Raw genomic sequence first — 471,728 nt, 5'->3', positions numbered from 1 at the left:
GGAAAAACCAAGTTTTTAAAAAATTACATTGAAAACTTTTGATGAGCAACATACTCAGATAAAAGTTATTTCTCGGGTGCCTGGGTGGCTCAGTCGGTTAAGTGTCCAACTTCTGCTTAGGTCATGAACTCATGGTTCTTGAGTTTGCACCCCACATTGGGCTCTGTGCTGACAGCTCAGAGTCTGGAGCCTGCTTTGGATTCTGTGTCTCCCTCTCTCTCTGCCCCTCCCCGGCTCATGCTGTGACTCCCTCTCAAAAATGAATACCATTAAAAAAAAAAGTTATTTCTGAAACATTCTGTAGTCACATTGGTCAATACGTATGTGTGATCAACGGTCGTAAGTTTGTCTCTTTTCAGCAAGGCTCTTTGTTTTGGCAGAAACTTTTGAGCCTAAAGTGTTAAACGACATTTTCTTAGTAGCTCCAGCCTCTTTGAGGGCTTGGGGATAATAATAAAGTGAATATATAGATTGGTCTGTCTTGCACAATCTCAGGAAACCTTAATGATTTATGGTATACATTAGCGTCATGGAAGTGATGATGAACTCAAAGTGATGTCTCAAGCCCAACAAAGCTGTATGCTCTTATGAAGTTTCTTTTTGGTTAAACTGCCCTTCACTTAACCAGCTTTTATAATTTCCCCTCAAATCAGCAACTACACACAAGTTCTTATCACCAGAACTCATGCTACATAAAAAGCAACCAATAGCACTGCAAAAATTTCAGATGGGTCCCAATACTCCTTATGTGTCCTATGTAATATCATCACATATCATGATTATAGAAATCCTATACATTCTAGCACGCACGATGTATATCCCAAATAGCAAAGAGAAGTGAAAAATAATGATAGATTGAGGAGGAGAAAGGGGAAGGGAAGGAGATGAAAAGGAAAGGAAGAGAAGGAAGAGGAGGAAAAAGAGGAGACATCATTTGGTTTATCATCATAAATTCTCAATCCAAAGCTATTGATGTGTATTGAATAAACATGAGAATAGCTCAAGCCATTACTGAAGCAACACTTTAGTGATTTTCAGTTCAGATAGCTCCCCTTTAAGTTAGCATTTCCATAGTGACAGTTCTTCCTTGAACCATGAACCGCTGGCCCCTTCTACCAGAAATTCAGAATTATTCCCATGCTTGGGGTCTCTGCACCTAATAGCAGATGTTGCCATTTAATGAGGAAGGAAAATAGCTTGAAGGAGAAAACCTACTGGCCTGGGGAATATTGCTTTTCAGTTCATTAAATGTAAAATGATTTTTATTTTGTCTACTAAGAGCAACTAATGTTCAGTATTCTGGTGTGCTCAGATGTGCAATAATTGAACCTAGTGGGACACTTTTCAGTTTAATCTTTATGGAACTGTATTATTATGCAGACAGTTCTTGGATCACAACGGGTTACCACATGACTTTGAAAACTCACTAGTCTATCTTACTCTTCCTTAACCCCCTTATCTTCCTAGTTTACGCATGAGAACTTTGTATTTCCTCAGTCAAGGGCTAGGAAGAGTGGGAAACAATTTAGATAATTCATATAGTTTGGATAATAAAAGAATTTAGTATGGTATTTGCAGTGGATGTTCCTGGAATGGAGATAAAGTTTTTTCCAGATTCTTGCTATATATAGTCATTCACTACAAGCAGTCTGTTAAAAAATAAGTTTGTTAATAAATTGTCCATTTAGATGAATCCCATATGTCGCTGGAAGAGTAGAAGTAACACTTTTACTGAATGAAGTCAGACATAAATGGGCTAAAACTTAGTTGCCTCCCAACTTGGAAATAAGGTTAAACTCTGTGATAGAAAGAATAGGACCAACTCATAACTAATGGATAAATGAGCTCTTCAGAGATTCAAGCCACAGAAGGAGAAAGTCTGCCTGCCCAGGGCTGAAAAACTGGAGAAATCATAAAGTTCAACTAAAGCAAGATTGCCACAGGAATGCAGTCCCAGCCAGGTGCTGCCAGAATGGGGTGGGTGCACTGGAATGTCATCGTTTTGTTTTAGGACAAAATGTTTTAGCAGAAAGAAGTTGGTTTACATGGAATTTAGTTAGGAAATTAAAGACCAAGGGGGCGCCTGGGTGGCTCAGTTGGTTGGGTATCCGACTTCGGCTCAGGTCATGATCTCGCAGTCCGTGAGTTCAAGCCCCACATCGGGCTCTGCGCTGACAGCTCAGAGCCTGGAGCCTGCTTCAGATTCTGTTTCTCTCTCTGCCCCTCCCCTGCTTGCCCTGTCTCTCTCCTAAAAATAAAATAAAAACATAAAAAATACATATATATTAAAAAAAAGAAATCAAAGACCAAGGATTTGGCAGTGTTTACCTAACTGTGTCCAGGAAAGAAAATGATGAGATCTGGCAGATACATGGAGAATGTTGGGGACAAGTATAAGATTAAAGTCGTGTGTTGTTACTTTGGCCAAGATCCAGGAATACCCAGGTTTTACTTCCTTCTTTCTGTCAAGGATCCACAGAGGCGCGAGCTCAGAAGGCAGGGCCAAGCGAATCATTACCATTATTGAGCTGGGGCTTTGGCCTCCAAGTACTTCTGTAGAACTCTAGGGAAGTAGGCTGGACCAACTGGAGGAAGTAGAAGCCAAAGAAGCTTCAACCCGGAGCAAACTAAATTATTAAGTCTGTCTACTATATTAAGAACCGCAGCTCACATAAATCTTAGCATTCCCAGTTGAGCAAAAGGGCATAGAGAGCAGACCCACTGGCCCCAAAGGAAAGGAGCAAGAGCATGGGAAGAAAGTATCGGCCTCAGTGCCTAATGCTACCTTCCTTAGACGTTGGCAGGTCAGAGCCATAGCCAACCTGCACGAAGAAGAACGCTCAAAACCAAGAGGAAGATTTAGCCAGGTGTATGGGTCAGGCAGAATTTAGTACACTTCGTGGCCTGGAATATTCTTACAGACTTGGTGGATTGCTTTCTGGTTGAAAATTTACTTCTCGAGAAATCTCATGAATGTCCTAAGTGGCAGATTTAAGTATTCCACTCACTGGAATGGCTGAAAACACCATTGTAAAATAATGCATTGTTGTTCTAACATATATACCAGCCTCTTATCAAAGTTAACTTGCTTACTATATTTCGGCATCTGAGAAAGGCTGTGTGGTATAATAGAAAGGACGACGATTTGAAATCATCCATACCTGAGTTCAAATGCTGATTAGGTCACTCATTACCTGCGACAAGTTATTGAAACTCCCCATGAGCCTGAGTTTTCTCTACTTACTTCTTTAAAGGGTTTTGTTAGTATTAAATGAAATCCCATTTATAAAGTGTGTAACAGATGGCTTGGCAAGTAATAGGCACCCAGAATGTTAGATACTTCCCACCTTTGGTGAATTTCCCCTGAGAGTCTGACCAATCCTCCATGAATCAATAAAATCAAATTTTTGTGACTTTGTAAGTCATAAGAGGATTAGATGTGGTTTATAATGACCCATGAAGTTGGTGCCCTCTAGGGGCTCACCTTGGCCCATTAACTGGCCTGCTTTCTGAGATACATGTCTATTCTCCATTGTTTCATACCCACAGGCAGAATTGTGTGCCCCCGAGCCACACTCAGGTACAATTAGGGATATGATAACCTTAGTTTGTAAAATAACAGTGACCTTCTCTTAATATTTATGGTTCCCACGGTTCTTGGCATTTTACATACAATGCACCAAGGATAAAGAAAATCAAAATAAGATTAACCTCAATCTTAGAGAACATTAACCAGCACTTACTTTTTGTCAGGGTCTCCATCAGAGTTTTATGCTGATTATCTCATTTAATCTTCACAACAACCTTTAAGCTAGATACTATTATTATTACCATTATTCCTATCTCTTAAATGAGAAGACTGAGGTGCACTTCAAATGCCTTTGACTTGGGAGGATAACTGATAACAATTTTAAAGTATTATTTTATCTGGTAGGTGTATGCTATTAGCATGTTACTTATAAGAGTCACATTTATTAAATGAAGAAAAGGCTAATATGAATACATGAAAGCACAATTCTCTACCATCAGTTTTGAACATGGGCTGAATATAAAACTATGTCACTATCACCTCTGTTTGATTGCCAGCTGGGTTGTGGTGGCACCTTCTTCTCTTTCCCCCAATTTCATGGTCAAATGTCCACTTAAACAAATAAACAAACAAAAATATAAAGTTACAATAGTACTGGAAACAAGAAGTGTCCATCAGGAGTTTGCCAAGGTGTGTAAGAGTTATCACTAACTAGCCATTAGAGCGCTAGGCTGAGCAAGGGTCATGGCCATTTCACTTCTGAGGCTTTGAAGAACAGAGTAAGTATGAATAAGGTAGAAAAGTGTTCCCACCAATGACTACCACTCCTGCCAAAGGTCTGGCCTGATCAGTCAGAAAGCAGCTGGTGTCTCCCCTACTGGGAAACAGCTATTTTCTGAACTCCATCACCGGTCCAAATTATCAGGAACCCCTTCATTCATTAAGCATTACTGAGACCCTCCTGTGTATGAGACTTCCTTCCAGGCAGTGGGATACAATGAGGGACAAGACAGGTACTGTCCTACCTCAGGGAGCTTCATTCTGGCAGTGAGCAGGCAGGCAGACACAGATGGACCATTTACAAGCCAGAGGGTGACAAGAACGACACAGAGAACAAAAGGAGGGTGATGGAACAGAGTGAATAAATAAATAGCTACTTCCAATGCAGATGGTCATGCCAAGGCCTCTGACAAAGTGCCCTTTAACTAGACATATTAACATCAAGAAGCAACTGGTCATGGAAAGATCCAGTGTCTGTGTGCAAGGAGTTCATCTTGTTTGAGGAAATGTACAGGCCCAAGTGGATGGAGCTTTGTGGGCAAGACCTTCAAAGAGAGTGATTCTAGATGGGGCTGAAGAGACAGGCAAGGGCCAGATCCCAGATGCTTGGGGGCCATAGCATGGAATGTGGACTTTAAAGTTCTTATTGGTGAGGCGCCTGGGTGGCGCAGTCAGTTAAGCGTCCGACTTCAGCCAGGTCACGATCTCGCGGTCCGGGAGTTCGAGCCCCGCGTCGGGCTCTGGGCTGATGGCTCAGAGCCTGGAGCCTGTTTCCGATTCTGTGTCTCCCTCTCTCTCTGCCCCTCCTCCGTTCATGCTCTGTCTCTCTCTGTCCCAAAAATAAATAAACGTTAAAAAAAAAGTTCTTATTGGTTTATTATGAGAGAGAGAGAGAGAATAAACGAGAGGGGGGTGGGCAGAGAAAGAAACAAAGAATCCCAAGCAGGCTCTGCACTGTCAGCACAGAACCTGACGTGGGACTCAGTCTCACAAACTGTGAGATCGTGACCTGAGCCGCAAGTCGGACGCTTAACTGACTGAGCCACCTAGGCGCCCCAAGGAGTGTGGACTTTATTACGAGGACAATGGGGAGCTGATGGAAGGTTTGCAGCAGAGGACTTGAAAAATCTGACCTGTATTTTAAAAAAAGATCCTTCCGTCTGCTGTGTGAAAGTGGACTATAGGGGAGTGGGAGGGAAAGTGAGAACAGCGGAGGCTGTTGTGGTTGCCCAGGGGAGGGATGGTGGCAGCTTGCACAGGGGTGGCAGTGGTGGGCTGGGGAGAAGGGACCAGAGTCAGGATGTGTTTGGAAGTAGAGCCAGTGGGATGGGTTGATGGATTACACGTGGAAGGTGAGGAGGAAGAAGGAATCAAGGATATTCTAGTCAAGTGTTGGTCACGATTCAATGTATATCAGGTTCAGAGAACAGGATAAAGAAAGCAAGAGAAAATCTTTCCTCGGTCTAGAAGAGTAGTGTGTGCATGTGTGCATGTGTGTGTGTGTGTGTGTGTGTGTGAACTATTAGCACTATAAGGAACACTGATTAGTTACAATGTACATATATGCATGGCCATGTCTGCCTGTGATGCTGCGTAATAGGTTATCCGATTGAATTTTTTTTCTTTGCATGAAATTGTGCTGAGGACAAAGTTTAGAGAGCCACCAACACTTGAAGCCAGCCACTACCTTCTTTTTTGTTTTTTAATTTGTTTTTAAATGTTTGTATTTATTTTTGAGAGAGAGGGAGAGAGAGACAGAGACACAGCACCAGCAAGGGAGGGGCAGAGAGAAAGGGAGACACAGAATCCAAGGCAGCCTTCAGGCTCCGAGCTGTCAGCACAGAGCCAGACATGGGGCTTGAACCCACAAACTGCAAGATCATGACCTGAGCCGAAGTCAGACACTTAAGCGGCTGAGCCACCCAGGCGTCCCCCACCTTCTTTTACTACTGGAGAATTGGCCTGCTATAGATCGAATATTTGTTTCCTCCCCAATTCATGTTGATATCCTCACTTCCAAGGTGATGATATTAGGAAGTTACCTTTGGGACACAATTAGGTGAACGGGATTCATGTTCTTACAAAAGAGGCCCGAGGTTAAGTGTCCGACTCTTGACTTTGGCTCAGGGCATGATTTCACGGTTCATGGGTTTGAGCCCCACATGGGGCTCTGCGCTGACAGTGGAGCCTACTTGGGATTGTCTCCCTCTCTCTCTGCTCCTTCCCCACTCTTTCTCTCTCTCTCTCTCTCAAAATAAATAAAAAAATAGGGGCGCCTGGGTGGCCCAGTCGGTTAAGCGTCCGACTTCAGCCAGGTCACGATCTCGCGGTCCGTGAGTTCGAGCCCCGCGTCGGGCTCTGGGCTGACGGCTCAGAGCCTGGAGCCTGTCTCTGATTCTGTGTCTCCCTCTCTCTCTGCCCCTCCCCTGTTCACGCTCTGTCTCTCTCTGTCCCAAAAATAAATAAATGTTGAAAAAAAAATTTAAAAAAATAAATAAAAAAATAAACATAAATTAAAAAAAAAAAAGAGGCCTGAGAGAGATCCCTTGCGCTTTCCACCAGGCCAAATACCATATAATCTCACTTATATGTGGAATCCCTCCCACCCCCCAAAATCCTAACTTATAGATACAGAGATCAGGGGTGGGGGCTGGAGGGGTGAAATGTGTGAAGGTGGTCAAAAGGTACTAACCACCAATTATAAAACAAATAAGTCATGGGAATGTAATGTACAGCATGGTGACTGTAGTTAATAACACTGTATTATGTATCTGAAAGTTCCTAAGAGCAAATTTCAGAAGTTCTCTTCACAAGAAAAGAATGATGTTAACTACATGTGGTGACCACTTTGCAATATGTATAAATAACAAATCATTACGTTATATAGCTAAAACAAATATAATGTCACGTGTCAATTGTATCTCAATTAAAAAAATAAAATTATGTTCAAAAGCTTTTAATCACATTTCCGCCAGTGTTTAAGGGACACTTTGGTAACAATACCAAATATTTTGGCTTTAATACCCCACCCAGCCAGACCCGGACAGTCATTTACTACTTTTAATGTGAGACTGATTCACAGATTCCCTGCTAGACTTCATTTTTCTCAAGTGCGGTCCCTGTTTTAAACTTTTCTTACATTCACTGTAGTTATTCACATAAGTAAAAGATCAATATAGATTTGCTAATTGAACTAAACTTATAAAACAATAAACTCTGAGAAGAAAGAGCCTCTAGAGGGTTCTGGGCCCATAACCACAGCTACAATTTAGGATTTAGGGCTTAGCCCCAACAAGGAATGTCACCGAATCCCCATCTTTCCATTATCCCAGTTGTAGCTGAGGATAAGCTGAATAAACTTTGAGGTTGAAGATTTTAATGACTGTAAGTCTCCTTTAGAATTCTCTGGATGTACTCTACTTCAGGATGCCAATAATAATGGTAGATAATCATGGGACAGAGATGGTATTATTCAGTTCATCCCTATCCTTAGTGAAGTTGTGGGGGAAACGGGAGGGGGTGTGACAGATGCAAATAATGGAATGAGCTTTTACTGGAAAACAGTTTTTAAAAACCAACAGTTCTCATGTATCTGCCTGGGAGGATTCTTCTTCTTCTTCTTCTTCTTCTTCTTCTTCTTCTTTTAGGGAAGGTTTCTTGGAATGAGATTTCATGGTTGCATATTGAATATTCTTTGTCTTTTAAAAAAATGTATTTATTTGTTATATACGTATTTACTTTTATCCCAGAGACCTTGGGCAATATCCTATTACTCGTGAAGCCATCTGTTACACACTTTATAAATGGGATTTCACTTAATACTAACAAAACCCTTTAAAGAAGTAAGAAGAGAAAACTCAGGCTCATGGGGAGTTTCTTTTTTTTTTTTTTTTTTCAACGTTTATTTATTTTTGGGACAGAGAGAGACAGAGCATGAACGGGGGAGGGGCAGAGAGAGAGGGAGACACAGAATCGGAAACAGGCTCCAGGCTCCGAGCCATCAGCCCAGAGCCCGACGTGGGGCTCAAACTCACGGACCGCAAGATCGTGACCTGGCTGAAGTCGGACGCTTAACCGACTGCGCCACCTAGGCGCCCCTCATGGGGAGTTTCAATAACTTGTCCCAGGTAATGAGTGACCTAATCAGCATTTGAACTCAGGTATGGATGATTTCCCCTGACGAAGCTACTCTTTCTAGTTATAATAACAGTAATGGCCAACTTGTTTATAGCATTTACTAATCACTAGGCACTGTCTTAAGAATGTTATAAGTCCTAATTCACTTAACTCATAACAGTCCTAGTAGATGGATATTTTTATTATCTATTTTATAGTTAAGGAACTGGAAGCACAGCAACAGTCAGTAGCTAGGTCAAGGCCACAGAGCCAGGAAGTGATACAGCCAGGATTCACACAGGTCAGGCTGTAACCACTATGTAGAGCTTCGGGCCTAAAGCAATGAAGCTGAACTACAACAAGGGACAGGGAACCCGTGGGCTTTTAAGTCAAACCACCCATGTGAGATTCTGGTCCAATCTATCGACCTCTCAGGGTGACATTTTCCATAGCCATAAAAATGAGACTCCTAATAATTACTTGACCGGTTTATCAGAGTAAAAGATAATGTCTGGGCAAAGAACTACAATAGTGCCATGCAGGCACTCAGCACATACGAGATTCTGTCTTTTTAATGAAATAAATCTTCAGAACAAGGAGAATCTGCTTTATCTGGTTCCCATACATCTCTGGGTTCCATCCCCATTCTCAGATGCCTGATGCTGGAGATGAGAACAGCATACATGTGACCTTAACTTTCATGTCCCATGGCACTGCACATTTGGAAGAGCTGTCACTCATACCCACACATATTTTGGCTCTAAAATTGCACCTGAAGGAGACAAGAGGGAAGGCCTTAACTAAACTGAATTTTCTGACATTTTTCTACGGCAAGTGAAGCAGGGTGATAATTTTAAGTATTACCTCCTTCCAGCCTCAATGAAGCAAAACCCAAAAGCTTTTAAGTTTTTTTAGAAGCTGCAAAACAGGGGCACCTGGGTGGCTCAGTTGGTTGAGCATTCATCCAACTTTGGCTCAGGTCATGATCTCCCAGTTCATTGAGTTCGAGCCCCACATCAGTCTCGCTGCTGTCAGGGTAGAGCCTGCCTTGGGTCCTTCGTCCCACCCCTACCCTTTTCCCTCCCCTGCTTGTGCTATCTCAAAAATCGATAAACATTTTTTTTTTAAAGCTGCAAAACAGGGAATTATGGCATAAAGATTCAGATGCGTTCAGACGTTCAGTAAAACCATTACAACAACGCTCACCATCCCACAACCCCAAGTGAGATTAGCTTTGGTGAGCTCCAACCTGACAGAGAGTGTGGGCCTCCCTGGGCCACTGGCCCACAGCTCACCATTAAATGCCTTATACCCTGGACTCGGCCTGCTGCCCCTGCCCAACGAATTGCCTGTGGACGGCCTGCCTGTGACCAACTAGGACCTTGACTGTGAGGATGGTAGAAGGAAATACCTCACTCTCTGACCAATAGGCCACACCTGTTGGAAACTCGTGTATGATCCAGCGGGGCTGTGGGCCCAGCACCACTGCCGCACTTGCCATCAAGGAGCAGTGCTCAGGAGACAGGTGCAATGAAAGGCGTCGTGTTTGGAAAATAGCACCTGCCAGTGACACAGGCCTCTAGCAGGTCTTGCCTGTATTACTATTATAATACAGGAGCTGATGCTGCCGAAAGTATAATTCTCGGAGTACTCCATGGAACAAGTCATTTCGTCTCTACGATGGCCCTTGTTACCTCTTATGGTGAGGCAACTGATTCCCAGAGAGGTGAATTGACTAGCCATAGCCAGTAGCCCTCTCTCTAGTACTCTGTCCTCTGTTGTCAATCTGTGATGGCTTCCCACAGCTCCTGATTTCTGGAGGAAACCAGAGACAGCTCTATCACACAGCTGTTTTCAGGGACCTTCAGGGTCTAGCTCCTGCAACCCCCTCCACTGCCTACTTTTTTGCCCTTCCTATTCCACACTCAGGATGTGAGGAATTGTGTTCAGGTCTTCAACTGTATTATATTCTCTGTTGCCTCAGGACCTTTGTGCATGTTTCTTCTGCCTGGAACCACCTCTCTCTCATCTCCTGGTACCAGGGTAATCATTACTCAGACGTTGGGATAAACTTAGGTCCAGTCTTCTACCCACCTAGAAGTGGGTAGTTACCCCACTACTTGCTATGTAGTACACTCTTTCTTGCTTATAATACAACATTTAACTTTATTGTATTGACTGCTATGACTTGGTTTCCCCCTCTAGATGGAAGCCTTTGTGTGGCCAGACTTTGTCTGAAGAACATGGAGCCAGCCACTGAGTGGGTGAGTTTTTTGATGAATGAGAGATTGACTTGCTTTGCTGTCTCATCCATACTACTGTCCCATCCCTAAAAATCCTAAACTTCCTATTGATAATTACCATCAGTATGACTTTTTAAAAAAAATTTTTTTTCCAACGTTTTTATTTATTTTTGGGACAGAGAGAGACAGAGCATGAATGGGGGAGGGGCAGAAAGAGAGGGAGACACAGAATCGGAAACAGGCTCCAGGCTCTGAGCCAACCATCAGTATGACTTAATCAATCCTTTGTTGTCTCCATCTTTGTCTAGCAAGGCAAAAATCCTTCAACACCAAAATCCTCATTTCAAAAGAAATTATAGTGGCACACAACGAAAGGAAAACAGTAGAAAGGAAGAGTCTTTCTTTAGTTTTTTTTAAAAAGCTATTCTCTTGTTTCCCTCGAAGCCACTGACACATGTATAACCCTGGTCTCTCGGTAGCCTCATAACCCCGGAAACCACACATCATGTGCTTTGGATCTCACATATCACTCATGCTAAGAGGCAGGGTAAGAATGGAAAAAGCATTGGTTTCAGGGTAAAACAAACTCAGGCCATATTCCCAGCACAACTGCTCTCTAGATGCATGAACTTGTGCATGATGTTAAGTCTTCCAGGGTCTCGATTTCCTTCCGTCTGAAATGAGCATACTAACATCTACCACACGGAGTGGCTATGAGGGTTCAATGGAGAAACAAATGCCAAGTGTCTAACTAAGGCTGAACATGTAGCAAACAGTTACTGATGCCAATTTTCTTCTCTCTCTTCTCTCTTTGCCCTTATCCCAGGGGATTTGGGTGCAGGAATATTACAATGTCTGTGCAGGTACTATTAACCTGGGCTTTAGTGAGTCTGTGGCCACCCTGAAGCTACGTGCAGAGTTGTGTGATACAGGGGCTCTGTATTAGTTTCCTGGGGCCGCCTTAACAAAGGACCACAAGCTCGGTGACCTAAACAACAGAAATTTATTGTCTTGTAGTTCTGGGGGCTAGAAGCCTCTTTCCTAGATTCTGGGGTCCTCAGGTACTCTTTGACTTACAGATGCTGCTTTTGCTGTCTCTTCACATCATTTTCCCCTGTATGTGTCTGTCTCTGTGTCCAGATTTCGTCTTCATATAAGGACATCAGTTATATTAGATCAGGGCCCATCATAATGGCCTCATTTTAACCTTGATCATCTGCAAAGGCCTAATTTGCAAATAAGATCACATTCACAGGTAACTGGGGGTTAGGATTCCAACATATCTTTTTGGAGGAGACACAATTCAACCCACTGCAATATGCATAGCTTTAACTGGATTCTTAAAGGAGTCTATAGCCCTTCCAAAGATTAAAAGGTAGTGGCTAGAAAAATCAGCTTTATGGCTTATCTTGTATCAGCCGAGCCAGGCTTGAGATGTGCCAGGGTGTATCTTGAGTACCAAATCATGGAGAAACACCACGGTGACTTTGATGGGGTTGCTTAGGCATATATTAATGGTCAGAGAATACATAAAGTCTCTTTCCACACCAGACATGATTATGATTGGCCATAACTGCTATTTGGTTAAAATCCTGAGGGCTGTACTAAGAGTCTTGCATTCAAAAAGTTTACAATTTGGGGTGCCTGGGTGGCTCAGTTGGTTAAGCATCTGACTTCGGCTCAGGCCATGACCTTGCAGTTTGTGAGTTTGAACCCCGCATCGGGCTCTGTGCTGACAGCTCAGAGCCCGGAGCTTGCTTCAGATTCTGTGTCTCCCTCTCCCTCCGTCCCTCCCCGACTTGTGCTCTGTCTCTCTCTCAAAAATAAATTAACAATAAAAAAATTTTAAAAAAGCTTACAATCCAGTGGGTGAAATATTTTTATCAAATAACACAAATGAATGAAAAATTATAAATTGAGATTAGTTCTAGAATAGACAGAAATATGATTTTATTATAGCATATAATTAAGGAATTGACTTGGCCTGGATATGTCAGGAAAGGCTTCACAGAGGAAATGATGCTTTATCTGGAATTGCAAGGACCAATTAAAGTGCGCTTTAGGGGAAGAGTATTCCACGCAGAGGAACAGCATGTACAAAGGCCCTGTGGTACAAGGGAATGTGATTCATTACAGGAACTAAAAGAATGCTCTATTAAAGCTTCCATTAGAGGCTGGAAAAGAGAGTTGGAGGTAGGAAAATGAAAGAATGGCATGAGATGAGGCTGAAAGGCATTTGCGCATAGTGAAGAATTTGAGAACTTATCCTAGGAGAAAGAGGAAACCATTGAAATGTTTCTCCATCTTATTCAACCTGTATGTTAAGCTGTACTCTTAGGCCCCTACCACTCATAATTTATGGAACTTCTTAGCCTTGGTTGTTTGAAGATACTAGTTTATTCTGTTATATTCCAGTTACTCTGACTAGCCTTTCAGTGTAATTTTTCTTTTTTGCTAAAATATTGCTTTCCACCCTCTTCCTGAGTGATCTCACCTGTTGCATGGTTTCAGCCACCACCCTTCTGCAAATGCCTCCAAAACTTTTCCCTGGGCTGAAGTTGTCCTCATCTGCTCACGAAAGAAATACTGCACCCTTTTGGTCATGTGAATGTCAATATGGTCTTGAACCCTGTTTTATAACTCTGTGGGTAACTTCTTTTTAGAAGATATTACCAAATCCACATCCTTTGGACTATGAACATGGATTTGCCACAGGACAAAGGGGAATGAGTTACCTTTAGGGAGGCTTGAGCAGTGATTGGAGGGGTGCTCTCAGCAAGGTCTCCCGCATCTGTAATGGAAACAGTTGATGGATGGTTTTCCCTTATGCTGTCTCCTGACATAGAAAACACATGCTTTGAGTTTTCTGAGGTTTCTGCTCCTCTTCCCTGAGGGACCCTGACTCAGGGTTACAATCACCCTCTGCTTACGTCCATGTGGGCATAGAGCATCACCCTCACTGAGCTGGTGTGGGAGGAAGCCAGCAGATTAATGCACTTGAAGGTCACTGTGGCAAGGTCTACGTGAGTACTGGAAAATAAGACTGAATTGGCAGTCTTGGTGGGTTTGATGCTCAGAGAGTGATGCTTCTAGGGTATCTACTGCAGAGGGTAAACAGCAAGAACAGGGGAAGAAAGGGAGAGAGGGAGGGAAGAAAAAAGGGAGGGAGGAACAGATTTAAACCAGTATTTACTGAACATTGCATAATCTACTTTCACAGATATACTTTATTGTATCCTCACGAATGGTCTAGAAAGGTAGGCATTTTTTTTATATTAATGTTTACAGGCTCAGAACATAAAAATGGGTCTCTTGAAATTAAAAAAAAAAGACTAATAACTTATCAGATGAATTGGGAATCCACCATTTTTCTTTCTTCTGTTTGATGTTCTTTCAATGGTACCACAAAGCCTAGGTCATGGATTTGGTGAATTAGCAAGAACGCTTGAGTCATATTGGTTTCTGTCACTCCCATGAGGATTCAGCCCTCATTGAATTCTCTGGGCTGTTTCCTCAAGACACTTTGTCCTGAACCTATACATTTAAGTTGAACCAGCTCATCCAGAAACCCAAAACACGTGGCTGACAGCAGGTCTGGCAAGCCAGGGTCCCGGCAGCTTATTGGAGATAGTCACCTCTGTGCTATCTCTGAAATCTCTCTCATTTGGTGCAGTTCTTAATTTCCAGTCAAGTTTTTCTGCCTGATTTGGCTCAGTTCATAGTCTCTGACACTTGGACTTATTTTTTTCCTGGCTGTAACCTAGTACTAATTAAGGATTTGCCTCCTGGGCCACTCTTTGGTCATACTGGACTTATTTTAGGTCCTTAAAATCTTCATGGCCCTACCTGAAAGCAGAATTCTCATACTTATCCTACCTGGCTGATACTCCACGTGGTCCAATGCTGAACCCCTTTAGGGGAGGAGAGAGCTCAGAGAGAACCACATAGGGAAGATCTTCGAAGGGTTTGGGGGGCTCTTCCAACTATAGCTTCCTTAAAGAAATTGTACCTGCCCCACAGCAAGAATGTTTTGTTAAGGAATTTGAAGTGAAGTTTGACCTGCAAGAACACTCTAGTCATCATTAATGGAATGTGTTGGGCAAATGCTCATTCACCAGTATGTAGGATGAATTCCATTTTACTCAACTCAGCCATTCGGTCCTTAAATCCAAAAGGTGTTTTTTTGTTTTTTTGTTTTTTCACAAGCCTCCATTAACAATCACTTCCCAGCCATGAGTTCCAGTGTTGAGTAATCCCAATACACGAGTCTCTTGTTCTGGATTTGTTTTTCTTCCATGACCAGCATTTTGCCTTCATTACCTGTGTACTGTGAATTCCTGAAGGGGTACCAGTTCTCATTGTCACCTCCAGTCATGGCTTGCAGACACTGCTGAATCATTCTCTGCACCTCACTTGCTGTTATTCCATATTATCCATATTTTGGCACTGATGGAGGCATGGATCCAACCCCTTTCCATTATTTCTGCAAACAAATTATTCAAGGTCTTTACTGCAGTTGGGGGAAGACAGAGGGAATTTACAGACAACAGAGAATGCATCCCAAGATCGAACATGACAACTTAAGAGTCTCTTGGAAACTGCCCCATGTTGCTTGGCCATCTCTTGAGCAACTGCATCTTCTTCCTTTTCTCCTCTTTCCAGTTCCTATTCCTGCCCTTTTCTAATTGAGAGCAGCGTAGGACTTTCTTTCTTCTTTCTTTCTTTCTTTCTTTCTTTCTTTCTTTCTTTCTTCCTCTTTCTTTCTTTTCCTTCCTTCCTGCTTGCTTTCTTTTTCTTTCTTTCTTTTCCTTCCTGCTTTTCTTCTTTCTTTCTTTCCTTCTTTCTTCCTTTCTTTTTCTTTCTTTCTTTTCCTTCCTTCTTGCCTTTCTTTCTTTTCTTTCTTTCTTTTTTTCCCTTACTTCCTTCTCTTTCTTTCTTTTTGTTTCTTTCCCTTCCTTCCTTCCTTCCTTCCTTCCTTCCTTCCTCCTTTCCTTTCCTTTCTTTCCTAACCAGTGCACTCAGTGACCATCTCAGCTGCTATCCCAAGTGGTTTGTCAAGGTGTTTTGCTAAGTTAAGGCAGCTGTTTCCATAAGAACCAGTGACTAAGATGATAGTTGTCTCTGACAGAAGGTAAACACAGAGCAGTTCTTGTAACTGTAGACGTGCACCCACGTGGTTAAAAGTGGAGACCCACCAAACAGCAGATCTGTTTTGCCCTACTCAGCAGGTGTTTTTGTCTGTTTTACCAAAGAACTATACTCCAGTCTGGGCACTCATGTCTCTTCAGAAGAAGCATATTTAAGTCACTCCATGTCTCTTCCTTGCAAGCAGCATGACGAGGAGCGTGTGGGGCAAATGCACAGCCCGGGGAATACTTCTGACCAACTCTGGGATGCTCTCTGCACCAAAGTCTCAGGCCTTGGCTTCAGTGACGAACAAGAAAATTCCCCAGCTGTCAAAACTTCAAGGTCATCCTGGACTCTAAAATTTAGGCAGGGGAGTATATGAATTGCTTTGCCTGACAAGCAAAACCAAATCAACCAGGTATTAAGATCATTTTTAAAATCCTCTACATCAATATTTGAGCCACTCTGTATCTCTGGAAACTCAGCAGAAGTCGGTTGGAGGGAGTCATGAACTTGGAGACCGGAAGCAGGAAAGCAGTGGACGCTTTATTGTGGTCCTTGTGAGTTATTAAAATACATAGGCTTTAACAGAATTACATGTGATTCACCTTGGTTTAGTCTTCTCAGTGTGAAAGTTCCTATAAATTTTTCTCCCTGGTGTGTTCTGAGAAATTCGATCATTAAGTTTGAGGGGCTTTCTGAATTATGATTATTTCTAAGTTACCCCACTCTTTAACTCTTACTCTCCTTTAAGCGCCAATAAATGTAGATTTAATGAGTGATTGAATAAACAAATGACGGAAAAAGGCAGAGAGAAGGAAATAGGGGACACAGGCAGGAGACAGTGAGAGAGAGAGAGAGAGGGAGAGAGAGAGAAGAGAGAGAAAGAGAGAAGGAGTCGATTTGAGTAATTCTTTTAATTAAAACATTATGTAGAATAATCAATATCACCAAATAAAAATGTGATATTTAAGGAGGACACCCATCCCATCGGTAATGAAAAGCAGATATTATATTCAGGATGATATGCCATATCATAAGGCAGCTCGGTATATCTTATTAATAAGATCATTTGATTAATAACAGAAGGAGCCTTTCTGGTTAAATCTAAGGAAAAAGTATGAGGGAGCTCCTAGAAACAAAAATCAGTATTTGCTGTCCCTTAGAGGCTTGCGTGCATCTGTTTTACTTTTTGTGGGAAAGGGGAAAGATGATTCTGGATGGCGCTACTTCCTGTTTCCATGACAACCCTCCCTCAACGTTCTCACAGTACAGTAATAGTGTTTGAAAGATCCACTGATCAAATACTGTTTTATCTAAAACTAAACTAGAAAATATCTATGGAGAAAAAAAAAAAAAGGCCATCTCGTGGTTTTATCCTCATCATTTTCTTTTCCTTCTTTCCCCCTCCTTTCTTCAAAACTACCAATCAGCATAAGTACAAAAGAACCACGGCCTAACCACAGGGTTTGATTCAAGGAAGGCAGAAATTTCAGCTCATAAGCCCCAAAATAATAAAGCCAGTGATTCAGTAAAGAAAAGGAAAGTAATATTCCCGTGGAGAAAATGTTACCTTCTAATATGGAATTACAGCTTTCAGCTTAGGCTGCCCCAAAGACTTGACAGTGACCAAGAGGAATGATTTCCCAGGTAGCTCCCGGAAGAACTGTTACCAAGTGCTTTCTGTTCTTCCCTGCCCTGAGGTTGTGTCTGGTGTCACAGCTGAAGTGAAGCCCATGGCTGCTTTGGAACTGTTTGAGCTTAGCCTTGTTTGGGCTGAGACACAAAGTGAGAGGCGTGGCTGGGGCCCCTTTGCTCAAGCTCCATATGACACTGATTGTCATGTGACATGTGTGGGGCCCTCTCTTTGGTTTTGTCTCGCACACATTTTAGGACACATACGAAGCGGTATTAGGATGTCAGAAACCAAGGGGTACAGATCGTCAAGTTTCATAGAGGCAAATGACTCAATTTTCATTTCTGAACAATGGTGTAGCAATAAGTCCAGTGGCAATACTATTTCTGGAGCTTTTACTTTGACTCAGATATTTTGCCAAACGTCTTAATATGCATCGTGATATTCAATGACCGTCATTCTAGAAGGAAAGGACTATTATTATCACATTCTGGTATCCAGAAGAGGAACCTGCGGCTTATACAGGTAAATGAATGGTCTCAAGGTCATGGCAGAGCTTTGGTAGGAAGTCAGGCTGTCTGCATAAAAAGCTTGTGCTTTTAACTGCTATGCAATATTACATATTTATTAAAGAGAAATATTTTTAAAACTCAGATATGAATACATACATTTGTGATCCGTAACATTTAAAGTTTTGCCCACTGGTTTTTGAGCTGTGCCCAGGTTTAGAACCACTGACGGTGGCTGTCAGGGATGGTTCTTTGGCTACATTTTCTTTCTTTTCTTATATATATATATATATATATATATATATATATATATTTATATACACACACACATATATATACATATATATACACACATATATAATATTTATATTATAATATATTTATATTTATATTTATTTATATTTATATTTATATTTATATTATATATATACATATGTTTATTTTTGAGAGAGAGAAAGAGAGCACAAGTGGGGGTTGAGGCAGAGAGAAAAGGAGACACGGAATCTGAAGTAGGCTCCAGGCTCTGAGCTGTCGGCACAGAGCCCGATGATCTCGCGAACTGTGAGATCATGACCTGAGTGGAAGTCAGACGCTTAACCCACTGAGACACCCAGGCGCCCCTTTGGCTACATTTTCAATCCCATTTGTAGCCACTCCCACGCCACTACTACAACCACCCTCAACTACAAATCTTCCTGGAATATACTTTATGCTGTTGTTGAAACTGTGCCATCTGCCTTAAATGCCCTTCTTCTTTTCCAGGAGCCCAAGTCCTACTGACTCCTTAGGGTCTAGCTCAATAGTCACCTTCACTCAGTAACTGGGAAATGGCAGGATGCTGAAATATGGGTCTTGAATGACACTGTGAACCTAGCATGTGTTTTGGTGCAACTGATCCTGGTTCGAGTGAAGTTGCACTGGTTTAAGGGGTCCTTGTGTTTGCCAAGTGAGGGCAGAGAGTTCTCATTTTCGGCATCCGCTGTAATTCTCTAAGAGCAGAGGAGGATCTCTCTCTGGGACAGGGAGAGGGAGAGTGGCTGCAAACGAGGCAGCGGTGCAATCCTCTTAATTCTCAAGAGAGAAGATTTAACCATGAGGGAGGCCAGCGCGTTCCACATAAGTGGGAAAAGTAGTTTGTCCAATGGGCCACGGGGTCCTCATGAAACTGTTTATACTCTCTGCTCCTTTTCTGCAGTTTAGCTGTATTAGAATGACCTCATAGATGGCATATTGGGTTTCTGTGCCTTTTGCAAGGAAAAGTAATAAGCATGTATATGCATTTGCTTTTTTTTTTTATATCACCATCGTTGGGTATCACATTAGGCACCTTCTGTACAGTAATAAGCAAGCCCTAAATCCCAGTGACATAGACCAAAAAAACCCCCACTTACTTGGCACCTGTACTTACAGATTAGCAGCTGCTCATCATCTTAGCAGCTCTGCTCTGTCAGTCTTTTCATTCTGGGCCTTAGGTTGAAAGAGCAGCCCTCATTTAAGACATACTGTCTCTGGGGGCGCCTGGGTGGCTCAGTCAGTGGGGTGTCCGACTTCGGCTCAGGTCATGACCTCATGGTTCGTGGGTTCTAGCCCTACATCTGGCTCTGTGTAGACAGCTCAGAGCCTGGAGCCTGCTTGGGATTCTGTGTCTCCCTCTCTCTCTGCCCCTTCCCCGCTCATGCTCTGTCTCTCTCTCCTTCAAAAATAAGTAAAAACTTTAAATAAAAGAGACATACTGTCACTGTGGCAGACGGTACGAGCAAGAGAGTGGTGAAAACAATCAGTGGCTCTTAAAGCTTCTCCATGGGAGTGGGGTACACCACGCACACTCACGGACCACCGACCACCAAATCAACTCACATGGCTGAACCGAGGGCAGTGGAGCATGAATGCGGATCCCACCTCCTGGAGCTGCCAGTCAAATTGCAGATGGGGATGTATGCTCTTAAAAGAAGGGTGAGTGAGTAGTTGTTAATGGTTATGCAGACTGCCAAAGCTACTTAGATACTACTTACAATGTGTGATGTCTATTGTTAATTGTGATTGGCTGAACTGTGTTCCCTCAAAATTCACCTGGTGAAGTCCTAACTCCTAATACCTAGGAATGTGACTGTATTTCAAGATAGGATCTTTAAAGAAGTGATTAAGGTTAAATGAGTTCATTGAAGTGGGCCCTAATCCTATGACTGGTGTCCTTAGAAGAAGAGGACATTAGGGCACAGACACAGAAAGAAGGAAGACCATGTGAAGACAGGGAGAAGATGGCCATCTGTAAGTCCGGGAGAGAGGCCTCAGAATGAAACTAACCTGCTGACACCTTGATCTTGGACATCTAGCCTCCATAATTGTAAAAAAATAAATGTCTCTTACTTAAGCCACCCAGACTGTTGTACTTTGTTATAGCATCATCCTATAGGATGATCTTAGGGATGAACAAATTAACATATTTAATGACGTCATTATTTCCTCTTTTAGTCAACTAACACCCGTAAGAATAATAATCCCTAATAAATATTAAGTACTTATTATGTGTTAAGAATAGAATTAAAAATTCTACATATATTATCTGTTTTATTGTCTCAAGACAATTCTATGTTGTAGGTACTAATATTATCCACATTTTGTATATGAGAAAATGGTATACATATGGCCGGGAATAGCACCTGGGTGGCTCAGTCAGTTGAGTGTGGACTCTTGATTCTGGCTCAGGTCATGATCTCACAGTTTATGGGATTGAGCCCTGCATCGGGCTTTGTGGGAACAGTGGGGAGCCTACTTGGGATCCTCTCTCTCTCTCTCTCTGCCCCTCCCCAGCTCACACACACACACACACATACACACACACACACACTCTGTATCTCTCAAAATAAATAAATAAACTTAAAAAAAAAACATGGCTGGGAGGGTTTCAGTGACTTGCGCAGGTCTGTCCCCCATGTGGAGAGGCATGATCTCACTCGACGTCATCTGATTACAGAATTAGCTTCCTACTGCTGCCATCAAGGGACATTAGGACATCTCATAGTATTATTAATCTCAAGAAAGTTATAGGAATGTAAAAATGTGAGTGAACCACAACGTGTGTCTTCAGGAGTTGGCTTTCCAGTTAACAAAACAAGAGAAGAAAACAGCTATAATCCTAGGGAGGATAAGAAAAATGTTATGTAAAAGGCCCTATCCAGAATTATTTATCACTTGGATGAAGAAATAGATGGCATGATAATAAATGTTGCTGATGATGCAGCTGGAAGGAGCAACGTATTCCTTGGATAACAGACTCAAAATTTTAAAAAGAAGATGAAAGAAAACCGTCTTGTCAGAGAGGAATGATTGGCCAAATCAAAAGGAATGATGTACAATGGATAATTAAAATGAACTCTGAGTCCAAAAAACAGCTGGATCAGAACAAAAGATGAATGTAGACTGTTATGTAAGCAAAGGGCATTCTAGCTTTACTAGCCAGCTTGTCACTCATTGTGGACTAAATCATTCAACAAACATTTACAGAGTGCCTCCTCTGTGTTTGGAACCAGAGACAGGAGGATGAGCAAGCGGAACTTAACACTCTCAGGGTGCCGTCAGTCCAGTAGAGACAGAAACAGAAGTACTTCATTATAAAAGAATCTGGTAAGGTGCTTTTGAAGGAGTCTGGATGCTGCATTCACGACATACAGAAGAGAGAGTAAATAACTTCTATAGGGTCAGCAGAGGAAAGTTGGGATGACATTTGAAGTTGCAATGAGAAGGAGCCTGCAGAGAAGGGAGCTCATAATAACCTAGAAGGAAGGACCCCTATGTAACAATTCAACAGTATGAAAAGCTCAGGCTTAGAACAGCTCAAAGTATAGGTTTACTCATGGGCTATGTGATGGCGCTAAAATATTGGGCTGGGGCTGGGTTTTGAAAGACAGTGCCAACTACAACGTTTGACCTTTCTCTAATATGTAACAACGGATGATGAAAATTTCGAGAGTAGCAACATCACAGCCTTTGAGTTTTTGGAAGATGGTTGTTGCAAGCAATGTAGAAAAAAGATGGGAAGTTGGGTATTTTCACTGAGATCAGTTAAGTGGTGATTGCAAAAAAGTTGAAGCCTGTCTGAAGCATGTTCTGCTAATATTCATACTAAGGTAACAAGAGTGGGTAGGTCCCCTGTCTTGTCTCAAGATGAAGTTTTGAGCTTTTGTTCTCATCTGGCATTACCGATGTTTAAGGGCTGGTTCCTCATAACCCACCACCGTTTATTCAGATGTCCAGGGTTTCACCTTCTTTTAAGGAGATTTAGAAAGTCCTAGACTATTAAAAAGGAATGTGGCAGAGTTAAAGTAGGCTGAGTAAAACCTCAGGATATACATTGGTGACACCCCTTTATGGATATGCACGGGTCAGGGTGAGGTGCACACAGCTCTCGCTGAAAGACCTTCATGCTAACATTTCTCCCAGGCAGGATGACAGGCAAGGCTCTGTTGAATGATGATGGGTAGCTCTCAGCATTGGCTTGGCTTCATCACCTGTTCCTCAGTTGGCCATCATGGTCTTTCTTCCAGTAGAGACTGAGTTCTTTCTAAATGTGATCTCTGCTCTTCTCTCTGTGATCTCTCCAGGTTGTTCAGAAGGTCACTCTGACCTCCATCTTTGACAGATTCTCAATCGTCCTATCTACTCCCTGGAATACTGCAGCCCTAATTTATTACTTATAAGCTAATTTTATAACTTGATCTTTTAAATCTTTGTGTTTCGGTTCTCAGAAATCATTCCCTCAAAAAGCTTGGTTCTTATAAATCAAAAACTTTCAAAACTATCATCTTCAAAAAAATTCACTATTTTTCTTTATGTTGAAACAAAACTTTCCTTAAACTCCCCTCTTCTTATTTCCCTTAGAATGAAGGGCATCTCTGACAGCTTTGGTCCTAAATAGGGACATACATGATCAGGCAAATATTGAAAAGAAAAGCATATTAATTAATTTTTTTCAAAATACAATCTGATTAAAATAATTTTTTTAAATGTTTATTTATTTATTTTGAGAGAGAGAGTATAAGCATGGGAGGGATGGGGCAGGGGCGGGGATGGGGGGTGCGCAGAGAGAATCCCAAGCAGGCTCCGTGCTGTCAACACAGAGGGCCCAATCTCACAACTGTGAGATCATGACCTGAATGGAAATCAGGAGCCAGATGCTTAACTGAGTGAGCCACCCAGGTGGCCAGACTATCTTAAAATAATGATGCCAAGTTTTAAGTGTGATGCCTTCAAGGATCATATATAATTCCCATAATTAAAAACTTGCTCTGAAGCATTGTCTTTCAAGATATCTAGGTGCAAGAATCACTTGGGGACTTTGATAAACATACAAACTCCTGTTTCCCTATCCTCATCTTCTCTTGGAAACTTTGTGGCAGTAGTTATGGAACCGAAGAATCTGAATTTTAAATAAACAGATGCTTAGAGAACCATGTTATCCTCTGAGAAACCTGTCTAAAACTGTGGTCTTTAATGTGAAGTAAGCATGAAAAATCCAACAGGGTGAGGAAAATAGTATCACTTTGTGGTGGTACTATTTGTTTTCCTGATTGACCTGTCACCCTCTCTGAGTCCATAGGTCAGGTGGCCAACCTACACACATGGACTGGCAGAGAAAGGTCCTTGGAGAAAAATATGGGAGCCACCTGGCCCCTCCCTCTCACATTTGCCCTTACATACTGCACTGCAATTTTCCTGGGTTACATTATACAGTTGTTAGTAAATGGATCCCTACAAAATGGACAAGTGGCATGATTATATTCCTGAATAGAAGCCACAGATGGAAGAGAACACTCCTAATAAGATAATATTTTTCCTACTTGTAGTTCAAAGAAAAGACTTCATCAATCATGTTATAAAACACAAAGATGATCTAACCAGATATGAAAAACATCCGCCCATATAATGTTAAATGATTAAAAAATGTTCCTGGTAGCTAGGAGCCTACACATAGCTTCGACAACAAATCTTACCCCAAGTGTGCATTGTACCTTGTGTATTAACTAAGAAAAGGATGAGATCATCAGGATACAGGACATTTAAAAATCTAAGCATCTAGGGGCACCTAGGTGGCTCAGTCAGTTAAGCGTCTGAATTCAGCCTAGGTCATGATCTAGTCTGAGCCCCTTGTCGGGCTCTGTGCTGACAGCTCAGAGCCTGAAGCCTATTTCAGATTCTGTGTCTCCCTCTCTCTGCCCCTCCCTTGCTCACACCCTGTCTCTCTCTCTCAAAAACAAATAAACATTAAAACAAATTTTTAAAAAGTCTAAGCATCTAGAATGTTATTAATTTCAGTTATAGATATAACTTATAGATAAATGATAATACATATATTCCAGTTACATCCTAACATCATTTTTCTCTTTTGGCTGATAAGTATGCGTCATCAAAAATGTTAGACTTCTTCTTCAAGCAGGACTTTTCAAAGTGTGGTCCGTGGACAGGCAGCACCCATGAACTATGTGTTGCAGGTGTATGATAAATATAGCAATTGAGATTCAGTGTTTAGAAACTTTCATAGTGATTTGACAGAGTGATTTCATGTCTATTAAATCTAACAATAAATAATTTTAACTTGTATCTTGATTGTTTTTGTTTTTTTCATTTCACTTTTTCTAATAATTCCTTTTTATTTTGTTTTAACAAAAGTAACAGTGCATGATGGATTGGAAACTAAGGGGAAAAAGGCCTTTAACCATAAATCATTTTCTATAGTATAGAAAAACATGTAAGCTATCTTAACATTTTATAAAGCTAGCATATTCCTGATAACTAAAACCTGACAAGTATCTCACAAAAAGAAATACACCATGGACTATTATGCAACCATAAAAAAGGATGGGATAGTGCTATTTGCAACAACATGGATGGACTTAGAGGGGATTACACTAAATGAAATAAGTCAGACTAAGAAAGACAAATACCATATGATTTCACTTATATGTGGACTCTGAAAAAAAAACTAAATGAATAAACAAACAGCAGAATCAGACCTATAAATATAGAGAATTAACTTATGGTTTCCAGAGGCAGTGGGGTGGAGGCAGGGGCAAAATGGAGGAAGGGGAGCGGGAGATAAGTCTTCCAGTCATGAGAATAAAAGGTGCAGAACAAGAAATAGTCAATGATATGGTGACAGTTGGTAGCTACCCTTATGGTGAGCATAGCATATAATGTGTAAACTTGCTGAATAGCTATGTTATATACCTGAAACTAATGTAACATTGTGGGTCAGCGACATTCAAGTGAATAAATTTTAAAAAGACATTGTGGGTCAGTGACATTCAAGTAAATAAATTTTAAGAAGAAATATACAGATGAATCCTAACTATGTTATAAGTAAAATATTAGCAAATCGAGCCAACCTTAAATTAAAATACTAATAGGCTATGACCAAGTAGAATTTTGGTATTTTTTTCTCTTTATGTTTTGAATTATAAGATAGTTCAATATTAGAAAATTCATCACGATATGTTGTTATAGTTTAAAAGAAACAATAACATAATTATCTTGCTTTTTTGAGAGAGACAGAGAAAGAGAGAGGATGAGCTGGGGAGACAGGGAGAGAGAGAGACAGAGACAGAGACAGAGACAGAGAGACAGAGAGAATCCCAAGCAGGTTCTGTGCTCAGTGTGGAGCCAGATGCAGGCTCCCAGGTCAATCCCTCGACCCTGGAATCATGACCTGAACCCAAATCAAGAGTCATATGCTCAACTGACTGAGCCACCCAGGTACCCCTAATAACATAATTATCTTAATAAATACACAAAAATTATTTCATCAACAAAGCAGATTATTAAACAGTGAGGAGTACAATTTTTCATAATTATATATCTAAATATATTTATTTATATAAATGAATAGAAAAACATCTGTACAATTACAAATCAAAATGTTTACAGTGGCTATTTTTGTTTGGGTTCACATTTCTCCTCTTCCTCCCCGCCCCCCCCCAGCTTCACCAAGATATAATTGGCATATAACATTGGGTACATGATGATTTGATATACATATATATTATGAAATGATTGCCACAATAAGGTGAGTTAACACATCCATCACTTTGCACAGTTACCTTTTTGTGTGTATGTGTGTATGGTGAGAACATCTAAGATCTACTCTCTTAGTAATTTTCAAATAAAAAATATAGTATGGTTAACTATAGTCACCATACTGTATATTATCCACAGAATTTATTCATCTTATTACTGAAAGTTTGTACCCCTTGACCCAAATCTCCCCATTTCCTCCACCCCAGGCCTTGGAAATTGCCAATTAACTCTTCTTTCTATGAGTTCAGCTTTTTTAGATTCCATGTGTAAGTGAGATCACATAGTCATTGTCTTTCTCTATATGACTTATTTTACATAGCATAATATCCTCAAGCTTCATCCATGTTGTCATAAATGGCAGAATTTCTTTCTTTTTGGGGGCTGAATGTTATTCCAGTGTGAGTGTGTGTGTATGTGTGCGTGTAACATAATGTCTTTATCCATTCATCTGTTGATGGACACTTAGGTTGCTTCCATGTCTTAGCTATTATGAATAATGCTGCAATAAACATGGGAGTACAGCTATCTCTTTCAGATACAGATTTCACTTCCTTCAGATATATACCCATAAGTGGGATTGCTAGGTCATATAGTTGTTCTATTTTTAATTTTTTGAAGAACTTCCATTCTATTTTCTATAGTGGCTGCACCAACTTACATTCTCACCAATAGTGTACAAGGGTTCCCTTTTCTCCACATCTTCAGACAAATAAGCATTTGTCATCTCCTGTCTTTTTGATAACGACAATTCTAAAGATGTGTGATGATACCTCATTATGGTTTTTATTTGCATTTCCCTGATGATGAGTAATATTGAGCACCTTTTCATGTACTTGTTGGCCGTTTGTATATTTTCTTTGGAAAACTATTCAGAATCTTTGCCCATTGTTAATTGGATTATTGTTATTATTATTGCTTTTGAATTGTATGAATTCTTTATATATTTTGGATATGAACTCCTTCTCAGATATACAGTTTGCAAATATTTTCTTCATTCTGTGAGTTGTCTCTTCATTTTGTTGATGGCTTCCTTTGCTGTGCAGAGCCTTTAGTTTGATGTAGTTCCACTTTTTATTTTTGCTTTTTTTGCTGTGCTTTTGGTGTCATATCCAAAAATTCATTGCCAAAACCAGTGTCAAGGAGCTTTCTCCTTATGTTTTCTTCTAGGGACTTTACAGTTTCAGTTCTTACATTTATGTATTTAGTTGATTTCAAGTTAATTTTTGTCAGTGGTATAAGATAGAGGTGAATTTCATTTTCTTGAATGAATGAATATCCAGTTTTCCCAACACTTTATTGAAGAGAATGTCCTTTTCCCATTGATTATTCAGCTCTAATCAACTGGCCATATATGCATGTATTTACTTCTGGGCAATCTATTCTGTTCCATCGATCTATGTGTGTTTTTATGCCCATTCCATACCATTTTGATTACTATAGCTTTGTAATACAGTTTAAAATCAGGAAGTATGACACCTTCAGCTTTGTTCTTCTTCCTCAGGTTAGCTTTGGCTATTCAGGGCCTTTTGTGGTTCCACAGACATTTTAGGGTTGTTTTTCTATTTTTGTTTGAAAATGCCATTGGAAATTTGGTATAAATTGCATTGAATCTATAAATGACTTTGAATAGTATGTGTATAGTAACAATATTAATTCTTCTAATCCATGAACATGGTATATCTTTCCATTTGTTTGTGCCTTCTTCAATTTTTTAAATCAAAGTCTGGTAGTTTTCAGTATACAGATATTTCACCTCCTTGGTTAAATTCATTTTGTTGATTTTGATAGTATTGTGAATAGGATTTTATTTACTTTCAGGATACTTCACTGAGAGTGTATACAAATGCACTCTCTCTATGTATATGCACTTATATATTGACGTTGTATCCTGAAACTTTACTAAATTTGTTTATTAATTCTACCAGGGGTTTTTTTGTGTGTATGGAGCCTTTAAGATTTTGTATATATAAGATCATGTCATCTGCAACCAGAAACAATTTTATTTCTTCCTTTCTGATTTGGATGTCTTTTATTTAATTTTTTCTTGCCTAATTGTTCTGGCTAGGAGATTCAGGACACTATACACCAATATTTTTACTGTGGTTGTTTTGTTGTGATCCAAATTTTTGATAGCTACTTCCTAAACTTTCTGTAATAAATGTAATTTTAGGTAATAAGTTAAAACAAATATAGAGCTTTGCATATGTATGGAGTTTAAGTTCCCATAAAACATGTAAAGAATTAATGTTACTCACTTAGAATATTACATATTTCTACCAACTTGTTTCATTTATTTATTTATTCATTCACTCATTAATTCATTTTTCTTTCATGTTTTATATCTTTATTCTTTTATACATAATTTTGGGAGAGGAATACCTGGGTGGCTCGGTTGGTTAAGTGTCCAATTCCTGATTTTAGGTCAGGTCATGGTCTCACAGTTTGTGTGATCAAGTCCCACATTGAGTTCCTCACTGACAGTGTGGAGTCTGCTTGGGTTTCACTTTCTCTCTCTCTGTCTCTCTGTCTCAAAATAAATAAATAAAATTAAAAAAAAAAAAGAATTTTGGGAGAGACTCTGAGATTGATTTTTCTGTTCTTATAGTCACTCTGCCACTATCTCCATTTTCTTAGAAAAGAGAAGGTATGCATAAAACCAGACTTAGTTTTTAGGGGGAAAAAAAAACAACCCTCGTGGAGATTAATCTGGTTTTATGCATATATTTTCTTCTTTAATATCTCAAGGAGTGGACATTGAGGTAGGATGTGAAAAATAGAGGTCTTACTTGGGTTTTAAGAGCTTTGTTCCAAATTCCTGAGGTCCAGCCACTTTTTTGCTATTGGAGTCCTTGAAACACTCTACTATCATTATAATAAATCTCATTTTGCATTTGATACTTCCTAATTAAAAAGGTCTAGTACAAGTTTCCTGCACCTATCATCTTATTCCATAGCCTCATACTTTGTTTTAAGTAAACTTTTTCTTTTATGGGGTGCCTGGGTGGCTCAGTTGGGTGAGCGTCCGACTTCAGCTTAGGTCATGATCTCGTGGTCTGTGAGTTTGAGCCCTGCATCAGGCTCTGTGCTGACAGCTCAGAGCCTGGAGCCTGCTTCAGATTCTGTGTCTCCCTCTCTCTCTGCCCCTCCCCCGCTCATGCTCTGTCTCTCTGTCAAAAATAATAAACATTAAAAAAATTTTTTAAAATAAACTTTTTCTTTTAGAGTGGTTTTGGATTTACAGAAAGGGGGTTAAAATAGTTCAGAGTTCTCATATATTGAGCACCTAGTTTCCTCTTTTGTTAATATCTTACATTGGTACAAATTTTGTTAATATCTTACTATGGTACATTTGTCAAACCTAATAAGTTGTCATTGGTATATTATTACTAACTAAAGCCCATAGTCCAGTCAAATTTCCTTAGTTTTTATCTAATATTTTTCTTCTGTTCCAGAATCCCATCTAGGATACATTACTTAGTCATTCTGTCTTCTTATGCTCCTCATGACTAACAATTTCTGAGTTTCTTGTCCTTGATAGTTTTGAGTCGTTTTATAGAATCCCTGAAGTTGGGATTGCCTGATGTTTTCTTCCTAGATAGAAAGGGGGTTTGGGATGTTGGGAAGACCACATTAATTGCTATTCCCACAACATTTTTATCAAATTACATACTATCAACATACTTAGTACTGATGATGACACAAGCTTGTTTTAGGAGTAAATTTGCTCAATGGCTCGTTTCAATTTTGTTTTCAAGAATGGGCAATTTATGACAAAAAAGTAACAAAAAATCTCTTTAGCGTCTCTCAAACTACTATGTTTTAAACGTATTCAAATAACAAGGACTAACTTTTGTTCTCTGAAAATCATCAAGTCTTTTACCTCCCTACATAAATAAATAGTTATGCTTACTTCTCAGATAAAGAGGTTTGGCAGGGCCAGTCTTCTTCCTTTGAAATTTACTTCCCCTACCAGCTCATTTCTGCCTTACATCCTTACTTATGTGATTGCTCTGAATTTTCTGATTTTTTTTTCTTTGCCACTTACCTACCAAACGCCTTTTCTAGTAGCTCTAGTCATCACTAAACACCTTTATTATTTTATTGGTCAGTTAAACTACATGATAACGTTATTTATTATAAAATCACTAATGCTCTCTATATATTTTGCTTAAACAACTTAGTTCCCGAGTACCTTTACTTCTATGCATATTTATATTAGATTTCTCAAAGAAACCATCATTTCCTTTAGAAAAAATACTTCAGTCACATAAAAAGAAAACCAATAGCTATTGTGTTAAGTGAAAAGAACAAGATGAGAAATTGTGAATATGGTATCGCATCTTCATTCATTCTTTCACAAAAATATTTGCTGAATGCCTACTCATTGGTCACTCACTGGTCATATCACAATTAAGCATAAAATATGGAATCTTTGTCATCAAAGGGCATACATACATGCATATGTACATATATAAAATAAATATCAGGCTGCAATAAAAATAATAAACAGTAAGAGGACAGAGGGTATACTAATTAATCTTTATGTATCCAGATCTACTCATCTGCCTTTTCTCCCTGACTCCTGTAGTTTCCTATTTTCCACTGGGTATGAAAAGCTAACTCCCCTGCTCTTCAGGGATTTATCATTGAGCCCCCCACATGGCTGGCCAAGAAAGTAGAGCCCATGCCCATTAATGTGGCACTTAATCTAAATATAAAATGGGTGGAGGTGTGCAGCTGATAGGACATTTGCAGATTCCTAACAACTCAAGGGGGTCAAAAAACATGGCAGTGGTATGGCATGGTCCAGGAGATAGGTGGCATCTCCAGAACAAAGGAAATAAGGGCGTCTGAGGAGACATAAAAGGTTTATGTTCAATATAGAAGGGTCTCTATAGAGGTGCCATTTTAGTCAAAGTCTCACTAAATTGAGAGAGCAAGTCATTCAAACAACCAAGTGAAGAGTATTCCAGACTGAGGAAGCCACATATTCAAAAGAAAGTTTGATGAACAACAAGAAACTTAATGCAGCTGAGTGAAGTGACTGAGGGGGTAGTGATAGGAGATGAGGTTGGAGACGTATCCAGAGGAAAGCTGCATAGAACCTCTTAAACTATTTTAGAGATTTAAAAAAATTATGGGTGAGATGAGAAGCATTTCAAAACTTACAAATTTACCATTTGGGAGTGACAAACTATGATTTGAATTTTAAAACTATGACAGTTAGCTGTGTGGAGCATAGATGGTCAAGGGCAGAGGTGGAAGCCCAGGGACCCAGGACATTACTAGAATACATGAATCATGATGAAGATTTGCACAGGGGTACAAGTGGTTGGAGGTCCTAACTGGTCAGATTTGGAAAAGGTAGAGCCTCCAGGATTTGCTAGTACACTGGAGAGAAAGTGTGAAATTGAGGATGGCTATGATTTTGGCTTGAACATCTGGAAAAATGGGGTTGATATTTATTGGAATGGGGAAGACTGTGGGAAGATTTGGGTGAGAAACACAAATTCTATTTTGGGCATGTTGAGTTGAGATGCATTCAGTATATCGAATAGACTTAAAGGATACACAGCTGGATATTTGAATTTGGAGTCAAATGGAGAAGTTAGGGATGAAGATAAAATGGGTTCTGTTGCTGTATGTGGTATATAAAGCCAATTGGGTTGGATAAGATCTTTTAGAGAACAAATGTAAATAGATGAGCACTGAGCCATGGGTATTGAAGCACTGTGAGGATGGGAGCAGGGCCAGCCTCATGGGTGCACAACCTGTGTGGCCACACAGGACACTATGATTCAAAAGGCCCTGTGCTTGGTTCAATGCTCTGCTCTGTCCTGAAGCTGTTAATATATTTTATTTTATTTTTAAATTTTTATTTAATTATTTTTTTAAAATTTACATCTTCGTTAACATATAGTGCAATAATGATTTCAGGAGTAGATTCCTTAATGCCCCTTACCCGTTTACCCCCCCCCCCCCAAAAAAAACCCTCCAGTAACCCTCTGTTCTCTATATTTAAGAGTCTTTTATGTTTTTTCCCCTCTTTGTTTTTATATTATTTTTGCTTCCCTTCCCTTATGTTCATCTGTTTTGTATCTTAAAGTCCTCATATGAGTGAAGTCATATGATATTTGTCTTTCTCTGACTGACTCATTTCACTTAGCCTAATACCCTCTAGTTTTCTATCCACATAGTTGCGAATGGCAAGATTTCATTTTTTTTGATTGCTGACTAACACTCCATTGTGTATATATATATATATATACACACACACACACCACATCTTCTTTATCCATTCATCCATCGATGGATATTTGGGCTCTTTCCATACTTTGGCTATTGCTAATAGTGCTGAAACTGTTAGTATATTTTAAAGAAGGGTCCAGCATTTCCATTTTGTATTGCACCCTGCAAATTATGTGGCAGGTCTTGGCTGGGAATAAGAGGATTCATCAAGGTCTAAAGCCAGTGAAGTAGACTGAAAACCAAGCAAGTATGTTAGTGGTGTCATAAAAGCCAAATAAAGAAATTGTATGGAGATGAGTAGAGCGATCAACAGTTGCAAGGCCAAGTTATCTTTGGCCTTAACAGTGACCACTAGATTTAGCAACCTGGATGTGATTGTTGCTCAGGTTGACCTATGTTGTGGAGAGAAAAAGAGAAGACAGTAAGAACAAACACTTGAGCATAGACAACTCTGGCAAATACCTTCTCTGTGAGTGGGAAGGCTTCAAACTGAACAGGACTAGATAGATAGGGGGTCAAGTCAAGGCTTTTCTAAAATGGAGATATGGCATACTTTTCCTCTGGCAATGGCCCACTAAAGAAGGGGAGGAAATGACGAGGCAGGAGAGGAAATAATTATAGGAGCAAAGTCCTTGAGGAGAAGAGAGGAATGGGATCCAGTACAAATGGAGGGTTTATCCTAGGAGCAGATGGAAGGAAAATTGCAAGGGAAGATGCCTGTGCCTGGTGTATTTTGGAAAAAAAAATCCATTCTGATTGCTTCTGTATATGATTCAGTCTTCAGCTGAGAATAGAAAGGAGAAGGGGGATACGGAGGTTTGGGGAAAGAGAAGAGAATGTGAAGCCATCCTCTGTGAAGGGGCTGGAACTGACAGGCAGCACCAAGGTTGCTAAAGGGCCATGTGAAAATACAGATGGATGGTACAATACCCTAAACTGTTGATTTTGGGTAACTCCAGTGATTCTTTCTTTTGCAGTTTTCTGATTCCCTAATAGGCATATATTACTTCCATAATTAGCCTTTTTAAACTGTATGAAGGGTGAAAAACAGTACTTATAATGTACAAGAGGTGTTTATGATTTATGACAGGTGAATGGGGAATCAGAAAGAGCACGCAGGTATCATTTTGGTTGCCTTAAAAAGCAATGCCCACATAACAGGTGAAGAGCAGTCCAGTTTTGTTTTTGTTTTTGTTTTCTTTTTTTGCAGAAATGAGGAACAAGATAAAATATCTTTGGCCCTTTTTCAGGCCTTTGGATTTACTCATTTCCAGGCCTGAGCCACCTCTTGTGTTTTCCTAGTTGAGTTTGGTTGGCCTAATGGTTCTTCCCAGGGTCTGGAACCAGGCTGGCTGCCATCCTTGATTTTCCAGCACGGGTGTGCCACTCACCCCGGGTCTGGGTCTACAGGGGTGTTATAGAGACAGGCTGAGTGAGGCTCCATCAGGGACTAGCTAGACATCTCTTACACCAGAAATATTTTTAAATGTTCTTGTTAAAAGGGTTAAAAGTAAATGTCCCTTAGAAGTTGAGGTCCTTGATGTCTGCTTTCAGAGTGTCCTTAGTCACTCACTATTTGTCTTGTTAACAGCTATGGCTGCTATTTTTTAAAATTTCAAATCAAGATCATTGTTCCCAAAAGACATTTCAGAGATAATACATCGTTAGGAAGGGGTTGTTACTAATTCCAAAACATTTTCACCCTGTTAGACCTTGTATTATTAGCTCATATGTGCTTTTATTTTGACCCATGATAGATGGGATGATGAGTGGGGAATTTCAGGGCAACATTTTAAAATAAGTTCCTCTGCGCAATTTACCCTCATCTTTCTGTTGAAATCTTTATTGGGATCATAAATCTCAGTTCTCAGAACAAGATGTGAGAATTAGATCCTGTGATTGCTAAAACACCCCATGGAGCTCAGCTGTGTGGGCGCAGAGGCAGTAACTCTGCATGGGGTTGTGAGGTAGGGTGTGTGTTTGGAACCCTGAGGGTGGTGAATGGAAGACCGCAGAGCCAAGGGCAGCCGTGGGAGCCAAGTCCAGAGCTTAACATCAGGGAAAAGGGGTGAATATTTCTCTTGTGGCGGAAATAATTATTTAACTTAACCATATGCATTTGCATCATGTTACTCTTCACAAAACGCACCAACTCGTTGATAATTAAGTTCCTTCATAATAAATTTTTTACATAAGAAAACTGTTTGATAAATTTACCTACTATTCATATTCATACCTGAAAGTAAGTTCTTGAAAGGACAGAACAGTTACCTAATATTACTTTATGTACAATGCTATTGAGAACAAAGACAAATTTTACTCTCTGAGCACTGGGGTCTAATTTGAAATACATAGCAAATTAAACATGGCTTATGTTAGTGGAGCTGTCTACAAGTCAACCAAAGGGAATTAGGTGCAACTAGGCAGTTCTTTTCCTGAAGAAGTGTCTGTAACTTCTTACATTAGATGGACTGAGATGGGAAGTAAGAGTTGTTGTGGGTGAAAAGTTCAAGATATGCTTAGAAGCAGATGTTTAGAATCTTATGAAGAAAGGTTAAAGAACAGCATGTTCAGTAACTGGAAGTTGATGAGCTGAAGATAAGGAGTTTTCCCGAAGGCACCTGAGTCCTCATTCAGGTGGCCTGGAACTGTTGACAGTCAGGTGAGCTTAAATTGGTGGCTTTGAGAAAAAAAACAGTGAAGTCTCATTTATCACATTTGTGTAATGAAAATAACACCTACTTTATAAGTTGGTGAGATTTAAATGAGAAGATATTATACACACACTCACACACATCCTGGATATAGCACAAGTTCAAAACCCTGCAGTGTGTGATCAGGTTCATGAGAGATGCCGTATGTGGCAAAAAAGTCATCAAAGCTAGCCCTCTAGTTGGCTTCAGGGACAAGAGAGGGGTTCAAATACATGCAGCATGTGTGAACGTGCCCTCTTTTTTTCATGGGTAAAACTGAAATTCGGTTATGATCGAAAGACCTTCTCTTCAGACCTGCATTCCTAGGTGCTTTGGGACACCTATGGAGTTTTTCCAACAGTGGTAAAATAAAAGACTGCAGTTCCCTCTTCTTTCTCACAGCTAGCACAGAAAACTGACCTCAGGCTTTTTTTTGGTGGGGGTGGGGGTGGAGGTGGGGGTGGTGGTCTTCATCTGAGGATGAGACCATGTAAGTCACAGAAGACTTTGTCAGTTGGGTGGAGGGTAAATGCAGGCCCTGCATGGCTGGTCGGGGACTCAATCACCGGCTCAACTCCAGCCATCCAGGGGTCTGGCGGTTGAGGAGGATCACAGGGTGATCTGATAGAGAATTGCCGAAGGGGAGGATCAAGTCAACCTCTTCCAGATTCATCACAGTCCCCTAAAGCATTGATGACCTTTTTCTTAATACTTATATGGGGAAAATTTTAGTTCATTGACCTTACAAATAATTATGATTCTTTGGAAAGCTTTTGTTCATGGAAACCGGGCAGCACTTTCAGACATTTCAATGATGTTTATTATCTTAATAGCACCTGTCCTTTACCCTGCCTGCATACTCCAAAAAAAAAAAAAAAAAGTTAACTAAAAGAGAGCATGATTCATTTTATATCCTCATGTTTTCTTATGACCACAGCTGTGGCCACTTCAGTGTCCAGCAAAGTATTTCTTTGGCGAGTGATTTAGGGAGGGGTGGAAAGTGAAATGGAAGCAGTCTCTGGAAAATCTTTAACACCGGGGCGTATTCTCTCCCTGCTTGACTCCAAGGAATTCCCACTCGTGGAATCTGGCCTATCATAAAGAACTTCTCTTTTCTGTGTTTGATTCAACTTCAATAAATTATGTCAACCAACTGTGGCGAATGATGTGTGTCCTTCACGCCACAGAACAATAGTCTTCCTAGTTAAACTTCTGGAAGGGTCTGAATCTATCAGTTCCAGTCCCCCCCTGCTGGGCACAGTCTTCTGTGTCAGCTGGATCCGCTTGTTCATAGCCCCTCCCCTAGAACAAGTTCTTCTTTTTTCTGGCACCTGAGACACCCTGACACTCATCCCTCCTCGAACTGCCTTCGTTGGCCTTAATTCTGAAATAACATCTCCTCAAGATACAGAAAATGACTCTTGTCATCAAAAAAAGCAAATCCTCAGTGAGAATAATTTGTCTTTTAAAAAAATCATGCCCAAATCAGCCAGATGTAGAAAATGCAGAAACTCTTCCACCCTTTTGAAAAGTAGGCTTTAGAAAATAAATTTGTCCCATGAAAGAAATGGGAACTGGTGCATGAGATGGTAGGAGAATGAAAAGTATTTCCTTTATTCTTATCAATAACAGTCTGTGTGTCTGTTCCAACCATATTGCAAATCGTCCAATTTTGTGCCATCATAGCTGATATATCTGAATCTTTCCTAAATAATCACACTGTTTCCAAAGGTCACAACCCTTTCTTTCTAAACCAAATTTCTCCTGGAGTCTGTGTCCACATAAAGGTTCTCTTACCAATTTTCTTCCAATAACCTTGTGCTTAGTTTGGCTCCCCGCTAAGCACACCCACAAGTATCTCCAACCTCGTACTTCACAACCACTCAATCACGGTCAGTGGAATTTTACTTCATTTCATGTCTACCATTTTGTTTTTCTTCTAACTGTCATCATCCTGGCTCAGATATACAGGTGGTCCCCGTGTGCATGGAAATGAGAGACCATTAAAATGACTACACGAACAAAAACCACGCAAAGCAACCTTACCAACCAAAGGAGGGGTGGGGATTACAACTGTTTTGGGACCTTTAAGATTTTTTTTGTCGACACATTAAAACCTCTTTTGCTGTAGGTTATAAACCTGTAGGGAAATTTAAAGATAGTAAAACTAATATTTAGTACACTGTAATGTAGTTATGTTTTATTTTAGCACACTGTAACTTAAAACATTAGAAACACTGAGCAGTGAAGTGTTGGCTTTTTCTGTGTAGAAGTCATACTGAGCAGTTTGAGCAGTGCTAACCTTCTTGTTCCCATTGTATCGCATACAGTATGGAGTGAGCATCTCCATTAGGCCTTGGCAAACTGTCATACTCTTTTCTAAATTTGGATCGGCTTCGGACTATCCATTGTGTCTTCAATGTCAGGGAATACCTCTGAGAGTTTCTTTAATGCAAGTGTTGTGTGTGTGTGTGTGTGTGTGTGTGTGTTTCCAGTGTGTTTCTTCTGGGATATCTTCATCCTTGTCATTTTCTTCATTTGTGTCACTAAGTTTGCCTTCCCTGAGTTCTTCTGGTTGCACATCTGCGAGTCTCTCACACAGTGACAACTGTCAGCAATTTCTTCCAAATCTCCATTTATGTTCAATTTGAATTTCACTTGCAGCTTTATCAGTTCTTGTATCTTTGTTGCACTTCCTTTCTTAGCCAATTTCCTTTTATGGTTACCTGTCTTTTCAAACATTGTGTAGGTTCATCCCTGGAAGACAACTGGGTGACACAACTTCATGCTTTGCTATCTGTGAGCTTAGTAATAGATATGTGGTGGCCAGTCATGGGTAGACTTTGCAAGAAGTGATGTGACTGGTCACTGATCATGATGTGCATTTCTTATTTATGCAGTGGTTTTCACCTTGATGATGCAGCAATGAAGTCTCTACTTTATGCAATTAGAGTGGTAACTGAAATCTGAACTGTCTTATTGGGATACTGGTATCATTTAACTAAACTAGTAACTGAAATCTGCCTATTATTGGAACTGTGCAAAGCAAGGATGGCCTGATGATAATACTAGGACAAATACCTGCTTTCTTTTTTTATCTTTAGTGTTTCTAATACACCTGCTATTCACTGGTCCAGAGTTTCCTCTAGGATAACAACTGCCTTATTCATCATATGGCTACTCAAGGATCTAGCAAAATCTTACATGTAGTTTTTACCCCAACATAGGCGGTGTATAATTATAACCTTCTCCCTGGTTGGCCTAAGCCCCTGTACTTACATTATGAGGTTGCATCACTCTTATGCTCCCGGGGTAACAGGTGTTCCTCAACCCTGCCATAGGATTACAGAATTGAGGCTGCTTTGTTGCTGTTGTTCATGATGACTTCTATAGGAAGTGAGTTAGAGGACTCTTTGCTAAACCTGGGTTTTCTGGCTGTCTTGTTTGAGTGACATCTCCAGTAAGGTGGATCCCAAGAACTGTCTCTTTGGTTTTCGAAACTTCTGCACAAGACTTGGTCTCCAAATACCCCTGAGACTGTGAGAGTGACTGCTGAGCTCTCAAGTACTAAACACACAGTTAGACTTTTCAAACTTGTTGCTTTGTAGTCAACAGTAACAGAGGCACTCTGTGATGGTTTGAGAGGCCATCTCCCAAACCAGAGTCTGGGAAGAGTAATTTCACCTCGGTTGTTTACTTCAGCTTACACCTCTCTTATGTACTGTTGTAGTGAGGTACAGATGCCTCCTTTTTCATGGTCTCTTTTTGGTTCCTGGGAAACGGGACAATATCCCTGAATTTTTCTTTGTATATACTGTAAAACATCCTCTGAGAACAAGAGGTGAAGAGGAAGAAGCTTTCTGTCTTCTTATTCTGAATGCCCACAGGAACACTTATAGAGTCAAACTGGACAGACCTTTGTGACTATCTCAGCCAATAGAGTATAACGGAAGTGATGCCACATGCCTTCTGAGGCTAGATGATAAGAACACCTTGCACTTGTGCCTTGCCTTCTTATGACACTTATTCTTAGAACCCATTTGCTATGTATGCTGTGAGGAAGCCCAAATTAGTGCACAGGCAGAGGCCATGCAGAAGTAATTTGGCTGGTAGTCCAGCCAAAGGCAGCATCAACTGCTAGACATTTGAGTGAAGATGTATCCAGATGATTCCCACCCTCAGCTGTTAACTTATCCCAATCTTTGAATCTATCCAGCTAATGCCCCAGACATGGTACAGCAAACATAAACAGGCTTCCCTGTGTCTGTACTAAATTACTGACCCACAAAATCAGTGAAAACAACTGTTATTTTTAATACAATTATATGCCACTAAGTTTGGGGTGGTTGCAATAGTAACTGGAACAGAAATGCTGGACTCTGTAAAACTCTTTAAATGATCTGAGTGGTGAGACAGGTGAATTTGTCTCTTCTTAGCTATGCTTTCTAACATTTCCACAATGTACATGGGTAATGAGTGCAGTCAATAGGGACATAATGAAGTGACTGATTAGATGTGGTTGAGAAAGGGAAGAGTCTGGGATGCTGCCCAGATTTCATGTCCTTGGATGCTAGCAAGAAGAGGCTGTTATGTGTTGTTTCCCTTACCTCATCTATATAAAGGACACTGATAGGACATTATTTCTTGTTAAATAACTTCTTTAGAAACAGCCCCCAAACTGTAATAAAATGTGATCTGGTAATTTTCCACCATCCCCAAATACTGCCAAGATTTAGAAGTTCCTCTTCCCTTGTAACAAAATGGTTAAACAGAGGAGAGGCCCATCTGAATTCTATATACCCCACTCGGTGGTCCAACTGTAGACCACCTTTCATTTTCCCTGTCTCATCTCCTGATTTTGTGGTTGAATTGATACCCATGAAGATTTAGGGTCTTTGTGACAAAAATCAAGTGAGTCAGCCAGATAACTATGGCCCTTAGAAGGATACAAACAAAGCCATCCGACTAACAAGTAAGGATCAATTTGACTACTAGTTCACCAAAGTCAAAACATTACCATCCAGGAATAATACAATTGCTGGCATAAGTGCAGGTGCCAAGAGTTGTTGGTTTCAACTAACAGCATTCAGTAAATCATTGCAACTAGATAGTGAGGTGATTCTAAGTACTTCATTTATCCTTAGTAAGTGAATATAACTTACTCTTCCATCTCATGGGGGGAAAAAGCATTTTTCATCTCTGAAATGGATTAAGAGGAGACCCCCACAGCATCAGCAGAAAACAAACTCCATGGGCAAGTCTCTCGACCATCAGCACTTTAAAATTATATTCTTTTGTTTTTTAAATGTTTATTTATTTTTGAAAGAGAGAGAGAGAGAGAGAGAGAGAGAGAGAGAGAGAGAGAGAGAGAGACAGCATGAGTGGGGAAGGGGCAGAGAGAGAGAGGGAGACACAGAATCCAAAGCAGGCTCCAGGCTTTGAGCTGTCAGCACAAAGCCCGATGTGGGGCTCGAACTCAGGAACCGCAAGATCATGACCTGAGTTGAAGTCAGATGCTTAACCGACTGAGCCACCCAGGCGCCCCAAAATTATATTCTGATGGTACAGTTTAGAAAAAATAAAGAAGTAAGGTTTTACCTATATGATAAATTAAAGGCCAAATGGTTTCTTTCCATATTCTTATAATCTTAAGGGAGATAGTTTGTGACAAATCTAAAAAGTTCTATCTTGACCATTTGGGCATAAAATAGGTGGAGATTGAAGGCAGGAATGACAAGGCCCTTGGAGGGATAAAAAATGAAAATAACCAAAATTACATCTTTGTTACATGAGTGGCCAAAACCAGAAAGCTCCATACAAGTTTTTTTTGTCTTGGCAGAAATTATTGCCCTTACACCATTGAATGTCATTGCAATCATATGGTATCAATAACAAATGAATTGTGGCCAGAATGTCTAAGGTCTGTTCTTACAGACATTAGATCTGAGTTCTCCTTCTCACAAATCTCAAAAGCCTGTTCATTCTGAACTCTGGCCAGTTTTTTGACCTTTCTGCTGACCTGAAAGGGTTATGCAGCAAGGGTAAGACACAAACTAGTGCTTGGAACACCCCTCAGAGTGGCCAAAATATTTTCTTTATGACTATGAAGCAATTTCCAAATAACATTGCTTTCTGTTGCAGAGCTTTCTGGAATTGTACCGTATATCCCAGTATAATGGTTTTCAATTTCTGTCTCAAGACTTGTGTTATGCTCTTTCAAGATGGCCTAAACACTCTACCAATTGATAGCATTATGCTGGGCCTACTGAATTAGATTTTATCCCAGAGGCTAGACATGGGAGCCTATGTCTTTTACTTACACCATTTTTATTGGTCTTTGTGTGCAGCATGGTTAAGCCATAAAAACTTTCACCAAGGTGGTAGGAATGGAGGAGAGAAAATAATGTGAGCTTAATGACATTCTGAAAGTGGGCTGAAGGGGAAAAGGAAACAAAGTTGACTAAATCTTATGGGTAACTGGGCTAATAATAACATACATTAGGTAACCCAGATGATTTAGTTTTGGATAGTCTCTTGCCAAACTAAAAAATAATGTATTATTAATAAATTTTATTAATAATAAATACTATTAACATGCTTTAGCCAGGTCCTAGATTTATTTTAAAAACATCCTTCATATAGCAAAACTGTTGTCAAACACTGTTGTAATTTAAACACCTCCTTCTAAAACAGTGACATATATTTCATGAAGAGTGTATATTCCAAAGTTATTTCCTGCTGGATCTCAAAACTAAACCATCTCAAAATTAGGCTACTCACCAAGTGTTCTAAAACTCAGAGCCAATGAAAATGTCCACACTTCCAGCTTTTATAAAGGCCCCTTTGCTTACTTAGCAACCCCCAGTACAGGAAATTCTCCTGTTACCACCAAAGACAAACCGCTTTTTATTTATATTTAAAAATACTGTATTAAAGTGAAACTAAACATTTTTAAACTTACATTGATTTAAAACATTGATTGAAAGTCTGTTTAAACATCATACTTACTGGTGAATTATTAAAGGAATTCCCACTGGGAAGAGGAAAAAGTATGACTACTTTCACTGATATTCAATAGTGTTCTGATTTTATTACCAATGTAATATGACAAGAAAAATAAGGTTTATATTAGAATTAAACACGGGGGCACCCGGGTGGCTCAGTTGGTTAAGTGTCTGACTCTTGGTTTCAGCTCAGGTCATAATCTCATAGTTTGTGGGATCGAGCCTTGAGTTAGGTGCCACACTAACTGTGTGGAGCCTGCCTGGGATTCTCTCTCTCCCTTTCTCTCTGCCCCTCCCCTACTCTCTCTCTCTCTCCCTCTTTCCCTCTCTCAAAATAAATACATAAACTTAAAAAAAAAAGAATTAAACATAAATTACTTGGCACTGATATGATTTCCAGGATGTGAAAAAAGCAGTAAGTTAAGGGAACAGATAATACAAAAGTCAGTTCTCAGACTTCTGGGAACACGGAAGAGTAGGAGGATCCTAAATTCACCTCATCCCATGGACACACTTAGATAGCAGCCCCAGCAGTGCAGTTAACCCAGAAAACAACCCAGAGACTGACAGAACAGACTTTCTACAGTCAGTCATAGAGGGGCCATGGAAAAGAGTAGGTGGGGTAGAGACTCAGTTGGGAACCAAACTCTTGGACAGAATAACCACAAATGGGACAGACATCACAAACATGGAGAAGGGAGAGGAGCAGACCTCACCCTAGGCACCCAAGGTGGGGGGGAACTACACTGAGAAGATGAGCCCCCATAACGTTTGGCTTTGGAACACAATGGGGCCTAACTTCATGAGGTTTCACAGTTATGAGGGCTTAACTCCAGATACTTTAAAAATCAGTAGGCTTAACTCTGGGAGTGCTAGTGGGTGATAGGAAACTTAATCCTCACCCTTAAAGGGCCAGTATAAAAAACAACCCTGCCAAGATACAGCATAAAAGCAGAAGTTTGAAAAGTGCCTGGGATATACATGAGGAAGATTTATTTACTAATCTCAGAACATTCACTGGATGGGCAGGGATCTCTAGGAAACTTTATCAATAACAAAAGAGCAGGTGGGTGCCATTTTTCCTCCCTTACCCTCTATCTCTTGCCTAGATAGCTGGATACTTGTGGGAACCAGCAGTAACACTCCCCACTGACCTTGCTAACACTTGCTATACCCTGCCCTGGCATTCTCCGAAGGATGTATCCCATCCAACCTGCCCCACTCATGATGTATCCCTCCAAAGTGGCTCCTGCCCTGGGGAGAGGAGAAGATAACCACACACTGGTGCAACTGCAGCTACAGCAGACTGGGGATGGGCATCTGGTCTGCCAGCCCCACCCATCAATAAAAACCACTCAGGGGGTAACACAGGGAAAGAGCCCTGAAGTTTGGGTAATTGCAGCCCTGGCAGATGGCCTGAGGGCAGGCATCTGGTCTGACTGTTAACACCATACAACTACAAACCCATGGCATTCCAAGACTGGCCCCTTAAAAGCACAGGGACCAAACTTGTCCAGTGTGCCTGCTAAAGGCAAACTGGGCCATTGCAACATATCGGACTGAAGATAGGAGACATCCCTAGAGCACCAGGTTCTGATGAACAGGGGACAGTGTGCTACAGGGCACATAGAAATGTTTCTTTTTCTTTCTTTTTTTTTTTTAATATTTTATCGTTTTTATTTTTTAAAGCTTATTTATTGAGAGAGAGAGAGAGAGAGAGAGAGAGAGAGAGAGAGAATGAGCGGGGGTGGGGGCAGAGAGAGAGGACAGAGAGAATCCCAAGCAGACTCTGTGCTATCAGCATAGAGCATGATAAAGGGCTTGATTTCACAAACTGTGAGATCATGACCTGAGCTGAAATCAAGAGTAGGATGCTTAATTGATTGAGCCACCTAGGTATTCCCAGAAACTTTTCTTTATAAGGCCACTACTTTCAAGATCAGGAGGCATAGATGACTTTCCTAATACATAGAAACAAACAAAGAGAGTTAGACAAAATGAAGAGACAGAGGGATATGCCCCAAATGAAAGAAAAGGATAAAACCACAGCAGAAGAGCTAAATGAAATGGAGATAAGCAATATTCCTGATAAATACTTCAAAGTAATGGTCATAAAATATTCACTGGACTTGAGAAAAGAGTGGAGGATCTCAGGGTAATCTTCAAAAAAGAGATAGAAAATTAAAAAAAAAGAACCAATCAGAGATGAAGAATTCAGTAACTGAAATTAAAAATTCACTAGAGGGAAGCAACATCAAATTAGAGGATGGAGAATGAATCAATGAGCTAGAAGACAGTAATGGAAAGCAACCAAGCTCAACAGCAAAAAGAAAAAAAGAAGAATAAAAAATGATAATAGGTTAAGGGAGCTCAGCAACATCTCAAGTGTAATAATATTTGCATTATAGGGATCCCAGAATGAGAGGAGAGAGAGAGAAGGGAGCAGAAAATTTATTTCAAGAAACAATAGTTGAAGATTTTCCAAATCTGGGAATAGAAGCAGACATCTAGATCCAGAAAGGATAGAGAGCCCCCAACAAAATCAACCCAGTGAGGTCCATACTAAGACAAATAATAAATAAAATGGCAGAAAAGTAGTAATAAAAAGAGAATTTTAAAAGCATCAAGAGGAAAGAAAACAGTTACATACAAGGGAAATCCCTGTATGTAAAATCAGCTATCAGTTGATTTTTCAGCAGAAACTTTGCATACCAGAAGCAAGTGGAATGATATATTCAAAGTACTGAAAGGAAAAAAAAACCTGCAACCTTCTTCGTTGCTCTATCCAGGAAGATTATCATTCAGAATAGAATTAGAGATAGAGTTTTCCAGACAAACAAAAGTTAAAGGAGTTCATCACCACTAAACTAGCCCTATGAGAATTGTTAAAGAGAATTCTTTGAGTAGAAAGAAAAGGCCATAATCAGGAGTAAGAAAATCAAGAAAGAAAAAATTTCACAGGTAAATGCAAGCATAATAAAAGTGGAAGATTAAACCAGTATGTTGGTTAAAGCACAAAGCAGTAAAATCAATTATATCTATAAAAACCAGTCAAATGACTCACAAAACAAAAGGATGCAAAGTACGACATCATATATATAAAAAATGGTGGAGGAGTAAAAATTTAGTGCTATTAGAATGAGTTTAAACTTGGGGCGTCTGGGTGGCTCAGTCGGTTAAGCAGTCGACTTCGGCTCAGGTCATGATCTCGCGGTCCGTGAGTTCGAGCCCCGCGTCGGGCTCTGTGCTGACCGTTCAGAGCCTGGAGCCTGCTTCCGATTCTGTGTCTCCCTCTCTCTCTGCCCCTCCCCCGTTCATGCTCTGTCTCTCTCTGTCTCAAAAATAAATAAACGTTAAAAAAAAATAAAAAAAAATGAGTTTAAATTTAAGTGATCATCAACTTAATATAGACAGCTATATGCATAAGATATTATATACAAACCTAATAATAACCACAAATCAAAAGCCTGTAATATATACACACAAAAAAAAAGTTAAAAAAGAAGGAAAGAATCCAAACATTTCACCTTTTGTTTGGCTTTGTTTTGCTTCTTTTCTTTAATACAAGAGGTCTGGCAAGTTGACACTCAATGAGGAAATATCACTCATAATGTAAGTGGTAATATAGTTGGTACAACATTTTGGAAGAATGTTTGGCAGTATCTACACTTTAAAATGTTCTTAATTTTTAACCTAGCAATTCCACCTGTAGCAATTTTTTCCCTACAAAATAGACACGGAAAAATATAAATATATATGGAAAGATGTGTAATCACAAAAATTGGAAACTAACTTGCGTGTGTTATAATTCATGTCAGCTACAAGTGGCAGAAAAACAAATGTAGCTCAAAGACGAGGGATATCCATTTCTCGCTCATGTGAAAGCTCAGGTAGACAGCCCAGGATAAGTCTAACACTTGATTATCTCAGGGCCCATATTCCTTATATCTTGTGGCTCCACTGTGTAGGCCTCAACTCAATATATTAGATGGCAATCTGAGATTACAGACAGCAGGATGGAGGAAGGGGGGTAGAAAGGCAGAGGTATAGTCATCCTGTCTCCTAGAAAGCGTTCTAAAATCGGCTATTTGATGCTCTATCTACACTATATTGTCCAGTACTTAGTCACATGGCTACATCTAGCTGCAAGGGAGACTGGAAAGTACAGTCTTATTCTGGGAAGTCAGGTGCCTAGCTAAAAATGTGGAGGAAAAAAGGGATAATAGAAAAAAAAAGACAATAGATTTTACGGAACGACTAGCAGTCTCTGCCACGTGACTGGATGACCAATAAGGGGGAAATATGATATAGAATATCGTACAGTTAAATATTATACAATTATAACAAAATAAAGTAATTCTATGTGGATTGACATGGAAGGCTGTTACAGAACTGCATTATTCAACAATTTCAAAAACGCTTGTGTGAGAAATGCCACCATATGTTCACCCAAAGACATGTTAAAATGTTCATTTCAGCATTATTTAAAATAACCCCTCTGGGGAATAAGCTTAGGAATTCCCTGAGCTTGCATCAATGGGATAACAAGGCATAAAGAACTAGAAAGCCATAGGGTATACACACCCAAGTTTGGGTAAACAAGATTAGGTAAATAAGATTAGGTAAACGGGGCAAAAGCCCCTAGTATAGGACAAAGATATAGAAATAGGAAACCTGTGGATGAAAACATCCAAGATTGGGTAAATAAGATTAGGTAAATGGGGCAAAGGCCCCAGTATAGGACAAAGGTATAGGACAATAGCAGAAAGCTGCTTTCACAGGAAGGAAGGACCAAATTAGGTAAACAGGTAAATAGGGCTATAGACGGCAGCAGGGCGGAAGTTGCCCAGAGTGGAGGTAATTAGCAAAAGAAAGGTGCCTTCTTGATCCTGAGGTAGCATGCTCTTTCTTGTCCCCTAGACTAGTTCAGATAAACAGAGGTGGCGCTGCATGTTTGCTGTAAACAACCTTCCATCCAGCATGAGAATCTTGTTTTCTATTGGCCCAAACCCCTAACACCACATATCTCCAAACCCCCCTTTTCCCCACATCCATGAGTTAATGTTTATGGTTTCATTGTCTCTTTGTGCACATCCATCATGTTTATAAGCCTTCTATCATGTTTATAAGCCTCTGATCCTAATAAAAATGGAGCAAGGACCCTTACTCTTGTCTCCTCCCAGACATTAGCCTCTCTCACATTTTCAATCCTGCATCCCGCTTTCTTTCTGGACAAGAGAGAACCCCAGACCCAGAGTCTATAACAAACCCCAAAGTGAAAATGCTAAAAATGTCCACTAACAGTAGAATGGTAAGTATGGCATATTTGCCTTGTGAAATGCTATAGGTGATGGGAATGAACACTGTTACCATATGCAAAAATATGGATGATTCTTAAGACACAATGTTAAGCAAAAGAAGCCAGGCACAAAACACATAACGTATATTCCACTTTAGATAATTTCAAAATCAGGATAAAGTTACCTTTAAGAGATGGTAGTGACAAGAAAGGAGCACGAGGGAGACTTTTGTGGTGCTGGTAATATCCTGTTTCTTAAACTGAATGCTGGTTATTAGGGGATATTCACTTTCTGAAAATTTACCAAGTTGTACAATTTTTGTGCAATTTTTAGTATACATGTGACATGTCAGTACGATTTTTAAAAAGCATATGTATATTTGCACATTTGTAGAAAATCTAGAACAGTATAGGCCATATTAGATTAGAAGTTGACAAACTTTTTCCTTAAAAAAAACAGATAGTAAATATTTTAGACTTTGCTGGCCATACAGTGTCTGTCACAACTACTTAGTTTCACCACTGTAGTGCAAACCAAGCCTTAGACAATACATAAATGAATAGGTATGGCTGTGTTCCAATGACATTTATTTATTTAAAAAAAAAAAAAGGTGACAGGCTTTAGTTTGCCAGCCCATGTATGAAATTGTCCATAGTGGTTGTCTCTGGAGCTAGAGGAGAGGAGAAGGATGCTTTTTTACTCTTTCCATGCTTCTATAATGTGTAATATTTTATAATTAGCATTTTATTTAAAGCATCTACTTTTATTAAAAGCTCATTCTTATGAATGTTTTCCTGAAACAAACGAAAAGAAACGGATCTAAGTGCAACCAATGGACACCTTAAGGTAGCAATACAAATCTGGTGCAAATCAATCAGCAAAGTATTCAGCATATTATTTGTCACCTAAAATACCCACAAGGATATAGAAAATTTTGTTGCCAATTACTGACAGAATTAGCATCTGTTCATAATAACAAATCTATTCACCAAGATTCTTTATCTATACTTGTAACATTCCAGTGAATCACAGATATTAGCCATGACATTGCCATAGTGTCAACTTTCCATGTTATAGAAAGTCATTGCTTTTACTCTGTATTTGGAACATGTGTTTTGATCAAGGTACAACCATGCCAGGAGCATCAATGTGCATATGCAAAGGAAAACTATGATTTATGGGCTAGAAAGTATTCACAAATAAACTCACATTTGCTTTTGAACTTTGTCAAGGTACATTTCAACTATTTTGCCTTAGTAATAGGAAAACAAATGTAAGCCAGAGCCCATGGCTTCTAAGGATTTAAAATCCACTTACAGACCCAAGATATACACAGACAATAGATAATTAACCTTAGTCTGTGCCTCTTCTTTTGGCAGGTATATACCAGTGCTATAAAAAACAAGAAAGAAAAAATATTGTGACTCAGTGTAGAGGAGACTGACTTTTCAAAGAAGCAAATAAGATTTGGGGAAAGGCAAAAGAAAACCTGATTCTCCATGCTGGGGGGAATAGCAGGGGAAACAAAGAATAAGGTTCCACATGAGCATGACCTCCTCAAAGGACAGTGAAACCAGTTTGCTTTGGGGGAAAGCCAGTTTAAAGAATATAGATATTTTCCAGAGTTCAGTGAGAAGGCAGTGGGAGATTGAGCAAAAAATTAATGAGTTCTTAAGAAGATTAATTTTGAGACTATGTGTACAGCTCATGACCTTCTCCCTCACTCCCTTCCAAATATCCAGCCCAACAACTGTAAAAATTCAGGCCAGTATTTTAAGCCTGAACCAGAAGCCTAGAGGCTCCAATCAGAATAATGTCAGTACACATGGCTAGAAAGGGCAGGTAGTTTAATTTCCATGTCTGAATGACCAATGCTTTTAGCAAAACTGTCATTGGAGAAAGCAATAGTCCATGCTGATGCCATTCTTTGTCAACTAATTTATTTTGATGTAAGTTTTTTCATCTCTATGATTTCTATCAACATCTCTAAGTTTTATTCAACCTCAAATATTAAGAACTTCTAACAGGTCAGATCTCTAGCAAAAGCATTTCTTAATTACGATGGTTTTTTTGGTAGCAGTTCATTCTTTTACCCCCATAATACACTGTGTCCAGCCTTCTGGACCTGAACAACATTAGAACTAGGCATAGTCTCGCTGAGCCTTCTCTCCTCCCCAGGAAGCTGGTGTTTTGTTTCTAATGTTTTTGGGGATAGTTCTCTATGACGGTAGGAGAAGGTTAACTCAGCTGTTACCTACACTGATATTCTACCCTAAACTACTTAAAATGCCTATCATTCCTAACAGGTTGAATCAAGCAAGACCCAGGCCAAGACATTTTGGGGAGGAAGAGGGAAAGGACCTAAAAGAATTCTGTATTCTCTCATTAATACATATGGTATACGTAGGTATAAATATGAGGGTCAAAAATACAGAGGGAAATGGAGTCAAAGCATGGCAACAATAAACTTCAGGAAAGAGGCAGTGCAGCCTCTGCAGGGGGAAGCATATCAAAATGAAGTGCCTTGGGCAAACAGATATGATAGGCTCAGGACGGCAGGGGTGAAAGGGACTGGGTGCAGTAGCGTTTTTTTCGCCCATAGATACACTAGTTTTTCAAATCCTGGGGGAAAAAAAAGGTTGTTTTATCTTCAAAAAGGAAGTCTTTTGGAAAGATGAGATGGTGGGAACAAGTCCAAACTGGTTTGCTGTCTTGAGAGACCATGGCTAAACCATCTATTTCAGCCAGCTTCCAGCTTCACATGGCCACATAATTACAGCATAAGGTGATGGTTCAGTTCTATGGGATCATAGCTCTGACCACGGCCCTCACTAACCATTCAACCTCTGGAGTTCCTGCCATTTCCAGGTCCTTATTCCCAGGCTCTTTGAAGGCTATTGTTCATTAGAAACACTTTCCCATTAAAGTTAGGATTGTTTGCATGATATACATTGTTCCATATTTTTACTATTAGATTACCTATATCTATAAAGTGAGTTTCTTACAGACAGCATATAGTATTGAGACACATATTTTTATCCACTTTAACAATCTCTGTCTTTTAATTTATGTGGTTAGACCATTGACATTTAATATAATGTCAGTATTTTTGCCATTTTAATTATTTATTTTCTGTTTGTTACCTTTTTATTATGTTTCCTCTTTTCTATTTCTTTAGGGTTATGTGAACTTTTTTGGTGTTTAATTCCACCTATTGTGCATTTTACTCTGTCTCTTTGTATAGAATTTTTTTATTGGCTAATCTAAGGATTATAATATACCTACTTAACATTTCACAGTCTACTTAAAATCAGTATCTTTTCACATCAAGTGGAAAGTAGAAACAATACAATAATATAGGTTTCACCCTCTTCTCTTTGCATTATAGCTGTCTTATGTATTATATCTACCTAATATTGAAAACTCCATCAGATAGTATGGATGGTCTCTCACTTATGATAGTTCAACATGCAATTTTTTTGACTTTACCATGGTGTGAAAACAGTATGTATTTAGCATAAACCATAATTAGAATTTTAAATTTTGATTTTTTCACAGCTAGTGCTATGTGTTACAATACTCTCTCATAAGGCTGAGCAGTGGCAACAAGCCACAGCTCTCAGTCAGCCACACAATCACAACGGTAAACAACCAATATACTTACAACCATTCTGGAACCATACAACCATTCAGTTTTTCACTTTCAGTATAATATTCAATAAATTATGTGAGATATCCAATACTTCATTATAAAATAGCCTTTGTGTTAGGTGATTTTGCCCAACCATACGCTAATGTCAGTGTTCTGAATATGTATAAAGTAGGCTAGACTAAGCAGCAATGTTTGATAGGTTAGGTGTATTAAATGCATTTTTGGCTTATGATATTCTCAACTTATGGCTTTATCAGGATGTAACCCCATCATAAGTTGCTCTCAACCATCAAACATATTTGAATGAACTCAAGAGGAGAGAAATAATCTACTAGAATTACCCAGATATTTACCATTTCTGTTGCTCTTCTTCCATTCCTGAAGTTCCAAGTTTCCTTCTGATACTATTTCCTTCCATCTGAAGAACTTTCTTTCGTAACTCTTTTAGTGTAGGTTTGATGGGAAAGAATTCTCTTCGTTTTCTCCCAGCAGATAATGCCTTACTTCATCTCCATTCTTGGAAGATATTTTGCTGCATGTTGAATTCTGGATTGACAGTTCTTTTCTTTCAGCACTTGAGAATTGTTAGTCACTTTTACTTGCTTTCTCCATGGTTTTTGATGAGAAATCCAATTATTAAAATTACTGTTTCTCTGTAGATGATATGCTATTTTTCTCTGGCTATTTTTAAGACATCTTCTTTGCCTTTAGTTTAAAAAAAAATTGGTTATGTTGTGCCTGGATATGGATTTTTTTGTTTATCCTGTCTGTACTTTGCTCAGCTTCTTGATTCTGTACATTTATGTCTTACACCTAATATGGAAAATTTTCTTCAAATACATTATCTTCAGATGCTTTCTTTGTACTGCATCTTTCTCTTCTCTTTCGGTTTCTTCACTGACATAAATGTTAGACCTCTTGGTATTATCATTCAGTTCCCTGCAAAATTTTTCTTTTCAATTTTTTTTCTCTTTGTTATTTGATCTGGATAATTCCATTATTGTTTTATTTTCAAGTTAATTGTCTCTTTCCTCTGTCACCTCCATTTGACTACTGAGTTCATCCAGTGAATTTCAAAAAGTTTATTTTATTTTTAGTTCTAAAATTTCCATTTGGTTTTCCTCTGTATCTTCTATTTATTTGCTGATGTTTTCTATCTTTCCTCATTCTAAGAGTATTTGCCCTTACTTCCCAGAGAATTTTTATAACATATGCATTAAAGTCTGTGTTAGATAGTTCCAATACTTGTGTCATCTCAGCACTGGCATCTGTTGATTGTCTTTTCCCGTGTGAGTTGAGATTTTGTTTCTCCACATGCTGAATAATCTTGGATTGTATCATGAACACTTTGAAAATTATATTATAAAATTCTGGGTCTTGTTTAAGTCCTATGGAGAATGCTGGTATTTTGTTTTATTAGGCAATTGATTGGTTGGATTCATGTTGCAAGATCCAAGCAGTCTCCTGTGGTTTCAACATCAGTTCCATTTTTAAAGCCTTTGCAAAGCTATTTAGGTCTGTCTTGAATGTGTGCCACCCAGCGGCCAGTTTGGGACATGGGCAGTGGCCTATATCTCTTCATTCAGTTCTTAACTGAACAACTGTTGGTGGGCTATTTAGGATCAGATTCATGTATGTGCAGCTTGGGAATGAGCCCAGGAGTTCATAAACTTACAGGGGTCACTTACCCAACTCCTCCACCTCCATGATTTATCTATTACTTTTTGGTCTTCTGTGGCTCCCTTTTCAGTCCTCCAGACAGAAATCCAGGGTTTTATCTTCCCTATTCTGCTGTACACTTTCCACAGCTCAACCATATTTCAGCTAAGAGGTAGGAGAACAGAGAATAAAAAAACAATGGGAGTTCACCCCACTCTCATTGCCAGAGTCCAGCTCCAGCAGGTCTAGGGGTTCCCGAAGGATGAACGGCATCGGCAAAAAAGTGAAAATAAAATAAAACAAAAATAAAATGGACACAGACAACAGCAGTGTGTTAGACTGGCCGCTTTATTGTGGCAAGCGTGGCATTATATGTGTTTGCAATTTCCTTGTAGCATGCGTCATCTATGTTTTCTGGCATTACCTAATTCTAAAAATGTTCCTTTGTGTAATCACCCATTAAGGAACAACATGGTTATTTTCTTGTAACATTCCTTCCTGCCCTTTGCTTATTGATTAATTTCTTTCATTGTTTTCATTATGTATCTATGTTTATCTATAATCTATAAAGCATTTGCTTTGCTGTTTTCATGAAAGGTCATTTATCTCTCAACACCTCAAGCGGAACAGTTACAGGGACACGGCCTCTTAGTTGTTTCCCTGAACCACTTGTGTCTTGAGGAACAAAAGTGTTCACCTCAGTCTGAGGTTTCAGGAGGGAACCAAGAGGGCCTTAGGAACCCATGCCTTATGCATTCTCAGAGAGACAACGCACCTAGGAACTAATGAACCATTCTGTAGCTTAACCGACTAGGTTCAATCATCATCTAGAATGCCTCCTGGGGGCCAAGTGAGCCTAGGGGTTGGAGTAACTTGTGCCCATAGATACACTCCTTTGCCAGAGTGGGGCTTTTTTAAATTTTTTTTTTAACGTTTATTCATTTTTGAGACAGAGAGAGACAAAGCATGAATGGGGGAAGGTCAGAGAGAGAGGGAGACACAGAATCTGAAACAGGCTCCAGGCTCTGGGCTGTCAGCACAGAGCCTGACGCAGGGCTCGAACTCACGGACCGCGAGATCATGACCTGAGCCGAAGTTGGACGCCCAACCGACTGAGCCACCCAGGTGCCCCCAGAGTGGGGCTTTTAAATCCATTTATTCCTTCCTTGGCTGGGAAATGTATGGGGCTATCCTTCTTTTGGGTAAAGGAGTCTTTATAGGGGGTGGTGAGGGCTAGATGTAGGGCTGCACAATTTCCTTGCAGAACCTTATTTCCTTCCCCAATGGTTCTTTTCCCAGGGGACCTGTCAAGGGCAATTCCCCAACAGACAATTCCCCAGGTACTTTTCTTAAGGCCAAATTACATAAAAGCGGGAGTACAAGAAGCTTCACTGTTGGTGGGTCGCCCTGCAGTCCCGATCCATCCACCACCCGGGCCCTGCCATCAGGCTGGTTGGATAGCTCAGCTTCTGGCATCTCATGAAACCACAGGTCTTCTCATTGGAGAGTAACATCCCCTTCCCTCAGAATTTAAGACACCTGCAGGTCTCTGCTGCTCTGGCTGTCCCTACTGTCATTGCCATGGAAATGGGATGTGAGAGAACCAAAAAATAAGACAAAAAGAAAGAAAAGTAAGGAATTTTCTCAACGGTCCCTGAGGTCTCAGAGATCCCTTTCTCATGTCTTAGACCAGATCTGGAGGATTTCTCCTGTAGCTCATTCTGTGTCAACATCCACCTCTGGGTTTTAGGCTGTCTTGAGTCCAGGCTGGGGGATACTGGAGAACAAAAGAATTCATTACTGGTTCTATAGTATTCCAAATTTTGGTCTTCTCTAATCTGCCTGCCATTTTACACTTTTGGAATCTTCAAACAGCTGCTCCAGGCATTCTGCACAGGTTTCATGGGTTCATTCAGTTAGAGAGATAGGATGGATCGTATTTTGTCTCAGTCCAATATTTTTTTTAATAACTAACATGACACAGCATAAAAACAAGGATGAAGTGAACAGTGTTGCATACCAGATTTAGTTGCAAGTAAAAAATTGACATTTTAGTTCTAGGTGCTAAAACTATCTTAATGTTTTGTCTTCTGCACGGTAAGTGGTGACAGGAGCCAGATCTGGATTTCCTAGTTCCACAAGGCAGTGGAATTCTTTATAAAAACCAGCATTCTTTACTCAGGCTTACTAAATTAATTTGTTTGCTTAGGTTTCCTGAGAGTTTAGTCTTGCTTTGGATCTGCTCTACGCTGGGCACTTTCACATGCCAGAAATCACTTGTTAATCACAACTCCCTGATTAGGTGGTGGGAATCGCCTTCAGATTAAGTGACTTGCTTATTAAGTGACTTATTAGGTGAAAAATGCTGCCAGATGGATGGGGGGGTGTGACTGACCTACTGAGTGGAAATGTGGAAACTAGGTAACTAAGCCTTTTTCTCATCCCCTGAATGAAGTGGGATTTACTTGTTGGCATTTACTTTCTATCATCATGAGCAATCCAGATGCTGCAAACAGTATAAATGGATAAAAAACTAACTACCTCTACCAGATCAGAGTGTGCTGACCTTGCTCACCACCCCAACTTGTCCTTATACTTCTAGACTCTAAACTTTCCATGTCTGCTAGCTTCTCTCTGCCTTAACTTTATCTGCCTTTCCAGGTGGTCGACTTCTCTGGCACTAAACGCTACTCGGTACTTAGTATTTTTTCATGGTCATTTGTGTTTAGTGTTTAATAAGAAAAAGAGACCACTCTAGGTTATAAGTAGGTGTTTATGAAACCAATGAAAGCCTAAAGTAGCAAAAGTCAGTGGTTTTCGGTTTAGGGCTATAGACAGACAGCGTTGCTGCCAGTCAGCAATCTTCAGAAATCTGCCACAGGTTTCAGAACCCCTTCATGGCATCCACAATGGTGAATGCTGCTACAAAAACTCGTGCTTGGGAAATCCACCTGCACCCACGGTCACAGAGTAGAGCATGAAAATACATCTCATTGGTGTGATCTTCAATAAACTCAATACCCTGCTGGCAAGGGAATCTTGGAAGTGAAGCTCCTTCCCAGGGTTTCCAGTCCTGGCCATTCAAGAAGAGAACTAAAGGGGTATGAAGAATATTGAGTGCCAGCAGTGAGTAAAACTAATAATGTTTAATTCCAGGATGCAGCATTCTGTTATTGGTATTAAATGATCTGTCTGCTACAAACTGGTGTAGAAGACCTCTAAAACACAAGGGGTCTATAATTGAAATTATATTTCTGGAAAATAGTGGGAAACACCTGAATTCACTGTAAATTGAGTTAATGTGGATATTTGTGATAGAGAGTTTTATTTAAAATTACTTAAAGAATAAAATGCACCCAGAGTTCATAGTAAAATACGCTAATTATAGAAGTACCATAAAGAAAGCATGATGCATGTGCACATGTTTTTCTGTAAATAAGGGCAGTATTTTTTTTTCAATTTTAAATATCTGAGCAACAATAAAAAAATATTTTAACTTGTGGGTATTTTATTCCTATAGATGTGCAAATTCCAGTAGATTTGAGTAACCCTCATATCACATTTGAATTTAACCATTTAAAATCTACCATGGTTTAAAATCATGATGAATTAAAAATAATTAAAAATTATTCTAGTGGCCTCAAAATGAGTATTCCAATCCTTTAGCAATCTTCCAAAACAGGACAGTTATTCATTTTCTATTATATAAGAGAATTATTGAAACATTTAGTACAGAATGGAATACATATGTACATGCAGGTGAAGCATTATGAAATTAAAATACCTTCTGGAGGAATATTAATACTGAAAATAAGATGGAAGGATTTCACTTACTACATTAGAACAGTATAAAATAACATAAAGAGTGGATACCCTATTACTAAATGTATAGGCACGTTTATTTTTTAAAAGGGATTATAGCAAAATAAAACACAATTTGTGTTTCTATAGGTCAAAGTAAACTAAGCAATGGACAAGCATGTAAAAACTGTAGTTTGGTGCAAATATGTTCTTAGATTTTAACTTCAACAGAACTATACACAGCTTATATATTGACTTAATTGATCTTGGCAGTTTGTTTATTCAACACGATCTTCACCGTAAAATTGCCTCCTGAAGTCATTTCATACTGTTTGCCCTAGCCACTCTACAGAAAGTGTTGAATGATCATTTTCTACTACGCATTACTAAAAGACTAGGTGCACCATACCTTCAGCAAAGAGCTGATGACCATTACATAGAAACTGTTATCCAAGTTAGAAAAACAACAACAACAACAACAACAACAACAACAACACCCTTCAGGATACAAAATATCAACCAAGACAGTACTAACTAAATCTGACCTTATAAAAATTTTCTTAAGTTAGTGTATCGTAATTCATATTTTTTTATTTTAAATTATTTTAAGTTTATTTTTTTTGAGAGAGATACAGAGAAAGTGAGCAGGGAAGGGGCAGAGAGGGAGGGAGAGAGAGAGAGAGAGAGAGAGAGAGAGAGAGAGAGAATCCTAAGCAGGCTCGATGCCAGGCTCGGACTCATGACTGTGAGATCACGACCTGAGCCGAAACCAAGAGTCAGACATTCAACTGACTGAGCCACCCAGGCGCCACGTATTTCATATTTTGAACTTTAACTTATGCCTCCTAAATCTTTCCACTGTGGTTATAGCTTGGAAACAAGGTTGGCAGAGCTGCTAAGATGGCCTACAAAAGGTAACATGTTAATGCACAGAAATAGTATCATATTCAAAATAGAATCTAAGTGGATATACTTAACTGGAACTATTTTTATGCTTCATGCTTCTTTAGTTTTCTCTGTGAAGAGGTCTACACATGCCATACCCACATGACTTGTGCTCTGTCTCTACTCTTCAATATCAGTGGATGGTCAACATCTCCCGGGGTTACAGAGCACGAAACTCAGAATTGAAGGGACTGAATCTTGAAGCTAAAAGTTCTCCTATGACACTCCAATAAATGGTGTGGGTAATCATCATTATTCCTTTAAGGATTGTTGGACTCATGAAAAAAATCTAGCATGGGCCCAACCTATGAATTGTGGTGTCAGTGGATCCCTTATACAAAATCATTATGTCCTTCGATTTATTGCTGAACCCAAAGACCTTCCTCCTTCATCTGTAGATCTTAGTCCATCCAGGTAGGCAGAGTCCCTCGTGGCCTTACACTATAGGCTTTTACAGCCTCAGCAGTCCTAGCTCTGACCCAGGTCTCCCAAAAGTTTGAAAGCTCTGTTAGCATTGATGGCGGCAAAGAAGAAAACATTTCCAATGAACCGTGTCCTGGTTTTTTCAGAAATATGAACACATAGGTTTCAGTTTGAAGAGCCTTTTCCTCCCAGTTGATTCTGGAGTTGTGTGAGGCATATGTTGGACTGTTTGACAACTCATCGAAAAAAGAGCTGTAACTTAATTATCGTACATGAGATAGTAAATAATAGATGGTCTTGAACCCAGAGCTCCTAACTCAAAGATCTCATGATCTGTCCACCACTGATATCGGTTCTCAAATCTTGTTTCCGTTTTGTTGACTACTCCTATTGAAATCCATGGAAAAGGTATTAATATTTCCCTACTCTACCCTCAAAAATTCTCCTAAGAATTTCTTTGAAGCATACATGAAAACTATCCACAAGTCACAACGCCAATGAGGGATGCTGTTCTATCATATGAGGACACCTCTAATCATGCTTCCACTAGGGCTTGGGGAGTATCTGGAATGTGTGTGTAAAGCCAACAATTGTGGAATTACTGTGGCTAGCCTCTCAGACTTGACACATGATGACCTCCCACTCTACACTGTAAACGGTACTTCACTAAATTCCTGAGTGTCACCTCTTTCCTCTGTAGTTTTAGAAAGTCCTAGAGAGTTCAGAGAATTTGCTTCAATGACAATAGAACTCCTCAGGAGCACTGTAATGACATAATCAGAAGGAGCTGACACTCATAAGTAGTTACCTTCTTATACCACAGTGATTATGAATCCATGAACTCTTTTGAGTTTCCAGACCCAAATTAAGTTTTAGTCATGGCCTGCATTCACATCTTGTTCCTACCTTTAATGGGAATATTTCCAATATTTTATTGTTAAGGGAATACTGAATGTTGATTTAAGACTGGTTCTTTATCATGTTAAGAAAAGAGCTCTCCATTCCTAGCGTATGAAGTTTACAAAAGGAATGGGTGTCTTATCAAAGGCCTATTTAGGATCTTGATTGACTCACACATTCGGCTAATTCCCTAATCCTAAACCATTTTAGTAGTAAACCCTTACATAATCTAATTTTCATTCTTTTAATATCCAGCCTCCTTAATGTCATTTGTGACAGCTTCATGAAATAAGTAGGAAACTTACAGATTTTTATATTCTGCAACATTGTCAATATTGGAATTATTACATAAACATTATGAAGAATTCATCACTAAATCTAACCTTGGCGTATTGGGTGTGCTTTTTTGCTACTACTTGTCCAATTTATATTTTCATCGTTGCTCATTATTTTCCCATATCCTTTCCTGATTCCCATATAATTTTGTTTTCTGAACCTTTTATTTATGCCTAGTTTCAGGCTCTTCTTTTGGGGGAATCCAGGCCAAAACAGTATCTTCCAACATACCACTGGATATTTATTCTTTAGAAATAATTAAGCAAATAGCTTCCTCTGTACCCTAGCACAGTTGAGAAAAAAGTGAGTTTCTATACAGAAAATAGGAGCTTAAATGAAAGTCAACATGATGAATGGTGAAACCTAGAGGTCTTCTCTTTAACTAGGTACCAGAATCTATTACCTTGGCTGATACACTGTATATAGAGGATTGAAAATTTTATTTTATTGTTTAAAAATTTTTTAACGTTTATTTATTTTTGAGACAGAGAGAGACAGAGCATGAACGGGGGAGGGGCAGAGAGAGAGGGAGACACAGAATCCGAAGCAGGCTCCAGGCTCTGAGAAATCAGCACAGAGCCCGACGCGGGGCTCGAACTAATGGACCGCGAGATCATGACCTAAGCTGAAGTTGGACGCTTAACCGACTGAGCCACCCAGGCGCCCCGAAAATTTTATTTTTAGGGAAGATTCTTTTTATGACTAAATTAAAATGCCTACAGATATTGACATTGTGGATTTCTCCAAACACTGGCCAAATCCTGCTCTGCCACCCTTCAGTGAAACCCACATGTTAATGAGTCCTATTCTTACACACATAGCTCACAATCAGCTTTTTAGTGAAATTCCTAAGTAGAAATGGATAGGGACAGACTATCAGGCTATGCAGCACCAGAAAGCATCTAATGTGAAAACAGAGAATAAACCCAACAAGAAAACAGGAAAAATGAATATGGAAGGTCATAGGCAAAATAGAGTGCCCGTAGGGAAAAAAAAACAACTCCAAATAAAACCGTAACATTCTCAAAGATAAGAATATATAGGCACCTGGGTGGCTCAGTTGGTTAAGCATCCAACTCCTGATTTTGGCTTAGGTCATGATTTCGTGGTTCGTAAGTTTGAGCCCCAAGTTGGGCTCTGCACTGACAGTGTGGAGCCTGTTTGGGATTCTCCTTCTCTCCCTCTCTCTCTGCCACTCCTTTGCTCTTGCAAATGCCCTCTCTCTCTCTCTCTCTCTCTCTCTCTCAAAAATAAATAAACATTAAAAAAAGAATATACTGCATCCATAAAACAAGACATAGATGCTATACACATTTTTAGAGAATAATCAGAAATAAGTAAGATATTTTAAAAATCGGTTGTAATACAAACAGAGAAGAAGCGATATAGAAATTATGAATAGAGAATAGGATGGAAATAGAAATGGGGTAGGAGATAGAATAAAAGAGGAGGAGTCAGAGAAATATGGTTAAACAGAGAAAATGAGAAAAAGGGAGAATACAGGGATGGGAGAGGAACAGTGAAGTAATGAGGGTATAAATCTACAGGGAAGAGAGGAAACAGAAATCAAATGAGGTAAAGAAACAGAGGAAAAGAGAGACAGATGGAGGAGCTGGAACCAATGTGGGAGAGACAAGAAAGGGAGGCAAAACAGTGATGGGAGAAAAAGAAAATCAGGGAATAGAAATAAGTGTGTATCAGGAGGAAGGGCAGAAAGAGACAACAAAACATGTGGGAAGCAGAGACAGATATTGAAAAAGAAAGCATGAAAAGAGAAAGAAGCATGAAAACAGAGTAAGAAAAACCAAAGAAAGGGAAATCAGAGAGGGGAAGAAAACTAAGGAAAAGAAAAAGAGAGGAAAATAGAGGGGAAAACAGATGGATGGGAACAGATTGAGGGGAGAAACAGAGAGAGAATAGATTGAGGAAAGAAAGTTTTACACACACACACACACACACACACACACACACACGCACCCCATATCCATATATTCTACCAATAAGACTAGGGTATTATTATTATTTTTTTTATTAACAGAGGGTTGGAAAATGAAGCTGAGGAAATTTCACAAAATGTCCAACGAAAAGACAAAGATAAGGAAAACAGGAGACAATTGGGATTACAAAGCAACCCATGAAGTGAAACGTGTGAATAATGGAAGTTCCATAAGAAAAAAAAATGTACAAAGGAGACAGGGAGATGAAATTATCAAAGAACTGATACAAGATATTTTCCTATAATCGAATGACATGAACTTCAAGATTGAAAGGGACCACCAAGTGCCTGATATGATAAATGAAAAATGACAAATAACTAGGAATGAATTAAGTAGATCCCTAAATCTTCCAGTGAGATAAAAGAGGTCAAGTTCAAAGGATCCAGAATTAGGATGATTTTCAACTTCTTAACAGCCATCTAGAAGAAGACAAAGTACAAGTGCTTGACAATTTGTGCAAGTGATTTCCAACCTAAAATTCTATGAGCAACCAATGATATTTTGAAATACACACATTTCGTAAGATTTACCTTCCATGTACTTTTTGTCAGAAAGCTACTGGACAATAAACTCCAACTATATGAGGGAATAAACTATGACAGAGGAAGGACACGGTCCAGGACACAGGGAATCCAACAAAGGAAGTAGGCATAGGGAATTTCCAGAATGTGAATGAAGGGAAGCCTTGGGACAACAGTTGTCTACTTCGGTTCTGGTTAAATCCTCCCAGTGGAATTTTAAATAGAGTATTTGTTAGAAAAGTTTTAGACTATAGAAGAACTGAGAAGAGAATACAGAGGATATCTATATATCTTATGCCCAGTGTTCCCTATTATTAATATCCTGCATTAGCATGGTATGTTTGTTATAATTGAAGGACCAATATTGATACATTGTTATTAAGCAATGTCCATATTTTTCATATTTCCTTAGTTTATACCAAGTGTCCTTTTTCTGTTTCAGGATAGCACATTACATTCAGTTGTCCTGTCTCTTAGCTATGGCAGTTTCTTGGACTTTCCTTGTTCTTGATGATTTTGACAGTTTTGAGGCATCTTGGGCAGGTATTTCATAGGTTACCCACTATTGCAATTTGATGTTTTTCTCATGATAAAATTGAGCTAATGGATTCCTGAGAGGAAGATAGCACAGGCGAAGTGCCATTTTTATCACATAATATCAAGGGTACTTATTACCCTACCAGTATGTTGATGTCGATGTTGACCTTGATCACCTGGTTGAGGTAGCATTTTTCAGCTTTCTCCACTGTAAAGCTTCTCACACTGCCTCCATCTTTGGAAGGAAAGCATACTATATACACCCTGATCTAAGGAGTGAGAAGATGTACTCTCTCTCCTTGAAGGTGGAGTACCTTCATAAAATATTTGGAATTCTTTTGCGTGGGAGATTTGTTTTTTCTTCCACATTTATTCATTTATTTGATCATGTATTTGTATCAGTTCAGATTCATGGATATTCATTTTATACTTTAGATTATAATACAATACTACTTTATTAACTTTGTTGCTCAAATTGTTCTAGCTTTGGCCACTAGGAGCTCTTTTTTGTTAACTCCTGTGTACCTTTGACATACCCCCATCAATGCGCGCGCGTGCGTGTGTTTCAACATTTCCTTACTTGCTGCGTGTTTGTTTCCTTACTTCCTTACTTACTGCCTCTAAAAATGCTTTAGGCACATCTTGTATATTTTCTGTCTTAGTCCAATATTCAGTCATTTCTCTGAGGAGACTTGGTTCCTTTTATTGGAGAATGTTATTAAAAAACAAGATCTGAGCACTAAGTATGCTTTTTGCTAGTGGGTTATCATTTATTTGGGGGCTTTTCAGCTAACAGCACAGAAATGTACATATGTAAACTAACCTGTTGTATATAGACATATCTGCGATTATGTTCTATTTAACTATCTGTATTTATAGTAAGTTAAACATGAGCTCACTCTGATGTCTCCATTGGAGCTCTACTCCATTACCACGTGGATCATTCAGGCCTCCTTTGGTTACTTATCTGTAAACTCCCATTGCAGCAGTGAAAAATCTGGCCCCCACCATCTGCCATCCATTTTTTTCAATTGTTCAATTCCAGTATATATGGGTAGCAGTAAGGAAATTGTTAACAGATAACCCAGTGGGAGAAAACTTCATCAACTGAATGAATATAGTTCTTAAGTGCCGTTAGTCTTATAGACTCCTCTTCCTACCAGAGTTACTTACATCAGCACCTGTCTCCTCCAGCCCTGCAGCGAGATTGTTTCATATGTTTTCATACAGTTTGTTGCTCTTGTCACAGTCTGAATTCCTTCCTAGCATCCCCAAACCTTCTAAGTGATTTTTATAAAATATCGTATCGGGGCGCCTGGGTGGCTCAGTCGGTTAAGCGTCCAACTTCAGCCCAGGTTGTGATCTTGAGGTTTGTGCGTTTAAGCCCTGCATCGGGCTCTCTGCTGTCAGCGTGGAGATACTGCCTCTGTCCCCATCTCTCCTGCCCCTCCCCAGCTTGCACTATCTCTCTCAAAATGAGTAAACATTAAAAAATATTGTATTATTAATGTTCTTTGTGCTTTTAAGGTCCATGTATTTTGACAAAAGCATTCTCATGTGTCCACCTTACAGCATCTTACAGAACAGTTCTATTGTTCTAGAAATCCCTTGTGCCTCTCCTATCATAGACCCCTTGGCAAATTCTGATTAGTTTACTATCTATACAATTTTTCCTTTTCCAGAATGTCATATGATTGGATCATACAGTCTCCCTTTTTGTGGTTTGGTAGCTCACTTGGTTTTATTGTTGAATAATATTCCATTTTACAGATGTACCACGGTTTATTTATCCATTCACCTATTGAAGGATATCCTTCAGTTTTTGGCAATTATCAATACGCTGCTATCAACATATGCATGCAGATTTTGTATGGGCATGAGTTGTCAATTCAACTGAGTAAAACCTAGGAAAATAGCCAGGAGCATGATTGCTGGACTGGATTGTAAGACTACCATTAGCATTGCATGAAAGTGCCACACTGTCTTCCAAACTGTCTTTTCATTTCCAATAGGAAAGAATGAGAATTCCTTGTGTTCCACACTCCCACAATATTGTCAGTGTTTGCTACTGTCTGTTTAAATTTTTGCTTCTAATGGGGCATAGTGTTATTTCATTGTCGCCTTAATTTGCAATTCCCTAATCATATGCAGTGTTGCATATCTTTTCATAAGGATTTGCCATCTGTGTGTCTGCTTTTTTGGTGAGGCGTTAGTTCAGATCCTTTGCCCATTTCTTAATTGGGTTGTTTGGTTTTTTATGGTTGAGTTTTAAGAGTTCTTTGTATGTTTTGGAAACAAGTCCTTTATCAGATATGTGTTTTACAAATATTTTCTCCCAGTCTGTGGCTTGTGTTTTGATTCTCTTAAAAGTGCCTTTCACAGAGCAGAAGTTTTAAATTTTAATCAAGACAGCACTTTATTTTATGGATTCTGGTTTTTGTATCATATCTAAAAATTCATCATAAAACTCAAGGTCTCTGAGGTTTGCTTCTAGGAGTTTTATAGTATTGTGATTTATATTTAAAATTTTTTAATGTTTTTATTTATTTTTGAGACAGAGAGAGACAGAGCATGAGCAGGGGAGGGGCAGAGAGAGAGGGAGACACAGAATCTGAAGCAGGCTCCAAGCTCTGAGCTGTCAGCACAGAGCCTGATGCGGGGCTCAAACTCACAGACCATGAGATCATGAGCTGAAGTAGGCTGCTCAACCGCCTGAGCCACCCAGGCGCCCCTGTGATTTATATTTAGATCCACATTTTTAAATTTTTAGTTAATATTTTGTGGAAGGTGTAAGGTCTGTGTCTAGATTTATTTATTTTTGCCGAAAATTATTCAATTGTTTCAGCACATTTTGCTGAAAACATTATTATTTCTCCACTGAATTACCTTTGTTCTCTTGTCAAGGATCAGTTGACTTTATCTGTGTAGGTCTACTCTGGGCTCTTTACACTGTACCACTGAACTATGTGTCTATTCTTTTATCAGCACCATGCTGACCTAAGCAAGCTTTGTAATAAGTCTTGACATCGGGTAGTGTCAGTTCTCTGACTTAGTTCCTCAGTATTGCGCTGGCTATTCTGGGCCTTTTATTTTTATTTATTTTTTTTTTTATTTATTTATTTTTTTTTTAAATTTTTTTTTTTTCAACGTTTATTTATTTTTGGGACAGAGAGAGACAGAGCATGAACGGGGTAGGGGCAGAGAGAGAGGGAGACACAGAATCGGAAACAGGCTCCAGGCTCCGAGCCATCAGCCCAGAGCCTGACGTGGGGCTCGAACTCACGGGCCGCGAGATCGTGACCTGGCTGAAGTCGGACGCTTAACCGACTGCGCCACCCAGGCGCCCCTATTCTGGGCCTTTTAACTTTTCTATATAAACTTTATATTTATTTATTTATTTATTTATTTATTTATCATTTGTTTATTTTTGAGAGACTGAAAGGCAGAGCATGAGTCGGGGAGGGGCAGAGAGAGAGGGGGACACAGAATCTGAAGCAGGCTCCAGGCTCCGAGCTGTCAGCACAGAGCCTGAGGCGGGACTCGAACTCACGAGCCGAGACGCAAGATCGTGACCTGAGCCGAAGTAGAGGACGCTTAACTGATTGAGCCACCCAGGCACTCCTCTATGTAAACTTTAAAAACAGTTTGTCAATATACACAAAATAGCTTGATAGGATTTTTATTGTGAATAAATGACAGTGTAGATTGAGTTGGTATGAACTGACATCTTAACAATATCGAGTCTTCCAATTCATGACTGTCTTTACATTTATTTTTTTTAATTTAAAAAAAGTTTGTTTATTTTTGAGAGAGAGAGACAGAGTGTGAGTGGGGGAGGGTCAGAGAGAGAGGGAGACACAGAATCCGAAGCAGGCTCCAGGTTCCAAGCTGTCAGCACAGAGCCTGACACGGGGCTCGAACTCACAAACTGTCCTGAAGTCGGATGCTTAACCGACTGAGCCACCCAGGTGTCCCTATTTTTACATTTATTTAGCTCTTTGATTTCTTTCATTAGAGTTTTACAATTTCCAGTATCCATATTTTCCGATATATATATATATATATATATATATATATATATATATATTTAATGTTTAGTTATTTTTGGGAGAGGGAGAGGGAAGGGCAGAGAGACCGAAACAGAGAATCCCAAACAGGCTCTGCATTGTCAGTGCAGAGACTGACCCAGGGGCTCAATCCCACAAACTGTGAGATCATAACCTGGGCCGAAATCAAGAGTAAGAGACTCAACCGACTTACACCTAAGTGTGTCATTTTGGGGTGCTACTGTAAATGGTATTGTGTTTTTAACTTCAAATTCCAATTGTTCATTGCTGGTATATAAGAAAACAATGGCTTTTGCATATTAACTTGTATCCTGCAAACTGGCTATAATCTGCTCTTAGTTCAGGATCTTTTTTTTCTTTTCCTTTTTTTTTTTTAACATTTTCTACAGAGACAATCATGTCATCTGTGAACAAAGACAGTTTTATTTCTTCCTTCTCGATAGGTATACTTTTATTTCTCTCTTTGTGTTATTGAGCTATCTGGGGTTTCTAGTACAACAACGAAGGGGTAAGAGAGAACATTTTTACCTCATCCCTGATTAGGAGGAAAGTATCTACTTTCTCACTATTAAGTATGATATTAGCTATACGGGTTCTTGTAAAAAAAATTTTTTTTTAAATCAATTTGAGAAAGTTCCTGTCTATTCCTAGTTTGTTGAGAGGTGGTTTTCTTTTTCTTTCTTTCTTTCTTTCTTTCTTTCTTTCTTTCTTTCTTTAATGAATGAATGGGTGTTGGATTTTGTCAAATGCTTTTTCTTCATCACTGAATATATTATATGATTCTTCTTCTTGTCAGATATTCAGCATGCAAAATTTGGGGAGATCCTGGAGGTAAAACCCAGGAAAATGTGGGGCAGCCGTGAAGACTGGACTGCCAAGATTCCTTTTTAACTCTCAAGCTAGTCCACATTCAGCCTCCAGCAATTCATTAAAATTAACATTTTGGTCTTGTGTTAAGCACACAGCTGCAACAGCTTCTGTTCTGGAGAGCTGGTCTCTGTTGTTATTCTTTGTATTCACTCGTCTCTTGAGATTTCAGAGTGGCAGCCTCCTCTGTGATCTTAGTTCCCTGATGAGTCTCATGAAAGTCACTTTAGTTTGTTTGATTTTTTTTTGAAGAATGTTATCACAGTGAATTCTACCAAACAGTGAAAGAAGAATTAATTCCAATTCTTCTTAAACTCTTCCAAAAAATAGAAGAGGATGGTTCAACACCCGTAAGTCGATGTGATACACCACATTAACAAAATGAAGGCTAAGTATCACATGATCAATAGATCAATAGATGCAAAAACAGCATTTGACAAAATTCAATATCCATTTATAATAAAAACTCTCAAAAGAATGGGTGTGGAGGCAACATACCTCAACATAATAAAGGCCACTTATGACAAACCCACAGCTAATATCATACTCAGCAGAGAAAAGCTCAAAACTTTTCTAAAGACAAGGATGTTCACTCTCACCACTTTTATTTTTTATTTTTATTTTTTTAATGTTTATTTTTGAGAGAGAGAGAGAGACAGAATGCAAGTGGGAAAGGGGCAGAGAGAGAGGGAGACACAGAATCTGAAGCAAGCTCCAGGCTCTGAGCTGTCAGCACAGAGCCCGACGCGGGGCTCAAACCCACAAACCAGGGGATCATGACCTGAGCTGAAAGACGTTTAACCAACTGAGCCACCCAGGAGCCCCGACTCTCACCACTTTTATCCAATATAGTACTGAAAGTCCTAACTAGAACAATTAGGTAAGAAAAAGAAGTAAAAGCCATCCAAATAGAAAAGGAATAAGTAAAACTCTCACTATTTGCAGAGGATATGATTTCACATATAGAAAACCCTAAAGACTCCACAAATGAACTCTTAAAGCTAATAAACAATTTCAGTAAAGTTGCAGGATACAAAATCAATATACAAAAATCAATTGTGTTTCTATACACCAATAACTATTGGAAAGATATATTTAAAAAAAAAATCCAATTCACAAGTGCATTAAAAAGAATAAACTCTCTGGGAATAAATTTAACCAAGGAAATGAAGGACTTATACATTGAAAACAATAGGACATTGATGAAAGAAATTAAAGAAGACACAAATAAATGGAAAGATATTCTGTGTTCATGAACAGAGGAATTAATATTGTTAAAATGTCCATATTACTCAAAGCAATCTATAGATTCAGTGCACTCCTATCAAAATTCCAATGGCATTTTCCACAGAAATTAAAAAAAAAATCCTAAAATTTGTATGGAACCATAAAAGACTCCACATAGCAAAAGCTATCTTGAAAAATAAGAACAAAGCTAGAGACATCATATCCTGATTTAAAACTATATTACAAAGCTGTAGTAATCAAAACAGTATGGGTTGGGGGTAGATACCTAAATCAATAGAATGGAATAGAGAGTCCAGAAATAAACCTATACATCTATGGTCAATTAATTTATGACAAAGGAGCCAAGAATATACAATGGGGAAAAGATAATCTCTTCTTTAAATGGTGGTGGGAAAACTGGACAGCCACATGCAAAAGAGTGAAACTGGACCATGATCTTACACCAGACACAAAAACCAACTCAAAATGGATTAAATACTTGAACATAAGACCTAAAACCATAAAACTACTAGAAAGATTTTTAGGAAGCTCCTGACATCAATCTTGGCAATGATTTTTTGGATTTAACACCAAAAGCAATAATAAACAAGTGGAACTACATCAAACTAAAAAGCTTCTGCACAGTGAAAGAAACCACCAATAAGATGAAAAGGCATACTACCAAATGAGAGAAAATATTTGCAGACCACATATCTGATAAGGAGTTTAATATCCAATATATATAAGAACTCATATAACACAATAACAAAACAAACAAACAATCCAGTTAAGAAATGGGCAGAGGAAGCAAATAGACATTTTTCCAGAGAAGACATACAAATGGCCAACAGGTACATGAAAAGGTACTCAACATCACTAATCATCAGGGAAATGCAAATCAAAGTCACACTGAAATATCACTTCATTCTTGGTAGAATGGCTATCATAAAAAAGACAAGACGGTAGAGGGAAAAGGGAACTCTTGTGCACTGTTGGTGGGAATGTAAATTGGTACAGCCACTTATGGAGAGCAGTTATGTATGGAGGTTCCTCAAAAAATTAAAAATAGAACTACCTTATGATTTTGTAATTCCATCTCCGGATCTACCTCCAAAGGGAGTAAAAACAAGTTATTGAAAATATATCTGCACCCTCGTATTTATTGCGGCATTATTCACAGTAACTAAGATGTGGAAACAACCTTAGTGTCTGTCAACAGATAGGTGGATAAAAAAGATGTAATATATATAATGCAATATTATTCAGCCATGAAAAAGGAAATCTTGTCATTTTTAACAACATGGATGGACCTTGAAGGCATTATGCCAAGTGAAATAAGCCAGGCATAGAAAGGCACATACTATATGTGGAGTCTTTAAAAAAAGATAAGTATATGAGGTGATGGATGTCTTAATTAACTAGATGGGGGAAATCTGTCCATAATGTATACATATATCACCATGATGCACACTTTAAATATTATATAATTTTATATATCAATTATACCTCAATAAAGCTGAAATTTTAAAAAGAAAGAAAACTAGAGAATCTGTAGTGACAGTGCTTTTTGGAAGTATTAAGGAAGAGGTGCAAAAACTAGTATAAAGGGTTCATTGATATTTATAGTTGCATATTTGCATATAGTTGCATATTTATAGATGCATCCTAGTTACATATAGTTGCATATTTATAGATGCATCCTATTGCATCCTACACAATAGGATGGTGTATCCGTCCTTTGTCTTCATTTCTAATACCCAACTATGGGGAAGAGAGAATTCACAGTCTCTCATGGGTGGCCATGATTTTTCCCATCTGGAGCTGACCAGAGCTGATCATCATGATCTAGAGATATAATTGTGATGTCTCTTGGGCTGGAGAGCAGTGAAAATTACACTGTTGCTAATGAGCAGTCAGGAAAACACCAGAGAACCAAGAAACATGTGTTTTCTCAGGCTCTAACCTCTGGAGAATGCTCCTAGATCTATAATGTGGTGATCATTCCAAACACCCCAATATGCTAAAACCTCTGTCAAAAGTGGCTATTGACACATACTTCACATTTCTTGATAAGGCTCCTGGAAATCTAAAGCTGTGATGGTCTTACTTAGATCATTCCAATGTTAAGATCTTTTCCTACCATACCTCTTTTATCCAAAACACTGCTGTACTGTCAGCTCATTTCCTTCTCTACCTTTGTGCTACCTGGAGTCTAATACATTTTTTTCTTAGTGTTAATCATGTAAGGAAAGTTTAGAAAACTAAGGTAAACCTGTATACATTGTTGCTTCTCTGAAATAAAAATCCCACACAGCCCGAGGCACACCCATTATCTGGTGTTCAGTCGATTCTTCCCAAGATCTTAATGTACCTCAAATATTGATCTCTGATTTGAGTAAAGTTTCTTCAGTCTGCGGTAACACTTGCAATTTGTTTGTTCATTTTACAGCTTCTACATCTTATTCGAAAAAAGCCAACTCTGGAAGTTTGATGAGATAAAATTTAAAGAATCCCAAATACAATCCTGTCACATTCTTTTTATCGTATCAAGATAAGTGTCTACTCTGGACTAGTTATAATAGAGAAGGTAGAATGTTTTTCAACAAAGATGACATTGTTTCAAACCTTTTATCTTCTGTGTTCTCTTCCAACATGCCCCTAAATCACCAGCTCACACACATCTCTTTTTTTTTTGGAAATAAAGTTATGGTATAGGGCAGCCTTTTAGGTGACCATTGAATTTTCCTCAGTGTTTGATGCTTCACTGATGGTCTGACTCAGTATTCACAACGCTGTGTCAGTGTTTCAGGGTGTGTTTGGAAAAGAACTTATCCAAATTCTCCATTTTGCCCCCACTCCGTTGCAGCTGGTGGTGTCATGGAAATTCTCTTCAAGGTAAACATGAAGAAACCCGAAGGCGATAATACTTGCCCTTCAGTTAGAGTAATTACCTGGCCTTTACCAATTGTAGACCTTGGGTGTTGAGAGGAATCATTCGGCAGGTTCTTTTTAAAATAGGCAATGATTCTTTAAAGGCTGAAACCCCATTTCATAACATGCAATTTTGTAAACCACTCTGTTTGGAAAACCGGGCTCCCTCTGGTTTCCCAGCCCCGGTAGCTCCTCTTGACGCATGAGGTTGGGGCTGCGTCGGTCATGCCTCTTTAGATTACTGGATCTCACAGGATGCTACAAGGCAGACACACCCCAGGCTGACTCATTGAGTGGGAAGTTTAAAAAGATGGTTTTCCTCAGCCATCAATTAGATAAACCACATTTTCCAGGAGAAAAACAGCATCTTGAAAAGTTCTTTACAAACAAAGCTCTCTTGGTCATAATGCTTTTGGTCATGTTTTCTTGTGAAGGGAAGTATAACTTTAACCTTAATTGCACTTACAAATTAGCAAGTAAGATATAATGCCACCCTTTCCTCCCTTCCTTCCTTCCTTCCTTTCCTTTTTTTTTTTTTTTTTTTTTTTTCCTCAGAAGGAGTCACTTTCATGATTTTAGCTCTGGTAAAATTAGAGCATTCTCCCTCTTTGCCTTTCCCCTCAAAGCTGTGGTTTTGACCAATCACATGGTGAATAAGTTATAGATGCAGGCCTGAGTTCTGTTTCTTCTCTCCTGGTGACTCTCCTTTATACATTTTTTTTTTTTTCTACCTTTTATTGCAACAGTCTTGAAAATACGCGGAGGAGAAGGCATTTATAGATTGTGCCTTTTTGAAAATGGTAGTTTGGATTTCAGATGTATGTCAGGAAGAATCAAGAACCAGATGGTGATTTGAACCTCCTTGTCTCATGTTTTTCCAGGGCTGGCTGCATGTTTGGAAAGTTCTGGTTAAGAGTCTCCAATTGTACTATAAGATTCTGAAGGACATAGGATACGTTTGTGGTTTCTATCTTCTGGTGTACAATGTACCTAATACATATTGAGTAACACATTCAGAAGCAGACCTTCTTTATCATGTAAACGAATAAGAGAAAAACCACACACCCAAATATTCTACACAAGATAGGACATAGCAGGCACTGTCCCGTTGGACGGTAAGTGGGCAATACAGTCACCTGCAGTGTGTGTTTACCTAGAGGGAAGGGATGACCCAGGGGCATCAGTAGCTCTGCTCACAAAGGACTCCGTGGTGCGATAAGGTCCTGGTGGAGCAAAGGCTGAGCACGTTTTGGAAACCGATTCTGTTCCTCTCCTCCAAGTCCTGAAGGTCTCTCACAGGCTTCTATCCTACCTGCCTCCATTTTTCTCTCTCTCCCAGCTACAACAATCTACCAAATACTTATGATTAACTGCTACACACTTTCAGGTAGCTTTACGAGACTGTTTTAGAAGGCAATGCTGAACACTATTTTTGATGACTGTTTCATCACAATCATCCTAACATTCTCCAAGGTAATAGATGGATTGGGGGAAATTCATGAATGAGGAAAAGTAAAGGAAAAAAAAATAAAGAAAATCACATTAATATGTTCCAAAATATCACAACTTTAGGGCTCCAGCTTGGATCACAATCCAAGGCTCCAGAGGATCTTACACAAGCTCTTTTCCCCAACACATTAAAGGATTTTGAGTAACATTATGTTAGCATCATGTTTTCAAAAATTGCTAGGTTCCCTCAGACTCTCTCCTGACTTTTGAGTTAGCATCAATAATTGGTTAAGACATCCACTAAGAGGTAACACTTTTTTTTTTTAAAGGTAACTAAGGCAATTTAGCAACGATGACAGCATTATTGGGTCCTTGACCCCAAAACAAAGTAGATAGATATATTATTTAATGCTTATGTCAAGGAAACAAAGGACCCTGATGAGTGACCTAGCTAAGACCTTAAGTAGCTAAGACCGCTGACTGGGTAACTTCTCTTGCTAGTTAGTTAATGGTTAACTTCTCTTCCTAAAGAGTTACCATTCTGGGTCCTAACCTATTTTGAGTTGTCTATAGAGTAAGTTGTCATTTTTTTTTTTCACAACAGAATTTTGAAGTATCCTGAAAAGCAATACTGAGTAATAAAATGGGAAGAATGAAATAAATATCTGACTGCCCACTCCCCTCCTGGGATTTTTTCTGTACAGACCCTCACCACTGCCCACCCTACCATCCCAAATCTCAGCTCCATCCAGTTATGTGCTCTTGGAAATCTACATAATCAAGACAGCCTGGCCCAATTAAAGCTTCTTGTCCAACTATAGTTTGGTCCTGGATACCTTCTGGAAAAGATGCTCTACTCCCAACTTAGCATTCCTCCTTAGCCATCCTACTTGCCTGCCATGACTGCCATTTTGTTTGTCTTTCAGAATGTATTTTCTAACATTTGTCCTGGAAAAACTGATATAGATAACATATAGTAAGCACTTACCAGGCTCTAATAGTTATCATCACAATGATGCTTGAGATAGGAACCATTATTACCCACATTTTAGAGATGTGGATGCTAGTTTCTGAAGGGCACTAGTGAGCGGCAGCTGTAAGTGGCAGAGTCGGCTTACTAACCATGGTGTTCCTCTCCAGGATCCCAAGCTCTAAGGCACCTATAAGCTCTACATATCTTTCTTTATTCTCTTCTGATCAAAATAGATATGTCTTCTCTGAGCCCTGTAATTGTTACTTATATTTTTACTACACATTTGTTATCAGAATCCTGTTCTCTGAAATTCTTTGTAATTGCATTTGTCTTTCTCTGTGAAGTGATTTCTAATGAGATGCCAGGAATTCTGCCATAGAAGCAGGAATATTCAGTAATCTCTAGCCACTGTTGGTAGAAATTCAGTAAGTATATTCTCTCTCATAGATAATGATGTTGGGCGTAATTTGGTAAAGTAAAAGTACTATGATTCACCTGCCAGTGAATTAGTGTCTCAGAAAATACCAAGAAGCACGTATTTTCCCTGAGTAAAGATGATTCAAAGTCAATAAAAATTTTTCCGCAAAGAAAACATCAGACCCAGACAACTTTACAGAGTAGTTCTACCACACATTCAAGGAAAAAATAATTTTAGCCTCACAAAACTCTTCCAAGAGAAGAGAGAAAGAGAAAATAACATCCCATCTCATTTTATGATGAGTATTTTGATGTTCAAACCTGACCAGAAGAGTCAAATAAATAAAAATTACATAGCAACTATACTCTTGAACAAAAATGTAAAATATTAGTAATTAAATAAAATATTAGCCATCTGTATACAGTAAGATATGAGAAGTTAATACATCATAAGGAAAGCTTATCCCTAGATTGCAATGTTGGTTTAATACTAAATCAACTAATATAACTTTTCACATTGCTAAAGGGAGAAAGACAGGTTATTATCTTAATATATGCAGAGAAAACATTTAAAAATTCAATATTCAGGGGCACCTGGATGGCTCAGTCAGTTAAGCGACTGACTTCAGCTCAGGTCATGATCTCACAGTTTGTGGTTCTAGCCCCTTGTCAGGTTCTGTGCTGACAGCTCACAGCCTGGAGACTGCTTCAGATTCTGTGTCCCCCTCTCTCTCTGCCCCTCCCCCGCTCCTGCTGTGTCTCTCTTTGTATCTCTCTCAAAAATAAATAATAAACATTAAAAATTTTTTAAAAATTAAGTATCCATAAAGACCTAACTGTGAAATCTAGGACCATAAAATTCCGAGAGAAAGCATAGGCAGTAATCTCTTGGACATTGCCATTACCAACATATTTATGGATAAATCTCCTCAGGCAAAGGAAATAAAAGCAAAAATAAACTATTAGGACTACATCAAAGTAATGAGCTTTTGCACAGCAAAGAAAACCATCAATAAAAAAGAAAAGAAACCTAGTTAATGGAAGAAAATTTTTACATATGATATATCTGATAAGAGATTAATACCTGAAATACATAAAGAATATACACAAGTCAACAACAACAAAAAAGACAATCTGATTAAAAAATGGACAGAGGAACTCAATACAGTTTTCCAAAGAAGACATACAGATGACCAAGATGCTCAATATCACTAATCATCAGGGAAATGTGAATCAAAACTACAATGAGATATCACATCAGTCAGAACTGCAAGTATCAAAAAGACAGAAATAACAAATGTTAGTGAGGATGTGGAGAAAAGGGAACCCTTGTGCACTGTTGGTGGGAATGGAAATTGGTGCAGCCATCTTGGCAAACAGTACAAAGTTTCCTCAAAAAATCAAAAATAGGGGCACCTGCCTGGCTCAGTCAGTTGAGCATATGTCTCTTGATTTTGGCTCAGGTCATGATCTTGTGGTTCGTGAGATTGAGCGCTGCTTAGGCCTCTGCACTGACAGCGTGAAGCCTTCTTGGGATTCTCTCTCTCCCTCTCTTTCTCTTTGCCCCTCTCTGCCACTTGTGCTCTGTCTCTCTCAAAATAAATAAAAATAAACGTTAAAAAAATTAAAAATAGAGAAATACCATATGATCTAGGAATTCCCCTACTGGGTGTTTACCATCAACCCTCCACCAATGAAAATACAATTTGAAAAGATATATGCATCCCTATGTTTATTGCAGTGTTATCTATAATAACCCAGATATAAAGCAACCCAAGTGTCCATCGATAAATGAATGAATAAAGGAGATGTAGTATATATACATACTGGAATATTATGCAGCTATGAAAATGAGATTTTGTCATTTGTGACAACATGGATGGAGCTAGAGGGTACTATGCTCAGTGAAATAAGTCATACAAAGATAAATGCCACATAACTTCACTTATGTGTGGAATCTAAAAAACAAAACAAATAAGCAAACAAAATACAAATAACCTCTTTTTTTTTCAAATAGACTCTTAAATACAAAGAATAGGGGCGCCTGGGTGGCGCAGTCGGTTAAGCGTCCGACTTCAGCCAGGTCACGATCTCGCGGTCCGTGAGTTCGAGCCCCGCGTCAGGCTCTGGGCTGATGGCTCAGAGCCTGGAGCCTGTTTCCCATTCTGTGTCTCCCTCTCTCTCTGCCCCTCCCCTGTTCATGCTCTGTCTCTCTCTGTCCTAAAAATAAATAAACGTTGAAAAAAAAATTAAAAAAAAAATACAAAGAATAAACTGAAGGTTTCCAGAGGAGAGGTACGTGGGGAGATGGACAAAACAGATAAAGGGAATTAAGAGGTACAATTTTCCAGTTATAAAATAAATAAGTCACAGATACGAAAAGCATAGCATTGGGAATATAGTCAATAATATTGTAATAATGTTGATTTATGACCGATGACTGCACTTATCATGGTGAGCACTAGGTAATGTATAAAATTGTTGAATAGATATATTGTACATCTGAAACTAATATAACAGGGTATGTTAATTTTATTTTATTAAAAATATTCATTATCTACACATGATCTAAGAAATATATTAGCAAACTAGAAAAGCATAAAAATTCACTAATTTTATAAAAGGCAAACATATAAATAGGGGAGGCTGGGTGGCTCAGTCAGTTGAGCGTCCAACTCTTGATTTCAACTCAGGTCATGATCCCCAGGTCATGGGATTGAGCCCCATGCCTGGCTCCACATGCTGAGTGTGGAGCCTGCTTATGATTTTCTCTCTCTTTCCCTCTCTCTCCCCCTCTCTCTCTCTCTCTCTCCCCTCTGCCCCTCTCCCCAACTCATGCTCTCTCTCTCTCTCTAAAAAAAAAAAAAAACAGAAAACAAACCATACAAATAAAAAATGCATAGCAAACATCAAGATGAAGAAGAAAAGGGGCATCCTTTTCTTTTCAGGCATGTTACCATCACTTCTATTCAAGCCACTGACCGTGAGACCTACCTAGTGCAATGGAATAAGAAAAAAAGAAATAAAAGTAATAAAGAAGAAAAAGAAGAACCAAAAGTCTCATGTTTCTGAAGAGGGCATAATTTTTAATCTTAATATAGAAAATCTAAAGAAATTATAGGAAAATTAAGACATTTAATAAGAAGGTTTGGCAAGTTCTGAAACAAAAATCAGTATATAAAATTCAGTTGTATTTACACATTAGATACAAGAAGCTGTAAATCAGTTTTAAGAAGGGCATTTTCAGTGGCAACCAAAAATATAAAAGTACCCAAGGATAAGTATATCAAAAGGCATGCAAAGCCTTAATGGAGCAAATTATTAAATGTTGATAAAAATCATCAAGGATAAGGAGCACCTCGCTGGCTCAGTTGGTAGATTGTGTGACTCTTGATCTCAGGGTTAGGAGTTTGAGCCCCACACTGGGCATGGAGCCTATTTAATAAAATAAAATAAAATAAAATAAAATAAAATAAAATAAAATAAAATCTTTAAAAAAAATCCTCAAGGGTGTCCTAAACAAGTGGAGAGAAATAACCTGTTCCTGTAGAGTCTGTGATTCCTAAATGATGCTATATAGATGCAGTGAACTTCCAATAAAAGTCACTAGATGTTTGTAGATGGCACTGTGGAGCCAGTCAGCATGTGTCACCAGGAGACACATGGAACTGGATTCGGAAGGTGCTGGTCAGATCATAAAATTGGATAAAGAGGAGTTTTTTGATTTGGGAGCACACTTCTACTGTGTAACGTAAGTCGTGTAAGACTTAAACCTTCCACAAGGACTGCAGGAAACAGTGGTAATACACAGCTAGGCTAATTCTTGGGTGCCTGGAAAAACCAACAGCGCCCACTAAGTGAAATAGGGGTGCCAGAACTGCCATAGCAGAAAGCAGAGGAAGGCGTCAAAAGTTCACAGAAGTAGACCCTCAAAAGTAGATATAGTATAAAGACCAAAAATCCTGTCAACTGACTATTCTACAGGAGGGCCTGGAGAACACTCCATTTATTAGAACAATAAAGAATGTGCTAATGAGACAGAAACCAGCATCACTGAGAAGCTCTTTGATTTTGAGTTAGGAATTGTCACTACAGGACTAGGCTCACAGATAGCAATGGGGATGATCCCAAAATACTACAGACTAGGAGGTGTGGCTTAACCATCAGAATGGAGGTGAGCACAATTGTCACAAACAAAGGTAGGTTCCCGAGGCAGTCAGGAGAGCCACGGAGATATTTAACAGAATACAGTTTCCCTAGGTGCCCGAGAGATGGACACTTCTCTGATCCAGACCCACTGGGCTTAAGCAGAGGCTAGATGGCTAGAAGATAGGACCCCACACCACCACAGCAATCAGTAGTCATTTTTCTAGGCTTCCCTCAAAGGATATAAAAGCTAGTTAGCAGTGGGAAAAGGGGAAAACTCAAACATATAGAGGTCTGTTGGGCACAGGGACTGAATTGATCTGAAGTGGTAAATGGTTCTCCTTTTGGAATGAGAGCATATAGAAGGGAAGTAATAAAAGGAATCTTGACCCAAGTCCAGCTCACAGAGTGTCCACTGAGTCTATGATCCAGTCAGCGGTCACTTCTCTCCATCCTGAATTTAAAATGGAAACAGTATACTTGGTACTTGGCATAACCTTCACATTTATTTTTGATCAAGTTGAAACCTCTGAATGTTCTCTCCTTTCTCCCACCAAAATAGTAAGTTACAAACAATATTGTGTCTTAGAATTGAGGGTGGATGCCAGACATGAGTGCTGCTCTTAAAATCCTAAAGTGTGCAGAGTTGGTGGTCCCTGCCATACACTCATTTAACTCACCTTTGTGGTCCTTCGAAAACTAGATGGATCTTGGTGGATGACAGTTGTCTACTGTGAACTTAACCAAGGCGTACTCCCAGTCACAGGTGCTATGTCGGATGAGGTACCTTTGCTAGAGCAGATTAACACAGCCTGAGGTACACAGTATTTTAAATTCACGTGATAACACCTATCAGTGAGCATTCACAATATAAGAAATGTTAAATGGGCAACAGATGGATGGTGTGAAAAACTGACCACAGCCAGCCTCTGCCATTGGTCATGTCAGTGCTAGCACAATGGGCTTAAGAATGAAGTCGTTTTATGGTTGGCAGGGGTGGAAGCTGTGCATGGGTCCAACAGCAAGTGCTTCTACTCATCAAGGCTGAGCAAGCTATTGCTGCTACCAGATGCCCCACCTTCCAGTAGCAGGAAGCTATCCTGAGCCCCCTGATTCATGGAAAACCTGAGCCCCCTGAGCCATGGAAAACAAGCAGCCACTTGAGGGGCATACTGATTACAGCTGACCTGTTGTGGCTTGAATTGTGGCTCCCAAATATATATGTAGAGGTTCCAATGTGGGATCTGTATATGGGAACTTGTTTGGAAATATGGTCTTTGAGGGTGTAATGAAGATGTAAGTTAAGATGAGGTGGGGTAGAGTGCGTCCTTAACCCAACATTACTGGTATCCTTATAAGAAGAGACAAAGAGACACAGAGGCAGACACAGAGAGAATACATGTGAAGACATAGACATATGGGGGTAAGATGGCTATGTGATGACAGAAGCAGAGATTGGGAGTTATGTTGCTGTAAACAAAAGAACATGAAGGATGGCTGACAACCACAAGAAGCTAGGAGATAGGGTCATGGCCCTGCTGACACCTTGATTACAGACTTGTATGTAGCCTGCAGAATTGTGAGAGAAGAATTTTCTGTTGTATTAAGCCATCCAGAGTGTGGTTTTGTTATTGTGGCCCTAGAAAACTAACACAGGACCACTTTCACCCTTGGCTGGGGCAGCAATTTATCTCATCTAGAATTGATATTATGGGTACAGTTCACCTTTCCTACCTGCAGGACTTTGGCCAGCACAACTGAAGGCTCACAGTGACTGGCCAACATAAAACAGAGAATACTATCTACTACTGTCATGGACCAAGGGTTCCACTTCACAGAAAAGACTTTACAACAATAGACATGTCCGTGGGATCCTTGGATCCGATCACAAAATACACTATCCAGAATGTACTGGCCTCGTAGAGCAACTGAATGGCCTTTTGAAGGTATAGGTGAAGCATGAACTTGAAGTTGATACCTAAAAAAGATGGAATGCCATCTTCCAAGATATATCTCTGCAACCCGTAGTTTCTGTTTCCCAAAGGAGAAGTGTTTCCACTACAAAAACAGCTAGAGCTCGATTCAACTTTAAACTATGGATACTGCCCAATCCCTGAAGACTTCTTGTGTCAAGAGAACAGCAGACAAGAAAAAAAGGATAATCAGCTTTAATCATATGCAGGAGGAAGTAGGGCTGTGTTATACAGGTAAGAAAGAACAGATTTGCACTTACGTAAACCACTGTATCATCTTCCGTGACTCCCTTGCCTAATTTTGACAGTAAATGGACAAATACAGGAGCCGTGTCCTAAGAAGGCCTTGATAATCACAGTCTCAGATATTTACGGGCATTAAAAGGCCTTGCCCCTTGGGGCACCTGGGTGGTTCGGTCAGTTAAGCATCTGACTCTTGGTTTTGGTTCAGATCGTGATCTCATGGTCCATGAGATTGAGCCCAGCATCAGGCTCTGTGCTGCTGGTGCAGAGCCTGCTTAGGATTCTCTCTCTTGCCCTATCTCTCTGCCCCTCCCCTGCTCTCTCTCTCAAAATGAAGAAATAAACTTAAAAAAAATAAAAGGCCTGGCCCCTTTATCTCAATTTAGGACACCTCTGAAGGGAACACCCAGCTCCAGGGTCCCCAGGATATCCACTGAATCCTCTAACAAGCTGAACCACAAAAAAACTTCTCCATTTGCCCCATCTTGTTTGTCTCACTCTTTCTCAGGTATTGACTACAAGGCATAAACTCCTGGACATGAATCTCCATCTCAGATTCTATTTCCCAGGAAAGTCCAGACCAAGTAAAGATTTACTGTGGAGGAGGGAAAACAAATATTGTTAAAATGTCCTAATTACCCAAAGCAATCTATACATTTAATGCAACCCCTACCAAAATACCAGTAACACTTTTTCACAGAATTAGAACACATAATTCTAAAATTTGTATGGAACCACAAAGACCCTGAATAGCCAAAGAAATTTTGTAAAAGAATAAAACTGAAGGTATCACAATCCCAGATTTCAAGATATATTACAAAGCTGTGGTAATCAAAACAGTATGGTACTGGCACAAAAATAGACACATAAATCAATGGGACAGAATAGAGAGCCTAGAAATAAACCCACAGTTATATGGCCAATTAATCTACAACAAAGGAGGAAAGAATATCCAATGAGAAAAAGACAGTCTCTTCAACAAATGGTGTGGGAAAACTTGATGGCTACATGCAAAAGAGTGAAACTGGACCATTTTCTTATACCATACACAAAATAAACTCAAAATGGATTAAAGACCTAAATGTGAGCCCTCACACCATAAAAATTCTAGAAGAGAGCACGGGCAATAATTTGTCTGACATTGACCATAGCAACATTTTTCTAGACATATATCTAGAGGTAAGGGAAACAAAAGCAAAAAACAAAAATGAAAACAAAACTATTGGGGCTACATCAAAATAAAAAGCTTCTGCATAGCAAAGGACACAATTAACAAAATGATAACCTACTGAATGGGAGAAGATATTTGCAAATGATATATCTGATAAGGGGTTAGTGTCCAAAATATATAAAGAACTGATACAACTCAACATCAAAACACCCAAACAAATTAATTACCCAATTAAAAAGTGGGCAGAAGACATGAACAGACATTTCTCCAAAGAAGACAGACAGATCGCCAACAGAGACATGAAAAGATGCTCAACATCACTCATCATCAGGGAAATGCAAATCAAAACCATAATGATGTATCACCTCACACCGGTCAGAATCTTGTCATTTGCAACAACATAAATGAATCTAAAAGATATAATGCTAAGGGAAATAAGTCAGTCACGGAAAGACAAATACTATCTGATCTCACTCATATGTGGAATTTAAGAAACAAAAAGACAAAGAAAAAAGTAGTTCATGAGTTTCTGCCCCTTCTCTGCTCCTTCTCTCTCTCTCTCTCTCTCTCTCTCTCTCTCTCTCTCAAAATAAATACACTTTAAAAAATACTTACTATAAAAATGTAGGAAAGAAGACAGTATAATTTTGCTACAAATAAAATCCAAGTGGATAACGGTTTAAATGCAGAAGACGAAGATATAAAACTTTCAGACGAGAACATAGGAGAATATCTTTATGAATCAGGGTAGGGAAGAGTTGTCAAAATAAGACATGAAAAGCATAAACCATAAGGAAAAGACTAATAAGTTTGACTATATTAAAATTAAGAACTTCTTGTCCATAAGAGGCACATAAACAAAATGAAAAAGTAATTCACAAATGAGAAAAATATAGATGAAGTCATACAACTTCAAAGGATTACTATCAAAGATATATGTAATATTATACACATTACATATTTACATAATATTTTACATATATACACATAGATATACATATACATATATATACACATATATGTATGTGTATATATATGTTTATTTTGTTCATCTATGTACATTTCTTTATAATTTTCCAGTTATTTCAATCATCATTAAAATATCACCTTAAAAATATTTGTAATATATTATTTAACTGTTAAGCAAAATGTGATTCCATTTCAACTAGATCTCAAGTACCATTCTTCAATTAAAATTAATCAAAATTAATGTAATTAAAATTCTTAAAGTCTTTAAAATTAATTAAAAACTAACATTCTTTCACTGTGCTTACAAATCATACACATACATATGTGTGTGCATGTATGTGTGTATAATAGCTATGAAAATCCATTTTATAAGTTTATATGCTATACATATTAGAATACATGTTTAAACATCAGTCGACAAAGAATTCTTGATTCAGTAGATTTCAAGTATGGTATAAACTACCCAGGAAATATCAACGAGATATGAAGTATTTGACCATACCCCTCTCACTTCTGCACACAATGAATGCCACCTTCGAATGCTAGAAGAGTTTGTTTTTGTAGAAGCCAATCTTATTTTAGTCCTAGTCACTTTAGTCACTGTAACCAAAATTATGTAAACTTTCTAAATAGACTAAATATTCTAAAAATACAGTGAAACACCAACCTCCACACCAACCAAGTCACAATATGGGTGTCTGGCCTAAACCCACAAAATGAGAATGATGGGAAGGTCATTTATCAAACAGCAGTGACCATAACGTGCTCCCACCACTGTGTCAAAAACAAAGGCAACCAAATGGCTATTACTCAAAGTTATTCCATTATCGCTGGGAAAGCATTTCGTCCCTTCATATCCTCAATGCTTATCATATTAGACCTACAACTTAAGTTCAATAACTATAATCATGTGTCTTTGAAACATTTCCCCATACCTTGGAAAATGATGGAACAGTTTGTAGCTTTGTTACTGTGTTTTTAGGATTTCCCTTGAAATATGAGTGTGTTCTGTGCAAAAAGGATTTGTTCCAATCTGTTTGTTACCACTTATAGTGCAGCCTTGGGCATTTTGAACCCTAAATGAGCTGCTTTGACCATTAGGAAGAGTTGTGAAGACACATATGTCAAACGTTATGAAGCAGGCCCAGTTTGTCCACATTTGCTCCCCACCTGCAAACAATTTCCATAAGGCCTCTTTCTCTAAGCATTAACGCCATACCCATGAGCTTACAAACATATCCACTCAGCTGCCATATTCTGAGTGCTGTCTTTTTCTTCCTCCTCTCCTCCTCTGGTCTTGGCTACTGGAGGTCCCACTCCGATGCCTTAAAATTTTTGGAGCATATTCAGTAAAATGGAGAAATTAGTTTTCTTTTTTCTTGTCACTTGCTATTGGAAAAGCAGCCACGCCAAGCTGCTGCCTTTCACCTGCTGTACCATATCTATTTTAAAATATTCCATTTTGGATAATATAATGTATGTGTATAAGCCATCTGCAATCTACAACCTGGAAAAGTTGGTTAACATTTGCAGTTTCCTAACCCTGACTTCACACTTCAGGGTGGGTTGGTTAGCTTTTGAGAGACCCTATCAGGTATCCACTCTCCAGAAAACAATACACAGAATACTTTCAATTGAAGTCAGTTAAGCTTCTATTTTGGCTCAGGTCATGATCTCACGGTTGGTGAGTTCGAGCCCCGCATTGGACTCTCTGCTGTCAGCACACAGGCTGCTTCAAATCCTGCCTCCTTCTCTCTCTGCCCCCAACCCCCCACTGCTCATGCGCTTATGCGCACTCATGCTCTCTCTCTCAAAAATAAACATTTAAAAAATGCAGACTAAATCTCAACTATTGCATTTGCTGATTAGAAAGGAGTTTTCACTGGTGAAATGACAGGTGATCAAGATGTGAGATCACCAAGGAAATTAGTGTGGGCCCCTCTACCCTGTCACAAATAGGGTATGAGAATCGGGTGAGCTCAACATACTAACACTTCTGCAGCAAACAAAGCCTTAGGACCGTAGTAACTCCTTCTGCCACCACAGCCCCACCCTAACATCACAACCACTTAAGGGAGGATTTTGTCATCTTTGCTGATTGACGAAGAAGCGATCTTGTTGCCGAAATTTTTCTCACATTTCCCTTGCGATAGACCTTTAAAGAAAGGTGCTCTCAGAGTGTGGTAAGGACAGAGAGTAGAAATTTTAGATTGTCTACAGGAATAGCTGCACTGTTCTGGTGACTGCTAATCAGTGCGCATGTGGCAAATTCAGTTCATGATGTTTTCATTGTAACAGGTCACCCTGAGGATGGAGTAAGGCAGTCATAGTTCACTCTCTCCTCTCTGGTTTAAGGCTACTCAGAGTTATCAAAGAATCAGAAATTGTCCCATAACAGTTCTCAACAACTCTTATATAACTATAAAAATAGAAAATGAGTAATAATATCTATTGATGACACAGATATGGTGGCAATATAAATGGTTACCATCTTTTGGGAAAAGAACTGAAAATATCTATTAAAATTAAACCTTTGCATACACTTCAGCCCCATAGTCTAATTTTTGGGAATCGATTCCATGGGTATGAGTATCAGAATATATAACGGAAAATACAAAAAAAAAAACAAATTATTGCAGCACTGGTTAAGGTGGCACAAAATAAAATGCAAGCCAGATGAATGCCAACACATGGAAAACACTTAAACAAATTATGCATGGACTATTATAAAACATTAGCAATTATTATTAAAGAATAATTAAGTTCTGTGAACTGATGGGCGACTTGGGGGTATTCCAAAATGTGTTGAAGGAGGAAAATGACGTGAATGGAAGAGTATTTAATATTCCACTTTTGTAAACAACGACAAAAAAGTGTATGGAATGAGTACGTACATTAAATTACAAAAGGATACAAAATATGAGGAGTGAAAGGGACAATGAGAGCAAAGGATAGAGAAGGTGGGGAAGTAAGGTAAGCAGAAAATTAAAGTCGGGAAGAGACTACTAATGAAGAACCATAATATGATATGATGTGTGTGAAATTATAGGTGTATATGCATGCTTACAGAAATTAGAAGAGCAAGATGGATCTCTTATGAAGATGTCCATAACGTATTAAACAGAAAAAAGTAACAATTAAGTAATGCGTACTTTCTGATTCTATTTCAGGATAAAGGAAATAAATAGCATCTCTATACAGATATATCTATGGCTATGTGTTTGCCTGAGCAAGAATAAGGGTTTGGAAAGATACGGAATCAAATCTCCAGGGGATGACCTTGGGATGGGGTGGGTTAATTAAGAATTTGGGCTGCTGGGGCAGGTGAATGTTACCTTTGCCCACTTTTGAACTGCATTATGTTGTTTTACTTATTACAACCCAAAAGTATTACTTTGGCAATTTGAAAAGAAGAAAACATTCAAGTTAGAGATTCTGGATAATTGAACAATTTTCTAACTAATTCATGGGGAAAAATAGTTCTTAAATATTTTTGAATTAATTTTTATTTAAATCATTTATTTTAAACTATTAAAGCTTCATTAAATTCACCAATGTACCGAATCCTTATTGGAAATCCTTAAATTCCTTATTTTGGTCAAAGAATTAAAGTTACTTCAAATATAGTAATGAAATTCTTAAACATCTATTTAACTAACGCTCGCAAAGTAAATCATATTCACTGTCATTTTTGCATAGGAGTAACAGTTCTGGCTTTTGAGAGCTATCAAAAATAGCATTTCATGGAGCCGTCACTATATGGCAGACATTATGCTTTTATTTTTTTTTTTGAGCTATAATTTACATACATAAATTTTACATAAAATTTCCCTTCTATTCCCTCAAGAAACAGATGCCAAGATGAGAATAAGCATGCATTATGTTGGCAAAGGTTGTTGTCGTTTTTAATTTTAGCTATTGTAATAGAAGTTTAGTTACTTCCCATTGATAACTTTTACAAAGAACTACATGAACAGCCCTATTCAGCAGGTGAAATCTCCCCAATGGATTTATTTTAAATAGCTTGCCCATGGCAATTCAGAGCTGGTTTGATCTTGAAAATGCTGCCTGTAACCACATGTGACCTATTGTCTGCAAGGATCCTAAGTCTTTATTCAGTGATGGTTGGTTATGCAGGTGGCTGTTCAAAGTCAGTGAGGCACAGAGTGTATTTCCTGGTTATTTCCTCAGTTTAAGGAGGTGATCAATATCACCTTTTGAAGCTTTTTGCAGGTTTATCTTTGGGTAGTGGGAATACAGAAAAGGCAAATAAATAGAAAATAGAGATAAAAAGTCATCCACACCCTATTTAGTAAGCATGTAAGTTTAAACTCAGTTTGATGGAAGTTGAGGGAAAAAAATTATTGAAAAGTAACATCAATTGTAAGCTGAGGCTTGTATATAATGAGTTAAGTTTATTAAGGTAAATTTTCTCTCTGAAGTGCTAAGTATGTAGTGAGGACACATTGGCAAAAATCAGTTTTTGTGTTTTAGGACTCTAGCATAACATGAAGAAGAAACAAGGATTGTGAATGATGTTCAGTCCTCCATCTTTATGATTCTGATTTGTGTTACATTAGTAGAAAATTCTACTGAAAACCAGCATGATTAATCACGATGTGACTTTTAAGGAATTCATTTGGTGGAAGGTGGGGTGAAAAGGAAGTTAAACAAAACCTTTGTGGGGTCTTCTTTGATGTTATTTTTTAGTCTTTTGTTTTTGGCAGGGGTTGGAGTGCAGTTAGGGAAAATAAGTGGTAGAGAAAGGGATTGTGTGATTTAGGAATAAACAACTGAGTAATGTGGCCCCAGTGAGACCCAGAGGTTGGGATTGGAGGGTGGGTGTGAGGGCATGTGAACTGAACGGTAGTCCATTTTCATTTTTTGTATTTTTGCTTTTTAAATCTAGGGTTACATCTGAGGCTGTATTTATCTCTCTAGAAAATTATCAGTAGAATACAGAAACAAAGAATACAGAAACTAGGCTCTATTTCCACCCTCTTGTGCGTATGTCTGTGTAAACTGGCAAGCTATAAGCTTCCAATGAACTTAGAAATGGCATACCAGCTTCTATCCTACCATAGCATCAATGTTTATCTACCTCTCCCACAATTAAAATCAGATGTCCGACCACAAGCAAGAGTGAGGCTTTGCTTACCTTAATAATGACTGCTTATAACCTCACTATTCAGCCACTTAAGTACTGGCCCTATGAATCAAATCAGCAGAGAGGAAGAAAAGTGTCAGTGTCAGAATCCACTTCGGGCATTTAAGCTGACTCCACATTTACAAAAACATTCATAGAAACAAATTCCAACCTCAAATCTTTTTCTCCGACTTCAAGTCCATCAGATTGCAAGTTAATTACTAATTCTAGTTGACTGCATAAATCAACAGACCAAAAATGTGTAACCATTTGCTTAAAGGGCAAATGATTTGTGAAATTTCACCTAGCTGTTTTTATTCATGTCATGCAAAATTATGTATATTACCATTATTCACCATTTAATCATCAGCCACATTCTAAACAGTTTGAAATGTCAAGTCAAGTCTAAATTCTCTGAACTTTAAAGTGTTTAATTACACGAGGAATAGCAAAACAGGAAGAAATTATTCAAAGCTAATTTTGCAGATCCTTGCAAGAATGGAAATGGCAACCGTATTTCCAATAGGTCCAAAACCAGAAGTTAATTTTATTTCTCAAGTCAACAAAACTCTTTTTATTGAAATGCCAATCTGTTCACAGAATTACAAACTTACTGTTTGCTAGAAAAAGGCTTAAAGAATGAACACAAACAGTTAAAAGGAAATCGTTGACAAAATACAAAATGAATGCATTCTAGGTAAGTGATTCTATTCAATTGCACATCTAATTGAGATATTTTGGATTCCTAAGCATAAGCTTAATTTTTTTCCTCCCAAGTTTGGTCAACTTTGATTTAACAAGCACTGCGTGCCTTGTTCTACCTCTTCACTCTACTCAGATATCAGATTAATGTAAATTTAGTATTTGTTTTAATTCTATAACACACTCTAGCTTACAATATCTTCTGTATTTATGCATTGAGCAAGAGAACTATTTACAGACCTTGATTCTTCATTAAGTGGATGGAAGCATTTCTCCAGAGGTGTCTGATATATGGCAATAATGAAATAATATGACCAATTTGATAAATGTTCACCAAAAGACCTCGAGACATTTACACATGTGCAAGAAAACACAATGCATTATAGAAGAAGAGAAAAAGTAAATATAATGAAACTAGCTTATATAGAAATAATTGCCTCATTGGTTTGTGTCTCAACGTATTTTAAGGAGGACACTATTTACAATGATCACATAGGATGCTAGCATTCTTTCTAAAGTTAGGGAACCCAGTTTTATTTTTAGCAGGCTCTTAATATTTGTAGAAAAAGAGCTTAGCTACACCCCCCCCATATTACATAATCTAGACTTATAAATGGAATGACTTCATTTTCAGTGATTGAGGTCTGAAGTTAAATTCATCAGTTTGTTATTCATTATATTTTGTCAAGACAAAAAAAAAAAAAGCTTAGTGTGCTGGGGCACCTGCGTGGTTCAGTTGGTTAAGCATCTGACTTTGACTTAGGTCATGATCTCACCATTCCCGAGTTTGAGCCCCATGTCAGGCTCTGCGTTGACAACTCAGAACCTGGAGCCTGCTTTAGGTTCTGTGTCTCCCTCTCTCTCTGTCCCTTCCCCACTCACACTGTCTCTCAAAAATAAATAAACGTTGGGGCACCTGGGTGGCTCAGTGGGTTAAGTGGCCGACTTCGGCTCAGGTCACGATCTCGTGGTGCATGAGTTCGAGCTCCGCATAGCGCTCTGTGCTGACAGCTCAGAGCCTGGAACCTGTTTCAGATTCTGTGTCTCCCTCTCTCTGACCCTCCCCCGTTCATGCTCTGTCTCTCTCTGTCTCAAAAATAAATAAACGTTAAAAAAAATAAAAAATAAATAAATAAACGTTAAAAATAAATAAATAAATAAGCTTAGTGTGATTCCAAAAGTAAATAACTCATTTTGAGGTAAACCACTGAGAATTTAAAATTAAACTAAAATAGAAGCTTCTGTTTTATTAATGAAATAATTAATAAAGGAACAGTAGTTTTCACATTCTTTCTGCATCACAGATCTCTTTTAGAATAAAAATCTGATGAAATATCTGGATTTTCCCAGAAAAAAAATGTACATTCTAACTAAATTTTGTATATGGTTTCTCTGTAAACTTGTCCTTTCACACCAAATTTTAAAAACCTTTAAATTGGGGTCAAGTTAAAGAATACGTGCATGCAATAAGGATCCTGTCATAATTATGTTTATTGTTACCAGACTGAGCCACAATTTGGCTCATATTCCTAGCAGCCAGGGGGAAATAGAAAGCCTGGTTATGATGACCTCATTAGAAAAAAAGAAACAGGGAAAACAAAGTTTTACCTAGAAATGAATTATAAATAATTTCCCCTGGAACTGTTTTTGTAAACTTTACTTTGGAAACTGTGCATAATCTCACTTGCAATAGTAAATTTCATGTAATTTCTTATTTTAGGCACTTAAGAAAATAAGAGGACATAAGATTACTAGGAAACATATAGCCTGCTGGTCGTCTGAACCATAGGAGAATATGCATTCAATTCACCTGGTAGTTAGTCAATTCTATCCTTAGACTTTATAGACCTTAGGCTTATATTCCTTAACATTTTACTGCTCATTTAAAGCTGGGCTTTTAATAGGTACAGTTCAGGTATCAGCCCTCTGGAAATCTCTGATACATTCAGCCTTATGAAAGATAGGAAAAGAAGAAATAACATGCGTATAATAAAGTCCCCAAAGAAGAAAACCAAAACAATAAAATGAGATATTTTAAAAATCTATAATAAAAAAAACTTTCCTAAAATTAAGAATATATATGCATAAGACAGTACATGTTGAAAGGACACACTGTGTACCTGGGAAAATAAAATGAGAACACAGGAAAGTAAGGAAATTACTGGTTGTTGACGAAATTGAGTAAATTCTCTTGACATCTGGGAAACATCTTGAAATCTAAGTCACTTATAACTGACAGAAAATAAAATTGTAAAAAATTTTCAATAGCAACATTTTATGCCTTCTAGGATAAAGCAAAAATAAAATCAGGACCAACTGTTTTCTACTCAGATAAGTTGCTTTTCAAGTATAAAGCCAAACTCTTTCCAACATCCCATGAGTTATTCCTGACGTATCCATTCAAGAATAACCTTCAGACAATTAAAATGACTGGACAGACATCATTTTAAGGGCATTTGGTGAGCATTAGCATATAGTTAATTATAGAACAGTGAGTAAATAATGGTAATAAGGGAAGAAATACAATATGTAATAATTATAGGTACCAATCCTAATGCTGACATCTCCCCTAAGGGAACAGAGTGAATTGGATGAAGGAACAGGGATAGAAGGTAGATTTCTTTCAATATACCTTGTTCTATGGAATTGACTTTGAATCTGTGTAAGAATTTTATATAATAAAAAATTAAGTCCCTAAAAATTGAATTAAAATGAGAGAAGTGAATCAAAACCGGTAACTAGTGCTGGCATAACCCCTCAGAAATGAATCCAAATATCTTTTCGTTTGTATTTATTTTTTTTTTTAGAGACAGAGCAGGGGAAAAAGACAGAGGGAGAGAGAGAGAGAATCTTAAGCAGGCTTGCTCAGCATGGAGCCCAAAGCAGGGCTCGATCCTATGACCCTAGGGTCAGGATCTGAGCTGAAATCAAAAATCAGATGCTCAACCGACTAAGCTATCCAGGTGCTCCAAAATATTTTTTAAAAAACAGTTTTTGGGGCGCCTGGGTGGCTCAGTCGGTTAAGCGGCCGACTTCGGCTCAGGTCATGATCTCGTGGTCCGTGAGTTCGAGTCCCATGTCGGGCTCCGTGCTGACAGCTCAGAGCCTGGAGCCTGTTTCAGATTCTGTGTCTCCCTCTCTCTGACCCTCCCCCGTTCATGCTCTGTGTCTCTCTGTCTCAAAAATAAATAAAATGTTAAAAAAAAAAATTTAAAAAAAAACCAAAAAAAAAAAAAAACCAAAAAAACAAAAACAGTTTTTGATTGTACATCCCTAATATATATGCCTTAAGGACAAAAAAAAAAAAGCTAGAAAAAAATGGTAGTTTTCAGTAATCATAGTATAGGTGATAGCAATGGTTTTGTAACTCAAAAATGTTGTATGCATAAAGTATAATTCTGCGATATTATAATCCTATTATCCAGTGTCCTTGACAGGCAAGATTCTTGACAAGGGAGAAAGGAAAAACTGATGTCAGAAGGAAGAGATTAATAAGAGCTTTTAGTCCTGAATTTGAAGTCTCAGTATAAACTGACATTTTCTGCTTGAAAGAAACTATTTGTAGTTTTTTCAACTGAAAAGTCTAAGAAACACTGATGCACCCAGTAGCAAAATGTCCTAGAAGCACTCTTGCTCCCCAGGATGTGGTGTTGAAATCCAATTTCCTTCTGAAAGGAACAAGAGATCTTTGGAGAGATGGCTAATTCTAGATTCAGATCCAGGACAGGAAATATACAAGCTTGTCTTGGAAACTCTTGTCACATCAGATAATGAGGAAGCTATCAAAGATTATTAAGTGTGTGTCAAAAACTTGAAAATCAGCTCTCAGAGACTGTCAAAGATGAAGCAATATGAAGATCAATGAGGAAAAAAAAAACCTTCAAAAGATTGAAATTCACCAGGGGCTCCTGGGTGGCTCAGCCAGTTGAGCCCTGACTTCTGATTTTGGCTCAGGTCATGATCCCAGGGTGGTAGGATTGAGCCCTGCATTGGGCTCTGGGCTGAGTGTGAAGCCTGGGTTTTTTCTTTTCCCCTCCCTCTGCCCCATCCCCACTCATACTATCTCTAAAAAAACAAAAACAAAAACATATTTAAATTCATCAGTTTAAATCCATGAGTTCATAATGATACTTAAAACAATAATTGGTCAGCCATCGGAAGACTCTAATGAATCAACTCATTACTTTGAAAATGTATAAGCAAAGAACCACTGAGTAAATTATGGTAGGTCAGCAAATAAATGAGAAAGAAATGACAGAATTGGAATATCATCCATTTGTAACACAAAATGAGTTCGTGGATGTAGGCATTAAGTATCAATTATTACTAATACCAAAAACAGAAAGAAAACCAGATATTAGGTGTCTCCTGAGAGAGGAAGGAATCTTTCCAAAAAATCAAACCTGAATCTGGTTAGTCTTCCTGATCCATTTATTAAGTCACAGACAAGTCAGAGGAAAAAGGAATATGCTAAACCCTGCTATGGAGATGTAATCAGGACAAAGAATTCTACAGGACACACAATCGAGTTTCTTCAAATAAACTGAAGAGAGGAAAAATAGATGGAAGGGGAACCCCCCCATAGGTGAGAAAGGAATATATTAATCAATAATGGCATGTAGGCCTTGTTTGGATCCTGATTCAAACCAGAAAACTTTGTGACATTAAAGATATAGTTGGAAATGTAGACACTGACCAAATATTTGATGGCATTCAGAATTTTTTTATTTTTAAAGCTACCATCATGGTATTGTGGTTATGTAGAAAGAAGAGTCTTCTTCTTTTAGAGTTACACACTGAAATGTTTGTTGACAAAATGAAATGTCTGAAATTTGCTACAAAATCATCCTGGAACCATCCTGTACATGGTAAGAGGTTCATGTTACAACATGAAATCATTTTGTTGAAGCTGGGTAATGGTACAGGGGAAGTTTATTACAGTATTCTATTTTATTTTTTTAAAAATGAGATGTTTAAAATAAAAATGTGCATTTGGTCGCTTTGTCTGAATGGCATTGCTTTGCTCTGATGGCACTTGAGAGACTTGAAATTTTCTGCATTAGGAGAGATTTCTTCTCCCTCCATTTCGGTGCAAAGCAGGCAGTGCTGCATGTGAGCCCAGTGAGAGTTAAAGACAGCTAGCAGCTGATACATCTGGGGAGCATTAGCTATATTAAGGACAAGCCAGCATGAAAAGGTAACCGGAAGAAGCAGCTGAGTACTCTCTGGTCAAGCCTTGAGGTCATCTGAATTAAGGGATTGCGGTTCCCAGTCTAGCAAGGGACGTGTATCATTTCAGCTCTCTGTTTTAAGCCCCAGCACAAGATTCCTTTGGTTTGGAACTGGATCAAAACTGAGACCAAGACTTTTCTATTCTCAATAAGCAAGTTTCAATGTCTTGTATCACACAACACCTTTCAGGAAAGAATGAACAGGATTTACATTTATAGTAACAAAAACTCCATGTCTTTTGGATTTTTTTCCATTGCAAAAACTTCTATTAGCCATATCTGTGTATATGACGAGAAACACTTCTTTTGATTGTTGTAGGGATCAAAAGAAATCTGCAGTATTTATTATGTGGTGGCACTGTAAAAAGCATAAGAATTCCTATAAAGGCATGGTAGAATTATCGGTGTCCTATAGCTTCAGGAAAGACAGGACTTTGAAATCAAACTGAAATTGTGTAAAATCTAACTGCCATTTCTCAGCTTGTTGGGTTAGGCCATGTCTATGGTTTAGTTCCCTCACTTACAGAACAGGATTGTAGTGAGGTGTAAAGATAATACCTAAGGTGGGGCGCCTGGGTGGCTCAGTTGGTTAAGCATCTGACTCTTGATTTTGGCTCGGGTCATGATCTCATGGCTGTGAGATCGAGCCCTGCATTGGGCTCCACACTCAGCGAGGAGCCTGCTTGAGCTTCTTTATCCCTCCCTCTTCCTCTGCCCCTCCCTGACTTGGGCTTGCTCGCTTGGTCTCTCTCTCTCTCTCTCTCTCAAAAATAAAATGAAACCTTAAGACAACAACAACAACAGGTAATACCTAAGGCAGCTACCCCAGAGTATACATTCAGTATGTGGAAGAACTGCCATTTTCACATTTGCTTTCTTATGAGCAGCAATTTCTGCCACTTGCCTTTGAATAAAAGCATGTTTGAGTGAGTATTAGACATCTTTGTCCTTATGTAAACACCACTCCTGGACATTCCCCTAGCCTACCAGCTCAATCTCTCTTGAAGACAAACCTGAAACAAGCCAATAATTATTACAGATTCATTTTCCTTTTACGGTGAAACAATTTTTATTAAAAGCTGAAGGCTGTATAACAATGTGTCAGGAAGCCTCAAGTACTGGTTATTAGGAAGACTCTAATACACTGATAATTTAACTAATACTAACAGAGATGCAAAAATAAGTGTAATAGACATGCTGTTTGAGAAAACGTAGTCCTAATAAACACAGAATACTGAATGTGCCACACTTTGGCCATTTATAGTTTGAGCTAGAAGACGTCTGTCTTCTGGGTGCCTTGTCTTTTACAATTAAAACAGCAGTGAATGATAAAAATGTATAAGCCATTTTGATGTAATCTTAAGGTACATAACCTGATGGCATGCTTCTAACCAGCCATATCTATATTGTAAATTTCACTTGAAATACATGATAAAATGAGCCCATTTCACACATGGTAAAAGCTAAGGCCAACAAGAATTTTCCATCAACCCGTCAGGTGTTTAAGGTAGGACAGAAGAGGTAGGAAGCAAGAGAGCTGGTAGCTCAGGAACTAGTAAAAGACTGTGAAGTCACTACACAACACTGTGGACCTACTCTCGTTCCTACTAGTCATTTCACTGACTAGAAGCTGGGACATTGGGAAATATACTTTCTTGTGTTTACAGCATATTTATTATATAATCAATCCAAGTCCATTGTAGAAGAATTAGAAGTTGTAAAGAAAAACAAAATTGCCTAAAGCCCTACCATTCAGAGATAATCCCATTATTGCATATTGGTGTATCTCTATCTAGATTTTTGTATGAACATATAAATAAATATATATTCCATAACTTATTTTTTTGCAGTTGATATTCTTTTATGAATATTTTCTGTGACACTTGGTAAAGATCTACACTAAGAAGTGTGATAATATGGTATTGTTTTCTGTTGCATATTTGTTTTTGTTGGTTTTTTTCTTTTACAAATGTGCTTGAATATATATCTTTATACGAAGGAAATATGATGTGTGAAAATTCCCACAAGTGATATCTTAGCATGGTATAAATTTGACTTCCTAATATCCCAGCTCGTGCTCCTTGTGAGAAGTAGTCCTTTATTCACTTCCCATGGCAGACTTTCTTATTTCCATAACCGACTTTTCTATGTTGGCAACATAGCAAATTAATGGAAAAGCCCACAGAAGGTTGATGGAAATAGGTATTATTTTTTTTCCATAATCCCTCTTGAGCAGGTTTCCTATTAAGTGAGAAAATATTTCTCCAAATACATGGTGTGGCCATTGGTGACGAAGCTAGGGAACAGACAAGGACACTGAGAGGAGATGCCTGCTGTCTTCACTGTGGCTTCACAGGAGCATCTGAAACCATCTGTGGGTTTAAGAGTGAGTCCATCTGACCAGATATTTTAGCAAGTTTTTCAGCAGCCAAAAGTCCAACTCAGATATAGCTTAGTTTTTCACGAAGCTGACGAACCCTTAGCCATTTTAAATTGTATCTATTAAATGCAATTCATCAGACCTTGCAATGGGTGCTTTGGCATTATACATCTTTGGTTCTTATTCATAAGCTTCTAACTTTCTATTTCTACTCTACCAAAGTCAGTCATTTCCCATGAAGAAAACCAGAATACGATGTCTTGTTTCAATTTCAGAATCAGGTTACATTTCTGGTTTCAGCGAGTATGCACAAGAAATACATTTTGGGTGACTGAAGCTCTGTAATTTTTAGTGACTAACTATAAAGAAAATATTTACAAAGAAAAGTCTTAGTGGATGTCTAAGTAGCTCATATACACTGATGGCCCCCAGAATCTATTCTATACACGTTCTCATGTTATAATACATTGCACTACCTACCTTGGGCACCTAATTCAGGAGCAATCCACATGTATAAGGAGTCAGCTTGTGGCCAAAATCAGAATGAGGCCAAATTCTCAACAGGCTGCTCAAATGAGCCTCTCTGCTCATGGTTTTGATTCATCTGCATTTGGCAGAAGAAAATAGTGCCAACCCCAGCAGGTGAGGAGGTAAAGGAAGAACCCCAGAGTAGACAAGGATGTCAGGAAACCGGAATATCAGGACAGTACAGAAATGCAGAAACACACATGAACAAGGTCGATGCCAATGTCAGTGCAATCCAGACCTGGTGTCGGAACAGCTGCCGAGATAAAAAGGATCCTTTTTGGAAAAATGCTTTTCCCAGGTCTGCCCTACCTTGTTATATACCACATGAACGCTCAGGGAAAGTCTGACCAACCATTTGCTAACCATTTGTTAGTTGTGTTAACACTGGTCACATACGTCCCTCTGACAATTACTGCTGGGTCATAGGAGGAAATAGAGATGCAGAACTAAACCAAACCAAACCAAACCAAACCAAAACAAAACAAAACAAAACATCATTCCTCCTGCAAAGGCCAAGGTCCTTTTCAGTCCTGACTGAGTAGTGCACCGGTGAGCAGCTGGGGACACGGGCTGCTTAGCTACGGGAGTCTCTGGGTCTCCAGAAGCACCGCTGGTAGGAGTTTCAACAGAAGGAGGAGTCTCAACAAGTCACGTCAGTCATTGAGTAGCCCTTGCAGCAGAGAGACACTGGTCATAACCTGCTCCTGCTGCTGGCCTTACTTCTAGCATGGTAGAAAAGCAGCGACTTGTGTCAAAGAAAAGGTTAGAAGACATTCAATGTGTCACCTGGGTAGGTGTGCTTGAAAAGGGGGTGTTGTCACAGTGCAGGCAGTGCTGCAGGTGCCTGAACTGCGGGCCTTGGGATCAAGCACATGTTTACTCCATCGGTGGCAAGGGACCCACAGTGGGAGAAATCCCAGTTAACTATGGGACTGGAAGCTGCAGCCCCTGTAACTTGATGGGTTAACATCATCCTAGAACTTGCTACCAGCACAGAGAATGACGGTTTTGTCATTGACCCACAACATCATGGTGGCTCAAGAAAGGTAGTCAATGACCCAAAGAGGCAGAAGTAGAACTAGGTAAAAGCATGTGTGAAGGGTTTTGAAACTGACAAATAATCTAGGCGGAGCCCTTAAAATATGTAATGAACTTGGTGTGCCAAACCCAATCAGGACTTACTTACTGTGCCTCCATTCAGCCCTGATGCCAGTTAGAGATCTGGAAAATCCCCTGGGACCTCCAGGGAGGGAGCTTTATGGCAAGGTAACCACCTGTTGAAATGCAGGGCTCAGGCTGCACTGCAGGTCAGTCCAGGATGACCCAAGTGAAGAAGGGGGTGGAAGGATACACACAAGGCTTTATAGAGACCAAGATCCAGGCTGCCACACTGGCTGGGAACAGATCTTGCACTAGCATTGCTGTAGCGGTGGTCAGTGAGCATTATTATGTAGTAGGAGTGGACTGGAGACAGCCCAGAGAAAGTCTCAGTTAGGGCAGGCCCTGGGGAGCCACAGCTTGTCCAAGCAGAAGAGAAAAATGGAGCCCAGTAGTCAACCCTCAATTTTAGTGGATATGGGGAAGTTAAAGACAGATCCATTTTTGATGATAAAATAGTGAGGATAATCTGCCAACCTTCACCTTGTCTCACTAGAAATTTACATCGATGAAAAATCTACCTAGAGCCTACCTTCCTTTATATTAACACAAAGTAGTTCTGTACTGTTTTAATATACATAGAATCTTTGGTAATAACTGTAACTGGAGAGAAGACTGCATCTGGTTTCACGGGAATGATTCCACAAACCGTTCCCCGTCTCAGAAGACCACATCACTAACAGCAAGGCTGCGCGTGATTTTGAGGCCACCCTACACAACATACCTGGGTGGTCAGAGTCTGTACGTGTCACATTCATGATGATTCTGCACATAGTTGCACATCTGGATGCCTAATTATATGTTATGGTGCAGTCATATCTGAGTCATTATAAATTAAAAGTAACTAAATTAAAAGTAACTAAATTAAAAAGCAAACAAATAGAGAAAATAAAGCCAAACGTTAATTTTGAGAAAAGATTAATAAAATCAATCAACTCCTAGCAGGATGGATGAAAAATAGAGAAAAGGCTCAAAAGACCAATATCAGAAATGAAAAAGGAGTCATCATTAGAAATCATGCAGGCATTAAAAAGGTAAGAAGAGGCTATTATTTAGAACCCTAGGCAATTAATTTGAGATTTCATGTAAATCAGTTAATTTTTTTAAGTTTATTTATTTTGAGAGAGAGAGAGAGAACAGGAGGGGCAGAGAGAGAATCCCAAGCAGGCTCTGCACTGTCTGCAGAGAGCCCGACGCGGGGCTTGATTACAGGAACCATGAGACCATGACCTGAGCCAAAACCAAGAGTCAGATGCTTAACCAACCTTAACCACCCAGGCTCAAGCTCTTCCTGACAATAGAGAAGAGGAACCCTTCCCAACTTCTGTAATGAGTGAGCATTTCCTTGGCCTCTGTAACCAAAGATCTTTGTTTTTCTAAAAAGGAAAATGTAAAACTAAGCTTTCTCTTCAAGTTAGGTAACAATTCTAAACAAAATAATAGCAAACATAATCAAGCTCTGTATAATAAGGATACTATATCATAACCAAGATGGAGTTATTCTAAAAATATAATATTCAGTTAACATTTGATAATCAAGCAAAGTAGGTTAGCAATTAACAGAAAAAGGGGAGAAAAATAATAGGTCACCTCAGTAGAGGCAGGAAAAGCACTTGGTAAAACTCAACACCCATTTGTGATAATGACTTCTACAAGAAGTAGAAAGGTCTTCTTTATCTGATAATATAAAAAAAAAAACCCACCGACAAATAATATAAATATAAACCAAAAAAAGAATCTTATCATATTTAGAGGTGAAATATTGAGAGCTTTTATTAAGAGACTGGGAATGAGACATGGGTTCCTCCTATCACCATTTACTATATTGGGCAATCATCACAAACCCCAGTGTCTGTAAGGTTCATGGCAATAGGGAGGGGTGGGGTCTATGGAATTTGAGAATCTTCTGCCAAAAGTCATTCAAATTCAATTACAAAGCAAAACCAAACAAAACCAAGACAAAACAAAACAAAAATCACTGAGCCAGCCAAATAAAATATCTGCAGGCCAGATTTAGTCTGCAGTCTGCAAATTGGTGAACTTGGTTGGGGTTGTTTTGGGCCCAGCTGATAGGATAATAAACTTCACGTCTTAAGTAAAAACAGTAATCAAGTATATTACTACCTGAAGGAGACCCTGTGTTTTAATAGATGTCAAAGTCTCGAGCTAAACTTTGTGTAATTTGGAGGAGAGCGCTGAAAAGGCAAGCCATACAATACTCAGAAGGAATAAACAATACTAGGGTGTCAATGGAAAGAGAGGCTTACATCGTGGGACTTCAGGAGTAGCGATAAACAGCAAAACCACTGGGTTATGAATTATTCCAAGAAATCCCCAGGGCATCTCTGCTTGAATTTATCACATTGTACAAATGTGAAAGAAGACAGATTAAAAAATGCAGTAGTGAGTTGACTGTTTTGGTAAATACTCTCCATTAGAAGTACTTGCATGTAAGAGGCACTGGTGAAATCTTTGAATTTGAATAGTATTCTTTCCTGATATCTGCTGTCCTAGATGCCCTAGGACATGAATGAATGAATAGGATGAATAGGAATGGTCCTTTATGCCCTTAGACTGGTGTCATCAGCTTGCTCCTGGGCCCAGAGTTGCAGACACAGGAAAGCAGAAGGCAGGCAGGCCAGTTTGCTCAGCAAGAACCCCTCTTGGGTGGTCCGTTTTGCACATGTGTTAAGAACTGGCTTGACCCAGAACTGCCTCCCTCATTTCTGCAGGGCGAGGTTTATGGAATCTTTGGTGCAGTGACTTTCTGAATCTAAACTGACCTTGGCTTTTGTGTTTCCTTGGATAACCGTCTCTCCGCTTTGCAAAGCAGATGAGCTCTTTGCCTCCCTTCCAGAATGAGGTGGAGATTGGAGAAGATAACTGAAAGTTTAAACCTGACACCCCTCTGGTGCCTTTGCTGCTTGGTGTGGGTTTCCCAGGTCAGCCAGTGAGACAGCTCCAGGAGCTCACCCGGAGTCCTTGAAGGAAATCTTATCCCTGAAGCAAGACTCATGTCAGTGGAGCCTGACAGAATTGACTGCCCGCGCAGTGGTCAGTCTGGCTGTCACCCACATGCCCAGTGCCCAGCCTGGCACCTGGAAATGCCTATTTTCAGAAATGCCAGGGTTTGGGGAGTCCTTGACTGTGTTTGTATTTATGATCACCACTCTATGTTTTAGATGATGTGGCTTGGATTCGTCTTCGTAGTTGTCTTTCCTGCCCTTCAAAACAGGAGCTACTACCAAGGGCCTAAGGAGGTGATACTAGGAAGAAAGGGAGAGCATTAAATGCTGTTTAAGTTGATAACTCCAACTTACCTTTGGACTCGGTCCTTATCAACCACCTCTAATCATCTCTAATTCATTAAGCTGCTTTTTGCTTCTTCCTGAAAAAAAGGGATAACAGAAGAAAAATATTTTTTTCTTTTACTATAAGTTGTTTCAAGAACAGTGCCGGGCAGCACTACCTTGGCTAGGGTTTCTGACACAAGTTAGTTTTAAGGAGTTTATCACATTCACTGTTTTATTTTATTTTATTTTATTTTATTTTATTTTATTTTATTTTATTTTATTTTATTTTATTTTATCTTATTATTATTTGATTTTATTTTAAGTTTACTTATTTATTTGGAGAGAGAGAGGCAGAGAGAGAGAGAGAGAGGGCGAGACAGATCCCAAATAGGCTCCGTGCTGTCAGCGTAGAGCTGACACAGGGCTCGAACTCATGAGCCATGAGATCATGACCTGAGCTGAAATCAAGAGTCAGTCGCTTAACCGAGCCACCCAGGAGCCCCACAACATTCACTATTTTAGTTTTTAGGTGGCAGAAACCTTGCCTGGGTGTCAGAGTTCATGTGCATGCTCTGTTTACTAAAACATGAGTCACAACTGAGGGTTTCTCGTTGCCCTTTGTTATGAACAGTGTCACTTGTATCAGACCACACTTTCTGGTTTGTGCCTTCAAATACAGCTTTGGTTACCATGAAATACTGAACTTTTGTTGGTGAAATTTAAATTTCCTACATGGGGGAAAATCTAAATCACATTGGGGAGAGAAGAAAGAGATCTGAAGTTGGGGAAAGTCCAGAGACTTGAATTTACTTGTTAATTAATGTATCCTAAGTAAATAGAGCATAACTTAGTAAATGGTTGTTGAATGACTTACTGGTGGGGAACTTTACTTTTGGAATGAAGGTATCTCATAAAGAATCCTTTTGGGGATAAAAGGAGCCCAATACATTAGCTAAATAATTATGGGCCACATTTAAAAAAAATTACATGTATTAATACTTTATTAAATAGAAAAACAGAGATTTGAAAAAGAGCACTGGTTTTATTTATTTTTTTAAACTTATTTATTCATTTTGAAAGAGAGAGAGAGAGAGAGAGTGCACGCTAGTGGCGGAGGGGCAGAGAGAGATGGGGAGAGAGAACCCCAGGCAGGCTCCACACCGTCAGAGCAGAGCCTGATGCAGGGCTCAATCCCGAGAACCGTGAGTTCATGACCTGAGCTGAAATCAAGAGTCAGATTGATTAACCAATTGAGCCACCCAGGCACCTCGAAAAATAGCACTGGTTTTAAATCACCAAAGTTTCCTTAGATGGGGAAGAAAACCCAACATGATACACCACAGATTCCAGTGGCCTCTACCCATCAGGAAGTGTGGGAATACCTGAAAAGGAGGCAGATTTCAGTAGTGAAGACAATCTGAGTGTCTTCCAGTTCTGGTAGCTACACAGTGGTGTCAGAAGCACAGCAAACACTTCCCCAGCAATAGATGTTTATCACAGCTCCACTGAGGAAATATTTTGCAAGGTTCATCAGCATAGCACCACTTTGGGGAAAGCCCCTTCCACATTCTTTAGTCTATGTGCTTACAGTGGGGCTGACCCCAGCCCCAACTGCACAGGTATGAAAAACTAGAGTCAATCCAAAGACTTTTACCGATTACATCAGAAAAGGGGTGCATTTGTTTGGACTGCTAGGAGGGATCTTAAAAGTTCTCTTCGCAAGAAAAGCATCTGCGACTGTGTGTGGCAATGGATGTTAACTAGACGTACTGTGGTGAGCATTTCGCAGCATATACGAAATCCAGTCATTACACTGTACACCTGAAGCTAATACGGTGCTGTAATATCAGTTATATCTCAGAAATAAGCAAATAAGTAAAACTGAAAGATAAAGTAAAGAAAAAGGAAAAGGAAAGGGGATGCATCTGTTTCACGGGAGTTGGAGGTAGGAGGAAGACTTGAGTTACTCATGGTCATATCTTATTACTAGGTGGGAAGAATCTTTCAGAGAAGAATGATAATGAAAAAAATATTCAGGGGTGCCTGGGTGGCTCAATCGGTTGGGCATCCGACTTCAGCTCAGGTCATGATCTCACAGTCTGTGAGTTCAAGCCCCGTGTCAGGCTCTGTGCTGACAGCTCAGAGCCTGGAGCCTGCTTCGGATTCTGTGTCTCCCTCTCTCTCTGACCCTCCCCTGCTTGTGCTCTGTCTGTCTGTCCCTCTTTCAAAAATAAATAAACGTTAAAAAATTTTCAAAGATAAGAGATGAATACAGATGGTTTTCTGGTCATATTGTGAGAGCATCTAGATCCAACTATACCTGAAGCATCAGATTTCTGTAGCTTTCATTTAGTGAAAAACTTTTTTAAATCCTTTTTTTTTTTCTGGCATTACCCTCTCTGTTGCTCTTCCTCAGTTCTCATCCAACAAGGTAATGTTTTCCTTTAAAAAAAAAGTCAAAAATAATTTTTATACACTACTAACAAACGATCCATGTCTCCATTAGGTACCTTTAGTGTTCTACTTTTTATTTTATTATTTTATTTTTTATTTTTTGGAATGTTTATTTATTTTTGAGAGAGAGCAAGTGGGGGAGGGACAGAGAGGGAGTGAGACAAAGGATCCGAAGCAGGCTCCATGGGCAAAGAGCCCAGTGTGGAGCTTGAACTCACAAACCATGAGATCATGACCTGAGCTGAAGTCAGAGGCTTAACCGATTGAGCCTTCCAGACACTCCAATGCTCTACTTTTTAAAACAAAATCTCAAGCAGCTCAGAATACTTTTATACAAACTTGTTAAAAATGAGAGTTTGGTCCAGTTCTTTTTAGAAGACAAAGAGCTGTCTGCAGGAATAAGATGAACTTGCATGTAAAAATAGAGTTTTTCTGAATTAAAAGCAATAACATAGGCACTGAAAACATCATTTGCCTTGTAGTCAGCCTGGTATTTTTAGCCCCTCCTACACAGCGTTAGGTCAGGGGAACTGAGAGCTCCATTCTCTCATCTTCATGCATCCACAATTCTAGCATTCATTTAATTTCTGACTAAAAGACACTAACTACCAGTCCAGCAGGCTCTTGAGAGAACCTCAGACCTTGTTCTTCCCCAGTGTTCTCTAAGGTTCCTGGAGGTGAGACTTCCACTTACCACCCATGGATCCCAGCCTTTCCTCCCTTTGCTATTTCAGCTTCCTTTGAAAATTTGATTCATCTTTACAATTTGGCTGGTTTATTCTCAGCACCTGGCTACCAGACTTGGGAGCTGGTGGGGACGTACCTATTTCTTGTATCACACTGTGCCTCTTTATTTAACCCAAAGCCCTACCAGTTGAAATGAGGGATTGAATAGACAAATTACACTGACGTGACTTGTCTATAAAAATTGCCCTCAAAGAACCAGCTTCTTGCCTTTGGGTTATTGTGTCTAAATCTGTCATTCTCTGGTTCCCTCCTCTCCTTGAGAATGTTGGCATTTGCCTCCAATTCTAGTGAGACTGGTGAGTTCACACCAAAAACATTTCTGAAAAATATGTAAGATGAGCTAAAGATTTAAGTGGTCACGCGATCAGAAGGAAGTTCAGCAAAACTTAACACAGCTTCTCTGACTCCTGGAAGCCATAGTCAAGATCCTGCCCGTGCAAAGTGGCATCTAGCCAGGTCTGAGAGCTTTACTTTACATGTCTAGTTCAAACTAAAGCTTTATGATACTTATGAGGACTTTGAGAATAAGTCCTCTTGTCTTATATTTCTTCTTTAAAAATCTTGGCTCTCTGAAGTCCTTTGCATTTGCTTATTAAGTTTAGATTCAGCCTGTCGAATTAAAAAAAAAAATCCACAAGAGTTTAGATTGCAGCTGACTGAGTGTTTCAATCCCTTCATATTTTATAGCACAATTTAAATTTATTTTTTCTTCAATTTCTTTTAGTGTTTCCAGTTTTCTGCATAGAAGTCTGATACAACTTTAGTTAGATTTATTCTAAGTATATGGCATTATGATGCTATTATAAAAGCATTTACTAAATTTCATTTCCTAACACTTTCCAATATACAGAAATGAACGGATTTTTAAATATTGATTTCCTATATAGCAACCTAGCAAAGCACTCTTTAAGTCTCATGATATATCTGTGAATTATTTAAAATTTTCTTCATATATAAGCAATTACTTCATATAGAAGTTTGCTGTTATTTTTTCCACTTCCAAACTTCATGTCTTTTTTGTTGACTTACTATATTACCACGAACTTGAGCAATTTGTTGACTAAAAGTGATTAACATCGTTGCCTTGTTCCCAATTTCAAAGGGAATAATTTCATTATTTCACCAATATGTATACTTGTTGAGGTTTGGTTTTGTTTTCTAGGTATTCGTCGTTAGATTATTAAATGTTCTAACCTGGTTTGCTAAGAGTATTTGTATTCTTCTAAATTATACATGCATGTTATAATTTCATCATGTACATTTTCTGCATCTGTCAAGATTATCATGATTTTGTCCTTCAATTCATGAACGGGCCTATTGCTAGAAGCCAGATACCACTCAAGTGCTGATGGAAAAAAAAAAAAAAAAAGTTCTGCAAAGGGGAAGTGCTCAACTTTGTCAAGGAGAGGCCATATTGTTTGCACTACTAGGAGTTATAAATAAGTGCATGTAAATCAGAGCATCGGTTAGTTACAAGGTACTTTTCAAACACCAAAGACCTGGATATATGTGTTGAGAGGAAAAATTACAAAAGCAAAAAGAATGGCATTTTAAAACATGTTATGAGAGAGGGCCTTACTATTATTCTAACTCATTAAGCACTTTCTACATGAATTATCTGACATATCCTCAAAACAACCCTATCATTTCCACTTAAGACACAGGAAACTGAAGCTCATAGTGGTTAAATAACTCGCCCAATGTTACATAGCTAATAAGTGTGATTGATGCAGTTCCAACTGGCTCCAAACCCAAACTCTTAAGTTTCTTTCAGAGGAGGCAACATGATATAGTGGGTAAGGATTTGCACAGGGTTTGGTTTTGATAAATGATGTTTTTTAAGTGACAGTTTTATAGATGGAAATAATAGACAAGAAGGAATTGTACTCTGAACTGTTTTATAGAGATTATTCGTGTGCAGAATTATAAAGTCTGAAATTCTTTTGTTCTGGAAACTCTCACATTAAGCTTCTCTAAATGAAAGAACTTAATGGTGTGGCTTTGGGCTGAGCAACGGGTCGAATGTTTGCATGTCTAGTGGTGAAAGAAATTCTTCAGTTTTCCTCATTCCTTCCTACGTGAAAACTCTAAATGTGCTCATAGTATTCCCTAAAAAACAGTGTCACTTTGGACACTGTTAACTACGCCAACACTGTGATGATGTTCTATAACAACGCATTCTTCTGCTTTTTTCAGCACTTCTGTTCCTTCTAACTTCTTTGTGGGCTGCTCCATCCATCTCTTAAATGCTGATTGATGAACACACTCTCTTCCTGGAAATCTCATTATCTTGGGATCTCGTACCTTATCTATCTAGTAGCCGAAACCAGAAAATAAAAGTGACGAAATTTACACATCATTAATACATATGTGTGTGTGTGTGTGTGTGTTTTCAATCCAAATGGTTATTTATTCTAAAACTGGAAGCTACTTTGCCTACATTTTCACCAGAATGTTTAAATGAGAACAGGGAAGGAAAAAGTTACAGATGTAAACATTGACATAGTTGCTTTTTTAAAAAAATATTAAAACCCTTTTTATTAGCCACTTCCATGAATGCTTTACAGGTTATGCAAAAACATTTACAGGCTCCACATGGTGTTTGCTTTTCTCGCAAGTTTTTCCATCTACTACAAGAACAACAGAGGTCTGATTATATGTGTATTACAGCATATAATATAATTATATAATCTGTTAATTGTATAATTATATAAACATATAATTATATGTGTATTATATATAATTACACAAATTAATTATATATGTAGCAATGTAGAATCAATATATAATATTATTATATATAATACTAATATATACCGACATATTACATATTGATAGATACCTTATACTACATATAATCAGTATATAATATTATTATATATAATCAGTATTATTTTCAGAATTTTTTTCGCTAATCAGGCTTAATTTTTTTGAATTAACTTTTTATTAAGACTTCATTTTTTTTAGAGCAGCTTTAGGCTCACAACAAAATTGAGGGGAATATACAGAGATTTCCCATATAGCCCCGTCTCCACAAATGCCTGGCTTCCCCCATTATCAACATCCCTCACCAGAGCGATACATCTGTTACAACTGATGAGCATGTACTGACACGTCATAATCACCCAAAGTCCACAGTTTACATCATGGTTCACTCTTGGTGTTTTACATTCTGTGGATCTGGACAAATGTAAAATGCCATGAACCCATCATTATGGTATCTTACAGAATATTTTCACTTCCCTAAAAAGCTGTACTCTGCCTATTCATCCTCCCACCCCTCCAACCCCTGGCAACCTGTGATCTTTCTGTCTCTAGTTTTGCCTTTTCCAACATGCCATATAGTTGGAATCATCTAGTATGTAGCCTTTTCAGATGGGCTTCTTTTACTTCGTAATATGCACTTAAGATTCCTCCATGTCTTCTCATGGCTTGCTAGCTCATTTCTTTTTAGCCCTGAATCATATTCCATTGTCTGGATGCACCATAGTTCGTCCATTGACCTACTAAGAGACATCTGGATAATTTACACTTTTTGGCAATTACGAATAAAAGTGCTATTAACATTCATGTGCAGGTTTTTGTGCGGACATAAAATTTCAGCTCCTTTGGATAAGGAGCATGATTATTGGATCCCATTGTAAGACTATATTTCGTTTTGTAAGAGACCACCAAATTACCTTCCAAGGTAGCTGTTCCATTTTGCATTCCCATCAGCAATGAATGAGAGTTCCTGTAGCTCTATATCCTTATCAGCATTTGGTGTTTTCAGTGTTCTGGATTTTGGCCATGCTAGTAGGTAGGCAGTAGTATCTCACTGTTGTTTCCATTTGCATTTCCCTGGTGGCATACAATGTACAACATCTTTTCACCTACTTATCTGCCATCTATATATTTTCTTTGGAGAGGCGTCTGTGGCCCATTTTTTAATTTGGGGTTTTTTTTATTGCTGAGTTTGAAGAGTTCCTTGTATATTTTGGATAATAGTCCTTAATCATATGTGTCTTTGACAAATATTTTCTCCCAGTCTATGGCTGGTCTTCAGTATTATTTTTTATATTCTTCAGTATATAGAATTCAAACATTGCAGAAAATACAAGAATTACAAACAGAAAAAAGTTTAAGTGCATGAAAAATAATATTATATGTATAACTCTGAGGAGGGAGACAGAGAAATAGGGTCCGTCCATGGGGTTTTAAAATTCAGATTAAAAATTATTGACTAAAATTAGGTAACATTTTATATCAAGTATGTCAGATTACGTTTTTCTCCATTCTTTTCTATGTGTTTGAAATCGTTCAAAATTTAAGGAGGAAAAAACCTGAAATCAGACCAGGTTCTAGTGTTTTAATACAGATGACATTAGTGAATCCATTACTTCCATCTGATCTCTTTTCAGATGGAAAATAATCTCTTATAATCTTATAATCTCTTATAATCTTATTTATAAGATTTCTTTCCATTATAATACTCTGAGAATGCTTTTATGATGGCATGTTTCCCTACTTTCTTTGGTATGTCCTAATTCACAAAATAGAAACTTCAAAAGATTTGCTTAAACTGTACATTCAAATTAGCTCTTTTATAAAGAGGAAGGCAAACATATTGTTACTGCAATAATTATTGTCTTAAAACAAGTGCCCTCACTTGAATTTGGACTCTTCTGTTAACTCAGTAAATGAACTCATGGTCAGTAGTTTGAATCAACTCTAAATATAGGATGTTTACACCACACCCAGATTGGGTCAACACTAAAACGAGGTATATACAAAGGAATTCTTCCCACTTCTCTTGAAAACACATATTTCCATTGGGCTCATAAATCAGGATTTGCCATATGCAGTGCACTTAACCCCAAGCTAAGATTTCTAGAAAACATTTCCAAAATTATTTAGCAAATCATGATCACTACATTTCTAAATGGCCACTTGGAGTGGACAAAAGAGAAAACATGGGCTTCTGGACTCTTCCTGTCTGAAGCCTCCAGCCATAGTCCAGGGTAGCTGGAGCAATGAGCTGGGCCAGAACTTTCCTCCCCAACACCAACCCAAACTCAAATCACCACAGCAATTGAGCTCCTTAAAATATTCCCGAAAATGAAAGTGTACAAAAGGAATCTGGGATTTGAAACATTCTCACAGGCCCCAGAAGTGAGGGACTAAAGAATTTTTGGCCCTGCTCAGTTTCTCAGTGGACGAGCCAGTGTCAGGGCCTCCTGACTATGTGGGTCAGAACTCGCTTTCCACAGAGATACGAAGAAGGAACTGGTAAGACTTTTTTAATTGCCTATGTGAAGGAAATCACTGAGGACACTTGAGCTGAAAAAAGGGAAAAGGAGGGAAAAGAGAGAGGCTATGGCGTGAGAGCACACATCACTGCATATGCCTTTTCTCTGGTCCCCGTGTTCCCACTGTAGTGTGGATCTGAGATGGTTCATGTGCTGATCTCTGATTGTTGGCTCATCATTCCAGCAGGAACGAGTTCTTTTGAGGTGTTTGTTTCCTCTTTGCCCACCTCTTTCATCTCATCCTCCACTTCTTAAGTTCTCTAAACCATAAAACGTTGATCCTATCAGAAGTTTGGAGTGCCATGGTAGTCTGCAGATTCAGGGTAGGAGAAACTGTCTTAATTCCTTTGAACTGGGGTTGGAAATAAGGACGGGCAAGAGATAAGACTTTAGGGACACTGAGCTAGTGATTGAAATGCTTGGGTATGTTATAATGGGGGTCTGGACCCAGGACCTAAAGTAGACTTATGCGGACTTAATAAGAGAGAAATCCAATATTTTAAAGCATCACCAACTAATTCTGGGGAACTTGAATTTTAAACATATAGGACACATGCCCACCTACTACCTATTGACTATTCAGTAGGAAGAACTGTCTGTGACTCAAGACTTTGCACAGTCCTGTCTGAACTATCCTCAGTAGGAACTTCCCTCTTTTTAATGGTCCAAGACAGCCATAAGGCTTCTTTAATAAGAGGCTGGATCCCTGACATCAAGAAGGGCAGTGGAATTTGGAAGGGAAAAGATGTTTATACGTTTTACTTTTTTTTTAGCACTCTGCACCTGTACATGGGTGGTACTATGAAGAACAAACTCTGGGCGTTCGCCTGAGCCAAGAGAGCAATGAAACTCAATCCTGATCCCATAGAGGGTCTGTCATCCTGCCTCCAGACATCCCACTGCTTTCACTATGCTGCTTCACTCAACCTCATGGCTCTCTGGGCTTCTCTATGAGTTCCATGAATGGTTCATTGTATTTAGGTTAAAATATATATACCCCCAAACTGAGAATTTCTCTCTCCCTTGAGAAAACTAGTACGTTTTAAATTTTTTCTTCGGAGTCTATAACTTTCTTCCCCAAAGTAAGTAGTGTAAACAAATTATTTCTGTCAAACCTATCTTATTGGTATCTTTAAGAGGTTCCACAGGATAATTGTGAATTCAGCCTGATTCTACAGAAGTAATTCAATACTTCCTTCACTGCCACCCCTGCCTCTGCTGGTTTCTTCTCTCTCCTTCCTTCTTTTCCTGCTCCTTTCCATCCCCACTCAGCTCTTAGAAATTTCAGTACTGACAGTTGGTCTCCACCTCCGGCTTGTCTTCTTGATCTTGCCCTGTCTTCTCCAACTACACCTAGTGTGTGTTCTCTATCCCAGCACTGACTCGGCAGACTCCTGCTTTTGAGTTGCTGGTGTTCTGTGGCCAGTACATGAGTATAATTTTAGCAAAGGCAAAAAGGGGAAAAGTTGTGCACCTGTTTTATTCTTCCTAATCTCTCCCCCAGGAGAAATAAATCTGGGAAAAAGAATAGGGAGGTGCAATGGAAAAGGTCAGCCCAGACTGCTGTGCTTTCTGAGAACAGAGAAGACAGCTGTACTGGTCCAGAGAAGCTGGCCCTTGAGTTAACCAAGAAAGGCCTACAGCCTTATTGCTGTGACCCTTCCCCAGCCCACCTCCTTGAGTTGCTACTTCTGGCAACGGAGAGAGTCAAAGTGATCTATTCAGGAACTGTGTGGCCCTGGTTATTGATATTCAATCACCAGACACTGCATCAACCCAGACCTGGAAAGACTGGACAGATTAATAGCTTCTTCACATTTCTTTGGGTGGTAATACACAGCTATTCTTGGCTTATTGATTAATTACGATGTCAAATTAAGTTAGGATAAACTTTCTAGCTCATATAAAAATTGGCCCCTACTTATTTTGTGTCAATACATCTCTATCAAATAATACCTGGCTACACTGTTATTCTCATCTCTGAGTTGTTCCTGTTTAAGCAGGTATTATGTCTAACAACACTAATAACAGCCAAATGCATAGGACTTTTTATGGGCCACGAGGTGTTGGAAGTGTTTTACATAGACTAACTCATTTAATACTCATAATAACCCTAAGAGGAAGGTAATTTTATCCTCATTTTATGAACGACAAATCTTAGGAGAGAGGTTAAATAACTCCCAAATCTCCTGCCAATGACCAGTGGTGAAACTGGGATTCAAATTGAGATGGTCTAACTCTGGAGTCTAGATTTGTAATCATTAAGTCATTAAATTGTATTTATATAGTCATCAATATCTAGCACAAAATGTTAAACAAATAAGTGTTTAATAAAAAAATCTGAGTTCATTATTCTAGTTTGGGGGTATTAATCCTGGGATCCATAGCAAGTGCTTTAACATGACAAATATTTTATTTCATACATTTTCCACCCATATGACAAAACTAAGACTTCGGGAGCTCCAGAGCCCTGACCCCATTGGATGGGATTCAAAGTCATTGTCTAACTCCATAACCAGCACTCTGCCTACTCTGCCAAGTGATCTTTCTACGAGGCCCAAGGAGCTCTGGGATGTCCTGGCTCTTCTGTGGCTTCAGGGGCTGTCCTCTGAGGCTCTCACGCAGTGGATCAGCCAAAGAGCCCACCAGGCTCTCTTTGCATAATGAGGGATAAATGCAGAGGGAGACCTGTGGTTCCCATGTAACTGAGGTGGCCGCTGGCCCTCAAGTGGCCCTGCCTGAGCCTCATCCAGTGGTTTGACTCTCAAATCAAGGTGGGGAAGTCTGAGTTCTGTTCCTACTTCACCAATAATCCTGTGCTCTTGAATCACTCCCTTCTGAGTAAGAGAAGAGAGAAAGAGAAAAATCAGGGCTGGCTCTTCAGCCTCCAATCCTGTTTTCGGGAACAGGGAACTGGACTACCTGGGCCCCTCAGGAAGGCGTGAACACAGAAGGTGAGACACTCCCTTCCCCTCTCAGGATCCTCCTGAAGACCACTGAGCTAGATGGTCATTTCCAATGACTGTTTTTGCTTTTCACTTAATGACAAACAAATCTTACCAGGCCTAGAGTTAAGATGTATTTTAAAAAATGCTTTAGGGGCGCCTGGGTGGCGCAGTTGGTTAAGCGTCCAACTTCAGCCAGGTCACGAACTCGCGGTCCGTGAGTTTGAGCCCCGCGTCGGGCTCTGGGCTGATGGCTCAGAGCCTGAAGCCTGTTTCCGATTCTGTGTCTCCCTCTCTCTCTGCCCCTCCCCCGTTCATGCTCTGTCTCTCTCTGGCCCAAAAATAAATAAAAAACGTGGAAAAAAAATTTAAAAAATGCTTTAAATTTGTTTAAATCCTCAACAGATATAGCAGGGAGAATTTCACCATAAGAATAAAGGTACAAGGTTTCTAAGCTACCACTTTTCATGATTTTTGCCAAGTGATATCACTTAATTATTCCTATTTTGCCAGTGAAACTACAACCACCCTATGTACTGATGAGGGAGCATAAGGCAAGCCGACAGGCCACAAACACCCCCGACCCTGGTGGGATATGGGTGACATTCCTTGGGCATTCCTGGCTGCCCAAGAACAAAGGAAAGGGGAAAAACAAATGGTTAACTGATAGAGATCATAGTCCTGCAGGACCTAAGTCTCCATCATCCCTCCATAGTGATGTGGGAAACAAAGGCAGAAGGAAATGGCAGATAGAACTAAATTTCCTTATAACCTGCAGCCCACTGACAGATACTTGAGGCTGGCAGAGTAAAACGTTTCTCCAGGAACTCCTTACTGTCTTAATGTTAATGCTCTGCTAGAGGGAAAAACCACCTTAGCTTGACAATAGCTTGGCCTCCAGTATCCCATGAGTCTTCTTTAGCATATGAAAATCTCACTGGAAACTTCCCCTGGACTTTACCTCCCCCAACTCCACAGTATATAACCAGTCTCTCCTCATGGTCCCGGAGCAGCTCTTCCGGCCCATGGGTGTTTAATAAAATCACCTTTTTGCACCAAAGACCTCTTCAAGAATTCTTTCTTGGTCGTCGGCTCTGGACCCCATGAGCCCCACAATCACCCCCAAACCTCATCATGTACCTCATGTGGCTTTAAGGATGATTGGAGGTGAGGCGTTTAGTTAGCAGTATTGTTTTACCCTTCCACACAAACTCAGGTTTCCCTTCTCCCGGGCGCTCTATGCTCTATTCTTTAGTAAAAATGTTCTATGAATTTTTGTAAAATAGAGAGCCAATAGTTTTGGGGGATTTTATGAGGTGGCTTTCTAATCCAGGCACAGGACTCCAGTCTGGGTCTTTGTTTAGAGAGGAGTTTTTCACAAGCTTTTTTCTCCACAGACAGCACTTTGGTCACTTCACATGTAACCAAAGCTCTCTCTGTGGGGAGACGGATCATGTCCTGGCGCTTCCAGCCAGGCAGTTACATGGCCGTTCTTCCCACTGATTTCAGGGAAGGAAACTCACGTTACAGCTCGGTGTTTTCATTTCAGTCTCCCTACAGGCCCATCACAGGAAGTCTAATAACAAAGATGGGCTAACTGTTAGTTATGGAATGTTAGTTGTAGGAGAGCTAGAAAAGTTAAAACACCGAAATTCAACCACTGGGGGGATATTCTTATAATTTTGTAGCATTGGTGACTATCAGATAGCATTCTATATAAATAGTACTCAAGAGTATATTTTATTAAAATATATGTATATGTGTGTGTATATGTATATGTATATGTGTGTATATGTATATATGTGTGTATGTATATGTGTGTGTGTATATATATATGTGTATATATATATATACATATATATATATATACACACACACATATACATACACACTGTATATACATATCAATCTGACTCTACGGGATCCAAAATGTGCTATGTCTCTGTGAGACAGATACATACACACACATTTGAGTGTCTTGTGTGTTTTACAAATACAAAACCTGTATGACCCTCTTATTTCATAGTTTTTTTCTTTTCACTTAAGAGCACATTACATATTTCTTAGCCCAGGTGTCTGTAAACAGGAGAATGGATGAACAAACTATGGTGCATTTATACAATGGAGTAATCCAATGGAAAAGTATTCAGCAAGGAAGAGAAATAAGCTACCCACGCACACAACAATATGGACAAATCTCAAATAATGAGGAGTGAAAGGATCTTTACCTAAGAGTATATATTGTATGAATTCATTTATTCATATGAAGTTCTAGAACAAGTAAAGCTCAACTTTGATGGAAAAAATCAGAAAAGTGGTTGCCTTGGCAGAATGGGGCAAGGAGAGAGGAAGGGGCAAGAGTGAACTTTTGGGGTGGTTGTAATGATCTATGTCTTGATAAAAGTTTGGGTTACATAGCTGTATGCATGTGCAAAAACTCATCTAATGGTCCACTTAAGACTTGTACATTTCACTGCATATAAATTTTTACTTAAGGAAAAAAACAACAAATATCTAACTCTAGTTAATAATATGCATACTAAAGTACTTAGGGGAAGGGAACCGATGTCCGCATTTTACTTGGAAATACATTTTGAAAAAAGATCAGTGCTACATAGATGGACAAATATGATAAAGCGGGTATCGTAAAATGTTAATTACAGCATTTAGGTGGTAGTTCTTTGGGCGCTCTCTGCACAATTTTTTCAATTTTCTGTAGGTTTGTTATTTTTCATATTAAAATGTTAGCAAGAGAAATAACATATGACATGTTCTCATGTCCAATATGCTTCCACAGTGTTTTAAAGGACTGATTAAATTGATATCTATAGACTGCAATAAAATTCAATCACTGTAAAACATTTAGATTCTTTATATTTTTACAGTACAAGCTGTATTACAACAATTATCCTTATACTTGGATATTTGGACACTTGTCTTATTAGATACTTAGGATAAATAAGCATGATTGCCAAGTCTATAAGGAATTAAGGATTTGGGTTCCTATTTTGATCTAGAAGATTTGGCACAATTTCCTCTCTTCTAAAGAGATGGATTCTATTTCCTCATATTTTCTTAGAAGATGTCCATTTCCATAAGATTCAGTTCTTTTTTCATCTTTGCTAATCAATCCGACATCTTTAACGGAATATTCTTACAATTTATTTTCTGGTTCTCTCCCACAGCATTTTTAGATCAAGGGGAAAACACTTAAAAGAGAAGAGGAGAATTTTCCATGCCCAGTTTTGAACTAACAATCTGAATCATGGACTCCAAACCGTGATATGTCTTCAACCTATTTCCATGATTTGATTTGTACTTAATCAGAGATTGAAAGTAAAATCAGTTTCTGGGTATTCTATCTAGTCTTTTCTTTCTGTGAACATCCAATGAAAGTACACAGGATACAAGAACATGGGAGGTGTTTACTCTTCGTGCCGTGACATCACTACGCTTTGACAAATTATAATGTGGAGTCGTATGTTCTAGCACCTTTTGGGTTATCAGCAAGTTGCATAAAAACCCAACATATGTTCAGGTTCTAAATGATGATTAGAAGCCAAAGAAATCTGCGCGGCAAATTGGGATGCCAGAAGGAGCAGCACACAAACAAAACATTCACTTGGCTGTTCTTCCAATCCCGCTCATTGTGGTGTGGACTACAGTCCTGTTTTATTCCTTTCTCTTGGCTCCTTCAGCAGTAGATGAAACCACTGAAGCCACTCAGCAGACAAACACACCAGATCACGGGCCAGAGGACAATTTCCCTTTCCCAGCAGCAGCTCAGGGCCCTTCCCTGGACTTTCCAGATGACCTTTATAGCAGCAGCTGATTTCTTGAATAGTTTTTATTTTGATGGCATACAGCAAAATAACAATGCAACGTTGCCTAGTGAAAAGCCTGAGAATCAAATTTTGGATCTCTCTCTCTCTTATGGCTTTGATTTGAATATAAGAGACTTTAAGAAGGCAGTAACGGTGAATATACATGTGTACTTAACGTCTCATGGAGGTTTAACCAATTGGTGAGCAACAGGTGCATTTTACAATTTCCAAAAATGATACGAAGTGTTAAACAAGTTCTTGACAGTATTCCACTCAGTATCAGCTTTCAAGTGGGTCAGCCCATCTCATCCATTTGAAACTCAAGTTAATGGATTCTTTATAGAAATTGCTACTGTTGAAATGCTGTTGGGATTCCATTTTCTGATTTCCTTAATATTGCACTTTCCTGTTTCCCACCTACTTCCTGCAAAGTCTCTCTTGACTGACTTATTTATTGTAGAACTTATAAATAGTTCTATCCAAATTTCAGTCTTTAGTTTTACATTCTATCTCTACTTTTTCCTATAACATTTTGAGAAAAAAATCAGTTCCACATTGTTTGGACGGGTTCCTAAAGGTGGAATTAAAATTTTAAAACGTTATAATAGGTATCTAAATTGGTATAACTTGTTGATTCCCACCACCTGCAGATAGTAGCAATTTCCTTACATAGTTGTCAAACAAGTCCGTCCCGTTCCCAGTGTTGGGTAGATTGATGGATAAAAAAATGCTATCCCATCCAACCAGTTGTATGGACATTCAAGTTCTTTGTCCATTTTAAAATGGATATGTTTATCTTTTCTTATTTATGTCTTTTTTTAAAGTTTATTTATTTATTTTGAGAGAGCAAGCAGAGGAGGGGCAGAGAGAGAGGGTGAGAGAGAATCCCAAACAGGCTCTGCACTGTCAGCACACGGCCTGATGCAGGGCTGGATCCCATGACCCTGGGATCATAACTTGAGCTGAAATCAAGAGTTGGATGCTCAACCAACTGAGCCACCCAGGCACAAGATAATTTATATAACAGATTACAAAGTCTGATATTACTGAATTAGTTTCTTCTTCAAAATATAGGCAATACTGGGCGAATGACAGAGAACCAGACTGTGACTAAAATACACTGAAGTCAGTTGCCCATCATATTATACGAATATTTTAAAAGGCCATTTTTCCGAGTTACTAAAATGTTCCATTTCATTGAACTTCATTCCCATGAACCTTTATAAATGATAAATAACAACCAAATCAATGACAACAATAGTGAGGGGTAGAAAGAACGCTATAACAAGATGCCAAAATCCCAAAATATGGATTTTTTAACAAAAAATTGGAAGAACAATAGTTTCTAAGTGTGGTTGTGAAACTAGGTCATCTATATCTTTTGGGATGTAGATAGAAACTGTGTTTGTTGAAACAGAGCACTGTGGTGAGAGAAAGATATAGCTAAAGCAAAGAAGCAATGAAATGGTTAATGGAAAAAGTATATGTACAGGTTGAAGACATGGTGTATAGAAAAGTTACACCATGTATCACAGGTTGTTTTAAAATTACTTTTAATCTAGAAAGTTCAGTTTTGTTTTAATATGATTTACCCAGTTGTGATTTACTTGGCACATTTAGGACTCAGCATAATCTTTGAGTCTGAAAATTGATTTCTTTATTCTGGAAAATTCTCCTTCATGAATCATTTTTATACAGTGTATTAGCATTCTTTCCATTCTTTCTTCATGAAACACCTTCAAGACCTCAGTTGATGCCTCCTGTCCTATTATTTATATTTATTAATGTCTTTTTCATATCTTCTGTTGATCAATCTTCCGATATGTCAACTCTATCTAGCTGGTAACTTATCCATTGAGGGTGTTTAATTTACTGTAGTTTTCAGTTTTAGTGTTGAATTGTTTGTTCTCCCATTTAGTGCATCTACTGAAGCATCCTCATGGTGACTTGTTTACAAATGTGGTTTCTGATTTTTGACTATGTACCCCTCCCACAGAGGTTGTCCTACAGGTTTTGGAGACATTCTCCAAAGCCTTTGCTTTTATTGGCAGCCCTTATGGGTCAAATGGTTTTAATGTATTTTACTGTTAATTTTTTGGCTTGAGTTTACATGGGTACTATGTTTTATACACTTTCTGTTTTAATGTCTTAAGGTAATTCCCTATTCTATAAGGCCTTAGGCAGATGATTAGAATCTTGTAGTTTCACAAGTTGGTAAGGTAAAATTCTACGAGGGCTTAGCCCTTGAAATAAATGGCCTGGCATGAATCCCACCTTTATGTAGGAACCTCAGTTCTGGCTTAAACTCCTATTCTTAAACTCTAGCTTTGTGTTTCCATTTTCCATTTTTAGGCACCTAAGAATTTTCCTTTCTTGCCCTCAAACTTTGTTAGGTATTTTTTAAAAAAATGTGTTATTCCAGGCTGTTGTAAAACTGGAAAGCTCTCCAAATAATTTTATGGATTCAGGATAACTTTAAAACTAAAGAGAGACAGAGAGAGAGAGAGAGACAGAGAGAGAAAGATTGATCTTATTTATTAGTATAGACATAGATGCATAAATTGCACCAAATATTAGAAAATAAGTTTTTTAAATGTAGAACCACAACTACAGTCCTAAAATAAATCCTACTTACTTGAGTTTACTATTATTTTGATATATTGCTAGATTTTATCAGTATATTTTATTACATTAAAATTTTAAAAGGGAAAATTCATATGAATATAACAACTGGTGGTGAAAATATGATTGTTACAATTCAATAGACATTTCTTCCAGAAATTCTGAGTAAAATTAGAATGCAAGGAAAAGACTAAAATATGACTGACCCTGTAAGTGCATTGACACTGCAAGTATATTTTCCTCTTCCTTATGATTTCCTTAGTAACTTTTCTCTTCTCTACCTTACTTTATTTTAAGAATACAGTATATGATACATATAACACACAAAACATGTGTTAATCAACTTTTTATGTCACCAGTAATGCTTCTGGTCAACAGTAGACTATTAGTAGCTGAGTTTTTGGGAAAGTCAAAAGTTTTGTGCAGATTTTTGACTATGCAGGGAGTTGGCACCCTTAACCCCTGAATTGTTCAAAGGTCAACTGTATATGTATAGATACTGTATGTGTAATTTTCAAATTGTAATTTCCTATATAAATTATATTTATATTTGTATTTTACGCATTTTTGAATATTTATAAAATCCAATAAAAAACACATGTAAAGGAAAACTATTTACATATTAATTGCATGGTGGGCATATACTAATTTGGTACTCAAAATCCATACCACTATCTTTCTAGTGTGTTCTAGTTTGTAGAGTCTGGAGAATTAAAAACTACATTTTCACAATCCCTTGCCAAATCTAGGATCCTGGATGTGAGTTACGTTTGGTTGACCAGATATACTTGTGTAAAAGTTGGAATCTTCTTGGGATATCAGTTTTCTCTATATCTTTAAGTTTCATATATATATAACTTATTATATTACATATATTACATATCAGGTGATATTACTGTCACCCTGATTGCTATTCTCTGAGGTTCTTGAACCTGTGTTTTGGTATCTGTCATTAATTGTGGAAAGTTCTTGGCCATTGCCTCTTAAAATATTTCTTGTGCTCTGTTCTTCCTCTCAACTCTTTTTAGAAATCCAATTACACATGTTAGATCATTTGGTATTTTTGCACACCTCTTGCACACTCTCTTCTGAGCTTTTTATGTTTGTCTCTGTGTTTTCTTTCCTTGGCTATCGAGACTATTGAAGACATTCTTCATCTCTCCTACTGCGTACTCATTTCTAGCTCTTCCAAATGATTGCTTTTTATTCTTTTCATCTCTTTGCTGAAGTCTCTCATCTGATTCTGCATATTCCACCCTTCCCACTAGAAATTTAAGACATTAATCTCATTATTTAAAACTTTCTATCTGGCAGTTTATAATACCAGTGCCATTTCCAAGTCTGGTTTTATTGAATGTTTTAGCTCTTGAAAAGTGTTGTTACTTTCTTGATCCTTTGTAATTTTTGGTAGAAATATGTCCTACATCTTGTGTAGTACAGTATAGACTGAAGTAAACAATTTTTGTGCTGGGAAATGAGCACATTTTTTCTTCTACTAGGGACTTAATATGAGCCCTGTCAATTCTGTAATGAGTTGAGCTAGGTTTAATCTTTGCTGTTGCTATGGTTACTCTCTGTGCACTACAGATTTCAGGTTTCAAATACTTTGTTATAGACCGAATATTTGTGCCTCCACATCCATATGTAAAATCCTAATGTCCAATGTGATGGTATTTGGAGGTGGAGCCTCTTGGAGGTGATTAGGTCATGAGGGTGGAGCCCTATGAATGGAATTAGTGCCCTGATAAAAGAGATCCCAGAAAGTTCTCTTGCCCTTTCTGCCATGGGAGGTTACAGTGAGGAGATAGCCTTCTATGAAGCAGGAAGTAAGCCCTCACCAGAAACTGAATCTGATGGCACCTTGATCTTGGAATTCCCAGCTTCTGGAACTGTGAGAAATAAATTTGTTGTTTATAAGCCACACAGACTATGATATTTTGTGACAGCAGCCTGAACAGACTAAAACATACCAGCAGTGTTAATTTGTGGTTAGGATGGAGGCTGGTTTGCTACCTTATTTTCTCAATGTCTGCTATACCCTCAGTGTTAGTTCATCCCTTTATGTCTCTGAGAAGGTCTCCCTTCATGCTCTGTCCCTCCTCCAGAAATAGACTGTTACTGATTACTCAGTGCTTGCTAGCCTGGTCTTGAGGGGTGGTGGATTGGAGGACATCCTCTTATTTTTCTGATTCAGCCTGTGTTTGGCAGGCACTGTGTCCCTTTGTCTCAGTGACTGGACCATGTCTATCATTCTGTTCCACCTCCAAGCTGTAGGAAACGTAATGGTCCAGATCCAGGATGTATTCCTGCCCCTTGCCCTGTTTCCTTCCTCCAGCTTGGGTACTCAGTAGTGTCCTGACAGCACCAGAGTTTACTGTCTTCTTCCCGGTGGCTGAAGTTTGTTCCCCCCGGACCTCTGCCATAAGGGAAATGGGAAGAAAAATCTAGTGAGTTTCACACCTTTGTTGTAGCAGCTGCCGCACTGCCTCCTGCAGGCCTGCATGGCAAGCATGCTTTCTCGGGAGTGTCCGCCACTCTTAAATTTTCTTGTGAGTGCCCAGTGAGGTTCATGAAGACCCTGACAGTGCAACGCTTCCTCAGGTCTTCAGCTTCCAGTCGTTCTATATGAAGTTCATTAAAAACTTTTCACTGAATCCTTCTTTACAGATCGTATGACATCCAGCGGCATTTGCTCCAGGTAAGCAACTGTCCACATTCAGTCTCTCCCCCAAAGTGCCTGTATTTCCATAAATGTCAGACTAGTTGGTTGTCTTGGGACATCAGCTCTCTGACAGGACTGTCAAAAGCTATGGCTCTGCAGGTTGTCCAGTGTTTTCTTGCTGTACATCCTACACAGAAACCGGAAGCTGTCCCATTAAATTAAAAAAAAAAAAAAGGACGCTTACTGCAGAATTCTTAGTAGAAGCATGCACTCTAGTCTACTAGAGTTCTATCAATAGGTTATGAAGAATTTTCATAATTTACTGTTAAGGGAGATAAGTAAGATGTAAAATAGGTGTACACAGTATGATCCAATTTTATAAAACAATGACAAAACCTGTATTTATGTATTTATACATCTATGCATAGTTATAGAGGCATGAAGGAAGTACATACATACTAGGTCACTGCCATAGTTCCTGGGAAAAGGAAAAGGCCTTTATAGGTGGAAGGGGAAAAAGCGGAAGGAAGAAAAGCGAGCTAGGAAAAAAATATGAAAAAAAATTTAATGAAAAATTAAACATTTAAGTTATAATCAAATGTTATTTAAAATAATATATATGTTGAAAAGTATGTGTGACTAATCTAACAAGATGTGCAAATGAAAGACGATCAGAATATTTAAAATATGTCACTGAGTCTGGGAGGCTGGTGGAATAGGAAGCAATAGGAGTGTCTCCCCACACAGACAAAAGTTGTACTGGCAGAATGTGTCTGATGTAACAATTTTAGAACTCTGGGGTATGTTGAAGGCTTGTAACTTCCAGGGTGAGGCATGGATGGTAAATTGTGTTTAATTTCAGTCAACGTTAGCTCTTAGCAGCAATCACCCATACCCTACCTCACCTTCACACCCCCAGCACCATGGCCAGAAGTTATACACATGTTCCTGGAGTAGCTTGCATTAAGCTTGAAGGAGGCATGCTTTATTTGTCCTTCAAACATCAGGGATCTATGTTCAAATATTAGAGATCATTGTTGCTCCCTGTTCCCCATTGTTGCAAGATCTCCCTTCTTTGGCTGAAGAAATTGTAAGGGATTTATAGGGCCAGTATCCATTTTTTCCCCTGCCTTTATATTTCTCTTTCCCCCTTTTTTAGAGACAGACATTAAAGAAGAAGTTGTTCAAAAAACAACTCATATCCAAGGGAAGTTAAAGGCATTACACATGCTCAGGGAAAGTCGCAGGCTTGAGAGACCTGAGAAGACCTTAAGCTTACACATCAGGCTGATACTTGACATGGGAACAGCCTACAACAACCTAAAACCAAACCAAACAAACCCAGAAAGCAGAAAACCCCAAGGAAAGGGGAGAATCTGATTTCCAGAGTGAATTACCACACTATTAGATTCACATGTCCAGTTTTCAACAACTAGAAAAACAACAAAATCACAAGGCATGCAGAGAAACAGGGGCATATGGCCAATTAAAAGGGAAACAAAATGAACCAACAGAAACTATCTCTGAGAAAATCCAAGTGGCAGACTTACTAGATACAAACTTTAAAAAAAAATTTTTTAATGTGTACTTATTTTTGAGAGAGAGAGAGAGAGAGAGAGAGAGAGCGAGCGAGCAGGGGAGGAGCAGAGAGAGAGGGAGACACAGAATCCAAAACAGTCTCCAGGCTCTGAGCTGTCAGCACAGGGCCCAATGCAGGGCTTGAACCCACGAACCATAACATCATGACTCAAGCTGAAGTCAGACGCTTAACTGACTGAGCCACCCAGGTGCCTCATGGACATGAACTTTAAAACAACACAAGGAACTAAAGGAAGATATGGAGACAGTTCAAGAAAACAATATATAAGTAAAACAGAAGTCACAATAAAGAGATAGAAAGCCAAAAGAAACTACAGAGCTAAGCAGTACAATAACTAAAATGAAATTTTCACCAGAGGGATTTGAGTAGGCAGAAGAAAGAATAAGCAACCTGGAGATCTGGCAGTTGAAATTGTTGAGTCTGAATAATAGAAAGAAAAATGACTGAAAAAAAGTGAGCATAACCTAAGGGACCTGTGGGGACACTGTTTGGCATACATTCATTTTGGGAGTCCCAGGAGAAAGAGAAGAGAAAGGGGAAAAGGGATTATTTGAACAAATAATGGCCCCAAATTTCCCAAATTTGATGAAATCCATGAATACAAACATGCAAGAAGCCCAAAGAACTTCAAGGAGGATGGACTCAAAGCTATTCACCACAAGACACCTTCTATTCAAACAGTTGAAAGCTAAAGTGAAAGAGAATCCTGAGAGTAGCCAGAGAGAATTGACTTCTCACATACAAGAGACCCTCAATCATATTATCAGAAAATTTCTCATCACAAACTTTGGAGGCTGAAAGGCAGTGGACTAATATATACAAAGTGCTAAAGAAAAGAAAAAAAGAAAAGAAAAAAGATCAACCAAGACTCCTATATCCAGGAGGAAAACTGTCCCTCAAAGGTAAGAGATAAATTAAGACATTTCCAGATATTAAAAAAAACCCTAAAAAAAAAAACAACTAAGAGAGTTTGTTGCTATTAGAACCGCCCTCCAGAAATCCTAAGGGGTGTCCTGCAGGTTGAAAATGAAAGAATAGTATCTTAGAGCCATATGTAGAAAATAAAGACATCAGTAAAAGCAAATACATGGGAAACTATAAAAGCTAGTTTCTTGACAATTTGTAACTCTATTTTTGTTTTGTACATGACTTAAGAGACTAATACAATTTAAAAAAAATTATTACTCTAAAAGCTAGTATTATTGTAACTTTGGCTTGTAACCCCACATTTTGTTTCTACATAATTTAAGAGACTAATGCATTAAGCAAACAATTATTAGGTTATGTTTTTAGACACACAATGTATATGTAATTCTGTAACATCAGTAACTGAAAAGGATGAAGACCATGCTATAAATGACTTGAGGTTTTCTTTTTAAGTTATTGAAGTTAAGTGGCTATAAATTTAAAGTAGAATGTTATACCTTATAGGATTTTAAGTGCAATGGCCACAGTAACCACAAAGAAAATAGACAAGTGTTATAGAATCCACACACAAAAAAAAATAGAGAAGAGAATTAAAACATTTCACCATAAAAATCAACTAAATACAAAAGAGACATTGATGCAAAAAGAGAGGAACAACAACAAAAAGCCATATTTCATATAGAAAACAAATAGCAAAACTACAGGAGCCTCAGAACTACAGAAGTCCCTCATTAACAGTAATTACTTTAACTGTAAATGGATTAAACACTTCTATCAAAAGAGAGGTTGGCAGAATGTATTTTTTTAATTGCACCTATATGCTATTTAAACATCCTCATTTTAGATCCAAATGGAATGAAAGTATGAAAAAAGATATTCCATGCAAATAGTAACCAAAAGATAACAGGGGTGGCTATACTAATATTAGACAAAATATACTTTAAATCAAGGAAATGTATAAAACATTAATATTTTAATAAAGGCTTCACTACAGCAAGAATATATAACAATTATAAACATGTATGCACCTAATAACAGATTATCAAAATGCATAAAGCAAAAATTCACAAAATTGAATAAAGAAATAGGTACTTGTATCATAATAACTGAATACTCCAATACCCCACCTTCAATAATGGATAGAACCAGACAGAGATAAGTAAGGAAACAGAGGACTTGACAAGCCATATACAGATCTAACTCTCTACCCAATAACACCAGTTTGCACATTCTTCTTGAGTGGACATGGGCTATTTTACATATTGACAATATATTAGGCCACAAATTAAATCTCAATAGATTTGGAAAGATATATGTCATATAAAGCATCTTCTCTAACCACAGTGAGATGAAGTTAGGGATCAATAGCAGAAGGAAAACTGGAAATTTCACAAATTTTTGGAAATTAATATAATACACAAACCACCAATGAATAAAAGAAATCACAAGGGAAATTCAAAAATATTAAGGCACAAATAAGAGTACAGCACACCAAAGCTTACACAACGCAGTGAAAGCACTGCTGAAGGGGAAATGTATAGCTATAAATGCTTACAGTAAAAAAAAAAAAAGAGAAAGATCTCATATCAACAACCTAAGTTTATAACTAAAGAAATTAGAAAAAAAAAAAAAAAGAACTAAGCCCAAGTATAAAAGGAAGGAAATAATAAAGATTAGAACAGAGGTAAATAAAATAGAAAATAGAAAAATAATAGAAAAAAATCAATGAAACAAAAAGGTGGTTCTTCCAAAAGATGAACAAAATTGGCAAACTTTAGCTAGATTGAATAAGGAGAAAAAAAAAGAGAGACAGAGAGAGAGAAAGCTCCAGGTACTAAAGTCATAAATGAAAGTGGGAACTTTACTACTGACTCTATAGAAATAAACAACATTACAAAAAAGTACTATATACAATCACACTCTAATAAATTGTATAACCTAGATGAAATGGACAGTTTCCAAGAAACACAAATCCCACCAAGACTGAATCACACAAAAATAGGATAATCAAATTGGCCTATAACTAGTTAGGAGATTGAATCGGTAATTAACAAATCTTCCATGAAGAAAAGTTCTGGCCTTGACGACTTCACTGGTGGATTCTACTATTTAAGGCAGAACTAACAACAACACTTCTCAAACTTTCCCAAGAAATTGTAGAGGAGAAAACCCTTCAATAAGGCCAGCATTATGGGTAGCAGAGGGATGGGGGAGGAGATCTTAATCTCACGAAGCGAATCCCCCATACTGAATAGAATCATTACCAACCCCCTCTCCTCCACTCCAGGACTTGGTTTTTCTAACTTTAAACTCTGCATAACAGAGTTATTTAGCGGATTAAACTAGGAAGTGAATAAAATTCTAAATGCAGTGTCTGCCTAGAGAGGGTGAAGTAGCATTTTAGTAACTAGTAAAATTTTTATTTCATGTGTTTAAATAGAATGCTTATTTAAAAAAGTTTTTTTTTGCTTGTGGAATAGCCAAACACAGAAAATAGTTTCCCATAAAATGTGACTGGCATAAAATGTTAGGCATAATTTTAACTGTCATCTTCTGCTGTCCTTAGCAGAGGAACAGACTGCATAACTTTTGAACGAAAAATGTCCCTTTAGGCGCTCCTTCTGGGCTACCTCAAATCCTCAAATTCCTTCAACACAGAAATAAATATGCCAGTTCATCTTCAAAACAGCACTGTGGTGAGATTAAAGGGTTAAGAGCTTCATAGGATATGGTTGACCTGAGTTTGTTATTAATGGCTGGTCACATGGCCTTTGGCAGGCCAAGTGGTAACACTGGCTTCCAGGAGAGAGGATGTTTTGGAAAATGATAATGTATGTGACTATCTGTTCCAGTCCACCCTGTGTTGGCAGTGCCTCCCATCCTCCTGTCTGCTTCCTTTGGTTTGGTTTAACCTATTTTTTAGTATCGTCAGTTCAAGTTCTTTCCTGGACTCTGGGAAGGGAGTTTCACTCTTTGCTTAGGATCATATGAGATTTTATTGCAAAACCTCAAACCATATTAAATTTGATTGTTCTGAAATATGCCATTGACTTTGAGTTCTGGGGATCTGCTTAAATATTGCCTCTTGGTTGAAACTTTTCCTTAAAGGAAGTAGACAATTTTTTCAGCCTCCAAAATGACAGACCCAAGTGGATAGGTCTTTGTGTAGAGGCTGCTGTTTATAGAGTTACTTTTGTAATTCTAAGATTTCTGTTAGTCAGAGACATGGTCTTTGGGTATGACATCTCCTACAGTCACCAGAATGTAATCTGGCACTATAGGATAGAAATTGTAGTATTTATAAGGCTCTGTAACAGTTTCCATTTTCTAGGAGCACCTGGCTGGCTCAGTGGGTAGAGCAAGCGACCCCTTGATTTCAGAGTTGTGAGTTCATGCCCTATGTTGGGTGTAGACACTATTTTCCACTTCCTTGTCGCCAAGGCTCATAGAAGATAGGCAGGGGAGTCTGGGAGGGCAATATTGGATTGATCACCTGTCCAGTTTTCATTCATCAACTTAACGACAAGATGTACTGCTACCATCAGTATGAAGCAACGAGAAGGTGAAATTATACTTCAGTATAAGCCCCATCACCTGGACTTAACAATCAGGGTCCAGAAATAATTTCTTTCCCCACAAGTGTCATCTAGCTTAATTATTAGGAGTTTATATATTTAGCAACGACAAGGAACCTCCTATCCTTAGTCATTTTGAGATGATATAGGCATATAGGCAGTCACCTCTAATATAACAAAGCTTATAAGAGATTGAGCATGACAGGCCTAAGTACGGACTATCATACTTGCGCAAGTTTCTTTATCTCTATGGAACCTCATGTTATTCAACTGTGATGGTACCTATCATTTAAGCTTGTTAAAAAGATTTGGAGTAATATTTATTATTTATGGAATATGTATGAGGGTGTGGGGCATCTCAGCTTGAGTCAGAGGCTGACACATATGTGTGGTTGTTCCTGATGAATCTGTGGGGTAGGGCCAGAAGAAACCCACTGGAACAGGACCACAGTACCTTAAAAAGAGATTCTTGAAGGAAGATTCAAGAATACTCAGCTTGATCCAGTAAGGCAGCCTCAACACTGCATTTTCAAAATCACTTAGAATCATTGAGATACAGTTTTACCTAGCTCACACAGTGGACTCTTATCTAAGAATCTCACTGAGCTCAGGAGGGAAACTCAAAATAAACTGTATCCACTGTGTGCACTCTATCCACACTAGTCAAGTACAGTGCAGATACATGATGCAGACTATTTGTGAGTGCACCAGAGGGACTCAGGATTCTCCAAATTACCCACCAGAGAATTTGGATAGTACTAGGTCCTGTGTTAGAGAGACAAGAACATTAGTTAGTGAAATGTGGGCTATCACTGTTTAAACTTATCTAATTTTTACCCATTGGCTAAAAGCCTGGAGTAAATCTTATTATGTGTAAAATACATATCATGGAATACCTTGAACATAGATAGACCATGTTATTAAAATGTCATTTCCCATTAATGAATATGTGTTTCATACATTAACTAAGAGTATTTACTCTCCTATGGAACACAAGATAAATGGGATGTATAAAACTTGAAAGTCATGCTAAGTATGGATAATAAATAAGTTAGTAGTTTTAAGACATAGGTGAGACTCATAAAATGTGCTAAATAAATAATCAAATTGCCTTTATAACATGGACAGGGGCGCTTGGGTGGCTCAGTCAGTTAAATGTCTGACTTTGGCTCAGGTCCTGATCTCATGATTCATGAGTTCGAGCCCTGCATCAGGCTCCATGCTGACAGCACAGAGCCTGCTTCGGATGCTCTGTCCACCCCCTCTCTCTGCCCCTCCTCTGCATTCATTTTCTTTCTCTCTCTCTCTCTCTCTCTCTCTCTCTCTCTCTCTCTCTCAGAAATAAACATTAAAAAAAACATGCACAGAAGTCCTTAAGTGTCTCAACATAAATTATCAAGTTATTAACTTGTGAGACATGTTAGACCATAGATACAGTAAATAGGGACGGAAGGACCAAGCGGCATCTAATACTTGTGAAACACTAATACAGGAGACGTATTAAGCACTTAGTTATTCACGAGACCTTATATTGATCATCCATTGTTGACACCCATTCTGGCCCCGCTGGCCAACCCAAGAAGTACACATAAAATGGGCAGCTAGCTGCTCATTGGGCTAACTGGTGAACTACAGCTGTGACAAACACTTGTCCTTGTGTCTTTTTGCTGGAGCAACTGTGGGTATGGTTAGCTCTGGGTACCTTCCATATGCTTAGCCCCCCTCGCTCAACCTTAATTCCGGTTCTCATAACTCCAAGATCAACAAAGACTGCTGATGCAGCTAAGGGAGGAGCAAGCCATACCAATGTCACTTAAATTAGGATCTAAGCCATGCGGTCGTTCTGCCCTGCTTACAACTTTATACTTAATGTGTTAACCTACCACTCCTTTTTCCTCTTTTTATGTTTTAAATAATTTAATAAACTGAATGATGCAAGTGTCTGAATTTATTCTGGGAGCCTGTTTGGAGTAGCCTGATGAAAAAGTATATTTGGAGACTACTGTTCAAGGCAGTTTTCCTCATGACAAGGTTCCTAATATGTGTTAGTAAGTCTCTCTTAGGAGGAGAGACTTAATTAGTAGATTAGAGAATAAACTACAAGTAACAAGAGTCACAAATCAGTCTGAGGTGAGAGCATTGGGGTTGAAAAAAAACAATGTGTAGACGTTCTTACTTCAGTATGCATTGTGGGTCTGTGCTAGTAGAACAGGGAGTTAACTGGGGTTCTTTCTGGTTTTAGAAAAGGTTAGTAACTCAAATCCTCTGATTTAATCTCATATTCACTCATTTCCCTTCAGTCCAAGGCAAGCATTATTTAGATGTGTCTAATAGCATATTATGGCAATTCAAATAACTTATTACAACAGGCAGCAAAGATGAACATTACTACTACAAATTTGTTAAATGAGGTCACTCCATCATTGAATTTATTATATTTATTATATTATATTTATATATATATAATATTATATTTATTATATTTGCAAGCTCCTTTTGGTATTATTACCTTTAATCAACAAAGTAATTCATTTTTTGATCTTTAAATTGAGGTAACATTCGGTTTTAATAACTAACCATTTTAGGGGCACCTGGGTGGCTCAGTCGTTCTGACTCTTGATATTGGCTCAGGTCATGATCTCATGGTTCATGAGATTGAGCCCTGCATCGGGCTCTGTCCTGACAGTGTTGAGCCTGCTTGAGATACTCTTTCTCCCTCTCTCTCTGCCCCTCCCCTGCCTGCTCTCTAAACAAACAAATGCACTAAAAATTAAAAAATACTAACCATTTAAAAATGTATAATTCAACGGCATTTAGTATAGCCACAACATTGTATAGCCACCACACCTCCATCTACTTCCAATACATTTCCATCGCCCCATAATCCTAACCATAAATAATAATAAATCCCATACTCATTAAGCAGTCACTCCCCTTCTTTTCCTCCCTCAGCCCTTAGCAATTGCCAATATGCTTTCTGCCTCCAAGGGTTTACTGACTTTGGATATTTCATACAAATGGAATCATACAATATGTAACTTTGCATCTAGTGTCCTTCACCTAGGATGTTTCTGGGTCATCTACATTGTAGCACCTACCTGTACTTCATTCCTTTTTATGGCTGAATAATATTCTAATGTACCTATATACCACAATCTGTTTACCATTCATCTATTGCTGAATATTGTTTTTTTCCCACTTCTTGGCTACTGTGAATAGTGCTGCTTCGGATGAATATCTATGTACAAATATGTGTTTGAGTACTTGTTTTGCATTTGGGAGGATAAATAGCTAGGAGAGGAATTGTGAAATCATATATTAATTCTGTGTTTACCTTTTTCAAGAACTACCAAACTCTTCCAGTGATTGCACAATTCTCTATTCTTACCAACAATGTACTGGTGTTCCATTTTCTCTAGCACTTTGCCAATGCTTCTTCTCTCTTTTCTTAATTATTGCCATCCTAGTGGGTATGAGGAGGTATTTCATTGTGGTTTTGACTTGCATTTCCCTCATCATTGTAGTTTTGATTTGCATTTCCCTAATAACCAACTAATGATATGGAATACCTTTTCATGTGCTTATTGGCCATTTGTATATCTTAAAAGATTTTTTTTAATGTTTATTTATTTTTGAGAGAGATAGAGCACAAACAGGAGACAGCCAGAGAGAGGGAGACACAGAATTTGAAGCAGGCTCCAGGCTCTGAGCTGTCAGCACAGAGCCTGACATGGGGCTCAAACTCACAAACCACAAGATCGTGACCTGAGCTGAAGTTGGACACCTAATCAACTGAGCCACCCAGGCACCCCTGTATATTTTTTTAAAGAAATGTCATTTCAAGTCATTTGCATATTTAAAATTGGGTTGTTAATCTTTCTGTTGTTGAGGCATAAGAATTCTTTATATACTCTGGACACTAGACCCTTATCAGATATGATTTGTAAATATTTCCTCCCATTCTCTAAGCTGTCTTCCCACTTTTTTAATTATGTCCTGTGATGGACAGAAGTTTTTAATTTTCATAAGGTCTAATTGATCTATTTTTTTCTTCTGTTGTTTATGCTCTTGGTGTCATCTGTAAGGATCCACTGCCAAATCCAAGGTGGGTTGTTTTTTTTTTCCAGTTCTTCTGTACTTTTTTTAAAATTAAGTTTAAAAATTTTAATTCCAGTCTAGTTAACATACAGTGTCATATTATTTTCAGGTGCACAATATAGTGATCCAAAAATTCTATAAATTACTTAGTGCTCATAATGGTATGTGTACTCTTAATCCGCTTCACCTTTTTCACCCATCCTCCCACCCACCTCCATTCTGGTAACCACCAATTTGTTCTTTCTAGTTAAGAGTCTGCTTTTTGGTTTGTCTCTTTTTTTCTTTGCTCATTTGTTGTTTTTCTTAAATTCGTATGGAATTTGTCTTTCTCTGACTTATTTTACTTAGCATTATACTCTCTATATCCATCCATGTTGTTGCAAATGGCAAGATTTCATTTTTTTCAACGGTTCAATAATATTCCATTGTGTGTGTATATGTATGTGTGTATATGTGTGTGTGTGTGTGTGTGTGTGTGTGTGTGTGTGTGTGTAGTATACTAAATATGCTACATCTTCTTTATCCATTCATCTATCAATGGATACTTGGGCTGCTTCCATGATGTCAGTATTTAAAATTGCAATAAACATAGGGGTACATGTGTCCCTTTGAATTAGTGTTTTTGTATTTTGGGGGTAAACACCCAGTAGTGCAATTACTGGATGATGGGGTAATTCCATTTTTAACTTTTTGAGGAACCTCCATTCTGTCTTCCACAGTGGCTGCACCAGTTTGCATTCCCACCAACAGTGCATGAGAGTTCCTATTTCTCCACATCCTCTCCAACATTTGTTGTTTCTTGTGTTTTTTGTTTTAACCATTCTGACAAGGTGATATCTCATCGTAGTTTTGGTTTGTATTTTCCTGATGAAGAGTGATGTTGAGCATCTTTTCATGTGTCTGTTGACCATCTGGATGTCTTCTTTGGAGAAATGTCTGTTTATGTCTTCTGCTCATTTTAATTTTTATTCTTTTTTAATTTGATTTTTTAGTGAAAGAGACAGAGAGATAAAGAAAGACAGAGAGGGACAGAGGGAGAGGGAGAGAGAATCTTAAGCAGACCCCACACCCAGTGTGAAGCCTGACACAGGGCTCCATCTCATGACCGTGAGATCATGACCTGAGCTGAAATCAAGAGTCAGATGCTTAACCTATTGAGCCACCCAGGCATCCCTCTGCCCATTTTTAAATGGGATTATCTTTACGGGGGTGTTGAAGTATATAAATTCTTTATATACTTTGAATACTAACCCTTTGTCAGAGATGTCATTTGCAAATATCTTCTCTCATTCAGTAGGCTGTCTTAATTTTACTGATTGTTTCCTTGGCTGTGCAGAAGCTGTTTATTTTGATGTAGTCCCAATAGTTTATTTTTGCTTTTATTTTCCTTGCTTCAAGAAACACATCTAGAAAAAAGTTGCTATTTCTCATGTTGGAGAAATCATTGTCTGTGCTCTCTTCTAGGATTTTTATAGTTTCATGTCTCACATTTAGGTCCTTAATCCATTTTGAATTTATCTTTGTGGGTGGTGTAAGCCAGAGGTCCCACTGCATTCTCTTGCATGTAGCCATCCAGTTACCTCAACGCCATTTGTTGAAGAGACTGTCTTTTTCCCCTTTGCATATTCTTTCCTCCTTTGTCAAAGATTAATTGATCATATAAATGTGGGTTTGTTTCTGGGCTTTCTGTTCTATTCCATTGATCAATATGTCTATTTTTGTGCCGATACCACATTGTTTTGATTACTACATTTTTGTAGTATAACTTGAGATCTGGAATTGTGATACCTCCAGCTTTGTTTGCCTTTTTCAAGATTGTTTTGGCTAGCCAAATCCAAGGTTTTGAATGAAGATTTACTCCTAAGTTTTCCCTTAAGAGTTTTATAGTTTCAGCACTTGTATTTACTACTTATATATACATTATATACATAATAATGTACATTAAGTTGTTTTAGCCCTTCTATTTGTATAACTTTCCAGACTCCTCATTCTATTCTATTGGTCTATATGTCCATATTTATGCCAGTACTACAGTTCTGATTATTGTAGTTTGGTAGTAAATTTTGACATTGTGAAGTATGATTCTTATTTTTGTTCTTCTTTTTCAATATTGTCTTGGTAACTGAGGGCCTCTTGAAATAGGATTTGAAGATCAGCTTCTCCATTTCTGAAAAAAACAAGACCATTGAAAATTTGATAGGCATTGTACTGAATTTATAGATGGCTTGCAGTATTATTGTCATCTTAACAATATTAAATCTTCAATACATAGACAAGGATGTATTTCCATTTATTTGTGTCTTTAGTTCCCTTCAAAAATATTGCTGTAGTTTTTCAGTGTACATCCCGCACCTTCCTGGTTAAATTTAATCCTAGGAATTTATTCTCTTGGATACTGTTGTAAATAGAATTGTTTTCTTAATTTCCTTTTCAGATTGCTCATTGCTGTTTTATAGAATTACAACTGACTTTTGTATTGACCTTTATTCAGTAATAATTTTATCAAATTCTTTAATTAGCTGTAGTGTTTTTTAGTGTGTGGATTCTTTGGGTTTTTCTTTATAGGATCACGTTATTTGCAAATACAGTTTTACTTCTTCTTTTCCAATTTGAATGATTTTTATTTATTTTTATTGCCCAATTTTTCTGGCTAGAACTTCCAGTACAACATTGAATAGCAGTGGTAAAAGCAGGCATCTTAATCGTGTTCTTGATCCTGGGGGATATTTTTCAGTCTTTCACCACTGAGTACAATGCCAGCTGTGGGTTTTCTATAAATGCCCTTGTCATAGCAAGAAATGTCCCTTCTATTTCTAGTTTTCTGAGTGTTTTCTTTCTTCTATTTTTTAATATTGAATTGTATCAAATAGTTTTCCTGCGTCAACTGAGTTGATCATGTCATTTTTTTCCCTTTGTTGTATATATATGTAATACGTATTACACTGGTTGATTTTCCTATATTGAAACACCTTTGCATTCTTGGGATAAATCCCACTTAGTCATGGTACATAATCTTTTCAATATGCTATTGGATTCAGTTCATTAGTCAGTATATTTGAGGAACTATATCTGATTTTGTCATCAATATTCATATGGATCATTGGTCTGTAGTTTCTATTTTGTTAATATCTTTGGCTTTGGTATTAGAATAATGTTGGCCTCATAGCACAAGTTAGAAAGTATTCCTTTCTTTTCTAGGTTCTGGAAGAGTTTGAGAAGGACTGGTGTTAATTCTTTAAATGTTTTGTAGAATTTACCAGTGAACCCATCTAATCCTGGGCTTTTCTTTGTTGGAAAGTCTGATTACTCATTCATTCTCTTTACTTGTTATTGGTATGTTCAGATTTTCTATTTCTTTCCTCTCGAGTCAGTTCTTGTAATTGTACATTTCCATCCATTATTCCTGTCCATTATTGAAAGGGGGATATGGAGTCTCCAACTAATATTGTGGAACTATTTCTGCCTTAAACTCTGCTATTTTGCTTTGCATACTTTGAGGCTCTATTGTTTGATGCATACATGTTTATAATTATTATGTATTCTTGATGATTTAAACTTTTTATTAATAGATAATATCCTTATTTGTCTCTTGCAATAATTTTTGACTTAAAGTCTATTTTGTCTGACATTAGCATAGCCATCCAACTTTCTTTTGGGTACTATCTGCATGGAATATTTTTTACATCTTTTCATTTTCAACTTACTTGTGTCTTTGGATTTGTAATCAGCACACAGTTGATCTCCAACCACAAGAGATGATTTTTAAATCCATTCTGCCTATCTCTGTCTTTTAACTGATTAGTTTAATCTAGTTACACTTAAAGTCATTACAGATAAAGAAAGACTTATTTCTGCCATTTTGCTATTTGTGTTCTATATGTCATATCTTTTTTTGTGACTCAAATCCTCCAATACTGCCTTATTTCATGCTAATTTGTTTACTGTATCCTTTTGATCCTCCCTTCATTTCCTTTTCTGTATATTTTTTAGTTATTTTCTTCATAGTCACCTTGGAGATTACAACTAATATCTGGAAGCAAGTCACTACAAAATATAATTAAAATAAATCCCTCCTTTTGGAAATATTGTTCCATTTTGGCTTTCATGATACATTGCCTTTGATCTATTTATTTTCATTTATTTTAAGCAATTACTTCTTAACTCGACATTTCATTAATAATAACAATAGAAGAAGAACTAAGATAGACATTAATAGAGATCTGTCTACAGTGGCTTAAATGCACAAAGGTTTATATTTATATTTTTTCTTGTGTAATGAGAAGTCTAGCAAGGTTTGCAAATGCTTGCTGGCATGATTCAGTGACTCAGAGATATCAGGATCAAAAGTTCTGCTCTTTTCATCTTTCCCTCATGGTCCAAAAGGGTTCCTATAGCTCTAGTCATAATGCATTTATTCCATGAAAGGGAAAGGAGGAAAAGGCAAATTAAAAAGCATCCTAAATAGCCAATTTAGCCCTCTTAAAGAAATTTCATAAGTTACATCCAACAACTTCCTTTACAGATCATCTGCCATCCATATCTATAAGAGAGATTTGGAAATGTAATTTTTCTTTTAGCTGAGAACATTGCTACTCCTGACAACTCAGGGTTTCCACTACTAAAAAAGAAGGGGAGAATAGATATCAGCAAGGCAACTGGCACATAATTGGTTGTTAACATTTATATAATAGGTATTATGTGTCAGACATAGTTCTAAATACCTTATATATATATTAGCCCATTTAGTAATCACAGCAATCCTAAGGGATAGGTGCTCTTATTATCTCCATTGTACAATGACAAAACTGATTCAACAAAAGGATAGTAACTTTCTTAATGTCTCAGACTTATTAAATATTTGAGCCAGAATTAGAACCCGGCTATCCTCTAGATCTCATTTTTGAAACTACTCTCCTATACTACTTTGCACTGAATAGGAAACAAATCCAAAATCTAAACATCTTTTTTCCTTTTCCTTTCACAATCATCTGTTAACGTTTAGATGCCACCTTAAATCCAATATGATTAAAAGAGCCTTTATAGCTGGTTCCTTCACTGGCTTCCTACATCTGCAGCTTCCATTGCTATTTTCCTTTATGCATCATGGATTGCTGCCCAAGAATTGTAAGCAACAGAAAACTCATTTTAATGAAAAATGTTCAGGAAGTTGTGGCCCATTAGTTCTTCACTGGCTCTCTCATTGACAGTTGTTATCTCTAATGTCTATCCTAGTATTTGATTACTGTGATGACTTCCCACTGGGTACCCTCACCTCCATTCCTGGAAACTTATGTTTAGAACAGTCTAATATATACAGATTAGTTGCTGAGCAGTGGGAAGCCATTGAATGCCAGTCTGAAAGTGAAGGTCTTCAACTCTTTTTAAAGTTTATTTATTTTGAGAGAAACAGGGGTGGGGGGGGAAGGTGGAAGGAGGGAGAGAGGGAGAGAAAAGGACAGGAAGAGGGGAGGAGAGAGAGAGAGGAAGAGAGAGAATCCCAAGCAGGCTTCACAATGGCAGCACAGAGCCCAAGGTGGGGCTCAATCCCATGAACTGTGAGATCATGACCTGAGTCAAAATCAAGAGTTGGAGACTTAACCAACTGAGCCACCCAGGCAGACACCCCATCTTTCTTAACATATTTTGTAAATCCATCACATGAAATGGATCTTTACTGCTCAGTCAAAATTCCTTGGGTTGAAATTCAATGTTCTAAACTAGGCTCAAATCTTTACAACTTTATTTTCATTCACTTCTCTTCCTCTAATATATTCACAGTCACCTAGCCTCTCCTAGGAAAAGCATAAAGGTAGAAAGGAATAATTACAACCTCCCCTGTCTGACAACTGCCCCTTCCTCCCAAGTTATTTATTGACCCTCTCAGGTCTCACCACGTCAGCTCATGGCAAAATAGATAATGGTGACAGAAATAACTGAAAATCAGAAGACAGTCATTGATGCTTTTGAAAAAGCTTTTCACAATAAAAAGTTAGAATGAATTTTCTCACAATAAGGGATTTGTTTTTTTTTACTTTCTCTATATCCCCACTAAGAAATACCATTTTCATTAAGTACTATATGTATATTTATTGTTTAAATTTAAGGTGAACTGTTACAGGTAACTACTGTTGTATAACAAATGGCCCCCCAAAACTTTGTGGGATAAAACGATGATTTGTTTGCTCATAATTCTGTGATTTGAGCTGTACTTGGCAGTGATAGCTCTTCCTGGCACCATGTAATTTTGATAAGGGCAGCTCAGCTAGCACATAAGTCACGTGATCCCAGCTGCCTGGAAGGACTTGTGCTGGCCGTCCCTCTTTTTCTCTGTTTGTAATCTCTTTTCTTCCAATGGCTCTCTGTCTGTGTGGTTTCTCTCTATTGCAGTGTATTTGACTTTTTAAAAAAAAGATTTTTTTAATGTTTATTTATTACTGAGAGACAGAGAGAGACAGAGCATGAGTGGGGGAGGGGCAGAGAGAGAGGAGGACAGAGGATCTGAAGCAGGTTCCAGGTTCTGAGCTGTCAGCACAGAGCCCGACACAGGGCTCGAATTCAAACCGCGAGATCATGACCTGAACTAAAGTCGGAGGCTTAACAGACTGAGCCACCCAGGCGCCCTTGACTTTTTTTTTTTTTTAATATCATAGCTGGTACCCAAGAAGATAAAAATGAATGCTGCGAAGCTTCCTAAGGCCTATGCCCATAAGTCATACCAAACAATTTCTGCCACACTGAGCTGATCAAAGCAAGCCAAAGAGCCAACCTAATTCAAGGGGAGAAAAAGGCTCTCTTTCCCTGGGGTAGGAGTAATCACTGACAGCCAACATTACAGACAATCTACCATACAAGTCCTTGCTTTTGATTTGCCTCAAAAAAGACATAACAAAAGTGTTTCTCAACAAAAGAATGGTGTGAAAACCATTATCCTTGCTTTTTTTCTATAGCTACATAGCAGTTTGACTATCAAAGTATATCTTGCTTTGTGTTTCTCAAAATTCCAAATATGTGAAATTTTAGTAAATATTAAATCAGGTAGAAAGGATTCTTTCATGAGTTATGGTTTGAATAACAGCCCCTAAAATTATGTGCCCAAACCTTAACCCCCAAGACCCGTGAATGTGACCTTTTTTTTTTTGGAAAAAGGGTCTTTGTAAATGTAATTAAGTGAAGGATGAGAGGTCATCCCGGATTAACTGGGTGGGCCCTAAATCTAATGACAAGTGTGCTCATAAGAAGAGAAGAAGACTCAGGAATACAGAGAGAAGAATGCCATGTGAAAACAGAAGCAGAGATTGGAGTTACGCAGCCAAGGAATGCCTGGAACCTCCAGAAGCTAACAAGGCATTCCAGGATTCTCCTTTAAAGTGCTGAGAGGGAGTGTGGCCCTGGTGACACATTGATTTCAGACTTCTGGCCTTCACAACTGTAAGAGAACAAATTTATATTGTTTTAAGCCAACCAGTGTGTGACAATTTGTTATGGCAACCCTAAGAAACTAATAGGTAGTTCTTTATCAAACTCTTATTGAAAATATTTTACAACATACTCTTTTGAAAACTTCCACTTCTAGTTCATCCGATTTCAGAGGATATTCATGTTGCAGAAGAGAGTGAAAGGCCGAAGAAGTTGCATTTATCTCAAACTCAATAAGAGCTCTTTTAGCAACAAAATTTAAACATCAACTCCTGAATCGTGCAGATTTCCCTCATTGGCTTTGTGTCTATAGATACAGTATTGAAATAATCTCATCATTTATATTGGCTGGATACTTATACTGATCCACCCGGACCCTCACAAAACCTTTCTTTGTCCCATATAGTATCTCTGTGGTCTCTAATATTTATGGCAAGGAATTAAAGGTAAAATATTTCATCGTTTTCATGGTTTAAATCGGTGGCTGTCAAAGAATGGCAGTCTTAACCACCAGCAGCAGCAGCATCATTTGGGAACTTGTTAGAAATGCAAATTCTTGAATCCTACCCCTGTCCTACTGGATCAGAAACTCAGCAATTTGTGTTTGAATAAGCCCTCAAGGCAATTCTGATACCACTAACATCTGAAACTGCTGGGGGTTCTGCTACTTGCTAAGTATGTCTATTATTCCAATTAAACTTTCTGGAACTGAGGAAATAACCTCAGAGGATGAGACCAGGGACCTACTGGACCCACTGTGAAAGAGACTGGAGCTGAAACTCCATTGATCACTTGATCTCATAAGCCCCTGCTCTGACTGATGGACCACAGTGACATTTTGAGTCTCCATGAATTAATATCGGTTCAGAGGCAGTGTCCAGGAATCTTACAAAAACCTAATTATTTCCTTGTTTCCAATGCGCAGTCAATGCAGGGCGTGGTATCATAGTGGGGTCTGAATGTTAGTTTCCTACCACTGGCCAATTGGGCACTCAGCAGTGGCTAAAGTCAGGTCAGTCTTGGTGAGTGGAAGTCAATGTCACTTCCAGGGATTATAGACTTCAAATTTTGAGTTATTACTATCTAGTAACTAATTAAATTTCTTATCTGTGGATATGCTGAACATATGTTTTTCCCCACTGATTTCTTCTTCTTTTTAACCTGCCTCATGTACCAAGTGTTTTTACTAAGTTATGGCTGCTGTCCAACATCTGGTTCTGAAAGAAAACTACAAAAATCCATCAAAACACATTTGCTTGATTCCTGTGGGTTTCTGGGTGGGGAATAAGTTTAAACTCTGTGTGAACCTAATGAGGATAAAATAAGCAAGGACAGAAGAATGAAACGTTAGGTTGGGACTGCAGAAAACCAAACTGTAGGTTTGTGCCCTGAGCCTTTCTTCTATGACAGCCATACTGTTGGGTCCAAAGGAACTGGTGCGCTATGCAACCTATTTTCCACTGCAAATACAGGTATTCATTATGCCATAAATATCCGATAAGCATCATTGAAACCTTCCTTTTTGCCTTTCTGGATGGAGAGACCTACCTAATTAACAGACCCGATCCCATTCACTAGGTGAGTCTACAAAAATAGACTCTCTCTCTCTTCCTCTCAACCCATACTCACTATTTAAGGAATGAAGCACAAGGCAAAATTTAACGGAAACTGGATTTAGAAGTATTGCACAGAAGTCTGACAAATTTACCAAAAAAGTTCCAGAATGTACTACCAATTATGTGAATTATAGGATTCTGTCACTCTCTCCACACTAGATTTTCAATCTAGTTGCTCTGCTTCTAAGAACATATATATAGGAATCATATATCTGAAGACTGAAATAGGAAAATTCATTTCTAAGCACTTGGTAATATATATATAGTCCCTTCCAAAGGTTAAAAGTTAATTGATGTTTAGTAATATGTAACAACAAGCTCCAAGTCTACAGCAAAGAAACACTTCATACTTTTTATGTCATCTCTTTATGTGGCAATTTTATGAATCACATTTCACTGAAACTGTGATGCTATCAATTGTAAAATGCATCATTGTTTTATATGTCATTAGAAAGAAAAAAGTTGTCAATTATATCATATGTTATATTTTTATTTTACATTAATTGAAAGAACTCTCTTAGACATATTTAGAGGTAGAATTTTATCATATGTAACTCATGCTTACATCACAAGAAAATGTTAGCAAAATAAGTTGTTTCTCATTCCTAAAGCTTCTTCCCCTTCAAGTTCAACTCTTCTGAATCAGAGGTGTTGATGCCCAAGCTTTCTCCCATACCACCTTGGGCCATCAGGAGATGTGCTGCTACATCATGTACTAATAAGAGGGTCCACTCTGGTCTCTAGGCTTTTCTTCCACAGTACTGATGCTTTTCAAATATTTGATGATGACAGTAAAAGGTCTACTGGAAGAAATCAGTGGAAGGTTTTCAAACAATTGGGTCCCACATTACTTTTTAAATGAGCATTAAATATTTGTTGACTAATGTGTTCAGAGCCACAATTGTCTAGTCTTAACATCGGACATAGCAACAGAGTTATTGTACTTTGTGTTGAGCTTTTCCTTTTGCTCTCCCACTGCATATCAACAAAACTAAACAAAAAGCACACTTGGGGTGCCTGGGGGCTCAGTTGATTAAGTGTCCGACTCTTGATTTCAGCTCAGGTCATGACCTCACGGTCCATGGGTTCAAGCCCCTCATCGGGCTCTAAGCTGACAGCATGGAGCCTGCTTGGGATTCTCTCTCTCCCTCTCTCTCTCTCTCTATCTCTCTGCCCCTTCCCCACTTGCTGTCTCTCAAATAAATAAATAAATAAACTTAAAAAAATGTAGCATGCTTGATCAGTAATGGAGGGCCTCTATCCCATCAATTTCATACTTGATAGGTAGGTATCCCACTTCACTTTCTCTCCCACTATGAACCCTAGAGGGGTCTCTTTCTGGTCAAAGAAATATGTTTCTTTTTTCTTGTTCCTTTGAAGGAGGGACTCTATTCTGTCCATTTTTTCTCCCCCTCCACCAGGCTTTTGACTAGTGGTGTATTACTGAAGTGACAAGGTGAACTGTTATGCTCAAGTTCATCCACATGCAGGCAATGACAATTTCTCACCTGCATCCTTGTCCTCAGTAACTATAAGTGACAAGATGCCATCAGCTAGATAGTTGGCATGACTGAGGGCTCCCCATTTTAGATATTAAATGTCAAAATGTGGGGGAAAGTATGAATTTTATATCTGAAAAAAAGTAATCGTTTGATCTTAGATTTCTTCAAGGGTGGTGATCGTGACTTATATATCTCTGTATCCCTGACATAATCACTGCTGTATTATTCAGAGATCAGTAATTTTATTTGTTGAATGAATTAAGGGTTCACAAATGGGCAGGAAAAAAGTTTATAATGCGTACCAGCAAAGCATGACCCTCCCTTTTGCTTCCCTAATGATAGAAAATAACGAGTATTTAAGCCAGATGTTTCTTTAAATAAGAACATTCCTTTCCTATAGCAGTTGTGAATTAAGAGTAGAGATTTATATATGCCATAAATACTATCCTCAAAATTAAGTGATGCAAAGACTTCTGTGAGAAGAAGCCCCTTCCTCTTACAGTGCCCTCCCTCCCCCCCCCCCCCCCCCCGCCCCCAGCACTCTCCCGACAGGGCCAAACACTATCCAGCTGGCAAGGAGAAATGTTGACAGGGTCCAGCCCAGCATCACAAAGTGGGGCAAGTGGGAGTAGATTTGGAGCTGGCATAGCAGAAGATTATATTTTATTAACATATCAAAACAATCTGGCTAAATACAATTTGTCAAAACATCTCATATATCCTGTGAACTTTCAAGCAAGTTGGACAGAGGCAGATTTCTCCAGATGTTTTCTCACTATTATATGGCAAGAAAATCCACGTATAACAACACACTTTTGCAAAACTATTAGCCACAATGATGGCTCTCCAAATCTCCTATGTGGACATTCACTGGTTCCTTTTACTTTTATTCTTAGGGAACCGGGCATTTTTATAGTCAAATAAAACAATATTTGTCACTGAGTGTGGGGAGAAATTAATCAAGTTAACCAAAACTCCCTGCCTCATCTTACCCTCAAATAATTTATCTCATTATCCAACCTTCTGTGAATATAGATTTTAACTTACTACAAATTGCTATTTTCAAAGAAAACAATCTCAATTAGTACAATCATTCAGGATGAAGTAAGAAGGTAAAACTACACCTGTGAACAGGGCAATTTTAATATAAAAACAGAGTAATGGGATTAACTACGAAGAGGATTCTAAAAATAGGCAGTGTAAGGAACAGCCACTGGTTTTGGGCTGTGGGAAACAACTCAAGAAAGAAGGAAGCTGAGAAGAGCACCCACCCCACCCCCAAGCACTGACCAGACTTCCCAAGAAGCCACCCACTGGGGCTGGCATCACTGGTCTCCAGCACACCCCTGACAGAGGAGCTGCCCACGTCCAGGAAGTGTCACTGGCAAAGAAGCCATCCCCAGCAGCAATACCCCAGGATCAAGAAGGAAAGCACCAGTATAAGGAGAAGAAGGCCCCTCCTCTTACAGTGTCCCACCAGCACTCTCCTGACAAGGCCCAACACCGTGCTAGCTGGTAGGAGAAATATTCAAGGGTGCAACGCCGGTATCGCAAAGGTCAAGAAGGATGGATTTGGAACGGAAAGACGATAAATTGACAACTGGCATAATTAGCTTACCTTTTTGTTGTTCTACACACAGCACAAAATCTCTACTTTTAGAGCCGTCCAGCACCTGGTGCATAAAGACTGGTGCAGGAGAAGGGGAGATGTCACAGCTTTATAGATCATTGTTACTGCGACTCTATATACAGCATCTATTTCCCCCTGGGCCTTAGCTGCCCAGCAATGCTGTCACGTTCATGACCATCCCTTCCCCATCCCCTGAAAATATCCATTTTAAAATGATTTCCTCATGTCTCTACTGTTCAGCAAGACTGAGGAGTTTTTTTTTAAAATAAATGATCTTGTTGCTTATTCTAAAGAGAATTAAAGAACCCTTCAGAACAAACCGCAACAGGTGCGTCTATTGCCGACCCTGCTCCTTTCCTTGTCATAGAGGAGCAGGTGTATTCTTTCATTATGATGCTTATTCTACCACCCAGTCTCTGGACCCCACCCCCTCCCATGCCTCTCTGCACTAGGTCTTACCAGTTTTATTCTTGTTTACTTTCCCTGTGCTGAAGTATTTCTAAAACTCTGATCTTTCCAATACACACCTCACATTGACCTGGCATACTTACTTAAACACAGATTCCAATGTTCCATCTCAAATCAACTGAGTCAAAAGCTCTGTGAGGCAGAACCCAGAAAACTCTTTTATCTGAGTGTCCTTGACAATATTTGTGCATGCTACATCTTGGGAACTAGTGATATACTATTTTTTTTTTTTGCATGCTTACTGCTTCTAACTCATTAAAAATACTTCCTGGCTCTTCCCTCCCTCCTCTGATTTTTATTTCATCTTTCTTTTTCCCGTTCACAACACAGACTCTTTTGAAAGGCTTGTTCATAGTGGGTTTCAGAGCAGACTAAGAATCACTGTCTGGCTTTCACTTCTGAGATGCTAGAAATATTCTCCCAGGTCATCATGACTTTTTCGTGATAAATTCAAAAGATTTTTTTAAACTTTTCAACTCTTCTGTTGAAGAAAAGATTTCTGCAGTGTTTAACACTGATCTTTCCTTTATCTTGGCTTTTATTTTATTTTTCTTAATTTCTTCCTACTCCTTTATCTTATGCCTTTATTCTATGCCGAAGCTCAGACTTATCTGCCCATCTCTTAAATATGGATATATCCATCATTTAACACCTGACAGTTTCCTTCTCTTCCTACACACTTCCTAAGCAATCTCTTAAACCTCTATTTCTGTACCTACCGCTTACATAATAATGTAAGACAAAAATCTCTCTTCTCAACTTCATACCCATATTAAATTCAACTAAATCCTGGATAGCTTAACCTAGATGCTCCATTTTAAACTCAATGAGTTCCGGTTTTAGGCCTGACTTTCTTCATTCAAGCCCCAATTTTTCTTCCTACACCTTTGTGAATAATACTATAATCCCTTCAGATGTTAATGCAATCATTAATTATTTCCTCTCCCTAAGCTCACATCCAATAGTCACACAAACTATGAAATCTCTCTTTTAGCTAATTTTTTTTGCAATGCCACAATTTTATTTTAGACGACATCATGCGTGTTATGCAGATGCCTACTGAATTTTCTTGCTCCCCAAGCTTCCTCCTCTACTTTCCACTGTTAAGAATTTTTTCTAAATATCAACTGTGATCATGTCACATCCCTTTTTAAAAACTGTTTCCATATACTGTACCAACAACAAATACAAGATAAAATTTTGCAAAGCATACAATTTGCAGTATAATTAAAAATACCAAATACCTAAAAATAAATAGTCTGAATGATGTGCAATATCTCTATAGAAAAAAACCTTATGTAGAGAAAACAGATAAGACCTAAAGAAATGGAAGCTATGCCACATTAATGGGTAGGAAAGTTCAATACTTTATAAACTTGTCATTTCTCCCAAAATCAATCCATACATTCATATACACCCAATCAATACTGCAAAGTTGTTCTCTAAAAATTTTACAAGCTGTTTCTAAAATTTATGAAAATATAAAGACTCAAGAACGGTCAAAGCAGCTTAAAGAGCATATCGAGATGAGTTTTTCTACTTTTATTCAAACTCATAAAACTAGAACAAGACAATGGCATGTTAGTCAAAGGACAGAGAGGTATACAATTATTATTTGATGATAAAAACATTTTCATTCTTTCCCGTTCTTAATTTTGGCTACTTCTGCCTCTCTCTTCCTTTTTTCTTGACCAGTCTTGCCAAAGCTTATCAACTTCATTAGTTTTTTTAAAGGACAAACTTTTGGTTTATTTACTTTCTATTTTCTAGTTTATATTTATTTTCTAATTAATTAAAAGTGAGTTTAATTTGTTGTTCATTTTCTACATTCTTGAAAAAGATACTTAGCTTGTTTTCAGCTTTCTTTTCTGAGTTATATATTTAAAGCTACATCTTCCTCTAAACTCAGTTTTATGTATATGCCATGAATTTGAAGATTTTTATTAACATTTAGTTCCAAATACTGTCCAATTTCCCTTCTGATTTCTTCTTTTAGTCAAGGTTATTTATAAGTATGTTAACTGCACTTCTAAATATTTGGGGATTCTATAGTTACCTTTTGTTATTGATTCCTAGAGTACCTGCAGTGTGGTAGGGGAACATCCTCTGAGATTTAAATCCTTTATAATTTGTTGCAAATTGTTTTATGGCTTAGCACATGACCAATTTTGCCAATTTTGGTAATTGCTTCCTATGCTCCTGAAAAGAATATGCATACTGTCCTTGCTGGGTGCAGTTTTCTGCATATTAGTCAATATGGTTCATCATGTTTTCAGATATTTATATGCTTACCAATTTTTTTAAGGCTGGTCTATCAGCTATTGAGAGAGGCATGTTTAAGTTCACCACTGTAACTATAAATTTGTCTTTTCTCCCTTAAATTATATCCATTTTTGTTCTAAAGCTTTATTAGTTATCAGATACCTACAAATTTTGAATTGTTTTCTTCCTGGTAGATGTACCTATCTAGCAAAATCAAATGTCTCTCTTTGGCTCTATTAATATTTTTTGCCCTCAAGTCCACCTTGTCTGGTATTAGTAGAGCTACACATGGAAAATCTTTTCCTATCCTGCTGCAATCTTTTTATGCCTTTACATTTAAAACTTGTATCTTGTAAGGAATATACAGTTTTATGCTATTTTCTTATTCAGTCTGAAAATCTTTGTTTTTTAGTTTGACTGTTTAGTCATTCATTGTTTAGTCACATTTATAGTGCAATTTATAGTGTAATGATTAACAATATTGTTTTTATATCTACCAACTTGCTGTATGTTTTCTATTTATACAATTTATTTTAAGTTCCACCGATTATTTTATTATTCTAATTTTCCCTCTATTAACCTGTGAGATATGTAAGTACATGAATAGATGTATATATTTTATATACCTCTATATATCTAAATATATTTACATATAGATATATATTTATGCATTTATGGGGAGAGAGGTATAGTTACACCATATAGTTACACACACACATATATATATACACACACATATATATACACACACACACACATATATATACTTACCTATACATATACCATACATATAGTTATCTCAGAAATTACAAAATGCATCCTTTGAAACCTTCACTCATTATCACCTCATATAATAATTTTTACTACTTAACAATGACAAAAAGTTATGATTTTTTAAAGTTCTTTTAACACCCTCAGATATTTTGTTATTATTATGCACTTAATTCTATGTATAACATCACAAAATATTACTATTTAATTTTTATTATAAATATCATTTTATATTTATACGTGTCTTGCTCATTACCAGTGATATTTTTCCTTCTTGCATTTCTGTTTTTCTGCGTCAGGGATCATTTTACTTCTGTCTGAAAAATCTCCTGTAGTGTTAAAAATTTTTTTCTTAAACATTTATTCATTTTTGAGAGATGGAGAGAGACACAGCATGAGCTGGGAGGGCCAGAGAGAGAGGGAGACACAGAATCCGAAGCAGGCTCCAGCCTCTGAGCTGTCAGCACAGAGCCTGACACAGGGCTCAAACCCATGAACCGTGAGATCATGACCTGAGCCAAAGTCCGACCCTTAATTGACTGAGCTACCCAGGCGTCCTTCCCCTGTTGTGTTTAGTGTAATATTTGCTGATGGTAAATCCTGTTTTTGTCCACATGAAAACTCTTTATTTCACTTTCAATTTATAAAATCTATTTTCATCTGGTGGAGAATTCTAAACTGGCAGTTATTCTCTTTCATCGTTAAATATGTCATTACATTGTCTTCTGGCTTCCATCATTTCTGTTAAGGAATCAGTTGTCCATCATATTGGTACTGTTTTAAAGGTAATGTATCTTTTTTCTTTGCATACTTCTAATATTTTCTTTCTTTCATTTTCAGCAGTTTTATATGCCAAAGTGTGGCTCTCATTGTATTTAACCTACTTGGACTTCATACACTTCTTGAATCTATTATTCAGTATCTTTGGTCAGATTTATAAAATTCTTGAAAAAATATTATTTCTTCCCTATTGTCTTTTTCCCTTCTAGAACTCCAATTTCTTATAGGATTTACCTTCACTGAAACTTCTTTTTAAAAGATGTGCTTCCAGGAGAAGGAAATGCAACCTAAAAGAAGAACTTCAAAGTAAGAACCAGCAGTAAAATAAAGGAACTGACAAACATTGGGGTAAACAGAAACAAGAATTTATTACATAAAATATTATTATCATTATTATTTACAACTTATTTGAAGAATATAAAAATGGGTCAAAACTAAAATAAGGAAATGTTAGATCTGGGGAATGTGGCATTTAAGTGTTCTAAGAATATGTGCTTTTTGGGGCGCCTGGGTGGCTCAGTCGGTTAAGCGGCCAACTTTGGCTCAGGTCATGATCTCACGGTTCATGAGTTCAAGCCCTGTGTCAGGCTCTGTGCTGACTGCTCAGAGCCTGGAGCCTGTTTCGGATTCTGTGTCTCCCTCTCTCTGACCCTCCCCATTCATGCTCTGTCTCAAAAATAAATAAACGTTTAAAAAAGAAAAAGAATATGTGCTTTTCAAGTGAGGGATAAAAATGCTGATTAACATTCAACTTTTCAGTCAGATATGTGTGTTTAAAATGTAAGACTGTTTATTTAAATAAGATAAGTAGAACACAAAGCTTTATAAATATTATTGGAGCAACAGGGTTTTTAAATAAAAACAATCTACTAAAAGGTTGAAAGGAGGGGGGGAAATGGAGCACAGCGTAAAAGCAGATAAACAAAAATCACAAAATAAGATGGAAAAAATAAATAATGAATACATCACTTTAATTGAATTTGACAGTTAAATAAAAACTAGGGTTGGATGAAATAAAATGGAACCAATCTTCTGTTTAAAAGAGACACATTTCAGTGTGCAGAAAGATTACAAGTAAATGGATGGTAAAATATATACCATGCAGTCAGCAATCAAAAGAAATGTTCTACATTTTTGCAAGAATCAGCAAAATTTTTCTGTAAAGGGACAGATAACAAATATTTTTAGGTATATGTCACAACTACTGAACCCTGAGATTGTAGTAAGAAAGCAGCCATAGACATTACGTAGACAAATGAGCATACATGTCTTCTAATAAGACTTTATTTACAAAAACATGTGACAGGCCATATTTGGCCCACAGGCCGTAGTCTGCTGACCTTTGGTCTACTGAAAGGTCATAATCATGGGCCTGATAGATATACAAAAAAATATTTTAAGATATCATGATTTTATAAGAAAAATCAATCTCAGAAGCTGGACTAGGTATTCAATAAAAATACAGAAAAAGGAATTGAGCAAAAATGGTAGACACATCATTCCTTTTCTTTTACCTCACTCCCACCTCATACCAGTTCTAGACAAAGTAAATATTAAGACAGAGGCTTAGGAAAGTGATATCAGATAGAAGAGTTTATCGGAATAGAATCTCCAAAAAGTATAGGATGGAATTTAGGTGATCTTCTGGCTGACAATTCTGAGGCAGTGCTTCTGAAGCCACCTTTATGATATCACAACTTGTGTTAAAGAGGTTCCCAAAACTGAGCCCACCAGCATCTATGAATAATTATTCAGGAAACTATTAGAGGACACTGATCACCCTTTATACTTTGAATTACAATAATAAAGCCTTGGAATAAGGTAAGCAGCAAGACAGTATAAACATGCTGTTTTACAGTTTATTTATTTACAGTTACTTACTGCCTCTTAATTATAATTATTACCACTAGGTGGCACTCATCCAAAGCTGTGTTTACCCAGGAAGGTGAATTAGACGTTGCAAACTGACATGGCCCGACTCTAGCCCACATAATGTGTTTTGATTGGCCCACGATGTTTTCAGAATTTTGTATTACTGGTATATGTTTAATTCCATATTATAAAACTGTATTTCTTGCTTCTCCACCTGCCAGCAGCCAGCTGACTCTACCAGGCCCTTTCTATAGAGACAGTATGCACTCTCACATGAGACCCTGCTTAGTTTTCTCATCTTGTCTGCTTTAATCATTTCTAGTCCCATCTGGCCCCTATAGGTGTTTAACTGTGTGATCTTTACCCTACAGTTGCACCAGAAAATCTCAAGCAATGGCTGTTTATTAAAAAAACAACCTAAGGAAAATATAATTTAACACTGAAATGTATCCTAGAAATATAGATGTAAAGAGAAAAGATATAAGACTGACATTAAGATCTGGTTTCTACCTTACAGAATGAATACTGAATTGGAGAAAGTAAAGGACACTTGGAGTGAGGTAAGCAGTAAGACAGTATAAAAAGGTAAAAAAACCAATAGCATCCAGCAAATGTCAGTTGACTGGGTCCATTACTGGCCTAAGTAACTGATTTAGATTCATGCATTAAATTCTCAAGATCATTCTATGAGGTGTGTTCTTCCTTCCCATTATACAGATAAGAAAGCTGAGGCCCAGAGTTATGTAACTTCTCCAAAGTCAAACATAATAAGTGGCAGGAGTGTGTTTACACCAGGTAGGTCCAATGCAAATCTTCTATTCTAAGGTCCTTGATGCTGACAGATTATTTGGTAATCAGTTTGGCATATAGTTTGATTTGTTCTGCCATTCATACTGAATCTTCCTGAGTCTTAAAACTGATTTATCCTGATGTTTCCTGTTGAGTAAGGAGATCGTTCCTGAAGGAAAACAGTCAATGAGTGTGCTCCCCTGTCTTCTCCATTTTGAAGAAGTGCCATGGTCCATGTAGACTGCAATCATTCTCTCCCTTTTCTTCCAAGGATTCCCCCTCCTGTGAGATCTTGAGAGCTCCCAGGGATGTTTACCCATGCTTGAAAGAACCAGAAAACCTGGTCCTTCAGTGGCAGAGGCCATTCCTTTTTATAGTTGCTGCCGCATGGTGTCGCTATTGAAACGCAGGGAACACAGCCACCCAGGTAGGGTCCCTGCTGCACAATGTTGTTGCTGAGTCCCAGGCAGGTTCTGGGGCTGGAGACCTCCGCAGAGAAAAGCCTTGGTGACCCACAAGCACCACTGCCATCCATCATTTATCTATCATTTTCCTTCTCCGCAGGGAGAAGGCTCTCCTTAGTGTCTCGTACAACTATGATGATTCTATGCCGTTGTAGGCCTGTGTGCCCCATGACTTCTGTCTTTTTTATAAGAGACTATTTGAGTATACACATAAAGACATTTTTACAAGATCCACACTTAATCTCCAGGGTGGCTGAATCTGGAGGTGTTCTCAGTCTCGGCCATGTAATTGGCCAGAATTACCACTCCTCCCTCCCCTCTTCTTTACCAACCCCTAATGTGAAAGAACTTCTCCATCTTTGTCGCAGTGACCATCCCCTTTTTTATACAAGGAAGAACAACATTCCTTTATGGCAATAGTTCACCTTGTTGCAAAAGCATGGTCCATTTAGACTGAGTGACCTTATTGCCTGTAAATCTTTCTACTGCTCATAGAATTACTCTGCATGGATTAAATCACCTTGTATGCATTAAAGCAACATATTTTGCTTTCAGAGATTTGACGTTCACTGACTGTGTGAAGCATCCTCAGCAGTTCAATACCAAGTGGATGATCCCCAAATCCCTTCTTGGTAAAAAAAAAAAATAACCGGTGTCATTATTATTTGCCACTTAAGAGCTAGGGGAGCATGCAATGGAAGAACAAATGATATTTAAATAAAGTTTCCAATTCAGCAAAATCTTTCCCTCTTATAATTCGATTGTATGCCAGTGTTCTTTCTCATGAAAGTATTTCTGTGTAGTTAAGTACAGACATGAGATAAAAGAATAAATATGAAGACAATGCTGAACATAGAGTTGAGGATTGCCACATAATTAGATCAGAAACAACCTTGGTAAATTATCCATTTTGCTGTGGACATATAGTAATATAGACATCTGGTCATTCAACTCTCCACTAATCTGAACAGAGAGAAATTCACAAATAACCCAAAGTCAAAGTTCAAATAAACTGTGCGTCATCTTCTGCTGCTTCCCACCTCCCTTCAACTGACCTATAAGCAGCCGATCCCCAAGGTCTGGCTCAAATTTTCCTAAAGCCTCCACCCCAGCTCTGATCCCCTGGGGAAGGGAGAGGGAGTTCCAGTGAACACCAATGGTAACAAGCAATAAATAACCACTGCCTAATTCCTGAGTCCTGCCTCATTATTCCCATAAGCAGGAACTCAATTACTGTATCCCACTGTAAGTGAGAAGTACCTGTATCCTAATCTCTAAGATCTTGCAGGGAGTAGAATTGCATATCCCCTCCCGTCAATCAGTTCTAGAGGTAATTAGCCAAGGAAATCATTTTTTTAATGTTTATATATTTTTTGAGAGACAGACAGAGTGCGAGCCAGGGAGGGTCAGAGAAGGAGACACAGAATCCAAAGCAGACTCCAGGCTTGAGCCTGAAGCGGAAGCGGGGCTCAAACCCACAAACTGCAAGATCATGACCTGAGCCAAAGACAGAGGCTTAACTGACTGAGCCACCCGGGCGCCCCTCAGGGAAATCATTTTTTAAAAAATTAGTATAGTATTAATTTCCCTAAGAACTAAGAAAAGTAATTTCCTGACAGGTCGTATATTTTTTAAATGGAGGGTATTAAGTAACTAGTACTTTTTACACCAGTGATATAACCCCTCTCTAAACAAAAAGGAAAAGTTTAGAATTTTAGGAAGGTCTTATTGACCATGAAATTCAAACAGTGACTTTTTCACTTACAGATAAGGAAACTCCTTGCCATCAACATTAATTTTCTCATCTGCTAAATGAAGGGCTCCAAAACGATTTGACCTCAATTGCAGAGTTACTTACTGGGGTGAAGAAAAAAAAGCTAAAATTCCTATCTAAGGCACTTTCTATCACCACAGCTGCATTAGAACTAATCAGTCATTGTCTTCTAAGACCGCATGCCCCTCCCCCAGAAGTCAATGGTCTTCTACATCAGAATTCCAGGATGCATCATTTAGAACATTTGGCTGGAGCGGAGAAGGAAAGTTGCTGGCATCGTGGCTATTCTTTTGTGGTCTACAGGCAATCCAAACAACAGTTGTGTGCTGTTATATTTCAATTCTCAAAGACTGGTGGGATCCCATGTTATGGTATGCTTAAAATAAAAACAGAGAGACCTCCTTTCTGAGGCTGTGGGTCGACATGCAGTTTTGTGCCACTTCATCAGAACTCGGTCTTTTGACCAGAGCGTTTATTACAAAGTGCAGCAAAGCACAACACAACCGCAAGAGAAACATTAGAACTCTCTCCCCCTTGGGAATTAGTCTGAAGAGATTTTCCTTCAGAAATCACATGTCTGCCTCGGTGCTCACTATGCCCTGAACTCTTTTCCCTGCATTCATCTCCCATGGGCTTCTGCAAAGAAAAAACCTTGGTAAGTTGGGAACCAGGCTAATACACATTTTATGGCCTCTTTCATTGAATGTCCACCCTTCTTTGGAATGCCAACTATCTCATCAAGTTATCTTTGGGAGTGAGAGTTGGGTTGGCACAGAGGCACTCTTAGTCCTAATGAAGTTGAGATGTGGGACAGAATATGTAAACGAAGATATCCTTCGGCGACTGGGAAAAAAAAACTGAGCAAGTCTAATATTTTGAAATTAGAAAAACTGAAATAAGGGAATTTATTGTATGTGGAGTTAACTCACCTATGCACAGAAGGCTTCTGAACGTCTGTCACTGGCTTCCCAAACAGCTCCTGTCCCCCTCCTGTTGGTTTAGGTTCAGGACAGACTACTTTGCATCTCTATTCTTTTTCTGTGATCCTGAGAAGGTTAAAGATAGAAAAGGATTTCAATTTGCTTTTTTTATTTTTAATCTCTATTTTCCCTTCTTAAAAAAAGAAACGTTGCACTTGGCTGGAACTTCTATTCCATAGTTGCCTGAGGCTGGGTTGGAGCTGCAAAGTTGCAAAATAAATCAGAACAAGCTGTGCTCTGGTGTTTCTAAATTATTAAACATTTACATTTGACTGGTCAAACAGCGTCTTTTTTCTAAATGTATACACCCTTGATTGAGCGGCAGAGTTTGGTGTCGGTAATTTGGAGGGTACCTCATTCTATCAGAAGACATAGTTTAGGCCCAAGTCAGCTAAACTCTGCTGATGGGATAGAAAATTTAAGTACAAGGGTGGACTTTTAAAAAAAACTTACACCCATAGAGTACATAAACACTCTAAACCAGCAAGGCAAAGAAAATGATGTGTTTATGATGCTAATTACTGAACTTCCCCAGCTCAGGCCAAGATATATTAAAAAGTTGCTTAGACTGGCAACGTACCTTGTTCCATTGTTAGGCGTTAGCCTTATTTCCCCCCTAAGGTCAGAGCACTAGCCCTGAAGGAAGAGGCTAGGAAACCTGAATAATGTTATGAAGTGATCCAAGAATAAAAGAATGCTTAAGGTAATTTCTATTCTTTCGGGATCCTAAGGTCATACGCTCTTTAGTTTGAAGAAAGTTCATGAAGCTTTCCAAGATGACAGCTTTGTAACCAAAAGAGAAATGGAGTATGGTGTAGTCTAGTGTCTGTGTGAGTTGTAGGTGATAATATTTAAGGGTACAATGATGGAAAACCAAAGTAAATGCTAATAATCTGCTTTGGAAGAAAACTCATTTAGATTACCTACTTTCTTGTTGCCATTTTCCAAAAACTTTTTTGGTGAATATTCTACAATTTGCATACTTTGCAGATTGGGAAATATAGTGGTTATCCACAATAGTTAATGAGAACAACCCAAGATTTCCATTTTTTCCATAGTGTTTCAAAACCTCTAGGCTAAGTCATCCTCTCTTTGACGTATCTTTAAACACTACACCTAGTATCAGATTATTCCATCACATAGCATTTTGTTAAAATATATTGAAACAAGTATGTAATATGATATTTCCTGCGGTACAATATTCCCACCTTGCAAATGTTCCCACTAGCGACCACTCGTAATCACATTATGTCCGAGTGGTGATTGAGGGAATGTCTAATAGATTAACTTTCCCATTCTCCTGCACAGTCAGCTGTTCCCAGGCTCCCATTAATGGTTGCTTTTAACCACATTTCTCTTGAATGATAAGATAAAAAGGGGCAGGGATCAGAAAAGTTGTGAATTGATAACCACTGTACTGCTTTAGCCCCCAGTATGGATCCAGGGCATTGATGAAGAGACAGTTATATGGGACAGAAATAATTCTTTGGGTCTTCATCTTCTGTCCTTAAGCCCCAAAATCAGTCTGTTCAATTTTGGTCTGAAGAAGGCACTCGGGTCTCAGAAGCCATAGATTCCAATATCTCACCCTACCACCACCTCCTGACTTTCCTTTTCTCAGAAGATCTTGTTTTTACCCCAGAGACCTCCCTCTCCTTCATTCCACATCTCCCCTCACCCAAGTGTGCGTGTCCTCTCAATAGTAGCTTTCCTACTGACACTGAATGTCATGATTTACCTTCTCTACCTTCTCACCAGCACCTCCGTTTACCTCCAATCTATCCTCCCACTACCCACTCTGCATACCACCTGATCCTTAGATGAAAGACAAGAAATAATGCACCTTTTCTCCTATTCTATCTAGGGGACTGAGCCCTAAATTGAACAACACTGCGAGTTGAGGAAACCAAACTTCTGGGCTCTGACTTCACAAGCCATGGGTGCCTCCTATCTGCACTTTTATTAGCTAATGTAAGTTTTCCCTTCCATTCCCTTCCATTCCATTCCAATGGCTCTTCTCAATGTACACCATCACTTTTCTGCCATTAAATTCACAGCCTAATTCCTTGTTCTCACACCTCTTCTCAATGTTACCTTCTACTCAGACCATGCTCCAAGCTTTCACTGGTTTGTTTGCTTGCTCTTTAGTTTTCTTTCTTCTCATTCTGAACTTTCCATCCTATCTGCAAATGTATTTACCACCAATCCATTTTTACCTTTTTTCCTCTGGTCTAAGTTCTCCCTATTCAGGTGATGGGTCAACCACCCAGCCCTTGACCTCATACACTTCCTTCAATCATCTACTGCCTCTCTTATATGTTCCACTTCTTCTGTTCTACCTGCCTGTTTACCACCCCCCACCCCGCCCATTACCATAATTATTTAATGATCCACAGATCCCACACTGAAGGGTGAGATGTGCAATATATTTGCCATCTAGATCTGCTGAATTCTGGCGCCCCCTCTCAGCACTCCACTAAAGTTGCTCTTGTCGGGGCCCATAATAACATTTTCACCAAATTGAATAGTCATTTGTAGTTTCTATCTTACTGGATCCCTCTACTTTAATAACACTGCTAATCCTATTCTTTTTAAAATGTGTTATGCCCTTGTTCTCCAAGACATACTACTTTCTTACCTCTATCCCCATTTCTGTAAGTGAATCTCTTTCTTTTGCATATTCTTTAACTTTGGATGCTTTTCTCAGTTCTCTGACTTAATCCCAGACTCAAAAAAAAAAAAAACTATGTAAAATTAACTCATCTTATGTCATTTTTAACTATCATCAGAATGCTTTTAACTTCCAAATCTGTATTTCCAGATTTCCAACTCCCTCCCCTTCTTGTGATTTTCACTAGCTAGCTGAACCTGATTATTAATTTTTGAGAGAACCTAAATCCAGTATTTCTAAAACTAATCTCTTCCCACTGCCCTGCATCCTTTCCTCAAGCCCTTCTGCATCCCCAATACACACTGGCTATACGGCAGCCACCCTAACTCAAGCTTAAAATCTGACATACCTTTCAGTCCCCTACTCCCTCGCTGTTTACAGCACATTCTTAACTTAGTCATGGATTATACCTCAAATATTCTGGTATGGGAACCCTCTTCTCCAACTGCACTGTACCTGCCAGGCACCAGGCTGCGATCACAACCTTCTCAGAGATGCAAGAGATTCCTTCACACTCTCTCTGCTGCTCGTTTTGTCCCTTCGTTTTCACTGTCCACAAGGGTTCCAATCACTCTTCTTCGATGAAGGCTTATTACTTCATTTTCGTGTTTTGTACCCTTCAGTGACTGTCTACAGAATAATGCCTGGGCAACTTACCGTGGTACTTCTTTAGGATCTAACCCTTGCCTACCTCTTCAGCAATGAATGTCAGAACCCCCTGCCTTGAACCTGCTGCTGCTGCTGCTGCTGCTGCTGCTGCTGCTGCAACATGGAAATGGGTGGTATTTCCCATATTCTTAAAACTGTTTCTCTCCTTGTTGCTTTCACTCACATGATGCTTTTTCCTTTTTTCCTTTAAGTGGAGGATTTCTAAGGAGAATATCCGGTTGAAACTGTATTGTGAACGATTTCCATAAACAGTGGGAGTTAGAGGTAAATGTTCTCTGATAATCTTTTTCCCTTTTGTCCTCCAGGATTCAATTATATACCAGCCCTCTATTATTCTTTTTCTGTAAAATGAAGTTATTCAGCAAAAGTTTGTCCATCATTTATGTGAGAATAATTTCCCCTAGTGGATATATAGAGTACAGTAATTTTGGCACACACAGGATCTAATACTGATTCAGAAATTATAATCCTCTTCTGAGATGTCTGCTAAAGTACAGATTCTTCAGTACTTGTGGGAGGATGCTAAAAATCACAAGGAGCTAAAAGAAACTATGACAGACTTCCAAGGACAAACGTCCCCGCTATAGGTGAAGACAACACGTGTTACTTGTCCCTTCCCTATCTCCTAGTGCTGGTCCACTTTCTCATTGCCATGTTGTGAATTATAACAGCATTGGATGGATACTGAAATTTGGAGGCAATGCCAAAAAACGGCAATGAGAAGGGAGTTTTGCGTGTTGTTTTTATATCTTGGTCTAAAATGTATTCCTTTGAACCAGATTTAAGTGTCGTGAGGAACTGTCATCACCTGAGGCTCATTTGGATGTGTTCTAGTCCTTGTAAAGGCAGGTAACAGCAAGCAGGACCTGTCTTTGCTTTTTTTTATGCTTCTCTTGTGTCTCGTAGGAACCATAACTGTGGAAGGAGTCTCTCTAATGTCTTTTGCCTGAAATTTCTTACCTCATTCTCTGTATCAGATGCCACTTGTGCCTGCCTTACACCTTCTCAGCCTCATGTCTGATTTCAGCCATGTCACGGCAAAGAGCTCTGTGAACATCTTGTCTCATGGCATACTAACAGGACTAACACCTCAAGCACCCAGGGCTTCTCGGTGTCACAACAGAAGACACAGAAGACCACTCTGCATGAATACATTTGCAGCCAAAAGCTCAGGGAAAAAAGCCAAAGTTCCTGTTGAGGAACTGTCAACCAATGGGGGTCAGGGAGGGATGGTGAATCACTGCTCTCTGTTACTCCTCAGGAGGATCATTCTAAGAGGCATCTATCACTCCTCAGGGATCCAGCCCCAGTAACTCATGGAGATGACTTACAAACTTTTGAGCGCGCAGCAGGAGTGAATGAAAAAAAGAGTGGTGGGATTTCTGCTAAGGATCAGTTGGTGGCATGCTGGCAAAACAGGAAGAATGGGGGGAACCACATAAGAGAAAAACAGCTATTAGCCACCCCATCTGTCAGTACACTGCATCCTTCCCTTATAATCAAAAGAGAAAGACTGCAGTAAAACATGCTATGTCTACCGAAGGCTCACAGGGAAATGCAAATGAAGATGAGTACACAACCAGTAATCACGATACATCTGTGGAAAGACTACAAAGCAACGGAGTTAATACAGCAAACTGCATGGAACTTTGGAAAATGTATAAATGGAGACAGCTTCCTCCCAGAGAGGCTCAGGAAGATTTTGTACCCCTCAAATACTCAAATAGAGATTTACAGTATTTAAAAGCTGATCATTACTTTAAAAGAATACTCTAGAGATTGGATACCCAGGAAAATGAACAAAGCTAAAAGACAATTAGTGAGCTAAAGATCAAGCTAAGGAATTCTCCCTAAATGAAATCCAAAGGAACCAACTGGCAGCATGGAAGAAAGGATAAGAGACATAGCATGTACATCTCTAGAGATTCCAGAGGCACTTCCAGAAGAAGACAGCACAGAGGACAAAGTGTGTGTGGGGGGAGGGGGGTGGGGGGCGGTGGTGGTACATAAAATAAATTAAAAGAAATAAAAGAAGGCAATGTGTGAGAACTGAAGAGGCTTGGTGCAAGATTGAACGTGTCTGCTTAAGTGTCAAGATTAAAAATCTTGATTAAAAATAGATTAAAAAAAATCATACAGAAAGCTCCAGCTTTTGTACACACAAAAGTAAAATATCAAAGCATCAAGGAAAAGTTCTAAAATTAGAAGATAAGGAAATATAAAATATTAGTTATAAAATAATAAGGATTAATTTTCCTAGATGATGAGAAGATTGTGCCTCCTAGAAGACTGTCCTTATTCTTTAGAGAAGTATCCTGAATAATTAAAGGTGAAATCCCATGATGGCTGCAACTCACTTTCAAATAAATGGTTAAGCAAAAGAATGCACACACGTAGAGAGAGGGGGACACCAGGCAAATACGGCTAAATGCTCATGTAGGTGGCAGGTACCTGCATATTTCCTATACTATTCTTTCAACTTTCCTATTGATGTGAACAGTTTACCACTATGAAGTTAGGGAAAAGTTCCAAGATCTTGTTGACTGTCAACTAACCAAAAATTATCTACAAATGACCAGGTGTCGGATTGAAATTAGACATCTTTCTAGTAACACTAGATACAAGAGGATAATGGTGTAGTACCTCTGAAGTTCTGAGGCAAATATCTTTTGGCTTTCCCAGCTAGAAAAACTATTATTCAAATATAAAGTGAACACTATTTCAATACAATTAAAATTAATGCGGGTAAGATAAAGTCAAATTAAGCACTAATACGTGGAGTCAGTAAACTGTTCATCTAATAGCCCTCCTAAAAATCTCCTAAAAATAATATTAGAGGAAAAAAGGTCTAAACTGACAAATACAAAGAGAACATGGGAAGGGGAAGGGGGACAGTAACGGAGGAGGAATTTCCAATCAGTTTCTAGAAAACAACATCTATGGATTTAATGAGACTGAGGAAACTATGGTCACAAAGCCAGACGGTGCATGCAGAGCAACAGTTCACTTGCTAGTGCTGGGAGAGGCTTAGGGTTAGGGGAACCAAAGTACAGAGGCAAGTGATGAGGACACGCAGGGCAACGCTGAATTTCTGTGGACACCACAAAGGTTGTACACAGTTAACTCCTCCATCCCCCTTCCTGTGCGACCCAGTGAGCTAAGCTCCTCCCATCTCCCGCCTTGGGCAAGAGACTGGCAGTTTCTTCTCTGCAGAGCTTAGTGGTCCTTGGGATATACCTCTACTAATGGTATTTTGTGGAACAAGAAAAACCATCAATGAGTGAGTAGTCTTCAAGCTAAACCACACGTGGCATCCAATTGGCTTTTCAGAGTCTCTCTATGAAATATTCATGGGAATGAAATTTCAGGAAGCATTTGAGAAAGATGAAAATAGGGAAAACAATTTTCATATTTTCCAATATGAAAATAGGAAAAAAAACAATCTTAGAGCTTTTTAAGGTTTTCTTCAAAACTGTTATCTTTATTTTAATATCCTCAGAGCAATCAGAGAAGATATTCTATAAAACAAGAACACAATGCTATGGAAAATGAATTGAAGAACAAAAAAGGGCTCCTAGAAATAGAACTATTTAAGGACAATCACAGGTTTAATTAAAAGATGAAAATTAGGGAAATCTCACTAAAAAGCATGGCCAAAACCCAATGATGAGTGGGGAAACATGATAAAAAAGACAATGAGTTGAAGAGGTCCAATATCTTACTAATGACACGTTCATAAAAAGAGTACAGAAAAAGGAAAGGGATAAAATTTTAACAGAGTAATGCAATCAAATTTCCTGAAGAAATTTTCCCACATCAAAATGGCCCACAAAGTATCTAGCACAACAGGTGGCCTTTTATTTACTTAATATTTTATATTCAATTAATATGTCAGCAGATATAAAGGAAAAATATTAAGTACATTAAATAACTAAATTTGAATCACTGTTTGTAACAAACTGCCTATGTCTCAAATTAAGAATTATGGTATTTAAAAAAAAAGAATTATGGTATTTTAGCTTTTGAATATCAAAAATTTCAGAAAACTCTTCCAGAGTTAATCAGCTAAAACTTCTAGTCCAAATCCAATCTGCATTCCTTGTCATACAGCCTGAAGCTAAGAAGGGTTTTTACATTTTTAAATAGAAAAAAACAAAGAAGAATATATGACAGAAACCATACGTGGCCCATAAAACCTAAAATATTTGCTACCTTGGTTTACTGACCACCTATACTAAGCATAACAATGAAATCTATCTGCTGTCTTTCCATTATGTTAGTCCTCTTCCAGAACATGAAAGAGGTTCTAAAAGACTCCATCCCTAAGACACTGAGAAATAGGGGTATCTTAGATTCACGGATGTCTAAACAGCCTCTGCCAAGTGGTACCTTACACCACAGGGGGTCTGAATACAAATGATTTGGTGCTGGGTTTGTTAGTTACATGAGAAAACACCTACGGTTGTCAAATGCCCAGGAGCAGTGGACAGGCCAGTAAGGAACTAGAGAGAACATACCTGAACTAAAGACATTCACGTTAAAAACACACAAAAAATGTGTTGTTGCTGACTAATCAACACATCCTATTTGTATAAATTGGTGTGATTTGTACTAAAGTAGTTGCCATATGGATGGATGTCAGGTTCTAGAATTTCTGCTGCCTCTGTAACTTAATTTGCTCATTTTCATCGATACCTAAGAATTAAAATTTTGCTTATACTGAGACAATCCCCTCTTCTCATATATTTGTAAATTTCTTGGATTAAAATATTTCAGGATGAAGATTTTCATGAGATGTGATAGAAAAAAATATCTTAAGGCAAAAGGAGATGTGGCTTTGGGCTGAAGCTTATAAGATCTAATGTGATAGACCAACTTCCCGATGACCCCCAATAATCTCTGCCCCGTGCTAGTCACACTCTGTGTAATGCCCTCTGCTGGAATGAGGGCTGGACCTCTGATTTGTGCCCACTAGGCATGGATTAGGTTACAAAAATGATGACTTCTGTCTTGCTAGCAGACTCTCTTGCTGCCTTTAACAACATGTCTGAGAAGCCCACATGACAAGGAACTGTGGGCAACCTCTAGCCAACCATCAGGGGAGAACCAAGGCTTTCAGTATGACAGCCAGTGAGGAAGTGAATCCCACTGATGTCCACTGAAATAGCCTAGGTTCAGGCCTGCCCCAGATGAACGTGGGGATGGCTGCAGGCAACATCATGATTACAGCCTTGTGAAAAAAAATGGAACCAGGGGACCTAGCTAATCTGGGCCCAGATTCCCAAATAGAGACTGTAAGATAATCAGTACGTGCTGTTTTAATTTTGTAAGTTTTGGTGTGATTTGTTACACAGCACTAGATGACTAATACACATTATCATAGGAAGAACATGTTTTGCGTGTTGTTCTAGGACCAGTTTGTGATTCTGCCAGTGTCTCAAAACGGTGAGTATTCTATAGTACGTGTGAGGAGCTGTGCCACACCAAGTCTTTAGTTCAGTTAAATTCTGCACCCACACATTACTTCCTCTTTGACTTACCCATTTTCTTATTACTATAACCCACATATCTAAAATTAAAAAAAGTAAGAGTCATCTCTAGTCTCGGTGGAAATTCATGTGTCTCTTTGGGAGATGAATTAGTACCTTGCCAGATACCCCTTACCAAATAACAGATCCTGTGATATGTAGAAACATTTATTTTAGAGTATTTTATTACTCTTCAAATAAATAAGGAGATAGTGCTATCAAGTAATATTCATTCAAAACATTTTAATACTGAAAAGTGTTCAGTAATTTTTATTTCCTCAATCACATATTTGAGAGCTTAATAAGACACATGTGACAAAGAGATAATATTATTTTATTCTTTTCTTCTGTTTTAAAAGATTACAGTCCACAGTATGAGACTTCACATGGTTTTGCTTTTTAGATCATGTTTATGTCAGTTTCATATCCTTTAAAATGATATCTTACCTTATTTAATAAGATCCCAAAGTTGATTAAAATTTTATTTAGTGATATGATTCTGTAATTTGCTACAAAATAATGCGTGTGGCAGAGGAAGAAAAGGAATGGCTTGGGGGCTAGGTTGTTGAAGCTGGTGGTAGACACATTATACTAGACTCTCTAGTTTTGTATAATATTTGTAATTTTCCATGTGTGTGACAAACTTTTATATAAATATTTCATTTTTCCCAAGGATCCTCCTATTGTAGTGTTATGTGGTTTTGTTTTTCTATAAAACCACATGCTGCTTTCAAGTTTCTTGCTACACCAACCAGCAAAACAAACACATTTAACATTCTCTATTTCCAACAAGACTGCTCATTTTGCAGGGGACATGCTGTAGAGGCAGTTTTAGTAACAGCTTTTAATAATGACTAAATTTTATTGGTGACTACCAATGGAACAGATATTATGCTATATGCTTTACATGAATTATTTCACTTGAATCCGCAAAGGGATAGATTTATCCCAGGGGTGAGAGGTGACTAGGAACTTACCTGTGTAATTTACCTGAATAAGTTACTAGTATAACTTCTACGTGAGAAACTTATCTCAGAAGCTGAGTATAAGTCAGAATCTCTGTGAAAGACAGTGTACATTGTAAAGCATTGTACCCTCCACTGTGGCCTTATTTTCTCCTATCGTATAATGCTTCTCTGGAAAGTTCTTTGATGTCCTACCAAGTTTGATACCTTTTCTTTAAATACTTGGTCACTGTGCCTTAAAATACTTCCTGGCACAGATTCTGGTAGATGTTTGTATTTTATCTTTGAAGGGCAAAGAACATAAATGATTCAGTAACTATTTTCACTGAGATCCTGCCTAGGGTGGTATCAGAAAATTATACACCTGAATAGTTTGATTTAACATTGGTTAAAAGTCTAGTCAACACAAGAGACCACTAGATTTCAAAATGGTTGAAAAGGAAAATCTGCAACAATAAGAAGGTAGTTGACATGAGGATCTGTAGAATTCAAAGCAGTGAGCAAGCTATTTGGAGAAGCCACAGAATACTTAAATCCTATTATTCTGTATACTGGCATAAAAATTTTGAGTTTGTTTTTCCAAGAAGTTTTCCTATGGTCTGCTTTTGCATAACAAAACACCAGAAAACAATGATGTTTATTTTGTTTTTGTGGGAAATTGTATTGATTCATTGTTTGTTTTCTATAGTTAAACTTACTCATCACCCTTGCAGAATTCAACCCACTGTCTGTGACGTCACTGGTGTTGCTATAATCAACACAACCGCCAATACAAAAGCAGTGTAGATTCTCTAGGAGTTAGAATAAGCACTTGTAAGCTTTTCCTTTCTCCCATATATTGTGATTTGTTTTTTTTTTTAATTTTTTTTTCAACGTTTGTTTATTTTTGAGAGACAGAGAGAGACAGAGTGTGAGTAGGGAAGGGGCAGAGAGAGACAGGGAGACACAGAATTCAAAGCAGGCTCCAGGCTCTGAGCTGTCAGCACAGAGCCCGAAGCGGGGCTCGAACCCACAAACTGTGAGATCATGACCTGGGCCGAAGTCGGACACCCAACAGACTGAGCCACGCAGGCGCCCCATGACAGATTTGTTTTTAAAATACAGCGTAAGTTCTCAAACTTTCATCTCCACTTAGTTACAGAGTTTGCTGTCCTAATAAATTATCTGGGTTTGGATCCTGGCCCACCTTATACTCTATGGCCATGGGAAAGCCTCTTGGCTTTTCCAAGTCTGCTTTTCAATCAGTGAAATGAAACCCAGGCCTTGATGTGAAGACAGTTATATGGCATATGGCATAAGAATCATAGTAAATGCTCAAAAAAGATCATTTCCTGACTTCATATAAGGGGCATGTTAATTTTCCTTTTATTTCTGTAGAAACCTTTCTTTTAAACAAATAATAGCAGTGTTTAATAAGGAATTAGAATTCCCATTTAGTTAAAAGATGCTGGGTAGGCAATTCAATATGATTATATTATTATTACGGAAGATGAGGCAGAGGGGAAACTTAATGGGTATGAATCTGATAAATCATCATCCTCAAACCTAAAAAAAGACTTAAGGTATCAACTAGACATTCCTTACTTTAAAAAATGGGATAGTTATTTCTAAATACAGGTATAATATTTGTAAGTTGAGTGCTCTATTCCTTTTTTTCTCAGAAATATTTCCCCATATTAGCTCAATGTTTCCAAACTTGCCTGATCATGAGGCTCTCCTAAGTTAAAAATAGAGGTTCAGATCCCCTCCCCCCGGAGAGGCTAATACATTGGCGCTGGGGCAGGAATCTGTACGTTTAACTGTGGTTCCAGGTGGTTCTTAGGCTCAGGCAAGGATAGGAAAGAGTGCATCAGCTGATCTGCCCATTTTGCTGATTGAGGGAAAGTGTATACGTGCAAGTCAACCACTAAAATTACATTTTTCCTAAGTCATAGCATACTTAAATTCAAACACTGATTCCTCAGAGTTAACAGCGGGTTAGCAGCCTGCAGAGATGAAAACTTAATTACAGTGAAGACTGAGAAGGTGATTTTGCCTCACGGTCTTTCTGAGCCAGGGTTAGATTTCAGAGTTAATGTACGTGCTTTCCAAGCAATTCTCCCACCCAGGGCTTTCTCACTAGTACACTGAGGACCTCTCTTCCTCCGTCCTAGCCTCCTTTCTTCCCTCTGTCCTTCCTTCTTTCCTTCCTTCCTTCCTTCCTTCCACCCACCTATTCACCTACCTAGCAAACACTAATGTAGAAATAAAGACTAAAAGAAGCTGTCTTAGTCTGTCTGGACTGCTGTAACAAAATACCATAGACTGGGTGGCTTATAAACAGAAATTTATTTTTCATAGATCTGGATGCCAGGAAGCCCGAGATGAAGTCTCCAGCAGATCTAATGTTCGGTGAGGGCCCGCTTCTTCATAGACCACCATCTTCTCACTGTAACCTCACATGACAGAAGGGGCTAGGGAGATCTGAGGGGTCTCTTTTATAAGGGTACTACTCCCCTCCATTAGGACTCCACCCTTATGGTGGAAGCACCCCCCAAAGCCTTGACCCTAACACCATCACACTGGGCATTAGATTTCAGTATGAATTTTGGGGAGACACAAATATTCGGGTTGCACCAGAAGGCTTTGGCTTCCGTGTCACAGTACGGTCAGGAGACATGCTTACCAAGATGAGATCAACATACAAGAAAGAGACAGGAAGCCAGATAACAAAAGGGAATGGGCAAAGAGTGGCAAGCTCACTGAGACAGAATATATATTCTCTCAGGGCGCCTGGGTGGCTCAGTCGGTTAAGCATCCGACTTCGGCTCACGTCATGATCTCACGGTTCGTGAGTTTGAGCCCTGCTATGTGCTTATAGCTTGGAGCCTGCTTTGGCTTCTGTGTCTCCCTCTCTCTGTCCATCCCCTGCTCACACTCTGTCTCTCTCTGTCTCTCGCTCTCTCAAAAATGAAAAACATTAAAAACTTTTTAATAAATAATAAAAAATATATGTTCTGTCAAGTCATGTTGTCCCTCTCCTCCATTCGATCACATATTTATGCACCAATTACCAGTCTGATTGCCCTTTATTAGTAACACCTGTGTATAAATGCCATATTTGTGTCTTGCCAAAGTGCTAGAAAGCCCTAAAGGACATGGCGTCTTCCGGTATTGTATCTGCCTATTGTAGCTACTCGGCAGAGGACCTGGCACATAAAAGATGGTCTTATGTTTTTGCCAATTTTAAAGTGCTACACAAAGTGATTCACATCATTAAATGTGAAACAAAAATGTTAATGATTAACCGTGCCTATCTGGCTCTCACCCTCCACAATCCCCTCTCCTCCCAGGACCCCAATATTTATGGCACTAGAATAAATTCTAACCCTGGCCACAATTCCTTATCTCTTTTGCTAACAGTCTGCTGTGGCAGTTAAGTGATCCTTGATCTTGCTTTGGTTCTGACCTTTTGTCCTGATTCTTATAACTAGACTCCTGTCTTATTCTTTGTTCCCTAGAACATTTCTGTGTAAGCTGACCACTACTTCTCTGGTAACTCTTAGACTGGGTTTAGTCTTTGTTATGGGTTGAATTGTGCACCCTCTAAAGTTACGGTGAGGTCATAACCCCCAAAACCTCAAATGTGTCACCTTCAAGTGTGACCTTATTTGGAAATAGGGTATTGCCAGAATAAGATGGGCCCTTAATCCAGTATGATCAGTGCTCTGATGAGAAAAGAAAGATGACTGAAGACAATACAGAAGGAGAGCACCATGTGATGACAGAGGCGGAGACTGGAGTGACACAGTCACAAGCTAAGGAACACCAAGGACTGTGGCCACTGCCAGAAGCTATGAAAAGGAAAAGAAGGATATTCCCTAAAACTTTTGGAGAGAGCATGGTCCTGCTGACACTTTGATTTCAGGTTCCTAACCTCCAGAACTGTGACATGAGAAATTTCTATTGTTTAAAGCCACTCAGTTTTGGGGGTACTCGGTTAGGGGAGCCCTAAGAAACTAATGGAGTCTTGTTGCTAGTTTCTTTGTAGACGCTACCGACAAGTGCTGAGTGTTAGCAATTGCTTATGCCTGCTGCGTGCACATACATCAGAACATCCATAACTAATGGAAATCTGGGCGAGAAACCTTTATTCATAGGAGTACTCCTTAGATATCTGCTGGGCAAAATACCTTTTCTTCAACTTCCGCAATGATTGTGTTCTCCAAGTATGTCACAAATTCCACGGCAGGGCGGGAGGGGGGCAAGGTCCAACTCTAAGTCCTTAAAATATTAAAATAGTGCCTAGCCATGTATCAACACATTTTCTTTTTCCTTGCTGATGTTTATTAGTAGCTTTAAAGTTGGAAGAACAGGAAGAAAGCACACAAGAAAAAGCAACAAATATAAAGGCTCATCTACATGAATGGAAGCCTACTTAGCCAAAGATGGATTTATTTGTAATTCAACAAATAGCTGTCTGTCCTCTAACCTGTCAAAATGTGATATGTAACATCTTCATAAATAAATGTGATTTCAAAAGAGAGAGAGAAAAAAAAGAAACACTGCATCACTATCTTTGAGAGAATGGAAAGTATTGTATTTTATATGCAGGGAAAATGATAAATAACTATTGCATAGATGTGAAAAATCACAATGCATCTTTTTTTTTTTGATAGTAAATCGAATGCTCCTAGTGAAGTTGATAAATTGATGGCTCAGCACATCTAGGGACTTGTTTACTCTAGTCTGCAATTGTCCTTGCCACAAAGGCTAAATTTTGCTCGCTCATGGTTTGCAGGATATAAGGACATAAAATAGATTTGTAACTCCTGGGTCACAGAAATCCCCTCATTCTTGTATCTAACTATGAAACCCTTAGGACTAGGCTAGTGTGCAATACATTCAATCAGTCATGTACATGTGTGTATACATACGTAAGTACACACTTGTATATGTGTACTGTAGTGGTAGCGGGATAATTTCTCTCTTTTTTTAAAAGTTTATTTCAGGGGAGAGAAAAATGCATGCATTCAGAGGGGAAGGGCAGAGAGGGAGAGAGAATTCCAAACAGCTGATGTGGGGCTCAATCTAACGTGAGATCATAACCTGAGCCAAGAACCAAGAGTCCAACGCTTAACCAACTGAGTCACCCAGGCACTGCACCATTTTTTATTTTAGAGAGAGAGAGAGGGAGAGATAGAGAGAGATAGAGAGAGAGAGAGAGAGCACAGAAGCAGGGGAGAGGGGCAGAGAGAGAGAGAGGGAGAGAGAGAGGGAAAATCTTAAGCAGGACTCATGCTCAGCACAGAGCCTGATGGGGAACTCAATCCCACGACCCTGGGATCTTGACCTGAGCTGAAATCAAGAGTCACATGTTCAACGGACTGAGCCTTTGAAGCACCCTGGAATAATCTTTTTTTTTTAAAAAGTGTTAAAATATATCAACATATAAACATTATATTACATGAAATATAAACACGCACCCAGATGCACACTAACACATCCCACCTACACATACATATGCTGCATGCAGCAAGAGTAAAATTATTATTTGAATTTGAATATTATAGTAAATTACTTTTTCATATGAAGAAGACCATGAAGTGATAAAGAAACCAAAGCAATTCCTGTAGAACCAATTTGTCCCACCTGCGAGAACTTCCTCACTGTTTTAAAATAATAGACAAGTTCCTTATCTGAAGACTGACTGAAGGATACCATTCCCACTCTAAAAGCTGACCACATGCTTCTCTGTCCATTCTAGGGATGAAAAAATGCTTGGAAACTCCTAAAAAGTGGAAGCTCGAGAAACACAGAATCATGTATATTAAACTTCAGGTAGAGAGACTAGTTGAATACCATCCCCCCACCAACAAATCTTCTTGGGCAAATTATAAGTAAATTGTGGATGTACTGCTAGTCATGTTTGAGAAGAGATACATGGGTAGGGAGAAGTAACTGAAAAGGGAGGTAATGATATTGTGATAGATGGATATTTGAAAGCCTGAGCAATGTCAAAAACCTAGAGGTTAAAGCAAAATGGAATAGAAAACTAGAAAGGACCTAGCCTATGATGATTAAGATTTAGTGGGAAAGATGGTCAGTCAAAGCATATATATGACTTCTCTTCTCTCTAATGGCATTCCTTTAAAAGTACCCAAGAAGTGTGTGTGTGCATGTGTGTGTGTGTGTGTGTGTGTGTGTGTGTGTGTGTGAAAGAGAGAGAGAGAGAGAGAGAGAGAGAGAGAGAGAGAGAGAGAAAGAGCAAAAGAATAACCTGAATTATTAGTACAATAAGTTGATAAGAGATGTCAGCCCCAGGGAACAGACATTTGCTAACAGTCACCCTAGATCTAGAAACCTCAAGAATACTTACTGTACATGGTGCCAATAAGACCAGATTGGAACTGAAACAAATGAACAGAAATGCTCTTGGGTTCCAAAAATGTACTCCAGTTATGAAGGCAAAGGCTGGAGGCAGGGTTTGAAAGACTGAGAGAGACTCAGAACAACTGCCTTGGCCAGGGAGAAGGGGAAATTCAGGGACGACTGGGTAATGAAGTCAGATGCAGCAGAGGCTTTCCTGGGTAGCAGGCAACAGGGGCAGCAGCTCTGGGGTAGTGTCTCAAGCGTCCCTCGTTGATTCACTGGCAAGCGCCTTGTTGCAATCAGACCCCAGGGAACAGGCATTTACTAAGAACAGCAGGCCACAGACAATGTAGCAATGACTTTGAGGTATGGTTTTCCCAGGTGATCAGGCTATTTTGCTAATATATTGAAGAACTTCTTGGTAAATTAAGCAGGGGGCTGAGTATTATGTGTAGTGACATCATAAAGCAGGCCATCAGTGGTGGCAGAGTGAGGACCATCTTCCTCAAAAGACAGGGTTGTTCTACACGAGCCAAGAGGTCTGCGCACACTGGGCCTAGATCTGGCAAGGTAACACTGCCAACCAGGAAGTGGGTGGCTGGAAAAGGACAAGAACTAACAGATGCATTAATGGTATGGGTCTCCCTCCTACTTGTCCAGGCAATGCCGGAGAACTAAGAGAATGCGTAAGATAGCATCAGAATGGAAAATGAGAATCCAGGAAGAATCCGCTCACCTGAGAAGATCAGACCAGGGTAGAAAACTCCCTGAAGAATAATTAGGGGGGAAAAGCAGCCTATGGAAAAGGTTTTGCGGCTTAAAGAGCACCTAGGAAAGGAGATATAAATGACTAAAGAACACAAAATTTTAAGAATACCTTCTCAGTATTAAAAGTCTTTCACAGGAATTACAGAGCCCTTTGTGGCTTAGCACCGTATACTTTCCCGATCTCACCTTTTGCCACACTCAGTCACTTCTGGAATTCTGTCCCCCACCCAATAATAACAAAGCACCCCTCCTTATTCCATAACCACGTAGTGTCAGAGAAGACCCACTGGGGAGTTAGACACTCATCAATTGTGAACGCAACTCAAATGGAATGAAATTTGGAATGAAAGAGATAGTTTTAGCAAAGAAATAGAAGATATAAAAGGGTGGAAACTTTACAACTGAAAACCACAATAACTCAGTGTGTGGGATCAACAACTATCCCTTCTGAATAACATACAGAGAACAGAGACTGAAGAAAAAATGATAAATTATTACAACACTGTGGGGCAAGATCTTACATTGCTGTAATCAGAGTCCTGGAAGACGAGGAAAAATGTGCAGAGCTGAAAAAGTCAAGAAATAATGGCTGAAAACGTCCTAAACTAAGCAAAATACATACTTCTTATACATCTGAGAGCTGAGGGAATGCCAAAGAGAATGAACCAAAAGAAATCCATACCAAGATATGTCACAGTCAAACTTACAAAAACTAAAAACAAAGAAAAAATCTTGAAAGCAGCGAGAGAGAAGTGACACCTGACTTTTAAAGGAAAAACAATTCAAATGGCGGCAAATTTCTTATCAGAAACAAAGGCCAGGAGGAAGAGACACAACACTCTTCAAGTGCTAAAAGAAAACAACTCAACTTAAATGGTATATCCAGAGACAATATCCCCTTCAAGAGTGAAGGGGAAATTAAAACATTTTTATATGAAGGAAAACTAAGAGAACTGCTCACAGAATTATCCTCAAAGAATGGCTAAATAAAAAATAGAAATGAAATGATAAGAGAGAGAACTTTGGAACATCAGAAGGGAAGAAAGAATACAATAAACAAAAATGTGGGTATGGGACATCTGGGTGGCTCTCTTGGTTAAGTGTCTGACTCTTTTTTTTTTCAACGTTTTTTATTTATTTTTGGGACAGAGAGAGACAGAGCATGAATGGGGGAGGGGCAGAGAGAGAGGGAGACACAGAATCGGAAGCAGGCTCCAGGCTCCAGGCTCCGAGCCATCAGCCCAGAGCCTGATGCGGGGCTCGAACTCACGGACCGTGAGATCGTGACCTGGCTGAAGTCGGATGCTTAACCGACTGCGCCACCCAGGCGCCCCAAGTGTCTGACTCTTGATTTTGGCTCAGGTCACGATCTCATGGTTCTGTAAAATCAAAGCCCCTGCTGGCTTGGGATTCAGCACAGAGCCTGCTTGGGATTCTCTGTCTCTCTCCCTCTGTTTCTGCCCCTCCTGTGCATGCACTGAATAAATACATAAACAAACATTTTTTAAATGGGTAAATACAATAGACTTTCTTTCCTCTGAGTTTTCTAAATGATTTTTGTTGGTGTAATCAAACATAACATCAATGTGCTTTTAAATGTATATAGAGGAAATATTTAAAGCAACTATATTATAAATGGAGACAGTAAAGGGATACAAAGAGAAGTGACTTTTATATTTCACTCAAAGTGATAAAATGATGACACCAATAGATTGTGATAAATTGTGTACAAATATAAAGTAATACCTGGAGTAACCACTATAAAGGCTATACAAAGAGCTATACCCCAAAGTACTATAAATAAATCAAAACAGAACTCTTAAAAATGTCCGAGTAACCCACAAGAAGTCAGGAAGAAGGAAACAGCAAAACAAAAAACAAAAACAAACATAAAACAGGAAAACAGAATTACAGACTTAACCCTTACCATATCAACAATTAGATTAACTGTAAATAGTCTAAATAGGCCAATTGAAAGAGAGATTGTCAGAGTAGACTGAAAAACTTGTCCCAACTGTAAGCCGTCTGTAAGAAACTCACTTCAAGTATTAGAAGATAGGAAGGTTAAAAGTAAAATGATGAAAAAGATATATTCTCCAAACATAAATGGAATAAAAGTAGAAGAAAAATAAAAGCGGCAGCATTAAGTGGACTTCAAAGAGAAGACAATTAGCAGAGATGGAGAGACACATTTACAAATGATAAAGGGCCAAATGCCATGAAGACATAGCATTCCTAAATGTGTGTGCACCAAGAACTGGTAGAGCCAAAATGAGAGGTAGATAAATCACAAGAATCATTTGAGACTTCAACATCAATCTCTCAAAAGTTGACAGAATAAATAAAAAAAAAAAAATCAGCAAGGATCAGGAATAACTCAACAACACCATCAACCGACAGTATGTAACCAGCATTTAGAAATGACTTGCTTTCAAAAACACCAGAATGCAAGTTCTCTTCAAGTGCACAGGAATCATGTATCAAGATAGGCCACAGACTGTAAAACAAATCCAAACAAATTCAAAAGAATTGCCATCACATGGAGTGTGCTCTCTGATCACATTAGAATCAAAGTAGAAGTCAATAACAGGAAATCTTGAAAGTCTTGAAAACTAAACAATACTTCTAGACAATTCATAGGTGAAAGAGGGAGTCTCAAGGGAAATTAAAAAGTGCATTAAACTGCATGAAATGGAGATGCAGCACATCAAAAATTGAGGGACATAAATAAAGTAGTGCAGAAAAGAAAATTTATAGCATTAAATAATATTAAAAAAGAGGAAAAGTTCTAAATCAATAGTCTAAGGTCCTACTTCAAGAAACCAGGAAAAGAAGAGCAAAATAAAGCTGAATCAAGCAGAAGGAAGGAAATAATAAAGGTAACAGCAGAATTCAATAAAACTGAAAACAGAAAAAGCAATAGAAAACACCAACGAAATAAGAGATGGTTCTTTTAAAATATCACTAAAACTGGCAAACTTCAGCAAAGTCGATAAAGAAAAGAGAGAAAAGATACAAATTATCTGTATCAGCATATCTCTACAAGAGGATAATAAGGAAATACTACAAATGACGCTACACTCATAATCTTGACAATTTAAATGATATGGACCTATTCCTTGGAAATACAAATTACCATAACTCACCATTATGAAAGAGTTTGAATAGTCCTATAACTATTAAAGAAATTGAATGTGTAACTTAAAAGAAATATCCAGATCCAGATGGTTTCATTGGAGAATTATAAAGCTACACCAATCAAGACACTGTGTTATTTGTATAAAGACAGATATACAGATCAATGGAGCAGGATAAGGATTCCAAAAATAGACCCACATAAGTAGAGCCAATTGATTTTCAACGAAGGTGTCAAAACAATTCAATGTGGAAAGGATAGTTCTTTCTTTTTTTTTTTAATGTTCATTTGTTTTTTGGGGGGGGAGCGAGAGCGGGGAAGCAGCAGTGAAAGAGGGAAACGCAGAATGCGAGGGAAATGCAGAAAAGCCCAAGCAGGCTCCAGACTCTGAGCTGTATGCACAGAGCTTGATCCAGGGCTCAAACCCATGAACCGCAAGATCATGACCTGAACTGAAGTCGGACACTTGACAGACTGAGCCACCCAGGTGCCCCAGGATAGTTTTTTCAATAAATGGTGGTGGAATATTTGGGCATCCACAAGGAGAGGAATCTCGATCTATAAAAGTTCTAGAGAAAAACACAGGAGAAAATCTTACTGACCTAGGGGTAGGCAAAGATTTCTTATATAGGAGTACAAAGTGCACAAACAAAAAAAATAAGTAAATTAGACATTATCAAGTCATAAAGTTTGGCTCTTCCAAAGACAGTCAAGAAAAATGAAAGGTAAACCACACAAGGAGAAATTATTTGCAAAACCTATATTCAATGAGGAATTTATTTCCAGAATATGTATAGAACTCTGACAACTCAGCAATCAGCCAAACAACACAATTAAGACTTGAGTAAAAGATTTAAGCAGACACTTTAGAAAAGAAGACTCAGGGGTGGCTAATGATCACCTAAAAAGAAGTTCAAAGTCATTAGTCACTGGGGAAATGCAAATAAAACCACAATGAGCTATCACTACATGCGTATTATCATGGCCCCAACAAAAATAACCAACTATCAAGTGAAGGAAATAAAAGATTAGTATAAATTTTTGTACACTGAGCAACTGCAATGTTCACAGATTGCTGATGAGAATATAAACTGTACATTTTTAAAGTTTGGTGATTTTTTATAAAGTTATACAGACAGTCACTATATAATCCAGCCACATACTCTAGGCATTTACTCATAAAGATGAAAATTTGTGTTCACATAGAAACCTGCACGCAGATGCTTATAGCAACTTTAATTAACATCCAAAGGGGAAACAACACAAATAACCAAATGGGCCTTTATATACAATACAATACCACGTAACAAATAAAAAGAGACAAATTAAGGATACATAAAACACTGTGGATTCATGTTTAAAGCATTATGCTAGATGAAAGAAGCCAAATAAAAAGTAGTACATACAGTATCATTCCATTTTTATGATATTCTAGAAGCGAAAATTATGGTAACAGAAAGCCAATCAGCGGGTGCCAGGGACTAGGGAATGGGAAGAAGGATTAATCACAAAGGGCATAAAGAAACTTTTTGGAGTGACAGAAATGTTCTGTGTTACGATGATGAATATATTTGTTGACGTAATCAAGTCTGCACTCACAAGTTGTAAATTTTATGTATATTATATCTCAATAAAGTTAACTCCAACACAAAACAAGTGAACCAAACTCTTCATCAATTTAAAAAACACAACCACATGGGAACAATATAATCATTTCAAATAATTTTGTAATATATTACTCTGACCAAATACACTGATGCATAAGAATAAATCTTAAACATCATATTGAGTAAAAAAGAGCAAACAGAAAAACAAGTAATTCATTTATATTACCTTCAGAAACAGAAAAAAAAACTTAGTTTTGTTAAAGGATATAAACATAGGGGGGGAAAAAGTAAAACTAAGGAAATAAAGAATTAGTATAAACTCTTATACACTGATAATTGCTAAAAAAGGAGGGAAGGAGAATAATCCAGGAGGGCCCCATAAAAAAATTCTGGGGTGTGATGAGATTTCTTTTTTTTTTTTTTTTTTGGTCTTGGTATTGGTAAAGATGTGGAAATTTCACAACTGTTCTTTAAAAGAATGAATATGGTCTCATAAACTTCACTGTAAGAATGTCATATATCTCTGTATTTAAAAAACTTAATTATAGCCATTAAAGAATGGAGATACAATCAATAGCTTCCAAACTAATAAAGGGGAAAAAGTATCATAGAAATTCTATTGATCCAAGGCAGGAAAGGATAAAATATATATATATATATATATATATATATATATATATATATATATATATAAAGACACAGCTGAGACTGAAAACAAGATAAACATCTCTTTGAAACAGAAACTGAAAAAAATGCAAGCGGTCAGCAGGGCTGAGCCTACGGGCCTGCTGAGCTCTGGGTATGGAAGCAGCAACTGGGAGTTTCAGCTATGCAAGGTGACACACCAGAAAAAGATCCATCCAGCACAAGGAATTAGAGAGCTAGAATCACAACTCAGTGCCAGGGACTGGGGTGGAGTTGCCCTGGTCATGAAAGCGCACTGGGAAGGAAAAAATCAACAAACTGTGGCTGACCAACACAACATGTGGCTACAGCTTTTAAGAAGCTACGGGCATAAGGAAATGGGAAGACACATAAACAGCCTCGTAAACAAGAATGGAAACCAACCACCTGCTGGCTCAGATCATGATCTGCATTCTGTCTATGCCACAGGAGAACTTGCGCATTAAGCGCTCATTATATTACATAAGACCTGGTTCTGGACTGGGAAGCCATATGATTCTAGTGGAGGCAACCAAACATGTGAGACTAAGAGACTGAGAGAGAGACAGAACTTCCCACTCCAAATGAAGCTGCAAACTACATCCCAAAACATATGAAATAACTACACACAGTCAACAAAATCACTAATTAGAGTGTGTTGACAAAAGCTTTAAAATCAGTGGGTTTTGAATGTACCTGAAAATCAAAAGGAATGAAGTTCTCATACATGCTACAAAATAAACACCCCAAGACATTTTGCCAGGTATAATAAACCAGCACAAAAGGACAAACACTGTAGGATTCCACGTAGGTATCTAGAATAGACAAATTAATAGAGACAAATAGCAGATTAGTGATTATCAGAGCCAGGGGGAGGAGGAATAGGGAGTTGTTGCTTAATGGTTACAGAGTTTCTGTGTGGATTAAGCAAAGTTTTGCAAATAGCCGTGATGGTTACATAACACTGTGAATGTAATTAATGCCACTGAATTGTACTCTTCGATACTGTGAAAATTGTAAATTTTATGTTATACATCTTATCACAATAAAAATAAAATATATAAGGCAAAATAGAGCTCAAGGAAGGTATACACATCCACAATTACAGTTGGGGAGGGGGGTGCTTACATGCACATTACCTATCATAAAATGATAGAACTAGTGAACAAAATTAGAAAGGTTATAGTACACTTAAATAACAGACCTAACCTGCTTGATTTGGTATACTTACACACATGTGTATATAAAGATTGCTCCCAAGAAATACATAAAATATATTATTCTAATGTGTACATAGCATATTCAGAAAAGTTGCAATGCTTTGGGTATTCTTTCTTGGTATCTGGTCAAAAGAATCAATAATGTATAAATTATAATCTCTGCAATAAAATTAGAAATAAATTTAAGATTGTTTAAAAGGAAATTTGCCTATAACCTCCCATATTTGAAACCTTTAAAATGTAAAGAGGATATCATAATAGAAAAATCATAAATGAACACATGTGAAAGTGCTACATATCAAAATTTATCAGATGCAGTTAACTGGGATTTAGAGGTAAATTTACACAATTAAATATATATACATATATACTATGTATAGGTGCATAGTATATACATATATACCTACATATAATCAAGTGATTTTAGGGTGCCTGGGTGGTTAAGCATCCAACTTCAGCTCAGGTCATGATCTTACAGTTCATGAGTTTGAGCCCTGCATCAGACTCTGTGCTGACAGCTCAGAGTCTGGAGCCTTCTTCAGATTCTGTGCCTCCCTGTCTCTCTGCCCCTCCCCAACTCTCTCTCTCTCTCTTTCTCTCTCAAAAATAAATAAACTAAAAAATTAATTTAAACAATGAAATGATTTAAAATTAATTAGTTCAACATCAAGATCAAGACATTAGAAAAGGAACAAGAATAATCTGAAGAAAATAGAATATAGAAAATAATAAATATGAGATCAAAAATCAATGAAATGGAAAATAAAAAAAAAACAAGAGGGAATTCACAATCTTTTTTTTTTTTTTTTTTTTTTTTTTAGTTTCAGGTGTACGATTTAGTGATTCATCACTTATATACAACACCCAGTGTTCATCACAAGTGTCCTCCTTAATACCTAATACCCATTTAAGACCCCTCCCACCTCCCCTCTAGCAACCCTCAGCTTTTTCTCTACAGTTAAGAGTTTGTTTTATGGTTTCCCTCTCTCTCTTTTTCCTTCCTCCTCCCATATGTTCATCTGTTTTGTCTCTTAAATTCCACATATGAGTGAAGTCATTTAGAATTTGTCTTTCTCTGACTGACTTATCTCACATAGTATAATATTCTCTAGCTCCATCCATATCATTGCAAATGGCAAAATTTCATTCCTTTTTATGGCTGAAAGTAGATTTATACTTTTATTATGGTAAAAAATAGTTGTTGAAGTGAGATCTATAAACATATACAGAATTATTATATTTAAATTCATATAGAACAATATTTACATTTTTAAGTTACAGTTTTGAAATCAGAAGACGAAGTACAGCTTAAGTTTGCAAGAAAGAAAGAGAAAAACACAAAACAAAAATAGACAAAGCAGTAAAAACATAACTAACTATCTGTTTCTGATACGTAGAAATGCTCAGAAAGCTACATCTTCTTAATCTTATTGTCCAAATCATTAAAATATGGATGTATCAGTGCCATTGTGCCAGAAACTCATTTGGCAGGATCATAGACCAACATTTTTGAGAACAGATCCAAGCCATTTCCATCCAAGTTTTTGACACGGGATGCGAGACTTCCTGGTTTCCCCTTGGGAAATGTATTCTTATAGTCCTATAAAGATTCCACTTCTGGCCACACTTCATTATTGGGGGTGGCCAAAGCTCTGAAAATTCTGAAGAGTTAATCAATTTCTGAATCCCCATGGAAAAGTGGTTTCTTAGTTGTTAATTCTGTAAACATGGTGCCTAAACTCCAAATGTCAACTGGAGTTGAGTAGCGAGCTGACCCAGCATTACTTCTGGAGATCTATACCAGAGCATCACTACCTCATGTGGTATATTCTAACAGGTATTCCAAAAGCTCTGGCAAGGCCAAAATCAGCCAGTTTAATTGTTCCTTTGTCATCAATCAATAGATTTTGAGATTTTAAGTCTCTGTGCAGAACTCTTCTGGAGTAGCAAAACACAGTCCCTTGTAGGATTTGGTACAAGTAACTCTTAACAAGTGAAGATTCCATGAACCGACCAGGAGGGATGGAATCTAAGTATTTCTTGACATCCATGGAAGAGACTTCAAAGATGAGATATAAGCTGGAACCTTGCATAAGCACATCTTGAAGACGGACTATATTTGGATGACAAAGTTCTTTTAATAGAGAAATTTCCTGAATTGCAGTACTAGAAACCCTTCCTCTTCACTTTCTAGTCTGATTTTCTTCATGGCCACCACTTGACCTGTAGTTTTGTGCCTACCCTTACACACAACTCCACAGGTACCTTCTCCAATTTTTTCTATTTTGGTATAGTCTTCCATAGTTAACCAGTGAGGTGGTACGTCCCGGCTTTATTATCCCATGACGAAAGTGGCGGAGGCTACCACATCGGCGTCACTCTCGCTTCAACTTCCGAGAGCCAGGTTTTTCTTTTTTTCTTAAGCACTACGTTTTTAATATAATTGTTTAATCATGAACAGAGCTTAGTGATTGAGAGAAAAACTGTGCCACTGACTAACAACAAGGAAAAGTGTAATTCAGACCTAAAGGGAAAAATACAAAAACCTTAGCATCAAACAGACCAGGAGTCAAATCTGGACTCTACCATGTCCCATTGGCGTGACCTTTAGCAAATATCATTTCTCTGATTCGGAGTTTCCTCCTCTGCAGAATAAGGATCACACTGCTCACCTCACAGAGAGCCGGGAGAATTAAATGAGAAATCAGGTGTTCAGAGGTCAGCATTACTGCCCAAATCATGGTAGGGGTTCAACAAATATTAGTTCCCTCCTACTGCCTCCCATGCAACTTTTATCAGCAAGCATCATAAAAGGGTTTGGAAACTGCTAAAATGTATTTCCTCATGTCTGGATTCACACTATATATATACCACAATTTCTTGATCCATTCATCGGTCTACGGACATTTGGGCTCTTTCCATAATTTGATTACTGTTGATAATGCTGTTATAAACATCAGGGTGCATGTATCTATCCCTTCGAATCAGTATTTTTGTATCCTTTGGGTAAATACTTAGTAGTGCAATTGCTGAGTCGTAGGGTAGTTCTATTTTTAATTTTTTGAGGAACCTCCATACTGTTTTCCAGAGTGGCTGCACCAGTTTGCATTCCCACCAGCAATGCAAAAGGGTTCCTCTTTCTCCACATCCTCACCAACATCTGTTGTTTCCTGTGTTGTTAATTTTAGCCATTCTGATGGGTGGGAGGTGATATTTCATGGCAGTGTTGATTTGTATTTCTCTGATAATAGTGATGCTGAGCATCCTTTCATGTCATATTGCTTTTTAACATTAGTTCTCTAGTTAAAACAGTAAGGAAAAATAAACATAGGATATTAGATTGAGAAATAAGAGCCCAAACTGTTTGTATTTCAGATTTGACTACTGTCTACATAGAAAATTCAAGAATATCTATAGATAAACCCTTAGAATCAGTAAATGTGGTTAGTGATGCTACTAGATACAAAGAAAAGAATCTACAATCCTCATATATCTCCAGTTATAAAGTAGACTTTTTTCTACTACTATTAGGGTAGTAGAAAAAAAATATTCCATTTATAACAGTGACCAAAATTTATGGGTGTCCAGAAAGAAATCTAAATGATTTTTTACAAAATAAACTACAAAACATTATTGAAGGATGGAAAAGAAAACATAAATTAAGAGGAAAAAATGCCAACTCCAAAAATTGGAAGACTCTCCAGCAAAGACGGAAATTCTCTTCAAATAAATCTACATATTAAATATAAGCACAAAGCCCCACCAGAGAAATTTCCATGGAAATTGACAAAGAACCAAAAATCTCAAAGACAAATTTGAAGAACAGGAAGGGAGACATGTTATAAAGCAACAGTATTTAAGACTGTCTAGTATTAGCCCAGGGACAGATAAATCAAGCAAATAAAACAGAAGTGAGCAGTAGACTCAAAATAGCCCTGCTCACATATGGAAACCATATATAACAAGTATGTTCAAATGGATACACCATTCAATAAAAAGTCTGGTCCAACTGATTATGAATACAGAATAAAATTAGGTTACTACGTAACATAATATACTGAAAAAATCCCAGTTGGATGAATATCTAGCTGCAAAAGACAAACTAGTGTTTTAGAAAAAAAAAGTAAGGTAACATCTTTATGACATTATTGATAGTGATAGTTTTTATTTACATTACAAGTAAAGACTTGGCATAAACCAAGAATATAAGGTAAAATGACATTCTATTGACATCTCACCACTTGCAGATTTACTTTTGAACATGTGGGCTTTAAAGTTGCCAAGAAAGGGGAGTGGAGAGCTTTCAACCAGCTTGGAAGTAATATGTAACTTCCACTTAACACTCAATTAGCCATGATCAGTCCCAACTTAATTGCAAGGGAGCCTGGGAAACATGGGGGTGCACTTGGAACCTGGGTGGTAGGGGTGACTAATACTTGGCTCTTCCACAGGTTCTTGATCTATGATTTCTATATTTCATTTAATCAAGCCCTTATTAATTTTCTATTGCTGCTGTAACAAATTACCAAAAACTTAATGCCTCAAAACACCTTCAATTTATTGCATTGCACATTTGGAGGTCAGAAGTCCCACATGGATTTCACTGGGCTGAAACCAATATATTGGCAGGGCCATGTTCCATCTAGAGGCTCTATGGGATAATTCATTTTTTCTTGTCTTTTTGATCTTCTAGAGGCTGCCAAAATTCCTTGAACATGGCCCTGACCAACAATCAGATCATTTCAATCTCTGCTTCTATCATCAACTCTCCTTCTCAGACTTTCCTGCATTTCTCTTTCACTTATGAGGACACTCATGATTACATTGGACACACCCAGATAATACAGGATAATCTCCCCATCTTGGGATCCTTACCTTAATCCCATCTGCAAAGTCCCTTTTGCCAGATAAGGTCACATATCCACAAGCTGTGAGCATTAGGATGTGGCCCTATTTGTAGAGCCATTATTCTGCCTACCACACATGGAATGATCCAATTCTTATAAAACATACAAACACACACATAACTGGAAATTTATATGTGCCTATAAATGCAATTCTATATGTGTAACAGGATGTTAAATTTAAAGATGTAATAAATTATATTCTAAAAGGCTTACTACACTATATTCAGAATTTGAAATAGGGTTAAGTAAAACTGGTTGAAGCTAAGAGATTTTGTCAGAAAGATTTCTTTAGAACAAACTATGAGTGTTTGTCACATACACACCCAGTGGAAGGGTGGGGGGGTATGTTAGAGGGCACTAACTTCTCTCAGGAAGGAGTCCTGTAAGAGCACTTAGAGGGTATGACATAAGTTTCTTGGAGGTGTGGGGCTGGATGTCACAGAAAACTAATATGTGACAAAGGCCTCAGGATTCTAATGGAGAGGGGCTGTTGCTGTTATCCTGGGGTGGCAGAAGAGAGAAAGCGAAACCGGGCTCTGTTGGGAACATGCTAAACTTACACTGACGTGTGGCAAAGGATACAAGAGTATTTCCTGTGGATCAGAACACAAAGGAGAGAGCTAGCCTGGAACCTTTACAACTCCTACTCATGAGGTTGACATTGAGATGGGACCCCAGAAGAACATCGGAATGGGGTGCACGCTGAAACAACAGAAACTGAGTAGTATAGCTACCAAAAGATGAGAATGCAATTTTATATGTATAAACAGGATGTTAAATTTGGAGATAAAAAAACAGGTATATTCCAAATTACTTACTAAGCTATGTACAGAATTTGAAATAGAGAAAGTAAAACTGTCAGTGAATGAAGAGCATGTAAAAAAACACCCATGCCCAGGAGTGACACCAGCATGACAGTGGAACAGGAAGTCCCAGTCTCTTATTTCCCCACAGAGACACCAACTCAATGATATACAGACTAAACTGCCTTTGTGAGAACTCGAGAAACCAGTTAAGAATTTGCAGCACCCCTGGGGAGGGCAAAGTCAAGAAGAGCCACATGGAAGCTGGTAAGAAAGTTTGTTGCATTGACCCGGCATATCCCCTCCCCTTCTGCAGCACAGAACATTGGTAGAAAATGCCCAACCTGTGGCTTCTCCCTAAGGAGAGACAAAGAAAAGTGGAACATCTATCAAACACTCTGGCCTTTCAAAAGGCTGTCCCAAGGACTAGTTTTCGTCTCATTTAACTCCGTTCTGACAGGAACCAATATAGTTTGGATGCCTAGGGGCCACTAAGAACAAAGGCTAGCATGGTGGCTTGTTGCAACACCAGAGAGATTGAATTACCATGGGCAGTCACCAGGGAAAGGAAATATTATAAGCTCCTGAAAAGAAACAAGGCAAACTTCTTTAACAGAGAAATCACATGCACAAGCTCAGAGAAGTCACATATGCATAAGTGAGTTGAGATGCTCCAGACTCTCTAGCCAGCTTGATTTTTGAAGATCTTCCCAGTACAAAGCCAGTCCATAAAGACCGGGAGAGATGGCTATTTTTTCAAATGCCCAAATTTCAATAAAATCACAAGGCATGCAAAGAAACAGGAAAATACGGCAAAAATCAAAGGAACAAAATAAATCTCCAGAAACCAGCCCTAAAGAAATGGGGATCTATGAATTACCTGATAAAGAACCATTAAAAACAGCCTAAAAGATGCTTGATGAGCTAAAAGAGAACACTGATGGACAACTAAATGAAATTAGGAAAACAATGCATGAACGAAATGAGAGTATCAGCAAAGAGATAGAACCTATTAAAAACAAGATCAAAGAGAAATTCTGAAGCTGGAGTATACAAAAAGAGAATTGGAAAATTCACTCGCAGGATTCAACAACAGACTTGATCAAGCAAAAGAAACAGTTAACATGAAGACGAGTCATTTGAAATTATGAGTCAGAATTATAAGAGAAAAAAGAATGAAGAGAAGTGATAGGAGCCAAGGGACTTATGGGATACCCTCAGAAGTATACTACTCAAAAGTGGTAATATATGCATTATGGGAGCCACAGAAGAGACAGGGAAAGGGGTGGATGGTCTATTTGAAGAAATAAAGGCCAAAAATGTCCCAAATTTGAGAAAGGTAATGGATACACAAGCTCAAGAAATAAAAAGAACTCCAATTGGGATAAATACAAAAAGGCTCATGCCAAGACTCATTATAATCAACTTGTCAAAAGTCCCAAAGAGAATCTTGAAAGCAGGAAGAGAAAAGTGACTCATTACATATAAGGGAGCTCCTATGAGATTATTAGCAGATTTCTCAATAGATAGAAATCTTGCAAGCCAGAGGACTTGGGATAATCTATTCAATGTGATGAGAGAAGAAAACTGCCAAACAATACTGTATCTGGCAAAGCTGTCTTTCAAAAATGAAAGGGAAATTAAGATTTTCCTAGACAAATGAGGGCTGAAAAAGTCCACTGCCACAAGAACTGCCTTACAGGAAATGCTAAAAGGAGTTCTTCAAGTTAAAGCAAAAAGACACTGGATAGCAAATGAAAACAAAATTGTAAAGCTCTCTCTCTGGGAAAGATCAATATAAAGACAAACAGTACTGTAATGTTGGCATATAAATCGCTTTTAATTCTGGCATAGAATTTAAATGACAAAGGCATTAAAATAACTATAAATCTATGTTAATTGGTACACAGTATAAAAATATGTAATTTGTGGGGCACCTGGGTGCTCAGTCGGTTGAGCGTCCGACTTTGGATCTTGTGGTTCGTGAGTTCAAGCCTCGTGTCGGGCTCTGTGCTGACAGCTCAGAGCCTGGAGCGTGCTTCAGATTCTGTGTCCCCCTCTCTTTCTGCCCCACCCCTGCTTGTGCTCTGTCTCTGTCTTTCAAAAATGGATAAACATAAAATTTTTTTAATGTAATTTTGTGACACTGGTAACATAAAGCTGAGTGAACAGAGATGTAAAGCAATAGAGTTTTTCTACACAAGTTAAGGTAAATTATTATCAGTTCAAAACAGATTGATACGGGGGGGGGGGGGAAATGAGTGAAATAGGTAGAGGGGATTAACAGTACTTTAACTTGATGAGTCCTGATAATGTATAGAATTGTTGAAGCACTATATTGCACACTTGAAACCAATATAACACTGTGTGTTAACTACTGGAATTAATGTTAAAGAAAAATAAAATAATAGAGTAAATTGCTGTAACTTTAAGATGCTTCTTGTAATCTTCATGGTAACCACAAATAAAATACTATAGAAGATACATGAAAGAAATGAGAAAGGAATCAAAGCATATAACTACAAAAGAAAATCAATGAAACAAAAAGGAAAGTAGCAAGCCAGGAAGAGGGACAAAATGGCTACCAGACACATGGAAAATCAGTAACAAATGGCCATAGTAAGTCTTACCCTATTATTAATTACTTTAAATGTAAATAGATTAACCTACCAATTAAAAGACATCGAGTTATTGAATGGGTTAAAAAACACAAGATCCATCTATATGCTGTCTACAAGAGACTTAGCTTTAAAATCTAAGAGCACACATAGGCTGAAAGCAAAAAGAGGGAAAAGACATAATGTGCAATAGTAAATAAGGCAGGGGTGAACATAATCATAACATAAAATAGGTAAGTTAAAAACTGTCACAAGAGATAAAGAAGGACATTTTATAATGATAAAAGGATCAATTTATCAGAAAAATGTAAGAATTATAGATACATGCACCTAACATCAGAGCTCCTCAATATATAGAAAAAAGTTGACAGGATTGAAGGGAGAAATAGACAGCAATACAATTATAGTAGGAAATTTCAACAGCCGTCTTTTAATAATGGCTAGAATAACTATACAGAAAATTAATAAGGAAACAGAAGTCTTGAGCAACACTACAGACCAATTAGACCTAACAGGCATATACGAAACATTCCATCCAAGAACAGCAGAATACACATTCTTCTCAAATGCACACGATACATCCTCCACAAGAGACCCCACGTTGGGCCACAAAACAAGTTTTAACAAATTTAAGAAGACTTAAGTCATGCCAAAGATCTTTTCCAAACAATGAGATGAAACTAGAAATCAAGAGCAAAAGGAAAATTGAACATTCACAAATACGTAGAAATTAATACTCTTAAACAACCAATGAGTCAAAAATGAACACAGTATCTTCAGACAAGTGAAAATAATAGAAAAACAGCATAGTAAAACCGATGGGATGCAGTGAAATAGTATTAAGAGGGAAGTTTATGACAGTAAACAATTACATTAAAAAAGAAGAAATATCTCACATAAATGACCTAACTTTCAACTGTAAGGAACTAAAAAGGAACAAACTAAATCCAAGTTAGCAGAAGGAAAAAAATAATAATAAATTTTACAGCAGAAATAAATAAAATAGAAAACAGAAATACTGAAAAAAAATCAAGAAAATATAGAGTTGGATTTTTAGGAAATCAACAAAATTGGCAAACTCTTAGCTAGACTGAGAAAAAAAAGAGGACCCACATAAATAAAACCAAAAATAAAAGAGGAGATATTACACCTGATGCCAGGAGTATAAAAGGAATATAAGAGACCACTATGAAAAACTATACACCAACAAGTTGGATAATCTAAAAGAAATACATAACTTACTAGAAATATAGAACCTAACAAGATTGAATCATAAAGAAAAAACGTCCAAACAGACCTATAATCACTAAGGAGACTGAATCAGTAATCAAAAATCTCCCCCAAAATAAAACCTCAGGACCAGATGGCTTTTCCAGAGAATTCTACCAATATTTAAAGAAGAAAACAACAATACTCTTCAAACTCTTCCAAAAAATTTCAAACTCAGTTAGGACTCCAGCATTACCCTGAGACCAAAACCAGAGAAAGACATTATAAGAAAAGAAAACTAGAAGCAAATAACCTTGATTAATATTGATACAAAAACAGTCAGCAAAATACTAGAAAACTTAATTCAACAGCACATTAAAAGCATTCCACATAGTTACAAACAGAGAGGGAGGGAGGCAAACCATAAGACACTTTTAAATACAGAGAACAAACGGAGGGTTGATGGGGGGTGGGGGAGAGGGGAAAATGGGTGATGGGCATTGAGGAGGGCACTTTCTGGGATGAGCACTGGGCATTGTATGTAAGCCAATTTGACAATAAATTATATACAATAATTAATTAATTAATTAATTAAAAATAAATAAATAAAAGAATTCCATAGTGACCAGGTGGGATTTATTCATTGAATGTCAAGATGGTTCAACACATGAAAACCAATCAATTTAATATACCACATGAACAGAATGAAGGGAAAAAAACACATGCTCGATTAATGAAGAAAAAGCATTTAACAAAATTCAACACATTTTCACAATAAAAACACTCATAAAACCAGGAATCAAAGGTAATTATCTCAAATAATTAAGGGCACATATGAAAAGCCCACAACTTCTATTATACTCAATAGAGGAAAACTCAAAGCTTTTCCTCTCAGATAAAGAACAAGAGAAAGATGCCCATTTTCACCAGTTCTATTCAACATAGTACTAGAAATCCTAGCCAGAGAAATAGGTCATGACAAAAAAAAAAAAAAAAAAAAGACATCCAAATTCTAAAGGAAGAAATAAGATCATCTCTGTTTGCAAATACATGATCTTATATGTAGAAAACTAAAGATGTGCACACACATACAAATGCTGTTAAACAAATTCAGCAAAGCAGCAGGATTCAAAAACAACAACCCAAATCAGTTCCATTTGTACACACTAACAATGAACAATTCAGAAAGGAAATTAAGAAAACAATTCCATCTACAATAACATTAAAAAGAACAGAATACTTAGAAGTTTTATTTATTTCCACAAATAAATGGAAAGACATCACATGTTCATGAATTGGAACACTTGATAACAATAAAATGCCCATATTACCCAAAGCAATCTACATATTTAATGCAATCCCTATGAAAATCCCAATGACAATTTACAAAACTAGAAAAAAATTCTAACATCATATGGAATCTCAAGGAATCCCAACTAAATCTTGAAAAAGAACAAAGTTGGAGGCCTCACACTTCTTGATTTCAAAACATATTACAAAGCTACAGTAATCAAAACACAGAGTGGTACCATGGAAAGACAGACATATAGACCAACAGAAGAGAACAGACAGGCTAGAAATAAACCCTCATGTATTTGGTCATATTACCTTGGACAACATGGCCAAGACCACACAATGGGGATAGAAAAGCATCCAACAAATGATGCTGGGAAACCTGGACATTCACAAGGAAAAGAATAAAGTTGGATCTTTACCTTATAGTATACACAAAAATGAACTAAAAATGGATTAAATACCTACAGGTAAAACATGAACCTACAAAATAGGAAGAAATATTTGCAAATCACAGGTATGATAAGGGGTTAATATATACAATATGCAAAGAACTCCTATAACTCAACAACAGCATCCTGATTTTAAAATGTGCAAAGCACCTGAATAGACATTCCTCCAAAAAGAAAAAAATACACCAACGGCCAACAAGCTTAAGAAAAGATGTTGACCATCACTAATCATCAAAGAAGTGCAATGAGGTGTCAAAAAAATAAACCAGAAAGTAACAAGTATAGGTGAGAATGTAGAGAAATTGGAACCCTATGCACTGTTAGTGGGAATGTAAAGCTTCTCAAAAAATTAAAAATAGAATTACCACATGACCCAGCAATCACACTTCTGGGTATGTATCCAAAAAAATTGAGACAAGGATTGAAGACATTCGCACACTCATGTTTATTGTAGCATTATTCACAATGGCCAAAAGGTGGAAGCAACCCAAATTTCCACGGAAGAATGGATGGATTAAAAAAAAAGGTGATATATACATACCATAAAATATTATTCAGCCTTAAAAAGAGAAGGAAATTCTGTCATATTCTACAACATGGTTGGGACTTAAGGACATTAAGTGAGTCACAAGAAGACAAATAGTGTATGATTCCACTTACGTGAAATATCCAAAGTAGTCAGACTCATAAAACAGAAAGTAGAATGGTGGTTGCCAGGGGTTGGGGGAAAGGGGAAATAGGGAGCTGTTGTTCAATGGGTCAGAGTTTCAGTTTTGCAAAATGAAAGAGTTCTAGAGAGCAAGTGCACAACAGTGAGAACACAATTAACCCTATGGAATGGTACGCTTAAAAATGGTTAAGATGGTAAATGTTACCATTTTTTAACCACAATTAAAATAATACAAAACACCCAGGCCCAGAGACCCTGAAACCTTCTTATAAAATTCACTAGAGTTTAACACTTTCCTGCCTACCTCCCACACCCATCTCCCCTTCTTCCCTATTTCCCATCCCTTTAGATTCAGCTAGAGTGGGTCAGATATCACTGCTAGTGACAGGGAAAGAAGTAGCTAGGAAGAGGGGAGAAAAGGGGCAGGTGGTCTCCAGCAGCAGGTGGTCCATTTATAGTGAGCCCTGGGAGGGGAAGGAGGGATGGCTTGAATTTGCGAGATTGAAGTGCTGATCCATATATAGCATTTAGCATGCTAATTTCTAATAGAGGACTATAATTTAGAACTTAAGAGTTAACTAGGAAGGAGCAGATGAGTCCATAGATATGCCCAGTGGTAACCTATTGGCAGAGGAAGAAATTTCCCACTGAGCCTGTTTAAAGAGATAATGGAAAGCAAAAATAAAAAATGTTTTCAATTTATATCCAATGCATTTTACCTGTCCAGTATACTGGCTTCAACTGCTAACGTACATAATGTTAATATAGAGGAAAAAGCTGGGAAGGCTGTACACTAAATGATTAATAGTAGCCATCTGTGGGACTGGATTAAAAAGGGGAGCATTTGGGGGCGCCTGGCTGGCTCAGTCAGAAGAGCAAATGACTCTCGATCTCAGGGTCATGAGTTCGAGCTTCATGCTGGGTGTACAGATTACTTTAACAAATAAATATTAAAAAATTTAAAAATGGAAATGGGAGCATTTGAAAGATTTTTATTCTTCACTCATTATACATCTATAATATTTTAATTATTTGTAAGGAGTCTATTCATATATTATTTATGTAAGTGATATGTAATTTTTATTTTTTATTTTTTGATATGGAATTTTTAAAGTCAGAATTTGGAATTAACATACTATGCAGGTTTATTTCATATATAGGTAATCGGTCTGTCTAAATACCGTCTACTTTGTTATAACCAGACACTAGTGAACCTCTTGGGAGAGACAAACTTTCTTTGAAATTGTTGGTATCCAGCATTAAAAATGAGGCCAGATGTAGGGCACCAGGGGGGCTCAGTTGGTTAAGCATCTGACTCTTGATTTCAGCTCAAGTCATGATCTCACAGTTCATGAGATTGAGCCCAAGTTGGGTTCCATGCTGACAGTAGGGAGCCGGCTTGGGACTCTCTCTCTCTCTCCCTCTCTCTCTCTCTGCCCTTCCTCTATGTGCACCCTTGCATGCTCTCTCTCCCTTTCTCAATAAATAAACATTTTTTAAAAAATGAGGCTAGATGTGAAGACTGGGTTTTCTATTTTTTTTTCCTTTTTCTATAGCAAAAATAAGAAGAAAGAAGGAAGAAGTAAAGGAAGGAAGGAAAGAAGGGAGGGAGGAAGGGAGGGAGGGAGGGAGGGAGGAAGGAAGGAAGGAAGGAAGGAAGGAAGGAAGGAAGGAAGGAAGGAAGGAAGGAGGAAGGGTGAGGTAAGTCCAATCTCCTTTTCCCTATAAATTCTTAGAAAAAACTTACTAACTCTATCAGTTCCTGCTCATAGTGAATTTCACAGAGTGAATATTAGCATTATAGTGTTCTCTGTTTGTATTATTTTTCTCTTTTAAAACATCTTTATGGATAGTACAATCTTATGTTGAAATTTTGAATCAATATGGTGCTTTCTAAAGTTAAGAGTTACTAACAATGTCTTTACTCTTTTTTTCTTTTAAACACAGAAAGGACATCAGCTTACAGACACACACAAACAAAGACTAGGGGAACCTCCAATTGGTCAAAAAAGCAATGTGGAAAACTTTCTTTGAAAATAATTAATGACAAATGGTAAACATTACTTTCCTGGATATTCTGCCATTATTCTGGCCCTTCCTCATATGCTACCACTAGAATCTTATAGGAGCTGCTTCCTGCCAACATAAGCATTGTGTGAAAACTTTACAAACATCACTGGGAAGAATAAGCCAATGACCTCTGTATGACTTCTTAGCAACTTTGCAAGCCAGAGGCCTAATTTGACATGTGGATTTGGTGGTTTGACCAGCCTTGGCTAACATCAGGTCCACATGTAAGAGGGGTGTGCAGTGGCTCCATACCCCAGGGAACCAGCTCAGTCTCATGCGCCATGAGTCACAGTGGAGAGGAGAGCCTCCTTCCTGGCCGTCTTGACTCACTGCGGAGCAGAAGAGGATGCTCATTGGGGTTGTGGTGCCGTTACGCGAGAGACCGCGGTGAGCTAAACAACTGCACCAAGATGCAACCAAATCCCTCAAATTAGGAGAGAACAGGATGAGAACGACCAAATTCACTGATGGTTTGAGTTGGCAAAATTCTATGAAGTTCTAACATTAGCTCTACGCTCATAAATCATGTTTTCCTTGGTCTTCTCAACTTCTAGTAATTAAACTGCTGCACCTCAAGTTGCCTTTTCAACAAATTCTATAGGAATTTATATTCTGCTTAAGAGTGGATTAAATTTAAAAGTCTATCTTGGATCAGACTGGATCAGTCTCAACTTGTCTCAGAACCCATGTCTCTTTGGACGGTACCTATCCTGCCCTTCCCAACAGCCATCCACCATTGGGTTCTTCTCTAGGGTTGGTGGTGTGTTGTTTCTTTTTAATTGAAACCTTGAATCCCAGGTTTTTAACCTACTTACCTATAAAATAGCATCATTTTATGGGAACTAAACTGTAATGTATCCTAGTGATTTGCCAAATTCCTAAATTACTAGAAGGATTGCCCCTTTCAGATAAACTGTGTACTGTTTTAGTTGCAAACTAATAAACAATAAAGGGAATAGAAGGAAAACATTAGAAGAAAATGTGTTAATCCCTCTTCATCATATGACCAAACATAGCCTCTCTTCGAATCTAAAGTGACTTATCAGCTTAAATCACTCAGGGACCTATAGTTTCATGTACCATTCACTCAAGGCTTCCCTCAAGGCGGCTCACACACTGCTACCTCGGCTTCTTTTCCTATAATTCTTGCCCTTCTCTATCTTCTGCTTACTTTCTTACTGCTCTACACCACTCACACCATTAAAGATACAGGTTACAATTAATCTTGAAGTAAATATTGCCATAGATGCCTCACTCTGCTGGGATTTCTATTCTGTAGTCACTATTTATTATTACTTTTGAAGTATAATTTACACAATGTTATATTAGTTTCAAGTGTAGAACATACTGATTCAACAATTCTATACGTTATTCAGTGCTCGGAGAATCACTAGACATATTATTACAATATTATTGACAATATTCTGTGTGCTGTACTTTTCATCAATATGACTTATTTATTTTATTACTGGAAGTTTGTATCTCTTAATCTCATTTATCTGTTTCACCCCTCCCCCAAACCCCTCTCTTCTGACAACCACCAGTTTGTTCTCTGTAATTAAGAGTCTGTTTGTTTGTGTCATTGTTCATTTGTTTTGTTTTTTAGATTCCACTTACAAGTAAAATCATATGGTGTTTGTCTTTCTCTGACTTATTTCACTTAGCATAATACCTTCTAGGTCCATCCATATTGTCACAAATGGCAAGATCTCATTCATTTTATGGCTGGATAATATTGCATTGTGTGGTGTGTGTGTGTGTATACATATCCATATACACACACACAAAAATAGACACGCAGATAAACAGAATAGACAGCCCATAAATAAACCCATGTTTATGTGGTCAATTAATCAATGATAAAGGAAGGATGAATATACAATGAGGAAAAGACAGTCTCTTCAATGAATGGTGCCAGAAAAACCAAACAGCTACATGCAAAAGAATTAAACTGGACCACTTTTTTTTTGTTAACTTTTTTCATGTTTATTTATTTTTGAGAGAGAGACAGAGACAGAGAGAGACAGAACATGAGTGGGGGAGGGGCAGAGTGAGGGATACAGAATCTGAAGTAAGCTCCAGTCTCTGAGCTGTCAGCACAGAGCCTGACACGGGGCTTGAACTCACAAACTGTGAGATCATGATGTGAGCTGAAGTTGGATGCTTAACCAACTGAGCCACCCAGGCACCCCTAAACCGGACCACTTTCTTACACCATACAAAAAAATAAACTCAAAATGGATTAGATACTTAAATGTAAGACCTGAAACCATATAACTCCTCCAAGAAAATTTGGGCAGTCATCTCTCTGACATAGGTCTTAGCAACATTTTTTCTACATATGTCTCCTCAGGCAAGGAACACAAAACCAAACATAAACTACTGGGACTACACTAAAACAAAAAGCTTTTGCACAGTGAAGGAAACCATCAGCAAAATGAAAAGGCAACTTACTGAATGGGCAACTGTATATATATGCAAATGATATATCCAATAAGGGGTTAATATCAAAAGTATGTAAAGAACTTACCTAACTCAACACCAATAAAAGCAAATAATGTGATTAAAAATGGGTAGAGGACCTGAATAGACATTTTTTTCCAATAAAGACCTACAGATGGCTAACAGACACATGAAAAGATGCTCAGCATCACTAACCATCAGGAAAATGCAAATCAAAACCACGATGAGATATCACCTTACGTCCGTCAGAATGGCTAGAATCAAAAAGCCAAGAAATAACAAGTGTTGGTGAGGATGTGGAGAAAAAAAATGCTTTTGCACTGTTGATGGGAAGGTACAGTGGTGTATCTACTATGGACAACAGTATGGAGGTTCCTAAAAGAAATTAAAACAAGAAAAACTCTATGATCCAGTAATGCCACGACTTTGGGCATTTACCCAAAGAAAACAAACACTAATTTGAACGGTATATTCTGTATTCTCTTAATTCTTGCTGACTTTGACTTAAATCTTTACCACTCCATCATTTTCAAGACATGGTTTTCTCTAGTCACTCCTGACTCTTCTCCTGGCACTTTTCTGAGCTTTGAGTTCACTGTGTCTAAGTTTCCTTTTAGTCTCTTCTGCTTCCACCTACTCCTTAAATGATGATATTCCCTAGGATTCTGTCCTGGGTTCTCCTCCTTTCTCAATCTGTATTCTCCCTGAGTGATAACAACCTGAAGTGTCTATCCTAAACTCTTTAAGTTTATAATCTAGATGCCTACTAGACACACAATTCCAAATGAACCACACCTATTTCAAACACAAAATGTTCAAAGGGGAGTTTATAACACAGACCCTGCCCGATCCAACTTTCCTCCTGAGTTTCTAATTTAAGTTAATGGTAAAATTCTCCAACCAATCCCCCTTCTCTATTCTTATTTTTCCAAAGACAATAGTCAGATTTTGTCTATTTTATCTTTTTAATAGCTTACATACATATTCATTGCTTACTTTTCAATCCACACTAATGAATATTACTGATTTCCATTATACACATAACTATTGCAAGCCTACAGGCTTTCATCACATCTCATAGAGACTAACTCATAGTGTCACTCATAGTGACAGTATAGAGGACAGTTTAGATGAGAGCATTGTATTTGCATGAGCATTGTAAAATGCTTATTCATCGTGTCATCATTCAACAAATATTTCTAAGTACCTGATCTGGGACAGAAAAAAGGTATAGCTAGCCAAATGCAAAGCTGGAGGGGGAGGGGCAGATGAGTTGGGCATATAATGGTAGAATTTTCTGCATTAACTTCTATTTTTACACTTACATAGCTTAAGTAGAACAGTGTAAATATGTTCCATGTGATTTAGATAATTCTTCTATACTTAAAATAGCTATAGGTTTCCCCACTACCTCAAATCCATGGAAGCCTAGGAAAGAGAGGAAAACTCATTTAAACATTTTTCTTTGGGATGGAGACAAGTTACTAAATTGTTAATTATTGAACCAAAGAAAAGTTCACATAACATAAAATTACCATTTTAAAGTTAACAATTCCGTGGCTTTGATTTGATGCATTTCAAATGTTGTGCAACCACCATCTCTGTAAAGTTCTAAAACACGGTCATCACCCCAACGGAAAATCTCTCATTTTCCTCTTATTTCCTCAAGCACTTGTTCCTATTCTACTCCTCCTCCCCTAATAAGCATAAATGTACATTATATCGATTTACCAATTGTGGAAATTTCATATAAATGGTATCATATAATACCTGATCTTTTGTGTCTGTATGGTATCATACAGGATCTTTTGTTTCATTCACACTGTATCATGTTTCAGTACCTTATTCCTTTTTATGGCTAAATAATATTCCATTGCATACATATACACCAAATTTTGTTTATCCATTCATCCATTGATGGATGTTTGAGCTGTTTCCACCTCTTTTTTTAAGTTTTTTATTTATTTTGAGAGAGAGAGGGAGAAAGAGAGAAAGAACGAGCACAGGAGGGGCAGAGAAAGAGGGGGAGAGAGAGAGAATCCCAAGCAGGCTCTGCACTGCCAGCACAGAACCTGACACAGGGCTTGATCTCACCAGTTGTGAGATCATGGCCTGAGAGGAAATCAAGAGTCAGACGCTTAACCGACTGAGCCACCCAGGTGCCCCAAGCTATTTCTATCTCTTGGCCATAGTGAATAGTGCTGTGGTGAACATGCATGTACATGTATTTATTATCTTTCTTAATTATTATTTTGTGTCTACACATAAAAGTAAAAATGTTGGGTCACACTATAACTTTTTGAGGAATGCCAAACTGTTTTTCACAAAAACTGCATCATTTTACATTCCCATCAACAATGGACAAGGGTTCCAATTTTTCCACATCCTTGCTAATACTTTTATTTTCCATTTTCATTGGGGGAGTTGTTTTGTTTGTTTTGTTCGCCATTCTTGTAGGTGTGAAGTGGTACTTCACTGTGTTTTGATTTTCATTTCCCTAATAACTAATGATGGATGTTGAGAGTCTTTTCACATCTCATTGGCCTAGTATGTATCTTCTTTGAATAAATGTCTATTCAAGTCCTTTGCCTACTTTTTCATTTGGTTGTCTTTTGTTGCTGAGTCATGAGAGTTCTTTATATAATCTGGATACTAGATTCTTATCAGATACATTATTTGCAAATATTTTTTTTTCCCATTCTGGGGTTTTCACTTTCTTCTCTATTGTTCTTTCAGGCACAAAAGTGTTTGATTTTGATGAAGTCCAATGTATTTACTTTTGTTGTTTTTCATACTTTTGTTGTCAAAGCTAAGAATCCACTGCTAAATCCAAGGACATAGAAATTTACCCCTATGTTTTCTTCAAAGGGTTTTATGGTTTTATCTCTTATCTTTAGACTACTTGCTCCTTTTGAGATATTACATCTGCCTACTATCTATATATCATCTAACTATCTATATCTATATCTACCATTGATGTAGGGGTCCAATTCTACTCTTTTGCATACGTATGTGCAGTTATCCCAGCATGATTTGTTGAAAAGACTATTATTTACCCTATTGAATGGCCTTAGCATCTTTTTTGAAAATCACTTCGCTATAGATGTTTGAGTTTATTTCTGGACTCTCAATTCTATTCTATTGATTATACATCTCTATTCTAGTATCACACTGTTTTGATTATTGTAGTCTTTTATTAAGTTTTTTTAATTTATTTTGAGAGAGAGAGAACACACAAGCAGGGGAAGGGCAGAGAAAGAGGAAGAGAGAGAGAGAGAGAGAGAGAGACAATCCCAAGCAGGCTCCACACTCGGCAAGGAGCTGGATATAGGGCTTGAACCCACCAACTGTGAGATCATGACCTGACTCAAAATCAAGAGTTAGACACTCAACTGATTGAGCCACCCAGGCACCCCTATAGTAGCCTTGTTGTAAGTTTTAAAACCAAAAAATATGAATTCTCCAACGTTGTCCTTTTTCAAGATTGACTTGTCTGTCTGGGCCCCTTGAAATTCTATGTGAATTGGGAGATTAGCTTTTCCCTTTCTGGAAAAAACACTATTGACATTTGGTAGAGATTGTATTGAATCTGTAGATGGCTGTGAGAAGTACTGCCATCTTATCAACATTAAGTTTTCAATCTATGAACATGAGATATCATTCCATTTACTGAGTTTCGAAATTTCTTTCAGCAATGTCGTATGGTTTCCAGTGTATAAATCTTTCACCTCATTGGTTAAATTCATTCCTAGTTTTTTTCTATGTTTGTATAAATAGAATTCCTTTCTTAATTCTACTTTTATATTTTTACTTCCAGTGTATAGAAACATACCTGATTTTTTGTGTTGATGTTGTACCTGCAACTTTGTGAAGTTCATTTATTAGCTCTAGTAGGGTTTTTAAAACATTCTTTGTATTTTCTACATACAGGGCTATACAATCTTTGAATACCTATAGTTTTACTTCTTCCTTTCCAATTTGGATACCTTTTGTTTCTGCTTAGTTCCTTCCCTACCTAGGGACCAGGGTCACCGACTGGGAACACAGGCTGCCATCTTCAACACCACTACAGAGCCTGGAGGGGCCTGGTCAACGGCAACTAAAAGCACCCAAAACTATTTTATTATTCAAAGTTGCCCCTTACTTGATTCAGCACATGCTTGTTGCTGTAAACTTTTATCTGTTTTCCAGACTTCTCAGAGAGTTTATTCCAATAGTGTTTGCTTAATTTTTTAATGTTTCTATGGAGGAGTAGGTTATTGGAGCTGCCTGCTCCACCATTGTCACCAATGTCATCCCAAATATTTTTCTTGTGGTGCATGGCACTATTCTAGGCTAAGGAACACCAAAATAATATTATTCACACCTGTCAACATGCTCGATCCATTTTGAGCTATAATTGACTATTTGGTATCGGACCAACTTCCTACCAAGGATAACCACAAGTTTGAAAAGAAAACAGTTGCATCTTAGAGTAACCAAAATAGCCAGGAGAGAGAGCTTAGGTATCTCACCTTAGGTAGCCTAGTAGAGATTTTTATCACCAGCAAGTATACTCTAACAAAGAATGAAATAATTTCAAATGTAATCCCAGAAAAGCAAAAAGTACTAGAAGGCAAAGTAAAGTGCATATGCATATATATATACATATACATATATATGTAAATAAATAAATATGTATATATATATATATATATATATATATACACACACATACATGGGTAAATCTAAATTTCTCTATATAAAGCAAAATACTATTTTGTTGGATTTTTAAATTTAATAAAATTAAAATACATGACAACAAGCACTCAAATCAGGAGTTGGGTAAATGAAATTAATGTTCTAAAGTCCTTGAATTGTCCAGAAACTAGAAAAGTATTAACTTGTAGTACATTCTAGTAAGTCAGAGATTCATTTTGTAATAATAAAGTAAGCCACAGAATAAGAAAAATACACACAACACATATAACTGACATAGGAGTCATATCTAAAGTATAGAAAAACCTCTTAGAAATCAATAAGAGATGGATAGCCTAATTTTAAAATGGGCAAAGGACTTGAACAGGAATTTCACAAAAGAGAATATCCAAATGGCATACAGACATATGAAACAATGCTAAATTCTTTTTTAACATCCTGGAAATGAAAATTAAATCAACAATGTGATACCTTACATATGCATCAGAATGTACAACATCACAAAAAAACCTCCATGCTCTTTTCCACAGTGGCTATACCATTTTTACATTCCCACAAACAACATACAAGGGTTCTAATTCCTGCATATCCTTGTCAACATTTGTTATCTTTTACTAACATCTATCCAAACTGGTATAAGGTGATATTTCATAGTGGTTTTGATTTCCATTTCTCTGATGATTCGTGATGTTAAGTAGCTTTTTATATATCCTGTTTGCTATTTATATGTCTTCTTTGGAGAAATGTCTATTCAAGTCCTTTGCCTATTTTTTTTTTAATTTTTTTTAACATTTTTAAATTTTATTTTTGAGACAGAGAGAGACAGAGCATGAACGGGGTTGGGGCAGAGAGAGAGGGAGACACAGAATCGGAAGCAGGCTCCAGGCTCTGGGCCATCAGCCCAGAGCCTGACGCGGGGCTCGAACTCACGGACCGCAAGATCGTGACCTGAGCCGAAGTCGGACGCTCAACCGACTGAGCCACCCAGGCGCCCCTCAAGTCCTTTGCCTATTTTTAAATGGGGCTATTTGTGTTTGTTCTTGTTTTCTTTGTTAAATATTTTTACAAGTTCCTTATATATATTTTAGGAAGTGGGGGGAATTAATATCTTATCAGACATGTGGTGTGCAAATATTTTCCTCAGTTTTTAGGTTGCCTTTCCATTTTGCTTTCTCCCTTTACTGAAGGAAGCTTTAGTCTGATGTAGTCCCACTCATCTTCTTTTGCTTTTGTTTCCTGTGCTTTTGATGCCATATCCATATATTCATGAAATTATTGCCAACACTAACATCATGGAATTTTTACCATTTTCCTCCAGAATTTTTACAGTTTTAGGTCTTATGTTTAAAGCTTTAATCCATTTTGGGTTGGTTTTTGTGTATGCTGTAAGGTAGGGGGTTATTTTCATATTTTACATGTGGATATCTAGTTTTCTCAACCCCATTGGTTGAAGAGATGACCTTTTTCCCATTCTGTATTCTTGACACCATTGTTGAAGATTAGTTCCCTATATACATGTGGGTTTATTTCCAGGCTCTCTATTATGCTCTATTAGTCTGAGTCTGTTTTTATGCCAGTATCATACTATTTCAACTATGGCTGCTTTGTAATATATTTTGAAATCAGGAAGTGTGATGCCTCCAGCTTTGTTCTTTGCATTGGCTATTCTGGGTCTTTTGCTCTTCCACATAAATTTTAGGACTCTTTTTCCATTTCTGCATAAAATGCCCTTGGAATTTTGATGGGAATAGCACTGAATAGCAGATTGCGTTGGTAGTATGGACATTTTAATGATATTAACGCTTCCAATCCATGAACGCAAGGTGTTTTCCACTTCTCTATATTTCCTTTAATTTGTTTTATCAGTGTATTATCGTTTTTGGTGTACAAATTATTCACCTCTGACATATTTTGGTTTTGATGCTAATGTAACTGAGAACATTTTCCTAATTTCCTTTTTGAGTAGTTCACCGTTAGTGTATGGAAATGCAACTGATTTTTGCATGTTGATTTTATATCCTGCAACTTTTCTGGATTCACTTATTCATTCTAACAGGTGTGTGTGTGTGTGTGTGTGTGTGTGTGTGTGTGTGTGTGTGCCTACGTGCATATGTGTGTGTAATCATTAGGGTTTTATATATACGGTTCATATAATCCGCAAACAGAGACAATTTACTTCTTTTCAAGTTTGGATGCCTTTTATTTCTTTGTCTTGTCTAACTGTTCTGGCTAGGACTTCCAGTATTAAGTTGAACAGAAGTGGTGAGAAAGGGCCCCTCTGTCTTGTTCCTGATCTTAGTGGAAAGTTTTTAGTTTTTTACCACTCAGCATGAGGTTAGCTGTGGGCTTGTCATATAGGGACTTCATTACATTGAGGTACATTCTTTCTATACCTGATTTGAGAGTTTTTAACATGAAGTGATGTTGAATTTTATCAAGTACATTTTCTGCATTTACTGAGATAATCATATGATTTTTATGCTTCATTCTGTTAATGTGGTATATCATGTTTATTGATTTGCATTCTGGCATCCCAGGAATAAATTCTATTTGATCACAGTATATGATCCTTTTAATATGCCGTTGAATTCTGATTGCTAGAACTTTTGTCACAAATTTTTGCATCTAGGTTTTTTTGTTTTTACAGATTTTTGCATCCATGTTCATCAGAAATATGGACCTTCAATTTTCTTATCTTGTAGTGTGTTTTGTGGTTTTGGGAGCAGTGTAATGTGGGCCTTGTACGATGAGGCCTTGTACCAAGCAAACTACTGCTTCTCTTTAAGTTTTCAGAAAAGTTTGAGAAGGATTAGTGCTAAGCCTTTAAATGTTTGATAGAATTCACCAGTGAAGCCATCTGATCCAGGGCTTTCCTTTGTTGGGAGAATGTTATTCAGCCTTGAAAAAAGAAGGAAATCCTACACTGTGTGACATCATGGATGGACTCATTTTTCAAGTGTTTAAAAAATAGAAGCGAATATTATCTATACCTCTTCTTTTGTATCAGAACTTATTTTTCATTTTAAGTGTCCTTTTATCTAAGTAACAACTGCTTTGAAGCAAAAGCAAAAGTGCTAATCCATGCATTTCTGGCCTTCCAAATTTAATTGGGTAACAAATGATCGCATTATCTAGTTCTAATTGCTTAAAAGGCATGGGATAGACTAGTCGCACAATCAGAGACATCTTCCTCTGACACTGTTTTACTTAGTTCAAGCATCACTTTTTCTGTATAGCATCTGTCTTGCCCAGACCATTCCTAGGGATTTCTGGAATACAAAATCCAGGGCCAAAACGTATCCTGGCCATCTAGGCAAACATGGATCCCCAGAGCCTGAACCTGGAGGGGGCAGAGAAGTTTTTGGGTTCAGGTTCCAGGTCTGGGGACATCTGAAGTAAGGTCTGAGTAGGGATGCACAAAGAAAGGAACAAAAGGTGACCCACAGTCACTGTAGCACCTCTTACCTGCTTGTGGTCCCCTCATGATGATTACCCTCAGGGCAGACACTGAAGACCAGACCAGCTTGGGTCTTTCATGAAGTTTTGTGTGAGGAACAGAAGACATCGCATTGCCACGGAAAACATTATGCCTGGAAATAAGTCAGTCACAGAAGAACAAATGCTGCATGATTCCACTTATATGAAGAATCTAGAATAGTCAAACTCATAGATGCAGAGATTAGAATGGTGGTTGCCAGGAGAAAGTGGGGAATTTTGTAATGGTTATACAGTTATGGTTATATACAAGATGAATAAATTCTAGAGCTCTCCTGTATGACATAGAGCCTACAGTTAACAACAAGGTGCTGTACACTTAAAAACTTGTTGAGAAGCGGGGCGCCTGGGTGGCTCAGTCGGTTAAGTGTCTGACTTTGGCTCATGTCATGATCTCACGGTTTGAGGGTTCGAGCCCCACGTTGGGCTCTGTGCTGACAGCTCAGAACCTGGAACCTGCTTCAGATTCCATGTTTCCCTCTCTCTCTGCTCCTCTCCTGTTCACACTCTGTCTTTCTCTCTCTCAAAAATAAAATAGACATTTAAAAACTTTTAATAAAAAAAAACCTGTTGAGAAGGTAGATCTCACGCTATGTGCTCTGAGCTAGAACAACAACAAAGGCAAGGGGACGTATAGATGCAACCTTTTGTATATTCAGTTTGCCTCAATAAAATTGAAAACAACAACAACAAAAAACAAAGAAAAAAGGATGAGCAGAAAAGAAAACTGAGAATATCAAGTGTTGGCAAAGATGAAGAGCAACAGGGATTTTCATTCTCTGCCAGTGGGTTGTAAACTGGCAAACCAAAAAACTATTTGGCAATGTCCACCAACAGTGGACATACGCACATCCAGTGCCATAGTAAGATTACTCCTAGGGATATACCCAAACCAAACGTGTAACTATGTGCAAACACCTAACATCAAGCAGTATCAGAATAAATGGAGACATCTTGGAAGTATACACAAAAAATAAACTACTACATTCTTGAATATGGATCAATGTTACAAATGTATCACTGAGCAAAAAGGGCCACATGAGAGTACACACTATCTTTGTCCATTTACAAGTGTTCAGGCAGGCAAAACTAATTTTGGTGGTAAAATTCAGAATCGTGGCGATTTGTGTGCAGGAGAGCAATGACCAAGACGAGGATGAGGAGAGAGTCTATGTTCCTGGTGAACTTTTAAAATCTTAGGCTAGGGAATGGTTACAGAAGTTCATTCACTTTGTTACCAAGACACGGACACATGATGACTGCACTTCTTTTGCACACGTGTCATCCTTCAAAATTTTTCTTATACTCATCAATTCGGAAAATTTTTTTAATCTTTTTTTTTTTTTTTTTTAATTTTAGCAAGGATGCAGGGAAAGAGTTGCTCATATATTACCGGTAGGACTGTAAGTTGTAACAGCTACTTGAAAGGACAAATGAAGGGAATCTACTATGAAGATTTAAAGTGTGCATTCTCTATCCAATTCACTTGCTGGTATTTCTACCCTAGAAAATGCTTGGGTATAGGTTCGACTTATGTTGAAGGTAGCGATGCTTCTGATAGAAAAACGAAAAGAAAGGAATTACATATCGAAGGGTAAGGAAGTCATAAACTGCTTCTATTGGTTCTGGACTATTGGTTCTGAGGACTAACGTGCAATAGTTTAAAAGAATGTTGATTGGAAAAAAATACCTACACAAAATGCATAGGAACTAGGGGTCATCCTATAGGGACTGGGTTTGTAATTAATGCCTGAAAAGGATTTTATTCTAATTTGTAATGTTTCCATTTATTATTCTGTGTAACTTAAAATTAATAATAGCACTTAGAATGTCTCTGGAAGAATATTCAACGAGTAACACTGGTTGCCTCCAATAGGTGAACTGAGTGCCCGAGGAACTAGTAGTGGAAGAATTTTCACTCTGTAGCCTTCTACATCTTTAAATATTTGAACGTTATAACTGTAGCATCTATTGGTAAAAAGTTCAATTTAAACTTAAAAGTAATTTGAAAAATAACAATAATTAAAAGATGCTCAGTCTCCTGGCCAAATATACAAATATAATTAAATGTGACTACTATTAAGATCCAAGTGTTAGATATGCGACAGGGGCACAGAGGAAAGGTCTCCTAAATAGGTCTGGGGACCTGAGAATTCAGGGTGGAGGTGATGGTTGAACAGAGCAATGTAAGGTCCTACTTTTTAATTCCTGGAGAGCTCAGTGCGAGGTGCCAGGGGCCCTGAAATCCAGGCCACGACTATTTTCCACGAGCCGGAACCTAAATCCCCACCAAGAGACTGGAGGAAAGCGGAAGAAGCAGAATCGCCAATAACGGGAGAGCAGCCTCTTAATAAAACGGCAAGGGACAACAATCGCGCAAGTCCAACCAGCCCGCAGCTCTCAGAGACCGAATTTCAGATTCCCACCCTCTACACGGGCGAGGCGAGCCCGCCCTCTCCCGCCTTCCGGCGTTGCTTACTGGGCGGCAAATGATCGATAGACCCATTCACCAATCGCTGGCTCTGTTAAGGGAGGCAGGCGGTTCCCAGCCCAGTCTTTGGTCCCTCGGGCGAGATGGGCTTCTGTGCGTCGACGTCAGCGTGTTGACGTCACGGGCCCGGTACCAGAGGAGGTCCGGGGGCTGCTGGCTGCGGGCGGTGGGCTGCGCGTCGCCTGCTGGGCTTGGTCCCTCGTCCCCGCCCCGCCAAGCCCCGCCCCTCCGCCCGCTAGGGCTTCCGCGGGCTCAACCGCGGAACCGCTGTCCCCGGGCCAGCCTGGGGCTGCCGGCCCGAAACCACCCGATGAGGTAGGCTGGATTTCTCGTCACCCTATTTGACAGATTGGAAAACTGAGTCACCCGGGATCAGATGACTTGCCCGGGGCTCAGGGGAGACCCGTGAACGGAGGCCAGAGCCCGGGCGTTCGGGTGTTTGCTGAGCGCTGTGCGGTCCTCCGGGGAGGAGGAGGGGCTAGGCGGGCTGTGTTTATAAAGGATGCAAAAGTGAAGTTGCAGAATGCCGAGCCCCACCTCGTTCCACTGCTTGGGCTGGGATTCGGGGGGATGGATACAGGTTGTGCGTCTCCATTCCTTCACCCTGCGGACCCCGAGGAGCCCTTGGTGGGGTCCCGCCCCGTGCTGGCGCCATGGGCCCTCCAGAGTCACCAAGAATGGTGACTGGGGTGATGCGTGGGTTATACAGACAAGGTCGATCATTGACCTCTTTTATTCATTAAAAAAAAAAAAAATCTGTGTTTCAAGCAGAACAAAATGGAAAAAGCGCAAGTTATGAGTGTTCTAGCCACAGTTTCATTTCACTGCTTTGCCCACTCATGGTATCCGGCCATATTTTGAAATCTCAGCAGCATGCTTATTTTTGTTTAGGATTTTCTAGAAAGATCCCCCCCCCCCCTTTTCGTCCAAATACGGGTTAACATTGTGGAACTTTTCCTTTACCATCCCGTTACTGCACCAGTTATTCACCATGTCATTTGTCTTCTGTTTCACAGATGGAATCACTGAATTCATCACTTGACTCAGTAGTAGTTGGGATAAGTTTAGCAAGGTAACAAAGTAACGGGTCTGATCTCAAATATACTGGAATTAGTTCGGTTTGTTTACCTCACAATCATTGTTGAGAAGGGTTCTGAAAGATAATTCCCATCTATATACCATCTACTCATCCACCCTCTCTTTCTAAAAGCAGGATCTCGAAAAACAAAACTTACAGTACCTTTGCTTTATGTATGGATTCATGCTCGTAAAGTGAAAAAGTGTACTGTACAACATATGCATACATATATATTTTGTATTTTCATAAAAATGGACTTTTCCTTATGTTCACAGAAGGATGCAGTTTTAATCATCGGAGTTTATTCTTTGAACAAGTTCATCAGATGAATACATCTGATCCTACATCATCTCTGTGCCACATTTTGGTTTAAGGTGTTGGGGGATTGAGTGCTGAAGAATTTAGGTCAGCTTCCTGCCCTCGCGGGCCTTCCATTTTGGTGGAGAAACGATAAACATGTAAACAAAAATGGCAATTCTAGATAATGATAAATGCCAGGAAAAATACTGCAAGATAAGGGGGTAGGGTATGACTGGGATGTGGGGGGGTGGAGGGAAATTTAGATATGGTGGACGCAGAAGACTTCCTTGAGGAATTGACAGTTTGGCGAGACCTGAGTGTGTGGAATGAGGTGGCATGGGAAGATCTGGTGGACGTTTCCAGGCAGACATAACAGGGCAAAGGAACTAAAGGAAAAATGGGCTTAGCATGTTACAGGGGTAGAAGAGGAGCCGTGTGGAGTGCAGTAAACCTAGGAGACAGTGAGGTGGGGTGGGGCAAATGAGGTGGGCAGGAGCCACGGGCACGATCATCTGAACCCTGAGTAAGGATTGCAGACAGGCAAAGGAAATAGGGCTTGTGTATTGCCAAGACCTGCTATTTAGTGAGACTCATAGACTGTAGCCAGCTCTCTGCTTTATTTCGGTTATGAAGTCATTGCAGTAATTCATTATGGTTTGTTTTGTTTTGTGTTGTTTCACCAGTAGTCCTCTCTCTCGCTGAAAATCTGTCCTCTTCCCTGTATCCCATGCTGTTGTGTTCCTGGTTGTCATTATGACGTGCAGGACTCTAAGCCTCTGCTGCTTATCATCAGCTCCCTGCTTTTATCCTTCCTTCCTATGAGTCCTCCAGTATTTATGTGCTCACCTTTTGCAAAGGACTGGCACTCAATCCCTGCCATTCTCCATGCTGAGTTTTAGGAAACTGTGTTGTCAAGTGGATTACCGTTTGCCATCAGGACTTTCATCACTGGCCAGGGACTTAACGTCCACCTTTATTTAGTGCCTATAATGTGCCAGGTGCATTACGTACATTCTAACCCTTCCAGCATATTGCAGAGGTAAATATTATCCCTTCTTGAGCAAAAAGGAAGTGTGCACTGAAGGCCATCCAGCTAGTACTGAGTGAGCGTAGATTTGGGCACTCCAGTAGGCCTGCCCACAGAGCCTCTTCCGTGCCACTCCGCCTCACTGCTTCCCTGGATATGAAGCAGCAGCTATACATCTCCACTATCTGAAATTAAATTTTTTGAAATGGCATTTCAGAGGTCATGATTCAACCCTCTCAGTTTAGAGGTGGGCCTGTGGAGGGCCATAGATGTTCAGTGATTTTCAAGACTTAACTGCCACCAAATTCTCTCACCTTCCTGATTCGCAGCCTAATTGTTTTTCTGTTATACTACATAAGATTTCTGCATATATGAAAATACAATATTTCAACATGACGGGCTTATTGTCCAAAACTCGTACAAGGTAGTAATGCTCCTTAGGATAAAATAATCCATTGTTTTCTTTCCCTTTTCTCAGCGGCGAGCAGGTGCAAACTCGCTGGACAAATCTTTGCTTTTAGTTAGGAGAAAGACAGTGGTTTCAAAATGACTTTAAAATTTAAGGTTTAATTTCACCTGTCTCTGAAAGGGAACTTAAAGCTTGTTACTGGTTTCCCAGCTTTAATGTTGTGTTTAACAGTATGGGAACATTGCCTAGAGTGGCTGCCTCATAGTTTCTGTTAGCAAGTGGAGTTTCTTCCTAGAATGGAGGAAGCCCTTGGGTTAGCTCAGGGATATAACTTCTCTTTCTTGGTAATTATCATTTGTAAAAATAAGGAAGAATCAGTTTGTGAATTCTATGGTTCAAAAATGTTCCTACAGTTTAAAAAATACCCATTATTTATTTCCAGGCTTTGCTTCTCAGTTATGATTGGGATATGGTAGGTGAATAATAGTAAACTCGCAAATAGTTAAGTTCACATTCTTGTGGCTTTTTAGCTCTCCTCTAGCTCAATAGAGATTGCCTTTCATCAGTCAAATTAGAATTATGTTAATGGAATTGCCTTCTTTCTTACATGTGGAAACTACTTAAATTTAGGCAAAAGAGAGGTTTTGCTCTTTAAGCCATTTGCTGGGTATTTTGACCGAGTATCTCCATCCTTCAAGATTGTTGGTGCCACTGATGTCCATGTTCTGGAGATCTGGGCTGTCATGACTTGGCCTCAGACTGTAGTGCCACCCTTCCACCATGAGCCCACTGCCCCAACTGGACTCCTGGCCTTTCCAACTTTGGTGTCTTTGCTCGTGCTCTGCCTGGAATGCCTTCTAGATGGACAGATCCAGCCAAAACTCTGCCCTCTGTGTCCGTCTGTGCTGCTTATTTAACGAGATATTTCCTGTGTCTTTAATGGAAACCTCTTTCCCAGCCCCTCTGGGAGTATTTCTCTGATAGTTTACCAATCCTGGTATCTTTGGTAATACATTCTTTTATACATGGGTGTTAAATATATATTTCTTTGAGCTTAAAAGACACTTATCAATTCATGTTACACATGCAGTTTTTTGTAGATTGTAGAGACCTTTGGTTTTGTTTACACGTTTACGATTTCATCTTTGAGAGAAGCACCATTCTGCTTTTCTTGGCTCTGCTTCAACAGAACTTCTTTCCTGTTTCAGTTAAGGGTCTGACTTACCAAGAGATCCTGTGAGAGGTACTCAGATCTTTGGGTTGTGAATATTTAAGGCACACTGTCCCCCCAGAAAATCATTCTCTGTGTTTGTGGTGTTGGAAAAAGTAAAAGCAACTCCACTTGTTAATATTAAGATGAGAAAGGGCCAGAGAGGCCAGCCTGGGGCACCTGTGGTGCTGGGCTGAGAAGCCTGGTTTGTACTCCTGATTTGCAACAGCCACATGTCCTGGGTTCTGATGCCCGGCATCAGAAATCCTGGCAGCCACTTGGAGCTTTGGAGCAGAGTTTTGGAATGATTTCAGTAAATAGCATTCAAAATACATTGGAAAAAGAGATGACCAAATTAATTAATGTGGGGCATTTTGATTAATTGTTTTGTCAGTTATAGTTCATTAAAGATGGAATATTCTTGGCTCATTCAATATCATATATTGAAACTCCAGACGTGTGTAGACTTGCTTCATTTTGGTTAACAAATACCCAGATCCCATACTTTTATATGATGATATTTGTAATTCATGAATTGAGCAAACAAATCTAATGCCTAACATGTGGCCAGGCATTTCCCTGCCTGCGAAGAATATAGACAGGTCTTCTGGGAGCTTTTGGTATAGTACTGAGAAAAAGACATGTAACCAATATGTGAAATGTATATGAAAGATTTGAGGTGCCATTAAAGATATGTGGCATGTATGTTATCCAATTGGATTCAGAAGGTTTCTTTGAGGAAGTGGTACTTAAGCTTCCTTGAACAATGAATAGGCTTATTATTGCTGTTGTTGAAGTGCTTGGAAGAAAAGGCTCTCCAGGAAGAGGGAGCATGAAGGAAAAGGCATAGATGGTGAAACCTCCTCCTGTCCAGGGAACTTAAAATAGGTCTGTATGGCTAGAGCCCTGGGTATGAGAGAAAAGGAGTTTTGAATAGAGGGATGAAATGGTTCATTCAGGTTTTCGTTTTTAAAAATCTAGCATGAAACCAGCATGGAGGATGTTTTGTAGATGAGCGAGTCTGAATTACTAGAGTAATGTGAATGAGTGATGATTGGGAAAACCGTGGAAAAGTCCAATAAGAGATATTAGGGGAATGACATGGTCATCAATCAGTTTGGAAAATGGAGCTCACAGCAGAATCAAATTTAACATATTGTCTTCATAATAATGCTGTACATAAGATCTTATGGGTTATTATTGGTTCATTTTTCCTACCTGAGACATTTTTGAAATATTTACAGTTAGTGTATGTTACACATCAATATATGTATGTTTAAGCCTTTCTTGTAATTTTCTTTTTGACTTTGTAATTGCTTGTCTCTTACTAAATTATTTGAGAGGAAATAATAGAGCTGGTTTCAAACCTTTTTTGAGCTTTTCAAACCTTGTGAGCTTATGGAGATCCCACTACTTTGGTGATATCCTCTGCCTCTGTAACACACTCTGAGCCCATTCTTATTATGAGGTTGTGATTCTGTTTTCTGGCTGTATTAGCCTGTGGTTGCATTGAGTCTTATAAATTAGTGGTGTGTGTGTGTGTGTGTGTGTGTGTGTGTGTGTGTGTGTGTATGTGTGTATGTTTTGTTTTCTGAAGCACAGGTGAGTCTGACATGCTAATATCTTGAATTTCCTATGTGACCACCTAAGAAGTCTGATGAAAAAAGAAAAGGGTACTACTGTTTTGTTTTTTTTTTTTTAATCCAGGCATCAAAATTTTGCCATTGACTTTCTTTATATACCATGTGCACCAAGCAGACCTTCATCCGTGATAAAGATTAATAATTATTTTAGGAACTGTGTGCCATCTTTGTATATCAAAGTATAGGAGAAAGAGCCCAAATGTCTGTCGACTGATGAATGGATAAAGATGTGGTATATATATATATATACAATGGAATATTACTCAGCCATTGAAAAGAATGAAATCTTGCCATTGGTAATGACGTGCGTGGAGCTAGAGAGTATTATGCTAAGCAGAATAAATCAGAGAAAGACAAATGCCTTATGATTTCACTCATGTGTGGAATTTAAGAAACAAAACAGATGAACATATGGGAAGGAAAAATCAGGGAAGGAAGCAAACCAGAAGAGACTATAGAGAGCAAATTGAGGGTTGATGGGGGATGGTCTAAATGGGTGAAGGGTATTAAGGAGGGCACTTAATGATGAGCATTAGGTATTGTATGTAAGTGATGAATCACTGAATTCTACCCATGAAACCAATATTATACTATATGTGTAATAACTAGAATTTAAATAAAATAAAAATTTGAAGCAAAAAAAAAAAAAGGGAACTTACTAATAGTAATGTTACTTAACACAAATAAGGAAACTGAAATTTGGAGAAATTAAGTGACTTGTCCAAAGCCATACCACTAGCAAGGACTTCCAAATAAGAAATAAGGGGGCGTCTGGGTGGCTCAGTCAGTTAAGTGTCCATCTCTTGATTTTGGCTCAGGTCATGATCTCACAGTTCCTGAGATTGAGTCCCACATCAGGCTCTGTGCTGACATCTTACCTGCTCACATGCACATGCTCTCACTCTGTCTCTCAAAATACATAAATAAACTTTAAAAAATAATAAAAAATTTAAAAATTTAAAAAACTTAAAAAATAAAAAAATAATAAAAAATAAAAATGTTCATTTTTATAATCAGGATTTTCTCAGCAAAAAATAAATTTTCTGGACAGAATAAGAAATATGTCTGATTATAAAAACAAACAAAAACAAGTGTAGGCGATAACATGTAACTTTTGCCTGTTGGGTGAAGATGTGAATGGCACTTCCTCTTACTGGCTTGCTCTGGTTTGTGAATTAGGAAATTGGCCTTGGATACCTCCAGGGGCAGTTGATGTTTTATCCCCCCTGGCATTACGCTTAGTGCGCCACTTTTGCCAGCTATGGAGCCCCTGCAGGAGCAGTGAGTACAGGATGGGACACTTGTGGGAACCCTTCTCTCTCCTCTTGCATTGAAGGAGTCTTGTGCTTTTGAATGAAGAGAAATGCAGTTCGCCCCTGGATAGCCACCTTAGCTTTGCTGTCTCCTCATCAGCTGGCTACTTGAGTTTAGCTTCTGTCTTCCTGTATAGAGAATATAAGTTTGGGGAGGCCTATGGAGAATGTGCCATGAACACATTCTTAGTTCTAGTCATTGAGATGAAGACAGGTAGTCGCTAAAAGAAGTGAACTCTTGGGACGCCTGGGTGGCTCAGTTGGTTAAGCATCCAGCTTCGGCTCAGGTCATGAGCTCATGGTTTGTGGGTTCAAGCCCCGCGTCTGGCTCTGTGCTGACAGCTCAGAGCCTGGAACCTGCTTCAGATTCCATGTCTCCCTCTCTGTCTGCACCCCCCCCCTCGCCCCGTTCACGCTTTGTCTCTCTCAAAAATAAACATTAAAAAATTTTTTTTAAAAGAAAAAAGAAGTGAACTCTTGTAGCCACTTTCCTGTGACTCCTGGCAGATCAGTGAACTCCCTGCCTTGGGATGGTACTGATTTTCACATCTAGATCAATAAGACCATAGTTCTGTCCTGAGAACTGAAAGCTTCTATTTGAATACTGCTTGCAGTAAGTACTGGTGCAGAGAGGTCTTCCTTCCAATACATTGCTAAATATTTCAAGTTTCTTAATTGAGGGACTTTGTTGGTTCACGACTTCCTCAGGAGCTTCCTGGGTGTAATCTGAAACTGGCCCCTGTATGTGTAAGGCAGGGAGAGAGTAAAGAAAGAAGAAAGAGGCAGACCACTTCACATTGTAGTGGCGTTTTCAGGAGCAAAGGAGCTTACTTACAAGGCTGTCTTGAGCACCTGCAAGACAGTGGCTTCTCTCACCCGCCCTCCAGGGTCTGCAAAGTTGATGTAGAGGCCCTGAGTGAGTTCAGTCAGTCATATACCCAGTCCAGATAGCCTCGGCACCACGTTTCTGTTTCAAGGCTGTATCTTAGGAGCAGCTTCTGGGAGAAGGGAAGGCAAGCAGAGTACATATGCCAAGGCTGGGGAAGGGGGCGGCGAGCCTCCGACTGGCCAGGTCCGGCTCACAGGTTGACTGGCGGTCACATCTTCATCTGCAGCAGATGTCATCTGTCTAGATAGTAATGTGACTGTTGACGCCATCGTTGCTAAAGCTGGAGGCGCATCTCTAAGAGGAAGCTTGAAATATTCATGAGAATGTGAGGCACTTAGGAGCAGCATGGTTCTCTGAATTACCATATACTGATGGTTGACAGTACTAATGAAGTCCAAATTGGGAAAAATAGTGGTAACTCCATAATAACCACCAGGTATTTTATTACTGATCTTTTGTGATTTTTCAGGAAAGCTAGATGTTCTGGAAAATGGTGGGTAGTCAGCAAACAGAAAAAGCAGTCTTAACACCTGTGGAAATGACTCCGTGTGACTCGTGAAGGAAAATGGGATTATGTATAGCTTCTGTGACCTAGAAGATTAAAATAAAGCTGTTTGTAGAGGAGCCGTGTAAGAAATATTAGAGTATAGAAGTTAGAGCTGAAGCTGAGAGAGGGAGAAGAGCTGTAATATCTGAGTACCAGAAGAGACCTATTGGAGGAGAATCAGAATTTGGAGAGAGACTGTGGAAGGTAGCTGTAGAGACCCATGTTGTTCCACTCATTCGGGCCCAGATAGCAGTTTCTGAAAAAGACGAGACAAGTGAAAGAATGTTCTTGTTCGCCAGAGCCCAACTTGAGACAGATATTTTTTGTTTTTTTTGGGACAATGGTAAGATGTAGCCGTAACATGCCAGCCATCTGACTCAGCCAGTGCTGGTGACATAACTGGCTACCAAGGTGTCAATCCCTGCAGAGGTAACAGCATGAACTACCCAACAAGACTGGCTACTCCGTGGCATGCTGCCATTTTGCCAACCTGTGATCTGTGGAAGAACAAATATACGTTGTCAAGTCCTTGACAGTCTCCAGCTGGCTCATCTTCCCCCGGACCCGGCACCACCCAGGGGCATGGTTATTGTCAAGGGTACATTGATTTCCTTCCTTTCTTTCTCCTCAGTCATTCCCTTCTATTATCTATCTGTCTCCTCAACTAGATGGAGATTCTGCTAAGAGCATGGGAATTCTCGCATTGCCCTTTGAATCCTTTTAAATGTCCTTGGTATTTTACATTTTGTAGGTGGTCAGTGCTTATTATTTAACAGCATGGGAACTTCCAGTGGACTTAAAGAGGCCCCCCCCCCTTAATTATTTTCTATTCTACAAATAAAGGCACTTTGTTTTTTCTCCATCTTTTATGGAAAGAAGGGAGAATATTCAAATTTCTGTTCTCTTGCATGGTTTTAACTTCCATCTGTATGCTATCAACTCTCAGATTTCTATATCTAGCTCAGACCTCTCCTCTGAACTCCTGACTTAACGTACTTTACTATTTACTTTAATAATGATCACTGTCAGTGTGGATATTAATACGCATCTCATACTTTACGTGTCCAAACTAAACTGATGTTCTTCCTCAAAGTTGCCCGGAGACTGTCTTCTCCATTGCAGCAAATAGCAACTCCATCCTTCCATTTCCCCAGGCTATAATTCTGAAAGTTCTCCTTTCGTCCTTCCTTTATCCCCCCTGCCGCTCCCCCGCCCCATATCCAGTCCATCAACAAATGCTTTTGGCTCTGTAGTTAGAACCAATCAATTCTTACAGCTCCCACTGCTACCACTGTAGTCTCCCAAGTCAATGCGTCACCTCTTGCCTGAGTCGTTGCCATAACCCGCGAATTGGTCTTCCTGCTTCTGTGGTTCAGTTAGAGAGCCTCTTAAAGCTTCAGTTGAATCAGGTTTCTCGCCTAGTGAAAACTTTCCAGTCTTCCTATCTCATCAAAGTCTTTACAGTGGCCTGTAAGATCCTCTGCCCCTTCTTCTCTCTTACCCTCTCATGTTGGTCTCCAGCTCTGTTACTTAGCTCCGGCAAAGCTGAAAGCCATTGACCTGTCTGGACGCCTACGTGGCCAACTTCACCCCACCTCGGGATGTTACCCTTATCCTTCCCTCTACCTGCCTTGCTCTCTGCTGGTCTTTGCTCCACCTTCTCAGGGAGGTCATCCTGACCACTCCCAGTTTAAAATTACAATGCTTTTTTATCTTCTGTCCCCTTACTTTAGAAAATAAGCTCAGTGCTCAGAGGAAGGCCTGACACGGTTTGGGTGCTCAAGACGTATTTGTGGAGTAAATAAAGTAGACGTGCTATATTCCTGGCAAACTTTGAATTTTCAGAAATTATCAAGGACAATTTTAAAATTTTGTAGTGCCCATCCAGATTCAGTTTCTCGGTATATGTTTTGGTTTGTCTCATAAAGTACAAGAACATCAGTATGCATTTATCCAGCCATCTTTAAATCTAATATTTCTTTTTTTTTTAAATTTTATTTATTTGGGGGAAGGGGCAGAGAGAGGGAGAGAGAGAGAGAATCCCAGAATCCTGTGTGGAGCCTGATCCCATGAACCACAAGATCATAACCCAGGCCAAAATCACTTAGAGAATTAAATTTTTCTATGGGCGTCTTGGTGGCTCAGTCCATTAAGCACCCAACTCTTGATTTCAGCTCAGGTCATGATCTCAAGGTTTGTGAGATTGAGCCCTGCATTGGGCTCTGCGCTGACTGCATGGAGCCTGTTTGGGATTCTCTCTCTCTCTCTCTCTCTCTCTCTCTCTCAAAAATAAATAAACATAAAAAAAATTAAGTTTCTCTAAAAACAGGTGTGGGCTTGGGAGATAAATTAGTGTTATTAGAAGACTGACTTAAAAACACCATATTTGTTTTCTGCTTTAGTTTTTCCAAGCCGTTGGTAATTAATTTCTAAATAAATCTTAGTCTTGAAGCATATTGTTGAAAGGTTAAATCCTGTTTATGTACAGTTACTTTGGTCTGCTGATATTAGCAGGAATCATTGAATGAGACAAGGCCGTGAGAAATGACGGGGTTTGAACAGAGAGCCTTGAATGTGTGTGCTTGGGGCAGAAAGTGTAGCAGCGAAGAGCGAGTAGATTTATCAGGATGGGACGAAAGCTTTCATTATATCCCAAGTGAGTAAAGAACAGTAGAAAATGTGAGACCCAGAAAATAAATATTTGGAATAAAACCATGGACATTATATAGAGATATCACTATGGAGCTGGACATTCTAAATTCTTAAAGCGAAGAGAAAGGACAGAAGGAAGTGGTGTGGAAGTGTAGGTACCAGTGTTACTATAAGAAACCAGCTGCACGGGGGCACCTGGGTGGCTCAGTTGCTTGAGTGTCTGACTCCTCATCTCTGCTCGGGTCATGATCTCACAGTTCTTGAGGTCAAGCCCCAAGCCAGACTGCCCTGACAGTGCAGAGCCTGCTTGGGATTCTCTCTCTCCCTCTCTGCCCCTCCCCTGCTCGCTCACTCTCATTCTCCCTCTCTGAAATAAATAAGCTTTAAAAAAAAAAAAAAGAAAAGAAAAAGAAAGAAATCATCTGCATGAATAAAACGGCACCGAGGCTGAGCCTCAGTGGATGATGCCTTGTAAAATTCTTTCCTGAGGTATCTGGGAACAGTTTGGGTACAAATCTGTGGAACCGAATGAAGGACAGATTTGGCTTGGAAAAGCTTACAAAAAAGTGATATCTTATGCACATTTTCATTAAAGACCTAAGCAAACTTTAGACCCTGAATTCTCGCTCAGCATACCCTCCGCTGTTTCATTTAGGCCTCGTGACAACAACAACAAAAAGGCCATTCTTAGGTATTTGACACGGGCTGAAAGTTTAGACAGAGTGACTCCTGTCTACAGTCACAAGCACTTTAGAAGTCTTCAGCCAGTTTTCATTTGTGTGGGGATAATTTGATAGTTATTATATAATGGGTAAAATGATTTGGGGGTCCTGAGCACTTATAGAGGTTTTCCTTTTAGTCTGTCACTGTGTCTCAAACTGTCATGTACAGAAGAATTATTATGCAAATGTGTACAAAATCGAAGTGCATTCTGCGTTATAGAAAAACTGGTTTAAGCCGTTTTCTAGGATGATTCTGGGTCCTCTGTACTCAAAAAAGGTAGCCCCCACTGTAGCAAAGTCAATTTAATGATTTTTTTGCAATGAAAATTTGCCTGCGCTCTCTTTAATATCTTTATATGCTACATACGCATATGCATACTGTATATACATTACATGTAAATATATTTGTATCATATGTATGTTTATAGATGCTGGATGGGTGGGTAGATAAATAGAGCAACTTTATTACAAAACATCTTTCTGTCCTTAGTTTTTCTGAACTATTTGTAAGTTAAGCTGTGTACTTCACGACACTTAACTACTCAGGACTTCGTCATGCATTTCCTAAGAATAGGGCCATTCTCCTACATAACCAGAATACTAAGCTATAATCAATTCCCCAATTGTCTTCTGTAACTTCTCTTCCTTTTTTTTTTTTTTTTTTAAATTCAATTTCAGTCTAGGCTCATGCATTGCATTTGATGGTTGTGTCTCTTTATGCTTTTTTTAAGTTTGAAGAGTATCCACAGCACTTTTCTTTTTTTCTGTTCTTTATTTTGTTTTTAACCACATTGACTTCTTTGAATAGTCCACAGTACCTGTCTTGGAGAACGTTCCAAATGCTGTGTTTGTCTGGGTGTTTCTTTATGACTGAAATCAGGTGAAACATTTTCGGTAAGGGTGTATCGTAACAGATGATTGGTGTTACGTACTTCCTCCTACTTCATGTCAGAAGATATATAATGTCTGCTTATTCCAGTATTGGTGATGCTGCCTCATTACTCGGTACAGATGGTGGCTGCTAGATCTGTTCACTATAAAGGTGTATTATCCCCAATGGAATTATTAAATAATCTGAGGGATAATACTTTGAGACTGTGAAGATCCTATTTCTCAACAGCTTCATAATAATTTTTAGCATTCATTGAAGATTCTGACATGATTCTGTTATTCCAACTAAGGGTTACAGATTATTGATTTTTCTCATTTTATTATCTTTTCTTCCTTTTTAAAAAAATTTTTTAATGTTTATTTTTGAGAGAGAGAGAGAGACAGAGTGCAAGCTGAGAGGGACAGAGAGAGAGGGAGACACAGAATCCCAAGCAGGCTCCAGGCTCTGAGCAGTCAGCATAGAGCCCGATGTGGGGCTTGAACTCATGGACCATGAAATCATGACCTGAGCTGAAGTTGGATGCTTAACTGACTAAGCCACCTAGCTGCCCCTTTTCTTCCTTTTTTTTTTTTATCTGATATATTTTTCTGTAAAGTTAATAATGTCATTACTTGTTTTCATGTTCAAGTTGTCCCACATTGGCCAGTGGGAACCCCTCAAGACAGCCAATATAGTTTTTTAATAATGATTATGGTTTTTTTGTGTGCGTCTTCTCTAAGAAATCTTTGCCTACAAATAGGTTGTAAAAATATTCTACTTCACATTCTTAATTTTTGTCTGGTGTTAGGGTTCAGGGTTCGTTTTTGTTTGTTTGTTTGTTTGTTTGTTTGTTTGTTTTTCAGTTTTGATGTCTGATTGTCCCAGCAGCATTTGTTGAACACAGACTTTCTTTCCACCATTGGATTGCTCTGACATCTTTGTCAAAAGTCAAATGATCAAATAAGTGCAGCTCTATTTCTAGGCTGTCCGTTATGTTCTGTCAATCTATTTGTTGATCTGTATATTAGCACCACACTGTTTTCATTCCTGAAGCATTATAGATGATCTTTAAGTTAGGTAGTAGGAGTCTTCCAATTTTGTTGTTCTTCCTCAAGATTCTTTGGATATTCTCATTTCTTTGCATTTCTATATACATTTTAGAAATAACGTATCAATTTCTACCATAAAAACCTTGGTGGGTTATTATTGGAATTAAGCTGACTCTGTAGATCAGTTTGGGAGGAATTAAAATGTTACCACTGAATTCTTCCAATCCATAAATGCTGTATATTTCTCCATTTATTTTCATCTTTATTTCTTCTCTCTGCAATGTGTTACAGTTTTCAGTGTTGGGATCTTGCATATGTTTTGCTAAATTTATTCCTTAAATTTATTGCATATATTTTATTAAATTTATTTTAATGTTTTCAATGCAATTTTACATTTTCTTCTTTTCTTCCCCTCTTCCTTCCTTCCTTTCTTTCTTTTTTCCCCTCCCTTCCTTCCTTCCTTCTTTCTTTTCATCTGTCTCTTTCTCTTTAGTTTCTCCCCACTCTCACTGTCCAGAATGAAGGAATTGGTAAATAGGTGAATCACAACATTGTAAGCAAGCTGTTGCTTTAAAAAAAAAAAAAAGAGCAAAAATAGTCTTGCTGCAGCATAATAAATGCCATTATAGAGGTCTATGCTGTTCTCTGCTCAGGGGAGAAAGGTGTGGAAGAGTGGGAGGAAGCCAAAGCCTCCCAGAGAAAATGGTGTTTGAGTTAAGGCTTACGGGATGAGTAAGCCAGAGACGTAGGGAGAGGAGCAGTCCAGGTAGAGGGAAAATTACAAGTAGAGGTGCCTGAGAATGTGATTCCTTTAGGGAAGTGCTTGTGATTTTCAGCCTGAAGTGGTTCTGGAGAGGGAGGCAGAAGTAGGCCATGTGTTAGGTTAGGCAAGATTAAGGAGTTTGAGGTCTACCTGAAGGTCCCCGGAAACTATTTAATAAATGATCTCATGAATTTAATTTGCTTCTCTAAAAAATTTACAGGTGTTGGATGAGAATTCTTTTTTTTTTTTTTTTAATTTTTTTTTTTCAACATTTATTTATTTTTGGGACAGAGAGAGACGGAGCATGAACGGGGGAGGGGCAGAGAGAGAGGGAGACACAGAATCGGAAACAGGCTCCAGGCTCTGAGCCATCAGCCCAGAGCCCAACGCAGGGCTCGAACTCACGGACCGCGAGAACGTGACCTGGCTGAAGTCGGACGCTTAACCGACTGCACCACCCAGGCGCCCCGAGAATTCTTTTTTATTCAAAAGAAATTTCTTTTCCTTGTGTGCCTTGTCTTTCTTTGCCCATTTTTCTAATTGAATTGTAAGGTCTTCATTGTGTCTTTAATCACGTAAGTTTTACTTCTAATGTGGTTAAGATAGGGAAGCTTTTTATTTTTATGTGTTGAGATCTGTTTCTCTTTATTCTTACAGATTCCTCATCCTAAAATCATGTTATTCACCTGCAGTTTCTTCTACTACATAACCCATGAAGATGGCTTTGTTTCATTAACTTTTATTTATTTTCTAAGTGCTTATTTTTTTGAGAGAGAGAGGAAGACTGTGTGTGCACGTGTGTGCACAAGCAGGGTGGGGGCAGAGAGGGAGGGAGAGAATCCCAAGCAGTCTCTATGCTGACAGAGTGGTACTCAAACCCACAAACTGTGAGATCATGACCTGAGCCTAAGTCAATAGTCGCTTAACCCACTGGGCCACCCAGGCACCTCTGTTTCATTAACTTTTAAGTGGAACCCTCAGTATATTTTGATGTGTAGGTTTCTTTCTTCATGAGCTAGAAAGACTAGTAGTTTTAGTCTTTTCGTAGCTGAATTTCAATGGCATCTTTATCATCTGTAGATATTTTTTGCAGAAAAACTTAGGAAAGTTTTGGGCAGATAGTTTATAGGTAATGAGTTTTCCTTGATCTTTAGTAGTTTTATTATTTGTTTAATTGAACTAATACTTGGTACGTGGTCAATTTCCTATTACAGTTCAGATTTCTGACTTCTCCTGATAAATCAGTAGTGTGGCACACATATGGCCCCTGAAGATGGGCACACAGTCCTCTCCTGTCTGCCCCTGTTCTGTGTCTCCTGATGCTGATTATCAGTTGTCGCTTTTTCTTCATTTACACTGCTGTCTTTCTTATATCACTAATGTATTTCCTTATGTCTCTTTTAAAACTTGAAGAATAAGAGACTTGAGAGAACCACATTTTAAGGAAAGTGGAAGACAGTAGATGTCTAGATGGAAATGAAGAGTCTCACAAAGTTTGAAGTTATGCCAGTCCCCCACCAAATTGAAAACCAGTCAAAATGTGCATAATTTCAAAGCTTTTTGGCCCAAATGAATTATAGGTTGTGTTTATGAATGTTTTTGAAATGCAAAGAAACATTTTAATGGGTGAACAGAGATAATCTGCCTTCTTATTAGGTTTAGTTTTTATTTATATGAGTTTTTACTTATTTATGTGATGTTTCAGGAACATTTGAATACAGAAGATCTACTCATGGGAGCAGTCGCGAGGTTTAAAGGAGTCTAATGTACGTTAAGAACTCAGCACTGTGCCTAACTCAGTCTGCACTACGGAAATGACTCATTTTGCTATTAGGTTAATATGTAGTATATGCAGTGTTATATAATATATAATAACATGTCAATAGATAGGATTAGTTCATATTTGTGTTGTATTCTTTGTCCCTGTATGTTCTTGGTCAGATAATGTCGGATTATTCTAGCTTTAAGGGTAACCTCACTTTCTTTGTTTCTTTTTTTTTAATGTCATGGAACATAACATAACATTTAAAGTTTGTAAAATTTTATTTTTTTTTCCCACAATTTTGAAATACCAAACTGTCTGACTCTAGTTCCTTTGCCAGGTAATTCTTTGTCAACTTTTTCACTTTTCCTTTTGGGTTCATTCTGGTTGATTCATTCTAGTCAGCCCATCTACATCTTCTTGATGTAATATTTCCAATTTATGCTTTTCAAACACAGTGAGTGTGAAGTGTCACCTTCTGTTTGAAGAACCACCTCTCCTAGTAGTGTTACTTGTATTCCTTTCTTAATCGCCCCCTCTGCAATCCAGGTTTGCTTGTTTGCCCATTTCTTAGGCTTATTTGTGTATCTTAAACTTATGGAAACGTTTACCCATGTACAAAAGTAGAGAGTTTAGTGTGATGAATCACATTATACCCATCCCCCAGCATGGAACATTTATCCTTCTCCTTTCAGATTTATTTATTAATTGTGTTCACTGTTTTTCTTTTTTCCTTTTTAATGTTTTTCCCTGTGGGATACTTACAGTTTTTGTAACGTTATAACTTAAATGCCTCATTTTTAAAATTTTATTCTTTATTTAAAAAGGAATTAAAGCACTTCAAGGAAATGAATTTGATGATAAGCACAACTATGACACCTTTCCACTGTTTTTACTGTCATTATTTTTTTAATTATACAACATAATTTATTGTTTTTCAGAGTAAGATGTGTTACTTCTATTGTATGCATTTCTCATCCCTGATATAGGAGAGGAGAAAAATGGATATTTACACTGAATATCAGAGAGTTTGACATGTTCTTATCTAAATGCATCTTTAATAGAACATTTTTAGAGTTCTTTTATAAACATCTCCCTGTGAACATTTTCCTAAGGCCTTACTGTCATTTTAAAAATACTATTTAAAAAAAAATTAAACATATTTATCTCAGTAGTTATTTTAGGAAGTACTGCTATGTTATGAGTGTCTATTATGCATTGTTTTTCTGTAGACAGTTCCTAATTGCAAGACTTACTGAATTAGATATTTTTAGTAGTATAGTTTTATGCTAAATGTTGTAAGCGTATCAAAATATGCTCAAAATAGTATATAGTCTGTGATTGAAGGGTTACAAAAAGAATTATCTGTCTTTAAAAAACTTTATTATGTATTCAAATAATCAGTATCCGTATGTATATCTTTAAGATACCAAATAGGATTTTTAAAAAAATAAACTGTCACACCTTCCATTTTGATCATGATTTATCGTTTACTTAGCTTTTACATTTTCTTTGTTTTTAAGATGCATTTGTTATCTCTGTTCTTTCTGGTAAGGCATACATTACTGATACTGAGTGGTAAATCTTAAACCTTATTTCAAATGTATTACACTTCTCAATTTTTAGAAATACAAACATTAGCTATACTTGCTTAGTTAAGAGGATATATGGCAGAATCTTTAGAGCTTAATTATGAATCTTGAGTTTTTGAAGATTTTGTATACTTACTAAGAACCTCCCTGCTTTTTTTTTGGTTATGAATTAGTAATCATACTCAAATACTTGTAAGTCAGATTTTAAAATAAGCAAATGTACTGTATTAGCATTGCAGAGTCAAGTTCAGTTATTCTATATCTGTTTGGAGCCTGATAACTGTGGTGCTCTTAATAATTCACTTATAGAAAATTATTGATAATTGCATGTAAGCTTACAAAGAGATATTGGAAGAGGGGATGCCTGGGTGGCTCAATTGGTTAAGTGCCGACTTCAACTCAGGTCATAATCTCACAGTTCATGGGTTTGAGCCCCATGTCGGGCTCTGTGCTGACAGCTCAGAGCCTGGAGCCGGCTTCACATTCTGTCTCCCTTTCTCTCTGCCCCTCCCTCACTCATGCTCTGTCTCTCTCTGTCTCTCAAAAATAAATAAACGTTAAAATTTTTTTAAAAAAAATTAAAGAGATATTGGAAGCATACTTCAGTAAAGGCACAGCTTTCTATACTTCTTTTTTAAAATGTCACCTCTTGCATATTATACACAGAATATGCTAATATTTAAAGATGACTAACCCATCACTAAGGTGGTGTCTGAATGGTATCTCTAGATGTTGCCAGAAAGCAGTGCTTTTGAGGGTCATCAGGAGACAGCTAGACATCCATCTCCCAAACAGCTTCATAGTGGCATCACGTTGACTTTGTTAGTGTTATAGTCCAGCCCTCTTTCTTGTTGACCGGGAGACCTGATTTGTCCCCATCTGTTTACAGAGAGCCCAGTGGAGAGTGGCTCTGCCTCACATGGGTCAACTCACATCTTAAAATCTGCAGTGAACACTGTAAGTGCTGTGTAGACTGAGTTTGTTTCAAGCTGACCAGTCTTACTGTCTCCCTACTCAAACTATGATATTTTAATAAGAAACAGAATGTTTAAAAGGTGGTGGGAAGCATGCAGGGAATTATTAAATTGTTCGGTGACAAAAGGGACTAATGATACCCTTAGCCATCGTATTAATCAGAGGAATAATCTGACTGCTGGACTGGAGATACTTAAAATCCACCAGGCAAGGCACTCCCTCTTGAAGATGCCGGGTTGGGTACAGCCACCATTCGTTTGTGACACTCCTCTCCCTGTGTTTTCTGGACTGACCCATCTCCTCTCTGAAGGGCACATTTCCTCTTCCACTCCTTACAGCCTAGCTGATGATAAGTCCCGTCAGCACTCTCCTATCTTGGACTGCGAGCCCTTTGGCTTCTTGAGGGACACAGTACATCCACTCTGATTCATTGTGTGTTAAATGTATAGTTTACATATACAGAGAGACATACTCAGAGAGCAGTATTATTTTAATTGTTTCAAAATTCTCCCCTGCTTTCCCCCATTGTAGTCCTGATGATAGGGGGAAGTCTATAAAAAGCCTTGCAGAGTTTCATACATGCACATAATTTTTTTCTTTCTCTTTTTTAAATAGTCCACTCAGTTGTCAAATTAATAGGTATCTACTGGCAAAATTTGACTCCTTGACTCAGGAAAGATTTGTTTTTATTTGAAGTAATACCAAACAGTTGGAGGGTTTTATTTAATTCTCCATAAAAATTTTTCACTATTACTTTGAAATAACTGATCCTTCCCCCCCCCCCCCCCCCCCAGATTTCTCTATCTAGCAATCTCCAATTGTTTCTCTCTATCCAGGAATTTCCTCTTGTTTAAACTGCTAACTTGAATATGCTATGTAGGTGTTATAAAATCCAATCCGGTATTCATCTGTTTTGTATCTTAAATTCTACATGTGAGTGAAATCATATGGTATTTGTCTTTCTCTGACTTATTTTGCTTAGCGTGGCACTCTTTAGCTCCATCACATCGTTGCAAATGGCAAGATTTCATTTTTCTTTAATGGCTATAGAGAACAAACTGAGGGTTGAAGGAGGGGAGGTGGGTGGAGGGATGGGTCAAATGGGTGATGATGGGCATTAAGGAGGGCACTTGTCGGGATGAGCACTGGGTGTTGTATATAAGTGATAAATCACAAAATTTTTCTCCTGAAACCATTATTATGCTATATGTTAGCCAACTAGAATTTAAATAAAAACTTGAAGCAAAAAAATAAAATTCAATCCTATAGCCTAGATTGTAGAAGTATTTTTCTCAACGTTGTATTTCGTTTGGAAAATACATGGCGTAAAGTAAGCCAAGACTGTTTGGAAATGTGAACATAATGGTAGCGGGCAGTCTGCTCATAAGTGAAACTTCTTGTAGTGTTTCGTAACACCAGTTCTCCTGCTCAGGAAGCTGCAGGGTTGTACAATGGTGTCAGCTCCTTAACCTTGCCCCCTGCCAGTCTTTCTCAAGCCAGTTTCGTCAGCGTTCTCCCAGGTCTTTACTTTCAGGGTAAGGTTGGCATATGTCACAGCATCAACAGCACCAAGAAGTACAGGACGGGGAATCATACTTGTTTCTTCGTTTAGAACATCTTAACCTACAAACAACTTTGAAAGTTTTAAAAAATACAAGCAGCTTCATGTAAGCAAGCATTAAGTAGAAAGCTGTTGGCTGATTTTGACATGACATTTTTAGGCATGGCAGAACTTTCCTCCCCCCCATATTGATAACTTTAAAATATGAAGGCCATGGGGTGCATCAGTGGCTCAGTTGGTTAAGCGTCCAACACTTGATGGCGGCTCAGGTCATCATCTCATGGTTCGTGGGATAGAGCCCCGCATGGGGCTCTGTGCTGACAGTGTGGGATTCTGTCTCTCACTCTCTCTCTGTCTCTCTCTCTCTCTCTCTCTGTCTCTCTCTCTCTCTCTCTCTCTCTGTCTCTCCCCTACTCAATGCACATACATGCTCTCTTTCTCAAAATAAGTAAATAAACTTAAAAAAATATGAAGATTGCTTTACTATGTTTTTTAATGCCCCAAATTAGCTTTAGCTTCCTTCCCACATCCTCTCTTTCTGTGCATATTTATTCTTTAAAGTCTCTAGGTTTCTTAGTTACCATGCCTCTTTCTCTTAGTGGCAAGGCATGTTTGTAAATGTCAGGTTATCCGCTCAGTATTCCCATTCCCCAGTTCTAGTTGTTTCATCTTGGAACCTGCAGGCTCTAGATAGGACTTTTACCATCATAAACTAGGTCTAACATATGCGCCTCGCGAGAGGATAGTCAGCTCAGTCTGCTACCTGCTCCCACAGAAACCTGGTCTTAGGGTAGAGCGGGCCCAGCTGAGGCAGCCCGGGTCTTTGGGGAAGCTCAAATTCAATGCCTGTATCCAGGGCCCATTTAAACACCTACAGATGTCCCTCCTGTTTCCTCTTGGTAGTGATGGAGAGGAAAGAAGTAAAAGATTTGAGCTTTAATCCTAAAATATATCTTAAAATGTCTTTTAGATGGGCACATCCCTGTAATCCTGTTTCCTCTTAGAGTGATGGAGAGGAAAGAAGTAAAAGATTTGAGCTTTAATCCTAAAATATATCTTAAAATCTCTTTTAGATGGGCACATCCCTGTAATCCATGTAGGCCTCAGATTCTTATTTCTTTTTTTTTTTTTTCAAGTTTAAGCATACATACATTTGTTTTACAGGCAAGAATAACTTGGTTAACAAAGATGAAGAAAGCTTTGAAACAACATGATGAGACACAGTCTTCAGGCACTAATATGTCTCTTTGCCTGTGAAACAAGGGAGTGGAAATCGATCAGACTGGCAAACTTAAACCCCTCCGAGCTAGGTCGAAACTGAGGCCGAGTGGAAAGTGCGTATTACGTCTAAAGAGATCAGCAGCCTTACTGCCGTGGTAAGGAAATGCAGGCCTCCTGATTCTGCTTTTAACTTTTCAAGAGAAGCTGGAAGTCTGGAGTTTTATATGAAACTTCATTATTTAAAATGTTGATAGTTCAAAAACTTGAGAAACACTGTGCCAGACCAAGCAAAACATGTCGATAAGCCAGTTCCGCTCCCTAGGCCTTTGGTTAAGATGAGGACCTAAAGTCATTCTGAATTAAATGATTTCAGTGTCTGTTATTCTGGCACTCTCTTGGAGGAGAACATACAGTGTCCTGACTGTAGCCATAAGTAGTAAGAGAAGAAGGCTGGGTGTTGGGGATGAAAGGTGTGGTGTGATGCCCCCAGCTGGTGCCCAGAGGCTCTCTCTAGGAAGGTGCAAGAAACTCTGGGACTTTTGTATGAGGCCAGCAGTGATGACTAGTGCTCAGAGCAGCCGCTGTTTAACGTCTGGAGAGTATCGATTCTGTGCTCAAGCAGATGGAGTTGAAGCTTTGGCTCAGCTTTGCACCCAGCCTGGGGACCAGTGCGGTGGAAGAAACCCAAAGATGTAAGCAGTTCTTCTTGGAAGCAGAAAGGATCTCCGTTCTTTTCGTTTTGTTTTTGTTTTTTTCCACGTGGGAAGGGTATCCTCGTTTAAGAAGCTACCAGCATAGATGAGACAGGATTTTTCTCCAATTTTAGTAGTGTGGAGTTAAGGAAAGAGAATTAAGTCCACGAGCAGCATGTTCATGCCATTTGAAGTGGCCCTCAGGTAAATGAATTGCAGGTTTTTGCTAACCACACAATCAGAGCATGCATTGGAAGGATTCATATTCATCAGTTAGCCTGCGGTTGCTAGCCTGAATCACTCCAGATCTCACCTGGGTCTACTTTGTGAAGCTGATGAAAGCACTCATCCCTTTTTCTGGAAAAATGCAGAAAGTAAATATGGTTTCTGTTGTGATAGTTCACTTCTGTCGTCCTAGTGTGAAAGCATCCACAGACCCTCAGAATGGGTGTGGTGGTGTTCTGTTAAAACCTGATACTCAGAAACAGGTAGCAAGCCATAGTTGACCTCTAGGCTACAGTTTGCCAACCCCCGGTTTAGAGCACTGATAGCTGTGCCAGGCTGGAATATTAACCAGCAAATGTTCACTTGCTTTCTCCTCTCTGAGCAGAGTGTAAATCCCAGCTCTACAGCCTTTGGGCATGGCCTTGAGAGAAGATTTTGGCCGATAGAATATGAGCAGACGTGACATATACAGAGATTTTAAACGTATTTACATGCTCTCGCTTGTCTCGTGTGCTGTTGCCACTTGCTGTGAAAAGCACGTGACCCAGATAGTCCTGGTCTGAGGAGGAAGACAGAGAGCCAACCTGCATCCAACACAATTTGAAGCCAAGTTGTGCTGCCCCTAGAAGCAGAGTTGCCCAGCTGAGCCCCCACGAGATCAGCTGAACTTCAGGCAACCTGTAGACCTGTGAGCTTGAGAACAAATGTAGATCGTGTTATGCCCTTGAACTTTGGAGCACCTTGTTAATGTAGCATAATGAAGAAATGGCTGGCTAATATTACAGTACAGAGGAGGACAGCGATTCATATGAGATTCACGAAGACGTGAATCTCATTTTCAAAAACTGAAAGAACAAAAAGATTCTCATCTCACGCAAATGCCAGAAAAAGATAAGGGGATGTTTTTCTTTTCTTTTCTTTGTAGTTCTCCACCCTCATCCCCCATATGTTCCCCATGGTTGGAATAAATCTTGCATTGCAGATTTAGGTTCCTGTGTATACATCTCTTTGGTACTTACCCCCCTCCTTAGAGAGGCTTAGCTTTCCTTAAACCAACCCCAGAGAGACTCTCAGTACCAAGAACTGAATATTTAGTGCTTCCAAAATTATACCTGGGAGAATATCCAAGCTCTTCCTTGGAAAAAACAGTTGTGGCCTCTCCAGTGCAGAGAATGTGAAAGCCGGCTCTGCGGGTCTCTGTGTGAGGTGGTAGAATTTACTTAGTCGACATTTGTTTTGTTCTTGCCATGTCCCGTGTACTGGGGTAGTCCTTGGGGCACAGGGATGTGCAAATCAAATTCAAGGCCTTCACGGAACACACTGACTAGCAGGAGAGACAGGCGAGTGGATAATTAAGGCACATTGTGGTAAGCAGTTCCAGAAGTGACATAATATCCACGGCCCTAGGGGGACTTGGAGGAGATGTACTTGACCTGCCTGGGGATTAGAATGTGGAGAGCATTTCAGTGACGTCTACTGTAAAGTTTCATACTTGAACCTTTTGGAAGGACAGGGTTAGGATGAAGTCCTGTCATTGTAGAGTAGAAAGGGGCTTTGTGTGGTGTCCTCTTTTACACCTTATAAGGAAGCTCTCTCTTTCTGCTCACAACAATCTGTGCTTTGGGTAACTATTGCTAAAGGTGTGCAAGTATCTGTAGATTCTAGCTACTTAGCAGTTCTGTGTATGCATCTGAAAGATAATGGAATGATCCTCATTTCTCAGGGAAGGTGTATGCCATTGAATGATGTCAGATTTTAGTTTGAAATAGCCTCAGATTTCTAGGAGTGATGTTTTGCTTTGGGATCCCTTTGTATTCATGAGGAGTGGGCTCAGGGACGGAGGAATGCATGAGCCTGAGAAAAGCGATTTTCTTCCTAAAAACAGCCCTGAGTTTGAATTGTGAATTTGTTGAATCGTCCATACGGTTTAGTGGATTTAAGAGTTTAAATTAATTTTTAGGGGTGCCTGGGTGGCTCAGTCAGTTGAACATCCGACTCTTGATTTCGACTCAGGTCATGATCCCAAGGTCATGGGATCAAGCCCCACGTGGGGCTCTGTGCAGAGTGTGAAGCCCGCTTAAGATTCTCTCTCTCTCTCCCTCTTCTTGTGCCCCTCTCCTGTGCACCCATGCTCTTGCTCTCTCTCAAAAAAAAATCATAAAAAATTAAAAAAATGGTTAAATTAATTTTTAAATATACTTGCTAATAGAATAATATTAGATCAGTTTAAAAACTACTTGGGTTCCTTTTTCTTGCTGTAGAATGTGTTGCCACAGAAATATGTCTCTATTTATCTAGGTTCAGATTTAGAGAGCATCTCTGGTATCTCTTTGAATTTTGTGTGTGTTTTATCACAGAAAACATAGTTACATTCCTTTTTACTTACTGTCCCAGAATTAACTGTTAGAAGTCTGGCAGAATAAAGTTAGTGTTTTGCAAGCTTTATTTTAAAAACCAACTAGACAGGGGAATATGCCATTGGAATCCCTTCCCTTAGGATGGTGTTGGTCTCATTGAGAAAGAAATTGTGTAGAGTACTTTGAACTTTTGGAATTTTGTATTTTATTTTACAAAGCACTGAAGTGGACTCCTACTGAGCTTTTCAGAATGCTCAATAGGCTGTTATCTCCTGTCACCCAGATGTGTGAAAGAGAGGGAAGAGCTAATAGAGTCCTGGGACATCTGTCTAGGACTCTACCACAATGATGTTTTAATTTAGTCCCTGTGTTGTAGACACAATATGTGCAAAATAGGAAATACAAAAACATGGAAAAGATAAAAGGGGGAAAATATATCACCAGGCAGAGATAATCACTATTAGCATTTGATATGTTTCATAGGTACATTCTTTGAAAAATTTGGTTTTATTTTACAAAGTTGTGAAAATGCTGTCTGTGCCTGTGTTCCATTTGATGTTGAGATTTTAGTCTAGTTACTATTATAGCGTAATCATTTTTCTAAGTTTTGAGTACCTTATTTAATGACTATATTGTGGTTATACTATGATTTATCTCATTATTCCCTTTTTGTTAGATATTTAGATTGTTTTCTCATTGGGACTATTATACATATATAATGATAAAGTCTACCTAACAGACACACACACACCATTCATACATGCATACGTGTACGTAAGCATACAGCAATTTGAATATTTGCAAGTCGGTGCCCCATTGAAATGACTACCCTACATCAGTAAATTATCACTAAGGGAGCACAGCCATGGGAGCTCTACTCAGGCCAAGAAATGGAATTTGACCAAACTTGTGAGCTCTAGTCTCTGTTCCCTCTCTCTTGCTCACGGGTAATCACTAACATCACTAACCCAACCTCTAGTGACATAAATCAGTTTTTGTCTTGGCCTGGGGTTACCGGACCAGTAGGTATGAATATCTTAAAGCATCTTAGTTCGTATAACCGAACTGCTTTGGAAAATGTTATGTCGTTTTATCGTATGAAAATGTGGAAGGGACTTTTGTTCCTGGAATATGGGAAGGGAAAGAAATGAGGACCATGTGTAGCGACACTGTTCTGGACTGTGAGTAGGACCGAGCGGGACCATGATGCTTCTGGGAGATGTCAGCAGTCTGTTTTCAACTTCCGTTTTACCCGCCTTGAAAATGCTCTTCCTTATCTGGACATTGCCAGTCACTGTGGCAGAAGGAAAGGAGAACCAGTGCAGGGTTCTTATGTGTGGACAGAAGCGGGTTAAATTGGCCCGGGGAAACGCACATGAGGTCAGTAGAGCCAGGGGTCTAGTGTCCCCCTACGGGGAGAGGTGCTGTAGAAGGAACACAGCAATACCGTCCACCATACTGTTTCATGTTTTTGCCCTCCTTCTTGAGGAGGTCAGATCATTTAGGTTAGTAATCTTTCACTTTTAGCGTAGAAGCACATCCTAGCCTTGGGGAGAAGGGGTCTTGGATCTCTAGATAGAGCTGTAACTTGGGTCATCAGCAGAGGTGTTTGTGTAACGCTGATGAACTTTGGGGGTGTGGGTACTTTTCCAAGAAGGGGCCTGACATATGCTTATTCATTAAGACGTAATGGGGGAAACGCTAAGATCAGTTTATTAGATACTTTTGGTGGAAAGCAGTTCCTCTTCAGGAGACAATGTTTTCTGTGTCTAGTTTTCACGTCCTAGTCACACGCTCTCTGGGGAGCTTTCGGGAAATGTTTTCCTGAGTAATGACACACACTTGGAGAGGTTTTCTCCCTGGAAACGCACGGGAACCGGCTTGCTCCAGGTTCTCAGTTACCCCTTCCTCGTGTGGTCAGCATCCCGTCTTCCCTCTTTAGTGCGGCACACTTGCATTCTTCTCTGCTGCCAGTCATGTCTGTACCAGCTCGTTTGTAATATTGAGAACATCAAGAGGCACGTCTCATTTCCCTTTGGGTTTATGTCTTCATCAGGACACCGGTGTCTTCAGTGACGACACTGTCGCTCAGCTAGAGAAACAGTTGCGCGGAGGTGGGGGTGGCATGGTGGTTTCAGGTGAGCTCTGATTTCACACAAAGCTGTCTTCTCTCCAGGGATGGTGAAGTTGGAGAGAGGCTCCCTTAACCCGCCTCCAGGATGAACCCCCTGCAAGAAGACATGGAGAACGCCCTCACCGGGAGCCAGAGCTCTCACGCTTCCTTGCGCGACGTTCATTCCATCAACCCTGCACACCTCATGGCCAGGATTGAGTCCTATGAAGGAAGGGAGAAGAAAGGCATATCTGATGTCCGGAGGACTTTCTGTTTGTTTGTCACCTTTGACCTCTTATTTGTAACGTTACTGTGGATAATAGAGTTAAATGTAAGTGTTTTTCTTCCCCATGACTTTACATAAGAATTGTTTCCAGAGCCAAGAAACAATTTTCTTATTTTTCTCCTCATTTCTGTGTCGTTTAGTGAATTCCGTGTTTTTCCAAAGGGGGGGATAGTGCTCTTTTCCAGCTGATTTTGACCTCTCTTGTTCTGTGCTGTTATTTTTTAAAACAAAGGCTAGTTCATTTAAAACTCACTTTGAAATTTGAATTCATGGTGTTTTGTTCTCTGTCAGGAGTTAGCGAACCATAGCCTGGGGGCCAAATTCAGCTGGCCTGTTTTTATAAAGTTTTATTGGAACACAGCCCTGCCCATCTGTTTACCTTTCGCCTGTGGCTGGCTTTTGTGCTATAGTTGACTTGAGTAGTTGTGACAGAGTCCATCTGGCCCACAAAGGCAAAAGTATCTATTTCCTGGCCCTTCTCAGAAAAAGATTGCTGGTCCTTGCTTCAAAAATGTAGCATGCCTCTGGAATATGTTTTAGATGTTACATCTACTTTTCTAATCCCCATGTTTAAGAGTTTTCTTGCATTTATTCTTTACTTTTTCACAAAGAGATCATTCATCTTTTAGTGAAAAAAATGTTCAGAACCATTTGGAGGTTTGTCTCGATCTTGTCAGGTCTATGCAGTTATATTGCCAAATAACTCTCTAGACTAGTACTATCCAATGGAAATATAATGCAAGCCTTGTAGACAATTAAGTTCTCTAGTTGCTACATTAATAAAGATGAAAATAGACAGGTGAAATACATTTTAATAATACATTTTATTTAGCCCAATATATCTGTTTTCTCCCAAAGCCTTGACTCTGTTTACAAATAGGTAATCTCTTCCAAATGCTTTCCTCACAGGCAAGAATTGTTTAAAACCACACAAGCCAGTGATATGATGCAGTAATTTAGAGTCTCTTTTTATTATTTGTTCCACATGTATATATTAAAGAAAACATTTAAATTAACATATATTTCAAAGGAGTAATATGTTTTCAAAACTTGTACCTATTAAGAAATAAAAAAGAAATACATCTTTTTAATTTATTTAAAAAATTTTTTTAAGTTTATTTATTTTTGAGAGAGAGAGAGAGAGAGCAGGGGAGGGGCAGACAGAGAGGTAGAGAGAGAATCCCAAGACGGCTCTGCACTGCCAGCGCAGAGCCCAACTCAGGGCTCGAACCCACAACACTGCGAGGTCATGGCCTGAGCCGAAACCAAGAGTCAGACACTTAACCGACTTAACCAGGTACCCCTTATTATTATTATTATTTTTTATTTTACTGAGAGAGAGAGAGGGGTAGAGGAGGAGAGAGAAAGAATCCCAAGCAGGCTCCATGCTCAGTGCAGAGCCCAACGTGGGACTCTGTTCCACAACCCTGGGATCACGACCTGAGCCAAAATCAAGAGTTGGATGCTAAACAGACTGAGCCACCCGGGCACCCCAGAAATACATCTTTCAACAGGAAAGCATAGCAGCAGTTTTAGGGAGCTCACGTAAAAATGATTGTAATGACAGCACAAAATCAAAGCACTTATTGATTTACCACCAAGATCGCTACCTACTTTTAAGTGAGGGAAGCCTGGGGGTAGAGCTGTGGTGAGGGGTTCGTAGGATCACACTCACCTTCCTCCTCCCTTCAACTGAGTGAAGTGGACTGAACTCTGTTTTGTTCCTCAGGAGGGATTGGTTGATGTCTGTGTGTGACAGGTTATAAATGAAAAAAATCACCAGGCCTAGCAATTAAGAGATGTATTTTTGTTTAATTTTTTTTTTATTGAAGGTAATTAACATATGCAGTGTTAACATTAGTTTCAGGCATAAAACATTTCAGCATTTCTGTACATGACTCGGCGCTCATGCAGTAAGTGGAGTCACCATCTGTCACCAGACAACACTATTGCAGTCTTACTGACTTTGTTTCCTGTGCTGTGCTTTTCATCTCCATGATTTATCTATTTTATAACTGGAAGGTTGTACCTCTTAATCTCCCTTTTCAGTTTCTCCCAGCCCCTCCCCGCCAACTCCCCACTGACAGTTTGTTCTCCATATGTAAGAGTCTGGTTTTTGTTTATCTCTTTTTTTCTTCATTTGTTTCGTTTCTTAAATTCCATGTGTGAGTGAAATCATACGGTATTTGTCTTTCTCTGTCTGACTTATTTCACTTAGCATTATATTCTCTACATCTAACCATGTTGTTGCAAATGGCAGGATCGCATTATTTTTTACAGCTGAGTACTATTCCATTGTGTGTGTGTATATAATGTATGTATTTATATTATATGTATAATATATATGTGTGAGTATATATATATTGTGTGTGTATATATCTATACATGTCTATAGATAAATAGATATGCACACCACATCTTCTTTATCCATCATCTGTGGATAGATACTGAGGCTGCTTCCATATCCCAGCTTTTATACAATGCTGCAATAAACCTAGAGATACATATTTCAAATTAAGAAATGTATTCTAAAACTTTTCCACTGACTGCCAGTTGCCCCAGTTATAAAATGAAAAGATCACACAAGACTATATGATCTTTAAGATAGCACATCTTGACTTTTTTGGCAAGGTTTGATATTTTGTTTTTTTTTTTTACATTCAGTTTCTAGTTGTATTTGATTTAGATTGTCAGTTCTGACCTGGGCTTTTCACCACACACTGTACCATATGCCTTTTCTTTTGTGGTCTGTTTCTGTAATCACTCTAATCACTGAAATCCATTGTTCTTTTCACCTGTCTACACATATACTGAAGCCAGACATAGGCTTCAGATTTAGGTGTGGCAAGCTCCACAGAAACATTAGTAAGATTTGAAGTTTAGCGGAGCAGATACAGCACATATCTTACACTGCCCTATCGTGCTGGTCTTTGAAAGAGGAAAGAAATAGCGCCAGGGGTGCTTAGGCCTTCAAAAGAGTAATGGGACTATGCAATCATAACAGTAACCCAAGTACTTTGCCTTTATATATGACTTCCAATTTAGCCAATTTTTCTCTTTTCTCCAAGGAAGCAAGATGCTCAGGCCAAAAATGAAGACTCATCCTTAATTAATTTGCTTGTTTTGTGTCTCTCACATTCCCTATCCAGTTGAAAAGTAAGCCCTATGGGATGTGCCTGCAAAATAGATCCAAGTCATGACGTCTTCTCCATTTCTACCGTGGCCACCCTCAAGCAAGCCAGCGTTATGACTCCCCAGGACTCTTGTACCAGGAGCCCAACTGATTAGCCAGCTTCCATTCTTGCCCTCCTAATATCCATTCTCCTCCGAGAAGCCAGAGAGATTTGGGGCGCCCTGGTGGTTTAGTCAGTTAAGCGTCTGACTTTGGCTCAGGTCACGATCTCGCAATTCATGGGTTCGAGCCCCACGTTGGGCTCTGGGCTGACAGCTTGGAGCCTGGAGCCTGCTTTGGATTCTGTGTCTCCCTCTCTCTGCCTCTCCCCTACCCGTGCTCTGTCTCTTTCTTTCTCTCAAAAATAATAAATAAACATTTAAAAAAAAATTGTAAAAACAAGCCAGAGAGACTGAAAACAACAAATCAAACAATGTTACTTTCTATTTATAACCCTTCTGATGGACCAGAGCACTTTGGATAAAATCCAAGTGCCATAGCTTGGCCAGCATAGCCCCCAAGGAGCCTCTCCAGCCTTCCTTTCCCACTCTCTGTTCCTGGCCCTCCTGGATAAGCCCAGACTTGCCTCCTGGTCTCAGGACAGAACAAGCTCCCTTCTGTCTTGGACCTTTATACCAGTTCCTTCTAAATGAAAATGGTTCATTTCCTTTATCTTGATGCAGATGCTGACGTCTTATGCTGGTATCTGTCAGCTTAGATCTCACCACAGGGAAGGCTTCCACTTAGCGTCCAACCCAAAGAAGTCAACCATCACTCCTGTCGCACTGCCCTGCTTCTGTTCTCTGTACAGCACGTATTTTCTTGTTTGTCATCTCTCACTCCTTGCTAAAACATAAGTTCCATAGAGACAGGGATACTGTTTTGTTTACTGAAGTATTTAGAACCATATTCGACACTTAGCAAGTGTTCAGCAAATATTCGGTGAATGGATAAAGATCTCATGGCACTGGTTTGCCAGTAGGATTACATTAGGGACAGATTGGCTGCGAAGCTGTGAAAGGAATCCCATGCAAGGTGGTGAGAATCGGAAGGAAAAAGTTAATCTTAGAGGCATCCTAAAAAAATAAGTATGCTGGGGGCGCCTGGGTGGCTCAGTTGGTTAAGAGTCCTACTCTTGATTGTGGCTTAGGTCAAGATCTCACGGTTTATGAGTTCAAGCCCCACATCAGGCTCTAGTGCGGAGCCTACTTGAGAGTCTCTCCTTGTCTGCCCCAGCCCTGCTCACTCTCTCTCTCAAAAAATAGATAAATAAACTTTAAAAAAATTTAAAGAAATGTAAGTATGCTGATAGACTTATTGATAAGCTGAGTTTTTTTATCTCCAGTATTCAGGAAGGAGTCAAGATTTAAACAAAAATTTTTTTAATGTTTATTTATTTCTGAGACAGAGCATGAGTTGGGGAAGGGCGGAGAGAGAGGGAGAAACAGGATCCGAAGCAGGCTCCGGGCTCTGAGCTGTCTGCACAGAACCCGATGTGGGGCTCGAGCTCACAGACCGCAGACCGCGAGATCATGACCTGAGCCAAAGTCGGATGCTCAACCAACTGAGCCACCCAGGCTCCCCAGGACTCAAGATTTCTAATGATAGAACATAAAAAGAACAGGATCAGCTGTGTCAGAACTGTGGGAACAGATTCCATGTGAAACTAAAGACAAGTCTATGGGGGACATCTTGAGGTAGAGCCAGAGGTTTTGAAATTAAGAATTTAGAGCACAAGTTGGAGCTATAGGTAATAGATTTTCAATTTCTCTGTTTAAAGGCCAGGCAAAATCAGGGTCTTTTAAAGTATGCAGATACCGTGGAAAACCTTTTTCTACTGACTGTTTACTGAAGAACTGTTATCAGCAGCTTGATTCCCGGGCTCTCAGCCAGGAGGGTGGTCTCTGCGCCCTAGGTCACTTAGAATAATCATTCTTTTAGTATTTTAGAGCTTGGTAAGCTTCCTTAGTCTGGACAGACACACTTGATAAGACTACATGGTTGGTTGCCTTTTAATAATTATTTCCTTTTGCTCCCAAGTTTTCTGTTCTGTTTGTTATTAGGGATCTATAGTCAAGCACATCTATAGCCCATCTGCACAAACTACACAGAAATCTAAACCCCCTTAAGAGATTTTAAAGTACTGACTAGTGTTTATAGTAAACTTTCATTTGAATAACAAATACATATACTTGTAAAAGTATCTAAGCGAAGAGGAGCCTTCCCTTGGGGCAACTTTAATTCCAGTTAGGCTGATTAGCAAACCTCGCAAGGGTGTTCCTTATTAATTTTCTCCCCCTTTGCCCAGGTCTTTGGCTCATCCTCCTTCACTTTGTCCTTTTTCAGATATCTCCATCAGTTTACCAGGACAAACGATGTGTGTACTCCAGATCGGAAATGGGAATTTACTGTTGCACGTCCTGTGCCCTAATCCACGGGCCTTAACAGTTCTGGTGTCTGCTTGGGTGCTGCCGCAGGTGCCAGACACACATTCCATTACTTGATTTTTTAAAAAATTTTTTAGGGCGCCCGGGTGGCTCAGTCGGTTGAGCGTCCAACTTCAGCTCAGGTCACGATCACACGTTTCATGACTTCAAGCCCCACATTGGGCTCTGTGCCGACAGCTCAGAGCCTGGAGCCTGTTTCAGATTCTGTGTCTCCCTCTCGCTCTGCCCCTCCCTTGCTTGTGCTCTCTGTCTCTCAAAAAATGAATAAATGTTAAAAAAAAATTTTTTTTTAAATTTTTTAATGTTTATTTGAGAGAAAGAGAGACAGAGAATGAACTGGAGTGGGGGAGGTGCAGAGAGAGAGGGAGGCACAGCATCAGAAGCAGGCTCCAGGATCTGAGCTGTCAGCACAGAGTCCGACGCAGGGCTCAAACTCACGAACCACGAGATCATGACCTGAGCCGGAATCAGACACTTAACTGACTGAGCCACCCAGGCGCCCCTACTTGATTTTTAAAATAATATTTTCTGTAGTGTAATATGTAGAATTTGAACTTGATCATTTAAAATTCATCTTGATAGGAGAATCGAGAGAGGACAAAGTTTATCATCTTAGGGCTGATTTTCATCATTCACTGTAACTTCATCACATTTGATTGTAGGTCTGGTCTTCCCCTTATTTCATTATCTACCAAATGAAAAGTATATATGAAAATAGCTAAGAGGGCAGGATTTTCAAATGCCAGGAACAAATAAAAAAGAAAAACCAGAGAGAATATCTGAACCTCTATCTTGTGTCACAGTAACTGCCGTCATTGATCTTTGCTAAGATCAGGGGACCCGTTGGCTTTCCCAGACCTTAAACAGCAGAGACTGGTCAGAAAGTGAGGGCAGGCTTGGAGGAATGTGACTTGTCTTCTTTAAGATTATACACTGGTATGTTTGAAGATTTTGTCTTAGAAGAGAAAAAGAATCATTTTTGAACATTTTAGTTTGCCAAAGTAGGAACTAGTTTTTTACAAGGCATTGTTTTTCATTATATGTTTATATTTGTCGAGTGAATGAATTCAGAATTGAAGTGGGAAATACTACTCAGCATTTTTCTATTAGAGTTGATGCGTGTTTCATTCCTCCCGTTTTAACATTCCAGGGTTCTGAGATGGTAGGCAGAAAAGTGTGTACGAGAACAACCTTACTTGTATATTTTCTTGTATTATTTTCACACGTAAATCTCTCAGTTTTACTTCTCACCATCCTTCCCAGGTGAACGGAGGCATTGAGAACACCTTAGAGAAGGAGGTAGTGCGCTATGACTACTACTCCTCTTACTTCGATATATTTGTAAGTATTTTCTGTTTTCCATTTTATTTCAGATATGATGAATCTGTAACCAAAAGGTAAATTTCCCCTGAATAGATCTCCTAGTCTGTGCCATTCTTTTTTCCTCTCCTGAACACTGTCTTTCCTTTCCCCTCAGTTACTGGCCAAGTCAACGCTCTCTCTCTCGCTGTAAGGAATTGTTTGGTCATAGGGAGGAGAGAAATGAGAGATAAGGGAGGGCAGCAGCAGGAGCCATTCTGTTTTCTTGGAGGAGAGCCTTTATTCTTTTCGTAGAAGCCGTGGATGTGTCCTAATCACTAAAAGGGAAAGTGACCTATTTATATAATAACTTGATGAAAATGCCATTCCTTTTCTGCCTTGAGATAGATTTCTGAGTGTACTTTTAATAATACTGTTTCGTTTTTCTAGAATAGTTTTTGAGGAAAGTTCCATATTGGTAATCCTGAGCAACATTAGTCAGTTACGGAATTACACAGGTGCAGTTCTCTGTGGATGAGGCCTTCATTTCATTCAAAGAAATGCTTGCATTCTTTCTAGGGCATTCTGTGACTTTCATTGGGCTTGGTACCTCTTCCTGGTATCTCTTTGTAGCGGATGGTGTAAGCAAGTCAGGTTCTAACGTTGTGTTGGATGCAGGATAGGCAGTTAATGTTCACGGTGAGTTCCTCCAAATTGATTTTAACCACATTAATCACTATCTCTAGAAGCTTTATGCACACCGGTTAAGAGTAGGACCCTTCACGTCAGAAAAACCTGGGTTTGATTCACAACGCTATCACTATTTGTATCCATCTTTTAATATATTGGGTCTAAACTTCAGTTTTTCATATGTAAAATGAGATCACCATAGTTGTAAAAAGTAAATGAAATACTATATGGAAAACATTTAGCCCGAGGATAGATACCTCCAAGAAACTCAGAGAACCACCTGCAGTCACTAATCAACATCATCAATATTTTTGGTCGAGAATTTTAATAATCGGCTGATTATATTTTCTAGTGGTTTTCAAATTATACTAGAAAGGCTTTTGTGTTGTGGTGGTTTTATTTCTGAAGGGGGCTGCAGAAGTGTGTGGGGAAAGAGGTAAAGCTCCTGGGAAGTAGAGGTTAGGGTTCCCTGTCATAGCCCCTTGCAACCTAGGTGGTTCCATTTTTATCTGTACGGTACGTTTGAGTTCCAGTAGGATTGTGCTGAAAAAGTGTTTGGCTGCTACAGAACGTTTGGAAAACCACTGATACAATTTAATTCCCTCGTTTGTCACATGAGGAAAGTGAGTTTCATGGTTTCAGCGTCTTCGCCTACCTGCGCCAGGTCATTGAAGCAGGGGAAAGAGCATGTCACATCCCACATCTCTTGATATTTCTTTCTTCTAAAGCTATTGACATGTAATAGCAAGATTGATTTCTCGTCTCTTATTTCCCTTGCTGAATTTATCTTCACATAGCCTCAGCCAGGAAGCCAGGTTCATCTACCAGCTAGACCACCAAGGGTTGTCTGTCCTTTATGCGTAGGGACTTAATGGTCCTGGACAGATAGGTGGAGCCCATTAGCTCAGACTGAAAGGACTGGCATATCTGGCCTGGAAAGTGGACACAGCTTCCAGGAAACCTTGGCACCCAGGAGACTTTGAGATAGAGGGCTGAAGAAGACTCATACTTTTTTTTTAATATTTTTTCTATTATTTATTTTTGAGAGAGAAAGAGACTGAGTGTGAGTGGGAGAGGGGAAGAGAGAGAGGGAGACAGAATCCGAAGCAGGCTCCAGGCTCCGAACTGTCAGCACAGAGCCTGACACAGGGTTTGAACTCAGGAACTGTGAGAGCATGACCTGAGCCAAAGTCGGCCACTTAACTTACTGAGCCACCCAGGTACCCCAAGACTTATATTTTTTGCCAAATCTAGAACACAGGGATAGAGTTGGAATGAATAGAGAAGCTAAACTAAGTTTGAGGATTGTTGGAAAACACACTTTTTTAAACTTTTCTTTTAAGCTTATTTATTTTGAGACAGAGAATGTGAGCAGGGGAGTGGCAGAGAGAGAGGGAGAGAGAGAATCCCTAGCAGGCTCCACGCTATCAGAGTAGAGCCTGACGTGGGGCTTGATCTCACAAGCCGGTCTTTGGACCGGTGGCGGTCTGTGGCAGCCTTCAGCTAAACAGAATGATGAAGACACTTTGGTGGGTTCTTCCTAAAACTCAGTGATCTTATATTTGTATCTATTTTTTTTTAACTTACCTTGTCATTTTTGTTTTAATCTAGCTCTTGGCAGTTTTTCGATTTAAAGTGTTAATCCTCGCATATGCCGTATGCAGACTGCGCCATTGGTGGGCAATAGCGGTGAGTATGTCACCACGGTGAGTGGTCCGTCTCCTCCAGTGCTGCTGGCCCAGGCCCGCTCACAACAGGGCTGGGCTGGGCCCAAATGCACCTCTCATCGGGGATGAATTCTACCAGCTTTTCCCGAGGCCCCTTCCTCCACACTTCCGTAGGTTTAAGACCAGGGCTTTGTTCCAGTAGTGATGAGTTCCTACCTTTGTCTCTACGGATACTGCCCCAGTTGAGGAACGTAGGGACCCATCAGTGGTTCTTTGCCATGCACCAACTCGCCCTCTACTGCATTTTACAGATGAGTGATAAGATCAGTACCTCTGTCACAAAGATACTTGGAAAATTTCCCCTTTGCTCATTGGTGATTTTTCATGACTGACTTGCTGCTTATTTTGATCATTGCTTTTCTTTCTGTTTTATCCCCTCCCCTCCCTCCAGTCTTCTTTTAAAAATTTTTAATGTTTATTTTTGAGAGAGACAGAGTGAGTGGGGGAGAGGCAGAGAGAGAGGGAGACACAGAATCCAAAGCAGGCTCCAGGCTCCGAGCTGTCAGCACAGAGCCTGACGTGGGGCTCGAACTCACGAACCGCGAGATCATGACCTGGGCCAAAGTCGGACGTGGACGCCCAACCGACTGAGCCACCCGGCGCCCCACCCTCCTTCCAGTCTTAAAGGGAAAAGTTCCCACGCTGCCTTTTACTGTTGCTTTCAGGCTTCTTGAAGGCAGTGGTGTTTTTTACTCATCCCTGTTTCTTTGCATCTAGCACAGAGCTTTGGCACATGCTGTTCACCCTCGGTAAATATTTATTGGTTGAAAGAAGAATTATAAGCCATTCTGCCTCAGTTATTTTTGCCATGTCCACAGATGCCCGAACACTCGCCTTTTTGAGAGCTCTAAGAAGGGTATATGGGGGGAATGCTGAGCTCCCCAAGCTGGAGTGGCCTGCTCAGGAACAGCCTACAATTTTGTTTCTGGAGTGAGGCCTCAGTCGGTGTGGGCCAGCGTGGCGTGCCCAGCTGAGGATGGGGTTGTGCTTCTTTCCCGAGACACAGTCCACAGGAGCCACATCTCCCTGGGCCATCTCTTCCGAGCATCCGCAGAATCATAGGGCTGACATCAGGACCGTCAGTTGAGCCCCAAGCTAATGTATCTCAGATGCAGGCTGACAGTAGTAGCCAGACTTGAGTCCCTTTCCTGAATACGTTTCTGCTGGTACCAAATAGCTGTGGCGATGGTCTCTTCCCAGTTTTCTAGGGTCTCCTTAATATGCACTAGTATTTGTCAGACCATCTGTCTCAAATTTGTTTCAGAAAAGTGAGTGACATTCACTGACTCTTCAGAAAGTATCTTTAATATCTAAACCAAGTTATGAAGGGGCAGGTCATGTTCAGCGCATCCATTTGATTGGTTTTGATTCTTCTTTTTAAAAACATTTGCAGGGAGGGACCAGCCAGCTGGAAGAGAAGGTCGAATCACCTGATACCTAAAAACGTACTGTCAGCATACAAAGTTAATTAGTGTCAGAATGTAAAATACCTTCTCTTCCAGGTAGCTCACTCTGGCTGGGGTGTGTGTGTGTGCGTGTGTGTGTGTGTGTGTGTGTGTGGCAGTTTGCTAACAATGCTGACCCCACACTTGGTTAATACTTCCTGAGCTTGACACCCATGTCCGCTGACCTCCATTCTGTCAGTCAAGGCTGACTGGGCATCACCCTGGTCAGCTGTCACATTGCTAGGATCCTAGTTGGGGGAAGGAGGGACAAGGCCCAGGTCCTGTGGGATTGTCTCTGGGCTCCCCAACCACCAGGGGGAGCCCTGGCTCTGTATTCCAGGGGTCCCTCCTGTGGAGAGAGGTCTTTGCAGGTTGGACCTTGTGGGGGACAAACCTGAGTGTCCCAGCACACCAGCCTGCTAGACTGAGGGAGGAGGGTCGCTGACCTGCTAGACCGAGGGAGGAGGGGTAGCATGAGCAGCCAGTCAGGGATCGGGCACCACGGAGAAGCCCACTGTGGCCCCGTCTGCGTTTAGGGGCTGGGGACAGGGTGATGTGGGAGGGCCCGGGCTGGCAGAGCTGCTCCAGGCCTTAGGTGCTTCTGGCGCCGACAGGTCTCTCTGTGAGGAGGGGGCTTCCCAGCGTAAAATGTCTAACTCGAATGGTGCTGGGTTATGTGTCTTTCAGCTGACGACAGCAGTGACCAGTGCCTTTTTACTTGCAAAAGTGATCCTCTCAAAGGTACAGCCTCCCACGTTTTCTGTACAATTACCGTCTATACTGGCGAAGGCTCGTGTTCCAGTGTGAGCTCCTGGTAACTGCATTTCCCTCTCCTGGTCACGTCTGTCCTTCCAGCTTTTCTCTCAAGGGGCTTTCGGCTACGTGCTCCCCATCATTTCGTTCCTCCTTGCCTGGATTGAGACGTGGTTCCTGGATTTCAAAGTGTTACCTCAAGAGGCGGAAGAGGAAAACAGTAAGTGTCTCCCAGGTTAGGCTCCTCAGATGGGCTGGGGACCGAGCCAGAAGGAAGAGCCTGGAAGTCAGATTTGAAGGGAGCCACACTGGGTGGGGTAGGCGGGTCTCGGGTCTCCACCGTGCAGAGGACCCAGCAGAAATCCAGAGCAGGGCAGAGGACAGGACAGTGAGAGCACGTGGCTCCTCTCTGGAGCTGTGAGGCCAGACTTCTCTGGAAGAAAGTGTGAGCCCTGGTGAGAGGGACAGTCAGACAGCAGAAACAGCCAGCACCTCCTTATCCCCAGTGATGGCGGTCCCAGGACACCAAGCCCTTTGTGCATCTGAAGAGGACTGTTCCTTAGGGACACAGGGATGGCAGACACGATAGGCTGAGCTGAGACAGTAAGTCTCAGAGTCCGCGATCCTGCCAAGTCTCACGTTGCTACCTTACAGCAGGCGGTGGCCTGGAAGGGGCCCCAATTGGCACAGGGGGTGCCTGGTGGGGGAGAGTGCTGGGTGAGTGAGGAACCCAGAGGGCGGGAGGGGGAAGACAGCAGCCAGACACGTGTGCTCAGCTCAGGGTCCACCTCCCCCTGTGAGTAGCGGAGGGACTCCTAGCGATCTGTGACCATGAGCCCTGCGGGGCGGCCGTCATCTCCTGCGTGGACTCATGTGGATACTGACCAGGAAGGCCCAGTGATGGACTGAGCTGCATGATTCAGTATGGGGCTACAATTCCTCTCTGCATGATGGCCTGAGTGGAAGCCCACGGGTCACATCTGCCCTCTGGTGGTGACATGTTTGAAACTCAGTACAGAGACCCAGGCCTTTTACCACGTGCCGTGGTGATGTCCTTCATGCGTCTGGCTCAGATTGCCCTGCAAAATAGGAAAAATAAGGTCCTATGTCCTAGAGAAAGTGAAGTATGATTGTAACCTCAAGGGATAACGGAGAATGAGCAAATATGTAAATGGATTTATTTTGAGTAATCTCATTTACAGAGTAGAAATCTAGAAGAACAGAATTATTATTCAAGAGTGCATTTTAAACACCTGAATCAGACCTAGATAAGTCTTCTGTCGTGTGTCCTCTGTGCTTGTATGAAAACCTGTTGTGGAGCAGGGCAGGGACAGCTAATGGAAGTCGCTTTTGGACTTGGTATAAACATCAAATCGAGCTTGGGTGAAAGCATATCAGCTGTTAGTGTCACTGGGGCTTGAATGCGAGAGTGATGCCACCACGTTCAAGGGCACTAACAGGGCAGAACTGGCGCCGATGAAAACGTGGAGCAGAGGGTACGCTCACGGTCACGAGCAGGCAGTGAGCTCACACCTGCACCTGCGATTCGGCCGCGGCTTCCTCCAGCTTCTCTCGTGTTCGCTCCGCTCCGGACGAGACTCGCCGCCGATGCTCCCTGTGCTCGCGGGCGCCTGTCCTGAGCTTCCACATCAGTTCCTCCCCTTTTCTGTGTTTGTTCAATTCCCTTTTCTGGGGGGACCTTTTTAAATAATAAATCTTTCTTCCCCATCTTACTGACGCTTTCCACATTTATACAAGTCTCTCCACTTTAATTGTGCCTTACATTTGCTATTTCCCTAACGAAGTGAATACTGGAGGCCATTTGTATGACCTCCAGTATTGTATGCAAAACCAGGTGGTTTTGCTTTGTGCTTTCGTTTTGATTATGGTGATTTCTGCAGGGAGGAAAGTGTTCTCCAGGGAAAGAGGCCATAAATACTGACTCAAAGAATCCCCTGAGTCACAGGCAGGTTTTTAAGTCCGCTGCCATGTGCCCTCACAGCACTGGTTCATAGCGTAATAACAAAACTTATTTTTTGTTTGAACGATTTTCTTTCTGACAAGGGTTTTTCTCTTTTTTAGCGTAGCAACGACACCATTTTATTGTGCCTAACCTTGCCGAGAAGCTACCAGAACCGTGATGTCACTCTCAGCCTCTGAATTTCTTCCCTTCCAGGACTCCTGATAGTTCAGGATGCTTCGGAGAGGGCGGCACTCATACCTGGAGGTCTTTCTGATGGCCAGTTTTATTCTCCTCCTGAATCTGAAGCAGGTAACAAAAATGTGATTCTCGTCTGTGTTTTCATCCATCATTCAAAAGCTTAGCCCTCCCTCCCTCTCCTGTCAGAACGCTGCTGAGCAGACATCTCACAGTGCAGGCACGTAGGAGACGGAAATAACCGAGATGTGGTCTTGATGTGGGAGCAGTGGGGAGACACAGAGTGTAAAATACGTATAACCCAGGGACACAGACCCCGTGTGACGGCCATCTGCATGTCAGACGACAGGCAGACGAGGGGAAGGGTCCGCTCCTCTTCTTACCCGTCATCCCCTAGCCTGACCTTCCTCCCGGGTCCCCGTGTCTGAGGGTGCAGCTCTCTCTGAGCTGTTGCCCGTGAAGAAAGCAGAGCCTCCCTGGGGACTCGGCCCTTTCTTAGGCCTCACATCCTTGCCTTCTCCAGGCCATTTCCACCCTCTGTATTTCTGCCTCCTTTACCTCATTCATTGCACCACTTCCTGTCTTCTCCACCTTTCCTTCAGCATTTCCTGCTTTGGTTTCTGCAGCCATTTGCTGCCTCGGTCACCCTCTCCCTGCCCCGCCAGAGCGCCATGTCAAATATAACAATTGCATTGTCGTATGGCTTCCTCAAACCACTCGATGAGGTGGGAGTCTCATTATCCCTATTTCAGAGACCATCAGATTGAGGCACAGAGAGGGGAATCATTTGTGCAAGGTCTCTGGAGGAGTAGGAGGTGGTGGGATCTGAACCCCTGCTCAGTGCTGGAATCCGCGCTCACAGCTGATCCATGTGGGGCCTCTCAGTATTAATGGAAATGCAGCATTGACCACCTCTTCCCCTGCCCAGAAGCCTTCAGTGGCAGAAAGGATTAAGGAAGTCCTGGGTCCTGAGCCTGGCAGAAAGCACCATTTTGACCTCATTACCCAGTTGTCCGACCTCCTGGTAACGTCTCTTCTTAGCTTTGTGTGTTCTCTTCTTAGCTTTGCTGAAAACGTTGTGAGCCCAAGCCATCGGGCAGCTTGCTTTTTCTGTTTGTCACACTGTCCCTCTGCAGGCCTGCTCTCCACGCACGGGAGAGAAGGCTGTCCCACCGCACCCCCACCCTCTGGCTCCTGGGAGAACATTCTCTGCATTTCCTAGGACATTTCTCCCACCTGTGCGGGCTGCACTGCCTTCAGCCCTGACCTGGCCTCGTTCTATCACTGGGGTGGAAACTTGAGTTAGAGAGACTGCGTTATTTCATTCCCCGCATTGAGCTTAGTAACTATTTGAAACACACACACGCATAGGATAGATAGTAAAGCAGATTCCAGGCAGAAAGAGGCATGTGAAAGATCAAAGGCCCAGCAATGTGACATAGTGAATCATTGGAACTCGAAGTAACTTGATATCCTGGGCTATTCGTATTTGATATTAAAGCAGGTTAAATCAGGAAAGCATAGGGTCAGATGAACTACAGATGTGAATTGGCAGAATTTCTCTTCTCAGTCAGCAGAAGGTCAGAGAAGTATCAAACTCTCATTACCTCAGTATGAGGGTTACTTCGGGGAGATCTTTGGTATGTCATAGGACTTGCTCTTTGGCATAAAGGCAGTTCACAGTTTAGTCCGTGCTTTTGCACGGCTTTTATTTTTCTAACACTAGTAAAAGTTCTCAGCACTAATGTATTTACTTAACTAGAAACCCTAACTTGATATTCTCTGGACTATGTTGGATCTAAGCCTGGGGTCAGACAAAATACAGATATGAACTAGCAGCCAATCTCTTTCTCAGGCGGCAGATACTCAATATAAGTATTCAGTTTTTCATTACCTCGCTATGAGGGTTATCTCATTGAGGTTTTTTTATGTCATAGGAGTCATTCTTTTGAAAAAAGGGAGTTCACATTGTTCATGCTTTTATCTAGCTTTTATTTTTCTAGGACTAACAGAAGTCTTGGTGCTAATATCTTTACCCAATTAGAAGTTCAGAACAGCAGGATAATGATAATGGGAGGAGTTACACCTTAGACATTCTTCATCAAACCTTCCAGTCCTGAATGCATTGGCTTCCTGCCTCTGACTTTTACCCCCACCTAGTGGAGGTTGGGAGCATGACCAGTTCATTGGATTATGGAACTGACCTTGAACATGGTCTGGGTGTTCAGGTAGCTTCTTTGTTCAAGACAAAATGCAGGTGAGTCATAGGCAGAGAAGGAGGGTTCAATGTGACTTACTCTATTGTATTATATTTTCATTGTATGAAGATGCAAGTTAGGAAAGAATTAGAATTAAAATTAAAAACCATTATTGCAGGGCTCAGTCAGTTGGGTGGCCACCTCTTTCAGCTCAGGTCATCATCTCATGGTTCATGAGATCAATCCCCATGTTGGGTTCTGTGTGCAGGGCATGGAGCTTGCTTGGGATTCTCTGTCTCCCTCTCTCCCTGGCTCTCTCCCTCTCTCTCTCAAAATAAATAAACATGTTTAAAAAACCTATTATTGGAATTACTCTATCTAGAAAAGAAGCTTCTCCTCTAAAGCATTGCTGGCTCATTAGGCTGGTGGCTAAAAACTACACAGAACAGGGGTCTGTGCTTCTGCTGCCCTGGGACTGACACAGTGCTGATTGGTGCCTGGGGGACAAGAGGGCATCTGGGTCCTGCTCGCCTGCTCTTGACTTTCCTTCTCCCGCACCCAGGGCAGTGTCGGCACTTAGTAGAGATGTAACTGTGGAAGGAAGGAATGAGGAGGGAGAAAGAAATCAGAGTCACCAAAAATTAAAATGTTAGTATTTTTCCTTGTAAAGGAGTCGCTTGAATTTTAGCATCAGAGAGATTCTGTAAGTTAGAACCTTTTGTGACATGTACTTCTAAGAAATGTAAGGGTGGTTTGTTGGGAGGTTTCTTTGTGGGTCTAACCATGTCCTGCTCACCTGTGTATTCAGTGGAAGGATGAGGAAGCACAAGCCTTGTCAGATAATTGGGCTCAAGTTGTTATGGCGGTCAGACAGCTGAAGTGAACCAGCCGTGATGCTGAGGAAAAGATAGTTCATCACCTTGTAAATCATCTTCTAAATCATCTTAATACTTAAATTGAAGAATAGCTCAATTGCACTATATAATCTGTGATAATAAGCAAATCTAGAAGAAGACGGTATAATTCAAACTGGACACTTTTTAAAAAAAATTTTTAACATTTATTTATTTTTGAGAGACAGCACGAGTGGGGGAGGGACAGAGAGAGAGACACAGAAAACCAAGCAGGCTCCAGGCTCCAAGTTGTCAGCACAGAGCCTGAAACGGGGCTCGAATCCACAAACCATGAAATCATGACCCGAGCTGAAGTCGGATGCTTAACTGACTGAGCCACCCCAGCACCCTCGTTTGACACTTTCTAATAGCAAGCAGCCATGCATGCTGGTTTGCCCTGGGTAGTCTTGACTTACTCCTGTGGCCCCAAGTAATGATTATTAGAACCGCTTTGATCTGTAGGAAATGTTCTTGTTTAGATGATGAATTCTATAGTCACCCCATGTATAATCAATAGATTTGAAAGACAGTTTTTCTAATTTTTATTAAGAATGGTAAATTGTATTGAAACGTCACTGCCAAGGATACTACATAATCTTTATTTAAAAAAAAAGAATAGCTTGACTGAGTTATAATTTTCATACCATAAAACTCATCCATCGTAAGTGTGCAATTGCATGATTTTAAATAAATTCACACTTTTTAAAAAGTGTTTTATGTTTATATTTGAGAGAGACAGAGAGAGAGAGAGACAGAGTATGAGCTGGGGAGGGGCAGAGAAGAGGTAAAGAATCCGAAGCAGGCTCCAGGCTCCGAGCTTTCAGCACAGAGCCCAATGCGGGGCTTGAACCCACAAACTGTGAGATCATGACATGAGCTGAAATTGGGCGCTTAACCGAGCCACCCAGGCACCCCAAGTAAATTTATACTTTTTAAACCAACTTCACAGTATAATATTAGAGCACTTTTTTTATCCAAAAATATTTGTATCTAAGCCTTGCTCCTATTTGCAGTCCTAGATAAACCACTGATCTCCTTTCTGTCTTGAAAATTTGCCTTTTTTGGGCAATTCATATCAATATAATCACAGAATATGTAGTTTTCTGCATGTGGCTTCTTAGGATAGTGTTCTTGATGGCCATTCATGTTGTACTATGTATAAGTTCTTTGCACGGCTCAGTACTATTCCATTGTATGGATATACAGTGTTTTGTTTATTCATCAGTGGATGGACGTTGGAATTGTTGGCAGTTTTGCTGTTATGACTCATCCTGCTATGAACTTTTAAGTGCATGTCTTTGTGGCGATGTTTGTTTTTCTTTTCCTATAGATTCCTAAGACAGGACTCACTGAGTGTTTGGCAAGTTTCTGTTTAACTTTTCCAGTAATTGCCAAAGCGTTCTCCAGAGTTGCTGCACATCTTGCACTCCCTCCAGCAGTGTGTAAGGGCTTGCTCTCCTTGTTCTCACAGACAAGCCTCATGGCCAAGGCTGTCTTTTTGATCACAGTTATTCCAGCAGTGTGAAGTGCTATCTCCTTGTGGTCCTCATTTGCCCATAAGGACTGGTGGCCTCAAGAATCTGTTCATGCGCTAATTAGTTATTCAGATATCTTCTTTGGAGAAATGTCCATTTCACACACACACACACACACACACCCCTTTTTTTTAAGTTATGTTGTTTGCCTTTTTACTGAGTTGTAAGAGTTCCTTATACATCCTGGATAAAAACCCTTTATCAGATAAAAGTTTCTTCTGTGATGCACAGATACTTCTTTCCAAGGTTGTAGTCTTTTCATTTTCTTCCTAGAGCCTTTTGAAGCTCATGTTTTGTATCGTGATGAAGTCAGAGCTTATCAGAATTTATTCTTTTATGGATAATGCATTTGGGGTCACATCTAAGAACTCCTTGCCTTAACCCTGTGTCACAAAAATTTCCTCCTATGTTTTCTTCTAGAAGATTTTATAGTATTAGCTCTTCCGTTAAGTTTATGGTCCATCGTGAATTAGTCTTCACACATGGAGGAGGTAAGGAATGACGTTCACTCTTCTGCCCTCAGATACCTGGTTGTAGCTGAAACATTTGTTGAAAAGTCTATCCTGTCTTGCACTGACTTAACTCAGCGCATTTATCAAAGTCCAGTTGACCATAAATACAGGTTAATTTCTGGACTCTCTGTTCTCTTCTGGTGACCCATATGCTCTCTCTGAACCAGGACCACCCTGGCTTAATTACGTAACTGAATTCTGTGAGCTCTGAAATCAGGTGCTCTAAGACCTTGTTTGAATGGCTCGTCCTGCTGTCCCCAGAACCCCAAATTGTGTCAGTAATAAACCTGTTCACACCCTCTGTGTGTGCGGCTTCATCAGTCTCAACATCCAAGTCAAATTTGGGGTGCGCCCCTCCCCCACATTGCTTCTGCAGGGTGACCTTATCGGTTCTCCCAATTGTGTTCCTTATCAAAATGATTTTGCCTGTTCTAGGTCTTTTGTGTTTTCATGTTAATTTTGGCATGAGCTTCTTAATTTTTTGTGAATAAAGCCTGCAGTGGATTTATAGATGAATTTGGGAAGACTTGCCATCACAATAATATTGAATCTTGTAATCGATGAACATGGACCCTCTTTGCATTTATGTAGATATTCTTTAATTTTTCTCTGCGTTGTTTTGTAATTTTCAGCATAGTTTTGCTCTACTTTTGTTGAATTAATTCCAAAGTGTTTTATCCTTTTTAGTTCTACAGTAAATGGAATTGTTCCTTTAATTTCATTTTCAATTTGTCCGTGCTAGTACATAAATATACAACTCATATTTTGTATAGATTTTTTATGGAATTTGTACTTTGCAACAAGGCTAAGCTTGTTCCTTAGTTCTAGTTTTGGTTTTGTGTGCCTGTAGATTTCATGGCATTATCTACATACAAGATTATGTCATCTGTGGATAAAGACTTTTAGTTTTAATTTTCAATGTGTTAGATATCCTTTTTTCCCCTTGTTGCACTGTCTAGAACCTTAATACCGTGTTAAACAGAAATGTCAACAGCAAGGGCACCTGGGTAATCAGTCGGGTAAGCATCTGACTCTTGATTTCATCTCAGGTCATGATCTCATAGTTCGTGGGATTGAGCCCTATGTTAGGCTACACACTAACAGAATGGAGCCAGCTTGGGATTCTCTCTCCTCTCTCTCTGCCCCTTCCTTGCTGTCTTTCTCTTTTTCAAATAAATAAATAAAGGTGGATAAAAAATTTCAAGAGCAGACATCCTTGTCTTGTTCCTGGTCTTTGGGGGAACACGTTCAGTCTTTCATCATTAAGTACGATTAGCTCTGAGTTTTCATAGATGCCCTTTATCAGGTTGAGGAAGTTTGCTTTTATTCTTAGTGTGTTGGGAGTTCTTATCATGAATGGGCATTAAATTCTTCACGTGCTCTGTAGGCATCTATTGAGATGATAATGTGGTTTTTGTCCTATATTCAGTTAATATGGTGATGCATTAAATAATATTTGGATGTCAAATCAGCTGTTTATATCTAGGAAAATTCCTATTGGTCATGCTGGATGATCCACTATTATGTTTCTGGATTTGATTTGCTAATATTTTCTTGAGAATGTTTATACTGATTCTCATGATATTTTAGCTATTGGTCTTGTAGTTTTCTTTTTATGTCTTTGGCTTTAATATCAGTAATGCTGACCTCATAGAATACATTAGAAAGTCTTCCTAAACACTGTATTTTCTGAATGAATTCTTCTTATGAATGATTAATATTGTTTCTCCTTTAAATGTTTGATAGATTCTTCAAAGAAACCATCTGGGCTAAGAATTAATTATCTTTGTGGGAACACTTCTAATTGCTAATTCTGTATTATGTATAGATGTATTCAGATTTTTTATTTCTCGAGTCCATTTTGTTAATTTGTGTCTTTCTAGGAATTCATTTCTTCTAAATTATGTAATTGTTGACACAAATTATAATATTTCCTTATAATCATTTTAAAATTCTGTAGAGTTGGTAGCGATATTCTTTTTTTCTTGATTTTGGAAATTTGTGTCTTCTTTCATTTCTTCTTTGTAACTCTAGGTTGATGTTTGTCAAACTTGTGATTTTCAAAAAAATGGACTTGTTTTCATTGGTATTTCTCTCTTGTTTTTCTGTTTTCCACTTCAGTTATTTCTGTTCCAATTTTTATTTCCTTTATTCTGTTTGGGTGAGTTTAGCTTACTCTTCTTTTCCATGATTGATTTTAGATTTTTCTTCTTTTTTGATAGAGGCATTTAAAGCTATAAATTTTGGGGTGCCTCGGTGGCTCAGTCGGTTAAGTATCTGACTTCAGCTCAAGTCATGATCTCACCGTTCGTGGGTTTGAGCCCTTTCTCAAACCCTCTCTCTCTATGCTCCTCCCTGATTCACAGTCTGTCTGTCTTTCTCTCTCAAAAACAAATAAACATAAAAAAAAAGAATATGAATTTTCATCTAGGCATTGCTTTAGCGACCTCTTATGAAATTTAATGTGTTACGTTTTCTTTTCATGTGTGCTTGGCTTTCATCAGGTTGCCTATTATGTGTCTACATGTGAATCTGTATACATCATAATCAGTATTTCTTTACTTTATTAAGTATCTAGATTATTATCTCTCAAATAAATTGGGATGTTTTAGCCATGAGGGAGTTTAGGCCATTGTTTCTTCAAACATTTTTTCTGTTCTTTTTTTTCCTTTCTGCCTCTCTGGGAGTTCATTCCATATATGCTATCTCATTGGTCTCTGAACTCTTCAATTTTTCTTCAGTCTTTTTCTCTCTTCCTAAGATCGGATAACTTATACAGCCCTATCTTCAGTTTCACAGATTATTTCTTCTGCCAACTTGAATATTCTTTTAAACCCCTCTAGAGAATATTTTACTTAAATATTATATTTTTCTATTCCAGATTTTACATTTTTAAGTACCTTTTCTGTTTTGTAATTTGTCTAATTCTTTAGAATCTATTTGTTCATTTATTGTGGTCATGTTTTCCTTTAATTCTTTAAACGTGGTTTTCTGTATGTCCTTGAACATATTTTTAATAGCTGCTTTGAAGTCTGTCTGCTAGATAAAATACCTGGACACATTCAGAGACAGTTTCTATTGAATTGTTACGGGGTTTTATCCCCCTGAGAATAGTCACACTTTTTGATTCTTTTCCTATCTTTTTTTTTAGTTGAAAAATATTTTGTTGAAAATATATTTTAGCAACTCTAGATTCCAATTTCCCCCTCCAGAGGTTGCTTTTATTGTTATGTTTTTGCTTAGAAAATTGCTTAGGCAAAATCTGTGAAATTGTGCCCCTTGCAGTGTGTGTTAACCCTACTCAGATTTTTAATTTTTAATTTATTTTTAAGCTTAGCTGTGGTCACCAGTGATTAGTAATTAGACAGAAATTGTGCTCAAACACCTTCATAAGACTTTCATCCTCTGCTAAGTGAAGTAAGTCAGTCAGAGAAAGACAAATACCATATGATTTCACTCATTTGTGGAATTTAAGAAAGGAAAAAAAAAACCCACAAAGAAATGAAAGACAAATAAAAAAACAGACTCTTAAATACAGAGAACAGACTTTTTACCAGAGGGCAGGTGGTGGGGGTGGGGGGGGGATTGGTAAAATAGGTGAAAGGGATTAAGAGTACATTTTTTGGGATAAACAGTGAGTAATGTATAGAATTGATGAATCAGTATATCAGACACTGAAATCTAATCTAACAGTACACATTCATTATACCGGAAATGAAAAAAAGACTTCCATCCTCTGACAAATGGTTATTTGTATATATTGAGTAGCACATTCACATTTTAGGGAATATCAAGTCGTCCTCTGCTTCTACTCTTGGCTGAGTTTTTTCACATCTCCTCTGCCTATGTCCAAGGCCTCGGGATTGACCAGGAGTGTGTGGCTGGCTTGGGCTCTGCTGAGTCTCCGCTAAGCGTGCACACGGCTCCAGCCAAGCACACGTTTGCTGCAGTCACGACCGCAACCTCAGACCAGGACAGCCCCTGCCTTCCTGCCAGCGCACCCCTCAGTCTGTCGGTTCGCCCTCACACTGCTCCCCACTGCCTGTCCTATCTTGGAAGACCCTTCATGCCCAAGCAGGTGGGAGGTGAGGGAAGAATGAGATCAACGCCAGCAAGAGCACCAGTGTGGTTCCCTGAATTCTGCAGTTTTTCAAACATAAACACTTCTCAGATTGTTGTATGTCTTTGGACATTTCCCAGCTGCTGAAATGGTTAGTTTTGCTTGTCTAGTTGAGTGTTACAGTTGCTTTTCAAGGAGAAGGTTTGTTAACTGCACTTGACCATAACCAGAAGGTCTTGTTATTATTTACTTTTGAATTATGTAAAGGATACATATTATTTAATGTACCTATGTTTTAATTAGAAGTTTGGCTTTATTTAGAACTCCCAAATTATTCCAAGACACTTGTCACTCAAATGCTATTAGCCTGGTCAGAAACAGGAAGAAAAGGTATGACCATTCTCCTTAGACTCGTTTCAGAGTGAGAACTTGTTAACTGGCCCCAGTGTGTCTACGATTTACAGCAATTTAATAGGCTAGAAAGCAAAGCGTTCCAACCACTGTGCCTTTATCTATTTATGTCACCACAAGCTCACCTGGACTGTGTGACATTTATGAGGTTAGGATGTGGGACACAATCTTTTCTTCAGATTCTCCACTGTTCATTCTACTGGACCAGATTTGTTCTTGGCGCTAAAGCAGGCAGACATTCTCAGAAGGGAAAAAAAAATGTGTTGTTTGAGGCGTCTTATCTGACAAGAGGAAAGCAGCTGTGAGGCAGGCTGTTTCCTTTGTGCGTGAGGAGGCCCTATCCCTAACCTGTACCTTGGTCTTCCCACTGCTCCTTTTTATGTTCCTTCCCTGATTGTGAGAATAACACAGGCCTTTTATAAAAATGTGCATAGAACAGCAACCAAAGAGGGGCGCCTGGGTGGCTCAGTCAGTTAAGCGTCTGACTTCAGCTCAGGTCATGACCTCACGGTTCGTGAGTTCGAGCCCCACGTCGGACTCTGTGCTGACAGCTCAGAGCCTGGAGCCTGCTTCCGATTCTGTGTCTCCCTCTCTCTCTGCCTGTTCCCTGCTCACTCTCTCTCTCTCTCTCTCTAAAATAAATATTAAAAAAATTAAAACAAAGAACAGCAACCAAAAAACCTGTCCTTCCAACTCCGTGACCACATCAGTATTAACAATTCAGTTTGTCTCCTGCTAGTTTTGTGTTTGTAATGTCACATAAGTGTGGCCATACTGCTGATGTTATTTATACCCTTTTTTAAAGATGATAATTTAAAATTTATAAAGTCAGTTTGTTGTATGTATTTTGGAATATCCAGAAGTGATTCAAGTCATCTGGTTATTTTCTTAGAGTCTTTCTTATTGGCACGATGTATTTAAGTTTTTATTTTTATCAATACGATCTTACGGGATACAGTTTTTTTCATTGTGTATTTGCTTTTACTTTATTATAAAACAGGCATTTCCCATGCTGTTTTGAACTGTATAAATATAAATGGATACAAGATATTTTGTGGAAATAAGATAATCATTTAACTTTTCTCCGACCCTCAAACATCTAGATTTTTTCCCAGATTTAAAAAAAAAAAAAAATTTACGTCTATATATTTTTGAGAGACAGAGAGAGACAGAGTGTGAGTGGGGGAGGAGCAGAGAGAGAGGGAGACACAGAATCTGAAGCAGCCTCCAGGTTCAGCTGTCAGCACAGAGCCTGATGAGGGGTTTGAACTCACGAGTTGTGAGATCATGACTTGAGCCGAAATCGGACACTTAACTGACTGAGCCACCCAGGCACCCTTTCCCAGATTTTTTAGAAGTAAAATCTACTTAATGGAAAAAAGTATGATTGCGTCAGACATGTTTCCTCAAGGAATAATTGCAGAATGAAATGGCGGGGTCCAACGTACCAATAATCTAAGGTTCACAAGGCAGGACCCACCGCGGTGTTCCAGTGCTACAGTACTGTCACTCTCGGCATCAGGAAGTCCTCAAAACTCTCACTCACTGGGTACAGCGACTTTTAAAAATAAGTAGGGCGCCTGGTGGTTCAGTTTGTTAAATGTCCAACTTCAGCTCAGGTCATGATCTCGAGGTTCGTGAGTTCGAGCCCTGTGTCGGGCTCCGTGCTGACAGCTCAAAGCCTGGAGCCTGCTTTGGATTGTATGTCACCCTCTCTTTCTGCCCCTCCCCTGCTCATGTGCTCTCTCTCTCTCTCTCTCTAAAGCAAACATTTTGAAAAAATTAAAACAAAGTCATAAAAAAATAAAACAGTACTATATCGAAAAAACCCAAATATAAGTGGACTTACATAGATCATAACTATGCTGTTCAAGGGTCAACTGTATACCTTAAAAGAACTAAACAGTTAATATGGGAAAGTTTGTTTCTATAGACATATTCGAGCTAATATGTCATAAGCCATAAGATTAACATAGCATTGGGGCACCTGGGTGGCTCAGTGAGGTAAGCGTCCGACTTCGGCTCAGGTCATGATCTCATAGTTTGTGAGTTCAAGCCCCACGTCGGGCTCTGTGCTGACAGCTGGGAGCCTGGAGCCTGCTTTGGATTCTGTGTCTCCCTCTCTCTGTCTCTGTCTCTCTCTTTCAAAAATTAATAAACGTTAAAAATAAGTAGATTAAATGATTTGTACCAAAGCTCAGTGTCAGCTACACTTGAAAAATACCTAAGCCTGTCAGCAAAGAGGAGGAGGAGGAGGAGGACTAGGAGTAGATAATAATTCTTGCTTTATATGAAAACTTTCAGAACTACATAAGGGAAGTCCATTCAACTGATTAGTGTGAGCGATCGATCCTATTTTAAGTGTTTTCTTCCTACGAGAAATAAAGTAAAACTTTATTTTACAGGTACAGTTTTGTAACTCCAACCTTTAATACTGAGGATTAAATGAGCAGATGCACCTCCCACATAAAACTTGATGCCCGTATATTATCATTTCAAGCAAATGGCTTGTGTCCTTAATGGAATCTGATACTTTTTCTCCTTCCCTTTCCCTCCCTTGTAGGATCTGAAGAAGAAGCTGAGGAAAAGCAGGACGGTGAAAAACCCCTTTTGGAACTATGAGTACTACTACAGTACTACAGTAAGTGCAACCGAAAGTGTAGCAACAAACTAGTTAAGTATGGATCGTTTCTCTGAGTAGATTCAAGGTGAAGTTCGAAGAATATGAGCATAAATCTAGAGCCAGCTCTGTCCCATTCACATGAATTTATGGTTACATTTTTCTCATGTGAAATTTCTTACCATTCTTTTGCATCAGTATGAATTTGTAAAGTATAAAAAATACCTCAGAGTTCCCATTTCTTCTTTTTCTAATTGAGGTTAAAATTGGCACATAGCCTTACGCGAGTTTCCCCGCCTACGGCATCATAATTCGATTATTTGCATACACCGTAAATCCCTGCTGCCAAGTGCTGTCATACACCTGCTTCCCATCCACATCTCTGCAGAGTAAGAATGAGTTCGTTACTGTTTACTTAGCCAGAGCGTCTCCATGTCAGGTGTTACTCAGTTACAAACCCTACCTAGTGTGCTGAGTGAGGGTAGCAATCCTACGCGACGTGGGTACCGAGCATCTCTGTCTACACCTGGGCAAGTGGGACTAGCATGGTGAGTGACCATCCCAGCGGGCACCGCTGGCGAGTGGCAGAGCTGGGACTCAGGCCCGCCCAGTCTGGTACCAGGGTCCGCCCTGGACCTGCACCCAGGTGTCCCCAAGTGCCGTGGAGCTCCCGAGATGAAAGATGCGGTCCGGCCAGAGCAGTAGCCTGATGGGCCTCAAGGTGGAGCGTGTTGTTCAGCCCCTTGAGGTCATCAAAGGGAAACACTTCCACCCCAGAAATGGCAGCAAATGAACACAAAGTGAATTGTAGGGGCAGCGTGTCCGCCTAATCACGTGATGACGGAAGGAAAGTGGTGCCGGGCTCAGAGTGCTGAGGAGCTGGGACAGGCAGGGACTAGCCTCGGAGGCAGCCTGGGGGCAGCGAGCGGGCCCTGTTTCTAAAGCCCCTGCGCCCCAGCCCGCTCCAGCCCCGCTTTCTGCATCGGTGCTTGAGAGGCAGCAGAGATGGGGGCACGCGAACAGCCAAATTCAAGAAGGCTTTAAAATAAGTTCTTAAGTGGCCACACCCAGGTCTTCACGTGTTTGTAGCCACCCAGCTTCACACAGACTTTCTCATCGAAATACAGGGCAAAGTGTAGCACTTTACCTGTTAACACTGCGTCTCAAATATTCGTGTGTTCTCGTCTCTTCTTCCAAGTGTGAGAAATTCGTCACTGAAAGTCACTGGAGGAGGACAAGGACCAGAGCCGGGGTCTTTCCTGTTGCAGGTTGAAGTGCTGACACCCGCCGCTGACTTCAGCGGACGGCCGATAAGGAACTTATTTATTGTAATACCTCATAGACGTCTTACCACACCCACGTACATTTAGGAGCCTGCCTGCGGCAGGTGCATCATGTGATGAGCCACACCGCCTTGGGTGAGACTGAGTCTGATCTGTCCGTGAATACTTGGAGCCGAGTCTTGTGCTGTATTCCCGATCAAAAGACTTCTTAATATATTGGAATAACACTTTTTTAGTAAGCAAAATCTCTTTTTATTTGCTTTGCAGGGTTGGAGGTTTTTTTTTTGTTTCATGTCTCAGATTTCTTTTGTATTTCTTTTTTTAACATCCTACATTTCCCTCGTGTTTTTTAACTCATGCTTACGCACTCTTTGTACAATTTTAAAAAGTAATAAAATCCAACGTATCGAAGTGGTTCATTTTACTTTCCTTATTTGGCATTATGTATTTGGCTTAAAGTATTGGGATTACCGAATGGGGCACGGAGGGGTGTGGATGCATGTTCGAGCATAACCAGACATTTTGCATTGTTTTCATTATGAAATGGTATCCTTCCCTTAGAAGTACGGTTCTGAAATAACGTGAGAGTCTTCTTTTGGATGAACAAGAGAAGACCGTGGCCATCATTTCTCTTTATGTGGCTAATTTGAACTGAAATAAACTAAATTACATCGTGAACTCCTTCTTTCAGATATGCATGTTCACCTCAATGCCTCATAGAAGGCAGCGTGTCTGTTAGTTTTCTGGTCTTATTCACTGTGTCCTTCAAGAAAAACTCAACTGTGTGTAGTGACAGTGGTGGCAACTGGCCGTCTGTGCAGGTCACGTCAGCTCCGTCTGTGCTCGTTCTGACACTGGACCAGAGGACCAGAGTGCCACGAGGAGGGTTGTGGGAGGCTGAGGCCTAAGCGGAAAGAGCCTCCTAGTGGAGAAAGGGCGAGGAGGGTCTGCAGGGTCTGGCCGAATCTCGAGAACTCAGTGGAGGGGCCTCAGGTAGAATACCCTGTCTCAGGAGGGGAGCCGCATACACACCAGGCCCCCAGATGATGGATGCCTCAGCCGGATGTCCCTGTATACTTACCCTGAGAAAGAGCCCTCACCTACATACGCTGGGCTGAACAGTAGCACGTGGCCCATGCTCCTGGAAGCCGAGACTCGCCCAAGAAGTTGACTCTCAGAGCACAGACCAAGAGGAATGAAGTCTGTGTTGAGAATGCGCAGTGAAGGCAGACTGGAAGCATAAAAGGCTGATCTCAGAAAATCTGCTTTGCCAGGCACCGGACAGATTGGGTCCCGGGGCTGGGCACCCTCTCTGTACCGTACACGGGTGGCGTGGAGGTGGGGACACTTGCTCGTTGTGCTCACATTACTGAATGCTCTTCCACTTGACCCCCAGCACACTGTTATCTCCTGTGCATGTCTGCTATGGAACCTTGCTTAGCTTCACGCTACGGTATTGTGTCCCTTTGGAAGGACTGAGATGATCCAGCACGTGACATTCAATTACACAGTTGACTAAGGGCCTCCATATGTCTGTTCTCGTGAGGAAAAAAGTCCCTTCCTGTTGCCCCGTCTACCCTCTACCTGTGCTAATAGTTTCATGTGCCCGGGTCTTTTTTCCCCTGTCCGCAATGACAAAATGAGACCAAAAGTACCACCTGAGGAAATCACACGCCAGGGAGAAGCACAGATCCTTGGTAGATGTCAGAATTAGCTGGGGCTACGAGAAGTCTGCAGGCTGTTTCCCGCAGAACAGAGGCATCGGACTGGACTGAAGGTGCAGCGTCTCAACAGTCCTGGGCATACAATTCCCAACTCATGAAGCAGCTACTTGGAATGAGCTTGGTATAAAATAGGGGAACCCCTCACCCACAGGGTAAGAGTATGTTTGGCAGCAATCGTATGCGTGTGTGCAGATGGATTTTTCTTTCATTAGCTGTGACCTTTTGGAAGTGAGCAAAGTTGGCTGTGGTGTAACTGCCCCTATTTTATCATGCAGCACCCCAGCCACCGCTTGCACAGCCCCAACCAGTGGGGGCCGGTTTGACTTCAAGCCTTTTCCACGAATCAACCACATTTGATAGAGCACATAGACCTGAAAAACCCTGAGAAAACAAAACACCAGCCCCTTCCTGCCCCCCACACTGTCCCCTGCACCACCGCCCTCCCCCTCTCTGCACCTGCCAGTGCAGAGCAGAGCCCGCAGGGCTGCCCAGGTCGGGTTGGGGAAGGGAGGGGTTGAGGATCGGAAGCCACGGGGGACACTGGCTAGGAGTGCCCGGCCCTGAAATCAGCCCACACGGCTCTGGGTCATTTGCTAGTCTCCCCTTTGCCTCTGTGCTTTCCATACACAGAAACAGTTCCAGATCTCTAAGTAGAGGCCCAGGTATTTGGTCTAAAGAGGCCTAATTAAATCCCTGAAAATGAAGGAATGGATGAAAATTAAATTTCCTCCTTATGTGTATTTGGTGGGTCTTGTGCTGTTTCTACCTCCACTTAGTCTCCAAAAGCACCTGTTTCACAGAAACTGAAGCTGATTGTAAATAAACAAAAAATCCTTCCCAATTTTAAATGAGACATTATTTTATTCTAGTATATAAAAACTTTTACTTTAGGGGCGCCTGTGTGGCTCAGTCGGTTTGGGTGTCCGTCTTCTGCTCAGGTCATGATCTTGCGGTTCCTGAGTTCTTGCCCCATGTCAGGCTCTGTGCTGACAGCTTGGAGACTGGAGCCTGCTTCGAATTCTGTGTCTCCCTCTGTCTCTGTCCCTCCCCTGCTCACGCTCTGTTTCTCTTTCTCTCAAAGATAAACATTAAAAATTTTTAACTTTTACTTTTTTTTTTTGATGTTTATTTATTTTTGAGACAGAGACATACAGAGCATGAACAGGGGAGGGTCAGAGAGACAGGGAGACACAGAATCTGAGGCAGGCTCCAGGCTCTGAGCTGTCAGCACAGAGCCCAACACGGGGCTCGAACCCACGGATCATGAGATCATGACCTGAGCCGAAGTCGGACGCTTAACCGACTGAGCCACCCAGGTGCCCCTTTTTAACTTTTACTTTAAAAGGATTCATTAGAAAAAGAAAAACAATCACTAATTTCTTCACCCACCTACTGTGCATTGAACATTGTGTTTTATACCCACATTTGTAGAAATATACATACACATATAAATGAGTGTCATACTTAATAGTATTATTCCTCAGAAATTATGGTCAAAGGACTGGACAAATATTGTACAAAAAAAGAAACATAAATGGACTCAATCTATGAAAATATGGTTATCCTCATCAGAAAAAACAAAACCACGGTGGAATACTACTTTTCACCTGTCAGGTTACCAAAATCCTGATGTTTGACAAGCACAGTCCTGACACTGACCTACACTGTGGTGGGAAGGGCACAATGGCGTTACCTCTGTCGGGGTAAGTTGGCAATACCTTCAAAATTACAAGTACACATGTCCAATATTATAAAACAAGATTATAATTTCATCATATTTTATAATAGTAAAAGATTGGAAGGAATCCATTCGTCTATCACAAGGAACTGATCTTACAAAATGTACGTTCACCAGTAAAATACTGTTCAGCTACGTGTCCTTATATATGGACATAAAAAGAGCTGAAGAATGTATAAGTGAGAAAAGCAGAATAATGTATGTTGTATACTACCTGTGTGTTGGAAGAAAATGAGACATATTTGTATTTATGTTTATATGTAAACTCATATTTGCAGAAATAACTCGAAAGATGCACAAGAAAGAAAAATGTGACCTGCAAATGTTGGGGAGGTAGAGACAGTGGTTGAAACAAGATTTCTTAGTTCAATTTTTAGAGTGTTTTGAATTTGAAATCATATGAAGGTATAATCTACCAATTTTATTATGGTCCTGCCGTGTATATTTCTTCAACAACACTTCCTGATTAATTTTCCGTATCTTTAACAATCTGCATTTTTTTGTAGATGCATGTTAGTCCGTCATGTGACATCATTTAGTTTATTTTTCTGGTTTCTTATTGGGCGATTGAGTTCATTTGCAACTGTTGTGAATGGTGCTACAGCATTGCACGTAAATCTTAGTGTGTTCATGTGTGTGTGTGTGTGTGTGTGTGTGTGTGTGTGTGTTCTATATTACTTCTAAAGTATATCTGCCAACAGTAGATACAAATGCTATTGAGGACTTGCATGTATTCAGCATAAAAACTCATCGCATTCACAAAACTCCAGGAGATGTGTCGCTGTAAGTCCATTTTATAAATGGGAAAATTATGGCACAGAGAGTTCAAATAGCTATAGATCCAAGATTTAAACCCAGGCACTTGGGGTCCAGAGTCCAAGCACTTAACCCCTCCAGCACCCTCCCTTCCCATGTTAGTGCAGCTCTCATGGGGTTCTTGTGACATCGGGAAACATGGTGCACGTGAGACACTGGTCCAGGTCTGACACACCAGCCAGGCATGCAACATGTTATAGCCTTTGCCACTGGAGTGTCTTAAACCAAATGAGTCTAATTCAGCTGCCTTTTGAAGGAGTAATAACTTGGGCACCTTCACTGGCTGTGGCTCCCCTGGGGCCAGTGCCCCCAAAGAAGGCATCACAAGGACTCTCTCAGGGAAATAGTTAGAAATGTGGAATTGGCCATGATTACAACCAATGCTGAATTTGAAGGCTCAGTTGTCATGCTGTTCCTTACCTTAGCCTCTCAGATTTCACCAAATGAAAGAACACAGAGATAAAAGTACACTTTTGATTATTTTTATTATGCCTGTTATGAACAACAGAGCAAAACTCAGGTAGCAAAGATGGCAGCTTCCAGAAATGTAAAAGAAAAGGCCTCCAGGCAGTTATCTGGATACAGAGCCCCAGGGGCCGGCTGTACTCAGAGGCGAGGGTGCTGGGTGGCTGACGGGCTGGTGGGCGTGAAGGAGAGAGCGGTACTGAAGCCCCTGTGGGTGCCCCCTGGCCCCGCCCCTGACTCATGGCAGAGTCTGTTCTTGGTGCAGAGTGACATTTCCTGTTTGCCCAGCAGTTTGTAAACCCATTCTGCAGTGATGACACATAGAAAAAAGACACATGTGAACTGCAATAACCCACACCCAGAAAGAAAGCCCCGCTAGAGCCTCAGCAGACACCTTTAGCGAAAACAGCCAGTAAAGAAAAGTGGAGCCTTGGGCCACCATGTGTTACAACTCTTCTCATTGCAGCAGAGTGCTGGTCTCCCAAGCAGACAGTAGGTGATGATGATGGTGTAGAACATGCTCTTGACGAGGAGGATGACGTAGGTGTAGTAGGCAGAGGTGTTCGCAAGCTGCAGCTGTAGGGGGTCTAAAAGAAGCCATCGGTTAGTTTCACCTGTTGTTTTGAAAGGCTAGGACTTACTAATGGGAGGTAGGTCGTATTATGCAATTCTGATGACCTGGGTGGAAGTGACTTTCCTGCACCAACCCAACCCAACAGTAAACATCTATACCACTGTCACCCCTACCACCACCACCAAGACAACCCAGAATCCAGCTTGCGGGTCAAGTGAATCAACAACTTCTGTGAAATTCACTTAGTACATTCCAAAGTCTTAAAAAGGAAGGTTATGTTTTAGATGAATGAGTCACCCTGAAAAAAAACATTCGTGATAAGTAGCTTTTACCATTTCTTCACCCCCCAGCATGTCTGTAAGTAACATATTGTTAGCTATTTAGCTAATATGCTTTAACCACTAACTAAATGCCAAATATTTAATTTTGAGAGTTTTGTGGGCAAAGCCTTAATCTTACTTAATTTTTCAGTAACCTACGAGATTATTATTTTCATTCCCATTTGACAAATAAGTTAAGGACAGAGAAGGAATTTGCCGGGTGTCATACAACTAGTAAGTATCACAAGCCAGATCTTAATCCCCGCAACACAATGTTCAAGAATACATTCTTACCAACTCTAATTCTGCACCTCCACATGCAATAAGTACCCCCAGCAACAAACAGTTAAGCAAAAATATAATGATGAATTACTTATTTAGCAGCATCTTAGCCATTACACATTGTGCATTAATGAGATTCCTACCAAGTGTAGGAATTTCCACACTCCATGGAAATTTGGTGGTGTTCACAGTAGGGTGGGTGGGAGGTTTTACAAGAAGGCATTAGTTGTGGAGAGCACTAGGTGATGAATGGAAGTGGTGAATCATTCACTATATTGTATACCTGAAACTAATATTACACGCTAAGTCAACTAACTGGAATTTAAATAAAAACCTAAAAAAATAACAAAAGAAAATAAAGTGGAAGGAAGTAGTTAATCCAAATTCTCTCCAATGTTAGGAGGTCATAACTAACTCCCTTGTCTTTCCTGAATATTCCTCATTGGAGCTATGATGTTATAGAATGATTGCCTTTACTATCCTTTGAAGTTACCCAGGAAATATATGATGTCAAGAAGTAATTAATGACAATGGTTGTGGGACCAACTGACTACTCAATGAACCGGAAGGCAGGGTCTCTTCCTGTGGAAACTTCTTGTACAGGCTTTATCTCCAGAGAATCAGAACTCCAGAATTATTAGTACTTGGTATGAAAAGGGACGTTGAGAGGTGAGGTACTCATAACTTCTTGCCTTTGGTCAGGTAATATGTTAGCTAAGGTCCTTGGTATTGGATATGGAGGGCAGATCAACAGGGGTAGAACCAATGCTCCTCGTCACTTTCTTGCACAGATGTGGGGAGAAAGGGACAGAAACTAGTACTTCTAATGTGTCAGCTAAATTAAATACCCTATGCTAGGCATTCCACATATGTGACCTTACGTCTTCAACAACTGAGGGAGGTGTTATTCATGTTATTCCTGGTTGGCTCAGATAATGTAAGTAATGTACCCATATTCATGCAACTAATAATTAAAAGGCTGAGGTTAAAAGTCCAGTTTGTGGCACTTGAAGCCCTGCACCCACACCCACACCCCATGTGTGCACCTGTCTCAGGACCTTGGCTTTGGAGTTTCTTGCACTATGATGACATCTTAGAGGAAGAATAGAAAACTGAGTAAGTATATGAACTCTTTTCTCCCCCACTTGATTTTTGAGAGAAAGAGAGAGAGCGAGCGCATGAGTGAGGAACGGGCAGAGAGAGAGGGGGACAGAGGATCTGAAGTGGACTCCACACTGACAGTAGTGAGCCTGATGAGGGGCTCAAACTCGTGAACCAAGAGATCATGACCTGAGCCTAAGTCAGACACTTAACCAACTGAGCCACGCAGATGCCCTAAGTATATGAACTTTTAAACCCTCTGTGTTGAAGCCTCAGATCTCACTGTGTGGCATGGTGCAAGGCATTTAATTAATTTTTGATCACTGCCCTCTTGTGTAAAATGGGAATAAAATCCTCCATAGTGAGTATTAAGAGAAATAAACAAAATGCACTCACAGTAACACAACGCCTTCTGTACAAGAACCTCTCAGTGTCGGTTCATGTTACTAAATATGAGCAAGAACACAGACTTAAAAAAATGTAGAAGCAACTCGATACTGTGTTTTCCTCAGTAAAAATAAAGGCCACAGAAGCGAATGAAGTCCATTGAGGAAAGACTTCAGAGCCCCTCACTGCACCCCTAAGACTATAAAGTCCTCTCATTCCCAAACTAGCATTTATTGTGTGAAGTTGATCCCTGGGAAATGAAGGACTGACTTAAAGTATCACTCAGTCCATTTTGCAAGATCCTGCCATTATGAGGCTTCTATCTGAAGCCGGGGAAGTTCAAAAGTAAACCTGATCAGGAGGAAAAATGCTATAACATATGATAAAGGCAAAGATACAAAGCCTTACCATTTTCATCTTTCAGAGAAGCTTCGATAGAATCAATGACAGCGAGCTCTACAAGATATAAGAACAAGTATTATTCAATTGTTCATATTCATTATTTGATATGTGTCTGTGTTGGGGCTGAAAAGAAAAAGAAAGAAAGAAAAAGAAAAGGAAAGAGAAAAGGAAGAAGGAAGGAAGGAAGGAGACAGGGAGGGAGGGAGGAAGGAAAAGAGAGAGGCAGAAAGAAAAGAAAGAAAGAAAGAAAGAAAAGAAAGAAAGAAAGAAAGAAAGAAAGAAAGAAAGGGAGAGAAGGGAAGGAAGGAAGAAAGAAAGGGAGAGAGAGAAAGGGAGAGAGAAGAAGGATGGAAGGGAAAAAAGAGAAAGAGGAAGGAAGGAAGATAGGAAGGAAAGAATGGAGGAGGGGAAAGAGGGAGGGAAGAAGGCAGAATCTGTCAATCCAGATAGAGCCATTACAAATATGAGCCCCACAATTCCAGAAATGGTTGACCTGATTTTATATAATTCAGTAGATCGATTCATAGATTGTGTTTCTGCACATGAAGACGTTGAAGTTCATGAATGATGCATTTTTTTTCTTTTTTTCTCACAACTAGCGGGTAATGTCTAAGACTATCTTGTTTTCTTCCTGTGCTCATAGCTCCTAGCACAGTGCCTGCCTCAAAGTAAGTGTTCTGTAAATACTTGTTGAATTAAAATAATAAAAAAATAGAAAAAGTGATTGCTATACAGTCCTCAGCACCCACTGCTGACATGAAGGGATACTACCAAAATAATTCTTCCAACCGTGGAATCCACAGCAGAATCTTACATGTTGGGAGAAGTTTGGTTTACATAATTCTCCCGTAGAAGCAAAGAAAAGCAGCCCTACCTTTCAAACCCTGCACTCCCCAGTAACCCCAACTCCTGCGCATGTTTTCTGGAGTGGAGCTGTTTAAGGACGTGAGAGCAATGCTAATGAAAGCCAATACCTATCGAGTGATTATGACCTGACCGTGCCAGGCACTGTGTGAAAGGTTCACTTGCATTGTCTCACCTGATCCCTCAGTCACACTGATGTGAGTTGAATCTGGAGGGCTCCATGTTACACACAAGGAAATACGGTTTAGAGAGTCTCACTTTACCAGACTCGTACCAGAAATTGGCTGAGCCAGCACTCACATGACAATTATGGGAGCTTAGATGAGCTAGAGCAAGTGGGAAGTACCTTGGGACACAATCCACAGAAATCGAACATACCTCCAGCACTGTGGACTCTCAGACATCATCTCTTCTAGTACCTTAATCGTTCTTGCGAGTGACCCTTTTTATAACAGAAGCTCAGCATTTCAGTGCATTCTTTCCGGGGACAGAAAGATACACTGAGTAATAATTATAGTTTTCTGAATATATAAAATCTGAGGTTGTATTTCTCTACAATGTTTAAAAAAAAAAAAAGCCCAACATACATAATAAGACAAAATTCCTTTAAAAAGATCACTGAATCGGGCTCTGTGCTGACCGCTCAGAGCCTGGAGCCTGCTGCAGATTCTGTGTTTCCCTGTCTCTCTGCCCTCCCCCACTCACACTCTATGTCTCTCTGTCTCTCAAAAATAAATAAACATTAAAAAAAATTTAAAAAGGTCATTGACCATGGGATGCAGGAAGAGAGAGTTACAAGGTTGTTTTTGTTTATCCTTTTTCCACTCGATGTGTCCTTGTCCATACACACATGGTTCTGGGATGCAATTTTACACACTCCACACAATCCTGTTTTGGGGTGTGCTTAAAAAATGGGTTTGAGGTGCAGTCTTTGGAGTAAACCCCCAAAATAAAAATGTTTGTGTAATCGTATTTAGATGTTAAAATATCCTTAAGAACTAATTAAAAATTTTTTCAATGTTTATTCATTTTTGAAAGACAGAGACAGAGCACAAGCAGGGGTGAGGCAGAGATGGAGGGGGACACATAATCTGAAGCAGGATCCAGGCTCTGAGCTGTCAGCACAGAGCCGACATGGGGCTCAAACTCACGAACTGCAAGATCATGACCTGAGCCATAGTTGGATGCTCAACCGAGTGAGCCACCCAGGCACCCCTCCTTAAGAGCTACTTTTAAAGTGTCTTAAAAGTCCCTTTCTATTTTATATGGAGCCTTTACTCATTAAAAGAGAAATAAGAATCTCTTATCACCATGCATTGATTGAGGTAAAAGCAGTAAGGTAGCAATTTTTCAAATTAAAATCTGTGTATGTACCCTAGGTTCTCTTTCTCCATGCAAGTTGATTGAAAACTTGGACCAGATTAGTTTTATCTCTTCAAAAGCATGGATTTTTTGTCCTATATATTTTTAGCTTTCATCAAAAATAAAAACAACAAGCAGCAAACCTATAGCAATAGAAATTTGTTGTAGAATGGTATCAGAAATGCCTTTGTTAGCTTTGTTGCTATGAGAAGACCTGGGGAGACATTCCTTTCAGAAATTAATTCTCAGGGAAAACACATCATAAATTAGAACTTCCCTCTTTCCAGTAATCATCACCATGAAACTTACTGTGTTTTTACTTTGATCACTATAAAAATCAATACCTAAAGACATTAGCCCAAGGGCTACATTAAACTTGTGCTTTGCTCATTTGCCTCCTCTCTGTTTCTTAGCTGTAGAAATTTTTAAAAATTGGGGCTGTTTGCACTCTTACCTCAGTTAGTTTTAGGAGAGGATGCACATAAATACAAGAAGCACATGAGTAAATGCATTCATGTTATATTTTCAAAAGCAAGCATTTTCACTGACATGATTGTATTTCTTCTTCATCACAGCCAGGGAGAAAGCAGAGATAAATGTTCAACCCTAATTTGATCATTGGAAACACTGAGGATCCAAGAAGATAAAGATTCATTTCAACAATTTCAAGCGGTACACAGCAAAGGTCTTTGCACATTTAGTTACGTGCGTATTCCCCCTGCTTCCAAAGGGCTTGGTAACCACAGGGAAAGGTACAAACTGGTTCTGTCCAGTGGGCCCTCTGGGGCCTTGGTCTGTTATGTCAAGGCTCAGGACTTGACTTCTGAGTCTAGAGGTTATTGGATCACAGCCGGGTGCCCACGCTATCGAAAAATGATCAGCATTTGTACCAATGGTGATCCTACGGGACACCATGGCTGAATCACAAGTGACCGTGAGTGACTAGGAAACGTGTATTCACTCTACTGTAGTGATCCTCCTGGGGACAGTGGTCCATCCTGCATCCTTTCCAGGCCTGGCACACACTCGTTCTGCAGTGTTTGCTGGGCAGCATTTCCCAGGGGTAGAAATACATCCATTATGTAGAATGGAAGAATGTTTGTATACATTAGCCTCACACAGTCTTTACGTACCAAATTTCACCTTAGAGTGGTATGTAAAATTCAAATCTAAAAAACCCAAGACCATACCAAGACCTCAGCAACCAAATTATACTTTTTTTTTGTTGTTGAGCTGTGCTCTGGCTCTTCAAATGAACAGCATTTTGTCACATACAGCTCGTTGTTTATGGGTTATACTTTGAGTACAGCAAGATTGAAATGAGAGGGACTTGGCTGGGTAGAACATTATTGAAAGATGTGTAATTGTTCTTATTTTCTGATCAAGTAAGATCCTTAGAAATGGACTCTCTTGAACATTTATTGTGTGTGAGGTTGCTAGGTGCCTTTACATGTACTGTTTCATTTAACCCAAACAATGATGCTAAAAACATCACTGTAACCTTAATATTTTGGTTGATGAAACTGAGGTGAAAAGGCTAAATGAATTTTTCTTTTTCTTTTTATGTTCCAAAACCCATAGTATTTTAGTTCTATGGAGAAATAGCAGGACATTTATGCTACCATTAGGTAACAACATTTAAGAAAGATTTATATTTGTTTCTTTTCATTAATATTTGACAGAAAAGGTAGGCTACTGGAAGGTTATATATTATATTATATTATATTATATTATATTATATTATATTATTATACTACATTATATTATACTTAGATTAGATTAGATATGCACATACCTTTTTTCATTGAGTGAAAAGCAATCTCATGATCAACCGCTCCTTTATTAGTCTCGTGTGTGAAGATACATTTGTGTTCTTTATTTATTGACTTTTTAGTGCGCGTCAACCAGGTGTATTTCATGTATGTGTCCTTCGTCTTCATGGTGTTTCCCTGCTGGGATATCAGAATTCTTTTGCTGTTCTTTTCTTTCCAGTCTATCTTGACAACATCAGGGAAGAAATTCTCAAGAAGACAAAGATACGTTCCAGTCCTATCGAATTTTATTTCAGCCATCGAAGGAAGAAAGAGTGTGGGCTTGGGGGAAGTGTCTGCATCAAGGCTTCTATCTGTGGGGGGAAATGGAATAACAGTTAAAAACATTATTAGAGAAACACAAACATTGTGTGGTTTGGAACCACCTAGCACAGAGTGAAATGAAAGAAAGTTGCCATAGTATTCCTGCTTACCATGGTCTTTCATCCACAGTGGTTATGAGTTGCTCACTTTCTTAGTTTCCATGGGAAAACAGGTACAAGAGGTCATGTAACTTTCCCAAAGTCAGAGCTAATAAGTAAGTGGTACAGTGTGGATAAACATGAGATTTTTTGAAACCGTACACATAGTCACTTTTTGAATGGGAATCTACTTCCACACATACTTGACAATCTATCAAGTTGAACTCTTAGCTTCAAATATGGATCCCATGCCCACTTCTAAAGTAGTGGAATCCTCCTCCTTGACTTCTGGTTTTATAGAACAACTCACTATCCCACCTGAATCACGCAGTTTTTTGAGTAGGACAATGTTTAAAGCTGCACCTCCAAATTACTTACAGTGCCTTGAATTTAGAAGCAACGTGGCAACATATACAAAACTGCTATTAAAAAACTCTGATTATTTTCAGAAATGCCTTTATATTAGCTTCATGGAATAACACACTTACCAGAATTTGGTTTTGCTGTGGAAAATGGTCACTAAAAGCACATTTTCTATTGGAATTTCATTTGAAGTTCAAGTGTGACTAGGAAGACATCGTATTTTGACTCTCAGAGTCTCCACTCAAAGCATAATCTTCCTAGAAAGCTGCTGAACTGTTTACAATGCCACAATAATTGGTGATGTCAGCTGCTGAATAAAGTTTTATGTAAGTAGTGTAGTGTTAACAGTTAGGGTTCCAGAGTTTCCTGTAGACATAATGGCAGAATACATAACAAAACATCATAGTTTTCAGGGGCATATGTTGGTATGTTAGTTGATCACACATTTACTATTAATGATTGAAATGATAAATGTTAGAATCCTTTCAAAATTGATTTCCAACTGAAATGCAAGTGCTTTACTGATATTCTCTTTGGGCTAGTTTGGAGTTAGTTTAACAGTCCAATGGACAATTTCTTAAGAAAAAAGCAGTCAGATTTCTCATTTGAGAAGTACAAGTAAAAAAATTATTTTGGGGGGGGTACTGTTAATACTCAATTTTATTTTTTTTTTAGGAAAAAAATTTTTTGAAAATTTCTACCTGTGTAACAAAGCTCCTGATTTTTATACTAAGTCAGCAAGCAAAGGATGAGTTTTTATTCATGCTGCAGGTAGAATTAGGGCATAATGTGCTTATTTTAAGTTTATACATCTTGCTTGTAGTACAAATAGTTTTTTATTCATTATAACAATAAGATACTGTATATTTCTCCAGCCATATACTCTGCTTTTAATTTAAAAAACAAGCTAGATAGACAAGATTAATTTTTCAGTTGTACATGACATTTACCTAATTTTAGCCTGTAGTCAATATATTAAGGAATCTAATTTTCATCTTAGAAAATTTGTGTATTTTTTTTAAATAGGAATACTTCTGATTCCTGATAGTATACAACTTTAAAATCAAATGATGAACTTGAGAAGTTTCTGGATGGTAACATACTGTTTCTAACTCTTGTCTCTTTTCCTTTTTTTTAATTTTTATTTTAAAAATTTCTTTTTAACGTTTATTACTGAGAGACAGAGAGAGACAGAGCATGAGCATGGGAGGGGCAGAGAGAGAGGGAGACACAGAATCCGAAGCAGGCTCCAGGCTCTGAGCTGTCAGCACAGAGCCCAAAGCGGGGCTTGAGCCCACAAACCATGAGATTATGACCTGAGCTGAAACCAAGAGTCGGATGGCCAACCTGCTGAGCCACCCACACGCCCCGAGGTTGATAGTTTTTCAAGTCTAACTGAAGATGACTTGAAACATCAGACAAGATGTTTGCAAATCCCACTCTGCCACACAGATGCTAAACATGCACCATTCAAACGCATTAAAATGCTAGAGCCTAAGGTGAGGTTTACTTCCCAACACAATCCCTCAGGTTGCCTTATGTCCTTGGGCAACGTCCTCAGTTAGAGTAAGCTCTTCTACTGCTCTGCTTTGATCAAACAATACTGCTTGGACAAGATATCAACCTGAAATAAACCCAATGCTAGTTTCAGAGGTAGCGCTGGTAACATGGATTTGGCAAATATTACTTGGGACGAAAAGTGCTGCACTTTACGCTTACATCGCACAAGTATAGAATAGTGAAGTGAATGAAAAAAATGTTTTTTTTAAAAAATTTTGTAAGTGAGTAATTTTCTCTTCAGATAAAAGATCCAGTGACAGCATCATAACGGGATGCCCAAACAGAAACTCGGACCCGGAGACAACTCAGGAATTTGCTCTAAAGTGGATGTTTTAGATGCATATGAAAAGTCTGAACAAAATTTGTAATGAAATGTGAGGGCAGAAAAAGCAATATTTCTGAAGTGATGCTGTACTGATATCATTTTTAACTTTGTAGGTATAATTCAATTAAGATATTAAATATACAAATGAATACTTGACTTTTTATCTATATCACTGTAAGTTTATATATTTAAGTTCTGAAACTTCCTCCCTATTTCTCTATGTCTGGATATTTCCACTGAAAAATGAGAGATCACCTTTTATTCAGGCTAGCAGTCTTTAAAGTGAGGCTTATTACAGTCTCATCATTTTTACAAGCAGGTGACAATGAGTCTTAGGAGTTGGAAGTATTTCATAAATTCGACCATTTGTTCTAAAATGACATGTAGACTAGATGGTAATTAACATATTTTTCTGTACTCCTGATTTCATTAAAAAACTCCAGTGGGTGGTAATTTGAATTCTTGAAATTGTCATTCTTTATCTCTGACAACCTAATTTTTATAGTAGCTATTTCCATATTTAATTTCATTTAGTCTTTGTAACATCCTCTTGAGATGGTTGTTACATTGATAGAATGAATGGAAGGAAAGATGGCAAATATTAACAGCAATAAGTGTCTCTGAAAATTTTTAATTTTTTTCTTTATTTTTCTATTTTCCAATTTTTTCCATGATAATCATTTATTATTTTTATAATTTTAAGAAAGCAATAATGACTGAATCAAAATTTAATCACTAAAGGATGGTTATCCAGAAAGTGATAGATCCAGATCCACAGTCTATATTTTGTGTACCACATTCTCCTAAAAGACATCTTTCAGGACTCCATGAATTATATCTAGGTCACCATTATTTAATTAGATTGTAAGAATTTACATTGATTACGTAGTCAATTGGAAAAAGGACCAGAAGCTTGCTTTTCAGCTTATGAGTTCATTTGTGCCTATGATCACAGCCATTAAGGAAAACACAATATATCATCTTTCATTTTTTTCAATGTTTTACCACCTTTGAGAAAATTCTTAAAAATTTTTATTTGACTCACCTAGTACCCTAGCCATCCCTGTGAGAAATTCTCCCCCCTCAGGCAAAATTTCATTTCTAAGGCTAATGAAGAATGAACAAATTTAATACTGCATTTAGGGGAAAAAGCCTAGCTTATCACATTTTTGAATATGTTTACACAGGTAAATATTTCAATATTTGATATTAATTATCCTTTGACAAAACACAAGTTTAGCAATTTTTTTGATTCATCCTTTTTTGTGCCATTTATTTATTTTTGAGAGACAGAGCCAGAGCACGAGTGGGGGAGGGACAGAGAGAGAGAGGGAGACACAGAATCCGAAGCAGGCTCCAGGCCCCAAGCTGTCAGCACAGAGCCCGATGGGGGGCTTGAACCCACGAACTGTGAAATCATGACCTGAGTGGAAGTCAGACACTTAACTGACTGAGCCACCCAGGCACCCCGTGTTCATTCTTTTCCATTAGTTATTTTTGGATTTAAATGAATAAGATAAACTTCTTTACAAAACTTTCAACACAGAAAACCCAAATGGCCCTAAGATCTCCATCCCTTAGAAACCCCCAGTTGCTGTCGCAAGATAGCTCCTTGTCAATGTCCTTCAGGAGCTCAGGCGGCAACTACCCCCAAGGACTGGGACACAGTCACCTACCTCTCCAAGGATCCTGCTGCCATTTGTGACCAAACTGGGACCGAATCCTAGAAATCTGAGCCGGCACCAGCACCTAGCCTGCCGCCCCTGCATCGCCTGCCTCCCCTCCCTACGGTATATGGAAGAATGAAAGAATATTTACCTGTGACCCTGAGCAGTGTGCCAGGACCGAACACTTTGTTGCCCCAGCTATACCAGCCATACCCATCATACCACTCCCACTGTCTGAAAAGCTTGTACAGAAACCTCCCTTTGTGCCACCTTTTAAAATTGTGCCCACATTTTTTCAATATTTATATAAACATATAAAAAGTAGGTCCTGCTAACATTACACAAAGATGAACCTCAAGCAACATCACATCAGAGATGAACTTAGTCAAGAATGGATGAACTGACCTCTCTCTGCCTGGGCAGCTGGGTTGTGTCTTTCCATCTCGCTCACACGCATTGGAGAATATGGTTTTACCTTCTCTCGACATTTTCTTGACCCTTAGAAATCTCTTCCCTTAAAAGACTTTGTCGTGCAATATCGCTTCTTTTATTAGAGTATAATTTGCAGTTATTATTTATTTTGTTTTTGAAGAGGAACAAAAAAGTATTTAATAAATGAATCTTCAATATTTTTACATGTTTTTTTCTTATTTCTAGGTATTGAGGGGTCGCTATCTTGTTTGACTGTAGATAAATTCTTTCCAGAATCCAAGCCCCACTGATGGTAGACCAGATGAGTAGTTACAGTCTGAAATATTAATAATAATCTCTTAATCTATTCATTCCTGAAAGACTGCCTGTTTGAACATGAAATTACCCCAACAGTTTCCAGGCATTGATTTAAAATCCTGAGATGCTCGTGGGGTGCCAGAGTGGCCCAGTCGGTTAAACGTCCGACTTTAGCTCAGGTTGCAATCTCACAGTTTGTGGGTTCAAGCCCCACGTCGGGCTCTGTGCTGACAGCTCAGAGCCTGGAGCCTGCTTCGGATTCTGTGTCTCCTCCTCTCTCTGCCCCTCCCCTACTCATGCTTACTCTCTCTCTCTCAAAAATAAATAACATTACAAATTTTTTTAAATCAAATCAAATCAAATCAAATCAAATGCTGAGGTGCTCATCAGAGGATCCTGTCTGGTCTGGTCTTTCTGCCGCTGCCCCGGCCTGAACAGAAAGGCAGCTGTGGGTCATGCGACCAAGTCCTGCTTGTAGGTCACCTGCTCCAGCTGTCCTGCCCAAGTCAGTGTTTCCGGCGCACTTGATGCCGATGCGGAAAGAAGACTGAATGCGATGGTGTGGAAAGGACTTGTCATTTTATAGCAATACCCTAAGAATCACATTTTGAAAATCTAATGAATGCGTATTCAGCATGACTTACTGGATATTTTGGGGGGAGGAGAGGCCATTTTAATGCCATGATTGGAAGCAGAAGCATTGTTTTCTGTATGAGGAGCAGTATAAATTATGAGCTATTACTAATTAAGCATTCAACTAAAGAGTCTATTTTATTTAAAAAAAATTTTTTTTTAATGTTTATTTATTTTTTGACAGAGAGAGAGATAGCATGAGCGGGGGTGGGGCAGAGAGCGAGGGAGACACAGAATTGGAAGCAGGCCCCAGGCTCTGAGCTGTCAGCACAGAGCCCAACGCGGGTCTCCAACTCACAGACTGCGAGATCATGACCTGAGCCGAAGTCAGACGCTCAACCGACTGAGCCACCCAGGCGTCCCTAAAGAGTCTATTTTAAAGGTCAGACTGCACATGAGTAAATATCGACATATAAAAACATGGCTAAATGTTTCTAGTATCACATCATGGCCTACACCATGCATTCTGGGATGGACAGGTCTCTGTTGGATCCCACTTTTTTGACATAGTAACTGGCCATGTGAGTTAAGGCAAATGACTGAACTTCTCCAGACCCCACTTTCCACATCTGTGAACTTGGAATACGAGGATTTTCTGTATAGGGCTGTTGAGGAATGAATGAGATAAGGCGCTGAAACTAGTCAGTATGGTATCTGGCCCTCAGTGAAACTTAGCTAATATTATTATTCTCTTCAAGGGGGGGGGTGGTTTCAGGCCATTTTATCAAAATTTTCCACCAAACAAAACATCTAGATTTTATAAGCAATAGGTATTATACAAATTAATAAAGAGAGCTCATGAATCCAAGACTTTCTCTGTCTTACAGCTACATGCCGAAAAGGGATTGTGGCCTGAAGAAGCCACGATCTAGAATGCTTGTCCTGTAGACCAAAAGCTTTTTGAGTGTTGGGGCCGTGTCTTTTTTACTCTTTATCTCTAGCATCCAACACTGAAACTGTGTTCAATAAGTGTTTCCTGAGATAATAAATGAACAAATGAAAACGTAAACCCAGGCAGACAGACTTTTTCTATGGACTTTGGAGTTGAAATGGTTTATTGAGCTCACAAAATCCATTAAACTGGACTGTCGCTAGGCAATATCACGAGACTCACAATAGCACAAATTTCGACTAGTCTCAGGCTGCCCTCTAAGAAGCTAGAGTAGTAAGAATTAATGGGATTATTGACATTTTGTAGTCATTTACTGTAAGAGTAAATTATTTTTCAACTGCTAAAAGCTGAAAGCAAAAGCAGTTACAGAATTTGGCAGGTTATTAGAGAAAGAAGCACTAGTCATTAAGAACGGAGCACTATTCATACTAAAAGGAACTTAATCAAAGTGTCTGTCTCTTCAGAGACCATCTACAAAAAAAGCAGCTTGAACCATTAACTCACACCAATGGTTTATAGACACAGTCCTAAAAATCATTTTAATTTCAAGACTGAGTCTATTTTTGTGTGTATATTTTTCTAAAAGTAGAAGTTCGCTCCACTTGCAAGCAGAGAAGTAAATAAACGTTTGCAAAGTAGTTTTATTTCCATGTAGAGTGGCTGTAGCTGCGAAATTGCTGCCCATAAACTGCTCTGATCCTAAATTGTTTTTTTCTAAAAAACATATATCAGTTTTTTTATTCACACGATCAAAGCAGAACAAAGTTACTTACCCGGGGGAGTTACTATGACCTTAGTTCCTTCTGCAAATACCATGATCCAGCCTGATTCATCACACTGGTTAGAGCTTCTACAAAAATGTCAGCCTTGTCCTGAGCCTCATGGCATGACTGGCAAGTAGAAACCTGGTCCTGGCAACTTGATCTTCTGTGTTCCCTTGGAAGTCCTTGAATATAGGCTTCATGGCGTCTGACATTTTATAAATTTTCCTCAGATTAGTTGACAAAAATGTCTGTTTTCCAAGGAGCCAGTAATTACTGAAAGTGCTGATAGAAAATGGAAACAATGAAAGCACCAGTAAAAAAGAGAGATTGGAAGTAACTAGGCAACCAACCAGTTATCTAAATTACCAGGAAAAGTGTTCAGAGAATTAAGATGTTTTGATTTCCAGGTGTTCGAGTGTGTGAAACTGCTTAGAGATCTCATCAAAGGCAAAAAACCCTTCTGTTCTCACAAACACCAAGCCTGCTCCGTTAGCAATCTGGGATTGTGTTTCTGAAAGAGGAAAGTCTTCAGTAACCAGAAATACAAACATACCAACAGAAATATACTCGAGAAGTGTGAACAGTGTTCTCCATTTTAAAATCAGCTACTTTTACCATTTGACAACATGATTCTCTACCACACAGTGCAAAAATGAGAAAATAATTTGTTAGGACATTTTTTCCTGGAATAAAAGAAGAAAATTGTAGAAGTCCATCTTCTATGAAATACTAGATTCCTATTTAAACCATAATTTGAAAACAAAATCCAGTTCTCTGATATGTTGAAAAAAAGAAGCCTCTCGGAAGTTATTCTGTGGTCTTTGGAAATGCACATGTAGCCCTATCTCTGTGGTTAACTAGCTTTGGACAAGTCATTTGCCATCTCTGGGTTCCCATGTCTCCGCTTGTTGTGTGGGCACTGGGCTATGTGTGTCCAACAGGCCCTTCCTCTTCCAACAGCTCATAAACCTGTGATTAAGAGCAGGAAAGGGCCTGCTGTGGTTGCTCAAGTGAGAAAGGAGTTGAGGGTTAGTAATAAAGAAGGTTTTCTTACAAGTCCTTCTGACTCTATGACATTGTGAGATCCCAGCAGGTACACTAGCAGGTATCTTCATCAGACTGGAGGACCTTACTGATTATCAGGTAAAAGACTCTGTTGTCTTTCCCATCTGTGTACAAGCCAGAAATGGTAATATTGGTTGAGCCATACAGGATTCGTTTCAGAGCCTCTGCTTCTTTTGGTTGTTACTGGTGGACGATGGTCTTCGAGAGAGTAACCCAGACTGCTTACAATGTATATAAACTGTTCTTTCTGTTAGGTAAAGGAGAGTCGATCCTGAGGGATGTTTATTTTGGTGTCTCCATTTGGAAAGCATGGGAGTGAAATCAGAAGCACTTGAACAAGTTGAAAGTGGACATAAAAACAGTGAAAAGACAGTCAACCTACAAGCCCAAGCCAAAGACACACAAATCCATGGGGTTGGCATTGCCAGTAACTAGTCAGAATGGACTCTAAGTGGGGGACATGAATCAGGACTGGGGAATCAGTGGCAGCCCTCATTTTTTCAGAGGCAAGGAAGGAGAGGAAGATTTACTTTAGAACCAATGGCATACTTTCTCAGTAAGACCTATGTCAGTGTTATTTTATTATGTTCCTGTATAAAGAAATATGAGATCCCAGAAGACCTCACCAAGACATCTGTGTAATAATAATTCAATATTATCTTCCCTTTGGGGTAAATGCCTTCACATTTTTCGTTTAGGTTTTGCTTCAAACACATGTACCCTTAAGCTCTTTTTCATCTCTGAGTTACAGATTTTTCACCAAATTTTGTGAGTGTGGGAGCTATATAGCTATCATGAGAATTGGAAGAAAACTCTTACTACTATGTAATAAGAAATGAGATAATAACCGGAAAATATTATGCAGAAGTATCTACATTTTATAGGTCATTAGTTTATAGAAAGTTCCCAAAGCTTGGTGAAATTGAACTATTATTATAGTTACTGCTTTAGGTGTTATGACATTACTGTCCTCTGCTGTGAATGAAAAAAAAATCTTGGAAGAAAAATATCCTTTGGTTTATGACACTCAACTCTTATCCTATTCAAAATTCTTAGCTTTTCAAAATAAAGAAAAATTTACTGTTGTTTGAAGGCCAATGTCAGATGTGACTTTTAATGAGTCCCTGAGCTCCTGTATTAGCTGAGATGGCTCAGGGAAGCAGTTCAGTTGTAATGGGAAAGGACACTGTGGTGTGTTGACCTTGTGCTTGAACTGTCCTGTGTGGAACCTCCTTCGGTCCCCAGCAACCCTATGAGAAATATTTAGTAATGTTCCTGGATCGTGCTGTCAGTTAAATGGCTGAGCAGGAATTCAAACCCAGGTTTGCATCACTCCAAAGGTCTTGTGGTTTCCATCATTCATCCATCCATCTATCCATCCATCCATCCATCCATCCATCCATCCATCCATTCAAAGTCAGCAAACCATTTTGCACATTGATATGGCTCCCTTCCCAGAAAGCTTCTTATCAAAAGAGAAGTGGAAGATCAGGACACGAACAAAAGCCAGCCTGGGCCCCAGAGAGTAAATAGATGATAAAGTGACCTAACTGAAAGATCATCACAGATTGAGTTCTTAGGCTCTAACGTAAAACCTTGCTGAGGACACAGATGCAGGAGAAAAGTCTTGTATAGATGGTAGCCAGGTCCCTCTGAGAGGCAGAAAGGCGTGGGTATATGTTTTTGGGGGTGTGGCGTAGTGGGAGGGCTTCTGTTCAGTGTCAGTGGCACATTTCCATACAGTGGATCCCAGCAGGTGCAGTCATACAGCCCAGCACCTGCCTCATTAACTCGGTGTATCCTCAGGCTCGCTTGGCAAATCCCTCTGTCGTTTCCTGGCTTCATATTTTTCCTCACTACACCTTGTTCGTGGACCACATTTTCACTTGAGGAAATACACAATGCATTTTAGAGGTTAGTCTGGCTTTTGTTGGTACCAGTGTATTATTATTATACATTCTTCCTTAAGACCCATTTTTATTTGGCATTCAAAAATGTTGTGTTTCCTTTTTTCTTGGTAATAGATGGTATGACTTGTGTTATAAAAATGTCTCCACTTGAGGATGGTGTCAGGAGAAGTGGTTGAGTACTGGGCTGATCACAGAGCACATGTGAGGGCTGATGTGGTAAGAGGAAGGGGCGCTCTGAGGACACAGTGAGGAACCATAGATGGCAGAGAAAGGGACCCACAGCATTTACCCCAAATCATCCTGCAAAATAAGACTACTAACCTATTTTATCAGCAGAGTTTTCTCATTACTGTGCATTTGTTACCATCCAATGATATTAGTATAAAGAAGCCATTTTCTTGTTAAAAAATTATCGTCCTTCACCAGTTCAAATTAGAGAGTGGGAGGTGGGGGGTAATTCTTACAGTTCTCTTCTTCTATGACTTATGAATTATCTGCTTTCTTTCTCTGCCTCTGTCATATTCTCTCTCTCTCTCTCTCTCTCTCTCTCTCTCTCTCTCTCCTTCTCTCTCTCTCTCTCTCTCTCTCTCTCTCTCTCCTTCTCTCTCTCTCTCTCTCTCTCTCTCTCTCTCTCTCTCTCTCTCATCCTTCCATTGCAGTTTGGGTGATTTCTAATGGCCTATCTTCATGTTAACTAATTCTTGCCTTATATCTCTTAAATCCACTGATGAGCCTTTCAGGGCATTCTTCATGTCTGTTACGATGTTTTTTATTTCTTGCATTTCCTTTGATTCTTTCCATCTCTCTAATGAAATGATTTGTCTGATCTTGCATCTTGTTTACTTTTTCTATTAGATTAGATCCTTTAAAGTGTTCATCAAAATTATTTTAAGTACCCTGATGGTTCCAACAACTCTGTCATGTCTCAGTCTGGTTCTGGTGACTGGTCTGTGTCCTCACACTGTGTTTCTTCTTGACTTGCTGAGTCAAGAGTCTGAGTGTTTGTCTGGAAGCTGGCCATGTTGTGTGGTAGAATAGATACGGAGGTAAATATATTTTGTGCTTGAAAGTGAGCACACCTTTCCACTTTGGCCTTTAGTGTGGGGCTTTCTGTTAACTATTCAGGACGTAGACTGGGTTTGGAGCTGGTTGTTGCTAAGTTATCGGGTTGAAATGTGTTATTGTCAGAGTCCAGACACTTAAAAATTCTCTAATTGTACTTTGTCTCTTCACTTGTCTTTGAGTCTTCCCTTTGTTCTGATCCCCAGAGAAATTCTGTCTCTCAAAGTTCTCTTAGCTCTATTCTACTGTTACTTTCACTCAAAGTTTGCTACCTTGGAGGTGAAAGGTCACAAAGGGAGACATTCTCTGGTATTTTTAGTAAGTCTCATTTTGAAGCGGATACAATGAAACTGGGTCTTAATGTCACAGTCTTCACAGATATTCCTGCCTCTTCTTCAGAGATGGAACATTTTCAATCCTTGTTCCTCTCCTCCCAGGGCAGGAAGTACCCACCTACTTCAGGTCGTGGGTTTGATGCCTATCCTTCTGCAGATGACCTCTTGTTACCTTGGGACATAGGGGAGATGTTCTGGAAAAAGTTTTGGTGGTTGCCTGCTTTGCTTTCTCTCAACCGCAGCAGATTCCACCGGCACCTCCCCTGCCGATGAAGTCACCTCTTGTCTCCAGGGGTAACGGGCTGGATGGGGTCTGGGTGGATTTCAGCAGTAGTTGCTGTTCCCCTCCTGTAGCACCAAAGGGGGAGCTTTGTCTGGGTTGTCCCTGGTCTTCCCTGCAAGAATTTTATGGGATTCCTCCAGAAGAAGCTTAAAAGGTGATGGAAAACCCTCTGTTTATGGTTCCAAGGGTTCACCCCCCCCCCCCGCTAGTCTATACTGTCTGATATTTTCTAAGTAAGTATGTTTGACAACCTCTATCCAAGGTGAGAAATGCTCACATCCTATGTCTCCCTGAAAGTGCCTGTCTGCCTCCAGTTTTTGTGTAAGTCACTTACCTACAACCTCAGTTCTCTGATGGATTCAAACAAAGTATTAAATCTCAGTTTGTCCCGATTTTTTTAATGTTTATTTATTTATTTTGAGGGTGGCATGGAGGGACAGAAAGAGGGAGAGAGAGAGAATCCCAAGCAGACTCTGCACTGTCAGCACAGAGCCCGATGTGGAGCTTGACCTCGCCAACTGCAAGATCATGACCTGAGCCAAAATCCAGAGTCAGAACGAACCATCCAAGCCCCCTGTTCTGCTTTTTGAGTGTTTCTGTAAGATGGGCGCTGTGACATTTCCAGCTCTCTGTATCTCTGAGCACATGTGGGTCCTTTTTCTTCCTTTTTTTTTGGTTTGTTTCTTTAATGTAAATTGTTATTTACATTAAAATTCTTCTATCAGAAGAAGAGAAGTAAATTTCAGTTGAGTTCTGCCCAATTACCATTATATCTCTTTCCAATTTTTAACTGAATTTCTTTTAGTATTAGTGAGTCTTGAGACTTCTCTCTGTATTCTGGACATCAGTCTTTTCTCTACATGTATTTTGAGAATATTTTCTTTTAAGCTGTGGCTTTTCTTTCCATTTTTTTGAAATGTTCTATTTTCTTTCCATTTCAGTCTTGAATAGAACAGAAATGCTAATATTGAGGAAGTGCAATTTATTAAATATTTCTTTTATGCTTCTTGCTTTTTGTGTCCCATATGAGGAATCTTTCCCCAACCCAAGGTTACAAAGATTGTCTCCTATATTTTCATCAAGAAATGTTATTGTTATAGTTTTTACAGTTAGGCCTAGAATCCAGTTTTTTAATGTTTATTGGTTTATTTTGAGAGACAGAGACAGCATAAGCGGTGGGGGGGGGCAGAGAGAGAGAGAGAGGGAGAGAGAGAAAGAGAGAGAGAGGATCCCAAGCTGGCTCTACACTTGGCATGGAGTTGGACACAGGGCTCAAAGTCACAAGTTGCAAAATCATGACCTGAGCTGCAATCAAGAGTCAGACACTTAACCAATTGAGCCACCCAGGGGCCCCTAGAATTCATTTTTAGTTAATTTGTATATATAATGTTTGGTATGGATTGAGGTTTATTTATTTATTTATTTTTACATAGATGAACAATTGTTTCATAATCAGTTGTAGAAAACTGTATTCTTTGTCCATTGGATTTCCCATGGATTTTGTCCATCTTTGTTAGGAGTTACGTAAGCACTTCGGTGTTGCCCTATTTCTGGATTCTGTTCCTCTTACCTATGTGGGTATGATTTCACCCAAACCCCTTTATCTTGACCATTGTAGCTAATAGTAAGTGTTTAAACTCTTTTCAAAACAATTTTGCCAATGCTATGTTTTCTGTAATCCCATAGAAATTTTGCAACCAGTTTATTGATTTCTATGAAAAGTTTTCCTGGGATTTTGGTTGGGGTTACATTAAATCTATTTATCAGTTCAGAGAATGTTTGCCATCTTAACTATATTGAGTCTTCCAATCTATGAACATGGTACATCTCTTTATTTATTTACTTCTTCTCTGATTTCTGTCATTAAAGTTTTATTGTTTTCAGGGGCACCTGGGTGGCTCAGTTGGTTAAGCGTCCGACTTAGCCTCGGTCATGACCTCATGGTTTGTGGGTTCCGGCCCCAAGTCAGGCTCTGTGCTGACAGCTCAGAGCCTGGAGCCTGCTTTGGATTCTGTGTCTCCCTCTCTCTCTGTTCCTCCCCTGCTCACACACACTCTCTCTCTCTCAAAAATAAACATTAAATTTTTTTAAAAAAGTTTTATTGTTTTTAGCATACAAATCTGTTTTTGCTCAAATTTACTTCTATGTATTATAGAGGTTTTTTGACATTGTTTTTGTTGGTATTGTAAATGATACTATTTTGTAAATTTCTGTTTCCAAATGTGAATTGCCAGGATATGAATTACAATTGATTATTCATCTCACCTTCTATTGTATTTTGTATAGTCCTCCGTTAGGTGTATGTGCCATCATTTATTCCACCACTGTCCCTATGTTTGGATATTTATATCATTCCCAACATTTTGCAGTTACACAATGAATAACTTTACCCATTTGTATTTTCACATTTTTGAAAGTTGTGCCTTTAGAGTATATTTCTAAAAAGTGTTTTTACTTGACAGATAAATGCATAGAAACTTTTGTTATATATTTCCAAATTTCCCCACAAAATGATTGTATTTTGCACCAATGTATGATTGCCCGTTTTCTCCCACTGCTTCACCAACAGAATGTATTGTCAAACTTTTAAACTCTTGCCAATCTCATGAGTGAGAAATGGTATCTCACTGTAGTTTTTATGGGTACCCAGAAAATCAAGGGAGGCAGCCTTGATTGTGTGCTGGTTTGGGGATGATGAGATTGCCTTATTTCCTTCGCACACCCTGTGCCCCTCCCAGGGTTGCATACAGTACATAGGAAGAGATGCCTTTCGTGTTCAGTATGAAACCTTTCACCTTCTGGTTTCAGGGCGGAGTGATGTGAAACTGTGCAGCAATTTCCAATAACTATATCCAATACGGAGATCCCTATTGATATTGTTTGGATGCCACAATAATTCCAAAGGCATGAGCAGTAGAATGCATTTAAAAGCTTAATTTGGCCCCCACAGTACAGATGCAATGCCAGAAAATCCCAATTTCAATGTCCTATCATTCACTTGTTTGGGACAACACCAGATAGACTAGAGTGTAGACTGGGTCATGCTTAAAGCCTGCCTAGACCTCATAGCCTCTCTCATGAGTATGTCAATACCTAGATCTTCTAGAAGTAATTTTGGTATGGGATAACTACATTGATACTACTATTTTTTTTTAGCATTTATTATCTTTTAGGTGCCGTGCCTTATATATATTATTTCACTTTCTCATCTAAAAGGTCTAGACCTTTGAGATGTTATTATATTCACTGTTGTACAGATGAGGAAAGTGCAGCCAACAGATGTTAACTCGTGTATCCAGAGTCACAAAGCTGGTACCTATGGGAGCCCAGATGCGTACTGGGAACTCAGTGAAAAAATTCTGTGGAGAAGGCAAAATATAATGATGACAATATAGGTCTTTCATTATTATAGCACTGTTGGGCAAACACCGTTTTCACTGTGGACCATTAATTTATAGTTTTACTCCTACAGTGTATCCATATACAGATACACATACAATTGTATAATTATATACAGAAAACTAATTTATACACATACATAATTTTAAATTATATGTACACACACACACACACACACATATATATATATGTGGTCATTCACATATAGACTTGTATATACAATTTATCTTTATTATGATCTTATGAATATTTTTATAGCTGAAATTTATAATTCAGTGTACACTTTAACATCTTAAAGTGTGTATTTTTCTTAATAAATTTATAGTAAATCATTTTTATTTTTTTATTTATTTTTATTTTTTTTTTCAACGTTTATTTATTTTTGGGACAGAGAGAGACAGAGCATGAACGGGGGAGGGGCAGAGAGAGAGGGAGACACAGAATTGGAAACAGGCTCCAGGCTCTGAGCCATCAGCCCAGAGCCTGACACGGGGCTGGAACTCACGGACCGCGAGATCGTGACCTGGCTGAAGTCGGACGCTTAACCGACTGCGCCACCCAGGCGCCCCAGTAAATCATTTTTAACATTTTAAAAATCAGCGAAAGTGCACAGAAATAAAAATTATCCATCACTGATGGATAATTTACCATCTTAAAACTTTTAAATTTACCTTTATTAATATACACACATTCACATAACTGAGAGCTGACCATATATGCAATTCTTTGCTCTTTTATGTTTCTCAACATTTCCAAGTTAGGATTTTCAACTTTATTCCTTAAAGTCACCATTTTTGGTAGACATCTAGTGTTTCATATTTTGAGTGCAACACTGATATGCTTCACCATTTGCCCACCATGGACACCCCCGGGAGGGTAATGAGAAGCTGATACAGCTTCAACCCTTTTGTATTACTCATAAATGACCCTGTACTTTTAGATCCTGACTTCTCCGACTGTGAAGTACACAGAGATCCTGCAGGAACCTTGTGAAACGAGATCGGCATTCAGGAGGCCTGGCTGAAGTTTGATTTTCTGCATTTGTAACAAGCTCCTAGGTGAAGTGGAGGCTGCTGGTCCATGAATCAAATGTTGGGCACCAAAAAGTTAGAAAACGCATCCAAATGATTTCATTTTCAAATAGGCAATAATAACCCATATACTCACTGCAATGCCCCAATATATTGAGCATGAGGCATGCCCCAAGCGAAGTGAGAACTTTATACGCATTATTGACGTTACTTCTCTCAGGACTTCCTTCAGGTTAATATGTTTCCATTTTAAAATAAGGAAAATGAATCAGAGATATGTTATACAATTTATTCAGAATAACTTCATAGATGGGGAGGGTGGCTATGTAATGAAGGGACATTGAAGAAACACTAAAAAATAGGGAAACATATAATAACAATAAATGTCACTCTCAGTGTATCATTCTACAGTGGTGATTGACAAACTTTTTCTGCAGAGGGCCAAATGGTAACATTTTAGGGTTTCTGAGTCTCTGTTGCCAACTACTCAATCTGCAATGTATTGCAAAAGCCCCTATAGACAATTTATGAACATGTGGACAAGGTTGTGTTTCAGTAAAACTTTATTACAAAACTAGGGACTGCTGGGTATGAATATAGTTTGCTGGCTTCCTGTTCCATGGCAACCATTATGGTTAATTGTAGTGTTTTAGTGTTTTAGTGTTTTAGTGTTTTAGTGTTTTAGTGTGTGTGTGTGTGTGTGTGTGTGTGTGTGTGTGTGTGTTATAGGAGATACAGAGTAGTAATATTATTACACAGAAAATTAAAAATTCATTAACAATTTAAAGTGTGTCTTATAGGGGCACCTGGGTGGCTCAGTTGGTTAAGGGTCTGACTTTTGGTTTGGGCTCAGGTCATGATTTCACAGCTCGTGGGTTCCAGCCCCACACTGGGCTCTGCATTGAAAGTGTGGAGCCTGCTCTGGATTCTCTCTCTCTCTCTCTCTCTCTCTCTCTCTCAATCTCTCTTGCCCCTCCCCATTTGTGCTTGCTCTCTCTCTGTTTCTCTCAAAATAAATAAATTAAAAAATAAAGTGTGTCATATATACAGGTGTATTCTATATTGTTACATAAACAATCTCATCATTAAATGTACAAAATCAATACAACAGTGACTGTTATGTATACATAATAAAAAGACTTTTGTTACAATGTACAAAATATCTAAAGGTACCAAGAGAATTAAAACTACCTTTCCCGGGACATCCACTGTTGAAACTTTGAAGAATTCCTTTGTGTTTGTTTTTTTAATGTATTTGAGAGCTTACTATATAAACCATCTTGATGTTTCTTTGCTCAATAAACAGCTTTTGTTATGCCTATCTTTCCTCGTAGAAAAATTCTGGGGACCCAGAAGTCAGAAAAAAATTGACTGCATAATAAAATTCTCTGCAGAAAATTCTCTGCTGATTGTCTCTAAATATACACCACGGGGATCAATTTAAATAGCTCTGTGTGGCTCCCAGGGATGGAATATGCTTCATATTTTTAAAAAAAGAACGTAATCATTAAAAGGATGGTTAAATTCTCTATTTCTGTCCAACATGCCTGCTTCAAATGTTTTCTTTGTTTTGCTTTGCTTTGCTCATCAGATTTTGTAATCAGACAGATCTGGACTCAGATTCCAACTTGCTCCTTATTATCAGGGAACTTAATTTATCAAAGTATCAAATTTCTAAAATATCTATAAAATTGAGACGATAATAATTAATAGTTATCTCACAATGTTGTTATTAGAATTACATAACAAAAAGTATATGAAGTACTTAACACAGCACGTAGTACATAAGGAATGCTCAATTAACATTAGCTATTAGTATACTTATATCAAAATATCACACTGTATTTCTTCATTTTCATATGGAACTGAGCTTCTTTTTTATTTTTATTTTTATTTTTTGAATTTTTAAAAATTTTTTTATTTATTTTTGAGACAGAGAGAGACAGAGCATGAGCAGGGGAGAGGCAGAGAGAGAGGGAGACACAGAATCTGAAGCAGACTCCAGGCTCTGAGCTGTTAGCACAGAGCCTGATGTGGGGCTCGAACTCACGGACTGTGAGATCGTGACCTGAGCTGAAGTCGGAGGCTTAACCGACTGAGCCACCCAGGTGCTCCGGAACTGAGCTTCTTGAGAGAATGAGTACACATTCAACTCTGTACACATAAACTAATTAATTCTTTGTTTTTGGTTTGGATGAACAAAAAGAGAAGTAGAGTCAAAGGAATCTGTTGACCCATTGACTGCAAATTCTATGGCTTTCAGAATATAACTTCAGATTTTTGGCAATCATTCTGGAACTTGAAGTTAGAAGTTCAAAAAAAAAAAAAAGGCAACAGAACCACAGTAGGCTGGAATGATCAGGTTGTGACTGAAACAGTTAAATATAATTGACTCAAAAGTGACAAAACAAGTAGGTTAAGAAACTACAGAAAAGATGGATCAGTTAAAACAAGTGTGGGAGGTGGATTTTGTTAACATTCTGAAAGTGATAGGCATTTCTCTAGTCTTAGTTATTTAATAAGAACTGGCATTGTTTCACTCCTGTACATTTGTTTATTGTATTAACATCCAGAACACAGAACTGGATACATCATAGTATCAGTTCATAAAGCACTATAATCATTTATCTACACATGGATCTCTTTTATGTTATTTATTTTTTTTTAATTTATATGTTGATAACTTACTGAAAAAATCAATAAATCCATTATTTAACAGAAGGAAAAAAAACATTACAAATAATCTACATGCTCTTTTCTTTTTTTTTTTAATTTTTTTTTTCAACGTTTTATTTTATTTTTGGGACAGAGACAGAGCATGAACGGGCAAGGGGCAGAGAGAGAGGGAGACACAGAATCGGAAACAGGCTCCAGGCTCCGAGCCATCAGCCCAGAGCCTGACGCGGGGCTCGAACTCCCAGACCGCGATATCGTGACCTGGCTGAAGTCGGACGCTCAACCGACTGCGCCACCCAGGCGCCCCTACATGCTCCTTTCTTAGTTCATCAAATAGAAAGGCACAGAATTTAATGATAATCTCTCAACACTTATCCAGTTTCCTGTTTTGTTACTGAAGGAACGGGGTGCATCTTGTTCCGTTAGAGATGGGACCTTGGTGGCTTTGTGGAAACTGAAATGAAACAAACTAGATAAAATCTTCCCCCTACTCCCCAGCTTGTTCTACCAAGTTAGAACTAACATAACCCACTTATTTGACCATCTGCTTGACTTCTTCCTTTTGCTCCTCCAGATGGACTGTCCACCTCCGGTTACCTTGTCCTGGGCGTTACGAGGTGGAGCCTCATGGACCGCATGGATGGGTTTCCTTATTCTCTGGTTGCTATTTGGAAGCAGTCAGTGGAAGCATCAGGAGGAGGCTGGGAGTTGGGAGCAGAGTGAGCTCAGGGTTCCCTCCCTGACGGTTGGGTTGGCTGCAGCGTCCCCCGGGGCCCAACATATAAGGTCATCTACCCCAGTGACAGAGCTTTATGCTCAGGAAATAAAAGGTGCAGGTGGGAGTGGCCATTCCCTTTTATACCAATTAGCCCACTGGAGGAATCTGTTTCTTTTCTCCCAGGGCCCTGGATCCACAGGCTTGGAAATCTAGTGCTCAAGAAGGAATGCTTTTGTCTGGTGACATGGTGATGATTTTTTAAACTTCAATTTGGATTTGCCACCATTAAAGAGAAATCAGAGCAAAGATGCCCATTAGTGGAATCCATAGGGGTTAGTCTCAGGGGGTCACAGAGTAGGGTGGGGAAAGGTGGGGGGGAACAGAAGGTTCCAGCAGAATCCACCCTTAATGTCCCTCAGTATCCACACTTGTTCTTTGACTGGGAGACAAATCCACACCCCCAAAGAAGGGGACCCCCAGAGTCCTAATCATAAGAGAATGAGGGAATCACCCTCCTGCAGCCCCTCATAAGACACTGGATTCAGACACGTGTCACCCGGGGGAAGGGGGTCACAACTCCGTCACCTGCACTGGCGCTGCTCCCACTGCTCTTCCGTGTCCCTGTCCCCTCCTGACGTCCCTCTGTCTCCCTCGCCGTGTCCAGCTCTTTGCCTTTCTCATTTCCTGTTGCTGTCCATCCCTCTGCGTCTTTGTCTCCACGTCTCCCTTTCCAGCGGGCTCTCCTCCTTCTTTATTTCTATCTCTCCTCTGTCTCCTCCTGATCGCTCTCCCTCTCTCTGTTTCTCTCTACATGTCTCTTATTTGTCTCTGTGTTTCTGTCTCTGTTCATCTCTATCTACCACCTAGTTTCTATTTCTCTCTCTCTTATCGACTTTACACACTCTCTCTCCCTCTACCTCTCCTTCCACGGTCACAGAAGCTACTTGAAATTCTTTGTTATTCTGACATCTGTGTATTTCCCTGTCTTCTGATGACCACTTCCTGTCCTCTCAGCGCCCTCTTCATAGGAGCCTCTTCTGTCCATCGTCCCTTCTTCTCTCTGCTCTTCTCTGTCCCCTGGGGCCTGTGGGATGCAGGCCTGTGGTCTGTGCTAAGGGGGCAGGATGGGTCCAAGCTCACAAATGTACGTTTACTCCTTCAGTGTCTCCTGATGATCGCACCTGCCACATATCAAGTGATCAGAACGATAATGGCAGTGACAGAACTGTCCCCAACATTGCTGCCCTGGGGGACAAGGTCATCACATGCACACGAGTGCTTATATTTCTATCAGCTGGTTGTGAGGTGTTACCTAGTGACAGTGTGAGAAATAGTCTCTTTATCGTGATTTATTATAATGTCCTACGATTTCATGACCTCGTAATGGGTCTCTCTATGTTGTTTTGTGACCACAGTGAGGCAGGTCAGTAGTGTTCGTAACAAGCCATACCTCTCTGTATGGACTGGTTGGCCTCTGGCTGGTTTGTGTGGCCAAAGTGTCCTGGGTGAAGCTCACCTTAGCCAAAAGGAGAAGGGCAGGAGGAGGAAATGACTCCAAACATAGACTTGTTTCCTCCTCCCCATAGGGAGTGTTTCCTCCCTGTACAAGGCCACTGTCCTCTCAGGCTGTACATCAAAAACACAATGGATCCACGTGGAAAACTGAGATTGACACGGACTTGGGATCACTTCTCATGAGAGTGTCTTCATATTTATCTCACTTCTCTCTAACTAAACCATAATAATCAGATCTCAGAGACCCCTCTGTGGAGTCAGGCACTGAGAAGGTGCAGCAAGACGAGAGGGTTGGGTTGTATTAGGAAATGGGGAGGACAAATGAGGGGACCACCCCCAAGAGGGAGGGAAGGTGACTTTCTGCCCCCTAAACCCTCCCCCCCTCACACACTTCCTGCACTTGCTGGAGGCCTTAACCTTGACCCAGGACTTCAGTAAAGGGTCCAGATGATGTTTGGGCTCCTTCACAGACAGGCATGTCTTAAATATAAATCTTCATCCACAAAAACAGAAGCTCATCGAGATGGAGGAAGATTTAGCAAATCTGAGAAACCAATTAACTTCCAATCATTTAGACTTCCCTTTCATTAATCATTTTTGCCAATGCTATTATGTCACATAAAGTTGGAATTTTCAAATGAAAATGCATTTAATTCAGCTTAGACCTCCTCAGAGAGCTTTATCTTCCCCCCACACAGCAGGGCCTTTCTGTTTGGGGCCAGAGAATCAGTAAATAGCTTTTCTTTTCTTTAATTTCTTTTCTTTCTTTTTTCTTTTTTTTCTTTTGGTCAAGAAGCTGACTAACTTTATAAGAAGTTAGTGAACATAGTGATATATTTTTGGTATAATTTTGCTTTAATACAGAAATCAGTCACACAACTGTAGCAGTTAAACCTCCTCACTTTACAGAGGAGAGAACAGAGGTCCAGGGAAGCTGGTCCCCAAATCCCATATGGAGTCACTTTCAAGGAGAAGGGGAAGGCGGAGGGCCCGGGGTCTCGTCCAGGGCTGATGCGTGCACCTGCCCTGAGGATCATTTCCCCTGCAAGAGAGTGAGTGCCAGGCATGGGTGAGGGTGCTGCGAAGTCAGCCACACTGTTTCCTGGGCTTCTGATCAAGGAGTCTCTCTCTCTGCACAGGAACCAGCGGTAGGCGGGGCGGCAACTTAGAAACTGGAGTCAGGAGCTGCCTTCCAGTCTCGACTTGGACCCATTTTGTGCGGAATCCCCAGAGAGTCTCTCGGCCTTGAAATTATTTGCACGATATTTTATTCTTGCATTCTTCAGGGGATGTGGTCAGAATCTTAAATGGCCATCCGTCACAGCTCTGTTCAATAGAAATAAGTGTAAGACACCATTTGAGAGACAAATTAATAATTTCCTAACTGCTGTGTTAAAAACAAAGTTAAAGAAATAATTCTCGGACAAATTTTATTTAGTGAATGATATCCAAAATAGTATCTCAGTGTGCAGTCAACATAGGAATTTTTAAGGATTTATTTCATCTTTTTTTATAGTCTCCAGAATATGATCTGTACGCTACACAAGCAGCCCATCGCAGCATGGACTAGTGCACTGGCTACATTTCAAGTGCTCAGTCGCCACATGGGGCTGGTGCCTGGTGCTCGTGGCTGCTGCCTTGAGCAGCTCAGATCCTGCTCCAGAGGCTTCAGAAGCTCCACCCTGGACAATCTTTAGAAAAGTGTCTCTAGGTGGACCTGGGAGGCTCAGTTTGCTAAGTGTCTGACTTTGGCTCAGATCATGATCTCATGGTTGGTGAGTTCGAGCTCCATCTAGGGCTCTGTGCTGATAGCTCAGAGTCCCTCTTGCGCTCTGCCCCTCCCCCAATCATACTCGGTCTCTCTCCCTCTCTCTCCCTCTTTCTCTCAAGAAAAAATAAACATTTGGGGCGCCTGGGTGGCTCGTCTGTTAAGCGTCCGACTGCAGCTCATGATCTCGCGGTTTGTGAGTTCGAGCCTCGCATTGTTCTCTGTGCTGACAGCTCGGAGCCTGGAGCCTGTTTCGGATTGTGTGTGTCCCTCTCTCTCTGACCCTTCCTCTCTCTGTCTCTCTCTCAAAAATAAATAAACATTAAAAAAAAAAGAATAAATAAACATTAGAAACAAAGTGCCTCCAGACTGGACAGCTCCCTGGTTCTGCACCAGGCTGCCCACCAGGGGCTCCTTAGCCTCCTGGGTTATGCGCAGTGGACTCGCGGAGGGGGCGTGGGTGTCAGGGGTACTGACCGTTGACCCCAGGAAGCCCCAGGGACCCAGCAACCCTGGGAGGTCCGGGCCTGGAGCGCCCTGGGAGAGCGAGACTTTTTGCTCAGGGAGCAGAGCAGCGCGCGGGGCTGTGAGCTTCCCAGGCAGCACAGTAGTACACGCCCTCGTCGCTCTTCTGCAACTTCTTCACTGACAGTTCACAGCTGTTGCTTTCCTTGCCTTTCTTGGCATCGATTTTGTCCGCTTCCAAGCCCCCATACCTCTCCACAGATAACCTTGACATGTCCAGCATGAGGATCCTCTTGGGGTCAGTCCCCTCCTGGTGGAGGTACCAGTGGATGTAGCTTACGTAGGCGCTGGCTTGGCAGGACAGGGTGGCCGAGCCGCCCACACGCCCCACGGCCACAGCCCGCTGAGTCAGACTGATCGCTGCCACGCCACCTGCAAGGGGGACAGCGGTGAGACGGAGAAAGATAGGAGCCTCAGCTCACCCCGCACCAGGGTCACCCCGCACCAGGGAAGGAGTCGGGACCTACCTGGAAACAGGAGGGCACACAGGAGGGCGAGGGGACCCAGCATGGTTCTGCTTCCCTGCTGGTGGGGAGAAGCCCAGGGTGACCTCCCAGCTGCACCTGCTGGACGGAGACTGACTGGGTGGGTGGCAGAGGGCAGGTTAGGCTCTGAGCTCTGCTTCCCTGAGGCACCTGCAGGCACTGGTGGAGAGAGGAGGGAGGGAGGAGGGAGGGAGGAGCCAGAGCAGGGACAGGTCTGACCACAAGGGGGAGAGGGACCACCAGTGGTCAGGGTGCTAAGAAACACTGAAGAACTTTGGTGCAGTAAGAGCACCACTAATAATAGCAATTTTTGATTGGACATCGACTTTTTTTGAGCAGAGCACTAATAGGTTTCTGCTCAGTGTCTCTTCCAAGGCTGCATGCCTAAGGCGAATCAGGTGGGATGACAGCCAGGTCTGGCTGGAGACAAATCCCAAGCCTCAAATGGCCACTTGGCACTCACAGAGCAATGGGTGTGCGGCCTGCCTGGGGGGCAGAGACAAGCAGAGCAGCAATCCCCCCCTAAAAGGCACGGGGCTCCCGAGCAGGCACAGGAGCATTGTCCCCAGAGGTGGCATCAGGAGATTAAATGCCCTGTGTAGTTGTGGGCGAGCTGTTTCTCCTCCTTTTCCTCATCTGTCAAGAGGGACCTCGTTCGTTTGCAGGCAGACTGAACAGGAAATGTGAGCAAAGCGTGTAGCCTGTCCCAGGTGCATAGACAAGGCTCAGGAAATGTTGGGGACGGGTGTTTCACCTCAACACTGGACTATTGGCAGTAGATGTTTTCTGGGCAGTAGATGTTTTCTCATAGCATAGGATTAGTTTTGAAAAAAAAGGATGTGGGCTTGTGTGGGCACGTGTGTGTGTGTGTGTGTGTGTGTGTGTGTGTGTATGTGTATCCAAAGGAAGAAGCCTGCATCGACCCAGGGGCAGTGTAGACCAGGCGGTGGGACCAGGTCCTGCAGTCCCAGGGTCAGATCTTCAAAAATGGGAAAGGCGGGGCCTTGTGAGGGGTCAGCTGAGGAATGCACCGGAAATGCGTGAGAAATAAAGATAGCATTGACTTCCAACCGAAACGAAAATTCCTTTTCACTTATGGCAAGTATACCAAGGCTTCCTGGGTATAGTTATAGTAATTCGTTATACTCATTATAGGCTGACTGCCTGGAGGGCGAGGGCAGTGGGGACAGCCAGGAAAGGGACTTGGCTGGGCTGGAGGGCTGGGTCCTGCAGCACCCATGACCAGACCCAGCTCCCGTGCTCCTCCTCCTGGTAAAACTGGAGGGCAGACATGCTGAGCTATAACCGGGATTCAAAGCTAAAGTGTCCCAAAATGCAGGCTTTGAGGTTGTGCTGAGATGGTGAGGTGTTGAGTAGATGCTCTGCTAAAAGAATATTCCAGGCCCATCATTCAGACCCTCAGCAGGTGTCTAGGGCAGCTGTGTTAAAGTGTTAAGTGAAACAGAGAGTGACAATGGGGGAGACATCTGACCAGCAAAACGGCAGGTGGAAAGAGTATCAATATAGAAGGTGAGCAGTGTGGATGGTGACAAATTGGGTGACATTTTTCTTCCTGCTTTCTCTATTTTCTAGATTTTCACCAATGAGAAAATCTTACTTTGGGGGAGAAAATCCACAACCTTCTACTGTTTTCTAAAAATAAATTTTATTTCACATGGTCAGCATTCAAAAGTCTGTTTCTCTCAATTACTGTTACCATTTTTATTCAAATACTACTCACATTAAAGTCTCTCAACAGCTCACCAGGCTCAGTGGGTAATGAAGTCTGCCCCAAACCTCCAGCCAAATACTCTCTTGGGTGTGTCAATGACAAAAGTGAAACAATTTAGTTTGTAGTGTGTTATGTCCTTTATTGAAAGAAGAATAATCCATGGATTGGGGCGTTCAGTGCCTCACAAGCAGTGGACACGGTTCCCCAGGGATTTGGGCAAGAGGGAGTTTATAGAGCTTTAGAAGCAGCCAAGGGGAACAGGAAGGATTAGGTGGGGTTCAGGGATCTCCCTACAAGGCTAGCAGGTCACTGAGGGAATAAGGAGAGAGCTTTTGGCTCAGGTTGATTGGCTGGGGTCGCATATCTGATCCCATTTAGAACAGGGAAATCATTACAGATTCCTGGTGATGGGGACCGGCTGGCTGGGATATACTGTTTCTGGTCAAGGGCAGCATTGACAGGGACAGGAAAGGGACCTACATTTCTGCTTGCTGACCTGGGACCCTGGGCAGGAGCGGCTCCATCCTGGGCCTGGAGATGTATGTCAGCAGGTGACCATTGTTCACCTTTCCTCTACTCTTCCTGCTGTGGGGTGTGCCTACTCTTCTCTAAGTGGCACTAAAGGTCATATTTCTTAAAAGATGCTCATGTTTAAAGAAATAATAGGGAAAACTCTTCAGCAGGAGAGAAAGAGTAGCCACTCTTATGTGGAGAGTGGAGGGTTCTGATCAGGACCCCACAGGTTCCAGGAAGAGAGAAATTACGCTGCACTTGAGGGAGCAGGACGTCTTGTCCCCCCAGATCATCCCGCTGTTGCATGAATGAAGCTGCTGTGATGGCCCCAGACCTCAGCCCCAGGGGAGAGGCGGCTGGGTCACAGCAGGTGTGGACTCAGGCAGACCCTGTGCAGAGGGCCAGGTGCTGAAGCTTGGACCTGCTCGGTTAACCTCTGAGAGGCTGGCGTGCTCGCCTTACCTGGGGCAGCTCCCCTCCGCCCCGCAGAGAGTCTGAGATCTCGTCCAGTGTGACCGCTTCCCTTGGTCACGTGGAATAAATGGATGCAGACATGACGTCAACTTTCGGTGAATGGGACAAGCCCGAAAGCCCAAAAGAGGAAAGATATTTGTATATTTTGATAAGTGGACTGTCCATAAATTATTCTTCCTTTTTTCTTCCATTTACATGTTTATAACACTTTGTGTTAAATCCACATTTTTTCTAAAATTTATTTCTCATTTGTTAGATTAATAATCCCATTTTTTTTTTTAAACTAAATCATGGGTAGCATCCTGGACATTCATACTTTGCTACAGAATCACAGAACTTTAAACACTTCAAGCTGAAGAAGAAAACCCTCATTCCAGACGCCTCATTGTTTCTCATCTTTAAAGATGAGAGAACAGCTCCCAAAAGCAGGTGATTCCTTCAATATAACAAGATCATGAGCAACTGAGGCAGGATTCGAACCCCCGTCCCTCCTCGGTTCCGTGAACACATCGCATTGAGTGGACCTGTCATTTCTAATTCAGTATCTACATCAGAGCACCCACTACATCTCAACGCTGGGACCAGGCCCTTTTTCAAACATAAATGTTACTTTTGTAACCCTTGAGAGTTGTAAAATTCTGTGAGGCACACATTAGTGTTCCCAGTCAACAGATGACGACCGTCAGGCTCCTTAAGACATTCCTCACATTGGACTTTGGAAAACAGCTGAGCAAATCTGATAATCATTGAACCAGCTTTATTAGAAGAAATTAGGATCAGTTATGTTGGTCTGCATTGGACCCTTCTCAAAGGTAAATGTGTGTGTGTGTGTGTGTGTGTGTGTGTGTGTGTGTGCATTCATAACAAATTAACTTGATAGAGAATTTCCTCCTCAAGTAAAAAGGCAGCCTCACAAAGGTTGTCAGATTTACAGGAAAGTGCAAAATGCAATGCAATATTTGGGTATAAACTACAATGATTTTGTTGTTTACCTGGAATTCAGGGAAATGTAAATCAAATCCACATTGAGTTAGCACCTCACACCTGATAGATGGCTGTAATCAAGAAGAGTACAATAACAGGTGTCATCACAGAAGCTAGGAAGGGAGGAAGGGCAGGGACTCTGGCTGACCGTCCTCTGCCCAGGGACCACGTGCAGGGGACACGAGGCTGTGGCAGGAACAGCTCCAAGAGCCGACTGTCCCAGGCAAGCGTGATTGTCTGCAGTCCCGGAAAATCCCTGCTGGGCCAGATGGGCATGGTTTCAAAATTAAGAATGTATACCATGTATCACACTAGAGTGGAAGGGTAATTCTTAAAAAACCAAAACCAACAGGAGAAATCTCCTCCACCAGAATGTTACAGAAGCTATAAGCTACAGCACAAAAAAGAGCTCAGTATTGGCCCCAGAGTTTATTCATGAGAACAAGATGCCCTAGAGGGGGTGAGGGGAGAGGGAGAGAATGAAAAAATCTTAAATTGCATCCTGTGGGCTTAGTGTTGTTAGTGGTGATTACAATTTGTTTATATTCATATTTTTAAATTCATGTTGAGAGCCTTACTTAGCAAGATGTCAGTATAAGGGGAAAATGCAAATATACAATTTTTAAGGATTAGCAAAACTGTGATCTATAATTGAATCCTCGTCTCTAAAAATTACTCCCTTTGTAGATATCCACTGAGAAAAGTGAAAGCCGTAATAACCCGGAACTCTGAGCACTCCTGGCATCGATGTTGTGGGATCAAACACCATTTCTTACTACGAGCACCAGGGCTCAGGTGAGAAATGACTGAAACCAGAAATGACACAATAGTACAGAGTCACCATGTACGCGCCCGTCTCCATACAAAGTATGTTTCAGGACAGCACAGAGCTGACGAACGACAGCTTCACTTCATGGGCTCAGGATCATTACGTGCAGGAGAAATTAGAGAGAACTGGAGAAGGAGGGAATCGCCCTCCTGCAGGCCCTCATGAGACACTGGATTCAGACACGTGTCACCCGGGGGAGGGGTCACAGCTCCGTCACCTGCACTGGCGCTGCTCCCGCTGCCCTTCCGTGTCCTGTCCCCTCCTGACGTCCCTCTGTCTCCCTCGCTGTGTCCAGCTCTTCGCCTTTCTCATTTCCTGTTGCTGTCCATCCCTCTGCGTCTTTGTCTCCACGTCTCCCTTTCCAGCGGGCTCTCCTCCTTCTTTATTTCTATCTCTCCTCTGTATCCTCCTGATCTCTCTCCCTCTCTCTCTGTTTCTCTCTACATGTCTCTTATCTGTGTCTGTGTATCTGCCTCCCTACATCTGTTTGGCCATCTCTAACACCCAGTTTCTATTTCTATTTCTCTCTCTCTCTCTTATTGACTTTCCACTCTCTCTCTCTACCTCTCCTTCAATGGTCACAGTAGCTACTTGAAATTCTTTGTTATTCTGACATCTGTGTATTTCCCTGTCTTCTGATGACCACTTCCTGTTCTCTTAGCACCCTCTTCATAGGAGCCTCTTCTGTCCATTGTCCCTTCTCTCTGCTCCTCTTCTCCGTCCCCTGGGGCCTGTGGTGTGCAGGCCTGTGGTCTGTGCTAAGGGGGCAGGATGGGCCCAAGCTCACAAATGTACGTTTACTCCTTGGGTGTCTCCTGATGATTGCACCTGCCACATATCAAGTGATCAGAACGATGATGACAGTGATAGAAGTGTCCCCAACATTGCTGCCCTGGGGGACAAGGTCATCGCATGCACACCTTGTATTTCTATCAGCTGGTTGTGAGGTGTTACCTAGTGACAGTGTGAGAAATAGTCTATCATGAATTATTAGAATGTCCTACGATATCATGACCTTGAAATGGGTCTCTCTATGCTGTTTTATGACCACAGTGACACAGATCAGTAGTGTTCATAATGACCACATGCCTCTGTATGGAGAGTACTTGGAGAAAGGCTTAGAAGATGCTATACATTTAATATACGTGTATGAGATACCATATGTTTTAGAATATTATTATCAGGGTGTCAATAACACTGAATTACATACTGTGTTCCTTGCATAGAGGATTAGAAGAAACTGTCATGAACAGAATTCTCATGCAGTCTGGGCTGGGACATGGATGGGAACGTGACTTTATGCAAATCACTACTGAACACACTGGACTAAAACAGGGGCTGACAGTGGGGGAGAGAGGAAGCCTCACTAGGGCCCAGTTCACTCTCCTGGGCCTGGTGCTGCTCGGGGCAGCCCGCAGCTTCCCAGAAAGCAGCCCCATCCCCTGCTGGTGCCGGGGAGGGGCTGGGCCAGGGAACTTTCCAGAAGAGTTGAGGGCAGCCCGGAAACCTCAGCCAAAGCTCCACATCCTGCCTGCCTTTCCCACGGGCTCCGTGGCTGCCAGGTGCACGCGGCCTGTAGGGACCTGCCCATTCAGACGCCTTCACGTGTGGCCAGCCTTCCAGACCTGCTTGTCTGGTGAGTGGTCCAGTCGTGGGGCCCAGCCAGGGGCCCCCCCACTCTCTGAGCAGCCAACGCTGTAATCTGACACATGGTGGCTGAGGGGAGAGGTCTTTCTCAGCACGGAGCTGCCCAATAGGGACATTTGAAAGCTCTGAATGACACCTCCTGAGTCTGTGAAGATTTATTACATTGACAAGGACAGAATGACAGCTCCAGTCCAAGCCCTGCCACTTGGAGGATGTGTGTCCTTGGGAAAGTCACTGTGAATGGGAATAATAATGCCTACTCTGGAGGCATCATCCACTAAGGGCAAGAGATCCGGGTAAGGTGGTTGCTTTGTAAATAAATACGATCAGGCAGTCTTAAGTGTAATTCTTAACGACCATTTGTTCCTTGTAATAACACGTCAAGATACTTCTAACAACCACATCTGACAGATCAACTAATTGGAGTCTGAAGACATTTCACCTGCTCAGGGTCATGCAAGTCAGTCAAGGAGCCTTGACTCAAACCCAAGTCTAACAGAGTCCAAAACCCGTCACAGCATCCACTGCATATAAGTAGAATTCCATGTGTACATATAGTTTCTTTTAAGCTCTAGAAAGTAAACAGCCATAAAGGAAATTGCAAAGAAGTTGCAGAACTCGAGAATTTCTCTCACATTCCAGTAAGCAAAGAGCATGAGCGATTCTTGAAGAGCAGTCATTCGGGTGACAGTGCTGGACTCCTGAACGTAGTAGAGATTCTTCTAGCACTGCTGAATTAGTAGTAGTTTGCTTTTTGTGATGCCCAATAGTTTGAGGGTCATAACGGCAATCATTGATCCCTTAAATAATATCAAACAACCTATTGAATGTCAAACACTGCACATATTCATTCCTTCCTTGCAAGCATAAGTAGGTATTACTCATCCCATTCTGTGGATAAGACAGGTGTATTTGAGCTTGCCTAGCTGAGAAAGAGCACAGCCAGAACTTCGAGTCGGCCAGGGTCTCATGGCCTGTGCTCTAAGTAAACTTCTTGGATGTTTGTGATTCGGGGCTTAATTTCTGTCCTCAGTGAGCTGTTGCTTTGAATGCAAAATGTGATGTGGTTCTACTTCCCTCTTTTTCTCAGTATTGTGCTTCCTGCTTAAAAACGGTGGTACTTTGCTTGTTACCTACGCTGACTTCTTGCACCCCCTGCTGGCCATTGCAGGTATGTCCTACACTTTATAATCCCTGGATTCCCAGCAAGTGAATTCTCTTACAGGAAAGACTCAGCTTAGTTAGTGGAAGAGCCCAGAAATACCAGGCAGGAGACCTCTTTTTCCACTTGTGTACTCGGTGTGCTGGGAGTTTTAGGTAAGCGGCTCCTTCTTGTAAAATCCCCATTTCTTCAGGCACAAGTGAGAATTGTCTGATATGTTTGGTGTCCTATGTACTTGTGAAATCTACAGAGAATTGCTCGTGAATAATGCATCTTTACATCTATATAAATGGAATCTCATTCTTGTCAATCCATCTGTCCATCTGTCCATCCACTAGGCTCACTGCTCCTCTGTGCTGCTCCTTCTGCCGCTGGTTGCAGCCACTGCATGAATCCCTCCACCGCCAGTGACAGGCACATTTCCCTGGGAATGTCATCTGGGGGTCACTGGTGCTGCTAATGTGACTGACACTTGAATGCGAGTGTGACGCCACCACGTTCAAAGGCACTAACAGGGCAGAACTGGCGCCGATGGAAACGTGGAGCAGAGGGTACGCTCACGGTCACGAGCAGGCAGTGAGCTCACACCTGCACCTGCGATTCGGCCGCGGCTTCCTCCAGCTTCTCTCGTGTTCGCTCAGCTCCGGAGGAGACCCGCCGCCGAGTGCTCCCTGTGCTCGCGGGCGCCCGTCCTGAGCTTCCACATCCTGCTGCCTCCTCTCTTCTCTCCCCTCGGAATTCCCTTTGTGGGGTGGAAACTGTTATATTGAATCAATATTTCTTCACCATCTTACTATCACTTTATGCATTTATAAGATGCTCTCCATCTACTATCTTTTGCACTGGCTTGTCTCTAACAAAATGCACACTATAGGCCACTGGTCTGAGCTAACCAAGTTTTTCATTTGCTTTGTGCTTTGGTTTTGATGATGGTGTTGATTTCTGCAGGAAGGAAGGTGTTCCCCAGGAAAAGGTGCCATCAGTGCTGAGTCAAAGAATCCCCTAACAGGCAAGTTGTGAAATTAGTTGGAATCTGTCTTATAGCACTGCTTCATAGTTTGTTAGCAAAAAAGTTTTTGGTTGTAAGATTTTCCACTTACCTAGGCTGGAATACAGATGGCCCATAACATGCATGACATACCTGAACTGGCCAGGAGGGGGCGCGAGAAGCCAGGGTAAGTAACAAGCAAAGGACTAGTTTCTAAGTGGGAAGCACATCATTGACAATAAATGCAAACTCTAAGAAGATCACATTTTGCATTCAAAGCTACAGCAAAAGGAGGACAGAAAGTAATCCCTGCATCACAGACATCCAAGCCAGTTACGTGGGTCACAGTCTTTAAGAGCCTGGTGGACTTGAAGTTCTGGCTGTGCTCTTTCTTAGCCAGGCAGTCTCCAGTACGTTACCTAACGTCCCTAATAAGCCTCGGTTCATCTGCAGAATGGGATGAAGAACACCTACTTTATGCTTACAAGGAAGGAATCAATATGTACAATGTTTGACATTCAATAAAGATTATTTGTTATTATCTAATGGATCAATGATTTCTGTTATGGCCTTTAAAAAATTAGTATTTCACAAAAGGCAAGCAACTAGTAACATGCAAGAGGTCAAAGAATTTCTACTGTGTTCCGAGGGCCAGCATTATTACCTGAATGACTGCTCTTCAGGAAGAGTTTATGCTCTTTGATTACTGGCACCCGAGAGACATTCTTGAGTTCTGCAACGTCTCTGGAATAGTCTTCATGGTGTATGCATATATGTGTATATGCATATATATATAATTATAACATCTTCATGATCTATATATATAATTATAACACATAAAACTTTTTATTTATTAGGAATCGATAGCATCATGGATTTTGGCATTTATTAGACTTGGATTTGAATCAAGACTCCATTATTTACATGATCTAGAACAGGTGAAGCATTTTAAGATTCTAATTAGCTGATCTGTCAATGCGGTTGTTGTAACTACCCTGACATGTTATTTGAGGAATAAACTGTTATAAGAATTACATTGTATTTAGGCTGATAGGATTTATTTACAAAGCAACCAATATGGCCCAATCACTGGCCCAGGGTGGATGTTGTCTCCAGAGTAAGTATTATTATTTCCATTTACAGTGACTTTCCCAAGGATGTACATCTTCCAAGTGGCGGGGCTTGGACTGAAGCTGCCCTCTCCCTCCAGGTGGTCAGGCTGTAATTATCATATGTAATGACCATAACTATACCCAGGAGGCCCTGATACCCTTGGCATAACTGAAAAGGAACCTGCATTTCAGTCGGAAGTCAATGCTCCCTTTATCTCTCAAAATTTCATTTCAGATGCGTTCCTCAGCTGCCCCTTCACAAGGCCCTGACTTGACCATTCCTGAGGATCTGACCCTGGGACTGCAGGACCTGGTTCCGCCCCCTGGTCTCCACCGCCCCTGGGTCAACGCAGGCTTCTGCCTTTGGACACACACATGCACACTCACACTCACACATTCACACATGCCCCTGATTTTCCAAAACAGTAATATTCCCTACAATTTTGTACTATGAGGATCCCAGAAATCATCGACGGCACCCAGGCCAGTGTTGAGGTGAAACGCCCGTCCCCAACATTTCCTGAGCCTTGTCTATGCACCTGGGACAGGCTACACGCTTTGCTCACATTTCCTGTTCACTCTGCCTGCAAACGAACGAGGTCCCTTTTGACAGATGAGGAAAAGGAGGAGAAACAGCTCGCCCACGACTGCACAGCTATCGTGTTATGTGAGGGCATTTAATCTCCTGGTCCCTCTTCTGGGGACAATGCTCCAGTGCCAGCTCAGGATGGGGGGGGGGCGTGTCTTTTAGGCAGGGATTGCTGCTCTGCTTGTCCCCACCCCCCAAGAAGGCCACGCCCTCATTGCTCTGTTAGTGGCCATTTGAGGCTTGAGATTTGTCTCCAGCCAGACCAGGCTGTCATCCCACTTATTTCCCCTTAGGCATGCAGCTTTGGAAGAGTTATGTAAAATACCAGCCAGGTTAGCAATAGTCATCCCACAGGGTTATTTTTAGGATTTAATCAAACAATGAACAGAAACCAATTAGTGCAGTGCTCAAGTGTAGTCCAGGATTATTATTGTTGCTGGTGCTTTTACTGCACCAACTTTCTTCAGTGTTTCTCAGCACCTGACCATTGGTGGTCCCTCTCCCCTCCCTCATGTGGTCAGACCTGTCCCTGCCCTATGGCCCCTTCAGCCCCTCCCCCCCTCTCTCATCACTACCTGCCAGGGCCACCTGGAGGCTAGGAACCTAACCAGCTTTCTGCAGTCACCTCCTAGCAGGTGCCGCTGCGAGGTCACCCTGGTCTTTTGTCCACCTGGCAGGAGGTAGAATCATGCTGTGTCCCCTTGTTCTCCTGTGCACCTTCCTGTTTCCCTGTAAGTCTGGACTCCCTCCCTGGTGCAGGGTGCACAGGGTGACTGAGGCTCTAGGCCTCCCCTGCCTCATGGAGGTCCCCTTTGCAGAGATCAGGCTGGAGCAGCCGGCTGTGGTCGTGGCTCGTGAGGGCAGCTTGGACACCCTTCCGTGCCCAGCTGGAACCGAGGTCAGCTACACCCACTGGTACCACCACCAGGAGGGAAAGGTCCCCCAAAGCCTTCACTAACTGGCCATGTTCCATTAGGATGTGCAGTGGGAATCTGTCGAGAAAGCAGACAATGTCACGGCCACAGAGGCCAAGGATGGCAGCACCTGTACCCTGTCGGTGCTGAAGATGCAGAAGCATGACGAGGGCATGTATTACTGTGCTGTCTGGGAACCGCACGCCCCTCACGCTGGCCTGGCTCCCACCCTCCCACCCCCGGCTGCACATAAAGGTCTCTGAATCTGGGCCCTCCAGGCCTGATACCTTCCACCACCTCTGGGTTCCTGGGGTGCCCTGAGTCAGCCCTCAGCATCCTTGGCTCTCCCCAGTGCTCCCTCCGTGGGTCCACTGCACATAACCCAGGAGGCTAAGGAGCCCCTGGCTGGCAGGCTGGTGCAGACCCAGGAGCTGTCCTGTCTGGAGGCACTTTTCAAAGACTGCCCAGGGCAGAGATTCTGAAGCCTCTGGAGCAGGATCTGAGCTGCTCAAGGCAGCAGCCACGAGCACCAGGCACCAGCCCCATGTGGCTACTGAGCACTTGAAATGTAGCCAGTGCACTAGTCCACACCGCGATGGGCTGCTTGTGTAGCGTACAAGTCATATTCTGGAGACTATAGAAAGAAGATGAAATATCTCTTTAATAATCTCTATATTCATTGCATGTGAGAAATGACTTTGGATATTTGGGATTACTAAATAAAAATAGTCCTAAAGTGAACTTTACTCATTCTTTTTACTTTTTTAAAAATGTAGCCGCTATAAAATTTGTAGTTTTGGCTTCCACTGGGACCCACATTTATTTCTATTAAAAGCACTCTTATACACTGGCAATTTAAAAATCTGACTATCTGCCCTAAAGAATGTGCAAATAAAATATGGTGCAAATAGTATTAAGGGTGAAGGACTCTCTGGAGATGAGCCACAAAATATTTGAAAGCTGAGACTGGAATTAAACTCCTGACTCCAGTTTCTAAGTTGCCGCCCCGCCCACCGCTGTTTCCTGTGCAGAGAGAGAGACTCCTTGATCAGAAGCCCAGGAAACAGTGTGGCTGACTTTGCAGCACCCTCATCCATGCCTGGCGCTCACTCTCCTGCGGGGGAAATGATCCTCAGGGCAGGTGCATGCATCAGCCCTGGACGAGACCCCGGGCCCTCCACCTTCCCCTTCTCCTTGAAAGTGACTCCATATGGGATTTGGGGACCAGCTTCCCTAGACCTCTATTCTTTCATCTGTAAAATGGAGTGGTTCAACTTTAAGATTATGTGACTGACTTCCTTATAGAGCAAAATTATACAAATAAGATATTACTATGTTCGTTACCTTCTTACAAAGTTAGTCAACTGATTGAAAAGACCAAAACAGAAAGAAAGCAAAGCAAAGCAAAGCAAAGCAAAGAAAATGTGTTACGGATCCTCCAGCCCCAAAAGGAAAACCCCACTACTATATGTGGGTGGGGGAGGGAGGAAAAAAAAGCTGTTTGGGGAAGTCTGAGTGGAATTAAACCCATTTACAATTGAAATTTCAAAGTCTAAATACAGCTTAATGGCATTGCTAACATGATTAATGAAGAGAAAGTCTAAATGATCTCGAGGAAATTGGTTCCTCAGGCTCACTAACTCCTCTGCCTCCCTTCTGTGTTTTTGGTGGGAGATTTATAATTTAGACGTACCTCCTTTTCAAAGAGCCCAACTAAGACCCTGACCTTGTACTGAAGGCCTGGGTCAAGGCCAACACCTCCAACATATGCAGGAAGGGGTGGGAATAGCTGGGGCAGAAGTTTTTCTTTGCTCTTTTCAGGGGATGTTCCTTCATTCGTCTTCCCCATTTTCTAACACAACCAAACCCTTTCCTCTTGTGGCACCCTCTCATTGTCCGACTCCGCAGAGGAGTGACTCCGAGATCTGAGTATTACAGTTTAGGGAGAGAGAAATTAGCGAAATATGAAGGCACTCACGAGATGTCATCCCAAATCAATTAAAATCTAAGATTTCCACATGGTTCCTTAGTGCCTTGGTTACACATACCTGGGAAGGACAGTGGCCTTATGTATGGAGCAAACAATCCTTTGGGTGCAAACACATCTTTCGAGTCATTTACCTCCTGCTCTTCTCCTTTTGGCTAAGGTGAGCTTCACCAAGGACACTTTGGCCACACACACCAAAGGCAAACCAGCCAGAGGCCACCCAGACCTCCTTTCCTAAGTAAATATTTGCCAATGAAATGGTTGTTTAAATGACCGATTCATAAAAACACTGAAAGTATCTTATTAGAATGTACAGGACCGGGTATCGTGGAGGCTCCATCAAAGTCTGTTGAAGGGAGATTGATATTTTGAGTATTACTGAGGGGCCCACGTTATCTCCAGGGTAGGGGATTTTGCACGGATGGAGCTCAAAATGTCCCGAGAATTTGGGCTCAGCTCATTTGTTTCATTCCTGAGGTGGGTGAGACACAAAGACTTTGAATAGACCGACCAACGTCATATTATCATATCAAGGCTGATTAAGTCTAAGGACATCTTAAATGTCACAATTTTCATAGTTATATTATCCATTACCAACGGCGCCCACACACTAGTACTGTGGGAAAAGTGATGTCTGTTACCTCAGAATCATCTAGAAAAATCAAAATTGTGAAGATTACCAGGCGCACCTGGATATTCAGGTTGACTGTTTAGTGTTGGGTGCTTTTTATGTTCAGCTGTGAGAATGGGCTCAGGGACACAGCCGGGAGCAGAGGAAAGGACCAGCTTTGGAGAGGTCGCCTCTCCACATTGAGCTCAGGATAGTTTTTTTCCTTTTCTTCCTTGTTTTTTTTTAATGTTTATTTTTTGAGAGAGAGAGAGAGAGAGTGTGAGCGAGGGAAGGGCAGAGAAAGAGAGAGGGAGACACAGAATCCGAAGCAGGCTCCAGGCTCTGAACTGTCAGCACAGCTCCGATGTGGGGCTCGAACCCAGGAGCTGTGAGATCATGCCCTGTTCTCACCCTCATCAACCAGAGAACCTCAGGAGATTCTCCAGGCTAAGAAGTACAAGCCCTTAGATCTGCGGCCCAAGAAGACACGTGCCATGGTCCGCCTGCTGAACAAATACAAGGAAAACCTGAGGCTCAAGCAGCAGCAGCGGAAGGAGCCAGCTGTACCCCCTGTGGGAGTCCCCGGTCAAGGCCTAGCACAGACCTCAATTAAACAAAAAGAGTGAGAGAGAGATTCGCTTAGGTGTTTTTTGTTTTTGTTTTTGTTTTCTTGCTTGCTTGTTTTCCAAAGTTTATTTATTTACTTTGAAGGAGAGAGAGAGTGCATGCATAAGCAAGGGAGGGACAGAGAGAGAGAAAGTGAGAGAGAGAGAGAATCCAAGCAGCCTCCGCCCTCAGTGTAGAGCCAGCAGTGGGGCTCGATCCCATAGCTGTGAGACCATGACCTGAACCGAAACCAAGAGTTTGCGGCTTAACAGACTCAACCGTCCAGGGAACCCGCAGGTAGTTTTTAATGTTAAAATCTCTGCATATTACTGAGCACTTAGACACAGCAGGTGAAATGTGATGGTTAGAAAGACCTGTAACTGGCTCTGTCTTGATCACGTTTCTCCCCTCTTCTCAAACAACCTTTGCTTCTTTCACTAAAAAATCTTATTTTCCCTCCTGATTCCCATGGACTCCAAGTCAGAGACAAGGGTCATGCTTGGAGAGCTCAGAGTAGGTACTTGGGCTGAGTGTGTCTTTTCCCCCGCGTAGGACAGTACCAAGTACTACGGAGAGTGGCACAAATACTCAGTCTTCTTAGTAACACTGTGCGGTAACTTCCTTGTTTTCTCTATGTATCTTTTTCCCACATGCAGATGCAGGAATGAGATGGTCTCCGGCAGAATCGCACACAATCATAGTTTCCATCAAGTCGATTGGTACTTTTATTGTGTGAAAACGTAGTCTTCTAGCTTTCATGGAAGGTTGCTGGAAGTCAACCTCATGTATCTTCACCTGGTGACAGAGAAGATAGACTTTCAATTAGGACTCTGTGTGTCCCCTTCTTTGGGGGAACCCATTTCTCTCCTAGTCAAAGGACAAGCATGGATGCTGAGGGCCATAAAGGTGGATTCTCCAAAATCTTCTGTTTCATCCCCAGGATCGATGCTCCCCATCCTGCTCTGGGACCCCTGAGACTAACCCCTGTGGATTCCACTAATGGACATCTTTGCTCCGATTTCTATCCAATGTTGGCCAATAGAAACTGAAGTTCAAAGAACCATCACCATGTTACCAGACAAAAGCATTTCTTTTTGGGCACAAGATTTCCAATCCTGTGGATCCAGGCCCTGAAAGAAAAGAAACAAATTCCTCCAGTGAGTTAATCGGAATAAAAGGGAATGGCCACTCCCACCTACACCTCTTGGGTCCTGAGCATAACCTCTGTCCTGGGGTAGAGGGCCCTGTATGTTGGCTCCAGGGGAGGATGCAGCCAACCCAAGGCCACCTGTCAGGGAGGGAGCACTGAGCTCACTCTGCTCCCACTTGCCAGCCTCCTCCTGACGCTTCCATTGACTGCTTCCAAACAGTAACCAGAGAATAACGAAAACCATCCATGTAGTCCATTAGGGTCCGCCTCGTAATGCCCAGGACAAGGTAAAGAGAGGTAGACCATTCATCTGCAGGAGCAAAAGGAAGAAATAAAGCAGATGGCCAAATAAGTGGGTCATGTTTCCCATTAAATAACTAAAACGGGAGCAGGGGGACCATTTTATCTAGTTTGTTTCATTTCAGTTTCCACAAAGCCACCAAGGACCCGTATCTAACAGAACAGGATGTGCCCTGTTCCTGCAGTAACAAAACAGGAAACTGGACAAGTTTTGCGAGATTATCATTAAATTCTGTGCTCTTCTGGTTGATGAACTAAGAAAGTAGCACGCAGATTATTTGTGATGCTTTTGTTCTTCGGTTACATAGTGGATCCTGTGGTATTTGTTGACATATTAAGTAAGTCATCATCATGTAAGTAGAATAAAATGAGTAACCTAAAAGAAGTCCATGTGTAGACAAATGATTATAGCGCTTTATTCACCAATGTCATGAGGAATCCAATTCTGTGTTCTTGATGTTCTTTAATATAATACGCAAGTAGGGTAGTGAAACAACCCCAGCTCTTATTAAATATCTGGGGCTAGAGAAACGCCTGCTACTTTCATAATGTCGACTAAAATATAGCCTCTCTTGCTTCATAATTGATCCGTTCTCCTGTCCTTCCTTTATCTACTTGCCTACCACCTATGAGTCAACAGTTAACTTTTCAATCACAAGCTGGTCATTCCTATGTACTGTGGTTCGGTTGCCTTTATTTTTTTAACTTCTAAGTGGAAGTTACAGAGTAATTAGCAAAAATCTGCAGTTACATTTTGGACGTGGTGGAATTAGCACTGGTATGGCTATCTTACGCTTTATTTGTATCGCACATCTGTGGGTCACCAGATTTCTTTGACTCTGCTACTTTTCTTTGCTCAGCCAAACCAAAATGAAGAATTAACTAGTTTATGTGTTCAGAGTTGAATGTGTACTCATTCTCTCAAGGCACTCGGTTCCATATAAAAATTAATAAATATAATGTAATATTCTGATAAGAATATACTAACAGCTAGTGTTAATTGAATATTCCTTATGTACTAGGCACTGTATTAAATACTTCACATACTTTTTGTTATGTAATTCTAATAACAATATTGTGAGATAACTATTCATTATTATCATCGTCTCAATTTTATAGATATTTTAGAAATTTGATGCCTCGATAAATCAAGTGCCTGATAATAAGGAGCAAGTTGGAATCTGAGTCCAGATCTGTCTGATTACAAAATCTGAGCTCTTGATCCAGACTGGTGAGCAAGCAAAGCGAAACAAAGAAAACATTTGAAGAAGGCATGTTGGACGGAAATAGAGAATTTATTTAACTATCCTTTTTATGATTATGTTCTTTTTTTCCTTAAATATAAGGTATATTCCAACCCTGGGAGCCACACAGAGCTATTTAAATTGATCCCTGTGGTGTATATTTAGAGACAATCAGCAGATAATTTTCTGCAGAGAATTTTATCATGCAGTCAATTTTTTTCTGACTTCTGGGACCCCAGAATTTTTCTATGAGGAAAGATAGGCATAACAAGAACTGTTTATTGAGCAAAGAAGCATCAAGATGGAACACAAGGATGTGCTCCTTGATTTCTGCCCTTGGTGCTCCACTCCCCCACTCTCAGCCCACTGGAGAGTGCGGACATATTCCTCGTGGGTGCATGGACAAGAGAGTAAAGGACCTCCAGGTCAATCACGGTGACTGAAGTTGTTTTGACCACTTTGTTTGCTGTATTTGAAATGCTCCTGGACGCACTCCCAGCCCCACTGGTAACAGCCTGATTGTTGCTCAGAAACAGGATAACACTGGTGATGAGAACATGAGCATTAGACCCTATGGTGAATAGTAGGTCATTGTGCCCAAATTTGGAGAGAAGAGGTTCGTGAAGGAGGGAGGCACCATGGTAAAAATTCAAGAATGTTTGGAGACCTCTATACAGAGCGTTAATAACTTTAATCTGTAGAGTTCAGACATTCATGATGGAGTGTTCCCCTCTCTACCTTTGAGGACCCTGTTCTCTAGTATATATAGGTGCCCACACAGAACATACAGCTACCACCCGGCTCAACATTCTGAGATCCAGTCCCCCAAGGCATTTAAAGAGGTATAATAAGTGTTCCTACCTCAGAGGGTTGCTGGGAGGTATACTGAGTTTATATATGCAAAGAATTTAGACCCATGCCTGTCACATAGTAAGAGTTCAACAAAACTATATCACTTGTCATTATTATTTGTGGCCCTGATTAAAGAGGGTGCAGATAAGACACAACAGGAGTCCACTATGGTGAGTGTTCCTCCCAGGAGCCTCTTGGAGCTCAGACGTTTGAAAACAAAACAGCAGCCTTGACTCAAATGGCCAAGATATGCTCACTTCCTCTATGGCTGCCAGGGAGGGCCTGGCATGAAATGAGGGACAAGTAGATGTCAGGTCCTGAACTCCTTACTGCATTTACGTAGTTAAGGACACTGTTAGACAGCCAATAAGTCATGCTGATAACATGCAGAATGGGATTTAGAAGCAGTGGGGATGTCTTTGGGCTCTCTTCTACACTGTGCGCACTTGGCATTAGAGAAATAAGTGTGACTTTCAGTTCCACCATGTATGATCCAAGAAGCCTTACGTTACATCCTCATCGCTCTGGGAATCACTTCTTGCCTCAAGATAGCATCATTTAGAGAAAACGAGCTGAAGGATGTAGGCATCTTGGAAATTGTAAATACTGTACTAAAGACTTAGCCTTTTATTTTAACAACTGTCATTTGTGCCAATAAGCTGTAGAATATGAATGATCATTTAAGGATAATGAGTATTTAAGGAGCTGTCACTAAAGGGAAGGCACCATGCTAGATGCAGTAGGGAAATTGAACAATGACTAAAACGCGTGGCTGACGTAGCAAAAGTGAAACTTAGCACAGGATATATGAAAGTAACAGGTAACAGCAGGTCAAGTAAGGCAGGACCTGTATGTTAACAAAGTGATAGAGTCATTTCCTGTTACACTCACCCAGATGAGGGAGCGAAATCTCCAAGGAAAGCACATTAACGGTGTTGTTCGTTGAGCGAATGGAACTTTTGTGGGTTGGATGTTAATGGGAGTATGATTTTGTCCCAGTCTTGGCTGGCTGAGGCCCACACTCAAAACCATAGAAATAAGGTGTGCCTGTATCCTACAAGAGGGGCCTAAACCTTGATTCTCAACCGGAGGCAATCTCCCTTCCAGAGGATATTGGCAATGTCTGAAGACGTTTCTGGTTGCCACAACAGGTCGGGGGTGCTATAGGCATCTCGTGAGTAGAGGCCAGGAATGATGTTAAACATTCTACTGTGCCCAGGATATCCCACCCCCATGTCAAACAAATACTGAGCCCCCAATGGTAGCAATTTTCAGGCTGAGAAATCCTGACCTAGCTACCTTTCCAAAAGACTTATTGGGAGGTGGACAGAATTCATAATTCCAACCTTTGGCTCTTGCACTACATCCAGCCCAGCTATAAGGGGAGCTTAAATCCTTGGGGACATTGATTCTATGGAGTCTTTCTCTAAAGATACAGTTGGGAGTATCCTGGCTTCTTCCAATGAGGACATGAAGAGACAGCCCTCCCACCTTCACACAAACAAAAGGATTCCCCAGGCCCTGGGGCCACCAGAGATTCAGAGCCAAGATCTGTATAAAGGGTCGTGGAAGTGTTTGACCTGAGTCCCTAGGGGCAGATGGGCAGAGAGACCAGTGATGACTGTCACCTAGAAAGTCAAAAGGGGATTTCAGGTCATCGCAGACTTGGTAACTGGGGCCAACTTTCCTACTGAAATCAGCAAAATCCTCTCAATGAAATAATAATCTTGCTAATAATCATCCTAGGGGAAACTCTACCTTCGTAAATGGATTGCTTTTTTTGGCATCATATACATATGGATAAAATTCCCACATATTGCTGGCCATTTAGAGCACTGTCAGAAATGCCCGATCTGGCATCGGGCCCCGAGTCACCCCTCTCCTGTGCTCACACTCCTGGAGGCTCCCTCTCCTCTTCCTGTTCCCGCGTCCCTGGCTCCTCCTTAGCCTTCTTTGTGGGCAGACAGCCTGAGCAGACAGCATTTCACCTGCGAATGTGAATTTGTTTCCCTACTTTTCAGATTAGTTGAGTGATACTTTTAAATTTTTAAATTTCATGTTTTATTTCTTGATAACCTTGGCTTTTCTTGAAATGCTGTTCTTTTGTTTAGATTTGCAAGTGGATATACAAAATGGAAGCAACAGAAATATTTGTTTCAATAATGGAAATGATATTTTCACTACAGGGTATCCAGATTTCACTTTTCATGCACACAGGTACCGACAAAACCGAATCAGGATTTGTGGATCGAAAACCCTTGTTCAAGATCAATTACAGACAAAGAACCACAACCACGAGGTGCATAAAATTCTGTCCGTTCTGCTTTGGTCCTTAATATAAAACATGCAGAAGTAGAAGAGGACACGATGACCTAATAGAAAGGCCCCCAGAAACCTACATTACCATTACACCAAGTTAATAATCACGCACACCCCTAATCATGACTGTGACCGCATCCCTCCCAACAACTCTGGCCCCAAGCCCAGACCTCAGCCCTGACTAGGCCTCAGCCTCAGCCTGCACTACGTCCTTTGACCTTCCTCGGGTCAATGCCTCCGTCTCAGAGGAAAGAGAAAAGACAGTCTGATGGTTGTCGATTGTACCCCCACAGATGCTACCAACTGTACCCCAGATGTCTGGTTTCACCTAACTTCCTATTGGGCTGGATTCCTATTTGGAGACTTGGTATGTTGAAATGGTCTGATTATCTCAGAGAGAAGCAAGGTGCAGTGTTTCATTCCCCAGAGATTTTCAGAAGTGTCAAAAGCTCAGGCTGGCAAAGAACTGCATGGAATTCATATCCATTCACTCCCCTGGCTGCCACATAATAAGCCAGATGTTGTGTGCATCCAGGAGCTCATGTGATCATCATAAAAATCCTGCAAATGAACCTAATTCATGGAAGAAAGAATTGTTGCTTGGAGAGGAAGAGAAATGTTTCCAAATGCATAGTCCATGCTGTTTCAATTGCACCATTGGGCCACTTTGAATTCCCTTAGTGTTTGTTAACTTCACAAGAACATACTCTGGCATTTGTGGGCGATCATGGGTTGTCTCAGACCTGCCACCACACCCAGCCGAGCCGGGGCAGGACAGTATGAGTGTCACTCATGAAACCATGGCTGGGGCCCCTGGGTGGCTCAGTTGGTTAAGCAGAAACTCTTGATTTGGCTTGGGTCATGATCCCATGGTTCATTAGTTGGAGCCCTGGTTGGGCTCTACGCTGACAGTGGGGAGCCTGTTTGGGATTCTGTCTCCCTCTCTCTCTGCTCCTACCCTGTGCAGTCTCTCTATCTCTCTCTCTCAAAAATAAATTAATAAACAATGAAAAAAAGAAGTCACGTGTAAAGGAATACAGCGGGCACACATCTGGAAGATTTCCCTCTCAGGACAGTCTGCTGCAGGACCCTACCTGCTAATGTCCTCATCTGTGACATGGAGATTAATCACAACTGCCATCTCCTGGGACAGGGGAGAGGATTACATAAATTATACAGGAAAACCTTCAGAAATATGCCTAACAAAAGCAAGTCCACAATGGACATTGGATGTACATTAATTTTAACACTTATCATTACGTTTGAAACACAACATTGCTTTGAAAATGATCCCACATGTGACATCATGCTCATGAGACAGTGGCAAGGCCCAGGGCAAGTAGGAGCTGGTTTCCAGAGACTGCTCTGACCCATGACCCCCAGCAATTGCAGCTTACTCCCTTCCTGGAGGCACCCAGATTATAAACGAAATTTGATTTCTCTGAGTCCTCATCTGCCTGGTGACATCACAATTAACTTACAAGACCCAAAGATACTCTGGTGCTTGTTCACATGGCATATTCAAATCATCGATGAAATATTTCAGTCTCTGATTGTTGTGTTGTTGTGGTTGTTACAGAAGAGTAAAGGTCAGGTTTCCCATCCGAGTCGCGAGTCAACAGCAAATGAGAGGCAGATACACACGGGGGCTGAACCCAGCAGGCATGGCCCCATGTCTCTGGGCAATGTCTCTGGGGTTTGGGATCCCAGGGGGAATGGCTGAGTGGGTGTGAGAACCATCCTGCCCCACCCCAGACAGACACATTGGTACTGGGATCTCTTTCCAGATTGGGTGCCCTCTTACCCCGTCTGCCCAGCACTCATGGGACTCCGGAAGCCCCAGAACTGCTCATACCTGTGGTTGATCAGGAAACTCTCTAAGCCACCACTTCTTCTAAATCCTGAACCAGCTCCGCCCTCCTATCACTGGCCTGCCCACTCCTGCTCACGGGGACCTCACTTCTTACCTTGTCCCTGGGGAGCCAGCCTGGCCCGCGGGATGTCACTGCTGGAGGCCGTCATCTTCTCATCTCTCTGGGCCTGTGAGTGTCCCCCAGTCACTTCAGTCTACAGGAGAGACTTGAGAAATTCTTTATTGTTGCCTTTCTCCATATCATTTGCTCATGGGGATTTCTCTTCTTGGCTTGCAGTTGGCCTTGGGCAGGGGAACCTGGAACAACCTGAAATATCAATTTCCAGAGCAAGGGGGAAGAGTGCACACGTATCGTGCAAGATCTCCACTGAGGTCATCGACAGAGCCATACACTGGTACCGGCAGAAGCCAGATCAAGAGATAGAACATCTAACACTCGTCTCAACACAGCCCGTTCGAGTTTCTTTAGGAGGGAAGAGCGACAAACTTGAGGCAAGTAAAAACGCTCACACTTCCACTGCAACCTTGAAAATAAATTTCTTAGAGCAAGAAGATGAGGCCGTGTACTTCTGTGCCTCCTGGGGCTGGAGCCACAGCACCAGAGTCGCTAGGAGAAGCTGCACAAGAACCGTGCTCGGGTCTGGGTCCACCCACATCCTTCTCCACATGGGCAACCACAGAGGCCGCACAGCCCGGTGCCCGGCCGGAGCCTCTCCCTCTGCAGTAGTTCCTGACCTTTGCAGGAAGACATTGTAGATTCTGCTCACACAGCGAGCCCCACGCGATACCAGCAATGACGGTCCCCGTGAAAGCAGTTTGACGCTGGTTCCCGCTGGATTCAGCTGTCTGGGAACTCTGAAAACGCAGGGTGGATGGACCAGGGAAAAATCCATGTGTGTGTTAATTCACTGTGGAGACAGAGGTTTCTAGCACCCGAGTGGCTCAGAATGAAGAGAGGAAAGGACATAAATATTTCCTGTCATTTTTACTTTCTGATTTAATTCACGGGCATTACAGTTCTTCACAGGTGGAATGATCTGTCAGACATAATAACTGAGGCCATCCTGAAGGAATCTAGTGACCGTGAAACCATGAAGTTAAGCAACCAGCTCTTTGGGGAATAGGAGACACCAAGGTATAAATTCTGTATCCTGGAGAGATAGACAGTGCCTAGCTCCACATCCAGGGATCGATAAGGGGACAAAACCAGAGATGTACTTTTAAACAGCCCTGAGCACTTCACATGCTTCCAACATGGCAGATATGCCTCCAAGACTTAGTTCTCCAGGGTTCTGCAAATAGAAAGAAAGATCTTGAATAAGAATCAGATTGGTAACAATATAGATAATACATGGTCTCTACATCTGTAAAGAAGAGAAAGGCATGTCCTTCACACATCAATAAAACACAAAATAATTATTGAGAATTGAAATCTGTGATTGGTAACTGGATGGCTATGAGTTTTCAAAACTAAGGAAACACACTGTGTTATGTGTGAAGCTATAAAACTCCCTCTCTTGGGGTGCCCGGGTGGCTCAGTCATTTGAGCATCAGACTCTTGATTTCAGCTCAGGTCATGATCAAAGGTCGTGAGATGGAACCCTGAGTTAAGCTCCACACTGGACACGAGACTGCTTAGGATTCTCTCTCTCCCTCTCTCTCTGACCCTCCCTCACTTGAGCTCTCTCTCTCTCTCTCAAGAAAAACAAAAACAAAAAAACTCCAACTCCTCTCCCACCTCTTTAGAGTTCACTGTCAAGGATGAGAAAAAAACCTTTACTTGGCAAAAATTTTGGTATCTTTGGTAAACGTGAACATCTGACCACATAATTGCCATGCACTTTATCCCTGCTTCCTGAGATAATGACAACACATTCATTCTGTTTCTCATTCTACGGATCAGGTGCTTCTATCACGTGCAGAGAGGCTACGGAAACTGAATGTCTTCCTTCCCAGGGGCAAACTCTGGATCTTGTGTCCCACTTTCTGTCCATCATGATTCCTGACAGTGGTGGGTCCCCAGCTGGAGGACCCGGAGGGCCTGGGTCTCAAAGGGTCTCACCTGTCCCCTAACACATCTACAGAAGCAATGGTAGGAAGATCCCTGAGGGGAATGTAGAGTCAGAGAATGTGAACCGTTTCCAGAAAGAAGGGGTTGAAAAGAAGGAAGTACCTAGCTTCTTATCGTATCTGTGTCAAATGCTTTACACAGATTATATCACTTAATAATGAGAAGAGCAGGGCAGAATTCACCTGAAGTGGCCCCACGGAGACTGATCTCAGGAGGGAGAGCCACCCTGACTTTTCAACACAAAACGACCAGGAACCCCTACAGTGGTGACAGGAGGGAAAGGGGCCATCATCTATGAGACTTTGAAGTGACAAAATATTATGGAGCCATTAAAAACATGTTTTGGGGATCAACTATAAGAAACTGGAACATATTCACCACATATTCAAGGAAAAGGTTAAACACAGAACTGGTTTATGTAATACGCTTTCAAATACATAAAAAGAACTAACTTTGAAGAAAAGGAATTCTTCACAGTTTAAAGAGTGGATGTCTCTGGAAAGATAGGTGTTTTTAATTCTTCTTGGGACATTTTGGGGCGCCTGGGTGGCGCAGTTGGTTAAGCGTCCAACTTCAGCCAGGTCACGATCTCGCGGTCCGTGAGTTCGAGCCCCGCGTCAGGCTCTGGGCTGATGGCTCAGAGCCTGGAGCCTGTTTCCGATTCTGTGTCTCCCTCTCTCTCCGCCCCTCCCCCGTTCATGCTCTGTCTCTCTCTGTCCCAAAAATAAATAAATGTTGAAAAAAAAAATTTTAATTCTTCTTGGGACATTTAAAGATTTTGTAAAATTTAATAAAAATCTATTATGTATACATAATCCTCAATATTTTATTGATCTATACATTTAATAATGAGATTGTGTATATAATAATATAGAATATAGCTATATATATATGACACACTTAAAATTGTTATATATTTTTAATTTTCTGTGTAATAATATTACTACTCTGTATCTTCCATAAAAAATACAAACTAAGACACTACAATTAGCCATAATGGTTGCCATGGAACAGGAAGTCAGCAAACTATATTCATACCCAGCAGCCCCTAGTTTTGTAATAAAGTTTTACTGAAACACCACCTTGCCCATATGTTTATAAATTGTCTATAGTGGCTTTTGCACTAAATGCCAGAGTTAAATGGTTGCAACAGAGACCCCCAAACCCTAAAATGTTATCGTGTGGCCCTACACAGAAGTATTTCGTCAATCACCTCCATAGAATGATACACTGAGAATGACATTTATTGTTACTATAGGTTTCCCTATTTCTTAGTGTTTCTTCAATGTCCCTTCATTACATAGCCACTCTCCCCATTTATGAACTTGTTCTGAATAAATTGTATAACATATCTCTGACTCATTTTCCTTATTTTAAAATGGAAACATATTAACCTGAAGGAGGTCCTGAGAGAAGTAACGTCAATAATGCGTATAAAGTTCTCACTTCGCTTGGAGCATGCCTCATGCTCAATATATTGGGGCATTGCAGCGATTATATGGGTTATTATTGCCTATTTGAAAATGAAATCATTTGGATGCGTTTTCTAATTTTTTGGTGCCCAACATTTGATTCGTGGACCAGCAGCCTCCACTTCACCTAGGAGCTTGTTACAAATGCAGAAAATCAAACCTCAGCCAGGCCTCCTGAATGCCCGTCTCGTTTCACAAGGTTCCTGCAGGATCCCTGCGTACTTCACAGTCGGAGAAGTCAGGATCTAAAAGTACAGGGTCATTTATGAGTAATACAAAAGGGTTGAGGCTGTATCAGCTTCTCATTACCCTCCCAGGGGTGTCTATGGTGGGAAAAAGGTGAAGTTAATTAATGTTGCACCCAAAATATGAAACACTAGGTGTCTACCAAAAATAGGGACTTTAAGGAATAAGGCTGAAAATACTAGCTTGAGGGGCGCCTGGGTGGCTCAATCGGTTGAGCATCCGACTTCGGCTCAGGTCATGATCTCACGGTTGGTGGGTTCGAGCCCTGCGTCAGGCTCTGTGCTGACAGCTCAGAGCCTGGAGCTGCTGTGGATTCTGTGTGTGTGTGTGTGTGTGTGTGTGTGTGTGTCTCTCTCTGCCCCTCCCCCCACTTGTGTCCTGTCTCTTTCTCTCTCTCTCTCAAAAATAAATAAACCTTAAAAATATTTAAAAAAAAGAAAATACTAACTTGAAAATATTGAGAAAAATAAAAGAATAAAGAACTGCATATATGATCAGCTCACAGATATGTGAATGAATATATTAATAAAATCAAGGTAAATTTAAGAGTTTTAAGAGTGGTAAAGCCTGTTGTGGATAATATTTATTTTTATTTTTTGCACTTCTTCTGATTTTTAAAAGGTTTACAATGATTTTATATATAATTTCTTATGACACATATACACTGTAAGATGTGTACAAGTGTATACTTAATTATTTATAAATTTCAGCTATAAAAATAATCATAAGTTCAAAATAAAGCTAAATCGTATAAAGTCTAAGTAAATGACCACTTAAATTATATATGTGTATGTGTACGTGTAATTTAAACTTATAGGTGTATAATTAGTTTTTTGCATATAATCATATAATTTTATGTGTGTCTGTATATGTATATGCTGTGGAAGAAAAACCATAAATAAACGTACCGCACTGAAAATGGTGTTTGCCCTACAGTGGTGTAGTCATGGGAGACCTATGTTGTTATCATTGTGTTTTCCCTTTTTCCACAGGAGTTTTTCACTGAGTTCCCGGGGTCCCGCAGATACCAGCTTTGTGACTCTGGATACATGAGTTAATATCTGTTTGGTGCATTTTCTACATCTGTACAACAGACTATAAGGTCTTCAGACCTTTGAGAGGAGAAAATGAGATAACATACATAAGGCACAGCGCCTAAAAGATAGCAGATGCTCAAAAAATAGTACTATTAATGTTATTCCATACCAAAATTACTTCTAGAAGATCTAGGTATTGACATACTCATGAGAGAGGCTATGAGGTCTAGGCAGGCTTTAAGCATGACCCAGTCTACACTCTAGTCTATCTGGTGTTGTCCCAAACAAGTGAATGATAGGACATTGAAATTAGGATTTTCTGGCATTGCATCTGTACTGTGGGGGCCAAATTAAGTTTTTAAATGCATTCTACTGCTCACGCCTTTGGAATTACTGTGGCATCCAAACAATATCAATAGGGATCTCCGTATTGGATATAGTTATTGGAAATTGCTGCACTGTTTCACATCACTCCGCCCTGAAACCAGAAGGTGAAAGGTTTCATACTGAACACGAAAGGCATCTCTTCCTATGTACTGTATGCAACCCTGGGAGGGGCACAGGGTGTGCGAAGGAAATAAGGCAATCTCATCATCCCCAAACCAGCACACAATCAAGGCTGTCTCCCTTGATTTTCCGCGCACCCCCGGGGTGTCCTATCTGGTGTGCAGCCAGCACGGGATGGCCTGTAGAGACCATGTGACCCACCTGGGTCAGATCACACCCTTCCCCCCCCCCCCCCCCCCCGACTGAACCATCTGGTCATCAAGCTTTTGTTTTCCTGCCTCCTCAGCAAGATGTCAGTGTTGGAAGTACTGATGTTCTCCTCCATCTGAGCTCAGACCAGCTCCTCACTCGTTTCAACTTTTGGTGGGAGAGCAAAGACATGATTTAATGGTGCATCTTTATAAAGCAGGTGTTCAGAACTCTTTGTTGAGCCCAGTTTGTGTTTGACAGTTTAAGTTGGAGCGATCTGAAATGCTAATCTTTCTGAGAAATATAGAAAAAGTCCAAAGACTGCCTAAGATGATATCCAGCCACTCGTACTGGTTGAAGCATAGCCTGACAGATTTTTATCAACCATGAGGCTCTGTCTCCAAAAACAGTGTTCCCGGGTCCATTTTGACCTTGAGAATAAATCCGCAAGAAAAGGAAATGTGGGTATTTACTACTGTGTCAGCTGGACACATAGGTCAAGAGGTGCCCGGACAACCCACACGGAACCTCTTCTCAGGTCTGTGTCTACCCACATCCTTCCCTACGTGAGCACCGTGGCCAGCTTCTTGGCTTGTGCTCAGAGCTGGCCTCCACTTCCCAGGACGTCTTCCTCAACCTCTGAAAACTCAGACTATGTTCAACATCTGGACCAAGTCAGATAACTGTCTGGAGATTACCCGAAAGTTTATGTTGCTCAAATCCAAAGAAGAAATCACTGAGTGCCAGGAAACATGTTGCCAATATCACATATATATTATATTATGTATATTATGTATACATATTACATATATATAATGATCACAACATTTTTGCAATGTAATATTCATTTTGCCCACTTTATTTTTTAATTTTTTGTTTATTTAGTTTTTAGACAGAGAGACAGAGCATGAGCAGGGGAGGGGAGGGGCAGGGCAGAGAAAGAGAGACAGAAACATAGAATCTGAAGCAGGCTCCAGGCTCTGAGCTGCCAGCACAGAGCCGGATGCAGGACTCAAACCCATGAACCGTGAGATCATGACCTGAGCCGAAGTTGGACGCTTAACCGACTGAGCCACCCAGGCACCCCAAGGTGTGTTCGTTTTCAAGCACAAAACATATTTATCCCAGTATCTACTCTACCACACAATGTGGCCAGCTTCCAGCCAGACACCCAGAGGCATAGAGCAAGTCAAGAGGAAACACAGTGTGAGGACCCAGACCAGTCACCAGAACCAGACTGAGACATGACAGAAGATGTTGGAACCATCAGGGAACTTAAAATAATTTTGATGAACGCTTTAAAGGATCTAATCTAATAGGAAAAGTAAACAAGATGCAAGATCAGGCAAATCATTTCATTAGAGAGATGGAAAGAATCAAAGGAAATGCAAGAAATAAAAAACACAGCGACAGATATGAAGAATGCCCTGAAAGGCTCATCAGTGGATTTAAGAGAAATAAGGAAAGACTATGGGCCACTAGATATTACCCAAATGACAATGGAAAGATATGAGAGAGAAAGAGAGAATGACAGAGAGAGAGAGAGAGAGAGAGAGAGAATGATAGACATAGAGACAGAGAGAGGAAGCAGATAATTCATAACTCATAGAAGAAGAGAACTGTAAGAATTACCCCCCACCTCCCACTCTCTGATTTGAACTGGTGAAGGACAATTGTCCTTTACCAGGAAAATGGCTTCTTTACATTAATATCATTGGATAACAAATGCATAGTAATGAGAGAAATCTGCTGATAAAGCAGGTTAGTAGCCTTATTTGCAGGATGATTTGGGGTAAGTACTGTGGGTCTCTTCCTCTGGTTCTTAGCTGTGTGCTCAGAGCACCACTTCCTCTTACGGCAACAGCCACCAGATCTGCGCTGTGATCAGCCCCGTATTCAACCACCTCTCCTGACAAGTGCTGGCAGAATGTGGCTCCTGTCCCGGCTGGTCCTGGTGGCCTCCCTTTGCAGCTGTGAGTGGCTCTACCCATGGGGCATTTCATTCAGTGAAGAAAGGTGATATTAAGCATCGACAATGTAGTGGCCCATGTGGGCAGAAGGCCACCCACATGGTCATTCAAAGTAAACTACAAATTTCACCATGACCTTGAATTCTTCCGGAAGAAAATGTTGACCCCCTGACCCCAAGCTTTTCATTAATGGGGAAGAAAGGTGTATTATTTCAATGAATGTCTAAATTTTGCTAATTGTTGCTTTGGTTTTTCTTTCAGATACAAGTGGAGGCATTTTCATAACACAATTCGTACCATCCATTACCAAGAAAAAAGGAAACACAGCATTTTTAGAATGCCAAGTAAAAACGGGTGTCTTAAAGAAAAACGTAAATATACACTGGTATCGACAGAGGCCAGACCAGCCTCTAAAACGCATTCTGTATATTTCCTCAAATGAAAATGTGGTCCACGAACAAGGTATTAGTGAGGAAAAATATGAAGCCAGGAAACGACAGAGGGATTTGCCAGCGAGCCTGAGGATACACAAAATTAGTGAGGAGGATGCTGGTCTGTATTACTGCGCCTGCTGGGATCCACTGTATGGAAATGCGCCAGTAACACTGAACAAAAACCCTCCCATGACCCCACACCCCTGCAAACACATACACACCCCTTTCTGCCTCCCACAGGGACCTGGCCACTGTCTCTACAGGACTTGTCTCCTGCATCTGTGTCCTCAGCAAGGTCTGTGCTAGGAGCCCAAGGATGTAATCCGATGTTTCTTCTAGTTAGGTCACTTTATCGTCTATTCTTATCACTCTTGGGGACTGGATGGCTTTTGTAAGTGTCCTGAATTTTCCACTTCTCCATCTATGAGAAGCCTCCTGGGAAGGAAGCCATATCCAATGTGCAAAATGGTTTGCTGGCTTTGAATGAATAGTGAATGAATGAATGAATGAATAGGAGAATGATGAAAACCACAAGGCCTTTGTTGTTTTTCTTTGTTTGTTTGAGAGAGAGAGAGAGAGAGAGAGAGAGAGAGAGCATGAGCAGGGGAAGGGCAGAGAGAGAAGGAGACACAGGACCCAAAGCACACTCCAGGCTCCTAGCTGTCAGCACAGAGCCTGATGCAGGGCTGGAACTCATGAACCTCGAGATCATGACCTGAGCTGAAGTCAGATGCTTAACCAACTGAGCCACCCAGGGGCCCCCATAAAGGCTTTGGAGTGATAAAAACCTGGATTTGAATTCCTGCTCAGCCACTTAACTGACAGCACGATCCAGGAACGTTACCAGATCTTTCTCATAGGGTTGCTGAGGACTGAAGGAGGTTCCACACAGGACAGTTCGAGCACAGGGTCAGCACATCACAGTGTCAGTTCGCATTACAACCAAGCTTCTTCCCTGAGTCATCTCAGCTAACACAGGAGCTCAGGGACTCTTCAAAAGTCACATCTTACAACATCCTCCAAACAACAGTAAAGTCTGCTTTATTTTGAAAAGTTAAGAATTGTGAATTCTTCCTCCAAGATTTTTCTTCGATTCACAGCAGAGTATAGGAACGTCATATAATCTAAAGCAATAACTACATTAATTATCAAATTTCAACAAGCTTTGGGAACTTTCTACAAACTAATGATCTATAAGATGTCCATGTAAATGTATATACTTCTGCATAATGTTTTGAGGTTATTATCTCATTTCTTATTATACAGTAGTAAGAGTTTTCTTCCAATTCTCATGATAGCTATATAGCTGCCACACTCGTGAAATTTGGTGAAAAATCTATAATTCAGGGATGAAAAAGAGCTCAAGGGTATGTGTGTTTGAAGCAAAACCTAAAGGAAAGTTATGGAGGTATTGCCCCCAAAAGGAAGATAACATTGAATTATTATTACATAGGTGTCTTGGTGAGGTGCGGGGATCTGTTGGTTCTTTATACCAGGGACATAATAAAATAACATTGAGACAGGTCTTACAGAGAAGCTCTTTCATTGGTTCTAAAACAAACTTTCCTTTCACGTCCTGGCCTCTGAAGAATGAGGCCTGGCCCTGCCTTCCCAGTCCTGATTCATGCCCCCCTCTTAGAGTCCATTCTGACCAATCACTGGCAATGCCAACCAAATGGATTTATGTGGGTCTTTGGCTTGGGCTTGTATGTTGACTATACCCTTTTCTTATCTTCTTACTGTTTTTATGTCCACTTCCAATTTATTCAAGCGCCTCTGATTTTACTCCTTTGGTTCTCAAACGGAGCCACCAAAATGAGAATCTCTCAGGATCAACTCTCCTCTCCCCAAACACCAGACAGAACAGTTGACATGTGTTGCATGTACTCTGGGGATTCCCTCAAGTAGACCCACTGGTAACAATGAAAAGAAGCAGGGCCCCTGAAACGAATCCTATATCCAATCCTATTAACCAATATTACCTGTAAGACTAGTCCAATTCTGGCTTGGACACAGATAAGAAAGAAAATGGAGGCTTTTACCTGATAATCAAAAATGTCCTGAAGTCCAATAAGGCCACCTAATATGGTGCCCACTGGGATCTCACAATATCACAGAGTCAGAAGGACCTGTAAGAAAACCTCCCCTATTACTAACTCTCAACTTCTTTCTCACTTGAGCAACCACAGCCCAACCTTTCCTGTCCTTAGTCACAGGTTATGAGCTGTTAGAACAGCAAGGGCCCTTTGGACATACAGAGTCCAATGCCCACACAACCAATGGGGATGCAGAGACCCAGTGATGGCAAAAGCTCGGCCAGAGCTAGTTAACCACAGAGAGACGGCTACAAGTGCATTTCTGAAGCTCACAGAATCACTTCTTCTTTTCAACATATCAGAGAACTGGATTTTGTTTTCAAATTATGGTTTAAATAGGAATCTAGTATTTCATGGAAGAAAGACTTCTACAGATTTCTTCTTTTATTTCGGGGAGGGGGCGGGGAATGTCATTACACAAATTATTTCTCATTTTGCATTGTGTGGTAGAGAATCATGTTGTCAAATGGTAAAAGTAGCTGATTTAAAACTGGAGAACACTGTTCACATTTCTCGAGTATATTTCTGTTGGCACTTTTGTATTTTTGGTTACTAAAGAGTTTCCTCCTTTAGAAATACAATCCCAGATTGCTAACAGAGCCAGTCTGGTGTTTCTGAGAAGAGAAGGGCTTTTCCTTTGATGTGATCTCTGAGTAGTTTCACACACTTGAACACCTGGAAATCAAAACATCTTAATTGACTGAACACTTTTCCTGGTAATTTAATTTTTTTAATGTTTGTTTTTGTTTGTGAGAAAGAGAGAGGGAGAGACAGAATCTGAAACAGGCTCCAGACTCTGAGCCATCAGCACAGAGCCTGACATGGGACTGGAACTTGGGAAAGGTAAGATCATGACCTAGGCCAAAGTCGGACACTCAACCGACTGAGCCACCCAGGTGTCCCTCCTGGTAATTTAAATTAGTAGTTGGATGACAAGTTACTCCCAATCTCTCTCTCTCTCTCTCTCTCTCTCTCTCTCTCTCTCTCTCTCTCTCCTCTTTTTACTTGTGCTCTAATTGTTTCCATTTTCTATCAGCACTTTCTGTAATTACTGCCTCCTTGGAAAACAGAGATTTTTATCAACTAATCTGAGAAAAACTTATAAAATGTCAGACTCCATGAAGCCTATATTCAAGGACTTCCAAGGGAGTCCAGAAGATCAAATTGCCAGGACAAGGTTTCTACTTGCTGGTCACGCCATGAGGCTCAGGACAAGGCTGACGTTTTTGTAGAAGCTCTAACCAGTGTGATGAATCAGGCTGGATCAAGATATTTGCAGAAGGAACTAAGCTCATAGTAACTCCCCCGGGTAAGTAACTTTGTTCTACTTTGATCGTGTGAATAAAAAACCAAGAGATGCTTTTTAGAGAAAACAAATGATCTATATGGTCAGGTCAGCATACAGAGAGCCATTTTGCAGCTACTGGAAACTCTGTATGGAAATGAATTACTTTGAAAATGGCTTATTTACGTACCTGCTTGCAAGTAAACTGAAATTCTATGTTTTGACAATACGCACATGCACAAATAGACCAAGGCTTGAAACTAAAATTATTTTTAGGATGGTGTCTTTAAACCCTTGGTGTGAGTTACGGGTTCAAGATGCTCTTCTTATAGATGGTCTCTTTAAGAGAAACACTTTGATTAAGTACCTCTAGTATGAATTCTTAATGAGTAGTGCTTCTTTCTCTAATAACCTGCAAAATCTGTGATTGCTTTGGATCTCACCCTTAATGCAGTGCAAAAATTTTTACTCTTACAGTAATTGACCATAAAACATCAACAACCCCTCTTATTTTATTACTCTGGCTTCTTAGAGGGCAGGGTAAGACTATTAAAAATCCATGCCATTGTGAGTCTTGTGATATTTCTTAGAGATGGTCCAGTTAAATGGAACTATGAACTCAACAAATCATTTTAGCTCTACAGTCCATGAAAAGAGTCTGTCTGCAGGGCTTTACATTTTCATTTGTTCATTTGTTGTCTCAGCAAACACTTATTGAACACAGTTTCTATGCTGGATGCTAGAAAAGGGGTAAAGAAGACACAACCCCCAAACTCAAAAAGCTTCTAGTCTACAGGGCAACTATTCTAGACTGTGGCGTCATTGGGCCCTATGTGTTTCAGCGTGTGGCTGTAGGAGACACAAAACATCTTGGAATTATGAGCTCTCTTGCTTTTTTAATTTATAATACCTATTGCTTACAAAATCCATACATTTTGTTTTGTGGAATAATTTGATAAAATGGCCTGAAACCATCCCATTAAAGAGAACAATATTAGCTAAGATTCACTGAGGGCCAGATACCATGCTGACCAGTTTCAGCGCCTTATCTCATTCATTCCTCAACAGCCCTATACAGAAAATCCTCTTTTTCCAAATTTGCAGATGGAGAAATTAAGGCTTGAAGAAGTTCAGTTATTTGCCTTAACTCACATGGCTTATTACTATGGCATAGAGAGGGATCCGATAGAGACTTGTCCATTCCAAAATGCATGGTCTGGACCATGATGTGATATTAGAAACATGAAGCCATGTTTTTATAATCTGATATTTACTCATCTGCAGCCTGACTTTTTAAATAGATTCTTTAGTTGAATGCTTAATTAGTAATAGCTCAATTTGTATTACTCCTCATGCAGAAAATGATGCTTTTGCTTCTAATCATGGCATTATAATCGCCTCTCTCCTCCACAAATGATCAAATAAGTCATGTTGAATACATGTTCAAAAATTGGATTTTCAAAATGTGATTCTTAGGGTATTGCTATAAAATGACAAGTCCTTTCCACACCATCGCATTCAGTCTTCTTTCTGCATCGGCATCAAGTGCGCTGGAAACACTGACTGGGGCAGGAGAGCTGGAGCAGGTGACCTACAAGCAGGACTCGGCCGCATGACCCAAAGCTGCCTTTCCGTTCAGGCCGGGACAGCGGCAGAAAGACCAGACCAGACAGATTCCTCTGATGAACTGCTCAGGATTTTAGATGAGTTCCCTGGAAACTCTTGGGGTAATTTCAAGTTCAAATAGGTAGTCTTTCAGGAATAAGTAAGTTTAGAGATCATTATTAATATTTCAGACTCTGTAACAACTCATCTGGTCTACTATCAGGGGCGACAGGATTCTGGAAAGAACTTTACAATCAGACAAGATAACTACCCCCTCAATATGTAGAAATTTAAAAAAATATATATAAAAATATTGAACACTCATTTATTAAATACTTTTTGGTTCCTCTTTGAAAACAAAAGAAATGATAACTGCAAGTTATACTCCGGTAAAAGAAGGGATATAATACAAGAAGACCTTTTAAGGGAAGAGATTTGAGCATCAGGAAAATAGTAAGAAAAGGTAAAATCATACTTTCCAACTTGTGTGACTGAGATGGAAAGACAGAACCAAGCTGAGCGGGCAGACAGAGGTCAGTTCCTCAATTCTCGACTGTGTTCATATCTAATGTGATTTTGTTTGAGTTTCATGTTTGTTTAATGGTAGTGGGGCCCATTTTTATGTCTTTATATAAACCTTGAAAAAATATGGGCACAACCTTAAAACTGGCACAAAGGGAGATTGTATAAAAGCTCTTCAGACAGTGTGATCGGTCTGGCTATTGTGAATCCAAGTGTTCGATCCTGGCACACTGCTCAGGGTTATAGGAACCTTTTCTTTCCATTCTTAGTAAAGTGCAGGGAGGGGAGATGGTGATGCCAGTGCTGGCTCAGAATTCTAGGATTTGGTCCCAGTATGTTCACAGATAACAGCAGGATCCTTGGAGAGTTTGGAGACTCTGCCCCGATCCTTGGGGGTAGCTGCCACCTGATCTAGCGTGGAGGACATTCACAAGGAGCTAACTGGCTAGAGCAACTGGGGGTTTCTAAGGGCGGGGGAGATGTTAGAGCCATTTGGGATTTCGGTCTTGAACGTCTTGTAAAGTTTGTGTATCTTATTTATTTAATTCCAAAAATAATCAATGGAAAAGAAGGAATAAAATATTGCTGAACTTTCATTTTGTCAAAGGATGATTACTATCAAGTATCAAAATATTTAACTGCATAAACATATGCAAGAACGTTAAGCTAGGTTTTCCCCCTCTAAATGCAGTATACTGTATTTGTTCATTCTTCGTTAGCCTTAGAGGTGAAATTTTGCCTGATGAGGGAGAACATCTCACACAGATGTTTCCAGAGCACTAGGTCTCATCAAATAAAAATTTTTCAAGAATTTTAACAAAGGTGGTAAAACACTGAAAAAAATGAAAGAAGTGATGTGGTTTTTTTCCACCATAGTTGTGATCGTAGGCACATATGAATTTATAAACCGAAAAGCAAGTTTTTGGTCCTCTTTTTTCCAACTGACTACACAATCCATGTAAATTCTAGCAATCCAATTAAACAATGGTGACAGACGTATAATGCATGGAGTCCTGAAAAGCGTGTTTTAAGAGGAGTGTGGTGCAGAGAAAAATCTGGACTATGACTCTGGATCTATCACTTTCTGTATAACCGTTCCTTAGCGTTTAGATTTTGATTCAGTCACTATTGCTTTCTTAAAATTATAAAAATAATACATATTCATTATGAAAATAAGAACAGAGAAAAAAATAATGAAAACATTAAAAAAGTTTAGTGACACTTATTACTGCTAATATTTGCTATATTTCCATCCATTGATTCTGTCCCTGTAACAACCATCTCAGGTGGATGTTACAGGGACTAAATGAAATTAAATATGTCAATAGGAACCATAAAGGTTGGGACATGGTCAGTGATAAAAAAAAATGTCATTTCAAATTACCATCCCTTGGAGTTCTTTATATTATCAGGAGTACAGAAAAATACGTTAATTACCATCTAGTCTATAGGTCACTTTCGAACAAACGGTTTAACTTGCAGGATGCTTTCAATTTCTATGGCTCATTGTCACCTGTTTCTAAAAATGATAATGGAATAAGCATTGCCTCCACTATTGCCTGCCAGAACATAAGGTGGTCTCTCATTTTTCAGTGGAGAGATCCAGACGTAAAATAAAAACAGACGAGATTGTGCAACCTGAACATGTAAGCTTGCAGTGATACAGATAAAAAGCCAAGTATTCCCTTGTATATTTAATATCTTAATTGAATTACACCTACAAAGTTAAAAATGATATCAGTACAAAATAAGTTGAGAAATACAGCTTTTTGCGCCCTCACATTTCATCAAAAATTTTGTTCAAACTCTTCACACGCGTCTAAAATGTATACTTTCGGGCACATTTCTGAGCCATCTCAGGGTCCCAGTGTCTGTTTTGGGATCTCCTTATGATGATGTCACCGAATATTTTATCTGAAAAAAAGAAAAAATTACCCACTTACAAAATTTTTAAAAAGCGTTGTTTTCATTTACTCTGTTACTCTATATTTGTGCAATGTAAACATAATGGGTAGAGACTTTGTTCCCAAGTACCGTTTACCAAATCCATGTTAAATTTCTTTATTGTCTTTTACCAGTGCTACCTGTAAAACTAGCATTGTGTTTATTTCAGGTTGACACCTTGTCTAAGGAGTATAGTCTGATCAAAGTAGAGCATTCGAAGAGCATCCTTTAAAATGAGAGGTTGCCCAGGACCGAAACATAAGACAACCCCTGTTTCATGAGGGATGATGTTGGGAACGAAAGCTTCACCTCATGTCCCAGCATTTCAGTGTGTTTGAATTCTGCATGCTTTGTGTTTGTATCGCAGAGCGGGATTTGCCAACATCTTCTCTCAGTTTTCATGTCACCTTTGAGTTAGATTTGCAAAACTATCAGCCTCTGAAGCTGCAAATGAAACAAGCCCTAACGCACAAATCATTTCTCATTTATTTCAGCTGCCTATTTCCAAAATCTATTTGAGAAGGCCTAAAATAGAATACACAAGTACAGTGAGGCCATGGAATAAAAAGAGAGGATCAAAAGCACTATGGAGAGCAGACGAGAAAGGTCTGGGATTTCCTAACAGAAAGCACAGGGTAAAATTTAATGTTCAAAAGTAGGAAAAAATGTGGTGGAGTCCATACTTTATATTATCTAATAAAATGAAGATCACCAAATTTTCGTATTTGTTATGTGTTTCCCACCATAAAATGAGAAAAGGACTTCAATGCGTGAGTCCTTTAGGAGGAATGTGAAGTGAAATAGCGAACATTACTTACCAGATCCATCTTCTAAAATGAAGAAATGGTCTTTAAACAAAAGAATTTCATGCTACCGCTGCATCATTACTGTGGGCACCATGACATTGAATGTCATTCACAGATGGTGACCTTCAACAGACACACTCAGGCACCAACAAGTTTGGCCTTCATGCTCATATTTATCAGAAAAATGTTTAAACTTTTTAAATATAGCTAGACCTTTAAATAAAGTTAGAAATGTCATACATTTGAAATACATTTTTGTCATAGACTCTGAGTCTAAAGCTCTCTCTTGGCCAGCAAGAGAGCGGATGCAGGATTAAAATGTGAGAGATGGCTCATGTCTGGGAAAAGACAAGTGCCCCGAATAAGGATCCTTGCCCTGCATTTATTAAGATCAGAAGGCTTACAAACATGATGGACGTGCACAAAGAGACAATGAAACTGCGAACATTAACTCGTGGCCATGAGGGAAAGGGGGTTTTGAAGATATATGGGGTTTGGGGTTTGGGTCAATATAAAGCAAAATCCTGGCGCTGGGCAGATGGGCAGATGATTGTTAATGGCAGACAGGAGGCGCTTTGTCTGCTTATCTTAGCTACCCTAGGGGCTAAGACAGAGCTTGTAACCTCGGGGTTAACAAGGCACCTTTTCTTTTGCTAATTAGCTCTGCCCTGGGCAGCATCACCTGCAACACCCCGGTCTATAGCCCTCTGTACCTCTTTACCTAATTCGGTCCTTCCCTCCTGTGAAAGGAGCTTTCTGCGACAGTACTAAATTGGGGGGCATTTTGGTCCTGAATACCTAATCTTGCTTACCTCATATACCTTTGTATTGGGGCCTTTGCCCCCCTCTCTATCCTGGGGGCCTTGGCCCCGCCCTACTTTATTCTGGGGGCCTAATCTTATCTACCCAAGCTTGGGTGTGAGTAACCTATGGCTTTGTAATTCTTTATGCCTTGTTAACCCATTGGTGCATGCCCAGGGAATTCCTAAACTTATTCCCCACACATTTTAAATATGAAATAGCTATAATTATTTGTTTAATAAAGGAAAAATTAAAAAAAGTAGAACAGAATTAAATCAACATCAATATGCAGGTTCGAAGTATCACCCTTGCAAATTGAAAATGTAGTTGACACTTGGTACATTTATTTAAAATTCATATGGATGCATCTTAAAATATAAATAACTCAGGCAACTTGACTCAAATGTATTTTATGGTTATGAAAATAAATGTATATAAATATACCAGACAGGCTTATTTATTTTAGAATCTGGTTTCTATTTTTGCATCATAAAAATGATTTTCATCATAAAAATCACTGTTAACAGGTTTAAAAAAGAATGTTGAAGGAAAAACTATGTAAGATAATTACCCAAAATACAAGCATGAGCCATATATAATCAAATGGATGCTTTAATGCTCAGTTAATTATTCCATTGAGAAAATTGTGGAAGTTCAAGATTCATTTTATCTTGAAAATGGTAAAACATCAAGAATTTGGTTAAGGAAAAGGGACAGAGGGTAAAAACAGTATGCTACCGTCCAGAAATTTATCAAGTTCATCATTTGATTTTTGAGTTCTTCACTATAATGAATCAGAAGTGGTCCAATAAAAAAACCCACAAACTTTCAAAAATGAAAATTAGTTTCTTTAATATATTGACTAGAGGCTAAAGTCATTTAAATATCATGTACAATTGAAAAATTAATCTTGTCTATCTAACATGCTTTTTACACTAAAAACAAAGTATGTGGTTGGCGAAATATATGATGTCTTACTGTTAAAATCAATAAAATACATATGCACTACAAGCAAGATGTGTAAACTTAAAAGAAGCACATTATAAGGGTGCCTGGGTGGCTCTGTCAGTTAAGCATCCGACTTCAGCTCAGGTCATGATCTTGCAGTCCATGAGTTCAAGCCCCACGCCGGGCTCTGTGCTGACAGCTCAGAGCCTGCAGCCTATGTCGGCTTCTGTGTCCTCTCTCTCTGCCCCCAACTCACTCGCATTCTGTCTCTGTCTCTCTCAAAACTAAATAAACATTAAAAAAAAAAAAGAGCACATTATGACCTAATTCTACCTACAGCCTAAATAAGAACTCATCGTTTGCTTACTGAGTTAGTATAAAAATTAGGAGCTTAGCTACACAGGCAGAAATTCTCAAGAATCTTTTTTTCTAAAAAAAAAAAAAAAAAGAAAGAAAACGAAGAAAAAAAAGAGAGTATATTAAGAGCCCCCTCAAAAGAATTTTTTTTCTGTTCTTCTTAAATTAACTCTTTTCTTAAGAAATTGCCCTTTGAATTATTAAACTAATACCAAACTAGCCCAAAGAGAATATCAGTAAAGCACCTGCATTTCAGTTGGAAATCAATTTTAAAGTGGTTCCAACATTTATAATTATAACCATTAAATCAGCAGTAAATGTATCAAGTAATGTACCAACATTCAAATGACATGTCCCTGAAAACTACAATTTTTGTTATATGTTTTGACATTATGTCTGCAGGAAACTCTGGAATCATAACAGGTAACATTACACCAGTTACATATTATTCAGCAAGTGAAATCACCAAATATTGTGAGTTACAAGTTCAGCAGCTTTCTAGGACAGATTCACCTTAGAGGGGAGACTCCGAGAGTCAAAATACGGTGTCCTCTTGGTCATATATAAACTTCAGATGAAATGCTAATAGGAAATAAGCTTTCAGTGAACATTTTCCACACCAAAACAAAAGTTCTGATAAGGGTGTTACTTGATAAGGCTTTAATATAAAAGCATTTCTGAAAATAATCAGTTTTGAAATAGCACTTTTGGATATATTGCGACTTTTGTTTCTAAATTCAAGGTGTTGTAAATAATTTGGAAGTGCAGCTTTAAACATTGCCCTACACGAAGTCCTGACATGGCGAGATGTTCTATAATTGTTTTTTTAATGTTTATTTATTTTTGAGAGAGAGACTGAGTGCAAGCAGGGAAGGGGGCAGAGAGAGAGGGAGACACAGAATTCAAAATGGGCTCCAGGTTCTGCACCAAGCCCCACGCCGGGCTCGAACTCAAGAACTGCGAGATCACAACCCAAGCTGAAGTCCGATGCTTAAGTGACTGAGCCACTCAGGGTCAACTCCGTAGGTTGTCAAGTACGCCTGGAAATATTTCCCATTCATACAAGCGATTGTGTACTGTTTAAAAAAATTCCATGTTTTAATCCCGACTCTGCCACTTAGTAGCTGTGACTTTGGGCAAGTTATGTAACCTCTTGAACCTCTTTTTCCCATGGAAACTAAGAAGGTAAGCAACTCAGAACCATTGTGGAAGAAAGGCCACCATAAGCACTAATTCTATGGCAACTTTTCCTTCCTTTTACTATGTGCCAGGTGGTTCCAACCACACAATGTTTCCATTTCTCTAACAATAGCTTTAACTGCTATTCCATTTTCTCCAACAGATAAAAGCCCTGATGAAGACACTTCCCCCAAGCCCACGATTTTTCTTCCTTCACCTGCTGAAAGAACACTCCATAAGACTGGAACATATCTTTGTCTTCTTGAGGATTTTTTCCCTGATGTTATCAAGGTAGATTGGAAAGAGAAAAATGGCAAAACAATTCTGAAATCCCAGCAGGGAAACACCATGAAGACTAAGGACACATACATGAAATACACCTGGCTGACTGTGACAGAAAAGTCAATGGATAAAGAACACACATGTATTGTCAAACACGAGAAGAATAAAGGAGGGGGTGATCAAGAGATTCTGTTTCCTTCAATAAACACAGGTATGTGTGTATATACCAGTAACCCTTTTGTCAAAGGAAATATCCCACCTTTGCTGTCAAATATTAATGAAAAGAAACAAATAGAAATCTTTCTTAAATGTTGTTACTTTTAATGGTAGCATAAATGTCCTGCTATTTCCCCATAGAACTAAAATAGTATTGACTTTGTAACATACAAAGAAAAAAAAAACAAGAAAAATTCATTTAGCCTTTCTGACCTCAATTTCATAAACCAAAATGTTAAGGTTACAGTGATATTCTTAGCGTCATTATATGAATTACATGAAACAGTACATGCAAAAGCACCTAGCATCCTCCCAAACAATAAACGCTCGAGAGTCCACTTTTAAGGATTGTACTTGATGAGGAAATTAGAACAATTATACATCTTTAGGAATGTTCTACTCAGCAAAGTCCCTCTCACTTTAATCTTGCTCTACTCAAAGTATAACCCATAAACAATGAGTCATAGGCGACAAAATGCTGTTCATTTGGTGGAGACAGATCGCGCTCAACAAAATTAGTAAATTGGTTGCTGAGGTTTTAGTATGGTCTTCTGTTTCTCATATTTGGATTTTACATACCACTCTAAGGTGAAATTTGGTAAGTAAAGACTGTGTGAGGCTAATGTATACAAATATTCTTCCATTCTACACAATGGATGTATTTCTACCCCTGGGAAATGCTGCCCAGCAAACACTGCAGAACGAGTGTGTGCCAGGCCTGGAAAGGATGCAGGATGGACCACTGTCCCCAGGAGGATCACTACCGTAGAGTGAATACACGTTTCCTAATCACTCACGGTCACTTGTGATTCAGCCATGGTGTCCCGTAGGATCACCATTGGTACAAATGCTGATCATTTTTCGATAGCGTGGGCACCCGGCTGTGATCCAATAACCTCTAGACTCAGAAGTCAAGTCCTGAGCCTTGACATAACAGACCAAGGCCCCAGAGGGCCCACTGGACAGAACCAGTTTGTACCTTTCCCTGTGGTTACCAAGCCCTTTGGAAGCAGGGGGAACACGCACGTAACTAAATGTGCAAAGACCTTTGCTGTGTACCGCTTGAAATTGTTGAAATAAATCTTTATCTTCTTGGATCCTCAGTGTTTCCAATGATCAAATTAGGGCTGAACATTTATCTCTGCTTTCTCCCTGGCTGTGATGAAGAAGAAATACAATCATGTCAGTGAAAATGCTTGCTTTTGAAAATATAACATGAATGCATTTATTCATGTGCTTCTTGTATTTATGTGCATCCTCTCCTAAAACTAACTGAGGTAAGAGTGCAAACAGCCCTAGTTTTTAAAAATTTCTACAGCTAAGAAACAGAGAGGAGGCAAATGAGCAAAGCACAAGTTTAATGTAACCACTGTAATCCTTTAGATGTTGGTTTTTATAGTGATGAAAGTAAAGTAGAGTAAGTTCCATGGTGATGATTATCGAAAAGGGAGAAGTTCCTGTTTGTGAGATGTGTTTTACTTGGCACTTAATTTTGGAAACGCATGTCTCCCAAGGTCTTCTCAATGGAACAGAGCTAATGAGGGTATTTCTGTTAATGCCATTCTACAGCAAATTTTTAATGCTGATTCTAGTAAGTTTGTTTTTGTTGTTTTTGTTTTTGATGAAAGCTAAAAATATATAGAACATGGAAACATGAATCCATGAAATGATTTGGAAGAGATAAAACTATATGGTCTAAGTTTTCAACCAACCTTGATTGAGAAAGTGAACCTAGGGTACACACACACAGATTTTAATTTGGAAAATTGTTACCTTAATGTTTCTACCTCAATCAATTCATGGTGATAAGAGATTTTTCTTTTTCTTTTAATGAGTAGAGCTACTGTATGGAAAAGAAAGAGAATTTTAAGACACTTTAAAGTCCATTTTTGAGGGTATTTTAACATGTAAACATGATTATACAAACATTTTTATTCCTGTGATTTACCCCAAAGCCTATAGCTCAATTTAGAATGTAAGAGCGCCCAAAACAAGATGGTGTGGAGTGAATAATTTGCATACCAGAACCGTATCTGTATGGACAAGGACTCATCAAGCAGAAAAAGGATAAGCCAAAACATGTTGGGACTGTCTGTCCGTCCAGCCAACAGTCGATGATCTTTTTTAAGGGATTTTGTCTTTCTATGTAACTTCAGTTTTTTTTGTTTTTGGTTTTTTTTTTTTCGCAGTAGAGAAATACAACCCTCCCCTCAGGTTTTATCTATTCAGAAAACTATGATTACTTGGCCAATCTTTCAGCGCGCACTGAAACGCTTAGCTTTTGCTTTAGCTCATCTAACCCCCCCACAACTGCGTTTGAGTGCTGGCTCAGCCAGTTACTGGCATGGCTCTGGTCAAGTTACTTAGACTCTCTAAACCTTATTGCCTGTTGTGTAACATGGAGTCCTCCAAATTCAGCTCACATCGGTGTGACTGGGGGATCAGATGAGATAATGCACGTGAACCTTTCACACAGTGCCTGGCACAGTCGTAATCACTCGATAGGTACCGGCTTTCATTAGCATTGCTGTCACACCCACGCACACCACGGGGGCGTGCATGGTTTGGAAAGGGAGGGCCTCTTGCCTTTACTTAGGTGAATTTACCTCAACCAGACTCCTTCCAACGTGTAAAATTCTCCTGTGGAGTCTAGGGTTAGATGAATTCATTTTGTAGCAACTCCGCATGTCTGCCGTGGGTGCTGAGGATTGCCCAGTATTCACTATTTCCGGTTATTTTTCCAGTCAACAAGTACTTATAGAACACCTACGTTGAGGCAGGCTCTGTGCTAGGAGCGGTGAGCGCAGAAGGAAAACAAGATAGTCTCAGACATTACCTTCTAGTTGTGAGAAAAAAAAATGCATCATTCATGAACTTCAACATCTTCATGTGCGGAAATAGAATATGTGAATCGATCTACTGAATTACATAGTAACGGAGCAATCATTCCAGAAATTGTGGGGATCATATATGTCTAGGCTCTCTCCTCTTGGCTGACAAATTGTATGTGTGTATGTCTGGAAGTATCTATCCAGCCACCCACAACTCAGACACATGTCAAATAATGGATATGAACAATTGAATAATACCTTCTCTATTTTCTTTTAGAACTCCCTGCTATTAATTCTACAGAAGCTTTGCTGAAAGATGAAAATGGTAAGTTTTTGTATGTATATGCCTGTATGTTATGCTATAGCATTTTTTCTTCCCAATCAACTTAACTGTTGAACTTCCCGGACTTCAGGTAGAAATCTCACAATGGCAGGATCTTGCAATAGACTGACTGATAATTTAAGTCAGTCCATCGTTTCCCAGGAGCCATTTTCACATCTTTGTGGGTTTGGGATTGAGGGGACTATATAACTTAGGGGTGCAGTGAGGCGCTCCGAAGTCTTTCAGCAACAGATTTCACTCATTTCTGTGGTCCTTGTTTCTACTGTCTGAGGAAAACAGGATATTGAGTTGCTTTTTTTTTTTTTTAAGTCTTTGTTTTTGTTCATAGTTAATAACATGAACTGACATTAAGAGGTTCTTGTACAGAAGACATTGTGTTACTGTGAGTCCATTTTGTTTAATTCTCCTAATACTCACTATGAAGGATTTCATTCACATTTTACGCATGAGGGCAATGAGCTAAAATGAACTAAGTCCCTTGCACCACATCCCACAGCGGGATCTGAGGCCTCAACATGGACCATCTGAGTCAACAATTGGTACGCTTACTTGGTTTGCTATTCTACCTGTAAGATGTAGTCACAGAGCAAGAAATCCCAAAGCCAGGCACACGTGGGTATGGGTGTGAGTGCAGGGCTTCAAGGGCCACAGACTGGACTTTAACCCCAGTCTTTTAATTATTTGTGCATGAATATGGGTACATTACTTGCATTTTCTGAGCCAACCGGGAATAACACGAACAACACCTCAGTTATGAAAGACATAGGGTCACATATGGCAAATGTCTAGCATAGGGTATCTCATTTACCTGACGCATGGTAAGTACTGGTTTCTGGCCCTTTCTCCCATGTATGTATAAGAAAGTGACGAGGAGCATTGTCTCCAGCCCTGCTGATCTGCCTTCCGTGTCCAATATCGAGGGGCCTCTGGACCTTAGGTAACATATTACCTGACCAAAGGTGTGGAGCTATGAACACATCATCTCTCAGGGTCCCTTTCCACACACCAAGGGCTAATGATTCTGGAGTTCTTACTCTTTGGAGACTACTTTTTTCCACTTTGTTTCATTTTATTATTTTTAAAAATTTTTATTTAAGTTCCAGTTAGTTGACATACAGGGTAAGAGTAGTTTCAGGTGCACAATATAGTGAGTAGTTCAACACGTCCATACATCACCCGGTGCTCATCACAGACAACACCCTCCACTAAAACTTCCTTCCAACCTGCTATGAACACAACCAAATTTCCATGGACTGTACCGTTAGTAGGAACTTCATTAACGAATAATGTGTGATGACTAAGGTGCTTCTAAATCAGCAATTTATCTTTACACATATTCTTAACTGTTTGTTGGGGGTATTTGTGACCTCTGGAGGTGCAGAATCAGAGTAGGTAAGAATGTGTTCTCGAACATTATGTTGCTGGGATTAAAATCTGGCTTGTATTTACTAACTGTATGACATCAGACAAATTCCTCCTCTATCCTCAATTTATCTGTCAAATGGGAATGAAAATAATAATCTCCTAGGTTATTGAAAACTTAAGTAAGATTAAAGCTTTGCCCTCAAAACTCTCAAATCAAATGTTTGGCATTTAGTTAGTGGTTAATGCATATTAGCTATTATGGTAACTTATAGACATGGTGGGGGTGAAGAAATGGCAAAAGCTACTTATCATGAATGCTTTTATCAGGGTGACTCATTCATCTAAAACATAACCTTGCTTTTTAAGACTTTGGAATGTACTAAGTGAATTTCACAGAAGTTGTTGATTCACTTGACCCGCAAGCTGGATTCTGGGTTGTCTTGGTGGTGGTGGTAGGGGTGACAGTGGTATAGACGTTTACTGTTGGGTTGGGTTGGTGCAGGAAAGTCACTTCCACCCAGGTCATCAGAATTGCGTAATACGACCTACCTCCCATTAATAAGTCCTAGCCTTTCAAAACAACAGGTGAAACTAAAATAGCTTCTTTTAGACCCCCTACAGCTGCAGCTTGTGACCAGCTCTGCCTACTACACCTACGTCATCCTCCTCGTCAAGAGCGTGGTCTACACCATCATCATTGCCTACCGTCTGCTTGGGAGACCAGCACTCTGCCGCAATGAGAAGAGTTCCTAACACATGGTGACCCAAGGCTCCACTTTTCTTTACTGGCTACTGTCGCTAGCGGTGTCTGCTGAGGCTCTAGCGGGGCTTTCTTTCTGGGTGTGGGTTATTTCAGTTCACATGTCTTTTTCTATGTGTCATCATTGCAGAACAGGCTTACAAACTGCCAGGCAAACAGGAAATGTCACTCTGCACCAAGAACAGACTCTGCCACGAGTCAGGGGCGGGGCCGGGGGGCACCCACGGGGGCTTCAGCACCGCTCTCTCCTTCACACCCACCAGCCCGTCAGCCACCCAGCACCCTCGCCTCTGAGTACAGCCGGCGTGCAGCTTCCATCGCGGCCCCTGGGGCTCTGTATCCAGATAACTGCCTGGAGGCCTTTTCTTTTACATACATGGAAGCCTTCATCCTTGCTGCCTGAACTTTGTGCTGTCTTTCATAATAGGCACAATAAAAACAATCAAAAGCCTGCATTTGCCTCTGTGTGTTTTCATTCGGTGAAATATTACTGAGAGTCCAAGGCCATGGACAGCATGGCAACTGAGCCTTCACATTCAGCATTGATGTAATCATGGTCAATTCCACATTTCTAACTCTTACCCTGAGAGAGTCCTTGTGATGCCTTCTTTGGGGGCACTGGCCCCAGGGGAGCCACAGCCAGCGAAGGTGCCAGGTTATTTCTCCTTCCAAGGGCAGCAGATTCAGACTCACTTGGTTTAAGACATTCTGGTAGTGACAGTATCACATGTCATGTGACTGGCGGGTGTGTCAGACCTGGACCCGTGTCACACGTGCACCATGTTTCCTGATGTCACAAGAACCGCATGAAAGCTGCACTAACACGGGAAGGGAGGGTGCTGGAGGGGTTAAGTGCTTGGACTCTGGACCCCAAGTGCCTGGGTTTAAATCTTGGGTCTATAGCTATTTGAATTCCCTGTGCCTAATTTTCTCATTTGTTAAATGGACTTACAGTGACACGTCTCCTGGGGTTGTGTGGATGCGATGAGTTAATTGTGCTGGGCACACACAAGTCCTCAAAAGCATCAGCATCTACTGTTAGCAGCTCTAGTTTAGAAATAATAGAGAACACATCCTCACATACACACACACACACACACACACACACACACGCAAATTGTGTGCTGAGATTTACATGCAATACCATAGTGCCATTTACAACCATCCCAAATTAACTCAAATGCCCAATAAGAAAGCAAAAAAATAAACTAAATGATGTTGTATGATGGATTATTATGCATTTACCAAAAAGTGTATATTGGTAAAGAAATGGAAAATTAATCAGAGACTGTCACCGAAGGGGCGGCTGGCTGGCTCAGTCTTGATCTTGGGGTCATGAGCTGGAGCCCCACATTGAGTGTAGAGATTACTTAAATAAATAAAAACTTAAAAAAAAAGTGCTGTTGAAGAAGTATTCATGGCAGGACCATACTAAAATTGTTAAATTATACCTTCACATGGTTCCAAAAACCAAAACACTCTAAACATCGAACTAGGAAATCTTGCTTCAACCACTGTCTCTACCTCCTCACCTCTTTCAGGGTCACAGTTTTGTTTCTTGGGCATCTTTCCAGTTTTAATGTATACAAATATGAATTTACATACAAAATCAATAAATGCATACAGATCTAATGTTCTTCCTTCTAACACACAGGCAGAACACAACTTACATTATTCTGCACTTCTCACTTACACATCCTTGGGCCCTTTCTATGTCAGTATACAGGGACACTTAGCGGCACAGTATTTCCCTAGTGAATGCTTACCTTATAAAATACTTTCTAAGATCAGTACCCTGTGATCGACCAATGGATTGTTTCCTACCATTTGCTATTTTAAAATATGCTAAATTGGGGCGCCTCAGTGGCTCAGTCCATTGAGGTCTGAATTCCGCCCAGGTCATGATCTCACGGTTCCTGGGTTCAAGCCCCATGTCGGGCTCTGTGCTTACAGCTCAGAGCCTGGAGCCTGCTTAGGATTCTGTGTGTGTGTCTGTGTGTGTGTCTCAAAAATAAGTAACAAAAAAATTAAAATATGCTGAAATTATAATATTGTTTTATGTCACTTTGGACATGTGTACTGGTCATTTTGATAGTTATTGGTGTCTTGCCATCATGTGAGTACCACAGTGTAGGTGAATGTCAGAACAGTGCAGTCAAACATCAGGGTTTTGCTAATCCGACAGGTGAAAAATAATATTGCATCATGGTTTTAATTTGTTTTTCTCTCATGAGTATAGCCATCTTTTCATATATTGAGTTTATTTACATTTCTTTTTTTTGTGCAATATTTGCCCACTCCTTTGACTATGATTTTTTACTGAGTAATAACACTAAGAAATATGACACTCATTTATATTTGTGTGTTTATTTCTACAAACATGAGTGTAAAACAAAATGTTCAATGTATGGTAGGTGGGTGAAGAAATAAGTGATTGTTCATTTTTTTCCTTTTCTAGTGAATCCTTTTAAAGTAAAAGTTTTGACATATTAGAATAAAACAATGTCTCATTTAAAATCGGGAAGGATTTTGTGTTTATTTACAGTCAGCTTCAGTTTCTGTGAAACAGGTGCTTTTGGAGACCAAGTAGAGGTGGAAACAGCACAAGACCCACCAAATACAAAAAAGAAGGAAATTTAATTTTCATCCATTCCTTCATTTTCAGGGATTTCATTAGGCCTCTTTAGACCAAATACCCGGGCCTCTACTTAGAGATCTGGAACTGATCTGCAACTGTTTCTGTGTGTGGAAAGCACGGAGACAAAGGGGAAACTAGCAAATGACCCAGAGCCGTGTGGGTTGATTTCAGGGCCGGGTACTCCTAGCCAGTGTCCCCTGTGGCTTCCAATCCCCTCCCTTCCCCAACCTGACCTGGGCAGCCCTGGAGTGCAGACAGGGGGAGGGCCGTGGTGCAGGGGACAGTGTGGGGGGCAGGAGGGCGCTGGTGCGGTGGTGGGGTTTTCTTTTCTCAGGCTTTTCTTGTCTATGTGCTCTTTCAAATGTGGTTGATTCGTGGAAAATGCTCGAAGTCAAACCGGCCCCTACTGGTTGGGGCTGTGCAAGGGGTAATAGGTTTTGTCAGATAAAATAAGGGCAGTTAGACCACAGCCAAGTTTGCTCTTTTCCACAAGGCCACGGCTAATGAAAAGAAAATATCCATCTGCACAGACGTAAGACTGCTGTCAAACATACTCCTAGGCTGTGGTCGAGGGGTTCCCCTGTTTTATATCAAGTTCATTCCAAGTAGCTGCTTCATGAGTTGGGAATCGTATGACCAGGACTGTTGAGACGCTGCACCTTCAGTCCAGTCTGATGCCTCTGTTCTGCAGGGAACAGCCCGCAGACTTCTAGTATCCCGAGCTCCTGTTTTATACCAAGTTCATTCCAGGTATCTGCTTCCTGAGTTGGGAATTGTATGGCCAGGACTGTTGAGATGCTGTGCCTTCAGTGGCGCAGTAGGTTAGACGTCAGACTCTTGATCTTGCTCAGGTCATGATCTCAAGGTTTATAAGTTCTACCCCCGCACTGGGCTGGGCGCTGATGGTGTGGATCTTTCGTGGGATTCTGTCTCTCCTCCTCTCTGGCCCTCCCCATGTGCTTGTGCTCTCTCTCTCTCTCTGTCTCTCTGTCTCTCTCTCTTTCAAAATAAATAAATAGACTTAAAATTTTTTAAACCATTTTAAGACCTCCAGAGACACATGTCTTTAAATGCCAAGAGTTCAGGTTCACAAAACTGTAATTGTAAAGTTTTACTTTTACTTCTTGTAGGAGGAAGACCTTTGGTTAACTCGTGGTAACCTATCCAAATGGATGTCCCTTCTGTACTACTGAAAAATTGTATGCAGACTAAGAATTATTATCTACTGCTCCTCTTCCTCCACCTCTTTGCTAAGAAGTTGGCACATATTTTTTTCAACCGCAAATAACTGTGAGCTTTGGCACAGTCTAATGTACCTAATTTTAAAAATCGCTGTACCCAGTGAATGAGACCGGTGGGGACTTCTTAATGTCAAAGATCCCAGATGGTCATTGTTGTGTGCACAGTGGCCAGAGAGCGCTGCTATAACCACTGTGGGTCATGCCTCATGAGTCTTATATTAATCATACATGTGACTCTGACATTTCACTCTAGAATGATTTCTTTATGAAATATCTCTGAGGAAATAATAAATAATACTTGCTTTCCATTTTGTACCTTTCCCCCCTAAAAATAAGGGCAAAGTCTAAATGTCTGAGAGTAGAAGAAAAAATTAAATAAGTGTTATATTTCCACAAAGTATGTTGCATCCACTAAAATTATATTTATATAGTTTAGAACAGCATGGGAAATGCAAATTTTATAGAGTAAAGGCAAATATGTAATGAAAAAACGATATAGCATAGAATCATACTTGTGATACTAAATACAGTAAACACATATATGAAGATCAGAAAGATGAGATGAAAATAATAACCAGATGACTTAAATCGGTTCTGGATATTCTAAAATATGTACAAAAAACTGACTTTATAATTTTTAAATTATAATTATTAAGACGGGGTGGAAATAATATTGGCAGTATGGCCACAATGATGTGAAATTTCACACAGAAAACTAGCAGGAGACAAACTGAACTGTCAATACTAACGTGGCTATGGAATTTGAAGGACAGGTTCTTTGCTGTTCTGTGTACAGTTATTTTTTTTTAATGTTTATTCATTTTTGAGAGACAGAGGGTGAGTGGGGGGTGGGGGGCAGAGGGAGAGGGAGACACAGAATCCCAAGCAGGGTCCAGGCTCTGAGCCATCAGCACAGAGCCCGAGGCGGAGTTCAAACTCACAAACCACGAGATCATGACTGGGCCGAAGTCAGACACTTAACCGACTGAGCCACCCAGGCGCCCCTGTGTAGTTTTATATAAAGCATGCATTACTTTCACAATCAGGGAAGGGACAATGAAAGCGAGCAGTAGGAAGGGAAGGTAGCAGGTTAGGGATAGAACCTACTCACACGCAAAAGAAACTGCTTGCCTCACTTTTGCTTTACTTTTTTCAGATAATACACCTCAAATAGGACATTTCTTCTCCTGAGAATGTCTGCCTGCATTGTAGCCAGGAGCAAATCTGATGCAGGAGCATGAATAGCAGACAAGATTATGTTCCACTTCTTAACCTCATAAATGTCACACATTTGAGGTTAAAGTTGTGGCAAAATAATAGATCAAGGTATAGCCGTCGGAAGGTTTCAATTTCCAGCATATTAAACTGCTGTAAATCTTAGAGACACTGAGGCAGATTAAATCCTTTCTCAATTTGAAATGAGTCTCAGGAGGATGGTCATACCAAGTCTTCCTGTTTCTGGGGTTCCTTTCCACATGTCAGGCTAATGGCATTTGAGCCACATGTCCTGTAATTATTTGGGCATCCTAATTGAAGACAAACTTTTATTTTTTTATTTTTAAATTTTTATTCGAGAGAGAGAGAAAAAGAGAGAACGTGAGGAGGGGAGAGAAGAAGAGGGAGGGAAAGAAAGAGAGAATCCTAAGCAGACTCCATGCTCAGCACAGAGCCTGACATGGGGCTCGATCCCACGACCCTGGGATCATGACCTGAGCTGAAATCAAGAGTCAGATGTTCAACCGGCTGAGCTGCTCAGGCGCCCCGAAGACAAAGTTTTCATTAAAATATAATAATATGTATGCCTTGCATAATTTAAAAGTGAGATCTAGCAAGGGCTTCTGGCTCTGATCAAGTGAGGTTAACAAATCTTCTCCCTGAAAATCAATATAAAACTGTAGTAAACCAGTTAAACCAGCCCTTTCACCCTTAGGAAGTGTCCAAAGGCAGACAATAATCTGAGAAGTGCTTAGTTTTGAAAAGCTACAGAGTGCAGGGAACCACAGTCGTGCTCTGGCCTGGAGTGGATCCCATTCTTCCCCCGCCTCCCAATACCCAGCTCTCTGAGCATGAAGATTCTTCCAGTTGGGACAGGCCATGAGGACTGGCAGCAAAATTACACAGTGTAAGGGAGCTCAGGTAGTCTGGGGTGGCGAGTGATTTGAGGGTGAACTGACAGACTCAGTGGTGTGCAAGGAGGAAGGGCTAGAGGCTCTCCTGGTTTGAGATTATGGTCATGGCTGAGGCAATCACGTGCTTGGTTGAAGCTGCATGCACGCTTAGTGGAGACTCAAAGCCAGCCCAATACTCCTGGTTGACCCTGAGGCCATAGGCATATGCCGAGGCAATGTGAAGAGACTCAGCAAAGTGTATAAGCTGGGTAAGACTCAAAATTGCCTAAAGTATGAGGGGGCTACCCAGTACGTACAACATAAAGATTTGGCAGGGGATGGAAGTCTTCTTCAAAGTGCTTGACCACAACCCCTACCTGATCTTGGTTACCACTAGGCTATGTAGACACAAGGGTGATCTCCAGGAAGCTAAGCTTAGAAAGAAAATAACTTACAAAAGGAAACTGAGGAGAGTCATGAGCAGACACATGCCAGTTTGAGGGAGAAAGGATCAAGGTGCTGCAGAAGGGAGGGAGCCCCGGTTGTGGCGGAAGGTGAGAGAGAGCCGAACACACAGGGGAATGCCCAGGAGAACACTTCCCCAAAGCCATTGGCTGGGAAAATGAGAAGAAGTGATTTTCATGAATTTTTGCAATCAGTGGGGTTTAAAGACTGGAGGTTTACAGGTCCCTGGGCTTGGCTGGGATAGAACCCTGAGGGCATTGCCCTGCTCTTGGAGAGAAGGCAGGCAAACAATTCTGGGGCAGATGGTGCAATTCGAAGATCACCTAAGGCACATGGGGAGAGACTGTTGCTCTTCTTGGAACACATCTGTGAGAGGTGGCATTTGCAGAGACACCTCTCTGGGGACAAAATAGCCCATGGGCACCATTTCCCTCTCCTGCCTCTTGGCATAGGTGCAGAGACACCTGCTGGACACTGGCTGTTTAGCTTGCCGGGCTCCAAATCTTACCCCTCTGCGACTGCCCTCATGAATCAACCCTAAATCAGGCCCAGCCAGCACGGTGAGACTGTTTCCTAAGAACCAGTGCAAGCCCCCGCCACACCAGGTTTCCTAAGTTTGGAGTCTTAAAAGTCAGCAGGATTCGGTGGCATAGAGCCCAAAGTGCACTGCACTGCTCCAAGCAGGCAAGCAAACGAGGCAGACATCATTAAAAAAAAAAAAGCAATCTGAAAACCATCCAGGATGCAGGAAAGGAAATTATTTGCTCTTCTGGGAGTATTTCTCTAAGAGCAAGCAAGCATGGAGACCCTTCTCTGAGGAAAATGGAGCTGGCTGCCACAATTTTCCTCCCCCACCCCTCAGCATAAACCAACTTCAGTAAAGAGCACAGCCCCAAAACTGGCACATGGAACATTATCCAGAATAGATCACATACTAAGTCACAAATCAGGCCTAAACAACTACAAAAAGATTGAGATCATGCCATGCATATTTTTCTGACCACAATGCTGTGAAATTGAAGTCAACCACAAGACAAAATTTGGAAAGACCACAAATGCATGAAGGTTTAGCAACATGCTACTAAAGGATGAATGGGTCAACCAGAAAATCAAAGAAGAAATAAAAAATATGTGGAAACAAATGAAAATGAAAACACAATGGTCTGAAACCTTTGGGATGCAGTAAAAGCAGTTCTAAGGGGGAAGTTTATAGCAATACAGGCTTACCTCAAGAAGCAAGAACAATTTCAAATAAACAACCTAAACTTTCTAAAGGAGCTCTAATAAGAACAACAAATGAAACCTAAAGCCAGCACAAGAAGGGGGAATAATAATGATTAGAGCAGAAATATATGATATAGCAACTAAACAAAACCAGTAGAATAGGTCAATGAAACCAAGAGCTGGTTCTTTGAAAAAATTAATAAAATTGATAAAGCCATAGTCACACTTGTCAAAAAGTAAAAAGAAAGCACCCAAATAAATAAAAATCACAAATGAGAGAGAAGAAAAAACAACCAACACCACAGAAATACAAATTTTAAGAGGATATTATGAGCAATTATATGCCAACAAACTGGGCAGCTGGGAAGAAATGGATAAATTCCTAGAAACATATAAACTAACAAAGCTGAAACAGAAAGATATAGAAAACTTGAACAGAGTGACAACCAAAAAAGAAATTGAATCAGTAGTCAGAAAACTCCTACCAAACAAAAGTCCAGGACTAGGCAAATTCTACCAAACATTTAAAGAAGAGTTCATACCTATTCTTCTCAAATATTCCAAAAAATAGAAATGGAAGGAAAACTTCCAAATTCATTTTACAAGGCCATTATTACCCTGATTCCAAAACCAGATAAAGACTCCACTAAAAAAAGAAAACTACCGGTTTTCTTTCTACACCTGCTGAACATGGATGAAAAATTCTCAACAAAACTATCAAATTGATAGTACGTCAAAAGAATCATTCACCACAATCAAGTGGGATTTATTCCTGGGCTACAAGGGTGGTTCAATATTTATAAATAAATTAACCTGATATACCACTTTAATAAAAGAAAGGATCATAACCAAAGGATCATTTCAGTAGATGCGGTAAAAGCATTTGACAAAGTACAACACCCATTCATGATTAAACCCTCAACAAAGTAGGGGTAGAGGGAACATATCCAACATTATAAAGGCTGCATATGAAAAACCCGTAGCTAATATCATCCTGAATGGGGACAAACTGAGAGATTCATGTATGGTCAGGAAGAGAGGGATGTCCACCCTTACCACTGTTATTTAACATAGTATTGGAAATCCTGGCCTCAGCAATCAGACAACAAAAAAAATAAAAGGCATCCAAATCAGCAAAAAAGAAGTCAAACTTTCACTGTTTGCAGACTACATGATACTGTGTATAGAAAACCCAAAGACTCCACCAAAAAGTTGCTAGAACTGTTACACAAATTCAGCAAAGTTGCGGGATACAAAATTAATCTACAGAAATCTGTTACATTTTTATATATCAGTAATGAAGCAGAAGAAAGTGAAATAAAAGAAGCAATCCCATTTATAAATGCACCAAAACCATAAAATATCTAGGAGTAACCTAAACAAATAAGTCAAGGAACTGTACTCTGAAAACTATAAAACACCGATGAAAGAAATTGAATAGGATGCAAAGAAATGGAAAAACATTCCATGCTTACAGATTGGGAGAACAAATATTGTTAAAATGTCTATACTACCCACAGCAATCTATACATTTAATACAATCCTATCAAAATATCACCAGCGTTTTTCACAGAGCTAGAACAAAGAATCCTAAATTGCATGGAATCACAAAAGGCCCCAAATTGCCAAAGCCATCTTGAAAAAGAAAAGAAAAGCTGGAGGCATCACGATTCTGGACTTCGAGTTATATTACAAAATTATAATCATCAAGACAGTATGGTACTGGCACAAAAACAGACACTTAAGTCAGTAGAACAGAATAGAGAACCCAGAAACTGACCCACAATTGTATGGTCAACTAATCTTCAACAAAGCAGGAAAGAACATCCAATGGAAAACAGAAATTCTCTTCAACAAATGGTGTTCAGAAAACCGGACAGCACCATGCTAATAAATGAACCCGGACCACTTTTTTACACCATACACAATAATAAAATCAAAATGGATGAAAGACCTAAATGTGAGACAGGAAACCATCAAAATCTGAGAGGAGAACACAAGCAGTAACCTCTTTGACATCAGACATTGCTTTGACATAGCAACTTCTTACTAGATATGTCTTCTGAGGCAAGAGAAACAAAGCAAAAATAAATTATTGGGACTTCCTCAAAATAAAAGTCTTCTGCAGAGCGAAGGAAACAATCAACAAAGCTAAAAGGCAGCCTTTGGCATGGGAGAAGTTATATGCAAATGACATATCTGATAAAGGATTAGTATTCAAAATACATAAAGAGCTTATAAAATTGAACACCCCCAAAAATGTTCCAGTTAAAAGTTGGGTAGAAAACATGAATAGACATTTTTCCAAAGAAGACATCCAGATGTCTAACAGACACATGAAACGATGTTCCACATCACTCATCATCAGGGAAATACAAATCAAAACCACACTGAGATACCACCTCACACCTGTCAGAGTGGCTAAAATTAACAACACAGGAAACAACAGGTGTTGGTGAGGATGTGGAGACAGAGAAACCCTCTTACACTGTTGGTGGGAATGCAAACTGATGCAGCCACTCTCAAGAACAGTGTGGAGATTTCTCACAAAATTAAAAATAGAACTAGCCTACAACCCAGCAATTGTATTACTAGGCATTTACCAAAAGGATACGAAAATACTGATTTGAAGGGACACATGCACCCTGATGTTTATAGCAGCAGTATCAACAATAGCCAAATTATATAAAGAGCCCAAAAGTCCATCGATTGATGAATGGATGAAGAAGATGTGGTATATATAAACAATGGAATACTACTCAGCTATAAAAAATAATGAAATCTTGTCATTTGCAAGGACCTGGATGGGGCTGGAGAGTATGCTGAGTAAAAGAAATCATTCAGAGAAAAACAAATACCATATGATTTCACTCATATGTGGAATTTAAGAAACAAAACTGAGGAACATAAGGGGGAAAAAAAAGACAGAGGAGCAAACTGGAAAACAGACTCCTAACTATAGAGAGAAAACTGAGGGTTACTGGAGGGGAGGTAGACAGGGGGATGGGTTAAATATGTGATGGGGACTAAGGAGGGCACTTGTTGTGAGCACTGAATGTTGTATGTAAGTGATGAAAACACCTAATATTACACCTGAAACTAATATTACACTGCCTGTTAAGTAACTGGAATTTAAATAAAAATTTGGAGAAAGAAAAAAAGTAAAGAAAAGTATGACAACAATAAATTAACAAATAGCGATCTAAAAAAGGAGACAGAAATTACAAAAAAAGAACAGATATTTTTAAAAATCTGAAATGGAAAAGCGTTATAGTCAAAGTGAAATATTCACTAGGGGGCTTTAAAAGAATAATGCAGTCAGCAGAAGAAACAATCTTAATATCAGGGAACTTCCTCAACCTGGTAAAGGGCATCTGTGAAAACCCATAGCTAACATCATACGTAATGTGGAAAGACTGAACACTTTTCCCCAAAGACCAGAAACAAGACAAAGATGTCTACTCTTGACACTTCTATTCAACATGGTATTAAAGGTAGACAGTGCACGTAGGAAAAAGGTAAAGATATCTAACAGATTGCAAAGGAGAAGTTAAAATGTCTTTATCCACAGATAACATGCTTCTGTACATGGATGATCCCCCTAGAATCTACATGCACATGCGCACACACACACACACACACAACCCAAAAGTAGAACTAATCAGCAAGGTTAGCATTGTCACATGGTACACATTCAATTTAAAAACATCAGTTGTATTTCTATATACCAGCATGAAAAACTCGAAAATGAACTATGATGCTTTAATACTTTTCAAAATTTTTATTAAAAAGAAGAAAAATTGTGTTTCAAGTCTATGGACCATACATAGACTCACTATATAATTGATCATCTAAGCAGGAACACTTCTGAGACATGAGAGGTGCCTGGGTGACTCAGTCGGTTAAGCATCTGACTCTCGATTTCTGTTCAAGTCATCATCTCAGGGTTTGTGGGATCGAGCCCAGTGTCAGGCTCTGCACTGAAAGTGTGGTACGTGATTTGAGATTCTCTCTCTCTCTCAGCTATATTCATATTTATATTTAGTATATTGATACTAAAATTCAAGCCATTCCATTAAAAGGAAAAATACTAACATTTTAATTTTTGGTGACTCTGATTTCTTTCTCCCTTCTCATTCCTTCCTTCCACAGTTACAAATCTACTAAGTACCGGCACTGCCCTGGGTGCTGGGGAAGGAAAGTCAAGAGCAGGCGAGCAGCCCCAGATGCCCTCTTGTCCCCCAGGCGCCAATCAGCCCTGTGTCAGTCCCAGGACAGCAGAAGCACAGACTCCTGTGTAGTTTTTAGCCACCGGCCTAATGAGTGAGCCCTGCTTTAGAGGAGAATCTTCTTTTCTAGACATGTTAATTCCAACAATAAGTTTAATTTTAATTCTTTCCTAACTTGCATATTCAGACAATGAAAATATAATACAATAGAGTAAGTCACACTGAACCCTCCTTCTCTCCCAACTATTTACCTGCATTTTGTCTTGAACAAAGCAGCTACCTGAACACCGGGACCATGTTCCAGGTCCGCTCCATAATCCAATGAACTGGTCATGCTCCCAACCACCACTAGGTGGGGGTAAAAGTCAGAGGCAGGAAGCCAATGCATTCAGGACTGGAAAGTTTGATGAAGAATGTCTAAGGTGTAACTCCTCCCATTATCATTATCCGGCTGTTCTGAACTTCTAATTGGGTAAAGATATCAGCACCAAGAACTTTTATGAGTCCTAGAAAAATAAAAGCTAGATAAAAGCATGAACAACAATGCGAAGTCCCTTTTTTCAGAAGAATGACTCCTATGACATAAAAAAACCTCAATGAGATAACCCTCATAGCGAGGTAATGAAAAACTGAATACTTATATTGAGTATCTGCCGCCTGAGAAAGAGATTGGCTGCTAGTTCATATCTGTATTTTGTCTGACCCCATGCTTAGATCCAACATAGTCCAGAGAATATCAAGTTAGGGTTTCTAATTAAGTAAATACATTAGTGCTGAGAACTTTTACTAGTGTTAGAAAAATAACAGCCGTGCAAAAGCACGGACTAAACTGTGAACTGCCTTTATGCCAAAAGAGCAAGTCCTATGACATACCAAAGATCTCCCTGAAGTAACCCTCATACTGAGGTAATGAGAGTTTGATACTTCTTTGACCTTCTGCTGACTGAGAAGAGAAATTCTGCCAATTCACATCTGTAGTTCATCTGACCCTATGCTTCCTGATTTAACCTGCTTTAATGTCAAATACGAATAGCCCAGGATATCAAGTTACTTCGAGTTCCAATGATTCACTATGTCACATTGCTGGGCCTTTGATCTTTCACATGCCTCTTTCTGCCTGGAATCTGCTTTACTATCCTATGCGTGTGTGTGTTTCAAATAGTTACTAAGCTCAATATGGGGAATGAAATAACGCAGTCTCTCTAACTCAAGTTTCCACCCCCGTGATACAACGAGGCCAGGTCAGGGCTGAAGGCAGTGCAGCCCTCACAGGTGGGAGAAAGGTGCTAGGAAATGCAGAGAATGTTTTCCCAGGAGCCAGAGGGTGGGGGTGCGGTGGGACAGCCTTCTCTCCCGTGAGTGGAGAGCAGGTCTGCAGAGGGACAGTGTGACAAACAGAAAAAGCAAGCTGCCCGAGGGCTTGATGGCTTGGGCTCACAACGTTTTCAGCAAAGCTAAGAAGAGAACACACGGAGACGGTACCAGGAGGTCGGACAACTGGTTAATGAGGTCAAAATGGTGCTTTCCGCCAGGCTCAGGACCCAGGACTTCCTTAATCCTTTCTGCCACTGAAGGCTTCTGGGCAGGGGAAGAGGTGGTCAATGCTGCATTTCCATTAATACTGAGAGGCCCCACATGGATCAGCTGTGAGCGCGGATTCCAGCATTGAGCCGGGGTTCAGATCCCACCACCTCCTACTCCTCCAGAGACCTTGCACAAATGATTCCCCTCTCTGTGCCTCAATCTGATGGTCTCTGAAATAGGGATAATGAGACTCCCACCTCATCGAGTGGTTTGAGGAAGCCATACGACAATGCAATTGTTATATTTGACATGGCGCTCTGGCGGGGCAGGGAGAGGGTGACCGAGGCAGCAAATGGCTGCAGAAACCAAAGCAGGAAATGCTGAAGGAAAGGTGGAGAAGACAGGAAGTGGTGCAATGAATGAGGTAAAGGAGGCAGAAACACAGAGGGTGGAAATGGCCTGGAGAAGGCAGGGATGTGAGGCCTAAGAAAGGGCCGAGTCCCCAGGGAGGCTCTGCTTTCTTCACGGGCAACAGCTCAGAGAGAGCTGCACCCTCAGACACGGGGACCCGGGAGGAAGGTCGGGCTAGGGGATGACGGGTAAGAAGAGGAGCGGACCCTTCCCCTCGTCTGCCTGTCGTCTGACATGCAGATGGCCGTCACACGGGTTCTGTGTCCCCGGGTTACACGTATTTTACACTCTGTGTCTCCCCACTGCTCCCACATCAAGACCACATCTCGGTTATTTCCGTCTCCTACGTGCCTGCACTGTGAGATGTCTGCTCAGCAGCGTTCTGACAGGAGAGGGAGGGAGGGCTGAGCTTTTGAATGATGGATGAAAACACAGACGATAATCACATTTTTGTTACCTGCTTCAGATTCAGGAGGAGAATAAAACTGGCCATCAGAAAGACCTCCAGGTATGAGTGCCGCCCTCTCCGAAGCATCCTGAACTATCAGGAGTCCTGGAAGGGAAGAAATTCAGAGGCCGAGAGTGACATCACGGTTCTGGTAGCTTCTCGGTGAGGTTAGGCACAATAAAATGGTGTCGTTGCTACGCTAAAAAAGAGAAAAACCCTTGTCAGAAAGAAAATCTTTCAAACAAAAAATAGGTTTTATTATTACGCTATGAACCAGTGCTGTGAGGGCACGTGGCAGCGGACTTAAAAACCTGCCTGTGACTCAGGGGATTCTTTGAGTCAGTATTTATGGCCTCTTTCCCTGGAGAACACTTTCCTCCCTGCAGAAATCACCATAATCAAAACCAAAGCACAAAGCAAAACCACCTGGTAGGTCATACAAATGGCCTCCAGTATTCACTTCGTTAGGGAAATAGCAAATGTAAGGCACAAAAAGTGGAGAGACTTGTATAAATGTGGAAAGCGTCAGTAAGATGGGGAAGAAAGATTTATTATTTAAAAAGGTCCCCCCAGAAAAGGGAATTGAACAAACACAGAAAAGGGGAGGAACTGATGTGGAAGCTCAGGACGGGCGCCCGCGAGCACAGGGAGCATCGGCGGCGAGTCTCGTCCGGAGCGGAGCGAACACGAGAGAAGCTGGAGGAAGCTGCGGCCGAATCGCAGGTGCAGGTGTGAGCTCACTGCCTGCTCGTGACCGTGAGCGTACCCTCTGCTCCACGTTTTCATCGGCGCCAGTTCTGCCCTGTTAGTGCCCTTGAACGTGGTGGCATCACTCTCGCATTCAAGCCCCAGTGACACTAACAGCTGATATGCTTTCACCCAAGCTCGATTTGATGTTTATACCAAGTCCAAAAGCGACTTCCATTAGCTGTCCCTGCCCTGCTCCACAACAGGTTTTCATACAAGCACAGAGGACACACGACAGAAGACTTATCTAGGTCTGATTCAGGTGTTTAAAATGCACTCTTGAATAATAATTGTGTTCTTCTAGATTTCTACTCTGTAAATGAGATTACTCAAAATAAATCCATTTACATGTTTAGTCATTCTCCGTTATCCCTTGAGGTTACAATCATACTTCACTTTCTCTAGGACATAGGACCTTATTTTTCCTATTTTGCAGGGCAATCTGAGCCAGAAGCATGAAGGACACCACCACGGCACGTGGTAAAAGGCCTGGGTCTCTGTACTGAGTTTCAAACATGTCACCACCAGAGGGCAGATGTGGCCCGTGGGCTTCCACTCAGGCCATCATGCAGAGAGGAATTCTAGCCCCATACTGAATCATGCAGCTCAGTCCATCACTGGGCCTTCCTGGTCAGTATCCACATGAGTCCACGCAGGAGATGACGGCCGCCCCGCAGGGCTCATGGTCACAGATCGCTAGGAGTCCCTCCGCTACTCACAGGGGGAGGTGGACCCTGAGCTGAGCACACGTGTCTGGCTGCTGTCTTCCCCCTCCCGCCCTCTGGGTTCCTCACTCACCCACCACTCTCCCCCACCAGGCACCCCCTGTGCCAATTGGGGCCCCTTCCAGGCCACCGCCTGCTGTAAGGTAGCAACGTGAGACTTGGCAGGATCGCGGACTCTGAGACTTACTGTCTCAGCTCAGCCTATCGTGTCTGCCATCCCTGTGTCCCTAAGGAACAGTCCTCTTCAGATGCACAAAGGGCTTGGTGTCCTGGGACCGCCATCACTGGGGATAAGGAGGTGCTGGCTGTTTCTGCTGTCTGACTGTCCCTCTCACCAGGGCTCACACTTTCTTCCAGAGAAGTCTGGCCTCACAGCTCCAGAGAGGAGCCACGTGCTCTCACTGTCCTGTCCTCCGCCCTGCTCTGGATTTCTGCTGGGTCCTCTGCACGGTGGAGACCCGAGACCCGCCTACCCCACCCAGTGTGGCTCCCTTCAAATCTGACTTCCAGGCTCTTCCTTCTGGCTCGGTCCCCAGCCCATCTGAGGAGCCTAACCTGGGAGACACTTACTGTTTTCCTCTTCCGCCTCTTGAGGTAACACTTTGAAATCCAGGAACCACGTCTCAATCCAGGCAAGGAGGAACGAAATGATGGGGAGCACGTAGCCGAAAGCCCCTTGAGAGAAAAGCTGGAAGGACAGACGTGACCAGGAGAGGGAAAGGCAGTTACCAGGAGCTCACACTGGAACACGAGCCTTCGCCAGTATAGACGGTAATTGTACAGAAAACGTGGGAGGCTGTACCTTTGAGAGGATCACTTTTGCAAGTAAAAAGGCACTGGTCACTGCTGTCGTCAGCTGAAAGACACATAACCCAGCACCATTTGAGTTAGACATTTTACGCTGGGAAGCCCCCTCCTCACAAAGAGACCTGTCGGCGCCAGAAGCACCTAAGGCCTGGAGCAGCTCTGCCAGCCGGGGCCCTCCCATATCACCCTGTCCCCAGCCCTTAAACGCAGACGGGGCCACAGTGGGCTTCTCCGTGGTGCCCGATCCCTGACTGGCTGCTCATGCTACCCCCTCCTCCCTCGGTCTAGCCGGTCAGCGACCCACCTCCCTTGGTCTAACAGGCTGGTGTGCTGGGACACTCAGGTTTGTCCCCCACAAGGTCCAACCTGCAAAGACCTCTCCCCACAGGAGGGACCCCTGGAATACAGAGCCAGGGCTCCCTCTGGTGGTTGGGGAGCCCAGAGACAATCCCAAGGGACCTGGGCCTTGTCCCTCCTTCCCCCAACTAGGATCCTAGCAATGTGACAGCTGACCAGTGTGATGCCCACAGTAGCCTTGACTGACAGAATGGAGGTCAGGGGACATGGGTGTCAAGCTCAGGAAGTATTAACCAAGTGCGGGGTCAGCATTGTTAGCAAACTGCCACACACACACACACACACATACACACACACACACACCAGCCAGGTGAGCTACCTAGAGGAGGAGGCATTTTAATTCTGACACTAAGTACATTTACAGTCTGACATTAAATGCAATGTAGTACTAATGTCCGTGTGTCATCAAACATCTGACAACCTTCATAATCAGCAATGTCTTCTTACACGAGCTGCATTTTGTTACTTTTCTTACTGACATATTTATAGTTATAGGTACATAAACTAATAGATCATATAGAACAGAAAAGTCCAGTCATTGGTCTAATATCTATACAAGAGAATTCTCAGTATGTTTCATTTTATTAACTTTTTTTCCCTACATAAGTCAGGACTCAACATCAGCTCATCAGGAGTGAACATCATGACTTTTCTCCACCAGTGCCCATTCAGTTTTCTTATTGTATTCAGTGTAGAAACAGTACAACTTAGTTTGTCATTTTCCCAGTAACTGAAAACGTCTCTACCAACTTATTTCTGAATATGGTGCAGGGATCTTCTACGGAAATGCCAGGAGACGCCGAGTGATCGACGAGTTCACAGAAGTCTAGAAACACTAACGCCAGGATTAGTGTGGGTGAAAATCTCAAACTGAATATAACAAGAAATGGTACAGGGCTTTTTATAATATTGGAGAAGACAAGTTGTTTTTTTTTAATTTTTAAAAAATTTATTCACTTTTCAGAGACAGAGTGTGAGTATGGGAGGGGCAGAGAGAGACACACACACACACAGAATCCAAAGCAGGCTCTGAGCTGTTAGCACAGAGCCGACGGGGCTTGAACCCACGAACCATGAGATCATGATCTGAGCTGAAGTCAGACACTTAACTGACTGAGCCACCCAGGCACCCCAGAAAGATAAGTTTTCTTAAGCAGGACTCCAAATATGCAATGTATGTGGTAAAAAAAATCTGGCTACAAAATTGAGAATCTGTATTAATGAAAGTACTTTAGACAAAGTTTAGACCATTGATAGATTAGCTGAGGATAGTTGTGAAAGTTAAAACTCATAAAAGATAAATATCTAAGAGATAAATTCATTCAAATCAACAAGTGATTAATAAAGATTCCTAAAATCTTAATTAATTTTAATATTTTAACGTATATAACATTTTATCTTTATTCGTATGGATGACATAGTTGTACTAACATATTATAGTAGTATTTGCTTCATGTATATTTGTTTTTATAAGAATAATATATTACTGTTAATAGGAAATATAATTATAACTAACATCTTTATTTGCCTGACACTTTCCTAAGTGTTCTCCCTGTATTAAATTATTTAAATTTTAGGGGCACCTGAGGGGCTCAGTTGGTTAAGCGACCAACCCTTGATTTTGACTCAGGTCACGATTCAGGAGATTAAGCTCTGCATCAGGCTCTGCTTGGAGCCTGTTTGGGATTCTCTCTCTCCCTCTCTCTCTGCCCTGCCCCCACTTGCTCTCTGGCTCTGTCTCAAAATAAATGAATAAATGTAAAATTAAAACCAAAAAATTACTTAAATTTTATAAGCCAATACAGTATTTGCTGATTTCCCTTTTCGCAGACGAGGAAGCTGAGATTCAGGCAATGAGAACCGGGTCCGGTCACACGGCCAGGAAAAGTGGGCTCGGCCGTGGGCAGCCTGGCTCCTCTGGGTGCTGTAGCCTCTGCCGCCGGCCTCCTTTCTGCTGCGCCCAAAGGGCACGGACGGCCAAGTGTCTGAGGGACAGACTTTAGTGGGTGCCAGGTACAAACAGAGACCCTCAGCTTCCTCATCAGCGGCCCAGGGCAATAACCTGCTGAAACAATGTGATCCTGTTTGGTGGCCATCAGGTTGGTAAAAACTATGATGTCAGATAATAAGCACAGTATTTAGAGACAAGGTGTATGTGTATTTCCTGGCAGCCGCAACCCCGGGATGACGTTCCCAGGGAAACGCGACTCCCAGCGTGCAGAGACCCCTGAGGTGTGGGTGCCAGCCTCGCTGGTGACAGCCAGTATGCGCAGCAGGACAAGTGTCTGTCACTGGCGGTGGAGGGATTCATGCAGTGGCTGCAACCGGCGGCAGAAGGAGCAGCACAGAGGAGCAGTGAACCTAGTGGATGGACAGATGGACAGATGGATTGACAAGAATGAGATTCCATTTATATAGATGTAAAGATGCATTATTCACGAGCAATTCTCTGTAGTTTTCACAGCTACATAAGACCCCAAATATACCAGTCAATCCTCTCGTTCAAGACTGGGGAAACGGGGGCCTTGCAAAGAGGAGATGCTGACCTAAAACTCCCAAGCACACCTGAGTACACAATTGAAAAGCAGGTTTCCTGCCTAGGTTTTCTGGGCTCTTCCACTCACTAAGCTGAGTTATTTGCTGTAGTAGACTTCACTTACCTGGGCTCCAATGCAGAGCATAAGGTGTAGGACATACCTGCAATGGCCAGCAGGGAGTGCTAGAAGGCAACATAAATAACACGAACTAGTGTAGTGTGTAACCTCGGGAAGCACATTATAGAAAAGGAATGCGAAGTATGACAAGATGACCCTTTGCATTCACAGCAACAGCAAAACGAGGACAGAAATGAATCCCTGAAATACAAACATCCGAGTGGGTTACTTAGGTTACTCAGGGCACAGGGGCTTTGAGAGCCTGGCAGAACTGAAGTTCTTGCTGTGCTCTCTCTTAGCCAGGCAATCTCCAGGAAGTTACTTAACTTCCCTGATCCTCTGTTTCATCTGTAGCATGGGATGAATAACACCTACGTTACGCTTGCAACGACAGAATCAATATGTACAATGTTTGATGTTCAATAAAGGGTATTTGTTATTATTTAACAGGCCAATGATTTCTGTTATGATCTTTAAAAACAGTCTCTCACAGAAGGCAATCAACTGTTAATTCACAAGTGCTAGAGGAAATTTCTACAGGTTCTGAGGTCCAGCACTGTTAACTGAATGATTGTGCTTCAAGAACAGCTCACGCTCTTTGCTTACTGGCACGTGAGAGTTATTCCAGAGTTCTGCAATCTTCCTGAAATTTTCCTCATGACCCCTACTCTTTAGAGCTTAAAAGAAATGCTCTCTCTCTCTTTCGCTCCCTCAGCCCCTCTTAAGGTAAGTTTTGCTGATTGAATAAAATCTAGTACTAATACTATGTTCGTTTCAGGGCTGTAGCTCCATCGTTTTTCTTGAACATTCTGGTGGAGGAATTTCTCTTGTTGCATTTTGTTTTCAGAATTCTCTTTCTGCTCTTGTGTGCTGGCAGATGCATACCTTCTTGATTTTGAAACCATGCCCCATCTGGCCTAGCAGGGATTTTCCGGGACCGCAGACGCGTGTTCTTGCCTGGGAAGGTCTGCTCTCGGAGCTGCTCCTGTGACAGCCTCGTGTCCCCTGCACGTGGTCTCTGAGCAGAGGATGGTCAGCCAGAGTCCCTGACCTTCCTCCCTTCCTGGCTTCGGTGATGACACCTGTTATTGTACTCTTTTTTTTGCTAATTGTCATTATTACCGGTGGGAGATGATGGCTCATTGGGGATTTGCTCGCATTTGCCTGAATTTCAGATAAACAACAAATAATTATGTAGCTTAAAAATAATTATGTGGTTTATGTCCAAATATTGCGTAGCACTTCACACTTTTTTTTCCCATGAAATCTGGTGAATCTATGCGAGGCTACTTTTTCACTTGAGGAGCCACAAAAATCTTCTCTCAAATTATTGTGCTACACACACACACACACACACACACACACACACACACATCCATTTACCTTGGAGGAGAGAGAGTCAAATGCAGACCAACCTAACTGATCCTAATGTTTTTCTAATAAGGTCGGTCAATGATTAGCACGTTTGCTCAGCTATTTAAAGGAGTCCAATGTGAGGAACGTCCAAGGAGCCTGACGGCCATCATTTGTAGACTGAGAACACTAATGTGTGCCGCATAGAACTGTATTATTTCCAAGGATGCCGAAACCGAGGTTAACGTTTCTAAGGGGCCTGGTCCCGTGCCTCATGCGTAGTGGGTGCTCTGATGTAGTTATTGGTTTTGATATGACAAATGACAGGTCCACTCAATGAGAAGTGCCCACCGTAGAGAGGAGGGAGGGGGTGTCTGAATCCTGCCTCAGCTGCTCGTGGTCCCGTGATATTGAATGGGCCGCCTGCACCGGGGAGCTATTTTCTCATCTTTAATGACGAGGAACAATGAAACCTCAGGAACGAATGCTTTCTTTGGCCAGGAAGGAAGACCTTCCTCTGTCTGTTGGTCCTTCTAGCTGGACTTGGAATCAAAGTGATGAGACAGATTGATAGGAGAAAATCAAATTTAGTAGGCATAAGCATAGGGAAATTCCAAAGACAATGAGGCAACAGAAGCTTAGGGGAGCTAAGGAGAGCAGAGGACACAAAGGGGCCAGGAGCGGGAAGGTGAGAGGAGCTGTTTGGAAGAAAACGCTTGCCCAGTCATGCAGGTAAGTTCCTTAGGTAAAGGGGAGTCTCTGTTAATAGCTCTCTTGCTGGCACAGGCTCCGCTTTCCAGTGTAATTTGCTGTAGTTGAGGGCGAGGCACAGAGATTTTCCTGCATCTGGTGGGTTTTATTACCTTTAATTCAAAATCATCTTTATGGCAAAATAATATTTACGCCGTCAGGGGAAGCTTGCCTTGGGCCCCTACACTATTCATCGTTAAGTGTCTAAGCTTCTGGGCTTTCATAGCAAAGTAGGACTCTCCAGCACGCTGCTCAGGGCTTGGTTTTTAAAGAGAAGTTACTCATCTTGGGGCGCCCGGGTGGCTCAGTCGGTTAAGCGTCCGACTTCAGCTCAGGTCATGACCTCACAGTCCGTGAGTTTCAGCCCCGTGTCAGGTTCTGTGCTGAGCTCAGAGCCTGGAGCCTGCTTCCGATTCTGTGTCTCCCTCTCTCTCTGCCCCTCCCCTGTGCATGCTCTGTCTCTCTCTGTCTCAAAAATAAATAAAAACATTAAAAAAAATAAAAAGAGGTTACTCATCTAAGAAAAGACATGATTTTTTAAAAAAAAAATTTATTCAACACACAGTGTTATAAAGTATAAGTGGAAGATTAAAGAAAATATTTTATCCACAGTCCACTCATCAAAATATATCAATGTCTTTCCTCTTTTGGGCTTTCGGGTTTGTCCCGTTCACTGAAGGTTGACGTCATGTCTGCATCCATTTATTCCACGTGACCAAGGGAAGCGGTCACACTGGACGAGATCTCAGACTCTCTGCGGGGCGGAGGGGAGCTGCTCCAGATGAGGCGAGCACGCCAGCCTCTCAGAGGTTAACTGAGCAGGTCCAAGCTTCAGCACCTGGCCCTCTGCACAGGGTCTGCCTGAGTCCACACCTGCTGTGACCCAGCCGCCTCTCCCCTGGGGCTGAGGTCTGGGGCCATCAGAGCACCATGCAGCAGCGGGATGACCTGGGGGGACAGGACGTCCTGCTCCCTCAAGTGCTGCCCAGTTTCTCTCTTCCTGGCGACAGCGGGGTCCTGATCAGAACCCTCCACTCTCCTCATGAGGGTTGGGTGAAAGCTTTGACTACTCTTTCTGCCCTGCTCAAGAGTTTCCCTCTATTATTTTTTAAACATGTGTCACTGTTGGAGAAATGTGATCCTTTAGTGCCACTTACAGAAGAGCACAGATGCACCACAGCAAGAAGAGAGGTAGAGGAAAGGAAAGCCATTGTCACTTGTTGACATAACATTTTTGAGCCCAAGATGGAGCCCCTCCAGCACAGGGTGCCATGTAGTCAAACCGAGACTTAGGTACCTTTCCCATCCCAGTAAATGCTTCCCTTGACCAGAAACACCATTTATCCCAGCCAGCCAGTGCCCAAACACCAAGAATCGAAAATCTAAGGCTCATAAAACTCCCTCTTGCCCATAATCCCTGGGGAAGCGTGCTCTGCTGTGTGTGAGGCACTGGAAGCCCCAATCCATGGATTATTCCTTTGAATAAAAGACATCACACTGTACAAGATAAATTGTTTTACTTTTGTCATTTGACACATTCAGAGGAGTCCTTGTCTGGAGATTTGGGACAGGCTTTATTAAAGAGTCCTGGCCAACAGTTTTGAACCTTTAATCTGAGCAGTATTTGAATAACACTGATAACCATAATTGACAGAAACAGAGTTTTAAACGCGGACCATGTGAAATAAAATTTATTTTCATAAATCAATAGATGGTTGTGGATTTTCTCCCCCAAAGTAAGATTTCCTTATTGGTGACCATGTAAAAAATAGAGAAAGTAAGAAGAAAAGAGTTCACCTGATTTCTCCCCACCTACATTGCTTACCTAATATGGAGACTCTTTCCACCTGCCATTTTGCTGTGTAAGTGTCTCTCTTTTCCACTCACATTTTTAGCACAGCTGCCCAGACACCTGCTTGAGGGTCTGAATGATGGCCCTGAAATATTCTTTTAGCAGAGTATTCTACTCAACTCTTCACCAACTCAGCACAACATTACAGCCTGCATCTGGGGACACTTGAGACTTGAATCTTGATTATAGTTGAGTATGTCTGCCTTTCAGTTTTTACCAAATGGAGTTGCTCAGGAGCTGGGTCTGGTCATGGGTGCTGAAGGACCCAACCCTCCGGCCCAGCCAAGTGCCCTTTCTGGCCGTCCCCACTGCCTTCTCCCTCCAGGCTGTCAGCCTATAATTAGCATAACTAATTACCATAAATATATCCAGGGGGCCCTGGTATACTTGGCATAGCTGAAATGGAGCCTTGATTTCAGTAGGAAGTCAATGCTCCCTTTATTTCTTTAAATTTCATTTCAGATGCGTTCCTCAGCTGACCCTTCACAAGGCCCCGCCTTTACCATTTCTGAGGATCTGACCCTGGAACCGCAGGACCTGGTCCCGCCCCCCTGGTCTGCACCGCCCCTGCTCTCTTCCCCCTCCCTCCCACTCTCTCTCCTTTCTCTCACCAGTATCTGCTGGCACCACCTGGAAGCAGCAGCTCAGACCCTCTCCTGACCTCTGCCACTCACCCAGGTGGTCTCCTCCCAGCAGGTGCAGCCACTATGTCTCCCTGGGCTTCTGTCCACCTGCCAGGACTTGGAGCCAAGCCGGGTCTCCTTGCAATCCTGTGCGCCCTCCTGTTTCCCGGTAAGTCTGGACTCCCTCCCCTGTACCCAGTGTGGGGGGGGGGTGGCCTGGAGCCTCAGGGGCTTCCTCCAAGCAGCCTTGTGGAGGTCAGACTGGAGCAGCCAACCTTGATCGTGGCCCGCGCTGGCAGCTCGGCCATCCTGTCCCGCCGGGCTAGAACCAAGTTCAGCTATATCCTGGTACTGCCACAAGGAGGGCAAGTCACAGTGACCTTAAATAATGGGACCAACATTATGTTATCAAATTAATGCTGAATAAAGTCTAAGAATATGTTCAGAATCACGATTTTCAAAGTTGTGGTATCCGTTACCAGTTGCCCACACATCCTAGTATTGTGGGAACATTGATGTCCATTACCTCAGAGCCACCTGGTAAAATCTCAATTCTAAAAATTTCCAGGCACGCCTGGAAATCCACGTGAACTGTTTTGTATCAGGTCTTCTTCATGTTCAGCCCTGAGAACGGGCTCAGCCCTAACTGTCTCATAGAAATCTTGTATTGCCTTTGAATTTTGTTTTAAAATGTAGTTTAAAAAGAACTCACGCATCTTAGAATGTTAAAAGTCACTGCGTAATATCGAACACTTACAGACAACAGGTGATGGTTAGACAATCTGATGGTTAGAAAGACCTGGAACCGGTTCTGTCTTGATCACTTTTCTCCCTTCCTCTCACACGACCTTTGCTTCTTTTACAAAACAGAACCTTTTTTTTGCTCCCGATTCCCACGGACTCCATCAGCCAAGTTAGAGGAAAGGTTCATGCTTGGAGAGCTCAAAGCAGCTTCTTGGGCTGAGTGTGGCTTTTCCCCTGTGGAGGACAGACACCAAGTGCTACAGAGAGTGGCACAAATACTCAGGACTTGCTTTATGTCTCTTGTACCCAAATGCAGATGCTGGAATGAAATCCTCTGAAGCGTATTACACACAGTGATGCACACAGCTGTGACTTCATTCAGCAAATGTGGTCTGACACCTTTACTGCCTGAAAACATGATCTGCCTCCTTCCGTGTAAGGTTGCTAGAAATTGGCTTCACGTGATCTTCACCGGGAGACTGAGAAGATAGACTTTCACTTAAGACTGTGTGTATCCCTGTCTTTGCGGGCACTGATGTCTCTCCCGGTCAAAGAACAGGAGTGGGTGCTGAGGGGCATAAAGGGTGGACTTCGTTGAATGCCTTCTGTATTCCCCTTAGAATTGATTTTCCTCATTTCTTTACCCTGCTCTGTGCTCTAGGAGGCTAACGCCCACGGACTACACTAATGGACATCTTTGTTGTGATTTCCACTGAGTGTCGGCCAGTGAGAGTTGAAGTTCAAAGGAACCATGACCTCATCATTTGACAACAATTTCCATTCCTTGGGCACTAGACTTCCAAACCTGTGGATCCAGGGCCCTGGGAGAAAAGAAACAGATTCTTCCAGTGGGTTAATTGGCATGAAAAGGAATGGCCACTCCCACCTACACCTCTTGGGTCCCGAGCACAAATTCTGTCTCTGGGGTAGAAGGCCCTGTATGTTGGCCCCAGGGGAGGATGCAGCCAACCCAAGGCCACCTGTCAGGAGGGAACCCTGAGCTCACTCTGCTCCCAACTCCCAGCCTCCTCATGATGCTTCCACTGACTGCTTCCAAATAGCAACCAGAGAATAAGGAAACCCTTCCATGAGGCCCATGAGGGTCCACCTCGTAATGCCCAGAATGAGGTAACGAAAGATGGACAGTCCATCTGGAGGAGCAAAAGGAAGAAATCAAGCAGATGGTCACTTAAGTGGGTTATGTTTTCCACCAAATAAGTAACATAAGCTGGGGAATACGGGGCCACTTTGAATTTGCTTAATGTTTGTTAACTTTACAAGAATGTACATCAGCATTTGTGAGCAAATTTGGGTTGTCTCAGACCTGCTGCCCTACCCAGTGGAGGCTGGTCAGGACACTAGGAGGGCCACTCATGAAGCCATGGCTAAGGGTCACAGTGGGCACGCATCTGAATGAGTTCCTTCGTGGGCATTCTGCCCCAGGACCCTTCCTGCTAGTGGAAGGGAAAAGGCTAACAAAAATCACATATCTTCTCTGTTTAGTGAGCTAGTTTTAACAGAAAGTGTCAAGGAAAATACACGGAGAGCACTCAAAATCCCATAACCAGACTTAAATAAACACTCACAATGTGCAAAGAGGATGATGCTTTGGAAATCCGTAGCTGGCAGAGTTTTATCTTCCCATATACATCATGTCACTGGGAGCCCTTCTCAGGTTACACCAAACATTGACAGATACCATCCACAAAAGCAGGCAGTGGCTGTGCCCAGAATAAGCTCATTTTAAAAGTTAATCATGAGTTGGGGCACCTGGGTGGCTCAGTCGGTTAAGCGTCCGACTTCGGCCCAGGTCATGATCTTGCGGTCCGTGAGTTCAAGCCCCGCGTCGGGCTCTGTGCTGACAGCTCAGAGCCTGGAGCCTGTTTCAGATTCTGTGTCTCCCTCTCTCTCTGACCCTCCCCCGTTCATGCTCTGTCTCTCTCTTTCTCAAAAATAAATAAACGTTAAAAAAAAAAAAGTTAATCATGAGATAGTGAGCTTGAAAGTCAAATTTAATTGGAAAAAAAGGGATTTTCTAAATTTCCCAATATCCTATTTGATACATTGGCATGCAAGCCTAGCAAATTAGGAACACAGAAATTCACTATTGGTGCTAGATGCAGATAAGTGGGGGTGTGGTGTCCACAAAGTTTGCACGCACCCCGAGACGAAAGGCTAGGGGTTGGCATGTGGTGTGAGATGTTGGGGAGAGAGAAAGTGAAGGTACTTTCTGGTTCCCTTGGCTCTGAGAGGCTTGCCCCGCAAAGGATAGAAACTTCTTCAACAGATACCCAAAACACGGGGTGGGGGTGGGGGGAGAACCTGAGAATATCTGCCTGATGTCAAGCTCTGGAACACGGCCCTAGAGGAACACCACCAACAGTGGAGACATCGGCACAGACCAGCCCAAACCAGCCCTGACTGTCCCTCTGGGCGGCACGGGCTGGTGACCCAGATGCTTCTTAGCATCTGTGAGAGGGTCAGGGCACCGAGGGGACCACAGGAGGCAGCAGCCGGGATCTGGATGAGAAGCTGAGTTGGGAGCTTTGCATCCCAAGGCGTGCTGTGAGTTGGTAGGGGTGGGTTCGGGGCTGGTAACTGCACAGGACAATTCAGAGGGAGAGTCTGAATCCAGAGAGCGGGGCCAAGGGCTGGAAGAGGGCGGCAGGGAGACTGTGAGAACTAACTCTCCTCCCGGGTGCAGTGATGGCAGCAGGAGGCAGGGAGACAGAAAGATGAGGAAGGGGACAAAGGAGACAGAACTAGCCTGAAAGGGGCTGTTCTAAACCAGAGGAAACTGGCTTCAGTTGGTAAGCTTAGTGCCTCCTCCAGCATCAGAAGGAGGAAGAGATGACACGTGTGAGTTCAGCAATGACGACGCTCCTGTCCCCTGCCACGCACCAGAGGTGTAGCCTGGGTTTGCTCTAACCACTGCGCCCTGCTCAAGGTGCCTGTGTGAGGGGGGAGGGGGCACCAGTGGGGACCACAATCCATCCCATGCCCACCACCCTCTATGCCGTGAGCAGGGCTGTGTCAGCCTGGGAAAAAGTGCCTTTTTCTAATTTTCTGTCCAGGTTGTGCAGTGTTTTAATTAGTAAAAGGAGACTTCTGTACTAAGGGAGGTCCTGTTTAGAAAGTAGTAACTACATAGAGTTGTGTAGGCAAGATACAGGGTTTTTACAAACGTAATCCATGAAGCTTCCTGAGCCTAAAAAAGATAAACTAGTCTGCAAAAATAATTGTCAAAGAACTAATGAAAATAGTATTGTTTGAATCCGGTAAACCAAACTTTAAATTCCAGAGCACAGAGACAGACTGACAGTCATGAGAAATGTACTAAAACAACAACCACAAAAGCCTGCATTTGCATAGACCCTGGTAACCCAAGGGGGTGCAGTGAGAGGAGGAGGTGAGCTGGAGCTTCTCCAGAACCTTCTTCTGTGGAGCAGAGATGCCAGCACCCACCCAGGGATGGTGTGAGGTTATGAGATTAGAAATCCAAATGCTTAACGTGCAGCCTGGAGGAAGGACTTGGCAGTAATTATCAGTGTTTCTTGTGCTTTTCACTTCTGCTTCCATTTCTTAGAAGGAAATAATTGGGACATTTACACAAAAAAAACCTTCCTTGATTCATTTTGTAATATTGCTAACTGCACAAGATATACCTGTGTCTACATCTCTGTCTCTGTCTCCATCTCAATCTCTATCTACCTATCTGTGTCTATGTCATTATCTCTATCTCTATTTTTCTCTAGCTCTAGCTCTAGCTCCATCTCTCACCTATGTCTCTATCCATTTACTCCTGTCTATCTATCCAGAAATGGATTCACGGGATTGATGTTCCCACCACCTGACAAATATTCTCCAGACAAATCAGAAACCTCAGGAACTGCATGGGTGTTGCCCCTGCTTCCATGGCAGCCTCCTGCGCCAGCTTCCCATTGACTGGATTGCCTCCTGATGACAGCCGCTGTCTGGGCTTGTGGAGAACATCCTGAGTGCATCAGGGACCCTCAGCAATTCGTCCTGAGGTTTCCAGGGAGTCTGGGTGACACAGGCCGCATGACGAGGGGACTGGGATGGAGGAAGGGCAGGCGACTGCAGTCCCAGACGGGACTCGAAGGCCAGCTGCTGCGCCACACGAAGGCAGACGGAGGCTGGTGCTGCTGGGATACCAGTGCCCAGAGGAGCACCCTTGTGTGTGGTTCTGTGACCTCGCCAGGGTCTGCGCGTGCCTGGTCGGTAATGCAGCCTCGGAACCCACTCGCTGAACGGATGTGTGAATAGATGAATCTTAGGGAGCAGTACTGAGCAAGCACATTCAGGGTACTTCCTGTGATGAATCCTCAACCGTGCATTCTAGAGCCTTGAGAGACACACAAACACAGAGACACATACATACCTGTGTGCACATACTGGTAGGCACATTATTATTACAGAGTGGTATGTAACATGTATGTTACACATACATACTATGTTATAATAAGTTTAAATGGAAGAGAAAAAGTATCCTACTTAAGAACATAGGTTCCAGACATAGATCCTCTGCTGCATCCAGACATAGATCTTCTACTGCAAATTACTATATTTTTTAATGTTTTATTTATTTTTGAGAGAGAGAGAAAACATGAGTGGGGGAGGGGCAGAGAGAAAGAGGGAGATGTAGAATCCAAAGCGGGCTCCAGGCTCTGAGCTGTCAGCACAGAGCCCGATGCGGGGCTTGAACTCATGAACTGTGAGATCATGACCTGAGCCAAAGTCAGACGCTTAACCCACTGAGCAACCCAGGTGCCCCTCCCTCTCTGTTCTAAACTAGTAAAGGACTTCAGTCTTTTAACAGGAAAATGGCTTTCTTACAGTTATATCATTGGATAGTGACAATCACACAGTAATGAGAGAAATCTGCTGATGAAGTGAGTTACCAGCCCTATTTTGCAGGATGATTTGGGGTAAATACTGTGGGTCTCTTCCTCTGGTTCTTAGCTGTGTGCTCAGAGCGCCCCTTCTTCTTACTGCAACAGCCACCAGATCTGCTCTGTGATCAGCCCTGTATTCAACCACCTCTCCTGACAAGTGCTAGCAGAATGTGGTTCCTGTCCCGGCTTGTCCTGGTGGCCTCCCTTGGCAGCGTAAGTGGCTCTACCCATGGGACATTTCATTCAGTGAAGAAAGGTGATATTAAGCATCGACAATCTAGTTGCCCATGTGGGCAGAGGCTGCCCACATGGTCATTCAAACTAAGTTGACAAATTCCACCATGAGCTTGAATTCTTCAGGAAGAAAGTATGAACCTCACACCCCAAGCTTTTCATTAATGGAGAGCAAATGTGTGAGTGTCAAAATTTCACTAATTGTAGCTTTTGGGTTTTTTTTTTCAGATACAAATGCAGACATTTTAATAACACGACGCGTACCATCCATTACCAAGAAAAAAGGAAACACAGAATTTTTAGTATGGCAAATAAAAACAGGTGTCTTAAGGAAGAATGTAAATATACTCTTATTGACAGAGGCCAGACCAGCCTCTAAACCAAATTCTATGTATTTCTTCAAATGCCTATGTGACCACAAAGTGTTAGTGAAGAAAGGAAATGAAGCCAGGAAAGGACAGAGGGATTTGCTAGGGAGCCTGAGGATACACAGAGTTAATGAGGCAAGTGCTGGGCTGTGTGACTGCACCTGCTGGGATCCATTGTATGGAAATGTGCCAGTAACACTGAACAGAAGCCCTCCCACTATGCCACACCCCCGAAAACATATACCCACACCTTTCTAGCTCCCAAGGACCTGGCCACTGTCTATACAGGACTTGTCTCCTGCATCTGTGTCCTCAGCAAGGTCTGTGCTAGGAGCCCAAGGACACAATCTGTGATGTTTCTTTCAGTTAGGTCACTTTATCGTCTATTCTTATCACTGTTGGGGACTGAATGGCTTTTGTAAGTGTCCTGAATTTTCCGCTTCTCTATGAGAAACTTCCTGGGAAGGAAGCCATATCCAATGTGCAAAATGGTTTGCTGGCTTTGAATGAATAATGAATGAATGAATGAATGAATAGGAGAATGATGAAAACCACAAGGCCTTTGTTTTTTTTCTTTGTTTGTTTGAAAATGAGAGAGAGAGATAGCATGAGCAGGGGAAGGACAGAGATAGAAGGAGACACAGGACCCAAAGCATACTCCAGGCTCCTAGCTGTCAGCACAGAGCCTGATGCGGGGCTCAAACCCATGAACCTCGAGATCATGACCTGAGCTGAAGTCAGATGCTTAACCAACTGAGCCACCCGGGGGCCCCCATAAGGCCTTTGGAGTGATAAAAACCTGGATTTGAATTCCTGCTCAGCCACTTAACTGGCAGCACGATCCAGGAACGTTACTAGATCTTTTTCATAGGGTTGCTGGGGACCGAAGGAGGTTCCACACAGGACAGTGAGAGCACAGGGTCAGCACATCACAGTGTCAGTTCCCATTACAACCAAACGGCTTCCCTGAGCCATCTCAGCTAACACAGGAGCTCAGGGACTCTTTAAAAGTCATATCTTGGGGCGCCTGGGTATCTCAGTCGGTTGAGCGTCCGACTTCGGCTCAGGTCATGATCTCGCAGTTCGTGAGTTCGAGCCCCACGTCAGGCTCTGTGCCGACAGCTCAGGGCCTGGAGCCTGCTTCAGATTCTGGGTCTCCCTCTCTCTCTGCCCTTCCCCCGCTCATGGTCTGTCTCTCTCTCTCTCTCTGTCAAAAATAAATAAACATTAAAAAAGAAAAAATTAAAAAAAATAAAAATAAATAAAAGTCACATCTGACATCGTCCTCCAAACAACAGTAAAGTGTTGCTCTAATTCGAAAAACAACTAACAATTGTGCATAGGAAAAGAGTCAAGGATAATAAACCAAAATATGTATTTCCTCCAAGATTGTTCTTCATTCACAGCAGACTATAGTAGCGTCATGGCATCTAAAGCAATAACTATAGTAATTGTTAGATTTCACCAAGCTTGGGACGTCTGGGTGGCTCAGTCGCTTAAGCGTCTGACTTTGGCTCAGGTCATGATCTCAGGGTTCACAAGACGGAGCCCTTCGTTGCGCTCTCTACTGCCAGCACAGAGCCCTCTTCAGATTCTCCGTTCCCCTCTCCCTCTGCCCTTACCCAGTTCATTATCTACCGCCCCCAACTCTCTCTCAAAAAAAATAAACATTTAAAAAAATTTCACCAAGCTTTGTTAACATTCTACAAACCACTGATCTACAAAATGTACAAAATTTTGCAGAAAGTTGTGGGGTTATTATCTCATTTGTTATTGTACAGTAACAAGACTTTTCTTCCATTTCTCATGATAACCATATGGCTCGCACGCTCTCACAAATACAGCGAAAAATCTATAACTCAGGGAGTGAAAAAGAGTTCAAGGATAGTTGTGTTTGAAGCAAAACTTAGAGGAAAATTTTGAGTTTATTGTTTCCATGTAAAAGATAACATTGAATTATTATAACATGGGTGCTTTAGTGAGGTTCTGGGATCTGATCGTTCTTTATACTGGGAACATAATAAAATAACACTGAGAAGGATCTTACTGAGAAGATCTTTCCTTGCTTCTAAAGCCAACCTTGCCTCCCACATCCTTGCCTCCTCAGTCCTGATTCATGCCCCGCTCTTGGAGAAAAATCTGGCAATGCCATCTCATGGATTTACACGTGTCTTTCACTTCATTTGTAGGTTGACTATCGTCCTTTCTTGCGTTTTCACTGTTTTTATGAAACTTTCACTGCTAACTTGCTCACGTGCCTCTGATTCCACTCCCTTGCTTTTCAAATGGAGACACCAAGATGAGAATCCCTCAGGATCAACTCTCCTTAATGCAATATCAGATATTGCACATATGTTGCAAGCTGTCTGGAGCTTCCCTTGAGAAGATCATTGTGCATTGCTACCCCCTAAAATAAGGGGAGCTCCTGAAATAAATCCTATGTGGCTCAGCCACTATTACGTGGAAGACTACGTATTTCCAACTTGGACACAGACAAAGGAGTCTTCTACCTGATAATCAGTAAGTGTTCAGGCCTGATGAAGCCTCCTGCTATTATCCCTGCTGGAATCCCACGATGTCACAAAGGCAGAAGGAACCTGTATGAAAACCTTCTCCATTACTAACCCTCAACTCCTTTCTCACTTGAGCAACCTGCTCTTAATCACAGGGTCATAAGCTGTTGGAACAGGAAGGGCCCTTGGACATACAGAGCCCAATGCCCGCACAACCATTGGAGATACGGGAGCCCAGAGATGGCAAAAGCTTACCCAAAGCCCGTTAACCACAGAGGTGGGGCTACGTGTGCATATGTAAATATCGTAGAACAGCCTCCAAGATGCTTCTTCTTTCAACATGTCAGAGAACTGGGTTTGTTTTCATAATAGATTGTATTTTTTAAGTTTATTTCTTTATTTTGAGAAAGAGAGAGAAAGCACAAGTGGGGAAGGGGCAGAGGGAGAGAGAGAGAGAAAGAGAGATAGAGAGAGAATCCCAAGCAGGCTCTGCACTGTCAGTGTGCAGCCCGATGTGGGGCTTGAATTCACAAACCTCGAGATCATAACCTGAGCTGAAGTCAGGCGTTTAACCAACTGAGCCACCCAGGCACCCTTGTTTTAATAAGGAGCTATTTTTTCCATGAGAGATAGAATCCTACAAGTTTCTTCTTTTACTCCAGGAAAATAGTGTCATCTCAGAAATTATTTTCTCATTTTGCATTGCCTGGTAAAGACTCATGTTGCAAATAGTAAAAGTGGCTGCTAAAACATGGAGACCATCGTTCACATTTCTCAAGTATACGTCTGTTGGCATGTTTGCATTTTCAGTTACTGAAGTGTATCCTCTTTCAGAAATACAATCCCAAATTGCAACGGAGCAGACCTGTGGTTGTGAGAACAGAAGGGCTTTTCCTTTGATGCGGTCTCTGAGCGGTTTCACACACTTGAACACCTGGAAATCAAAACCTCTTAATTCTCTGAACACTTTTCCTGGTAATTTAGAAAAGTCATTGGTTGACCACTTGGCCCTGATCTCGTCTTCTTTTTTTTCTTTTCTTCTTTCTCTCTTCTTTCTTCCTCCCTGTCTTCTTTCTTTCTTTCTTTCTTTCTTTCTTTCTTTCTTTCCTTTCTTTCTTTTCCTTCCTTCCTTTTTTCCTGTCTTTCTGTCTTTCCTTCCTTCCTTCTTTCCTTTTTTTTCCCTCTTATCATTTCCATTTTCCATCAGCATTTTTCTGTGATTACTACTTCCATGGAAAACAGATATTTTTCTAAATTAATCTAAGGAAAACATAAAATATCATATGCCATGAAGACTATAATTCAAGGGCTTCCAAGAGAACTCAGAAGATCAAATTGCCAGGACAAAGTTTTTAAGCTGGTCGTGCCGTGAAGCTTAGCTGAAAATTTTGTAGAACGTCTAACCAGGCTGGATCAAGACATCTGTAGAATGAAGTAAGCTCATAGTAACTCCCACTGGTAAGTAACTTTGTTCTATTTTGATCTTGTGAATGAAAAACTTATTGATGCTTTTCAGAAGAAAACAATATGGGATCATCCCAGCATATGGACAGCAGTATTCCAGCTCCAGATCACTTTGTATGGAAACAAAACCACTTTGAAAATGGTTTATTTACTTAACCAGTTGGAGGCAGATTGAAATTCTACTTTTAGGAAACACACACAGAAAATAATAGACTCATATTTGAAATTCAAACATCTGTAGGACCGTGTCTGTAAACCATTGTTGTAAGTTATTGGTTTGTGCTGTTTCTCTTGTAGATGGTCTTTTAAGTGAGAAACGCTTTAAGAACCTCTAGTATTAAGAGTGCCCCTTTCTCTAATAACCTGGAAAACCTATATGATTGCTTTTGATCTCATCTTTAACCAAGTGCAAAAAATTTCACTTCTACAGTAAATGACTGTAGAACATCAATAATGCCACTTCATCTTAAATACTCTAGCTTCTGAGGGAGTAGGCTGTGACTAGTCAAAATTTGTCCCATTGTGACTCTTGTGATATTGCCTAGAGATGATCCAGTTTAAAGGCATTTGTGAGCTCAGTAAACCACTTCAGCTCCAGAGTCCATCAGAAGTCTGTCTGCATGGTTTATATCCTTGTTTGTTTACATTGCCTCAGCAAACATTCACTGAAGACAGTGTCTATGCTGGATGCTTGAGGTCAAAGGGGCTCCCGACACGGTCCCAACACTCAAAAAGCTAGTAGCCTAGTGGGTAAGCATTCTACATTGTGGCTTGACTGGGCCCCAAGTTTTTTGACCTGTGGCTGACAGAGATACAGACTGTCTTGGGTTCATTGGCTCTTTTCCTTTCTTATTTTATGTAATACTTATTGCTTATAAAATCCACATGTGTCATTTAGTGGAAACTTGGGATAGACGAGCCAAAAATTATCCCATTAAAGAGAATAATCATATTAGCTAATATTTATTGAGAGCCAGATAACCACACTGACTGGTTTCAGTGCCTTATCTCAGTCCTCAGCAGTCCTATACAGGAGGTCCTTATTCCAGTTTCACAGATGAAGGACTTGAAGCTCAAAGAAGTTGTTATTTGCCTAAAGTCACATGGCAAGTTACTGTGGCAAAGTTTGGGACCCAATAGACACTTGTCCATGCCGAAGAGCATGGTTTAGACCGTTACGTGCTATTAGAAACAGCAAGCTGTATTTTTATTTCTGAATATTTACTCTTCTGAGCCTGACCTCGTACATTGACTCTTTAGTCGAGCGCTTAGCTAGTAATAGCTCATAATTTGTATTACTCTTCACACAGAAAACAATGTTTCTGCTTCTATCATGGCTCTAAAATTGCCTCTCTTCCCCGCCCCACCCCCCCCACCCCCCGCCAAAGATCCAGTAGGTCATGTTGAATACACGTTCGTTAGATTTTCAAAATGTGATTCTTAGGGTATTGCTATAAAATGACAAGTCCTTTCCACACCATCGCATTCAATCTTCTTTCCGCATCGGCATCAAGTGCGCTGGAAACACTGACTCGGGCAGGACAGCTGGAGCAGGTGGCCTACACGCAGGACTCGGCCACATGACCCACAGCTGTCTTTTGGCTCAAGCCAGGACAGCAGCAGAAAGACCAGACCAGACAGGATCCTCTGATGAGCAGCTCAAGACTTTACATCAGTGCCCTGGAAACTCTCAGGGTAATTTCAAGTTCAAAGGAACAGTCTTTCAGCAACAAATTAGTTAAGTGACCATCATTAAGATTTCAGACTCTGTAACAGTTCATCTGGCTACTATCGTGGGAATGGGATTCTGGAAAGAACTGCTTTACAGTCAAACCAGGTCCCTACCCCTCAATACATAGAAACAAACAAACAAGAAAACCAACGTGTTAAAAAATTGAACATTCATTCATTATATATTCAAATATATTATTTCTATTTTTGTTCCTCTTTGAAAATTATAGAGGTAGTACCTGTAAATTACACTCTAGGAAAAGAGCTGATCTGATACATGAAAACCTTAAGAAAAGAGATTTAGAAGACTCAGCAAAATGTTGAGAAAAGGTAAAATCATATTCTCTGTCGTGGGTGAATAAGATGGAAAGACAGAGAGGGGTCAGTCCATCCATTCTTGACTGGGTTCGTATCTAATGTGATTTTCCTTGTGATTCATCTTTGTTAATATTAGCAGGACCAATTTTTATGTGTTTAAATAGTAAAAAATATAGGTGAGATTTTAAAAGAGGCACAAAGGGAGATTTCTGTAAAAGGTTTTCAGACAGTGGGCTATTATGGATGGGGGATCTACAAAAAAAAAAATCCTCCTCCCAAACCTGAGATCTGGATTACAGGTAAATATTCTTTCATTCTTCCGTATAACGTAGGGAGGGGAGGCGGGCGATGCAGGGGCAGCAGGCTAGGTTCTGGTGTCGGCTCAGCTTTGGTCACAAATGGCAGCAGGATCCTTGGAGAGGTAGGTGACTGTGTCCCAGTCCTTGGGAGTAGTTGCCGCCTGAGCTTGCGTGGGCGACATTGACAAGGAGCTAACTTGCTAGACCAACTGGGGGTCCCTGAGGGGAGGGGATGTTAGGTCCCTGTGGGATTTCTGTGCTGAAAGATGTGTAAAGATATTTGTATTGCTTATTTGATTCCAAAATAACCAGTAGGAAAGAATGAGCAAAAACTTGATAAACTTGTCATTTTGTCGGAAGGTGATTCTTATCCGGTACCAACACATTTACCTGTGCAGACATAATCGGGAATGTCATACGCTGGGTTTGTTTCTTTCTAAATTCAGGCTAGTAAATGTATTCATTCTTCATTAGCCTTAGAGAGGAATTTTTTTCCTGGATGAGGGAGAACATCTCACAGGGATTTTTTGAGCCTGCAGCATCTAGTCAAAAAAGTTTTCAAGGAATTTTCACAATGCTGGTAAAAGCATTGGAAAAATGAAGAAAAAATGATATATTATGGTTTCCTTAGTGGTTTTGATCACAGGCACGAATAAATTCATAAACTGAAAAAGAAATTTCCGGTCCTCTTTTTTCCAACTGACTATCTACTCGGTGTAAATTGCATCAATCCAATTAAAAAATAGTGACACAGTTATAATTCATGAGGTCCTAAAAATGTGTTTTTAGGAGAGAGTGGTGCAGACAAAAATGTGAACTTTGAATCTGAATCTGTCATGTGTATAATTATCCTTCAACCAATAAATTTTGTTTCACTGGTCATTGCTTTCTTAAAATTATAAAAAGAATACATGTCTAAAATGAAAAAAATTGGAAAAGAGAAAAAATAAAGAAAAAATTGAAATCTCATAGCAACACTTATTACTGTTAACATTTGCTATATTTCCATTCATTCGTTCTGTCAATGTAACAACTATTTCAAGTGGATGCGGTTAGAACTAAATGAAATTAAATATGGAATTAGCTCCGTATGGGTTGGGACATGGTCAGTAATAAGAAAAAAGCCAATTCTTCAGAATTCCAGTTACCACCCACTGCAGTTCTGCATAGAATCAGGAATACAGAAAAAAATGTATTAGTTACAATCTAGTCTATAGGACACTTAAAACAAATGGTCAGATTTCCAGAATACTTTTAATTTCCAAGATTCACCGTTCAAATAATTGTAAAAATGATTAGAATGTAAGAAGCATTACTTCAAATATTGCCAACCTGAGTATAAGATGATCTTTAATTTTTCAGTACAAATACCTGGATGTAAAAAGGGGGGGGGGATTTGCAACTCGATCATACAAACTTACAATGACATAGATGCAAAATGAAATATTCATTTATAATATTTTATACCTTTATTGGGTTATACCCACAAATTAAAAAGTGTATCTTTTTTATAATATGAGTTGAGAGATCTTTTTTTTGTGCCCTCACATTTCATCCAAAATTTTGTTCAGGGCCTCCACATGCATCTACTCCAGAGCAAATTTCTGAGTCATCACAGGATTGGAGTGTCTGTTTGGGGATCTCCTTATGATGATGTCACTGGATATTTTATTGGAAGAGACAATTGCCTATTTATGAAATAAAAGAAAACTATTTATTTCATTTATGCAGTCATATATTTATGCAATAAGCATAAAATATAGAGACTTTAGTTCCAAGTACTATTTACCAAACCTAATAGTAAACTTCTTTATTGTCTTTTACCAGTGTTATCTCTAAAACTAGCAGAAATTGAGTTTATTTCAGGCTGATATCTTGCCAAGTACTACTGTTTCATCAAAGCAGAATATTGGAAGAATCTCTTTTAATATGAGAGGTTGCCCCAGACTGAAACATAAGGCAACCCCTGTTTTGTGAGGGATGATGTTGGGAATTGAAGATTCACCTTATTCTGTGGCGTCTCAGTGTGTTTGAATATCATGTGTTTTGTGTCTCTATCACAGAGAGGATTAGCATCTTCTCCCATTTTTCATGTCACCTTCGGGGTAGACCGTCCTAAACTATCAAGCTCTGGGGCAGAAGAAAAATCAAGCTCGAATGCACAAACTGTTTCTCATATACTCACACTGCTTATTTCCAGAATCTATTTGAGAAGACCTCAAATAAAATATAGTTAGGCCATGAGATAAAAATAAAAGATCAAAAGCACTAAAGAAAACAGAGGAAAAATGGTCCATGGTTATCTAGCAAGAAACACAGGGTAAACTTTTATGTTCAAAGGTAGGAGAAAAATGTGATGGAGTACACACTTTTTATTAACTGGTAAAATGAGGCACCACAAACTTTCAAATATGTTGTGTCTTTCCACCACAAAATGAGAAAAGTACTTCAGTGCATGAGTCCTTTAGGGGGAATATTGTCATGAAGTGAAATCGTGGGCATTGCTGTCCATATCCATTTTATAAAATGGAAGAAATGGTCTTCAAACAAATGCATTAGATGCTACAACTGCATCATTACTGTGGGCGCCATGATATTTAATGTCATTCACGGATGGTGACCTTCAGCAGACATAGGCAGGTGACAGCCTAGGGATCTAACGTGACAATAGGAGGTTTGGAGGACCGGGCAACCAGCCATTGATCTGGTCATTCGGCCATGAAGGCCCACTGTGGGAGATTCAAGCCAAACTTTGGGCATGATCTGGAAGGAAGTCAGTTTGAGGAAGAAATTTCCAGTGAAAGCTTGGAATGCACATAGATTATGCCAGTGGTGGGGAAAAGAGTCATTTGCTTTGGACCACACAGGTGAAGCATTTCCATGAACTGGCCCCGTATTGCTAGGCTTTAGCCAATGTTCCCTTTGACTTTTTTAACACTGGAAATGCAGTGGACAAGACAAGTGATTGCCTATTAACTGGTGTGTCAGTTACATTTCCAGTGGTGATGGCTCAGTGAATTCCAGACATAGCAGAGCAACCTGGGGTGCAAATGAAGGAATGAGTCTCCATGTTTCATTGACATAGATCTAATTGGTATCCCCAAATATTGTCTTCCAATTAGTAAGGGAAGGTTTGGTCCCATGAGATTAAAATGTGTTGGAGCACACAATCAACACAAACAATTGTTATTAATAATGGTAGCAATTATAATCTCGCCGTGCCATAGCAGGTTTCATCATATCGCTTTCCAGATCTTGTTTCTTTTTTTTTTTTAATTTTTTTTCAACGTTTATTTATTTTTGGGACAGAGAGAGACAGAGCATGAACGGGGGAGGGTCAGAGAGAGAGGGAGACACAGAATCGGAAACAGGCTCCAGGCCCTGAGCCATCAGCACAGAGCCTGACACGGGGCTCGAACTCCCGGACCGCGAGATCGTGACCTGGCTGAAGTCAGAGGCTTAACCAACTGTGCCACCCAGGCGCCCCTCCAGATCTTGTTTCATATTCGACTCACTTCAGCACCTGGTGGAGTGTTGAATTGATTCACACTAACATCATCCTTTTAAAATAAACAAAGTAGCAAAGATTTTAATTTACTTGATTTGTTCATCCACAGAACTTGTCATAACCAAAATGAATCAGGGGGCACCTGGGTGGTCCAGTCAGGTAAGCATCTAACTTGGCTCAGGTCATGATTTTGCTGTTTGTGAGTTCAAGCCCCAAATCGAACTCTCTACTGTCAACTTGGAGCCAGCTTCGGATCCTCTGTCTCCCTCTTTCTCTGCCCCTCCCCTGTTCATGGGCTCTCTTTCTCTCTCTCTCTTTCAAAAATAAATAAACATTAAACAAACAAATAAAAAACCCCAAATGAATCAGAATCTGAATCCTGGTCTCTTCAATTGGAGGCCATCATAGTTCACTGAATTCAAAGGACTCAGAGAAGATAAATCACACTAAAGATTTGATATGGGTGGAATCACTGTGAAATTATTTTATTCTATTTTTAAGGTTTATTTATTTATTTTGAGAGAGAGTGGGGAAGGGATAGAGAGCAAGGGAGAATGAGAATCCCAAGCAGGCTCTGCACTGTCAGGGCAAAGCCCGACGTGGGGCTTAATCCCATGACCTGAATCAAAATCAAGAGTCGGACGCTTAACTAACTGAGCTATCAGGTACCCCTATGGAATTATTTTGTAAAACTTTTTAGTGATGGAACAACATTTGCTTTCATAGGTAAGTAACAGAAAATGGCAATTTTTTCAAGATAAAAGAAAGAAGGCAAGAAACAATCAAATTGGAATAATATTTAAGAATGTTTAGAAAAAAGAGGATTGGGATGGGGCTTAGATGTGGAAATCTTAGGAGAGATTTTAATATCAATTCTTATGGTAAAGGTCAGCATAGACAACATTGTGCAAATACTGTAATAGTGTCTGACTTTGTGTCCATGTGGACTATAATAAAATGCTCACATACAACATGTGTAATTGTCATGAAAGCCCATTTGGCCCAAGAATTAGGTTGATCATGTTAGGTAAGTTTTGTGAGTTGACACATTTCCTTTTCTGATGGTGAAATGTCGCTGTCAGAGAGCTTGGGCTTTGGACTCCGGCTGACCTAGAGGTCTGTTTCCACCACTTACTGCATATGTGAACTTGGGTGACTATCTTCTGGCCTCAGTTTCATAATCCATAAGATGGGATAACAATATGTATTTAGAAGGGGTAGACCAGAATTAAATGAGACTGTGAGTAAAATATTTGGCACATTGTCTGTGAGACATATGCCAATAGGTACAAGATAGAAGTTGCCCCATCTTGAACCTAAAGGGAGAATTGTATCCAGTATGGAGGATGGTCTGCAGCCAATCATCCTGACAGAGAAGAAATTTGCCAGGGGCCCCAGCTGTACATTTTATTGCTCCAATGGAAATTTAGCTTAGCATCCACCAATACATGAAAGACTTGAATTTAGAGGTGTTTGTGTCTTTTTAGTGGACTTTTTCCTCTTTTAGCAACAAAAATGAAATTAAGACGTATTTTTTTTGTATTTTTGTAGTTGTTCTATATACATTAAAATTTACCCTTTACCTTAATTGGTATCATCTCTAACACAAACAAGTGTGGGCCTCATGCTTGTATTTATTAGAAAAACAATTAAAGATCGAAAACTATTAAATTAAAAAATTAAAATTAAAAAAAATTAAAAAGTATTAAATTAAAAAATTAAAAAACTATTAAATTAAAAAAATAATTAGAATGTACTGAGAAATAGAGTTACAGTATGTACTTCTTTTTTACAATATATGAAATTTATTGTCAAATAGGTTTCCATACAACACCCAGTGCTCATCCCAAAAGGTGCCCTCCTCAATACCCATCACCCACCCTCCCCTCCCTCCCACCCCCCATCAACCCACAGTTTGTTCTCAGTTTTTAAGAGTTTCTTATGCTTTGGCTCTCTCTACAGTTTGTACTTTTAAATACTTAGAAATGTCATCAATTTGAAATTCATATTTGCATATGAAATATGTATAATTATTTAATACAAGAATAATGAGAAGACTAAAATAGAGAAAGTTTGAATCAATATTAATATAAAGGTTTGAAATAACACACTGATATGTGGTGGGTATTTGGTAAATTTATATAGAATTCGTATAGCTTCATCTTCACAAAATACATACAACATAGGCAACTCACCTGAACTCTTTTGATTATGAATGTATATAAATGTATTGGACAAGTTTATTTATTGTGCAAACTAGTTTCTATTTTATGCATCATGACAATGATTTTGGCCACAAAAAAACACTGTTAGTAAGTTTAAAAAAGAATGTTGAAAGAAAAGACATGTCATATAATTATGGAAAATATGAGCACTAACCATATATAATCAAGTACACTATTTAAGGCTCAATTAACTATCACATTCATAATATTATGGAAGTTCAAGATTCCTTCTATCCTGAAAAGAATGAAACTTCAAGAATCTAGCTCAGGAAAAGGGAAAGGAGGTAAGCGTCATGTCTTACCATCCAGAAATTTTCTTAACTATGATTATCAGAAGTATTCCTAAAGAGCCCAAACTTCCTATTATGAAAACTGGAATCTTTAATGTACTGACTGAAGGCGAAAATCATGACAATATCATGTATAATTAGAAATCAATCTTTTTTAGATTCAAAGGGGCACATGCACCCCAATGTTTATAGCATCATTACTGACAATAGCTTTTAAACTATGGAGAGAGCCCAAAAGTCCATTGACTGATGAAAAATAAAGATGTGGTATATATATATATATATATATATATATATATATATATAGTAATAATATAATTTTTCCTAAATATCCTTAAATATCGTTCATATATATATATATATATATATAAAATCAAATATCACTCAGCCATCAAAAACAATGAAATCTTTCCATTTGCAATGAAGTGGATGGAACTAGAATATATTCTGCTAAGCGAAATAAGTCAATCAGAGGAAGACAAATACCATATGATTTCATGCATATGTGGAATTTAAGAAACAAAACAGATGAACATATGGGAAGGGGGTAGAGAAAGAGGGAAACAAACCACAAAAGACTCAATGATAGAGAACAAAATGCAAGCTGATGGAGGGAGGTGGTTGGGAGATGGGCTAGATATGCCCTTGAGAACTATGATGTTTTGTTATATGTTTTGACATCATGTCTGCAGGAAACTCTGGAACCGTATCTGTTAACATTACACCAGTCACATATAACTGTATTCAGCAGGTGAAATCAAAGAAAATTGTGGGTATGACAAGTTCAGCAGGTTTGTAGGACAGATCCAAATTTGGGGTAGATGCTAAGCATTGAAGTATGGTGTCTTTTTAGTCATGTGTCAACTTCTAATGAAATTCCAATATAAAATGTGCCTTTAGTGAACATTTTCTAAAGCAAAACAAAATCGAGACCATCACATTACTTGATAAGGTTAGTATAAGACCATTTCTGAAAATAATTTTTTAATAGAAGTTTTGGGAATAGTGCCACATTGTTTCTAAATTCAAGGCACTGTAAATAATTTGGTAGTGCAGCTTTTTTTTTTAAATTTGTTTTAAACGTTTATTTATTTTTGGGACAGAGAGAGACAGAGCATGAACGGGGGAGGGGCAGAGACAGAGGGAGACACAGAATCGGAAACAGGCTCCAGGCTCCGAGCCATCAGCCCAGAGCCCGACGCGGGGCTCGAACTCACGGACCGCGAGATCGTGACCTGGCTGAAGTCGGACGCTTAACCGACTGCGCCACCCAGGCGCCCCTACAGCTTTAAACATTGTCCTACTCAAAATCTTGGATTGGTTCAAACGTAAGAGCAAGATGATCTACAAAATCAGAAATCAAGGAGAAGAACTTCAGTATCAGAAGCGGGTATGGGATCTGATTTGAAGCTAAAAGTTCAACTTGATAGATTGTGAAGTGTGCACGAAAATGGATTCTCATTCAAACAAATGACAGTGTATTGTTTTTAAAAAATTCCAAGTTTTAAACCAGGCTATGCCACTTAGTAGTTACGACTTTGGGCAAGTTACATGACTGCTTAAACCTCTTTTCCCATGGAAAGTAAGAAAATAAGTACCTCATAACCCATTGTGGATGAAAAGCCCTGGTAAGCACTAATCCTATGGCAACTTTCCTTTCCTTATACTCTGTTCAGGGCTGCTTCCAAAGCACGCAATGTTTGCATTTCTCTAATAATAGTTTTCGTTGCTATTCCATCTTCCTCCACAGATGAACGTCCTGTTGAGAACATTTCCCCAAAGCCTACAATTTTTCTTCCTTCAATTGCTGAAAGAAAACTCCATAAGACTGGAACATATCTTTGTCTTCTTGAGGATTTTTTCCCTGGTGTTATCGAGATATATTGGAAAGAAAAGAATGGCAAAACAATTCTGGAATCCCAGCAGGGAAACACCATGAAAACTAAGGACACATATATGAAATACACCTGGCTGACCGTGAGTGAAGAGTCAATGGGTAAAGAACACAAATGTGTTGTCAAACATGATAGTAATAAAGGAGGGGTCGATCAAGAGATTCTTTTTCCTTCAATAGACAAAGGTACGTACATATAAACATGAATATAACCTCCCAGAACCCCCTTTTTAAAATGAGAATAGCCCACCTTTTCTGTCAAGTCTTAATGGGAAATAAACAAAAAGAAATGTTTCTTTAATATTGTTGCCTTTAACGGAGGCACAAATATTTCGCTATTACCCCATAGAATTAAAATAGTATGGGCTTTGGAACATACAAAGAAAAAGAAAAATTCACTTAGCCTTTCTTGCCTCACTTTCATCATCTGAAATATGAAGGTCATAATGATGTTTCTGAGGATCACTCTATGGATTAAATGAAACAGTACACATGAAACCACCTAACAACATTGCCCACCATAAATACTCAAAAGGAGAGTCCACTTTAGAAAATCTTACTTGATAAGTAAATAAGAACAATTATACATCTTTCAGGAATGTTCTACTCAGTAGTCAAAGTCCCTCTCACTTCAATCTGATCTACTCAAAGTATAACCCAGAAACGTGAGTTATAGGTGACAAAATGCTGTTCATTTGACAAAGCCAGATTGCAGCTCAACAAATAATAGTAATTTGGCTGCTGAGGTTTTAGTATGGTCTTGGGATTTTTAGATTTGAATTTTATATCCCACCATTAGGTGAAACTTGGAAAGTAAGATTGGGTGAAGCTAACACGTACAAACATTCTCCCATTGTCCACAATGGATGTATTTCTACCACTGGGAAACGCTGCCCAGCAAACACTTCCTGCCGTCCGAGCGTGCGCCAGGCCTGGGAGGGAGGTGGGACGGACCACTGTCCCCAGGAGGACCACTACGTTAAAGTGAATATCCAGGGTCACTCGTGATTCAGTCATGGTATCTCAAAGGAGTCCCATTTTCCAGAAGCTGGACATATTTAGACAGTGTGGGCAGAGCTGAATGTGCTCTGGCCCAGCTGTGATCCAGTAACTCTGTAGACTCAGAAGTCAAGTCCTGAGCATGGACATGACAGACCAGAGCCCCAAAAAGGAACCAGTTTGTGCTTTCCCTATGGTTAGGCAAGCACTTTTTCAGCAGTGGGGAACAAGCACATAACAGGACATGTGAAGAGCTTTCTGTATACAAGTCTCAATTTCTGAAGTCAGTCTTCATCTTCTTGGGTCTGTTGAAAAGAAAACCACAGACCCCAAATGGTAACACTTAGCTTAAGGCCCCAAATCACTAAAACAAGACTTCATACCTAACCCAAGTGCAATCTCAACCCCCAGAGCAGTAACATTTAATCAGTGAACATGGGAATTTCCTGGTCAGCACTATGAAGGTTCCCAGTTGACCCCTTTTCCCCTTAGGAGAGTTACATTGCCTAGAAAAATGGATTCCTTGCTAATATTTTCCTTTTCTGCACTCCCTGCGCTATTGTTAAAATCCTTTATTCCCTGTGGTCCTTTGGAGCTCCCCTCTACTTGCTAGATCAGATGCTGCCTGACTCATAAATTGATTAATACAGCCATTAGCTCTTTAACATTTACTTGGTTGAATTTTTGTTATTTAACAGATTTGGTGTCGGTGATGGGATCTGAAATGGACTTCCAGGGGCAATCAGAGACAAGGAGACAGCCAGGGGAGGTAACTGTGAGCCCCTTGAGTTCACTGTCCTCCTCACCATTTTCAAGGGCTGTAGGTGAGTTCCTGTTGGTTCTGAGATTCAATCTCTTTGCTTTCAGACTCCTGATCTAATTGGCTTTCCTTTACAATGTGGGTCAGCTTGGGCTGGCAGAGGGTTACTGTCAGAGCCCAGGTGAGCTGGCTTCTTTGTCTGGACCCCACTTGAACTGGCATGTTTGCCCAGAGCCCAAGTGAACTAGCAGGTAGGATCTGTCCAGAGCCAAGGCCCCAAACTTTCTGACCACAGTTTCTTGGATGGAAACTTCAGCAAGTTTCCAGGAGAATTATTGATGGCGCACAAAGAGTCTTCCTGTGGTCAGAAACCAGTGATATCTCTTGGTTACTGTGCATACGCTAAGGTGCACATAATTATTTTTCTTGCTTCTTATAGATAAAGGCTACTGCTAACAGGGATCAGAGACTGAAAAACCCACAAAATTGATGGGCGCAATAAGGACTGTTAGACAAAAACAGACTGTGAGGCAATTAAAGACTAATATTAGAATGCTCACCACCTCAAGAACATGCCCTTGATAGTATAACTTGGTCAGGGAATAGATTGGACTGGCACCAGTTCACCCATCCACCTCGAGAAAATTTCTGTGCAAAGAGCTATACTTTAAAACACACGCAATCCCCAATTCCAGGACACATCACTTTTGGGCATTAGTTCTGCTCTGAGAAGCCCCAAGTCTTAGCTATTGGGATCCTTACATTCTAAAGGGTCAAGTGCAAGCACCTTCCTGTATACCCGTTTATTTTTTGTCTAAAAACTGTAGTCCCAGAAGTTACAGATGTCTAGCAAAAATGGCAAAATCTTACTAAGCTTGCCTTGTGTCCTGAGGAACTAGGTTGATAACCATAAGTTGTAGACCCCAAAACAAACACAGAAATGTAGCTACACCTCACTTGTGCAGACATACGGCCGGACTGAAGTATGGGTTAACTCCATTCAAGGCTAGGGTCCTATGGATCTGCTGCCAGCCCTCAGGGCAATTACAGTCTAGAAATACAATAGCGGGGAATTTTCCAATTAGGGATAAGATCATGTAAGAACCACATTTAGAAGCAAAATTTCTCAAATTAAATAAAATAGGACACTTCTGTTAATGAGCAAGCAGAAGCCTCTAAAAGATTTAAAATTCCAAGGTGGTTTCAATGAAACATTCTTTGGAAAAGGCTAATGAGAAATTAAAGACGGAAGAGGTACTAAAACAAAAAGCTGTCAGACTGACCTAATTCCTCCTCTACTCTTTGCTCCTTTGAGCAGTCATTCAAGCGTGAATTGGCTTTCCTCTCTGAAAAGACTACTCAGTCGTATTAATGGCCTTACGGACACCCCCGTATCTACCTTCAGAGGAGGGTCCCCAAATGAGGCCTTCCCAGAGTTGAGAAACTGGGCGACTTTCTGACACACTGTTACATTAATTCCCTTAAAGAGCCAAGTGGAAATTCTGATAAATACCTAGGTCTGCTGAAGGGTCCTGGGAAAACTGGCAGAACCAGGAAAGGGTGGGAAGTCTTAGCAGAATCAGTTCTCCTTCTGAATCTCTGCCCACATGCCTGGTCCGGAGAGGATAACAAAATTTCCTGTTGTCCCACCCTTTCCAAATCCACACCCATTGCTTATGGATCCTTTCTCTCCCAGAGACAGCCGTTGCCTCCTTGCTGGTGTCATCCTGCGTCACTGCTCTTAGCTCTCTGCCTGCCTGGGATGTGCGGCTGTGGGTTCCCTTCCTCTGGCTGTCACTGTGGGTGACCCTGGATCTGGGGAGGGTAATATCCTTAGATAATATTCATCTTACACCCAAGGGGGGTTATTCCGCCTGCCAGAAATACTTAAAACTGTGCACCCAGAGGGAAAGAAGCAAATTGAGGCTCATGTGCTTGGATAGGTTGGATCAAACTATGTTGTCATTTCATGAAAATCCAAGTTTTGAGACATTGAGAGCAGCTGTCCTGACAAATGTGAACAGAACTAGAAACACAGCTGAATTCAGAGCTCCCCTGTCCCTTCACCCACCCCCAAACTTCTCCTAGTTCCAGAAAAAGGCTTATAGATGATTGACTTTAGGAAAGCAAAGTCCTTCTTGGAGGAACCTGCATTCTTCCTCTGTCCTCAAAGTGATCTATCTTGTCGCATCTTTGAAATGTAAACACAGCCCACAAATGCTTGGGACTGAGGGAAACTAAGGGAAAGAGGCCTTTAAAAAAAAATACAAACTGCTAAAGGGTTCTTGTGCCTAAACCCTGGCTCAGTGTCCTTCGTAATTCCAGGGAGGCACCTGGGTGGTTCAGTCAGTTAAGTGTCAGACTCTTGATTTTGGCTCAGGTCATGTCATGGTTCTTGGGATCGAACTCTGCATCCGGCTCCGTGCTGACTGCACGGACCCTGTTTGGGATTCTCAGTCTCCCCCTCTCTCTCTGCGCCTTCTCTGCTCTCTCTCCAAATAAAAAAATAAACATTACAAAAAATTCCAGGGACAAATACAAATCTTAACATTTTCTCCATAAACGCCAGTGACTCTAAGGTCTTTGCAGTGATCTGTGTGTCCATAAATATACGTCATCAATGTGAGATCTTTTCCTCTCCGGATGGTGTCTCAGAAAGATAAAAACTAACCCAAATGCGTTTGAACTTCATATGATCTGGGCAAATATCCAGTTGTTGGTTTAAGTAAAATAGACATGTCTTCAGAATTAGCAGCACTAAAATTAAATTATTTCATGTGCCTTGGTTTACATAAGTAGAGTTGATCTCTTACAAAATATTAAAGAAAATAGCTTGAGAGAATGACAGACTTCATTGTCTCATAAAGTTTTTATGGGTAATTTCAGTAAAAGTGCTAAGAACCAGTAAATTGAATAGATATTTTAAAAATACGTATTTCATTTTAAAAATGAAAAATGTTAAATATATTTTTAAATAGTTTCCCAAATCTTTTTGGTAAACTAAATCCTTAAAATTTTACAGTGTTGGCTCGAGTGTAAAAGTAAATTACATTCATTAAATATCTAGATCTTATCTAGATCATTTCCAAGTAAGAGAAAATGCTAAATTATTAGTTAATGAACATAGGTTTACCAACTTTTGGTTTCCTTATTGCAGAGAAACTGAAAATATACATGGACCTATTCGTAAATGTATTTTGTGCTTTACTGGAAGACTGTTTTATGAAGAAATACACATTTCTAGAACTTTTGAAATGTGTACATTAATTTGCCAATCTAAGAATGCTGGTTAACAGTTCACAATTGCTTACATATTAGCTTTCATTAAAAATGAAAGTTTCTAAGAGTTCAGAATTTTAATAAATGTAATTAAGACCACTGAAAGTAATAACGGAAACAACTCTGAATGTAAGGAAAGTAAAATGTGTGTTTTTAGTAAGAAAATGTATGAGGAAGGGAAATGTATTTTTTGAGGTATAAAAAAGGACTTTGTCCTAAGGCAAGGCCGGTCATCTAAAGAGGATAAACTCAGGACAAATTCTGAATTTAAAAGAGAAACTTGTAAAGATTTGTAAAAATGGGATGATTGGGAGCGCCTGGATGGCTCAGTTGGTTAAGCATCTGACTCTTGATTTTGGCCCAGGTCATGATCTCACGGTCTTGGGATTGAGCCCCATGTCAGGCATGGCAACTGGCTCTGTGCTGGGTGTGCTGCCTTCTTGAGATTCTCTCTCTCTCTCTCTCTCTCTCTCTCTCTCTCTCTCTCTCTTTGCCTATCTCCTGCTCATTCTCTCTCTCTCTCAAAAAGAAAGAAAAAAAGAAAGAAAGAAAGAAAGAAAGAAAGAAAGAAAGAAAGGAAGGAAAGAAAGAAGGAAGAAAAAAAGGAAAGGAAAGGAAAGGAAAGGAAAGAAAGGGAAAGGAAAGAAAAGGAAAGAAAAAAGAAAAGAAGAAAGAAAGGGGGGATGTTTGGAAAGGAATGTTATGTGTGGTCAGGACTAAAATTGGAATGAAGAATTTTCAAATCAAAAATAAGCAGGTGCAGCATTAGATTTGCTTTTCTTTATGTCAAAAGGACCAAGGGTTTTGTGGGTCTGTTTCTTTTCTTTGGAGTTTTGGTCTTCTTAGTCTCCTTACCTGGGGACATTCCAAAGGATTTGCTAAACTAATTGGGTATATTTGATAAGCTAAATTACCAGGAAGCATTGTCAAATAAAAATTCATACTAGATGTTCTTTATGTTGTGTTTGTAAGATTGTGGCACACGTAGTTAAAGTCCATTCTGGTTCCACAAAAAAATGGCCCCTCATTGCCAGACGTTTGCTATCCTGATGTTCTTATAACATGGCACCAGTCTGCTTCTGAATCAGGGCATTTAAGATTATTCAAATTATAAATAGACATCAGTTGAAAGACTTCTATAATAAAACAAAACTGTTTACCATCAATGTCTAACCTGTCAGGCCCGTAACCCTGGAAAAATTGTTTTTGTCTCCAGAAGCTTCAGACCTCCTCCCTGGGGACACTTTGAACACCTGCAGCTTCACTTTACACAGCTACCCCTTAGTGTGGCTTGTTAACATGCGCTTGTTACTGTTTGTACATTTTCTGGAAGGGTTAAAGCCTTTCCCTGCTGAGAGGCTGATACCCTCACTGGGGCAAAGACAGTGTTGAAAATGGGTATCCCCCTTGGGGCGCATCTTCTGCTTCACCAGGCAAATCATAGGCGCCTTCAGGAAAACCTTGTCCAGTTCTTGGAAAGCTCTCAGTGTACAATCTTCTGCTGATCTTTGTGTCTCATGCTAGTCAGACCAGCTACTGTCTCCAATGTCTTATGCTCAAGCCGGTCATCAACAGGTTACAGAAGCTTTCCTGAATCGTAATTAAAAGGATCCTGTCGGTCACAGTTTATAGCCTGATGATTAGGTATTTTAGACACATCATCAGAGTAAGAGAGCCACTGAACTCCAGTAGAAGAGGGACCTTACCGAGTGCTCCTGCTATAACACTCAGGTGCACATCACACAGCTACAGAAGTCTCCACCTGTCACTGGGTCTTACACAGACACTGGACATCTCTGAGTCAAACTGAAAGAAAGTGATGTAGCTGACATGCAGGTAGGGTGTTTTTGCCCAAGACAATGGATCAAGATCTCACACTTCAACCAAATGTGAAACCTTTTCGCCTTCTTTTCTTTCCAACGAACGGCCTGGAAAGATAACTCCCTCATCTGTATCTCCCAGGTCACAGCCAAGGGGGGTGAACTCTGGAATTGAGAGCAGCCTTTTATTTCTGGCTGGGAGAAAATCTAACACTGGTCTTAACTTTTCTCAAGCTAAATAAGACATCTCATTGGTTGACGTCCCTCAATTTACATCCTGAGTTAGAAGGGACCTCCCAGGAAGCTTTCACGACCAGGATTCACTCCTTTGGCTGGGCCTTACTTCCCTGGTCAGGGATCAATGTAAGGGAGATGTGATCAAGACCTTCTGTTTCATTCTGAAAATTGGTGCAGAATCTCTTACTAAAGCAATGGCTGCCCAACAAAAATCTTTAGACTCTGGCCAAAGCAATTCTTGAAAATAAGATAGCCCTTGATGATCTCTTAGCTGAGCAAGGTTGGGTCTGTGCTGTAGTCAACACTGCCTGCTATTCCCGGATTAACACTTCTGGGGAAGTTAAAAGTCAATGACATTCGATCACTGAGCAAGCCACTTGGCCTAAATGAATGATTCCTTCTGCAGGGTCTTTATTACTTATGTGATTTTCATTGCTTTGAGCCTTGGGAAGCATGGCTTCAAATTGCACTCCAAACATGAGGAATTATCCTGTTTATTGTAATCACAATATGCTGTCTGGTGCCTTATGTTCTCTCAAAAGCTTTAAATGCAAGTTCGGAGCTGGTAACCTGCAAACTAATGACCTCTCTAAGATGAGAACGTCAGAAAAAAAGAAAGAAAGAAAGAAAGAAAGAAAGAAAGAAAGAAAGAAAGAAAACAGAATGACCAACTCAAAAACAGTAAAGCTGAAGTGGTAACCTGTGAACATTCACAGGCCAAAAGGTCAAGACCTGTGAATATCACAAGAGCAACCACAAAAACTGTGAGAACCTCAGAGAGGTTGCTGAGTGCGGTTAATGCCTTCAATTGTGATCCCTCCGTTAAGTTAAACCGGGAGTCTGATCAAAAGGCAGCGCTGTTAAAAAGAAGACCACAGGCTCAAAATGGCCTCACTCACCTTAAGGCCCCAAACCAGTAAACCAAGACTTCATCCCTGCCCAGCTGCAGTTTCAACCCCCAGAAATGTAGCCTTAAACCAGGGAACATGGGCATTTCCTGGCTCGCACTAGGGAGTTTACTGATCGACTCTGGTCCCTTTGCCTAAAACAATGTTCTTTGCTAATAATTTCTTTTTCATTCCCTCTCTATCTGAAAAAACTTCCCCACTCCTGCGGCCCTTCCGAGCTCCCCTCTGCTTGCTGGATACGATGCTCCCTGATTCATGAATAGATCAGTTAACACAGCCAGTTAGGTCTTTAACATTTATTTGGTTGAATTTTTATTTGACAGATTCTTAGTTCGTCCAATGATCAAACTAGGGCCAAACCTTTGCTTTCACCTGGTCGGTGATGAAGAGCGAATGAAATTATCTTGATGACAATCCTTGCTGTTGGAAACATGATATGGATGAATTTTTTCATATATTTATTGCATTTATGTATATTCTTTCCTAAAACTTAACTAAAGTAAGATCACATAGACAGCCATAACTTTTTATGGCTAAGAAACAGGCAGGAACCAAATGAGCAAAGCATAAATTTAACGTAACCACTGGGCTGAAGTGTCCTGTGAGGTTTCGGTTTTCTAGTGATCAGAGAAATGTAAAATGTATTTTAAGTTCCACAGTGATGATTACGGTAAAGGAGAAGTAAGGATGAGGACATTTCTGTTAATGCAATTCTAGAAAATTTCTATTGCTGTTTCTTGGAAATTTTTTCCTTGTTGTTTTTGTTTTTGATTAAAGCTTATATTTTTTTACATTTTTTTAACGTTTATTATTGAGAGACAGACACAGAGTGTGAGCAGGGGAGGGGTAGAGAGATGGAGGGACACAGAATCTGAAGCAGGCTCAAGGTTCTGAGCTGTCAGCACAGAGCCCGACGTGGGGCTCGAACTCACAAACTGCGAGTTCATGACCTGAGCTGAAGTCGGTCGTTTAACCAACTGAGCCACCCAGGTGCCCCAAAGCTTGTATATTTTTATATGTATACATACACATGAAAGCACAAAAGAATGAAGTGATTCTGAAGAGAGATTAAACTCATCTTGTCCACGTTTTTGACCAACCTGGATTGAGAAAGAGCACCTAGGACACGCACACACAAATTTATTATGAGCATTGTTACCTTACTGTCTTTATGTCGATCAATGCAGGGTAACAGATTTTATTTAGCTTTTTTTACCTTTTCATTTGAATTTCTGTTAGTTACCATACAGTGTTATATTAGTTTCAGGTACACAATATGATGAATAAAATCATTGTATGGAAAAGAAAGAGATTTTTAAAGCACTTTAAAGTCGGCTCTTGAGGATTTTTTAACATTTAACATAATTATACTAACATTTTCCTTCTTGGAGATTTTTCCCAAAGCCTATACCTCAAATCCATTTTTTTTAAATTTCAAGGTTTTATTTAAATTCTAGTTAGCTAACATATATGGTAAAATTGACTTCAGGACTAGAATTTAGTGATTCATCACTTACATACAACACCCCGTGCTCATCACAAGTGCACTTTTCAATGCCCATCACCCATTTCCCCATCCCGCTCCCACCTCCCTCCATCAACCCTCAGTTCCTTCTCTATAGTTGACAGTCCCTTATGGTTTGATGGTTTGCTTCTCTCTCTCTCTCTCTCTTTTCCCTTTCCATACGTTCATCTGTTTTGTTTCTTAAAGTCCAAATATGAGTGAAATCATCTGGTATTTGTCTTTCTCTGACTGACTTATTTCACTTAGTATAAATACACTCTAGTTCCACCCATGTCATTGCAAATGGCAAGATTTCATTCTTTTCGAAGGCTGAGTAATATTCCATTGTGTGGTGTGTGTATGTGTGTGTGTGTGTGTGTGTGTGTGTGTGTGTATACATCTTCTTTATCCATTTGTCAGTCAATAGACATTTGGGCTCTTTCCATACTTTGGCTATTGTCGATAGCACTGCTATAAACATTGGGGTGCATGTGACCCTTCGAATCAGTATTTTTTTGTCCTTTGTCAAACTCATTTTTTAAGAGCGCACCAAAATATTACTGTATGGAGTGCATAAAATTGCATACCAGGACCATGTATGTGTGGACAAGAACACAGCAATTAGAAAAAAGACAAACTAGGGGCACCTGGGTGGCTCAGTCAGTTGAGCGACCAATTTTGGCTTAGGTCATGATCTCATGGTCTGTGAGTTAGAGCCCTGCATTGGGCTATATGCTGACAGCTCAGAGCCTAGAGTCTGCTTTGGGTTTTGTGTCTCCCTCTCTCTCTCTCTGCCTCTCCCCTGCTCACTCTCTGTTTCTCTGTTTCCGAAAAATAAATGAACATTTTTTTTAAATTAAAAAAAAAAAGATAGACTAAAACAGCCTTTCAATTCTTTGTTCCTCTATCCAATAGTCCCTGATCTTTTTAACAAATTTTGTCCTTGTACATATGTTGTACTTTTTTTTTTAACACTGTAGATAAATACAACCCTCACCTCAGGTTTTATACATCCAGACAGCTATTAATATGATTTGGCCTATCATTCTATCCCTGCAAGGAAGTGCACTGAAATGCTGAACTTCTACAATTAAAAGGTCATTTGCTAAGAGTAATTAAGACACTGGAAGAGATGATGTCGGAGAGTCCACGATGGCGCAGTTATGTTCTGTTTCTCTTTTTTTATAAGTTTATTTATTTATTTTGAAAGAGACAGAGAGCAAGTGGCAGGGGGGTTGGAGAGAGAGAGAGGGAGAGAGAGAATCCCAAGCAGGCTCTGTGCCAAACTCACGAACGGTGAGATCATGACCTGAGCTGAGACCAAGAGTCGGACACTTAGCCAACTGTGCTACACCGGTGCCCTGGAGTTATGTTCTATTTCTATGGATTGTTTTACAAGATACTTTCCACACACTCTAGCTCATCTAAACCCCCAGAGTGTCCTCTGAGTGCTGGCTCTGCTGGTGACTGGTATGACTCTCAGCAAGTTCCTGACATTCTCTAAACCTTATCTCTTTGTGTGCAACACGGAGTCCTCCACGTTAAGTTCACATCAGTGTCACTGGGGGATCGGATGAGACAATGCATGTGAACCTTTCATATAGTGCCTGGCACAGTAATAATCACTCAATAGGTATTGACTTTCATCAGCATTGCTGTCACGTCCGTAAACACCTCCACTCCAGAAAATCGAGTGCCGGATCTGGGGATAGTGGGGCATATATGCTTTGAAAGGTAGGGCTGCTTTCTTTCCTTAGACAGGAAATCCACCTAAACCAGACTTCTTCCAACGTGTAAGATTCTACTGTGGTTTCTAGTGTCTACGAATTTGGTAGCAACACTTCGTGTCAACAGTGGGTGCTGATGACCGTATAGCAGCCACTGTTTCTGGTTATTTTTCCATTCAATGAGTATTTACAGAATACCTACTTTGTGGTGGGCATTGTAGTTAGGAGATACAAGCACAAAAGGAAAACACGATAGTCTTAAAAAGGACCCTCTAGTTGTGAGAAAAAAAGATACAAATCCATCATTCATGAACTTCAGCATGTTCATGTGCAGAAATACAACATATGAATTGATCTACTGAATTACATAGAATCAGTCCGATCGTTTCTGGAATTTCAGGGCTCCTACTTGTAATTCCTCTCTCCTCTCTGTTGACAAATTGCATCTATCTATCTATCCATCCATCCATCCATCCATCCACAATACACACATGTGTCAAATAATGGATATGAACAATGGAATAACACTCTCATTTCTTTTAGATCTCACTGCTATTCACTCTACAGAAGCTTCTCTGAAGGATGAAAATGGTAAGTTTTTCTATATGTTTGCCTTTATGTTATACTATAGCATTTTTTCCTCCTGATCAACTTACATTTTGAACTTCCCTGGCTTCAGATAGAAACCTCACAATGGCAGGATCTTGCAAAAAGACTGAGTGATATTTTAAGTCAGCCCATCATTTCCCAGGGGTCGTCTTCACACAGTACATCCTGGCTTGGGAATGAGAGGACTATAAATTAGGAGTGCAACAAGGGCCTCTGAAGTATTTCAACAATGGATTTCATTCATTTCTGTGGCCTTTGTTTCTAATGACTGAGGACATCAGCTTGCTTCTAGATTTCTTGTTTTGAGTCTTCGCTCTTGCTAGTAGTCAATAACATGAACTAACACAGAGGGGTTATTGTACAGAAGGCATGGTGTGCCCTGGAAGTACATTTTGTCTGATTCTTTTAATACTCGCTATGAAGGATTTTATTACCACTTTACACATTATGGCAATGAGCTAAAATTAATTAAGTCCCTTGCACAATGCCACACAGAGAGATCTGGGGCTTCAACCAAGAGCATATGAATCAAGAGCTCATACACTTACTCGGTTTTTATTCTTCCTCTAAATCCCAAAGCCAAGGTCTTGAGACAGGTGCACACATGGGGGCGGGGTGGGGGGATGAGTGCAAGACTTCAAGTGCCACAGACTGACTTTAACTCCAGTCTTTTAATTATTGATTGCACGAATGTGGGTACATTACTGACATTTTCTAACCCAAGCAGGGATAACACAAATAACACCTAACTCAGTTACTGAAGACATAAGGTCCCATATGTGGAATGTCTAGTATTGGGTGTCTCATTTAGCTGACACATTGTAAGTACTGGTTTCTGGCCCTTTCTCCCAACATATGTACCAAGAAAGTGATGAGGAGCATTGACTCTAGCCCTGCTGGTCTGCCTTCCATGTCCAATATCAAGGGGCCTCTGGATCCTATGTAACATATTACCTGACTAAGGGTAAGGAGTTATGAGCGTATCACCACTTGAGGTCCCTTCCACACCAAGGGGGAATAATTCTGGAGTTCTTAACTCTAGAGAAAAAGCATGTAAAGCAAATTTCCATAGGAACAGATTTGGCCTTGTTGTTCGTTGAGTAGTCAGTCTGTCCCACCATCGTTGTCATTAATTATTTCAACATATATTTCTTTCTAAACTTCAGAGGATAATAAAAGCTATTTTCCTATAATATCATAGCTACAATGAGACTTTCAAGAAAGACAGGTGAATAAGCCATGACCTCCTAAAGTTTCAGAGATTTTGGATTAACCCCTTTCTTTCTTTCTATATAATGTCCTCTTTACAAAAAACTTTCACCCACCCCACTGTGAACACCACCAAATTTCCAAGGATTCCTAGGAATCTCACTGAATGCACAACATGTAATGGCTAATATCCTTCAAAATAAGCAATTCTTCTTTATATTTGTGCTAATCGTTTGATGGGTACTTACTGCATGTGGAGATGCGGAATTACAGCACAGCTGAAAATATTGCTTAAATGTCATGTTGCGGGTACCTACTAATGGTATAAGATCAGGCAAATTACTTCTCTGTCTTCAATTTATTCATAAAACGGGAATAAGAATAATAATCTCATAGGTTATTGAAAAGTTAAATAAGATTAACGTTTTGCGTGGAAATCTCTCAAAGTCAGTGGTGTTTAGTTTGTGGCCAATGTATATTGGCTGTTATTCTTACTCTGAGACAGAGACGGGGTCAAGAAGCTAAAAGCTATTTATCACCAATGTTTTTTCCCCCCCACTGGATCCATTCATTAAAGATGCAACCTTACCATTCATACTTTGGAAAGTTCTAAGTGAATTTTGCAGAGATTGTTGATTGATTTGACCTGCAAGCTGGATTCTGAGTTGTCTTTGTGGTGGTGGTAGTGCTGACGATGGTGTAGATGTTTTTACAACTGGGTTGTATTGGTGAAGGAGAGTCAATTCAACCCAGATCATTGGAAATGTATAATGTGACCCCGCTCCCATTAATAAGTCCTAGCCTTTCAAAAGAGCAGGTGAAATTAATAAATGGTTTCTTTTCAGACGCCCTGCATCTGCATCTCGTGAACAACTCTGCCTACTATACCTACCTCCTGCTCCTCCTCAAGAGCATGGTCTATTCTGCCATTATCACTGTCAATCTGCTTGGGAAACCCACACTCTTTGGTAATGGGAAGAGTTCCTAACACATGGTGGCACAAAAGGTCCACCTTTTTCCATTGGCTGTTATCCCTAAAACAGCCTAAAACCCTAAAATCCCTAAAAGCCAGTAGGCACCTTCCAGTCATGTCCCCTGGGGCTCTTTAACAAGATGACTTCCTTGAAGCCTTTTAATTTACACACCCTGAGGCCTCTATCTTTGTTAATGAATTCTGTACTGTTTTTCCTAAAAAGAACAAGTAAAATAATCAAGACTCTACTCTTGTCTCTGTATTCTTTCATTTGGTGTCATCAAACTGAGAGTCCAAGGTAAGAGACAGCATGACAACTGGGCCTAGAAATTCAGCATTGGTTCTAATCATGGTCAATTCCACATTTCTAATTCTTGCCCTGAAAGAGTCTTTATGATGTCTTTTTTGGGGACACTGGCCAGTGAAGGTGTCCAGGTTATTTCTTCTTCAAAGATCAGCAGATTCAGACTCACTTGGTTTAAGACATTCTGGTGGTGACAGTATCACATGTCATGTGACTGGCGGGTGTGTCAGACCTGGACCCGTGTCACACGTGCACCATGTTTCCTGATGTCACAAGAACCGCATGAGAGCTGCACTAACACTGGATAGGTAGGGTGGTGGAAGGGTTAAGTGTTTGGACTCTGAACCCTAAGTGCCTGGGTTTAAATCTTGGGTCTACAGTTCCTTGAACTCCCTGTGCCATAATTTTCTCATTTGTAAAGTGGACTTAGAGTGACACATCTCCTGGAGTCGTGTGGATGAGATGAGACAATTACGCTGGGCACATGAAGTGGTCAACAGCATTTTCATCTACTGGCGCAGCTCTACTTTAGAAATAATACATACATGGGGCGCCTGGGTGGCTCAGTCGGTTAAGCAGCTGACTTCAGTTCAGGTTATGATCTCGCGGTCCGTGAGTTCGAGTCCCGTGTCGGGCTCTGTGCTGACAGCTCGGAGCCTGGAGCCTGTTTCAGGTTCTGTGTCTCCCTCTCTCTGACCCTCCTCCATTCATGCTCTGTCTCTCTCTGTCTCAAACATAAGTAAACGTTAAAAAAATTTTAAAGAAATAATACATACATGCACACACACACACACACACACACACGAAGTATGACACTCATTTATATGTGTGCATACATTTCTACAAACATGGGTATAAAACAAAATGTTCAGGATGTGGTAGGTGGGGAAAAGAATAAATGACTGTTTATTTTTTTTCTATTTGTGCTAATGAATGCATTTAAAGTAAAAAATTTTATATCTGAGAATGAAAACAATGTCTCATTTAAAAATGGGGAGGATCTTTTCTTTATTTGCAATCAGCTTCAGTTTCTGTGAAACAGCTGCTTTTGAAAAACAAATAGAAGAGCCTCTGTGGAAACAACATAAGATCCACCAGATACAAGAAAGAGAAAATTTAATTTCCATCTACTCCTTGATTCTTGGGAGTTTGATCAGACTTCTTTAGGCCGAGTGCCTGGGCCTCTACATAGAGATCTGGAACTGCGCAGAGATGTGGAAAGCACAGAGGCAAACAGGGGAAACTACTAAATGACTGAAAGCCGTGTGGGCTGATTTCAGTGCCGGGCACTCCTAGCCAGTGTCCCCTGTGGCTTCCGATCCTCAGCCCCTCCCTTCCCCAACCCGACCTGGGCAGCCCTGCGGGCTCTGCTCTGCACTGGCAGGTGCAGAGAGGGGGAGGGCGGTGGTGCAGGGGACAGTGTGGGGGGCAGGAAGGGGCTGGTGTTTTGTTTTCTCAGGGTTTTTTCTGGTCTATGTGCTCTGTCAAATGTGGTTGATTCCTGGAAAAGGCTTGAAGTCAAACCGGCCCCTACTGGTTGGGGCTGTGCAAGTGGTGGCTGGGGTGCTGCATGATAAAATAGGGGCAGTTACACCACAGCCAACTTTGCTCACTTCCAAAAGGTCACAGCTAATGAAAGAAAAATCCATCTGCACACACGCATACAATGGCTGCCAAACATACTCTTATTCTGTGGGTGAGGGGTTCCCCTATTTCATATCAAGTTCATTCCAAGTAGCTGCTTCATGAGTTGCAAGTCATATGACCAGGACTGTTCAGATACTGTACCTTCAGTCCACTCTGATGACACTCTTCTGATGGACCGGCACACAGACTTCTTGTCACCCTAGGTAATCCTGACATTCCACCAATGATCTGCACTTTTTCATGGTGTCTGATTTACCGGGGCTCATACTTCCCATCTAATTTTGTCAGTGTAGGCAGGGTGACAGAAGACTGGGCACGTGAAGCTGTTAGCACAGGTAGAGTGTAGACAGGGTAATAAGGAGGGGCTTCCTTCCTCACAACAACACAGACATATGGAGGCCTTGAGTTCAACTGTGTAATTGAATGTCATGTACTGAATCATCTAAGTCCCTCTACAGGGACAAATGACTGGAGAGTCAAGCTGAGCACGGCTCAATAGAAGACATGCACGGGAGGTAAAAGTGTGCTGGGGGTTGAGCAGAGGAGGGCTGTGCAGCCACATGAGCACAAACAGCAAGCATCCCCACCCCGACCCAACCCAAGCACAGTACAGACAGGGTGCCCAGTCCTGGGATCCAATGTGTCCAGTGCCTGGGGAAACAAAACTCTATTGCTGAGATTATGGATTAGGCTTCAACAGATGGAATTCACAGCATGTTCACACCATAGACTTCACTCCTCTTGGTCTGTTATCAAGAGCCAGTTTCTGGGTGAGCCTTGGCTTCCATGAACATGGACTACACGTTACTGGTTAAGTCCAGCATGTGTAGGAAAGAGTTCTCTCCCAGGGCAAATTATATACTGACATTCAACTCAGGCATCATCAGTGGACTTGGTGTATATGGGGCTCCCCTCCTGAGACAGGATATTCTAAACTGTGAGCACACCACTGAGTTCCTGAGGTTTAGTCCAAAGGCCATAATTTGCAGACCCTCCTCAACTCTTTTTCCACCTTAAGAAACTCTTTCTGGTTAAAATTCAGCCTCCTAAGCCCCTCCTGGTGGCACTTCTGTCATTTGGTCCATTCTCAGAACAAACACAGAGGAAGCTGATCTGACCTGCACAAATGCACATTTGACCTTGTCATTACATTCCGTAGTTATTTCTTCAGGAAATATCTCTGACAAAATAATACTTGTTTTCCATTATGTACATTTTCCTTCTAAAAATCAAAAAAAATCTAAATGTCTGAAAGTAGAAGAAAAGTAAATAATTATTATATTTCCATGAAATATACTGCATCCACTTACAATTATATTTACATAGTTTATTTATTTATTTTGAGAGAGATAGAAAAAGCGAGAGTGTGGAGGGATAGAGAGAGAGGGAGGGAGAGAATCCCAAGCAGGTTCTGTAAACATGAAACCCAACATGGGGCTGGATCTTACGAACTGTGAGATCATGACCTTAGCCAAAATCACAAGTCAGACACTGAACCGACTGAGCCACTCAGAAGCTCCAAAATTATATATATATATATATATATATATATAGAGAGAGAGAGAGAGAGAGAGAGAGAGAGAGAGATATTATGGTAGCACAGAAAATGCTCATGCTATCAAATGAAAGCAAATATGTAATGAAAACTCCGTATGTCCCATAGGATGATATTTATAAAAATAAAAACCTAAATACATATGCACAAATAAGAAAGACAAGAAGAATATAATCGGGTGACTTCAATCATTTCTGGATATTCCAAAATTTCTACAACAGACAGTAAAAATTTTACATTATAATTTTTTAATATACATAATATTGGCAGTACGGCCACAATTCTGTGACATTTACAAACACCAAACTGTCAGGATACAAACTAAACTTTAAAACGTGATATGGCCGCAGATTTTGAAGGATGGGTTCTCTATGTGCATTTTTACAAAAAGCACGTATTCCTCTCACAAGCAGGGAAGGGAAAGAAAAAAGGATCTGTGGGAAGACCGAGGGAGCGGGTTAGGGACAGGGCGTCCTCACAAGCAGAGGAAACAGCCTGCCTCACAGTTGCTTTCCTCTTGTCAGATAACACACCTCAAATAGGACATTTTTTCTTCAGACAATGTCTGCTATGTGATAGCCAAGATCAAATCTGGTCCAGGAGAATGAATAGCAGAGAACATTATGAAAGATTGTGTCCCACATCTAAACCCCATAAATGTCACACCGTTCAGGTGACATTTGTGGTGACATAAATAGATAAAGGTATCACTGTTGGAAGGTTTCCCTTTCCAGCCTATTCCACTGCTGTAGACACACGGGGGCAGATGAAATGCCTTCCCACTTGGACAGGAGTCTAAGGAAGATGGTCTTACCACGTCTTCCTGTTTCTGGGCTTACTCTCCACCTGTCAAGTTAATGGTGTTTCACCATAAAGAGCTGACATGTCTTGGAATTATTTGGGCATCCTAAAAAAAGACAAACTTTTATTTAAAACACAATAATGTGTATGTTTTGCATAATTTAAAAGTGAATGTAAGCAAGGCCTTCTGACCATGGTCACCAAATCTTCTTCTTGAAAACCGACTGCAAAAGTAAAATAGATCAAAACAAAACTAACCATTTCAATGATTGGGAAATGTCCAATCTCATGCAACACTCTGAGAGTTGTTTATGCTTGAAAAGTTGCAGAAGTCGGGGAACAGCAGTGGTGCTCTGGTCTAGAGTGAGTCCCATTCCTTGCCCACCTCCCAACACCCGGTTCCATGGACATGAAGGTTCTTCATAATGGGCACAGGTAGAGGGGCCATGAAAATACTCAGCAAAAAGTATAACGTGGGAAGACTTGTCACGTAGCACATACGGTCTGTGTGCCCATTGCCCGAAGGATGAATGAGTAACTCAACACAGATAATGAAAACATTTGGCAGAGGGTTGAAATCTTAATTAAGTTGCTTGAACACACTTGTTCTTGGCTACCAGTAAGCCATGTAGACACAGTGTGCTACGTAGGAAGCTAGGCTGAAAAAGAAAATAATTAAAAGAAGAACACAGGAGAATCCAATCAGCCACATACCGCAGCGGATATAATATCGCAGATTTCACTCAAGCGACATTCTCAACATAGAAACGGCGATGAAAGCAAACTGGGGGCGAATTCACAGTCCAGCGCTGCTGCGATATATTTTCAACAAAACATTTTTCCAGAAAAAAAATAAGAAGACAGGCAAAGAACCAGAAAAGCGTAACTAATATTAGTAGGAAAATCCCGCACAACTGAATACACACTGTCCTTGAATGTGTCCAGTTACTTTCTTTAGCAAAGACTTCAAAGCTGCTATTACAAATGTGTTCAAAAATTATACAATACCATGTTTAAAGAATTAAAGAGAAGTATGACAACAAAAAGTCAACAAATAGATATTCTAATGCAAACTACTTAAAATGCAAAAAAGAATAGATATTAAAAATCTATAATAGAGAAGGTTTATACCTGAAGTGAAATATTCACTAGAGGGCTTTAAGAGAATATTCAGCTTGGCAGATCAAACAATCTCAATACAAAGGAACTTCCTCTTGATAAAAGGCATCTGTGAAAACCCATAGCTGATGCCATACTTAATGTTGAAAGACTGAATGCTTTTCCCCAAAGACCGGGAACAATGCAGGGATGTCTGTTCTTGACGCTCCTATGGGCGTGATACTAAAGGTTGTATATAGTGAAACAAGAAGAAAAGTGACAATGAAAGTAAAGGCCCACATGAATTAGCTGTGAGTGTGGGCCGCAGCATTGAGACGGGCTTCAAATCATAACTCCTCCTCTGACTTTTCCAGTGACCTTGCACAGTGCCTCAAATTGTTCATCTCTGATAGGGATAATGAGACTCCCACCTCATCGAGTGGTTTGAGGAAGCCATACGACAATGCAATTGTTGTATTTGACATGGCGCTCTGGCGGGGCAGGGAGAGGGTGACCGAGGCAGCAAATGGCTGCAGAAACCAAAGCAGGAAATGCTGAAGGAAAGGTGGAGAAGACAGGAAGTGGTGCAATGAATGAGGTAAAGGAGGCAGAAATACAGAGGGTGGAAATGGCCTGGAGAAGGCAGGGATGTGAGGCCTAAGAAAGGGCCGAGTCCCCAGGGAGGCTCTGCTTTCTTCACGGGCAACAGCTCAGAGAGAGCTGCACCCTCAGACACGGGGACCCGGGAGGAAGGTCGGGCTAGGGGATGATGGGTAAGAAGAGGAGCGGACCCTTCCCCTCGTCTGCCTGTCGTCTGAGATGCAGATGGCCGGTCACACGGGGTCTGTGTCCCCGGGTTACACGTATTTTACACTCTGTGTCTCCCCACTGCTCCCACATCAAGACCACGTCTCGGTTATTTCCGTCTCCTACGTGCCTGCGCTGTGAGATGTCTGCTCAGCAGCGTTCTGACAGGAGAGGGAGGGAGGGCTGAGCTTTTGAATGATGGATGAAAACACAGACGAGAATCACATTTTTGTTACCTGCTTCAGATTCAGGAGGAGAATAAAACTGGCCATCAGAAAGACCTCCAGGTATGAGTGCCGCCCTCTCCGAAGCATCCTGAACTATCAGGAGTCCTGGAAGGGAAGAAATTCAGAGGCCGAGAGTGACATCACAGTTCTGGTAGCTTCTCGGCGAGGTTAGGCACAATAAAATGGTGTCGTTGCTACGCTAAAAAAGAGAAAAACCCTTGTCAGAAAGAAAATCTTTCAAACAAAAAATAGGTTTTATTATTACGCTATGAACCAGTGCTGTGAGGGCACGTGGCAGCGGACTTAAAAACCTGCCTGTGACTCAGGGGATTCTTTGAGTCAGTATTTATGGCCCCTTTCCCTGGAGAACACTTTCCTCCCTGCAGAAATCACCATAATCAAAACCAAAGCACAAAGCAAAACCACCTGGTAGGTCATACAAATGGCCTCCAGTATTCACTTCGTTAGGGAAATAGCAAATGTAAGGCACAAAAAGTGGAGAGACTTGTATAAATGTGGAAAGCGTCAGTAAGATGGGGAAGAAAGATTTATTATTTAAAAAGGTCCCCCCAGAAAAGGGAATTGAACAAACACAGAAAAGGGGAGGAACTGATGTGGAAGCTCAGGACGGGCGCCCGCGAGCCCAGGGAGCATCGGCGGCGAGTCTCGTCCGGAGCGGAGCGAACACGAGAGAAGCTGGAGGAGAGAAGCTGGAGGCCGAATCGCAGGTGCAGGTGTGAGCTCACCACCTGCTCGTGACCGTGAGCGTACCCTCTGCTCCACGTTTCCATCGACGCCAGTTCTGCCCTGTTAGTGCCTTTGAACGTGGTGGCATCACACTCGCATTCAAGTGTCAGTCACATTAGCAGCACCAGTGACCCCCGGATGACATTCCCAGGGAAATGTGCCTGTCACTGGCAGTGGAGGGATTCATGCAGTGGCTGCAACCAGCGGCAGAAGGAGCAGCACAGAGGAGCAGTGGACAGACAGAGGGACAGACACGGATTGACGGGAATGCGATGCTGTTTATATAGATATAAAGACGCATTATTCCCAAGCAATTCTCTGTAGATTTCACAAGTACATAGGACACCAAACATATCAGACAATTCTCACTTGTGCCTGAAGAAATGGGGATTTTACAAGAAGGAGCCGCTTACCTAAAACTCCCAGCACACCGAGTACACAAGTGGAAAAAGAGGTCTCCTGCCTGGTATTTCTGGGCTCTTCCACTCGCTAGGCTGAGTCTTTCCTGTAAGAGAATTCACTTGCTGGGAATCCAGGGATTATAAAGTGTAGGACATACCTGCAATGGCCAGCAGGGGGTGCAAGAAGTCAGCGTAGGTAACAAGCAAAGTACCACCGTTTTTAAGCAGGAAGCACAATACTGAGAAAAAGAGGGAAGCAGAACCACATCACATTTTGCATTCAAAGCAACAGCTCATTGAGGACAGAAATTAAGCCCCGAATCACAAACATCCAAGAAGTTTACTTAGAGCACAGGCCATGAGACCCTGGCCGACTTGAAGTTCTGGCTGTGCTCTTTCTCAGCTAGGCAAGCTCGAATACACCTCTGTCTCATCCGCAGAATGGGATGAGTAATACCTACTTATGCTTGCAAGGAAGGAATGAATATGTGCAGTGTTTGACATTCAATAGGTTGTTTGGTATTATTTAAGGGATCAATGATTGCCGTTATGACCCTCAAACTATTGGGCATCACAGAAAGCAAACTACTACTAATTCAGCAGTGCTAGAAGAATCTCTACTACGTTCAGGAGTCCAGCACTGTCACCCGAATGACTGCTCTTCAAGAATCGCTCATGCTCTTTGCTTACTGGCATGTGAGAGAAATTCTCGAGGTCTGCAACTTCTTTGCAATTTCCTTTATGGCTGTTTACTTTCTAGAGCTTAAAAGAAACTATATGTACACATGGAATTCTACTTATATGCAGTGGATGCTGTGACGGGTTTTGGACTCTGTTAGACTTGGGTTTGAGTCAAGGCTCCTTGACTGACTTGCATGACTCTGAGCAGGTGAAATGTCTTCAGACTCTGCTGGAAGCCAAGCTATCCCAGCCTGAGTGGCAGGGCCCCAGCTGTGGACTCCCGCTTTAGGTAATTTGGCCTTAAAACTACCTGGGGTCTGGTCTGTTGTGGAATTGCCCTCGGCAGGCCCCCTGGGAAAAGAACCATTAGGGAAGAAAATAAGGTTACTCAAGAAATTGTGAGGCCTTACATTTAGCCCTTGCCATTCCCTATGGAGACTCCTCTACTTACAGGAAGGATAGCCTCATACATTTGCCAGCAAAGAGGGCCTGTAAAAGAGAGACATATGGATTTGAAAGCCTCACTCCGGCAACTAAGGATTGTATCTCTGGGCACAGTTGACTTCAACCCCTAGGCCCACCTGGCCCCCTGGAGGCATTCCAGACGATGACTGAACCTAGTCGGTTGAGGTACAGAATGATTCATTGGCTCCTAGGTGCATTGTCTCTCTGAGAATGTATGGGGCATGGGTTTCTAAGGCTTTTTCGGCCCCTCCTGGCACCTCGGACCGAGGCAAACACATTGTTCTTCTGGCCTCATGTGGTTAGGAGGTCATGTCCCTGTAACTATTCCACTTGAGGTGTTGAGAAATGGAGGGCCTTTCACGAGAACAGCAAAGTGAATGCTTTGTAGATTATAAACACAGATGCATAATGGAATAATGTAAGAAATTAATCAATAATCCAAGGGTATGCAGGAAAGTTAGGGGAAAATCGCCATGTTATTTCTTAAAGGTTGTTTACACATAGGAACATTTTCAAAATTACGTGATGTTAGAAAAACATAGATGATGTATGCTACAAGGAAATGGCTAGCATATAGAACGCCACATTTACTGCAATAAATCGGCCAGTTCAACACACTGCTGTTGTCTGTGTCCATTTTTATTTTAGTTTTAGTTTTTTATTTTAGTTTTGTTTTATTTTCACCGACACCATTCTTCCTTCGGGAACCCCTGGACCTGCTGGAGCAGGACTCTGGCACTCACCCACAGGATAAGAGTATGTTTGGCAGCAATCGTATGCGTGTGTGCAGATGGATTTTTCTTTCATTAGCTGTGACCTTTTGGAAGTGAGCAAAGTTGGCTGTGGTGTAACTGCCCCTATTTTATCATGCAGCACCCCAGCCACCGCTTGCACAGCCCCAACCAGTAGGGGCCGGTTTGACTTCAAGCCTTTTCCACGAATCAACCACATTTGATAGAGCACATAGACCTGAAAAACCCTGAGAAAACAAAACACCAGCCCCTTCCTGCCCCCCACACTGTCCCCTGCACCACCGCCCTCCCCCTCTCTGCACCTGCCAGTGCAGAGCAGAGCCCGCAGGGCTGCCCAGGTCGGGTTGGGGAAAGGAGGGGCTGAGGATCGGAAGCCACAGGGGACACTGGCTAGGAGTGCCCGGCACTGAAATCAGCCCACACGGCTCTGGGTCATTTGCTAGTTTCCCCTTTGCCTCTGTGCTTTCCATAGGCAGAAACAGTTCCAGATCAGTTCCAGATTTCTAGGTAGAGGCCCGGGTATTTGTCCTAAAGAGGTCTGATCAAAACCCAAGAATCAAGGAGTAGAAAATTAAATTTCCTCTTCCTTATATCTGGTGGGTCTTGTGTTATTTCCCCTTGGGAACCTGTATTTGGATTCCAAAAGCAGCTGTTTCACAGAAACTGAAACTAATTGTAAATAAACAAAAAAAAATCCTTTCCAATTTTAAATGAGGCATTGTTTTCATTCTAACATATACAAGTTTTTACTTTAGGTGCATTCATTACCGAAAATAGAAAAACATTTATTTTTTTACCCACCTACCACATTGAACATTTTGTTGTACATCCATGCTTGTAGAAATACACACACATATATAAATGAGTGTCATACTTAGTGTGTGTGTGTGTGTGTGTGTGTGTGTACGTGCGTGTGTTCTCTATTATTTCTAAAGTAGAGCTGCCTGCAGTAGATGCTGTTGAACTTCCTAAATAAAAACTCATCACATCCACACAACTCCAGGAAACGTGTCAGTGTAAGTCCATTTTACAAATGACAACATTACAGCACGGAGTGTTCAAATAGCTATAGACCCAAAATTTATATCCAAGCACTTGAGGTTCAGAGTCCAAGCACTTAACCTCTCCACCACCGTACTTTTCCCGTGTTAGTGCAGCTGTTCTGGGGTTCCTATGACATCAGGAAACATGGCGTATGTGAGACACTGGTCCAGGTCTGACATACCCACCTGTCAGGTGACATGTGATACTGTGGCCACCAGAGTGTCTTAAACCAAATGAGTCTGAATCTGCTAAGGAATAACCTGAGCCCTTCACTGACAGTGGCTCGACTGGGGCTAGAGCCCCAAAGAAGGCATCACAAGGACTCTCTCAGGGAAATAGTTAGAAATGTGGAATTGGCCATGATTACAACCAATGCTGAATTTGAAGGCTCAGTTGTCATGCTGTTCCTTACCTTAGCCTCTCAGATTTCACCAAATGAAAGAACACAGAGATAAAAGTACACTTTTGATTATTTTTATTATGCCTGTTATGAACAACAGAACAAAACTCAGGTAGCAAAGATGGCAGCTTCCATGTATGTAAAATAAAAGGCCTCCAGGCAGTTATCTGGATACAGAGCCCCAGGGGCCGCGATGGAAGCTGCACGCCGGCTGTACTCAGAGGCGAGGGTGCTGGGTGGCTGACCAGCTGGTGGGCATGAAGGAGAGAGAGGTGCTGAAGCCCCCGTGGGTGCCCCCCGGCCCCGCCCCTGACTCATGGCAGAGTCTGTTCTTGGTGCAGAGTGACATTTCCTGTTTGCCCAGGAGTTTGCAAACCCATTCTGCAATGATGACACATAGAAAAAGACAACGTGTGAGTTGAAATGAACCATCCAGAAAGAAAGCCCCGCTAGACCCTCAGCAGACACTTTTAGTGACAATAGTCAATGGAGAAACATGGACCCTGTGCCACCAAGGGTCAGGAACTCTTCCCATTGTCACAGAGTGCCACTCTCCCAAGCAGACAGATGGCGGTGATGACGGTGTAGACCATACTCTTGACGAGGAGGAGGAAGTAGGTGTAGTAGGCAGAGGTGTTCATGAGCTGCAGCTGCAGGGGGTCTAAAGGAAGCCATCGGTTAGTTTCACCTGTGTTTTTGAAAGGCAAGGACTTACATGAGAGAGGGGTTGACAGCATACATTTCAGATGACCTGGGTTGAAGTGACCACCCAACACCACCACAACCCGACATTAAACATCTACACCCCCATCAGCACTACCACCACCACCAGGACAATTCAGAATCCAGCTTGTAGGTCAACTCAATCACCAACCTCTGAGAAGTTGACTTAGAACATTCCCACATATTCAAAGGAACAGTCACATTTTTAATGAGCGAATCCAATGGAAAAGATCATTGGTGATAAAGAGCTCTTAGCACTTCCTCACCCCGACTATGTCTCGAAGTAAGAATAATTGCCAATGTCCATTGACCACAAACTCACTGCCACTTACTTGAGAGCTTCGCATGCAAAACTTTAATCTTATTTAATTGTCAATAACCTCTGAGATTATTATTTTCATTCCCATTTTAAAAAATAAATTGAGGATATAGAAGTAATTGCCTAGTGTTCTATCATTAGTACCAGGAGCCAAATATCAAATCCAGGAACATGATGTTCAAGCACATATCCTCAGCTACTGTGTAATTCTGCATCACTTCACGTAATACCTATCCAAGATATCAAATGATTAAGTAGAGATATAAAGCTGAATTGTTTATTTTGAAGGATCTCAGCCATTACATGTTGTGCATTCAGTGAGATTCCTAGCAATGGTACAAATCATGGAAATTTGGTGGTGTTCATGGCGGGGTGGGTGAGAGGTTTGTGTTAAGAGGGCATTACATAAAATGGAAGTAAGGGATTAATTCAATTTCTCTGCAACTTTAGGAGATCAAACTCATTCCCTTTTCTCCCTGAGTATCTATCATTCTAGCTATTATGTTATAGGACTATAGTATTTCATATCCTTCGAAGTGTAACAGGAAATACATGATGTCAGAAATAATTAATGACAATAATGATGGACCAGGCTGGCTACTCAATGAACCACAAGGCCAAGGCTTTATCTCCACAAAGTCAGAACCCCAAAATTATTAGCCCTTGGTGTGAAAGGGACCTCAAGGGGTGATGCGATCAAAACTCCTTGCCCTTGGTCAGGTAATATGTTACATAAGGTCCAGAGGCCCCTTGATATTGGACTCGGAGGGCAGATCAGCAAGACTATGGCCAACGCTCCATGTCATTTTCTTACTTTCCCACATATGCTGGAATAAAGGGCTAGAAACCAGTACTTACAATGTGTCCGTTAAATGAGATACCCGATGCTAGACATTCCACATATGTGCTCCTATGGCTTTGCTAACTCAGGCGTTATTTGTGTTATTCCTGGCTGGCTCAGCAAATGTAACTAATGTGCCCATATTCATGCAACTAATAACGAAACAATTGGGGTGAAAATCCAGTCTGTGGCATCTCCAAAGGGTGCAGCCTGTCTCAGGGCCTTGGCTTTGGACTTAGAGGGAGAATAAAAATTGAGTTAGTATATGAACTCTGGATTCAGTTGTTCTGGGTTGCAGCTCCAGATCTCATTGTGTGGCATGGTGCAAGAGATTTCGTTAATTTTAGCTCATTGCCCTCAGGCATAAAATGGGAATAAAATCTTCCATGGTGAGTATTAAGAATTAAACAAAAGGCACTCACAGTGCACGCAATGCCTTCTGAACGGGAACCTCTCAGTGTCAGTTCATTCATTAACTATGAGCAAGAACAAAGGCTTAAAAAAAACTCCAGAAGCAACTCGATATCATGTTTTCCATAGTCAGTAGAAACAAAGGCCACAGAAGTGAATGAAGTCCATTGCTGAAAGACTTCAGAGGCCCTTGCTGCACCCCTACTTTATGGTCCTCTCATTCCCAAACCTGCATTTACTGTGTGAAGATGATCCCCAGGAAATGATGGATTGACTTAAATTATCACTCAGTCTATTTTGAAAGATCCAACCATTGTGAGGTTTCTATCTGAAGTCAGGAAGTTTAAAAGTTAACCTGATTGTGAGGGAAAAAATGCTATAGCATAACATAAAGGCAAGCAGATAGACAAACTTACCATTTTCGTCTTTCAAAGAAGCTTCTGTAGAGTTAACAGCAGTGAGCTCTGCAAGAAATAATAGCAAATATTATTTGATTGTTCATATCCATTAATTGGCACGTGGCTGTGTTGTGGATGGATGGATAGGTACATACGTACATACATACATAGATGACAGATAGAATTTGTCATCAGAGAAGAAAGAGTTATTATAAATATGAGCCCGCAATTACAGAAAGGGTTGGTCTGATTCTACGTAGTTCAGTAGATCAATTCATACATTGTATTTCTGCACATGGAGATGTTGAAGTTCTTGAATGATGAATGGTTTTTTCTCACAACTAGCAAGTAATGTTTGAGACTGTCTTGTTTTCCTTCTGTGCTCATAGCTCTTAGCACAGAGTCTGCTGTGATGCAGGTGCTCTATAAATACTTGCTGGATGGAGAAATAACCAGAAGCAGTGGCTGTCATACAGTCCTCGGCACCCACTGCTGACCGGAAGGGTTGCTACCAAAATAATTGCGTCCGACCCTAGGATCCACAGCAGAATCTTACATGTTGGAAGGAGTCTGTTCTAGGTAAATTTTCCATCAAGGAAAGAAATCAGTCCTACCTTTCAATGGCACGCCCCACAATGCCCAACTCCCGCATATCATTTTGTGGAGTGGTTGTGTTTGTGGACATGACAACAATCCTGATGAAAACCAGTTCCTATCGAGTGATTATTACTGTGCCAGACACTTATGCCAAAGGTTCATGTGCATTATCTCAGCTGATCCCCCAGTGCCAGTGATGTGAACTGAATTTGGAGGACTCCATGTTACACACAAGGAAATAAGGTTTAGAGGGTTTAAATAACTTATGGAGAGTTGTGCCAATGATGGGCAGAGCCAGCACTCAGGGATGGTCGTGGGGGGCTAGATGAGTTACAGCATGTGGGAAGTGCCTTGTAAAACAATCCATAGAAATAGAACATAACTGCACCACTGTGGACTCTTAGACATCATCCCTTCCAGATATCTGAGAAGCTCAGCACCTCAGTGCAAAGATAGAATGACAGGTCAAGTCACATTGATAGCCATCTGAATATATAAAACGTGAGGTGACAGTTGTATTTCTCTATAGTGTTTAAAAAAAATGCACGACATATATACAAAGACAAAATTCCTTAAAAAGATCATTGACAATTGCATGCAGAAAGAGAGAGGTGAAAGATAATTTTGGTTGATTCTTTTTCTGTTCTGGTGAGTGTAATCTTATTTTGGTGCACTATTTAAAAAATGGGTTTAGGGCATAGGTTTTTGGGTAAATCCCAAGAAGGAACATGTTAGTATAAGCCTGTTAAATGTTAAAAGATCTTCAAAAGCTGACTTTAAAGTTCTTAAAGATCTCTTTCTTTCCCATACAGTGACCTTACATTGAAACTAATATAGCCTGTAAGTATATCAACTAACTGTGATTAAAATAAAAACTTTAAAAAAGATCAATAAAAATCTCTTATCATCATGCATTGATCAACACAAAGTCATGTGGGTAACAATTTTCATAATAAAATTTGTGTGTGTCCTAGGTGCTCTTTCTTAATTGTGGTTGGTTAAAAACATGGACAAGATGAGTTTTATCTGCCTTTGGAATCACTTCATTGTTTTGTTCTTTCGCGTATATGTATCATAAACACACACACACACACACACACACACACACACACAAAGCTTTTTTCAAAAACAACAACTAACCAAAAACTTCCAAGAAACAGCACTAGAAATCTGCTGCAGAATTACATTAACAGAAATGCCCCATTAGCTTTGTGGTCATGAGAAGACGCTGGGAAACATTCATTTCAGAAATAGGTGCCAAGTAAGACACGTCATAAAACAGGAACTTCTCCCTCATCATACACATCACCATGGAACTTACTATCCCTTTTACTTTTCTCCAATCACTAGAGAAATCAAAACTTAAGAGGATACTTCAGCCCAATGGTTACATTAAATTTATGCTGTGCTCATTTGCTTCTTTTCTGTTTCTTAGCTACAGAGCTAAAAAATTAGGGCTGCCTGTGTGATCTTGTTTTAGTTAGTTATAAGGAAGGACATAAATAAATACAATAAGTATATGAAAAAATTCATCCGTGGGGCACCTGGGTGGCTCAGTCGGTTAAGTGTCTGACTTTGGCTCAGGTCAAGATCTCATGGTTGGTGGATTCAAGCCCCGCGTCGGGCTCTCTGCTGTCAGCATGGAGCCTGTTTCTGATCATCTGTCCCCCTCTCTCTCTGCACTCCCCGCCCCATCAAAATAAATAAATATACCTAAAAATGTTTAATAAAAAACAAAAAGTAAAAAAAAATTAATCCATGTTATGCTTTCAAGATCAAGCATTGTTTACTGACATAATTTCATGTGCTCTCATCATAGTCCAGCTGAAAGCGAAGGTAATGTGCGGCCCTAATTTGATCATTGGACACACTAATAATCTGTGAAATCACAAAAATTCATTCGAGTAAATTTTAAAGATCTGATTGATCTATTCACGAATCGGGCAATATCTCATCTGGCAAGTAGAGAGGGGCTCCAAAGAGGCACAGAAATGGGGAGATTTTTGAAGATAGGGAATGAAAAAGGTTATTAGCAAAGAACATTATTATTGCAACGTCACTCTCATAAGGGGAATGGAGAGGGTCGATCAGGAAACTCCCTAGTGCGGACCAGGAAATGCCCATGTTCGCTGATTCAAGGCTACAGTTCTGGGGGTTGAAACTGCAGCTGGGCAGGGATGAAGTCTTGGTTTACTGGTTTGGGGTCTTAAGCTGAGTGAGGCCATTTTGAGCCTGTGGTTTTCTTTTTAACAGCCCTGCCTTTTGCTCAGACTCCCGGTTTAACTTAGAGAGACACACTTGAAGGCATTAACAGCACTCAGCAACCTCTCTGAAGTTTTCACAGTTTGTGTGTTCGCTCTTCTGATATTCACAGGTCTTGACCTTTTGGCCTGTGAATGTTCAGAGGTTACCGCTTCAGCTCTACAGTGTTTGAGTTGGGCATTCTGTTCTCTTGGTTTCTTTTCTTTTGACATTCCAATCTTAGAGACATCATTAGTTTGCAGGTAACCGGTTCTGAACTTGCATTTAAAGCTTTTGAGAGAACCACCAGGCAGCTTATTGTAATTACAAAATACAGGATAATTCCTCATGTTTGGAGTAGTTTGAAGGGATAGTTCCCAAGACTCACAGCAATGAAAATCAAGTAACTCTTTGAAGTCAAGAGGCTTGCTCAGTGACCTGATGTTGTTGAGTTTTAACTTCCCCAGACCTGTTAATTGGGGTATAGCAGGTGGTCTTGGTTAGAGGAGAGACCCAGCCTTGCTCAGCTAAGAGATAATCAAGGTCTATCTTATTTTCAGGAAGTACTTTTGCGCCAGAGTCTAAGGATTTTTGTTGGGCAGCCATTACTGTTGCAGTAAGAGGTTATGCAACAAATTCAAGAATGAAGGAGAAAGTCCTGAACATACCTCATTTACAATTTATCCTTAACCAGGGAAGTAGGGCCCCTCCAAAGGAGGGAATCCTGGATCATGGAAGCTTCCTGGGAGGTCCCTTCTAACTCAGCATGTAAACTGAGGGAAGTCAACCAATGAGAGGTCTTCTTTAGCTTGAGTAAAGCTAAGACCAGTTACCTTTACTGCTAGTCTGAAATAGAAGTTTCCTCTAAAGTCCAGAGTTTACCCTTGCTAGCAATTATCTGGGAGAAACAAATGAGGGCCATCACCAGAGCAAAGGAAAAGAGAAGAGGAAGAAAGGGTTTCACATTTGATGAAAGTATGAAGGGTGATGTTTCTTAAATCTTTGTTTATTTTTGAGAGAGAGAGAGAGAGAGAGACCACAAGTGAAGGAAGGTCAGAGAAAGAGGGAGTGGGGGAATCCCAAGCAGGCTCTACACTGTCAGCGCAGAGCCGGGGAGGGGCTCAATCTCAGGAACCTTGAGACCATGGCCTGAGCCCAAATCAGGAATTGGACAGTTAACTGACTGAGCCATCCAGGCGCCCTAAAAAATTCTTCCTTCCAGTCTTAATCGATCCTGACCACACATAACATTCCTTTGCAAACATCCCCTTTTATAACTTCTCTTTTACATTCAGGCTTTTTCTTGAGTTTGCCTCTTCAGATAACCAGGCTTGCCTAGGAAAAAAATCTTTTTTTTTCCCTCCCTCAAAAACATATTTCCATTTCTCATACTTTTTCTTATTAAAAAGACACATCTTACTTTCCTTGCACTCCAGGTTGTTTCCCTTATTATTTCCAGTAGTCTGAATTGCATTTATTAAAATTCTGTTCTTTTAGAAACTTCATTTTTAATGCAAGTTAATAAGCAAGCAATTGTTGGGGAGCCTGGGTGGCTCAGTCGGTTAAGCATGACCCTGTGCTTCGTGGGTTTGAGCCCAGCGTCAGGCTCTGTGCTGACATCTCAGACCTCGGAGCCTGGAGCCTGCTTCAGATTCTGTGTCTCCCTCACTCTTTGCCCCTCCCCTGCTTGCACTCTGTCTCTAAAAAATAAATAAATATTTAAATCTTTTTAAATAAAATAAGCCAGCAATTGTGATCTGTTACACCAGCATTTCTTAGATTGGTAGATTTATGGATACATTTCAAAAAGTCTAGAAACATGTGCATCATCATAAAACAATCTTTCAGTAAGTCACAAAATACATTTCTGAATAAGCCCAAGTTATCTTCAGTTTCTCTGCAATACCAAAACCGAAAGTAGGTAAACCTACGTTCATTAACTAACAAGTGAGTGTTTTATCTTACTTGGAAATGATCTAGATATTTAATGAATATAATCTAATTTAATACTTGACTTAACTCAGCAGAACTTTAAGGATTCAGGTCACCAAAAAGATTTGGGAGACTATTTAAAACATTATCTTAAAAAAGTTATTTTATTTACATCTTTCAATTTACTTGTTCATGAAGTTGAGCTGAAATTACCCATAAAAAATTTATGAGACGTGGGGAGGGATGGGTTAAATAGGTGATGGGAATAAGGAGTGCCCTCATCCCAATGAGCACAGGGTGATGTATGAGGTGCTGAATCACTAGATTGTACATCTGAAACTAATAGAACCCTGCCTGTTAACTACACTGGAATTAAAATTAAAACTCAAAAAGAAAAATGTTAGGAAATATCAAAATCCATCATTATCCCAAGCTATTTTCTTTAAGATTTTAAAGAGACCACATCTACTTATTTGACTTTTAGTAAATCCATGCATGTGAAAGTTTTAATTTTAGTGCTAATAACTCTAAAAAATGTCTATTTTCTTTAAAACAACAACCAAATAATTGCCCAGATCATGTGAAGTTGAAACACACATTGGTTAGTTTCTATCATTCTGAGAGGTTTAGAATGCCCAATCCTTGCAAGTGCTTGCCTTCAAACGAAGGAAATGGAGCTCTTTGCAAACTAATTTTGACAATGTCTCCAGAGAGAAAAATATCTCACATTGACGATGTGTATTTGTGGACACACAGATCGCTGCAAAGACCCTTGAGTCACTGATGTTTATGGAGACATTTATGGAGAAAGTGTTAAGATTTATATGTGTCTCCGGGATTATGAAGGACACTGAGCCAGGATTTAGGCACAGGAGGCCTTTAGCAGTTTGTATTTTAAAACGGTCTCTTTGGGGCGCCTGGGTGGCTCAGTCGGTTAAGTGGCTGACTTCAGCTCAGGTCATGATCTTGCGGTCCGTGAGTTCGAGCCCTGCGTCGGGCTCTGTGCTGATAGCTCAGAGCCTGGAGCCTGTTTCAGATTCTGTGTCTCCCTCTCTCTGACCCTCCCCCATTCATGCTCTGTCTCTCTCTGTCTCAAAAATAAATAAACGTTAAAAAAAAAATTAAAAAAATAAATAAATAAAATGGTCTCTTTTCCTTTGTTTCTCTCAGTCCCAGGCGCTTGTGGCCTGTGTTTACATGTCAAAAGTGTGATAAGATTGATCACTTTAAGGGTGAAGAAAGAATGCAAGTTCCTCCAAGAAAGACTTTCTTTTCCAAAAGCCAACCATCTATAAGCCCTTTTCCAGAACTACGAGAAGTGTGGGGGTGGGTGAAGGAACAGGGGCACTCTGGATTGACCCAAGAGCTGCATTTCTGGTTCTGTTCGCATTTGTCAGTCCAGCTGATCTCAGTGTCTCAAATACTTGGATTTACGTGAAATTACATCAAAGTTTGATCCAAGTATATGCCTCAATTGGCTTCCTTCCCTCTGAGTGCATAGTTTACATTTTAAGTATTTCTGGCATATGGAATAACCCTCTTGGGTGTAAGATGGGTCTCCAGAGAGGGTGCAGAGAATATTGCCCTCCCCAGATCCAGGGTCACCCACAGTCACAGCCAAACGAAGAAACCCATAAGCCGCACGTCCCAGGCAGGCAGAGAGCTAAGAGCAGTGATTCAGGATGACGCCAGCAAGGAGGCAACGGCTGTCTCTGGGAGAGGAAGGATCCATAAGCAATGGGTGTGGATTTGGAAAGGTGGGACAACAGGAAATTTTGTTATCCTCTCCGGACCAGGCATGTGGGCAGAGATTTGGAAGAAGTGGATTCTCCTTCGAGTCTCCACCCTTGGATGGCTTCTGCCAGTTTTTGCAGGACCCCTTCTGTTGGCCACGGTATTTACCAGAAATCACTTAACCGTTTAAGGAAATAATGTAGCAGTTTCCAGAAGAACCCTCAGTTTCATCAACTCTGGGCGGGGCTCATGTGGAGTTCTTCCTATGAAGGTACATACGGGGGTGTCTGTAAGGCATTGACGGGGGTGTCTGTAAGGCCATTGACTTGGCTGACTTCTGTTTACAGCTGTGGAGTCTTTTCACAGCGAGAAACATTTCACCCTGGAGTGAGGGCCCAAAGAGCAAGGAGGGAAGTGGGGGGGAGTTACGTGAGTCTTACAGTTTTGTTGTTATAGCTACCTGTTCCATCTTTAATTTTCACTAGGCTTTTGCAATGAATGTTTCAAGGAAACTACCTTGGAATTTAAACCTTCTGGAGGCTTCTGCTTATTGATTAACAGAAGTGTCCTCCTTAATTTGAGAACACTTGCTTTTAAACACACTTCTTAAATAATCTTATCTAGTTGGAAAGTTCCCCATGATGTCTATTGTATTTCTAGCTCATAATTGCTCTGGGGGCTGGAAGCAGATCTGTGGGATCCTAGCCTCAAATTAAGTGAACACACCCTTTTGTTTAGCCATATGTAGCCGCAAATGAGGTGTAGCCATATTTCTGTTTGGTCTCCTTTGAGGGTCACCAACCCCAGTTACAAAGCCAGTTTCTCAGGACACAAAGCAAGCTTCCTAAGATTTTGCCATGTTTGATAGGTATCTGTCACTTCTGGGACTATGGTTCTTAGACGTAAAATAAGCAGGTGTAATGGAGGGTGGTGTACTTGATTCTTTAGAATTAAGGATCCCATAAGCTCAGACTGGGGGCTTCTCGGACCCGAACTAATACATAAAATGGATGTGTCTTCAGATGGGGACAGTGCATGATTTAGAGTGTAGCTCCTTGCAGGGACGTTTTCTCAGTTTGATGAGTTACTTAGTGCCAACTGAGCCCTTTCCCTGACCAAGTTACACTATCAAGGGAGTGTTCTTGGGATGATGAGCATTCTAACGGCCTTTAAATGCCTGACTCATGCCCGCCAATTTTGTGCGTTTTTCTGCATCTGAGATCCTTGTGAGCAGTAGCCTTTATCTACACAAAACCAGACAAACAATTATGTGCATCTTAGGGTGTGGGCTGTAAGCAAGGGATGATACTGCGTTCTGGCCAGAACGATGCTCTGTGTGTGGCACCAACAATTCTCCTGGAGGCTCACTGAGGTTTCCACCTGGGGAGCTGTGGTCTGATGGGTTAGGGGCTTAGCTCCTGGCAGATCCTTCTGCCACTTTAGTTGGGCTCCAGACAAATGTGCCAGCCCAAGGTGACCCGCCCCGGAAAGGAAGCCCAGTGCGATCAGGAACTCACCCGCGGCACTTGAAAATGGTGATGTAGACAGTGTACTCGAAGGGCTCATGGTTACCGGCCTTGTGTTTCTACTTGTCTCTGATTCCTTCTGGAAGCCCACTTTGGATCCCGTCACCAAATCTGCTAAATAACAAACATTCAACCAAGTAAATATTAAAGATCTAATGGCTGTTTTAATCAAGTAAATTATGAGTCTGGCAACATCCCACCTAGCAAGTAGAGGGGACCTCCAAAGGGTTATAGAGAAGGAAAGGTTTCCAACAATAGAAGGGGAGTACAGAAAAGGGGGACAGAAGGAGTCAATCCATGAACTTAATAGTGCTGACCAGGAAATTCCCATGTCAACTGGTTATAGGTTACTGTTCTGGGGGTTGACATTGCACTTGGGCTAGATATTAAATCTTGCTTGAGTGACTTGAGGCTTTAAGCTACATGTTGCCACTGTGGGTCTATGGTTTTCTTCTTACCAGACCCAAAAAGATGAAGACTGATGTCAGAAACTGAGACTTGTATACAGAAAGCTCTTCACATGTCCTGTTATGTGCTTGTTCCCCACTGCTTGCGAGGGGCTTGATAACCCCCGGGAAGAGTATGAACTGGTTCCTTCTTAGGGGCCCTCTGGGGCCCTGGTCTGGCATGTCCATGCTCAGGACTTGACTTCTGAGTCTAGAGAGTTACTGGGTCACAGTGGGGCCAGAGCACTTTCAGCTCTGCCCACACTGTCTAAATACGTGCAGCGTCTACACCAATGGGCTCCTTTGGGACACTGTGCCTGAATCACGGGTGACAGGAGCGAGAGGAAAAGGATATTTGCCCTACTGTAGTGATGATCCTGGGGACAGTGGTCCCTCCTGCATCCCCTCCAGGCCTGGTGCACACTTGGACGGCAGGAAGTGTTTGCTGGGCAGCATTTACTAATGGTAAGAAATGTTCATTGTGTACAATGGAAGCACATGTGCGCGTGTAAGCTTCACTCAGTCTTCACTTACCAAATTTCACCTTACAGTGGTAGAGAAAAGTCAATGCGAAAACGCCAAAACTGCACTAAAACGTCAGTGACCAAAGTACCACTTTTTGTTGAGCTGTGATCTGCCTCCCTCAAATGAACAACAATTTGGTTGCCTAGAACTCATTTGTTACGGCTTATGTTTGAGCAGAGCAAGATTGAAGTGAGAGGGACTTTGACTGCTGAGTAGAATATTCCTGAAGGATGGGCAATTGTTTTTATTTCCTGATCAAGTAAAATCATCAAAAGTGGATTCTCTTTTTGAGCATTTATTGGGTACGAGGCTGCTAGGTGCTTTCACGTGTACTGTTTCATTTCACCCATACGGTGACCCTCAGAAACATCATTATGACCTCCATGTTTTGGATGATGAAACTGAGGCGAGAAAGGCTAAGTGAATTTTTCTTTTTCTGTTTCTTTGTATGTTCCAAAGCCCATACTATTTTAATTCTATGGGGAAATAGCAGGACAGTTATGGTACCATTAAAGGCAACAACATTAAGGAAAGATTTCTATTTGCTTCTTTTCCATTAATTCTTGACAGAAAAGGTGGTGTATTCCATCGGGGAAAAATAGGGTTCTGGGAGGTTATAGTCATGTGTACATGCACATACCTGTGTTTATTGAAGGAAAAAGAATCTCTTGATCAACCCCTCCTTTATTCTTCTGGTGTTTGACAATACATTTGTGTTCTTTACCCATTGAGTCTTCTCTCACGGTCAGCCAGGTGTATTTCATGTATGTGTCCTTAGTCTTCATGGTGTCTCCCTGCTGGGATTTCAATATTACTCTGCCATTTTTCTCTTTCCAATCTATATTGATAACATCAGGGAAAAAATCCTCAAGAAGACAAAGATACGTTCCAGCCTTGTGGAGTTTTCTTTCAGCAATTGAAGGAAGAAAAATCGTGGGCTTGGGGGAAGTGTCTTCATCAGGGCTTTTAGCTGTGGGAGAAATTGGAATGGCAGTTAGAACTATTATGAGAGAAACACAAACATTGTATGGTTTGGAACCACCTAACACACAAAAAAAAGGAAGGAAAAGTTGCCATCGTGTTCGTGCTTACCAGGGCCTTTTGTCCACACTGGGGTTATGAAATGCTTGCTTTCTTAGTTTCCATGGGAAAAGGGGTTCAAGCAGTTATGAAACTTGCCAACGTCACAGCTATTAAGTGGCAGAGTCCAGATTAAAACATGTAATTTTGTGGAGCACCTGGGTGGCTCAGTCCTTTATGTGTTTAGCTCTTGATTTTGGCTCAGGTCATGATCTCATGGTTTGTGAGTTCAAACCCCGCATTGAGTTCTGTGCTGACAGTGTGGAGCCTGCTTGCTCTCTCTCTCTCTCTCTCAAAATAAATAAATAAACTTACAAAAAAAAAGTTTTAAAACATGGAATTTTGTTAAACAATACAGAGTCACTTGTTTGAGTGTGAATTATTTCCAGGCATACTTGACAATCTATTAAGTTGAGCTTTTAGCTTCAAATAAGAATCCCGTGCCCACCTCTGACACTGGAGTTCTTCTTGATTTCTGAATTTTAGAACATTTTGCTCTCACATCTGAGCCACACCAGGATTTTGAGCAGGACAATGTTTAAAGCTGCACCTCCAAATTATTTACAATGCCTTGAATTTAGAAGCAATGTGGCAATATTTCCAAAACTTCTATATAAAAAAAACTTACTGATTATTCTCAGAAATTCTCTTATATTAACCTTATCAAATAATGCACTGGTCACAATTTTGTTTTGCTTTAGGAAATATTCACGGAAAGCACACTTTATATTGGAATTTCATTAGAAGTTGACACATGACTAAAAAGACACCATACTTCAATGCTTAGCATCTCCCCCCAAATTTGGGTCTGCCCTACAAGCCTGCTGAACTTGTCGTACCCACAAGTTTCTTTGTTTTTACCTGCTCAATAATGTTATATGTAACTGCTGTAATGTTGATAGTTATGGTTCCAGAGTTTCTTGTAGACATAATGTCAAAACATATAAAAAAAAACATCATGGGTTTCAAGGGCCTGTCACTTGAATGCTGGAATGTTACCTAATTATACATTTAATGTTAATGTAGTGATTGAAATTATAAATAGTAGAACCCTTTCCAATTTGATTTCCAACTGAAACACTAATTACTTACTCATTTTCTTTTTGGGCTATTTTGGATTTGGAATAATGATTCTATGGGCATTTTCTTAAGCATAATTGGATTTCTGGATTTCTTCTTCGAGAAGAAAAGAAAAAAAAAATATTGAGAATTTCTGCCTGTGCCACAAAGTTCCTGAGTTCTATACTAAATCAGTAAGCAAGCAATAATGAGATTTTACTCATGCGGCAAATAAAATTAGCTCATAGTGTGGTTGTTTTAATTTTGTACATCTTGCTTGTAGTAAGAAATAGTATTTCATTGGTTATAATAGTAAAGCTCTGCATACTTCTCCAACCATATACTTTGTTTTTATTTTAAAAAGCATATGATGGGAAAAAAGTTTAATTTTAAAATTTTACATGACATTTACTTCATTTTAGCCCCCATTTAATACATTAAAGATCTAGTTTTCATGTTAGGAAATTTGGTTTTCTTATAGAAATACTTCTGGTTCATCACAGTAAAGAAAATTTCTTGATGGTGAGACATGATGTTTACCTCCTGTCCCTTTTCCTCAGCTAGATTCTGGAAGTTTCATTCTTTTCCAGATAGAAGGAATCTTGAACTCTCATAACTTTCTCAATGTGATAGTTAACTGAGCATTAGTAGTGTACTTGATCGTATATGGTTAGTGTTTGTCTTTAGGGTAATTATTTTACATGTTTTTTTTTTCTTTCAACATTCTTTTTTAAATTTATTAACAGTGTTTTTTATGGCCACAATCATTTTCATTATGCATAAAATAGAAACCTGTTTACACAATAAATAAACTTGTTTGATACCCTTATATAAGAAAAAGAATTTGAGGTTAATTGCCTGAGTTTTATAATTTGATGATGATGAAGCTGTATGAATTCTATATAAATTTATCAAATGTCAACCACAATATTTATAAGTGTGACATTTCAAAGTTGCCTATTGATATTGATTGAAAGTTTCTCTATTTTATTCTCATTTTACTTTTATTAAAAATAAATTATAAGTATTTCATATATAAATATGAATTTCAAATTAATGACATTTCTAAGTATATTTAAAAGTACTAACTATATCTCTATGTTTCTAAGTAAATTCTAACTATATATTTTTTTATTTTTTATTTTTTTTTGATAGAGATACAGAGCACAAGTGGGGGAGGGGCAGAGAGAGACGGAGACACAGAATCTGAAACGGGCTCCAGGCTCTGAGCTGTCAGCACAGAGCCTGACGCAGGGCTGGAACTCACAAACCTCGAGATCCTGACCTGAGCCGAAGTCGGGTGCTTAACCGACTGAGCCACCCAGGCGCCCCACATTCTAACTATATTTTAGACATGTAATTGTGTTTCTACTAAATACAAGCATGAAGCCCAAACTTGTTCCTGTTAGAGTTTCTATCAATTATGATCAGGGATTAAGGTTTAAAGTACTTAGAACTACAAAGATTAAAAAAAACACATTTTCATTTCATTTTTGTTGCCAAGTAAGGGAAGAAAAGTCCATTAAACAGAAGCAAATACCTCTAAATTCAAGTTTTTTGTGTATCCGTGGACAGCAAGGGAACTTCCCATTGGAGCAGTTACAAGTACAGCTGACTCCTCTGGAGAATTTCTGCTCCATCAGTAGGATCGGCTACAGACCACCTTCCATAGTGGATACAATTCTCCCTTTAGGTTCAAAATGGGGCAACCTCCATCCAGCACCCATTTTGTGTAAGACAATGTGCCAAGTACTTTATTCACAGTGTCTCATTTAATTCTGGTCTACTCTTTCTGAATACATACTGTTACCCCATCTTATGGATTAGGAAACGGAGGCCAGAGAATAATTAATTACCCAAGTTCACATAAACAGTAAGTGGTGGAGCCAGAGCTCCAGGTCAGCCTGAGCTCAAAGCCCAGGCTCTCTGACCACACCCTTTCACCATCCGAAAAGGAAATGTGTCAACTCAGAAAACTTACCTGTGGTGATCAACTTGTTCTCAGACCAAACCCTTTCGTGACAATTACAGATTGCCCATGAGTACTTTTTTTTTGCTCTAAAGTATACATTTTAGATGCATGTGAAGAGTCTGAACAAAATTTTTAATGAATATAAGGGCAAAAGAAGGAGTATTTCTCAACTGATATTCATAATGATATCGTTTTTAATTTGTAAGTATAATCTAATAAAGATATAAAACATTATCAATGAATATTTGACCTTATAACTATATCATTATAAGTTTATATATTCAAGTTGCAAGACCATCCCACTTTTTTTACATCCAGGTATTTCTACTGAAAAATGAGAAATCATCTCATAGTCAGGCTAACAATATTTGAGGGAATGCTTACAACATTCTAATCATTTACAAACTGGTAACAATGAGTCTTAGAATTAAAAGTATTCTGCAAATCTGACCATTTGATCTAAAGTGATTTGCAGACTATATGGTAATTAATACATTTTTCTGTACTCTTGTTTTAATAAAGAACACCAGTGGGTGGTAATTTGAATTCTGAAGAAGTGTTATTTCTGATGGCTGACCATGTCCCAACCCTTGTGGTAGTCATTTCCATATTTAATTTCATTTAGTCCTTGTAACATTTAGTCCTTGAGATGGTTCTTACACTGACAGAATGAATAGATGGGAATTTAGCAAATATTAACTGTAGTGTCCCTATAAATTTTTAACTTTTTCTTTATTCTTTCTCTTTTCCAGTTTTTTTTCCATAATGCACATGTATTATTTTTATAATTTTAAGAAAGCAATAACCAGTGAATCAAAAATTACTTGCTAAAGGATGATTATACACAACATGATAGATTCAGATTCAAAGTTCACATTTTTCTCTGCACCACGGCCTCTTAACATATTGTTCAGAACCTCCTGAATTATATCTCTGTCATCAGTATCTAACTGGATTGCTAGAATTTACATGGGGGTATGTAGTCACTTGGAAAAAAAGAGAACCAGAAACTTGCTTCACAATTTATGAATTCACTTGTATCTGTGATCACAACCACTAAGGGAAGCAAAATATATAATTTCTTTTATTTTTCCAGTGTTTTACTAGCGTTGTGAAAATTCTTGGGAAAGTGTATTTGATTAGATCTGCTAAGCTAGAAACCTCTCTGTGAGATGTTCCCCCTCATCCAGGCAAAATTGCATCTCTAAGACTAATGAAGAATGAACGCATTTACTAGTCTGAATTTAGAAAAAACAAACTCAGCTTATGACCTTCTTGAATATGTTTGCACAGTTAAACGTGTCCATACCTGATATGAATCACCTTGTGACAAAAGGACAAGTTAAGTAATTTTTTGTTCTTTCTTTTCCACTGGTATTTTTGGAATCAAATAAATAAAATATAAAGTTTTTTAATAAACCTTTCAGCACAAAAATCTCACAGGGACCTAACATCCCCACCCTTCAAGGACCCCCAGTTGCTCCAGCAAGTTAGCTTCTTGTCAGTGTCGCCCATACAAGCTCAGGCGGCAACTACCCCCAAGGACTGGGACACAGTCACCTACCTCTCCAAGGATCCTGCTGCCATTTGTGACCAAACTGGGACCGAATCCTAGAAATCTGAGCCGGCACCAGCACCTAGCCTGCCGCCCCTGCATCGCCTGCCTCGCCTCCCTACGATATATGGAAGAATGAAAGAATATTTACCTGTAACCCTGAGCAGTGTGCCAGGACCGAACACTTTGTGGGCCCAGCCATACCCAGCCCACTGTCTGAAAAGCTTTTACAGAAATCTCCCTTTGTGCCCTTTTTAAACTGAGCCCATATTTTTCAGTATTTAAATAAATATGTAAAAACAGGCCCTGCTAACATTAAACAAAGATGAATCTCAAGCCAAATCACATTAGATATGAACGCAGTCAAGAATGGATGAACTGACCCCTTTCTGCCTGGGCAGCTGGGTTCTGTCTTTCCACCTCCCTCACCCGGGTTGGAGAGTATGGTTTTACCTTTCCTCAGTATTTTGCTGAATCCTCTAAACCTCTTTTCTTAAGAGGTTTTCATGTATCAGACCAGTTCTTTTCCTGGAGTGTAATTTACAGATACTATTTCTATAATGTTCAAAGAGGAACAAAAATAGAAATAGCATATTTGAATATTTAATAAATAAAAGTTAATCTTTTTACAGATATTTGTTGTTGTTGTTTCTATGTACTCGGGGTGGGTATCTGGTTTGATTGTAAAGTAAGTTCTTTCCAGAATCCCATTCCCACTGATGGTAGACCAGATGAGTTGTCCCAGAGTCTGAAATCTTAATGATGATCTCTTAACCTATTATGCTGAGACCCCTCTTTAGACTTGATTATATGTATATAATCAATATATATTGATATATATGTTGATATACCTATATTATATATATTGAATATATATATACCTATATATATATATACACCTATATATATAAATAGGTATATATTTATATATATTGTATATATAGGCATATAGATAGATATAGATATAGATATAGATATAGATATAGATATAGATATAGATAGATATATCTATATATATACCGTTTCCAGAGCACTGATGTAAAATCCTGAGCTGCTCATCAGGGGATCCTATCTGGTCTGGTCTTTCTGCCACTGTCCCGGCCTGAGTGAAAAGGCAGCTGTGGGTCATGCGGCCGAGTCCTGCGTGTAGGTCACCTGCTCCAGCTCGTCTGCCAGAGTCAGTGTTTCCGGCGCACTTGATGCCGATGCGGAAAAAGAAGACTGAATGCAATGGTGTCAAAAGAATTTGTCGGTTTTTTTTTTAAGTTTGTTTATTTTGAGAGAGGAAGAGAGAGAGAGAGAGAGAGAATATGTGCCAGTGGGGGCAGGGGAGGGGCAGAAAGAGACAGAGAGAGAGAATCCCAGGCAAGCTCCCTGCCGTCAGCGCAGAGCCCGATAAGGGGCTCCATCTCAGGAATTCGGAAATCACGACCTGAGCGGAAACCAACAGTCAGACGCTTAACCAACTGAGCCACCCAGGTGTCCCAAAGAACTTGTCATTTTACAGAAACAGTCTAAGAATCACACTGTGAGAATTCAATAAATGCATATTCAACAAGTCTGGCATGATCTTTTTGGGGGGAGAGGGACTATTTTAGTGCATTGTTTTTTAAGAAGCATTGTTTTCTGCATGAGCAGTAATACAAATAATAAGCCTTTACTATTAAGCATTCAACTAAAGAGTTGATTGAAAAGGTTAGGCTCAGAGGAGTAAATATTTAGAATTTAAAATGTGGCTTAATCTTTCCAATATTACTTAATGGTCTACACCAGACTCTTTGGAACGGTTAAGTCTCCATTGGGTCTCAAACTTTGCCACAGTAACTCGTCATGTGACTTTAAGCAAATAACTGAACTTCTCTGAGCCTCAGGTTCTTTTTTTTAATGTATATTTATTCTTGAAGGAGAGAGACAGAGCATGAGTGGGAGAGGGTCAGAGAGAGAGTGAGACAGAATCCAAAGCAGGCTCCAGGCTCTGAGCTGTCAGCTTAGAGCCTGATGCAGGGCTTGAACCCAAGGACCCCAAGATCATGACTTGCGCTGAAGTCAGGTGCTTAGCTGACTGAGCCAGCCAGGCACCCCTAAGCCTCAGGTTTTTTGTTTTTGTTTTTGTTTTTGTTTTTCTTGTGAAAGTGGAAAAAGAGGGTCTTCTGGGCAGGGCTGTTGAGGATTGAGATAAGGCACTGAAACTATTCAACGTGGTCTCTGGCCCTCAATAAATATTTGCTAATATTATTATTCTCTGTAATGGGATGGTTTGGGGCCCCTTTATCCAATGTTCCACTAAACAAAATGTATGAATTTGATAAGCAATAAGTAGTACATAAATTAAGAAAGCAAAAGAGCTCATGAACCTAAGACATTGTGTCTCTGACGGCCACAGGCTGAAAAACAAGGGGCCTGACAAGCCACAATGTAGACTACTTGTCCACTAGACTACAAGCTTTTTGGAGTGTGGAGACTGTGCCTTACACACCTTCTATCTCTAGCATCGAATGTGGAAACTGTCTTCAATAAATGCCTGTTGAGACAATAAATGAACACACGAGATTGTAAAACCATGCAGACAGATTCTTTTCATGGATTCCGGAGCTGAAATGGTTTACTGAGCTCACAAGTTCCATTCCACTGGTCCATCTCTAGGCAATATCACAGGAGCCATGAGAGCACAAATTTTGACTAGTCTCAGCCTACCCTCTAAGAAGCTGGAATAAAGAATAAGTGGGACAAAAAAAAAAAAAAGAGTAAGTGGGATTTATTGATGTTCTTTGGTCATTTCCTGTAAGACCTAAATTTCATTGTACTGCTCTTGAAGATGAGACCAGAAGTCATCATACAGCCTTTGCAGGTTGGTAGAGAAAAGAGCACTCTTCATTAAGAACGGAGCATCGGAGGTACTTAAAGTGTTTCTCACTTTAAACGGGGTCTACAAGAAAATCTTCTTGAACTAACAATGTACAGCAATGTTTTACACACATATTTTAATTTCAATACTGAAACTATCCTTTTATGAGGTGTGTTTCCTAAAGGTAGAATTTCAACCTTCTTATAAGCAGGGAGGAAAATAAGCTGTCTACAAGTAGTTTTGTTTCCATATAGAGTGACCAGTAGCTACAAAATTGCTGTCCATATGTTGATGTGATCCTACATTGTTTTTTTCTAAAAAATTCTGTCAGTTTTTCATTCACAGGATCCAAATAGAACAAAGTTACTTACCAGGAGGAGTTACTATGAGCCTAATTCCTTCTGCAGATATCTTGATCCAGCCTGGTTAGAGGTTATCACACTGGTTAGAGCTTCTAAAAAGATGTCAGCCTTTTTCTGAGCCTCATGGCATGACCAGCAGGTAGAAACCTTGTTCTGGAGATTTGATCTTCCGGGTTCCCTTGGAAGTCCTTGGATATAGGTTTCATGGCATCTGGTATTTTATTTTTCCTCAGATTAATTGACCCAAATATCTGGTTTTTTTGGAGGCAGTAGACATGAAAAGGTGCTGATAAAAAATGGAAATGATAAGAAAGAAAGAAAGAAAGAAAGAAAGAAAGAAAGAAAGAGGAGGGAAAGGAGAAAAAGAAAGAAAGAAAGAAAGAAAGAAAGAAAGAAAGAAAGAAAGAAAGAAAGACAGGAAGGGAGGAAGGAAGGAAGAAGTGAAGGAAAGAAGTAAAGGAAAGAAAGAAATAAGTGAAGGAAAGAAAGAAAAGAGAAAGAAAAAAGGAAAGAAAAAAAGAAGAGATAGGGACCAGTGGTCTACCAAGGACTTTTATAAATTACCAGGAAAAGTGTTCAGAGACTTAAGACATTTTGATTTCCAGGTGTTCAAGTGTGTGAAACCGCTCAGACACCACATCAAAGGAAAACCCCTTCTGTGCTCACAATCACCAGGTCTGCTCCGTTAGCAATTTTGGATTGTACTTCTGAAAGAGTATTCACTTCGGTAACTGAAAATGCAAATACGCCAACAGACACATACTTGAGTAATGTGAACAATGGTCTCCATTTTTTAGCAGCCACGTTGACCATTTGGCAACACAAATCTTTACCACACAATGCACAATGAGAAAATAATTTCTATGATGACAATATTCTCCTGGAATAAAAGAAGAAATTTGTAGAATTCTATCTCCCATGGAAAAATGGATTTCTTATTAACACTAAAGTTTGAAGACAAACTCAGTTGTCTGAGATGTTGAAAGAAGAAGCCTCTTAGAAGCTGTTCTGTGATCTTTAGATATGCAGGTGTAGCCCCACCTCTGTGGGTAACTAGCTTCGGACAAGGTATCTGCCATTTTTGGGCTCCCATATGCCCATTTGTTGTGTGGGCATTGGGCCATGGTGTCCAAAGGGACCTTCCTGTTCCAACAGCTTAGAAACCTGTGATTAAGAGCAGGGCGGTGTCTGCTGTGGCTGCTCAAGTGAGAAAGGAGTTGAGGGTTAGTGATAAAGCAGGTTTTCTTACAGGTCCTTCTGCCTGTGTGACAGAGTAAGATCCTAGCGGGCATAGGAGCAGGTGTCTTCATCGGATTTGAACACATAATTGATTATCAGGTAGAAGATTTTATGTCTTTCTTATGTGTGTCCAAGGAGGAGTTGGGCTTGTCTTGCTTGTAATCTTGATTGAGCCATATAGGATTCATCTCAGGGGCTCTATTTTTTGTTGGAACCAGTGCACTATGGCCTTCTCCAAGGAACCGCTAGACAGCTTGCAATCTATGTGCACTGTTCTGTGTGGTGTTCGGTTGTTGCAGACTCTGAGTCTGGAGTTCTCTCTCTGTCCAGCAAGAGAGTGAATGCAGAATTAAATGTGAGAGAGGCTAATGTCTGGGAGGAGACAAGAGCCCCGAGTAAGGGTCCTTGCTCTGTATTTATCAGGATCAGAAGGGTTACGTGCAGAAAGAGACAATAAAACAGTGATCATTAACTCGTGTGTGAGAGAAAGGAGGTTTCAAAGATATGTGGTGTTACGGGTTTGGGTCAATACAAAACAAAATCCTGGTGCTGTGCAGATGGCTGTTTATAGCAGGCAGCGGGCACCCTGTCTGTTTATGTTAACTTACCTACTGGATAAGACAGATCGAGCATGCTACCTCAGGGTCAACAAGGCACTTTTTTTTTTTTTTTTTTTTTTTTTTTGCTAATTAGCTCCAGACAAGTTCACCCCGCTGTGGAGGTCTATCACCCTGTTTACCCATTTATCTATTCTGGGCACTTCCATCCTGTGGCTGCTTTTTGCTCTAAGCCTTGTTAACCCATTGGTGCAAGCTCAGGGAATTCCTAAACTTATTCCCCACAGTCAGTTAAAAAAAAATTGATCCTGAGACATTCTAATTTTGGTATCTTCATTTAAAAAGCAAAGGAAAGAGGGACGCTTGGGTGACTCAACTGGTCAAGTGTCCAACTCTTGATTTCGACCCAGGTCATGATCTCACAGTTCATGAGTTCAAGCCCCCTGTCAGGCTCTGTGCTGACAGTGTGGAACCTGCTTGGGATTCTTTCCCTCCCTCTCTGCCCAACCCCTGCTCACATGAACGTGCACATACTCTCTCTCTGTCTCAAAAATTAATTAATTAATTTTTTAAAAAGCAAAGGAGAGAAATCAGAGGCACTTGAACAAGTTGAAGTGGACAGGAAAACAGTGAGGAGACAAGAAAGGAGTATAGTCAACCTACAAACCCAAGCCAAAGATGCACAGAATTACGCAGTGTTGGCATTGCCGGTGAGTACTCAGAATTTCCTCAAAGAAGGGTCTTGAGTCAGGACTGGGGAGGCAGTGGAAGCCTTATTCATCAGAGTAAAGTACGGGGGAGGAATGACCTTGTCATTAAGATCTGTCTCAGTGTTATTTTATTATGTTCCTGGGATATAGAAATACTGGATTCCAGAACCTCACCAAAACACCCATGTTGTCATAACTCAACATTATCTTCCTTCAGGAGGCGATAACTTCACTTTTTCCTTTAGGTTTTGCTTCAAACACACCTACCCTTAAGCTCTGTTTCACTCTGAAGTTTAGATTTTACATCATATTTTGCAAGAGTGTGGGAGCTTAATGGCCATCCTGAGAATTGGAAGAAAAGCCTTACTACTCTATAATAACAAATGAGATAATAATCCCACCACATTATGCAGAAGTAGGTGCATTTTATATATGGGTAGTTTGTAGAAAGTTTACAAATTTGAGGAAATATTAACAATTACTATAGTTATTTCTTTAGATGCTATGATGTTACTATACTCTGCTGTGAATGAACAAAAATCTTGGAGAAGAAATATCTTTGATTTATTATCCTCGACTCTTATCCTCAACTCTTTCCATATCCACAATTCTTAGCATTTCAAAATGACGCATATTTTATTGTTTGAAGGCCAATGTCAGATGTGACTTTTAATGAGTCCCTGAGCTCCTGTGTTAGCCGAGATGGCTCAGGGAAGCCGTTCGGTTGTAATGGGAAAGGACACTGTGATGTGCTGACCCTTTGCTTGAACTGTCCTGTGTGGAACCTCCTTCGGTCCCCAGCAGCCCTATGAGAAAGATTTGGTAACATTCCTGGATTGTGCTGTCAGTTAAGTGGCTGAGCAGGAATTCAAATCCAGGTTTTTATCACTCCAAAGGCTTTATGGGGGCCCCTGGGTGGCTCAGTTGGTTAAGCATCTGACTTCAGCTCAGGTCATGATCTCGAGGTTCATGAGTTCGAGCCCCGCATCAGGCTCTGTGCTGACAGTTAGGAGCCTGGAGTGTGCTTTGGGTCCTGTGTCTCCTTCTCTCTCTGTCCTTCCCCTGCTCATGCTCTCTCTCTCTCTCTCTCTCTCTCTCTCTCTCTCTCATTCTCAAACAAAGAAAAACAACAAAGGCCTTGTGGTTTTCATCATTCTCCTATTCATTCATTCATTCATTATTCATTCAAAGCCAGCAAACAATTTTGCACATTGGATATGGCTTCCTCCCCAGGAAGCTTCTTATAGATGGAGAAGTGGAAAATTCAGGACACTTACAAAAGCCATTCAGTCCCCAACAGTGATAAGAATCGAGTGACCTAACTGAAAGAACATCACAGATTGCGTCCTTGGGCTCCTAGCGCAGACCTTGCTGAGGACACAGATGCAGGAGACAAGTCCTATATAGACAGTGGCCAGGTCCTTGGGAGCTAGAAAGGCGTGGGTATATGTTTTCGGGGGTGTGCAATAGTGGGAGGGCTTCTGTTCAGTGTCAGTGGTGCATTTCCATACAGTGGATCCCAGCAGGTGCAGTCATACAGCCCAGCACCTGCCTCATTAACTCGGTGTATCCTCAGGCTCGCTGGCAAATCCCTCTGTCCTTTCCTGGCTTCACATCTTTCCTCACTAACACCTTGTTCCTGTACATTTTCACTTGAGGAAATACACAGAATGAGTTTTAGAGGCTGGTCTGACATCATTCGATACTAGTGTATATCATACATTCGTCTTTTTTTTTTTAATTTTTTAACATTTTTATTTATTATTGAGAGACAGAGAGACACAGAGCATGAGCAGGAGAGGGGCAGAGAGAGGGAGACACAGAATCTGAAACAAGCTCCAGGCTCTGAGCTGTCAGCACAGAGCCCGACCCGGGGCTCGAACTCACCAACTGTGAGATCATGACCTGAGCTGAAGTTGGTCGCTTAACCAACTGAGCCACCCAGGCGCCCCTATTATACATTCATCTTTAAGACACCTGTTATTTGGCATTCTAAAAATGCTGTGATCCTTGGGGCATCTGGGTGGCTCAGTAAGTTAAGCATCCGACTTTGGCTCAGGTTATGATCTCGTGGTTCACAGGTTTAAGCCCTGCATCTGGCTCTGTGCTGACAGCTCCGAGCATGGAGCCTGCTTTGGATTCTGTGTCTCCCTCTCTCTCTCTCTGCCCCTCCTCCACTCACACTCAGTCTCTATGTCAAGAATAAAAATAAAAAATAAATAAATAAAAAATGCTGTGTGTCCTTTTTCTTGGTAATGGATGGTATGAGATGTGTTATTAAAATGTCGCCATTTGTATCTAAAAGAGAAACAGAAGCAACAATTAGCGAAATTTTGACGTTCACTAAAATAGTACACATTTGTTCTCTATTAATGGAAAAGTTGGGGTCTAAGATTTACAGTTTCTTCCTGAAGAATTCAAGGTCATGGTGGAATCTGTCAGATTAGTTTGAATGACCATGTGGGCGGCCTTCTGCTGACTAGATTGTCCATGCTTAACACCAGCTTTCTTTACTGAGTGAAACGCCCCGTGGGTAAAGCCACTCACAGCTGCCAAGGGAGGCCACCAGGACCAGCCGGGACAGGAGCCACGTTCTGCCAGCACTTGTCAGGAGAGGTGGTTGAATACGGGGCTGATCACCGCGCAGATCTGGTGGCTGTTGCCGTAAGAGGAAGGGGCGCTCTGAGCACACAGCTAAGAACCAGAGGAAGAGACCCACAGTATTTATCCCAAAAGTCCTGCAAAACAGGGCTATTAACCCACTTTATCAGCAGATTTCTCTGACTGCTGGATGATTGTTACCGTCCAATGATATTGGTGTAAAGAAGCCGTTTGCTTGTTAAAGGACTAAAGTCCTTTATGGTTTAACACAGAGAGTGGGAGAGGGAGAGAGAGGGGGGCAGTTCTTCGAGTTCTCTTCTGTGAGTTTTGATTACCTGCTTCCTCTCTCTCTCTCTCTCTCTCTCTGTCTCTCTGTCTCTTTCGTCCTTCCATTGCAGATTGCAGTTTGGGTAATTTCTAGTGTCCTATATTTATCTGATTCTCTAATTCTCTCCTTACATCTCTTATATCCACTGGTGAGCCTCTCAGAGCGTTCTTCATTTCTGTTGCTGTGGTTTTTAGTTTTGCTTTTCCTTTTGGTTCTTTGCCATAGTTTCCACTTGGGACTTTCCATAATTTTCGGCGAATTTACCCGTTTGATCTTCCATATTGTCCATCTCTCTATTGGATTAGAGCCTTGAACATATTAATCATAGTTATTTTAAATTCCTGATACTTCCACCATCTATCTGTAGTATGTCTCAGTCTGGGCCTGGTGACCGCTCTGGGCCCTCACACTGTGTTTCCTCTCGACTTGCCGTATGCCTCCGAGTGTTTGGTTGGAAGCTGGCCACGTGGTGCGGTAGAGTGGATACTGAGGTAAATACGTTTTGTGCTTGAAAACCAACACACCTTTCCTTCTGCTCGGCCTTTGGTGTGGGGGGTTGGGTTAACTAGGCAGGAGTTAGACCGGATCTGGAGTTGGTTGTCGCTAAGTTATCAGGGTTGAAATGTGTTGTTGCCAGAGTCCAGACACTTAAAAATTCTTTAGTTGTGCTTTGCCTTGGTCCCTTCGCTTGTCTTCGAGGCTTCCGCTGGTCTGCTTCCCAGAGAAGGTCTATCTCTGGCTCTCTCTCAGCTCTATTCCGTGGTTACTTTTACTCAAGGTTTGCTGTCATGGGGGTGAAAGGGCAGGAAAGGACACATTCTCTGGTATTTTTATTAAGTCCCACTTCTAAGCAGATACGGTGAAACTGGATCTTAAGGACGTGGCCTTCGTACGAATTCCTGCCTCTATTCCTGAGATGGGACATTTTCTTTTTTTTTTAATTTTTATTTAAATTTCAGTTAGTAATGTACAGTGTGATATTGGTTTCAGGAGTACAATCCAAGGATTCAGAAATAAAACATTTTAAATCCTTCTTCCCCCTCCCCCAGATGCCGTGGGTGCCCCCCTACTTCAGGCCATGGGTTTGATTTTGATGCCTACCCTCCTGCAGATGACCTCTTGTTACCTTGGGACATAGGGGAGATGTTCCGGCAAAAGTTTTGGTGGTCGCCTCCTTTGCCTTCCCTCAACCGCAGCAGATTCCACCGGCACCTCCCCTGCAGATGAAGCCACCTTTTGTCTCCAGGGGTAACGGGGTGCATGGGGTCTGGGTGGATTTCAGTGGTAGTTGCTGTTCCTCTCCTGCAGCACCAAGGGGGAGGCTTTGTGTGGATTGTCCCTGGCCCTCCCTGCAAGAGTTTTGTGGGCTTCCTGGAGAAGAATCTTAAGAGGTGCTGGGAAATACCCTGGTTATGTTCTCAAGCATTCCCACTCCCCACTAGTCTATACTCAGCTCTCACTATTTCGTTAATAAATTCTACTTGAATCCCGTGACCAAGTGAGTATGTTGGACAACATCTGTGTAAGGCGAGCAAATGCTCACATCCTGTGTCTCTCTCTGCAAGTGTCCGTCTGTCTCCAATGTTTGAGTATGTCACGCACCCTGCAACCTCACTTCTCTAATGGGTTCAGTCATTAAATTTCAGTTTGTCCTGCTTTTTATGGATGTTATTGTAAGATAGGAACTGTGCATTCCCAGCTCTCTACGTCTCTGATCACACACAGGTCCTCTTTTCAATTTTTTTTTTTTTTGTATTTTCTTTACATTAAAATTCTATCAGCAACAGAACAGAAGAGATTTTAGGTGACTTCTGCCCACATTTTACTATTTCTCTTTCCCATTTTTTAATTGGGCTTCTTTTCTTAGTATTGAGTTGTGATATTTCTCTCCATATTCTGGGCACCAGTCTTTTCTGATACGTCTTTTGAAAATATTTTCAGGGCGCCTGGGTGGCGCAGTCGGTTAAGCGTCCGACTTCAGCCAGGTCACGATCTCGCGGTCCGTGAGTTCGAGCCCCGCGTCGGGCTCTGGGCTGATGGCTCAGAGCCTGGAGCCTATTTCCGATTCTGTGTCTCCCTCTCTCTCTGCCCCTCCCCCGTTCATGCTCTGTCTCTCTCTGTTCCAAAAATAAATAAAAACTTTGAAAAAAAAAAAAAAGAAAATATTTTCTTCTAGGGGTGGCTGGGTGGCTCAGTCGGTTAAGCGTCTGCCTTCGCTCAGGTCGTGACCTCATGGTTCATGGGTTTGAGCCCCGCGTTGGGGTCTCTGCTGTCAGCACAGAGACTGCTTCAGATCCTCTGCCCCTTTCTCTCGTTGTCCCTTCCCAAGCACGTGCTCTCCATCTCTCTCAAAAAATAAATAAACACTAAAAATTTTTTTTAAGTAGAAAATATTTTCTTCTAATCTGTGGATTTTCATTTCATTTTCTTGCAATTTTCCATTTTCCTTCTATGTATAGTATTGCAAAGAGCAGAAATGTTAATTTTTAGAAAGTCCAATTTATCAAATGTTTCTTTTATGACCTTGATCGTGGTGTCCTATATGAGAAACCCTTGCCTTACCCAAGGTCACAAAGATTTTCTCCTGTATTTTCATCTAGAAGTTTTATTTTTTAGGTTATACATTTATGACTAGAATCCATTTTTAATTAGTTTGTGTATGTGATGTTTCACATCGATTGAGGTTTTTTCCCCAGATAGATGAACATTTGTTCCAGTACCATTTGTTGAAAAGTCAATTCTTTGTTCATTGGATTTCCTTGGCACGCTGTTAGAAATTAGGTAACCATTTATGTGTTGTCCTATTTCTGGATTCTGTTCCTCTTATCTATCCATTTATGCTTTTACCCAAACCCCACTGTCTTGATCATTGAGTCTTAATAATAAGTGTTAGATCTCTTTTTAAAACCAGTTTGGCAATGCTATGTCCTTTGCTTTCCAATATGAAATTTGCAACCAGTTTAGTGATTTCCATGAATAGTCCTCCTGGGATTTTCATTGGGATTATATTGAATCTACTTATCTGTTTGAGGAATGTTTGACATCTAAAATATGTTGAGTTTGGGGGAGCCTGGGTGGCTCAGTCGGTTGAGCATTCGACTTCGGCTCAGGTCATGATCTCACAGTCCGTGAGTTCGAGCCCCGCGTCGGGCTCTGTGCTGACAGCTCAGAGCCTGGAGTCTGTTTCAGATTCTGTGTCTCCCTCTCTCTCTGACCCTCCCCCGTTCATGCTCTCTCTCTGTCTCAAAAATAAATAAATGTTAAAAAAAATTTTTTTTTAAATAAAAAATAAAAAATAAAATATGTTGAGTTTTCCAATCTATGGACATGGTATATCTCTCCATTTATTTAGTTCTTCTTCAGCTTCTGTCATTAAAGTCTTACTGCTTTCAGCATAAGAATCCTTCATATTTTTGGCTAAATTTTTCTCTATGTATTATATATGTTTGTTGATATTGTTGTTGTTGCTGTTGTAAATGGTACTATTGGTAAATTTCAGTTTCCAATTGCGACTTGCTAGGACATAAATTGCAATTAACCCTGCATCTCACATCTATTTTACAGCTGTATAGTCCACCATGGTGTGCACGTGCCGCATCTGGAACCTATGTTCTTAAACAGGAGACTATTTCTTCCATATACACTTATGAGAACATAATAGATTACATACCACTCTGTAATAATAATGTGCCTACATGTATGTGCACACAGGTATGTATGTGTCTGTGTGTACGTATGTCTCTCAAGGCTCTAGAATGCACGGTTGAGGATTCATCACAGGAAGTACCCTGAATGTGCTTGCTCAGTACTCCTCCCTACGATTCATCTATTCACACATCCGTTCAGCGAGTGGGTACTGAGGCTGCATTACTGACCAGGCAGCGCAGACCCTGGCGAGGTCACAGAACCACACACAAGGGTGCTCCCCCGGGCACTTGTATCCCAGCAGCACCAGCCTCCATCTGCCTTCGTGTGGCGCAGCACCCGGCCCTCGAGTCCTGTCTGGGACCGCAGTCACCTGCCCTTCCTCCATCCCAGTCCCCTCGTCATGCAGCCTGTGTCACCCAGACTCCCTGGAAACCTCAGGACGAATTGCTGAGGGTCCCTGATGCACTCGGCTGTTCTCCACAAGCCCAGACAGTGGCTGTCATCAGGAGGCAACGGGAAGCTGGCGCAGGAGGCTGCCATCCTGCAGGTGCACCTGGTGGCCATCTGCTTCTTTTCCTCTTGATTCTAGAACTGAGGTACCTGTCAGGGAGCATGGGGCGGGGCTGAGGCTGAGGCTGGGACGGGAGCTGAGGTTGCCCACGTGCAAGAGGACCAGAACTGAAGAGAGGACTTGGCGCCGACTTCCTGGCTCCTCTCATACTTTGTACCCATTTGTCTGTGGCTCCATCTACTCCGTTCTGTGGACTTTGTAAAAAAGAATCACAGTGGAGGAGACAGGGTGTCTCAGTGCTGCCAATTTATTGCTTTCTTCTGTCTCTGAGCGGGTGTTGTAAGAGACCAAATGTATATCCGATGCTTTAAAGTCTGATTCATTTCTGTTGATACCAATTAACGGCTAAGTTAACAGATGCAATGTTGAGTACTGTACATATTGTATTTATCTTTTGTTTTACTGTGTACATAGATATTTCCAGTCGTGTCATTTTGATGACTAACCAGTGAGACAGAGAGAGAGAGAATAGAGCAGACTTTTCTCCAAATATTCATAGGAAGCATTGAATAATTTCTTAAGCTTCTCACACAATCTGAACAGAGCGAAGAAGAAGCTCATTAGCCCAGAGAAAGGACAGATGACTGCTTGTAACTGGTCATCTTGTCTATCCAGGCTTTGCCTCCAAGGACAAGATGGAGACCCGAGAACCCTGCTTTCCAGAAGCCTCAGGTCAGGGTTAGGTGTGTGTGACAGCTGGTGTCAGGGAAGAAAATAGTGGGTCAAGCAGGGGCCACCCTTCCATGCAAATTCTAATAAGGTTTCTGATTTGTCTGGGGAATATTGGTCAGGTTGTGGCAACAGCAATCCCACCAGCCCATTTCCAGATAGTTAGATAGACGGGGGTAAATGGATAGATACAGATGATAGTGATAGAGATAGAGGGAAAGATAGAGCTAGAGCTAGAGATGAGATAGAGAAAAATAGAGATAGAGATAATGACATAGACACAGATACGTAGATAGAGATTGAGATGGAGACAGAGACAGAGACACAGGTATATCTTGTGCAGATAGTAATATTACAAAATGAATGAAGGAAGGTTTTTGTGTGTAAATGTCCCAATTATTTCCTTCTAAGACATGGAGGCAGAAGTGAAAATTATAAGAAATACTGATAATTACTACCAAGCCCTTCCTCCAGGCTGCACGCTAAGCATTTGGATTTCTTTTTAAATTTTTTTTTTCAACGTTTATTTATTTTTGGGACAGAGAGAGACAGAGCATGAACGGGGGAGGGGCAGAGAGAGAGGGAGACACAGAATCGGAAACGGGCTCCAGGCTCCGAGCCATCAGCCCAGAGCCTGACGCGGGGCTCGAACTCACAGACCGCGAGATCGTGACCTGGCTGAAGTCGGACGCTTAACCGACTGCGCCACCCAGGCACCCCTAAGCATTTGGATTTCTAATCTCATAACCTCACACCGTCCCTTCTCTGCTCCACAGAAGAAGGTTCTGGAGAAGCTCCAGCTCACCTCCTCCTCTCACTGCACCCCCCTGGGTTACCAGGGTCTATGCAAATGCAGGCTTTTGTGGTTGTTGTTTTACTACATTCCCTATGACTATTTTCTCAAGGCTCTGAAAGGTAAACTTTGGTTTCTAGATTCAAATAACAGTATTTTCGTTGGTTCTTGGACGATTCTTTTTGGAGACTAGTTTATCTTTTTCAGCTCAGGAAGCTTCATGGACTCAGTTGTTTTTAAAACTCTGTACCTTGTCCACACCACTCTGTAGTTACTTCTTCCTGAACAGGGTCTCCCATAGCACAGAAGCCTCCTTTTTACTAATTAAAACATGGCACAACCTAGGCAGAAAATTAGAAAAAGGCACTTTTTCCAGGCTCACACAGCCTTGCTCTGGGTACAGAGCAGGGAGGGCTCAGGATGGATTGTGGTCCCCACTGGTGCCCCCTCCCCCTCACGCAGGCACCTTGAGCAGGGCGCAGTGGTTAGAGCAAACCCAGGCTACACCTCTGGTGCGTGGCAGGGGATGGGAGCGTCGTCATTGCTGAACTCACACGTGTCATCTCTTCCTCCTTCTGATGTTAGAAGAGGCACTAAACTTACCAATTGAAAATAGTTTCCTCGGGGTGCCTGGGTGGCTCGGTCGGTTAAGCGTCCGACTTCGGCTCAGGTCATGATCTCACAGTTTGTGAGCTTGAGCCCCACATTGGGCTCTGTGCTGACAGCTCAGAGCCTGGAGCCTCCTTTGGATTCTCTGTCTTCTACTCTCTCTGCCCCCCACCCCCCTTGCTTATGCTCTGTCTCTCTCTGTCTCTCAATAATAAATAAATGCCAAAAAGTAAAAAAAAAATAATTTTCTCTGGTTTAGAACAGCCCCTTTCAGGCTAGTTCTGTCTCCATTGTCCCCTTCCTCATCCTTCTGTCTCCCTGCCTCCTGCTCACGCCAGGATGCCATCACTGCACCCGGGAGGAGAGTTAGTTCTCACAGTCTCCCTGCCGCCCTCTTCCAGCTCTCGGCCCCGCTCTCTGGATTCAGCCTCTCCCTCTGAATTGTCCTATGCAGTTATCAGCCCCGAACCCACCCCTACCAACTCACAGCACGCCTTGGGATGCAAAGCTCTCACCTGCCACTTCTCATCCAAAGCCTGGCTGCTGCCTCCTGTGGTCCCTTCAGTGCCCTGACCCTCTCAGAGATGCTAAGAAGCGTTATGGATCTCCTACCTGTGCAGCCCATGGGGACAGTCAGGGCTGGTTTGGGCTGGTCTGTGCTGATGTCTCCACTGTTGGTGGTGTTCCTCCAGGGCCGTGTTCCAGAAGCTTGACATTAGCCAGATGTTCTCAGAAGTTCCCTCCATGTGTCTAGGATTTTTTTTTTAAGTTTATTTATTTGTTTTTGAGGGAGGGGCAGAGAGAGAGGGGGGAGAAAGAATCCCAAGCAGGCTCACCGCTGTCAATGCAAAACTGGACTCAGGCCTTTATCTGATGACCAAAAGATCATGACCTTAGTCAATATCAAGAGTCAGACAACTTAACTGACCGAGCCACCCAGGCATCCCAGTTTTGGGTTTCTGTTGAAGAAGTTTCTATCCTCTCTGGGATAAGACCCTCAGAGACAAGGGAACCAAAAGGAACTTTCACTTACTCTCTCCTCACCATTGAATACCACATCCCGGCCATCAGAACTAGCCCTTTCTCTCAGCATACACGCTAACCTTGATGACACCACATCTCCCCTTATCTCCATCTAGCACCTCTGGTAAAATCCTGTGTTCCTAGTTTACCAGGCTTACCCGCCAATCTATAAACGGGAGATTTGGAAATTTAGACAATCACTTTCTTTATCAAGTAAATCTGACTTTTAAGCTTAACTATCTCATGATTCACTCAAAACGGGAGCTTATGCTGGCCAAAGCCACTATCTCCTTCTACAGATGCTATATGTCATGGTTCAGCCTGAACAGAAGAAGGACTCCAGGTGACATGATGCATTAGGGGAAAAAACTGTGCCAGAGACAAATTTCCAAAGCATCACTCTCATTGCATATTTTGTTTGTTTACTGAAGTCTGGCTGCGGGATTTTGAGCGTTCTCCATGTAGTTGACCTATGACACTTTCTGTTAAAACCAGTTCACAAAACAGAGAAGATTTTCTTAGTCTTTCCTCTCCACTTGCAGGAAGAGTCCTGGGGCAGACTGCCCAGAAAGGAACTCTTCCACAGTGACCCGTTGGCCATGGCTTCTTGTGTGACCCTCATGCTGTCTTGACCAGTATACTGGCCTGGGGAGCAGGTGTGGGACAACCCGTATTTGCCCACAAGTGCCAGAGTGTATTCTTGTAAAGTTAACCGTCACCAAGAATATTTAAAGTGACCTAACAGTGCAATTGAAACACCATGGACAGGGGTGCCTGGGTGGCTCAGTCGGTTGAGCGTCTGACTTTGGCTCAGGTCACGATCTCGCAGTCCGTGAGTTCGAGCCCCGCGCCGGGCTCTGTGCTGACCGCTCAGAGCCTGGAGCCTGTTGCGGATTCTGTGTCTCCCTCTCTCTCTGCCCCTCCCCCGTTCATGCTCTGTCTCTCTCTGTCTCAAAAATAAATAAACGTTAAAAAAAAATTAAAAAAAGAAACACCGTGGACTATTTGTTTGGAAACATTTCTGTTTCTTTCCAAACATCAATCCTTTCTTCCATGACATAGGTTTATTTGCAGGACTTTCATGATGATCACATGAGTTTCTGGACACACACAACATCTAGCTCATTATCTGGCAGCCATGGAGCTAAATGGACATGAATTCCATTTCATTCATTCCAATACTTAAATAAGTCAAACCAGCCATTTCAGGACATGGTTAGAGTAACATCTGGGGGTGGGGTACGATTGATAGCCATCACACTCCCTTTCCACCCATACAGAGGCATAACATAACAAGAAATGCATGAAGTGCTTCATAAGTGCCTATTGCACCAGGAATTCCCATTAAAAAATAGCTATTATTATATTCTAATCAGAATATTCTCTTTATTATGGAACTGAGCTCCTTGAGAGAATGACTGTGTGTTGTATTCTGTAGTTATAAACTAATTAATTCTGGTTTTGTTTTGTTTTTTGGCTGAGCAAGAAAATCCATCAGAGCAATCTGCTGACCCACGGACTGCAAATGCTAATTCTACCACTTTCAGAATATAACTGTAGATTTTTGGTAATTACTTTATAACTTCAATTTAGAAGTTAAGAAAATAAAGGTTACAGAATTAATGCAGCTAGGAATGATCAGCTTGTGATTGGTACAGTTAAATGTTGACTCATAGATAGCAGGAAAGCAGATAAGGAAAGACAGAAAAAATAGGTCAATTATAACAAAGGCAAGAGACTGGATTGTAGTTGACATTATGAAAGTGGCAGATGTTTATCTAGTTTCATTTAATAAGAATTAGGATTGTGTCGCTACTGTGCACTTGTTTATTGTATTAAAAACATCAAGAACACAGAGTTGTATTCATTATAATATTGGTTCATAAAGCACTATAATCATTTATCTACACAGAGATCTATTTAGTTTATTCATTTTATTCTACTTAGGTGTTGATGGTTTAATAAGTTGGCAAAGACCCAAGAAACCCTGCCTTTTCTGAAGGTCAAAAGCTTTACAAATAATGTACATGCTTCTGTCTACTAAATTTATCAACTGGAAAAGCACAGAATTAAATGATAATCTGTCAACACCTGCCCAGTTTCCTGTTCCGTTACTGAAGGAACAGGGTACATTCTGTTCTGTTAGACATGGCACCTTGGTGGTTTTGTGGAAGGTGAAATAAAAAGGAACTGGATAAAATCTTCTCCCGAATCCCTAAATTTTTTACTTACTTAGGGGCAAACATAACCCACTTATTTGACTGTCTGCTTGAATTTCATTCTTTTGCTCCTCCAGATGGATGGTCTACCTCTCTTTACCTTGCCCCAGGCTTTACGAGGTGGACCCTCATGGACCGCATGGATGGTCTTCCTTATCCTTTGGTTACTGTTTGGAAGCGGTCAATGGAAGCATCAGGAGGAGGCTGGGAAATGGGAGCAGAGTGAGCTCAGGGTTCCCTCCATGACAGGTGGTCTTGGGTTGGCTGCAACTTCCCCTGGGCCCAACATATAGGGCCATCTACCCCAGAGAGAGAATTTGTGCTCAGGACCCAAGAGGTGTAGGTGAGAGTGGCCATTTCCTTTTATACCAATTAACCCACTGGAGGAATTTCTTTCTTTTCTCCCTGGTCTCTGGATCCACAGTCTTGGAAATCTGGTCCCCAAGAAGGAATGCTTTTGTCAGGGGACATGGTGATGGTTCTTTGAACTTCAACTTCCATTGGCCAGCATTCAATGGATCAAGCAAAGATGCCCATTAGTGTGATCCATAGGGGTTAGTCTCCTGGTGCACAAGGCGGGGTGTAGAGAACATGAAGCATGGATCCTGGGGGTAAAACAGAATTTTTGGCAGAATCCACACTTTACGGCCCATCATCCATGCTTGATTTTTGACTGGAAGAGAAATCTGTGCCCCCAAAGAAGGGGACACACAGAGTCCTATTGAAAGTCTATCTTTTTCTCAGTTTCCAGGTAAAGAACACATGGGGCTGATTTTCTAGCAATCTTTCATGAAATGAAGTGGGTCATGTCTTCAGGCAATAAAAGGGCCAAACAATCTTGCTGAAGGAAATTGTGCGCAACGCTGTGGGAAATTCTGCTGGAGACCTTCTCATTCCTGGTTTCTGTTCATTGATGAAATCTTGCACTAACTGTTGGTTGGATCTTTCACGGGCAGGCGTGTCCTAAATACAAATCTCCCTCCACAAGACAGAAGCTCAGCGAGATAGAGGAGGAGTTAGTGAAACTGAGGATCATTAGACGTTCAGTAATCATTTTTACCAAAAAAATTTGAAATTTTAACTGAAATTTCATAAAGTTTGAATTTTCAACTAAAAATGCATTTAATTCAGCTTAGACTTCCTCAGAGAACTTTTTCTTTTTCCCCCCACACACAGCAGCAGGGGCTTTCCTGTTTGGGGCGGGGGGGATCAGTAACATAGTTTTTCTTGTCTTTTTTCTTTTCTTTCTTACTTTCTTTTTCTTCTTATTCTCCTCCTCCTCCTCCTTCTTCTTGTCAAGAAGTTGACTAATTTTATAAGAAGTTAGTGAACATAGTGATATATTTTTGGTATAATTTTTCTTTAATACAAAAATCAGTCACACATTGTAGCACTTAAACCTCCTCACTTTACAGAGGAGAGAACAGAGGTCCAGGGAAGCTGGTCCCCAAATCCCATATGGAGTCACTTTCAAGGAGAAGGGGAAGGCGGATGGCCCGGGGTCTCGTCCAGGGCTGATGCATGCACCTGCCCTGAGGATCATTTCCCCCACAGGAGAGTGAGCGCCAGGCATGGATGAGGGTGCTGCGAAGTCAGCCACACTGTTTCCTGGGCTTCTGATCAAGGAGTCTCTCTCTCTGCACAGGAACCAGAGGTGGGCGGGGTGGCAACTTAGAAACTGGAGTCAGGAGCTGCCTTTCAGTCTTGGCTTTCACCCATTTTGTGCGGAATCCCCAGAGAGTCTCTCCACCTTGAAATTATTTGCACGATATTTTATTCCCACATTCTTCAGGGGATGTGGTCAGAATCTTAAATGGCCTGTCCATAACAGCCAGGGGTGCTGAGGGCTGACTCAGGGCAACCCTAGGGATCCAGAGCAAGTGGAAGGTGCCAGGCAGTCAGGGACCGAGGAATCAGAAACCTTTTTGCTCAGGGAGCGGAGCAGCGCGTGCAGCTGTGAGCTTCCCAGGCAGCACAGTAGTACACGCCCTCGTCGCTCTTCTCCAGCTTCAGCACGGACAGGTCACAGCTGTTGCTACCCTTGCCCCTCTTGGCATTGACTTTGTCCTCATTCAGGCCCCCATCTTTCTGCACAAACGTTCCGGACATGTCCAGTCTGAGGAGCCTCTTGGGGGCCGCACCTTCCTGGTGGTGGTACCAGTGGATGTAGCTGACCTTGGTGCTGGCTTTGCACCCCAGAGTGGCTGAGCGGCCTGCCTGCGCCACGACCATAGAGGGCTGCCCCAGGCTGATCGCTGCCCAGCTGCCTGCGAGGGGGACAGAGGTGAGACAGGAAGGCTGGGAACCTCAGGGCATCCCATGCACCCTCACCGGGGAGGGAATCAGGACTTACCGGGAAACAGGAGGGCGCACAGGAAGGCGAGGGGACCCAGCATGGTTCTGCTTCCCACCTGTGGAGAGAAGCCCAAGGTGACCTCCCAGCTGCACCTGCTGGAAGGAGACTGGGTGGGTGGCAGAGGGCAGGTTAGGGTCTGAGCTCTGTGTCCCTTAGGTGCCTGCAGGTACTGGGGAGAGAGAGGTGGGAAAGTGGGAGGGACCTGAGGGCAGAGTCAGATCTGACCACAAGGGGGAGAGGAACCATCAATGGTCAGGTGCTGAGAAATGGTGGAGCAAGAGCACCAGCAATAATAGTAATCCCTTCATTGGAAATGGACTACACCTGAGCACCGCACTGATCGCTCGATTAAATGAGATGTCGCCCCGTATATGCTAGAATTGCTACTCTGTAAAAGAGTACAATAACAGGTGTCATCGCAGAAGCTCGGAAGGGAGGAAGGGCAAGGACTCTGGCTGACCATCCTCTGCTCGGGGACCACGTGCAGGGGATGCGAGGCTGTCACAGGAGCAGCTCCGAGAGCAGACTGTCCCAGACAAGCATGAGTGTCAGGGTCCCAGAAAATCCTTGCTGGGACAGACGTGTCATGGTTGACACTTAAGAAAATATAAAACTGCCGTCACACTAGAATGGAAAGAGAATTCTTAAACAAAAAAACTAACGAGAAATCTCCCCACGAATGTTAAAGAAACTATAAAACTACGGCACAGAAAAGAGCACAGTATTGACACCAGCGTTTATTTGTGGAGCGCAACGTGTCCTGGCAGGGGGGAGTGGGGAGAGGGTGAGAATGAAAAAAGATCTTCATTTATATCCTCTGGACCTAGGGGCGTCTGCGTGGCTGAGTTGGTTAAGTGTCTGACTTCGGCTCAGGTCATGATCTCATGCCTCGTGAGTTCAAGCCCCACGTTGGGTTCTGTGCTGACAGCTCAGAGCCTGGAGTCTGCTTTGGATTCTGTGTCTGCCCCTCCCCTGCTCGTGCTCTCTCTCTTTCTGTCTCTCAAAAATAAATCAATATTAAAAAAAAATTATATCCTCTGGGCCTAGCATTATTAGTGGTGATTATAATTTATTTATATTTAGATTTTAAAATTCATGTTGACAGTGTCACCAACCAAGAGGTCAGTGCAAGGGGAAAATGCAAATATACAATTTTTTTTTAATGTGTATTCATTGTATTTAAGAAAAAAAGTATGAGCAGGGGAGGGGCAGAGAGAGGGGGGGACAAAAGATCTTAATTGGGCTCTGCGCAGACAGCAGAGAGCCTGATGTGGGACTCGAACGCACAAACTGTGAGATCATGACCTGAGCCCGAAGACAGACGCTCAACCAACTGAGCTACCCAGGGGTTTCTGGGCTGGGACATGGATGGGAATGTGACTATGCAAATGACTACTGAACACACTAGAATAAAACAGGGGTTGACAGTGGGGGAGAGAGGAAGCCTCACTAGGGCCCAGTTCACTCTCCCGGGCCCGGTGCTGCTCGGGGCCGCCTGCAGCTTCCCAGAAAGCAGCCCCATCCCCTGCTGGTGCCGGGGCGGGGCTGGGCCAGGGCACTTTCCAGAAGAGTTGAGGGCAGCCCGGAAACCTCAGCCAAAGCTCCACATCCTGCCTGCCTTTCCCATGGGCTCCGTGGCTGCCAGGTGCACGTGGTCTGCAGGGACCTGCCCGTTCAGACGCCTCCATGTGTGGCCAGCCTTCCAGACCCACTTGTCTGGTGAGCAGTCCAGTTGTGGGGTCTAGCCAGGGGCCCCAGCTCTCTGGGAGGCCGACGCTGTGATCTGACACATGGTGGCTGAGGGGAGAGGTCCTTCTCAGCCTGGAGCTGTCCAACAGGGACATTTGAAAGCTCTGAATGATGCCTCCTGAGTCTGTGAAGATTTATTACATTGACAAGGACAGAATGACAGCTCCAGGCCAAACCTGTCACTTGAAGGATGTGTGTCCTTCGGAAAGTCACTGTAAATGGGAATAACAATGCCTACTCTGGAGACTTCATCTATCCTGGGTCTGGGATTTGGCCAAGTTGGTTGCTTTGTAAATAAATGAGATCAGTCAGTTTTAAGTACAATGTGGTCCTTATACCCACTTGTTCTTCATAATAACATGCCAAAGTGGTTATACCAACCACATTTGACAGATCAACTAACTGGAATCTTAAAATATTTCAGCTGCTCAGAATCACATAAATAATGGAGCCTTGATTCAAACCCAAGTCTATGAAATTCCCAAACCCATCACGCCATCCATTTTCTATACGTAGAATTCAACATATATATAGAGTTACTTTGAAGCTCTAAAGAGTAAGGAGCCAGGAGGAAATTTCAGAATGATAGCAGAACTCAAGACTATCTCTCACGCGGCAATAAGCAAAGAACATAAGCTATTCCTGAAGAGTCGTTATTAGTGCGGGACGTCAAATGTAGTAGAAATTCTTCTATCACTTGTGAATTAATAGTTGCTTACCTTTTGTGAGAGACTATTTTTATGTTTATTAATTTTTGAGAGAGAGAGAGAGAGAGAGAGTGTGAGTGGGGAAGGGAACAGAGAGAGGGAGACACAGAATCTGTAGCAGCTTCCTGGTTCTGAGCTGTCAGCACAGAGCCTGACGCGGGGCTCGAACCCACAAACCGCAAGATAGTGACCTGAGCCGAAGTTGGATGCTTAACTGACTGAGCCACCCAGGAGCCCCATGAGAGACTATTTTTTAAAGGCCATAACAGAAAAATCATTAATCCAGCAAATACTTTATTCAGTGTCAAGCATTGTACATCTTGATTCCTTCCTTGCATAAAGTAGGGGTTCTTCATCCCATTCTGCAGATGAGACAGAGGCTTAGGGGGAGTAAGTAACATACTTGAGATTGTCTAGCTAAGAGCACAGCAAGAACTAACTTCAAGACCTTCAGGTTAAGGAAGCACGTGCCCCAGGAAACCTGCTTGGATGTTTGTGATTCAGGGATTAATTTCTGTCCTCATTGAGCTGTTGCTTTGAATGCAAAACGTGGTGTTGTTATACTTAACCATTTGTTTTCAATATTGTGCTTAAAAACTAAGGTAGTTTGCTTGGTACTTACTCTGACTTCTCGCGCCCCCTCCTGGCCATCACAGGTATGTCATACACCTTATAATTCTTGCTGGAGCCCAAAGAAGTGAAGTCTGTTACAGGAAAGACCCAGCCTGGTCAGTGGAAGAGTCCAGAAATACTTGGCAGGAAACTTGTTTTTCCAGTTGTGTACTCACTGTGTTTGGGAGTTGTAGGTAAATGGGTCCTTCTTGGACCGTTTTGTTTCTTTGTTTTGTTTTGTTTTTTCAGCCTCAATGAGAGGATTGACTGATATGTTTAGTGTCTTGCGTACCTGTGAAAACTATAGAAATGTGGTTGTTTCTTTTTTTTAAGTTTTAATTTATTTTGCTAGAGGGAGGGAGAGAGTGAGCACGAGCAGAGGAGGAGCAGAGAGAGAATCCGCAACAGGTTCTGTGCTGTCAGTGCAGAACCCTACATGGGGCTCAGTCTCACCCACTGTGAGATCATGACCTGAACCAAAATCAAGAGTGAGACACTTAACCAACTGAGCCACCCGACGCCCTGAGATTTGCTCTGAATAACACATCTTTACATTTATATAAACGGCATCCCTTTCCCATCAATCCGTGTCTGTCCATCCGTCTGTCCACTAGGCTCACTGCTCCTCTGGGCTGCTCCTTCTGATATTTTTAATTTCTTCTCTACCTTCTTTTATATTTATCAACAAAGAAGATTTGCTCGTCTTTTGTGAAATTGATTCCTAAATGTGTTATTATTTTTGGTTCTATTGCAAAAGGAATTCTTTCGTCAGTTTCAGTTTCAATTTTGCCTGTTAGTACATAGAAATACAACTGATATTCTGTACTTTGAGTGTGTACCTTGTGATGATGCTAACCTTGTTTACGAAGTGTAGTTTTGGTTTTGTGTGCGTGTAGATTCCATGGGAATACTCGCCTACAGGATCATGTCATCTGTGGATACATTTTTGTATTTCCTTTTCAATCTGATAGAGATCTTTACTTGACTGAGTTGCACTGTCTAGAAACTTCAATACCATGTGGACTAGAAGTGACAAGAGCAGACATCTTTGTCTTGTTCCTGGTCTTGGGGGGAAAGCATTCAGTCTGTCAACATTACATATGATTACATATGGGTTTTCAGAGATGCCCTTTATTAGGTGGAACAAGTTCCCTCACACTGAGATGGTTTCTTCTGCTGTCTCAATTTAAAGCTCTCTAGCAAATATTTCACTTCAGGTATAAAACGTTTCGATTATAGATTTTATTTATTTTATTATTTTTTTCAACGTTTATTTATTTTTGGGACAGAGAGAGACAGAGCATGAATGGGGGAGGGGCAGAGAGAGAGGGAGACACAGAATCGGAAACAGGCTCCAGGCTCTGAGCCATCAGCCCAGAGCCCGACGCGGGGCTCGAACTCCCGGACTGCGAGATCGTGACCTGGCTGAAGTCGGACGCTTAACTGACTGTGCCACCCAGGCGCCCCAGATTTTATTTATTTTAAACATATGTTCTGTTCTGTAATTTGGGTATCTATCATTAGAATAACTTTGTTGACTTTTTGTTGTCATATTGTCCTTTATTTCTTTAAGCATGGATTTCTAGAGGGTTTTTTTTTTCTTGAACACAATTTGTAATAGCTGCTTTGAAGTCTTTGTTAAAGAAAATATCTGGACACACTCAAGGACAGTGTGTGTTGAGTTGTGGGGGCTTTTCCTCCTAAGAATAGTCACACTTTTCTGATTCTTTGCCTGTCTTCGTATTTTTTTATTGAAAACTATGCTGCTGAAAATACATTGCATGAAGTCCTTTTTCCACAAAAGTTTGTTTTCCATGTTGTTTGTAGGCTCAGTGAGTTGCTTGGACTAAATCTGTGATATTATATCCCCTGCCGTATATGATTGCTCATGACTCTCTTGTTTTCTTTTAGTTATTTTATTTTGTAGCCTAGCTTCCTAGAGATCACACCTTTGTCTACATAGCTTAGTCGTAGCCAAGATTAACTAGGGATTGTGTTCAAGCACCTTAAGATTGTGACCCTTACCAAATGATTATTTTGTATAGATTGGGTAGCATATTCATATTTTAGGCAATTAGCACATAGACTTTATGTGCAAAAGTATAAGTCTTCCCGGCTTAAAATTTTTGTTGAGTATTTTCACAGCTCCTCTGCATATGCCCATCACCTCAGGGTCACACAAGAGTCTGTGGCTGGCTTGCACTCTTTCGGGTCTCTGCTAAGCAGGCACACAGCTTCAGCCAAGCACACGCTTGCTGCAGCCATGACCTCAACCTCAGGCCGGCACAGCCCCTGCCTTCCTGCCTGCACACCACTGAGTCTCTCGATTCATCCTCACATCACTCCCCACCCCAAATTATCTGAGCTCCCTTACACTGTGGGATTTGCTGCCAGTCCTCATGGCCTATCCCATCTTGGAAGAACCTTCATGCCCATGGAACCGGGTGTTGGCAGGCGGGGGGAGGAATGGGAGTCCCTCTAGACCAGTGCACCACTGTTGTTCCCTGATCTGCAGCTTTTCAGCATAAAAACGTCTCAGATTGTTACATGAATTTGGACATTTTCCAACCACAGAAATGGTCTTTGTTGACCTAGTCCAGTTTGCAGTTGGTGTCCAAGGAGATGATTTGTTGGCCGTAGCCAAAAGACCTGGCTTACATTCACTTTTCGGTTATGCAAAGCATACATTTTAATTATATGTTTGGGTTTATTTAGGACTCTCAAGTAATTCCAAGACATCAGAATTGGGGCTCAAGTGCCATTAAGCTGACAGGTGGAGAGTAACTCACAAACAGGAAGACGAGTCATGACCATCTTCCCCGGGCTCATGTCCAAGTGGGAAGGCATTTCATCTGCCCCTGTGTGTCTATAGCCATTCAAGAGGCTGGAAAGTGAAGGCTTCCAACAGCCATACCTTTGTCTATTTATGTCACCACAAATGTCACCTGAACTGTGTGACATGTATGAGGTTAAGATGTGGGACGCAATCTTTTCTTAAGATTCTGTTCATTCTCCTGTGCCAGATTTGTTCTTGGCTCTAAAGCAGGCAGACACTCTCAGAAGGAAAAAAAGAAAATGTGTTGTTTGAGGCGTCTTATCTGACAAGAGGAAAGCAGCTCTGAGGCAGGCTGCTTCCTTTGTGCGTGAGGAGGCTCTATCCCTAACCTGTACCTTGGTTTCTCATGACAACTTTTTTTTTTATCTTCCCTGACTTTGAGACTGATACATACTTTCTGTAAAAGTGTTTGTAGAACAATCACAGACTGCCCTTCGAAATATTCAGCTACACCCGTGTTGACAGTTTCATTTTTTCCCCTGCTCATTTTTTGTTTGTAATTTCCCATTATGGTGGCCATACTGCCAATATATGTATACGTTGTTTTAAAAACGATAATTTAAAAAGAATACAGTCACTTTATTGCAGAAACTTTGGAATATGCAGACATGCTTGAAGCCATTTGGTTATTTTCTTCTTGTCCTTCTGATTTGCATGGACGTATTTATGTTTTTATTTTTATAAATATATTCCTATGCAATATATCGTTTTTTTATTGCATATTTGATTTTCCTTCCTAAGTGAATAATTTTCTGTGATGTATACATGATATAAATATAATTTTAAGTGGATATAGAATATTTCACAGAAATAAAATAATTATTTAACATATTTTTCTGCTCTCAGACGTTTAAAGTTTTTTCTAACTTTTAGAGGGAAAATGTACGTAATGGAAAACAAGTATTCTTGTGTCAGAGATGTTTCCTGAGGAAATAACTATGGAATGTAATGACAGGGTCAAATTTGCATTGTGCAGGTCAGATCAACTCCATCTGTGTTTGTTCTGAGAATGAACCAAATGACAGAAGTGCCACCAGAAAGTGTGTGGAACCCTGAGGCCTAACCAGAAAGAGCTTTTTATGGTGGAGAAAAGGGGAGGAGGGTCTGCAGATTCTAGAATTTGGACTCAATCTAAACAACTCAGTGGTATAGTCACATTTAGATTTTCCTGTCTCAGGAGTAGAGTCTCATACATAACAGGCCAACAGATGCCTATGCTGCATGTCAGTGTATAATTTATCCTGAGACAGAGCTCAGTCCTGCACAGGGTAGGCTGAACCAGTAGTATGTGGCCTATGTTCATGGAAGCCAAGGCTCACCCAGAGGTTAGCGCCCAAGCACAGAAGAGGAATGAAATCTATGGTGAGATGTTCTGTGAAGTCAAACCTTGAAAGCCTAAAGCACTGACGTCAACAATAGAGTTTTGTTTCCCCAGGGACTGGTCAGGTTGGGTCTCAGGACTGGGCACCCTCTCTGTACCATGTTCCAGTGGAGCAGGGGTGGGGACACTTGCTCTTTGTGTTCACATTGCTGAACAGCCTTCCTCTGCTGGACCCCCATCCCACCTAGCTGATGTGCCTGTCTTCTATTAAGCTTGCTCGAATTAAGCTTGACTCTACAGTCATTTGTCCTGTAGAGGGACTTGGATGAGTCAACATTCAATTACACACTTGACTCAGCACCTGCAAATGTCTGTGTTCTTGTGATGAAAGAAGCACCTCTCTGTTGAACATCTACAGCCTACCTGTGCTAGTAGATTCATGGGCACTGGTCTTGTGTCAGCCTGTCTACAACAAGAAATAAGACTAAAAGACATGGGTTTCAGTAAATCACATGCCATTAAAAAGTGCAGATTCTTCGTGGAATGTCAGGATTGGCTAGGGCTACAAGAAGTCTGCATTCTGCTTCCTTCAGAACAGTGTCATCAGAAAGGACTAAAGTACAGCGGCTCAACAGTCCTGGTCATAAGGCTCCCAACTCAGGTAGCAGCTACTTGGAATGAACTTGGTATAAAATAGGGACCCTTCACCACAGAATAAGAGTATGTTTGGCAGCAATCGTATGCGTGTGTGCAGATGGATTTTTCTTTCATTAGCTGTGACCTTTTGGAAGCAAGCAAAGTTGGCTGTGGTGTAACTGCCCCTATTTTATCATGCAGCACCCCAGCCACCGCTTGCACAGCCCCAACCAGTAGGGGCCGGTTTGACTTCAAGCCTTTTCCATGAATCAACCACATTTGACAGAGCACATACACCGGAAAAACCCTGAGAAAACAAAACACCAGCCCCTTCCTGCCCCCCACACTGTCCCTTGCACCACCGCCCTCCCCCTCTCTGCACCTGCCAGTGCAGAACAGAGCCCGCAGGGCTGCCCAGGTCGGGTTGGGGAAGGGAGCGGCTGAGGATCAGAAGCCACGGGGACACTGGCTAGGAGTGCCCGGCCCTGAAATCAGCCCACACGGCTCTGGGTCATTTGCTACTCTCCCCTTTGCCTCCGTGCTTTCCACATGCAGAACCAGTTCCAGATCAGTTCTAGACCAGTTCCAGATCTCTATGTAGAGACTTTGTCCTAAGGAGGTCTGATCAAATTCTTGAGACTCAAGGAGTAGATCAAAATTAAATTTTCGCTTCCTTGTGTCTGGTGGGTCTTACGTAGGTTCCACCTGGGAATCTCTACTTGCTTCAGAAAACTCCTGTCCCACCAAACAGAAGGTGATTGTAAATAAACAAAAATCCTCCCCAGTTTGAAATGAGACATTGTTTTCATTCTAATATATAAACGTTTTTGCTTTAAATGCATTCATTAATGAAAACAGAACATATACAATCACTTTATTTTTCCCCGCCTACCACACCCTGAACGTTTTGTTTTGCACCCATGTTTGTAGCAATACACACAAACATAGAAATGAGTGTCATACTTGTTTGTGTGTGTGCGTGTGCATGTGCGTTCTCGATTTTTTCTAAACTAGAGCTGCCAACAGTGGATGCTGATGCTGTTGGGGACTTGCATGTGCCCAGCATAATTATGTCGTCCACACAACCTAGGAGACAGGTCACTGTAACTCCATTTTAGAATGAGAAAATTATGGCACAGAGAGTTCAAATAGCTATAGACCCAAGACTTAAGCCCAAGCACTTGGAGTTCAGAGTCCACGCACTTAACCTCTCCACCACCCTCCCTTTCCAGAGTTGGTACAGCTCTCAGGAAACATGGTGCCCATGAAATACGGGTACAAGTTTGAACACATCTGCCAGTCACGCGATTTGTGATCCTGTCACCAGCAGAGCGTCTTAAAACAAATGAGTCTGAATCTGCTGACTTGGAAGGACAAATAACTTGGGCACCTTCACTGGCTGGGGCTCCCCAGGGGCCAGTGCCCCAAAGAACCCGAACCGGAAAAAGGACTCTCTCAGGGAAAGAGTTAGAAATGTGGAATTGACCATTATTACATCAACGCTGAATGTGAAGGCTCAGTTGTCATGCTGTCCCTTACCTTGTACTCAGATCTCAACAAATGAATGTCCACAGAGGCAAAAGTAGACTTGTGATTGTTTTTATTGTGCCTATTGTGAAAAACATAACAAAACTCAGGTGGCAAAGATGGCAGCTTCCATGTATGTAAAAGAAAAGGCCTCCAGGCAGTTATCTGGATACAGAGCCCCTGGAGCTCTATGGAAGCTGCACGCCAAGTGTACTCAGAGGCGAGGGTGCTGCGCTGCTGACGAGCTGGCGGACGTGAAGGATAGAGAGGTACTGAAGCCCCCGTGGATGCCCCCCGTCCCCATCCCTGAGTCATGGCAGAAATTGTTCTCCATGCAGAGTGACATTTCCTGTCTGCCTAGCGGTTTGTAAACCTGTTCTGCAATGATGACACATAGAAAAAGAAACGTGCGAACTGAAATAACCCAAACGCAGAAAGAAAGCCCCGCTATATCTCCAGCAGACTCTTCTAGTGACAATAGCCAATGGAGAGAAGTGGACCCTTGGTGCCACCATGGGTTAGGAACTCTTCCCATTGTCACAGAGTGCTGATCTCCCAAGCAGACAGATGGCGATGATGATGGTGTAGACCATGCTCTTGATGACAAGGAGGAGGTAGGTGTAGTAGGCAGAGGTGTTCACGAGCTGCACCTGTCGGGGGTCTAAAAGAAGCCATAGGTTAGTTTCACACATTTCTGATGTGCTGGGTTGAAGTGACTCTCACCAGTACAACTGGAGAGTAAACATCTACACCACCATCACCACTAACACCACCCCCAAGACTACTCAGAATCCAGTTTGCCGACCAAGTCTGTAAAAAACCTGTGAAATTCACTTAGAATATTCCAGAGTATTCTAAACGATGGTTGTGTTTGTAATTCATGAACCCAGGGGGGGAAGAACCATTGGTGATAGATAGCTTTTAGCATTTCTTCATCCCCAGCATGTCCCTATGTAAGAATACTAGGCAATATCCATTAACCACAAACTAAATGTCAGTTGAGAACTTTGCCTAGAAAGCCTTAATCCTCTTTAATTTTGCAATAACATATGAGATTATTACTTTCACTCCCATTTTCTTATACTGAGGACAGGGAGAGGAGCAATTTGCCTGATTTCATGCAACTAGTAAGTACGAGAGGCCAGATTTCAATCTCAGCAACCTGGTGTTTCAGGACGCATTCTCAGCTACTCTGTCATCCTGGATCTCCACATGCTATGAATACCCAAGACACCCAATGATTATGGATAAATGTAAAGTTGGATGATGATAAGGAAGATGATGACGAGTAGCCAGAGTCCAGGAGCCCCTTGATATTGGACATGAGGACAAATCAGCAGGACTAAAGCCAACGGTCCTCATCATTTCCTTTGTGCATATGCGGGGAGAAAGGGCCAGGAACTACTACTTATACTTAGAATGTACTCACAGGTACTTATTATGCGGCTGCTAAATGAGATACCTGAAGCAAGACACTCCACATAGGGGGCCTTGTGTTTTCCATAACTGAGCTGGGTGTTATTTGTGTCATTTGTGGTTGGCTCAGAAAATGTAAATAAGCTAACCCTATTCCTGCAAATAAATAATTAAGGCTGGGGTGTAAGTCTGGATTCTGGCACACGAAGTCTTGCCATCACACCCCCTCCCCTGTGCAGTCTGTCTCAGGGCCTTGGGTTTGGGATGTAGAGGAAGAATGAAACCTGAGTAAGTGTATGAAGTCTTGATTCATCTAGCCTGGGGCGAAGCCCGGATCTCGCTGTGTGGCATGATACAAGGGACGTAGTTAATCTCAGCTCCTTGTCCTCAGGGGCAAAATGGGAATGAAATACTCACAGTGAGTGTTAAGAGAATTCAACAAAATGCACTGACAGTAACACGATGCCTTTTGTCCAAGAACCTCTCAGCATCATTTACTAAGTACCAGCAAGAATAGAGACTTAAAAAAAAAATCTAAAGCAACAGCATATTTTCCTGTTAGTAGAAACAAAGGCCACAGAAATGCATGAAGTGCGTTGTTAACAGACGTCAGAGCCCCTCACTGCACCCCTACTTTACAGACCTCTCCTTCCCAAGCCAGCAGTTACTGTGTGAAGATGACTCCTGGGAAATGATGGACTGACTTAAATTACCACTCAGTCTATTTTGCAAGATCCTGCCATTGTGAGGCTTCTACCCGAAGCCAGAGAAGTTCAAAAGTTAAGCTGATCGGAAGGAAACAATGCTATAGCCTAACATACAGGAAACAAGTACAAAACTTACCATTTTCATCTTTCAGAGAAGCTTTTGTGTAGTTAACAGCAGCGAGCTCTAAAAGAAATGAGAGCAAGTATTATTCTGTTGTTCATATCCATTATTTGACTCGTGTCTGTACTGTGGATGGTTTGATGGATGGATAGATAGATAGATGATAGAGAGATGATAGATAGATAGATAATAGAGAGACAGATAGATAGGTAGATACACAGACAGATAGAATCTGTCAACAGATAAGAAAGAACCATTACAAATAGGAGCCCACAATTCCAGAAATGTTGCTCTGGTTCCTTGTAATTCTTTGTAGATCAATTCATATGCTGTATTTCTGTGCAGGAAGATGTTGAAGTTCATGAATTTTTTTTCTTTCTTCCTCACAACTGGGGAGTAATATCTAAGACTATATCTTGTTTTCCCTCTGTCCTCACAGCTCCCAGCACAGTGCCCGTGGCAAAGTAGGTGTTCTGTAAATACTTGTTGAATGGAAAAACATCCAGAAACAGTAGCTGCTGTAAAGTCCTGAGCACACACCGCTCACATGAAGCGTGGCCACCAAAACAATATCGTCCAACCCGAGAATCCACAGCAGAATCTTACACGTTGGAAGGAGGCTGGTGTAGGTCAATTTCCCATGTAAAAACGGAAGCGGCCTTACCTTTCCAAATCACGCACACCCCGGTAACCGCAAGTCCCGCACGTGATTTTCTAGAGTGGAGGTGTTTGTGGACATGACAACAAGGCTAATGAAAGCCAGTACCCTTAGATGGTTATTCCTGTGCCAGGCACTCTGTGAAAGTTCATGTGCGTTATCTCATCTGATCCTGGTGACACTGACATGAGCTGGATTTGGAGGACTCCATGTTACCCGCAAAGGAATAGGATTTAGAGTCTCTAAGTACCTTGCTGAGAATCATACCAATGACGGGCAGAGCCGGCATTCAGGGTCGGTGGTGGGGGGTTAGATGAGCTACAGCATGTGGAACATCCCTTGTACAACAATCCATACAAATCAAACCTAAGTCCACCATCGTGGACTCTCATACATCTCTTCCGGATACCCTCATTACTTTTACCAACTGACCATTTATTACAGAAGCTCAGGATCTGGGTGTACTTTCTGCAGGGATAGGATGATAGGCAAGTCACATCGATAGCTGCCTGAATATATAAAACATGAGATGAGGGTTGTATTTATCTAGAGTGTAAAAACAAAGCAATACAAAAACAAACAACCAAAATAAAAAACATCCAACATACATACAAAGACAAAATTCCTTAAAAAGTACATTGACCATGGGGCACTTGGGTGGCTCTGTCGGTTAAGCGTTCAACTTTGAATCAGGTCATGGTCTCACATCTGTGAGTTCAAGCCCCACGTCAGGCGCTGTGCTGACAGCTCAGAACCTGGAACCTGCTTCGGATTCTGTGTCTCCCTCTGTCTCTGCCCCTCCCCCACTCACGCCCTGGGTCTCTCTGTCTCTCAAAAAATGAATAAGCGTTAAAAATTTTTTTACAAAGATCATTGACCGGTGGATGCAGAGAGTCATGAGGTTGTTTTGATTTATCCTTTTTCTGTTCAAATGTGTCCTTGTCCCTACACACGTGGTTCAGGTGTGCAATTGTATGCCTTCCACACAATCTAATTTTGTCACTCTTAAAAAGATGGGTTTGGGGTATAAACTGTCAGGTAAATCCCAAGAAGGAAACTGTTAGTATAGTTACGTTAAATGTTAAAATATTCTCAAAAGCTGACTTTAAAATGCCTTAAATGTCTTTCTTTTCCATACAGTGGCTTTGGTCACCATACTGCGCATCTGGAACTAATATAGCACTACACGAGAACTAACTGGAATTCCAACAAAAACTTTAAAAACGATAAATAAAAATCTCTTATCATCGTGCATTGGTGAGCTACCTCACTTTGTCTCCATCTGATTCAGAAATGTCCAGCGTCTGGGCAGGACCTGGCGTCAGGTGGAAAGGGTACTGGTGTGATGTGTGCCCGAGGCTCCATACTTTTAGTGTTACAGCAGGAGCACTCGGTAAGGTCCCTCTTCTACTGGGGGTTCGAGGGCTCTCTTCCTCTGATGACGTGTCTAAAATACCTAGTCCCCAGGCTTTAAACTGTGACCAACAGGATCCTTTGCACTGTGATCTTAGAAGGCTTCCGTAACCTGGTGGTGACAGGCTTGAGCAGAAGACAGGGTAGACATACACCCTCTGGACAGGCTAGCATAGGACAGAAAGGATCAGCAGAAGGTTGTACACTGAGAGAATCCCAGAAAGTTTGCAAGGTTTTCCTTCAGGCGCCTATTACTTGCCCACTAAAATAGGAGCCTTGGTCCCTGAAGATCACAGAAGATGTGCCCCAAGGGGGAAACCCACTTTTTAAAAGTGTCTTCGCCACAGGGAGGGCATCAGCCTCTCAGCAGGGAAAGGCTTCAACCCTTCCAGAAATGTACAAACAATAACCGGGGTGTGTTGACAGCCCGCACTAAGTGGCAGTGGCATGAAGTCCGGCTGCAGGTGTTCAAGGGGTCCCCAGGGAGGAGGTCTGAAGCTTCTGGAACAAAAAACAATTTTTCCAAGATTATGCACCTAGCAGGTTAGACACTCAGGGTAAGTCATTTTGTACTATTATTTAAGTCTTACCACTGATGCCTGTTTATAATTTGAGCCATCTTAAATGCCTCATGGTGGGTGAAAGAGTGAAAACACAAAACTAAAAAAAAAAAAAACAGCAAGAAAAACAGGGTTTGTTAGGGAGCCAGAAAGAACCAAGTGACCGCCTTGGTTTTCCCTCACCTCCAACTCTTTCTTGAATACACTGCCAGTTTGTTCACCTTGATTTCCCGGATTCAGAAGCACATCAGTGCCATGGTACAAGGTCATTAGGACAGCAAGTCTGGCATGAGAGGCCATCTTTTTTTTTTTTTTTTTTTTTTGGAGAACCAGAATGGACTTTATCTACAAGTGCCACAATCTTATAAATACACTGTAAAGAAAACTTAGTATGAATATTTATTTGACAAAGCTCCCCGTTAACATATCAAGTAAGCCAAATTAGTTTAACAAATCCTTTGGAATGTTCCAGGTTAAAGAGACCTAAGCAGACCAAAACTCCAAAGAAAACAAGCAAAAAAACCACAAAACCCTTAGCCCTTTGGACAGAGAGAAAACCAAATTCTAATGCTGTATCAGCTTACTTTTGTTTTGTTTTGGTTTTTTTGTTCTGTTTTGTTTTTGTTTTGTATTGTTTTGTTGTTTATTTGTTTGAGAGAGAGAGAGAGAGAGCAGGAGCAGGGGAGGGGCAGAGAGAAGGAGAGAGAGAGAGAATCCCAAGCAGGCTCCACCCTGCCAGCCTGGAGCCCAATTTGAGGCTAGAACCCAGAACCCTAAGACCATGACCTGAGCCAAAACCAAGAGTAGTCTTTTAACTGACTGAGCCACCCAGGCGCCCCGGGATCAGCTTACTTTTGCTTTGAAAATTCTTCATGCCAATAGTAGTCAGTCCTGACCGCACATAACATTCCTTTCCAAATATCCCATGTTTGCAAATCTTTACTACTTTCTTTTTTACATTCAGAACTTGTCTTGATTTACCTTATTTATGTATTTATTTATTTATTTATCTATCTATCTATTTATTTATTTGTGTTTATTTATTTTTGAGAGAGAGAAAGAGCACAGCCCAGGAGGGACAGAGAGGTGTGGGGACAGAGGATTCCAAGCGGGCTCCGTGCTGACAGCAGAAAGCCCAATGTAGGGCTTGAACTCACCGACCCTGAGATCATGACCTGAGCCGATGTCTGATGCTGACCCAGCTGACCCACTCAGGCACCCTCTGAATTTACCCTCTTTAAATGAGCCTCCCTTTGGAGAAAATTCCTTTCTTTCTTTTTCTTTCTTTCTTTCTTTCTTTCTTTCTTTCTTTCTTTCTTTCCTTCCTTCCTTCCTTCCTTCCTTCCTTCCTTCTTTCTTTTCTTTCTTTCTTTTCTCAAAAAATAACTCCATGCATCAGACTTTTCCTTGCTAAAAATACACACCTTATGTTCTTTGCTTTCTGGGTTGTTTCCCTTATTATTTCCAGTAGTCTTCATTAAATTTATCAGAATTCTTAACTCTTGGAAACCTTCATTTTTAACAAAAGTTAATAAGGAAGCAGTTGTGAACTGTCAAACAGCATCCTTTGGATTGGCGAACTTGTGAATACATTTCATAATTTCTAGAAACATCTGCTTCCTTATAAAACAATCTTTCAGTAAAGCACAAAGTACATTTACAAGCAGGCCCAAAAGTATCTTCAGTTTCTCTGCATTAAGAAAACCAGAAAGAGATAAACCTATGTTCCTTAATTAATAATTTCCTATTTATGGGGCATCTGGGTGACTCAGTCAGTTGAGTGTCCAGCTCTTGACTTTGGCTCGGGTCATGATAGTTCCTGGGTTTGAGCTCTGTGCTGGCAGTGCAGAGCCTGCTTGGGATTCTCTCTCTCCCTCTCTCTCTCTCTCTCTCTCACTCTCTGTCTCTCTGCCCCTCCCCCGCTCACATGTTCTATTTCTCTCTCCAAATAAATGGAGAAACTTCAAAAAAAAGAAATAAAAAATAATCTCCTATTTCTTTTAAGTTTTTATTTATTTTTAAGAGAGAGACACAGAGACACAGTATGAGCAGGGGAGACAGAGGCAGAGAGAGAGGGAGACACAGAATCCGAAGCAGGCTTCAGGCTGTGTGCCATCAGCACAGAACCTGATGCGGGGCTCGAACTAATGAGGCATGAGATCATGACCTGAGCCAAAGTCAGAGGCTAAACCCACTGAGCCACCCAGATGCCCTAATAATTGACTATTTTATCACACTTGGAAATGATCTAGATATTTAATGAATTTAATGTAATTTAACAGGTGACCTCACTCAGCAACACTTTAAGGTTTTAGTTCCCCCAAAGCTTTGGGAAACTATTTACAACTTTATCTAAAAATTTTTATTTTATTTACATCTATTCAATTTACTTGTTCCTAAAAGTTGAGCTGAAATTACCCATAAAAATTTTATGAGACGTGGGAAGGGATGGGTTAAAAAGGCGATGGGAATAAGGAGTGCCCTCATCCTAATGAGCACAGGGTGACCTAGGAAGTGCTGAATCACTGGATTGTACTCCTGAAACTAGAGCCACACTGTGTGCCAACTAACTGAAATGAAAATAAAAATACTAAAAAACAAACAAACAAAAACTTATGAAACATCAAAGTCTGTCATTCTCCCAAGCTGTTTTTTTTAAACGTTTTGTAACTGAGATCCCATCTACTTATTTGAATTTTAGTAAACCCAGGCACATGAAAGTTCTAATTAATTTTAGTGCTGACAATTCTAAAAAGATGTCTGCTTTACTTAAACAACAACCAGACACAGGCCCGACACGTGAAGTTGAAACGCGCATGGGATAGTTTCTCCCTTTCCGAGAGGTCTAGAATGCTCAGTCCTCACAAGTGTTTGTCTAAAAACCAAAGAAATATAGAGCTCTTTGTAAACCAATTTTGACAATGTCTCCAGAGAGAAAAATATCTCACATTGACGACGTGTATTTGTGGACACACAGATCGCTGCAAAGACCCTGGGGTCACTGACATTCATGGAGACATTTACGGAGAAAGTGTTAAGGTTTGTATGTGTCCCTGGAATTAGGAAGGGCACTGAACCAGGGTTTAGGCACAGGAGCCCTTTAGCAGTTTGTATTTTAAAAAGACCTCTTTCCTTTAGTTTCCCTCAGTCCCAGCACTTGTGGGCTGTGTTTACATTTCAAGGACCTGATCAGATGGATCACTTTGAGGACAGAGAAAGAATGCAGTTTCCTGCAAGAAGGACTTTGCTTTCCTAAAGCCAACCATCTATAAGCCCTTTTCTAGGACTAGGAGAAGTGTGGGGTTGGGTGAAGGGACAGGGGAACTCTGGATTGACCCAAGAGCTGCGTTTCTAGTTCTGTTCGTGTTTGTCAGGACAGCTGCTCTCAGTGTCTCAGACTTGGATGTTACTGCGTTCAGGACACAAGACTCCGTGTGCACCAGCAACAATTCTCTTGGAAACTTGCTGACTTTTCTAGTGGGGGAAGTGCGGTCTGAAAGGTTGGGGGCTTGGCTCCAGGCACACCTTTCTGCCAGCTCAGCTGGGCTCTGGCCAAATAGGCCAGTTCCACAGGGTTCCAGATAAACATTCCGGCTCAACTGGGCTCTGGGCATAACCCTTGCAGCCCAAGCTGACCTGTCCTGGAAAGGAAGGCCCATTAGATCAGCAGCCCAAAGGCAAGGAGAGGGGAGCTTCGAACCAAGAGGAACTCACCCGCAGCCCTTGAAACCGGTGAGGAGGACAGTGAACTCAAAGGGCTCACAGTGACCACCCCTGTGTTTCGCCTTGTCTCCGAATGCCCCTGTGGGTCTACTTCGGATCCTCTTGCCTCCACCACACCTGTTATAGAACAAAAAGTCAACCAAGTAAATGTTAAAGATCCAGTAGCTGTATTCGTCAATCAATGTGTGAATCAGCATCTCATCTAGCACTTAGACGGGAGCTCCAAAGGAGGACAGGAAAGGAATATTTTAACAACAGACAGGGGGCGGAAAAAAGAAGATTATTAGCAAGGAGTCCACTGATTTAGGCAAGGTCACCTTCATGGGGAAGGAAGGGGTCAATTAGGAAAGTACCTGGTGCTGGCTAGGAAACTCCCTAGGTGACAGGTTAAAGGTTACTCTTCTGGGGCATTGAAATTGTACTTGGGTTAGGTATTAAGTCTTGATGGAGTGACTCAAGCTTTTAAGTTAAGTGTTGCCATTTTGGGACTACGGGTTTTGTTGTTTGTTTATTTGTTTAACACTCCCAGAGGACAAAGGACAAAGTCTTACCTCAGAAATATAGCAAAGCTCTTCACATGTCTTGCTATGTGTTTGTTCCCTGCTGCTTAAAAAATGCTTGTTAACCACAGAGCAAGTACAAACTGGTTCCTTCTTATGGGCCCTCTGGGGCCCTTTTATATTAATGTTCAGGACTTGACTTCTGAGTCTAGAGAGTTCCTGGCTCACAGCCGGGCCAGGGCACATTCAGCTCTGCCCCCATTGTCACATATGACCAGCCTCTGCACCAGTAGGGCTCCTTCAGGACACCATGTCTGAATCACCAGGGACCCTGGGTGATTAGGCAAAGTGTATTCGCCCTACTGTAGTGGTCTTCCTGGGGACAGTGGTCAGTCCCGCCTCCCTCCCAGGCCTGGCGCACGCTCAGACGGCAGGAAGTGTTTGCTGGGCAGCATTTCCCAGGGGTAGAAATACATCCATTGTGGACAATGGGAGAATGTTTGTACATGTAACCTCACCCCTCTCCAGTTACCAAATTTCACCTTACAGTCTTACATAAAATTCAAATCTGGAACACCCAAGACCATACTAAAAAATCAGCAGCCAAATCACCATTTTTACTTGAGCTGCAATCCAGCACCATCAAAGGAGCAGCATTTTGTCACCTGTGACTGTTTAAAGGTGATACTTTGAGTAGACCAGATTGAGGTGAGAGGGAGTTTGACTGTTGAGTAGAACATTCCCTAAAGATGTGAATTTTTTCTTATTTCCATATCAATGAGATCATCAAAAACGCACTCTCTTTTTGAGCACTTATTGTATGCAAGGTTGCTAGGTGTTTTCATATGTATTCTCTCATTTAATCCACACAGTGGTGCTAAAAAACGTCACTGTGACCTTCATATTTTGGATGATGAAATTGAGGCAGCAAAGGCTAAGTGAGGTTTTCTTTTTCTTTTTCTTTATATCTTCCAAAGCCCATCATATTTAATTCTGTGGGGAAATATTTGGACTTTAATGTACCATTAAAAGTAAAACATTTAGGGGCACCAGGGTGGCTCCGTCGGTTGAATGTCCAACTTCGGCTCAGGTCATGATCTCACGGTTCATGAGTTCAAGCCCCGCGTTGGGCTCTGTGCTGACAGCTCAGAGCCTGGAGCCTCTTCAGATTTCTGTGTCTCCCTCGCTCTCTGCCCCTCCCCGCCCCTCAGGCTCGGGCTCTCTCTCTCTCAAAAATAAATAAACATTAAGTTTGGTTTTCTCAAAAAAAAAAAAAAAAGTAAAACTTTTAGAAAAGATTTCTCTTTCCCTGTTTTCCATTAATTCTTGACAGGTAAACTGTGGTATTCCCTTTGAAACAAAGAATTCAGGAAGGTTATATTCATGTGTACATGCCCATACCTTTGTTTATTGAAGGAAACAGAATCTCTTGTTCAAACCTTCTTTTATTCTTCTCGTGTTTAACGATACATTTGTGTTCTTTGCCCATTGACTCTTCACTCACGGTCAGCCAGGTGTATTTCATGTATGTGTCCTTAGTCTTCATGGTGTTTCCCTGTTGGGACGTCAGAATTGTTTTGCCATCCTGTTCTTTCCAATCTATCTCGATAACATCAGGGAAAAAATCCTCAAGAAGAGAAAGATATGTTCCAGCCTTATGGAGGTTTACTTCAGCAATTGAAGGAAGAAAAATTGTGGGCTTGGGAGAAGTGTCTTCATCAGGATTTTTATCTGTGGCAGAAAATAGAATAGCAATGAAAACGTTATTAGAGAAATGGAAACATTGTGTGGTTGGAACCACCTAACACATAGTTAAAAGGAAGGAAAAGTTGCCATAGAGTTAGTGCTTACCATGACCTTTAAACCACAGTGGGTTCTGAGTTGCTTCTTTTGTTACTTTCCATGGGAAAAGGGGTTCAAGAGGTTATGTAAGTTGCCTAAAGTCACAGCTATTAAGGTCACCACATGGGTTAAAATGTGGAATTTTTTGAGACAATACATGGTCACTTGTTGGAAAAGGAATCTATTTCCACCCATACTTGACAATGTATCAAGTTGACCATTTAGCTTCAAATAAGAATCCCATGCCCACTTCTGATGCTGGAGTTCTTTTGCTTGATTTCTGATTTTATAGAACATCTCACTTTCACATCTAAACTATGCCAGGATTTTGAGTAGGACAACGTTTAAAGCGGCACCTCCAAAATATTTACAATGCCTTGAATTTAAATTTTTTTAAATGATTATTTATTTTTGAGACAGAGAGAGAGCACAAGCAGGGGAGGAGCAGAGAGAGAGGGAGACACAGAATCTGAAACAGGCTCCAAGCTATGAGCTGTCAGCACAGACAAATCGCAGGGCTCAAACCCACAAACTGTGAGATCATGACCTGAGCCGAAGTCAGGTGCTTAACCCACTGAGCCACCCAGGCACCCTTACAGTGCCTTGAATTTGGAAGCAAAGTGGCAATATTTCCAAAACTGCTACTTAAAATTTATTGATTATTTTCAGAAATGCTCTTATATGAACCTTATAGTGCAAGTAATGCACTAGTCAGAATTTTGTTTTGCTTTAGAAAATGTTCACTCAAAGCACATTTTATATTGGAAATTCATTTGATGTTGACACGTGACTAAGAAGACACCGTACTTTGATGCCTAGCATCTCCCCCAAATTTGGATCTGCCCTACAAGCCTGCTGAACTTGTGGTTGTACCCATAATTTTCTTTGATTTTAGCAGCTGAATAAAGTTGTATGTAACTGGCATAATGTTAACAGAGTATCTTGCACACATAATGTGAAAATATGTAATGAAACTGTAATGCCCGAAGTTCCGAAACCTCCCACAAAAGCCCACCAGAGTCGTAAGTCAAAGCCAAGCGGCAAGGGTCGTTTATTGCAGGTTCGAACCTGGTCCTCTGCGCACTCGTCGCCGGTGACGCAAGAGGCCACGATCAGGGTGGGTACAGCGTTTTTATAGACAGACAAATAGCACAGGGGAGGTTTCAAATTATGAGGGGCCTGATTAGTTGATTTTAAAGTAAGGACATTTGTTGTTCTCTGATTGGGCGTCCTTTGTCTGTCCTTTGTCGGGAAGGCTTTGTCCATTACTTGTGGCGAGAGGAAAAAGGGGGAAGGGGGTAGGGTAGGTGAAGAATGTGCTAAGCAAGCAGGTTTACAGAAGCGAGAAATGCCGGTTAGTTTATGTACAATCACTCATTCCATTACATATCAGACTACATTTAGGAAGGTTTACAACCCATTCTACTACACAGCGGGTTACATTCAGGAAAGGCCTCACAATGCTCGTAGCAAACAGCAAGCAAAACAGACTTCTCAGCAATTGTATTTCTTATCAAAGATCCATAATAAGCAGAAAAGAGAACCTAGCTTTAAACTAAGGCAGGGCTGTCATTTGGATTGTTCCTTTCAAAACATCATAGT

General features: G+C 40.5%; 6 protein-coding genes, 6 long non-coding RNA genes and 1 pseudogene across 14 annotated transcripts in view; 6 read left to right on the top strand and 7 right to left on the bottom strand.

Moving 5' to 3' along the window:
- Positions 1-82,759: 82,759 nt before the first annotated feature.
- On the bottom strand, positions 82,760-204,659 carry LOC109497401. Its single transcript, XR_002740436.2, has 5 exons — positions 204,419-204,659; positions 202,191-202,315; positions 153,914-154,030; positions 100,926-100,993; positions 82,760-87,669 (listed from the first exon to the last, which is right to left on the bottom strand). It is a non-coding gene; the product is annotated as an uncharacterized LOC109497401 (long non-coding RNA).
- LOC109497403 lies at positions 149,786-154,572 on the top strand. The gene is made up of 3 exons (XR_002153583.3): positions 149,786-149,906; positions 150,475-150,517; positions 152,978-154,572. It is a non-coding gene; the product is annotated as an uncharacterized LOC109497403 (long non-coding RNA).
- Positions 178,935-180,435, bottom strand: LOC101093007 (annotated as a pseudogene).
- A 165-nt stretch (positions 204,660-204,824) lies between the features above and the next one.
- On the top strand, positions 204,825-259,582 carry STARD3NL (STARD3 N-terminal like). Of its 3 annotated transcripts, none has more exons than XM_006929102.5 (9): positions 204,825-205,026; positions 231,746-232,013; positions 238,851-238,928; positions 241,188-241,265; positions 243,436-243,489; positions 243,604-243,721; positions 245,678-245,773; positions 257,832-257,909; positions 259,087-259,582. In XM_006929102.5, the coding sequence occupies exons 2-8, from the start codon at positions 231,789-231,791 to the stop codon at positions 257,888-257,890; spliced, it is 708 nt and encodes a 235-aa protein (XP_006929164.1). In that variant the 5' UTR covers positions 204,825-205,026; positions 231,746-231,788; the 3' UTR covers positions 257,891-257,909; positions 259,087-259,582. The 3 variants fall into 3 exon arrangements, with proteins under 3 accessions (XP_006929164.1, XP_019680865.1, XP_019680866.1); XM_019825306.3 differs by lacking the exon at positions 204,825-205,026 and adding an exon at positions 213,454-213,725; XM_019825307.3 differs by lacking the exon at positions 204,825-205,026 and adding an exon at positions 226,247-226,450.
- A 4,333-nt stretch (positions 259,583-263,915) lies between these two features.
- On the bottom strand, positions 263,916-295,517 carry LOC101092505. Its single transcript, XM_045052203.1, has 6 exons — positions 295,127-295,517; positions 294,727-295,031; positions 278,382-278,445; positions 271,002-271,331; positions 266,987-267,034; positions 263,916-264,501 (listed from the first exon to the last, which is right to left on the bottom strand). Exons 1-6 carry the CDS (start codon positions 295,464-295,466, stop codon positions 264,311-264,313), a joined length of 1,278 nt encoding a protein of 425 aa, XP_044908138.1. The 5' UTR covers positions 295,467-295,517; the 3' UTR covers positions 263,916-264,310.
- Positions 267,319-271,318, top strand: LOC123383837. The gene is made up of 3 exons (XR_006594108.1): positions 267,319-267,648; positions 269,782-269,891; positions 271,199-271,318. It is a non-coding gene; the product is annotated as an uncharacterized LOC123383837 (long non-coding RNA).
- Positions 295,518-317,069: 21,552 nt separating the features above from the next.
- On the top strand, positions 317,070-342,748 carry LOC101092254 (T-cell receptor gamma chain C region C10.5). Its single transcript, XM_045052202.1, is given in 7 exon segments — positions 317,070-317,198; positions 317,307-317,632; positions 328,297-328,360; positions 336,662-336,991; positions 340,105-340,152; positions 342,146-342,285; positions 342,287-342,748. Coding segments are annotated over 7 exon segments (1,002 nt in total). The 5' UTR covers positions 317,070-317,155; the 3' UTR covers positions 342,338-342,748.
- A 13,682-nt stretch (positions 342,749-356,430) lies between these two features.
- On the bottom strand, positions 356,431-358,938 carry LOC105260370. The gene is made up of 3 exons (XR_890039.4): positions 358,858-358,938; positions 358,626-358,743; positions 356,431-356,688 (listed from the first exon to the last, which is right to left on the bottom strand). It is a non-coding gene; the product is annotated as an uncharacterized LOC105260370 (long non-coding RNA).
- Positions 358,939-366,421: 7,483 nt separating this feature from the next.
- LOC102900319 lies at positions 366,422-368,791 on the top strand. Its single transcript, XR_439766.3, has 3 exons — positions 366,422-366,620; positions 367,512-367,702; positions 367,857-368,791. It is a non-coding gene; the product is annotated as an uncharacterized LOC102900319 (long non-coding RNA).
- Positions 368,792-379,078: 10,287 nt separating this feature from the next.
- TARP (TCR gamma alternate reading frame protein) lies at positions 379,079-401,057 on the top strand. The gene is made up of 5 exons (XM_045052201.1): positions 379,079-379,160; positions 386,812-387,141; positions 388,653-388,778; positions 398,733-398,780; positions 400,853-401,057. The coding sequence occupies exons 1-5, from the start codon at positions 379,088-379,090 to the stop codon at positions 400,993-400,995; spliced, it is 720 nt and encodes a 239-aa protein (XP_044908136.1). The 5' UTR covers positions 379,079-379,087; the 3' UTR covers positions 400,996-401,057.
- Positions 401,058-424,511: 23,454 nt separating this feature from the next.
- TRG (uncharacterized) overlaps positions 424,512-471,728 on the bottom strand; it is a gene marked incomplete at its 5' end in the record, with an annotated part of 115,089 nt that continues 67,872 nt past the window's right edge. Inside the window, 4 exon segments of the mRNA NM_001305026.1 lie at positions 424,512-424,528; positions 424,531-424,572; positions 429,420-429,473; positions 449,401-449,709. Of these exon segments, the coding sequence (NP_001291955.1) occupies positions 424,512-424,528; positions 424,531-424,572; positions 429,420-429,473; positions 449,401-449,709 (422 nt within the window).
- LOC123383835 lies at positions 429,277-430,522 on the bottom strand. Its single transcript, XR_006594105.1, has 2 exons — positions 430,289-430,522; positions 429,277-429,386 (listed from the first exon to the last, which is right to left on the bottom strand). It is a non-coding gene; the product is annotated as an uncharacterized LOC123383835 (long non-coding RNA).
- The window catches only part of LOC101091772 (T cell receptor gamma constant 2), a 32,435-nt gene continuing 19,949 nt past the window's right edge, over positions 459,243-471,728 (bottom strand). Inside the window, exons 4-7 of the mRNA XM_023250215.2 lie at positions 469,686-470,015; positions 467,776-467,901; positions 461,446-461,493; positions 459,243-459,847 (exon numbers count right to left, since the gene is read on the bottom strand). Of these exons, the coding sequence (XP_023105983.2) occupies positions 459,705-459,847; positions 461,446-461,493; positions 467,776-467,901; positions 469,686-470,015 (647 nt within the window). The 3' untranslated portion in view covers positions 459,243-459,704. The remainder of the gene's footprint in view (positions 459,848-461,445; positions 461,494-467,775; positions 467,902-469,685; positions 470,016-471,728) is intronic.

This window comes from Felis catus, chromosome A2 (genome assembly GCF_018350175.1).
Source record: "Felis catus isolate Fca126 chromosome A2, F.catus_Fca126_mat1.0, whole genome shotgun sequence".
NCBI classification, from domain to species: domain Eukaryota; kingdom Metazoa; phylum Chordata; class Mammalia; order Carnivora; family Felidae; genus Felis; species Felis catus.
Note: the sequence above shows the minus strand (reverse complement) of the source record. Positions and strands in the feature narration are given on the sequence as shown.

What these genes read in the sequence shown, in the direction of transcription:
- STARD3NL (XM_006929102.5), top strand. Translation starts at nt 231,789, where the DNA reads ATGAACCCCCTGCAAGAAGACATGGAGAACGCCCTCACCGGGAGCCAG. An exon ending in CCTCTTACTTCGATATATTT is followed by an intron (nt 238,929 to 241,187) that starts GTAAGTATTTTC and finishes GTTTTAATCTAG; the next exon opens with CTCTTGGCAGTTTTTCGATT. An exon ending in GCCATTGGTGGGCAATAGCG is followed by an intron (nt 241,266 to 243,435) that starts GTGAGTATGTCA and finishes TGTGTCTTTCAG; the next exon opens with CTGACGACAGCAGTGACCAG.
- TARP (XM_045052201.1), top strand. Translation starts at nt 379,088, where the DNA reads ATGCAGGGGCAGCAGGCTAGGTTCTGGTGTCGGCTCAGCTTTGGTCAC. An exon ending in TTTTCCTTCAATAGACAAAG is followed by an intron (nt 387,142 to 388,652) that starts GTACGTACATAT and finishes GTTATTTAACAG; the next exon opens with ATTTGGTGTCGGTGATGGGA. An exon ending in ACCATTTTCAAGGGCTGTAG is followed by an intron (nt 388,779 to 398,732) that starts GTGAGTTCCTGT and finishes CATTTCTTTTAG; the next exon opens with ATCTCACTGCTATTCACTCT.
- LOC101092505 (XM_045052203.1), bottom strand. Translation starts at nt 295,466, where the DNA reads ATGTCCAATCAAAAATTGCTATTATTAGTGGTGCTCTTACTGCACCAA. An exon ending in GTGTGCCCTCCTGTTTCCAG is followed by an intron (nt 295,032 to 295,126) that starts GTAGGTCCCGAC and finishes TCCCCCTTGCAG; the next exon opens with GTGGCGTGGCAGCGATCAGT. An exon ending in ACTACTGTGCTGCCTGGGAA is followed by an intron (nt 278,446 to 294,726) that starts GCTCACAGCCCC and finishes AGCTCTAACCAG; the next exon opens with TGTGATGAATCAGGCTGGAT.